The sequence below is a fragment of the Harpia harpyja genome, chromosome 18 (assembly GCF_026419915.1).
Source record: "Harpia harpyja isolate bHarHar1 chromosome 18, bHarHar1 primary haplotype, whole genome shotgun sequence".
Taxonomy (NCBI): Eukaryota; Metazoa; Chordata; class Aves; order Accipitriformes; family Accipitridae; genus Harpia; species Harpia harpyja.
In genome coordinates this window covers 1827158-2343169 of record NC_068957.1, presented here as the reverse complement: position 1 = coordinate 2343169, position 516012 = coordinate 1827158, and the positions used below count along the sequence as shown (strand labels likewise).

Here is a 516012-nt window from a genome sequence, read left to right as displayed (position 1 = left end):
CTGCGTGAGCATCAGGTGGCAACATCTTCCCCCAGTCCTGCCCCCGCTTCCCCCAAAGGCAGAAAGGTGGTCAGGGTGTCAGCATCTCCCTCCCGGCTCCGGGGCTCTCGGGACTCCAGGGCACGGGGAAGGGGAGCGCAGAGGGACACCACCCGAGAAACAAGCTCTCTTGCAGGAGTGCTGTCTTTGCCCCCCTTCCCATGGTTATTTAGCAGTTTGGGGGTCCCTTTATGCTGCTCAGTGTATCCTGCTGGAATGCCACCTCCGTCCTCCCTGCCCTGCTGCCTCCCTTCTTGGGGCAGCCACTGCTGTGTGTCCCGTGCTCTTGGGGCACACAGAAAGTTTCTTGTTTGAATAGGATATTTCAGGCAACCCTAGTGGTGTTATTATTTATACGGCACAGCTGCCTCCCTGATCCCTCATGGGTTTCTCATAGCAGCTGCTTCTGTGTCACCTGAGCATTATCTCCAGGCGCTTGGGTGTAGACAGATCCTCCCACACGTCGAGGCTTCCAGCCTGTCCACGTGCCTCTGCTCTTGCCATGCCAGACAGCATTTCAGCAGGGGCGAGCACTCCTGCGACGGTAGGGGACAGCTTGGTTTTGGCAGGGGATGCACAGATGCTTCCCCTTTCGCCTCTGCCCTGGGAGAGCACAGTCTTTTCCTGGTTCAGGGCTGCTCCTTCAGCCACAGGTGCCTCTTGGGCCAGTGCAGCCTCAGCTGCAAGGGTTAGAAACTGTGCTTAGCTAGTGCCAGGCATCCTGGGAGATGTCCTGGTGCACATAAGGGGCACTTCTGGAAATGCAGCCGGCGCTCAGGTGATGGGGAGGGAGCTATTCTGTGCTATTGCAATACACATACCAGTTATATGGCTTTTAATGTACACAAATGGCTACACTATGCTGATAATGAGAGAGTGGTGGAAGCTCTACAGCTGCCCACACAGATTGTCATTCTCAGTAATGCCATAAATGAGACACTGGGGTTACATGACCTATTACAGACTTACAGTAAAGCACTGTCAGTCCCCATGGCTGAATGGCGGGGTTTGTTTGTATCTCTTTGTTACTCTTGCTCAGTTCGTTTTCAAAAGAAGAGAAAGATAGCAGGTGCATTAAACCTTATACTATATGTATATTAAGGGGTTTAGTGAAACTGAACTGTGATCAGAGTATTATGAAGTTTTTCTGGCCTTTTTTTAGTATACTTCTAAATTCTTAATGCACGTAACAAGTATGTACGCTACATTAAAATGCACTAGAGCAAAGGGAGACATAGGTATGGTTCTGTGAGTTACAAATCCATATGTTATCCTGCAAGGCAAATGGGCACTTCAGAAGATCAGAATTGATACCCAGTCTAGAAATGTCCCAAATTCAAGCAATAAATTGAACACAGAATAGCCTCAGATATTTCCAGTTTTATGAACAAGAAGCATCATTTCTCATGCACAGTGTTAAATCAGGAACGCTTTTCTCAACATCACATGATGTCACCAGTTAATACTAATTTTCTTATAAATGCCCAGATCACTCTTAAGATGACAAATGCATTTTCTATGCCTAAAATTAATTTTTAGAACATACAACTTCTCCCAGATCTGTGTTGCAGTAACAGACTTCTAAAAAGTTATGGACAATAGTAAAGACTAATCTTTTAGGAAGCTTAACTGAAGATTGAAAATTCTAGCTTAATTATAGAACCGTAGTTTATTTTTTATTCACAGGGATGTGTTTAAGAATTCATTGGAGGTTACTGACCAGTTGCTAGCAAATCACATTGTATTTGTGTAATGCCCCAAATAATCTTTTATCTGTTGATAAACTTAATTGATCTTTTAATTGAGATTAAATGCCTACAGTGTGTAGTTTCACAGGGATTTCGGTGTGAGAACCTGGCCAAATGGTCCTGGGAACTATTTTTAATTCTTTATTTTCTCCCTCAAAACATGCAAAATAAAAAAGACCGTTTTAAGAATGGTATGGTTTGTTCCTGAGCATCTTCATATGCCTGTAGCAACCTGTTAGAGCTTTTCCAAAGCATAGCAGACTTCCCTAACACAACAGCATGTTCTGTTTGTACAGATGGGAAAAGCCATTTGCTAACTGGACTAGAACCTCTTCATAATAGTACAACTTGTTTTGCCGTGACAGCTAGTCCATCTGAGGAACTCAAAGCTCCTTACTAATATTAACAAATATCTTAGTCTCACAATACTCGTGGGAGTTGAAGCAGGGCTAGAAAAGGTCATTTCACTTCCTAATGAAATGCTTTTAGCTTTGCAAAGGCACCTGGCAGTTGTATCAGTATGACCATAACTAAATAAAATAATAATAACAAGGAAGTGAAGATTGCTGCGTCTGGTGGAAATACTAGACAACTGGGATGGAAAGCAATAACCTGTAAGAATTTGGCCAGAATATCAGGGCTATGGCCTCGTGCACCATGAAGCGCTAGGACCAAGGAGGGCAGTTTTGCAGGACCAAGGCAGTGTAGTCTATGAGACCTGCACTAACTAGAGACTGACTATGCAACTTGCCTGGCCATCCCTTGGAGTATCTTCCATCCTTTATGGCACTGGCCTGACATAGAGGATTACATGACTTATTAAAAGGGAATAGCTTGGCAGGGGACGATACCAGAGCTGGGAACTCCTTTGCTTTGTCTTGCTTCCCTGTTGGTGTTCATCGTAAGTAAGCATGTATCTAGGAAGCGCAGCAGAGGGAATGGCTGTTGATCAGAGCCGGGCCTGGAATTGCATCCTCCACTGCGTGCTGTGTTTAGCCTTAGTCAAAGGTAGAATGTATCTAACCTAAATGTAGCTGTCCAAATGTTAGGTGTCTAATCTGGGCTAGTTATCTAGGCTGCCCTGCTTAGTGACTGCAGAGATAGGCTCTTCTGACTCATCCCATGATGCAAACCTCTGCTTTACAAACCTTTGGCAGGTGCCTGATTGCATCCCTCAACAATAGCAGAGGGAAGAGACAAGTTTAACCTATACGCCTAAATTTTAGGTGGCTAATTCTACCGTGTGTCTTCAGGTAGAGGCACTTCGACACAAAGACAGCCTTCCCTATCAGCTTGAGGGAGACAGTCCTGACCAGAGGCATGCTCTGCAAAATGGAGTTATTCTCCAAAGCAGCACTTGTCCCTTCAGTTGAAGAGAGCTGATATGCACAGCTGTGTGCTATGCTAGTGAGTGCTGGCTTAGGCTTCCAGAGCTGAGCTTTGCCTGCAGAAAGAGAAGCAAGCAGAACATCACAATGGATTGAAAGTCACTTTTCTGTGTTAGTGATCTTTGGAAGGAGAGGACAAAGGTAGTGACTGCCTTTAAGGACACTGAGTTGGCAGGCCCGGAGATTTTCATTGCAGTGTGCTGTATCAAGGAGCTCTTTATCATTTTCCTGAGAGGACCTAGAGGGCTTTTTGGATGGACAGCTTTCCAAGCCCTGTAAATTCAAGCCCCCAGAAGAGGTGGTGGAAACAGGCAGGACATTGCAAATGTGCCTTGCACTTTACTGTGTTGTTCTGGGATAAAACAGTGCGTGTCGCATGAATTCAGTTATTATTTATTTGATGTATATGGTGCCTTGGAGGCATACGCTGATGTCCAAGACAGGCAAGGTGCTGGCTACATATGGGTCCCTAAGCCAGTAAACAGAAGTAAAGCCATCACTTCCTAGGGTACGTAGTCTAACCTCAGTACCACATCCCCTCACATGGTCAGTAGCATTGCCAGCGGTAGCTGCCTTAATCCTGAGGGGAGCTGCAAAGCCATTGCTGGGTGTGCCTCTCTCCACAATCTGGTCAGGCTGTCTTTTATGTACACACAGCCTCTAGTCCCTTGGGGAGCGAAAGACAAGTTAACATTGGCGGTCTGTGAGAAAACAGGGTGGGGAACTTTTTGATGAAAATATTTTTCATTGGAAAATGGCATGTTATCGAAAAAGAAACTTTCTGTGGGAAGTCTTAGGTTGGAATAACTTCTGCTAGGGATGCACTTTCTAGGGAAGGAAAGCACCATCCCAGCCTTGCCTGCAACTTGGTGATCTCATGTGTGTGCAAGGTCTGGTTTCAAGACGCTAACCTGAATTAGGTCAGAAAACTGTACTCTCACATCTTGCAGGGGTCCTCTGCTCAACAAGTCCATTGGCTGTCCTCTGGCTGTTTCATTCACCTTCTTGCAAACATGTTTGCTTACCTATTCCTCTGTTTTGAAAAAAAATAGAAAAAAAGGCCTCAAGAAAACCCCATCTGGCTCAACCACAGAATGGGAACAAAATGTTTCTCTAGCTGGGAAAAACATTACCTGCACAGCTTTGCTGAAATACACAGTAGTACACGGGTGATTAGAAGCCTAATAGCAAGAGATGTGGGGCCAGCAGAGCCATGGGCGCGTTTCTGATGACTTGCTGCTACTCTGTGGGATGGCAGCTTCAGAGGGAAGGACAGGAAGCACGCATAGTCATTAACAGAGTGTCTGTGCAACTTTCTTCTTTATACAAGAAGGGAAAACAAGACAAAGAAGGGTTTAATGAATCATCTGAAGCCACAAAGCAAAACTGGAAGAGGCCTGTCAGTCACTTTTAACAACAACAAAGCAGAAGTATAAGTAAAGTAATATACTGCAAGCAATTTTATTTTTGTTTAAGAACTGTCAAGAATGAGGAGTTTTCCTCTGGTGTGACCTTTTATCCATCCCTGCCTACCATCCTGGCAGGCTTTTTCCTTGCTGTCCAGTTGAGGCTTGTCACTGCTTGCATCCGCGGCTGTCCAAGCCCCAGTCCTGGTCTGCCCTGCTGCTCTTCTCTCACGCAATCTTTCTTGCCCTTGCACTGGGGCAAAAATGTGGGCACCTGCCTCAAAAATTTCTTAAACACATGTGTTCAGACACCAGAGGAAAGCAGAACATTTCATCCTTTTGCTGGAAACATGGGAGATTAAAGGATAAAGATTACTTACCTCCCATTATATGTCACTTTGAACTGTAGTCAGTTTTTTTAAACTTTAACATGGGGGAAATGTGTGATGTTCCATCTCTTTGTGTTTCCTCTCTGAGGTTGCTTTTGAGTATCTCCTTGTAGCTGTTTGACTCGAATCCTTTATAACTGAGGCTGCCTGGGGAGATCTTGCAGCTTATAAATATAATCTAGGCCTTGGGCCCACACAGCTCTTAGGAAGAATTAACTGGTTTGGAGCAGTAGACAGACTTCCAAGAGCCAAGAGTACAAAACAAGAGAAATGTTAAGGAAAATAAATAGCCATCAACAAAAGGAGACAGGCATGGGATTTGATTGCTATTTTGTTCTGCTAGAGTCTGTGGCAGAAAGACAAAGATATCTACCTAATGAGGAAGAAATTAATGAGCCAGGTTTCATCCATACACAGCATTTGAGATAAGAAAAATATTCCACCCCTTTGAGGTACCTTCATCCAGATCTTCTCCCTGCAGTGACCTTCCTCAGTCAGAGGCCAGATTTCATGTAAAAGGTTTTCCTTCACCAGAATATGAACTTCGAAGTATGAGAAAAATGGGTTTCATCCAGCTGTACGTCTCAGATTGAGCAACCAAGAATGCTCATTTTATTTATTTTTCTTTGGATTCTAATTCCCTCTTTCTCTCTCTTTGGGGATAAAGCAGGATTTTCTTACCACTAAGACTGAGAATGAGAAACATGGTTCACATCCATGGTACTCTGCAGACGTTCCCTTTATGCTGAAGGTTTCTGCTCACATCACCAAAGCACGATCACCAATTAGAACTGTCTGATTCAAATAACTGGAGTGGAGGGAGAGAAGCCTTAGAGGAAGAGGAAGCACAGACAGGCCTTGACAGTGGCAAGACAGAAAAACACTAGTGATTCCAGAGCACTCACATTAATCAAGACACTAGCCACATCGATCACAAAAGTGTTAGGGTTAATTCAACTGATAGCACAAGACTGGAATCCTATCCTGTGAGCTTTTTAACTTGGTACCAGAGGGGTACTGTGCCCCAGTTTATCACTTAAGTCTTAACACATACTGATGCTTAGTCCAAAGATTTTTAAAAGCTATGTTATAAATGCTACACCCCACTCCAGCCTTCCCCTTCTCATGCTGCCTAGTGCAAACTGTGGTGGGAGTTTTGGATCAGCCTGTACTGGCCTATTTTCTCACCCTATTTGCTACCTCTTAGTGATTGCAGTAACCATGGAGCAGCATCTGGAACAATGTAAGGTGTTCTCTTCAGCACTGACCTGGAAGGCCAGTGGGGAGAGGCCAGGACAGCCCCAGATGTCCCACTCGCCAGCAAGGCCATCCAGCAAAGCTACACAATCCAGCCGTCAGCTGGAGAGCGTGTGATAATCTTGCAGTCATGTGAATGTCATTAATCATGACTCTTTTTTTTCTTCCTGTTGCATATGCTACAAGAATATGCTCAGCACTGCTTTCATTGAGCTGCCATCTTTCTGTTAGATTTCACAAGTAAATGCTTCTTGTCTCCATAGGACGAGCACTGAGATTATCACTGGTTACACTAGCTCCAAAGTAAACCAGAGAGAGCTACATGATTCAGTGCAGCCAAGCCTGTGAGGCAAAAATAGCAGGCTGGTGTGCTGAGATGATGGAGAGAATCAAAGAGACACTGTCTACCAAAATTAAAATGTCTGCAAATGAGCTTTCAGCCAATGCAGAGCCAAAAGAAATGTTTCTTCCATGGACTTACTTATTTTTGAAATCTGAAAGGGAGCAGTTGCTAAAGACAAATGGACATTGTGCTGAAGGTTTTAGAAATGAGACATGGTGGCACAAAGACACTGATAGTGAAACTGCCATCACTGATCTTCATTGTCTAAGCCAAGAGGGACTGAATAACAGCTTGAGCTAAAGCCAATAGAAGTGAATAGAAGTGAGTGGGAAGATTCCCACTGCCTTTAATGAGTTTTGGCTCTGAACCGAGATGAAGAAACGTAATGAGCAATGAATAAACTAGATTCTAAAAATCCTTTCACCTTTAACAGAACAGAGTGGTATTAGTAAAATGACAAAGGGAATCTGTTTACGATACAGTTTTTTTCAAAAGGTGGCTATGTCCCACACTGAATAAAAATTCTAAGCTTCACGCGTTGTCCTTGCATAGGTCGGCAGCAGCAGCCATCAGGCTGGAATGTCAAAGCAGAAAAGCCAAACCTGTCCTGGCTCCCCTAGCAGAAGGCCTCTCTTCCACCAGCCACCATGCTAGCAGCTTTGGCATCCTCTCACCAAGGCCAGCCACTGCTACCTGGAAAGGATGAGGTGTCACACTGAAGAGAACACAGGGCAACTATGAACAGCCATGAATATGAACAGAAAGCGCTTCAAGAAAATAAGCACCTGCCTCAAGTCTGCGGTGTGTTCTTCTTATGATAAAAGGACTTGGTGCAGCCCTGGGGTGCTGCAAAAACAAGACTCATTGGCACAGTTAATTGTAAAATTAAGGAAGGAGGTGCAGAGAGACCTTATAGGAGGATGGCAGGACAATTTCATCTGTCTGTCCAGTTCCTGTTCACCCCGGGGGGTGGGTGTTGAAGGAAAGCAGAAGAAATATTTCATATTTGTTCATCGTCTATGCTTCGACTAGAATCCAATCTTAGGATGGCTTTTACAGGCAGGCAGACTTGGATGTAAGAGTCTTTCTCAGGAAGGTCGCCGAGTGAGTCAGCACAAGGCCAGGAATAGCGCTCAGGACCAGCACGTCTGAGCGGCTGTATGGAGCTGGAGACAACAGGCTCTCCTTTGTCTTCTGGGAGTCACCGCCCCAGCCAGGGAGCCCTGCTCAGGCCCTTGTTTCAGCACAGTCCATGCCATGAATTTCAGAGATAAAGTATACACTTCTTGGATGCTGTTTCCTGTAAAAAAAAAAGCTAGCAAGACCTTGCCGTTCTCGGCGACTGCATTCTGCTATTTTGCCTGTAAATGAAGTCAGATATGTTCTTCCTGTTTGGTGCTCTTCCTTCCCCGAGTTTCTTCATTACCGGTCTCTTAAACTCAGTGGGATGTCAGATATTAGATGAGAGGAATGATCTAGTTGTCAGGGCATTAGCCTCTGGTTCAATAGCATGATTTAAACTGCTCCTCTGCCAAAGCCCACCTGTACGTTTCTGGAAAAGTCGCTTGATGTCTCTGTCCTTCCATTCCTCATCTGTAAAGCTGGGCTAAGTATATATCCCAAAGACACAGAGTTCTCATAAAAGTTGTGCTCCAGACTCTGCAGTAACACCAGCTATTGAGTACCATAGTCGCCCTGAACAAGGAATCTCAGCCTGGCAAGATACGAGATTTACTCGCAAGGTAAGAATGTGCTTCAGGGTTAAATGGGAGAAGGACGTCACAACAGCCTCCCATGGTACCAAGGCGTGGGGATGAGACTGACTGGTCCTGGCAAGCTGAATTGAAACTGTGGTACTGTAAAGCCTGTATTCTGTGGCAGGGGAGTTTTGCTTGTTTCTGCCCATAACGTTCAGTAATGGGTGAAGCTCACAAGTGAAAAAAAAAATGCTGCTTCTCCTTTTTGAAAAAAACCCAAAACTTTGTGTTTTCTGGAGGCCAGACACCTGCCACCTCACAGCCTGTTTACTAACATTTAAAGAACAAAGCAGTTATTTGTTAAAGGCCTTAATATCCCTAGCAATTAGCAATGCCACGAGGCTTTTTTGTACAGAGGTTCTTTGTCTTCTGGGCATCAAGAAGAATGAAAAATACTGCAGGGATTTCATACACTAAATGACAGAGGTGGGAGTAGCAAGGGCTTTCAATAGGAAAAACAAGGTTTTAAAAATCAGCAAGGTGGGCTCTGAAGACTGACTGGTGCATTTCTCATCTCTGCTTCTCTCTCTTAGCATTTCTTTGTACAAGTATTTGTCTTAGTCTCTTGGCTGGTGTGTTTAGCAATTAGGATCAAGATCTCTAATCACAGCAACCTTTTTAGTGGTGTGTAACACAGTACTTTATTCAGATGAGGGTTAAACTCAGTCTCTTTTAAAAATGCAAGCAAAACATGAAGCTGCTGCTTAATCTTTTTTCCCTTGGCTGCAAGCTCCTTGAGTCAGTCTTGCTCCATTTCTCCGTGCAGCGCAGAGTCCACACTGACTGCTGGAGAAATTGCCATCTGCAACTAACTGCACATTTGCTCTGAAGCTGTGTGTCTCTTGTTACTGATAGGTTTGTGGCAACAGTTAGTAGGTCGCAGAAAACTTTCTCTTCTTCTCCAGAGTCCAGGGACATCCTCGGATTTATTGCCCCTTGCTACTGGCTTAATCCATGATGGGAGCGCTTGGCGTGAAGGCAGGTTGTGCTGCCACAGCACAGCAATGCTGTGTGGAGGAGCACACCTGGGAGGCTTTGGCCATTTTGCAGGAAGGGACTAAAGAAGAGCACCACTGGGACTGCTTTGGGTTTGTCTCAGTCCAGACTCAGATTTCAAAAAAAAGGACCAAGAAAAGTTGGGAAGGAGGGGAGGAATTGCACTTCTCTCTGTCCACACAGTGTGTCACCCTTACTCCATGCCATTGTGCGCTCATACAACATTCCTACAGGATCATAAATGACTTTTAAAGGGGCAAACTTCACTGACTTACAGTCCATAAACTGACACTGTGCAGGTGAAATGGGGATTTTACTGGTGACATCTTTAGCCTGCAGAAGGATTAAACTAGCAGCTTCTTTTGAAGGAAGAGGCAGCCTTGGGAAATGAGCCATTGAGGTATCCTGCAAGCACCAGTGGGTTGATGGGGGTGTTGCAAGGCCAAGAGTTGCCTCTTCCTTCCCAGCATTATCCCAGAGCACTAAGGAAAGCAGTTGTCCTTTCAGTGTTTCCTTCAGGATTCATAACCAAGCTTCCTACTTCCACCTGCCGAATGCTGCTTGCTGAAGCCAACAGGCATGAACACCAACACTGACAGTGGAGCTTCTTTAGAAAGATTTGACCTTTGCTTTCATATCAGCCAAAGGCAAAAAGACTTTCTAACTCACATTCCTCCCGCAGCTCCCCATGTCCTCATCACATGTTTTCAGATCTTCCCCTCAGCTCTTCAGCATCTCATTCAGCCATACCATTTTGTCTTCCTTCATCTGCTTTTGCATGATGAAGCCCTTCATGTCCTCCCAGCTCTTTTTGAGTCACGCTGGCCTCTCACAGCAACCCTTCTGCTCCCCCTTGTCACCAGCCTGTGCACCCCCCCACCCCACCAGCTCCTCTGCTGTTTGCTGCTTCAGCATGGCCCTGATCTGTCTTCACACCCTGTCCTACCCCGTCAGCCTTTCTCATGGTGTTACCACTAGTGCTGTACTTTCACCCTCCTTGCTTGTTTGGACAGTTATGCTGCACGTCCATGCCTAGCTACTGTGCTGTCCCAAACACTGTGTCCCCCCGCACAGTGCCACTATTGCTCTGTGCTCCTTGGGTTTCATCGCAAGCAAGTAAAAGCCACTGCGTTATTCTGTGTTTGACATGTACTGCAACACCCCGCTCCGGGGAGTAGGTTTTACTTGGGGCAAAGTGGAGGGAACGTACTTCTTTTGGTAATAATATCACTCCCACTTTCCTTGATGAAGTAGTGATGATAGTTCGTGCGGAAAGAGGCAAGGTGCAGGATTTGAAAATTGCAACGTGTCTGCTTTCCAAGGAGACATGTAATTGTATTGGAGGTGTATCTGTGGGGGTACAATTCAGCACATCTTTCTATCCCCCAGCTATGTTGGCTTTATTACTCCATTATTAGAGATACATTGCAGTGGTCTCAGAAAACCCATCACTTTCAGTGGGACTATTTCAGGAGTAAGGGACTATTCAAAATGCATAAAGGTAGCAGAATCTGGCAGACGGAAACTGCTACAGAGATGTAACAGAGAGCGTTTCAGAAGGTACTTTCTGCCAATTTTATGCACTGTATTAAAATTTAATAGGCATGAAACCACCAAGGTTGTGTAGAAATCTAATGTGTTTTATAGAAATTGTTTAAAAATATATAAGCTACATCTTCTGTTAGTGTATATTGGCAAAATCAGTAGAGCAATGCTGCTATACACTGTCTGTCTTTCTGTGCCATATAATTGAGTAACAAATGAGTTGTCTGCCATAGATTGTTGGAGTATGGTCACGAATTGTAGACTAAAATTATTAGCCTGTGTTAAAGCATATAGCATTCTTGTAGCAGAGTTTTTCTTTTAGCCCCATGAACACCAAAATAATGCTACAGCTTGATGGCTGAATAATAGCATCCTTCAAATCCCTTCTCCTAGCCCCGGAAACCCGAGCTGAAGTAATGTCACAACATTCTTACAGCTCTGATATTAACTCAATTCTGTGTGATTTGACTGTTCTTTGTCCTCTTCCTTGAGTCAAGAAACCATTGCCCCTGAATGACAAGGAAAATGTTCCAGGGTCAGCTGCTAATTCTTGCTTTTTGCCGTCCTGTTTGGCAGTAGCTTATTACAAGTCTTGGCCTGGATAGCAACAGAGATTTTGCAATGGTTTGCAATGTTATGGTGATAATTATTTACTGCTTCAATCTCATAGCAATGTTGATGTCACTCCACCACCCCCGCCAAACAAAAAGCAAGATAGGGAAAATGGTCTAGAAAAGGAGAGAAAGCGTGGATCTAATTTAATAGTGAGTGTCCACTGAACACTTCCCTTCCCCTGGGTGAGTATCTTGGCTTCCTTCTTTCCACAGGCCACATCCCTCTGGCAACTATGGCAGTTGCTTACCCTGAAAAGTCATGTTATTCAGTTACAGTCCTAGCTTCTTTTAAGGCAATTTAGCAGCTGGAAATCAGGAGGAGAGCCAACAGCATGGGAGCAGCCAGCTCCCTGTGTGCGCCTCCAGCAGCCGGCCCGCACACCATAGCGTGGGGCTGCTGCCATGGCTGCAAAGACTATGCTGCTCTGAGCAGAAAGGCAGCAAACCTTTTCTTTGGCCTCTGACATTCCTTCTGCTTTTTGCACAGGAGGGAGAAGAGAGGCAGGTTTAAGACCTGTGCGATGCTTGCCTGCAGATGCTTGCAGAGAGGCAGCACATATCTAAGGATGCTAGTAAGAAATAAGACTCGGTTGGGAACAGCACGAAGGAATGTGAGGTGAGGGAGAAGCAGCTTCCTGTTATGTTCTCCATTTAGCACAAAAGCATTTAAGAACATAAGACCATCCATAGTATATCATATCAAAGATTCATCTACTCCATCATCCTGTCTGACAGTGGCTCAAATTGGAGGCATTTAAGAAGGCAGTGAGGAAATAGTCTTTTCCAGGATTAGTTTCCCAGCCTGCAACCATCTGGGCACGTGCTGACTGAGGGGTGGTGTCATTCTGCTTAATAACTCTTGGTGTCTTTGTCTGCTATGACCTTAACCACTCTCTTCTTGAGGGCATGTATGCTTTTAATACGCGCAGCAAGGTTTTCCGTAGCCTGTCTGCAAGGTGCATGCAGAAACATCTTATTTGGCTTCTTTTTAGCATGCCACCTGCTAGTTTCATTTACTGCTCCCCAAGTTTCTCAGTGCAGCTCTTGTTGCATCTTTACCCTCCTCGTGCCCCTCCCATGATTTTATAGACCTACATCATTCCCTCCCTCCCTCAGTTACCTATTTTTCAGACTGGAAACTCCCAGTTTGCTTCACCAGTCCTGGCATTGAAGCTGGTTCATATCACCTTGGGTTTTTTTAACCTTGTCCAATGGGGATCAGTCTCTAACTTGATGCTAATAAAAGAAGCAATAACTTCCTCTGCACCTATGGAATAAAAAGCCCCAAGGAGAGATGGAGCAGGCCAAGTATGCAGAAATGGGAGTCAGTTGAGGTGAGGAAGGTTTTGGCCCCCATAAACCCATAATACATTCTAGGACAACTGTTGAGAGTTTCCCATCAGCCAAGAAAAAAAGAGAAGCAAAGCAGAAAGCACAGGGAGCCTTTCTGAGACAAATTTCGCAAGTGTCTGAGTCTGTTTATTTCTGTGCTTAGTTCAGGTTTTGTTTTCACCCGCACTCACACTTTGTGCTGGGTTCTCACCAGAATGCTTTAAGAAGCCACCCGTGCATGACACCCCTAAATGAAGACCATAAACCCCTCGTTCAGAAACACCATCTCCCCTAGCCACAGCCCTGCAGAATTTCATTCTCTCTTTCCCTTCTTACAACTGACCTGTGCAACTTTCCCCCAAATGGCAGTGATTTTGTGGTCCCTCCATGCTCAGAAGCTCAACCTGAGGTGCCTTAGAGGGGAGTTAATCATAAAGAAGATGTTTATCTCTTTCTCGTTCTTTTATAATCTCAAGATGAGCATGTAAATTCACACAAGTAATTCCCAGCCACAGACTGGGAGAAGACCACAATCTTCATATGGAAATCACGATGGACATCTGATAGTGCACTCGACTATGCATTCACTCTGATTTATCCTGGACAGACCACTGTTACCAAGGGCTATCTTGCCCTCTATTCTTGCCTGATATGGTAGTTAAATGCAATGCTACAGATGATTTGATTGTTTCTCTCTTCAGCTGCCTGTGGTCTATTGCCACGTGTTGTCTCTGGTGTGACAGAGGCCCTGAGAGCCATTATATGGGAAACTCCAGGGAAAATGGGAAAGCTGCTTATTTTTCTTGGCATATGAATGATTGTTCTGGCCAAACGGAGTCCAGCTTTGTGTGTGTTTATGTCACACTTTATTATTTGCATGGCTAGTCCTGGTATGGGTTTCAGGGGCTGGTGGTTTTGTAATTTGTACAAGCCTTCATCTGTCTGCCTTTGCTGTCCTGCGTTGTAGTTGTGGCAGTTGCCTTTTTTATTACCATTTCCTCCTGAGGGAGCAGTAATTTATGGTCGGAGGTTAACCTCATTTGCTGAAGCATCCAACTTCTATGCCAATAGATCTATAAAAATGGAGAATGGGGACGAAGAGATGGGAAATAAATAAAATAGATGTTCTTCAAATGACATACACAGCCATTCCTGTTGAGACAGAGAAACAAAGGAATATCTGTAATGGCTGAGATCAATATAAAATCCAGTGTTCTGCCTTTGTCGGTATATTGTAGCAATACTTTGGAGGAAAAGGACAACTCCATTAAGTAAAAATTGTGGAGCCATCTGCTTGTAACGGGCTTTGCTCTCTGAGCCAATTTGCTTCCTGAGCCAAATGCTAATTGGTGGACACATCACAGCATAACATTGCCTTATCGCTACAGGTTTTTATGTAGTTCTGTGCAACTGTGGGTCCTCCCCTTGTGCATACAGCACTGCTAAGCTCTTGACTTGGATGACATGTTGTGGTAATGAGTCCTGCAGATTAGCTGGGCATAAAGATGTTTCTTTCCTTTGCATAGCGATGGCAAGTGGCTGCAACTCAAACTTTCATATCGCCCTCTCTACCTACAGCTTTAGAAGCAGGTAGAAAAATGCATTGCGTGACAGAAGCTGCTGTGAGGCTTCACACCAGCGTGAGGGAAAGGACAGAGTTGGATGCATTTGTATTATGAGACCTCAAGTATCCTAGATTTGTCTGGGCAACTCACTCTAGTGTGTGAGAGCTGAAGTTCAGGGGTTAGTGACTCTGGCAACTATAGTGCATTTGTCTTAAAGTCCAAATGCTTGGAATTAAGTGGATGTGCCAGTTGGGAGGCTTTGGGGTTTTTTTCAAGGTAGATTCTAGCCTTTGTATGTATGTGTGTGTCTGTATGTCTGTGTGGGACTACAGAGCACAAAACCAGAGGGCAAGTAAGGAGATCTGGGGAATGCGATTCCTTTTCCTTCAAAAACATACTAGAATTTTATCACTGATGTGGAAGAAGGAGAAGGAATAAACACTTAATTCTTCAGGCTGTGATAGCAGCCACAGACTTTCTGGCTTTCCTTAAAATGAGATTTTGTCTGTTGTACACAATACTCTCTCTCCTATTTGCAAGAGAGACTGCTTCAAAGTATGTCCTCTGTGCAGCATCTTTATTACTAAAGGTGGACAGAGAGACCCATTAGTACTGCACCAGCTGTAGGATTGGTCCTGCAAAACTACAGCACATCTCTCGAGACCATAGAGTGGCACTTGATCTATTCAGTATTTAGTATTTTTATATATTTCTATATTATGTTTCTATTATATTTCTATAGTATTTCTCTTTTTTCTGCTTGTGAGTAGACATGGAACATGTCTGTAATGCTCTCTCAGTGCACACGTGACTTCCAAGGCCTATATGGAGGAAAAACTAAGACAGGATTCATTTCCACTTATGTGTTTCATCCTCCCCTTCCTGCCCCACAAGTATTTTTCATGACATTCCAGATTAATCATAAACGTGCGCTGTTGGTGATCAAGCAGTTATCCAAGTAATCATCAAGCTCAGTTGCTGGTTCTAGGGCAAGGTCTGCAGCTTGATTGACAGCTGTCAGGAATGGTCTGTTCTTAGAGATCACTCACATCTCACCCACCAACCTGCTCTGCTATTTGACCACACATTGAGATCCGTTTTCTACTGTCCATCTGGTATCATCCTTTCAGCCAATGTCTTCTGGTCTTTTCCCCAGTAGGCACCAAGAGCAAATGATCACCATCCCTGCTGTTGCTTACTGATTAGTAGATCAGTTCCAGGAATTAACGATGACTCAGATGCACTAAACTATTAGAAGGCTGTTCAGGCAGTGTGAGCAGAGCAGTAATAATCCAGCTCCTTCACAGAACTGAAGGACTTGTATTTCTCGCTGAACCTCCTTCCATTTTCCCATGGGGTGGGGGTTAATAGGACAAGCTCTCTGGTTCGCAGCCATGGGTGGGCGTTCTGTGTGTCTCAGCCAGCCCCAGGCTTCAGCTGTCCTGGGTGTAATGAAGCTACTTCTGTTTCCTTCGCAGAGTTCTGTCCTAATTTTGGCTTCAGCATAGATGATTCTGTTAGCACTTGCTGGACGGAGCAGCTTATCAACCTTGGCTGATAGCTGGCTAGCTCTGCATGAATCAGTCGATATGTTCCTAATTCAGTCCCCCAGAAATGTGTCGAGGCAATAATTTTAGGTTGCAGGAGTCATGTTTGGCTGAGTTGGCAGCTTCCCTGAGACTGAAAGAAAATATCCTAAATACAATAAAGAGCACTATAAAGCCTAGCTTTAAATAAATATTAGACTTTGACACTAACTGGAAGAAGCCGAATTTCCAGCTGCTGATAGGATGCCCAGCACCCAGGAATGTAATCTGAGACTCTTGGCTCACTTTGTGTCAACAATTTAATAATCTTTTGGGCTGAAAAAGCCCCACAGTGTTGTCCATCAAAGTGATTTTGAAAATAAGTTAAAATTGTGCTGGGAACTCCTCTAATTAGCAACAGCCTGACATGGGGTCTATTACTTGCTGCAGAGCCTGCAAATACCCTCATCCAAGCACCTTAGCTGTTCTCCATCCTGCTCCAAACACGGCCCTGCCCTGTCTCAAATAGGCTAACCAGAACTTGTAATGGAGAGGTAATACCAGACCATGAACACCAGTCCTGTGCAAAATTCCCATGAAAAACGTATTTTGAGGTTACTCATCCCTGTGGTTATTTTTTGGCAGGTCCTGTTTGGTAAACTGCCCTGTGTGCTGTTTACTGATGGGAACAGGGTGGGGATCACTGTTGCACTGAGTGATTATAAATATATGCGGCATCCTTTCAGCAACAGAAAAAGCAACTCCCCTGGTTTGAACCAAGTGACTCCGGCTCAACTTTCAGAGCACCCAAACTGCGTGCAGTCCGCAAGATTCCCTGGTGGCAGACAGAACATCCTGGAAAAAAACAATAAAGCCTAAACAAAAAAGCCTCCTCTGAGTTAAATACGGGGATATACAGGAAAAGCTTTTAATCTTGGATAGACAGTCATAATTGTGCTGTCTTCCTCTCCCCTAAAGGAAAAAAGAGAATCCTATAAAACATGTTTTACTACCCAAGACATTGTCTGATAAATGAGAATGAGAGGGGAAGTGGGAGAGGAGGGAGCACTTTGTGAAAGAACGAAATCCTAGGTTCAGACCTAGGACATTAATACAAAACACACTTCATGCTCACAGAATAAATAGGTGCAATTCTTCCAGGAAAATGTAGATGAGCAGCATCAATGTTGCATTTAATTTTCTTTCCTCTGTTCTGGACAGTTGTTTTCCTAGGGATCAATGAACACTTTAACTGCTAGAAATCCCACCTCTGGCAGGAGAACAACGACAGTATTAAAAATGTAAATTCCACTGAACTAAATGCACCTAGAAACACCAGTTCAGCTCTATAGAAGCCAGCAGGTGAAGATCGGGGGCCCGTGTCCACATGGAAGTTGTCCTCAGGCTACAGGTTATCTCTGGGGCATTCAGAAGAGGAGGTTTGGTCCTTTTGCTTCTCCATTCAGACCCCATGCTGAGCAGAGCTTGGCCAACTCTGAGCCCTGGAGACAGGCATCCAGGATCCCTCTGCATTCAACCATATGTCCCAAATTTTCATGTCATCCTCATGCACCCAGGCTTGTCCTGAGTCTCTTTCTCTGGCCACTTTGTTCAAGCCAGCTAATGAAAATAAGTAAAAATCTCTTTATCCTGAATCCTTCCCTGCTTAAGAAACAAGCAGGGGATTTAGTGGGGAGCGTGGAGAGATTGTGCAGAGAGGGGAGCAGTGAGAAGACAGACCCCAAATAAAAGCCCATTACCATATTACTCTGCTCTGTTTCAAAAGACTGTGAGTGTACCAATGACAGGAGCCCCACACCACATACTGGGAGAGAGCCCCAGGAAAAGTCAGGGCTGTTGTAGGAATATGCAGAAGGACACATCCTCAACCTGCAGCCTTGTGTGAGGGAGCCTTCTTGGAGCTGACCTGACCCACCATGCTGTGTCTGGGGAGCTGAAACAACGGGTCAGTGGTTGAGTTTGCCAAGCAGGTTGGTTCGTGCCAGATGCAAGGTGTGGTACCAGGGTGGTCAGGGTTGAATATTACGTGTATTTGAAGAGTCAACAAAAATGTCCTGTAAACTTTCCTCTGGTTGGCATTCCTCTCCATGCTGATGGTATGTGTTGGACTCTGATCTACAAGTCTGACCCATGTGTCAGAACTGTAGCTGCTGTGTGCAGTAACAGCAAAATCCCCACTGATGTCTACAGGAGCAAACTCCATATCTTAAGGCTGGCTTTTTCACCCTGTGAAATGCTTCCAGAACAGCTTCACCAAGTCTCTCTGCATTACATTTCTTTTCAGGGCCTGCAGTAAATATTTGTGTGGCCTCTGATCCTGAATTTCAGGGTCTTTATTTGAACACACAAGATTTCATTTCATTCTCAGGTTAAAATCTGGCTCTTGGGGTTGCTTCTCTCAGCTTCCTCAAGTTACAAATTTGTACCAGCTCTTCCGTGTACACAAGGCAATCAATGATCTGGTGTCACACCCAGACCCTGATCTTAGTAGCACTCACAGATTCCTAAATTATTTTCTAGCCATAACAGTAATGCCTCATTCTAAGACAAATGGAGGCAGATGTGGCTGGACCTGAAGGAGAGCAATAGGTGCCCCTTTTCTCAGCATGGCTGTGGTGCCTGCATGATGGAGCAGCCGATCCACCCTGTAAAGGAAATGCGTGTGAACTCTGCTCTGATGTCTGAAAGCTGAATTACATCCTCTGTGCCTCAAGACTGCTTTTTCATCACCACCCTTCTCTCTTGAAGTATTAATAGCTTTACAGTGAAATAGTTTCATTGTAACAGGAAAAGCAAATAGAAAAAGCAGAACAAGGACTCGAGCCAGATCCTCACCTGACGTAGCCTTCATAAAAGGAACCAAACCTACAAGTGTGTGTGTGTCTGTTTATCACTAAGGCAAAAGCTGTTATCGCGGTGTTAAAACTTCTACAAGCAAAGAGACAGGCAACTGCTTTTTTGTCAGCTCGATTGCTTCTTCATCCTAAATATGTGTAGCATGTTCAGGACAGTTCTCGCATCTGAATCTGAAGGCAGAGCATTAACCTTTATAAGCTTCAGGAGGGATTTAAGCTTTCCCTTGATTTCATATTTTACCTCTTGTTATGTGCTACATGGCAGTGTGGCAGGAACAATGCATTGTCCTTTTGTAATGCCTTTTATTTAATGACATCAAAACGCTTTGAAACCATTTGACATTTGAAATAAGAACTGGATCAGTTCTGCCTTCCTCATTTTAGAGATGAGGACAAACAGGTAGAGAGGTTAAATGATTTGCCCTGCAAAAAGGAAGTGTATGTATAGTGCAATTTGGAAGAGTACCTAAAACTTTTGGCTTTGTTACCTCTGTACTTATCACAGGAATGAATTTCCTCTTTCTATGGAAATTACTTCCTCTGTGGTCATTGACAGCGAGGCTGCAAGCCAGAAAGTTATAACTAAAGAGACCCCAAAGAAGATCAGCAGCCCAAAGCTGAGCTTGCTTTCTCTACAACAAACTGGAAGGATGATTTAGAGGGAGCTTTTAGAAGAGAATGGGACAGACTCATGTGTGTTCAGCTGATGGGTGAAGTAACTGTAAAAAGTGTCAGGGCCTCCCAAACCAGCCTTGCACCTGCTGCCAATAGCCCAGCCCAGCACCCTGTGAATGTGGGGCAGACTGGAGCAAGAAATCAAATTGCAGGGTATTTGCCCAATCACATGCTTCTAGGAAACTGCAGCGCACCAGTGAATAAACCTGGCTAGCCAAAAGACTTAAGGATTTCTTTCCATTTCTGTTTGCTTTCATTGCTAATCAAACCCTGAACGTCGAATTCACTGGGAAGTACATTGCTTTTGATGATCTTGTTTATTGTAGGGCCTCGTGATAATTTGTGTTTTTCTGGTAGTGACAGTTTCTGCAGAGATGAGGTTGCATGAGAGTCTCAGTTTTCATTTAATGGTAAAATGAAGTTTCTAGCCATCATAGTCACAGAGAAAAGCCTAGGTGACAGCTCAGAGGATACACAAGCTTGAAATGTTGCATGCCAGGCCATCTACATCAAATCACCCTGAAACAAAATTAACATGGATTTCAGTGTGTTGTTTTATCACCTTGCAGAGAAATTGCAGGCTTAGGAAGCAGAAGCTGTTCTGAAGCATTTTAAGTATGTCAGATTTATTCCCAATTTATGTGACAATACAGTGACAATAGGCCAAATGAAACTGAATAGCATTTCAATAAAGTCTCACCAAAGTACCTCAGGAAGCTTAAAAAGAGAAAATCAAATGCATGATTGTGCTACACCATCTTAGAATTACAAAAAGAATAATCTGCATTTATACCCGCTTCCTATCCAAGAATGATGCAGTCCCACGCAAACTGTAATGCACTTTGCAACCCCTATTCTCAGTTGCAAAGTACCTGAGGATTTCCTGAGTGGAAAAGTTGCTTACTAAAAACAACTCCATGGCAGTTCCTTCAGTGACCTTCACCTTTGGCTTGAAATCTGCCTGTATTTGACCTTCACCTTTGGCTTGAAATCTGCCTGTATTTACTTCCAGTTGTGTCTGTATCATGTTTGCTTTTCATAATCAGGTTTTGACTTAGGAAGGAAAGTTTCTCAATCTTGTGATTCCTGTGGGACCATCTCAGTACTACTGCAATCAGCATGAAGTGCTTTTGACTGCAATATAAAATGTGCCATATAGGCCTTTGAGGAGAGTCCTCTGACAGCTAAAGCGCTCTTAGATTGAAGATGAGGAAATCCACCCCCCGAATATACTGATTCTGTTTCTGCAGTTTTCCTCCTTGCATACATAAACACTGCCAAAGTACCTACTCTGATGACATGATCTTGTCAAGCAAGTTGTGTAAAGCAAGGGATACAAGAGCAGGAGCAGTTGTTTTAGCCAGCACTGCTGGTCCTGGGGACCCTGAAGTTTTCCTAGATGGTAGCCAAGCTTCATCGTGTTACCACATGTGACCTAAAGCAAGGGGATGTCCCCTGCTCCGATTGCATCTGTGCATCTTGATGCAGCCCTCCTGGGTTATGTGTACCTGGCGCTCCTCAAAGCAGTACCGCTATTCGTCTTGGTAAGAAACATCCATGTCATTATCTTTGTTCTGCAGCATGGCACAAAATCCTCAACAGATCTGACTCAAGGCTGTTGTCTGAATTTTAAAGTATAGCCCCTACATGAACGAAAACCTGATTTCATTATCCTAACAACTTTTCCTTCCTTCTTGGTGGATCCTTGGAGAGGAAGGGAGAAGACGAGGTCTCCAAAGACACGACAGGATTTGCAGCAGGAAGGGCAGCGTGTTCTTATCTAAGACACTTACTGGAAGGGGAAGGATGGGAAGTGTTGATTCATCAGTAACTGTTGTGGAACAAATATTTAAAAAATGGCTACATTTGCGTGTTGTTTATAAATAATTGTATTTTTAAATGCCATGTCAAGAGTAAGATTATGCTGGGAATCACTGATCTGATCCTGGACAATCTGGTGACTTTGTGCGAAAACCAGCACCTTTTTTTAGTTATCTACAGGAATAAAGAGGGTGTGGGGGTCCCTGGAGCCAAATGGATGAGGGACCCAGGAGTTATTTAGAGAAACAGACTGGAACATTCATGCTTGAACAGGGACCATGAGGTGAACAGGGGCTAGAAGAGCCAGCATGACCAGCTGAAAGCAACGACAGTCCCTTCTCATTCACTTGAAATATGGCAGGAGCTGATAACAACTGCAGGAATGATCTTTTTAGACAGAAATTGATTTTCACAAGATTGCCAGTAAAGAGTGCATTGGCATTAGCAGAGCACGTACAAAATCCAATGTTTGCTTCTACCCCTCCAAACAGACAAAACATCAAGAATTTTGACAGTGAAGGACATGACCCTCTGAAAAGTATTTTTCAGTGGACCTGCAGATTCTCTTCCTGCAGGCTGAAGGACAAAAATAAGTATTCTTTGCCACGTGACAGTTTACCGCAGTCTACCTGCCATTTTGGCCTGTGAGCACAGCATGTCTGAGCTGGCTGGGCTTGGACAGCCGATAGATAAGTGCCTGGCCAACAGCTAGGGATGAATGCATTTCTCTCTGTGTTCAATCTCTAAATGTGCCCTGCACTTTTCCGTAGCTTTATTTTGTGCCAGACATAAAAAAGGAGATAATGATTATTTAAGGACAATAACAATGTTTATTTAAAACTATTGCATCTAAAACAGCAACAAAAAATAGATTATACCTTTATATTCCAATGCAGACAATAATATTTTTGAATTAGCTCCATATATGTCAACAGGACATAGCTTGTTGCATCTTACCCTTCTTTTCCTGTTATCAGCCACACTGGTGATGTCAGAGGACACTTTGCCTTTGCTCCCTGAGGCAAGTCCTTATGCAGCGTTGCTTTTAAGCTGTTGATGATTTTCATGTCAAAAGCAACCAGATTTCAGGAGTCAAGCAGGGCTTGTCAAATGGTTTAGGATCCTGGGTATTGAGAGACTGAATGCAAAATAATCATTCACTTTGGGGGAGGTGGAAAGCAATGGGAATAAGACAGAGCCCAAAATGATGTATTTCTCTGTTGACACGTGCATCTGAGAGAGCCCTGAAATGTTAAAATCACAGAAAATTGTCCCAAAAGCTCTTTTGGCAAGTATTACAACCAAGCACCCTGTGATGCTTGAGCACCATGTAAGCAACAAGTGGAGCTAGGCAGGATGCAGCCAGCACTATGGGAGATGGTGTTTGTCCCACAGAGACAGAGGGCCTTTCCAGAGTGGGATTGACAATCATTGAATCACAGTGTCATTTAGGCTGGAAGGGAGCTCAGGCCTGGAGGTCATCTGGTTCAACCACCACTCAGGGCCAGGCCAGCTCCATCTGAAATGTAATAATTTCTCTTATAGGAAATTTGATGAGTCCTCTTCTGGCAACTAGCCGAAATCTGTTCCGCTGCACATAACCTGAGCACTATCTGGTTGGGGTGGGTTTGTTTGTTTGTTTGAAAAATACTTTCTCCCTCCTTTTTGTAAACAAACAAGAAATATTTTCTGGTTCAAAATATGGAGGTAGGTGGGGGGAGAGAAGCATGGGGAAGAGGAGGAAACCAGGAGCACGGAGAGCAGGAAATATTCTCCCCATCTGTGGAGACAAGGCAGAGAAGGTGGGGAGGCCATCAACATGCAAGTTATTAACAGGGCTGAGGATGTGTTATTTTACCTGCAATAACTGATGAAACCAGCTAATAAAGGAAAATCATAATTTTTAAGGCAGATGAAAGGTAGTCAAGGAAACCCAGTATCTTCCCTTCTCTACTCTCTAGCCTCAGGAAAAACACATTCTCTGATACTGATGCCATCATGATAAAATAATTTTTAAAAAATATCTATACCTGTGCTGCTAATAGTGCTAGATTATTAAAATGATGAGAACTGTTCCCATTCGTCTGGCAGTTTCCATCAATGTGCCACCATTAACTAGTGCAGCCCTGTCTGCCACCGGGAAGAAACTTCCAGGGACAGCCTTGTCTGAGTGAACTGCATGCTTAAGGACTATGGGTTTCATTTAACAGATGATGAAATGATTTGAAGCGCCATCAGAGATGGAAATAAATGGCAATGTCTGTGCTGCTTTCGGAGGAGGGACCTGAACGTGTGCTGAGGTTCAGCTCCTGTTGTGAGAGAGGAGAGGTAAGGGGTAAAAGAAGGAGCCTGGCATGGGCCTCCTCTAGATTTGGTGTCCCTCACTGCTCCTCTTCACAGCAGCGATATGGGCTCCTTCCCAGATGGACCTGGCGTTACATGCTGGGGCATATGATGGTGGCTACAGCTGGCTAAGCTACAGCCAAGAGCTGCCAGCAAAAAACTTCTCATCCCCTTGTGCACAGGCTCTAGGTATGAATTTAAGATCTAGCTCATCTTTGTTTCATCAACCAACATTTTCCCTGTTTCTTCATGGCTGGTGAAAGTAACTAGGCAGGGGTGCATTGTTAGTCTCGTGCCTTACACTCAATTGTGGCTTGTTTGTTAGGGAAAGTGTCCCTTTGGGTGGCTGACGGACCCAAAATCGCCTCTGGATTGACTTAGAGAAAGAGCGTGAGGCAGTGCGGTCCCAAGCGGCATGGTGTGGGAACTGACATCAGGTCACATTTTATGAGAAATATTTACACATCCGGGTCTGATAAAGCTTCATTGTGAAGCTGCCAGTTTCCTTCCAAGGGCTGCGAGGACGGCTCCATTGCGGCTCTGAAGGAAACGAGGACGGGGTGGAGACTCACCCAAAAAACGCATGAAATATTTTAGAGATGAACTATGGAGAATCCGGAGGGAAGCAAGGGCAGGGCAGGGTGGGAAGGGGAGTCTGGTGCACGCAGACAGTGGGCTACAGTCTTGGCTGACGCTATGGGGTGTTTGGCATTCCTAGGGAAGGGTAAATGCAGAGATAACTGGGCAGGAATATGGGTGTATAGCACTTAGCTCTAAAAGGCCAAGTTTCCTGTGGCCTTTAACACTCCTGCTATGCAGTTCTTGAGCTCTTAAACAGGAACAGAAAGGTCATCGCTGCCTTCCCCCTGTCTTGGGACTGTTCTTTGATACTTTGCTGCCTGGGGCTGCCCTAACTCACCCCATGCCTGTGGTGAGCTGCAGGGGTCTGGCAGCACCATCTTCTGAAAGAGCACCTCCTCCCACAGCCAGAGCAGTCAAAAGAAGCTAAAGGGCAGGGTGTGTTCCCCTTATCCTGTGGAAATCCTGAGGGTTACAGGAGTTGCAATGTGGTCATGTTTCCACTGATAATGCACTTAGGTAAAACCAGAGGCTTTGATGCAGTTTTGTGCTTTTCCATCACATTTATTAATGATTTTCTTCTGATTGAAGAATAGTGTGAATTTCCACCTAGATGACGACGACAATAATGTGGGAACTTGGAGTAAGATAGCAATAATAAGTAATTATAAGTAATAATCAATTAGTCACACTGAACTCTCTGGACAGAGTGCTTTTCATTCCAAGTGATTCCCATGCACTTGCACGCACTGGCCAAGATTGCCCCCATTAATTTGCTGCAGAAGCTGGTGCTGTAAGCATTGCCAGGCAGTAGCAGAATTGATCCCTTCACTGTACTTGCATGTTGGTCTTACACAGATATTCTGTGCTACAGAGGACACAGATCATTAGGAAACTGCTTTTAGCTCATCTTTTACTCTTCAGCATCTGCCCTGCTTTCTCCTAACTGATGTTGGCAATTGATAGTCCATCATGTAGCCTCAAAAGAGACGGTAGGACATGGCGCATGGAAAGGACAGCCTGAGCAGCTGCATGATTTAAGCCTTGTGTGCCTCAGTTTTCCCACCCGGGCGGGTGGAACACCATGAAGTACCCTGGCACAGGAAATGCTATAGGGAAGCTAAGGTTTACTGAGCACCAGCTAAAAATGTGTTCACCCACCAGTGGGACGCAGCACTCTGGGATGGAGTTGAGCAGCTGGTGAGCAAATCCCAGCACCTTCCTGTGCCGTGTGGTTCCTTGAACCATCTGGTCCCGCCTGCGAACCAAGCCCTGCTCAAGAGGAGCAAATCAGACTAGAAATAATTGCGCTCTCTGAGTGAGTAATGTGGGATTGCTGGCCTGTCCCCTAGCATTTCATGTTAATGATCTCTCCTGAGGAGCAGAGAGGAGAGGGGGAAGAAAAATTGCAGTGCAAAAATGAGTTGCTGGAGGCAGGTCCCTGGCATTCTTTTTTGGTTAATTTTTCCAACTTAAATAAACAGTTGTAAAAAATAAGATAAATAGAGAAAATGTTTTTTCTCCATTCTTTTTATTTTAAATACTTATAGCATCAATCAAATCAGGGTTGATCATAAACCATGTGGCACTGAATTTATAACACAGAAATTATATTCCCAGTAATTCCAGGTGGGCAGTTTACAGTGAGCATTTTAAATTTAATAGGGATTTTACTGGGGAATGCATATATATATATATACACACACACATATATATATAAAAAAAAGACAGATCAACCACAAGACCACTAGTCCCACCAGTGGCACAAGTAGACACTGTGTTTTTCTGGAGATCATGGAAATGCAAGCATGACTTGGGGGCTTTGAAGCCAGGTTGATATCAATTAATGTAGGAGCAACAGTTTCCCATCTTTCAATAAATTAGGGTGTTGTTCATAAGTGTGACACCCCATACAGATACTCAGCGTGCATCTGATTTGGGTACCAGTCCTTTGGCACATAGACCCTGAAGATAAATACATTTTGATGGCATGCATGGACACTGGCAAAAAAGATACACCATTTTTTTCTCTGCACTCAGTGATTTTTGCAGGGGAGAAATGTTTCATATGCTGTTGCTTGATTGAAAAAAAATTAAGTAAACTAGAAGCTGAGAAACTTTAGGACTGATTTCTGACAACAGTTACAAGAGGCTTAGTGGGATGAACTTTCAGTGTTCCAATAAGATAAAGTGGAATAGAAAATTGATGTGATAAAAGAAGAGATTGGTGAAATAGACATTTTTGATGTGCCACCCTAAAATATACTGTATTTCATTAAATTATTCTTTCAGTTGAAGGAATAACATTTAAGTGCAATAAGATTAGGAATTTAAAAGACTTCAAGAGAGCTTCATTTCTCAGAGAGCACATTCAGGGACATTCTGACATTTAATTTCTTAGCAAAATATAAAGTGAAGCTAGAAAATGGGACACAATTAACATTTACTTAAAACTTGGATACAGTTTTGCATCAGTTCAAACAATGCAATCAGAGTTGAGTGAATAATTTGCTCAGTGACTTTGCCTCTTTATTTCTGCTTACAAATGTTTTGTGAACAGCTTGTGGTTTTCTCAAATACACCCATTTTTTTCTGGGAGGTACTAGTTATTCATCAGATAAGTTTTATGAGTAATTCTCAGTCTTCCCTTGCTCGGTTCTATATTTAGGTTTTCTGCTGTGGTGGCTAATATTGAGTCAAGGCTTAGGTCACCCATTACTATTTCTATTGTCTGAGTGCAAATACATACGGTTCTGAGCACCAGACTTAACTTCAAATGTCCTCTAATTTCTGTTAATATACTCATCCCCTCCAACACTGGTCAGCAATGGATTTAAAAGAAAGTGTACAAATATTAATTGACCTCAGCACCATTTTGTGCTGCTGTGGCAGATATTTGATGTACTACTTTCTCAGTTCTAATTTTAAAAACACTGAATACAAAAATCTGAAGCAACATTTAGTAGAGGTGGTTGGAAACTGCCTTTCAACCTAGGACTTTTCTTTGCCATTGCCTTCTCTAGAGAGCAAGCTCAGATGACCAGTCTAGACTGAAAACCTCATTTTTAGATATCCAAATCTACATGAAATGAATCCTGTTTGAAGTAAAAAAACACTCCAAAAATCTCAGACAGCATTTTGTTGAAAAACAGCTTCCTATCAGAAAAAAACATTTTAGCAGACACATTTCAATCGCTGGTATCTGTTTTTGTATACCTGCAAAAGCTGACCCTCTAGATTTGCTACAATTCTTCCTCTTTCAGCATGGGTCAGACTGATAGGCACAAATATGCATTTATATTCTGATAAACCCAAGTTAGAGCCTCAGTGCGTCATTGCCTTTCTGTGGGCTTTTCTGTGCTCTTCTCTGAAGAGCAACACTGCTGTATCTCCATGCTGATACCCCCTGCCATTTAAAGCCATTTTTTGCTATAAACTATTAGGAGATGAACGACGCATCATTTGAAATGGAGACGTGACTGCTCAGGAGGTTTCCTGATATTATTCAGGGCTCCATGTGGAATTCCAGATCCATTCACATCGCCAGCCACTGCACTGGAAATGTCAGGTGCTGTGTGCACTTGCTGTATGTCTCCACAGGGGTTTCTCTGAATGCATGCTTTCTGTTACCCAATTTAGATGCTGAACATTGAAGCCTTAAGTGTTTGATTCAAAATTCTACAAATAACGAGCGCTAAGGGTGCAGTTCTACATTGCATTAAAAAAAGGAAATCTCCTTTGAGCTGTGAAAAACAAAGTATTCTACAATTTTACCTTGAATTCTCCACCTGAAGGAAGTTTTGGGAGAAGGAGCCGGGCTGGCATGGTGCTATGGCACCTGCCTAAGCAATGAGAAGGGCTGAGGTCTGCTCCTGCTTCTGCTCCATTGTAGGCTGCCCCGTGTCACTTCACTGCGGGGGGAGGTTCAGAAACTCAGACATCGCAGACACCACGAAGGAGGTACGTGGGCCAGTGGACATTGGCTTGAGGCTTGGAGGTCCGTGAGAGGAACCATGGCTGTCCTCTGTGACCTGAGGGTTTTCCTTCTGAGCCTTGTTTCCTCACCTCCAAAATGTGGCCGACCCTACCTTGGGAGGGTGCAGTGAGGTGGTGTACACCAAAGCAGTGAGGCATTTTGGTACGTGGTGATGTGTGTGAGCAGTGGAGTGGAGACAAATCTACACTGGGTTTAATCCAACTAGCTCCAGGGTTGGTAGTTGTCTCTGCTGCAACAGGCCAGGCTGGTATAGTAAAGGTGTAATTCCTGCAGGAATGACTTTCAAGACCTATGGCTATTTTTTCTGCAAGATAGTTGTGAGCAGACATCTTTTTTTAACTGTTCTTGGTGGCTGGTTGTTTTACTAAGGTCCAGATTCCTCCTACCTGAGTTTAGATACTTAACTGAGGCACCTGAGAGAGATGTGCACTTGCAAAGGGGATTCAGATATTTGATGGACTAAGGTTCTGTTTCCTGATGTCCCTTTCTTCACTGACAGCATTGGGGTGGAGGACACCCACATTCATAATTTAGGTCACTGTTTTAGTAGCTTGCAGCACGTATTTTCAGCTGGCTTCTGCCAGATTTTTCTACACAACTTAAAAGAGTTGAGACTCATGGCTACCTGTGTGCTAAGGCTCAAAATCCCAGTGGAGGTTGTTTCCAGCTCACTGGAGAGCTATTCGTCTACACTGTGCTCACTGCCATGCTGTTAGTCTTTCCTTTTATTTTTTCCTCTTTCATGTAGTTTCCTCCAGTAGACCAAATCAGAGATTTATGCAAAAACTGTTTAAAAATGGCTGTGCTGTTCAGTGGCTGTGTCAGAAAACCAGTGCAGATGTTCCTGCAAAACAGCTTTTTTAGGTTGATGGACTGCCTGGCTGCTACATTTGTCATTGGGTTTTAAGTTGTTCACTGTTTTCAAGGAAGTTTCTTGACTGCCTACTAGAAAAAGACATGGAAATGGGAAAAAATATCAGAGCATATCACAAAATCTGTTAGTAATCAGTAGGCTGAACTGGTCTGGACCATCTACTTTTATCATGCTTATATGCTGGAAACTTGCAGAACAGACCACGGTTATATGTTTAAGAATTTTTCTAAGTAATCTCGTTTAGTAAAGACAGTGAGGCGAGTTAAAAAAAGACTAACAGCTCTGAGATTCATGGGTGGGTTTAAAGAATGAATAGGAGAATTAGTGGTCATGACTCACTGGCCAGGCCTGCTGTTGCAGAGTATTTCTAAATCCAAGATGTGCAAGCTCAAGAAACCTGATAACCAGATCTGACTCTGAACCACGCTGTTAAATGGAGAAAGGTTAGAATCCCCATAGTGATCTTGTGAACGCTCTTGATCGCAACAGGAGAACTGAACCTCACTGCTGCTTTCAGGTGCTTCTGCTCAATCCAGATTCAAATCCAGAGCTTGGTCCATCTTTGTTTTCCAAGCTTTTTAGAAAAGAACAGTTGATGATGAAAAAAATGCAGTGGCACAGAACGTGATGCTGTTTGTCAGTGGTGGATCAGAGCAAAGGCCAAAGAGAAGAAAGTAGTTTTCTATGCTGTGTCTTTCATTAAACAGCAAAGTAAGAGAAGTGCTGTTGAAATGAGAAAGCTGTGATGTTTTGGAAGAAGGGGAATTGCAGCTAGCAGTCGTAACCTGAAATGACCATTACCATACAACTGTAACCATAGCTACCCTCTTTGAAAAGAAGTGCAGTGAGATGTGTAAAACCATCTTTATTAATGACAAACTGAATGACTGTCATACCCAGTTGGAGCAAAACAAACCATCCTTTAATACAGCTTTCGGTACAGCTTTGTTCCTGGTGTGTTTTGCCGAGAAAATGGAAGAGGGAAGGTGAGGGCATGATAAAAATGAAAACACCTGCCATGATTCTAAATTTATATTTTAAGTTAATCCACATAAGAGGGACATATTCCAAGAAAATGTGGCCAACAGTAAAAAAAAATACAATCTGTTGCTACACTAGATAAACTGCAGAGTGGCCTGTGTATAAACACATGTAGGCAGCATGTGACCAAAAAAAGTCTCTATTAGTAGACGAGATTGCATGACAGGCCACTTAGGTGTTCCTAGAAGAATGCAGTATTACCATTTTAAATCAACCAGTTTCTGCTCATAATTAAGCCACTGTGAGTCAGAAACAACTTCACTGGCCACAGCATGGTGATTGCTCTTCACATGGTCAGCTCAGCACAGAATTTCATGCAGGAGCAGGAGGAGCACGGCTTTTATTCCTGCAAAATGGCCAACAGGAATAAAAATTCTGAGAAGACTTACTTTCAGCCAGCAACAGTTTAAGACTTTTGGGTCAGAATTAAGAAATTCTTCCAACTCCAGCCAAAAGACAGCAGACCGGGTGTTTACCAGTCACCCTTGGAAAAAAAGAAAGAAAAATTCATCTGTTTAGCAGTCTATGAGTGACTTTGAAAAAATCCTCATGTCCTGTTCTGGAAAATAAAGCATGCTGAGAGCTTGATTCCCAAGGCAATAGGCAATATATGCTCATAAAAAGGAAGGTATAGCAATAAGATAAGTAAACCATTGTAAACTGCAAATAGATGTGGATAGAACAAAAAGGATTAAGTAGAAAGAAGGGGTTTTGTCAAGAGCACAATTAAATATTTATCTTTTGTGCTCTGTCCTTAAGGAACTGCAGGGCAAACTGAACTTAACATTTTTCAGAGGACGTGTTTAAAGAGATTTTTTTTCTCCACTGCTTTTGAGTCATATATATATATTTGCTACAGGAGATTCATTGTTTCAGTGACTGATTTGTATAATCTAGTTGTTATGGTAGGCAACCAAGGATGAAGAAAATAGTTAATAGTGCTTGCTATTTTAATAGAGAGTTGCAGATTTGTGGTGTGTATCAGGGTGCTGAGGTTTTTCACAGCCTTTGTTTTTTTAATGTAGTATTGTCCACCCCAAGCTTTCCCAGACCAGCTGTTTCACTGCTTGCTCCTCTCAAAAAATCATGATATTGGCTTAAAAAACCAGAATGAGATCTTCACTAACAGGGCAATGAGCTGAAGGGCTCCCTGCTTTGTAGTCGATACTTGAAGGGAAGCTGTCTGCCTCAAATGTGCGTGAAAGGCTGGAGACCAAAACCTGGCTTTACATCCATCTCCCTACAAAAATGTGTCCCTTGCAGGGACAGGAGGGGATGGCCCCTCAGTCTTGGGGGCCACCGTGCTCTGCTGCAAACAGCAGGTAATGCCCAGGGAGGGCCCGAGCAGACTGTGCTGCATGTTACGGGACCTACCAGGGATTGCCCTTTGCAGGCATTGCCTTCTGTTTTTATACAGCTTCATGCATCATTTCTTCATGCTTTGGCCTTCAAATTCAGTTGTCCCCAGGTCCAGCTTGCTGTGATAAATCCTACTAGCTACTAGGTGACCATTCAGGCAGCTCGTGTACCTCTCAGGTCTTCTTTTTGTTTTTCAGAAGTCAGTACAGCTCTCCTCAGAAACTGTCCAGGGCCAGTCTTCAGGCAAGGTTCAACCTTTCGGTATATGTCAGAACACCACCTTTTTTCTTTCTTTCTTTCTTTTTTTTTTTCCCCCCTTTCCTTTTCCTCCCTGTGGAAGTGATTGAACCTGGGTTATGGCAGGTAGTTGAGACTCAATCTGCGCCACCAAACTGAACTCCTGTTCAGTTTTTCTCCTTTGCCATGTGCGCTTTTCAGTACTTAAACAAGTGATCAAAAACTTGTCATGTGTTGCTCTGGGTTGCTTTCTCGTGTGTGACTTTTCTTGCGATCCATGTGTTGTTCTACACTTTGCCATAAACTGTATGGCACAGTTCTTCTTTCATGGTCCAGAAGCTTTTTTGGATAGCTAGGAAGAATTGGGGCTCCCTACCTTCTCCCCTTCTGTCATCCTTACTGCAATTAGACATTGCAGCTGGGAATAGTCATCCCCGCCTACGGTGGTCTTCAGGAGTCTGTGAAACCTCTTGTGAGTCTTTCTTTTAACAGAAGGGCACAGAGATAGCTGTCGGGTGGGACCGTGCCATCTGGTTTCCCCCAAAGCAAAGGCTGACCAGCAGCTGCTGGTGAGGATGTCCTGTGTAAACCCAGCCCCCACGGAGGGGCTTCATTTGCAGCTTGGCAGATCCTTGCAGTTCCACACACTCAGGAGCGTTGTGGGAGACAATGCATTATTTCTCTTTCAGCTGTGCGGTACCAACCACTTATTGGAAACACTTTGCCATTTCTATTGTTGAAGGCATTGGCGACCACAGAGAAAAATATGTCCTTTCAACCAGATCTGTAATTACTTACCGTGCTGAAAGAAAAGTAAGTAAATTCTTTGTAATGCATTAACCTTTGTCCTAATAATAGGTATCACTTTAGCTGTCACTGATTCTTGGAAAACAGCACTATTACATTACAAAATTAATTTAGTATCTTTTGTTTTCACAATTGAGTGACTTTTGCTTGTATTATGTTCCACTTACTTTCTCTAGTAGATACATTGTCATTTTTTATATTTTCTCAGTACTTAACAGTGAAAAAATTGAAGATCTTTCTTCAGAGAAGTTATGCTAGAAATACTTTCATGATCCATGCTGTTTCCTGTCTTATGCCTGACATGCACTATGAGTAATTTTGGAAATTCTTCTGCACCAATGACAGTAAATATTGGTGTCCGTTTATTTCCTCAGAAAATTATTTCTGTGCTTGTTCCAGAAACTGAAATGACTCTTGTTTCTTTGAAAGAATTATCTTAAATTGTTGATGTATTTCCACCACTGTTGTTGTCAGGATCACATTCAAGGACGGGATGTGATTTATTTTTTTTTTTAACAATTTAAAAATACAGAATCGTTTGGATTCAATCTGCCATAAAAATTGCGTGAACTGTTCTGCAGTGCATTTGATCACAAATAAGATGGCTTGGGGAAGCTAAACAGTCTTCAGCAAATTTAGTTCCTTTGCAGCCACTCATAATCCTTCTCCCAGTCATTCCCAGTTCACTGCTTTACTTTGATTCACAAGTACTGCAGCAGCGAATATTGTATGGGCTCAGGATGAGAAGGCTCCATTGCAGCTCTCCGCTGCAGTGCTCAGGGGATCCTTTCCTGAAGGCCACAGTCTGTTTTTATTTCTATCCCAGACCCACAGCTGAGGCCTGTCTCTAGCACATGGGGACACTGCAGGTGCTGCTGCAGTGTGGGCTGGATGGGGCAGGTTGCTTGGGCTGCTCTGTCAGGAGCCTGGCTGTGGGGGTTGTATCGTTCATTTTCCATGTGTCTTGGGACACTTGGTTAAAGAACATCTCTGAAAGTGATGCAGCACTTCCATCTCCCTCTGATGTCTGCGACACCTCCTCCCACAAATGGGAGAATAAGCAGATAAACTGCTTGGAAACAACACTCCAGACTTCTTGGTATTATCATTCAGGCAGAGGGAGAGGAAACAGAAGAACATGGGGCAAGCACAACATTTTAAAATAGCAAAAGACCAAGTTCCTAAAGCCTCACCAGATAACTGAGTGTTGTCAGGTTGGAAGGGACCTCCGAAGCTTGCCTCATCTACCCTACTGTTCAAAGCAGGACCAACTTTAGCCATAGACTGGGTTGCTCTGGGACGTGAAGCCTCTGTGTGTCTTAGTCTCCACTGCTGACTACTGTTTTGAGTAGATGCAAGCTGGTGGGAAATTTGAACTGTGGGTGGACATGTTGAAGTTGACGTGCATTTTTTGCTTTCATCAATGCTCCTCTGAATTGGATTCTTTGAGGAAACACTTCTTACTGTCAGATGTTTTAAAATTACAAAGTTAAGGCATCTGCTACTGTTGTGGCTGGTGTTAGTCTGCAGTTTCTATGCTGTGCCTTTGCATTTTGCATTTCACTTACTGTGGTCAATAAAAATAGAGGCTTGTTATATTTTCATTCAACTTCTTCCTGTTCATATCCATGTTCTCCATCTGACTCCCTCAATGGCTCCCTGCAAAGTCTGAGACCACAAGCTTTTCCTGCCTGCCTCCATGGCATAGTTCATCTGGTTTTAGTGCTTCCACCAAAAGTACGTACATTGTTAGTGAAATCTTATGTGCTGCAATGCTCTTTTAAAAGAAAGTTTAGCACCAGTCTTTGGCCAAACTTTAAATATTAACAGCCGGTATAAGGAATATTGTCTGCATGGCAGCTCATCTCTGGAAGATCAGATTAAATGAAAGACCTGAAAATTCCTATTAGGGAGGTCTTTGGTTTGCTGAGAGATGGGTATTGGGTGGACAGGGTGAACCCTACAGTGGGGAGTGAGGGTTGTCTATAGCTCTTTATTTAGGTGTGTGTCCTGGGTGTAGCCATACACTACCCACCTCTGCTGAGTACAAAGCATAGAAAGAAAGAAACACATTTCTTCAGACATAGTGTGAGCCTCAGCTTATCCCTAATGGAGCTACAAGGACACATGGGAACTCTGCCTTACAGGAGAATATGGAAAGCCAAGTCTCTAAGAAGAAAACAGTGGGAACAAAACTCAGCTTCTGGTGTGGAGAATAGCACAGGGTGCTGTACCCAGACCTGCATGTGCTGGAAATGCCAGAGGGGGGTTCCCCCCTGACTGAATGGCTTGATCTTGCTAAAGTCTGTATGAACTACTTGGTGCTCCACAGCAGGTCTGGTCCTAAAGAAGATACTGCAGGCTAAAACCATCAGAATCTAGAAAGCAAAGTGAGAGCAGCTTGTTGGAGTTGAGAACCACATCTTCTAAATGTTAAGGGGCATGTTGCAGGAGATGCTTAACAGGCACAAAAGGTCATCACTGCCCAAGCTTTCAGTAAAACAAAGGCCAACTATTTTTAACTTAATTTCAAGTGGGAAGCCTAAAGCCATAAGCTGGCCTGATTGCAGAAGGCCTAGACTTCTGTGATAATCAGAGCTGTATGCATAATGTGAGCTCATGACTGCATACACTGCAAGCTGCGTCCAAAATCTGTTCTGACCTCTGCTAATGCTGTGACGCCTGCAGTTGCAGATGGGGCCTGACCTCATGAAGTCCTGCAAGCACTGCACTAAAAATCCGTTCCTGTCTTAGAGAGTTACTGTAAGAGACAGCGAGTTCATGAACCAAAGGTGGGGGGGGTTAACAGAGAGAGACATAAATAATTTGCATTACTTAGTAGTGCCCCCATCTTCAGCTGTCCACTACAAATGAGTGAAAAAGCAAGAGATTGATTGCCAGGCAAATGGGACAGACACCATAAGATCCATAGCAAAATGATCTTGTGTTCTGCTTGGAGAATCCAGGATTACTCAGATGTGTCCTCTACAGGACACAAAGATTTGACTCCAAGGCTGTTTTCAAAAATAAATATATGTATTTTCTTTTAAAGACGGTCTGCAGAGATCTTGTTAATGTACCTGCTGGCAGGAGTAGAAGCATTGACAGAAGAAAGTCTGCATCTCTGTTTTGTATGGCTTTCTTCACCCTGGTGTTAGAGCCAAGAGAAGCCAAGTTCTGGTCCCAGATCATTTCTCAACATTTCTTGGTGCTGCTGTAGAAGGTGGGACTGCAGATGTAGGTCTCTGTTCTTACTTGTTTCTAGGACTGAATAAAAGCTACTGTGACTTTTTGGTGAACTTTATGAACCCAGCAAGATCTGAACATAATCTTGGATGGGTAAGCAGCGCCAAAGTTGCACTGCACTTCCTGAAAGTTCAGCTTGTCATCTTTCTGGTGTGACAAAGCTGTGTCAAGAAGAAAAAAAATGCAAGTTTGGGCCAGCCTTATTCCTCCTGAAATAGTATTTGCAGCAGGGCTTTTCTCAAATTTATGGAGGGAATATGGAATATTTTTCTGATTTTTTAACAGTCTGGGAGTGCAGGCCTAACGCTCTCAGCAAGGCACGTTTTTTCCATTGCAGTGATAGGCCTGAGCGCTCAGCTGTTTTTCTCTGCAGTTATGAAACTGGATCACTTTCTGATTATGGCACTCTAGGGGGCCTGGGGAATGGGACGACTTTTTTCTTAAGAATAAGCTTGGAAGGCTTTTAAGCAGAGGAGCCGTTTGTTTCATTGACAGTTGCTAGAGCTCAGGACAGAGTGTAGGTCTGATCCTGGAGCGCCCAAGCGCATCGTTTCACTTGGATTGACAGTTTGCAAACAAAGCTGATCTGTCCCCCTGGGTGGCTGCCAAGTACGCCATGAGGTCACTGCCTGCAGCAGTGATGTAGGTGAGATAGGAAAGGTTTTGTATCCAAATTAATAAATTCGATGCAGCCTGGGCCTGTTCTTGGCTGGCTTTCCACCTGCTCTGGTAGGAAGCAGTCATCAGTCTGACAGACCCGTCTGCAGCTTACAGACCGCTGCAGCATGTTGTCCTCAGAGCAAATAGTGCCAGTTACCCAAACAGATGACCCCACAGTTAGAATCACTGTTTGATCCTATGGCTCCCATTCCTCAGCCGTTGATCAGACCGACGTCTGCCTCTGTGCTCGTGCAGGTGATCCTATGGCTCAGCTCCCCAGTCATAAACTTTGTATTATTTCAAAGGGAAATTCTGCTGTTGCTGCAGTGGCTATTTTCAACAAGCAGGTTTTTCCTCCCCTGAGCACAGGCAGGGAACATGCACGGCCGCTGCTATTTCTAGATGTTATGATACTGTCAGCCTGTTCCCTTTTTGCAAGCAGCACAAAATGGTTTTCCATAGTATGGTGAGAGCCTTGGAGCTATGCTCAGTACAAAGCCCAGCTACCTCGCTGGTGTTTGTCATCCCTTTGGGTCTCATGAGTGACCCAGACCTCCTGAACTCCTCCAGCATAGTTCTCACTTTAGCATTCTGCATTACTGCCACATGCTTCTGAGGAAACCAGCATGTCCCCAGGTTGCCAAAGTGTACTGAGAATACAGATACACATTTTCATCTTATTTGTAGGACGACTCCTTCCCCAGCTGTGCCAGGTGCTGTGGAGGTCAATGAGCAGGTATTGTTTACACTTGCCTAGAAATTCCTGTTGAAAAACAGTGATACTTTGGGAATGTTGTTACAGGCCAGCTGTTTGGGGATCCCAAACTGCATCACACTTGAGGTATTGCCCTCATTTTTCTATCAAGGCACAGAGCTCTTATGTGGTTTGTTAGAGGTCATTATAGAGCTCTCAGCATGGGAGGCTTCTGGTCTTACTGGGTTCAGTGAGAAGCTTAGATCTGCAGTGAGGTATTTCTGATAAGGCCCTCTGACAAATTGCTGAGAATGAGATCCAGCCAATAATCAGTTTTAGTAGTTTCCCAGGCTGAATTACATACATACTTGTTTTATGTGCACACACACACAGAAACCCTGATACATTTGATGTACTTGTGGTTGCCTTGTAGTGAAGACTCAACATTTTCCATATTCAACACATATTAAATCTTTTTTCATTTTTCTTCAAAATTTTGCAGTGAGGGTGAAATTCATATTTCTCACCTCAACTTCACTCTCAGGGTCCATATCCCAGTGTGTGCAGATTAGCCTAACCACAGCAATGGCAGTGGAGTTGCAAGAGTGATGGGGTCCTTGCTTTTTCCACCAAGTCCACAAGAAATGACAGATCGAAGACTTCCTCCTCTGGTTTCCAAGGACCAAGACCTATATATGGCTATACCCTTGTGTGGAGCGTTTCCCATATTTCACCCTGTCCATCATAAAGCACCACACTAGGTGTTTGTACCTAGCAACCTCCCTCTGCTCTTTGGGAGAACAGCCTCACAAACCAAAACCAAGTTGCATTTCCATAGTGTCCTGCAATGCACCCTCACTGGGCACTTTCCAGGGTTGGCCATTACAAATAATAATAATTAAAAGCAGTTCAGAGCAGCAAGGGGATAAATGCCTATCATCTTGGTTAGTTTCAAAGCTGTTGCAGATTGTATGCTCCAAATCACAGAAGGGAGCTGATGCCACGGGTGAGGAGCAATGGTTAAAAAAGCCCTGGCTGCTTCCCAGAGAGCTGAGGTACTAATTAGGGCCATGGACAGTCAGCTAATTCAGACTTTAATGAGCCCTAAGGGACTGCGAGATAACAAAAGCTCAGATGGGTACACCACTGCGCAGCCTTGAAGCAGTGCTATTTTATTAATAAGAGCCTTGACAATAGATGCGTCGTACATGCAACTGGGAGGAAACTGTGGAAAAGGAGCCTATGAAATCTGGACAGTGGAGGCAGGTCTAGCCTTCTCTAATGGCACATTTCACCTATTAAAAAGCCAGATGCACATCAGCAAGATTTGAGGTCTCTGTAATGAAAGCCCAGAGAGCTGCAAAATTGGGTTTTTAGTCCTTTGGGTTGCAAATTAAACCTGTCCAAAGGTGAGACCAAAGTCTTCCTCTTGTTTTGAGGACTTTGGAGTGGATCTTAAATTTCTTCTCTAGGTGCTTACTTTTTGGTTTTCTTTTGGAAAAAAAAAGCCACGGTGCCTTTCCTATCCTTCATTTTCTTGGAAAGCATCTTTTGTACGGGCATAGCAAGGATCTTCATGTGTGCACAAGCAGGTCTGTGATCTGCCCTTGTCCCCTTATCACCCATGTGGAACCATGGCTAACATCTAACACAGGATGCTTCCATGCCTCTAGGATATAAACCAGACGTAAGGCAAAAAAGAAAAACAAAAAAAACCTCACAGCTGTCCTTGCAACCTGCTCTCAGAGAGTCCCATGAACCTTTTTATCATGTTCAGTTAGCTTTATCTGATGCACTACAGACCCTTTGTGGTCATGTCTGTGGCCCTTTCCAGCAGAGCCTTCCTCATTTGGGTATTTGCTCTTTTGAAGCATAACTAAATGATTTTGAACACAAACAATGAGATTACCTTTTTGGGGGTATCCTGGCAAACATGGGGCCACCCAGGCACCCCAGCCAGCCCATTTGCTCCCCGCTGGCTGCCAGGGCTGTGGGGCCCCAAACCCTGCCAGAGGTGTTTGCTCCAGAGCAGAGGCAATAAGCGTTGCTGCTGTCCTGCGCCTGCTATACCTGTGTGTGCGCAAAGGCATTCCTACCCCAGTCTTCCTTCTTGGGAGTGAAGGGCAGGATCTGGCCTTTCATCACAGGTTTTCACAAGGGTTTGTGCCTGTCTGGCTGTAGCACCAATTATCTCTGCATTTAGCCTACCAAGAAGTTAGGGGTAATTGACACAATTTTGCTTCAGAGCTCATTTTGAATGAATTAAATTTAAATTTAATTAACTATTTTTTCACATTTTTATACTTTTTGCCTCCTCAGTAAGCTAAATTGCTAATTGTGGAGCAGAGGAGCATAATATTAAGCTAGTTTTCAAAGAGGGTAATGGAGAGGAGGAAGTCTCTGCACACACGATGGGTCCTCCCCATGAAAGGAGCATCTAGGTTCATTTCCCTCCCCATTGGTCCTATTTTTATATACATGCATTACATTATATGTATATGGGAATCCTCCTGGGGTTGCAATTCTTTCTGTTAAAAAAAAAAAGGCCTTTTTTGCAGACTGCTTCAAACCCAATCTTGCTGGGAGCCTGGGAACCCCTTCCCTGACGTGTAACTGTTGCTCCCTGGTTGCTGCGGTGCTGAGTCCATCCCATTCATCACTAATCCTTTCAAAACACTGTATACAATTTTCTTTTTATTTTCTATTACATGTATCAAAGTAGGTCTGTGCTAGACCTCTGAATATCAAGGCCCTCCGAGAGAGAGAGAAGTCAGGTGTTAGCTCACCTGGAAAGGTCAAGATGGCCAATGGTAAGAAAGATTAATTTTATTTCCCTGCTAAAATAAAGGACAGTGCCTTGCTCCTTACTCTTGTTTACACAGCTCAGGAACAGTTCCTTGCTGTCTAAGTCAGGATCACACCCTTCCTCTCATTGCTGAAGTGTGTTTCCTGAGAAAGTACAACCTGTCTCCTCCATCTGCCGCTGCGATCGAAATAGTTGGGGGGGAGCTCTCCTCCCCCTACCCCATGCGGGAAGTGTTACTCAAAAAACCAAGCTGCGTGCAGCACCTGCTAACCGGCCCCCATGCACCGGGCTTGGCATTTCCCAAAGCGGGTCAGGCAGTGCTGCCGGTGGGGGATAATTACCTCCTGCGGCACGTGGCTGTAAAGAGCTGGCAGTTGGTGTGCTACACATGTTATGTTAGATGCTGCGTGGAGGTACCTAGGCAGCTTCAAAAGCTGATGCACACCGGGTGCAGGAGTCCAAAGCACTCAGCACGGTCCTGCTGTGTCCGCAGGTGGTCAGCAGATTCCCCCCGTCTGTCTGACAGGCCTTCCTATCTTTTGCAACTTGACTGTATGAGATGTTTATTTTATTATATCTATATTTTGCTATTTATAGCCATCTTTGTAGCTATGTTCTGTCTTTTGCATCACGTCAGTATTAACAGCTTGCACCCTTTAAATATCCCAGCCAGGCAATTGCATTGTTTTGTTACCCTCTCCTCTGCTTCTGTCCTCTTCCTGTGCTGCAGAGGGCAATGTGTCCCTCCACTCACATCTAACCTCTAGTGTTTGTGTCTTTCTGATGCTCTGGCTTTTCATACTACTGCAAGCAGAAATGGCTGCAGCATGGACAGGAAAAAAGTGCTTATTTTTGGCCTACTGAACTTAGTACCACAAAATAATAGGCTATGTTGCAAATTGTGACCTTTTAATCATTATTTCTGGCATGATATCCTGAAGTTCTTTTTGCTAATATTCTTGATATATGAACCTTTGAAATTTCATTTTGCAAACTAAGATCCAAAGAAGAACATAAAATAGTACAAGGTTGGTAAGAGTTGGGGGACCTGCAAGACAAATGCAGGTGTTTTCCTTGTCATGTAGTGAGTCTATCATCTCATTTGCAAAGCTTTTGCCTTAGGAAGCATTTTTAGACCAGATGTGTGCTTGCTCACTAACCTGTTTGCTACAATAACATAAGGATATTTGGTTTTCTTCTTGTTATTTTGAGTGAAACCTGCTATGTCATGCAGATTTTTCAATCAAAATCCCCCAGCGACAGGTCTTCTGAGTCATCATCTTTTAGGAAGTAGCTATTGGAAGTCTCTTCTCCCCCATTCCTAGTTTCCAAACCATTTAAAAGAGCTGTAATAGAAACTAGAATACTCTTAATCAGAGTTGAAGAAATTAAACACCACTGAACACCACTCTCCCTCCCCCCTTTTGCCCTCCCCACAGTCACCCACACATCTTTCTGTTACACCTCCTACCTCTCCCACATCAGCTCCTGGCTCCCTCTGAGTTTGGCTCTCAGCAAAAATGAGGACCTAAGGGTAATGCCTGGCTGGAGAAGGGAATTCATACACTTTTATGCCTGTGTATATTCTGATCCTTGACTCTGGGATGGACAAAGGTATTGTGTTACTGCTGTAAGAGAGTTATGTGTTTATTCTGGAGGTCTCTGCAGCTGCTTGGCCATTGACTCTTGGAAGTATCATCTTACTCGGTGTCATAGAGAGAATGATACTTGTATCTGTATGATAGATACGATGCATGTGTCCACTGAAATGAAAATATTATTATGATGTGGTGAAATCCCTATGGATTCTCTGCATCTTACTTCCAGCTGAAATACATTTATGGATGCTCCACTGGATGAGTTTAATGAGAGTATCTAGGTGGAAACAACTCTATTCTAAGCATTGAAATAGTTTTAATTTATTTATTTAAAATCCTAAATATGAGAAGACAACCCCCACACACCCCACCACCCCCAAACCCGCATGTCTGTAAGAATCATGAAGCAATAACCTTCTGTTTAAGTCTGGTTTCCTGGCACCACTGCTCACCCCTAGCAGTGAAATACATGGAGGGAGGCTGTAGAGTAAAATGGAAAGTGAAGGGAAATATGATTCACCATATATTTTGCAGCCTTGTCATTAGAAAACTGAGTAGGTGGAAGAGCTGGGTTTGGATTAGGAATTCCTCATCCCTCCCTGTGCTTAGCTCCCTTCTCCCTTTTCTCCTCTGACTTACTCAATGTAGAATTCATTAATATGACAATGATATATTAGGCAAGCGCCGGACAGATATTTTGCCTCTCCTCCCAAATCAATCCTCCTTCCTTCCCTCCTGCTCCTCAGCTGCTTTCTTCGGCAGCATCCATGTTCCTACATTTTGGGCAATAACAGGGCCCAGAAGGGCTTTGGTATATTGGTTCCCATCTGGAACCCCTTTTCCCTGGGTTTTACCAAGTGTCTCATACATGTGGTGAATAAGCCCTACTTCTTTGTATTTTCCCTCCTCACCACTGTTTGATGGCCATTTCCTGGGACAACAACATAAGAAAAAATAATTAGCAAAGCTCACAGCAATAACAAACCATGAAAATCTTTGTCCTCCAATTCAACTGTTTGGCATTATCAAGGAGAAGAAATGTGAAATGGTAACACTTTAATTCATTAATGTGCTAATTGATTTCACAAAATTTGTTTGCAGCCACTTAAAGCACTCTCTCTTCTCTGCTTTTTATGAACTGCAAGTACAAAGCATAAGTATGGAAGACAAGGCTGCCACTTGCACAAATAAATGAAAATACTGATATAGCCTAAGTAAGTTGCCTGAAAGCAAAAAAAAAATCAGATTCTTTCCTGTTCTGCTGAATTTGGTACGCATTAAAAGTACAAACTTTCTGCATTTCTAGGACTCTGTGAAAAAGAAAAGGGCAACTTTTTTCCCCATCAATAACAAACACCTAGGGGGCAATTAGAACAGAATAACAGGGAGCAGCCCAAGTCAATGAATTTATTTTTTTGTCAAAAACCCCCTCATCAATCTATTGTCATAGATGAATGCTAGTGAGAGAATTGGGACTTAGAAATGAAATGGAGTTGTTGTCATACAAAGTGTGTCTCCTTTCAAAAACACTTCCAATGGTATTTATTTTTTGTATTGATTTCAAGAAGCTCTGGCTACAATACAGGCCCTCTTTTGGCATGAATGCTTCCCTTGAGAATATTTTCCAGGTGTTTTTCTGAACACAGCTGTATAGTTGAGAAATCAAATCAGCAATGCAGCACACAAAGGGAATGGCTTCAAAGGTTAACCCATTGTAATGGTTTGGCATTACTTTCTTGGCATCTTTGCCTGGACATCTTAAGCCAAAGATGCTATTGCCCCTGCTTTCTCTCTAAAACTCTAATCCACATCCAGAAGATAAGAATGACGCTCCTAGAGAGAGAGGAAAAAACCAGTGCAGATATTGCTCAATTTGAAAGAAAACAAATTTTTTCTCCCATTTTATTTTAAGTGGAGATGGGCTTTAATAAAAAAGGGTTGCTGGGTGGGAAGGAATGTGTCCTTCCTTACTTCTGATGGAGACAAGGCTCGATGAGCAGGCACAGCACTGGCAGGCAATGGGTGTTTCCCTCACTGAAATGAAATCTAAATTTAACTTTTATGGGTGTTCTCCCCACCCCGCATCCACCAGGTATTTTTTGCTGGACAGCTGTCAACTAGCTGGCCAGTTTGGGTCATCTCCATGTAAAGCTTTGATTTTGAAAAGCAGTTTGATGCTGAAAATGCGGCTCCGTTGAGGGTCTTTCTAACTGAGCACAATGGAAATGGCAACCATGAGCCATGGACCAAGGTTGTTTCTTCCCGTCGCTTTTCAACATGCGTTTCTCTGAGCGGTGTCAGAGAACAAACTGCATTCATGAGGATGGACAGAGTACTGACACTTGTGATTATTGCTACTGTGAAGCTTCCAACTATTTGGGGTTTAGGAAGAGTTGAAGCATCTGAAAATGCATTATCTTAACATTTGGCAAGTTGAAAATCTGGAGGAAAGAGCATTAAAAATTTGCTTTTCATTAACACAAGCTAATTAAATCATTTAGCTAGCACTTTCAGTACTGAGAGCATGCAGCCACATACTATTTTGAGGTTTCACTTGTTTTTCTGCCAAGTTCTAGTCTCCAGACCAGCTTTATATTTGAGTGGGAACTAAGGACTTTTGCACAATGTCAAGCATCATCCACTGGATCTGCTAATTTGTGGCTAGATTGTGCAACTCTTAACCAGCCAATGTGACTAATTTTAGATGTGCCTCGCAGGGCAAGTACGAGACAGCTTTGCTTAAGTACAGACCAGAGGAACAGCCCCAAGCATAAGGATTAATTGTCTAAGAATTTAGTACAATCATGAGTAAGGCTCATGTGATGTAACCCTTTCTTTTAATTCTGTGTTGTTAATGTGAACTTTGCTATAGTCAAGGGTTTCCTGAGAATATTATTTATAATACACTCAGTTCCTTAAACCCCTTTTATTTCTCAGTAGCAGAACCTCACTCTTTCTGTGGTTTCAGCATACAGTCTAGGAAAAGGGGCTTTCTCCTGTTTCGTTGTGGATTCATCTCTTTGCCATTATCCTTCTCACATCTTTGTTGGATGTAGACTTTGTTTTCCTTTAATAAACTTTTTAGCTCAGTGAAGTACACTTGAGATACCAGCCTTCCCAGGCAGCCATGCTGCTGCCTAAGCAACCATATTCTTTCTGGAGCATTTCAGGTAGGGTGAGGTTTTCTTCCCCAGTAAGTAGTAAAGCTGCCCTGAAATACATGCGGTGCTTGGACTGGAGTTTTATTTCCCAAGAAAGGCTGAAATCCTGCAAGTCAACAGTAAAACCCTGACTGACTCTAGAGAAGTGAGGCTGAAGGGGGAGTAGCTGGTATACAGCCTCAATAAAACTGGGAATATGTGGGTACATCACACCCAGAAAGAACAAACACCTGACCCAGCTTCTCACTCGGCAGACTGCAGAAGCCTAACGATTAATCCAGAGGAAAATTCCCCATAGACTTCAGTACACTTTGAAGGAGGCTCTTCCTGTGCTGCTGCTGCCAGATTTGGTTCGGTTCATCTTCAGTGGGGCTTTGCCTGGGGAGAATAAAGCTCTAGCACCTTTCCTGGGAGCAGTGCGAGTGCCCTTACCATTATGGCCAGCAAGGCGTACTGTCGAATACATGGTATTTCTCTCTAGGACCCTAGAGCTGGCAATGCAGTATTGGTAACAAAAACCTTTGCATGGAAGAAATGTGGGGGGAAACCATTGCTGCAGCCCAGGGAATGAGGAGAGATGGGCCAGGGCCATGGATTTGATCTTAAAGGTCTTTTCCAACCTAAATGACTCTATGATTTGTGTCTGGCTGGTTCTCAGCAGCTCATAAGAGGAGGTTTGCTCAGTATCATCCCTTCCATTAAAATGGTTGTCCTTAGGGAGTTCTGCTTGCTATCTAGTTTGAGATATACATTTTTTTCCCCTCACTGCTGTCATTTTGTTGTCATAGCTCCTAACTGATTGCTCAGTGCTGTTCACTCATAGCAGCGGAGCTCAGGTTTTATTCCTACGATCAAGAGATTACAAATGTCTTTTGCAAAGTGCCACGTGCATCAGCAGCTCGGTACCGCTGGGTGCGGCCACGTCCATCACTCCTGGAAATGATGCCTTTTCCCACCACCAGCAATAGCAGTTGTAACCTCTATGCCTGGCTCACTGCTGATATACAGCACTCATAACACATCTATGCCTGCCTGGGACTGCTTAATGGAAACTTAGCCACAGCGAGAGGCAGAGGAAGAGTGAGAGAAAATGCTCAGGAGGAAAAGTGGGAGAGATAACAGCCTCTTACCATAGCAAGAGACAGTTTTTAAGGACGGAGCTTTGCAGATGTTTGTGGAAACCTGCCCCAGGTCTGGAAGGATGTGCACAGACAAATGCTTGAGAACTGGATGCAGGGAGGCACCATGGTCCAGTTGGAAATGGAGAATGACAATGATTAATGCAGGATATGAGACGATAGCTAGCAGGGAGTGGGCTGGAAAGGAGTTTGCAAGTGAAAGCCAAGAGCCCTGCAAACCAAAGGGCCCCTTATCTCACTGCTTTCTCCAGCAAGACAAGGTGAAATGAGGAGGCTGTGGAGCAGAGCTGGTACTGCCTGGCCAGGATGATACAGTTCTCTCTGCACCTGCACTGGCTGCTGGCACGAAAACAAAAAAAAAATGGAAAGCAAAAAAAGAAATCATTAAATGCAAAGAGAAATTATTAAAACCAACAAAAGTTAGGAAAAGGCTGCTGTGCTCCTGCCTTGGCCATTGCTCCCAGAACATTCCAGAGATGTCCCGTCTAGCTGGGATCCAGGCTCCATCAGACTAATTTTGAATTCAAAAGAGCTCTAATTATGCTATTTACTGCTTCTCAATTGCATTTGAAGCAAACCATGGGACCCAAACAACTGAAGTTAGGGATGTCCTTAATGCAGGCTTCAGGTGCAATCTTAACTGCTTCTACTCTAGCACCTGGGCAGTGGGGTAACATGAGAAGAGATTTGGGGGGAAATAAGAGGTGAAATAATGAGTTGCAGTGTGCCCCCCATGCTGAGCAGTGTCAGGACCCCCCTCACATCTTGGTGCGCCGGTGTGCTGATTTTTCTCATTACTAAAATGAATGGGGCAGGGAGTGTGGGTGTGCGCACAGCGCCCAAGCACAGTGCTTTCCCAATCTGTGCTGGGCTTCTAGGCACCATTACACGAATGACAAGAAATAATGTCACTGGAAGAAATGCTGCTGTTTAAATGACTCGCTCATGGCTTTGTTTCAGCCGTTACAACATTGCAGAACTAATGGCCAATCACTAACATTACAGCAACGTCCTTGTCACAAATGAATGCACACACTGAGCTTTATTTCTGTAATGTCATCGGGCTGGCAGATAACAAGAAAGAAGAAATTTTGCCCGTAAATTGCAGCACATGTTAAAAATCACAAGTAGAAAGCAGAGGAGCTTGTGAATCACCTCACCGATCAAGGCTTTACAATGCTCAGCGCTGGTCAGAGCAGGGAAACATAGGGTGATGACAGAAGTCTACATTTTCTGAACAGGCTGTACTAGGAAGATGTGTCTGGAAAGTGAGAAGACAATGAATTAAATACAAAAGGAAAATAAAAAAAAGCAAAGAGGAAAGGAAAGGAAGGAAAACAAGAAAGAGGGAGGGAAAAAAAGAAAATAAGAAGGGAAGAAATACATCAATTTGTAAGTGTAAAGCTGTCCAGAAGGATGGGAGCAGGACCCCTCCGAGCTGCTGCCCAGGCCAGCCCTGGCTGAAGGCTCTGCAGAAACCCTGGTGCTGGGGTTGGCAGTGGCTGCAGCCGGGGCTCGGTTCGGTTCGGATGCACACGTGGCAGGTTGGCCAGTCTGGCGGTCCCTTATGGCCTGCTCTGGGAAAAGGGGCTGCGATGGCAGGCTTGGCTGGGACTATTTAGACACGCTGCACAGGGTGACCGGCAAGAGGGGAGCAGGCAGATGGGCTGTAGAACAAGGAAGTAAAACAGGAAAGCGGGTGGAGGACATGGCTTCTGGCATCTCCCCAGGCTGCGGGGCCAGGAGGCAGTGAGCTGGCTGGCCAAGGGACGGGGCTGGCCACAGGGTCACCCAGGATGGGCTGGGAACACACGGTTAACACATGGGCTGCTCTTTGGGGCCAGCTGTGTGTCAGTCTCTCCAGGACCATCCGGCTAGAAATGCTTACTGCTTCTTCAGAGAGGGGTGGTGGTGTTGCCAATGTCCCCTGTGGCAGTTTGGGGTGGCCCTTAGGAGCATCCAGCCAGGCGGTAAGAGGCAGGTGTTCACGAGGCATAAAGAGGCTTTCGCCTGTGCTGCGCAGGGTCCCCGGCGCCTGCGATTGCTACAGCAGACACTGTGGTCTCTGCACGGGATTCCCTTTGATCAGTACTGGCTTTGTTCATTTTGTAAGCCCTCAACTTTTCTGTTCCTTTCAAATACTGCCAAAATGTCTTACACTGGTATGCTTGAAATGATGTCCCCTAATACAGCACCCTCTTCCCACCACCTTAGTCTTCCAGTCTAATCATTCACTAGCTTTAGCACTGAACTCTATTCTTGGGAGCCAAATCATAACAATGCTTCTTCGAGCAGCTTTAAGTTGATATGAGCCATAAGTCAAGAGGAACAATTTAAAAATTAAAAAAAAAAATCAATATATTTTACTTAGGCAAGCGTTACTATGTCATTAATATTGCCTTCATTTGCTAAGTCTTTTTACAGTCCACTTAGCCTGCAATCTGCCTGCTGTTTGCTCTGAGCGCTCTGCTAGACCGGACAGGGACAGTAACTGCAGTCGGCTTTGCTAGCTGTTTTTTTTTATGCTTAGTTTCACTTGAAGGGGCTCCACTGCAGTGTTTGGATAGAAACACTGTAGAGACATGGTTATTTATTTAAACCATCTGTTTCCATTGGCACAAAGATAGCCCATCACAATATTTCTGTTGGTCTTCAAACTCTTTGCACACCTGGCAGTGGCCGTACAGCAGATCCAAGTGAACAGATCCTGGCAGGTATATATAATGCCTATAATAATATAAATATAATATAAATAATGCCTATCACTGAAGGCAATGCCCTTTTTCTGCTGCCCTCCCTGAATTTCTCATCCTCCAGCCTGGGAATAGCACAGGAATTATAACCGGAGGGGAGTGGAATTCAAACTGGCATTTCTACAGCAGTTTATATCAGCCTTTCTCTTCCAGCAAAAGCTTTTTGTTTGTGTTTGGTGCAGGATAAGTATGGCCTTTAACCCTCTACATGACTGGGTATTACTAACATGCCTTTTCATGAAAAGCCAAAAGAATTACAGAGTCAGGGCAAAAACCAGGGCTGAGCAGTTTCCACATTGCTCTCCCCCAGGGTTGTTATCTCTGGCTTTTTGGGGACCTGTTATTCCTGAACGGTAAAACATCCCCGTTAGGTCCTGATCCTGCTTCTAGTCTCTAACTCAAAATGGGTCTGTCTGGGGAGTGTGAAGGAACACTTTAACAATGAATGTGGGCTTTGGTGGGTGCTGCTTCTTGGGTATGTGCTCTGATTTCTTTTTCACCCCCCCAGGAGACAACATGAACACAGTCTCTGCTACCTCAAATTCTGCAGTCCGGTTTCCCATGTGTTGGTAAATCCGCAGGGTCAGCATGCCCAAGGTGCAAGAAGTGGATGGGAAAACCCAACTGCCTCTTTCCTTTTGCCAGGTAAGTGTTGTTACCACCCGCTCCAGCATAAAACCACATCATATCCACACACAACAAACAACTTCTCCCTCTCGAGGGATGTCATTAATGGAGCCCCTGGGTAGCACTAAATTATGTGCGAGGCTGAAACCACTGATCTGTAATCAGGCAACAAAATCAAACTTTTGTTTAATGGTACATCCAGGCAGTAAAAATAAGGCCCGTGTAACTGCGCTAGCAACACCGATAACAACAGCATGACACATCCTTGAGCAATTTGGCTGCGCGCTCGCCTCCGCAGCCAGCCGGCAGCACGCACAGCCGGCGCTGCCTGCAGCAGGCAGGCCACATGCCGTTAGTCAGCCCCTTCCCTGCGGCATACAAAAATTTCTTGCTTTTCTCCATCCGTTTCCTTTTGCCCCCGGCGATCCTGCCCGCACCTGACAAGCAGGCTGCGAGTACCGCAGCCGGAATCCAGGCTGGGGCAGGTGCTGCAGGCAGGATACGTACCTTGCATGTCAAAGGCCACTTAGCATCACCTTTGCAGTCACCTTTACTGTCACCGGCAAACAGCAGATGCCTTCAGGCGGCGATTCGGCAGGACCAAACGCGGTGGCTTTCTGGGGAGCCTGCACACTCACAGTCCTTAGAGAACGGGCACAAACCGTCCTGGGAGCAGAACCAGAGACCACGTCACCCGTCTCGGCTCTCACCACAGCTATGAGTATTTATTGTATTTGCTCCTATTTTCTTTTCCTGGTCCAAAGACTCTGGATTTCCTTTGTATAGCGTGAAACCACCGCAGCAGCAGGGCTGGCCAGGGACTCCTCTCTTGCTGCCCTGTATCTGTGGGGGAGTGAAACTTTGAGGAAATCAGTGCGTTGGTCACATATGCCCTCAAAAACCAGCCTGTAGGATAAGGGCTTTGTTAAGGCAGGTGGCAGCATGGTTACAGCTCCCCTTGACAGGACGAGAGAACCCTCCCTCTTCCTGACCCACCTTGTGCGTACACACAGCACCCACCCACGTAACGGGCACCAGTGCTTTTGCCTGCTGGAGTAGGGCTTTTGGTGGCTGCCACAGGCTTTTGTGTCATTTGGGTGTCCCCTGGGAGTGTGAGGGCCCTCCGCAGCTGGCCATGGACACCAACACAACAGAGCTTGGCTCCAGCCAAACTGAAAAATAAATTGCGAAATACAAATGGTGTGTTTTAGGTCGGATAAGGCAGCGACAGATTTTTTTTACAATTGCACTATTAGTGCAATTTGCCTGTCTTGTCCTTTGCTGGATTTGGGCCTGTGAGGCTCTAAAAACTGCACACTTTCATGTCAGCTGAGGTTTGGATGGGGACCGAGCGTGCTGGAAGGCTGTGCGTTTATGGCACAGGAAAAGCACTGGTCTGGCTGCTGGGGAGTTAAAATACAGCAAATGGCACTTCTTTGCATTTATCCAGATTCCAGAAAACAAGGAACTAGTGTGATAGCACAAATACATGGAAAGCAATTCCACTTTAAGACGTGCTAAAATACCTTTGACTCAAAAAAACCCTGCGGCCTGGGCTGCACAGGAGTGATTGATGGTGGAAAAGCTATCAAATGTCCAGGTCAGCCAGTGTCAAATTGACATTAGAACAACCTGGGCAATACGGCTCAACAAAGCTCTGCTCAGACCATTCATCTAGGCAGACCAGCTCTTGCTCAGGATGAAGAAATAGCCAGTGACAAAGGACGTTCTGAGATAGATAATGACAGCAGTGACTTCCACCTCTGTAAATGACTTATTTGTTCAAACCTGCTGCTCTCTTCACACTTCTGCAGTGTTTTGCAGTGAATGTGATACAGTATCAACCCAGCCAATATAAAACCTGCCTTAAAAATCACTGTCTTTAGGAGGAAGAGGTACTTCCTCTTAAGTGGCTGAGCTAAACTATTTCCAAGCATTTCCAGTCTGGATCAATCCAGTCACTAAACCCTTGGATCAAGTACTGCTTTCAGTTACACCTGTAATAAGCCTGTGGTGGATCACTGGGGTTTTTCCAATTTATACCAGTTCAGAAAACAGTCTGGAATGTTTTTGGTTTGGTTTTTTTGTTTGGTTGGTTGGTTGGTTGGTTTTTTTTAAGCCTCAGTTACACAGTTCTAGGGAAAAATCCCACTGATTCAAAGGAGACACTGGGTGGCTGTTGTATAGGTAAGAGGAGCCCTGGCCCTGCTGGCATGGATGATGGCTGTTACTTGTTTGGCATCACCGCCCAGGGCAAACCGTGCTGTGGGCAAGGGCCACCTACTTTCTGATTTCCTGTGAACTTGCAAAGGCTTGAATGCACACATACACACCCTCTGAGTAGCTGCTTCATGAATAAAAGCTTCACAGCTTTTGTAAAAGCGAGCTAAAAAGAGAAGCAAACATACCAATATATCCTCTTAATGCTTCTTCAGATGAAAAAAAGAGACTAAAACTTCTCTTCTGAAGTTAACTTCCACTGACTTCCAGGACCAGCCAGGAAGATACCACTGAGTCTCTTGGAGCCTGAATTCTCAGAGGTTATTTACAAGACAATTTAGTACCATGGTTTATCCTGAAAAACCTAGATCCTAGCAAAAATGTGTGTCTGTTCCCCTTCAGCTGTAGAATGGGTACAAAAGCCAGATAGGCTCTAACTGCATACTTTACAGCTTTCTGCTATTATAGCAACAGGGCAAGAAAGCGCATGTGTACGAAGCCCTGTGTGCGCACAGCCCTCATCTCCGCTCAAAATGCAATTACCAACTCTTCTCCCCAGCTGTGAGCTGCAGAGGTAGGCAGCGGTGACACATGCTTGACAAGATGCCCCAGACCAGAGCACTTTTTCAAGCTCTGATGTTTTCTTTATGAAGCAAGTGCTTCTGCAAGGGTTTAACTTTTTTATATGTGCTCCTAAATGAAAAATAAAAGAACCACAGTGTTCCTGTCTTGAAGTTTTTTTTTTTGTTGCTGCTGTAACCAGTACTGAAAGAAGAGGAAAGTGCTCCATGTCCCTCAGAAAACGCACATGCCACCAGACTGGCTTTGGCTGGTGTGTCGACAGGGAGTTGCTGGAGGAAGGTTTGGAAATGGGCACTGGGGAGGGGGTCTTGGAACGGGGAAACATTTTTGAGCCATTGCTGCTGCCCGGCCCGGCCTGTGGAAAGGGCTGAGCACAGAGACCCTGGCAAACCTGCAAGAGGTAACAAATTACTGTGGCTCTGAAATGAGAAGGTGCAAATCTTCACCAGGATGCATTTTTGCCTTGAGAGAGCTGGAAAAAAAAGGAGGTGAACATTAAAAGCATTTAAGAAATACCATGTCTCTCATTTCCATAGCAAAGGTAAGAGATTCAGACAAATAAACACAGTTTTACAATTTGTACCTGCAGTTTTGGGGAGATCGTATTTGCAGTTAAACAGCTAGCGTCCTTCCCTAGCAGCAAAGGATTGCGAAACCCTCGGTGGACAGTGCTTAGAAACGCTCTCAAAAATGCCAGTTATTCCCGCTGCATCCCCAGCAACATGCAATTCCAGTTTGTTCTTTATAAACCCAGCACAGATGGTGCATTACATGCTTTGGAGGATGCTGACCCGCTACTGTACTTAGTGCAAAGCCTGGTGCTGCTTCTTAGCTACAGAATAACAAGAAAATTTACTGTTTGGAGTAGATTGGGATCTGTAATCCCACACCATCAGTCAGATTGAAAGTCTGATTCCTTAAAAAGCAAAAGCTTGGCTGTAATACCATGGATATATACACAGATAAAACAGAGATGGCTTTGACATACGAAGTCATTCATACAACATTCCTGTCTCCTCACAAACATATCAGCCTAAAAGCTTTACTCATTCTATTACAGTTCCCAAGCGGAGCTGGGGCCTGACTGTGCCCATGGAGGCAGCCAGCTCTACATGGCATTCCCACGTATTTTGCACAGGAACGTGCCCTCAGCCACACAGCTCAGTAGCTGCGCAGGCAGGCGAAGTAGCATGACAGAGCATCAAACCAGGCAGAATCCATGTAGATGTTCATTTTAAGTCATTTCCCTACTAATCATCATTCATTCTGAGACTGAATTCTGTACTTTGACATGTAGGTAGTAAAAGCTTTGGTGCAAAATGGTGGACTTTTAGGCATGCACTTCTGTGAATTTCTGCATCAAGGTCTCAGAGATCAGCTGGTCGCATCTGTCCTGGTGTGCCCCTGCTGCTGCCTCCGAGGGTCAGTTTGGTCTGTTACCCAGAAATACAGCCTAACATACCTAGCACCCCGCAAGACAAATGAATTTTTAACTGGGTTTCTTTGGTTTTTGTTTTTGTTTTATGCAACCACAGCTCACAGTAGCTGGCTGAATGCTGGGTGGCTGGAGAAAGCTAAAAACAAACGAATACTGTCACTAAATGACATACATAAGCTAACTATCAACTACAGGCTGCAGCGGCATTCCTGGCCATGGAGTGCTCTCCTCTCTGCCCACCACCAGGAAAGCAAGCCGGGGTGGGAGCGCGTTGCAGGGGCATGGAGGTTATTTATTGCTTCTGAGTAAGCTTTGGTGGTGCTCTTGCTCCCAACACACATGCTGGGTGATCGGGTTTCTTCCCCATTCCCTCTTTGTCAGGGCTTTTTTTTGGTATGTTACACATCTTGGGCAATGCGTACAGCTCGTACTCTCCCTGACCAAACCCCCCCTTCTTCCCCACAGCTCACATTTGCAAACTTGGAGGGGAGTGCATGAAATTCTGGCAAACAACTTTTTTGGCCTGCAAAGATGGCAGCGTGGGTAGGAGAGATGTTCTTTAATGGGAGGTTTTATATGTAACTGCATTTTGCGTCTGCTTTCCCCAGCAGCATGCTTTGGAAACGGCGCTCTGCCAATCCTCCCAAGCGACTTCAGTTACGCGCCACCAGAGAAACAGGATCATTTGGACAGGTGAACCCTGGCATGGCACCAACGTCCTCTTCATTGCAAGCAATAATGTAAGCAAGAGAAAAAAGCTTGGCTTGGGGTGTTGCTCAAGCAGTAGGCAAATGTGAAGCTGTGATGTTCGAGGGCTGGGTGAGCCTGCTCCTGAACCTGCTCAAACTCTGGCCCTGGAGAAGCCTTCATGCTCGCAGCTTTGCCTCTGTCCTGCCTCCCTCTCTTTCTCCCACAGCAGAGCTGCTTTGATTTTTGCATTTTTTTATTCCCTTGTCTGACTGGTTTCCTACTATGTGTGGGCTGAAGATGGGGTCAGTCCGGGTGCCAGCAAACTGGCTGTCACTCACCCAGACAGGCACCCGCAGGACAGACAGGAAAGAGCAGAAAGTCAGTGTCATTACTGAAAACGCAGCTCTTTCTTTGGCTGCAATTATTTATGGCAACTTGGTACGTGTGCCTCTGTGTTTCTCCACATGACGACAGGCATCGCTCCCGACCGCTGCCGGGTCTGGATGCCATGGTGCGGTAACCCCAGTTCTCCTGGTTGTAACTGTATTTTTGGGCTATCTCGAAATACATGACTCAACTGTCTTACCTGCGAAATGCCGCTGGGTTTCTGGAGAGAGCGCTTTGCCTTTCAGGGTTCCTTCTGTCTGTGGGCACTTGCTCCCTCCCGGTCAAGGGAAAACCAGGGCAGGAACCTGCTCCTCTCCTCGGGTTCAGCCCTCTGCAGCGGAGCAGCGTGTGGACAGGTTCCCTCCCCTCGAAAACCCACCCCCTGCCCTACTTCCACATGCTCTGAAATCCTCCTTACGTTGCTCACAACGTATTTGTGATTAGATGTCTGTTTGGAGAATTCGGCTGTCTTCAAGTTTGGGTTGGAGCTGAGCAAAGTTCAGTAACAGAAAGCATTTTAAAACCATGTTTCGCACAAGACTTGATCCGAGCTCCACTTAGAGCAACCCCAGCCAGCACTTGCAAGGTGGTATTTTGTCAGCGTTGAACCTCCAGTTACTCATTAATCATGTCACTCAGTTCAGATGGAGGACACAAAGCAAGGGGGAGGTGGGATATTTCCAGAACAAACCTATTTTTTGGTTACACAGGAATGTCTTAGTGTCTGCTTTGCTGACAAGCTGGAGCCCCACCCCAGCAATTTGTGCTCAGCCTTTGGGAAAAAGAGTGAGACCGCTCTGAGGAAAATGATTTAAAATGCCTTCAGATGCCTTTTCACTTCTTTTTATTTAATTCCATAAATATTTTCATAAGGCTCAGTGTCTTTACAACACTTTTTTAAACACTTTTTTGTTTTATACACACAACTTTGACACTTGTTTGACAGGGTCAAACAGTCCAATATAAACAAAATAATAAAACTGGCAAGTGCGGATCAGCTGGGTTACCAAAATCCTTTTTTTTTTTTTTTTTTTTTTTTTGCTCTTACTGTTAAAACCCCAAAAGCACTAAAATATCAGTATTTGGCTTCAAACTAGAATTTTAAAAACCTTTTTTTTTTTTTTTTAAATTCTCTGCTACAAGTCCCTGTCGTCATAGTGCCTTTAAACTCCTACAGACTCTTCTTTTCTTCTTAAGGAAAAATAAGCTTGGTGATGCCATGCAGAACTTACAATAGCTACTAAATATACATGTTCCCTGAAATGTAGCTGCAATGAAAAGATGACAGAGCATAAAGAGAACAAAACCAGAAACCCAAAGCACCACAGTGTACTATCAATAACATTGCAACGGATGGCCAGTGACCATCCAGAAACTGAAACAAATTTCAAATATATTTCTCTATGTATTATTTTCTATTTACAACTGTTAGATGCACCTAGGTTGGTTCTTGTTTGATCTTTTTGGAGAGGGTGGGGAGGCGAAAGTCTTGAATTTAGATCCTCTGTTCTAGTGTCTAGGTCAAGGGGTAATGCATGTCATTTACCTAGGGAAGAGGGTATTTTTATTTTTTTATATATATATATAGATTCAGACAGAGAAATACCGTAAACATGTAAGTTTGTTACAACTCTCTTGTTTCTGCATATGGAATGGTAAGTGGGTTCCTCCTGTCTGGCATTGAAATGAAAGTCTGTATCAGATGCTCGGTCAAAATCACCCCAGGCTGATTGCATCTACGCTGCTTCCAGCGCGTTCAGACACATGAGGCAGCCCAACCCTGCTCCCTATTGGGAAAGCCACAGTAGGTAGTGAAAGTGGGACCCAGTGCTGGTTCTTCTTTGTGATAATGCTCCATCTCTTGCAGCACCTTGGCAATTTATGGAGGGGAAGAGCTTTCTTGAATGCCATTGCCTGAGAGCCAGCCCCTCTTCCCTCTGGAACAAACGCCTGCATCTGCTTTGCCTGCCGCCTGGCTTCGGCAAGCACGAGCAATGCTAGTTTGTTTTGGCTTTCCATTTAAGAAAGAAGCTGCGAGTCCAACAAGTGGCCTTGTCAGATCAAGCGAGTCTTGATTTATGATGCAAATAATGGTGTGGCGGTGGTGTTTCTTTTTTCCTAGTGCTGAATATTTAGGAAGCATCTTCTCATAAAAATTATGGATGTCTCATTCTCACTCTCTGAGGCACAAAACAGTAAATGAACAGGCTTAACTAATGTGCTTGTTACTTTTTTTCCCTAAGCAATTAAAAAGGCAAAGGAATAAGTGAAATTTTCATCATGTTGACAACAGTCTGTAATCTCTCTCTTTCTCTCTCTCTCTCTCTGCATCTCTCCAGCCATTCAGAAATAGTAAAACATTTCAGTTAACTTCTGAGAACCCATCTCATTCACTTCTTTAAATACCCATTCTGTTAAAGAAACAAAATAATATTTGCTACATATTCAATATTAAAATCTGACCATAAAAATGCAAAGATACAAAAGAGCATAAAAATAATTTCTGATATAAAATTGGGTTGCTTCCTATTTGGAATTCCCAGTGTTTCGCAGCTGCCTATCACAGAGGGGCCACTCTTCCTCTCCAAAACACTCATCCGGCTTTGCTGTTTATCGATCATTTCTAGATTACTAAAAAGTGCTGACATTATTTTTGTACTTCAATAAAAAATATAGCCACTGCCTTGCAATATGCCCTGAAATAAAACAGGCTCCATCAAAATAATGAAATCACACTCTCTGCTCTTCCCACTCACTTGTATTTCCTAGGGGAGAAAAAAACATGTTGGCCTGGGGTGCTTCTGTGGTGTATCAGATTCAAAAGAAAATGATAAATACCGTGATCAATCACTTCATCCCACATTTTCAAAGGAGCTTGCAGAATAGCTCTGCGAAGTTTTTAAGTTCATCTTCTAAATCTGGTTAAACAGTCTCATTTGCCCTAGGAAAAAAAAAATCATCCTAGTGCACAATGATTTGTTTTACAAGCTTAAACATAAGCTTTCGCGCTTGCAAACAAATGTACTTAAGGCTGAAATTGTAGGAAGTGTCTTTGAAAATAGAGCTATGAATCTCCAGAGGGAGAAAAAGAGAGAGAAAGAGACCTGGAGAGCTTAGCTAATCACTCCAGAGCCCACTGACACTGATACACCTCTGCCCAACCATTGATGCTGTTTAGATTGAACTGATCACCGATTTAGATTAGGTCACGCAATCACGGTCATACGGCTAAACTTCTCAGGTCACATCCCTATCTTTCCTGAAAGGCAGTTCTCAACTCCTCTGCAGCTCGGGTGCATTAAATATCAGGTAAATACTTCCAATTACTTAGGCAATGATCCTTCCGCTAAGGGGTCACTACCGGCAGCTCACGTTCTGCTTGGGAGGTCGGTCCCAAGCGAGGCCGGGGATCTGGTATGCAAGAGAGTAGAGCAGGCAGTGAGTGCAGTCATGGTCCTCACTTTTGGGATCATTGCTCCTGTAAATGGCAATTAGTGGTTCATTAATGCAGTACTGTGCAGGCGTGAGCGTGGCCAACAGGATGGGACCTTAGTTCCTGAAGAAGGAAAACTGGCCATTTGTTGGAGCCTAATAGCCAATTTTCCTCTAGCTGGAATGGAGGGCATGAAGCCGTCAGTTTTTAAGCTTTTATCTTTGCATGGAAAACAAAGATAGGAGTGGGCTTTTCAGAGTCGTGTCTCAGCTTAAAAAGAAAATAAATCAAAGATAATCCCACAGAAATAAAACTAAATGCAAAAGAAATCAAAGCCCCTGATATTCTTTTCTCAGTCTTACTCCGAGTGTGAACAAATCACACTGAATTGAGAAAAAGACAGTGCTTAAAAAACTGCAAAAAATTAACTGAGGAAAACCCATCTCTCACTTCCTAAAGAGCTGATACCCCTTCTGCTTGTTTTCACCTGCCCACAACAAAACAGTTAAAGCCAGAGAAATACTGCGCAGCAGAGCATGGTGCACAAGGGAGCACATCCAGACAGGCACGAGTCAGACCAGAGAATGCAGGACGGGGACGGGGAAAGGGTCGATGCTCTTCGTTGAAATGGTAACTCCAGGGACAGCCAAGGAAGGGACGGAGAGGGAGGGAGAGGGAGCAGAGATCTCCCGGCACTCCAAAAAACAAACAACCCCCCCATAAATAAAATCAAATAAAATATACACCAATGTAGTCCATGAGGAACTTCGATGACGAATTCACACAAGCGAGAAAGCATTCTGGGATGCCAATGATGACTTGAATGAAAATGAAGAAGAAAAGGAAAAAAAAAAGATGTCCGACCAATGGAATAAAATAAAATAGGTCACATGGTTAGAAATCATTGGTGCTTCCTAGTATCTAGTAGCAGATTGCTTCCCAAAAACAACAAAAAAAGTTTTTGGTCCTTCTATATATATACATATATGTATATATATTATTATTTTTAAAATGTTTGTGTGTATATATATATATGTATATATATTTAGTTGCAACAGTGCTTCTCCGAAAAAAGGTCCATCTATAAATATAATTTTATTTATTTTTATTTTTAAATTTTAGTTCTTTTAAGTTAAAATTCTCCATCTCTCTAGGTATTATTTTTTGAATGGTGTTAACCTGCTGAAGTTTTGCCAGAATGGTGCCTGGCTGCGTCTGGGTTCGGTGAACTCGAAGACCTGGGACTGGGATATGCCATCTGTCACCATGTATTGTCCCTGATTTAATGGATCCTGGGGTGGTGGGTAGGCTGGAGGAACCGACTTGGAGTAGCTCACACCTGCATCGATGATTGGGGGGAAAAAGAAACAGATCAGTCAAAGTGCAATTGGGTCAATAGTCTTTCTTCGTCATGCTATCGCTTCTTATCACTTAATAACCAGGGTCCCAAACACCAGGGAGACGTGCTAGAGATGGCAAATCTATGGAGGAACGCAGCAGCTGCCTAAACTTTCAGCTCAGAGGCTACCTACACTAGACCACGAGTTGAAGATTTGGAAAAGATCCATTACTTTGGTACTGGCAGAGTTTTGCCTGCCCTCATGGAAAAGTCCTGCGTGACTTAACGAGGCACAAGCACGGCCAGGCCATATGCAGTATCAATCTGGTCAGACGCAGGCAGACAACCGCATCATTCAGCCCGCTCGCGAATTTAACGCTTGCTGTTGCCAAGCTCGTTTTCACCCTCCCTCCCAGCTACGCTCGGAAAGCGGTTTTGCCCCAACATGCCCCGGTGACCAGCCCTGAGCAGCGTGACCCCGAGGACCACTTGTCACCGGTTCCTGCGCCAGAATGGAGCAGAGCTGCTTTGGAGGAAGCGCTACGCTGCAGGGACCCGCGCTGCTTCAGCGCTATTCTACCTATACAAAGGGCAACTCATTATTTTCTTTAGGAAAGTTTGTAGGACTTTTCCATAGGGTTCGTTTTAAATCTACCAGTCTGGTTTCAGCCAAAAACGGCTGCACACAATGCAGGAAAGGCTGATTCTGCTCAATCCAAACTGGTAGCAATGGATGGACTGGCAAGGCTACGCTTTCAGGTTCTAGACGCATAATTGCCACATACGTGAGTCACAGCTCCTGTGCAGGAACGGGGTGAGGGATGCTGCCCTTACAGCTTTCCCAGGGAAAGGGGGGGCTTCAGCAAGCTGGGACCTACGCAACCTGTTGTAAAGGACGGTGTAGAAAGGGCAGCTCTGGGTGAATGGAGGTGGAACAGAAGGGAGGCAAGTCACCAACCACCGAAGCGTAGACTACAGGGAAGAGTAATATAGCTACTTCTGTATTTCCTTCCCCACAACACCACTGATGAGGGATAATCCCTCCTTCAGCCTCAGGGTAGCGTGATCGGCTGGAAACCACAACTCCAGAGAAGGGCAGGAAGGAGAGAGGAGCAGGGCTCTGAAGCAGGTTGCTGTAAGCTCTGGCCATCTCTGGATCCCCTCTGCTGCATGCAGAACTGCTCTTCCTTCTGCGGGGAGGGCAGCCCCGGCTGCATGACGGGTGGCAGGCTTCGCAAGGGCCATCTCGAGGCCATTGCCTCCCCTGGTTTTAACCGCAGGAGCGAGGCGACTCTACCCAAGTAGATCAGTGTCCTCATCTGGAAAGCGGGATGGCATCACCCACCTACCTCACAGGAGGGTTGTGAAGCTAAATTAATTAATGTTTGTAAAACACTTTGAGATCCTCGGCTGGGAAGGTGCTAGAGAAGGCAAAATACGGTGATTAGCACCCAGGTACCACAGCAACGTGTGTAAAAGAAATGCGACTCTTTGCATTCAGTTAGCGGTTCCTATCCACACACAAACACATGCTTTGTGGGACCAGCGCTGGCTGGCCGGGGCACAGGAAGGCTGCACACAGTCGGGTACTTACAGACAAAGGAAAAAGCCTCACAAAGTGCACTCACGGAGCTCATCAGACAACTTTTATACGTTGCCGCATTATAATTCAGGACCTCTTTTAGATACAAAGCTAAGGCTTTAGTATGGCTTTAGAAAAGAAAATTAATTCGCTTCCCCTTGCTATAGAATTTACCAATCAAGGGTTGTTAAAATCCTCAAAAGGTTCAAACCAAATGGAGATATCATCTTGACTATGTCTAACTGATTCCTCCTTCTTTACAGCAAATACCATCAAATCATGCAGCTCTCTGTCCACTGTAGGGAGTAACCAACATCTTTCCTTACGGTGGACAAAAACCGCTCCGTGATTCATACTTCTTAACCTTTAACAAATTCATCACAGTTAATATTTCAAACTTATTTGAAAAGAACAACCTGGACAGTGTAACCAACTGCAGAGTCTGCTCTGGAGGGCAAACTCTAGCCCTGAACCCATACAAGAGTGTAGACATTCTCTTGGAGGCAACCAGCCCCTTTAGTGCCTTGGCCACTTCTCCCAGCAGACACTGGTGAGGAATTTTAGGATCTGTGGGAAGGTTAGGATCTGGTACAGGTACCTTACATGGCTAGCGTTGGGAAATAGATCTTCTTCTGTCTGGTACGTGGTTTGGATCTTTGACTGACCCAAAGGACCAGGAATTATGTCAACGGCAAATAGTCCTTGTGCCACCAAGATTACTAACGTTCTACAACACAAAAGAGCTGTGAATCTAAAGCTGCTACTAAGGGACATACAGCAATTGTTTCTAGCTTTGGAAGACCTTAAAACCACATTGCTTTAATGACATGGCCCAATGTTTTTTGCATCCTGTGGCTGCACAGTAGCAGTCAGCCTTATGATGCATCTGGTCCGCCATGCTGAGCTGGGCTGAGGTCTTTATTGTCTCTAAACCAATTTGTGAAGGGTAAACTAATGTATTTTAATCATGATACAGAAATGCTAAGAAATCTCCTGCATCAGCAAATTGTTATGCACTTGGAAGGCTGAAGAAGTAGAGAAAAGACAGTCTGGCTGAAGTCCACTGACATTGATGGAGTTACACTGCAAAGAATGTAATCCATAGTCTGTCTTCTCCAAAAGAGAAAAAGGCAGACTCCCCTGGCCAGATCACTAGCAAGCCCCATTCAGTTCTCTCCCCAAATAGCCTTTTTTGGTCCAAACTCCTAAAAAATGTCTATCCTTGCTTGAAACATACCCATGCACACACTGCCACTTCCCTCAGTAAAGAAGCTTAGACCCATATTCTCAAAGTTGTATGCATGGCCCTGCTTGAGGATCTAGGCTATGGGCATTAACATCTAAGCTGGATGAACGTCAAAAGCTCCTGGCTGGTTCTACTTGAATAAGCAGCCGAAGGTTTGCATATTTATCATATTTATCAAATGGCCTCCATGGCCTAAATGATCAAAACTGCAGATCTCAATGGCATGCATAATTACTGTGTGTTTGTGGGCATGCAGATAAAAACATTTGTGCTCTGGCAAGTCAGGCTGATAATTCCGTAAGAATACATTTTCTTGTGAAACTGTGATACAGCACTTTGCAATAGCTTGAGGTGCCCCAAGAATGGCTTTTTTTGTTTTTTGAACATACCCATGTTCTTGACAAGGTGGAACACAGGAATTGGGGGCAGGGAGGGAGATTCACCTAATCTGCACATCTTCAAATCCTGAGAAAGAGCAATTTTGGGAAAAAGTATGACAGGTTGGTTTTTTTCTATTCTGCACTGAAGTGGTTTGCTCCCTTACCAGAATGCGGGGCTGTTGTGCAGAATTGTCTCGAGGGAATTTTTTTTTATATGCAAAGCCATAACTCCACTGCAATTCAACAGAAAGAAATGAGCAAAGCTCTTTTCCAATGCAATTTTGGGCTGCTTGGCGAACAGCATTCATAGCGCAAAGGGAAAGAATCGATAGGTACGTAATGATTTCTAGACACAGCTGCTGCGCTGCCTGTCCAAGGCGTAAGAAAGCAGCTATGCACCAATGACCAGACTTGGAGCTCCTTCTGCTGGTTCATGCATAATTCTGCACTGTAGCAGAATATAAAGGCTGCAGCTGCATAGCAAGATCGTTCAGCAGGGTGGGGGTTGTGGAAATCTGTTCAGAATGAGAAAAAGAAAACTCCAGGGTTTATAATTTGGCTAGACAAAACTGGTAAAGAGAGATGCTGCGCTGTCAGTTGAAATCATGTCTTTTTTTAGTACTGGGCAACGTCACTTGGAATCTTTCGGATTTCTCAGCTCAGAAGAAAACACAAAGATTTAAAACTGTTGCTTTTTTCCCTTCTCGTTCTTTTTTTCAAAGCCTCTCTTCTATTTGAGGTTATAACACAACTTCGGTAGCACTTGAAGATTTAGGAGCATGCTATTAACTCACAAGCAATCCACATGGACACGTGCAGACAGACCCAGTTATAATATAGCAGGACAGCTACATTAACACTGCACCTTTCCAGAGTTAATACAAAACATACACAGAATACACTGAGATTTGCCTATATATAACCATGGAAACTTGCCTTACAAGCTGTTTATTCCATCCTCAGCATCTAAGATTTTAGCTTTTACTTTGACCAGGAGCTATTTCATAGGCTTTTCTTCTACCTAGCTGTCTAGATACCATGCTGTTCATTAGCCAGAGTTGAGTGGGAGACAATAAAATATCAACACCTGCTTTCTCTACTGGCCGAGTGGAGGCTGCTGGTAGGAGAAGAAGCAGTGCTCTGCGCTAAGGAGCCTTTCATGTACCTGTGATCTCAATAGTAGCTGAGCCAACTTGCATCCTTCAGGAGCCATGCTCAAAAATCCCATAAATTCAGTTTCCTTCTGAATATTGTAACCCATACACAACGTGGGGTAGCCGGGAACATACCTCAAGAATGCTAATTGTTGTACGGTTAATTACTCCTGCAATAGCAACAAGTTTAAGTTACAGAAATAAGAAGCAGTAATGGCTGAACAGGTACAGAGCTTTGCCTTTCTTCAGCACATTTCAACAGAGGATCTCAAAGCACTTGACCACTATTCCCTTGGTTGCTCTTTTGTTTAGAGTTGGCAAACTATGCTGTGTCTGATATTAGTTCTGCTCTCTGATTGCAGACCTAGTTTTTACAGCAAGAGGTGTGGATGGCAGCTGTGAACAGGAAACGTCTGCCTCCGAAGGCAGTCCTGGGCAGCTGTGGACTTCACTGATTTACACTTCCATGCTAAAGTACCCAACTCCAATTTTGTCATACTCGCCCAACTCAAGAGGAATTTAAGTGGTCCATTAGCCATGGCTCTTTACACAGCCGGGGATTTTACTCGATGGCCTGGCAGAGGCAGGTATTACCAGGGATGGTACCGGTGAGGAGAACATGCCTTAGCTCCCTTTTCTAACCACTAGCCTAACTTCTCTGTTTTGGAGGAAGAGGGTGGGAAAAGAGCTAACTGCAGCTTGAGAAATGCAACGGAAGAAAACAGTCATCTTGTGTCCTGGCTATTCCACAGCCAGCCACACTATCTACAAATACTGAGGGAACTTGACCTTCCTGAGTCTATTTATCAAGTCTGTTACTGCAACCTGATGTCATTAGACTAGACATTAAGATAACGACTCCTCATGTGATAAGCAAAAGCTAGATGGAATAAATGATACTAGGGCTTTATCAATCAAAGCCAGGTGAAAACTAATTTATCCCATCTTGTATTTATATAGCCTCCCTCTCCTCCAGCATTCTGTACATGGATAGCAAAGACCGCTCCATCGGTTTCATGGGTAGGAAGAGATCAGTTCATCCATCGCTGCCCTGAAATGCAGCCTCTTCTGGGTAGCAACACTGCCACTTACCTAAAATACCTCACCAAACTGAAAGTGCAGGAGTATCTCGGCTGACAAACTTATTTCAGCTGGAATCTCAGTATGACCCTGATGTCAACATCTTGGCTCTTCACGTGAGGGCCAGTGGAAAACCCAAGAGGTCCGTTTCACATCTCACCACAAAAATCCCCTGGAGAATTTGCTCAGAAGCATGTGCCTGTTGCCGAGTCACCGGTACCATCCTTAGAGGTCTCCCAGCCAAGAATTTATTCATGATTTGCCTCAGCTTGTATATCTGACTGCATGTCAGATGATACTACTGACTCCAGCTGGGTTACTAATGCCTTGAGTGAGAAGCCATCTATCTACACTATCATCAACGAGACCAGTGCTTGCGCACCCAAAGCACGAAGTGCTTGGGCGAGCCGCAGATGGGCACTGTACGACACCTGCCTTTTGGAGGTTTTGGGTAGGGTCTGTATTTTACAAGCAATGGGATAAGCTCTGTGATTTCTCTGAATCTGTGGGGAAATACCACCGAGAACATGATTAGCTCCATTCTTTCACTGGGGGAAGCTCTGTGAAAAAAGGGAAGTGACCCTGATTATCTGAAAATGCAAATGCCCCTCTGTTTAAAGTGGTTAGTCTATGTGTTGCTTGGTCTCCTTCAATCCCCCCGAGGCTGTGCCTACATGTGTGAGTAGGATAGGGAAACATGTCAGGGCCACGTCAATCTTGTTAGCAACAAAGATGCAATAAAATAGGCTTAAACACTCAGGAGAACGACAGGAGGTACCTACAGACTCTGTTACCTGGTAAGACCTGTCCGCGCCAGCTGGATGAAGCCAGCACAAGTATGCTAACATGCAGTCATCTCGTTTTGCTATGCAGACTTGCTGGGGGAGAACTTGAAGTGCAGAAGTGTGAGAAGTCAGAGAAAAGCTGTTGGGTGTTTGGGTCAGGGTTTTTATGACATAGTTCACCGTGAGCTCAAGTGATCAGAAAGGAAGAAATTAGCAGCAAAATTCAGTGATTCAGAGGGTGCTTTACTGCAGGCCAAAGCAGTTCATGCCAGCTGTTGATTTAACCCCTGCTAGGTTTGCCTAGCTGAGTATTTAGGGGCAGATTTAATGACAGCATCCTTCTAAGCTCAGGGTGTGATGTGATTGAATATAGGTTTCCCTCCTTCCGCAAGTCCCAGATCACCAGGCTAAAGACTTGTCTGGGCGGAGGGCATCTGCTTTGGTGAAGCTGTGGCACAGTGCAGAGGAGAATACACAGGATAGAGAGAAGGGCACAAAGGAGCTGGCTCATAGCATGGGTCTGAAGAGCTCTCCTGGGGTGGGAAACCCTAAGATCACTTCTTCAAATTTGAACAGACATTTCATTTTCCAAAATGGAAACATTAGTGGGAAAGGGTGCGTTAAGAATGGGGTCCCCTTCCCAGGCACTGGAACCTCTAATCCCCCTGACTGACAGCTTCCAGGAACATAAGCAAAAATCCCTTACATGTACACGCTGTCCTGCATGGGGACAGTTGTGGACAAAGCTGGGGATCAGAAAAGTAACTGAATGTTTCTGAAAGCTGCAAACACTAATCTTTAGAGGGGAGATTAAAAGTGGCCAGCAGAACAGAAGCCCTCGATGGACAGAGGCACTAAAGGAGCATTCTGTTTTCAGACACTTGGAAGAAGTACCCTGGATAATCCTGTGTCTATGTTAAGGATGGACTGGAGATCCACAAAGGATCCATTTTTAAGGGAACTTTAGACTTGTTTCCACTGCTTTAGTCAACAATGAGCACAATTTTGGAAGTGCAACTGGATGCTATCTTAATGTTGCGGTGTCAGTGCAGGCAGCGAAAGTCCTCAGTGGTACCTGGACGTACCTGCAGAAAAGTTGCACACTGAATGGCTGTAGCTTAAAAAGGGCTGTGGGGTTTTTTGTTGTTTTTGTAAGTCAAGACAAATAAATTTCTCTGTTACTTTACTATTTCTAGGAGACACCACACTGAATTCTATTCCCAGTTACCACACTGACATCGAAAGAAGCTAAAGGGCAGTAACCAAGAGGAAAAATCTTGAACAATCAATGCAAAAAGAAAAAAAAACAACAACAAACAGCCCTTTTCTCTATCTGTTGGTAAAGTGCAGAGCCAACACTACCCATTTACTTTATGTCTAATGGACTTAAAGGCGGCCAAAAATTGGTTTAATGCTGTCTTAAGGCACCTGGTCTAATATCATTACGTTTTGTCCAATCCAATAAGTAGTGCAAATCCTAGTATATTGCTGAAATCTGACCTTGCGCATCATTAAATTGATTTGGAGGGAAGCCTGGCACTGCATGTGTGCACGCATTTCTGCACAGATGTGAGCATTAGGAAGGGGTTGCTTCCAGAGGGGGCTGACTTCTGCCCCACGGATGACCCTCATTTTGGGATCAAAAACTTCTCAAAACACTGAGAGTTGTGTTCTCTCTTAATAACCTGGATAAAGTTTCCACTAGTTTAAAAAGCTGAGTTTTAAGGTTTCTTCCCCTGCTATCAGCTGATCTCTCCCTCGTCTGCTGCAGCGAGCAGTGGTTTAAATGCTTCCTTTTCAAATGCACACCAGCCAGCTCCAGAGTAATACTTCTGGGAGGTGTGGTACAACACTGCACGAAATAAGCCGTGGTTTATGCTATTTGAAAAATGTTTTTCTGCTTCACCTCTAACAAAGTTGATTGCATTTTCCATTTCACTTCCTTCACGGCTTTTCTCTCTTCCTTAAGTATTCTGTGACAGGGAAATTACCATGGTTTCCCATTTAAGAGGTGGAGGGAACAACTGAGATAATCTAGAAACAAGTCTGTAATAGGCATCCACTGACCGGGGAGCAGGGCTCTCGACATGTCAGGTCGAGCGGTTGAGCTGTCAAGCCCTGCTGTAGCCACTGAGACCTGTCCTGCAAAGTCCATAAATTTGCAGTGGAACTATTCCCACTCCTAAAGGGCTTCACTACTTTCCACGCATAAATGATGCTTCAGAACCAACTTAAAGCCCCTTCCAATTCTACTGTCGTGCTGTGGGAGGCTGTGCGGGGAGGGCAAAGGCAGCGCACGGTGCCTGCAGGAGGCAACCTCCTGGCACTGGCACACCTGTCTGCCCGCTCCCAGCCTCAAGGGCTGCACCTCAGCCTCAGCAACACAGCCCCAGGTGCCTGCCAAGGTCTTTGGCAAAAAATTTGTTGGCAATATATGTAAAATGCGCATGGCAAGATTAAAAAAATCAGTCACTTTTAGCTAGCCAACTCTCAGGAATTTTCTCCTACCTCCCCCTTCTGAGCAATGCCACCAGCTCCCTGCTCCGGCAGCCTCACGCATCTCTTTGGGTCTTGGGCACAAGACAAACCACAGAGTAAGAAAACTAAAGAGTTTTCAGCAAAACATTCAGTGCCGGTACTTAATTTAATTAATCTGAGACTGGGCTATGATTACTGCAATGTAGGACAAAAGAAGCAGAGCTACTAATTTAATGACCCTATTTGTTGTTTTTCAGATTTCGTGTCTTAAGTAAAACAACCAGGCTTCGCTTAACTTGATGCTTGGGGTCTGACTGAATTTCTGTCTGACTCGAGGACTTCATCTCATAAAAAGAACTGCCAGTGTTATAGCATAAGCTCATTCTTCATAAAAGAAATGCTGACTGTTGTTTTAGGAGCTGATTAATTTTATAGTCAGAGATGTCTAAGATAATAGCCCCTCCTTTTTCATCTCAGAGAGAAAGAGAGAGAAAGAGAAAGAAAGAAAACAAGAGAGCAATTGCTGTGTAAGAAATAAGTACAGTTAGGCATATTATATTTGTCGGGATGCAAGTCCAGTGATTTAAGTGGGAATACTGGTAGGCATGCTCAGGCACCTTTGAACTGTCACTTAATAACTGAACAGTACAATTATTAATTAATTAATACCTTAATTAATTAATAATATAATTAACTGAACAGCAAACAATAATTTAAACTGTTTTTGTCATGGCCATCATGCAAGTCAGATTCTCTTTTTCCAGTTGCCATAATCTCCGTGGTTGCTTCCGTGCTGAGGGACAAGCATGCTGGTGGTGAGGGGTGAATCTGCAAAACCGAGCTCGTGATAGCGTCCGCTACTGCCTGAACTACACGTACATTGTGTAAGATACACGTCCGTGGGCCCAATTTTGGGTGTGTGCCTACTTTGAGCTTAGAAAATCTGGCCAGGAGAGTTTTTAGAGAACATCTCAGAAGACAACATAGGAAGTTAGTAGAGAGGAGAAGACTAATGACAATGGAGAGACACAGCAAACCAAGGAGTTTACAGTTGGCCTAGCAAACCACTACTGGACCAGCAAAGCCAGTATACAACAAACAGGTGAGGCAGAAAGCAAAGAGCTCCTTCAATTTTTCCAAAAACCACCCCAATGTCTGTACAGAGCAGGGACAAATCTGCCTGGAACTAACTATAGCCAAGAAGTGATGAGTTCTCTCAAAACCCATTTATAGGCTTAGTTGTGCTGTGGTACTTTGGTAATGAATCGATATGTCTATGACTTTGTGAAGCTTTGGAAAACTTGAAAAATGGCCCCTCTGACTTTCCCTCTGTATTTAGTATTTCAAAACCTGTAGCTGCAAGAGTTATTGCGAGAGATAATTAACGCTGGCTGTTTCGCCAGTTGAGACTCTGTATAATATCTAGCATGGCATTTATTAGTTGGCTGTAGCCTACCTGGGTGGGAAAATGAATCTGACATTAGAGAGATAGAATGTCTTTACTAAGATACTTTATGTCCTACAGCTGATGCTACTGTGCTGTCCTTAAAAAGTTATAGGTAGTGCCAGGAAACATGAGTGTCCCCTTTCCAAAAGCAGGAAAGGGGTAGATCCCTCACCATCTCCAGTATTTTAGCCATCTGTCTTTCTTTGCTAACGGGAGACTTTGGGAATCAGCAGAACCCCTACATACCTCCGCACTCACTCCCATTTCAGCCTGAGATAAACAACTGAGATTTCTGCCCCCAGGGACAGCTTCTGGACATCAGACTGGAGACACGAGATCAAATTCATCTCTGGTGAAATTCCACTGGCTTCAACCACATTAGACCAGAGATTAATTTGGCCCACAGATACATTAAGAAAGGATACAAAGCACAAACGGTATTTTATAAAAAAAGAGAAAGGGGAGGGGGAAATTCAAGGGGGATGCTGGATCCTAACCCAGCAGGATTCAGCCCAGCCCGCTCCACCCTCACATCACCAGGCACAGTGCATGTTGCCGGTTACCTTTTTGCTTACTGACTTTCTTTACTGTCATTGCCGCTTGCCGCTTTTGATTTTCAGAAATTTCAAAGCCTGAAAAAGGGAACACGGCAAACACAATTCAGAAGATTGCTTACAAAGCCTCTTTTTCTTTTGGGGAGGGGGGAATGTTCTGCACTGTTTGCAAACACAGAACGCCCTAGGTGGCAAAGCATCACCCAGTAAGCTGTGTGTACAGGCAGGTATTTTACTGAAAAGCAAATCTTCCTTGAAAGGACAGGCCTCTTTATAATCTCACTTGTGCAGGGGCTGTATGAAAAGTAAGATTAGACCCATTATTATTTATACAGTATCATAAATATGCCCAGTGCTTTACAGCTGAGCAACACAAACTGAGCCTGAATGGACATTGGTTACAGTCAATTTATGGGCTGATGCTGAGGGAAGGGCACGGCTGGTAAGTCATTGACTTTGCTGCCCTCCTACCCTGCATGAGACATGCTTAACCAGAGCAGAAATAATGCGGCCAGGAGACTCTGAAGTCAGATGGCCAAAGACTGCCTTCTCCCACAATACCCACAGAGGTCCAGGCTTGAAGCTATGGGCAGAATTTGTTTATTGAGGGCCAAAAATAACAGTAACTGAATTGGAAAGAGACCTATTTATGACTATGAGAGCAACCAAGGACATTTGAACAAGGTTGAACTGTAATTCTACTACAAAACAAAATGTGGGCTTCTCCAACAGTTGGGGCTAAATTAAGGATTACCAACAATCTCCTTTCAGATTCATTTCATATTCCTCACCTATCTTTTCATCTTCTTTTACCATCTTCCTTTCTTCTCTGAAAGCTCTAAGCCATCGTAACTTCTCCTCTAGTTTCTTGGCAAAGAATAAGTGCATTTCCTCAGTTTCCTTGTTATGAAGTTTGAAGGCATTCTTCATGCTGACATTGAAGTCATCATCTCTCCCGTCTTCTATATCCACCACTTCATATTTATCCATGTCTATGCGACCTTTGTAATATAGAATATCTCTTCGTATCAGATCCTACAGAGAGAAGGGGAGAGATGGGTTGATCGTAACATACTTACAGAGCTTGAACTCAGCAGGGAATTCATGGGAGGGCTGAAGAGAAGTAAGAAGTAATGGTGAAACCTGGTCAGGTTCTTCAAGCCTCATCTGCTGTGAATACGTTTGTTGCTGGCTAAACAAATAGGGTAGATCATAGGCATAAAAGAACGAAATACAAATCCGCATGCTGCAAAATTTTGCTTGTGGGCATGAAGAAATGCCTTTGAGTAGGTAACATACTTCCATCATTTTCCATGATGGGAAGCTCTGTTCCGTAAGATGAGAAGCTGGAAAATACGGGCCACTGGCCTGATGGGATTCCTGTGCTGCAAACGCGGCTGTGTAGAAGCATAAATCTTGAGAAATCAGCTTGGGCATGTTTGGCAGTGCAGACTGGGTAGTGCAGACCTCTGTTTTTCAAACACATTCTCAGAGTCAGGGGAGATGGGTCCCTGCCCCTTCTTGGAACCCATTTCCCGTTCATACACAACTCATTGCTGAGAAAATCACCCTGATTCTCAGTTCAAAGAACTCCTCACCTACCTCTGTCCCATTATGCCCTGGATTTAACCTCTTGATCCAGCTTAAATTTTTTCTTTTTCCCTCCTTGATGTTTACAACCAAACCTGTTCATCCTCATCTCCTTTCTAAGCCGATTATTCCCGCCCCTTGTTTTTCAGCAACAGCTCATTCCTCTACATTGGGAAGGAAAAAGTAAAATAGTCTTCGTTATTAATTTTTCAGAACTCATATGGGAACACCCGCAGCTCTGTGGCTGTTTGACATGCCCAGCGCAACCTCTGCTCCGTGCCGGCAGCAGCCATGCTGCGTATCGGCCACTATGATCACCCCTGCCAAACCACAGAGGTCGCGCATTCACAGCAGCTGGGAGACAGCGGTAGGTGGAGCTGGCACTAAAAAAAAGTGTTTTGAGATCTATTGTGTCAACTGCTCAATCATAGATGTGAAATTGTGGATGCTGATAAACTGTAGTAAAAACCAGGTAATTTCCTGTCTTCCTCCTTACCCTCTTCATACTTATTTTGGCTTTGCCCATCAAATTTTGTACTGCCTTTACTAGAACTATTCCTGATTTATACTGGTGTAAGAGGAGCATTGGCCCCACATCTCTATGTCTTCATAGGAACAGATAACAAAAAATGATCATCAGAAAACAGAATGTTAATTATATAGTCATGACCACATAAGGTGATTCAAGTTACAAGGCATACATATTTAAAAAGCCAAATTTAGCAACACACAATCAAGATTTCCTACCTCTACCCACTCTCAAAAGCCAATATTTAGGTGTATTAAATTAACTTAAATATTTTTTTATTTTTGAGAGTGCCCTAAAGATAAATGCTATGTCAAAGGATTCATTTAAGAGGAAAAATAAAATCAATGTACTGCATTTATTTACTCAAATAAGATTTAGTAGTGAGGTTTTTTAAAGAGAAGCAGTAGGTATTATTTTAAACAAATCATTAACCTCAGAAAATAATCATAATTTTTTAGCAAACTTGCTCATGGATATGTCAAACAGTATTAACAATCGTGAGACAGGGCACTGTCCAGAAGCTCATAGTCTGTAAAACCTGGCTCCTTCCTCTGGAATGCTCCAGAGGGGGAAAAAAATCCACTAACTAATGTATTGTACAAACATCTTCCTCTAGTATGTAGGCTTTGAGTAGTGATGCTGTCCAAAACGTAAGAGAAGGATATTTCAGGCTGAATATGCAATAGAACATCTTTTCTGTTTTGTCCTAACTTGGAAAATTGCTTCTTTCCTCTCCCTCTGCGCCCAGAGAAGTGCTGAGAAAAGGCTGTAAGCATCACACTAAACTTGTTCAATTAAATCAATACTGTGCACTGTGTTTAAATTTGAGTCTTGGACTAGTTCTTAGAAATAGCATTTATCTTCACCACATTCTCAAAAAACTTGATAACAAATCTCACAGGAAAAAAGATGTGCTCCTTAAATTAGCTCTACCAGCAACTATTCTTCTTCCCAGAGAGAACCAACTCACTGCTGATGAAAACTTCCAAACCACAACACTGAACAGACTGTCCTTGTGAGCAAGATGGGTGAAGTGGGATCAAACGTACTTTTCTATGCAATATTCATGATTATGTAGAGATTTGTTCACAAAAGGTATTACAAGAATAAATAATCACAATCCTCCTTCTCACCGGCTCTGAAAATCCAAGGTTCTGTGCATTGGCTTTTTTCTTACACATACTCAATACATTTTTTCCCCTTTTATCGCTCCAATTTTGATTTAGAAAACATTATGAGCTATTTTTAATAGCTAATGCTCAGTGAATGTTTTAACAGCTTTGTGCTGTCATTATACTTCCAGAGGACAATATATTGGGTTTGGACACGTCTGACTGAACTGCTCCATACATTTCCCCTCCAAGGCTGCAGCAAGAACAATTGCTGCCTCCCGCGAGGCTTCTGCAGTGCGTTTTAGAGGCTCCCATGTTTTGCAGGTGTTGCTGAGTATTGGATGTGAAGATAACGGTGTTGCCTAGGAGTTACTGAAGGAGCAACGAGGAGATAATGGAATCATACAAGTGCTTTTGGAAATAAATGGCCCCACAGAATATTACTGTTGGTGAGAATGCAATAGCGGGAAAGAACAAGCTCAGCTATTGAGACTGTTTGCAGAAAACACACGGAGAAGAAATGCCGTGGTTTTGTCCTTGAGCGTTAAGCAAGCTCATGGGCAAATGAGGGAGAGACAATAAGCGCAAAGCTCCTGCCTGCCCCTTTTACTTTCATTTTGAGAAGAAACTTCAATAACGAATCTTGAAGAAATGAATCACCTTTTCTCCCATTGCCCTCCCCAGAGCTCTCAGCCACCAGCTTGGCAGGAACTTTCAGGTGGAGAAACAGCCCCTGGAGCGGGGGGAGGCCCAGAGGAGAGAAAGGTGCCAACACGGCGGAAGACGAAACCATTCAAAGAAGGACAGAAAAGTAAAGAGCTCCGACCAAGTCCGTGCCTGACGTTAGCCGAGTGTGGGTCGCTGCCCTGTGCCAGCAGTGCATTTCCTTCGTACTTCCACAAGAGAAGGACCACTCCCCGCTTGCTGACCACGAACTCCAGCACTGGTATCCTGAGTTTTTAAGAGACCCTTTATTTTTCACAGAATGATAGAGCACATAAACACCTCAGTGAATAGCACGTGTCTGCACATGGAAGACACTTTGTACACACCTGGTTTCAATAAAGTTCAGTCCATATAGCAGATTAATAACTGTAACTGGATAATGTAATTTTTAATGGGCTAGGCATTTCCTACTACCACTTCTCCTTTCTTCCCCTCTTCTTGCCAGCACTCAATAAATGGATATTATTTCCCAACTGACTAAATTTTAACACCCATAGTATGGGAAGCATAATAATTATTTGATCCGTGGATATTTTATCACATATGTTCCTACAGCTCTTAGAGAATAACATATGTTATTTAGCTCCTTGGTGAAGCATGGGCATCTTCAAATGCACTTGGCTTACGCTGTAATTGATTTCAATAAAATTTAGGAATTCATCTGGGCTACATGAGAGACGTACAGCAAACAGGGCCAAACCCCTATTTTTAGGAGCTTTTTATGCATGTGGAAAAGAGAATAAAAATTCAGGGAACATGCAGGCAATGAAAGCAGTGCTGCTTTGTGTGATTTCTGCCAGATGCAGACAGAAAGCCTATAGCAGCGTTGAGAAATGAACCTTGTTGTTCTGTACACCATTTTTGTTGAGCGCGGGACTATCTTTCCTTTCTTTGAGCACGTAAGCTGAATCAAACAAGCACACACAAGATAAAGGAGAGCAGATGTGTGGCTGAGGATGAAAATGGATTGTTTAAACAGACTGGTTTAAGCACTACATGTCAGAAGGACAAATACACAAAATGGAGATTTATCAGCTATCTAAGTAGCCACACTGTCGAAAGGAGCTCAGGCTTAGCAGAGGGCAGAAATGGCAGCTGGGACAGGCTGCTGCTCTTACTCCTGATTATCCCAGGGATAACATACGAGAGAATTAGGAAGAAATTATTAAGCTATAGAATTTACTTTCATTTATATGCTGGCTATTTTAGTACAGTATTATATGTTATCTTGTCCACAGTTAAGCCAGGATGACGACTAGCTGGTTTATACTCTCCAGTTTTGAATGTCATACAAAATTATTTTTTGTAGTTAAATCAGATAAGAGCAAGAAAATATAAAAAGACAAAAAAAGACTCTCAAAACCTGATCAGTGGGGAAAGGTCAAAGAAATGGAGTTGTTTAATCTGGAAAGGACATAAATAAAAAGGAATGTGCTATTGGTATTCCAATATGTGAAAGCTGTTTCTCTTCTAAGGAGGCTGGTGATCGATTATTCTCCATTTTGATTGTGGCTTGGCTTAATTTACCGTAAGGGAGAATAGGATTAGATACTCAGAAAAAAAGTCTTTCTAGCTATAAGAGTAGTTAAACACTAGAACAGACAATATAGGGAAGTCTTGGGACAGCATTCCTTGGAGATTTTCAAAAATAAGGTTAGACAAACATCCATCAGAGATGATCTGAGTATACTTAATCCTGCGAAGGGAATAGCTAATCTCCTGGGGTCCTTCCCAGCTCTGCATTTTGATGATGTCTAAGAGAAAGGTGACAGATGGAGGAGAAAATGGGATGAGAGCAGGTAGGATTAGTACGGACTTCAGGGGTGGTGTGGGAGAAGCCCCAAGGCGCAGACTGGGACAGCAAGCACGAGGAGCAGTGACATAAACCTGCAGTCTCTGCAGACAGCATCCAGATTGCCTTGCATGGCTCTTAAGGAAATTGATGCATCTAGGTCATTTGCACTTATTTGTCTAAATATGATCTTTTTTTACCCTACAGCTTCTATGATTTCCCTTTCTTTCCCTAGCTGAGGTTAATTAAGCTCTTCTGAAAAATGCTCTGCAGTCTGTTCACGTAATATGTACTGAGGATTCACAAGGAAAAGATGAAGCCAAAAAAAGTAATATTTGATGGGAGCACAAAACAAAGTTTTGACACATTACGTAAACCTACCACAATTCTGCTCTCTGCATTTGCTTTGTCGGAGGTTTACAGCTGAAGTGCTTGTGCCTGAGGTAGCGGCTGCGTTCAGGGGGATGTACCTGACTGCGTGACCTGCTTGGGCCATTTTCTCCTGCTCTCACTCTGACTTAAATATCCCTATTTCACTGTCCACTGTCTGAAGGGGGGAGGTGACTTTCTCTAGCTGCGCTTGAAAGAAAAAAATCTCATTTGTGACCATCGTAAGGAAACCAAGGCTGAACTTTTATTGGAAAACCTGAAGATCTGAAGTTGGGGTGTGGCTTCCACAATGAATTATGCACTTACCCCCAAATTATTGCACTGGATATAGATATCTGTAGAACGGATTGCACCTGTAAATCAGATTGTTCAATAACTCTTACTATTAAATTGACTTCTACTTGTCTTTAGTACTGCTTTCTCCTCCTGCTCTCTAGCTTTAATCAATCACTTTTTTTGTGCCACGAGTACCCCAGGCCATAGCTACAGGTGCCAGACACTGCCTTTGCACACTGTGCTTGTGCAAGACCCTGTAAGAGTCAAATCCTCCCATGATGCTGCAGAGGAAATATAATACGAATCACAAGGAGGGCAATCTGCCTGTGCAGGCAATTGCTAGTGCAAAATGGCATTAGGATTAAAAGCTATTCAATGGCTTAACCAGCACGCAGCACATAAGGAGGAAATTTTCCCCTCTATCAGAGGGCACAGGTAAGCACTTGAGAGGACCTGGCCTGCTATGTCCCCCAGGTAATTTGTTCCTGCTAGCTTCGCGTGCAGCCAGCTTCATGCATTTCAGAAACTCCTCCTATTTATTAGAATGGATGGGGAGGTCTTAAGCAAGGGTTATGATTTTTGGATGGCACATTTTTTTCCAAGTGCTATGGTTTACTCCATGCTAGGTCACACTCTACTTCTCATGCGTAAAACAAATCATCTGTAAAACACAAGTGGAGAAAGAGCCATTTTCAGCCATGAGTCATTAGATCCCTCTTATGAGCTGACAATATAAAAGATGCCAACCACAGAATAATCCGTTACAAGTTTCTCATTGCATATGTAGGTTATTCATCCTCCTGGTTATCTAAAACCTGTATATTCCAATGGCAAAGTAGTTTCAAAATGACTTGGGGAGGAATTATGCACTCTGAGTACATGGATGCAGTCAGGTCTTCTGAGCGCACCTCCCCGAGGCTGGCAGGGACTGGCTGCCGGCCTTTGGGTGAAACGCAATTTCTCCTTCAGTCCTTCCCCATCTCTATAATGGCATAATGGTATTTGCTTATTTTACAGGGCAGGAGGGAGCTGTAAATAAGTAATCAGTTAAAGACACATTGAAAGCCTTTGATGGTGGATCTTTAACAGCTCAAAGCCTTGTAAGAATAGCTTAGCGTTACACATGCTTCGGGATTTGGAGCTGGCAGACCAAAGGCAGGCAGAGAGGAGGCTCTGCAGGCGGCAGATGCAGCCCACGGGTGGCAGACGCAGCATGCCACAGATCCCTCCGTCCCTCCTGCGAGGCAAAGGGCGGCCTGAGTAACGTGCAACAAGGTGGCTCTTCCGCTGGGGATCATCACACCATCCCCACCGCAGCTTTACAGAAGATCATCCCCGTAGGGGTCTTCTGAGGTATTTTCCTCTTGCACTGAGCATGGGTGACAGCGCAAAGTCACATGAGGGGTTTCTCCCCTCACTCCTCCCTACCTGAGATCACAGCTTGGAGTGAGGAGTGTTGCTGGTGAAGCAACGGCCCTTGCAAGCGCTCTTGGGGCTGGAAGGCCGAGAGTATTACACTGCGCACACACAGGTAAAGCAAAGCCAGGGCTTGCCTGAAATGACTAATAATTGAAATGTAACACAGACAAGGCAGCAAGTAGCAGCATGCTCAGTATAGAAAGCAGCAATCCCTGCAAGCCAGAAGATGGTATGTTCTTCAGGTATCAAAGGAGAAGGGGGATCCAAGGGTGAGGCTGAAGAGAGACCCACCTACAGGCAAGCTCTGCAACTTGGTGAATAGTTGATGTTGAAACAGTTGATGAATAGTGAATAGTTGATGCTGAAATTGGGAAAAGACTAAACCAGGGTCCATAATAACTGCACCCAAACATGAACCCACAATTTGGAAAAGGCTGAGTTATCTTTTGCACTAAGGTGTGGGTCTCAGACCCTCTCTGACAATTTCTTGTTGACCTGGGCAGTGACTGCGGAGCAGAATGGAAGAAGCAGAGGGAGCGAGCAGAGTTTTTCAATTTACTCCCGAAATTTGTCCTGATTTTCTTGCCTGCCTGCTCTCTATCTTCACTCTGCCCAGCCTGCCGTGAGCAATGAGAGCATGGCACACTGCCACTTTGCCATGTCTTTGGGTATCTTTAGTCATAAGGGTTTTCAACGTTCTTTGGCTTTTTAAAAAAAGATTCAGAGCCTACATTTTTAAAATCTAATCTACCTTAAAGCGACCCTTTGAAGAAAGCAGCCCAGCCTGCTTTTCATGAACACCAAGGACACAGTTTTCTGTAGCATTTGTTCATTTAACTTAACCCTACTGAGGGCTGATTTTTAAGATGGGACATTTATGCACCATTCTCATCGACCTCCCTGGAGCCGAGTGCATTGCAAAACTGGGCCTCTCTTCTGTCCAAATGAGACCCTAAAACTCAATGAACCTTTTTGAATGTTTTTGTCCTAAATATTCTTTATATCAGAAAATAAAACTAAGCCCTGCTAAGTGGTTGGATGCCAGGGACTGTGAGCTTTGCTGTCACCTTGTCGGACACAGCAGTTTGGGCTAAGCCAGCCTTTAGGAGCAGGGAAATGGGGTCTGCACAGCACAACCTGAAAATGCGATAAGGGATGGATCATATTAGAAACAGGGGGATGTAACACCACCTCCCTGACACAACCTCGGCCACTCGCTTCCTACCACAAACTTCCTAGGATGGGCCAAATTGTTACAGGTTTCCCCAGGGGGGAAGAGGGGAGCCGAAATCTCTGTGGTGTGGGTTTACGTAACTCCTCTTTGCACAGGGACAGCTGTGCTGGGCAGGGGGGTCGGCAGATTCCTGCCAAATTATTCAGCAGTGTCTGTCTCCTGAGTTTGGAAAGAGACATTTGATTCATCCTTGCCAGCTCCATGAAGCTGCAGTGTGGGATCTGAGTGGGGGAGGACTGGAGCTGAAAGCATTTATGTGGAAATGCTATTTTTGTTCAACGTATTTAGTGGAACATCAGTGGCATTTTGATGCCTTGTTCCACCTCGAGCCCAGTCACATTAGCTGCAAAGCAGTGAGCCGAGGGCGAGTGCATTTCCAAAGAACTAATAACAGGAAGAGACGGGAAACCCTTCTGCAGACACGTCACTCGGCTTTTCTGGTCTCTCCAGTTCGCTCCTAGGGGCTTAAAATTGTGCTGCTGAAAGGCCACAGCAGGAGGAGGGTTAGATTTTCAGCTCTGGAGGTTTTGCTTTTGGGCCAAATTTACACCCACTTCAATTACAGGAGTGATAAATTAGGCACAGAGTATACTGTATAGCATCTTGCATATCTGTATGGCTATATGAGTAGGCTAAACCTGTTCCCTATCCAGAAAAGAAAACAGACTGTGAAGGACTCTAAATTCAGAAAGCCTTCTCCCGCCCTCCTCCAGCTGGCTCCCCTGGCTGACCCTGATGTTTTTCTCCCTACACGTCCTGCATCCCAGTGACCTCTCGGAGTCCACTCTTCCCTCTCTCCTATTGCACACCGAGCAGCAAAAAGGCAGGACCTGCCTCCCCGAGTCAGCACAACGCCAGCAGGTTGCTGCAGGTTGCTGGCTCCGGTCAGTACAGCCTGCTAGCGCAAGCCCTCCTGCAAAACTGCACTCAGGGCACATAATTGGCACGTGCACATCCCTGCGAGAGGGTCACCGAGCACATGCATTCGGGGCTATTTTGACTATTAAAAGGAATGTTTTCTTTTCTTGAATATGCCGTATCTCAAAGCTAAAGTACTTTTTCATAACTGTTTTTAACATGTATCCTGTCAGTTGCTGGAATTCATCTTTCGTTTTCAGCTATCTGCTAGCCAAGGAGACTGACAGGAGGATCAAACTTCCTTGCCATGCTCTACAGTCTGGACCCACAGAAACCTCTTGTCTGCAGACAGCACCAACTGATCAGCTGGGCATGAACGCGGGGCTACGTCAGTGGGGCTGACTGTTCTCTGAAAACTTCATTTTATACTTTGCTTTGGGGCTGTGACCAAGCCAGTGTGTTTTCTTTGGTTGTCTTCACGCTTATCTCAAGCTACCTCACTAGCTGAAGTAGCAGCATGCCTTGCCTGTCAGCGCAGCACACCACCGAGTCTCTGCCGAGCTGCTGTTTGAAAACAGTGAAACACAGCCTGACCCATTTTCCCACCCTGCTGCAGGCTGGACCCAGGCCTGACCCAAAACATGGCATTTCATGAAGATCTGTGTTACTGGGAGGAAAAGAGAAGGGGTGGGAAGCGCTGCAAAAGTCAAACAGTGTTCCTTGTGGGTCAAAAAAACACTTGAAGTAATAAGAATTGTCCCAGTGTTGCTCTGTGTTTGCAAACAAGATTTTCGGCTAGCCCTGTGAGACCTATTTAGCCTGTAATAAAAGCAGGGCCGTTGTTTTGGTGCAAAGCTTACCTCAATGTTTTTAACAGAACTGATATGGGAACTAGACCTTCTTACACTAAAAGGGCTCAGAAATGTCTCTTTTATCTTCCCATTTGGAAACCTGAACTGCAATGGAGTTTGACAGGATTATTTTATTTACTCCATCTCCTATAGCACAGCTATTTCTGGCTGACTGTCTGGCTATTGCTATTAAACTGGTCTCATTTTGCTTCTCATCCAACCTGCTTTGCTCTGAGAGCTCAAGGGAAGACAGCAATAGCAATAAACCACAAGCTGGAGTTTGCATTGCCTCTTGATTACAAGAGACGCATAAAAAGTGCAAATGAAAACTAAATGTGTTTCATGCAGTCACTGATCTTTCTGCACTGTCAGAGAACACTAAACACAGAGCCCCATCAAGGACTGTTCGACTACTGGTGAACGAAAAGCATAATTTGGTGCAGAAACTCTTAACCCTTCATACTGTCATTTCCAGCCTAATGCCACAGCGCTCTCGAGCCCGTTGGAGAAATCCAAACTATTACCCAGAAGAGAAAAAAGAAGATCCTCATCTATTACATGATAAGCACCTCAAGCATCCCCCAACATAACAAGCTATGATCATAATTAATGCTGTGTGTCACAGTCCTGGATGTTAAGTACTATGATTTGCAAATTTAAAGCATCTCTGTGTCAAACTCTCTCAACTTCAGGGTGATAAGAAAAGTAGACCCTGTGCCTTTAAGGCAACATCTTTTAATGCTACCATCATCAAGGATTGACTTCATTTCTTGGTAATTACGGTTAGCATACTGGAATATGTATTCTTCTTTCCTGATTATAGACATATGATAAGTCAAACTGAGGCCAGTGCTTGCTGCCCACGCAGTTTATTCCCTTCTTACTTTCCAAAAGGCATTTTTGCATTAGGGTAACCAACTGAGAGTCTCTTCTGAAGAAAGCACCGCTTTGTCCTCATGCACACTGCCATGTCCCAACCTCTGGTTCAGGAAACACAGGCAGAAAATTCATTAGGAGAGTTTGATATTAATCCAATAGGTGAAAGTTACCCAGCTTTGCGAAGAAAATCTAAATCACGAGCTCTCCCAGTGGCTCTTTATCAGGAACTGTAGACATCCAAACTAACTCAGTGCTCCCCTTTTGACACAGGTTCTGGAAATGTTCTGCAGTACCCACCTACATCCACTAGCATTTCAGTATTCAGTTTATTGAACACTGAAATGGCTGATGTGGCCATTTCAACTGATTAAACTTCTCACTTTCTAGCACCAGAAAATAATTCAGTCGTGATATTAGGAAGCGTCCAGTGCTGTCTCTGATGGCAAAATCTAAGCCGAAGAGATTTAACTGTAAAGCTTGGAAACCAATTTTATTTGTGAAAATTTTCCCACACAAGTTGCTTTGCAAGATGTTTGCCAGAAATGAAAGCTGGCTGCCATAGTGTCAGCTTCTCCACCTGCTGCTACTGCTCTTACTCATGCAGCCCTCATAAATCTTAGTGCAAGTTTCCTGCTTGGAAGAAAGACCTAAATATACTCATACTGACGGAGATAACATCTGTCAAGCACATTTGAATGCAGCCCTTTATAATTACTCATTTTCACAACTAGGTCCCTGTCTGAAGTCCCATCAGTTCTCCAAGACGTGGTGGTCATGGAAATGCATTTGGGATTTCTCAGTCTGAGGCAGTGGAACTTACACTGGCAACCAGGGAAGGGTCTGAGCTTTGCCGCTGGATCCGACGAGTGCCATCACTCCTTTCCTGACAGCTGAACTATATTAATGACTAGTTCATTATAGTCCTATTAATACAGTCATATAATACAATATAGTCATATTAATGATGATACTAATATCTGGTTCTTTGCATGCAAACAAACCATCAACCAGGTAATCACCCAGCTGCCCACACGCAAAGACAGACCCTGAGAGTTATTCTACCTCATAGAAATGTCTTGGCCAGATGTCCAACAAAAAAAGGCCCCGTAACCTTGAAACATTTTCCGACATCAACAGAAAGGGACGGCAAAGCTTCTGGAAAGCAGGCCATATTCAAAGCAGACAGGGCTTTATTTGGAAATACGTTAACTGCTGCTGAAAGCAGATAGCTGGATACTAGAAATACCTCCATAGCCAATAGACCTTATTGCTCAGGCACAGGCAACACTGGACGGATCAGTAGGAAAAAGAAACATGGTAATTCTTGGTAGCATACGACAGTAGTCCTGCTGAAATCTTCCTAGGCCATCTGCCTGTAAAGCTGATGGACCAAACCTGATCCAACAGATGAATGGTAGAAACAAAGATGGTTTTTGAGAATGTGGACTGTGCCTTGTCTTTAGTGCCACACAAAGGACACAGAGCAGTTGAACTGGAGCAGTCCTCACTGCTTACTAGCTGATAGCAAAACTGCTGTGAAGAAACCCAAACTTACATGGGGGTGGGGGAACATGTTACTTTGCACACAGCTCTCACCTTGAATAAGGGATACAAAATGAGTTGTTACCTTGGCTATAGATAGAATTTTTAATACTCCACCTGGGTTCAGCAGCAATACAGCCAGCCCAAAGGATCAGCTGCTTGCAATACAGACATGAACAAGAGTCGCGGGCATGTCTGTAGCAGTGTGCTCTCTTGGGACTAATATATCCAGCACATTGGTTGGCTGGAAGCAGAATGCTGCAGAAGTTTTTGCAGAAAAAAACTGGCTTTCAGTAAGTCTTTTCTAGATATTGTAGGAATTCATTTACCACCTTCCTGGACCTAACATGCATCTACCGGTATCAGTGAATGCCACTGACACCTCACCTTAGCCTACAGGAGTGAAGCTGATTCCGGCCAGTTTTGCCACACAGAAATTATTTCATCTTCCACCGCACAAGCTAGTGAGCAGGAATCTGACAGTCTTTGCAATGTGAGCCCACTGTGGAACAAGTTTTGCAGACAATGGCGTTCAAAGGGAATGACAGAGAATACCAACACCCAAAACTGTCACAGAGCTTATGATACCGAACCGTATCTGTTCCATCAGAAACTCATGTATCAGTATCTGTCAAACCACAGATTCCATATGCATTACCAGGGGATTCAAGACCACAGAGCTGTTGCAGCTGCAAACATCTACCAGGCAGACAACAGGCAACGAAGGTGAGGATGACGTGCAGATAACAGCAATGAAGATCTGGAGGAGTGGGAGAGCCTCTTTGAAATATATGCTTGTCTTCTAGAGCCTCTCGGGATATCTAGCATGCTTTTATCAAACTGAAGTATCTGTGATATATTTAAATAAGGAATTGGTTCTAGTTCCTTTTTTCTACTAAAAAATCTCTTTTGACCAATAAAGAGGTAAAATTTAACCATTATAATTAAAAAATAAATGTATTCTCAAATTGACTGTGTCATGATTAAGAATGTATCATACCCACTAATTTGTTACATCTGAAGAAAACCCGCCTATGCAGAAGATTTTCTGAAGAGGAAGATTCACTGAGATGTGCCATCTTAAGTGGAACCAAAACTGAAAATTTTGATCAGGGTCATTGACTAAACAAACCTCATGCAAAAACATAGGTCAGGTTGTCCATGAATTTTCTCATTGCCTGTCTCTGGAATAAGAGGGGTGCTGTTCAATCTTCTGCTTTGGAAACCTTTAAAGGACTTAATTCTCCCTGTACACAAGGCAGAGGAGCTGGCAGCCCTGGACCAGTCTGAACTCCAAGACCTTCTGGAAATCTGAAACTTTCCCTTCTGGACTCAGACAACTCCAATTCCCTGAGGGTTTGTTGAAGTGGGACACGAAAGTATATTGCAAGCTCACACCACTCTCAAGCACTTTAATTCCCACGACTGGCACCAGGCTGTGCTGCAGATGACCCCAGGACATGGTGCTCTGCCCACCCCTGGCCAGGCAGAGCTGGAGCACCAGCACCCCTGCAGTCCTGCTGTATTCTTCCTGCTCTTGGGGATGTGTGGGTCCTATTTCATATCCCTCAGAGAATAATTTTAAAGCATGGGCTAAGGAAGGCTGGCCCCAGCCTCCTGCACCATGATATAAATGGTGCTTCACTAAGAAAGCTCCAGGATATAGCGCTCTGGCTCTAAAGCAGAGGTTATCCTGCTAGATGGTTGCCTGTTGGGATCTGTAACAGCAAAGCCTGACACAAGGGTCAAGACAACAGAGGCTATACGTCATTCAGATTTATTTTATATAGGATGTGTGATCCCAAAATGTGAGCTAACACTCCTCTGAATTCCATACTCAGACAATCTTTCTTAATAATGTTCAAGGAAAACATTAGCAAGATGGGAGAGTCCAGCTGTAACCCCATCTCCCCTCCTACCCCAACACTCTGAAAAATAACAACTGCAGTTCGATGCTGGAAAAAGAGATGCAAAAGGAGAACCGGCAGCGAAGTACGAACCCTGTGCCCATGATATTGGGCTCACCAGATCAGTTACCACCCTCTGCCGTGTGATCCTAAAGCTCAGTGGGGACACTGTCCCACAAGGCCTCAGCTAGTGGCAGAAGAGCCTGTCAGATCCTGACATGGAGCCAGTCTCTCTGCCAGGAAGACCCAGACCACTGTGCTGCTCCTGAGACAACTAAATCTGCAGGGCATTTTCCCGTGAAGGCCCCTCTTGTGCAGCATTGCCACACACACACTGCAAAATGCCTTTTGAATACATAAGGGAAGAGGACAGCATCACACTAACGCTTTGCACACTGATACAACCTCCCGAGCCCCCAGCAGCCTGCTGTGAATTGCTGAATGCTCTCTGCTCGTACTGATGACCACGGAAATCTCGGCTCTGATTTTCCCGGGAGTTAAGGGAACGCTCCATACCTCCCTGGATCAGACCCAGTGCAAGCCAAACTGGATGCTGTCTTATGAACCGGAAAATCAGGGTCACGATCAAAGTGTAGGAGGTCAAGATTAAAAATTAAACCCAGCTGCGTACTTCCAGACTAATTTTGACAGTTCTCTAAACATCTGACTTTGTTATTGTTGCTCTGTGGTTATTTTTTTTGACAGAGCCAGGAAAGAAGTAAAAGGCACGGCAACGAGGAGGGGAAAAATAAGCACACACATTCCAGAAGGCAAAATTTCAGTCGACCATGACTCAGGAAAAGAAAGTGCCACCCACTGAACTGCACAGGCCACAGCTCCGCATACCGCGGCAGCGGGCAGTGATGCCGCGGTGAGTCAGGAGCCACCCACGCCCCCACCCACGCCGCTTCCTGCGGCGGCAGGGCACTCCTCGGAGGGCTGCCACACGGCGCGGGTCTCGCTCAACCTTTCCTTAGCAGATGAGATGTGACAGGAACACAACCCTGGCGTGTTTGGCCAGAGACATCTGCAGCTCGCCCTTGCTCCCACTTGAAGCCCATCCAGGGGACTCCCTCTACACAGTTATCTGTATAGCTGCAGTGAAAATGTCAATGAATCCCGGTCTGTCAGAAGACAGAGGCACCCAGGACTTATGAGCTCTGTCACTTCACTTCGAACAGTTGTGACGGTAATGAGCTGGGATCACCTTAGCGGGACTACAGCAATACAGCTATGATGCTGCTGCTTAACACAGGTGCTCCGAAACACAGTTCACCTGCTGCTATTAATACTACAACACATTAGCATCAGTATTCTTCGCTACCTTTCTCTACCTTCGTGATGGGTTTCACGGCAGAGATATGCCCTATAAATTCCAGCACAGCAGCTACATGAGGATGAGGCTTAAAATGCATTTCACCAAGTGACAGCACATACACCCTGCTACAGAGCAGGCTGCTGCCTGATATTTCTTTGAGATGCAGTGAACATCATTTTAATGCAGTAATTGAGTTGTCTGCCCAAGTGCCAGGCTGCATAGTTCATATAGAAATTCTAGGGCTATCTAATCCCAGATCATATGCTGCAGCCAAAATCCAAAAGCAGAAGTGAGGCAACGAGCCAAACAAGGGGCACATGAGAAAAGGCATGAAATGAACAAGTGGAGGCTGGATTTGCTATGAGCATAAAAATCCCTCTATCATGGTGTACTCACCATCCTGTAACTCAGTATTTCTAGCATGTGGATTGCCCTTCCTCAGTGCTATCCATGTCCTCTTCTGCATGTGCAGCAAACAAGCCACCTTGCCCTAAAAACCACTTTGTGGACTGGAAAGCCTGTCCGCAGCATGTCCTTAGCCGTGCTGCTTTCTCCCTGGATGTCCTTACCTTCTTGCAGAGAACCATCTGGTGATCAAAGAGAAAGAAAACACGCTGCTGGTTCCGTCCATAAGGCTGGTAAATCCAGGACATCTCTCCCGTGTAGATCAACTCTGAGCTGCGGTCCAAGATATCGTCTCCCTAGAGGGCACAGAGAACGAGGCCGAGTGAACCGCCACTCCCAGCCAGGGCAGTGGATACATTTCTCTTTGCAGGTTGGGGAGAAGCACTAATTAAATAAGATTTTGGGCCTCCCGCAGCTCTGAAAGCCGCCCCATCTGACTTCAGACCAGGAACTGAAGATAGGGGAAAATTCTGAAGGAAGGGAAATAAATGAAGTAAATGTGGACAGTCGAGGCACGGTCATTATGGTTCACATTGCAACGAGGAAAGAGCTGCTCCAGACACTGTCCCAGTCCCCCCCTCTCCAGGTACCCCCAGACGTTGGATCTCACTGCAGGTGCTGGTGGCATCCTGAGAGCCAAGCCCCTTCCTCCTGACCAAGACAGAGCCACTTTGTATTCAGGGCAACAAATTCCCTGGCACCCTGTCCCTTTAAAATAGCACCCCAAAGCACGTCCGATCCTGAAATCTCAGGCCAGCTACCAAAGTCATCTACGCCGGGATATCAATTCCCCCACCCGTAAGGCTGACAAAACTCACTCCTCCAGATTGTTGCCTCTCTTCCCACTCATTCAGGCAATTACAATCCCTTCTCCCATAGCTCATTAGAGCTCCCCATCTCCAAAAAACTGTCAGGACCACCCCGGCTCCTCTGGCAGCCTCCAGCCCCCCCGGCTGGCAAGGCCTCCCCAGCTGGCTGCCAGAATGCCCTCACCCTTTCTCTGCCTCCGGCTAACACTTGTTTTCCTCTATGATTTTTTTTTAAGGATTCATGAGCAGATGGTCTTGAAAACACAGCGCTCGCTCTCCCACTCTCTGAGAGAACAAATGCAGTCACCCTCCACTAATTGGGATGAGCTGGACTTTTTAAAAAGTTAATTAAAATCTATTTATTAAAAATGGGTGAATTCACCACCACCTGCCCTGTGGGCATCTCAGGGTATCTCTCACTCTGAAACACCACAGAAGGAATCAGGATGACTTCAGCTAAAAGGTAAGGAGCAGGATTCAGGAGCAAGTGAGAGAAAAGGTTGGTTTGGTTTTTTTTTTGGCTCTGAAACTAGTGCAGTTCTGGCTTTGATGCCAAACTAGAACCAATTTCTGGGACGAGACCATCCCAAAATCTCAGCAAACAGCTTGTAAAGGTTCAGCCAGCTATGGGGGGCATCTAGATAGACACGCTTTTCTGGTACTGCTTACACTTGTAGGTGCCAAAGCAACCCAGAGTCATCCTCACTCCTAATTTCTTGGTGAGGATTTCAGACTGCTGTTCAGGTAAATGTGTAATTAACCTCTCAGCATTGATTGGAAGCGACTGCCTGAGTCCCTGGGCCCTGTGACAACAGCAACTTCATTAAGTCACTGCATCATCATGCTGCACCACAGACTTTCAAATCGCCTTAGCGAGGTATTTATCCACCTCTCTATCTCACTTCTGTGGCTGTGGCATCTGAAGGCCTAATTAGGGATAACTTCCCGGGAGCACAGAGGGTCCGTCCCAGAAGGGACGGGCTGTGCATCATGCCATGTCCCAGGAGTGTGGGGTCAGGGTCTCACTTCAGCCATGGTACCTTCTGGCCAGAAACCGGGGACCTGTGCGCTGCTGTGACAGCTCAGGTATACGCAAGCCCTTGAACAAGAAGCCTCTGAAGAAAACACACCGGCTCCAGAAATGGGGGGCTTTCCTGGCTAGACATGAGCTTATATGAAGAAGATTCATACAAGCCTATAGATGGGAGCTTTTATGAGAGGGGGCGAGCCTAGAAGAGGCTGGCTGCTAAAAATAGAAAGCCAGTTTTGTCTTTTACTCCTGTGGTAGCATCTCAAGCCTGAGGACACACAGAGGACTCTGTAAACACTTCTACTTGATTAGCTGAATCCAAACTGTGTAGTCCCTGCAAGCAATAAAAACAAAAAAAATTCAGATCTGAAACGATAGGATTTGTATTGCATTTTTTATGTTGGGAAAACAATTTATATATACAGTCTATAGGCTAGAAATAGATGATTTCCAATGCTGGGTTAGCAAATTTTGAAATATATATTACAAATAGTTTTGGACTAGCACATGGCTGGCCAGCCTTTAGCTCCCAAGAGCAGCATCTCCATGGCCCTGCCTGTTCCTCAAGCCCTTGGCTGCTATAGCAATACACCAGCGTGGTTGCGCCGCTAGAGCCTCCTAGAGCGGATGCAATGAACCTTGAAAGGCATTTTTTTTCCGACACAGTTGTACCACCTCTTTGAACAACATGAACTGCCTTCTGCTAGTGCAGTGTCCCTACCGGGGGGGCTCACGGGGTCAGATGCAGGGTGGCGGGCAAGGAGGGAAGCATTTGCTTTTCTGCTCCACTGCTACCATGACTACCCCAGCATGCCTCGATACTTGGTCCTGACTTGAGGCAGGCTTTCTGCAATGCCTTTCCTAATCCTTCCCTAAAGCCAGTCCTAGCCCTAGATCCCTCCGATCCTATACAAAACTAGGAAAAAAAAATTATTTTTCTTTTCCATTTTTTTCCAAGCAACTCCTAGAGAGGCCAGATCACCTATATCCTTCTGTAGATATATCCATCTATATCCTTTCTACTAAAAAAGGAAGAGGCTGAACTTTTAGTTACTCTGAACTGGCAGATGTCCTACTGACTTCAGCAGAGCACAGCAGCAAAATGGCCAAGAGAAGACTAGATATCCTCCTGAGGTCTCTTCCAACCTGAGTTATCCTATAAGCCTATAAAAAAAAATCTCTGTGCTCCCCAGCCTGCACCAAGGGTTTTCACTGTGCATCCTACTACATACAACAGGCAGCAAAAAGAAAGCTGACTCCTCTATTCTTCATGGAGTCACAGGCAGAGTCCAACTACTTAGCGTGCAGTAATGGGAGCAGAAGGTCACCCAGATCTAGGTTGGATGTGTGCTTCATGCTCCCTCAAGCTTGCCAGCGCTAGAATGACATATAAAGTCCTAGGGCTAATTCCCGACTGTTGCAGCAGAGGGTCAGCTCTTCTGCTGCTGCTACAGAAAGATATCAATCATCAGCTCCCCCATTATGCTATAGGTGACCACCACTTTCTATAACAAGGACCTGGAAGGAACCAAAGGGTTTTTACTAGTGTCATGAAAGAAATGCAGTTGGAAGCACCAACATAACAAGGAAGGGCACGGCACTGCAAGCTGCAGCATGTTACACCTCCCAGTCTGTCCCGCTCCTTCCTCCCATGAGCAATCCCTGAGCAGACACTGTCCCAGGCTTAGAAATGCTCAACAGCCCATCGGTCCCGCTCCCCTGCGCTCGAGCCCACCTCCTGACATGGCTCTTTGCTGTCACTGCTGGGCACAAAATCCCCTTTACTAGTTAACATTCAGGGAGCAGGGCTCTCTTCTGCCTGACACTGCTGTTCTTTAATTAGAGATTGACAGGCTGATTAGCACTCTGGGCTACAGAAAGATCAGAAAAAGGAAAGCGAGAGAAATGTTGTCCTTTTCATCAGGCTCATTTTTTGATACCTTCTGTTGCTGGGGGAAAAAAAAAAAGAAGAAAAAAAAGAAGGATCTGTTTCAGCCCCTGATGCGATTTTTTTCCTGGGAGGATTTCTCATCAGGCTGTCCTCACTTTGAAAACAGTACATTGGTTGCATGCATCTTTTTTTTCATGTGATTCTTGGATTCAATAACATAATATTAGGCTGAGACCAACTATTATATATTACATAATTAAGGGCACCAAGTCTTGATTTAAAGGACCCGTAAATAACAAGAATGGGAAGAAACTTAAAAGTACAGTGTTCATTATATTTCTCAATTATATATATTTTTCCCTTCATGTAAATTTAATACTCTTGAAACCTGCCAAAGTGGCAATCCATGGGAATCTTTGGTAGAAATATCTAGGTATCTACATAAACCAAAGTAATCTGTTTAAATAGCAAGTTAAAACTAATCCAGGCTGACGAGCAAGGCTCTCTCCTGTGCCAAACATCCTGCCACAGGGACCTCCACAGATCCCCGCCCAGGGAATGGGTACCACATCATCTCCCTCCTCTGAGAAAAACCTGAGCTGAAAGGGAGGAAAGCGTTGCTGGCAGCTGCCACGAGGGCTGGAGAGGGAGCCTGAAATGCTGCAGGGATCGCTGCTTCATTTTGTTTTGACATGGTTCAAGAGCTGTATGAAAAGGCATAAAATAGAGCGATTCTGAGGTGTGCCAATGCGCAGATCTGTTTTCCATCTCCACATCATCTGTAACGGGCACTCAGCAAGGGTGCAGTTGCACTCAAGGCTGCGGTGGGCACCGCAGTCATGCCCAAGCAAATGGCAAGCTTGCAAATCCTGCCCAGGAGCAGCGCTGCAGCGAGCTGGGCACTGCAGCACGCTCGCCAGCATTACTCCATGGGCTTGCAGGAGCCATAAGGAGGGCAGGAGAGCTGTGAACATGCTCCTCCGCTGGCTATCCAGCCAAGACTGCACAGGAGCAGATACAGGGAGGAAGGCAGGGACGTACTGCTCCTTCACTCCCACTGCCTCATTTGTGCACCTGTAAATACAGCACTGCCCAAACCCGGGCTTGCAAGGACTTAGAAATGATGATGGGCTTTGTGGAAATGATCTCTTTATAGTACTGTTGTGTGTGTGTATATATCTAGATATTACCCACTAACCTTTAAGATCTGTAACTCTCTCTCAGAGGACAAGAGCACAAGAAGGGACTGAGCATGTAAAGGCTGCCCAGGATGGGCTGTCTGGCCTGTTTGAAGTCTGGTCCAGAAGAGACTTCGCAGGCTGTTCTGAACCTGCTCCAGCTAACTTTGTGTGCTGATTTTGCCTGCCAGCCTGCCTTTAAATGTCACTGTTTTGATCTGAGGGTATTTAACTACAAGTAAGGGGATGACGCTGAGCGAAGGGGAATAGAGGTTGAACATCAGGAAACACTTCATAACAAGGAGAGCTCTCAGACATTGAAAGGTCTCAGCAGGAGGTGGTGGAAGCCCTACATTCTGCGCCATTAAGAACTGAAAGGACAAAAGGCACTAGAGAATTTGGTGTAGGCAGGGGCAGCACCTCTCTAGGTCTGTTTATATACTGGAAATTCAGGTTACAAAATAAAGAAGTGAGTCATACACGGCAACAGTCCAATCCAGGCTTTTTGGTCAAGACCACGTTCCTACAAATTATACAGGAACACATTTCAAAGTGATTGGGATTATTTCTAATTTACAGCAGTCAGTGAGATCAGGATCTTCCCTTAAGATTCCGCTCAGTCATTACTTGTATAAAGCTGCTAAAGCTGCCAATAATTCCTTAAGACTTCACACCCTGGCTGTGACAGCACGCTTATCAGCTGCCACTAGAGTCAGGCCACCCTTGCTTGGTCCCATTCGCAATTTAAACCATCAGACTCTGCTTATGTGACTTCTTGGGGAAAAAAAAAAAAATCTGGCCTTGGTTAACTCAAGGATATTTGCAGTTTTCAAATGCTGACCCTGAAATTCACCTTCACAGGGCCATGCAGAAAATCTTGAGGGATAAAAATGATTCTTGAAACACACAGGCACAACTCCATGGGATTCAGTAAAATCCCTTCTGCTTAAATTAGCTAGGACATACCCCCTACTTTTTCTATTTGTTTTAGGATCAGTAATATGTATACATTCCCAATAACATCCTCTCCTTACAAGAAAACATGTACACACACATTTATACAAGAGCATTTCAAATATTCACCCACAAAATATTTTTTGTTTGGTTTGGATTTCTTCTTCTTCTTTAAAAATCTTTTTCCAACATCTCATCACAAAACACGGGTAAATTTAGAAACAAAAATGCAATTTCCAATCAGAGTCAACATCGTTAGTCTAGAGATGTTGAGGAAAAACAGACATTTCTCCAAATGAAAGATTTCAACGTGCTTAAACATTTAGCCTTGGTTGCTGCTGAAATAATTCACCAAGTGCAACATACAGTGGAAATTAGGAATTATCTCTCTCTTGTGCCCTGGCTGGTTTTCTGGTGAAAAAAAATCTGAAGTGGTAATTTTTTCTCCTGGTTCCTGCTTTCTTGTACTTAGTGTTTTTTTCAGATCGTCTCAAGGGAGACTGTGCTGTCCACCCCGGGTCCGTGCTGCTATTCCTCATTTGCACTGCTGTGCCAGCTGGAGAGATCAGGAAGCCACTGTGACACACAGAGGGACAGAAAGGGAGTGCTTTTAGGTACAGACTCTAATTAGAGCAGGAATAGGGCCACATAGAGATGGGAGAGTAATGCTGTGGGTTCCTCACTCTGTTTCAGTGAGCACTTAATATAAACTGGATTAACATTTGTAGAAGCACAAAGTTGACAGCAGGTTACTCTCTCAGCTGAGAGTCCTCCAGCAAAAACGCCCTGGGAGTTGTGGTCTTCTGCTCTCTGACCCATATGATAAATGCATGTTCCCCACAGACTGGAAGAGGCTAGGGAGACGTACCAGGAAATCCCTCTTCTACTCCGTAACTGCCTATATGTAGAAGATGAGGGCCTGAACCCCTACAGGCTGGGTAAGAAATCAACCCCTGATGGCCTATGTCCTGGGAGACATGTCCTATAGATAGACATCAACTGAGTGGGGTTTTTGGAGGTTAGCAGCTTGGGTTTGCAATGCCTAAAGAGAGCATCTGCACAGATCTAGGACAGATCTAAGCACCTGGCACTGCTTTTGATTTCTCCTGCTCTCTTCCTGCACGATACTATAGTTCTGAGTATTTTGCATTTTTGTGCATCCTTCTAGCCATTACCTGGACATCAGTGAAGTGGGGGCTGGATCTGATGATTCAGAAGTTACTTTAGAGTAAAGAATCAAGCAGTGAAGTCCTCTGCTGGATCTAGCTCTCATCCTCTAATGTTCTCATCACAACTCTATGACTCTTCTGGATCCAAAATACAGAATAAAAATGGCAAAAAGGGTGTCTTCCTTTGAATGGGGGCAGTAGCTGTATTCCCATTGGACCTCTGAACAGTAGCAACAGCAGGTTTTGCTATATTATGAGAAGCTGAAGGATGTTGCTGCAATATCGTGCTGAAAATTTGGAATAGTTGAAAAAAGCCAGGAAGAATGATTTGGCAAGTTCCTGAGGATAGGATGGAGATAAAGAATGGGTACTGCTAAGCAGGAATTAATTATAAAGGATACGGCTAAAGCTAAGCAGCAATGAATTATCAAGGATATGGCTAAATAAAAATGAATTATCAACTGAGCTAATGGAAGAGAAAAAGAAACTGCTATTCCATACATCCTATGTGGAGGTCACCTTGGCTTTCGACTCACACATGAATATTCACTGACTTGGAATTGATCTGTCCTTAATCTAGATTTATTTACAGTGAGGGTCTCAGCATTTCTTACAAATGACACACATTAGCACATCACATGGAATGCTCATCACACTGAAGGCTGAAGATATCTGATGGTCCTGTGCCTCCTTGAGAGCAGTTTTCTAGTTCTGAAAATGAATCTGCGTGTCAGCGAGAGAGTGGTTTCTTCGCAGTAAACAACAATAAAACAATCAAGCAAATAATCTGCATTCTCTGCTCTCACAGCCAGTCATAATTTAAGAACCAGCTATGATTGCTGCATTTCTATGTTTTATCAAGAGATCCAGGGTTGAATCCAACCTTCATTATAGCAATGAAACTAATTCAGTCAAGGAGGATACACAATCAGAAGGTGATGCATCTGTATTTCTCTCCCTCTCCTTCCAGCCTTCCTAGGTCTTTTTCGGAAAAAAAAAAATTAAAGGATTAATGCATCTTTCCCATATACTAATTTACATAGTATGATCCCATTGACTTGAATGTGGAGTTATTCCAGATCTTCATGACTGTGAGGAAGAAGAAAGGCTGTTCTATCACTCTAAGTATCTACTCGCTAAACACATGGATTGATGACAACATAGACAGGGATTTACAAAAACATTTGTCCTGGGTCTGCTTCAAAAACCCTATTTACAGATCACATTCATACAATGATTTAAAAAAAATCAGGGATGAAAAGAAAAGGAGAACATACTTTTAGTATGGGGGGTTTTTTTAAACACATGGCAAAAATTAGGAGACTGCAGGGCTGCTAGTGAGGAATCCCTCTGCTGACTTTGCCTTGCCTGTGTTTCTCGGCTCCTTAATTATGCGATCAGTACACATAAGGTTGGTTCAGAAATATCTTTAAGTGGGTACTCATTTAAAATGTGCAAATAGCATCTCTAACTTCAGCTTAATGTTTTGGCTTCTAATCATAAAGCAACCACCAGAAGAATTTTCTTGATTTTCTTAACCTGTCACAATTTTTAGGACTTTTTGCTACCTCTTTTCCTACTTCTTCCCCAATGACAAAGCACAGAGCCAGAACGCACACAGAGTTTGACCCAAATCTCACTTACTCCTGGGACAACAGCATTGCAATTGCCAAAGTTACTCCAGATTTCTGTTGATGAAATTGGAAGTGGATCCTAGATTTTCTTCAGAGTATCATTAATGTTTTACAGCTTCAGTACCATCTCTGAAGCCTGTAAATATGTATTCTCTGTCCCAAGCTTAATCACAAGACTAGGTTGCGTGAAATGAACTATATGGTCTTGGATAATTCAACAACTGTATGGAATTTACTTTTCCCAGGTTTATAGCACCTAAATTAGGGCCAAGCATTTACTGTACCTCCCAGTCCAGAACGGAGGCCTGCCACTGAGCTATCTTGTCAATGTTCTCCAATCTCCTCTTCCGCTCGTTGATCTGTAGAGTCACATTCCTCATGACAGCGAGAGCAGCAGCCACATACCTGTAGTCACTGTCAAACACAAAAGAGAAGTCCATGAAATGGAGCCTGATGTGCAGTGGAAATGCACAGGAGTCTACCATTAGCAGCAGCATAATCTCACCATTCTTTTAGAAAGAAAAGCAGGTACGATTTGCCACTCATTACTACGATACCATATTTTTTCCATCAGCAATGTCTTTCTGGATCATCACAAAAAAGCAGCTTGCTTGAAACTGAAATTGCATGTGTATGAGACAGAGAAGCCAGCCAGCTCCTCAGCGGGTTTGCATCAGTGCAATGAGTACAGTCTAGCCTCTACCAACCCAAGGTACAACAGTTGTGAATATTGCTCTTTAAAGTCTTAAGGTGCTCAGCTAAAAAGCATCCTAAAAGAAAGTCTGAACATTTTTGTAGCCTGTGTCTTTGGGCCTGGATTTTTCCATTTTTAAAATGGACATTAGAAAATATTTTTCGATTAGACACAAGGCCAGAGCACCTTCCAAGCCATAAGGTGACTCCAAGAGTGCCACAGAGCATTTATGCCATGGCATTCACTCTTACTGCAGACTTCAGCTGAGCAAATCAAAGCAATTCTTTTTTTTTTTACTGGATGGGCCTGTGAGTGTAATAACAAAGAGTGAAAATAGCCTCCCGCCAGGGCTAGCAAAGATGATGATCAGTCTTTTCAAAACGTGATGCTGGAATCGATGCTATTGATTTCCACCCTGTGCCTTCTTTTCCATTCCAAGGAACCTTAACATTCATTTCAATTGGAAAGACAGACAAGGCCAGCTGCCATAATGCCACCATAATATATTATTAACTTAAGGGTTGATATTGATTGCTGACTAATGAGAAAAACTGTGATCTTGGGCAGCTACAGGGGGAATGGCTTTATTGATTATTGCTAAGAATTGCACTGGTGACAGCTAAAATAGGGGTGAATGCTGTGAATTAGATCCATTTCCCCATGTGATCCAAACAGGATAAATACTAAGAAACAATCACAATATGATATACGACAGAATATTATTTGCTATTTTGCCATCCTTTCTTGGATGAAATCTTGAGATGCATTTTCAATTTTTATTCAATTCTTGTGCCAAAATTCTAGCTGAGGTTAAAAAAAAATCCTACAAACATCAGGACTGGTCCTTCAACAAAGTAAAGGAGAACAGCGGATGGGCTGTCTGACATATCCATCATGATACACAATGAAGAATTTCTTGTGCCTTCCTTTGTGGGGCCATCTGTATGAAGTGAGCGCCTGGTTGTGTAAGGGAGAAATGGAGCTATGCCAGAGAGACATTAGTCTGGTCTTCAAAATGTCCATGAGTTCTTGTAGGGAAAAGTCACTATGGCCAGAAAGAATCTGTAGAGGCAGGGAGAGGCATAGGGTTTAGAGACAGTCACTAATAATCTCCTAGCAATTATGCTCATGCAAAGAAGGGAGGCTAATGTCAGGCCACCCGTTAGCAGAGTCTCCTCTTTCTCACGTAACATGTTCATACACTTTTAACTCCAGCTCAGTTCTGCAGCAGGAACACTCAGGACACCAGCAAGCTGCACGTAGTACCTTCATATATTTAATTCATATTAAGCTGGAGTAAATCTTTAAGAGGTAAACAGATGTGGCTTTGTGAAAAATTCAAATGAACCAGTCTCAAAACAATGAGCAATTGAAGGGAGCCAGGCTCTGAAAACACCCCCATGCCTGCCTCCATGTGGAGTGGGCCGGTGCCAATCAAGCTGGGTTTTATCTTGGTAATGCTAATTCACTAATTCTAATGTTCTGTTTGAAGAGAAAACCCCATGCACATTTTTCTTTCACGCAGTAATGAAGAAAGAGTCATGACTGAACTTTTTGGGCTCCTAGCCCATGTCTGTGGCAGAGCTGGCAAAAACTTAGAAGAAAAAATAACAGAAGCAAAGCATTTGGCCAGTGAAATAATAATAGGATAGCATTAGCTATGAAATTAAGGTAAATAAATTGTTTGTCAATTATATTGGTGCTGCAGTGACCACTTTCCAGTGCTCAATCAGAATGTAAGTCTTGCCAAATATCACATGCTAACTTGGGGGAGAGTGGTCAGGTTTCTGGTTTCAGCTCTGTTGTCCTGACCTGGTACAGGGAAGATCCATAGCTCTACAAGTACAATATTAGTAAAGAGGAAGAAAAAAAAGAAAAAGAATATAATGTCCCACTGTTAGATGAAGCTAACATCTTTGCTTTCATTGGGACTCCTGGTCCTTTCTGATTTTGCCTTACTCCAGAAATGGTTCAACTGATTTAAACAGTATTTTCTACACGTTAAATTCTAATCAGAGTGCTTAAGAGACTCCTAATTCAGCCAATGATGAGCCTGATTTCATTGTATTAGTCCACCCTGTAATTTTCTAGCTTCTGTTTCAGACTCATAATCTAATTGCAAGCACTGTCAAACTGCAAGTGCATGAGGACAACTCGTCACCTGATTAATGGGCCCAGGTGAAGCTCCCCAGTTGGCTTCTCAGTTTCTCTGGTTCATAGCTGACCCTGACAGTATCCCAACCTGCAGGTATCTGGCTTTTCCCTGTGTCTGATATGGTCACAACATGACATTCCCCAAAGACTATTTGCTTTTCTGATCTCAGGCTTTGCTCATCTCAGCCTCGATCCCAAAACCAGAACTACAAGAGCAGAAAATATTTGTATTTCAAGCAGGCAACCATGGCAGCCTGGGTTTTCTGCATAGCCCCAGTGCAGAATCATCTGGTGGTGAGTAAGACACACTCTGTGCCTCACTTTCCCTACTCATGCCATTAAGCTTGTCTGGGATGTGAGCTGGGTTGCCTGGAGGAGCGGTCTCTCTCAGGCTCTTTGAACACTTGAATCAGAGGAGCTAGACCACAGGGAAGTGCGGTATAACCCACCCCATCTCTGTGTTATAATGCCATTCCTCCTTGTGTCAATAAACTCTCCAGGGCATGCCCACACTAACGGAAGTACACCACGTTCCAGGGCTGAGATAAGGCACAGGTCTCTTGCCGACATGAGTTTCACATATGCACTGTGTTACAGCTTCAGGGGTCTCACTCTTTATTAACGCACGGCAAGCAAATATAATCCTGCTTTCCCTTTTCAGAAAGTGAAGAAACAAGAGAAATGAAGTGTCTATGGCTGTGTCGTATCACTGATACAATCCAGTAGAAAAGAGCACTCGGTCTGAATCAACTAATTGTTGCTTAACCACAGGAAAGGTCCAAATCTCCTCAGAATATGACTATATCTGATTACTTAACAACATGTTGATTTTAAAACATCCCAAAGGAAAAAGGAATGTACTCCCAAAATAATTCAACCGTTATGTAATCACACTGTCCACATCCTCTTCCCATTGTAAAGCCGCATCTGAATTCACACTGCAAGTACTGTGGGGACATCACATGGCTGGTAAGGAAAAAAAAGCCACAACATTTGGGATCCTAGAGCTGGTTTCTGATACCCTAATGTTCCCATGAGTCCACTCCAAGTTTGATTTGGTCTCGTTATGAAGAGAAAAACAAAAATTGGATTGGGAGCCAAACGCATGTCCAAATTGGTGATTTTGAACTGGGCATTCAGCGAGTATGAATCAAACTTGTGAATCAGGTCAAAGCAAATCAATGCATCTCTTTGCTCATACCACATGTCTCTGCACTTTTAGAGCTGGGTTTGGGGAAAAACAAAAAAATCAAACACTTGCAGAAGTTTCTGAAACATCTGTGGTCTTTTTTGTTCTCTGAAGCACTTCCTTTTAAATGGGTTTTGGAAAAAGAAAGAAAATTGGCAAGACAGGAGAAAATCTACTCTTAGGGGGCCTGACGCTTCTTTCACCTTATTTTTATAACAGTGTATCACAAGTGATATCGTAGGTACTATTCTTGATTTACATTAGGTCAGGGAGTCAGGCTGATTGCCTCAGCAGCAGCAGCAAGAGATCCTGGAAATTTTGGGAAGTAATCAAACTGCTGGGTACTCCTCTGAACCTAAACCCAATGGCAAAATCAGAGATGGAATCAGGCTGAAAAGCAGAGCAGGTTCTGAATTCATCCCAAATCTGAGCATATTCAGGTTTGAGTTGTGGATCCTGGCCCTCTACTTGCTATGTCCTCTTCAGGGTAAAGCAATGAGCCTTTCTGACCACTGAATGCTAATTAGGTAATTTTTCTAGTATAACTGGTAGCATCAGAAAGTACATCCAAGGGTAATTAGTTCACAAGTCTGATTATAACAGAGAGAGTTTGACTCCATTGAGAATCAGTGCTTTGAGAAGCTTTCTAACTGTCTGTTGAACATTTGCCCTGCTTCAATTTATACAAGATGTCACGAAGAGAAGAGCTGGACAGAAAAAAACCCAACCCCTGTGTGTGTGCAGAGGCCATGTAAAGAAGCAGTGAGCAAAACCCTTCAATGTAACAAGACACTGGCGTACCTGTGATCCTGCGCGGTGTACTTCAGTAGCTCTGCGAGCTGCAGGGGGTATTTGCAGATCTTCTGCACTGGCGTCAGGAGGAAACCGTCTATGGCAATATCAATCATCTGCTGCAATAGACGACATGCTTCGAAGAAATGCTGGTACCTGCTATCTTTCATCAGCTTGGAAAGCTCCATGCATGCATCCAAATGATTGTTACAGTACTCTGAATAGATCCAGAAGCCATCTTGCTGTGAGAGGCAGGAGAAAAGGGATGCACACAGAGGCGAGCATGTCAGACAAGTGCTGCAAGCAACCACCCAACTTGCCAACAAGAAGGCATTACAACAAAAGAAGAAAGAATACGCCAAGCAGGAGGAGGAAGGACTGATCCTAGAGTACTTTTCCTGCTTGCAGGAGGTACTGCATGGTTGCTCTGGGGGAAAAGGGAGGCAGAGAGGGACCTGCATACTGACACATTGCTGAAGTCTCTGTAGGTACAGGGTGTGTTAAAGTGAACCCCTGTGCAGCGCTGTGGGTGTTCTCAGTTTCAAGTTGTGCGGTGGAGTTTTCTTTATAAAAGGTAAAGGTAGAACCAAGCAGAGCTCTGGCCTTTGGTAATACAAGACAATAACCTTGTTATTTTTAGAGATCTTTCCCTGAAAGATCATGAAACACCTGGCAAGTGTTTAGGAGCTGGGTATATCTGCAATTCCCTTTGCCAACAAGGAACCCAAGACACCAACCACTGTGTGGATTTCCCCAGGACCAGAGAACCAGAAAACACCAAAGACTGGAAAAACAAACCAACCAACCAACCCACTCATACATGTGCCCACCCACCCTTTGCACTGGTCTAACAAGTCTTTTTGTGCTATTTTGGTTGGAATCTCTTTTTGCTGCCTTCCCTGACCACAGATGGGGCCATGGCAGTTCATCACCCTTAACTCAGGCTTGATTCATCTGGGCCACACGGACAAGGCAGACAAAAGGTCAAATAAAGATTACACTGGAAGGGACAGCCAGACACAAACTGACTGCCCAGTATCACGTGTTAAGACTCTAGCTGAGACAGCCCAAATATAAGCCCAGGTGTTGTAGGTCAACAGCCTGAGATGCTACATCACGTTGTGGCCAATGCCTTACAAACTACAGACAGGACAGATTCTTTTTTTAAAAAATACACTTGACGAGCAATTCTTATTTCTCAGTCCCATAAGGGCCCAAATAACCTGCCTTTGTGGGAGTAGGGAGCCTGGTTTCTTTCCCATTCCCACAGCTGACCAAGAGCCAAGTGCTAACACCTCTCTCTTCCTGAAGCAGATGAGAACAAGATGCTTTGCAGATCCATAACAGGATCTTAATGTCCTCATCCCTCAGTTTCCCCAAATGGCTAAACAGGGATAATTTATCAGGACTTTATTAAGCAGCTTTCAGCCCCTATCTTATGACAGATGAGTGTCAAATATTGCGCTGAATAACAGTAGTAATTCTTACTATTGTCACTATAAATGAATTGACAGCACAGCCTCAAGACATGAAGTTTTAGCTACTGATTCTCACCAAGATTTCTTACATCTTTTTAGCAAAGAGGTGGAATATGATGCTACTTTGGAAGTAAGCAGCAGAAATTGCAGGCTCTGATAAAAATAAGCAAGGTTAATGCCATCATGCAACTTCTCAAAAAGAAACCTGCTTTTCAATTAGAAGACCAACGATGCTTAAGAGATGCTGTGAACCTTTTCAGGGATGCCCTGCTGAAGTTTCATGGATGTCTATTAGAAATTTCTCTAATAAGAACTGAACTGTTGCCAGTTTAGCCCTGACTAAGTAATGAGGTAACACAGTACAGGATCTGCATCCCAGGTTGGAGCACCTCATACATAAGCTCTGATATAGGACTTCATTCTCCCTAAAGGAAAGCCTAGAACTGCAGGACTGTAATTTTCTTGACATTTTCTGACATATTTACAACACTGGCCAATTTATCAGCTCCAGTAGTACATGGCTTATATAACAGTACGATGGGCTGGGCAAAAGCCTCCAGGACTGTATCATCAGCTAAAACGTCCTGTTCAGTGTGCACTTAGCATGAGCAAGAATCTGCTGCCCTGCTGCCACCCGGGCAGCAAGAAGCACAGCCTGGCACCTCCCCACCTGGCCCAACAGCTCCGCAGGGGAAGGTAACTGAAACTGCATGGGTTTTTCATCCTCTGCAAATGCATCTTGGTGCCACAGTGAACAGCCCCAGCATTTGCTCTCCTCTGCTTTTTTTGTGTAATGCACAACTAAGGCTTCTTTTTACTTCTCCGGACTCTCTTACCTCTTCCAACCTTCTGGTCATCCATGACGTGATTGGGATGGCCTGTGAGTGGGTTTAAGTCATATTCTGAAGAGCAAAATAAGGTGCGGAGTACGTGGGGGACATTGTACGACATAACGTGAGTAAGGGTGGATGTGAAAAGGTGCTGGGATTCAAATGTACTGGGGGAGTTATCTAACTACATGCTTCACTTTTAATCTCCCTGCACCTATATCTCATGAAGTAAACAGAAGGCCGTGGAGTATTCTGTGATATGTAACTAGAACAGTACTGATGCACAACAGTTATGCTGAGGGGTTCCTGCCTCCTGACTTTCTCTGCTACTCCCCTCCTGCCCAACCCCCAAAACCAACCCCAAAACTCCCAAACAAAAATGCCAAATGAACTTACGTGTTCAAGGAAACACGGTCCGATTTCACTGAGATGGGGGTCCTCGTTGTTGTACTGTTTCTCCAAGTCCCGGACAAAACCCATCTGAAATCTGTAGATATCTTCGATGTTACCAAAGATGATCTTTAGCTGTTCGTCACTGAACATATCCCTCCTCTTCCGGCACTGCTTTAAGTAACCCTGTAAGGAGTGAGACAGAACAATCCATAAAATAACCCAAACACTTATACTGACGCTGCTCCCAGATTTTTCTCGAGGAAGGAGCAAGTAAAAACAAAATCAGAAAATGGCTCTGAAAACAAAATCCACTTGTTATGACATGACAGTCTCCGTTAACTCCTGTCTATGAGTAAGCATGCAATACGCAAAACATGCCGTGAAACGCTACAAGTCCTTTTTTGATAGACAACATCTCATTTGCAACTGTTGTTCCCGCTGCAACCTACAGCTGACCCACAGCACTACTCTTGCTCAGGACACACCAGACCCAGTATGCACAGGGCTTCACAGCCTGCGTCAGGAGATGCTGGAGACAGCGTGTGTACAGTGCGTTGGGAGGACAGTGCTGGGTTCTGCCTCAATGTCCTTCAGCATTTTACTTGAATCAGTTTTGGAGAGGAAAGGTTCCCCAGAGATCTCAACCAGCATAGCCTGAAATGGCTCTGTCCCTACCTGTGCTGCAGAGAACAGCAACATTTGGCTGATAGCTCCAGAGAGGTGTGTTACAATATTGTATGCCTGTTCCTTCAGAAATCACTGCCTTGCAATACCCAATATCCTGGGTAGCACCTACAAACATTGCTGTTTCCATGTCCTCTTCAGTGGCACATGGCATTACAAAGAAAGCTGCGAGGGGCTGTTTGATCATCTGCCCACTCTGATTTCTCCTTTTAGCCACGGTAATCAGGACAAGGAAGCTGATAATTGTGCTGAGAAATACTCTATTAATGTGTGGTTGCATGCCCTTGGTGTAGGGAAGAGGGTATGGAGAGCGTAACCATCCTAGTTACTTCAGCACCAAGTGAAATGTTGAAGGAAAACACTCTTCAAGCATTCCCTAACTTGGGAGGCAACATGGTTTATCCCCCCCATTATTATCTTCCTGAGTCTGAGATAAAAGCTGGAGGGCTGTTGTCCTGTGAGTGTCATGGCAGGGAAACCCAAAGGTGATGCAGCAGGTTGGGTGGGTCTTTTTGGGTCTTTTGGCTTGCCCGAGCAAGGGAGCCACAGTGGGAGCAGCCCGAGCTGCTGATCAATGCCACCTAGAGGAAAGCAGCATTATTTCAACTTTGTTTTCTATACCCTCCATTCCATTAGCCCAAATATACTATTCTAAACAGTGTAAAACGAGTGAGAATTTTTCTTCTGCTTTCTCAACTATCGTCTTTTATTGCTTTTCTTCCTTTTTTAAGAGGGACCAGAGGAAAAAGCTTTGTACCCTTCTCTGTACAAACATCAGGCTCCCTTACTGAGTCTATAGACATTGAAGTCAAATGGAGAAAGAGAGAGGAAGAACTAGGATGTAGAGAGTTTAAGGAAATTCTCCAAAATCACAGAATGTATCTGCAGTAGATTGGGAAAGAATTCAGATCTCCTGTGTCTCGGTCCAGCACAATAATAAAAAGATCCTCCTTGCTTATTTTTCAGCTGCCCATGATACCCACTGATACTGAGCCTGAGCTTAGCTGGACATCATACAAACACAAATCGGTAGGCAAGCACTGCTCTGAAGATCTCCTGACCTAAAACGGCTGAGTGGATCAATATTCTGGCAAAAAGCATAACACACCAAGTTCTGTCTGCCTCCCTGTTTTGCTGACCCTGCCTTATCCATGAACTCGCCATCCTGGTTTCAGCTGTATCATGAGGACTTCTTCAAACACGTCTGCCTGAAGCAGATGTGGTCCAGGGGATGGGGTGACACACGGAGACTCTGTATGCCTGGGCTGAATTTCTAGCTCTGCCACCAACCTGTGTGACATTGAGCAAGTCACTTCATCCCCCCCTTGTGCTTTGCCTGTCTGGAAGATTTAGGCTAGAAACTTGCAAGGCCAAATATCAGATGCTATGCTGGCCTGGTCTGGACTGCAGCCTCTTGACTGAAAAGAAGTAACATAGAGGTCATCATGAGATGACTTTGCCTGCCTTTATTACATAGGAAAAAGAAAAAAAATGAAGGGAAAAAAATGCCAACAGCTCCAGTTGAATGGCTATATTTGGGAACTCTAGATGCTTAGTCACACAGACGAACTGCCAGCTGGTGACACGCAGCTGCTGGCCCACAATGCGAACTATTGGAACGCTATAATAAACTGTCCTTCAGCCTCACCATGTGGCTCTTGGGAGGGAGAACTTCGAACAGATGAATGATAAATGCAACTTTGGCCGACCTGGCAAAGAACCAACTTCTGTGATGTCCAGCTTAGCTAGAAGGATGCCGTTACCCTGAATTTGCTGGCTTTTTCAGCTGGGAAGCTTGGGTTATGGAATACCTTCTGCATTTACTAAATCTTCTTCCAGGAGCTCCTTGATGATTCATTTCCCTGGGTTTCCCTCTCCCATTTTTCAAGGCCAGGAGGAATGGGAGCAGGCCAGTTCCCATGTTGCAGGACAGTTGCAGGACAAATAAAAATTCAAACTAGCAAGGAATAATGCAGAACATCTTTCCATGCTACTTTTCATGTTTACCTGCTTATCTCAGAACAGCTTTCAAAAAAAAAAAAAAAAAGGAAAAAAGATGTGCACCTGCCCACGAGGCCAGGCTCTTTGACACTGCCTTTGGTGCTAGCAGCACTGAATGACTGCCGCAAGCCGTTTGTGTTAGGACCTTTGCCCCGCTGCATGCTGCAGGCTGCCTGCAAGCCAGCCTCCCCTCTCGCATACTGTTCTGTGAAATCACTCACTGGATGATTTATGTGAACATCTTTCAGCCCTGGGGTTGCTATTGGCTGTGACTACCGTCTTTAATATTCCCCGTCCTCCCTGTGCTGGTTCATCACTTTGCCTGAGTCACGTGTTTCATGAGAAGCTGAAGCAGCACATTTCTGTACAGGCACCTATAAAACCACAGGGAAAATAAAAGAACGCATGGAGTTCCCAAGCCTTATCCTCTATCCAGCTTGTGTGTTTGGATGGTTGGTTTCCAGCATAAGCCAGCAAAGGGGAGACTGAAGATTTATACATAACACGCAGCAAGAGCCAGCTAGAAGGCCGCTGCATAGTTTTTCCAGTAAATTTACTTCTGTTACATAAAACAATGTCATCTTCCTTCTGCTCATCCCGTCAGGTTTGCTCAGAGGAGGGATAGCTGACTGATGAGCAGATGTTGGAGAGTGTTTTGCTCAATGAATACCTAAAAATAGCCGTCAAACTGTGTCTCTTTAAAGTACTTTTCCATGTAGTCCCTGAAGTATAGGCCAAAGTTGGAAAGTATTTGCAGGAGGTTAAGTGCTAAGTTTTCTCCACCTCAGAGCAGGTTTAGAGACAGGAGAGGTGGCCAATCCATCCGTCCTTCTTCTTGTCTTGCTGAGAACAAGATGAAGGAGAGAATGAGGAGATGATAGCCACTGCAGGCTATAATTTCAAAGGCAGTTGCGATGATATTCCAGTTTCTTTTCATCTCTGAGCCAGTTTGGGGGCTGTCTACACCGTCCTGCAGACCATCCCTCAGTTTGGACCAGCACCACTTGGGCTATAAAAATACTGTTCTCTAGAGCAGTGCTCACAGCATCCAGGTGAGTGTTGTGCTGATATGCACATACGGAGAATAAGCACAAAACCAAAGTTGAGACTGACTGAACTGAAAAGGCAAATTAGAGCCATGACTGGTCCCAGGAGGTCAGAACTCTAAAGCACTTACTCAAATATCCTGAATGTCAGGCACTGTGATTGCACTGGGGCCCACTTAAAATATAAAATAAAGTCCTGCAGGAACACAAGCCTGTTCCTCAAAAGGGAGAGAAACAGCCAGCTCCAAAACAGAAAAACAAAGTGTGCACAAGCAGGCTGTGAAAGACAGCTACAAATTGCACACTGGGGAATACATATATATCCCCATTGATCCAGAGAGCTTTCTGCAGAGTTGCCCTGCAGTCTGGTATCCATGGATGAGAACCTGGTCATACAAAGGGGCCAGCAGCTCCTCAGATGTGGTCCTCTGAAGGACGGCCACATTGCTGCCAAGAAGGTTTTATGCTGCTTTGCTCTGAGGCAGCACAAAAAAGTGGTTTTTATCCACCTCTGAGAATAAGTCAGGCTAATGCCATCCAGACCACGTGAAAGCTTGTCCCATCAGCTCTGCACAACGGACTCAGTTTGACATGCTAAGATGCAATGAGGATGTTTTCCACACAGCATTCAGAGCTGTCCTGGCACCAAAGCAAAGCTTAGGTAAAATCCAATCAACATTATTAAAAAATAAATTCAAAGTGAAATTACTTGGAAAAGAGCAAAACGCAGCACTGAAAGTTGGCTGGCCTTCCTAACCTCCCACCCCCAAATTACTCATAATACGGAGGTTTCCTTTGATCTCCCAATTGCCTCACTGCTCCCATCCAAGCTCTGTCACTTCTCCCTCTAACACCTCCTTAAATTTAGCCTTGTCTTCCTAATCCATTTGCTGGTCCAAATCCTGCTCATTGCTCAAAGCATGGCACCCCGCTCTTTGTAGCGCTCCTGCGTCTCGTTCTTCCACCTGCACTCCCCACCGCATGCTGCAGCTCAAACCACCTTCTTGGCCCTCTGCTCTCATCAAGGTAGCTATTCTGACCAAGCATCTTGGCTGCTCTGCTGGTGTCACTGCTGCCATGTCACAGACAGACCCTGTGCCCTCCTGCATCCTCCCAGGATCAAACCCCAGGAGCAGGGGGATATCTTTTCAAGCCTGGAGATGGCCATGTGTATACGTGGTGCTTTACAGGACAGTGAGTGAGCAGCACTGCCTGCCAGTAAGGCTGGCTATTGCTACCCATTATAAAAGCCTAGTTTTCAGTACATTATTATTTTTCTAAGCTCTAATGGTTAAGCCTGAAATTCCTATTGCTGCATATTCCCTTAAGGCTAAATTCTTTTTTCTTTCTTTTCCCCTTGGTGATATTTCAGAATAATGATCCATCCACTCCTGATAATGCAGTCCAGGGAAAACTCCACATTTTACCCCCAATAAAAATCTTCACAAAACTGTTTCACCAAGCAGCACTCGGTCCTTCATACTCTAAGCAAGGGCACAACAGCAGCAGTCGTCAGGGCAGTATGGCTTTGCTGTGATGGGGAATTCCCCTCCAAGCCAACTGCTGCACACAGGTCTTGGCTTGAGCAGGTAATTTTCATTCTGGTGCTGGCTAGCTTGTGAGCTCCTGACTTGGCAGGACTAGTACCATGGGTATTATGAATAATAACATGGTGTATAATAATATAGTAGCAGGTAGTGGAAATACATCCTGAAGCAGAAAAGAGCAATTGGAGGGCTCTTAATCACCTAGCAGGGGCTACGGTCCTCCGATAACAACCACACGTCTTGACGTGCCTCACTGGTATTAGGATTTGTTATTCATTATAGCTCAACAACAAGAGTATAACTACACACTGCTAAACTCAGTACTAAATCAGGCTCAACCTTCACCACCCAGCCAGAACTCCTTTCATCCCCTCCAATACCTCATATCACTGCTGTTTGTCCTGACACCTTAAAATAAAGAGCGAAGGGAAGAGGGGAATTTGCCACAGTCGACAGCACTTCTGCATCTCATCAGCAGTTGTCTGGTGTCTACTCATTCTTCAGCACAAATAACACCTCTGTACAAATTCATCCAGTAGCACTGGGAGGAGCTCAAGCCAGCCCGCATCTCTCCATCTCTAGCCCCCCTCCTCTTGTGCACAAACAGAAACAGTCACGTCATGCTATGCCGAAATGCCTGGCATTACTGAGCTGTCTCTGAGCCTTCTCGAGGCAAATGGATTGCTCTGATTTAACTGAGCACAATGAGGCTCTCTCCAGCAAGGGGCAGCCCATCATTTTGCAGATGAGAATGCCCATTTCAGTCCTCCTCCTTCTTTAAGAGAGGCAGCTGAATCATTTCCTGTGCTCTACCTGAAGGTAAGATTTATCCCCTCAATACCATTTTGCATCATACAGAGCAAAGAAAGAGCCTTAGAGATCTCTTTCCTATCTGGGACATATCATTAGGTGCTGTAAATCAGTGTTACCCCACAGATGTCACTGAAGCTATACCTATCTGTATCTCCTGAGAATCTGATTTGGCAAAAGCATGGTGACAAGGCTGGGAAATGCAAGTTAGGGTTTATTTAGTTTTTCAAAAGAAGAGTGCAAATGCAGGAAAAGAAACAATACGTGGAAAAGTTCCTGCAGTTCTTCCCTTCTTCAATGCAAAGCCCTCTGACTGAAATAGCACAGTGAAATTAAGCTCATTTGTTTCCAAATTGAAATCCCAAGACTCTTCCATATTTGAAAAGCGTCATAGATGCTTTTTGGATGGCTGCTTCGCTTTGTCAATAGAAAAGTAGCAAGTATGAAGGGAGGAAGACATTCTTCTAAGCAGAATTCACAAGGGGCTTCACCACATTGACTCTGCAAAGACTGGGCACAGGCTCGCTAAATCCTAAACATTCAGAGGGATGAGCTGAAAGCCATGGGCTTTGATTTTAGTGCTAACAAACTTCTGCCTCTTAGTGATAAGTATATGCTCTACACACAATGCCCAAGCTGTCCTGCAACACTCTCTGGCGCAGCCATGCATTCCTGTTCCTAAACACCCAGCACCACACGCACTGCACTTTGGGCTTAGCTCATGGCACTAATTCTGCATGCTGCTGGACAGTAAGGGGTTGTAGAGGTTAATTGTAACATAATGAAGAAGAACCAACTTGAAGATGCATGGGGTCAGTCACCAAAGTTCATCTGCTTGCTGGTGCCCTTACACTGGATAAAGGTAACATACTTCATTTCCCATGGTGAAAACATTTTGCTCTCAGTCCCACCATAAGAAAAGGCAAATGGGGCCCATCCTGAGCCAGGGGAAATTGTGAACCCAATATGAAAGACACAGATAAAATGGGTAACCGATTGGTTTAATTACAACCTAATTTCCTCAATGACAAGTTCAAAAGTAGTTGGCATTGGCTTTTAATTAAGAGGATTGCTTGAAGGATCTCAACCTCATCATTTTTTAGTCAAAGCAATATGGAAAAAAGGTCAGAAAATTGTACTTTTAGTTAATACAAGCTAGAGGTAATTATCAGATCCAGCAGAAAATTCTCAGAAGTATCAATACTTATTGACAGATGCTGCTCCTCTGTTAGACACAGTACTCAAACACACTGCATCTTTTTCCCCCATCACCCACGGACAAACCCAGTCCTTAGCTCTCAATAGCCCATCCCATGTCCTGCTGCAGTACCCCAGTGTCACAGCTCCCATGTACCTCGCAAATGTCCTTGAGGTGCTTGATGTAGTGGCGCTCCGTGCTCATGATTTCATTGATGACATTGGCTCTCATCTGGTCCCGGTTCTGAACGGTCCTGCCGAGACAGAGGCAGTCGGCGCTTGGATCCAAATGGCCATTCTGCACATCGCTGGTTCCCTCCTCCACTCCATCTTCTTGGTTTACCCATAGCTGCGAGGAGGAGAGAGGAGAGCAACAGGCTTATTCATAAAAGCATCAGAAAGCCAATGAGTGAAAGAAGCCTGGGTCTTGGGTTGCATGACTCTGGGAGACACTGGATCGACCCCCTCCTTACAGCAATGGTGATGCTCTTGCCAGCGATGCACCGTGGTGTCCACAACAGCTTACAGCCCAGACAGTCCATTTTTATACCGGTGCAACCAGCCCCAAAAGGTTTCCCACACACTGCTGTAAGCAAAGGGGTTTCAAGTGTTGACAGTTTTGATCCCAAATATAAAATAATGATGTGAAAGGGTAACTGGACTGTTGAATGCTGTCAAGTGCTCTGAACCAAGATGTACATATGTAAAACAGACCAACCTAAAGAAAACTGCAGTTACTAGTGTAAAGCACCGCTTGTTCCACCATCAGTTGGGGTCTGTCCAAACAGGAAGAAACCTCTGGGAGGAGGAATAAGCCCTTTACAGGTGACTGATTTACGAAGGTTAAGATACATTCATTCAGATTTCTGAACCGGATGTAAACATCAGCCCAGGCTAACCAGGTTGTGGCACTGAGTTTTCTGTAAACTTCCTTGGCCAGGATTTGTGAATGAGCATTGATTTTCATTTCACAGCAGCTTTCCTCATCATTTCACATGAAGAGCCTTTCTCACTCAGGCAAACACCCTCTCTCAGCACCCTGAGACTGTGATCCCTAAACCACACTGAGACCAGACTGGCTGAATAAAGTCTCCTAAAACCTGGGGGGGCTGAGGGCAGCTTTGGACGGGGTACCAAGCACCCCTGGGCACTGAGTACTCTAAATTGGAACAAACTGCAAAAAGCAATGAAAAAGGATCACTGCATTTTCAGCACACTGAATTTTCTTTCCATTACCAAATAAAAAACATACATTGAGCCTGTAAACTAAAAGATAACGCTGCCTCCTAGTTTCTGTCTTTGAACAAGACTGTGCTCTGCACATGACATACGGATCAAGTGCCTCCTTTTGTTACCTTTCACCCCAAGTAAAACCTGCTTAAAATAACTCTGATCAACTAAAATTGGGCTCAGCATAGTCTGTAAACAAACATTAAATAAAGCTTAAACCAGACAGAAATACTGCTATCTTACAGAGATTACTGAAGTTGTCATGTAAATGAAGCAATTTTTCTCCTCAGCATTTAAAGCCCCAAATACTGGAGACTTTCAAACATAAAAATACATCTATCCGTAAACAGTGAAACTGTCCACACAAACTGCATCATTAACCTGGTCTTTCAGTCTTCTTTTCAGTGTTAATAGTTTCTAATACTTTCCCATTATTCAGCTTAAATTTGGTTTTAACAGATTGTAAAGGGCTGTGTTCCTATAAATTAGTAAAGTAAAAAAACCTAAACCTGCCCATGTTCCTTCCCTGCTTTCCTAACCAATATCATGTTTTGCTAAACCACTTCTTACAGCTCCCACGTTTTGTCATCCTACAGTGAGTTACAAAGGCCAAGATGTTGAGAGACGTTTGAAGAAAACCCATCTCTTCTCTAGCAGAATGTTAATGATGCCTCAAACTTAGGGGATAAAAAAAACCCAAAGCAATAAAAAGCTGGACTTTTCACCCTGCTCACGACTGTGCCCTGTGTCCGGGAGCTATCAGGGACTTTATACGAGAGTGCGTAGGGCAGCAGCGCCTGTTTAAACGACAAGATGCCCTCTTTGCCAGTAGTGGAGCCAGACCCGCTGGAGGCATCAACCCTATGCTGAGCGTAGCAGAGAGCTGTTGACCCCAGGCTGTGCTCATGCCACGTCCTGGCAGTGCCAGGCACTTTCCAGGGCAGGAAACCCAGTGTAGCCCATTTGCCTAATGGAGCGAGTGGCAGAGCCAGGATGGATCCGGGCGTCCTGCCTGCTCTGCCCACACAATCTCCTACCTGTTCCCCACCCTGCATTGCCAACATGGGACCTCCTTTTGCACATCAGGAGACCAGAGAGACGTGCCAAAGCCTGCCAAGGAGGTGAAATAGCCCCTCCTGCCACCTCGGTGCTGCTCCCCTTGCACCAAGGAGCCACCCTCGAAGTACAAAGGCTTGATACCTTTCCCCAAGACAGCGCAGCCAAGAGTCAATTTAGTGTCATGTGTGACAGAGCAGAAGTGAAAGCCGCTGAATACGGCTGTCAGTTCTCGTTTCTTATGTCCCAATGAACCCCAGGGGAAGGGGTGCAACCAGGAACAGAATGGCCCTGTGGTCCTGCAGCACTGGCAGCACCCAGGGTGGCTCGACTGCAGTCAAAGCAGGGCTGGTCCTAAGGGCAAGCAGGCCTGGGTGCTGCAGAAGGGCATTTCAGTGACCCCAGCCAGTCCAGCTATGCCAGTTTAGACACAGGGAAACCCTTGGAGATGCAGCATGCCTGGGAGAAGCTCTGCATGCCTTTCCCCAGGTCCTTCCCAGAGGATGGGGTTCTCCATCGTGGCATCTGCTGCAAAGATGGACTAGGTCATGTTGTCTCCCAATTGTGGGGCTGCACAGGGATCTCTGAAAGGCTTTTTTGTAGGACTCCCATCAGCACTGGAAGGCCTGGCTGAGCCCTGGGTCACTGCAAGGGGAGGCAGTGAGCTAGTGATCTAATCGCACCCAAAGATACCTGGGAATCCAGCATGCAAAACCTCTCCTGGTACACTAAAACAAATTTCAGAAGAATATCACTTGTTCAGAGAAACAACCCATGTTAGAAAACATGCCTCTTCCCAGCAAACCCCACTCTCTGCTCTGGAAGAAGTTTCAGTTACATTGAGATAGAGCAATGCTTCACGTACATGAGCAGTGTTTTATGCTGAAAAATAAATGTCCAAGTGCTGCTTCTGAGTAACTGCCATGCCAGTGTAAGACTGCCAAAGCGACCTCAGGGGCCAATTTACTTACACCAGTGACACTGATTTTAGTGGGGGCTCTGCTGTGAAAACCTGGGGCCATCCTCAGAAGAGAAAATGGACTAGCCCTGGGAAGGACAGAATTGCATGGGGAGTCCTTTGAGGGATATGTCCTCATGACAGCTTTACTGGCATTCCAAACTAAATATACGTTGAAAATCGAGCAGGACCAATGTAGGTATTAAACCCCGTTGGCTGAAGTTGAAAATAACTTCCCATCCTGCCTTCTTGCTACTATGAAAAGGTGTTTTGCAGCTCTCCCAAACCCAACTGGAACAGCTTGTTACCAAGTTTCATGACACTCCTGCCAGTTTGGCAACAGAGGATGTTTTTAAAGTTCTACCTCCTGGAGTCAAGTGATCAGGAGAAAAAATTCAATTTTCATTTAAAAAATAAAGCAGGAAAGATCTAATCATAATAGTGGGGGGTGGAGGAAGCTTGAAAGCATCAATCCTAAAGGCTTTGAAACTCTAAGGCAAATAGCAAGCTTGCAAACTTTAATTTCTGAAAACCTCAGAATTTGGTCTGCCTTTTGTGCACTGCAGGAACACTCCCTGCTTCCACATCTGGGAATCTCAGGAGTCCTACTTTTTTCCTTAATGAAATTTTTGCTCCTTCCTGCTAGGATCCATGTTCCCAAAAGGAAAAAAACCTACAGTTCTAGTCTAGATGACTTCTGCTTTAGGTTAAAAACAAATGCAACATTTTTATCGGTAACAGAGGAAGCCGAATGTGCCTTCCTCCCCACGCTCTCCAGCCTCAGCTGCTGAAAGGATTAATCCCACTGCGCTGTTCAAACACTCCTGCTTTCTGTCTTAATCTCTAAAGTTCTCTGTAATTCAAGCAAAGATCATTCTTCCAGGGAATCATTTGAAATTTGGACCATGACTCACAAAAGATGAGCTACGTTGGCAGCTCTGCTGCTGACCCTGGGCCAATCAAACTGGTGGAGCCTTTCCCCATCTATAAACTGGGGCAATCTACCTTACCAATGACATTTTTCATGAATACTTTTGAGGTTGACAGACTTTACGTTGAAGCAGAGGGCATAGAAAAGCTCGTGCATACTTCGAAATATGGACTTAAATGCATCGCTGTGGGCTCGCCACACACTTGTACTCATCCATGAGCAACAATTTGGCTAGATGGACCTTTGGTCTGATGCAGTATGGCTGGTTTTGAAACTTCAACTCTCAAATCTTCCTGTGCCTGTGCTGAGAAGGAGCTGGGCTGTGTTGGGGCAAGGGAAGGTTGCACTTAAAGTGTTAATTGTGTCCTCTGACCCAACACCACCACCCCAAGCCAGATCCTCTCTGCTTCACTGACCTGCTCACTCAAACTGCAACGATGGTGTGCTGCAGGCGACAGTAAGGTGGAAGAGGCAAACTGGGGGTGACACTGTTTTTTCCCAGTAACATATTAAATGTCATATTTAGTTGATTTAGACAATGCTGCAAAGGTTCCTATTTTAGCCCAGTCCACAGTCACCTGTAAGTAAGGTGTTCACTACGTTTTAGACACACACGACCCTCCCAAAAATGCTCTCCTGCTTGAAATGCTTGACCTTAGCTGCTGCAGATAACAGCTGAGATGCCACTAATGGAAAAGGGGCTCTCTCTTCCCCAGCTTTTCCAACGTACACACTGGACACACAAGCACAGATGTACCTCCCTCCCAGTGCAAATCTCTCTTTTTTTTACAAAAGAAACTTCAAAACTCTAATTTTCTCCCAGTTTTACCTCATCTCCCCAGTCTTCCCTGCTCAGGATGGGTGGCTGCCACCTCTGTGAAGCTCCTGTGGGGCTTTCCACAGAGCAGAGATGGGACTTCAGTTCCCTGGCAGCTTGTCAGCTCTGCTGCTCACTTGGATTTCAGGAAGACTCTCTCAGCTCCTGTCCTGTCCTCCTCAGCAATTAGGGGCTGTGGCTTGGCAAAGACGGGGAGTTGGGGTACCAGACTAAATTACTGCATCCAATGCCATCTTTTTGGGGTTTTTTTTAAGAATAAATAATAACAACTGTTCAGCAATCATCAACAACCCTACTGTAATGTATCAGCCTACAGTGCCTTTTTAAACACCTCTGCAATGCAAAAAATCATGGGCTCTGAAATAATATGGCACTGTGTGGGTCTCCGCCACATCATTAAAAAGGTCCAGCATGCCAAACAATGAAGCTTGCCCTAAGAACCATTTTAAATGCTTTGTATTAAGAATTAATTAAAAGAAACCAACAAAAACTACAGAGAGAAAAAATTCAAGTTGCATAATGCTAGTCCTAAGTGATGTTTCACATTGAAAGGCCACTCTACATGTGGAGAACAGGCTTATCATGAGGCTCACAGTCCTATTTCAAAATTCAACCCTAATTAGGAAGTCATGACCAGCTCCTGCATAACGTAATAATTTGCAGAGGCAGATAAAAGTAAAATAGTCAAATAAAAAAAGCCCCTTTTGCCTAAGGACCCAGTTCTGGGAGCCAGAGAGAGCTGATCATTTCATTGTGCTAGTTAATATTAACATGTGATTTATATAAAATCTGTAGAAATGTGATTTATCAATTTGCAGCTATACCCAAATGGTGCATAAAATCACCAAATGGCACCGATCCAACATTAGCTGACCTGTAATTATTATATATTTAGACTGCTGAATGCATACACTGTATATAGAGGACATTTTACTTGAATAGGCACTGAGGGCTGATAGTCTCATAATAATCAGAAAGCATGATAAAACAAACATTTTACCAGCCATGTGGATTATTAATCTCCTTCCACTGGATATTCACAAGGACAAAACTAGCAGATAATGTGCCATCCTGGATTCTAGCTCACAATTAAATAATGTGGCAGATTAATGATACAGGCAGATCCTTCCAGAGAGCTGTTGCCATTCCACTGAATCTCTGCTCACCAGCGACTTTGTAACAAATACCAGTGTGAGCAGCCCAACCTTCACCAAAACCTGGTACCAAATAGTGGTATTACAGTGTCATTAGCCCTACAACAACTGCAAGGGAGTGTATGGGACTCTATTAACCCTACAGAAATAAGCTGCAGCACAGAGCCTCAGGACTATTTTACCCACCTAGCCAGGCTGCCCTGCTCAGCAGAGCTGCTCCATAACCCGCAGGGTTTGCCTCCTCTCACTTCTTCCATAAGCTGGCCGTTAGCTAGTGCTGTGCCCTTGTTTTCAGCCACGTGCACTGTATCATATGCATGCTCTGTTGGACTCTATACTGGATTAAAAAGATCACTTGCTTATTTGCAATCAAGTAGGGCTCATGGCACAGAGCTTTGCATAAGTAAAACACCATCAGTCTTCACGTATCACTCCAGTGATCTGGGAACAGCCTCTCTTTGCCCTCAGCAGGAGGCACAGACCATCCTGGGCTCTGCAAATGCCCTGGGGCAGATGCTTCTCCCTTCCCTGCCTTCAGAGAGGAGGTGAGGACCTGGCAGGTGGCAAGAGGCACAGGGATGCTGCCTGTCCTCCCAGCAGCTGCTCTGGCCTGTCCCAGCTGTGGGTAGGCTGCAGGCATAGGGATAGTGTGGGACTATGGCTGGGATGATGTTCACTGGGAAATACAGACTGTCTTCTCCCCGTATCCTCTTCCAGGACGAGGAATAGGACATTTGGCAGTAGAAGGAAAGGCAGTTGAAGCAAGTTGATTTTCTCTCCTGTGGTCCTACCACTATTTTCTCCCACAGCCTGAATTTTTCCCTCTGCAATCTGGCTCCAGCCTTGCCATCCTTCACTTCCCTCCAGTTCACAGATGCTTTGATACCTTCTCTTTCCCTCCCGCAACTCCCCAGCTTCAGCAAATCCACTTCCAGCTCTTCCTCTCCCCTCTAAAACTCTCCATTCCAAGCCCTAGAAGTTCCCTTTACCCAAGGTGAAAAATACCCTTCACTCATTTCTGGAAAATGAGAAAAAACGGGACCCCACAGCGACAGCTTCAGACTCTGTATCTGTGAAAGGTGAACAAAAATGGTTCCAAAGAACTTGCCCTGTGCTTACTCCCTCTGTTTCCTGCAGTCTAAATGCACAGACTCCCATGGGCTGGAGCTCCGCCATGTAGCATGTAGCAAAAGTTGCTTAGGCACTGCAATAAACTGGATGTGCTACACTATATCCACCAAAATACTGTAAGTTAGGGCTCAGCCTTCCCCATTTCCTAAAAATCAAAAGCCCCTGCTGTGTGATGCTATATGTAATGCACAACAGGGAAGAGTGAAAGCTCAGCTGCTCCAGCAGCTCATGGCAGAAACCTTGCCAGGCTGAGGAAGCCACTGCTTCATTCAGGGGAAGGATCTTCCTTCACGATCAGTTTGGCAGGGGACAGGGAAGGGGCTGCAAAGATTGATGCCTAGTCTGCCTGATTCAACGAATGGCCTCAAAACACTGGTTTTGGACCTGGAAGATAGCCTGTACAGGGAAGGGCCCAAGTGCCGGCATTTGAACCTTTGGGGATCTGATGGATGTTGAGCTGTCTGAGTGGTGTCAGTTGTCACGATAATGGCAGCTGCAATTACCACAGGCAGCGTTTGGATGCTAAAATGCTGTTTGACTTTAAAAAAAAAAAAAAAAAAACCAAACAAAAAACGAAAAACTCCACAATTTGTCTGCAGTGCATCCTGTCGCTGTGGAGTGCTGCTTGCACTGTGTGTGATACCTCTACCAGAAGCTATTTTTATGCTGGATTTGCCACGGGAGAATAAAATCTCCTTTAGAAGGCACCGACTGCAGCAGACACTGCAGCACATACCATTTTGTTTGTCCAACAGGTGAATGCTACTTCAGCACCATCCTCTTTTTCTCTGGAAAATCTCACCTTGATGCCACTGCCATTGGCGCTAAGTAAATGCTAATGCAATGACTGCAGCGGACGGAAAAGCAGGTGAGTGATGTGCTGTTGTATCAAGATCCCTACACATACAATGAGATTTTAAAGGAAAAAAAAAAGCAGACGGCACCAAGATATGGCTGGCTCTTGGAACTACGCCTACAATACAGAGCATTCACAACTCCTACAAATAAAAGCTAAACTCACCTACCCAATAGTGTACGAGCTGCTAGGCACAAAGACAAGATTCCAGGTTTAGAGACTCCTTCTAAACAGTGCCTTAAAAGCTTACACCAATTTATCTAGCACTTCTCCTTCAGCAGCAGAAAATAAAGTGGGTCAAAGGCAGCTTTTTAGCAGGAAAATCAATCTAAAATTACAACACTTGGGGAAACCTAGGCAATGATGAGAGAGAACAAGAAGCATTGCTGCACTGATCCACCCCTACATTTTCTCCTATGTAAGAGGTACAGACCACAAAGAATTTATACACCATCTTTGCTCAAGCCTTCGGAGGACCATTACCCTTCATTTCTGCACAACAACTCAACAGTCACCAGGCTCTACAAGAAGTTGTAGTAAAACCTCCTCAACCCCAGATTTGCTCTTTAGCATAGCTTCATAAATACAACAAAGGAAGAGTCACTGCTGTTGAGGTGAGAAGAAATGTGTTCTGGAAACTCAGTCTGCCTCTTGATATCCAAAGAGATTAAGGAGAGCTTTATAACAAAATAAATCCCCTTCTCTGCCCAGGATGGGTGCATTCTGCCATGTCTCTACAGAAAGGTTTAACAGAACTAAACATCCATAAGCTTTCATTTTTTTATTTCTTTTTCAGTGAAAATATGTCAGAGCCCAAACATGATGCCATTTGATTTCCTGCGTTTGGAGTGTCTGAATCGCACCCTGGCCATTTTGGATTCTTGTTGCTGGGCTCTGTAATCAAAACTTTGTTTTGAGACTTACTGTATTTTCTAAAGGAGACCATAAGGTATGACAATTGATCCATTTGCAGTACTGGACCATTATTGTGTGCTGTACATTACTCCCTACAAACACTAAGCCTATTTTTTTAGCAGATGTGAAAGCTGGATGTGCTGGTATGCAAAACCTCATTTGTACCGCATCATGTAAAGACAGCCCAAGGCTATGCCATCCACAAAGGAGAGAAGAGCAACAAGTAGCATCACCACTAAAAGAATACGAAATCCTGTTTAAAATTCCTGCTGTTTTTTTCCAATTGTACCTCCCACCCTCTCAGGCTCCTAAAAGTTGACAGGACATTCAAAGACACTGTGCAGCTAATCACAAGATTGATGGTTGCACCCTGTGGTTGTCCAGTATGCTCATTTGATAACATGCACTAAAATACAACATGGATACCTTCATCTGTCCTAAACTCAGCTCATTATTCAGCCTTAAATCTAGTTCTGGAGTTCTCATCCACCTCTCTAATGACTTACAGGTTTTCATAACTTTCTCCCTGAGTGCAGTGGCTTCCTGCAGGAAACCATTCACCATTGCTTACTAGCTCCAAATTTTACTTCTCCTTTGTTGTGCCTTTTCTCTTCCCCAAAAAGCATTGCTTTATCATCCAGTTTCTCCTTGAAAGTTCCTGTGCTCCTAAAACTCTATGGCTTTCCTCTCTCCCCCTTTCTTCTAGCCATGGCTCAAGCTGTTAAGAGGATAACTGCAGGTGTTATGCATGGAGAAAATTCCTGTACGTGCAGGCAATTCAAGTGTGGTTTTTGTTTGCAACCCCCCCAACTATGTGTGTAAAAGGGGCCAAGGGAATCAGCAGGTTACTGTTTTCCTCTGCACTTGCAAATGTGAATTATTCCTGCTATGAGATTTTGCGAGTGCCAAATGCTTTGCCAAAGATTTTCATATGATCTGGCTGGAGAGCAGGAAGTGTCAGACATCTCATTGCAAACTAGATTTCCAGCCCAGTTTTGTTCTCAGAAGTGATCCAAATGTCTTTTAGAGGAATCTAACTTTGCAGTGATCTTCTGCTGCACCCTCTGTTAGTACCTACAAGAGATCTGCAGTCTGAAATATCCTGAAATTGATCCTATTTGGTTTTATATCTGTCTGGTCTGTCCTGTCATCCCTTACTTGAACTGCTTTTGATTCTCTGCTACGCAACATGTTGTTCCCTTTTCCTCCTGTACTTGCATAAGAGAAATATAGATATAAAGGAAAGCAATTAGTTTTCAAGTAAAACTAGAACCACCCAGGCTAAATCAGGCAGTTTTCTGGCATCATCTTAAAAAAGCAGGGCTCAAAGTACAACAGAGAAAAAACTCAGCCTCCTCATTGTGAAAGAGTGATCAGCTTAATAAGAAATACAAGAAAAAAACAGAGAGAAGAGCAAAGTGAAAAGGGTTCAGGTTAAATGGTCCTTGACAGGACCCTGAAGGAGCATAAACCTGCCACAATGGTCCTGCAAGCAAAAGCGGGGTTACAGGCACCTTCCCTAAAGGCCCCAGAGGCTTTGCAGGCATCTGGTTCAAATTACTTACCAAGAAAGACAGAGAGAGTAAGGGAAGGGGGAATATGCAAGAATAGAAATGAAGAGGCAAGCAAGCGACCTCAGCCAACAGAGGAGAGGAGAACATGACAGCCCAAATGGCAGTTGTTTTCTCAGCACAGGACAACCAGTGAGTGGGCTGCCTCGTGGCAGCACACCGAGAAGTGCTGCGCGGAGAAGGCAGCTCTGTTTTGTAAACCCGAGTGGCAAATTTTCCCCTTCAGCCCGCCCTTGCAGAGCTGTGGACAAACTGTGCCTGAACTCCGTCTGCTTGCATATTTTTTGAAATACTTGGTACTCATTTTTAAATATTAATTATCATTCATGCCAGCAAAACCATGCAGTTTCCTCGCCTTTGGGAGCACAGCAGGTGGTCCCAGGGCAGGTGTCTGGTCCCAGCCCGTGCTGAACAAGTGTATCTCAGATGGATTAACAAAGCCGGCCTCTTGCAGAGCTGATGGAAGGATTGATGTGGTTGGACTAAAGTCAAGCATTAGACAGAATGGGCAAGAAACTTGCCTGGTAAGGCCATCATGATCCTAAGCACAAAGTTTTGTTCCAGGATGTTGTTCAGATATCTCTGTACAACAGCCTGAGATTCACTGATTCCTCTCCTTTGTTTTTCCCAGTTTCTAAAATCATCCTCCAGGCCTTTGAAAAGTGTAGGGAGAGATGGAAAGTTCAGCAAGCCAAATGATCCATGGTTTTCGGGCCTTAGAGTAAATAGGCTTGCTTGTTTAGTTGTTTGGTGTGGTTTTTTAGAAAACAGAAGAGTGCAAAACAAGACTGTTATTAAACCTACCGTGAACAGTACATTTACGACATCACACAAAAAAGGATATTAAATCTTTTCCCCAGAATCAAAAAGAAAACAGCACTGATCAATGCACTGAAAAGTTAAACTGGCCCAGAATATTTCAGTTGCTAAATCAAGCAAAAATAATAAGACAGATTTTTCTAATTCAGCCTTCCCAGCCAGGAACACAGATGAGACGTGCTAGTGACAGAGGTGAGAGTATTTTCTGCAATAAGTTTATCATCTTGCTCACAGCTGATACAAATCCATTTACCAAACTTGTTACCTCCACTGGCTGCAGGGTCAGACTCACAGTGTCCTATTCAACAAAATACCAAACACTATTTGTTATTCTGGGCCAGAACAACAGCATAAACTTTTTCACGCAGGCAGCCCAGGCTCCAGTTCCAGTCACTGATCTCTCACTCTTAGCACTGGCCAGACCTAGGAGAGACACAAGAGCTGTATCATGAGTACAACAGGGGAAAACAAAAATTGGGCACTGGGGAGGCAGAAGTGAGCAAAGGTCTGGATTCCCTCGGTGCTGGTCATTGTACATCGCTAGGAAACACCAGCTCATACATTTTAACCCAACTTTCCTAATCCATGTGGCTATTTCCCAGATGAAGTGAAGTAATCAAACAGGGATGCTGATGATGCGCAGTTGCCCAAAAGAGGGACGGTAAGACAGGCAGAGAACCAAAGCAAACTTGGCATCTCCTTGGGATGTGGCATGGTCTTCAGTGTGCGTTTCAGAGAGAACAGTCTTCCCTTTGACGCTATGGAGCTTGTCAAATTGCCTGGAAGGCTCAGAGGAAAGAGTCATCTTTCACACAATTGTACAAGGCAAAAGAAAACTTCATTTTTTGAACCATATCCCCTAAGCTTCTAAAGGAATTAAATCTCTGATCCCACCTATCGAACCCTGCACAGAAGGGAGAGCAGAAGGAAGTGCACAAGGTCAAAGCCGACATCTTGACTCCCCAAGGAAGGCTCAAGAGCACCCAAATAATGTGGCAGGAGCTGATGACAGCAAAAAGGGCATCTTCTTGTCGCTTTGCTTTTCTAACACATACTGAGCAAAAAAAAAAAAAGTGCTCAAATCCTTCTTATTTGTGAAAGGCTGGATCGCCACTGGAGGTGGCTGGGTACAGCAAAATGTGCTTCAGCAGAAAAACAGAGACAAGTGTCCTGGTTTCAGTTAAACCACAATGACAAGCAAAATGGTTCCTTGTCTCCTTAAAAAAATAACCAGAACTGGTCACAGACTAATTAGTGAAGTAATTTTACATCCCAAACTGCTGAAGAGTCAAAATGCAGCACTACTTTTGGAAAGGGGGGGCTGACACCTCCCTGTGCTACAGGCAGACCAGAAAGCTCTTCCAAATGCAGGTCACCTGTAGCTGGTGTGAACTTTCAGGCTCCACCAAATCATTTACTCATAGTCCGCACAATACTTAACTGGTTTTCCAAAGAACTGCTTAAGGAGAGATGCTACAACAGACACACAGAAAAGGCCACTCCATATCCCAAGAGCATAAAAAGCAGAGCCAACACCTATTCCAGCCTCCCTCTACCCCGCTCATTTCTTTTGAAACTTTCTTTGCCCCCCATTTTTCAGACAGAAAACAGACACACTGGAAATAAGCATCAATGATAACAAACACAGCAACCAGTTCAGTTCATTGACCGTTCGGAGCAGCTTCGGCAGTGATTCATTGTAGCGGTAAAAAGAAAAAAGTCACTCACCCTCACAAAGCTGGCGGGAAACCATCCTTCTTCATCATCGATCTGACCCCACCACCAGTCCTTGTTGGAAGCATCCAGGACCTTGATAACGTCTCCTGCTTTAAACGCCAACTCCCGGTTGGCCATGGTGACGTGATCCCATACTGCCTCAGCACTTACAATAGAACCACCACTGATCAGCTTTGAAAACAGAAAACCAGCAGTCAATAAAAGCTCAGTTCCCCAATGCAAGCACATGCACAGCAGCAGCACAGAAAAAAGCGCTCAGCCAAAGTAAAACAATCTTCCCCCATTCCAATCCATAACAATTTCACCCTCATATGATGTAATCCAGTCTGCGAGCATTTCTACAGACCGCCATTCTGTTCCTAACCATGCCACGCAAGCGAGTACCGTGTGCGGATGTTCAGTGCCTCTCAGATCCTGCCCCTACGCAGGGGAAAAGCAACACCTCCCCTCTCGCTGCCACCGCCACGCCGTCTTTATGAACATGCACATCTATCTAGGCACATGGCTTTCAGGTACAATTCGGTTAGCATAATGTATAGCCGGGAGTTGGCTTTCAGGTACAATTCGGTTAGCATAATGTATAGCTGAGAGTTCCCCAAAGTGGCAAAACCAAGCGATGGTGTCCTGCAAAGGAATTTTTATTCCAGAGCAAGTCTGCTCAGTTAAAGGATCAAATGTTAGCTTGACGCTCAGAAGGCTTTCCATGCAAATCCAAACAAAGTTTTCAAACATATTTAGAAGAACAATTTTTTTTAAAACTGGAAGTTCTGTATTTGTTTAGTGCTGGTAAGGTACTGACATCCCTTGCTTTTGAAATCTTCAAGCTACACAGCAGATAAGAGCGCCGTGGCACCCTGCTGACCTGTTTCAGACCCGACCTGGAGCACAGCCCAGCTCCACAGCATGTTCAAACCTCGCTCTGCCCACAAGAAACCTGCTGGCACTGGCTGTCATGACAGTCTTCAAGGTGCAGATACCTGCCCACTAGAAACTGGACTGAGGCCAGACTTGTGTCTGACAGGACCTACTGAACGTCTCTCCACGTGGAGCCTATGGTCACCTTAGAGCTGAGCCAGCACCATGGCAAGGACCTAACGGGTTCTCGCTTTCATTGTGAGCCACCTAGTTTTATATATACAAAACTCCTGCTTAACGCTTGCAGGAAGGACTCATCCGAACACTGATGCTTGTACATCCATGAGACAAATTATCCATCCATGCCTGGGACACCCACTGCTCCTCAGAATGATAGTTAGGTATTTTTTAACAGAATAATAAATTGTGTTTATGTTTCGTCCACTGCAGGGATTCTGCACTGAACAGTAAGACTGCCCTAACAAATATAGACTTTACTAGCTTGTCAGAGCCATCCTGAACCTTGTTCATTAATTCTGCCGTCTGAGACGCACTGAATATGTACTTGGGCTCGCCTCCAAATCAGATTTTCAGTTCACAAAGAGCTCAGCGCTGCAGCCATTACAGACCTTCCACATAGCAAGACTTTTAACAGCCACAGATATCCTTTCAATTTAGGCAAGCAATACAAAGCATAAAGACAATAACCCATTGCAGTGGTTATGCAAGTGTAGAAGAACTAGGAATGGTTAGAGAGCTCTTAACAGCTCTTTTGTAAGTTGGGCTTACCAAAATGCCTGCTAATAACTACCTGCACAGTAAGAACTTGCAGGAAACCTTCTAGCACTGCTGCAGGGTTCTCAGCATAAACATCTAAGAGCATTCAAGTCCCTACAGGCAATTCAGTCAACAGATCAAAGGACCTGATTTACCGTTTTCCTTGAACTGACTTTCCTTTAAGAAATCAAGCTCCTTCAGTTTGTGACAATTACAGTGGCAGTTTCAGCTGTTCAATTATTAGGATCAGTTGTCCATAAACCAGCAAGATCTACGAAAGCCTAACTTGACATTTAGTGCCTTTCATCCTCAAAGCCAAGATACATCTAGTCAGCGGACATCTCTTGTTCCTACAGCAGATAAAGTAAAACAATGTTCTTTCTACTTCCATTTTGACAAATCGTCCTTTCTAATTCAAAATCAGCTGTAAAAGAAACATGGCTTCTTCATATACCATATAGGGGCCTTCTATGCACAAGCCTCACAAGATCACTTGATAGCAGACAGAAGACAAAGGCACAGGTTAATAACAAGCTCTCATTGAAGAGTCATGCAATGGACCTAATCGATGTGCTGAACTTATCGCAGAGGGCATCTACTGTATTAGTGTGGGTTTATCTCATGTTTGGGCTTTTGATACAGAGCTGCAAGGAGCTGGGCACCAGATGATCCATCCAAACTAGTGGCAGCTGAAGTCAGATGGTGTAGGACCCTCAGTTCACCCCAGCTCTGGGCCCTCACTTAGCAAAGCAGGGTAGCTATATCTGGAAAAATAACAGTTATAAAGACCGATTTCTGATTCCACTGCAACAAGTGGATGCTCAACCCAGGTAGTGATATGTTTCAGTGCTTCCTCGCAACACCTCGCGTCACTCTCAGTCAAGGTTTCTAGATGCTTTCATAAATCTGAATCAGTTCAAACCACAAAGAACCCCAAGACAGATCTGGAAGGAATGAAGACTTCACAGCTGAAGAACCCCCCCCTCAATATATTCAAGACCAGTTAACAGTCATCTGTTCTTCTGCCAGGACTGAGCTCTTCTCCTTCACTAGTGTTTCCCCTTTGCTGTATTTATGGACACTGCCCACCCTGTGGTTTCCCAGCTTAAGCAAGCTCTGCTTTTTCAGCCTTGTCTCAGCAGATGGCTCTTCCTTCCCCTGAGCATTTCACCAGCCCTTTTAGGCATCTAGATTATTTTGCCTGCATCTTTCTTGAACATAGATGACCAGAACTGTAAATACTATTCCCAGAGAGACCTTACCAGAGATTTGTGAAACAGCAAGAAATATTTATTACAGTGTCACAGAAATCTTGCAGTAATACCTAGCATCTCCCCCTTTTTCCCATGGCTACCTCCCACCAGTGGCTCACTGTGATCTCGCATTTAGCTTATCTAAATAAATGAGGTAGAGTACATTCTCTTTGTCTAGAAAATCAGTTTTCTTGTCAAAAAATAAATCAGGTTGGCCTGACACTCATTCCTTTTGTTAATGCCATTGGGTATTTTAGTCCATTTTTCACTGATGATGAACCAGGAACAGAGCTATTACGCAAAAGCCATGTTTCTGCTTTTTCTGCTTCAGCTGACATAGACTTTGCTGTCACTTCACACACAGGCAGTTCTGGGCACGAACTGCCACAGAAACGTCACTGAAACCAAACTTCAGAGGGATTGTGTTTTAGAGCCTCCTAGCCTACTTTGCAAAAGTGCATTTCCGAGCCTGAGGCACAAAATCCCAGCTCCGAGGAGCAAGGCTTGGCCAGTGGCAAGGGCTGGCAGGGAATTGCAGAGGGCCAGAAAAGCAGAGGGGTGTGCTCGGCCTTGTTCTGTTGTTAACGCAGAGATCTGGAAGATGCTTTCAGTGGACATCAGGAGCTGAGGTGGCTTTGCAAGGTGCTTCTTGATACTCAAGGAGAAAGGCCGTAAGTTCTTGGTTTTCACTGCCTAGTGCCAGCAGACAGGAGAAAAGCCCCTTTAGCTGGTCCTTTCCAGCCCCGGACCATATCGCCAGCCCAAGAAAGGGATCCACATGCCAGGAAGCCTGAAAGCAAGCCTTGGCCTTCCGAAATACAAATACAGTTCAGCCTGTGAAAAAAGGATGGCAGTGGGATGGCAGAATTCGAGTTCCAGCCATTGCATGTGCTGGGTCCACTGAAAGAACATCAGAGCCTAAAATTAAAAGATCCAGTTTAATTTATTTTGCAAGACATCTTGCTGCATCTGTGGAGCCGTCTGACTCTTTCAGGGCAGGGTTACAGAGACAGAACCTGACATCTGCAGCAGCAAGAGATGATGAACTAGAGAAAGGTCAGGATAAAATATTATTTTCTAAGAGAATTCAACGCAGGAGCTCTTCACTCCAGAAAGTTCATGTCTCTTGGTTTCAAATCTGGGTCTTAGCACTGTGGTCAGACATACTCAGCGAAAGACCTCGAAGGGGAGTTATCTCCCATAATTTTAGACATCTACCACACAGCATCTGAGACAGTCATCTGGACTGCTTTATAATCAGTGAAGAGAAAGAGACACATCTGGAGTGTGATTCATCTCGGCTATTTCAGTTGTCTACCTTCAAGTGAGGTGAATCATGCCCTAGAATACTATTTCTCTGTGTTTAATTGGGTGATGCAGGAGTTTACATTTCCAACACCTTGCATTCATCCCATCTACAATTTGGCCATCACTAAAAAGGGGTAACAAAGACCTGGATTTAACAATAATAATCACAATAAGAATAGTCAAATATTAAATCACACTCTCCCAGACACAGCAGTTTCTCAGTATGCAGAGGTTGTTGTAACTAAAATTATGTTCTCCATGCCCACCAGAAGAATTCCCAAAATCTCAGCCTTGTAAATTTACAATAATGAGGACTTAGATATTTGGGAAAAGTGTCCTACTCATAAGAAGAGGGAGGCAGCTAGAAGAAATGCAATAGGTGACAATGTACATTTGGTTTTGACATACCCTGAATACTGCTTGTCTTCCAGGTGAAAATCCTAGTTCCCATTAAAATCAATTATTCTTGTCAGTTGGTTGTTCAAACTAAAGAGCCCAAAGAGAGAAGTTCCTCAATGCTCCCACCATGTAACATCAGTGCAGGAGAAATGCCCAAGAGCATTTCTTAACAACAGACCTGAGAATAATTTTTATTGTTTTACGGGAGACTTCAGAGCACTGCCAACCACCTTCTGTCTGGGGTGAAGAAAAAACTTTCCTAGCGGGCAGAAGAGCAGATTAACTACTGGGATGTTGTGCAGAGTCTAGGGACCAGTCACTGTTTGTCATGGGTCCGTCTTCACCTCCTAGCAAACACCGGGTCATGGCCAAAGATAAGTACCAGGACAGACAGATGAGGGGCCACTTCTGTGTTCCAGCACACAAATAAATTGACATAATGAGGAAAAGAAAAAGGGAAAAAAGACAATGTTCTCTCTAATTATATGCACAGCTGACACATTTCTGGAACACACACTAAGAACATGGTGTATTATCACTCTATCACCAGGATCACACGCATCAACCTTTCCAGGGATTTTCACTACAGGTTTCCAAAGCGCTCTGTAAAGCTCCAATAATTCAGTCACAAACCCTCACTCTAAAGACGCTTATTTAAGACACTCCTAACACTCGTGTACAACAGGTGAATGCTTTCACAATAGCAAGTAAAGTCAGTGGAAAGGAATTAAATCATTCCTACTTAAGGTCCGTATGGATTTTCCTTTCCCTTCTAGTTTGGTATAATTTCCAGGATGGAACGTGGCCACTGGAAATACTGAATTACATTAGAGGTGCTGCCAAAATAACATGACAACAACAACAAACAGTAAAAAAGGGTTTCAGAGGACTCTGCAAGTCACAACCTCCGGGATGCAGTGCCGTCAGTGTGTGCCAGCCAAGAGCTCCTGACCCTGGCACACCATAGCATGCCATGGCAGGGATGCTGAAGGCTGTACCACAGCAAGCACATCGTGGTACATCGTTGCAAAACCTCTGCTGAGCTCACCTAGCTGTGATTGTCCTCATCAGTTTTGGGAAAGCTCAGAAATGCCCATCTGGTGAATGATCCCGACTGTCGTCTTCTTCCCTTAGACCTCAGACAAAGGGGAGGGATTGTCATTAATGCCATGGGGGGAGCAGCTTCCAAGGAATATAAGAGGACATCAAAAGTGGTAGTTCGGCTCTGGAATTCGCAATTTTTTTTTTTCTGGCCATGGCTTTGTAGCACTGCTATCAAGATAAAATTACTCTCCTCATCAAAGTAAGTGGGAAGATAAAAATAGAAGGAATAATAGGAACACCCTGTTACATGACATGGTGGAATCACTCTGCCTAACCCTTACTGACTAGAGCAAGTCTGGAGCAAACTTATATGACCCAAAGGAGAGGAGGGGAAAGGGGATGCCATGAAAGACCCTCCTGCAGCAACAGGTCTCACACACCTTGTCACCTCCTATCTTGCGGTCTATATCTATAGCACATCCTGATCAAAAAAGCCCAGGATCACCACCTAGGATGTTTTCCTAAAGTACATTTCAGAAAGTGACCTCTAAATCAAGGTTTACAACTTCTTCCAGGCTACTGCAGGGTTTATATCTACCAGCCATGAACCAGCTGTGTCACTGCAAAGGGACTTTGCTCCAGCTCTACAAGATGGGGCCTCTTGGAACAAGAGTTTGGGGAATGGGTGAGCCTCTGCCTCCGATGCATCTGGTGCATTTTCCCTGACTGTGCTCACTTCCAAAGCCACAATGCACAGCTGGAGGCTAACATCTGCTCTTTCTCAGCAACTGCTTGCAGTGAGGCAGCCAAGTATGAAACATGTTTCAGTGAAATCAGCCACTATTACAAAATTTTGCTAAGTATTCCCAACTAATCAATACTTACTGGCTTCTTATGGGCCAACTTGAAAACAGACATCAGGGACTTGCTGGTCCCTGGAGACTGAAATGGGCACAATATAGCAGAAATCTTTTCAGGGCGGTGATTCGTTTTGAGGCTAAGCCACAAAAACCACTATTACCTACCCGTACCTCTTCCAGGGATAAACAATCATTGTTAGCCCACAAGATTCTTCATTGAGTTTCCAGCACAGAGTTTCTCACTAGTCCAAAATTCACTTAATGAAGATCCACTTTCCCCAAAAACCCCAAAGAAATCTACCATAGATCACCATCTCCTTAGAAAATTCTAAGTACCTACAAAGTTTCCACGACCATGGCCTCCAGGTAATATGAATAATCTTAAGGCAGGGAAATATTTCTATCAGATCATTTATTAATGTGTCAATAGAGTTATAACAGTAAAAAAAAAAAAGCTCTGGGTAGTTCCCTTTCAAATCAGCATTACATAAACTACATACTCCTCCACAGGAGCAGGACGGCAGGAAGAGGGAGCAGGCTGTGAAGGGGAGATGGAAAAACATGGTGAGACTATGCCATTTGTTCAAATTGTTCTTGTATAGACATGCCCTTTATTCAGACAACATAAAAGCACTGTAAAATAACAATAGCATTTCCCATTGTATTCAACAGGCCCTTCCATAATGGCAGCAGCCAAAACATCTTCAAACAAGAAAATACAGAGAGCTGGCATTCAGAGTAAAGAAATCGATGCTCAAAGTAACCCCAGCAGAACAGGAGACACAAACGATCTGCAAACCTCCAGCCAAATGAGAATACCACTTTGCTTCCCGTGTTCCCAGAAGAAAGGCACCTCATGCTGCTTTACCCTCTTGTGTTTTAATTGCATTGCTCCCTCACGAGCAGTAACGCTTACAACACAGATTGATAGGGCTGTTAATCATGGGGCCATTTACTGCAACAGCAATGCCGTCATCTTAAAGATTTCCCAAGGAAAGCATTCATAGCTCTGCTGAGATCCACTTGTATGTCTCCTCCATGAAAACCATGCATTCGGTATGAGTATGAGAATGGTTTGATAGGGTGTTCACCTGAGCCGCACAGACAACAGAAGCTGCAACCTGTGTTTCCATCTAACATTTCACTGTTTTTCACAACTAGGGCAGGTTCACTCAGTTGACAGAGCAGACAAAAAGGAAGCATACAAGAAGATGTCACCCACCCCATCATGTTGTACTTTTGCTCTTGTATAATCTCCCAATAGTCCCTTTGATTGTGTATTTATTTTTAAACCTCTCGTCAGAAATTATACAAACTGAATAATGCCAAATCATAGTGGATTCGCCACACAGCTCATTCACAAAACAAATGGGAGGGCATTTCCACTTGATTTGCTTATTCTCTGAAGAGGTGCAATCACACAAAGGTTAAGCACGAGGCAAAGAATTTCCCTTTCTGCTTTCAAGCCCTTTGATGAATTTGACTAATGGCTGGATTTCAGCTGAAAGAGGCTGATTGGAGTGAGAGTGCCTCAGATATCCCCATATTCTGGAAAGACTGTCACACTTGGTTCAAAGCTTTATATATATATCTAAAGGTGGAGAATCAGTACACACTTAAAGGTTCATTAGGACTCAGTTGTTGTATTTTTCATTGACTTAAATTTTCTTGAAAAGGTATTGCCTGGCACACATGAAATCACCTGGCCTCATGTAAAGTACAGCAGTAGACTCCAGGGTGTGATATTAGTCTTATTCTCCACCTTACTATAGTTATTGTCCATGTCATTCCTGCTATATAATAATAGCTGCAACACAGAGCTGTGTACAGTAACTGGAGAGCTGAGAGTGCCTATAAAACCAAGGCAGCAATGAGGAAAAGGACTAGTAAGAACACAGAGTTACCCCAATAAAGCACTGCCCATGCATTTTTTAACTGGCTCTGGGCACCGGCAAGCCCTCAGCTTTGATGGTGCATATGTCACTGTAATTGCTTTCCAATCCCTTTTGTGTACTGGGCACATTAAGCCTCCCCTTGCCTGATGACATATCTTTCATGTAGAGTAATTACAAATAACCACTAACCATAATCTTTTAACTCAGATAAATTATGAGATTGGTTCTGAGACTCAAAGTTTAAACTGCTCCGGGGAAAACAGCACCTTTCGTCAAACAGCCAGAGCAGCTCATGGCGCCTTACTGACTCAGGGCCAACACAGGCTGTCAGCATGAATCCCTCATTACAGCACACGGAAAACAAATATCTAAATACTCTTCAAGATCTAAACCTAAAATACGCGTGCAAATCCCAGTCTTCTGACCCCAGAAGGGACTCCCCACATTCCTAAAAAAAGGCCATAACTGCCTCAAAGACCTAGAGTGGTACTGGAAATCCTTCCTGTGATCAGAGGGCCAAAGCTGGGCTTTGATTTATGCCCAGTTTAATCTTACTGGGCTGAGGCTGCAATATGCTGTATGGGTGGGGGAAGCAGCCAGGATTTCCAAGCAATGTTTCCAGCGTTAATAAAGCATCAGCCCAGCCCCGTTGCTCGCTGCGGTAGCAAACATTGTGCCAGATAACATCGAAGCATTGTGTACAGACCACTGCAGGACTTGGGAAAAGATTGATACAGTTATCTCTCAATTACCAAAGGTGCAGAATAACGCAGATAAGCAAAATGGATATTACAAAATATATACAAATTAGGCTCTGGGAATGTACAGTGAGGGGCAAGAGGCTGCTGTGGAGCACTGGGCCCCGAGCTAAGGGACCCAGTGAGGAGGTACAGCACAGAGCACTCAGCTGCACAGAGATCATCCTAAGCATCCCTATGCCCATGGTGTAGCTAATCCACAACCTCGAAACCCATTCATGGATAACCAAGACTTGACTGGAAATGTCAGAAATGCCAAATCTAGACTCATTTTACCCAAGAAGCTTGTCCTTATTGAAACCGGAAAGCAAAAGACTTCTCATGGAGCAGACTGGCTGACTGCACGCAAACTGAGTTCATCTGAGCAACTGAATAGTTTTTGCAGGGAGGGAAGATAAAATTGTAATTGCTCTGAGGAAGGCAAGAGCACTTGATGGTTTAGAGATTGTTTATTTTAAAATATACATCACCTGTTACTCTGGGGCATGGGAATTTCCAAAGCAAAAAGAAATTAAGGAGCAAATTACACAAATTACTCCCAGTGGATTGCATTATTCAACGCAACACAGCTACTCACAAAGGCAACAGCACACAGATCTGCTCATCCCAGACATGGGGTCTTTGCCCCTAAATCTGCAGGAGAACTGCCACCAGCCACCACAAAGCTGGTGACACACAGCTAAGTCATCTCAGCTCTACTTAGCAGGAGGCAATGGCACACAGACACACAGCTGCACACGCACAGGCACATACACCAGGACTACCGAGTGTAGCAACTTTACTTATCTAGAATCAGGCATTCATAGTGAAATGAATCAAGTGACAGGACCAGAACTAATGAAAGTGTAAGTAGATACTTTGTCCTATAGAAGCTGACACAGTTGGCCAGGGTATAAAAATCATGAAAGGAAATTAATTCAAATGTAGGGCTGTTAATACAAAACAGAAACATTATTCCTGGATGGCGAAGTACAAGGAACAAGCAGCAAGAGCCCCTTCGTGATATCAATCACTGCAATGTGTTTTAAAACACCTTTTAAAAATGAAGCAGATGTGTGAATTATGTCATGTTAGACCACAATGTATTAAAACACATCTTCAGTAACAGACTTAGTAATGCATAATTCCCATATATTGGTATTGTAGTATGAGGCCAAAATGATAACATTAAAAAAAAAAAAGAGATTTTTAGTAAGTGATGAGAATTTGGAACTTAAAAAGTGGTGGCTGTTGTTAGTGCAAATCAGTGCCCAGGCTGGATTAAAGTCCAGATGAATGTATTACACTGATTACACTCACTGCTCAGAATTTGCTGTTCTGATCTCTTGATTTCTTAGGGTAAGTCACTGCAGCTCACGTCTAATACAGGCAAGGAGTGGCTTGTTGGCAGATGAGCACAAAGAGGGGAATGCCATCTACAAATTGTTTTGCAGACCCTGAGCTTACAAAAAAGTTTAATTAAATGCAAGCACAAAGTGACAATGGCTGGAGAAACAACACATGACCCCCAGAACCCACCCCTGGCTTTGGGTGACTTTGCAGGGTGAGTAACAGCCCCGGCTCAGCCGGTTGACTGCCAGCCAAGCCAGTGGAAAGCAGAGCCTGTCTGGCTGCTCTTGGGCAAACCAAGAGCCATCCAGTGAAAATCCCATTGCTTCTGTCTCAGGCAGCAAGAGGAAAAACCAGGATGAGCACCCAGAATAAGAAATGGCCAGACAAAGCTTCTGGCCCCTAAATTATGATCTTCAAGAGAACTATTCCAGCAAAAACACAAGTCTTCCTCACACCTTTCAGTATTACAGCACTTGGACCAAAAAGCAGCGAGAGGCATCCTGAACTCAAAGGAAACACCCGGGCGACCAGCCTCTGCTAGCCACCACCCCACGCGTGCAATCAACACCACAACACAACAAACCCAGCAAGACAGAGCTCAAGTTGTTATAGCAACCACATCTTGCATTTACATCTCACCTTCCATCCGTGTCAACTCCCGAGAGGGCAAACAGGCAGGACTTAAAAGTAAGCGATGTAAAGCAGCTTCTCCCCTTGAGATACTTGTTGAGCCAAACCCCGTGGTGTCCTCTTGCTCTCCAAGCCCTGAGCTTGCAGCTTGTGGGGCCTGGGGTCAGCACAGCGCCCTGGCTTGGCCTCACCTCTGCAGCCCAAGAATATCTTGCTATATGCACTGTATCACTCACAGATCTTGAAAGCATTTAACATAGCGCAAACCCCGCTGTGACCACTGCTTTTGGGGAAGTAGCACGTGGGGCAGTGGAAGGAAGAGGGGTGGCACAGCGGGGTGTATATCCCAGCACGTACCTTTGCTCCCTTGGTTTCAACAGCAAGATACCAGGTATCTGGCATGATATTCTTATTCCTGTCTAATTCACTTTGCATTACCATAGTTTTTTTCCTACTAAAAGCTCAATAGACAATCCTGGATGTAAAAGGCTGTCTCGTCAGTAAGGTAATAAATTGATGCTAGTTAAATGCACGTAACTCTCTTGCAGATTGTCATCAGCCCCCGTAAGCCTATTACACGGATTGGCCAGATCAGTAAGGGGATATGCAGCCTTCCACGTCTAAGCTGCTTTTCTCAATTCAGGTTAGGAATGAATGAAAGTCACTGTCTGATGGCTTCTCAGATTTTATGGAAAATTGCCACAGCCAAAATGTCCTCTTTAACTGGAATAATTCAAAGTAGACACTTGCCACAACCCTCTCCCTCAACTGGACTGCAGCTTGGATCTACACTTCTCAGCCTCTAATTAAAACAGGGTGGAAAGCCCATAATACTAGGTCTTTTTTCAAGTCATCAACACCCATTCTGAAACATGAGTTATCACCACAGCCTCCTGGGCTGCTCAGAGAGACAGCAGCTATCTCTGTGGCACAGCAAGAGAGCAGCCGCGAGCATCAGCACGCTCCTGCACTCCCTCAGCGCCCACCTCCCGTCCCTGCAGCTGCCTTGCAGCCACGCAAGCCCAAAGCGCCCTGCACTGCACCCAAACCCCTGTGCAGCTCAGAGTCATGGCAGGAGCCACGAAAGCCCTGGAGCAGGTAACATGAGCTTCGCCCAAGCACCTGTTAAGAGTGAGTCAAGCCATTGCCGTGGTGTTTCTTATTTTAGTTTGTGCAGAACGCTGTTGCCAAAGCACAGCGGAGAGCAGGGCCTGATGCGCTGTCGGCTCCACCGTGCCAAACCGGTGTTCACCTCGTTTGTTGTATAACTGGCCCCTTGCCCTCTCTCCAGGTCACACTGCACAAGACACGTGCAAGTCCTGTCCCAATCTGTTCCACCTATCCTACTCCTAAGAGGCCACATTTGCTGTCTAAGTGTAACAAAATTATCACCTGGATGGTGCTGAAGAAAACAGTTACGTACCAAGATAATTCTATTCAAAGTCTAGAGGGCAAAGTTGTCACAGATGAAATATCATTGTCTATTATCTGTTGGCAAACACAGTACATAATGGCAGCCACTCAACTTAATGGCTTACATTCCAGCTCCTTCAAATGAGCCCATCACTGCTGTATGTAATCACAGTATATATTTAAAAGTATAATTTCCATCCAAAAAGACCATAGCTGGAGCAATATGACTCATACAGTTCCCTGTGCATCAGAAAGCATGTCATGAAGGCTGGGAATTTGTGAGCCAGTTACCATCTGGTGTACAAATTAGACCGTGGACATGATTCTTCAAATCGGTCAACAGCAAACTCCCTCTGACATAAATGGCAGTTTTGAGGCTGCTGAGACCCGAAAGCCAGGCCCTTTGCCTCTGCACCCAAGAGAACAGAAACATTTTCTGAAGCTGTATGTGAAGTAAAGGGATACCAATATTAAAGAGAAATGCAATGGAATTAAAAGGCATCACTCCCCGTATACCTATTCCAGCACTTCATAGCTGAATAGTTATAGCTGCAAACTCAGTTTCATTTCTGCCATAACAAAATCATCTCCACAGCATAATTAGTGTGTTCACGTTAAAACGGGTCCAAATGCATGGGAAGAGGCATCCAAATATGATTTGTTTTTCAAGACAACGTGATGTTTTCCCTGGTTAATAGATTCGATTCATTAAGGAACAACAAGAGCCAAGCAAACTATTTGCAGCAAACGTTTGCTGATTTTAGCAGCCTTTCCTCCTTGGTGAATTATCCATGAACAGACTGGTTTTCACATAATTATTTTTTACCTGTTATAATTTGACAACCTTTTTTAGTCTACCTTGGTTATGCACTGCTTACAAACTATCTGTTGTGTAACTACTGCTTCAAATAGTGACTATTCCTAATTTCCTTAATGGATCAATTATGTGACCTGGCACTATTCTGTCCCTAGACTGGATGACTATCCCATTCACACACAATTTTCAAGATAGCTGGATTGAACATTCATGTGAGCAGGTATTTGCACTAGGATTTGCAACACTGTCTTAAGGCAAACATCTGAGTTTTCTGAAGGGGTTTTGAATGAATAATTTTCTGCATTATTCACCTACCTCTAGAAATAACGCTCCATCTGTTCATGGAACAGTTCCTTTTTCTTACTTAGGTAAAGTGAAGGTCATGCAAAGTGAAAGAAAAATTTGCACATCCCCAACGCCCTACAACCATACACATCTACACAAATGCATGCGTACCTGGTCAAGGTCATTAACCAGTCAAAGAAAGAAATACAGCTGTCAGGTTAAGGGTAGTGAGTAATCACCCAGTGCATCATTGCTGCGACAAGCACCCCAGGACACAGGCTGGAGTCAGAACATGTCCTTTGCAATTAATCATTAATCAGGACGTGTTACGACAAAGAAGTCAAATGGCAACTCTAAAGGTGAACCAGAATGTTACTTTTAAAACACCTACGCTTAGAAAAAGAAAAAAAGTCAACTCTCAAATCTGAGGGGAAAGGCAAATGGAGTGCATATAAAATCCATACCAGCCTCTGGGTGGAAAACATCCAACTCATACTGGGACAGGATTCACCCCAGAAGAACTGGCAGCAGTACAGCTCATGTGAAGCTAATCCCTGGCTGTGTGGGCTTTGCTGGTATGGAAGATCTTTCCTTTCCCTCGCCTGTCCCATGCCATTGACCTACAGAGGCCTGGAGTGAGCCCTGGCTGCTTTGTATGAAAATAACAGGGCACTGCTTGTGCCAGTCCTCCCTGGTTCCCCGCACAGAGCTCCTGCTTGGGCTGGACTCTCTATCCCCTGCACGCTTGGGATAACTGTTAGAAATACAGTCATTTATAGTAGTCAGATAACCCTAAACCCATATGCTGAGCACTTACGGTCATGGTTAGTACTTGAAGGAGCATGCTAAATGCAAGTCCTGCTCTGGCTTCAGAATTCAGAAATGGTATTCAAGAGCACAGGAGGATCACAGATACCTAGGCTCATACTCTGAAGAAAAGCAAACAACTCTTCAGTGCAGATCTTCAAAGCAACCTAAACTTTTATTCCCCCATAATACTAGTCTGCTTAATTGTGTGTTGAGCACAGCCAGCCTCATTTGTACTGTAAGCCTCTGTCCTTACTCAAGTGAATAGTGACACCAAAGTCAATGGGAACATCTGCAAGCCCACGTTCATCAAATACGTTGGGTTCTTCCTTCGAGGAATATATAACCGTTAGTGTCTGATGTCTTAGCCAATTTCCATGCTGCTTTCCATTTTTAGAGGAAAATTTTTAGAGCAAAACTAGTGTAAAATATGAATGACAGTCCAGGGAGGTTGCTACACACAGGTACAGACAGATTTGAAGGTGCACAATGACAGCCCAACTTGGATTTGGATTGAAACTTGCCCAAATGGAGCTGTCGTGGTTGAGCTTGTCAGAGTTCATTAGCCCAGATGAATTCTCATCCAAGGATCTGCCCAGGCTCAGCTTCAGCTATGCTATCTATTATTTGCCTGGTAAGCAATCTACACTCAATTATATCCAGTATATAATTATTATTCATTTCAGAAACAGGTTTTCCTGACTCAGAATGCTTAAAGGATGCCTTAAAGGATTGTTACTTCTAGAATAGAAATTTTCAGAAAAGAAACCATATAATGAAGGTGGGAGATTCTGACCTAACGGAAAATCTCCAACCCTTCTCACAGTAATTTTTTATTCAGCTTAAGAAACAGAAGTCGAGTGCATGGACTTCCCCCAGACATACTGCGTGGTGGGTGTTGTCTAAGCCTATGCCAAATGCGATGACACTGCTCCTAGAAATGTGGTAAGCAAACAGAGGCAAAATGTAAATGCACAGGCATTGGCTACAAGGGCTCTGGGATCCACCCAGGGAATTCACAGGGTTTTTGCAATGAACAGTGCCGTGTGAGATAACATGAATTGATAGTGAAATATGCTCAAATCTCTGAAATAAAAAACTTCAGCTAGACCTATTCTGACTAATTGCTGAAAATAAGAGCATGTACCCCTCACTGCTCTGCAGCCCATTTAACTTCTCTTTCCATCACTGGAGCAACTTCCCAATATTCCCAAGGCTTTAAAAAATGCTATTGCAAGCCCTGTCCACACTATCTAATCTAGCATCATTAACAATTGATACCGTTTTTTGAAGGCATCCAAGATGTTCTGTTTGGGAAAGTACGTGGTGAGTACCCTCCTGAAGACATCTAGTAAGGAATTTTTACTACTGGCCTAGATATGTACTCCACCTAGAAGAATTAAGCGGCTCTAAGGACCTTTTAGTCTAAGTAAATCCCCACTTAAACAAGCCCTATGAAAATGGATAGGAGCTCCAACAGGAGCCTGATTTGTTTTTGCTTTATAGTCCACTCAGAGAAAAAGAAACAGGAAAAATGTAATGTGATTTCTCTCTCACAGGTTTCCATTGCTACTGCATACCTCACATGTCATTACTTTTCCCTTCTATAGCACTGGCATGGAAATAATAAATTATCCTACTCTCACAAATTTTCACATTATTTTTTATGGCCAGTGTTGCTCAAGATGGTAGCTGCCTTCATTCAAAACTGCACAGCTGTAACAGCCAGGAAGTGTATCCAAAGGGAAGAAGTATGAAAAAGAGCTGACACGGCGGAGAAATTTGACCATGGTGGCAATACATGTGGCCAAGGGGTGCAATGTGAAACAGTGCAACTGGCACAGTGGTCAAGTACGATCAAGTATTTCCTCCATCATAGGTGGAATCAGGGAGAACCTGAACATCTCAAAACCATGGAGAGATTTTTCCTTGGGTTTGTGTCTGGACAAGGAGAGACTTTGAGACAAAGTTCAGCTCCAGCTCAGAGGAGTTTGGCTTTGAGGCTGTGGTTCAGGTGAACACAGAGACAGAGACCATCTCTCAGCAGCTCCCCACTCAAGGGACTTTGCCATTTCCTTGCCTGTGAAGCACCTTGGCTGGTGGGAGCCCAAACAGTAACAGTACCAACGTACAACAACGAATTCAGGTTGAGAGACTTACAAATGAGCAGGAGGTGGCTGGTTCGAACCCAACTCTAGAGAAGGTCAGAAATCTTAAAGGTGTGCTGCATGGTTTCACAGCTCAAGTCCTGTTTTTTTCAGACCTAATACTTGATAGAAGAGGCTGTCCAAAGTCTGCTACCGCCTTATAGGAGAGTATGTCATTTCTACAGTAGCACGATGGAAAAAAAGAATAATTTCCCCTACAGTTCAGTTGCAGTCTTTGATAACCTAGACAGATTGAGTTTGCTGTCACACAGGCTTAGGGATCCTGCGATGTAGTGCAAAGTAAGAAGAAACAAGTGCAAGAAACTAGAAACAGGATCCAACATTTGTTGCAGTCTTTGATACCTTTACATCTTCATTGCAATGTGGAAGAGGTGATATCATTCACTAACATTCTCTGATGATATCAAACAGGAAAACCTTGCGAATGTATCTGAGAACTGAGAAATAAAGCTAATAAACAGGAGACAAACTCATTCCAAACCCATATTCAATGGGAGAGATGCTCACAGGGCTAAGAATCACAGAAGCAACAGTGGCAGGAAATCAGAGAGGAGTTTGAAATACACTGAAATGAGAGCAAGATCTGCAAGACGCTGTAACAGTCCCTCCTCCCATGGCTTGTTCTGCACAAAGCAACTCATTTCAGACAGATATTGACAGCGTGGGAGGGATTCGGAGAAAAGCAACAAATTTTATCAGAGGTTCTGGAAGGATTAATACCCAGAAAGAGATTAAACCTGTTAAAAGCTCAGCTAAACTACCATTTCAGAGACTGTGCTAACACAGTTTAAACAGTTTCAGGAGAGGTGTTATTTATGTATAATGGGGAGAGCTAGGAGTTTGAAATGGAGAAAGGCTCCATTTTAACTATCTAAAATGAAAATACCAACAAAGGATTTAAAACAAAGGATCTACAAGGTGAGAAAGCCTTTGAACAAAAAATAAATGAAACAACTCTACCCAAAAGGAGAAAGCAGCACAAGAGCTGTAGCAGCCCAGGAAAGGCAGGAGGGCAGCACAGAAGGCCAAGCACAAGCACAGCAGTGCAAGTGTGCAGCTGTAGCCAAAGAGCCTGGTAGGATGGAAGAAAGCCTCTCTCTTTCCTGTCGCCTCTACAGCAGGTAGGAGACCTGAATCTCTCCAAATCATGAAGAGCTTTGGGTATGGATGTCTAACTATCTAGGAAACGTTTCTCAAATGCAAGATTCACAGGAGGAGACTGTGGATGTAGCCCAACAGTGCCAGCAGATATGCTCAGGTGAGAGCTATTGTGCAAGGGGCTGAGCAGATTAATGGGCTCTTTTATGACTTTGCAGTCCAAGGATAGACCACTGAAAGTCTCCTTGGTGATGTAAGGCAAGGACCAAAACCATCCCTGATGTTTACAGTGGGTCCCATGATGGCCTAAATAATACACTGATATACTTGGTACTGTCTCTATCGCACAGGCGCTGCCATTAACTGGGCTGTGACAGAAAGAGGATAGTGTTACTGCAGCACAACAGCAGTGCTGTCAGAGCAGTAATATTTTTTCACATATTTCAAATAAGAAAACACTCTCAGAGTGCCTAGTTCTTCAGATCCACTCTCAAACACGTCTCATTTTGGGGAACCCAAATGTTCTTCCCTTCTAAACCGCAGCATGCAGAGCAAGGCAGGGGGTCTCACTCCTCTGATCCCAGCACATGCCACTGACTCCCCAGGGCAACGTCTGCCTCGCTGCAGCGGCAGTGGAGATGCCACCATCCCAGAGACCCGCACCGCTCTCACTGCAGTCCCAGCCTCCTTGCTGTAAGTAACATGGTGCTGCTGAAAGCTCAAGGCGGTTTGCCACAGTAACTCCCTCGAATTCTTCCACCTTGCTGTGCTGAAGGGCCTGCAGCTTTCTGGGTGTGCAGCCTCACCTTTTCCACCCTTCTGAGAACTTACTTGTCCTAAAAGCTATGTAAGTACTCAGACACATTCTCTTTCTCTCCTTAAAAAGTCAAAAATAATCCCATCTCCATTATTATTTATACTCCTTGGAAATGCAGCTTCTCGAGCAACTTTTAACAACTCAAGTCAGCAGCCAATTAAGTCCGCAGGAGATTTGTGAAGGTTTCGAAGCAGGTCATTTCAGTGCTCAAAACAGCCTTAATTAAATACGAGTATATATAAATACTACAGAATATCTCAATAAAGGTGTCTGCACTACCACTAGTGGCAACTTACAGCGTTGTTTACACTGTATAAAGCCCCCCAAGTCCTTCCTCCTTGGGTCACTCAGCATTAGAGGGGGAAGCGTGAATATTTTTGGCATTTAAATTGAGCTGGGGGAATTAAAGCACGGATTGTGTGCTGGTATCAGGTTTTGGCATGTTTGTTTTCAGATAGCAGTAGCTATCCATGGGGAAAGGAAGGTGTTCCTTGATGCAACATGCCTATTTCACAGGGGCAATCACGTAAAGAGAAAACAAATGCGCTTACTTTTCTGCGAGCTTTGGACACTGGGAACACATTTTCAAGAAGCTCACATGTCCATGCAAAGCCACTGGCACAGCTGTGCATGGGCTTGGGGGACTTGTGGGTACCAAACGGAGACCTGAGCATGTTGTCATCTGTGCAAAGGTATGTAAGGACAGTTTTCCCAGGGGAGCACAGATTTGTCACCAAGAAAGGCACAACCTTGCAGTGCCCAGGCACTGACAGAGATCAGGAGAGGCTGAAATCTCATGAGAGAATCTCTTTCAATCTGTCACCCTGTCTGCCCTTCTGCAAAACGAGGGGAAAGGCAAATGCCTCCGGGCTGCTCATGATGGCAGGATCCCATGGCACCCTGGCCGCTGCCCCTGCTCAGTTCCCTGCTCTCCAGCCAGGGGTATGCAACACAGCAGCCAAAGCCGCAATTACCCCCAAAACTGCACCCACCGATAACCCCAGCAGCTGAGTGACACCCCAAGTACTCCTGCCAATAGCTCCGGCTGCGTGGCTCCAGCGAGACAACTGCTTTGTCCTGAAGCCATGTGCTCCATACAACCCTGGCTGCTGCTGGCCACGGGGGAAAAAAAAAAAACCCTCGTTCCCCAGCTGTAAATGGTTTAAAACCCCCAAGTGGCATCAGTCAGAGACCCCAGGACCTCTCGGTGATGAAGGCAGCAGTGTTTGGATGGGGTTGGGCAGAGGGCAAGCCCAGCAGTACCACACAGCAGACAAATTCTCCAGACCGTGCACCCGCCTCCATCCCAGGGCTGCTCCTGAGCGGCCACAGACCAAGAGCAGTAAGACTGCACAACCTTCCACCCCTCAGGTCCCTTCTCCACCAACACAGCCACTACAGCGACTTTTAACTGCTCCCCTAGCCCTGCAGAGCCAGGGAGGCGCAATCCAGCAAAATCAAGACCCTGCCCGTTTGCAGGCTCTGGCCAAGGGTACAGCAGATTCACAGGGCACTTGCTGGCAGTTTTGCAAAGCACCAGTTAGCAGCATGGTGCCCTCACTTCCAAAAGTGAAATCTCATTAAACAGCAGCTAAAATACACTCATTATTTCCCTAACACTACTTTTCCGTGTAAGTAATTGCTGCAGTCACAACAGGATGGAAGGTAGTCACAAGATCGCTAGTAGGATGACAAGTCTCTACCAAACTCCCTGTTAGGTTGTGGTCCACGCAACACAGAAGTTAGTGAGCCACAGCTCTATCTAATTAAAACTGCAGGAGGGGAGGATTCAGGAGGGCTGAGTACAATTATCAAAGTAAGAATTTAGCCAGGACACTGTGACTTAACCCATTGCCTTGTGCACAAAATGCTAAAGGAGTTTAATTGCTACCACTGATGGGAATCTACATTCATGACTCATCTCCAACACACATCAGAAAGTTGCTGTTTTTCTCAGTCCTGATTTACTTTTGCTAATGTGCTTCCAAGGCCACCGCTTCGGTGGTCAGGACCACACCGTGAGCTGCATTTGGTTCTCTTTTGAATTTCAAAACAACAGGCTCAATCTACAGTTTCATTTGGGCCCATCTCTTAACAGCTACTGCCAATTTCCCACGTGCGCTGCTGGGGGAATTAGAGCAAGACAGAGCAGGGTGCGTTGAAATTTGGGAGGATTCATGAGTAATTGGGGTTTTTTCCGAGATAAAATAATGTAGTTTCTAAATGTGAATTTTCTGATTCTTTCATGCTTTTAACTTCTTAAATTCACTTAGCTTTTATTTAATCTTTTAAACACCAAAAAATAAGTTAAAATGTCTTACCAAAAAAAAAGGAACAAAAAAGCATAACCATTTGAGTTATGCTCTTAGACATTTTTCAGGATAGTTTTTTCCTTCTGAAATGCAAACCCTTTCCAAATTGTAAAAAAGATTTGAGTTTGAATGCTGCAAGGTCAGAATAACATAGACATGTTTTTCTTTTTCCCAGTTATTCTTCTTATAAGCAATGAGCGTGCTCACAACCCCGCTATACACCTTCAGAGTGTCTATTCAGAACTCTTCTTACCATAACAAACTTGTCAAATTAATTCATCATTAAGGACAGATTTTTTTTTCCCCTCACTACTGTGCGTTAATTAGCAAAAGGGTTGCCATGGAAACCCAGCAACATGAGTTAACACCACAAAATTTACCATGTTGGTAAAACGTGGACTAGAGCCCTGCAACAGGTGCAACAACAGGCACCAATGCCTGGGGTACATGTTGAAGCCAGATCTGCTCCTTTGATGAAGGCTTTGACCTCTCTTTACTAAATAAAAGTTGGAACTATTTCTAAAGACCTGGACATGAGGACTAGTTATTCTGTGTACAAGTCTGAGGGCAGGCTCCCATTTTCCTGACATTTTAGCAAATACAACTTTAGGACACTGGTAGGAACCAAAGTGAAGCAAAAGAGGTTGAGCTGAGCATGTATGAAAAAAGTTAAGGCATGTGAGCAGACCCAGGCACTCAGTTGCAATAATTATCAATAAACCGTGGCCAGCTTAAAGCCTGCAGCCACTAACTGCTCACAACAGCCGCGTGCCCTGTGGAGGCTGCACTGGAGGGATCCCGAACACACCCTCCTGCTGTCATGACTATACCTGGAGGGATCACAGCTCTTGAGCCTCCATCCTTCTGGGGTTTTACCCCTATAATGCCTTAAGGGAGGCTGCTCCACCACCACACTCCTGCCTGATGATCAGAACCTGCCTTCTAACTAAGAGCCTATATTTTGCGGTGATCATCCAATACCTACTCATTCTTTCACCTTAAGCAGTTCTTCTGCTCAGCCAGTCTTCATCCTCAGAACATTTGTAGAGAGCAGCTATGCTCCTGCTCAGTCACCACTTCGCCAGGCTAGACAAGGCACTCTGCAGCTTACCCTTCGCAGACAGATCCTCCATTCCCCCAATTGTCCTTGTCCCTGTTCCAGTTTGAATACATTTTTGTTGAATATTGGCAATCAAACAGTCTACTCTAGTCCAAGTGAGGTTGCACCACTGTCTGGTACAGCGGCATTAATCTCTACTGGAAATTCATCTTCTAATACATCCTTGGATCATACCTTGCTTTTTTACGGCCATATCACACTGTCAGCTCATCGCCAGTCTTTGATCACCGTGATACAGCTCAGTCTTCTTCCTGCATGCACGATAGAAGGCTGCAGCAGGCACTGCTCTCCCTGTGAGCCACATACTGCTCTCTGCTGTTGTGTGCTGCTAGTAACCTCAAAACTGCTGTCTGGTTCTTTGGTTACCCTGGTAATATTCCATATCCTTCTTTGCTAATACAAGAAGCAGAAAAATTCAAGGCTTAAACCACCTCTTTAAATAGTCAGTTTTCACTATTTGGGTAAAATTAGACCAAAATCTCAGCACCAGACTAATGAAGGTATTTCAGAAGCAGAACAAAATCACAGCTTCCCCCAGCAAACAAAACCTGAAATAAAAGCAGGGATTTGTCTGCACCTTGCTGAGCCAGCTCCTGAAGAATGCAAGACCAGGCGCTTACCAGCAAGTCACTTCAGTGTGTCAAACTAAAGCACATTCCCCCCTCCCACACTTAGTGGAAGAGAAACAATTTTGGCTATTCCAACCTGTGAAACACCAGAGACCACAGGCAGAGCCCAGCCACTCAGAGCCACCCCGATGAATGCACCATGCTGAGCGCAGCCACCCTCCCACTGCACGTACAAAAGCTTCACTAGGAAGGAATTGGCCAGATATGACTTTTTTTAACCCTTTTCACCTTCCTTCACTCCAGAGGGATGCACATGGCTCATGTCAAAGCTGCCTGAACAGGGAACAGGGAACCGGCCCTGAACCTGCTTCTGCAGAAGGTCCTCTTACTTCACACAGAAGCAGTAAGGGGTGTACCGGAGCAGTGGTTTCCCACTAGCGATGCACAACAATCCCACCTCAAAACACCTCCTCCTACTCCAGGACAGGATTTCTTCCCACACCAGTAGACCCTCCTCTACTCACACCTCAGCTTCAACTGTTGCTACAGCTCAGCACACCTGTGTAATGAGTACTAACCTACAAGACCTCTGTATTTTAAGAAAAAGGGTTGTTCAGGTTCACAAGAGCATGATATGTGGGGAAGTTCAGTCTCTCCATGAGTATCCACATTAAGAAAATTGAATGTGACAAAACCATTGAAGAAATCAAGCTGAAAAAGGTACCCGCTGCCAAGTTTCTCCATCCCTTCACATCATTCTAGCAATCCACCCGCAGAATTTTTTTCTCATCTTGAATAAATAGTTATTTTTGCACTTAAGGAAAGATGGAAACATTTTCCACGCTTTCAAACTTTCTCTGGCATCCCCATCAAGCCCAAATCCCTCCTCAGAATACCCTTTAAACTCTGGGGAGAAACGTTTGTGGCTTGTGCTAAAAGCTCCAGAAACTTTCTTTCACAGGCTGATATTTCTTCAGCAACTTGCTTTCCTGTTAAATAATTCAAGGGCCCAAAAAAGGCATAAACAGTGAGGAACAGAAATGCTAAACCAAGGTTGGTCTCCAAAGCCCAAGTGAATGGACAACCTGAAACAAGAGAGACTCAGCTTCTGGAAAGACAATCTTTTGTCAGAAGAGACAGTCAACAGGATCTCCCAAGCCCCAGTGCCAGTGCACATTGGTCTACCTCAGGTCAGAAAAACACGAAGCTTTCATGTCACATAGTCAAAAAAGACAGAGCTTTCCTCAAACCAAGGGCACTAGGCTGATTTTATATTCAAATTGCTGTTTCCTGAATTAATAGTTCTCAGTCCAGTTTCAGGTAGACAGGAATCCAGAAACCACCAGCAGAGTTAGAAAATCAATATCAATATGCTAGATTCCCCAATTTCCAATAGATTTTATTTTTGGTTTATATGAGCGTGAATGAGATCAGGATTGGGTCTTCTTGTCCGAGGGTAGGATTGGGCTACCTACTCCTGCAAGACTTCTCATAAAGGGAAGAATATTAGAGGGAGACCAAGAATTAAGGGAAACTAAGAAGGTAGACAGGTCATTCAAATTTCAGAAAAGGTATGATTATACTTGGATAATTCCCAGACATTTCTGTGAGTATCCAAGCCAAATTTGATTCTCCCCTTACCAATAATAGAAGAATAAAAGCCATGTGCAGTATTTCACACTGAAAAAATAGCAATAAATAATAAACACACATACACACCAAGATTCACATACATGCACTACAAATCCTATACACTCCCATGCAAATGTATAGGTGCACACCTACACACATAGACACACTTATGCAATAGGCTGTATCCAGATGTTTCAGACCATGTAATTTCCTTATACAAAGCAGCACTTATGGACTTTCTAATATGTCCTTTGTACAGAGTACCAACAAACTTTTGCTTAGTGGTCTGTGCAGGTGTGTGGTTCTGCCTCTCAAAGCCAACACTGGATTAACCCAGGGGCTGACAGTATCCACGAGCAAAACTTTGCTCTAGACATACTCCACTGTCATCTTTGGAGCCAGTTCTTTGTCTCATCCACAGAGCAGTTACCCCAGATTTCACTGGTGTGATTGAGGCCAGGACCCAGCCCAAAGGAAGGGACAGGGAAAGACTGGCAAAGGTTAAAGCAGAGAAACAAAATGTGAAGAGGAAAGCAGAAGCTAGAGGGGCCTTCAATTGCAATTCAACAGTCGCTGGGATCAAGTGACCTGACACAACACAGCTGTTTTGGTTTCTCAGGAGGGATTTGAGGATCTGCATCCAAAGAGAAATCCTCTTCCTTGTGTAACCCACTGAAAAGCTGGTTAGTCAATGAACATTTCTGTTTTCAGACCAGCTTGGGCTACTGCAGCTTTGGAACACATTTAAATGGGGGAAAGACCTACAGCCTGTCGCTCTCTTCTAGAAGAGTGATTTTTGCTCATGTGTCTAACTTGAAAACATTAAATACCACCAAAACTAACCAGCCCTAGGAGACAAGGAACATGCTTGGGGAGAAAGCACCAAAACACAGACGAAGGTAACACAGTACAGCAAAAACAGCAATGTGCCCCAGATAACTTCCCTTCAGCCCTCCTCAGCACTGCCTTAATGATTACTTCTGTTTCTGTGTCTTTTTTAGAGTTATTGAGTGTGTCTATCAACCTCCAGGTGCCTCCACTGCAAACCTCCTGGATAAGAGATGAAAAACCCTCCTGATCCTTCCCTCCAAGATTTAATCCCCCTTTATTTTGGCCAGATTGGATGCTCTGCCAGTTTATCCTCCCCTCAAAGCCCCCAGTCTCGAGCTGGCACAGGCAGAGCACAGACGTGATACCACCCAAGCTCGGAGCTGCAGATCAGCTGTGTGCCGACAGCTCTGCAGCTCAGACACTGTCCTTATCTCCCCTCTCCGCTTAGTGCTCTTCCTACGAGCCTTTTCTCTAGCAGCTTTAAATTAAGCATTGCCTTGCACTAGAAGATGCAGTACTTTACTACTTGACAGAGCTTTACTGGGAAATGCAGATTTATACTTATGCATGCAAATGATTCAAGCATGCAGAAACTTGCTTTGGACATAGCTGGGAGTTTGCTTTGTGAGGCTGCTCTGAAAATGTCATTGTAGAGGATCTAAACTGGCTAACTCCACCAGCTCCTCACTCCCTAGCACTACCAAGGTTTGTGCAATGCTACTTTCACCTTGATGAAAAATACTCACAAAATAGTACATCCATCCCAAATATCTTACAGTCTCAAGGTGAATGCCCCAGCACTAAGCCATGAGGCAGCAGCACCGTGGCTGCGTCTGGCCTCCCTGGGGCAGCTCAGAGCAGGGCTGCAAAGCATCACTCTGCATCACTTGTCTATGAATTCCCCCCCAAAAAACCCAAATTTCTCTGTGGTGCCTAAAAGGTGCAGGGGTCCGTACACAGCTCACCAGCTCCCGGACATACGAACAGCTACTGACCTTGCATTTTAAGCTTCTAAGCACTTTACAGCATCTCATCCCAAATTCCTTGCTTCAACCAGGACAGAAACTCCTTTTCTCTAACAGCATGGATTTTTAACAGAAATTAAGCTCAACACAATATAGCCCCCCCAACTTGCTTTTTTCATACTGCAAATCCAGTACAGCAGGGCTTAAGAGAACAGGATAATCCTAAGAATGCTAAAGAAAAATAAAGAAACTGAAGAAAAACTAAAGAAACTAAAGAAACATGAAAATGAAAACTGGATTCCCCCAGCTGGACAACAAGGAAAGCACCTGCTCTCCATGGGGAAAACTGTTATGCACGTGCAATTCCTTCCACTGCAGCGCCCGAGGCAGTAACGGGAGTTTTTAAATTACTGTTGTATCAACCATCCTCTTTTTATTTGTGCCTTGTAGAAGGGAGATTTCTTTCTGTTATTTTTAAACTCTGCTGCTTGATACCTTAAAGATTACAACCTTTGCAAACAAGCTGGCAGACCTATCAGCTCCCCACCAGCTGGATGTTGCTCACTGGGAAGGCACAGGAGCTGTGCCTGACGCTAGCTCCCAGAGCCGGCAGGCTGCTGGTTCTCCTGCAGCAGAGCTCAACAGCTCCTGCTGAAAAGGTGCCTTATTTGCTGCATCTCCACTTCCCATCCTCAGTGCTGGAAATAATACCAGACTGAGAGGGACCCAAGGGATATTTTGCAGAGAAAACCATGGGCAGCTGATACATCAGGGTAATTCTTGAACTGAAACCTGGAGGGACTTTCCTTCTTTGCTTTTTTGAGTGTTTTTTTTAGTGTCCTGCATGAAATTCTCTCTTTTGGTGGTGTTTCTGGACAATCAGCAACAGAGCTTTGCTCTGAGCTTTTAAGCTTCTGTTGATTTCATTAATTTGCAAACAGTGATACAAAGAATTTTTTTGCATGTGTGTGCATACATGGACACCAGTGTGCACGCCTTGCTTCTGAAAGACCTCAAGCAGGATGAAGGTACCACAACAGTAATTACTCAGTCATCATCCATTCACTATTTAAGAGTTTTACATAGAATATAATGAAGGCCCCAAAGAAATGGTGCACACCTCCAAAATCTCTCTGCCATCGAAATCAAACACCTCAGTTGCTTGCTTTCTCTGTGTTAATGACACACAGAAAGGCAATCACCTTTTTCCTGCAGCAACTGCAGATATTAGCCACGAGCCTGGCGAGTGGGGACTAGTGCAGCCTAGCAGGAGGATTAGCATATTAATGAACCCAGAGCAAACCAAGCTCAAACTCAGCTGGGGGAGGATGAAGGACAAGGAGACAGTTGGGTTGGACAGTCGGCTTGGTTGTCTGCCAAAAATGTTAGTATTGCGGTGGCTCTGGCGAGTGACATGCCAGCCTGCAAGTACACATCCTCAGTGAAAGAGGAACAGAAAGCATCTTGACTAGGACTAACTGCAGTTTAAGATTATCTTTCCCATTCTCCATCACCCACAAGACCTCACAGTGTGGTTTCCTACACTCTGATGGGAAGAGCAGCTCTCCTGGCTGCTCAGTCCCCTTTACCCTCCAAACAACCTGGCCAGTAGATTTTGTTTGGTTGCTTGGGTTTTTTAAAAACGTAATTAATCCCTGCTTTCATACAAAGACAATCATGCAGGAAGGAGCACAGCTCCCTGGGACAATCTGGGATTGTGCTGCTGACTCTAGAGCACGCGGATAAATCCCATGGCCAGCGCAGACAAGTTAACCTAATGGTAAGGAAAGACACTGGGCTTTGCAACAGTGCCAGCATCCTCTCCTAGCCTGACAGATCCTTTTCTCCCAGGAAAGCATTTCTGCCCTAAACAAGCTTCAGACCAAGCCACTTCTTTTGATGCTATCTTCCAAACACCTTGACATAAAGGATCATGGATCTCAGGAGACGATGTTAACTTACGGGTAATGTGAGAGGTTCCACTGCATTTCCTACCTATGTCCTTCTGCGGGCAGCCTCACGGTGTTACTGAGAATACCACTACCCATCCAAGCAGTTGCGGCTTCAAGATAACCACATGCCAGACCTGAGGTGGAAATCACTCTCACTTCTTACATATATCAAGACACCTCTTGAATTTCTTTGGTTTAAACATGCACCAGTCCTGAGTAGTCATTACTAGAGGTTGAGGGCTGCCCACTCTCTGGCTTTGCAAGGGACCAGCCTCAGGGATGGAGGGTTTGGAGGAAGTATTACAGCCACTAATTCTCAGTTCAGACACAACTCATGAGTAAGGCAATATTAAAAAGAAGGAAGTGCTATGTGACCCCTAAAGAAACTCACCTTTCTGCATTGAACAGCAAATAATTATTTGCCAATTAGAAATGTTAAAAGACTGAAAACTCCTGTAGCACACTATTCTCCAGCCTCTCTAAAAGCTCACTTGAGCTTCTTCCAGGAGAAAGGCAGCCACATTCTTGTTTCACCTTAGGAAATACTATGTATTAAAGAAATGCAATAATATTTATTCTGGCTGCTCTTCCAAAGTGCCACTGACATACGTATGTACAAGGACTGGTGCTCATCCTGCAAACACACAGAGCTTTAGCAGCAAAATTCACAAAACAGGAAAAAGTGCAGGAAACAGAGTATTCCACTGGCAGATGCCATAGTACCAGCATCCTCTGCCTGGTGCAGCAAACTGGGCAAATTCAATTTAGAAACAAAGAGAAAACAAGATAAAAGACAAACCTGGCATCCTGGAGGAGGCAAAAAATCACAGTGCCACAGAATTCTGATGCACACCATTTCTTGTCTTAAATTGGTTTTCTGATTTTCAGACATATAGCATTCAAAATTCCAGCTACAGAAAAACATCTCTGTTGCTGGATTTCAGGCTTGCAGCTGACATACTTTGGACTTGGGTCTTCATTTTAGGTCTGGTGCAAACACACTGCTACCCCTGAGATGTCAGGTAACATCAGCTGGCAAATGACTGCTATGTCTCATCTTTATCCACAGGGTTTTGTATTCCCTGAAACTCACAGATAACACTGTATTTTGTTATAATGGCCAAAAATAACCTTGAAAATATGCAAAGACTGACAATTTCTGACCTTCCTCAAAATATTGTAGTTAGGACATTTCACTTTGTTATTCCAGCCATGGACAAACGGTTCTGATAAAATGTCTGTCACAAACTAGTCCCTTAAGCCCAGCCTACAACAATCTCTTTTTTAGTGACTAAAAGGTTCAGTTAGACCATTATGAACTTAACTCTAGCCAGAAAAGAAATGGAAGAGCTGGAGCACCAAGGTGGCAGCTATTCTTGTTAAATTGGTCTCAATTTTTCAAGTATCCTGTTGAACATTATAGAGGTCATACCCCTACACTGCTATGAAAACGTAAGAAGTCTCTAAAACCCGTAGAGTTTAATAAGGAATGCTATATTCCCAAATTGCCTCAAATGTTTTACAGGGTATTATGACTTTCAGTTTTATAGGTCCAAAACACTAACCAAATAAAAAGTCTATTTCTTCCAGATTTTCAAGCTTCAATTTTTAAAAGGCCAGAAGCACAAACACAGTTCCTGTGAACCAGGGAAGCCTCAGCCATTAGCTTTTATCAAAGATCCAGCCGTCTTTCCGAGCTGTCAGGTTTTGTGCTTTCTATGTGCGAGAGTTCACCATTTCCTGTATTAACTTGGTGCAATTTACTTTTTTCTGCTCTCCTAATGTTCTAAGCTCTTTGCATTCTTGAGATAAAACTTTTCCTGAAAAGCTAAAATAACCTGTCACAGGACCCTTCACACTTAACAGCATCAGATGACAAACCTTAGCATCATGCTTGATCATGCTGCCCTCTTTCCCTTTTCTTTACATTTTCTGTAAATCTCCTATGGGCATGTAGGTTCGCATTTCCCGTAAAACGTGCTCTGAATTGATCAAAGTGGTTCATCCTTTCCTTTTTCTCCCTCTTCCTGCCTTTACAGACATGCTGTTGTTTTGCTGAGAGATTTAAGTCCTGCAATACACACGCAACATACCATAGCCACAGTAGCCCAAGGTTGTGCCACACCAATTTATTGATAGATACAACAGGCAATCTCTTGGGCTCAAGGCAGTTCAGTCTTTGGCCTTGACAACTATATCTTCAAACAGAGACATGACTTATGGCAATGGTGGTGATGTAGGTATCTGTCCAGTTGGACTGAAGCTGCAACATTACATGGGGTCAAACAGTAATACTTTCCAGACACGACCAGCCAGGGCTGGATTTACACTTCTCATCTAAAGTATGTTAGGGATGTAAAATTTCATCTTTCTTTCCATGCTGCCTTCCCTTCCAGATTAATTTTATTAACAGCTCTTTTTAGGAGCACTATAAAACACCATCCCACATTTGGGTCCCTTTTAAGAGGACAAATTCCTACATAGATCTTCTGTTTTCTGAGGGCAACTCTTCAAGCACACTCCTAATTTCCCTTGGTTTTTCTCACTGTGCACGCATCCTCTCTTTGTACCCTTCAAAGGAGGTCGAACAAATTACACAACTAGGCAAGTATTGAACTATCGTGGCTAGTTTCTCTGAGGTGCACATATTGCACATTATTACTCCCAAAATGTAAGCAAGGATGCTGAGGACTCGTGGCCTTCAGGTCCCTTGAGTTAGCTCAAATCAGCTGCTGGAAAACCTAAGTGAATGCTGCTTTTTTGTCAGGAGAGGATATTTATTCACAAATAAAAACCAATGTCTTATTTTCCACTGAATGACAGCACTGCAGTTCAGCGAATTAATAAAATCACATACCGGCTCTGTACATTGGTTATTCGCTCTCTTTTATTATGAAAGAAAATGTCAAATCCTCAGACCTTTAATTCAAAACTTTCAGAAACATTTGAGCAGTTTAGGAGCAATTTCTTACCTCTGAAACAACTGGCTCACATGGGCTCCTCCATGCACAACCCCAGATCTAATTTCCGATTTCATCATAGCTGCAAACCAAATCCTACCAGACTGACTCCCAGCACAGCCCAATTTCAAGCAGCGAGGCCAAATTCCACTGTCTGGGACTGAAATTGCTGGAGAACATGCTATCAGATACAGAGACTTTAGGCTTGATTTTAATCTTGATACCAAACCGCAAACACCAGCCTTAGCTAAGCCTGAGCACCAAGCCCTCAATTCGCACAGTGCTATCTAGTAGCCATCCAGCTAAAGTGTTTAGGAGGTATCAATCACTGCAGTGCCTAGGTGTCAAATACTGCGGTTAAAATTAAGATGTCAACGCAGGTCAGCCGTAAGCCCCCGCACCACTACCTGTGCTCTCCTCTGCAGCTATTTCTCTACTAATAGCAAAGGCGCTATACATTTTTTGCTCTCCTTGATCTAGTCTGATCCATTATGTTCCTCTCCCTAGTGTTTGCTAGCAGGCTGTATGCAGCCGTGTGTCTCTAACTGAACATATTAATGAACTTTTGATGGAGCGCTTGAATCCTGCCAAGTCAAAGAGGATGCTTTACAGAAAGCAAGCGAGACCATGCTGGTGGCTAGGGGCTGTGCAACACAGTCCTGGTGCACAGCCCTGCCGCTCAGCAGCAGTGCCAAGAAATCAGAGCCAGCAGCACAGTCCTGACAACACCGCTGCCTCGATCCACCCCGTGCCACAGCTCCTCCCAGAGAAGCCCATTCTCTAGTGATAATTTTATATTAATAAAATGCTTCTCTTTGTGCTTTCCAAGCGCTCTGTTTCACTAAGGCATTGTACATTTTCCCCAAACTGTATACATGCACACTGCTAAATGTTTAGCGCCTCACTCCCTCCTCCTCTTCCTCTCTCTCTGAATTTTTCCTGCCTTGTTTTAGCCAATCATACAGGGGAAAATTCTAGCCTGAGCTTCATTAGTATAAGATACAAAAATAGAAGTACATTATCTTTTATAGTTCTCTCAGTTGATTCATCAGCGGCATGAAGGTAAAATAATTAAATGTTTGTTTAGTGAAAAAAAACCCACCACCATAAGAGAGACTGGTTTTCTGCTTTTCTTAAACCTGAGCATGGAGATTTAGGGTCTCTCGTGGTACACAGACTTTGCCCTCCCCACTCCCCATAGCTATAAAAATGCCTGATGATGATACCTCCCCTCCTTCCCTCCTCCTCGGTTCAAAAATAAACACGAGAGAGACTTCAATTCAGAAGAAGCTGGCAAAACGTCTCTGCTGCAAAGCACAAACCTCCAGCAAATCCCCTTCAAAACTTTTACCCAAATCTCCCCAAATCCTGCCTGGCAATTCTCTCAGCAACTCCAAAAGCTCTTCCAGAGACAAGAGAGCCAGAGGAGCAGGCGTGTGTCTGCACGGACCAAGGTCAACACAGGAGATCTTCAAAAAACATTAGTGAGTTGACTTGATCCTTCATCAAAAGACTTTTTGCTTTTCCTTCCTAACACTTCACTGCCCACGACATGGCAGGCTGAGCCGATGTGACAAACTGTCGAAACACATTTTTTTTTAACAGAAAAAATTAAACCTAGACTTTAAAGGTAAAACTGGCCCCTTTGAGTCCCTCTATCATATGTGACATTCCTGCTGGAAAAACCAGAGGCTCTGAGAGCAACTTCCTGGGAAAAGGCTCCAACGAACTGGTTAGTTCTGCAGTTCTGCAGGACTGCAGACTCCAGTCTGCAGCAACAGGACTAGCAGCAGTGATCTCCTGGGTTTCACCTTGTCTTTTAAGCTCACATTAGTTAATAAAAGTAACCACAGAGGTGCAAAAGCACCTGAGCATTTGTCAATCCCCAGACACAAACCTATGATAAGATGCTGTTCATTGATTCCATAAAGTAACAAGCAAATATTACCTAAATCATTCTGCTGGCACTAGAAATAATATCTGCTACCAAAGAAAAAGGACCACAAACACCATCATTTCTAACTCTCCAAATTCATATATTGTGGTTTATTACTGCTATTGTATTAGTAATGACCTATTTACCACAAGGCTATTGAGGGTGTCAAATCCAAAATACCTTTGTGTTCCCTGCTGGAGTCTGAGACTGCTATTGATGAGCTTCGTGATTTGATGTAAAGGAAGTGAGTTGAGTTTAAGGATACTGGCACTCTTTTTGGACAAATGCCAGCGAATTTTTAGAGAGTCTTCAAAGCAACAATAAAATACCATGGATCTAAGTCAGAGTGGGCAGGCATCTCCATCTAAATCAGTGAGCAGCAGAGGTCTGTCTCTGTACATGCAATAACCATACGCATAGGAAAGTATGTAAGAATCCCATGTGTCCAAATTCGTATGCAGTAATGTGTATATATTTGGTTCTCTGAAGCTGCACAGAACTCAAGATTTCTTGCATGCACAGAGGGTCACCTTTACATTGCTCTGTAGATGCATGATTACATGTCCACACACCCACACCACCTGTGCAGGTGTGCGCAGGTAATTTCTGACGTGTGTACCTGCAAATCAGTGTCTTGTTGCACACTATGTGTTTGTGAGCATGCAACAGCCAATAAAGCATTTTATATTCTTCACTTTTAATTACATCAGGTAGTAAAAACCAGCTTTTCTTGAGGTTGGATGGGTAGTGAATATGTGTAGAAAGCACCTTACAAATGCCCTGGGAATAGGTAAATGCCTGGCCATATTCACCAACACATACTCGAAAGAGACTAAACCTTTATGTTTTTCTCCAGAAACTGGTTGCTTATTTACTATTATTTCAAAATTATTCTCCTGAAAGTGGAGTGGATAGGTTTAAATTATTGATATCTTATTTCAGTACACAGTAGTCTAAGATGATAAATTAAAATCTGATAGCTGTAAGAATCTTGTGACTTCCTAACAAATTAGGAAAGTTCAGGAGCCTTAGTTGACCAAGAATCTGGTTCACGGTTTCAAAGGTCTTGGGCTCATTTCCAGGCTCTCAGAATCCCTCCCCAGTGTTCTCCGCCATTAGGTCCACCAGGATTAGCAAGAACCCTAGAGTTTCAGCTCACAGTTTTAAAATGGCTGGTGCTAATGCAGGGGAAGAAGATGGGGGGGAAAAAAAGTCTGTTCTGTATTTATGCATCAGCATAAAGTACAGAGAGTTTATGAATAAGTCGCACAGGATGGGACAGAATTATTTAAGAATTAAGGCTTTTTTTTGTGTTAGAAGAAGAACCCAATGCTCTTGGTAATGAATATAGGAGCCTTTTTAAAATAAGATATTGAAGCTGCTGGACACAGATAAGACTCTGTAGCCTTGTCTCTCTAGCACCCTGGCTGACCAAATACTGCCTGTGCTTTCTAAGGTCATCCATAAATCCAGGGGACTTCTGACTACACTATAGAGATCAGGAAGGTTTGGAACAGGCTATTGAACTGCCAAGATAAATCCTTTTCTTACAGCCAAATCCACCTCTATCAATCTTTCAAAAGCAGTAATCAAAACACTGATTCCAGTGTATGAAACCTCTCACTTATTTTGTTTCTTCTTCTTTAGGACCAGTGCCAAAACCAAGACTTATTTGCAGCATAGGCTCCTAGCACCTACAACCACAGTCTGCACTGGCATCACCACCAAACCAAACCTTGACCTTTTACTTAAACAGTCTTTTCAGATTCACAAAGCACTGTTGGACACAGGACCCTGTAGCCTGAGTGATGGATGGGGCTGACCGGCTTGCAAGTCTCCAACGCCCAGCTTTCCAGCACAGTCAACTGGCAAATCCTACCATCTGTTTAAGGCTTGAATCCACTCCAGGTAATAATAATAAAATATTCCCTTCCTCTCTGCTCCAGTGTTACCAACAGCCCATTTCCAGAGCCCATCTATTCGTGAATCCATCTGTCCTTGGGAGGTCTGTTGCTCCTCTCTGCAGTTATCATTAGAATAAACTCTATTTGTGCAAATCCTGCTGGTGCTGCCCCTTCATTAAGCTGTGCTGCCCAGAGGTGCCTGCCTGAGAGGAAATGCAGTGTTCCTCGCAATTCAGGGGCCTCTGTGCTCGAAAAAACATATTTGTATCATCTGTTCTGCTCAAAGCCAAAGGAAGACTGTCCCCTTGAGTACCTGTTCTGGTATTTTCTCCAATCTCATGAGAACTGTCCCACGTGAAGGTACTTCAGTTATTTTCCAGAAATACAAATCCATGGCCTAGTGGATTACATTTTCTGCATGTTCTAATTTGTCCTGATCTCCAGCCCCAGTTTTCTCTTTATAACACCACTCCTCTATACTTAGCTTTACCTCCTGCATCATATCCTTCTCCCTCTTTCACCTGCACTCTCTCAATTTGGAAAAGCCTGCATCTCCCCTTTCCTCACCTCCTTCCCAGACTACGGACAGTTTCTCTGCAATACAATCTCTTCAGATTCATCCCAACTTGGTAAACCTACTGCAAACTCTCTTTCCATTTCTGTCTGTTGCTCTAACCCAGTAATTTAAACGTGAATGCATTTAATACCCTGTCAGCAGAAACAAGGACTAGAGACCGCATCTATCACTAATGTGAAAAGACTTATCAGCCAAACCACACTGTGCTGTCCCACAAGGGAAATTTCCTCCTTGCTCAAGCAGGGAGATCAGCGTAGTTCCCACTAAGTAACAGCGTGTAGCACCATCATTCTCCAGATGGGATGGAGCAGTGACAGATACGTTTCTGCTGCGCATGTAAGGACAGTCTGAGAGAGACAAGGTGAGGAGGGGGACACGTGGAAGCGAGGAGGGAGGTCAGAGGAGATATTGCATATCTGGAGTCAACTGCTTATGTTTTGGGCCATTCTGCTGGGAAACATTTCTAAGTGTCTGGCTGTCAGGAAAGTCTCCTGTTTCCTTGGATTCCTATCTCAAACCTGTCTGTAAACCTGATTTCCAAACAGATGTCTGATCTTTCAGGAGCCTGGTGTGCCTCCTGGGTTTTTTGCTTCTTGCCTCACTGCTTGAGTCCAGCTCCCAGGACCGCACCCCACACAGTACAAGAGGCAGGAGGAGACCAAGTCTAAAGAGACATTCTAGAAGCAGCCAGCGAGTGGTTAGGTCCTCGAGTCCCCAACGCACAAAGCAGAGGCACTTACTCAGCAATCTGCACAACCCAAACCCAGATTGTGAGCTTGGGTAAGCAACAGCTCATAGAAGCCCATGACAAGCAGAGTGAAGCAGAGCCCAGGAGGAGAAGGATGCTTGTCCCATGTGACAGGGTGTCTTGGCAGCAGAGCTGAGCTCTGCCCAGACACATTGCTGCTTTAGTCTCTGCAAGGTGCTTGCCAAGAACTGGATTCAATGCAAATCACCATCAGCAGCCCTGAATGCTCAAGATGGACAAGAAACAAGGTAACACATTCTTCACAAATGCCATCAAATACAAAAGAAATGTCAGGTGCACCACGCTGGTCTTTCAGGAGACTGCTGGAAATGACACCGATGACATCTGTTAGATTCAGGACTTAATTCTGCCAAGACAAAAGTACCATACCCTGCCAGACACCAGAAGCCTTTAACGTTGATGGACTTCAACCAGTCTCTTAAGCAGACTGAGAATATATATGGTGAAAGATAAATACCAGATGATAAGGCAGCTATAATGCCTATGTTGCACGATCTGATCTAATGTATTTAAAGAGGTGATCAGAGTAAATAGCACAGTATGGCCCCAGCTCTACCACTCATACAGAAGTGTTGTCTAGGGAAAACAAGAGCTCCCTGTGTGTGGGCAATAGTCCATACTGACCACCTCAGTCTAGCCTGGAAGACTTAGCGTGGTCCTCTCCAAAGCATGGTTATCCTATAGAAACCCTGGGGCTTCCACCTTCGAACCCCTCATGCTCACCAGTACAACTATCTCATGGTGTTTCTCAAGAGATGGCAAGAGGAAAAGTTCAGAGCAGAAAGCCCCAGGACACTCCACTTACTGCCCGACCTGCAATGCAACCAGGGGGGAGTCTTTCCATGGCCACTGCAAGGAAGAAGGGATTCAAATAAACTGTGGACGGAAGCTGAAAATAACAATCCAGAAAGCTGCAAACATCTGGAAGACCAATGCTTTGCTCTACAATTCTGAATTGATTTCTTGCCTCAAATAGATTTCTAGATGGATTGCAATTAAAATGAGTTATACAATGCTGTAAAAATGTTACTCATTTCCGTTTCAGATTTTATTTTTGCATCTTTGCTTTCTAGATCCTTTTGCATTTCAACAGACACTCCTTGGATTTTAACTATCTTTTTCTTTCTGCTCTTCTTCTGGCCAAATTGCTCTGCATCCATTTTTATGTTTTAATACTACAAGGATTATGCTGTTGGTGGCTTACACAGCCTTGTAACATTTCCCCATGAATAGCTGGTCAGTGGTGAAAATACCCACTGTGAGCACCGACTACAGCTGCTGAGAAAACTCATGGAAACCTCTGAGCATTTATCAGAGGCAATTGTTCTGCGAGCTGCCCTGAACCTGTAGGATACCCTTGTCACATGCCGCCAGGACATAAATTTCCATCTATTGTCCTGATTCCTGCTCATAAGCCACAGGGAGGGAGGAAAATGGTCAGAAGGATGGACTACAGGAAAACAGCTTTACTTTTCTGAAAAGCTTGTAAAGCAAGTCCAGCTACCACTGAAAAGGGCAGTGCTACCATTAGCCCCACTCCAGCCAGTTGCTGGCCATTGTTGCACAGGGATGGACATGAAAACAAGATGATAAAACATGGGATTTCCAGCCAGGCCAGCAGTAGGAATGTCAGACACCAAGCCCAGTCCTCAAGAGCATCACAGTTGAGTTTTACAGATACATTGGCTCTTATCAGCATAGCAGTCCCTTTGCACTTAGCCTATACAACCTTAGTCTTGAGTTCCCATGGATAATACAGAAGACTGCTAGTAGTCCCAAGTCTTTGATCTTCATTTGACTTCTGAGGGTTTTCAGGCACCCATTTCCATTTTAAAATAGAAGTAGTACTCGAGTATTTATATAGCACAAAGGCTTTTAAGTAACCCAACTTCAGAAAATATTTTTAAGATGCTGGAATGAAGAACATCAAGTATTATTATTATTATTATTATTATTATTATTATTACTTGAATTTCAACCTGAGTTGGAAAAAAACCCGCAAAGGTAAAACTGCCTGCAGTAGAAACAGAAAGGAAAAAAAGGCAATAAAAGAAACCTAAAACCACTGAGATGTTTTCAGCTGTGGGAGAACTGTTCAAAGGAACGACTGGAAGTCTTTCATGACCATCTGAGACTAACCACTACAGACGTTTCCTGCCAGGTTTGACAAAACAGGAGGGAACGTGCCCCAGGGAACAACCTTCCTTTTGGGGAGAGGATGGCCAAACACAGAAGCTCTAAAAGGAAAGATTTGGGAAGTAAGATGTGAGCTCAGGTCACTCAGTCAGAGAGACAGCGTATCTCTAGGAGACAGCACTTCCAGGGGGATCCCACCATCCAGAGCAGTGCTGGGCTGCCTTGGGTGGCTTTTGTGCCATTCCTTTGTGCTCTGTGAGCCTCTCCTGTATCTTATTACTGGCTATAAGGGGAGGATTATTGGTTACCCTGAATGGTTCTGCCCTGGAGCTTACGCCATGAAAGACTGAAAAGTTACTACTCCAAAGCTGCTATTTTTACTTAGGTGTTTCTACTTAATGCAGATTAATTTCTTAACTGCACAGAAATACAACAAAAGGCTTAGAGAAACAAAAAAGCCTAATTTGGATCAATTAATAACAGAGAGCAACTGTATTATTAATGAGTAACGATTGAAGGCTCTAAAGAGGTATAGAGACCTTATCTAGCTGAATGCTGTTTAAAACAAGGGAAAATAATAAGGATGCAATCTGACATTGCATATGCAAAATATTTGAGGCCAAATTAATCTTTGGCGAAACCCTGCTGACATCATTTGGCACCTCGTCTCTGTTGGGATCTCAGGTAGAATTCAAGATATTGCTTTTAACTAAAGGAGGGAGCAGCCTGGGTGGGAGCTCTGGTCTGCCAGAGGCCCCCTGCAAAGCCTATCTCCCCGTCTACCCTTTGCCTGTGAAGGGCAGAGTAGCATTTTTCAGCAAGCCTCAGTCTGCTATAATCCCATCTGCCTTGAATACAGTACTTTTCATCCTCAGCTGTCAAACCATTTAACAGGAAAGGGCAATTTCCTTCTGCACATTTTACAGAAAGAGAAACAAAGATGTAGAAAGATGAAATGGCCTCTGCAGCATCACCCATGGAGCTGCAGAGAGGCTGGAAATGGGGGGCAGCTCCCCCAAACCCCAGGCCCAGGGGCACCCTCGCGTTCCCCAACTGCTCCAAATACTGTGCAGATGCACACAGCTCAAACCGGGCTTCTGAATAAAATATGGAGAGCCCTGATGGATGGTGGACTGAGGAGCACATCCCCTCTGCTGAGCTCATGAGAATTTCCTGGTTATAGCAGAGATTTTTGTGGTTTTAAAAATACAGAAGATTTAGATTCTCTTGTCTCCAAGCATCACAAACTCACCAGCTAATGGGGGTGAAGACAGAGCGCTCTGGATAAACAGGTTATTCCGTCACCATCAATTATTGTGTCTCTCTCAATTTTCTCTACAGCATGCGTCTCAGACACTGTCCCAGACAGGGCACGGAGCTACTTGCACTCCTGGTTTCAGCCAGCATGGCAATTTACTGCCTCCTTGGGAAAGCTTTGATATTTTAAAACCACAACAGAGCTTTCTCTTTGCTTGAAAGGCAACCACTAGCTTAACCACAGCGGAAGTATTTGCAGTGCCCTGGGAGATGAAAGCAGTTCAAAACTTTTTGGTTTTATTGGGCAAATTAAAAATAAAGAAACAAGTCCTTTTCTTTATTTCCTTTAACTCTGTTAGTGCCCATTCCCCTCCTAGGCTTTCGAAGCATGCTTCAGAAAAGCAGGGATTCGACTGAACAGCCTGAAATTAAGCCTGGCATTAGAGATGGAGAAACTGAGATAGAGGAGAGGCACTGTCGAGAGGATAAGAGCTCCCAACCACCGCGCTCCACTCGGTACCTCACTGCTTCCCGTCCCCCCGTGTGTGCTGCGACTCACAACACCTGTTGTAGCCCAGGATGTAGGATTCAAACCCCTGACGTTACTGCTGTGTGACTTGAGCCAGATCCATCTTCCTTGGTTTTTTGTTTGTGCTCCTCTGTCTCTTCATAATTCATGACGCTCCCCACTCCCTGTGATGCTTAGCGAACAAGAAGCAAACTGCGTGTCCTCTCTCATCCCCTTATGTTAAGGCATATGATAGCACGACCGCCGATGGTACCAGACAAGTGCTCTTATGGCTGCAGAAGCCGTTAAAATGGTGTTCAACCCCCTCTGAATTTCACCCTCTGCGTGTACGGCAGGCACAGCTACTGCGCTCTGCAAGGCATTGGAAATGAGCTCGCGGGGAGAGCCGTGCAAGAGCAGGAGATGAGGGCTAAAAGTGGATGTTGACTTCACTCTCCCATTTGGGTGTAGGCGGTGGAGGTGGGTGGCCGCAAGCAGAGGGGAGGCGGAGGGGGCAACATTTATTTCCAGCTGCACTCATGTGCGATTTCTCTCAGCACTGAGATTTTATAGAAAACAGCAGGAGGTGGGGAGTGGGGGGAACCAAAAAGGAAAATCGCAGTCTTTGCAGGAAAACATGTTAAGGAAGAGGAGAAAAGTCGTTATCATCATCACAGCCCTGAGACTCTGCTATTGTTACTGTGGGGTTTAAAAATACAACAAAAGCCAAGGCTACTGGGACTACATTTCTGTATTGGACACAACTGTGTGTGACGGAAATAAGGCCACTTGACCGAGAGGCACACACCAATGTGTGGTAACAAAATGATGTTAAAAAATGCTGCTTGCAGAAAGCCTGCCTCCTAATAAATTGCAAGGTTTTCTTCACTCCCAGAGATTATGTAATATGTTCTTGCTTGCTGCTGACTCATATTTTCCAAAATATATCTGGGAAGGAAAACATATGCACATGTGTTTTAATCTATATGTTTCCCTGTATATGTAAAAAGAAATATATACAAAGATGCACAAATGCTTGCCTGCACACGCATGCACACACATGCATATTGCTGTGTGCGAGGATGAGAGAGAGGGACAGCCTGGCATCTGTTCTAAAAACACACTGGAGATAGATTAAACCATCACCATTTTCTGGGGCAAAACACAGCAACTGTTTAACACAGGGAGTGTAGGAGGAGAACGAGAAACCGGGAAGCTACGGGAGGAGATGGCAAAATAAGAAGCACCGGGAATGTGCTGCCTACAACCTCCAGCCAAACCTGGGCTCTGGGGACTAGACACAGTCTCATGCTGAGCTTAAAATTGAGCTGGAAAAATGGCTTTTGTGACAGTTGGGGCCACTGTGACAATTTGCAAATGGCAGTGGGCTGAGCGTGCCATCCTGTCTCAGGGGGGATGGCACCAGCACCTGGCTTGTCAGCACCCACTCCCGCAGCGGGGTGCTGGGTGCAGCGGGAGAAGCGAGGCCAGTGCTTTCTAAATTCCAGAAGTCTAGGGTCTTGATCCTGTTAACACCTGTTAATACAGTTCCCAGGCTCCAGGTATGCACCGAAGAAGCCAGGCTCCTCCTGGATGAAGATTTATAATTATAAGGCAGCCGGTTAGTCTTAAGCATATTTGTTCCCAGCCTGCAGGTTTGTGAGGTTTAGTTTCTTTGCTCTGCATGTGTGTGTGCTTTTAATTCTTTAGGAAAGACTTTTAGATGCTTCTGCAAAACCCTTGGTGTCCAGGAGATGGGATCGATCTGCTGCTGGGCATCGGACGAGAGATTCATCTACCCTGGACCAGAGGAGACTGAAAATCTATCCAGATATCAACTCCTGATCACGAAATCAAGGCAGACGCTCTCCACCGATGACAGCTGAGTTTCATCGCCACCCCGGCACAGGTGCCACTGCTCACAGTGCCTGGCAGGGGTGGGAGCTGCCTGCAACGACACCACAGCCCCAGCAAGTCCCCTCCTTGCCGAGAGTGAGATGGCTGCACCGAACAGACAACCCTCTTCTTGCACCGTGTCCTCCTCTTGCCTGTGCATTTTGGCAAAAGCAAGAGGCGGTTCCTCAGTACGGCACTCTGTGCCCCCACAGCCCTTCTCGATGGCATAAGGCAGAGATAAGTGAAGCTGCCCCTAACACTCCTTGCCTTATACATGCCTATGGAGAGGGAATAGTCCCCTTCCTTCATCCCTCCATCAGACAGGTACACAGATATACACATTCCTATATATGGGCACCATTAGTATTCTCTCTTATATGCATCCAGCTTTGCCTATGTGCAACACTGGAGTAATACAATTCCAATTTAAGACCTAAAACTACATCAGAGTCAACTGCCATTTAAAGGATGCTCTTTCTTTTTTTACAGAAACTTTAAAACATTTCATCTGAATTCAAAACCTGTTCTATAGTTGTTACTTTTTAACTTAATTCTCATAGAACATCACAAAAGAGCAAACATCCAGCGTGCATAAAAGCCTTTGGAATAAACCTCAAAAACAAACATTAAAGATTGATCACACTTTTCCAAGATTATACTAAAACTGACTGAAGCTCAACTAGATAAGGAAAGAGAGTTGCTTAAAATTAATCAGCACCTTATCAAGCCAGGAAGAAAGAATTTTAGATAACAAGCCTTCCCTAAATTTGGTATCAAAACAGAAACTTCAGTGCACAACCTATTACGAAAATCTTGTCAGATACACTGAATACAATAGAGGAGACTGGAAGCATCAGAAATAGCATGGGGAATATGGTCCACAGAAACCCTTTCAAAAAAACTGTTTTCTGATAATGCCAGCAAGAGCCTGATGGTTTTTTTCAAACAGAACAATTTTACTTGACAAAACTTTTCTACAGGTATGCCCAGCAAATTAGCCTAGTGATTATCAGGGTAAAAGATTGATTCTTAGGGTATTTCTCTAAATTTATATTTGGGTAGCTGAGGCCATATTGCATTTTTTCAATTATAAGGAACACCCCACACACAGTTCGGATCTTTGTTACTTTCAAAATCCTCGTAGTTTGGCCGATTCCTCTCCCGGCATTTTTGTGTGCGAGCTGCAACCACTCTCACAGCCAGGAGCTCTGAGCTCCCTTATAGCAGCTTAAAGACCCAAGAATTGGCACCAGGAGAAGCTTAACCCTTTAGAAACAGACACTCTCGGGGCAAACATCTTGAGTATTGAGAGGGAACGGATGCAAACAAATCCTATCAGCAACATCCAGGGATTTTTACTAGATGTCTGGTGAGGCTGAGTCGGCTCTCTGGTGGCACAAGGGCATGTCCAGGATGTTCAGGGGCATCCCTGCCCATGTTGCAAACCCGATGACAATTACCCTCATCATTCCAGGCAGGACATGCTCCGCAAAGGTCACCACAGGAGGCAGGCGGGGAAGCAGAGCTGGGGACAGGGGCCACAGTCTTGAGGCAATAGGATAGTTGGGCATGCTGCTTTCCCCACCAGAAACAAAGCGGGAAGGACCACTCCATCTACAGTCCCCCACTGGCCCCGCAGCAAAAACGCAGACCTCCCTGGGGCGCACCATGGCATGGCAGTAATGTGGCACATTAGCTTAGCTCGAGAAGGAAAGGATGCTGGAGCACACACCTGCCCGTGCTTGTGGTGGGGCAGGAAGACAATCTATTAACAATAAATGACCTAGAAATTAACTTTGGGTTTTATTAAAAAAAAAAAAAAAAAAAAAAAGAAAACAAAAGAAAAGAAAAAAAGGGACAGGCTGCCAGGTCGGGCTGCCTTACCCCATGCTGTGGCAATGGGGTGTTGCCACCTATTGAGACCATTTTACCTCTGTGGCCATAGAGCTGCCACAGCAGGGCTGCCTGCTCTCACCCGAGCACCCATCGGGGCTACGACTGTCTGCCTTGCAAGTCCTGGTCAGGTCCTAGAGGAAGGTAACGGGGCTAGAGAAACAGTTCATCCCTCAGAGACTTAAACAAGATCACAGAGCAAAGCGGCTTGCAGTGTAGCCCCTGCTTTAGTTAGCCGGAGATGCTGCCTAAAATAGAAACACAATCCTTGCCAGCAGTCTATACGTTATGTTATATATGTCTCAGCTGATGCAAAAGAAGGGGCAGGCACTAAACCACATGGGACCTTCCACATGGACACGGACAGACTTTTCTGTTCCTGAAGTCTGCTACACCGGGAGCTCCGAAATCCCCTAAAAGAGATCCTCCACCAGACTGCAAGCAGCTCACTCCACGGCTCCCCAGCACAAGCCTGTCGCTCTGACACTTCCAAATGGCAAAGTCCAGATAAAAACATACAAGCCAGAAACTAAGTGGCATGCCTGCCCGCCCTGCTTCACTGAGGATTAAGAGGAGGTAGCACAGCCAAGCAGGCAGAGCAACCGATGGACCCCTAAGCTTTGCTTCTACTCTGAGCTCTGCTACCAACCCCCAGCCCACCACACGCTGCTCTCCGACCACCACATGCCTCAGTTTCCCTGCCTCTGTGATGGGAGCAGGGGTAGCTCCCCAAAGTAGCGATTTTCTGTATGAATAAACCAGTCAGTTGAAATCCAGACCTACTTCTTTAAATACCTTCATACGGGTGCTCCTTCACCCTCTAAGGCCCTCTTTAATTTGGATGGTAAAACTTTCAGGCCTGCCAAACACATTCATCAACAGGAGAGCTCTGAGGGCTTCTTGCCCTGAGCTCAGAGGTCCTAGTGAACATGCCGTCAGTGTGGTGTTTCTGACAACGCAGGAGTAATACTCTACAAAAACTGGAAATAAGGAGTTCAGGCTGCATGGTCTTTTGCTGGTGAGGAGGACAGCAGGATTAGAGACGACCTGGCCATCTGCGAGGCTCTTTCAGATTAAGACTCATTTCCACTGAGGAAAGAAATTCAACCATAACCAATAAAATAAAGTAAAAAAATCATGGTTCCTCTAGCAGCTCTTTCTCCAGGAGCATCTATTTTTAGTGAGAAGCATAAATCACTACAGCTTGCCGTCTACAACAGTTCCAACAGGCAAAATCCAGCTACGCATAGTTGGGCCAACATGGGCACGCACATGTTGTCCACCCGTACCGCCATACCCTGCCGCCTGACCAGAACAACAACGCTTTGCAGCTACAGGACAGTGCAGAAAGGGAAGAAATAGGAGTCAATCGGTCTTGGCTATGCCTTGGTAATGGGTGATGTTCCTCTTCTACAACTGGGAAAGAGGACTCGCAAAGCAGAGAAGGAACGTGCCCAAGGCCATACAGTAAATCAGTGGCAAAACCAGGACCCGGCAGAACTAAACCCTGCCACCGCTGTAACCCCCGAACAAACATCCTCTTCACAACAGGACAATTATTACACAATTATTAACATTAGGGAGTTTTACTCAAGCTTCCTAACTTCTGATCATTGGAGATTCCGCATATAAGAGACAAATCCCTGCATTTTATCAAAATAGCTCTCATAACATTTCACTGGGAGATACACATTGAACACGATTATCACACCCAGTTGAGAAAGGTACACATTGCGAATGCAAAGTATAGAAACCCCCCCTCCTCACCGACACAGATGCATTATTAACAACATATAGCACATACAGATACAATACAGGCATAATACATACATACATGCAAGCAAGCAAGCACTGGTCACAAAGAGCACCAGATCTCCCATCACAACCAGCATTCATTAAATACAGAAATCAAAGATCGACAACATAATGAAATGAACAATACAGAAGAGGGGTTCTATTCACAAATTAAAACAAAACAAAACAAAAAAAAACTTACATGGATTTTTGGCAATTTTCCTTCAGACATTATACACAGCAGTTGGGCTGTGTACTGAATACCTGATCCAAAAAGAAATATAACCACATTATGCAAACAGATGGGGGCAGGAGTCAGGTGAACATGCAGCTCTTAAGAACATTCATCTACGGGATGAGAAAGCACCTCTGCATTCCCACAGAAGGGCTCGAGTCTGGGCAGATCTTCATTCACTACAAAGCATAAGCAAGTGCTGTGCTGCTGCCATCCCGGGGGAAAATCCAAATGGCAGGACAGAAAAGAGCCATCACGTCAGAGACCTCTGAGCTGTCCCGTCCCCCTTTTAACTTGTCATGTGAGGTTTAAAACAGAGGTGGGAAATATCCAGGGTGGGGGAGGAAGCCTTTAAAAAACGAAAGGAAGCCCTCTTATTAGCCTTAAAGAAAGAGCACTAAAATCACAGTGAACGCAGGACTAGCAGGGATCATCCTGACACGTATGCTTTTTCTGAAGCATCCAAAGAGGGAGAAATGCACCCTTTCCCCATGACAAGAAGGGTGCCTGAATCTTTAAGACGGCGGATTGCCGCTCAGGAGGAATGGACTTTTTATGGACTGTGTGAAACAGGGTTGCTATGATACAGTCAGAGGCATTTTCATGAATCCTGTGGCAAATAACATTGAATCCTGCTTAAGCAGACAAACAGCAAGGCAGGTCTCCCATCACCCAGCCTTAGCAAATACACAGGAGCAATCACTGAAGGAGATTTTATGCATTATAAATATGCTATTTGCATACAAATGAATATTTTTTCTTTGGGGCTGTAGTTTCCAGAGGGTCAGTGCTTTGATTTATTTAAAGGAATGATCCCTCTTCCCTATCCCTGGGCTTGAGCATCCCCACAAACATGAAGAACTCAACATCCACAAACAGCGGGGGGAGTTACGGGGCTGAACTACCCCCAGGAACCCGACTGCGACCAGCCACACATGACCCGAATCATCCCACGGAGCTTAGGGAGAAGGAAAGCTCCACCACATGTAGATATTTTGCAGCGTGCAAATTACACCCCGAATTTTGCAAGCACAGTCACTTAGGAGTACAGGGGTCTACTGCAAGCAACTAGGAACACTGTCGCCCCAAAAAGCTGCTAATGCAGACTGTCATGGATTGAGCCGCTCCTGAAAAGTATGGCAAGACGGAGTTGTTTAACTAGCTAATTGCTCCTGCAAACCAGGCAGTTCGAGGCTCCACTGCAGGCTTCGAAAATGCAAAATTGCAGGTGCAAAACTACAAAAATGGGGTTGGGGCAGGTGGCTCAAGGCGCGTTTGAAAAGGTGGCCACTGAGGACTGGGGGTGGGAAACAGGGATCAAACTAAACAAGCAGAAACCCCAGCCCTTGCTCACTTTTTAAGCTTATTTCCTCTCTCTACCCAAAAAGTCCAAGGGGAAGCCTGATATAACACGAACAGTGTTGCTACAATAACAAAGTTATCTGCTCCCAACTTTCACATTCATATTGGTCTGCATAAAACTGCGTTCTTTGACTCCACCAGCCTTTGGGAGAATAACAGGCGAGAAAGTTGTAATAAAATTACATTAATTCTCTCAAGCATGTTCCATGATGGAAAAAAATAAGCTCCAAGCGATCACTCCCCCCGTAGCTGAGCGTGCACGACACCCTCGTCCTCCCCATGCACCCCACCAGTTGGAGATGCCCCAGCAACACACAACTCCACTGATGGAACCAGAAGGGGCTCACAGGAATTAGCAATCAGACATGGCAGCTCCCAACACATGCGATAACATACGCCGTCATGTACACGCACACCTCCCAAATACCACCCGAGAAGTACAAGCTCCGGATCAAGGAATGCACTTTGCACGCACTAGAAAACGATGTTAGGTACACCAAGCATTCCTCGTAGAAATCTTATTGAAAGGTAAACCTTCACACCAGAGAGCTAACCTTGAGGAAAATAAACATTCAGACACAGTTGCATTCCATTTTTAACTCGCTGTTTTGTTTTGGGGTTTTTTTCCCATTTTTCCACCCTTAACTCCTCCAAATCACTATGTCACTTAAAACTGTTTCACTGAAAGGATTATTTTGGCTGCTGTTTGATTGATTCCCTTTCCATGGTGATCTTTGCTCATTTGTTGTATTTCCAGGAGATTCTGCAACCTATAAAACTAATGACATATGATAGCTAACAAGAAAATAAAGCAAATTTGAGCTGTTCAACAACCCAAACCATCCTCAGCATCCTTTTTTTTTTTTTTCTTAATAAAAAGAAGATTCACTCAGTCTCTTCAGAAGTGAAGCTGATACCTCTTGCACAGATAGCTACAAGTGAACAGGGGGAAACATAGCCAGTAGGCACCAGAGCATCTTTGCTGGGCTTGTATCACTGGGTCTTGGCTTTTCTACCCATTAAAATGGGATACTGCCACTAAACACTTCCTGTCAGCTTTGGGGGCTGACTGTTACCAGCCCGCGACTCAGGGAAAATTTTTTTTTCCTCTTTTATTTACAGCTAAAGCCACTTTGAAAGTGGCAGATTTGCAGCATTTAACTCAATTTCCAATCATGCCACCAGCCGAAAAGAAATCAGCTCCTAAGCCCAGCTATGCATTTAACTTGCAGCAGACACTCTCTCACATGGAAATAACTATACATCTCCATCTATAAGCTCCAGCTATGTCTTTATGGATCAGTTACATGATTTTTCCTTTTCCCGATTAGTAGAGGACATCAGATAAATAACAGCTGGAATTAGCACAAACTAGTTAAATTATCAAGGCAATATAATTCCAGCGAACATTAGCAAGAGATGTAAACATTTTCAAACTGTGATTTCTTTTTTGTTGTTGTTTTGAGCAATTCTGATTTTTCCGGAGGGGAAAATAACATACAAAAAATCCTTAAGATTTCTAACAGAAACACAGTACAGAGATATATTTTCAAGAGGAAAAGACATTACTCTTTTCAGACATTCCCTTCATATTCTCTCTAAACTTCATGCACTGACACTCAAACCCCCCAGCCAGCTCTGCTTCCAAGCTGTAAACATTGCAATTTTGGTCTAGACATCTTTCAACAGAAGGACGTCTAACTAGTGGACACCTTTTCAGCAAGCCTATAATATACAACTTAGCACTTCATTTTCAAGAAAATCAATGTAAATAAAGTCACGCAAAACAACCCATCTCAAAATCTTGTTATCCTTGAGGTGGGCAAAGATTTTTCTTACATACATTACCAAAAATTATATATATATATACACACACACACATGAAAGAAAAGAAAGCCAAAATAAAATTTCTAGAGAAATCAAAGCAAAACCCAACCCTTCCGTATCTGTTGCTTTAGCAAAGAAAAACAAAGCATGCATTCCCCTTTTTCTCTTTGATCCCTCCTTCCCAATTTGCAGAGATATAAACCACATACAAACAGGAAAAAAAAGCCCAGCAGGTTATGTTTTGGTCCCTCTCACATCTTTAAAGAAAGGAGCTAGGCTACATCAGTGTGGACGTAGAATTTGGAGGCTTTTGGGCTGAATATTGAGAAATCAAGTCAGATCATCAAGGCAACACAGATAAATAAAGTAAGTAGAATTTCTCTCCCTTTTTTTGTGGCTGAATGTTATTTTAGCAAAGATTTAATCCTTTAATAGGATTTCTCATCCCCCCTTAAAAATGTCCAGAGCTCGATTCAATTGCACACACCACCACCTCTCACCTGGCAGCTACATGGTTACTCTCACAGACATTGCACATTAACTGCTTGCTAGAAATTTCACACAAAATGACTTATTATTAACTTGAGTCTCTATTTTAAAGGAAGCAAAATAACACAGCCAGTGCTTACCACAGAAAGATACTTTCACTCTGCTTCTAACTAAATATGTATAGCTCTATCTCGCTAGCACAGAACGATATATGAATGGATTACTATTATTTATCACATTTAAAACCCAGGCAAAAGCAGCTACACTTACAGGCATACTTAAAAGACAAGACATGACAAAAGATTTAGGGAGAGATAATATACCAACGTCATACATATCACAGCGAGGCCATGTTGAAGCTCAACGCGTTTCCCCCCTCAGTAAGAAATCTCTCTCTCTCTCTTTCTCTCTCTCTCTCTCGCCTTTCTCTCTCTCTCTCTCTCTCGCTCGTGCTCTCTTGTTGAATTGCTAGTGGTAGTAGTAGCCCCCAACAGCTCAGGAGAAAAAATCCATTTAACGAGTGCCCAGGAAGAACATGAGTATGACATTCACAAGCAATAGCACCACAATCACTGCAAAAACGACCACCGTTTGAACATCCAAGGTCATGGTGCAATGCAGAACACTGTAGTGTTCAAGATGTGGGGCTGGTAGATTTGGAGAAGTCAACCTCTGCTCTGTAAGACTGTCCATACATCCACCATGCTAGAATAGAGGAGAAAACTGTTCCTGGTTTTGGTTTTGTTCGTAATGCTTTGTGGTCTGCTTTTAGTTTATCCCCCTATCTGCTGTCTCTAGCTCATTCTGGAGCCCGCTAAGTGAAGCATCATCACAACCAGTGAGCACTTAAGATGCAAAATCCTTCCTTTAGGAAAAGAAAGCGAGCGCTGTCTGCAAGCTTCTCTCTCTCTCTCTTCCCCCCTCTCTCTCCCGGTCTCTCTCTTGCTGGCTGGCTTGCTTTTTAATTCGTCAAGCCAGTGCAGATAAGAAGCCTGTGTGAGTGTGACAGCTCTGCAAGCTGCTGCGGCTGCATCTCTCGGTGCGAGGCGGACCCTTTCGCATACTAATCAGCTCCAGTGACCAGGCAGCGAAGGGATCCTGGCTGTCAGTCAAACGCAAAAGGAAGCGCTGGCTCCATAAATACGCGAGTCTTCCGCCCGCCGTGACAGGGAGCGCCATGCAGGCATGTTTTTCCCCTCTACTTTTGCGGCAGTTCAGAAAACAGAGCTGTGCGGCGGGCCGGGAAGCCGGCGTCGTGGTCGGATGCCAATGCTGAGCTCCAGGAAGGCGTCTCCGGGCTTTCTGTGCAACGCAGATCCCGTTCCTCACTGCCTTTGTACGGCGGGGACACGTCTGCCCCGTCTGTACCGCCTGCGCTAAGCTTCGGATGGAAAATATTAAACGCCAGCAAAAAGAGCCAGTGCTGCTAGGAGCCTGCTCAGACCAGGTAGGGGAGCAGGAGAAAGAGCGGGAAAGAAAAGCAGCCAAAATAACAGAAAGGGAACCCTTGGTAACTTGGAAATGCATTGTGAGCCTGTAACATGGGAATTTTGTAGGGGGAATCACTGTTTAGCTCTGTACAATAGTATGCACATCATCCCATCATAAATCTATCGCATAGCCTCTCTCCTCAGCACTGCACTGGGTTTCTCCATGCTAAGAGTTAAACTGAATTCTGATTCTATAAATAGAGATGTATTAAAGGGGGGGGGGAAGACAGGATGGGGGATCTTTATTCCTTCTACAGCAGCCAGAAAAGCTCATTCCTACGTTAAATTCACATACACGCTCAGGGTTTATGGTCCAGGTGCCAATTTTGCTACCCCAAATCTCATTCAGATCCCAGAACCAGCAGTTACCTTAAAGAGGCATCACACACACACACACAAAAAGATGTGCTCGGCTGGAAAAAGCAAATGATTTTACAGACAAAGACAAATATAGAAATTTTGCCAATGCATATTCATTATGCACTAAAATGTGCATACGGGAACTGATCATCAACACCTTTCAGGAAACGTGCTCCTTTGAACGTACCTGGGACATTTGCACACAAACACTAAGGCCAACATGCACCAAACAAGTGCTTATTTTGTTCTCCAGTAGCAAACAACAAGAGTTCAGGAGGACTTTAATTTTTAAACCTGAACAGACAGGGCATGGAGTGGGCTTGCACCAACGAGAGGCCTTTCTTCCCATCGCTGCATCCTTCCCGGGCAGATATTTTTTGTCACCAGCATTTGGGGAAGGGACGGGTAGGATTATGCTCCTACCCCACCTTACCATTCAAACCAATACTAAACCCCGCTGTTTACTGCAAGGCTTATTTTATTTTTCTTCCTTTGCTATTGGGTTTCCAGAGAGCTCCCTCAAAATGAGCAGGCTTTTTCTATATCCACCCCCAAACACCATCAAAGGAGAGAGCACCTTGGGCGGGTGAGGACCGAGTCTTCACAGTGCCCTCCCTCCTCAGCCTCCACTGAGACCCAGTGGTTTGTGCAAGACCAACACTCATCCAGCACAGCATCCTCCTCATTTCTGACCAGCTTTGTAGAACGTGTGGGCCGTGATGTGTTTGCAGACACAGAGGGTGGGTTGTGTTGAGCAGCGTTAGAAATAAGAACGGTCTGGGTTAATCAGGTGGTTTCTTTTCCTCCCATTTTTCTTTTGTGTGATAACTAAAAGCCAGAGGCTGTTTCCAGCAACTGAGACCCCCTGCTCTATTCAAGCAGAGAATTTCTCATTCAGGAGGTCAGTGAAAGGCGATTTTTCACCTGCATATTTACAAGAAGCTGCTTTAAACCTGCCCCAGGCAGGCAGCCCGGCTGCCCCATTAGCACACACGCCAGGCTGTGCCCAGGTGATGGATCTGCCTGATCACCAGCTTCCAGACCTGCATTTCCTGTCAAATATGCATTTTTAGGATAGTCAGTCTGTCTGATGCAATTTTAGACTAATCAGAATAGCAGACATGTAATAGATATGGAGTATTTATTATTGTTACCATTCTTTCCCAAAACAATACAGGCAATTTTCTAAAACCCAAGCCTGAACTCCCACAAACATCCAGGAAATTCCAGTTTTGGTCTCAGTAATAACAGTGCCCTCTCCAAAACATACAATGGGCCCAAATTTAGAGGCATCTTTACGGCCAGTTAATCTTTTCCTCTAAACTGCAGTGAGCACAGAGGGAGCCTGGGTCTAGACCCCAGCCTCAGATTCAGCCTTACTTTTACAGAAATCACAGTGGAGATTTTCTACCTCTGCACAGCAGCCCCAAGGGCCTGCAGACACCTCCACAGGCACAGCCCATCCCTCGCCTTGTCCTGCTCTGTGTCCTCTCAATGCCAAGAACAGGAAGCAACCAGCAGAGTTTCAAGGCAGACTCCTCCATGCCTTTGCATATAGATGGGGGAGCAAAAATTGGGCAGGTAGAAGCAGCAGAGGCCTAAGAAATATCCAGAAAAAAAGGTGCAGCAGCTATCACACATGCTCAATAGCTACTTCCGTAGCTGAAAAAGAGGATTTCATTACGAGCAATGTGCCTGGCAGGTCTCAGGCAGTCATTCTGCAAGAGCTGAGCCAGTCACAGCACAGGGGAGGGCAGAGATTATAAATAGAGGCAATGAAGCCAGCCCCCTGCCTGTAACTGCCTGTCAGCTGCAGGCAGGAGGTCCCCCACTATCCTGCTCACCACGTACAGCTTTGTGCGTCACGAGCAGCTGCAGACCACAGGGCGATAGCTGTGGAGACCTCTCTGCTGTCCTTTCTGGCTGGAGATGCTGGGAGAGAGGCGTGCAGTGCTGCTGCAGCCTGGGAGGCTCCAGCCACAGCATCCATCCTCCCCAGGTCACGGTCTAGAGCAAATGCCCCAAAAGATCAGGCAGGAAAGCACCGGGTGCCTCACCGCATACAGATGCAAGTATTGGGCTCCAGTGAAAGTTGTGTGTAACAACTACCAAGAGTGATCAGCACAAACAGATTTACTGCGCAGAAGCTTCTATTAAAATTATATTCACAGCATTCCCAATAGTACTTGCTGCTTTATATAATTTCCCATGCCTTCTGCGTGTACTAAATGTTAATTTTACTACCAAAATGGATGATACTTTCTCTTAGAAGCCTTACTGAAAAAGAACACCTAACACATTAGGGGTTTATATAAAACCACCACAAAGTTTAACTTCATGTAATGCTTTCTGAAAAGTTTAGTCTAACCTTCTGTATAGAGCTAAACTGAGGAACAGGAAGAAAAGATTTGTAGTAGTTATATAAAATACCACCTCCCCTTACAGCACAGTACATGCCCTGACACTACGGTAGCTTTCACGAGCACAATTTGTAATGCAAGATCAGCGATGGCTTCTTCTGTATGAGAAAGCAGTTTTGAACTTCAGCACCTCTCCACCAGGCATATCAATTAAGGAACAAGCCGGGGCTTCCACTAATACATCACATACATACACCTATATGTATACATAAATCTGTATATACACATAGAGAGAGAGAGTGTATTTTGGACTCCCAAATAACAGACAAATCAGAAGGGTCCCTATAATAACATAAATTACAATATGGTAATTTTGAGGCAAGCCTCTGAAGCAGATGATGCCAAGTCTTCCTTCCCTATGTGCGTAATACATTGGGCTCAGCCATGTGACCACGACTCCCTCCAATGGATGTCTCTAGCAATTAGCACAACCCACTACTTCCAGCTAAACAAATACAGCTCTAACTCAGCAGTGAGGATTTCTAATTTGAATGCTTAAAGGCCCTATATTCCACTCCCACTGACAGGTACACTGTCTCCGCATGAGCTGGCAGCATGGTCCAGGGGCGTGCGGCAGTACAGGGTTTCAGCTCCAATTCCCTGTTCTGATGTAGATCCCCTGTGCAGATTAACAACCTCCACCGCAGCAATCTCTTGGACACGCAGACACATCTATGTTTTCCTAACACATCAGCTCCATCTTCCATTAACTGCAAAAATGAAGCACTCAAACTCATAACCTCAGCGCAGACCCAGTGAATTCTCTTAATGCTGCTGTAGGAAGCAGTGTGGCTGAGCTCTGGGATTTGGCTTGAGGACCCCAACTCTGCCAGGCCAGGAAAACCTGCTCATCGGCTGGCCAAAGGAGATAAATCTTTTGGTGAATTTGGGAAAGTTTCAAACAAATCCTGAGGTGGCTCGTGATTCTGAGTGGGAATAAAACTATGGTTGTGTTGGACTGGACTGGATGAGACCCGTGGCCTAGGGGAAAATGGCTCCTGGCAATTGTCAGTCCTGAACTGCTTCGGTTCTTTTGTATTCCCTCTTTGAGCACAAGCCCCATCTCTGACTGATATGGCACCATGAGAGAAGTTTAAATTGAAATAATAGTGCCCCCAAAAAGGAATAAACAGGAACGCTACCCAGGGATGTGTGGGCAGGAGACAGGCAACTGCTCTTCCATTTGCAGTCTCCTCTGCTGGGCACTTACTGACTGCTGCCTGCAACATCAGGCACCGATGTGGGGTTTGAGTCATGGACTCCATTACAGATTATGAGAAGACCATGAAATTAATTATTTTTTTCTAAATCTAGCCGGGAATTAAACTCAGGGTTTCAGAGATTAAAGGCCAGTGGGATTATGATTCGCTCAGTTTCCAAAAAGGAGGACTTTCTTAAACCGGGAGTTGCTTCTTTTTCCTTTCTTTTCACAGTAAGTCTGACACAGAGCCCTCTTCTCCCATCTTTTGGCCAGATGGGAGGCACCAGCCTACGAGCTGCGGAGCTGCTGCAAAGGATAGTTTTTCCTCAAGAATCTCCATAGTCTTGTATATTTATGGACTGGCTTCATGGGAAGCTTTGAAAATCCCCAAATGCCTAACATTCCTTACCCAAACTGAGGAGCATGCAAAATGGAGGAATATCTGTTAAAGACGCAGACTCGGGGGGCTGATTTTGGCAGTTGAAAATTATCTTTCCAGTCACACACTCTTCCTTGCCTGTCCACTCCATCCTTCAGACGTAAAGCTTCCTCACTGTCCACATGAACTTGGGACTTTCTTCCACTAACTTCCTCTACTTCTTTCTTTTGTCCTTCCCCCTTTTCCTTGCGCTACACATCTCCCTTAGAAGCTTTTATTTCACTCTCTGCCCCAGCCCTCCCTCCCACAGCAGCTCAAGTGTCCTCTAGCAGAGAGACAAACAAGAAAACAAAGCGGTGGGGTGGCTGGAACAAGCACAGCTTCCTCCAGCATCTTCCACATTAACTGCACAACACGTTTTAGCAAATTCACAGCACAGCTAGACAAGCAAATGATTCATTTACAGAACTAATATAAAAAACAATTACAGAAAGACAAAGGGGAAAGGAGAGGTGGGCAAGGATAAGATGATGATTTCAAAAGCTGGTGAGGCATAAATAGACTTCAGAGGAAGAACTGCATAAGAAAAGGCTGAGTTGAGAGCCTGCAAAGCAGTGAAATGGGAGAGAAGGTAGATGGGGAAGAGAGCAGAGCAGGACCCCATGAAGCAAGCTGCTCTTGCAGCAAGGCCAAGAGTGCTGGAGAAGAGAGTAAGTTTGTAAGCCCACTTTTGCAATGTTTAGAGAACAGAGGGCACTGCTGGAGGCTGGGTTGTTGCGCTGTTTAACCCGCATGACCAACTGGCCAAGAGCATTATACAAAGCTCAGAGGCTATGGGAACGCAACTGAGCACCTCTGGGTCACTGCTCTAAGTATTTAATGAAAAAGAAAAATGAGATTTCACCAAAAGATAGGAAGCATCACATTGAACACCACAGCTTGACCCTTGGTAGACGTACTATATACAAAGACACACAGAGCTCAGGCAAGCTGTAGTACATGAACTCTTTCCCATTCTTCACCAGTTCTAATTTTATTTCAGAAAACAAGAAGTGATACATGACAGAATTATGTCCCCAGTGTTGAGATTGATTTATTTATAACCATTTCATTTAATACTAACAGGCAGACAACAATCAAAGGCAGGCCAGGGAGGTTGCGATATACTTGTGCACCAGCCCTAGTTAACCACCCTCTTGAGAACTAACCATGCTCCAGATGAACAGGTCTTAACCCCTTGAGCAAAGGGCAGTAGTGGCATGTCAGATACTAACCAAGGCTGGCCTTGGACCACATCTGGAGTCCTCAATTAATCCTAGTTCCTTCCACAAACAGAGCCAGCATCTCAGCAGATGGTGCTCTTTCCTCTGTCGAAGAATGAAAGCACTTGCATGATGCTGTGAGGGGGGAAATAAAGCCAAAGCTTTGTCACTGTTGTCTTACAAGATGCCCAGATGCTTCTTCCAGAGCACCCTGACCAGGTGTCATCTGCATCCTAGCATGGCTTAGTGCGTCCCTGCTAACATCCTGCCCTCAGCTGCTGTGCTGTGCCATACATACGCAACTCCAAGGCTCTACCCCAGCACTGGCTGCGCTACAACAAGGAGTGATGTACTGATCTAATCAGTTTTCATAGCTTTTGTAACACTATACAAATCATGCTGAAATGGCATGGAGTGCGAGCCTGTCTGGGGGGCTGATTCCATTGTGCTTGTCTGGAATTGCAGTGAGAACAACAAAACTACTATTTTTAAGTTCATTTGAACTTAAAGCATTAAGACAGACTAAAATCTCATGCCCCTGGCAATCATGTTGCAAGTGCTTTCTCTTCTCCTTGCATCTGCTCCACACCCCAGCCTGTGCTCTAGAAGCAGCCTCAGACTTCCAATTTTGAAAAAGAAAAGAAAAAACCCTCAAATCCAGCAGAAATCAGATGTGGTAACACCAATTACCCTGGTCACAGAGAAAGACTTCAGGGACCAAGAAAGTTCACTTTAAAAGGACCCATCAAATTCAGATGTTCATTTCAACCTTACATAAGCTCTCTTTTCTCTAAAAAAAAAACTGGCCTAAAAGAATACATAGACATTTACTTCTTAATTTTACTTCTCCGGCTTGAGAGGGCTTGCAGTTGAGCCCAGAACAAGGTAATAGACATTTACATAGAGGTAATAGACATTTCCATAGACATTTCCATAGACATTTACTACTTAATTTTACTTCTCAGGGCTTACAGTTGAGCCTGGAAACAAGGTAAAAAAAAAAACCAAAGCCCAAACTGCAGAAAAATCCAAGAAAAGTCCCTTCCTTCCACTGCTCCCTCCAGGCACTCTTACAGGAACTCTGGTGCTTCTGCCCTCATTTCTGACATTAAATTGCAGAGATCTTCACATCAACACATTCCTGGACAAAGTGGTAAGTGAGAAAAAAATTATCACCTGCTAGAAACTACCTTAGTAAATCCAGGGTCAATGTCCCCAGTGTGGTCCCTGAGAAATACAGCTGCACAGACATAAAGAAGAGAAAGCTCTTCGCTGTGAAAACCCAAGGGTGTATTTCAGCTTTGCCACAACACAGGAAGGTCCTTTGAAATCCAATGCATCGCATTTCCTATGCAGTTAAAAAGCAAATCTAATAGAGTATTTTCATCTGCCTAAGCCTGTGGAGGTCCAGCAATTAGCAGTGCAGGAGTGAGATGCCAGGCAGAATGGAAACAGCATGATCCATGATGCACATACTAAACGGCAATGTCAGAAACTACACAGATGAAAAAGCAGAAAAGAAGAAAAAGTTTCTTGTTCTGCTTTGTGCTTTATTGACTGACCTTGCAAAAAGCGAGGGTTTAATGAGCAGCTCTCCTGCACGAGGACTCTCCCCTCTCCACTGAACAGATTATAATCAGCTCTGCTTATGGGCATGGTCAAATCAGGCCCTGCCCTGGTGCACCAGGAGAAATACAAAGGCTTATGAATTTGAAAGTGCTGATGCAGTACACTCCTCGGGACTTGTTACTTCTTACTGCTGCTCTATCAGCCTGAGCTTAGTCTGAGGGAAATAGGAAATTATCCACCGTGTCTATATTGGGAAAGCAGAGCCTAGGCAAAGTCCCACGACTTACTGAGAGTCATGACACAACGCTGTGGCAGATGGGAGCAGAAGCCACGGCTCTGCTTCGTGCAAGAGGATGAGGATGGAAAGAAATCACCTGCAGCTTCTTGCAGCCCTCCTGATACCCCTTCTGCGACACTGTTGGCTTTGGCTTCCCTGGATTTCTCCTTGTTAAGATATTGAGTAAAGAAAAAAACATCTTATTAAAAAGCTGACCCATGGGTCTCATGTTCTTCACACAAATTAACCTAGAGAATTAGATGTATTTCATACATATCACTTTCTCTCCCTCTCTCTGCCTCCCAAAAAAAGGAGAGGGAACAGCCTATTGAATCTGGCACTCTTAATGAAGAAAACGATGCAAGACAACCTAATGAAGTAGGAATTCCAGCTGGATATCAGTAGATGTATGAATAGAACATAAACCACTCATTTTTATCAGCAACAATATCAGCATTAAAAAGCAAAAAGAAGTTTATAGCTTTTTTCTTTCTTCTTTTTCTTTCTCCAAATGAGGCAAATGAATGCCAGTAGGCTTTCATTTCCTATTCCACCCCGACTCAGTGGGATCACTTGCAGTGAGAGCTAGCACAGGCTGCAGTCCCCATCTGATGCTATACAACAGCCTTCCAGGAACGACCAGCGCTGCCCTCCTGCCGACTGCTCATGACAATGTGCGACTGCAGTGAGCCAAAGGGACCCTCGCTGTGCGGGATCACACGGATAAACCTGCCTGCTGGAGGACACAGGTTAAACACAACAGGCACAGAAAAGAACCTGGTGTTGCATTGGCTTCCTCAAGAAGCACAAATTGCACTTCTGCATCATTAATCAGCAACACCAACATAGAAATTCAGTGGGATAGAGCTGAGGTTCGCTGTGCTATCCAAAACACAGCATTTCAGGAGTTCTAAGCGCTTCAGCCTGCCACCTGAAAACAACTATGGCAGAGAAGGTGCGGTGTAATTTACTGCATGCCCAACAATATCTTGGGTTAAATCCAAGGAATTCTGTAGCATGGCAGAGCTGGGGAGACAGAAGTTGGGATCCCCTCTGAACAGAGCACTTTGCACATGAATACACTTCTTTGGGTTCAGTGGGAGTTCACCAGAGCTCCGGACCAGCAACTGGATTTTACTTCTCACCCACACCCTCCTACTAGACCAAGTTAGAGATTTCACAGCCTGAAATTGGCTCCCAGATATGACACTCCTGCCATTCTCTAACAATACTCATCTTTCCTTTCCCTGCCCACATTACATAATAGACACCTTTATTTATTTATTTTTTCATAAGACGTCTTTTCATAACAATAGAAACTATGGGAGACCGAGATAACTTGATGAATTTTTCCTATTATCTAAAAGCTTAGTCACTCAGGGAATTAGTCATGTTCAAAATAACAGCCAGGCTCAAAGAGATTCAGAGCAACCGTTCTGGAGAAGAAGCAGCTAATGTCATAAATACATTAAGATGTTAGCTTGAAGCATTTCAGAGATTTTTCAAGAAGTGTTTAAAAAAAGAAAAACCCTTTGACTAGATACAAGGAAATCAGGTTCTTAGCAGTTAAAAAAACACTGCAGTTTACAAAGCCTGCTGTGCTCAAACACCGAAACCCTGAACACAGGAGAGACAGATGGACTTTGTGACCACACGGCGCGTGTGGTTTCCCAGCAAGTGCATCCTGCTTGACGCTCTACGAAGTATTGCTTCATATTTCTATGGCACCCTCCAAGCAATGGTCTCAAAGGGTTTTCCAGACTTCCCTGATGAATCATCAGGACGTATCTCAGGAGACAGAGAAGTTATTGGCATGTCTGTTATCCAGCAGGTAGGAACTGGGGCACAGAGCCATGCCTCCTCCCAGCCACTCTTGGGACTGACACCAGGGCAATCATCAGCATATATCAGCTATTTGTGCAAATATTTTTATTTACCATAACATCAACTCTTTCTTAACCTGGACATTTCAACGTTTCAACGTTTCGTTCAACCCAAGCATCAGCCTCCACTGACAACAGATCCCAGGATGAACAGGAACAAACTTGCAACAAGGCACTCCTGTGGAAAATGGCCCTCCTTGCTGAGGCTGCAGGGCACAGAGATGACAGACCAAACAGCATCCTCTGCAGGACACCCAAACCATTCGGCAGGTCACTGCGGCTTCCCTGGGTGCTTCATTGGTGCTTCATTGCGACGTGCTCGATCAGCAGCGAGTCGAGTGCTCTCTGTTCCCTTTGATCTCTGTGGGAGTTCAGGGTGCTCTGGGCCTCTTAAGTCCCATTTTTCCCTAATGCCTGGATACTGCAAGATTCTTTCTCCATCCCATCCTGGCCTGGCTTCTCTCCACCAAATGCATTTGCTTATCCGAACTTTCAAAAATGAAAATCGGACCAAAACTGCTTTCTTCCACTTCTCTTTTCCTGACTTCACATTGAGCCTTTTAGGATTATGGAGTGCAAAGAGTCTTTGTACTTCAAATATCCCATGATTTGCAGATTGACAAGTGGAGAAGAATCAGTAAGGATCTCCGCCATTTGCAGTATTTGGCCCTTTTATTCACTGAATTCCTTTCCAACACATTTTAAGTTGTGATGATTTACAATAGCTTACTTTTTGTTTATGACAGACACGTAAAATATCAACAACAGATTGATTTTAAATATTTGAACAACATGCACTGTAAAAATATGGCTATATATGCCAGTAAAAAAAAAAAAAGACTGGGACTCTGTACCTATTGAAGCTAATGGCTGCACTCTGACTTTCACAGGCACAACAAGAAGCCCAGAATTAGAGCCTATGTGAGGAATTACCGAGGAAGATGCATGCTTGTCTTTCCTGTAATACAGCTAAAGGCTTGGGGAAAAACTCTGCCCTTGTCAGATAAAAAACTATTCCAGAAAAGGCTGTATTATGGTGTGATTTAAACAAACTCATTTGATTATCATACCGGATCAATATTCTCTGTGAAGAATGCCTAACCAAATAATCATTGTACTTACAATGCCGATCAGATGTGTAGATTATTCTCATCACTACCAATGACAATTAGTTTCATCTTTCTGGGTTAGAAACAGATACTAGCAGAGTTTAGCAACTTAGTGCCAATGAAGCATGTAAAATACCCTCATGGGATGCTAGCATAATTGGCAAAAGATTAATTGTTTAAAAAACGGAAAGCAGCACATGCAAAGGAGAAAAAAAAGAAGCCCCGACAGCTTAATATTATGGAATAATAGCTAGGTTTAAGGGGCTGATTTAGAAATAAAGAGCCACCTGCCATGAGAACAAAAGGTACTATCACTTGTAAAATATCAGTGACATGCTTCTTAGAGATGACTAACTCTGAAAGAGAGCAGGTCTGATTCTTTAACCCAACCCAGCGCTGAGAACAACAGAAAACAGCACTTTCAATAAATCAGTGCTGTGCAGGACTTCTGAGAAATCAGTCTCAAATCCAGGTTTAGACCAATGTGCCTGAGCAGAACAAAATCCAAGGATGCTATCCAAAATAAATTTGTATTGCTGTTCTTTAGTAGATACACAGAAAATAATATCAGAGTAAAAAAAGACAGCTGAAAATCCATAATGGAGGCTCAGTGCTCATGAAAACTAGTCCAGTGTTGCTCTAGATGAAAGTCTAAGGTTCTTCACCGTATGGTAGGCAGCTTAATGTGTGTGAATGGATCAGCCAACCTTCGCTTAGGAGTAAACTGAGCCATTTTATATTTCTGTAGCACATTTTAGCCAATGGAGTGAGATAATAATATTCACACTGACTTGCTGAAATGCAGCTACTTTTGGTGTGGAGTAACTCATTTGTTCAGCAAAGTACACCAACATGATCCAACATTTTAAATACTAAAAATTAAAGTAACTTACCAAGGGAACAGCAGGCAAAATCTGCATTAGATGGAATATAGCTATCTGCATTGGCATTTGGCCAGGACATCTGGACCAATATGCCTTGTCTTGCAAAAAGAGAGTAGAATTTGTACAGATCGAGTGTCGCCAGGACCTTGGCTTTGCAGCGTGGCCGTAAGAGTGCTCCCAGCAGCTCAGCGCCTTCAAGCGCAGGAGCGCTGTTCGCCCGTCAAATCCCTTGGACCACAGCCACCCATCCCCAGGCACCAGGCTCCTCACTTGCAAGCGATTGCAAAGATCACTGCTGGATTTATCTTATTTGGTTCAGTTTTGCTTTGTTGTTTTATAATCCTTTTCTACTTTATTTTCAGATGATCTAGAGATACATGGAGTATCTTCAAATACTGCTGAGGTTGTGAAACTGCTGTATAAAATACAGAAACCACAGCCCTCTCTTTCATTTTTCCTTTATTAGAAGGAGCAATATTGGGAAATTCCTGGGTAGAACCTGCTTCAAAATCAATCACTGGAGTTTCACTTTCCCCCTCAAATATTTTAAATTACAGGCTATTCAGCAACCACTATTTCTCTCCAAGAGAAGGCAAAGATTAGACTAATCAGAACAAAATAACAAAGTCTCCCTTATTGCCAGCAGCAAGAAAGGAAGCTGGAAAGATAAGAGGGCGAGAAAGTGTCAAGTCTTGTGCTATGTCAATTAGAAAAGCAGTTTGCCCTGCACCACAACCCCTCCCCTCCCCACCAGAACTCAGCAGTCACCCGGGGTGAAAGGAAAAAGGATGAAAGAGCCACATCCAGCTTTCCATCACCACTTTTCTTTCAGCATAGTAATCTCTGAAAATGTAAATCGGCGAATGGGTGAAAGGCGATTTGTGTTGCTTAGACACCGGCAGGGAGGGGAAAAGTGCTATGCTGGCGTGCATGCGGGGAGGTGCAGGGACAGGGTGGCAGAGGGGAAGGAAAAGCCTGGATGCTCAGAGGGTGGGAGGAGGCTGCAAAACCCCCAAACTGTTGCTGGGTGGTAGACAAGCCTTAAACAGGACCCTAAACAAATTTGCTATCTGCCGCAGGCTGCCGTCTACACCCGCACATTACACTTCCAGCACTAGCTTCAGAGTCTTTCAGAAGCATAAACCACGAAGCTCCTGTTTGTGTAAGTATCTTAGAGGGGATGGAGGGCAGGACCAAGCTGCGCAGGGCATCACGGAGCTGGCAGCTGGGCATCAGGAGAGAACAGGCAGTAATTTCTGCACTGGCTCCAAAATCATCCCCGCTGCCAATAACATCTGTCGGGTGCCCCCAACGGAGCCGAGACACAGGGACTGAGCCAGGTGATGCCAACCACCCAGAGCAGGTCCATGCCACGGGACCAGCCTGTAGGGATGCCCCGAGGCTCCCCGCAGAATGGAAAAAGCCCAGGGAAGGGCAAAACAAACAAAAAACCCCTGCAAAACCCAGCCCAGCACAGAGAGGGGAAAGCAGAGGGAAATGCCATTGCAAAGCAAAGCTGTACGAGGAGGGAGAGCTGGGGAGGAGGAGTATCTCAATAACAACCGCATCTCTTTGCAGGGAAGTTTCTGAATGAGAAACAGGGATCCTTGCTGAGATGGGGGAACTTCCCCGCTTTCCCTCCTAGCAGATACAGCCTCTCAGAGCTGTACTCCAGGCACAGTGAGGGCATCTGCAAATTGGCAGTATTTTTTTTTTTTTTATTAAGCAGAGCTGTCACTGTTTAAACTGCTTTCCTGAAGCCTCTACACTTCAGAGGAGTGTTTTACAGTCTGATGCAAGCAAAGGCAGGGATGCTCCGGCTCAGCAGCAAATTCAGGCTCCCCCCGCACCGCAACTCATCATCCACAGAAGGGGCAGATCTGACAGGTCCCAGTGGCGGCAACGCTGCCGACAGCCAGCATCCCCGTTTCGGTACTCTTCTCCTTCCAGTCCTCTCCCCCAGCTTTTACACCACACACCCCACATGCGAGCACCTGGAAAATCCTTTGCTTTCCTCCACAAACCCCCCAGTTCACCCTATCGAAACCCACCTCCCCAGCTCCTGCCAAGCGCCGCTCCCCCCCTCCCACGCCCCAATGCATGCACACCCTCCTTCCTTTCTTTTAATTTCTTCTTTTGCTCAGCAGTTTGGGAATGCAGAGTCCATAAAATGGCTACAGAGTGATCAATGGTTTCAAGGACAGGGAGTAAAGGAGGAGTCAGGAGATAGGACGGAGGCTTATTTCCCCATCAAAGTACTGCAATAAGAGGAAAAGAGAAAGACATAGCTACCTGAACTCACCATTCCTGATCCATCCCTTAGCCACTGCATCTTGCTTCTGATGATGTCCTTATTATCAGGGAGGGGAAAAAAAAAAAAAATCCCTACTGCCTGGCGAGAGCTGGCAGGAAAAAAAAAGAAGCCCCCCACCCCCACCCTAGCCTAGAGCTTTCAGTCAGACATCCCTCAGCCCGGCAATCCCGTGCCTGTCAAGAGCACGTTATTAGCAGCCTCCTCACTACCTGGGATTGTAGTTATTTATTTCAGTCACAGACTGAGGGATTTGAGGGGAGGGGGATGTCCTTTTCTTCCCTTGCCATGCTTTGAAACTCTGCAAGAGGGGAGGGGAGGGGAGGGATGGGAGACCTACAAGAACTTCGGGAGGGTCCCCGCAGGCACTCAGCACCCCTGCCCTCCCGGCAGTGGCTGGTCACTCTCACCCCCGGCACTACGGGACTCCCAAATCTGCAGAGCCAGCACATGCCTCCACACTCAGCAAGGGGCTGGGGATTTTGCTGACGTTTGAAGGGCAGTAAGTTCTCACTCTGCTCTCCGCATGCAGGATAAGTCCCCTTCCCAGCAAAACAAAACCTCCTAGCTCGGAAAAGTGCTGCACCTGCCCATAGTTATCCTCCCCCCCCCCCCCCCCGGCACCTGCACTCTGCTCCCTGCTAAAGATTTTAATCCCCCTGCCCATTCCCCTTGCTTTTTCCTGACTTTCTGGTCAGAGCAAGGAAACGACACCCCCCTGCACAGTTAGAAAAGACAAGACACTCGTTAAGCGTTCATCATCAATACGGCCACCCACCACGCCAGGGTAGATGAGATCAGTCTGTCTGGCACTGGTTAGGAGAGGCGGTGATAGCATATGGGATGTGCACAGCCAACTGGAAACAGGATTGAATCTTCCCGATTCCTCCAGCTGGGACACGTATGTCAACATGGTTCTCCCCATTTTATGAAGGAGACATGGGAGATTGAAAGGAGTTGGCCAAGGCCCTTCAAAGAGGCTGCTGCGCTGCCACTGCAGCCCTCTGCCCATGCTTCTGGAGCTGACTGCCCGCAGGAAGGGGCAGCCGGTCACAAGGACTGACACACACCTGAATACAGTCCAAATACCCCACCAATGTTCCCAGCATCTCCTCTTTAGCAGCTGATGAAGTCTGCAGCTAGCTTCAGAGGCAGGAGAGGACAGGTGCAAATCGTGGAGGCAATGTGGGAAATGGCTGACAACCTGCTCTGGGCAGAGAAGCCCACAGCTAGGAAATACACACACTGGGTATGCTGGATATAATGGATCCATTTACAAGGTATACAGCAAAACCTGTAGAAGAGCTACAATCTCCTCTTATTACATTTGCAGAGGATTTAGTGTTGTGCTTGAATAGGTTTTTCTTCCATGCACTCCTGCCTCAAGGGCAGAAGGGCATTTGAATCTCCTGCTCCTGACCTCCAGAGGAGTCAACATTTTTCCTGCAGCTGGAGATTTTGAGTCAGGAAACAATGCGCAGCTCCTCGTGACTGCCACTTTCTGCTAGTCCTGTGCCATTCAGCAGGATGCGCGAGGGATCAGAGCCTAGGCGTCTTCACTTATTTATTTAAATAGGACAGAACAAAAGTACAGGCAAGAGCAAAGGGATGCTGCCCAGCATCTTTGCATCACTTGGGCCCTACGTAGCCTGCTCTAGTTACATCAAGCCATATTCCATCACCTTTTATATAGGCACTGACAGCCATCATTATTCCCTGAGATGGCCAACAAAAGAATCAGGAGGCAAATGCTTATAGATGTCTAGACTCTGGAATCCTGCCTAAGTTTCCAATGCTAAGTGACAGAAATGCCAGATAAGTTACTCACATCCAAAGGAGGACTCTGTTCTGAAAATCCCATCTCTGAAAACCGTTCTGGAACGCATGTATTGTCAATCTGGGTCTGCTCCCCACCTTCCCCACCAGGGAGAGCCCAATCTCCTACTGCATGACACAGTGATGGCCATGGCTTTGTGCAGCCTTGGTTTTCACGGAACTCGTAGGTACATCATCTGTTTGGGATGTCAGTCAGATCCAGTGCAACTTCAACTGATTCAGAAGCTGTAGGATTTCAGAGAGCTGGGATGGAAAAACTGACAGACAGACATCCTGAATGCACGGGCATTGTTCCCTTCAGAAAATTGGACTAAAATTAAAAGAAGTGATCAGGTTATCTGTAATTGAAGGGTAAATGTTTTTCCTGTAAGGAAATATGACAGTTCTGCATTATTATCAAGCACACACACGAATAACAGAAGAAAGACCCTCTTAAGCACAAGATCATCTTTAAAACACGCACTGCATCATTCCAGTAACTCCACTAACTTCAGTCAAAGTTAAACCCATCTTAACCTTGGCAGTGCAAATGGAGGGAGAAGTTGTCTGGCACATCCCACCCCATTGCTCTAATTGGTAAAGTGGATCTGGAGGAGGAGGAGGACAATTTTTGTTGAGGCTTGTTACGCACAAGCAGAAATTATACCTATTTCTCTCCTCCTGCTGTCAGCTGTTGATTAGGCCTGTCAATAAGGCTAATATTTCACTGTTTCACTTCCTATCCCTTGTTTACACTAAGCTGATTTGAGAAGTAAACCAAAGGTTGCCATGATAATTCTTGCTCCCTGCAAAGGCGACAAAAGGCAGCAAGGACCAGAGATTAGCCAAATCCCTGAATCGGCATCAGTCTGCACACAAATCCAATCTTGCCCAGATCAGTGGGGCAGTGATTCTCTTTGGCACATGCAGTCCCAGAAAGAACCCAGCTGCATTTCCCCTGCCAAGAAAATGCACCTCTGTTGCCTCACTCTCTATGCAAAGCGTTTTGCAGCCAGCCAGTGGGCAGGGGACCAAACCCAGAGCCCCTGCCAGAGCACAGGGCACAATAAGAAGAGCCACCTGTGAGCTTCTCCACTGGAGCAACCCCACAATGGAGGAAAGTACCTGTCTTTCAGGAAAGGGCACCATGTCTTGGCTCCTCTACCATTGAATGGGGATGTTGTAACCAAGCGCACAGGAATGCACAGTGGGTAGCACTACCAGCACACACTGGCCACGTAGTATTTCAAACGAGGCACTGGAGCTGCGAGTCATGCGTCACAGTACGGAGTAGTGCTATGGGCACTGCACTGGTAGTAAAATCCATATTGTCTAAAGGGAAACAGAGGCAACTTTAAGTGTGTGGTATTTGGGTGCAGAGTTTGCACTGCAGGGTCCTGCCCTGTGATTTCGCTTACAAAAAATGTGATTTCTACTACCAATGATAGTGAATAATTCAATCTTTCTTGAAATAATTTGAGGAAATCCCTCTATTTCTAGAAAGGCGCTGAAGACGTAGGCAACAGAAAAAGGTCCTTTCAGCTATCCCTTCCCTATCACTCCACTGGCTATGGAAGGTGGGGATGCGTCACAGCCGTGCATCAGCACATTTGGCATACTTCTGCAGAGGTGCACGTCAGCTGGAGGTCTGCCAGAGCTGCCACGGAGTCCCCAGGGGTAACTTGCACACCTGAGACACCACAAAGCAGTGCCAAGTCCCGCTAGGGAGGCAGGGAATAGATTTTGCTTAGGTGAGCAGAGTTGGTCCTTGGTTTGTCTGGGGGATCGCTCCAGAATAAGTCCCCTGTAAGAACTCATATATTTCTCATAAATATCACATCCCATTCATTCTCAGCAGAGCTGTGGTCTGGTCACATTTTACCTGTCACAGATTCTAAAATTCTCTTTCGCTACAGAATAAGGACCAACACCAGCTGGTGTGTTTCAGCTTCAGATAGCTGCTTCTGGATCCCTGTTGCCTGCACAATCCCTTTTACCACACTTTTGGTCTGGATCAACCAACTTTGGGGATAATCCAGCCACTTGGTCTAAATCTGTACAGACTAATAAAACCTCTTGCAGTGTGGAGCATCCTTCCAACCCCCTGAGGACTGGGGAGAAACTGTTCCCAGCTCACCACTGGATCATGCTTTCCCACTCAGCTCTGAAAGTCTCCACAGCCAAGCCCTTGACCTGCATTTGTGCTGCAGCAGCAGGCAGAGCGCAGCCCCAGACTGCACACCCTGCGCCTCCAGCCTGAGAGGACCATCCCATGCATCTTCATATGCAGCAGCTGGCTACAGACAACATAATGCCAAATCACAGGTACATCTTCTCTTTGACAGTCCAGTCCAGTTTGGAGTCTACTGCTGACTGCCAAGTGTCTGATATTCATAACATGTAATAACCTTGCAGGTGAGTAGAGATGGGAAGGAACGGACAAAGTTTACCTGGAAACTGCTCTGTAGTAGCAGTTGTGACTGATATAAGGACTCTAATTATTAGATTAATGCCACTTTTCCATGTGTAATTTTTTTCTCCTAATTACCTGCAGCTGGAGAGTGATTCAAAAGCAAAGCAAATGGATAGGAGCAGAAGGACACTGACTACCTATCACATTGCACTGCTGAAAAAGCAAAAAGTAATCTCCATCCTTGTACCTCATCCAATACATTTGGAGTCATGTAAGTAACACACATGAGACTTTAACAACACTCCCACTGCAATCTGCTGTCCGATCCAATATATGCAGACACCCACTCTGCTCTCCCACCTTTATTTACTATTATGCTGCAGTATCGCAGCGAAGCTTTTGGGTGCAGATCCCTAGTTTGAGATGGATCCAAAACACAACACTGGGATCCCAAACTTGATGGTTAATTTTCTTGCAACCTGTGAGAACAGTAAAGGAAGCGTAGCAGCATTACAGATTTTACCTGCTTCTAATCTCTTTTCTTCACTATATTACCACATCACCACTGAAATCTCCTTTAGATCTTCAAGGCCTCCTTTCTTTAATCCCACAACAAGAATACTGCTATAAACCACTCTCTGAATGTGGAAACTTTTTCCAAGATGCTTCTCTCCCTCCCCTGCTGCTGCCTTCACATGGGGATTTCTCTTCTTTTGCTTTTCACCCACTCTCTGTTTCCTCCCCAGCTACGATGTTGACTGCAGGCATTGGAGAACAACCCCCAGTGAACGCCTCCCCATCGAAATTCCAGCCCTGAATTGCCTCATTCAAGTGGGAGCCTGCCAGTGCTTTTCGGAGAGCCCTGTCACACAATGGTTATTTCATTGCTGCAGAAGGCAGATGTTCTTCATTACATATTAGAGAGCACAAATATGTTCTTGTCTCTATTGAACTGCAAAGAAAAGGCACCAAATCCTACAGGTTAATTAATGAGAAAGGAGGGGAATTTGACTAACCTCTACTAGGAATTATCCAGCCTGGCTTTATAAACCAATCAGCCACGCTACACAGCTACCTTCCTTCAGGAAAAAAACCCAAACCCTATGGAATACTTTCATAATGGCCCAGTGCCTCTCAGATTAACACAGCAATAATGCAGTGCTTTGGGCTCTTGCAAAGTATTATTATTATTTATGGTACATTACAAGATAGTTTGTTTGTACTTTAATAGGAGATGACATATTCAGAAGCCCCAGATACAAATGTCCTCCTGAACTAACTCTGACACAAAGACAGTTTTAGTCATAAATTATAGGACTTGAACAAGTGCATAAAAATCATTTGCTCTGATGTAAGCGATTGGGATCTTGCTGCAACAGAAAGGGAAAAAGATTACTGTCTCCCTCTTGCAGCTTCAAACCAAGGCCATGAGGTCTTCCCCTGACTTGCCCAAGGTTACACATCAAAACAGTGGCAGGGACAGACAGGGGAGCCCAAACTTGTCTCTCTCTGCTCCAAACCACTTCTCCAGTCCAGATCAGCTACGTGTATGTACACTCTATATACTGGCACAAACTAGAGTTATTTCTAATTTAATTATGTATATTTGGCATTATTAATTATCCGGTATATTTATATTTAGCAGTCACAGTGCAAACAGACACCAGTCTAGCTCCAGGCAGAGGTGCATATCACACACAGCTTGCTCCTATGGTAAAGGAGGTAAATGATGGAATTGGCCACAGCCATGCTGTGCACAGACTGTCCTCAAAAGACTTTTTGTTTGATTTTACTAACAAAATGACAGCTTCAATTTTTGAGAGGATGAAAACAAACTATAACTTTTATGAAAGCCCTAGTGGAAAACCACAGTTTGGAAACCTGTTTTTAAAAAGCAATATTTTTATTAAGTAAACTATTCAGTTCACAGCACAAGATCTCCCAGACACACAGACATTCCTCCCACCCCTCCATGCTGTCCTGCGGGATGGCCAGGGCGAGCCATAGCCTGGCCCCTGGGAAGGCAGCAAACCATCCAATCCTGTACCTGCCTCCCTTCCAGAACCTTTGCCAAGTTGCTTGGCTCCTTTGTCAAGTTGCCTCCATGGTTTGCATCTTGTTTACTATTCCTTTTTCCTTGTCACCCCGTCTGACTGACAAGACGACTCATGCCTCAGCCCATTCAATTTGCTAATATCTTTCAACTTTTTCCAACAGTGGCATTTTTAAAACTCCCACACCTGCTTTAATTAAATCACGGCAGTCTGTTGCCAAGGAACATGCTCTGTTGCTAAGACCTCTGCTTTAGAGGCGAAAATTAATAACCTGCAGTCAAATTAAACTCTTAGGGTGATGAGGAAAGCACCCCAGTTCAGATCCCCAAGCCCGTTAAAAGTTTCTCCAGCATCCAAGTCTTCTTTATGTCAACCTGTAACTAGCACTGCCCTAGTTCTGCTTATTCAGGGAAAATCCTATGGAGATTAAAAAAAAGGAGTAAAACTAAATTTGAAAAAGAAAGGGCTTTACAAGTGGCACAATGCTCATATATAAATTAATTTTGTTTGTGTACTTAGAGAGAGGTCTGCAGCCAAAAAAGAAATTTTTTAAGGAAAACTAAAGCTTAATATTACTATTCACAAGAAGACCTACAGGGAAACAAATAGATGCTCCCCCAGGTCATGCATTTAAGATCAGAAGGGACTGACAAAGCCATATACCCTGCAACCACATGCTCCTCCCTCTTGCCTGGAGGGATGTTCCCTTGCAGGATGGAGGGACAGAGCCTCCAGGGTTCACATGGCCTAGGGCCTCTTACAGCCCTCCCCTGTCTCAATGCCAAAAGCTAGATTCACACCTGAGCTCCTGTCTGTCCTCTCTCCCCCACCCAAACCCAGTGGGGATCTCACCAGAGCTAGGTGCCTTCAGACAAGGTATCCCAACCTGGTCCTACACCCACAAACATATATGCTAAACCCTGGAACAGAAATGCTTTTCCTTCCATTGAGATACTGCACCAGCAGAAACCACAGCGGTGAGACGGCATGGTGTGATCCAGCCAAGGCAGAGCTCCCACTGAAGTCCATGGGATTACTGCTTGAATAACAATTTTACAGCTTGGCTCTCAATAAACAAAGCTATTGTACAGAAAGCAAGTAGATTGTCTCCTAAGACCTCGCATCTCCATCAGGCAGGTGAAGGCTTAACGAGCAGGTCATATTTATAAGGTTATGGCCACAGTTCATCAAAATGCAGAGAGTGATGTGGAGAAGTCTTTCATATTCACTCGTCGCTCCTCTAGCTCTATTATTTAATACAAGCTGTGACCTGTGGCCCTGGATGCTGAGCTTAAGCAACTCAGTTCGCAGCCATGTTTTCACGGCTTCAGGTAGTCTGAGTTACAAGTACGTGGTAAGACACCCTTAGCCAAGCAAGGTGCACAGAGAGGAGCACACACTGGAGTAGGGAGGGCTCCCAGAGCAGCCAAACCTCAGCCCTGCAAGTATGGGATGTCCAGTGACGGACACCCAGGACGAGGAGCGTTTTGACCATCTTCTCTAGTATGATGTATATGTAGTCCTTACATGCACATTTTTCTAATGTGCCTGGGTCAGGCCAATCTCAAGGTTTCTAGTGCCTTTCTGCACATCTCCCTCTCTGCTTTCTCATGCCTGCCATCAGCTGTGCCAGCCAGGGCACAGCTGGGCAAGTGAAAGAGGCAGGGAAAGGAACAGCTGGGACCAGCCCCAACCTCACCAAGAGAACTTCTTGTCCTGGGCATCATCTGCAGCTAATATCAGCATAAGCAAACCTCTTTGCTGAGTCCCTCGATTAACTGGAACTATTGACTTTCAGAGTCATGAAAACTACTCCTTCAATACTTCAGGCTGCTAAAGCATCATGAGGTTTCCCTTCTGAGGGAGTACTGCCTTAAGTCAACCACTGGAGTCAAAAGAAAGGCACAGTGACTCTCTCTTCGCCACCCACTATCCACAGAGGGATGTAAATTCACATGATAAATAGTACTGCAGACCAAAGGTTGCAGCTCTTCAAACAGACTGAGCATGCGGCTTTCATCCCAGACTACTTTTCAAGACTCCTCCAAGTCCCACAGTCCCCTCATCAGACTTTCATTGACACAGCCAGTCCACAGGTCTTCCCCACTGAACTCAATCTGCAAAGGAAAGTTTCAATCTTGTTTCATTTCAAAAGTACAGAAAATTCACTTTCTGACACTGCGCTTCTTAAAACTTCCATTCCTGTTCTCCTCCCTAAACCTACAACTCCTTGCTGGTATCCTTTGAAATTGTTAAAACTCATCTGCCTACAATAATTACTAACTCAGTGGTTTAATTCCAAATGAAATGAGATCCCTCTTGGGCTTGTTTTATTATTGCAGAGGAAACAGGCCATAGGCTCAAAGAGTCTCTGGCTTGCTAGGAAGAAAGCAGTAGGAAGGGGTATTGCTCTCCCGCTGCTCCCATGTCTTTCATTTCTGCATTGCCACACTGTATGTTATGCCGTATCAGTGCAGCGGGGTGTGCAGTACATGAGGAGACAGGCAGATCCAGGAGGAGCCAAAGGTTTCCCCATGGGAGCCATTTCACAGCAGGGATGCCCGACAGCAAATACAGGGTGTAAAACATGGACAAAGATCATCTAACACCTTCCAGAGCATTTACAATTTTAGGTCATAAACCAACAGAAGTCTACAGAGGTCAAATCTCAGGAGCAGTTATAAAACTGTGGTCAAATAAATAAAGGGGTTAAAACCAGCTATAGTACTGCCTGGAAAGCCTTTCAGTAGAAAAGCAATTACTTTATTAAACGCACATCCCCACATGCATATCAAGCCATAAATATGTAGCATTCTCTCCCTCTAGTGGCTGGAGGCTTGGAAATTAAGAGGATGGAAAATGACCCTGCAGTTCCTGGAAACAAATGGAGTTGTCCCAGTCTATCTGTCCCCCAAAACCCCCAGGGAGCCAGCAATCACCCCAGCAGGTACTAAGGCCAGAAAAGGTATTACATCCTTTGCAATAGTCACTCCCCATCAGCACTACACAGAATAGGATGCAACGAGCTGGTATCTAAAATTCAGCCTGCTTTCACTAGATGCCTACGGGTTATTGCGCCCGAGTCACTTACCTACATGCTTTGCCTGTGTGCATTTTTCTTCTCCACAATGTTCCACTTAATGAGACTAGTACTTGTTAATGCACCATTGCCAAGAACATACAAGAGCGACTCCATACTTATTCTCACTGTGTCATCCCACACCAGTCAGTCTGTCAGGTCTGCTCACACCTTACAATGTCAGCGTGCTTGTAGTAAAGCATGAGGCATAAAAAAAAGGCATCCTGAGATGGTCTGACTGCACAAAGAGAGCACTAGGGAGACAAACCAAATCTATAACTTGAGATGATATAATACGAGAGCTCCACAATAAACTGTTTCTGTTTATTGTTAGTTATACTAACAGTATCTTAGTGTTAGTGTTGCTCAAGATTTTTAAAGATCACAAAATACCAAGCTCTGTACCACACTTCAGGTTCCCAGATTTGGTTCCATGGCTTCTCTATTTATAGTAGTGCTGGGACTTGTTTTCACATAAGCCTTCTGCCATTTAACCCATCCTCTAAGGATAACTAGCATGGTATATGACCTTCATTTTAAATAAATGTAGCATTGGTTAGAAGGACAGCATTCTTGGAAGGAAGACAACACAGCAATACCAGCTCAAGACAGCTCCTTTGAATAACTGCAATACAACTCTACCATTTCATTTATTTTAGCTAAAAAAAAAAAAAAAAAAAAAGGTCGCACTCAATAACGGGCATCATTACAACAGCACAAATTATATGTGTGTGGGTATGAATGCTGGATGAATATTTTCAACAATAGCAAAAATGTTCTTATAAAAGGCTAGAGAAAAAGGAAGAAAGAGGTGAGGCATGCTATCGAATTGAGTTGGTGGTTTTGATTCAAAGATAACAGTTGCAAATACTCTTTGCAGTTTTTCCAGGCTTGCATGCCAATCAGAAGCATATCTGAGTCTTTTCAACAGCCTTGGGAAAAGAGGGTAAGTTTGAAGTGGGAAGGTCTCAAGCTTTGCACAGATTTGCACAACCAGGAAAAAAACATCCAGAAGGAAAACCTGTTTTGAACTCACCTAGGAAAGGTTAATAGAGCTCCCCAAACCCCCTCTGGTTCTCTGGCCATTATCTCAGCCACTTCTCTCCCATTGCCCTTAAGGAGATGTACTGTGACAAGCCTGGCAGAGGCTTTTGCGAGATCAGTCTCGTTGTATGACCATAATCATTTAAGTGTTGATTTTTGAAGAAGTGGATGCAAACCAGAATACATTCATCCAAGGAGATGCCTGTAAGAACCAATGAGGCAGGCAGATGTTAAAAACCACATTTATGCCAAAATCCCATTAAACCATATTTAATCCAAATCCCATTACACTGCCCTGGCTTTTTCCTGCCTGTCCTTCCCAGCTACTCATGATTCATGAGAGTCAGGTCCACCCTTTGCCTTCCAAAACTGTCCTTTGCCATTTGGTACTTTGATTGGCAGTGAAGCTTATAATCAGGTCCCAAATGTGCCACAACATCACTGCTGAGTACAAGGGATTATACAGAGGTAAAGACTTTAAGAGCCCATGTGATGTGAAGTCAGAACACCACCTATCGCCTTCTGGAATGCTAAATATACCCATATTTTACTACATACTTGTCTGCTTAGCTATCTCAAGAGCAGTCTGTATCAGTCCCTAAAGAAGGCAGTTTGCTATTTATATATAATGTGCTTAGCAATTTTTGTCACTAAAGTTGCATAGATATATTCTACATGGGGCTTTTCATCCTTATAAACTTCAACACGGGAAAAATCTATGCTACAAACTAATCTTCACAGGTTCTTAGAAAGGGATGTTGTCAGGTGGGATGAGTGTCCTAACACCTCTGAGAGTGTAATTCCTGTAAACTGACAATTTTAACAATGTTTAGAATATGGCATGAGAAGTAAGATATACAGGCAGCCATTGAAAATTTTCCTGTATTCCCCCTACAAGAATGGTAGATTTTTGTGTTTTACCCTAGATTTTCACAAAATAAAGATGTACATAGAGTCCCTCAAGAAAGAAATATGCAAGATTACTTGCATAAGCCAGGTGAGACTGCAAAACCATCTTTTCAAATTTTTCCCCAAATCTAAAGCTTCTGGAAACACAGCAAGCAGACACATTGACTCAGATGGCTAGAGACAATCACTGAGACTCCTTAAAATCTCAACTGTGAAAAAACAAGATAGAATCAAAGGCACAGTGCTAAAATAAACGCTGGGTGTGTGGCCCTTGCTTGCTTAAACTCTCTGCCAGATGGGACCTATAATGGCATTTGAAATACATGAAATGCACAACATGGTTCAACCAAGCTGCACCGGAGGCTATAAATGCAGCCAGAAAATTCCTCTTGAGTGTGCTGAACCAAGCAGTCTGCTTGCCATTTACCACCTGGATCTTGCTGGGGTATTTTTTTTTTAAGGGGGTGGGTCTGAAATGTACAGGATTGTTTATAAAACACAATTTTTCTTAATTAAACCATGTTGTGAAAATATAAAAATAGCCTTTTGGGCATAGCAGTCTAACTACGGAGGCATCACAAAAATATTCCTGTGTGAAGTGAAAAGGTGTGAAATATATGTTCTTAAAAAGAAACGTGTGGCTTATGTTTTACTCTGCTTCCACCATGCAGCCATATGTTGGCTGCTGTGTTGTATTAATAAACTCAGTGCTCTGCCATTATCCTACTTTGTGTCTGGATAAGCATGACTGGTGCACAGTTTTGGGTACATAAATACTTAATGCTGATACCTTCAGTGGATAGTAACGCTCAGGTGTCAGCTCTACCATAAAGGGAATTTGATTAAGTCTCCCGCAAACCGCTCTATTAAGAACATACTGATCCCAAGCAATTCACAAATAGGAAGAAGGGAGGGGCTTCCTCTGTGTCTCTAAATGGCTCTAATCTCTCACTGATGTATGGGCCTTTTCATTATAAAGACACATAAAAACCATACAGAATTTCCTCCAGCTTTGAATCACAGCCACATCTTGGGTACAACATCCCAGTCCCAGCTCCCAGTTGGCACAAAGCAACACGAACATGGAAAGCAACAGCATACCTGAGAGATGCATCTCGCTGGCAAACAGCAGCTAATGACTCACATACTAGGCACTGCATAATTACTTAAGCAATTTCTTCTTTCAAAGTAAAATGTCCATGTTACATGGTAGCTCACTGCTAAAGTTTCTGGCACAAAGATGCTTTCACTTACAGCTGCATAACCTTAGTTACTTTGGTCGTACATCAAAAATGTCAGCCAGTGGATCGATACTACACATGAATTCAGTAGGCAAATAGGTTTTGCAACATTTTTGTACCTTCTTTGGGACTAACTGTATTTAAAACAGGTCTTCACAGCACTCTGTGACATACCCAGTCTAGTTACAAACTTGCCAAATGGGAAGCAGAGATGCATCAGGGAGGAGTTCTTCCTTGCCTGCCCACAGAAGTGGAGCAGATTTTCAGGCAATAACTTCTCAAAAACACTGACCACAGTGGTTTAAAGCTAGTTTGAGCGCATGCTGCAGTCCTGGCGCATGTACTCTCCCAAGGATGGCAAAACGTTGTGTCACTGGGGGTAGTGTTACCTATTTACCCAAAGTCTGGGGCTGTGACCTAGTTTTATCTAAATATATATACTCTTTAGATGGAGATAAAATGCATATTGCTTGAAGTCATTACAGGATGACATAAATTGCTAGGTTTTGGTTAAGAATTTTTCCTTGGTGGTAAAACAATCAGCCTCTTCTTCATGTCCAGTCACTACACATGTTGGAGAGAATATGACTTATTACAAAAGGTGGGGAATTTAACAGAGATATTGATATGCCATGAGAGCCCTGTGTGCATGCTTAGTGTCTGGGGGGCACAAGAGATGTTTGATCCTTTCTTGGATGAAGTATATCGAATAACTTCAATTTCCCTCCTGTTCTCTCTGAAAATGACAACACATTTGTCCCAACTGGACCAGCAAGGACAGAATGCTGTCGTAACATCCTTCTAATCACATTTCTCGTGACCAGGTGACATGAATTTGTCCTAGACTAGAAACAAAACTGTTATCTTCTACAAGGAGAGAAATTCTGCTCAGGTTTATTTGGTTGCATTTCCTCCAAAACATTTCCCGAGTTTTTTGAGCCTGCAAAACTTTACTGGAAACCAAAGAAAAACTGGATTTCGGCACAGATTCCCAGAATTGCTGCTCATTAGAGAACATTTTTGTTAAATGATTTGCTTTGATACCTACAGATCCAGCTGGAAACCAGAAAACCATTTTGCTGAGTACTTCAACAACAGGAAGGCCACATTTTCAGGAGGGACCAGCACTGAGTGATTATTCATCAGGAGTCTTATCTTTTCTCTGAATCCCCAGCAGTAATCTAGACTTTGCCCTCTGACTTTGAGGTTTTAAAAGAAAAACAATGGGAAACCTCTTTAAAAAATCAATTAACTCCACTAAAAAACACCAACAAAAAATGGAATAAGCACTTCTTGCCTTGTGTCCATCACATTAAGAATAGCAAGCCTGGATTTGACATATTTAGGCACCACAGTATATCTGCTCAATCTTTCTGGTCTGCCAGTTGTTATTCCATTCATAGCTTGCACTCTTTCATTTCTTACATGATGCTCAGGCTCTATTTTCTGATGATACATAAACCTCCTAGTATCATTTTGGCCCTGGTGGCTATGAAAATTGCATGAAGACAGAAAATGGCTCATTATGATCTCCCCCCGCCCCGCCCCGAGTTTTTTCTTTTTCTTCCTCCCACCCACGCCCCCATTTTTCTTGTATTTCAATGTTATTTTTAACATTTAATAACAACTCTGGTCCCCCATCCCAGATGGGGCCAACTCCTGTGATACCCCAGGCATTCTCTGCTGCTCCTATTGACTTCAAGCCTACATAAAAGAGACCGAGCAATAGGGCTGAGCTCTAGTGACTCTTAAGTATTCACTTTTTTGTAATATTCTTAATGCTGAATCTTGTAAGACCTCAAATTATTTTACACTCATTTACAGGAATTATATACAATATTCACTGTCTCTTTCACTGAAATGGAGCTAGTTGTTGAAGGCAGCCATTATTTGACAGCCCACAGAAATACCGTACAATAGATTAAGCCCCAAAGTAAAGAACACTCAAATGCACGTTGTACCATAGCCATCGTAGAGCTGATCAGAAGATTGTGGCTTCTGCACAAAATGCTCACAGATATTAAAACAGGCTTAGGATGTGGAGGGTTTATACTTGGTTTGGGTTTTTTTTTAAACAAGTTTTCTGAAGAAAATTTTCAGTTTCAGCTAAAACCTAAAAGCTAAGTGTCTCGACAGAGACACTTGATTACGGTTCACAGCCTTAAAACTTTCTGATTTTTCTTATTGAGCCTTCACCCTCAAAAAGAAGGGAAAAACTTCCAGGTAGCAGAATGAACACATAAATGGGTTGTAAATCTAGTTTTCTGACCAAAACCCACAGTCTCAATGGAAAATATTCAAACAGCCCTTAGCGAAACTGTTCAGCATAAGCCTAAGTGCACACTGGTCCATCACTGCTGTGTTAGTCATTATGAATAAACAGGAGAAAATGGGGAAATGTGTTATTGGACATTGCAGTCCTACTGGCTCCAACAGGAGTTTTACATTTGGATTTATTGCAAAACCCCAAAATGTTACATTGCTGTTGTGCTCATTCAGTGGCTCTTGGCTTAATGATACAGGATGGGCAATGGTGCCAGCAGGGACATTCCCCAGGGGAATACACATGAGCAGGACTCAAAAATCCCTGATAATCTCACACAGCTCTGCAGTTAGCTGTGGGAGCTTCATGCTGGCCCCATTTCTCTTGGAGGTCTCAAGTAACTCGACCAAGCCTAGGTGCACCACAGGAGTGCAAGGGAAATTGAAAACCAGTCCCTTCTCGACCATCCTGGATGCAATGAGCGATCCTGGTTCATTCCTGTCTACTGCCCCACCAGGGACAAGGCAGTGCCCTGCAGTGCTGCCCCTGGGGAGCTGCTATTCGCTGCAAACACCCTTAATTTCAAAACCTTTCCCCAAGCATGAGGATGAGAGCACGCCAGGCTGATAAACAACGAAGTGCAGCAAGCTCTGGCAGCCCTGCAGTTCCCTCAGCGGGAAGCAGCTCCTCCTGCAAGCTTTCCCTATAAAGCGTACAGGGTTTAGTAATACCTTCAAATATCTACAGAGCTCATTGACAAGGAGTTATCCTTGGTGATCACAGGAGGACTGTGGGTCTGACCTGCCTGGGGAAGCCAAGGTATGCTGCAATAGCTCCATAAGAAACAGCTAATGCTCTATGACTAGAGCTGTTTGTGAGTATGTGGTAGGAACAACAGGGCAATTTATCCTTGATGGAATTACTTTTTTTTTTTGTCCACTTGCTTTATTTGTTCCCTCAAGGAGATTAGTGCTTTCTTGAGTTTAGGAAGTCTATTGAACCCTGAAAAATCAGTGTATGTGAAGCTTGCTGGAAAACTACCTCTGGTATGTTCATACAGTACACTACATTGATTATGTCGCATACACAGTCTTTCAGCACATTAAATTGCTTCTCCCTGAAAGCTCTTCTCCCACTGAGTCTGCTAATTGTTTCTGCTTTTAAAAGTTATTAGTGACTTTAGAGTTGGGTATAGATGCTGGTTTAACAACCCCCAAGACTTCAAAACAGGTATCGGATAAGTATAGGCAACAAAAGCCTTGCTGCACCAGTCATTAAAAATTACTCAGAGAGACCACCCCGCAAAAAAGAGGAAAGCATTGGTCCATTCCTTATCCTCCCATGACACTGCCATAATAAGGCCAACTTCTGCCCCAAGGTAGGACCTCATCCAGCTCCTCCTGAGAGCAAACCAGCTCCTCGCTGACACAAGGACACCATGTACAGTGCTCCTGGACATGGAGATGGACAAGTCTGTGCCCTCAGAGCACTTCCAGTTGCCATCTGTGCACAGATATTGGTACCTGGGCAATTGGACAGGAGGCACTAACACTGCCCGTGACAGAGGAGTTGCTAAAAAGGCACAATTCCCTGTCGGCCTTCCCTCCTCACCAGCAAGCTGGGCAGGACAGACAGTAATTTAGAATGAACTCGTTTCTCAGTGCAAGCCCCCTGAGCCATCTGTCCCACCCTCAGTTATCATTTCCAAGAATAAATCACCACTTCTTTACCCTTTTAGAAGCACATTTTTCTTTAGCAGCGTGCTGACCAACACACTCCATTCCCTACCTGCCCAAGCTGCAGCAATTGTGTGACACCAAGCTGAAAGCTACTGCTTCCTTTCCTTTACAGTGTATAGTGGGAAGACCTGACTTTCATTCCTCGTTTAGACCCCTTGCTCTCTCTCCAAAGCCATTCAGCAAAAGCTGAACATTTAGTGTCAAGCTTCAATGTTACAGAAGTGCTTTCAGGCTGAAAACATGTCCCACAGTATCACTTCCAGACTCTGAGCCAAGCTTTGGGAATCCCAAACCATCCCTGCTTCTCCCTGCTTCTCCCACTCTTATCTGTCTCCTCAAGCTGCACTTTCAGAGATGAGAGATGCTGTTCCCTTTAACAAGGCACATTCTAACAAATCAACAAATACTTTTCCTTCAACAAGACTCTTGCTCTTATTCCCAGATGGGCATTCATGTACATCTACCACCTGCTTTGGAAATCCCATTTGAAACTGCACACCACAACATTTTTAAGACTCATGAACTGATATACTGGGAGGGAGAGAAGAAAAAAGAAAGGTGCCTGAATGTCTTTGAGATGATGAAACAGCAGGACAAATACCCCCAAATGCAAAAATTTCTCCAGTTCAACAGTAATTGAAAAATATTTAATATTTCCTTCGTGTCTGGTCTAAAATAAGAAGTGCCCTGGGAAGGCATGAAAAATGTTTCCCCCCACAGTTCTCTGAAGCATCCTCTCTAAAAAGCTAACACCAGGCAAATCTGAATGCAGCCTCTATGCCGTGGGTGATGCCAACTGCTACTGGGCACCAGACTGGGCTGTCCCCACGCAGTGACTCAAAGCAGCGGTTCTCAGTTGGGTTAGTTGAGAAACCTCAGGCAGATGAACAAAGAGGTGCTCCAACCACCCAGACCTCCAGAGAGCTGGCAGCAAGGTCAAGAGCCAGAAAAGGGATATGAACTCTCACACTTCTATGCTAACCTTCAGCTCTTCTGTATGAGGATGTAAGCCAACGTGAAAAGCATTTCATCCCACATACACCTCCATGTAAGCACCTGGCACAAGGCACTGTCAGCAAAAGGGCACTGGGGGAAGGTGGCTGTGGTTTGCCTGTTTTGCTCACACAGTAAATGACAGCATTTCTGAAAAGGAAGGCTTTAACTTTTAAAACCAGCCTCCACTTTTTATAGAAGTAATTGAATTTAAATACAGCCACAGTGTCCTTCTATTCCAGAAAGCCAAACATAGGCCAAGCTCAGCCTGAAATGCCATGTCAACACGATGAAAACCCAAACAAGTTTGAACCATCAGCAGCCTGTGGTTTATCAGGTGAACATGAGGAGGACAGGAAAAGCTATCCACCAGTTTTCTGCTGAGTACAAAGCTCAGACATCTCTTGAATGAGAATCCCACATTGCAAAGAAAATACCTTCATTTCAAACCACAGGGGCTCTAAAAGGTGTCACATCTTTCACTTCAAATTATTTTTCCAGACATCAGTGATTTCTAAAGATCTGCATTGCTAAAGAGTGAACTCATTTCATTTTTAACCCTGAAACTGGAGCACTGGCTATCTGCACGCTGTGCTCCCTCCAAGCGGTGCCTCAGGACAAGGCGCAGGCACCCTCTCACAGTGCTGAGCGCCCAAAGCAATAGCAGCAAACAGCAGGTTTCTTGGCAAGACCGGGTGCATGCCAGAGAAAGAAGCCTCCAACTGGCAAACATCAGCAAATCTCCCAATCTGTGCAGTAAGAGGAGAAGAATCATTCTCAGATGTTTGCACACACACCCCAAGATGATTACAAATGTGTAAAATACCTCATTATTCAGGGGGAAAAGGCAAGAGAAGAAGGGTTTACTGAATCAGGCCCTTGGGGGTGTATTGTACTGATGCTTCCTTCATGCATAATATTAGCAGCCATCTTCCTAAAAATCAAAGCACTGATACATTCTTACACTGAAAGGAAAGCAGGTAAACAAAGGACATGTGCGGGCATTTTCCTCTGCTAGTCATGTCTTTCATCTGCCCACCCTGAGGTAAGTTCAATTACTTTTTTTTAATATCAAATAATTAATTCAACTGAACTGACTAAAAGTTAAAATGGCACACAAAACATAAAAGCCATTAAATGCTTTCCAAATACAGTTTAGCCCTCTCATTTTGCTTTTCATTTAGTCTCTTATGTATCGATTAAGCCCATCTCACTGTGTTTGCTATTGAAATCAGGCTGCCAGATCCTTGGAGCAAGAGCAGGGGCTCTTTTAAACAGCCAAAGATTTTCTGGCATTTAGCTAGATGGTTTTGGTATTCATGGCATTATGACCAACCCAATAAAGCAGACTTCAAAGTATTCAACACTTAAAATCAAACACACATTTTAGAACTTTTGGGTTTGGGGCCTGTGTAGTAAATGTAATATTAATAGTACACTTCAGTTACTGATATGCGAAGATATATTGCTAACATCAAGAGAACTGATGCCAGCACAACAAGTGCAAGGAAATAATTAGCATTTAATATTTCATCAAAATGTTTAATTTTTAAACACTGAAGTTGTCAGAGTTTTTTTATTATTATTAGTTTTAATTATTTAGCTGGTTTTACAGCATCTTTGAGAATTTCTCTCAGTGCCTCAGATGGTTCCGATGCCAACTGCTCACCAAATGATGCCACACACGTCGTTTTTCAAGATGGCTGCTATCAGCAAGCTTTTTAATTAAAAACTCTGGTCCTGACTGCCACTCGTGTTTTATTCATGAGGAGAACCATCTTCCCCTGAGCTTACACACTCCTGGGAGAGACCAAGCCCTTCTTCCACGTGTCTCAAGGCAGTGATGAGGCAAACGTGGCTCTTCCACACCTGACCTCGACTTCACTGACACTTTGGGTTAGATGCCTCTCTGCAAATAGGCAGTGGTTACCTAAACATTCAGGCACTGTTGCCAGCAAAGAATCATCCTTATGGACCACACAGCCAGCCCCGGTGGAGAGACATGCCCACCCCATCTGCCTCACGGCCCTAGTGTTCCAGTCCCACCAGTCCCTCTGCAACCAAGGGCAGCCCCAGTCACATCCCATCAGCTCTGGGACAAGTAAGTCCAACATCATGCCTTGCTTTCCTTCCCTTAACCCAAGGACAACCCATCCTTCCTTCCACACAGAGGTTGCCATGTCTTTTTCCACCTCACCAATGGCCAGAGGAAGGCAGAGGCAAAGCACCGCTTGCTCCTCTCTTTCCCCAGCAACATCACAGCTTTGGGAGAACGAAGCAGAGCTGATTTTGACCTGTGTCTCACTGACAAAATCACCAGCTAAAGGCTTTTTTTAACTGGTGATGTTAAAATGTAGAAGGAGCACGCTTGTCTGCCAGGTCCCAGGTGGAGTTGCAGAGTGGCAGCTAGAAGGATCATCCGTTCCCTGTAATCAGAGCAACATTGCTATGGATGTCACTCAGGGAATAAACATGAACCTCTGCAATCCATTTTTATACTCGCTTCCCCGTCTCTAATCTAGCTTTAAGCATCCTGAATACAATGGGATGCAAAGCGTTAGGACAAGACACACTGTCAAATCCTGGATAAATATCCTGCCAAAATTCTGACTTGTAGAATCGAGCCTCTACTGAAACCATCTCAGGATCTGCTTTTTTACATGACTATCTGTATCATGCCCAGGGAAGGCACGGAAAGTAACTCCCAAACAGTCTGTCGCTAAGATTAAATACATAGCTGAATATTTTTAATCCCTCTCATGCTGCCACTTCCATAACCACCTATTTCAATGCCTCCCCACACCAAGGGCTGGTGATGCAAGAGCTCATCAGGGTTTTCAGAGCCAGCTGTACAGACCAGTCATCAGTTCAGCTGGAAACAAGGACATTCAATCGGATTTTTGTTTTCCCAGCTTCTAAGAAATAGATGGGGGCAGCTAATATTAGCTCTTCCAGGAATAGTTAGGTGGCTAAAAAGAGAAGAAAGGTGATAAAATAGACTGTCTGCAGCAGTTGGAGAGGTTTTATTCCTCCAGCCCGTCTGTTGTTATCCCCAACAGCCTCTGCCTTTTGTTGTCACTTGACGGAAGACCTGAATAAAACCCTTGGGTCAGCTCTGTGACACCTACTGTCCAAGGGCAATAGGATTAAATGCGTGTCAGCTAAAACTGATCACGCTGGTAGGTTTGGGCCTTCTGCAAATATATGTCAGTTGATAAGGAAGGAAGAACCTCCGGTCAGCTCAAGCGGCTCTTCCTATCTACTTTATTAAAGACAATACATCACTGCACGCCCAGGTGGTGAACAAGAATGTGAAACACTTTGCATTCCCATGAAAGTCCTCACTGTAAAAACCCAAGGGGCTTTAGAGAACTGAACATGTATTTTGCAGATGCCTGCTGGGGAGATGCTACCCAAAGAGACAAAGGTGGTTTTGACCCAAATCACAGCAGCCCACACATAGCTGGAGTAGGACCCTGAGCTCCAGTGTCATCTCTGTGCAACCAGGGTGTGTTTATCACACATCCAGGCTCCTGCCTGAAGTCCCCTTTTCCTCATTTCTGATCCCAACACACAGTATTGAACATGGGATCCCTGGGATCAAATGAATGCTACCCTTTCTGTGCATCAATATTCCCAATCTCTTTCAAATAAAACTTTTTAAATGCTAAATCACCTGATGGCTCAGCATTCACTTTGTTCACCCTGCCCAGGAGAGAGAAAGACCCTACTCTGCAACTAATGGAAATGAAGTAGGTTAAGTCCTGCCTTGCAAAAGCCCTGCTACAACTAAGTTAGAGGATCAAAAGCCATGAGTTAAAATTCCTCCTGGATGTTTCACTCTCAGCAAGTTGGATAACAGTGGGGAACTGCATAATTTGTTTCCATTTTCATGACTGCATTCTGCCTTTTTTGGGTCACCACCAGGCCTGGCTTTAATGGCTTGCAAATTACACACAGAAACAGTCATAAACTATACTGAAGTACTAAAGGACTTTTTTCCCCCTTCTCAGAAACAAAGACTTGACATGTTGCTGCCTTATTAAGCCTATCGTGAATGTGGCTGCTTGGATGACTATAATTACAGGAATTTAGTAGGGTCTTTTGTTTTGTTTTATAAGCTAAAAAAATAGGGAACTGGAGGAAATGGAAAATAAAAGACCACTAGACACAAAAAAGGTTTCCAGGAACCACATGAGAGAGTATGAAGAATTGCTGTTTGTGGAATCACATGTTCTGGATAGGGTTAACAGTGCTGGACAGTCATTAAGCAAAGAACATCCAACAAGCAACAGGGCTACAAGGAAGATGTGTGGGAACCACATTATAACCTGTAGTTTCCTGAATGGTGTAACTTGCTTTGAGCTGAAGGGAAGGTAAGGTACTGACAGTCCCAGAAACAGACCCAGACCACCCGTGTCCTGGGCTCCAACCACCTAGAGCATGATTTTCCCAGCAATGCACCCCAGACTCATCTTTGACTCCCATCAAGTAACATCCTTCCAGTGCTCTGTGAGCCAAGAACAAACCTCCCGAATCCATGCTGGGTGAAGGTGGCAGCCGAATTGAATTTTGCCTTTAGAAGCACTCCACTGACCGCTGTGCAAATCTCAGCTTAGAGGTGTGCTCTGGGGGCTGTGCATCTTGGGCCAGGGCACAATCCATCCACTTGTTTGTAGAGACAGCCCAGCAGTGGACATGCTCTATCCTATATACATGCTCACACAGGATACCATGAGAGGAAGGTCTACAATGCTCTGAACAAGGTGGACTTACTCCATAGCATAGACTGAACTTCTGAAGGTCCTCAACAGGAGACCTCAATGCTGTGTCCCTCATTCCCCCAAAAGCAACCAAGGAAGGCAACACCCCAGAGCAGAACATGGACACCACCTTCCAAAAAACATACCAACAACCACAGAAGCAGCTTCCAGTGCCTCACCATTAATTTATTTAGTGTAACCAGAACATCAGCTATGTGATGCAGTCCTGATGTCAGCCATAAGAACAGCAGAGAGGCTATGGCAGACAATCCTGACATTTGGGGAAAGGCAGATTTGTTGCATGATCAGAAGCTTGGTTTCACTCATTTTTGTATTCCTGCAAACTGCACAATTCTGCAATGGAAGGACACAGATTTTGCCAGTTGAGCCCCAAAATCCAAAGCCAGCTTCTGCCCCAATTTCTGCGTAATCATCATATGTAGACAGGGAATGTCTGCCCGCACAGGTATAAAAGCTAAAAGCTATTATAGAGTAAAACAGCTTCTTGAGTTGTACTTTTTCCTTGCCAATTTGGACAGCTGAGAACAAATAATGGCTCGTCACTGCTGTATTTTTCCTGCAATGGGAGAAGGTATGGGAATCCCACAAGGAATGTGCGGATCTGATCCTGTGATGAGTGTCTGTTTTGGATCAGCAACCAGCAAGGTACCTTGGTGCCCTGTGTGCACACCGCTCCCCCAGACAACCCTCTGCATCTATTAGCAGCATCTGCTGCTAATAAACAAGGAGAAGCCAAGCTACCAGCTCGCTGCTATTTTTGGATTAGAAACCTGTTTTGAAAGCAAAGGAAATTTCCAGCTTTCACAAAGGCCTTTAACCTTCTTTATGTGGGAAACTACCTGCTGTATATTCCCACCAGGCATACACTCACATACAGATTCTTTAAATTACCTGAAATGCTATTAGCTTAATTTCCAAATCAGAAGCTAAAGCACGCTGCCAGAAGAGAGAAAAGAGGTTATAAATTAACATTAGCCACAAGTGTAACATAAACCCAACCCTATGCTGCTGAGCTGGTGAGAGACAGATGAGCCATCAGTTGTTCATACAGAAGGGCACTGAGCAGTGAAGGAAAATCCATTTTCCTGTGCCACTGGAGGCTCTCAGAGCTAAGCCACACGCTCTCGAGATCTGGGCAAGGAGCATTCACACAGTCCATGCCATGGCAGTCCTGTGGAAGCAATAAGCTCAGGAAAGCAGCAGTGCTAAGGGTCAAAAAACCCAACATCTTGCGTCTTTACAGACAGATTTGCAAGAAAACAATGAGCTCCCTTTCCACTGCAAGATATCACATAGCGTAACACCAAAATAAGCACTTCTGTCGCAATCCTCAGGGTCAAAAAAAAAAAAGTCACCGCAGATTGAAGTTGAAGGAAGACAGTGGGATTATTCCTGTGACGAATACAGCACCTTGTCTTGTATTGCAACTAGCCCTGACACTTTTCTCTGACTAATCCGTATAATAGATATAAAGGGGCCTCAAGCAAAACCACAGATCCTTAGTAACTCTTTGCTTCAAAATCGAGATCTCAGTTTGGTTATTCAAGCCTTTTATTAGCACTGGGTGCTCCCAGCAGAATTCTGCCAGCACTCAAATCTCTGCATGTGGATCTCAAGGTATGAAGGGTTTTGAAGCCTGGCTCAAGTCACCGATCACCTACAAGTCACAGATTCATCAAATGTTAGTTTTTAATTCCTTTGTATCAAGTGCCAGCAGTCTGCATGTGTCCAACATGAGCAAAACTGGAGGCAGAGGAGCACGGGACTGAGATACACGAGCCAAACGCAACACAAAAGCTCTGGCTCAAAGGCCAGTTTAAACAAAGAACGCAAAACTAACATGTTCCTTTTATTTCTGTTTGAAACAAAGATGCAATTTTTCCCATCAGCCTTATAATTTGGGGGTAGGTGGTGAGGACTGACTCAGGACTTGTGAATGCTTTGGGCTGGCAGTGCCGCAGGGATGGGGGAAACCACCATTAAATGTCCTTTCTTCTCAACCCTGGAGAAAATTATTGCAACCAGAGAATCAAAGGGCTGCAATAGCAGCAAGGGACCAACCTAGAGGGGTTCTCCAGTGACATTTTGCTGCTTCCCCTCAGACACATAAACCCGAACTCTCCTGCCTGATCCAATGCCACCCTTGCCCTCCCTCCTCCCTGTGTCTTTGCCGCATTGTGTACAATCTGGATATTCACCTTATTCCAAAACTATCCAGGCTCTGATTAGGGAATGAAACATGCGTCACTGTATCTGCACATCAAAGACCTCACAGCCACAGCATCTGCAGGGATGGGAAAGGGAAGAAGCAGAACAGAGGTGACGGTAGGGACTGATTTTGCGTAGGGGGAGCTCCCCATTGAGATTTTTGTCAGAGTGTATTTAAAGATCCGGGAGGCTGCAGTTCCTCTGAGCTTCCATAATCCCTGCTCAGCACAAACCCAGCTCCACCAACCCTCCTCCCTCCCCTTGCAACCTTTCTCAGTATCCAAACAAAGTGTCAGCTAGCGACTGATATCAGACTGAAATCTGCTGGAAGGTTGTTGTTTTTGCATTTTTGTTTTTCCACTTAAGTCTGCATTATCCACAGCAACTTGAATATTCAGATAGCTCAGATAACAGAAACCAATGTCTCCAGTATGTCCTAAAAGGAGACCGTCAGAAAAGAGAAGCCAGTCTCTTTCAAATGCCCTGAGATGCTCAAATCTTTTCTGCTTTTCCTGAACAGCCAAGTGCCTTTTCTTCTCCCTCTTCCCTCTTCTTTGATATAATTACCAAAAAAAAATATATTGGTCTTCAGATACTAATTTCACCGCCAGACCCTCTCAGTCTGACACATCCTTGCAGTCACTTAAGCACTTTATGCACTACCCCCAGAAAAGGTGCTGGAGTTGTCTCTTTCCTGATCCTGATGAAAATCCCCCCAAAGCTCAACATTACCAAAGGAGTGCAGCTGTTCGTTTAATTTTGTCCAGATCTTTACAGCTAACGGACTGCTCCATAATGGCCATGCCTGAGCAGTCAGCTCAATTATAAGTGCTTAACCTTGTGGTATCCAGCCGAATCGGCTTGTAGAGCACCAACAAATTTCCAGGGAGAGAAGCACAGGGCAATAGATCACTCCAAGATTCATTTAAGCTGCCCATTATTTACACCCACTTTTCTTGGTTATTGTTTAGAGATCCCTTCAAAGCAGCACATGGAGCACAGCTCAGAAACCACTGCTTGAACTAAGACACCAGTTGTTGGAGCTCGGCAAGTTTCCACAGCTTGTGGGCTGCCCAGCAATTCTCAAATTCACTAGCAAAACAGAGATGCATGGATGACAGAGAAGGATAAAGTTTTACGCTCTGACCTCTCTTTGAGATGATACTCTAATTCTCAAATCAGTTATCTAGTAGTGCTCTGAACTTGTAAGTGAAGAAGCCACTTACTTCAGATGTACGTGAAGAAGATTGTCCTCCTTCTGTGCAAACCAGCACAGAATTTGCAAATACTGAGATGCTACAACTCCATGATGACCAATTAATCCCACCTTCTTTATACTTCTGCAGAAAACTTTCAACCACTCATCTCAGCGGATCTGACGGCACACAGATTTCTGCAGAAGCAGTACAGAAGGTAGGGTGCAGAGAGGTGATGGGACTACCTCTGCCCTGCCTAAGCAGCCAGCAGCACATCTCCAGCCTCCTAATTCCATGCCAAAGCCTTCAGACCATGTCACAAGAGTGTGCTCTCTAATTAGTTGGCTTACGTGACTAACCAACACAGTATGAATTGTACATGTCAGCTAGTGCAGTCTAAACCATGGTTCAGATTTCCATTTGGGAGAATCCTCCTGCTTTAGAAATTGAAATTTATTTTTTAATGAACACACGACTATGGGTATTCAGGTGGATACAGGAACAGATCAGAGAATGAGTGTGCACACACCTTAATCATCACTTCAATCTGGTTTCTAATATTTTGTAGATTTTTCCTATCCTTTTCACAGCTCCAACAAAGAATAACCCATTAGCTGAACTTAAAAATAAACCCCAACAGCTTCAAGCTATAAATAACCAAGTTAGATATGCAGGATTCTGTAAACTCCTATTTTCACCACGCAAGGGCAAACAAAGAGGAAAGACAAGGAAAAGGGTGGAGTTAGAGCCCTTTTTTTTTTTTTAATAGCATATTGCTGTAACAAGAGATAATGCTTATATACAAATGCTGTGCAGATTGTCAGAGCCGAAGACACATGCGTGAGCTGTAGAATCATAAACCAACACACTGGCTGAGTCTGTAAAGATGTCTCTGACCAGCCCACAGCCATGGGACAGAGAAAGGTATGAACTCAAGGCTTACAGCAGGAAAGCCACTGCACATGTAGAGCTGTGTGACAGGAAGCTTGACCCTGCCAGCTCCTTTCTTGCATTAGAAAGGCCTAATTTCCCCCAACCATCTTTTTCAGGACTTGAAGAAGGTTGTGAAAGTGCAAAGTGCTGTGAATGGAGCAATGGCAGGAAGAGAAGGAAAGAGAGGCAATTTAAAAAGAAAATCCATGCACTGCAACACTGATGTGATCACCTGTATCCGAAAACCCAAGAATGATGTGCCCCGCTAAGTTTTCCAAGTCTGCAAAGATAGAGGATTACTTCCTGTCTACCTAAACTCTTCCTGTAATTTCTAACAGGCTGGCAAACACCATAAGCCAGTGACTGCAGCCACCGCACAGCCGCACCACTCCATCCCCTCGGAAAGAGGTCATGGAAGCCCCTTGAGGATGTTTAAGTGTCCCCCTCACAGGAAAACCGCTCCATGACCAATCTGGATGGACCCATTTGGATGGGCGGAATTTGGTCAACCCCAGCACCATTGAGGCATCTAGATGAAGCGAGTTGCTAGATGCTGAGGATGCCGCAGAGGTCAGTGATGCTCAGCACCTCTCTTCAGCCAAGAGGGCTACAGGCTTTCCGTCCTAGCATCTGTCGTGGTTTAACCCCAGCCAGCAACTAAACACCACGCAGCCGCTCACTCACTCCCCCCCACCCAGTGGGATGGGGGAGAAAATCGGGAAAAGAAGCAAAACCCGTGGGTTGAGATAAGAACGGTTTAATAGAACAGAAAAAGAAGAAACTAATAATGATAATGATAACACTAATAAAATGACAACAGCAATAATGAAAGGATTGGAATGCACAAATGATGCACAGTGCAATTGCTCACCACCCGCCGACTGACACCCCGCCAGTCCCCGAGCGGCCAATCCCTGCCCCCACTTCCCCGTTCCTATACTAGATGGGACGTCCCATGGTATGGAATACCCCGTTGGCCAGTTTGGGTCAGGTGCCCTGGCTGTGTCCTGTGCCAACTTCTTGTGCCCCTCCAGCTTTCTCGCTGGCTGGGCATGAGAAGCTGAAAAATCCTTGACATTAGTCTAAACACTACTGAGCAACAACTGAAAACATCAGTGTTATCAACATTCTTCACATACTGAACTCAAAACATAGCACTGTACCAGCTACTAGGAAGACAGTTAACTCTATCCCAGCTGAAACCAGGACAGCATCTTAGCAGTAGTTCTCCATGCTCAGATACCCTGTAGGATACCTTAAAAAACTCAGTACCTTTCTCCCAATTCACTTCTATCCCTGTTTCTTAATAAGAGCTTGCAAACCTCATTTTTCAAATGATGGTTCTCATCGTATTCAGGCATAATTATTTTTGTTTAGGAATGGAGCAAAGAAATGGTATAAATTATGCTTAAGAAAACCCTTTGGCATTTTAACAGGCATTGGAAAGAACCAATTTCAGAATAGTATCTTATAATGGATGTCTCCATGGATACCTCTTTGTCAGCACCTCATTAGATAAGAGCTGAGACATGTAAGAGTATCTTCTCCTGCATTTCAGAACGTACCTCAAAAACACTAATTATGCAAATCTCCATCCTCTAACTGATGGATACTTGTAAGTTCAGGTGACAAAATGGATAAGCTGAGCCGTGCTAGGAAAGGAAGGCAAGAGATTTCATTTAGACTCTCTTTACAATTGCTGACACTTCGACAATTACGAGAGACTGGGGAACCCCTTTAGGCCACAAAACTGCTTCCCCCCATGCCCCTTTTCTTTCTAACAGCAAGAAGACAGAAAGGAAGAAACAAATGGAGAGGCAGAATTCAGAGAGCAGCATCTGGGACACCTGTGGGTTTGAAAGAAAGCAGAAGAGTCTGTGGTGGCAGAACCATCACCAGAACTAGCCAGGACCTGGTAGCTGGAGAGACACAGCCCAGAGGATTTAAGATGAGCACTCTTTCTAGATACTTCACAGCTTAGTGACTAGTTAGTCTCCATAAGGACAAATACTTCAATTAAAACAAAAATCCAACTCTGGTAGAAACACAGGAACCACAAAGCCAGCTTGACTTTTAGGACAGTATCAATGGCACTAGAAAGACAAAGACAGCATTGAGAGACCCATGTTACCTGTAAGCTAGACACAGTTAACAAAAACCTCAGAAACAAGGTGAATGGTGGGAGATGGGTCCCATTGGGACCTCCAATTTGTTCTTCCATTGCTAAGCACAGCAGAGGTTATAAATGCTGCAGTCTCCTACTCCTGAAGCAGCTGGGAGTCCACTCAGATCCCAGCATGGCTTAGAGGCACTGCAGGGGAGGTTTTTTCTCTATCCCTGAGCAGTCACTGTAAGTCAGTCTAATTCACAGGAGAAATCCTTTGGACTGCTCTCAATTATGCTGATGTGCAACAGCCCCATGGGACTATCTAGCCACTGGGGATTGCTGCATGCTGCTGCTTGGCTGCACTGTCTTCCTTGCTTCTCAGGTGGGAGCAGAGAAACAGGGAGCTCCTTAACAGGGGAAAAATCTCCCACCACCAGCCAGCTGGGTGTTTGAGCCCCTTCCTGTGGCACCATGACAAGGCTCAGGACTGAACCTGCAGGGATGACCTCCAAGTAGAACAAAATCTTACTGAATCCTTAGAGGGATAATCCAAGACGAGAGTTGCCTATTGGAAATAATTTTTACTGGAGACCTTCCTGTGTGGTGTTTCTATTTCAGGCATGCTACTTTGAAAGCTCAGGAACAAAGTGGAGCCCTGCCAGGTTTCTCACATCCAGAACAGAGATAGCTCACCTGAGAACCTGCCACTAAAATGCTTTAAACAGAAATCGGGGTTCAGTCTTAGGACTGGGAAGTTTGAATAAGGCAGAAAGTTGGATCTGCACAGCAGGTTTGTACAGGTAAAAAGTCAGAGCCTGGGAGCACTGCTGTGTCCCCAGCACAGTTCTGACTGGCACCAGCTCAGACCCAGCATAAAACTGGGTTCAGATTAAGATAGGTGGATAGGAACATCAAGAGCTCCCAGAAAGTACAAAAAGCCATCTGCAATTAAAGCTGAGGGATACGCAGAGATATGGTTTATTGAGAAGGGATGCTGAGGTAGAAATAGTTACCCTCCGAGCATCATCTTGCTGGCAATTCACACTCAGATAAATGGCTTGCTCACAGCCTTCTCCAAAGTTCATACAAAGTCCAGCTTACATGTCTCAACATAAAAATTAAAGGTCAATTCTGAGTGTCCCCATTATCCATGTCTACGATGAGGATACCGGCACTTCACCATTCCCACAGGAAAGGTGCGGCAGCCTGTATCAGGCAGACACAACACCAGGAGACACCGCATACATGTTACATCACCAACTTATTTCACTTTGTTCCTTGGTGGCTGTTTCATCAAAATTCCTCTGCTGCTCATTTGCAAAAACCTTCTTCAATCCCTGGGAAATTCAGAGTGTTGATGGGAGAGATGCACCAAAGCAGGTCAGCCTCCCTGTTTTCTCTAATCAGTCAACACCAGTGCTCTCCACCACTGAGATCACTGCAGCCACCTGATCCACGGCCCTCCTGCCTTCCACACCTGGCTGAAGCCAACCTCAGCTCCCACTGCAGCATCCTTTCACCCTAAGACACGCCAACACTGGGCACAGTAATTGCAAACACTTCTTTCTCTTCCTGCCACATGATTTTTGACTGAGCAGTGATTGTACCCCCACTGAGCAAACCAAATATTTCTGTTTCATCTGTCACACAAACACCAGTGGATTTAATTATGCAAGAATTGGCTCCCTTGTGGCCCATCTTCATTATTAGTCCTTTACCTGAGGCTGTATGAGCAGAAATATTCTGAGTATTTCTAATGACAATTACTTGTATTTATATAGTGCCTGTCATCCCAAAGAATCCCCCAGCACTGTAAAAGCAGGGAAGCACTTTACTTATCCCTGAACTGTAACTACCTCAGCAGTGCAACACGGCAGCTCTAAAGCACACAGTGATCTGGGCGTGAAAGGACGAAAGTTGCCCCAACCTGTGACAAGAAGGCAAAAGAAAAAAAACTTTACACAGCAAGTATCTCAGTACCAAGACCTTTAGCACAGTCCTACCAACTCAGTCAGTCCCTTCGGGACACTACCATGCAGACACAGGGGCAATTCCTCAGATGCACAAAGAGTACAGAAGCTTTTGTGCTCTGATTGTGTTGAAAATAGATTTTTTTTTTTGTTAGACCTTCAGGCTGGAGACAGTGCTGTGAGACACAGATAATGCCATTAAGTCAGGTACCCTAAAGTAAACATCAACGTCCTGCAGCTTGTGGAGAGCTCAGAGGAGGTTCAGGCACGTCTCAAACACAGGAAGGAAACAGTGCAATTTAGAGAGATAACGAGAGCACTTCAGAGTCTCAAATGCCACTAATTTTTTAAAGGGCAGACTTATGCAAACCTGAATTTTGAGCATTTTTTCTCCCAAATGTTTTCTCTAGGAATGCCTCTCATAGAACAAAGCCTTGCTGTGCATAAGAAAGATGATATATCCATTCCTGACAAAAACCTTCCTTATATAAGGAAAATTCAGTAAAAGATTACTGGCTTTCACCTCTGCTCCACTCTCCCAAGAGTGGCAAGCCAGGGCTTCCAGCTACCAACCAGCACCATTAAACTGTGATTTCCTGAAGATTTGATTTTATGCCCATGATAGGTGTGGTAGCAATTTTCATCTAAACATCTCCTTTACAGCAGATGTGAAGAAAGTGAATGCTGAGGTTAACCAAAGCTACATTCTCGATATTGAATACAACATTAGGAAGTTCGGGAGCTGAATAAAAAGGATCGTAACCTATACAAAGTTCAGGGAGTCAAGAGCAGTTTATTCATTTCTACCATAGCCATCCGCCATGACCCAGAGGAAATCATATGGTTTTTCTGAGTTTCATTTTCCTATTCAGCCACACATGCTCAGAGTCATCAGGGTGATTGGAGGAAAGCACTCTGACAGCAGACGTGCCAGCTACCCTCCATGTGTACTTCTGTGATATGACATCCTTTTTGACTTCTTTTTAGTCTTCATTAGTTTCCTCAATAACTACAGCTTTCAGAACACATTTTAAGACAAAGACATGCTTGAATATTAATGCTATGGAAAAATAATGGGAGTTGAAAGTATGTCCTTGATCATGTCTAGACAGAACCAGATATAATGGATTTCTAGTACCTAGGTAGTAGATATAAATAGATTAATATTACTCAAAGACCTGGAACATCTCTATGCATTATCCAGAGAGCAGTGATCCTATAGCACAAGCCCTTACTGAATATCTATTATCTAATGAAGAGTGCACCATTCAGCTCCTGAATTGCTACCTGCAAAGTACCTGGAGGAAAATGGTCAAGGGGTGCTGAGGAGTTGCTCTGAGTCCACTTGCCAATTTCTTCTCTTCTGGCAAAGGGAGTGACAAATACCATCAGGACCAACAACAAAACTGAAGCTCAGGAAACCACATCCAAAGACTGCAGGCAAAGTGCCCTACCAACCTCTGAGTTCAGATAGGAATGTCAGTGTTCAAGTCAAACAACTGGCCAAGAAAACACAAACACAGACGTGAGCTCAAACCCAGGTCTGAACTCCATGACTGTGTTTCAGAATCCTCAAAGACAGCAGATGAATTCCCAACTCTGAGCTCCTAAGAAATTCATACTCCTTTCCTGTTACAGCCAGCAGCCCAGAAAAGGTATGAACTGAATTCCTGCAACACCTTGCACAGTCATAGCGGAGGCTGTTGTGATCAGATGCCCAGGCCCCTCTGACTGTTCAGCATAGGTGTATTGGCAGCACAGTGCCAAAGAGGGATTTGGCCTCAGGTGCATCAAAGCTAGTAAAGGCTGAGACAGCATCAAAACTTTGTCTGTTCACTGTCTTTTACGCTCTTCCACAGATAGGTGTATTTTTGATTGCAAGACTCGTACGGCACAGTGTGACCGTAATGCTATCCCTGCAGACTACCCCTACTTCTTCCTTTTGGAAGGAATAATGTGACTCCCATGAACGTGTCCCAAATTTCTCCTGCATCCACTCTTCACCAGCAGTTAGCTGTGATCCTTGGCAGCCTTGCATCAAGCTCACTATGCTAAGCTTCCAATTTCTTCTTTCACTGAGAAAAAGCCACCATCAGGAACTGGCAGACTTTTTGGGGAGGCTTAGCTGGCTTTGAGCCATGGGCCAAAGGAGCAGTTGCTCCCCACCAAGGCTTGAGTCTTGGTACTGTTGAGTACCCCAAATGTTAGCAGTTGCAGTAGCTAACAGGGAATCTCACGGGGAGCAGAAACATGCAGGAGTCCAGGATCCCTGCCTGTGTTTCAGACAAGCCCTATTCCCATTGCTTATGTCCACAAATTTGTTTCCCCAAGGGTAGCACAGAAATGCTTATTTGGACCCAGAGCTGGTTTGGTAAAAGCAGCAGAGTGTTGGCATAAGAAGCATTCACACTTAGCCAGGAGTTCAGCAACATGAAGACCTTTGTCAAGAAAGGGGAAAAAATGAGAAAGGGGAGAAAAAAAAGAAAAAAAAAAAAAGAGAGAGCAGGAGTGGGTTCATCTGTGAGTTAAGGCTGTTTTAGGTGTAAGCCTGGGGGAATTAACTTTAACACTCCATTTCAGCTTCTTTTTCCCTTTCTCTTTTGCACAAACTTGCATCTATCTCCTGTCAGACTTTGATGGCTTTATGTAACTGTTTAAAAATTGAACAAGCTTCTTAACTTAGGTTTAGCAGAACACACTTTTTTGCCTCTCTCTCTCGAATGCACATTAAGAATAAAGATTTCCGGAGAAAACAAGACCTTTTCCATCCTCTGACATCAGCCACTGTAGTACACAAAGCCACGTCCTTGAGGACTGTATTTTTTGTACATTCTGTTCCCATACAAGCCGACGCATCTGCAGCCCCAGTGGGCTTTCCAACTGGTAGTTGGAAAGAAAGACTCGTCCCAGAGAAAATACACAGGTTAACCACCGCAACAGCACCCACAGTGCAACGCTTCAACAGGGGGCAGAGTCCTAGAAAGCAGTAATGAGGAAAGAAACCCAAAAACCTTGGCAGTAAGGTATGGCAGCGAAAGCCCAGAGTAGCAAGGAGGGGTTTGCCCCATATGGCAGCCTGAGAAACAGTCTGTGACCTGCTGCTATCATGAGAATAATTTTTCTTTTTTATTTTTTTTTAAATACAAGCTGAAAAAGTTTCTGCTCTGCGTGAGATAAAAAAGCTTGAGAAGAGACTCCCTCAAGGCTCAAAAAACAGAGGCAAATAACTCCCGCCATTTTCTGTGTGTTTGTATTTCTTAATTACATCAGTTTCTAAGCCAGAACCGTATTTGTTGATGCTTCAGGTTGGCATTGCTGGTGGAAGAGGCTTTCGGGAAACCCAGTGAAAATATTCAACAGCAAGATTTGTAATTAAAGCCCTTCTCTTCCTTTGCTTTGTCTATTAGAAAGTGTCTGTCTGTGTTTGCATTCTGGGCTCTTTAGGGCAAACACTGCTTCTTACTGTTTGCACAAGCTCAGAACAACAGACTCAGTCCCGACCGGGGGCCAAGAGCTATACTCAACAACAAACACACAGCACAGGCATCTCTCGCTCCAGCAGTTTTGCTCCCAGCTTGGAGCTAAACCACAGGGCTTGCAGCAGCGGGCTAGGCCTGTGAAAGGCACCAGCCACGGACTTTGCCCAGCTCCAGTTTTGGGAGGCAATGAGCAAAGTGCACCCAGTTCTGTTCCTGGTCGTCACTGCACCACCCCAGGCAGCCCGCTGCCATCTGGCACGCAGTGTTCATCCTCTTCTCCCAGGCGCTGAGCAACTCCACGGGCCATCCTGCAGCAGCCTCTTTCTGCTCATTAACCCTGAGCATCCCTGGACACAGCAATCCCAGCCAGCAAATCCAGAGTTCATGCTGCACACCAACACTACCGGCCTTCCCCCAACACGACAGTGCTGTACTTCCCCCAAGTCGCAAAAAAATCCTAAGGGACACAACTGCACTGAGCACTGCAATCCCAGCAGCATAAAACCAAATTAAACATTTTGATACCCAACATCTCTCGCACCCAAAAAAGGGGGATGTGATAGTCTCGCAATACTGCCAGCACTATGCTCCTCCCCCTTCTAGGGATGGGGATGCCAAAGCACAGCAAAGCTATGAGTTTTCCAGTATCCCACACTGAGTCAGGAACATGATATTAAAGACTAGGACAATTTACTGTCGTTATCTCTGTTTATCTCATGGCTGTATAGAAGAGCTAACCCCCCCTGCCCACACCACCCTGGCAGCACGTGGGGTGGGCTGTTAAAGACCACAAAGGAGCTATTAAAAAGCCTGGCAGTCATGAGCACTGTGGTTTTTTTCTCCTCTACTGCGTTTGCCTGCCACATCCTCACACCACGTTTCACAGCATACCGAAGGAGGTACCCTCAACACCCAGGTAACCCCATATGCTGCTGGTTACGAGATGTCGTATCCATGCATCCCAAGTCAGTTCTTGATGCATGTTGACAGTCATGCTGGTGTGTCAGTCTCCTGCAGTGGGCAGGAACATGCTTTGGGGGTGCAGCCCAGCCCACGGGCCATACGTGGTACAGGTTTGCTTTAGGGACTGTCTAGGCACAGAACAGAAAGTCCAAAGTATAGACCCAAGGCTTGCAGTGCAGTGGGACCTTACAGTCTAAAACCTGGATGGAGGAGCCACCAGACTAAGGGTCCAGAAGACAGAGCAGCATCCCAAAGAAAATCAGCACATTTTTAGAGCCCTGACCAAAAGACTGCAGCTTCAGGAGGTTTTTGAATGTGGCCTGCTTAGGCATCTGCACTGTGCATCCAGAGTTTAGCATGTGGATCTAACCAGACAGCAGAAGCATCATCAGCGAAAGAACGCCTAATGCAGATTTGCAGAACAGTGCCATGTGTTGCAGACACATCAAGCAAAAAAGCAAATAATGAAATAATAATTGGAAGAATATCCTGACCCTGCCTCAGAAGCTGCAGAGGCGTTGCTGCCAGCACAAGAGCTGTGGCTCTACGGAGCAAGTGGAGGGGCTGACAGGGTGCAAAGGAAGTACACATTGCCTGCAAGGCCCAGAGCTCATCCTTGCAAGGACACTGCTTCCCAGCATGTCGCAGGCGGCTGCAAAACGGAGCGCGATGCCTGCCTTCCTGACTAGAGCTTAAAATTGCATGAAGCCTGCCCCCAAACCAGGCTGAACTGCTCTCAACCACCCCCGTTTCCTTACCCATTCTGTACAAAGCCACGAGGGATCACCGCCCGCCCTTACAACTCCCACAGAGGCGGCTGTACCATGCTCCGCGCCATGGAGACGACCTGGACCTGCACTGGCCTATATGCGGCACATTATATAAGCTATATGGGAGGCAACTCCTTTCGCACCACCACCAATTACCTGGTTAACCCCAAAATCACAGCAGACCCACAGCTGCCTACAACAGCGCCGCTCAGCTCAACTGCTCAGTGTCAAGCAGGAGTTATCCACCGCCAAACTTCTGACCTACTTCTGTGTTGTGTTTCTCCCCCTCCCTGCTCCTGCCCTCAGTCCCCAATTAAATCTGTGTGAGATTTCCTCAATTATCCTCTTCCTGCTAATAGATGTGGAAAGAGGATGCCATAACAATGTATTCCCCTGGCAATGGTTCAAAATAAATCTCAGAATTAATGTTGAAGAGTGCAGGATGTAGGAATATTTTAATTAAACATAAATGTATAGAAATGAGCAGTTACATTTGAAAAAGCTGATCTTTTGCTGTCACCACAATACTTAACCTCTCAGCCAAGCAGTGAGAATCCTAGTGCTCTTATTTAATTGACACACCAACAAATCAGCACTAATCTCCCCTTTCTGTGTAGCTGTGCATGCTGATGTTCAGCTGAGGTCAGCTGTTTCAGAATACAGCAATACTCAACAGGCACAACCTAAACAGCAACATGTATGGGAATCCTGTTTGGAAAACACTCAAGTTTGGAAGAGGCAAAGCATCCTAATGCCTGAAACCGACACATACCTATAACAAAACTTGGAGGGGGGACCTAAACAATAAAAATCTGTGTTTGGAAGTTTTTGCAGGAGAAGAAGTTTATATATATCTTTGGAAAGAGGAGGAGCAGGAATAGGGAACTCCTATTTGAACACAGTAAGAAAGATATTCTGATAGGCACTCGCAATTCTGGATGAATATAGAGGTAATTTGAACAAGATTTCTAATTGAGACAAAAAACGTCTGTGAGGAATAGGTAATGAACAGTGCCTGGGAATCGCTTTGCCCATTACAGAAGATGGCAAGCTTTTGTTCAACTTTATAGGCCCCTTTCGACTCATCCCAGAAAAGTATTGTGAGATAAGAAATTGCAAGTCTTCATAAAAAGGAGGCTTTAATCCAATGGAAACTACATCTGCACAACTACAAGCTGCATTTTCCATACCTGAGTTCCTACTTTATCTCCTCTATTTATCCAAAACTGTATCTTGGGCCAGAAACGTCATATGATCTCTAACAGCCAGATAACAAACTGCAATTAAACACATCACTACAAAGGGAGCTCAGTGTAGCAGTATTACAGAAGAAAGAAAAAAGTTTATTTTAAGCCTGGTGGAGAGTAACATGCAGCATACTAAAGGAAGCCGGACCACATCCCTGCTGCAAATACCCAGTAAATTTAACAGGCAGCATGTCCATAAGTACACAGCAAATAGCTGGTAGGGTGATCTCAAAATTATTTAGGGCACTGCAGTGCTTAATGAGGCTGAAATGAAAACAGATGAAGACTTAAGCCAAGGTAGCAAAGGAAACATCTCCACAATGAGATGTGAAACCATCTCCCACAGCAAGGAACAGACAGGCTATCTAAGAATCACACAAAACTGCAGAAATGAACAGGCTTTCACTGTGCTAGAGATAGACTGAGGAAGAAAAGGGAAGAAAACATTTTTAAACTATTCTCCAGTATTTCTTCATGCTCTGTGTGGGACCTGGATGGTAAAAATTATTAACACCCCTGGGAACCGAGTGCCATCTCTCAAAACCCTTGTCCCCTTTTTATATAAGAAAGGCAGTAACTCCTATCCCACTGAAATTATAAGCAGCAATACTCTGCTCATCTCTGGAAAACACACTATCTCCTGAGAGGCTCTAAACAAAAATCTGCAGCTTCCCCTCTCGCCTCCCTCCCATCGCTGTTTGCTGTATGTACACCAAAGGCCTTCATTTCCACCTTAATGCACAAGTACTGAAGCTATTTTTGGCCAAGAATGACGTGGCTTTGTTTGCATAACTGGGTTCCCACCTCATGATCTGCCGCTCTAATAGTTTGCAAAATAATAGCTGGAAAATGTCCGATTCGCAAAGAAGTGCCTGTAAAGTTTGGCTTGCCTTTATCTTAAGGCAAAAAAAAAAAAAAAGAAAAAAGGAGGAAAAAAGTCTTTCTGCAGAGGCACTTATAAGATGCATGTCAGAAAAGACAGAACAAAACTCACACAGGAAGATAACCATTTTACACAGTGGAGTTTTAAACACTGCAGCCAGATCCACCGCAGACCTGATTTGTAACAACTCACGTCAACCCAAAATATCATTCATAGGAAATGCAAACTTATCACTGATGGTTAAAAACAAAAGCAGAGCTCAAAATAGCAGCATTTCAGATGAAGCGAATATGTCAGTTGGACTATTCTCAACTGTCAAAACTGAGCTGTAATCACAGATCTCTCTTGAGGAATATTTGATATTTGTCCAGTGTTAAAAATAAAAGTGAGGTATCTTAGAAGAGAAAGAGATGGCTCTAATAAAGAATGTAGAGAAATAAATCATGTGTACAAAAAGATCCAACCACTGGTTCTTCTTGTCCAGTCCCCAACTACTGGCTAAAGATGGACAAAATCCATTTCTACAACAACTTTGTCACTGCAAAATGCTGTAGAGGTGGGACTGAACATCTTCCTGATCTGCACAGTTGACTGAGCCAGCAGAATTGACAATTTTTGTTTCAGCACATCCTTGTTTTGAAAGTACCAGTGCTTAAGGTTCTTACTTCACTCCCAACGAAAGCTTTGCCTCCCAGGATGATGTTGCCTGAGCAAGAACTTCATATTTGGGCAGAATTATTGCTCGGTTTATACTTGAGACATCTCCCTTCACTATCTTTCTCCCTCATCCATCACCCTTACCCACCCCTGCACCCAACATTAAAAGGGCTTGAGGCATATCACTTTACATACTCATTGGCTCCAGTGAAGTCACACGGATAAATAACACAAGACCACGAGCAGCTCAATCCCTTACAAACCCTGGCCACAGTAAAGAGAAGGGACAAAGACTGTGGTGGGGAATAGCTCTCCCTCCTCATCTCTAGGAAGAAATTTCTCACCTGCACAAATCACTGAGCTGCCAGAGATGGGAGGAGAGTCTAGAAACATCTTTCTTACCCTGCACTGAAACAACACATCCTGGGAGCTTTGCTCATGGCGTTGGCTGGCCGATTGTGCTGTGTTGTATTTCAGCGGGGGACTTACACAGCAAGCACCACACAGTGCAATTACAGGGAAAACACCTAACAGTACACTGTTCAGCAGGCTTGATGGAGGCAAAATAACATACCTGTTTGCAAAAGACTGCATTAGCTTCTTAACCATTTCATGGAATCGCTGTGGAACTGAAAGCCTTACAGTGCAGAGCCCAGGTCCGTCGTACTGCAAAGACAGTGGAAATTTCCCAGAGGTGCTCAAGTCAGCAGCGGCCCACACAGCTGAACATCTGGGAGTCAACACTCACAAGACAAAGGCAATCCCACAAGACAGCTTCTGTCAGCATTGCCCTGTGCAATTCCAGGAACACAGACATCATTGCCAAGACACCCGAGTGCATCACTGCTATGGTGAAGTCTTGCAAAGCTTTAATTTACCTTCCTCTCTTTGTTTTCCCGCTTTCTAGAGGATATCACCTGACTGCAGCCCATTTAAGTGCCCAAGAGACAACTGCAACAAGGCAGCCCTGTCACTGCTTGGCAACATGCTGCTCACTATTCTGCTCAGTCCCTTCCACAGCATTATGCGGATGCTGATTTGACATACCACTTCCACATCTAAATATCTCAGAGACACCAAGTACCCCTTCAGCATAGCAAGTCCCCTTTAAAAGGCAGTCACAAATCATTGCCTGGCTGCAGTGGAACCTGTTTGTTTTCCCAGGCAAGGCTAAATTCACCTAAAAATTTGGAAGCATGTCAAGAGGCAGAGAGCTAAGGAGCACCCGTCATACAAAGGACAGTGGTGGAGTTATTTCTGCTTTTAGATATGCAAGTTCTTGTATGAGGAGGAGTGTAAAGGGGAATCATTCAGTACTGACTCATCTCTCTTGGAGGATTCTGCTTCTTGGGCATCCCACTACAGCTGCGGTTTACAGCAGGCCTTTTCTGGCTTGCAGCAATTATTTTGCTTTCCTTTCTCTCACTTACCAAATCATATATAGCATCACTGGGAAGAAACCCTACATTTGACACGACCACACAAAGAAAGAGCAGACAAGCAGAACTGCAAAAGACAACATTTTGTTAGCATGTAGATTTGCAGGAAAACACACCTTCATCTGTGAAGCGACCAATGCCCAAGCAGCTCTCCATTCAGCGTAACTTAAATCCACTGCTGAGGGTGAGAGTGGTTCAAGGCCAGTGGCCAAAGACCCCTCTGAAGGTGGTCCCCAACAGCCACAGTCTCTGTGCTGTGTCCCTGACAAGGGGGTGGTTTCTCTGATGCCAGCTCATGGTGGTTCAGGCTCTGCAGCCTCCCCCACTCTTCAAAGGATACTGCAATGCATCCTGCTGATGCAGTCTTTCTTGGTATTATGATAGCAAACCGTATTTAACATTGGTAACAGCAGTACTGCAACCAGCTGTTATTCCATCTTTCTTCCAGTTGCACAGGAATGCAACCGCTGACCCTATCACACCAGACAGAGCTAACATGAAATGTCTATTCTTGTTCAGATAAGACTGATCTCTCAAGGTTTTTGGACAACAGGATAATATATTTCCCTAGATATTAGAGACTGAAAGAGATTTATTAGGGGAATTATTCTCTATATTCTGTGCAGTCCATTAAGAGATGAAGTTTTCCCTGATTCGTTGAGGACCTCATTGCAGGCCATGTGATTTCACTAATATAATACCCAAGTTGCCTTTGCAGCTTCTCATCCTGTTAATTTTATACTCCTCATTCTCCAAGTTCAAGCACAGTGCTGGGTTAATGTCCCCAGTTTAATTCAGGTATGAAAACCACTATAATTCCGTAGGAAAAAACCAGGGACAAAATCAGACCTCTATTCCTACCTGTGGTATTAGGTAGCGGCAGCTTGTCACCCAAACCCTACTTCAGCTTCCTAATTTCAAAACACAGAGCAAAATCCAGCCAAAGCAACAGCACCTTCCTTGCAACCCCAGATTTTTACATGCCAGTCAAAGCATCACAGCAAGTCAAAGCATCACAGCAGTGTGGCTAGGTGCACTGTATTTGTTTTTTATTAATGTATCCCCTCCACATTACATGAGTATCATCAGATTAGAACAGGTAGGGGAAAGGAGCAGAGGGGATGGTCCCAGATCTTCTTTCCAGGGCGTCAATGGAAACAGATCAAGAGCTTTGGACACAGCATGGAATTGCACACAGCTCACAACACCACAGGAGGAGAAGGACAGCCCTCCCACCTCCACACTGCAGCTCTCAATCACAGGAGCCGAAAGGGAATTGCCCTTGGCTATGTCAGTCTGATGAGGCAGTGAAGCGCTTCGGACCTCATCTCTGAGATTACAGGGAGCCACACACATGGTAAATGCTTCCCCTTCATCCCTTGATGAGTTTCTGGATGTATTCACCTAGCCAGTCACTTCAGCAGCACTTTTGTATGGAAGATGCATCTCAGAATCACATCTCAGCAGCTACAGAAGAGATTTTGAAGCTATGACCTGTGCTTTCGCCTTTCCTTCCCAAATTTAGCTCCTTTTCAGCTAAATACTGGTGACACTGCAGTGGCCTTGAATCACAAATGCAGCCAGAGCTTAGGAAGCACTACAAAAGCATTTGTTCCAATATTTACTCAGAGATTTTTCATGCCACACCTACCATGGACTTTAGTTTATTGAGAACATAGTGCACTAGGGAAGGGCAAACCACACAGAGTATATACTGCTGCCAAGCAAAATGTCATTAAGGTTTTAGCAACGCAACACAAATTGAGTTTACATTAAAGCTTCTTTTGTATAAACCATATCCCAGAGTGAAACACAGTGACAGAGCTGAGTAATGAGTTGAAGCAGAGCAATCAAGGTAGAACTACTGAGCAAAAGGGAAAAGGATCCATTCTAAACTGATATTTAAGATGAGGATAGAGAGCTTAATTTGAACTATAGAAGAGGTGATTATGTACAGTCACCATTATACATGCATTTAATACTATGTAGGATGCAGTACCTACCACCTGCAGTTGCACAGAAAACACCCCAAGGTCCAATTGCACTATAAAGACCATCATGAACTGGAAGCTGAGATTCTTCTTAATATAGGCTTACATGTAACCTCTAAACAGCTCAGAACCTCTTCTAAGTCTGGAACTTCAAATCTCTCTCTTGTGCTTCCCAGAACAGAAACCCACAACTCAAAGTTCACCATTTTGTCATTTCAAGCTTCTCCTTCCTGTAAGGATTCACACTCACTGAAGCCCTGTCCGTCCCCAGGTGTGGTGGAGCAACACTCATGCTATGGTACTGTTAGTGTAACACCAAAGTAATCAAGGCTTACGTCCCCCCAGCACGACTCTGTACAAAAACACAGCACTCTTAAATGTTATTTCCAAGCAAGACAAAATAACCAGAGCATGGTAAGTTTGTAAGTACTGCTCACTTCTGGTACTAGGAATCCTGAAGTGTATTTTGCACTAATATTCATCACAGTCACTGGGGAGCAAGTTTAAAGCACGGTCCGTTCATGCGAAATGGATGCAAATGGTTTTAGGGATGACCTAGAGTTCACCGGAGACTATACACATTCATTCAATGTTCCCCGTGCTCTGACCAGTTGATAAACTAAACCAGATTAGACACATCAGACCTCAGGTGCTTAAAAGGCTGCCCACTGCTGCACACCCCACTAACTCAGAGGTCTTTGCTGAGCACTCTTCACACAGACAGATGGGGACCATATAACAGCGTTAGAGTTACGAGGCTCTGAGACAGGGGCATCAGGATCTGTCAGCCTGGACTGAATTGCTGTTTCCTTCTTGAATGAGCACGCCAATTTTTATTCATTTTTTTTTAACAATACTGCACAGAGAGAGTTTTTCAGAACTTGCAAAAAACATTTATAAATGGCTAAGAGTGGCTTCATGGAAGAAAACAACGGAAAAAACTATATAAAGATTTCAGAGCACTGCTAAGTAGAGCAGCATAATAGGTTTACCAACATATAAAACAAACCCCCCAAAAATATACAGATCAGACATACCCTGCCAGCAGAAGTACTGAATGTTTAAAATGAGGGAAGAGAGATTCAAAGAGGATGTATTTTCCTGGCAGCCCTCCATACGTGCATATAAACCTCTTGTAACCAGCACACTGATATTTAAACTAATTAGCACCAGGAAAGCCACAGGAGTATCCTTTTCTGTGAGCCTATTCACATGGACAGAAGGACTAAAAAATGACTACGATTACATACAGCTCACGTATCAGAATGCAGCAGTCCATAATCTGTGCCACACCCCCTTCCTCCCCTAAGTAGCAAGGCAAGAGAAACATGGTGCAGGACACATTTCAAATAGGAAAAAAAATAACCCCACTAAACAAAATGCTCACTCAGCATTATGCTAGAAGATAAAAATAGAAAGCAGGAGAGCTGGTACTGAATATCAAGCAGCATTCCCTATTCATTGCAGCACAGTGTGAGCGAGAGAGGACCCAAATCAACTTTCCCTTCACTCTGTTCTCTCGGAGGCTGCATGTTGTTTGAATTTCCTATTCCTCATAAACACGCCAGTGGGGAATTAGCTTTGGGGAGCTGTGGACTTGCACATCCACCGTCATTGCAATGACAACCCCCCACCAGCCTCTGAAAATAGCTCATGACTTAAGACAAGAGAAAAGACAGGCTGGGTTGGTGGGGTTTTTGTGAATATTCAACACCTTTGCACAGCAGTACTGCCTATTATTAGTATAAGGGGATGTCAAAGAAGCTGGCTCTCATGCAAAGTGTCCATTCTAACTAATTAGACAGTGGCTCCCTCCAGCATATAAATCTGGGCTTTAGTTCCTTGTACAAGAGCACACAAGACAGGAAGGGGGAAAAGGAGCAGAGAACAGGAATGTTTGCAGTCATCTTTGCTAAGTTAAAGGCTAAAAATTAAATCTCTAGTCACAGGTAGGCTAGAGAGAACCAACACACACATGCCTCCACACATTGAGAGGATGGTTTCGATTTTAACATGGGCTGAATCTCCTTCTGGAGTATATCACCACAGCATTTGTCTCTGGAAAGAGCTGAGACGACTTAGACTGGACAGCTAACTAGATGCAACAAGTCCCTTCATAAATAGCAGCAGAGGCCAGTGATTGGGGTCAGAATGAAGCCAGTCCAGGATGGGACTATCAACCTCTGCTTCTGCCATCCAGACCATAAAACATCTCCCAGAATTGCTCTGGGGCTGGAGAAAGTAACACATTTCTCCCCTTGTCCATTGTCCCCAGGGATCAGCCACGTCCCAGCTGGCAGGACCTGCCTGAAGGTAAATCACAGAGGCATGATAGATGCTGAGGGCCCCATCAGAGCTAGGGCAGCCTTTCAGGTTACTCTTTGGCATTTCAGCTGCCTGCTGCAGCAAAGCCTGCAGTTGTTTTGGGCACCTTGAGGTCCCATGCAAGTTGGTCTTGATTGTGCCAAACTGTTCCCATAAAAGCAAAGGCTCTAAGTGACCTAAGTGCTAAAACAAAATGCTTTGCACATAAACTGTTTCAATTCAGAGTTTTTTCCAGGCTAAGTGAACTTCTGGAAAAAAACAAACAAACAAACCCCAAAACACTGAAAGCTTTTAAAAGTTGACTCAGTTTAACCCTATTTACTTTTTTCCCTGCTTCTTGAAATTAGGACAGAAATAACAAAAATTATTGCATGGTTCTACATGTACCACCCTCTAGTGCTTCAGTTTTCTTATTCCCACCTACAAAGTGGGAACAATAAACCTTACCTACTCCATAGAAGATTTCTAAAGCTTGTGCCCAGACTTGCAGACGCTCACTTGTTAGGACAGCTTGGGCATGACTGATAGGAGAAGAGAGCCACAAGCAGTAAGAAAAAACACAGGTTTGTGCATGCACATGTGCACTTCTAGGATGAAGATGAGATAGACGACAGGATTGGATGCTTGCCCTTCTCTCCTTTCCTGCTACCACCACTTACTTCTGCAACTGCATTTTGCCATCCCTGCTGTCTAGACAGATGGATTAAGATGCAACCAGCTGCAAAATGATGGACACTGTTACCAGATGTGACAAACAACAGTGACAAACAGTGGTCTTAACAAGGGGGACTCCTCCTTGGGCTTAGGATCAGCCTCCCAGCCCAGAGAAGCCCTCAGACTTCTGGGTTAGCAGGTAGTTAAGAGATGCCATTTCTAAATCACACATACAACTCTACCAAGGAATAAAGGAAAAAAAAGAAAGAGAGAAAGAGAAGAAGAGAAAAAGAGAAAAAGAGAGGAAGGGAAGGGGAAGGGAATGTTTTTTGCTAAAATCTGCACATTGCACAGAGCAACAAATGAGCAGCCTCCAAGGGTTCACAAGGCAGTTGCCCATCAACAGCTCCACATTTTTGAATGACATGTAGTGATACCAATGCTCTTTCTGCACAGCCACCCACATGTCTCCAAGGGCCAAGATGGCACCAATGCCACTAAGACAAGCCCAATGCTTTGTCAGTCTCCTCTTGCCCTCTCCACCTCACACATTCCCATTCAAGATGGAAATCAGGCATTGTTTCTGCAGAAGCCCGGCCTCTGGTTTGGAAGTATCACTCCTTTTTCTGCTAGCTCTGCTCTCTGACTGGTCATCAGTTGTCAATGAATGCACCTGACAAGAGATAGCCAAGCCCACAAATCTTACCTCAAATTTATAAATCTTGCCAAAGAAGAAATTCCTTTCTGGCAAAGAGGTGATTTACAGATCTGTAGATCTTCACTCAGCTTGGGGCAGAGGCGACAGATGAATTTTCCAGCACTGCTATTGTAAGCCACATTTATACATCCTACTCTTGCAGCACTTAACACAGTACCTCTGATTTATAAACCCCAGCACAGGTTTCACACCTGTCTGTTCGCCATAATTCAGGCTGAGCAACAAGCTGCCTAATGGCAGGGCTGAACAAGTCTCTGAGGGCATCTTGATCAGCACCCAAACCCCATTCTCTGTCCCAGTAATGCACGGGTCTTTGGCACACCTGTGTCTAAGCCAAACGTCACACACAGGTCTTTGTGCTCATGAGAAGCTTATTTCACTTTCCAGTTCCACATCCTTCCTAGATATCACCACTGGAGAAGCAAAGTTTCTTAACTAACCCTTCCCAAACTTCAGCAGTATTTTTGGTTTGCTGAAGTTTCAGTTTTCCGCTGCCTTTGTAAGGGTGCTCTAATGTCAGGCTCTGTTTGCAACCAGAAACAGGTCCGGTTTTATTGAGATGACTCAGGACACAGACCATCTTGTTTCTCATGCATTCAGTACTGTGTCAAAACAGAATAACACCCTGGTTTCCAAGCAGGGCCTGAAGGACAGCTACGAAGGCTGCAAAACATATGGCTCCTCTTAAGAGATTAAGAAAGTGTTTAATTAAGGTAGACCAAACATATCAATGCACTGGTCAGCACCAGATCCTGAACATGGAAACAGTTTATATGAATAACACACCTGATGATATTCCAAGGTAGGGCTTGCATACTGTGCAACAGGATACTTCATTGCTGTAACAGCAACTCTTCAGTTGCCTGCCTTTATTCTGGCCCTGAGGACAAACAGCTCTATTGAATTTGGATGATTTTATCCTCCAGGAGCTTAGATGTTCAGCATGCCTAGAACCAAAACAGCCTTCCTGAGTTGAAAGAAGCAGTTTATGTCTGGGAAACAAGGTAGGACCCAAAGGGAAGGGAGAGAAAAGGAAGGGCTGAACTCCTTGTCTATCTATCCTCTGGCTTGTATCTCAGCCCACAAAAAAAATCAGGAAAGAAAACAGAAGTGATGCAAGATGGCATTCCAGAAAGTCACAAGTGACTGAAATACCAGTGGTCCATCCCTACACGTGTTCCCTGGAAGCCAACACCCAACACAAGCAGGCTGGAGAAGTCAGTCTCACTGCCAACTTACTGCTTCCATGATGGAAAAACAGACACAGAGGCCAGGTCCTCCCTGGAAATCACATCTCAGGAAGGCAGTTCATCAAATATCAAAGGGAAAACGAATACAATAATGGACTGGTAAGGAAGGACATTGACGGGGAGGGAAAGAGCCACAGAGACACAACTGCAGAAGGTCAGTTCCCCCTCTCGATTCCAGCAGGGAAATTCCTGGCTCCCAGATCATCCTTTGTTTGTCTGCCCTAGAGGAACAACAAGGGCTAAACCTCTTCTGCCCTATTCACTAGAAAACTCTCCTTGTATCACGTAGGTTGCCAGCTAGCAAATCTGTTGGTTTTTTGACAACTCAGAGTCTTATATGTTGGGTACCTGTGAAACAAGACTCACAAGTAATACAAATCCAAAACAAGACCATGGAATAACCAAAGTCTCCTGACTTCAAATGCACAGCATAGCATAGATGAAAAACAACCCCCCCCCAAGCAAGGAAACATATCAGACGAATGCTACAATTTTTGCCATCTTTTCTGAATTTTTCCCAGAGAAAGACATGGACATCCCCAGGCCCACAACAGCTTTAACTTCCCCCGCTAGAAGCATCACTCACAAAAAAAGAACAAAGTGGATTGTGCCTATATTTGCAAAACACTTTGGGAAAGAATCAGTGACATGAATTTGTCACAGGGACGGTGCTGGTAGCAGTACCAAACCCAAAGGACACATGGTTAAAAAGGGAAAGAAAAAAAATAAAATCATCAAAACAACAGAGCAAATCTATAGGCGATCTGAAACATCACACAGTTTCCTCCACCTGCAAGGAACACTCAGCCAAAGAAATGGGAGGCCCAATGCCTCCGTTACACCATAAAGCCTTCAATATACATTGAAGGGAAACTAATCCAGGGGGGAAGGATAACACACCCATTTTTTTATTGCTACAAAATAACTCTAATAACAAAAAAATCCCCATCTGTAGCTGAAGGAACCACAGATTCAGGAAGCTGTTAGTAAAGCATATTGTTAGTCTCTGAGGCTAAACATGCGGGAGGTAAATACTACCCCTGAAGCAGGCAGAGGCATATTTCAAACAACACCTTACCCTACTGATTTGCAGCTTCTCAGCTCCAGGCTTGAAGAGGTTCCATCGACGTCCACCGTTCCTGCAGTTCCCGCGCACCTTCAGAGTCTTTGAAGACTGTTCGTTCTCAGCTGCCAGGATAAAATCCACAGGAAAAAAAAGGAATGACAAAAGATAAATGCTGTGCTTTAGCTCAGGCTGGGGGCGGAGGCTGTTCTTTTAAATGAAAGAAACAAAATTGTTTGCAAGAGACTCATTCAACCTCTTCTTTAGAAAAAGAGAGCAGAGAGTATATTTAGGTGCTTTTATTCAGTGCTCTTGGGATACAAGAAAAATAGTGCAGCTTGGATACTACAAAAACGCAGGCACAAACTAAGAGCCGAGAGCCAAATTCAGAGGTGGTGTAAGCAGGTGGGGTCAGACAAGCTGGGTGTGAAGCCAGAATGCTCTCCCAGGAGCACTAGGTAGCACAAAAGCCTCATCTGCATGCACCAGAATTAAAAGTGCAATAGCTCCTTGGGTCATAACTGCCAACAGCACCTCTGCAGTTTGGACCTGCAGAAATCCCAGCTTTACAGTTGCTGTGGTCCATATGATGCAATGCCTTGAAAAAGAAACAGCTCCTCGAATTTATGCAGAAAACAAAAATGGAAAAGTCCATAAAAGCTGTTTTTCAAAGAAACTGGGCTACTTCTCACCCCAAGCATTTCAGGCCAATCCCTCACAGATGCAATTCTGATCTAGCTTTAAGTGAGCTATACCATTTACACCAAATCTCAGCCTGGCCTTACAGATGGTACATACCCAAGCACAAAACAGCTTGTAAAGAAGCAGCAAATGGTGGAGGAGGGCTGGCAACTCACCTTTCAAAATTAAGGTCTGCTTTTCTAATCAACCCACATTTTCAGCTCCCCATCCTATCCCTCTGTTTTGGGGATGAAGCTGCCATTCTGTGTGAGACCAGGGTTTTTCCCTCCCACATTTGGCAAGGTTAGATTTTAATCCCTTCTTCTGTCAGACTCTTCATGTCCCCCTAGCCTGGAGTGACAGCCACTGGGAGGAAGGAAACAGAGCTGAGCACCACTCGTGCCCCCACGGCAACTGCCAGCACAGGCTCCTATCAGCAGGTGCACATGGTCCGGACAGCGCACATATATGTGCCTGTGTATGTATACACACACACCTATGTGTGTTCCCATCCCCTGGAGGCTTGTCATCCCATTCATGGAGAAAGGCATCTACAGAAAACAGCCAAATTTTGGAATTCTTCCCTGAAAGATGCACAACGCTAATTTTCTTTTTCCTGATGCACCTCTAACCCAGGCAGAGGTTTCAGACTGTGTCAGTCCTGAGGGGTTTGAAACCAGATAACGAAGGTTAAGTGGTCCCAGGCTTTGGGAGAGCGGAGATCCACACCCCCGCTCCTGGGGTTCAGGTCACCTTTACCTTACAGGGGCAAAACACACACACACTAAATGTTCCTTGCCCCCAAATCAAATAGGTGGGGACTCTGCTCTGCCCAGGACAGCAGCACAGAGTGCAGCAGAGCTGGGACCCTGCTGCAGCCCTGGCATGGCTGGGTGGGCAGCAATCCTGGTTTTCTTCCAGTGTTGCTGGGAGAGAGATTGCACTGAGACCTATTTCCTAAACGCGATGCTGACGCAGGCAGCCTGCTGTTATTTTTAGCAACACGCGTTTCACTTTCTAGACTCGCAGAAAATCAAGCTGCAGTGCGAGTGCCGATTATAGCAAGAGGCTGCTATCAGGCTCCAGAGGCAACGTGCCGATATAGTAGCACTCAGGAGCAATGTGCAAACACAGTAATGCTCACATTGAGAGATGCGTGTGTTACTCCCCATGCGTTTGAAATGTGTGCACCCCGACAGAAGAGTCATCAATTAAAGGGGCAGCCACTTTGGCTTTTCCTTCCTAGTTCTTCTTAACCCTGATGTGCTGCCACCATCCATTAACCATCCCCTGTGTGCTCCTGAGCAATGCCAGCAGTCTGGCAGCACTCCCGTACTTGCCCATTGCTAAATCACAAGATTCTTGGTGTTAGCAGCATCCCTTCAGGAAATAATTTCCTTACTCTAATTATCAATCTTCTTAATTAGAGGTTCAAAAAATGATGTCATCTATTCAACCATCAGCCTATTTACCTGCCAACACAAGACCCTTCCAACAAATGCATCCTGTAGTGCTTTCTCTAGCATCGTTTTGAGCAGGACATCATAGTCTTTGGCTCATGAGATTCTCTTCTTGATCAGGAAGAGTACCCAAGCATAGGAGAAAAACAACCTCACTTCTTGCTGTGTTTCCAAACAAACATCAGACTTGAGTTGTGATCTCAGTATCCATCACCACTTGCCACCTCCAAATGGCAAGCACTCACAACAGAGGCTGGTAAGAGGACAGAAAGCCAAGAGGAAACTACCAAATGAAAACTCGCACAGAAGTTGCTGAACAGCTTTTACACCTTATGTGCCTATCTTTTCATCTTCTCATAACCAAATTATAGGGACTTTATAGGGACTGTGTTCAGAGACATTAAAGAGAGAAAATAACATTATTTCATAAATACACTGGATACAAAAAGATCTTATTAGCTAGCAAGAAACTCCTTAGCATGTGGCTAACAGAGCTCCCTCACCTGGCTCCAGGGTTGTAACAAGCATGGATGCAAGCCACATTTCTGACTTTTCAACCCATACTGCCCCTCGCTTGCTCTGCAGGATGAGACCAAAAAACACCTCAAAGCTACTCACCGCGTCTTCTGAGCAAGTGCTGCATGCGTCCTCCCACCTGGTCCAGCCCCATCGGGGTGCTCTGGGAGAGGGGTTCGGAGCGACATCTCTCCACAAGGACCTTGAAGGGTGGTGTTTGTGGGGATGGTTGAGAAGGATGAGACATCGGCTGGCAAGAAAAGGGTCAGAGAAGAATTTTACTATCATGTGTCAAACCTCAGACAAAGCAATCACAGAACATATAATAATACATATAGTTTTCTGGACAGTGCAACACACCTTAGACTTTCTCACTGCAATCTGCACCTGCTTCATTTTTTTTGACTGAAATATTAAGACTTGACAGCTCTGGTGTTGGAGTACCCTAACTGCCATTGCATGGGGCTCATACTTAAACACAGCTCACAGTGTTTAAGTCCAACAACTTGCAGTGGCACTTAGCCTCTGAGGCACTTCTGAGAGTAACATGTGATGAAGATGTCTGCTTTCTGTGCAGCATTTTGTCTGCTCCCACATTACCAAGTCCCAGCAGGAGCACACACAGGGAGTGAATTAGCTGGTGCTGAGGCGCCAATACTAGCTAAAACATTTTGAGTTGGCTTCACAACGTGCAGCAAGGGATGGCTGCTTTCTGAGACAGCAAACCAGCAGCCAAAGAGATAACCTGGTTGGCAGGATGGGGCCTCATCCGCCAGCCCCATGCCACAGTGCCCAAGCAAGGGACCAGGCCAGGTCTGGATATGGCATCCAAGGTCAGCTAGACTTCAGATCATTAGGGACATTCAGGTGATGAAGCAGGTCCACAGTAAAGCAGGTGAGTCAGTTTACAGATCAAGGTCAGGCAAAGCCCCGTGATCCTTGGGCAGGTCCATGGTGGTGAGGCAGCTCCAAGGTCAAGCCAGGAAATCGGGCCCGAGGTTGATGTTTAGCCCAGCAGGGCCCATGGCCAAGCAAAGGCACAGCTGTGGCTGAGCTGGAGACCAGCACTCCTCCCATGTTCCTCAAGGAAGGACTGAGCACCCAGGGCAGAGCTTAAATGGGCTGCCAGGCCCATGGGTATTGTGTGGAAGCCCCAGGTGAGACTGTTTAGGGTCATCAAGAGCAATTAATGCATTCAAAGCACACTGAGGCTGGAGAGCTGGGAGGTCTGCTTCAATAGGCACTCCCAAAATGAACTAGGAGATGCATCCTTTGGTGGCCTACAGGAAACAGGAGACTGTTAATGTCTGGATTTTTTTGCCAGGTTACAGCTATCAGTCACCACTGGTCTCCATGTATGGTCATGCTCAAGAGACATGTAAGAAGTGGAAAATGGAACAAAAGGATTTTTCAGAAAGCTCTCCAGCACTTGAAAGACATAGTCATGGAGTTGAGCAATGAGTTTGCAATGGTGAGGTTTAGGAGAACAGTCTGTTTATGTGTGTGCTCATCCAGCAGTCTTGTAATAGGATCTGCCCATACTATTATAAAAATAAAAGTTACAAGTTCTTAGAATAAAGCTGGAATACCCATCAAGAACAATTCCTGCAAAACTCAACAGTATTCCTGATAATAAGATCCATGTAAAAGTTAATTAAATTAGTAACAGGATGTCATTTTCCTCATTCCCAAAAATCTTAACAAAACACTCCCTTCCAGGTATTTCCAGAGGTCATATAAGGTCTTTTCCAACTCCATAAACAGAAGCCTACAGATGGTCTACGAAGAGGACAGGAGGTGAATAAACATATCAGCGTTGCTATTATTGCCGTGCTGCTGGAGTCATCGGGAGGGTACAGAGAGCCTTCTGGGAAGAGACAGGACTCTTCACATGTAGATGGACTTGAATCACTTTGGTGGAATACACAACTGCAAAAGAACATACCAGACCCATGGACTGTCCTCCTTCAAAAGCCGAGTCTTACATCACATAGCTGCTAACAAAGGTCTAATACAAATGCACCAACCCTCCTGCAACCCATTATCTGTAAAATCAAGTCTCTTTATAAGCACAGCTGTTTTTCTTCCAAGATACTTCCTACCCACTCTACATCTTCTCCTGGTAGCTTCTGGTGTGACTGGGGAGATGTACTTAGCTGCTTACAGATGGCCTGGCCTTGCTCCGTACCAAATCCACCAAGCACCATCAGCTTTGGACTGTGCTTCAGCCCTTTGTGTTACCCTTATGAATTTTTCTAGGTCTTTTCCCAAAATATTGGGGTTTAGCTTATTGTAGGACATGAAACACAGGTAATAATCCCTGCTGATCAAAACAGGTCCAAAGTCCTGCTACTGTTGCTAAAAGGTTAGCTCATAATCGCATCGCCCAGCATTTCTAACACTTGCTCTCTACAGCATCATTCTTTGGACCAGAACAGGGTCCCGAAGCACCCAGTGCACACACACCCCCAGCTGGGCACAATGCACCAAACAGGGTTGGTCTGCACCTTCCTCTGAACATCTGTTACAGGGGGCCACCGACAACACAGCCCTCTACACCGTTTTCTCCCTAATGTATGTAGCACCTACCACCATAATTGGGTTTTTTTAGTTATTATAGTGTGCCTCATCTCCAGGGAGAACACAAGTTACAGCCCTTGCCAGGTTTTAGATGGTCCAAATGCAAGGACGGGGCAAAACACAGCACTTAAAAGAAAACTGGGACCTCATTCTCTGACAATGACCAGGTACATTTTTAGCAAAACTAGAACAATTATTTTTCCTGAAAGATTCACAGAGGAAAGCAGAAATTATCACAGTAGTTTCTCTGGAAGCTGACTGATAACAGCCGCTAACGTCCTCTATATCAATAGCCTACAAAATATGACTTGAAACAGTAAGATAGTTGCAGTTGATTGAAGCACCCATAAAGTGGTCAAATACCCCAGTTATACCTTAATATTTAGTAACATTAATCCAGAGAATGAATTAGCATTTACAGCTAACTGGAGAAAAAATGTTGGAGTTTCCCTCACTTTGGGGTGACTCCAACTTTTATTCTGTTTCAGGAGGAAAAGATCCTGAAAGAGACAACTTGTACAGGAATGTTTTGCAGAATAGAATTTTATTTTTTAAAAAAATCACAATTCAAACTCCTACTTTTCATTTTATTGTCTGTGACATGTGACACCGAGGAAGTCTTATACATAATCTTAAGAGTGAAGAAATCAGCAGAAAAATCAGTTTACAAAGGTCAGGAGAAGAAAACAGGAGGTGCTCCTCACTAGGAGGCTTCTAGACTCAATTAGGGACAGATTTGTCAGACTTCCACGGCCCTGCTAATAACTGAGTGCCTCATATGGTTTAGTGTATTTGTCCTCAAGACTCCAGCAGCCCCAGTTTTTACTGACATGCTACTATCTTTATTTACAGATTAAGAACGAAGTGGACAGGCTGTAATTACCCCAAAGGCACAGTGGGAGTCTGTGGATGAATTAAGGCTTGATCTCCCATTCCCTACTCCCACTACTGGGACTGTGTCCAGTGTCCTAGTACACTTCTCTTGACTGGATAACACCTGGGAGAAGGTAAAAGCCAAAGAAAACCTTCCACCCAGAGAAGTTTTGGACATATAGTCCTTTTAGCATATAGGCCAGCAATGCCCAGAGGTCCCCACTCATATCACTATTCTGACAGCACCAAGGATGGCAGGAGGTGGCCTGGTGTAAATTTTGAGGCTGGGAACTAGATGAAGGCAAGACCCAACAAGTATTTTAAGAAAACATGTGGAAATCCGAATTATCCATGTGTTCAGCGGATGGTTATATATACATGTAAAGCCTATCAGCTTTGTAAACTCAACTGCCTTTCCCTGACAATGCTAAAAATATGTTTCCAAAAAAACCCTACCCCACTATAGATAGCACTAAATATAGGCTTTAATTCAAGATTTTGCTAGCACCTCATGGTTATTAAAAATACAAAAATCTGAACAGCTTGGAGATAGAGGTTTTGTCTCCTCTAAAAATAAGATGATTGTCAGACATAACCATATTAAAAGCCATAAATACACAGAATCTTCATTCTGCAACTAAATCATACCTCGCTACAGACAGGAGTATAGTGCTCTTTTGGCAACAGCAGGATTTAGAAAGTAAAGTACTATTTCTTAATTTGCAAGGACTATGAAGTCTTTTGTAAGCACAACTACCAGCAGTAGGCTGAGACACAATCCAGTTTACTGCCAATAACCAGGTGATGAAGGGAGCTGTGAAGATCTCTCAGAAATACCCATTTCCTGGTTAATGTCATTCAACAGAACGGAAAGAGAAAAGACAAATCGAGTCAGCAGTCCCATTTCTGCAGCTGCTCCCAAAATGTTCTGTAGCAGAGAGACAATAAAACAATCTCAAGCTAAAGGTCACTAAGAGAACTTGTTGCACATCACTTTCAATTTCTCATCAAACACAGAAAAAGAAAGTTGCTGTATCTTCCTCTCGTGAAAAGGCACTTGCAGCTGCTGCACTAAAGTAAAACTCCAAACCTGTGGGAGGATCTGAGATATGCCCCAGCTATCAGATAACAAATCTGCAGACAAATCCTCTGGCATGCACACACTCAGGCAAATCAGTAATCCTGTGCTTCCAGTCAGACCCACCGCACAGGGAGAGTCTCTGATTTTCCCACACACAGCAACACAGTGTGCAGCTATTGCACAGGAATCACAAAACCTAATAACGCCGTGAAAGCACCGATCCTGTGCCATCAGTATGGGCCACTCACAGCGTTATCACGCTCTGCAACAAAGAGCACCTTTATGGCACCTGGACAGGCTGGCTCCTAAGTACGGGACTCAGAGGAACAAACTCTGAGGCTGCTCAAGAGAAACATCTGCAACCATCCGCTGTGATGCCAAGAAGGGAGTTTGATCAGAGCGCCCTTTACAAAGCTCTGAAACCAAACTGGCTGGGAAACCTGGGGCACCCCACATCAGCCTGGCACCTCATCCTATGGGACGCATACCTGTTGCCCAGGTTGACAAGCCTGTGGAAATTTCATTTTCACACTTCTGGCAATCATAATTCCCCCAGAAAATGGCATCACAAAGCCAAGTGGTGCCTATGTGCAGCCACAACGGCCAGCAGCAAGCTCCAGTCTGTAAACCTTTTGGAGATAAAATTCAAAATCCTAAAGGAAAAGATAAGGTTTTCTGTTCCATAAAAATAAACTCTTATTTCACAAATAAGCCAGCAGAGGGCACAGAAAGACTGCAGTGAAAACCCTCTGCTCCTTCACTGCAAGAGTGACACAAGCCGAAATGCTCTGCAGTGCCCAGTCCCTGTGCGTGACACCGAGATGAACAGGGAGGATCTCTCTGCCAGCAATAAGCCTGAATCAAGTTTCTGGGTCCTAAAAACTCCAAACTGATGCCTGAAATATGAAGTCAAATGCACATTTTGCAACCTTTCCTGATGTCATTCCCAAAAGGTGGTATCAAATCCCCCCCAAACCCTGTCCAAGGACACATCAGGTGGTTTGAAACCCCAATGGAAATGCTGGAACCACAAAGTAGTCTATGTGGTATCAAAGCTTCCTTCCACCTAAGCATCATCTCAAGCTACCGGAAGTGGTCAAATACAAATTCTGAGGTTATGCCTAACTCCCTGCAGCAGCATTCTCCCTGTTGGGATGCTGTGGTGTTTTCAGAGGTGGGATGAGGATAACTCACTTCAGTGGGGACATGGAAAATGGAGACTTTTATAGTTTGCAAGTGAGAGCCTTAAACTAGCCAAAATCTGGTAAAACTTCTATGTCATCTTTCAGTTAATTTCTCATATCTACCTCTCAAAACAAGGAAGGCACTTTCACTCCAGAGTTGCAGCAGTGTGAAAGGTGCAATAGTAATTCATTTCCAATTGACAATCTGTTTTGACCTTTACTGTTCAATTCTCCAAAATGTTTTTATCTCCACTGTTTCACAAGTTCCTGGAACAAATGAGAAGTTGGGATGGGGTCTGAAAGCAACTAGGCAGGAGGACAGTTTGAGAAGTAAGTGGTTTTCTAACTTTCTACAGCTGCTCTTCTTATTAAATGCTGCTGTAATGCTACTTCCTTTACAACATTAAGATCAAATCCTATTGAGCTGTTACTTGTCTATAACATCACTCAGCTCCTGCCCAAAGACATGAAAATTTTAAAAGGCAAGACTAGGAAAGCAAGAAACAGGGGCATTAATTGCAGGAGAATACAGCCAAACAGGTTTGCTATACTGCTAGGACCAATGCACAGGTCCCCTAAATCCCAGTCCAGCACCCTTTGTGCTACACCAGCCTCTATCTCTTATACCATCTCCTAACACGTTCAGGCAGGGAGCCTCAGTGAGAACCAGTGCTTTTTTGCTTTTTGTGGGACAGCTTGTATGTTGTTTTGAAAATATGTGCTTGAGCTACTTCTGCTCTACGCTGCTAGCACACTTTAAAACTGCCAGAGCACTGGCTTACAGCAGCTGACCATGCCAAGCCACCCCATCCTGGCAGCACCTTCTCCCTACTTGTGGTTGAGCATTTCACTTGAAATACAAATCCTTCAGTTAATGCAGAGCAGCCTGGAGTGGAGGCAGGAGGGCCAACAACTGTACTGGTGAACAGGTGCCAGCAAAGAGCTGGATTTAGCCCTAAAACAATAAGAGGCTGGAGTTTACTGCTACTGTCACGCTCAGGCTGAAGTTATTCCTCTTGCATGTTTATTTTTGGTAAAACGTTTCCGAGTGCCACTCCCTGATGGGAGATAGGCAAGCAAATCCCTCGGGTATCTCAGGACATTTGTTACTGGAGCTGCTGGCAGACTCTCTAGGTCCGTTCCTATCCAAGGGTGTCCTTTCTTTAGCCTCAATCTTAACTGCTCTGGGTTTGATGCTGCCAGCAGATCACTGTGCATTTCTAAATCTCTAGCCCGAGTTTCTGGGATGCAGAAGGTGTTTACCACCAACCAGGGTGAGCTGTATGCTTTCCCTTCCATCCTGCTGCTTCTGCCTAGTAAGCCAGCAGGCCTTCTGTGAAGCCGGAAGCCACGGCAGTCCGGAGGTTGTACTGCTATCGCCACACTCGACGGGAACTTGGGGGAGGTTTCCTGTCCAGTTATCTCAAGCACCATATTTAAGTTTCTTGGTAATGTTTGTAAGCTGCAACAGCTGAGCTGGGGCTTACTGCATCTCCTGTTCACACAGCTGACCTGGGAAATTGCTCAGATTTTGCCTTAAGAGCTCTGCGATTAGGCATGCAGCCATTGCCCTCAGCTAGCAGAGATGTGGCTGATGTAGGAAAAGAGTGCCAATATTTTCCTCTGCTCCACTCAATCCCTTTGTGCCTCTGTTATCTTGCTCCTGCCCAGAATACTTTCAGCTTGGTCCCTGTGAAGGGATATCAAACCGCAGCCCTCTCATTCAAGCTCCTCCTAAAAACATTTCTTCAGAGACCATGAGAAGTGACTAACCACTATTCACCCCACTTCATAAGTGCCTGGAATTACACAGCGAGCTGTCTTTATTTTTTTGTATTACACAAAATGGAGCAGAAAAACAAATCCAGGAATAACTAACAATGGTACTGCCCATTTTAGCTGGGAGTCAGAAGTTCAGATTTTTTTCCCCCAGCATTTCTAATCTGCTGCCAATTTTCAAACACTTCCCCTCTTGGCTAGAAGTTACAGTGACCCCTATTCCAACAGGGAACAATGTCATCACCTCTGTAACATCTCTGGTCACTCCAAGCCCAAAAGGAAAGGAGAAAGTTTCTTCACAAATTGACCCAATTTCCCTACCTGGCATCTTGAAAAAAAAAGTCATCATTTCAGTCTCAGCTAATCAGCAGGGATCCAAAAGAAAACAGCTGGGCTTCACACTGGGTCCTACCATGGTTTCTCCACAAACCTGTACTGATTCCACAACTGGCAGAGAGCAACACGAGCCTGCCACAGCTGTTATGACTGCTACCGCTCACAGATTTCTGCTCCACACACAGAGATACATGCGCAGGTGCTACAGCGATAGGCTGAGAGTTAACGGGGGAGTCTATTGGTTTCGGGAGGCCTTTTCTCAACCTGCATGTATGATTCCCTTGTCCATGGGACTTCTGAAGTTTCCTAGTGTTAAGCTGGACAAGACAGATTTGTAATACCCAGAACCTAGTGCAAAATGCAATGTCCACTCAAATGTTTTGACAATCTTAAGGGCTTGAAAGACTTGCTTGTAACAAACAGGAATGCACTGCCATCATTAGAGCCACCACCATTGCCCACTTTTCACCTAGGGATGGATATTTAACATCCCGAAAGGCTATGTCATTTTGTGTAGAAACAGATGCAAGGCAGCTCTGACCAGACCCCCACTCAGCGTGTAGTCACATTAAGAAGGCATTTTGCTCACATTATGCACCCAGCCCCTTGGCAAGGCTTTCTGCTACAGGCTCAGCACCAAACTATCGAGGCCACACAACTTCTGACAGGTTTGGAGCAAGGAGAGAGCTCATTTAGATCTGCCAGAGAAATGATCTGATGAGCTATACAGGACATGGGCCTTCTTTTTTTTCCTCTGTTCTTACACTGTGTGCCAGGACTCTGGTATTCTAGATGCTGTGTTGTAACCAGCACCACCTAACAAAAATCAACAACCACCACCCCTACTACTTTTTTAGGTAAGAAAACCCAAGGGCCACAGTGCAATTGCTGAATGCTGTTTATCCACAGCACACTTCAAAACTCTAAATTTGTCGAAAGCACTCTTCTTACAAGTTTCTACTTCAAATTAACTAAATGCAGAGAGGAAAAAAATTAACGGTAGTGCCTACAAATATATAAACTTCTGCTACAGCCTTCTTCTAGAGCCACTGATAGAAACAAATGGCCAAAGGGTCATAGGAAGAGCAGCTCTGGAGGTTTACACTAATAGCTTAGGGATATGCCAGTTAACTGGCTCCTCTCAAACTGATATAAAAGCTGTATCTACTGCCATCATTCTTATGACAGTCTGCTTAACTGAAAACCCCAATGAGGGATACATAAAAATGCTTTCAAGTGCAAAGCATCTTCATAAGATGTATAACAGCACGGTCTTATTGAAAATATTATAGTAAAAGTTACTCATACCTTTCCATTTTTGAGCCGTCCAGAGGAGACAATTCTAGAGATGTGCACTTGGAACGGATGGCACTCGTCGTTACAGTTAAACTGTTCCCCGTTGTCCGTTATCTCCACAGAGTTTTGTTCTACAAATGAAGTGGTACCACGCTTTTTAATGCGGCAATCAGTCTGCTCTAAAACCTGTCCTTTAACTGTGGCACATTTTAAAAAAGTCACTATAGAAAAGTCAACATCAGCAACTGGAGAGCAGCCCAGGTCTGCAGCATCCAGATTATTCACAGGAAGGTCTTGAGAACGTGGCAGGTCCCTGCCCATGACCTGTGTCTTCTCCAGAGTACTACCAGTGTCTTGAATCTCTTTAGCCAGGGTCATCTGTGTAAGGTGGATCAGAGCCTCAGTCACTGCAGAAGAGTCACCATCTGCAGCTGGAGAACAGCCCAAGTCCACAGTATCCAGATTATTCACAGGAAGACCTTGAGAACATGGCAGGTCCCTGCCCATAGCCTGTGTCTTCTCCAGAGTACTGCCAGAGTCTCGAATCCCCAGCTCACCTCTAGACAAGTCCTGCCAAGGCAGCTCAGGATTTCTCAAGTCCTGCATATCCAGTTCTGTCTTTGAAAGCTCCTGAGCCACTGCTGGAGATGGATCCATGTCTTTAGCAACCACTGGAGCACACGCCATGTCCTCAGTATCAAGTTTAGTCAGCGATGTCTGTGGAAGTTGGATCAAAGCCTCGGTCACTGCAGAAGAGTCACCATCTGCAGCTGGAGAACAGCCCAAGTCCACAGTATCCAGATTATTCACAGGAAGACCTTGGGAACATGGCAGGTCCCTGCCCACAACCTGTGTCTTCTCCAGAGTACTGCCAGAGTCTCGAATCCCCAGCTCACCTCTAGACAAGTCTTGCAAAGGCAGCTCAGGATTTCTCAAGTCCTGCATATCCAGTTCTGTCTTTGAAAGCTCCTGAGCCACTGCTGAAGATGGATCCATGTCTTTAGCAACCACTGGAGCACACACCATGTCCTCGGTGTCAAGTTTAGCCAGCAATGTCTGTGGAAGGTGGATCAGAGCCCCAGTTACTGCAGAAAAGTCACCATCTGCAGCTGAAGAATGGCCCAGGTCTGCAGTATCCAGATTATTCACAGGAAGACCTTGAGAACATGGCAGGTCCCCACCCACAACCTGTGTCTTCTCTGGAATACGGCCCGAATCCTGAATCTGTTTAGTCGGAGTTGTCTGTGGAATGCCAATCAGATCCTCGGAGGGGTCTTTAGTATTTAGCTCAGTGAAACAGTCATCTGCAAGCTCTGGCAGGTGGGAGATGGATGGTTCTGGCCCAAAGGGAGAAAGTGATGTTTCATTAAATCTATCATTCTCACTGCCCAGGGCAGAGGAACCAATGTCTTGTGACACTCCTGTGGTTTTGCAGTGCTGCATGGGCTCCTTCCCTACCAAACTCTCAAAGCTCAGATTGTCCCATGTGCCTGAATCTGGGGACTGCAGACATGCTCCCACCGTGCAGAAGGCCCTTGCACTCTCGTTCTCGATAACCAAGTCCTCCTTGTGGGAAGTAACATCCTGCCTCCAGCTTCGGAAACTCCGCTGAGGCCTTTTCTCATCAGGTGAAAATGCCCTTGAGGAGCCTCGCAGCCTCCGAGCTGCCTCGGCCACACTGGTGAAGAACCTCACAACACCCCCAAAGTGAGTGGCTTTGGTTGCACTGTTTGATTTTTTCCGCTGGCTGAGATTCTCCTCACATCTCATATCAAAGTCAAAATAAGGAGTAGAATGATCAGTTATATTTTGTAAGTTTTGGAAATTGGTTTCAGCCCTTTGATCTGGAAGCTTTGAATTATCTTTGCTAGTTAATGAAATTCCTTTCAGATAGCTCCAGACATCAGAGCTTCTTCCTCTTCTGCTCTCCTGTGGGAGCACAGTACACCTCTTTTGATTGTCCCCTTCTGTAATTGCAGGACTCTTAAAGTTTTCAAAATTCAAAGACTCGCTTTTTCTAGCTGGTGTTCTATGGCAGTTACTATCATTATCTTCACTGTGTAATCTGACACTAATATCCCTGAGACATTTACTTTCACTGGCATCAGTTTCAGGAATGCTGATATTCAGTTCTATGTCTTCAAAAGAAGAATCCAAATCGTCAATGTACCCCGCATATGAGTGGCGGGAGGGCCTCCGACTGTCACCCAGTTTCTTAACCCTGTAGACAGCTCTTTGCCCGCTGGCTTGATGGTCCTCCTCAGGGTCACAAGCAACCTGAACTCTGGATGCTCTCAAATCCACATTCTTAGGCATCCTGGAGGTTCTTCCCTTTTTTAATGGCCTTACCCTGTCCAAGAAGGATGTTTTTTTTAATTCTGAGACCTCAGAGGTAACTCCCAGTAGGATCATGGACTGGGGTCTTCCTTTATTCGTAGAGAGTCCTTTCCTTCGTCTAACAAAATTCCAGATCCGGTTGCCCTTGGTCGCCTTCTTATACCTGGGCGCTTCCTCCCGTTCATTTGAGATTGCATCACTGGAGGTGCAGCGCTCAGCACCACAGACCTCCAGTGTGTCAGTACTCCCTTCCTCCATGTTTGCTTGGAAAATCCTGCTTGCATATCCATTTGGAGCTATCACAGGACCAGTATGCTGGCGGCCCTCTATAACTTCCATCGCCCCAACTCACAAGCTGGTATCAGGGGTCACAGATGCATTGTCTTCAGATTGTTGTCTTCACAAGACTTAAGGAAAAAAGAACAAAGGAATGCAATTAAGAGCAGAAAGTTTTTTTAGAAGACATATTTGTTAAAGCATCACAGGTCAAATCTTATCCCAGTGGCAGTGGTGGTTTTGCCATTGATTTCAGTGAGGCTGAAATTTTGCTCCCAAACCATATAAATTTTAAAGCAACTTAAATCTGATTTAAATGACTGAAGATTTAGTGACCGCAAATAAACTTCCTGCATTAACAAAGTTACCACAAAGTATACACAGAATACCATAAATCACATCTTCGTTTTGCAAATCGCTAGGACTCTAAATACGTCAGAGTACATGACAGAGAGGAAAAGAGGAAATTACAGTAAAGCGTCCCTGTGCATGTCACTGTCATCTTCACCAGCCCCATCTGCCAAGAACTGGCAAGGCGCTCCCAATGAATTCAGTCTCTTCAGGCAGGCATTCAGAGAAAAGTCAGGATGAGCCTTTTCCTGGAACCAACGCAATTCTGAAATACTACAATATCAGAAAACTCACAGAATATCCAAGCCAGGTTTTTCCTTCTATAGCTATGGCACCAGCAAGGAAATCCCTTACTGGAACTGGACTGCTAAATGAAAGCTGCTTGGCCACCACTCAATGCTACACAAAACACATGTGTTCCCCTCAAGTGAGTTCCACCCTAAGTGAACACAATTAAAACTACAAATACCCTATATGCAACAGCAATGGAAATCACTCCAAACCCTTTGTGGGAATACATTTGAACTCCTGCTCGTACAGATCCTAAAGCTTCCCTTCCACTGGTGTACCTCTGCCCTGTCTCCCTGCTACAGCTTCATACGGTGGTCCTGGGTTTGCTATCTACCTTTGTGACATGCAGAACCACATGCCAGGCATTAAACAGGGTTAAATTCCCTCAATTCCCAATCCTACTCTCAGGTGGAAGAAGGATGCAAGAGTAGGAACAAGAAGGGGTACAGCCCATGAGACACGGGTTTGACAATAGAAAAACTCCATTTTCCCCCGAGCAGAGGGAGAACAGGCAGTCACACTGCAGCACTCTGACACAACGGCATGAAGCTCACTCTCTGCTCTCATCCATTTTACTCTTACTGCTCTTGAACAGTCCCTGTATCTATAAAAAAACCCATTACACTCACTATTTCTATTAAAACGAAGGTTATTAATGCAGCTGCTACTGCCCTGGACACCTCATGGACAAGGAAAGGCTCACCCTTGCATTCAGTCAAATAAGCCTCTCTTTCTACCTTGCCACCACATGTCTATCTTCAATAAGCAATAACCCGTGAGACCTCCATGGACGGCAGAGGCACCAAGGAACCAAAGCACAGCCAAGTGAGGTCAAAAACCTTAACAGAAACAACTACTATCATGCTTTTTTATGATCAACAGTCATCTGGCTTTCGCTACAGGCGTGACACAGGGGTTGTGCCAAGCGGTTTTGGCACCAACTGTACTTAGGGTAGCAAAAATGAATGTTTGCTACTGTGGTGGGTTGACTGTGGCCAGCTCCCATATGTCCACTCCACTGAGCTATTACTCCCCCTTCCCAAACAGGACAGGGGGAAAAAGTAAGATGAAAAAGCTCATGGGTTGATATAAAGATATGGAGATCCCTTACCAATTACTGTCACAGGCAAAACACACTTGACTTGGGGAAAATTAATTTGATTTATTGCCAATTAAAATTGATTTGGATAATGAGAAACAAAACTAACACACCACCTTACCCCCACCCACCCCCTTTTTCCCATGGCTCAGCTTCCCTCCTTCACTCCTGATGGCTCTACCTCCCACCCCAAGGGGCACAGGGGAATAGGGAATTGGGAGAGGTACGGTCAGGACATAACAGTTCCTCTCTGCCGCTCCCTCCTCCTCATGCTTTTCCCATGCTGCTGCATGGGGCCTCCACAGGCCACAATTCCTGTCAGGAGAACCTTCTCCTGCATGGGGCCTCCACAGGCCACAATTCCTGTCAGGAGAACCTTCTCCTGCATGGGGGCCTCCGCAGGCCACAATTCCTGTCAGGAGAACCTTCTCCTGCATGGGGCCTCCACAGGCCACAATTCCTGTCAGGAGAACCTTCTCCTGCATGGGGCCTCCGCAGACCGTGATTCCTGTCAGGAGAACCTTCTCCTGCATGGGGCCTCCACAGGCCACAATTCCTGTCAGGAGAACCTTCTCCTGCATGGGGCCTCCGCAGGCCACAATTCCTGTCAGGAGAACCTTCTCCTGCATGGGGCCTCCGCAGGCCACAGTTCCTGTCAGGAGAACCTTCTCCTGCATGGGGCCTCCGCAGACCGTGATTCCTGTCAGGAGAACCTTCTCCTGCATGGGGCCTCCGCAGGCCACAATTCCTGTCAGGAGAACCTTCTCCTGCATGGGGCCTCCGCAGACCGTGATTCCTGTCAGGAGAACCTTCTCCTGCATGGGGCCTCCGCAGGCCACAATTCCTGTCAGGAGAACCTTCTCCTGCATGGGGCCTCCGCAGGCCACAATTCCTGTCAGGAGAACCTTCTCCTGCATGGGGCCTCCGCAGACCGTGATTCCTGTCAGGAGAACCTTCTCCTGCATGGGGCCTCCGCAGGCCACAATTCCTGTCAGGAGAACCTTCTCCTGCATGGGGCCTCCGCAGACCGTGATTCCTGTCAGGAGAACCTTCTCCTGCATGGGGCCTCCGCAGGCCACAATTCCTGTCAGGAGAACCTTCTCCTGCATGGGGCCTCCGCAGGCCACAATTCCTGTCAGGAGAACCTTCTCCTGCATGGGGGCCTCCACAGACCGTGATTCCTGTCAAGGAACATCCCCCTGCTCCAGCACCTCCTCCCTCCCATCTTCACTGACCTCAGGGTTCAGTGCTCTTTCTCACCGCTCTTTCATCCCCCCTCGCTCCTCTCTGGTGTTTTTGCCCTTTCTTAAACATGTTTCCAGAGAAGCACTGCCAGCGCCGCTGACGGGCTCCGCTCTGGGCTGTGGTGCGGCCGCTGTGGAGCCGGCCATGCCCAGCACTGGGCAGCCCCCGCCTTTCCTCACAGCGGCCCCCGCAGCCCCCGCTACCAACACCTCGCCAAACACACCCCACACAGTTACACGGCCTCACTGGAGAGCAATTATCTTCCACACACGCCGCCTCGCTCTGCTTTGGCCATCTATTTACTCAGCCCGCTGCCTTTTGTACTCGCCATGATGGAGATTTTAAAAGAGAACCTCCTTCCCCAGGCAAAGGCCTGATTTGGGGCCTCGGCGCCGCCCGCCACCACTTAAACCCTGTAGCATAAATTCACACAGGAGCTGTGTTGCCCTGGGTCCGTATGGAGATCACGGGAAGCTTTTGTTCCCTAAAAAACAAGGGTTTAGCGGGACTGGTGCCCAAGGAGGAGACCAGCTCCTCATTCCCTGGGCTCTCACCCTGGGTCTGCAAGTTATTCACAGACATCCCTGCTGCAATTTAAAAAGTAACACATTTGAATGGATTTGAAGGAGCGGAAGAAAAAAGACCATTTGAGTAGTTTCAAGTTGTGCAGCCAACTGGCAGCAAAAGACAAAAATCACAAAAGGTCCCTATTTTTTTTGTTTTCTCCTTCCAGTTTTATGTTTTATTGTTTTTGGCTGGGTGGATCCTGCATGAGAAAAGAAGATTCAAAGGAAACAGGCTTGTCTGCAAAGGCTTTGGAGGGATGCTAGCAGAGAGGAAAGAGAGGCTGTTTCTCATGTGTCAAGCAAAAGAGAGCCTGTAACAGGAGACAGATCCTGCACAGCCTTCCCCAAAGAAGCAACACAACCCAGAAACGCAGGGCGCAAGAGTGGCTTTAAAATTAAAAAATATATATATTTAATTTTTTTAAAAGCAGCTTTAAACCAGACGCCAACTAGAGCTGCCACCACGAAGCCAGACCTGAGTGCTCTAAGTAACAGGGGACCAATGCTTGGTGGCTCCTCTCCGCCTTCCCTTCCACCACAGCCTCACCTGTACATCTCCTAATCTTTGAAACCATCATCGTTGCTTTGACAAAGCTCTCCCTGAGGGATAAGAGGAATTGCAAGACACGGGTATGGTGCTCAAAAGGCCTTTTGACCAGCTGCTAGCAAATACTCAGAGTGAGAAAAGCACCTTGTTGCTGTCTAATTCACACCAATTAAGCCTGCAGGACTGCACGCGCTGAAATCACTAGCTAACCTTGGCAGGAACAAACTCACAGCAGCGCAACTTTGCTAGCACCCACGATCCCAGCACTGCCACCTGAACCAGATCCAGCCCGAGGACTGGCATTGCCTCACCCAGAGCAAAGCCTCCCAGCACCGAGGCAAACTCTCTTCATTTGAACAAATTTCAGCCAGCTTTGCTCAGTCTTCCCCAACTGGGTGCCAAAATCTGCTATGCTCCGTCAACTGATACAGCCACCAAAATTAGCGTCTGCCACCGTACAAACACACAACAGCAGCATGCTTGTGGGAAACCTATGCTTTAAATAAGCCAAAGAGAAAAAAAGGTGGCCTTATCAACCAAACCACACAGGCTCAGGGGCATTAAGGCCCATAATGACAAAATAAAATTTAAGTATGGAGGAGAACAGGCACGAAAGTATCTCATGAGCCATTACTCATCTTTCTGGGGCACACAAGAAGGAGGTTTTGAAGAAATGCTTTGAACATATTTTTGAGAACACCTATTAGCCAGAAAACTACAACAGTTAGTTAATTACAGGAGCTATGCGGGTCCCTACCCTGCCCACTGCACAAGACCCTGTTGTTGTTCTTGTCACACAAGCAGTAGCCCTTCATTCTGAAAATTCACCTTCCTTTTCCAGGTCACTGAGGTGGACAAGTAAGTTAGGATTGCATAAAATCCCAAGCTAATGGCACCAGGTGTGTTACACAAACATCTGTATCTATGGCCATGATTCCCCCTCCAAATTCTTTCCATTTTTTTTGCATTATCCAAATCTTTTAAGAAACAACTAGGTACTTTGTATCTCACTCAGGATTGCATAACATTTCCTTGGCAACAAGGCTTTTCTTGCATGATACAGGTGGGAGTAATAGCAATTTTGCTCCTTTTAAGTGTGATTTAGCAGACGGATACAAGAGCAGAAATAACACCACGGGCCCAGGTAAGAACGAGCAAAGTTAACAGTTCTCAGAGACTTAAAGGACACCGAATCAGGCCCAAGCAATCAGTGCTGTCACAAGCCACCATTCAGGGACTGACGCTTTTCTTGGGCAATCTTGTTCTTCTGCGCTGGCCCTTAGTAAATTTACAGGAGTTATCCACAACCATAGCAAAATAAGGGTGTCCACATGCCTACCAAAGGCAACAGGGTAGGGAGACAGCCAGGAAGCATCAATTAGGAAAGGTCTGATCCAGGCTGAGATGAGTTTTCTCAAGAGATCCCAACAAAGGAAAGAAACTGCCCATTTAACACCACACAGTTCAGGCTGTTTGCAAGGCTGGCAGCGCACAATTCCTGAAATCTACTTCAGATCACTGCAGTTTTTGGGCAACTAGCAGAAGTATGTGGGGTTTTTTTAATATTTAGTGCAGTAAAGATGCCCCCTACCTAGAAAAAACACCAAAAATGCTGGACAGTTGGGACTTCTGTCAGGAAAAGGGACCTACAATGGAGTTTCAGGCTTTAGTATTTTATAAGGACTCTCTCAGCCATGAGACCATTAAAACTCAACTGAACCACAACCCCTCAGAGGAAAATATAAGGGAACACAGCAGATGTTTTGGGAAACATCTTTGCAAAGGATTAATTTCACCCGCACTCAGACCTGGCACACGACTGTAAATCCAAGCTTGTGTTGCACTGCCTCGGCATCAGGCCTCTGAGCGGGAGGCACTTTCATTTAGCAGAGCAGACTGACAAGGGAGTGCTCCAGCCTCCACGCAGGCAGGCAGCGAGGTCGGGGAGATGCTGTGTCCCAACCTAGCACAGCTCCCTACTCCCACCAGCCGCTCCTCTCACTGTAGCCGGAGGTTTGCTCGCCTGCCCTTGCACCAAGGGGAGCATTTATGGGTGCAAGTAGAGCTAGACGGGCAAACAACCAAACAGAAGATACATTGGCTTTGGTTTTCACCCAAAGAGCCACAGGAACACACAAGCCACATGGCAGGTGGAAAGGGCTTGGGTGGTGTCCTGGGTTCAGCTGGGATAGAGTTAATTTTCACAAGAACCTGGGAGGGGGCACAGCTGGGACAGCTGACCTGAACTAGCCAAGGAGCTATTCCATACCATGTGACATCATACCCAGTATATAAATGGGGAGCGGGCTGGGGGGAGCTCTCGGCTTTTGGTGGAGAGTGGCGGAGCGTTGGGTTCCAGGTGGTGAGCAGTCGCACTGTGCATCGCTCGTTTTGTATATTCTTTTATTAGTACCGTTGTTGTTGTAACTTCTCTTTTTTTTGTGTTGTCCCAGTAAATTGTCCTTATCTCAACCCACGAGGTTCCTGGGTTTTTTTTTCCTTTCTCCTTTCTGATTCTCCTCCCCATCCCACCGGAGGGGTGCGGGGAGGAGTGAGCGAGCGGCTCTGTGGTGCTTTGTTACCGGCTGGGCTGAAACCACAAGTCATTTTTGGCACCCAACATGGGGCACGAAGGGTTGAGATAACGACAGATCTGGCCAGACCGTGTTAAAACAGATTTTTTTATACGCATTTCTTATATTAGTTAAATAGTAGCTAGTCACAATGTTGTTTCATTTGTTCACATGGTGGCATTGTGCAAGTTCTTATATGCTCTATGTATTCCCTGCAGTTATGTTTATCACCTCTGGGAGAGGGATCAGGATTCTCATTTTGCTATACTGGGTAATGTCGACTTATGAAATGATTACATCACTGATCATGAGGTTAAGCTTGTATCTGTATGCGGCAGTGATATCATTTCCGTACTTCGGGCGCCTTCTATCGGAATTTATTGGTAATCGCACCCAATCTACGGGGAAGTCGGGGGGGACACTTCCCACGTTTGTTCACCTCCCTTTTCTCCTTCTGGCTAATTACAACAGCTTTTGAGAATTTTGAATATCCTTGGGATGTGCAAGCCAGCATGCTGTTAGTGCTATGTCTCCTGAATGTGTTTCAGGGCTTGTTTAGGGCTACCAAAAAGTTTCTTACCAATACCAGCCAGATATCTGCCCCAAGGCTGGATACTTGCCGCACTGGTGGTGGTGGGCCCTGGCCAGTATCTACCAAACACTGCCTGATGTTAGGCAGCACCCTCAGGGATAACAGAAGGAAAACCGCAGCGACAGGCACCGTGGCTACTCAAACCCCGGTGACAGGCACTGCAGCTGAACCAGAGAACCAACCTGTGCCAGTTATCAGTCACCCTTACACAGAAGAAATACACAAAGAAATTAGTTCACTTAGTGAGGGATGAAAGTGAACCAGGGTCATCACGAGAACAGGAGGAAGAGGCAGAACCCAAAATAATCACCCGATCTCCATCCCCAAGTGCGTTGCACGACATGCGAAAAGATTTTGGCCGCCACCCAGGTGAGCACATTGTTACCTGGCTGCTCCAATGCTGGGATAATGGGGCCAGTAGTTTGGAATTAGAGGGTAGGGAAGCCAAGCAGTTGGGATCCCTGTCTAGGGAAGGGGGCATTGACAAGGTGATTGGGAGAAAAACACAAGTCTTCAGCCTCTGGAGGCGACCTCTGTCAGGTGTGAAAGAAAGATACCCCTTCAAGGATGATGTTACATGTCACCAAGGCAAGTGGACCACCATGGAGAGAGGTATCCAGTACCCGAGGAAATTAGCCATGCTGGAGGTGATTTATAGTGATCTGGAAAATGAGCAGTCACGTACAGATCCAGATGAGGTCCAATGCACACAACCCATGCGGCAGAAGTTTCTACGAAGTGCACCACCAACCTACGCCAACTCATTGGCAGTAATGTCCTGGAAAGAAGGCTATGGACAAACGATGGACAAACTGGCTGTCCAACTCCAGCAGTACAAAGGAAGTCTCTCTTCCTCCCTACGAGCCTGTGTCTCGGCTGTAGAGGAATTGTCCCAGGAGTTCCAGCAATTCAAAGTGGATATATCCTTCTCCCCACCTGTACAGGCCCACATCGCAGCTATCAGGAGTAAGCGTTCCTCTGCTCAAGAAAGAGGAGATAGAAGGTACACATGACGGGCTAACCAGTGGTTTTACCTGCGTGACCATGGAGAAATGGACATAAGAAAGTGGGATGGAGAACATAACTCAATCCTAAATGCATGGGTACATGAGTTGCAAGAAAAAGCAATCAGAAAAGAGGATTCTTCTTGGAAAAATGCCGCTCCAGTTTCCCATGAGCAGTCCCCCAGACAGAGTAGAAGGGCTGATCTCATTTCTGATCTTCTTGAAGGGATTTCTGATTCATGTTTGCAAAAAGTGAGTAACGGATACTCTGACCAGGATTAGAGGGGCCCTGCCTCCAGCCAGGTGGAGTAAAGGGACAATGGGGTCTACTGGACGGTGTGGATTCAGTGGCCTGGCACATCAGACCTACAGGAATATAAGGCTCTAGTGGACACTGGTGCAAAATGTACCCTAATGCCATCAAGCTATAAAAGGGCAGAACCCCCCTGCATTTCTGGTGTGACAGGGGGATCCCAAGAGCTAACTGCATTGGAAGCTGAAGTGAGTCTAACTGGGAATGAGTGGCATACACACCCCATTGTGACTAGCCCAGAGGCCCCGTGCGTCCTTGGCATAGACTGTCTCAGGAGGGGGTATTTCAAGGACCCAAAGGGGTACCAGTGGGCCTTTGATGTAGCTGCATTGGAGACGGAGGAGATTGAACAGCTGTCCGCCTTGCCCAGCCTCTCTGAGGACCCTTCGGTTGTGGGTTGCTGAGGGCTGAAGAACAACAGGTGCCAACTGCTACCACAACGGTGCACCAGCGGCAATATCGCACAAACCAAGACTCCCCAATTCCCATCCATAAGCTGATTTGTCAATTGGAGAGCCAAGGAGTGATCAGCAAGACTCGCTCACTCTTTAATAGTCCCATATGGCCCGTGCAGAAATCTAATGGGGAGTGGAGACTAACAGTAGACTATGGTGGCATGAATGAAGTCACACCACCACTGAGTGCTGCTGTGCCGGATATGTTAGAACTTCAATATGAACTGGAATCAAAGGCAGCCAAGTGGTATGCCACACTTGACATTGCTAACGCATTCTTCTCAATCCCTTTGGCAGCGGAGTGCAGGCCACAGTTTGCTTTCACTTGGAGGGGCATCCAGTACACTTGGAATCGACTGCACCGGGATGGAAACACAGCCCCACCATTTGCCATGGACTGATCCAGGCTGCATTGGAACAGGGTGAAGCTCCCGAACACCTGCAATACATTGATGACATCATCGTATGGGGCAACACAGCAGAAGAAGTTTTTGAGAAAGGGAAGAAAATAATCCAAATCCTTTTGAAGGCTGGTTTTGCCATAAAACAAAGTAAGGTCAAGGGACCTGCACAAGAGATCCAATTTTTAGGAATAAAATGGCAAGACAGGCATCGTCAGATCCCCATGGATGTGATCAACAAAATAGCAGCTATGTCCCCACCGACTAATAAAAAGGAAACACAGGCTTTCTTAGGTGTTGTAAGCTTTTGGAGAATGCATATTCCAAATTACAGTCTAATTATAAGCCCTCTCTATCAAGTTACCCAGAAGAAAAACTATTTTAAATGGGGCCCTGAACAACGACAAGCCTTTGAACAAATAAAGCGGGAGATTGTTCATGTGGTAGCCCTTGGGCCAGTCCGGGCAGGACAAGATGTTAAAAATGTGCTCTATACCGCAGCTGGGGAGAATGGCCCTACCCGGAGCCTCTGGCAGAAAGCACCTGGGGAGACCCGAGGCCGACCCCTGGGGTTTTGGAGTCGAGGATACAGAGGATCCAAGGCCCGCTACACTCCAACTGAAAAAGAGATATTGGCAGTATATGAAGGAGTTCGAGCCGCCTCAGAAGTGGTTGGTACTGAAACACAGCTCCTCTTAGCACCCCGACTGCCAGTGCTGGGCTGGATGTTCAAAGGGAGGGTCTCCTCTACACATCACGCAACTGATGCCACGTGGAGTAAGTGAGTTGCACTGATCACACAATGGGCTCGCATCAGAAACCCCAATCGCCCAGGAATTTTGGAACTGATCACAGACTGACCAGAAGGCAAAGATTTTGGAATGTCACCAGAGGAGGAGGTGACGCGTGCTGAAGAGGCCCCACTGTATAATAAACTGTCAGAAAATGAGAGGCAATATGCCCTGTTCACTGACGGGTCCTGTCGCACTACGGGAAAACACCGGACGTGGAAGGCTGCTGTATGGAGTCCTATACGACAAGTAGCAGAAACTGCTGAAGAAGGTGAATCAAGTCAATTTGCAGGAGTGAAAGCCATCCAGCTAGCTGTAGACATTGCTGAAAAAGTGGCCAGTGCTCTATCTCTATACTGACTCATGATGGTGGCAAATGCCCTGTGGGGGTGGTTACAGCAATGGAAGCAGAGCAACTGGCAGCGCAGAGGTAAACCCATCTGGGCTGCCGCACTGTGGCAAGATATTGCGTCCCGGCTAGAGAATCTGGTTGTAAAAGTACGTCATGTAGATGCTCATGTACCCAAGAGTCGGGCCACTGAAGAACATCAAAATAACCAACAGGTGGATCAGGCCGCCAAGATTGAAGTGGCTCAGGTGGACCTGGACTGGCAACATAAGGGTGAGCTATTTATGGCTCAGTGGGCCCATGATACCTCAGGCCTTCAGGGAAGAGATGCAACATATAGATGGGCTCGTGATCAAGGGGTGGAACTGACCATGGACACCGTCGTGCAGGTTATCCACGAATGTGAAACATGTGCGGCAATTAAGCAAGCCAAGCGGCTAAAACCCCTGTGGTATGGAGGGCGATGGCTGAAATATAAATATGGGGAGGCCTGGCAGATTGACTATATCGCACTCCCACAAACCCGCCAAGGCAAGTGCCATGTGCTTACAAAGGTGGAAACAACCACTGGATGGCTGGAAACATATCCTGTGCCCTATGCCACCACCCGGAACACTATCCTGGGCCTTGAAGAACAAGTTTTATGGCGACACAGCACCCCAGAAAGAATCGAGTCAGACAACGGGACTCACTTCCAAAACCACTTCATAGACACCTGGGCCAAAGAGCATGGCATTGAGTGGGTGTATCACATCCCTTATTATTGCACCGGCCTCCGCAAAAATCGAACAATACAATGGACTGCTGAAAACTACACTGGGAGCAATGGGGGGGGGGGGGGACGGGACACTTTTAAACATTGGGATACACATTTAGCAAAATCCACCCAGTTAGTTAATACTAGAGGATCTGCCAATCCGGCTGGCCCCCCCCAACCAAGACTGGAGGTTGGTTACCAGCTGGGCTGAAACCACGACAGGTGGGTAGGACATGGTTTAGTGGGCATGGTGGTGTTGGGTTGACAGTTAGACTCGATGATCCTAAAGGTCTTTTCCAACCTAAACAATTCTATGATTCTACCTCCTTCCCAGTGTACTGGGTCTGGCTGGGATGGAGTTAATTTTCTTCATAGCAGCTCGTATGGTGCTGTGTTTTCAATTTGTGACCAAACCAGTGCTGAAAACACGCTAATGTTTAGCTATTGCTGAACGGTGCTTGCACAGTCTCAAAGTCTTCTCTGTTTCTCACTCTGCCCCCTCAGTGAATAGACTGGGGGGTGTGCAACAGGTTGGGAGGGGACACAACCAGGCATATGCCCTGAACTAACCAAAGAGATATTCCATGCCATGTAATGTCACGCTCAGCAATAAAAAGGGAAAAGAGGGGGTTTAGAGAGGGTAGCCATCTTTTGCTCGGGAGCTAGCCAGGCACCGGTCTACCCATGGGAGGTGGTGAAGGATTGCCTTTGCATTGCTTGTTTTGTTTTCTTTCCCTCTTCTTCCACTTCTCCTTTGTTTATTAAACAATTTTTATCCCAACCCCAAGTTGTCTTGCTTTTATTCTTCCTCTCCTCTTCCCCCATCCCACTGGGGGCCGGGGCGGGGGGGCAGTGAGCAAGCAGCCATGTGGTACTTAGCAGCCTGCCAGGGTTAACCCACAACCTTTCTGGCACCCACCGAGGGGCTCAAGGGTTTCAAGATAATAACAGATGCGATTGGTGTGTGCTAGATTAAAACTTCTAGCTGTTATACCTGTTCAGTTATCTGATTGGCTGCTGTGGATCGCGAGGCTGGTGTATTTACTTTGGGAGCCGACATATGCATTTCCTCACACGTTCCAGTGCTTGATCCACTTTTTGCTCTACAATAAACTCCAAAAATTGAAAACAGTCATTAACAATTCTTGCTGTTTGCTGTGTTGTCTATCACTTAGTTCTCCCAGGCAAAGCAAAACAATGATAAAAGCACTGGCCTTAAGCCTCATCTAGTATTTGGCTCCTACCTTGCTGCCGTCCCAGTACTCTGAGAACCATCTCATGGAGAAAATCAGCAATTATGCCCTTTTCTCCTGAGACATACTTTGTGGAGAGAGGAAAGAACAGCACCTACCCCTTCCTCTCCTACAGGACAGGTCTTTATAGCTTTGCTGTAACCTTGCTGGGCCTTTCAGTTCCTTCCATATCCTTGTGTAATCACACTGTTCGTACCACTGCATGTTGTGAGTCTGATTTTGATTATTGTCTGTAAGTTTAAACAATGAATTGGGAACGCCACATGGGAGCATGCTCCAAGGCGATCGGATCTCTGGGTGGCAGGGTGTACATCCCAATAGGTGTGCTCAATAAGGTAACACCCACGTCCCCATCAGTCAACAAAAGGAAACCCAGGCATCCCTAGGCATTGTGGGATTCTGGAGAATGCATATTCCAGGTTACAGTCAACTTAGAAATCCCCTCCACCAAGTAACCCGAAAGAACTATTTTGACTGGGGCCCGGAGGAGCAAGAAGGCTTTGAAGAGATCAAAGAGGAAATTGGTGGTGTGGTAGCCCTTGGGCCAGTCCAGATAGATCACATGTGAGAAATGTGCTCTCCTCCTCAGAGGCTCTGGCAGAAAGCACCTGGAGAGACCCGAGGTCGACCTCTAGGGTTTTGGAGCCGACGTACAGAGGGTCTGAGGCTCACTACACCCCGACCGCAAAGGAGATACTAGCAGCATACGAGAAGGTTCAAGCCACGTCAGAAATAGTTGGTACAAAAGCCCAGCTCCTCCTGGCACCACAACTACCTGTGCTGCGTTGGATGTTCAAAGGACAGGATCTGCTCTTGCTGTGGAGCAATGATTCAGGACACCCCACCGAGGCTCTCCATCCCCTTCTCCCACCTTCCAGCAGCACTGAATTTGCTTCGAAACCCACTGGCCGCCCCCAGCATCGCACAGCGCTGCCCATTTGCACTGAAGGCCTGGAGACGGCACAGCAAAGGCGCCGGCAGCCTTGCAAGGCAGCAGCCGGAGCTGGAATGCACCAAGGGCCCCCGGGGACACGATCTTCCACTCGGCTCTTCCTCTGCGGGATCCAAAATAACAAACAAGAAGGAGCCTTTGGCCATTGTTTTTCGGGGAAGGGGGGTGACGGGGAGAGGGCACGCGGCGCAGCCTGCCAGAAGGCATGGCTGAGCTAAGGAAGTCCTGCCTGGGCTTCGGTGTATCCGCTCCTCTCCAGGAGGGGCGGGGGGAGGCAGGAAGGAGAGAAAATAGAGAACAAATGATCATATAACCCTTGAGAGAAACCTGTCTGCTCTCAGAGAGCGTATTTAGCCCAAGCATGCAGCGCCTCTTGCTATACAAAAGAAAAAGAGGAAAGAAAACCCCGCCAGTTCTTCCGTTACCATGTTCTACCAACGAAAAAAAATGGGAGGAAACAGATGTTAAGCTCTCCAGCGTCAGGAAATTATCTCTTTCATGAGGGTACAGTTACTTCAGTGTATTTAGGTCAAATAAATAGGGAGAGAATTGTGACTTCACCCCCTTTCTGTTATGTCTCTGCAGACGTTTCGGCCTCTCTCGGTGCCACTCCAAAGGACCAACTGCAAAGCCGCATTCACGCTTTTGCAGCACGCTCCCAGATGATGCAGGCAGGAGCCAGCCACGCTCGAGCCCCTGCCCGCCTGGCAGATCCCCACCGGCAGATCCCCAGCTCGCAGCCACCTGCACCACAAATTGCTGCAGCCCCTACCAAAATTCAGCACCTCTTGTTTATGGGACAAGAAGGACGGTTTGCTGCTGAGCTTCGCCCAGGCATGGCAGTACTGCAGCTTGCACATTCATTTTTTTAAGTAGAGGTAGAAGGAGCACGGAGAAGAGACTTGGGTGAAACATCTGCAAAAGGGATCTCCAGGCCATTAGCAAGCGCAGTTACGGCTTTCCGGTGCTGGGCTCCCTGAGGAGCGCTGAGCAAGTGCCCATAGGAAGCGACCATAGAATTTAACCAGCATTTTACATGCTCTGCAAAATAGGTTACACAGGAAGTTAAACCCCCTCATTAGGAGCAGGAGGCAGACAGGAGAGCAGTTTGAATCCTTTTCCAGTCGGGTGTCCACAGACCTTATTGAAACACTGAGTTTTCAGTGGCAGAAGGGAATGTGCAGCAACGCTTTCACTCCATCACTGAGGGCAACCTACCAGACAAGTTAACACTAGGCAAACACGCCACTTTCCCTGTGGCAGCACGCATCTGCTGGACACGGTTTTCACTGGTTTAAGCCAAAGCTTTTACAGTACTGGATCTGCGTTTGTGCTTCTGTTAATTCAATAGTCACCAGGCAGACGGATGGATGCACAGACAGATAGCTCCATCCCTGTATTCATAAGGACGGAACTCAAAACTTCGGTTTGAGTAAATCAGTTCACTCATGTATAATTTAAACATTACTTCCTTCCCATTTCGGGAAGCTTTAGAGTTTGTGTGATGGCTAAACACAATGAAATTAGAGCAGGAGACTCATTTTGCCTGCAGCCAAGGGAGAGACAGAGTTGCTCAACTGCATCTGTCAGATAAACTGGACTTGTGCTGGTGCTGCCAGAGGAGAGACCAGCTCACCGCAAACACGAGCGGCTCCACGCGCGGAGCTTGGTGGGCCTGATGAAATGGTGTGACGGTGCAGAGAAGTGCCAGGCAGCTCACCAGGGTACCAGCACTTGGCTCTGCATCACACTGAGTCCTAAAATCATCCGCCGAGCCAGCAACAGCTTTATATATGCAGTGCCTGCACAGAAAAGGGGAGAGAGCCATCATCTAGCTCCTCACGCAAAGCTGAGCAGGAAAAACTCGAGAAGAAAACACAGAGGTATAAAAGCACATGTTAATTGGAATCAAAAGATGAAGACGTAACTTCTAACTACTGAAGCTGAATTTCAGAGCAAGGCTCTGCACAGAGCCCTGAAGGCTTTGGCATTGTACCTGTTGCTAAATGTTTCTCCAGACTCACACAGCTGACCCATGAATTGCAGATGAGAATACACCCTTTGCCCATTTAACCAGCATTGTGTTTGTGGTAGCATTAGCCCTTGCACACTCCTTCACATTTTCATAAGCCCTTTTTTGCAACTCTAAATTATTTTGCTATACAGAAAATAAAACTAAAGTGAGTATCGAACAGATCCAAAAGAATACTTTTGCTACTGATACCCAGGATGCACAGGGACCCCCAATAAAATGAGGGAGCCTGAAAAAGTAGGTTATGTTTTGATGCACAATAGCCGTCTCCCCAATCTTCTTAGGTATTTGGTACCAACTGACGCCATTATAATATAGAAATATCTGCCGTTACATGTAGATTATTTAAGCTGTTCAGTAGTCAGTTGAAAGTAGTTAATTATATATAAGAACATTTAATTACTATCCAGTAGCAGATGTAGGTACTCTAATACCACAGTGATGAGCTAAAGTGCAACAGTACAGGCAGATTCAGGGGTCTACACCCATACACGCCCCATTAATGTCAGCTGAACAACATCGAGCCGCTGGCTGCCATCCTTCGTAAGGATGCTGGGAGGCAACAACTTCATGATGCTTGTGACACTACTGTGCATTCCCAATTAGTCAATTTAGTAGAGATGCCTCAGGAACTTTACAGCTATGACATTTCTCTGCAATGAACCCCTTAAAAATCCCTTCCTTCTCCAAAAATCCTTAAGTAAAAAAGCATGGCTGCCCATAGTCCGAACATAAGAACAGAAATCAGTAGCCAGCATTTAATTGTTTATATCTTGAGACAAAGATAGTGTCTAAATAATTGTCTATTGTATCGCAAAGACAGTACAGGAAAGCTCTTCCCCTAACAGGGAGCCTACAGGTCACACATGCTTCTGCCATAACATTTGCTATAAATAATCTTTGGTTGAGCAAAGGTTTGTGCTAGTTACAAAGCAGAGAAAGGCAGGCACTGTGCTCCTATCGGTTTCAGCCATTAGCTCTCCCCTGAGAGTGCATATCCTACCCTATTGTTCCTGCTCAAATGTTTGAAAGAATTATTTTTTCCTTGCTTCTTTTGTTTGGGGAGTTTATTTATATTTCCTCTTTGACATGGAATTACTACTAGAAAAAATAAGTGCCATCTTACAAGGCAGCTCACCAATGCCAATATTGAAATTAGGTGCAGAGGGTCACATTTGTAGATACATTGCCGTAGTTACAGACCTTGCAATCTGTGTTTCTGTGTTAATGTATGTTCAGCGCATTCAGCTCAGGATCAGAAACAAAGAGCTGAGTGCCAACGACGGCCCCAAATTCACATGCAAAGACTGGAAGCACATGCAGCAACAGGTTCTGCTCAAACATTTCCAAGAATTATTTCAGCATATTACTCAGCAACTCCCTTACATTGCCCTGGTGATGTCAAAGGGTATCTCACACTTACTTAACTGCCTCCCTCAAAGCCCTAGTCTATCTCCAGACAGGTATCAAGTGACCTATTCTTTTTAGGAAGCGATATGGGTGGCATTTCCCCCGTACTTCTTTCCCCCGTGCCCTTTTTCCTTATAGCAGTGTGAACAGGAACCATCATTTCTTTCAGGTTTCTCCATCAAACAGGCCAAACACATCACCGTGTCAAAAGAGGGAAATGGGAAGGCAACGACGCAGGCTGGAGGGCTGCTCCCAGCTCTCATAAACAGGCTGCTAGGAACAAACTTGCCACATAGCCTTGCTTTATAGCACAGCAAACCGCAATGACCAACACCTCCTTTAAGCACAGACACAACAGCATAGGACTCAACAGTTGGTTGCTGGTTTGCTCTCAACTCCCCAAGCACCACATTACAGAAAACCTAATTCATCAAGCAAAGCCTTTTGACTAAAAGGTGAGGTATAGCCTTACTGTGCTCTGAAATTGGTGGCAAGTCTCAGATTGCTGCCCAGGGTGTACAAGTGCCTTTGCCTTCAACAGCGAACAATTGCTTCAGGAGTCTTCTGCACTGCTTTTGAGTACCATCAACCCCAGTTCTGGATATTTGGAGGTTTGATGTTCCAAACAGGCCAATGACACCTGCTGTGCATTTGGCCACTGCTGTGTTCCAGGGTATCCAACTTGGGAAGGCAGGTGGCCTTGCTTTCAGGCATGTGAAAAACCTAATCTTGTGTTTCTAGAAAAGCACCGTTACTGCTGGGTGCCTGGCCTGCTCTCTGGCTGGGGCTTTTCATCCCAGAGAGGCACAGAGCTTTTAGGAGTCTGACACCCACCTGCACCTTACTTTTCCCTCACAAGGTAGGCATATCATCAAATCCAGGCATTCCCACCCCACGCCCAGAACCCTCAAAAGTCACAAGGTGCCTCCTCGACATGCAGACACCTTTCTCCTGCCTTCCCCCCTCAACAGCAACAGTGAAAAATAATCCTTATTTGCATCCAGAGCCATTACACAGGGGCTGTGACCACACAGTTAGCCCAGGCTGACTCACAGAGTGGTTGCTTTGCAGGAGCTATCAGTGGGTGCGTGATGTTTGGAGCCCAGTTCTGGTGACAACGCTGCCGTTGCTGTAGGTGTTATCCTGCATTCGTGCAGTCCAGCTTGGCCAGAGCTGGTCCTCACATGCACATCTTATAACCCAAGACTTCAAAACCTCGGTTTGTCGATGCAAGCCTGCCCTGCTGACCCGATACAGATACTAAACCAAACAAGCAGCTTTTAGGCAGGCACCATGAGTGCATCCCCTGTCTGGACCGCTGCACGGTCTCACCCGCATGGCTTTTCCCCGCAAAAGGGGCTGTCAGCTCACATTCCTCACGCACCAGGGCCCCGCTCGAGCCAGCCACACTCCGCTGGGCGACAGCGGCAGCAGCCGGCTCTGAACATAGGGAAGCAACATCGGATTCAATTAGCATCATTACCAATGAGCTTTTTCATCTTCTGGCTGTGCCCCCGCCGTGCACCCCAGCTGCCGGGATGGGGCTGTGCACACACAAGTGGCCACACGGTCATGTCTCCTCTGCCTTCCCACCCTGCCCTCCTCAAGGATACACTTATCCGTTTTTTAGGGTTAAAAACCCAGCTGAGCAGGAGCAGCTAAAGGCTCCCCTTATCACCATTTACGGAACAAAGCCTGAATCTTTTTACAAGGAGCTGGGGATTTTGTGCCAAGCATTAGGCATCTTTTTATTTCACCCTCTTCTATATTCTGTTAAGTCTCTGTAGTAACTCCTTTTCAACAGCAAGTGAATTTATTGCTATGGTGGTAAGGGACTAAGCAAAATCCACAAGAAGGAAAGGACAGGACCAGTCACCCTGAAAGTGCCCGTCACATCCCCTCTGAAGATGCATCTCCCCATCTCCAAGGGTGAGCCCAGCACTCTTACATCTTCACCCGTGCTTTAAAAGCACAAATGGTTTGGGAACAGATGCCGACCACATCCAGTTTGTGCAGGAAATTGCACGGCATGGATATATGAACATTGCTATCATGCAAAAAACCAACACGCTGATTTGCCAGCTCATGTCACACAAACCTAAATTCTTTATACGCTACAGCGTTTAGCGAACACCGAGCAGCAGTGATACCCTTGCCACAGCTCTGGAAAGCCCTGGACCTTCACAGCAGCAGGCCACAGCAAGCCGGGCATCAGACTGCAAATACAGTAGCACACCTTGGAAAAGACAAGCATATATGTTTCTGCAAGGACATGCACCCTGTTGGAGGCACAGGACCAGCCCACAGCGAGTCGAGGTGCACGAGCTCCTGTTTTCTCAATGATTAGGTTCAAACCCTGCTCAGCTGGCGCAAGAGCTACAGCAACTCCCACGCTGGCACTCGACCTGCCCGCACAGGCAGGGCAGGGCCAGCCCTGGCTCCAGCTCACCGGCACTGCCAGGGTTTGCAAAATCTGCTGAGTTTTCTGGATGTTATTCCAGCGTTGTGTCTTTTACTTGGCTGGAGCTAGCACTCGGTACCGAGGCAAAATCACCTTGGCTTACAGGCCATATGCTGGATCTTTGTTACGTGCTGACACATTTCCTTCCTGTAGTAAAATGAGCAGGCTTTCCCATACATAGGCTATATCACTCCCTTGAAATAAAAATTCTTTAAGGAGTCAATCCTTCCTGTCCATCCCACTCAAGAAGCATCAAAAAAGCACTCTGAACTGTGGTCATACCCAACCATTTGGCACACGGGCTGCAGAACACCTGAGGACGTCAGGATGAAGATGGCAAATATTTTGACAGGTTACTGGTCCCAGTAACAGCACCTTCCCACAACAGCTGTGATTCACCGTTCACGTCAGCAGTGTGGAAAAAGTGACCCCTTCTTCCTTCAGAGGAGACAAAACAAGCGCTTAAGAAAAAGTGTTTAAGAATGTGGGCTTGTCCAGCAGAAAACCAGAGCAAAACTCAATTCCCACAGAAGCCAGAGGGATCTTCCACTGACTTCAATTCCTCTTGGGCTTTTTCTTGTCTGTCTTTAAATACATGCTCCCTCCTCCCCACGGCAGCGTGCAAACGAGACCGAGGGCCCCAGGGGATGGCAGGGAAGCCATCGCTGGCATTAGCAGAACAGCTGCTATTTCACAACTACTCGCAGCAAGAAAATCGAGAAACCCGACGTAGTCAGCGTGGCAAAAATAATCTCCCTCAAAGACGTGGCAATTGGGAAGGGCTGCAAAGAGCTTCCCCCTGCACACGGGCAGGCAGATGCTTCGATCCTGACAGCATCAGCTGAGGGCGTAGGTACAGAAATGCACGCTGGGCAGCGACTGCTCTGCCCCGCGGCCCCCAGCGGGTGAGGAAAACAGGTCCAGGGAAGCCAGGAATGAGGCAGCAAGAGAAGCGCCCGTGTACCCAATTAAAACCAAACTTTTTGATCCTCACGTCAAAGGCATACGCCCATGTTCAGTTTGTTTTCAACCCCAAAAAGAAAACTGCACTAACTTTCCTCCCAAGCCGCACCTCTTCTGACTCCCTGCTTCAATGGCAGCTTCAATGGCTGTTGGATGCAATAGCAGAAAAGGGGCAAAGGAAGAGATAAATGAATTAAGCATCTCATTTGGGAGCTGGGCTATATGCTGAATATGAAGTTCTGACCCATCACTACAGCAATGCAGCTCCACAGCCTCCAGGCCAAATCTGGCTGTCGTTTACCCAGCTCAAAACATGGTCTCCTCATACCCTCATAGCTAGAAATCACAATTTAAGCTGCATGAGGCTGAACCCCAGCTTGTTACCACCAGCAGAAGGAAACAGCAGATTAGCACAGGGCTCCAAAGAGTACTTCACTGGACTCTTTGCAGAAGATCTTGTCCCAGATTGCTACCTCTCTAGAAACCCTCCTGCACGCTCAGGAAATGCTCACAGCCCGTCCATCTCGCAGACCTAACCACAGCTCCTACCCAGCCGTGTCCCAGCCGCCAGGGAGGAAAGCTGCACCTCTAGCATAACAATCAGATTTCCCACTTACATGCTCAAACATGTATTTAGGTGCCTAAACTAAACCTGAATTAGGGATCTCAATATTCATTCTTGCAATAGATTTATCCTCGTGCAGCAGAGGGTATATAAAGAACCAGGGAAATGCAGCACAGAGGGGTTTCTCCAACCCCACCATTCAGGCAGACCTGGTCTCCAAAGACAACTTTGTACCTAAATCCATGGCTCCTTCCTGCTCCCAGCAAAAGTTGCACCTCCTTTTGTGAGTGTGCTTGAAGGAAGACAGGCAATGCTTTCGCTTTTCTGAACAGTGCCCCAAGGAGGATCTAGCAATTGGGTCTGTGTCCACTGGCCATAGCACTGCGCAGATCCATGGAGTTGTCCTGCAGCACCCTCCAGTAAAGCTCTTCCCCCAAAAAATCTTCCTTGTGTTTTCAACTCTGTCTTATCAAACATGTTTATGCTGTAGCTGTAAATAAAGGTGAAACTCTCCAGGAATGAAAGCAAGGTGCCTGGAAAGATTATAGAGTAATTATCACTCAGAAAGTTCAAGCCTGAAACCATATGAATAGACTCCCTATATTTATTATAGACAGTTTACATGGCATTGCCCTAATTCTTTATGGGTGCAAAACCCACTGATTACAATCAGAGGAGTATTAAGGAGTAGAAACACACCAGCCTGGATCACGCGGGGCTTCTATACAACCCACTGCTTCCTCCTATGCTCTGGACAAGGGCAAATGCTTCAGAGGAAGGAGGCAAGAACTTCATTAACGAGCAATTATGGAATAATCCGTGCCTTGGAGAAAATTGCTTCTAGCTGTGTCAAACATGAGTTGCCTTATGCCCTGAAATGCATTTATTTACTTCCCTTTTATACAAATATTTCTACCTAATGCAACTCATTATCTTCATAAAAGTTTATTAAAACACTTGGCTTTAACTTACTATGGCAAGAAGTCATGGGGACCAATTATAGACCAGAGAGAGGCCAGAAAGGCACTGCCTGCCCTTGGGGGTTATTACAGGCACTGCTGTAGTATCCCAGAGCAAGAAAACACCAACCACTGAAGAGTAAGAAGCAAAGATTTGGCTATTGCTCCAGCAGATCCCTTCTGCAGGACCCTTGTTTGCAAGCACCAACTTACTTTACGCACTTCACAGCATTAGACCTGGGCAGAAGGTCCCGCTGGGTAGCCCAGCTGAGGAATTCAGCTCCCTTGCTGCTTGCAAAACCACCCACACGCTCAGGTGTTTGCCCATTTACATCAGCCTTTTGTGGCACCCTTTTCTCTTGCCTCCCCAACGTGCTGCCTTTGCTGCCGGCGGTGGGAAGCACTCTGCGTGATCCATGTACCACCAGGCGTGAGGCATCGCTCACAGCAGAAGTTGCGGCTGGGCTAACAAGGCAACGGGAAGAGCAGGAGACTGGTAACGTCATCGTCGTGGACCGTAATCAGACAACAAAGCTGCTCTGCAGCCAAACGCTTCTTACACAAGCCCCAAACGCGGGGCGGTTTGCAGCATCGCCTTTTTTTGCTCCCCTTGCAGCCACATCGCAGGGTAACCGCACCAGAGACGCCGTTCCAGGCACACATCCACCCCAAACCTTGCTCTCAATAGGTGAAGTGGGGACCTGCAGCACCACAGGACTGCCCTGCCACTCTTATGCAGAAGGGCAGCACCTCAGCCTAGCGACTAACTGAATTTTTTCCTGTTTTTCCTTCCTCTCAGCAGCCTGCTCTTAGGAACGGGAGTGGAGCCTATTCAGTTCAGTCAAATTGTTAAGCGGTGGCAAGAGCCCTCCCGGCTCTGGCACTGTGTTTGCAATCAGGAAACCTGAAACGATTCCTTTCTCATAAGCAATTGCGGCTGATCCGGCACCGCCTGCCATGGGCCCACGTTGGAACCCAGCAAACCTTCTTGTGGTTCTGCTTTAGGTTCAGTTCGTTCACCCAAAAGAACTAAAAACTAAGCAGAAGGGGGTTTAAGATCCATCTTCACTCCCGTCAGAATATTTAAGGCTTGGCCTTAAACATCTTCCTTTGCAGGAGTGGAAACCCACATACAGCAGCATTTCTGTAGCAAGGGTGTTTCCTTGCTATGAAGCTGACAAAGCTTTCCATGCAAATCGCTCCCCCAGCCTGTAGAGCTTTCCAGCTGTTGAAACTCCATGCCATCTTCCTAATTCTGCCAGAATTAGGTGGGAAAAGTAAGGTGCTTTACTTTCCAGGGAGCCTGAGGTATCCATGCAGCCCTCCGGCTGGAAATAAAACCTGCTACCGTCACTGCAGCGTGCAGCAGCCCTGAGAGCAGAGCACCCATTCAGCTGGACCCCAATTCAGCGTCAGGAAACAAAATGGTGTGGCAACACAAAACGTCAGCTGAAGCTACCAGGTCTGAGCCGGGGAAGTGACGAGACTTGTGGTGCTCTCCGAGCTCCAGCCCAGGTCGAAGCAAAGCCCCATGTCGTCTCAGCTTCCACTTCAATATATGTTAATACAAGCCTTGTCTTCAAGGCCAAGGTCTTTGCCATCGTAACTACCTCCTTGGGCAACCGAAGAGATAATTCATGGGAAATATCACCTAAAATAAACCCAATCCATTTGGTTGTGGAGAGACCCTTCACAGACTATACTCACATATTCCTTTTATCATTTAACTAAATGTAACTTTGAAATTTAGCTAAAGGACCGAAGAAAAGTCGCCCTGGGAACTGCTGCTCAAAGCTCCTGGCTCGGAGCAGGAGAGCCCCCGGGAGAAACCAGCTGCCTGCAAAAGGCTCTTATCGCTCCACTAAGACTGAAGGAGCAATAACAGGAAGAAATTGTTTTGGCAGGACTTACACCATATAAAGTAAACTCACCGGCCACTGTTGTATAAAATCTCACTGGAAAACACAGGCAGCCATCATCCCCTGTGGCTGCGGACAGCATCCCCCGGGCTGCGGTGGGCTCCCATGCATCCACCCCGGCCGCGGTCAGCCCGCCGGCATTGCCCGCGCCGTGGAGCCACGCACGGCGTGGTGTGAAAATGCTTAGAGGCCACCACCTTGAGTCCTGCTTCTTCTCCTGGCTTTCCCCATATTGATAAGCGGATGGTCTGAGCGTGATCGCAGTGGGTCACCGAGGGACGCAGCGTGTTGCTCGCCTGCTCTCGCTGCTGCCGGTGTCTTTTTCACCTCCAGTCTACAGTGTGGAAATCAGAGAGCGGAGCAGAAGCCTAGGACGTGGTCTACACCCAGGAACGCTGTTGAACTCCCTACAGCAGAAGGGAGGGATGGAAAGATGGTAATGGGCTCTGGGGCTGGTGTCTTTGCTCGCTGGGCAAACCTTCCAGTGCAAACCCAACTCCTTGTGCTGCTCAGAAACCCGGTGGATGCTCTCCTCCTCCTCCTCGCTCTCCGCTGCGCTGCCCGAGCTCAGGCAGGACCCCGGTGCCGCCCTCCAGCCGACAGCATCCTCTACACCAGCATGGGCGAAGGAGGGCAGGCACCGCCGTGGTCCGGCGGTGAAGCCCAACACCAACTGCTTGGCCGAAACTGAGAGTCCGGAGGCTCCGCGACCACACCGCTCCAGCTAGACGCGCGACTTCATACCACTTCAGCTAAACAATTCCAGCACTGAGGGCAGACGCTTACATCGGTGGCATTGTTTTTACACACAATAGGCATTTTCTATACCCGCAAGTGAAACGGGGCAGTTTTAAACCAATTAATGGTTCTCTCAAACAAGTCTCTGAGTGTACGGGAGGCCTCTGGCAGACAATGTCAACCCAGTTTCAGTGGGACGGCATCAGCTGCTACCCCGCGCCAGCCCAGCATAAGAGGAACAGCAAGAGCAAACGAGCTACAACCGCTCCCAGTGTGGCTTGTTCAGATAAGAGACACAGGACCGCTACTGCCAGGCTCCTCATCCCTCTGCCAGGCACGTGCTTTGCTGCGCTCGTCACCGTAGCATCAGAGAAGCCTCTTGGGTCGCTTTCTCATGCCAGCGCACAGCAGCAGCAGCCACCCTATTTCCACGAATCCAGCAGAGCCCTCAAACTGAAGCCGGTGTCTTTTGAAGCAAAGATACCAACAGCTTGCTGTAGCAGCGAAGGGGCCAGCGTGCATCTCCTGCCGCCTCGCCAGCCGGGTGATAACACCCTCACCGGCCGGCGTTAGATCCAAGGGGGTTCAACCCCTCACCTACGCACACCGAAGCGCGGCACCTGGACCGAGACAAGCCTCCAGCAGCAAATTCACTCCCAGCGCAGGGCAGGTTGCTGGCAGCTCTGTGCAGCCCACGCACGGAGGGGCTGGCTGCCTGCGCAGACTCTCCGGGGCTTTACTGGGGCAGCAAAAGCTCAGCTCTTGGGGGACACAGTTTGCAAGAGCCCTGGGAACTTCCACGCTTAATTCTGCCCCGACGTGCAGTGGCAGAGGAATGTCATGCATGCGGCTTCGCTCTTTACACCTGCCCCGGTTTGGTGTTTTCCCTCTTTCGGGATGGCAGCCAAAAGCGAATGAAAAACCCAGCGAGGGGGAGCTGAGAGCCCAGGCAGACAACCCGAGGGGTGAGCAACCGTCCCCGCAGCAAGGGAGAGCACAATTTGGACAGAAAAGCTTTCAAATCCTCTTGCTTCTGCCGGCGGGCGAGTCATAGCCAAAACATTACACGTAACCCTGCGCGAGAGGACCTGTGGTTCGCACGGGTGAGGAACGGTGTTTTGCAACTTGGATAGCACAGCCTGGGAAATACAGCTATCGCTGCCAACCATCTAAGCCACAAAGATTAGCTAAGGGGAAAAAAACAAAGTGAAAGCAAACACAGGCAGCGCAGCGTTCGCTCCACCACTCAGATAAGAAACTGAGGCACGGACAGGTGAACAGGCATCCTCAGTCACGCCACGAGACTGCGGCAGATGAAAACAGGGCCTGCCACGTGCTGTACCTGCCTATTTACACCTGTGCGATCCAGGCCACATTTTTTGGCATCTCAAACGCAGAGTTTTGATGGGTTTCCCCACACACCTGCATACGCTGATTTTGCATCACTCAACACGTCTGCTATGCAGCACCCGCAAGCAGGAGCGGGCTAAGCAGCAAGAAGCTGCAAACTGCGATGAGGCACCATGCCCTGACTCCTGTTTCACTCCAAGTTTTCCTTAACCCTGAGGATTCCCGTGAAAAACTTGAGCAGTAAGTTTGAGCAGAAACACAGGGATCCGGGCTAAGCGCGAACTCTGCACAAAACCAGCTTTGAGCTCTGCTGTTCTGCCAGCAGCCCTGGATACTCTGCAACATCCTTTTAAACGCAGCGAGACATTTTAGGATGTGAGCAAGACCAAATCCTGCTCTTGCCCCAAACAATAGGCTCTGCAATAATGGTGCAACCAGAATTTCCTGTGCGGCGGCGCGCGCCAGCTCCCGGGAGAAAATACCATGGGAAAGCGCTGCCACAAGACAAGCCGCTTTGCAGTGCACCAGGGCAACTCCTCGAGGCTCCCAGGCCGCTGTTTTTGCAACAAGCAAAGCACCGCAACCAAGTCCAGGCCGGGAAGCAGGCAAAACCGCACCAGCGGCTCGAAACAGAAGCCGTCCAGCCTGGGAATGGCTGTGGATAATTCATTATCGCACCAAGACTTTTGCAACATCTGGACGCGGCTTTCTCTCACGGATATTTCACTACCATGCAGTCCTTGTGAAAATATCACGTCAGAGCAGGTTATGATTTGGAAGGCTTCAATCTTAGCCTGGCTGGGCTGAACCTGAACATCACCGCTCTCGCAGTGCGGGAAGCTCGGGAGCGGGGCTGGCCCCGTGCATCTCTCGCAGTAAGGCAACTGGTCCACAGACGGCACAGGTCCTGGCAAGAAAAGAGCAGCCATTGGCACTGCATCGGACACCAGGAGGTAGCAATTGTGTTCAAAATGCTCCAGTGTTGACCTGTTGGATCTTCTACTGAGAATGAGGGATCAAAACGGATTGCAATCCCAAACACAAAGAAAAGCAAATGAAAAAATCCTACAGCAAAACAGCAACTGGGTATTCCACAGCTCTGCTCGGCTCAAGGATTTGAGGACAGATGGGGAGAATTACTAGCGAAACAGGAAAGGACTAAACCAGCATGCTTGACACAGATGCCACTGGCGCCCTGCTCTAAGCTCAAGAGCTTTTTGTCTTTCCACCTGACAGCACGACACAAGAGCTACGGGCTTGAAGCTGCAAACGTCATGCACCTGGGCTCTGCTGCCATCCCCTCCCTGGTCCAGGGACCTCTGACCCTTCTCAGCTGCAGGAGATGCAATGTTCAGCATGCAACAACAGGGTTGAGGATCACCCTTACATACTCAACATCTTTCTAACATCTCATCATTACCATCTCTCTAGCTCCACTTGTGACACTTGTCATCAAATGTTGGTGTCTTTCATTTTTCTATAACCTTTTTCAAAGGGGGGCAGGAGCCATTTCTACGAGGTTTTTTGGCCCTGAAGTTACATACCTGCCTAGAAGTATTGTATTGGGTCTGCGTGGCAAGGTTTTGGTAGCAGGGGGGCTACAGGGGTGGCTTCTGTGAGAAGCTGCCAGAAGCTTCCCCAATGTTCGACAGAGCCAATGCCAGCCAGTTCCTAGACGGACCCGGCGCCAGCCAAGGCTGAGCCCACCAGCGACAGTAGTAGCGCCTCTGGGAGAACAGATTTAAGAAGGGGGGAAAGTTGCTGCATGACAGCAGCTGGGAGAGGAGTGAGAATACGGGAGAGCAACAACCCTGCAGACCCCCAGGGCAGTGCAGAAGGAGGGGGAGGAGGTTCTCCAGGTGCCAGAGCAGAGATTCCCCTGCAGCCTGTGGGGAAGACCACGGTGAGGCAGGCTGTCCCCCTGCAGCCCAGGGAGGTCCACGGTGGAGCAGATCTCCACCTGCAGCCCAGGGAGGACCCCACGCCGGAGCAGGGGGATGCTCAAAGGAGGCTGGGACCCCATGGGAAGCCCACACTGGAGCAGGCTGTGCCTGAAGGACCGCAGCCCGTGCAAAGGACCCCATGCCAGAGCAGGGGTAGAGTGAGGAATCCTCCCCCCAAGGATGAAGGAGCAGCAGAGACAATGCGTGATGAACTGACCGCAACCCTCATTCCCCATCCCCCTGCACTGCCCAGAGGAGGAGGTAGAGAAATCAGGAGTAAAGTTGAGCCCAGAAAGAAGGGAGGGCTGGGGGGAAGGTGTTTTTAAGATTTGGTTTTATTTCTCATTACCCTACTCTGATTTGACTGGCAATAAATTTATTTCTCCAAGTTGAGTCTGTTTTGCCCATGACAGTAATTGCTGAGTGATCTCTCCCTGTCCTTTTCTCGACCCAAGGGCCTTTTGTTCTATTTTCTCTCCCCTGTCCAGCTGAGGTGGAGGAGTGATGGAGCAGCTTGGTGGGCACCTGGCATCCAGCCGGGGTCAACCCACCACAAGTATCCATAGTAAAATATGGAAAATACAAGTATCTTCTTCTACATCCAGCAGCGCTTGCCCTTACGCTGCACAGCAGTCCCTTCCCCATCAGCCCAGGAAGCCCCTTGCCATGGATGTGCAGAAAGCTGAGCATTTATTTCAAGAGGAAAAAGGTCAGAAAACAGGTGATGGCACCCAAACCTGGCTGAGCAGTGATCCCAAACAATTCAGGATGCTTCAGGACCTCTACTGAGATCTCCTGGAACTAACACAACTGGCCAAATTTAGTCCCTTACTGCTGGATTTAGCACATATAAAGCATAAATTGTTGCAAAGCACATTGGTACAAGCTGTTTAGAGACCCAACGCTTGGGGCCTTTGCTCCAGAGGTATGCCGATACACAATAAAAAGGCCAGTTTTCGAGGAAAAACTGTACACCCAGCAGTTGGCATGTTGAACGGGCGACTGGTAAATAAATGTTTCATTAAACATTACAGCAGATAACTGTTTAAAAAAAGCAAACCCTTGATCCCAAGATTAAGGAGGACCTCTGGGTTTAGGATGTGGACAGAAGAGATGAGGACAGAGATGGTGTGGCCAGAGAGCACGTGCTGGCTGGGACCCGAAATCCAACAAACACCCCACGCAAGAAAACCAACTCCCAGAGCCCCAGCAAAGCTCCTTGGTGTTTCCACAGTGAAGGACTGGCTTTACTCCCGTGTGTCTCTGGCTTGGGTCAGGACAAGCAACGGGCAGCTCAGCAACGTGTTCAAAGGAAGGGAGACGCAGAGCTGTGGGCTGCAGCTGGGATGATGCCCTTTTTCCAGAGAGGAAAAGTGGAGAAACCACACGCAAGAACATCAGAGCAGTGTGAAGCTCTCGGAGCTCAACCTACAGCAAAAAAGTCATTTACAGGGAGATAGCTGGAAAATGCATTTTTAAGTGGCTTCATTGAAAAAAAAAAAAAAAAAAAATCCAACACTACTCTGTGATTTCTTATTTTAACGACCACTCAGTGCCCTGCAGGCTGCAGGGAGACAGGTAACTGGTCTCCCTGCACTCAGCCCTCTGCACGCAACGCCCCAAAATTCCTTCGCTAGCGTGTAGGTGCACAATAATTTTGTTATACCATTTAGGCACCGGGGAACCCTTCCCCAAGAGGCTGCGGTTTCCAGACGTGCATCGTTGCCTGCTTTAATTATCAAGCCAAGCTCACCCTGCCCATCTCCCGTGCTACCGAAATCCTTTCTGATGTTTGCAAAAAATGCCCCCTTCTGGCAAATTATAACTCAGGTTTTCAGGTCATATTGTGTAGATGAAGAAAACTCCAATAAATCTGTCATTTAACGGAAAATTAATGCTGTGTCCCAATGTCAGCACCAAACACAGAAATAACCACTTTTCCACAGACAGCTATTGCGTGTTTGATGCAAGTAGGCCAGATACAACAAACCTTAAATAAAAAAAGCCCCACGAAAATCAAAGTTGCTGATGCTTATGACCTGAAACACGGCTCGCAAGAGGCCACTGGGGCAAGACACGTGTTCAGATCCCTGGTTCGTGGTGCTGGCAGGAACCTGGCCCATGGAGGAGGCCAGGGTGGGAGCAGCACCCACCTGTCCCGGGGCAGAAGCAGCCCTCCTTGTGCATTTTGTTTGCTCCTTCTATTTCTCCTCTGTTTTACCCATGTTATTTACGGGCTTTTTTTTTTTTTTAAGTGAGGCAGAGCGATTTTATTAAGTCAGCTAATATTACTGCAAAAATTGGGGAAGTCTTTGAGATCACGAGACACAAACAAACAGCCAAGTAAACACAGGCAGAAATAACTGCTCCAAGCATAAGCAGGTTGCAGTAATTAGCTGGGTGGTTTTCAGCTCCCGGCCTCAGATCCTCTGGATTCCTGAGACTATTTCTGAGAGGTCTTAGTAAGGTAAGTCCAAAAGCAAACCCATTCTCACGCTTCACCTGGAAGTTTCACAGGAGCCTGCAAGCTGAAAAGAATAAAAAAGCCCTGAACAGGGTGGTTGAGAGCAATTAGTGCTCGGGAAAACGAGTGGTAACAGTAGCGGGAGAGGGCAGGAGACTCTGGCGCTTGGGGAACCAGGATGGAAAGAAGTAACGTTTGCAACAGGTATGGGACGAACCAAAAACGGAGCAAAGAGCCAGAAAATGAACCTGTTGCACCCATGACTTTTAGTACCCAGGATCAGGAACTGTAGTTTCCAGACTCATCCTTTCAAGGCAAACCTTTCCCCAGCGTCTGACTCATCAGGAGGCTCCCCCGAAGGAGACGACGCATTTTCCCTTCCCTTGCTCGCACACGTACGTGCGATGCACCTGCTTCTTCCTCCTCCCACGAACAGCTTCTCCCCGCAGACCACCGGCTCCTCGGGCCAAAGGGCTCACGTCCCACCCGCGCGAGCGATGACCACCACCCAGAGCTCCGGTTTGAGAACCCCACCAGCAACCGGCTGCGCTCTGGGCTCTGGGATGGGTCACCTTTTGCAGGAGGAAAGCATGGCAGCGTGGTCGCCGCAACCTCTCTGAACGACAGAGCCCATCCTGAGGCCGCGCAGCCGCCCGTCCTGCCCTGCATCCCCACCGCAGCCGGCACCTCGGTGATACAGGACACGAGGTTTTGCTCCGAGCGGCTCTCATCGCATAACCTCCCCGGGTAACGCGGATGCCGGGCAGCACAGCACACCCCTCTCCCGCCCCGACACGACCACCCAGTTGGTTCTCCTTACAGGAACGCGTAGAAATCAAATTAATTAATTCCAGCTGTGCACGAGGGCGTGAACAGCATTCACACTGCAGCAGGGAAACGAGATGGCACAGCAGAAATCGGGCACTCCCAGTCCCTCTCTGGTCACTTGTTCAATCGGGGACGGAATGCCGCTCGTGTGAGCCATCCTGCCGGCACCGGGCACCCTCGGCACGCGAGCAGGGCAGCGCAAACGCCTCTGTGCAGGGTCTCCAGCAAAGCACCCTCACAGACCGGGATAAGTTCACTCACTTTAATAGTCATAAATTTGGCACTTTTATTTTCCCCAAAGCCAATCAGTGAAGATACCGTGGAGGGAGTGAGCAGCATTCCACAAATACTTGATTTGAACAGTTACAGTACGTTTAGATCCAGCTCGCTGCATCACAGACTGAGGTTTCAGCAACCTGTAACCAACACAGCCGCTAAGTCCCGTGCAACACGACTTTTGCACCGCAGCCTGGCCCGATTTAAAAATGGAGCTGGTGCTGGCTTTGCCGTGAGCTGTCGTCACTTGGGGGAAAGTGTCGTGCCTCGTTTTATAATAAAATGCGAGGGAGGAGCAGGGAGGTTATATCAGCTATTAATCCCTGTATTTTGAAATATCTAATAAATGTTAAGGTGTAAAGCAAAACCAGAGGTGGAGATCTGAACACGGCATCTAACAGGAACCCTCCAGCCAGGCTCCGTAAACACATGACTAAGACTTTCTCACTGAGGTTGCCCCATCGGCTTCCCTGGGACTACTAAAACCAGTAAGGACTGAACCCTCCCAACCAAAAACCATTCGCCACAGCCAACAGAAACACTCTCCTGGACTCAAACATACTTTAAATCAGCCTGGGTGAGTAATGACCCAGTTCTTAGGCAGTTCACGCGAGCATAAACCAGGCATAAACTACCGAAATCTGACACATACAGTGGAAAATACAACCAGGCTGCGATCAGAATTGGGCCCGCAGTAGTAACTGCCCAGCTCAACTTCCAAGTTGGTACTTCCTCAGTAGCTCGAACAAAAACAAGACCAAGAAAAAGATTTCCATTTGACGTTAGACAGCGGGTTTTTTTCCAAAACTAATCTGAACTTCGCAGCTCTGAGCTCACACTGGGGGGGGGGGGGGGGTGTCTGTCCCGCAGGTACCTGCGCGGGGAGGGGGGCTGACACGTATTTATCGGGTCAGAATACAAAAAGAACTGATGCCACCCCCTCCCCCGAGGGTCCCGGCTCCCAGGGCGAAGCCGCCGCCGCCCCTGCCCGCCCCCAGCCCCGCACCGGGGTCCCCCTCCCGGGGTGGGGGCCGGCCCCGCTCTTACCTCTCACCGCATGGCCTCGCCGCCGCACGCTAACGCGGTCCCGGGAAATAACTGCAAGTCTTGAAGTTGAAATGTTGGGGTTTTTTTTAAAAATAAAAAAAAAAAAAAGGAAAAAAACCCCAAACTTCCCCCCCCCCAAAAAAGCGACTAATGGTGCGAGCTCCTCCGAGAAAAATAAAAATTAAAAAAAAAAAAAAAAAGCTGGAAAAGGGGGTGCCCGTGCCATGCACGGCCCCCTCCGCCGGGCCGCCCCCGGGACCTGCCTCCCGCCGCCGCCGCCGGGACCGGCCCGGGACCCCCCCCCCCGGCCCCGGCAGAGCGCTCAGAGAGCGGCGGCGAGGGCCGCCCCGGGCCGGGCGAGGGCCCCCCCGGGGGCCGGCGGCCTCCCGCGGGCAGCGGGGCGCGGGGGGCGCCCGCCGAGGCCCGGCGCGGGCCGCGCTGCTGCTGCTGCTCCTCCGCCGCCGCGCATCCCCCGCAGCCCCGGCCCGTCGGGGGCCCGCCCGGTGCTCGCCGCTGCCCGACCAGAAGAAGAAGAAATAATAAAAAGTTTTAAAAAAAAAAAAAAAAAAATTTTTTTTTTTTATTTTTTTTTTTTTTTTCAGAAGGTCCCAGGCCTGGATGCGAGCGGGAGCCCGGAGGGAAACTCTCTGCAGCCGGTGCGGCGAGGAGCCGGTGTCCCGTCCCCGTTTCTTCCTCCCCCCCCCGCCGCCGGCAGCACCGCCCGCCGCCCCGGCCGCGCTGCGCTCCGCGGGAAGAGCGCGGAGGAGGCTCCGCGCCCGCCCGCAGCGCCCCGGGGTGAGGGAGGCTGCGCCCGGGCGGCGATGCCCACAGGGGAAGTCTGGGGGCTGGGAAGATGCTGACCCCGCTCACCGCAGCCCACGGGGTTGTGTGTCGTCCCGTGCGTCCCCCCCCCCTCCCCGCCATAAGAACAATCAGAGGAAGCGTGGCCACATCTGCTCCCACCACCGGCGTGGCGGGGTCACTGGGGATACAGCCCCCCCCCGGCACCCAGCAGCCCTGGTGCATGGGGAAACTGAGGCACGGGGACTTGGCCTTGAGGAGCTGCGGGGTGCAGCGGGCCTGGGCACAAGCCTGGCCGCGGCACTGCTGTGCAAAAAGGGGTCTGGGCTCTCCTGCGGGGGCTCGAGGGGCCAACACCCCAGCTTTGCAGGTGCCGACGGCAAAAAAAGACACTTCACCTCGGACACGCGTCAGACCACCCAATGCCAGGTTTCACCGCACCTTCTCCACCACTACTGAACAGCCCATATGGAGAGATTTTAAAAACTACCTCGGTTTTATCCAGGCTCCTTATTCCTGAATGGGGTTGCCATCGTGGGCTGGGCACACTGTTAACTTCTTCCCAGCTTCTTTTGTCTTCCTCTCTGGGAGGAAGGCTACTTTTTTCTCCACCTTTGTCTTCTTCCTCCTCCTCCCGTACAAGGCCACCTGGGCAAACCCTGATCATTTGGCTTTGGCCAGGTGCTTCAAACTACTCATTTGACAACCCACAGACACCTGGTGAAACAGCACTAAGCTTTATCAGCCCATTCCCCAACCAGGACACAACACAAGTAGGAGCCCAGCTTCCTATTTCCACCCCAAAAAACCACCCCTGGAGAAAATGAACTTTCTGTACAGCACTGCCTGAAAGCTTATAACAACAAGGCAGGGCTCTCCCCCCCCCAGCCCCTCTCTGTAGAGCCCCTGCAAACCCAACGGTGCTTTCCATCGGCGCCCAGTCTGGAGGTGTTCCTGCACAGATAAATAGGAGGTCACACAACTGAAAGAATTGCTTTTGTTTTAAGAAACAGCCTCTGTGATGTTAAAAATATTGGAGGGAAGTGAAATCATTTTTTAGGCAAGGCTTAGTGGATTTAATTGCTGCTTTTCCATTGGATGTAACTGGTGTTTTAAGGTATATTAGTAGTGTTTCCCGTGGAGAGGCAGGTGTGTGCTACAGAAAGAGGGTGTCATTAATAGGATAACCACAATTAAGTGTAATTGGGATCATCATATCAATCATTCCATGGAGCAGCCCAAGCTCAGAGTTTTCCACTTAGTTTTCCGATTGTTTCAGTGATGCATCAAACTGCAAATGCTTTCTTTGGCTCTGGGCATAGGCAGCAAAGCACCCCTTAACTTTTTACACCATCAGCCCATTCATGGAGAGTTAACCTGAGGGCCAAAAATCCATTCCAGTTGCTCCAGTGCTTCTCCAAACATTCATGTCCATCCCTACCCGGCTTGAGGTGGAGCTGTGATACCTCTGTGCCACAGACCTCATGCAGTCTGGTGTTTTATCTTCTTTTTTACTGAAGAGGTTTATCAATATACCTGAGAGCAGGGTGGATCTGCCAGGAAAAAAAAAGATCAGTGGGCAAAAGTGTGGCTGCCCTAGTCTTGGAGAGGTGGAGAATAACACCTTTTCCATAGGAAGAGTGAGATTTCGAGAGTGTTCATTAAGCTACAGAGGAGGACAAGAGATGGGGGGCTCTTGATAGTCCAGAAGGATGCTGTGGTGGGTATGATAGGCAATACCTTGCACTTGTCATCCTGGTACCCTTCAGTCCTGATCTGCAAAGTCGCACGAATACTGCAACAGGGAGCAATGCCCTAGTGCAAAGCCGTCCATCGCTGCATTGCCATCATCTCCCTTTCCTCAGTATCACCAGCACTGTCCCTGCTGCACCCCAAAACAGGCCAGGCCTGGGTAGGTCATGGTCCTTCCATGCTGCAGTTCCCATCAGAGGGATTTAAGCTCACACTTAAGCGTGCAGCGTAACGCAGAGCCATCGCAGCCGGAGGTATTCGGCTGCGTCACCGGCAGCTTGCGCCGCTGGCAGCGCCTGCTTCCAGAGTGCCACCGCACCGGGCAAGGACCACGTTGTCTTTCTGCTCCGAGGAGGAGGAGATGGGTCATCCCCGATGTTTGAACGGACCAAACAGCATTGCAGCACGGCGGCATTTGAGGCTGTTTTCATCTTGCTGGCAGGCTGATGCTTCTCCCAAGGAAAAGCTCAGCCATGCTGGTGCCTCACACAGAGGTCGCATCCAGCCCCCTCCCCATCCCATAAACAGCCAGCACAAAGGGAAAAACCCATGGGCAGCCCCAGCGCACGCAGCACTGCCTGCCTTGGGTGGTCAAACACATGGGGCTGGGGGGGTTGGCTGTGAAAATGAGGGCTCTTCTCTGGATTGCATTTTCTATTTGCACTCAGAGCATTGATCTGTGATGTCTCCTGTTCTCCTCTTTGCAGGAAGCAGCTAAAAGCTCACTTTTCCAGAAAAGAAAGGTGAAAGTCTGAGGAAATCATGCAGCTTCATAAGGTGGGCTTGAAGAAAACCTTCAGATGCATAAAAAAACCCCAAACCACACAATGACCACAAAATCCAGGGGCAGCAATGCTGACATGCTTGTTTGTGTATCTCCCAGGAATGAGGGTAACACCACACAACCCTCAGCCCTTCTTCCCCCCAAACCCAGCTTTTATGATGCAACAGCTCTTAAATCTTAACAAACAGCAGGGCTTTTTCTTCCCTCGGCTAAACCAGCACCTGCCAACAGCCACCTTAGCTAGCCTAAGGTGCAGCGCATCAATTCCTTTCCCCTCCCTCCCACCAATATTATTTCCACTTTCTTCACCTAAAGCTGACTGTGGCCCGAAAATCACTGGAGTGGGCCCTTAATTTGTGACTGATCAGAAACACCTTGTGCACTTATCTGCTGTATAGCAAGTGCTCCAGACCTCCTTGGCTGCTTCTGTAGAGATAACCATGCTATAAGAAAACCAGTAAACCATGAACTATTGAATGACCCGTAGAGAACTTTCCTTAAAGATACTGAGGGTTTGGTTTGTTTTTTTTTTTTCCTATGGACTAGAATGAAATCTAGACCAGGGCCACACATCACCAGCTGACCAACAGCAGTTACTAAGACAGCATGGTTCTGTCCTGCCTTCAGGATGGTGTCTAGCTCTAGCCCTTTCTGACCTACTGACTTTTGAAACTAGATTTTGGTGTTTGATTGTCAGGGGTGTCATCGCAGAGCCCTGAGCAGCGATGCTCCCAGGAGGTTGGCTGTATGCCCATGAGAGAAGAAACCTATAGCTATATGGACACAGCAGCTGTTTCAGCATCCATCCTTCCAGAGATATCCTCAGCTTCAGCATCCCAGCATCTCCCTACCTTGCCTGGGGGTGAGGAGGCCAAGCCACACCATCTCTCCAGCCCCCCAGCACCATCACCCTAGCAGCTCTAGGCTGCCCTTTACAAAGACCCTCAAAAAAAAAAAAAACCCTCTTACCCAACACAGGAGCACTACAGCTGCTCATCCCCAAGTCAGAGCCATCATCCTGTACCTCCTTCTGGGCCTCATTAATATCTCTTCCCCTAATTAGGCACAGGAGCAGCCCAGCAGCAATCTCTTCCAGCTCAGGTGCAGGAGCAGACCTTCACCGCCCCTGTTAACTAAGGGGGATGGCACTGGTTCACACACCTGAGCAAGGTTTGCAGGATCAGACCTGATGAGCACAGGCTGACTCAAGGAGCACCCGGTGCAGTGCTCCAGTGCTACTTCTTTTTTTCCATGAACCACAGTCACTGAGCTCAAAAAAAAAAAAAGCCGTGCTCCCCGCTGGCTCCTGCTCCCAGGCTTTGCTCAGAGGCAGAAGGAGCAGAACCATAACTGGGTTCATTTGAGTAGAAACCTAAAACCCGCAGAAAACACTGAGGATACTAAAATCAGCAGAAAGACCTTAAATCCTGCTTATACCGGGGAAATTCCCAGGTACTTACTTAGAGTGCTCTGCAGAGAACTAAATGATTGAAACAGCAGGCGGGCTCGTGGTGAAGATGGGCAATTCTTGTCTCAAACAGGAGGTGATGGAGCCCAGGCGAGAAATAAATAACAGGAGCAAATGGACTTTCCTTTGAATATTACCTTAGGCCCATCAAGAGATTAAGAAACTTAAGGGACCGCAAGGGCTGATGAAGGTGAAGGCAAGCCCAGGAAATACTGAGCTGGCTTATTGATTTATTTTTCTGGGTCTAGCAAAAATTGGCAGCTTAAGGCAGCTCAGCTGGGGCTATAGGCAATGTGGCAGCCCCCCCCAGTCGCCATCCTTTCCCTCCCTCCTCACCTCTGCCCCAGCAGATGCCTCGTTTCAAATACCATCAAGGATGTAACTGCCCTGGGACCGCCTAAACATGACTCCTTCAACATACCTGAAGTCAGAAAAAAAAAAAAACCAAACAAAAGCGATAAGGAATTAACAGCTTCTTGGAAACCCAAACAAAGTTTCTGTAGTGACGCAGGCATGAGAAGTTGTGCTTCTATAATTAAGAGAGCACAACTGCTTCCTGCTGGGGTGCCTGTAGGGAGTTCAGCCCTATAGCAATGCAAAAGCAGCTTGGGAACCGCTGCAGCTGCCTTGTAAAGGAGACCTCAAGCCTCTGCAGGGGATTTACAGCTGTGTCTTACGGACTGGTATGGATCAGGGGTGAGTTGCAAAAGCCCCTGTTTGAAAAGAAATAGGTCGTATCAGCAGTCTCTTCTAGTAGATGCTCAGTGGAGGGATGCCCAGTCACTGCGGTGTTACCCCATCCCATAAACTAAAGTCCTTTTCGCTCTCCGTAGCCAACCCGCTATTGGTCTCGTACCTCTTCATACATGATGTGTGCCCTGAAATCAATGAAAACACGAGATCATAGAATCGTAGATCCTCATTTTTTAATTCAGACACCTTGACCAGGTGTTACAGGCTCCTTCCCCCTCCCAGAAGTGTTAAGTGCTTCCATACTCCTAATTTATTCCTTATATTTTACCTTTATAAAGATCCAGCGGCATCTGGTTCATTGTCTCCTTTCATTTTCTATTACATTTAGTTCACATAGTCTCAGCTGAGATAGGAGGTCTGGCCCCATCATCCTTCCACCAAAGCTGGGCATCAAATTAGACTGCCCTCAGGCAGGGGATGGGTTGCAGTTTTGCCTGGATAGCACCTTGTGCCCTGCACTGACCCAGGATGGGAAATCCCAGGCACTGCCCAACTACCCAAAACACCCCCCCGAGCCCCTCTGCCATGGCGTGTGGGGCTGCTCAGCTGTGCCAGCTTCTCCTCCGCTCTCTTTTCCCTAATCCCCTGTACTGCAGCTGGATATACGCACACGTTTGTTTGGGGGGAGAAACACCAACCATTCCACGATTGGGAGTCAAATCCAAATATAGAGTCTCCTAAAACCAGGCAATTTTCCCACAACCCTGTTGTTTCTCTTGTGCTCCCTCTGGCTTAGACCTGGTTAGATCTGGCATGGGGTTGGGAAAACACCTGTAACAAGGCAGGGAGAGGATTAAACTCACGTGATCTTGGTTTGCAGTCTCAGAGGAGACAGGCACTGGGTGGCTTAGTCCAAAACCCAATTTTATAGCCTACAATTAATTCAAGTGACCCATAGGCCAGGCAAGATGGCCTGAAGAGCTCAGGGGCACAGATAGGGACAGCTTCCACTTAGCCGCCGCCAGCATGATGCTGAGTTAAAGACGGTGGGCTGGAAGATGCAGCCTGGTGCCCCTCAGCAGCATTTATTCTACCTTTTAAATAAAGCACAGCCCTGCAGCTTCGGCCACACCAGAGTGGGGTGCAGCAGCAGGAGGTGACCCCTCTTCCCCGCCAGGCAGGGCAATGAATGTCCTCACCCTGGAGTTAGCACCCCATCGCCAGAGGGTTCGGTTTTCCTTCAGGTTCCAGCTGCACATCCAAGATAAGGCAGTCCACCCAGAGCAGGAGATCAGAGACTTCCCCCCCCCGCCCCGCTCCAGCTTAAAGTTTTAATGGCTGGAGGATGGGGCAGAGAAACGTTCTGCTCTTGAGCACATCACCAAACCACAATCATTAACTCCTGATTCGCGCTATAATGTTCATTTGTGGTCCTAGTTCCCCTTGCACCAACCCTGGGTTTATTCACGGGTGATTCCTATTCTTGCCCTGGGCCTTGCTTATTCCTCATCTACAAGTGTTATTTTTTAGGGAGGGGAAAAAGAGCCTAGGAGTATGTTCCTGGAGTAGCACAGGAGCCCTCACAGCATCGCCTGCACCCCGAGAGCCGGGGGTGGCAAACCACAGCGGGAAACAAATTAAGGATGGGAAACCTGGAGGAAAGGATGAAATCCCCAAGGCGAGGGCTGAGCACGGCGCACATCACTGGAGTGGCTCTGCTTCTGCGGGAGCTCAGATGGTTGTCACAAATTCTTGCCTGCTGCAATCGCCGGCTGATTCTCTGTAACTCAGCAGAAAGTTTGCAACACGTATTTCTTGCCATCTCCACTCCGCTGGCAGGCGCTTTGTGGGGAAGGTCTCACTGTCTTGCAACACCGCTGATTTGCTGCTCCGTTTGTACAGGTTTGTATATATGGTGCTTGCTCGAGCATCCGCTGTGCGGGTCTCCTTGCACCCCCATTTCTGCTCCCCCCAGAGCACGGCGTAGACTTCAGCTCCCTACGTTATGGCTCTGCCCTGCAGCAGGCTCAGCTCCACCCAGGAACATGTTAAGAAGGATCTTGTCTTAACAAGAAACGAACTGGCAGAAGAGCAGACAAACAACAAACAACAACAAGAGTTAGCACATACCCCAGCCGCCGCTGCTCGGCGCCCCAAAGCCGCCCCACGGAGACGCCGTCGCTTCTCTCGCCCTCACGTGAAGGCAGGCGGGCACTTTTGACAGCGGCCGGCGACGTGCCCCTTGGCAGGGTTTGGGATTTGCGGGCGAAGCTGCTCTTTGCTGAGCTCAAGCACTGCGCTCGGGGGCAGAGCCAAGGCTCCTGCCCCAAGCCCCCAGGAAAGCATCCCCACCAGCAGCCTCCCTGGCTACCGGCGGCCACAGGGCCACCTGGAGAATGGCAGGGTTGCTCAGAAATAACGCAGGTGAGGTGGGAAAGGGAGGCCGAGGATGGCTTTGCGGTTGCACCTGAGGACCATGAGTGCCCAAAGCGGGCAGAGCCCGCACGCTGCCTGCCCTCGGCGGCTGCAGGAAGGGACTTGCCAGCGGAGCCGCGGCGTGGGAAGCGTGGCCGGGCTGAGTCACGCTGTGTCGTCCCGGCCCCGCAGAGCCTGTCCTTTGTGCACAAGCTGGTTTTCCAGTCTCTAGCTACTGCAGAGCTCTCGCACGGGACTGGCAAGGAGCAACGCTGTCCCAAAATCCACAAGCAAAGGTGCCCTTTCTCCCCTTCACCCTGAAGGAAGAGTCCCCTAAACCCTTCTCCCTCCTCCTAAGCAGCTCAGACACGCCTTAACAGTGCTTTGGTCTCTGCTTGCCATCCCCAGAACCCCTATTCTTCCACACTTTTCCCCAAACTGGGTTCTCCCAGAGCTACCGTCCAGCCCCTGAGCCCAACCGCAGCCTGGGCTGGGCGAGACGGGCAGGGACCAACAGGCAGGCCCCTGAGCACCAAGTGGGAAAACAAGGAAACATTTCCACGTATTAACTTCATTTCCTTTGTTTCCTCCAGCCCGGCAGCCTCGCTGGTGGGTTATTAATAGCACGCTGCAGACGAGCGCCGGGGCTGGCCCAGGCTCCAGCCTCCCAGCGCCTGCCCCGATGGCCACCACTCCCAGCACCCCTCCGTGCCCGGGAGGGGACGATGCCAGTGGGATCCACTCGCTAAACATGCAGAAAACCCATGTCCCTTGCTGCTGCACTGCAAATACCTGGCAGGTAAATAGCGTTGAAGAAAGATCTGGGAAATAGCCAAGTTTTTGCTGCTTCCCCAACTTGGGATGCTGAAAATCACGTTTTTAACATCAAATCTCCTGTAGTCTCATTATTTTCTATTTGTGGAAGAGGAAACCACTGTCTCCTGCAATTGCAAAGCAAATGCCACCAGGATCCAGTGCAGCAGAAGGAGCAGAGGGGAGACAGCCAAAGGCAAGGCTGCTGCCCAAGCCAGGAGCATGCCTCAGCAGCACCCACAAAAGCAAAAAAACCCCAATAGCTCCAGCACTCACAGCACAGACACGAGCATTTGCACATTTCTTAAAGCACATTACTTTCTTTTAACTTGAGAGGCGGCCTTTTGAGCAAGCAGTGGATGAGGTAGAGCAAAGCTGGATGCTTGCAAGTCAGGCAGGGAGGCTTTGGGTCCTGTCTCACGGGTGCTTCGCCCTGGCAGCACCTTTGGGATCAATCTGCCTTGACGTGCTGCCCAGGATGTGCTGACAAGGGGAGGGGGGACCCCTCTGGGACCCCTCAGCAACATGACTGGGACTGAAAGCCCTGTTTCCCCACCAGCTCCCGGCCAAACTGCCTTGTCGTCCATCCTTTGCTGTTCCCATTGCCATGGCCCACAAAGAGACATTTCTTCAGCAGCATCCTCCCCGTGCTCCCGACGCTCAGCCCACAGCCAGGCACCTCCAGCGAGGGGGAAGGTGTTTGTGAGACCACCACCTTCATCCACGCTGGGGATTAGAGACGAAACCAGGAGGGAGAGCCTGAGCGGGCAGGGGGGAGGTGGGCAGGAACCTCTGGGTCTCTCCCCGGGGAGAGGAGCGATGCTTTTGCCCCAGCCCGGCTCCCCCCATCAGGGGGATGCCAAGCCACTAACCCAGTTAAGCAGCTCTGCTTGAACCAGTCCAAACGTGCATGCTGGAGATGGGCATGATCTCCAAACGCAGAAGCCAGGAGCAGCCCCGGGGAGATTTCTGCAGCGTGACTCACGCTCGCCCGGCCCCGGAGCAGCTCGGGGACCCGGGCAAAGCCACCTGCAGCTCAGAGGGGCTGGAGCCCAGCAGAGCTGCCAGCCTGCCCCGGGTCCTGCTCGGCAGCGGTCCCGCCGGTGGGCTTGGGGCAAGGGCATGGCCAAGCTTCAGCGAAGCTGCAGAAGAGGTAGAAAATGGGGGAGTGCTGGCAGAGATGCCTTTTCATCTCTGGATTCTCCAGAAATAACCCCCAAGGACCCGTCTGCTTGGTAGGCTCTGCAGTATTGCTGCTTCAGCAGAGAAATGTGAACAAGCACAAGTGGAGGAGAATGGAGGGCCCCATTCAGCGCAAGGGCAAAATACTGCAATTGATTTTAAGCCTGGAAGAAACAGTTTTAACCACCCAGCCTGCCCCAAGTCCCCTGGGCCATGGAGTTTCACCTACTGACAGCTGCTGACCTGGAGATGTTGCTGGAGGAAAAACCCACATTGCAGAAAATATCTCATTTGAAACTAAAGCCTTCAGAGCAATGGAGAGTTCCCCACCTGCCTTGCAAAGTTCCCCCAGATGCCAGATACCCTCTGAAAATCCCAGACCTCCTGTTTTGTGGGAGGTTACCGACCCGCAGCTTCCAGCCCCGTCTCTCCCCGGAGCATGCTTTTGAACATGGGAGGATCCCAATCCCAACCGTTCGGACCCCAGCACCGACTCCACCACCTCGTCTACATCGTATATGGTGCTGGCCTCCCCTGACATCGCATCGCCGCTCGTTTCTGCAAACCAGCATTTAATGGTTGAATACCACCACAGTGGCAGCGTGACCCCACAGCTCAGATGGGTCTCAGAAGGGTTTTCTGGAGACCTGCCAGCTCCTCCTGGGATGTGAAGATGGAGCCAGCATTCCCCGGGGAAGGCTTGTTAAGGAAGCAAACTGCTGAGCTGCCGCCTGGGACCATCCAGGGCCCCTGGACGAGCTGGACGGGAGCTCCTTCACCCAGCACTGCCGGCCAAACGCTGATGCAGCGTCACAGCGAGATGGTTTCTGCCGTCCCATCCCTCCAGCTCCTCTCTCAAACCCCAGCCAGAGGGGATATCCAGAACCTCCAGTGTGGAGCTTCGGTGACTAATGCGCTCCGGCTGCTGTGACACAAATAACACCCTTGGAAACGTCGGCTTCGTGATTTGCCGCTTTGGTGTAATTTCTAATAGTAGATAGGGAGGAGGAATGTGTGGGGCAGGTCAATACAGGAGTAAAATGACAGGCAGCGTATAAGCATGGGGGTCTGCTGCCAGCATAGCTAAGTGGGTGAAAAAAAATAATATGTATTATTTTGGCTTATGTTTTGTTATTTATGTATATTTGTCCAGTTACACACTTCTGTAAATAAACCCCAGTGTGTCGTCCCCCCACCTGCATACCCTGGGGTTTATTTTGAGCCGATTGAAAGCCCTTGTTCCCGGCTGTTCATAACAGAGCTTTCAATATCAAAGCTGATCAGTCTTTTCAAACACCTTGCTCCGGTGCTCACCCAGCCATGCCTTACCCTGACAGCCTTTCAAAGCCACCGCTGCCATCCCTTGCTGTTCAGACCGACATTTGGGTTTGCCCTGGCTTCAGGTACCTAAGCAAAACCACCAACAATAATGTAAAAGCATGTGTGCCTGAACGCATTTTGCACCAGAAAAAGGAAAAAAAAAAAAAAATTACTTTTTATCCTTGGCATAGGAGGTGCAGGCAGGTTTGACCCCCGCGGGCTGTTTGTAGCCCTTGCAAGCAGCTCCCATGGGTGCCGTGCTCCTGGCTGGGATGGCACAGGCAGGGAGATGATATTATGCATCATTAGTGGCACCATTGCCCTCCGGATCACCCTGTTGGGAAAGGAGTTCAGAAGAGAGGGGCTGGAGAAAGCCAAGGTGTGGAGAGCCAGCCTTGCAACGAGAGAAAGACATGCAGAGCTGTGGAGTCGTCCCAGCAAAGGCTAAAACGTACCTTGGTTGCAGGCAAGTGCTTATGCAGGGAGAGTAGCCAGCGAAGGATCCTGCAGGAAAAGTGCACCAGGGCTGTTAGTCCTTGTCCTGGAAAACCAGGACTTGAATTCACGGTCGCAGGAGGGTCAGTAAAATGGCATTACGGCTCCCGGGGCTGGCTCGGGGCGAGAGCACTGCCCTCCTCCCCAGTCGGCCGGAGACCATCGTAGCCCAAAACCAGCCGGCTGTTGACTCTGAAAAGCTGCATGTGTAACCAGGCAAGTCATATGCAATGATATCAGACTCACTTCAAACAAGCATTAATTCTGGGGCCAAAAGTTGGCGATTTATTTGTCGGGCTGTATTAATTTACCTGTCTCACCACAGAAGCACTCAGCCAGCTCTGTTTCCTACGGGCTCCTACTCAGCTGCCAAATCCATTGCCTCTGATAAAATCACTATTATTTGCTTTTTTAAAAAATTTAAACAATTCTTCCGTACACCTGATTGCACCAGCAATCAGATCGTGCTCCTTTCTGGGGGATGTCAGGCGATGGCTGGAGCGGCTGCCGCAGACCAGCATCCCTGCGCATCCGCACGGCACTGACAAAGTCAGCTCAGCCCTGTGTGAGAAACAGCTCCACCAGCGGCTGCGGCAAAACCAGAAGCAGCTTCGGTGGTTTCAACTGGAAAAAAATTCTCTGCCGATTCCTCTGTGGGGAAAAAGCAATGGTTTCGCACAGGCCCCTCTGGGGTGGGCTGTCAAGTGTGCGACGCTGTGGCCATGGTACACATGCTGAGGTCACTTTATCCCAGGTTTAAAGCCAGTCCCCAAAAATGGCTGTTCATGGCCAGTTTTGCCTCTTACGTGGTGCCTTGGTCACCGCAGGTCTCCTACTTCAAGGAGCTAGGCATCTCTCCTAGATCCAGATGCCAGCATCTTTCCTAGATACTGGAAGATTGTAGGACTGGCTTTGTTCTGTTTAATGGAAAAAGAGGAGAACCTCCCCGGGTGAGCCTGAGCTAACGAATCTACCGGATTCTGAGGGGTCTCACTGCATCCCCCTTTCCTTCTTGGCACAGGTCTCTCATTAGCCTCAAAACCCCCAACACAAGGAGCTGAGGATGCTGTGTGGCAACCAAAAATATTCCCGGGGGGGTCAGTGTTAGAGGATTCAAGAAGAGGAAAAAAAGCCCCTAAGTAAGGGCTGACAGTTGATGGGTCACCATAAAACACCAAGTGCACAGTGCCCGAACCCACCCTGCTCCCTAATGAATCGTTACTCACCGCTCGTCACCAAAGGGAAATCGCCTGCAGACCAGCAGCTTGCTCCAACGTCAAGAAGCACCTGAGCTTACGCTGCTTTGGGTCAATATTGGGGGATTTTCTAAAACAGAGCACAGCAAAATGGAACAACCACATCCCCGAAGGAGACTCCGAGCTGTGACGGGTGGAAGCCTGGAGGAACCATCCTGTGCCACCCTCCCCAAAGCGACCGAGCAAGCAGTCACCGAGCAAAAATAACATGCTGCGAGGCCAGGAGAGACATTTTGCGTGTAGAATATGAGCAGCAAGACCTGGCTTTGCTCCGGGCACTCAAACCTTGGCGTTTCCCCACAGCCGGTAATGTCATGCTAATGAACGATCTATAGGCACACGCCAGGGAGTTTTCTTTTTTAGACTGGTTCGTGGGGTTTTTTTTGGAAGAAACAACAGCAGAAAACAGCACTCCTCCCTCTCTTGATCTGGCTCAGTTCCAGATTTCACTTTTTTTCCCCTAGTTTCACACCAAGAGACACTTTATTATTGCAAACAAATTATTTATCCAAAAAGGAATAGCAGCCTGTAGAAGATAACAGCACATCCTTGGCGTGATGTTAATACGCACATGGAATTTGACTTCCCCACGTTGCAAAAAAACACAGGGAAAAATGTAGCAGAGCGCAACAAGGAGGCAGGAGATCAGATCAAACAGATCAGATCAAACAGAGCAAACCTCCCGATCAAAGCCAACACAACTTTGCGTGTCGCCGTTCAACGGCAACGACCCGGGGCGGAGGAGGAAGGTCCTCAGACATGCTGGAAACGCATGCGGGCACCGACATGTGAGTTCCTGCCTTCTCTCGCCTGGCCTTGTGCAAGAAAGCGCCATTTCTTCCCACCGCCGAGCCCTCTGCACGGACACGCAGGCAGGATTCGCCCCGGGAGGAAGGCAGGGCGCAGCGCCCGGCGGGGCTGGAAAAGCATCTACCAAGGCTCGCAGGAGGAGGTGTTATTACAAAGCCCCATTGTGCTGGGTGGGATATTCTCGAGGAAAAAAAAAAATCAGGGTGGAGCCAAGCACATGAAAATTGAATGAAGGAGGAATCACCCAGGGAACAGAGGCGAGCAGGCAAAGGGAGGCAGCAAATCCCCACTTCTTGCATCGCTGGAAGGGAATTAACCAAAGGCGCGAGCAGAAGATAGAGCACAAACCGCAGTGCCCTGAGCTGGAGCCTGCCCGGGCTGCATTACATGGGGGGTAGCACGCAGCCCCGATGGCCAAGGTGGAGCCGAGCTCACCACCACCCCCCAGCAACAGGAGAAACCTTCTTTGTAGGTCCGGTTGAAGCAGCACAGCCTCACTCCCCCGTCTGCACCCACCCACCCTTTGGAGATGCTAAGTAATGCCCTGGAAACCTTCCCGTGCATTTCCGAAGCAGGAGGAAGAGAAGGGAGTCTTCCTCAGGCAGCTCTTGGCGCGAGAACAAACACAGCCAGCCTCGTGTGGCTTTATAAAGGATCGGTTTATTTATACGTTGGCGGGTCTCTGGCATCCTGCCCTTTTGACATCCCTCCTCCAAACACGGCAGCTCTTGTTGGCCCCAGAGCACCTTTTAGGGACATTTGAGGTCAGCAGCGATGACACCAACGGCGCTGGCCAAGGGCCAGGAGCCATAACCCAGCTGGCAGGGCAGGGGCTGGCCCCATGGTACCTGAGCAAGGCGAGCAGGACAAGGATGGTGGCCAAGGCCAAACAAGGCACATTCACGGTGATGAGGCAGCTCCACGGTCAGGCTGGGAAGTCAACGCATGCATCAGGGTCTGGATCAGTGGGGTCCATGGCCAGGGGTAGGCTGGGCTGGGACTGGAACCCTGCACGACAGCCCAGGGAGGGCTGGGGAGTCAAAGCTGAGCTTAAATGGGCTCCTGGGCCCATGAGTGTGGATCCCAGGTGAGGGTGCTCAGGGCCATTAAGGGCTGGTAGTGCCCTCAGGGCCCCGACAGCCTGGCTCCAAAGCTGTCCTGCGGGAAAGCAGGAAGAAAGAGATGCCATGGCCAAAAAGGATGGGTTGATGCAACGGGAGTTGGGGCTCAGGGAGAGCCCAGCCAGCGTTGGGGAACTCATGGTTCTCAGCAGCCCCTATGGGGACGATACAAGGGGAGCACAAGCCATCACCACCTTTGCTCTGCCCTGTTGGGCTGAACCCATGCACAGCATCCATGGAGCAGCAAGCAAAGTCCAGGCACAGCAAGAAATGAAAGATCTGACCCAAAAGGTCCAAATGTGTCCCATCCAGCATGAGTGCAAATCACGGAGAAATCCTCCCAGCTGGTCCCTGGGCTGGCAGAAGCCAAGCTGCTGGGACCAGAGTGTTTCAGTCCCCAGCTATATAGTTTTTAGCACAGTCTGGTCACTGCAACAAATAGAAAAAACACATACAAAACCCCCACAAAATTAATAAACAACATCTGTGAGGTCTGAGCTGTGTCAGACAGACTCGGGCTCTGTGGCTTTCCTTTAGCTCAAGCCATGTCACCATGCTGAGCATGCAGTGAAATCCCTCTATTTATCTCATAGGATTTCTTTCCTCAAGTCCTGTTTTTCAGAGTCAGCCTTAATCACTTTTTAGTTGTATTTGAGTCTTCTTTGCCTTCAGCATTCCTTAATTTTGGAGATGCTTCCCATAAAAGAGTTGTGCCTGTCATCCTCCTGGGGCTCCCACACGGAGCCTACAAGTCTCATTTGAACAAACATGCTCTTCACGTTAGCAGCTTCTCCAGCCCTGGAAAGCAAGGGGAGAAGTTCATCACTGCCTCCAGCTCTGGTACCATTACTCAAAAGCCAGAGCAGCCGGCTGAGGAGTCTTGACTGGCACGAAACGCAGCTTGGCTTCTCTCGCCCAAGTGACTTCTCTCCCACAGTGGCTGTAGTTGCAGTTTCTTGAGGAACTCAGAGCCACATTTATTGGGGTGGGTTTTCTGGTTAAATTTGTCTCTCATTAACCATGGGCAGTGCATGGGCATCTAATCATTATTCTTCAGTTATTCTTCCATCTGTGAGAGCTGCCTTTGACTAATAAAACCATAACTACTATTTCTCATGTGCCATCAAGTAGCCATGTCACACCAGTGTCATGGCTCCTTGGCTTTTGCTGTCCCATGCTTGTAGCGAGCCAAGCAACTTTGTGCTGTTGTCCTACCATGAATCCCCGACGGGCATATGGTGACATTCAGCTATCGCAATCACATTTGTGGCCATTTATCTACCTGGGACCTGAGGAGAGGAGCAGCCCCAAGCCTGGTTGGCAGTGAAGGCTGGGGACAGCCAGGGCTGGTCCCAGCAGAGCCCAGCGCTGCCCTTTGCAATCGCTGGCAATGGCTGTGTGGGAAAAGTGATGCTATCTAGATGCAAATTTCCTCGTTGGTTTTATAGAAGGTCCAGCTCAGATCTAGAGAGGCAACCAATACCCCAGCTTGGAGAGAAAACCCTCAAAAAGCTCAAAAGAATCTTAAAGTCAGTGGGAGCTGGCAGCTAAGGTCATCTTTTGCCCTCTGAAAGTCTTCCCCTGTGGTTTTGGGATGCAGATGGCAAAAATGAACTCACGTTCACTTCATCTTCACATATGCTCATGGCAAGGTCCGATGACTGATGTTTGAGGTGCAGGAGCTCCTCGTGGCATGAGCTAAGGGTGCCTACACATTCACACTGGGCATCCCTAGCTTGTTGGCATCTGTAGATAACCTTACGCTTCAGTGTCCTTTGCTGAAGTGTTTCTACCGCCTGGAAAAGATCTCAGCTGGAAGGGATCCCACAGCCATGCCGGCCAGCCTGTCCCACCATGGGGCTGCTCAACACAGCACTAAGTGCATTATCCTGCCCGTGACGTATGGCCACCCTTCAGCCCTGTTCCCTTCTTGGCCGGTGTTTATGGGGACGGTCCATTTATGCCGAAGAATGGGAAGCAAGTGAGTGCCATGAAGACCACGAGTGACTGCTTGCTCCTGACGCTTTCCAGACAGCTGATGAGCGGAGCGATAACACAGTGGCGGCAGACGTGGCTGCTCACAAACCCCCAGGAGGGAGCAGTGAGCTTGGTGAGGATGGGTAAGGGGGAGCAGGGCAAGGAGGTGTCCCCCCAGGGAGCATGTGCCTCATCTAACTGACCCCCAAAACCCACTGGGGAGAAGCATTGCTGCCCTCAGCGAGGGCTTTCCTCCCCGTGACTTGGCAGTTTCCACCATGGTTTTGATGCTAGTGATGGGTAGATCCATGGCTTCCCAACGACAGCTCTGCTTCCCAGCCAGACCTGGGTCAGACGGCGCTGCCTTGGGTTCATCGGGACCTTCATGGTGGCTTCTTCTGGTTCCCTCTCCTTTGAGCTCGGCTGGAGAGCAGAGCCATGCTTGGGGCTCTTCTCGCCTTATAAGGGGACAACGAGGGGGCAGTTGGGACTCCTCCATCTCCCAGAGATCCCACCCAGGAGGGGACAGGATGGAGACATCCCTGCCCCCAAGCACCCCCCCCCGCATCCAGGCTGAGCCCGTCCTGCTGCAGGCGCTTTGCGTCCCAGCCCTCCCTGCTTCGGAAGATACACCTTTTTTTTTTTTTTGGCAACACAGAAACAGGAGGAAATAGATGAAAAGCTGGTGCCTGGGAGACGGCAACCTCTGTCCTCCTTCCACTCCCCTTGCCAGCGGCATCTCCCTCCAGCTCCTGCGGGAAAGGCATCCCAGCAGCCAGCCGCCCCGGTGTCTCCCGCTCCCCAGGCTATCCAGGCTCAGCCGGGGAAACCAAATGCTCCCAGGTAAAAGTTGTTTTACTTCCACATACACACACACCCCCTCCCAGTTACAAGCTGGTGGGACTGGCAGGAGGGAAAGGGGGTTCAGTGAGGCTGAAGCTGGTCCCCCAGGGCTGTGGCAGGGCTTGGGCTTGTCGGTCCCTCGGCCGAAAAAAACCTCCTAGGAAGGAGAAGGATGCAGGGAGGGAGGAAATCCGGCTGCTTGGCACTGGCAGCTCCCGGCGAGTGAAACGAGGTGATAATTGGATTTATAATATAACACGATCCTTCAGGCTTCACCTTATGGTCTCGAGGAAGCCCTTATTCATACCCACCCTCCAAAAGCGCGGCCGGGGAGGCAGTTTGCAGAGCAGTGTCCTGCACACACCTGGACGGGGGGGTCAGAGAAGAGAGGGACGGCATCCCGCGTCCTTGAACCCCACGCTCGCTGGCAGGCAATGCGACCAGCTCCACTGAGTGCAGCGCATAGGAGGTCCTTCCCTTCTAACCTTGAGTGTAAAACTCAAAAAAAGAAAAAAAGAAAAAAACCAAACCAACTGTTATACAGGACAGATAGCTAAAATAATAATATTGTGTACAACTTGCCGACGTGAAGCTGGCTTTTAAAAACAGGACAGGTTTTCAGGCTCTCTGAACAAAGGGGATGACCGAAAGCTGCCACCTACCCAGTCCCAGGGGCAGAACCCCACTGGTCTCACTGGTGGCACTGGGCTGAGCGGGTCCCTGATGCCCTCTGGTGCCTGAGCACACCGCGATGGTGGCTTTGCCCACCTGGGTCCTGCTCAGCTGCGAAGCCACCAAGATTTGGCACCCAGGGCCCCCGCACAGTGGGTGGTGTGACCATGCAAACCCTCTGCTGCACCCAGTGCCTGTAAGCCACCTCTCACACAGTCATCCCGCAAATTTGGATGGCACCAAAGCCACCAAACCCCTCTGCGGTGCCTGGTCTCCTCCCCAGCCCTCCTGTAAAACAAGGCATAAACAGCCAAGAAGCTCCCAGGGCCCTTGTTGGGTTTTTTTTTTTTTTTTCTCCTCTTTTTTTGTGGTTTTGATGAGGGACAGTGAAAATGCTGACACATGTGGCTTTGGGATGAAAACAGCTTTTCACCAGCAGCGCGTGCCGCTGGTGCATTCATCCCACGTGCGTGACGCCCGGCCACCGCCGCGTCCCCACGAGAGCAGCGCTCGTGATCTAAACCAGGTATCTCGGTGCCCAAAACCTCCCTGCTCTCTCATCTGCTCACTGGGTGGAAAAACAGGGTTGCAAAAAATAGGGAAAAATGGAGAAACCCACAAGGAAGCCCAGGTGGGATGGAACAGACCCACGCAGAGGTGGGCATCCAGCCGACAGCGCTGCAAAGCCGACACGTTTGTGTTCTTCCAGCACGACGGAGCCCGGCTCGGAGCTGCTGATGCTGAAGGCTCAGGGGGCCGAGGGAGGCCAGACCCACAGAAGCGGAAAGCTCTGGCTCATCTCCGCGTTTTCCCCCCGCTGTGTCCCCAGAAAGTGCTCCAAGCCCCTGAGCTACCTTTGCGGCTTTCGGGAGGATTTTGGGGGAGGCCTGGCTCAGCATCGCTCCAGGCCAATAAATGCAATAACTGAGCTCTCCCTTAGAGGTCAGCCCAGCATCAAAACTGGTCCAAAAATCCCCACAGAGGATGCAATTCCCCAAAAGAGCGGGAATTTGGTTAAAAAGGCCATTCGGGGAGGGCAGGGGATGGTCCCCAACACCTGCAGCCCCTCGCCTTGCTGTTGCCGAAGAGTATTCCCAAAAGTCAAGCTCTCCCACCTGCGCTCTGGCTCCTTCCCACGCGCTGGCTCCTCTGAACCCCGTGTCTACCCTGGTCAGGGGAAACTCGTTGCTAGGGGAAAGTCTGCCCGGCTCCAAGGGATGGTTTTTGGGGAACAGGAGGACCGGAGGCTGGTCTTGCTGCTGCTGCTGTGATGTTTTCTGTGCCCAAAGTGGCCAGGACACCCACCCAGCAGCCTTTCCTTTTGGCTTAATTCCCCCCTTCCCATCTTCTCCTTTCTAACAGACAAATACGACTCAACAAAAATACCCTCCCCACCCCAAAAAAAGCCTTCACTGACAGCTCATGTGTCAGAAAGTAAATAACTCTTTTTTTTTTTTCTTTTTCTTTCCCCCAATCCCTCCAGCATAAAACAGATTTCAGCTTTGTACTAAAAATAGAGAGATTATAAATAAACCTCCGGCATGGAGCCCCCGCTAGCAAGCAGCACCCGGGGCCGGCAGCCGTCCTGGAAACGGCAGCAGGACCTCGGAGCTGAGTCACGGGGGGACCCAGAGCCCCGTGGCGATGCCAGAAACCCCAAACCTGGTTGCTGTGGCAATGCTGGAGCATCGCTCTGTACCCAGGACAGGTACCCCGGGACTGTCCCCGGCTGTGCTGACCCAGCAGGAACCACCGGCTGGGGACCGCTGGCTCCGCAACATCAGGCAGGACAGGATGGGATGTGATAAGCTCCACTTGAGCTGGATGGGGGAAGAGGCCATGGGCATAGGGAAGGAATTAAATCAGGTGTCCCAGGGATGATAGCAAACCACTTGCAGGACCTTAGGTGGAGCAGAAGATGGAGACGGGTGCCGCCACCAAGCTGTGGGTGACACGAAGGCCACCCCACCGCTCCTTTTCGGACCAGAGGGATGAGGAGCATCGCTGTGTCACTCGTGGGATGCTGCAAGGAACTGCTTCAGGCTTTCTGGGGGCATTCGCAGCCCCACACTGGCAGCCCCGCGCCGTGGCCCTCCTGCCCATGGCAAACAGTGCCACGTCCCCCCTTTTTCTTACTTATGGGAGCTCAAGTAAAGCCTGAAAATGCAAAATGAGGGTAATCTAAAAGAGGTGCCAATAGAAAGTAATTAAAAACACCCCACTTTTACCCTCATTTAAAAAAAACAACAAAAAACCCCCAACAAAACGCACAGAGCACTGGTGGTTTGGAGGGTTTGGCAGCTCATTTTCAGATCCCTCACTTGGCAGCGCCCGTCACTGGGGAAGGGAATTTAAAAAGAAAGCGAACATGATGCTGCTGCCCGCTGCTCAGCCCCGGCGGGAGTTAAGGACCAGATTATCCTGTCGGGATGTCAGAGGAGTGGATGCTCATCCAGGCTGGCAGAGAGCGAAAGCTCAGCCTTAGGATCTCCTGAGGGAGAGAAGAGCCGGTCGGAGACTCGGGACCTGTCCCCAGCCCTCGGATCCAGGCTTGGGTCAGCAGCTCTGCCCGATACCTTTCCAAACTGGGGCAGCTCCAGGGAGAAAAGCCTGGTTGAAGGGAGTGATGCGCAGAGCAGCTCTATACCATGCCAGGCGGTGCTTGGGGATGCGATCCAGCCCTCCACGATAAGGTGGCAATTAAACAGCAACCACTCATTCCCTGTAATGAGCCTGAAATTTCCCGAAGCGCCCAGCACCGCTTCTCTTCAGTGTTGCCTGTTTCTAAGGCAAAATATTATTTTCAATTATTTTTTTCTATCTCTGTGAACTTCAGGGGCGCACAAAGGGTTTTTCCTGCCTGAAATATTTTCTCCTGTGGTACTAATCACATTAAGCAGGTCCTGGCTGAGCCGCAGATCCCTCCTCTGCATGACCCCACCAGCTTTGTATGCCTTTGAAAAGGGATTTACCTCGACCAGTGCTCGTCCGTGCTTTCACATCCCCAAGAGGAGAGAGTTCTGCTTAAAGTGAGGATTTAGAGGAATAAAGATGAAATTAAATATACAGCGAAGCTTGCTAGACCAGGTTGCGCAGCAGAAGCAGAGTCAGAAGAGCTTCATGGCCACAAATCCCCAACAACTGCCTTGATTAATGGGCTGGCTGCTAATTATCACACCTGGCTTAAGAAACAAGGCCAGGCTGTGCTTTGCCTGGTCCTAGCTGGGATCTCAGCAGGATCCAGGGATTCCAGACCCTGGGGAGCGCCTCAGCACTGCTACGTCCCCACGGCTCCCCCCAGCACCCACGTTACTGCTGAGCTGCGTCCCTGAGCTCAAAGCCCTGGAGCCCCACAGCTGCCATACATATCCCACCCCTTCCTCCTCTAAGGTAAAGCTCACAATCTCTTTTTTGTTTTTTTTTAATTAGTATCCTCAGCTGAGACTACATCAGTCAGGTTCAGCCCCAGAAAGAGCCGTTTTGCTCCAGCCTCTGGGAAACGAGAGTCATGAGGAAGCCTGCAAGTATCACAGACGCCTGTGTCTTCCTTCGTGGAGCGATGTTGTTGTGTCAGGGCTTTTAAAATTACTTTGGAGAAAAAAGGAAAAAAAAAAGAAACACTTCAAAGTGTGAAATACGTTTGCATGATGACAACTGACTTCCAGTGTGTTTTTTCAGCAGGGCCTTTTTTGCAGTGAACAAGTCGATTTGTATTTACTAGCAGGCAATTAAAGCTGAAGGTTTGAAGCATCCCTGGTGGGATGGGCCACCCCAAGCACCAGTCGCACCGTCCTCATCAGCAATGCTCCCCTGCCACGGTGAAACGCTTCTCCTGCCACGTGTGCAGAAGGAAAGCGGTGGGAGAAGGAGAAAGCAACACAGGGACAAGGTGAAAACCATCTCCTGCAGCATCCATCTGCCAACCTGTGCCCTGGTGGCTTCTAGCATCCCCTCCGGTACCCAGTCACCTGTATCCATCGCTCTGCCAGTAAGCTGTTACTCGCTGTGGGTGAAGCCAAGGGGAATACGCCCCAGGCACCACTGGCAATGTGATATTAAACACTTGCAGGCATGAGTGTTGCCAGCAGCCCCCCAGATAACCCCAGCCCCTGCCAGGGACACCCAGCCAGCGCAACAAGCTTTGCCATTGCCCTCGGGAGGAAATGCAGCTTTAGCAGTCTTAGACCTCAGAAATGGGGTCTGGAAAGGCAACCTGAGTGCTTTGGAGAATGAATTTTAAGCCAAGAGGCGTGTAGGGTGCAGGAAGGATGCTTGGAATAACAGCCTGGCGGGCTGCAAAGAGGTTAGACAGGATCCCAACTCCAGAGGGAAAATTTGAAGACTAAGATGAGATTTGAGCTCATGACTCAGGAACCATCAAGTACCACCAGGCACACAACCCTCACCCCTGCCCATCCTTTCAACAGCTTTTTTTTTTTTTCCTTTCTGGATGAGGTTTCCATCCTCAGCAGGGGAGAGCCCTTGGCAGCACTGACACAGCTCCACATTTCATTTTTCCCAGCTGATTACCTTCCAGACCTCTGCCCATGTTTAAAATGAAGGAAAATAATTGGAGCTCATCAATCAGTGGCAGTCAGCGCCTGCCCTCTGCCCTTTCTCCTGCCTGTGTATTTTTTTTTCCCTCCCTAAATTCAGTTAGGGATTGTCCTGGTTTCGGCTGGGATAGAGTTAATTTTCTTTCTAGTAGCTGGTATAGTGTTATGGTTTGGATTTACTATGAGAAGAATGTTGATAACACACTGATGTTTTCAGTTGTTGCTAAGTAGTGTTTAGACTAAAAGTCAAGGATTTTTCAGCTTCTGATGCCCAGCCAGCAAGAAGGCTGGAGGGGCACAAGAAGTTGGGAGGGAACACAGTCAGGACAGCTGACCCAAACCGGCCAAAGGGGTATTCCATACCATGTGACGTCATGTCCAGTATGTAAACTGGGAGGAGTTGGCCTGGGGGGGCAAATCGCTGCTTGGGAACTAACTGGGCACTGGTCAGTGAGTGGTGAGAAATTGCATTGTGCATCATTTGTTTTGTGTATTCCAATTCTTTTATTATTATTATCGTCCTTTTAAAATTATTATTTTCATTATTATTTTCTTCCTTTCTGTCCTAATAAACTGTTCTTAACTCAACCCACGAGTTTTACTTTTTCTTCCCGATTCTCTCCCCCATCCCACTTGGTTGGGGGGAAGTGAGCGAGCGGCTGCGCGGTGCTTAGTTGCCGGCTGGGGTTAAACCACGACAGGGATGATCAGGAGCTTCTCCCCCGAGAAGTGCTGGGCTGGTGGCCTCTCCCTCGTGACGGTCCTGGTCTGCTCGTTGTCAGAGGTGGCCTCAGCTGATTCGTCTGTCCCTCACTGTCCCCACGATGGGGAGGTCACACGAGTGCGCGGTCCCGTGGGATGGCTCTCGGGGACAGAGCAGGGATGGAGCCGCCCGTACCCCCGGCTCAACCCCCCCCTTCACCTTCTCCCCCAGCTCCTATTTTGGGCAAAGCCCACTGAAGCTGCAACCGACCTCAACCTTTCCTGGTGACGTGGTCCAACCTCCTCCCTGGAGCAAAGCAACCAAAAGGCCCTTGTTTAAACCCAAAGGGAAAGGCGCTGCCTCACCCCGCTGCACCGTGGCTTCAGGCGCTGCCGGAGGCTGCTCTCCGGCTCCATCCAAGCTGGGGAAAGCCTTTCCCTGCAGGCTGGGGGGTATTCCCAGCTGAAATGCAGCAGCTAGCCAGAAAACAAAGCTACGAGTGCAGCCCATGGTCCTCCCCTGCCCCGCTGATCTCTGTGACAGCCCCCAGCATCTCCTCCAAGTCCGACAGCAAACAGCCCTTGAGCACATATTTCCCTCTCTCTGGCAGGCTTGGGCAAAAAAAAAAGCTTCAAGTAGGAAAACATATTAATTCCATTAAAATCTGCCCTTTGCTGTGGACTGTGTGCGGCATAGATGTGTTCACAGCACGAGGGGGGAACACAGCTGTGGGGCAGCCCCGAGCCGTCTCTGCTGTGCCCAAAGCAAGAAGATATTTGCTCTTGTCTGTTAAGAAAGCTCTTTAGATACCTGAGCTCTAGCTACCTCCTCAAGAGCCTCTCCACCGCCTTTTCTACACCTTTATTACAATAAATGGTGGGTTTTAACACCTACCCATCGCACTGCTAGTTCCCAGCTGCCTCCCATTAGAGGCAGCAAGCGTAAATATGGGTGACCCGTGCAAAGCTGTGCATGGTCTGGTGGTGAGGTGCCCTGAAGCTTTTCATCAGCTACAGGTGACTACGGCGAGGTGAGATGGCGGATGGTGGCTGTGCCGAGCCTGGCATGGAGCAGTTTCCCCGATAGCTGATGCTCAGCCACATCTGGTGGCCCACAAGCAAAATTGGTGGCCACGATACAGCCTGTTTGCATCTAAAAGTAAAACACTGAAGGATTCAGGCTTGGTACGGGAAAGTCCTCCATGGTGCAACATCGGGGAAAGCACAAGCAGCAGAAAGGGAGCTTTGAGCGGAGTGTTAGAAGAAAAGTCACAATTTTCAGAGAGGATGCTCCTGTCTAAGGAGGTTTGGGGCAGCGCAAGGAGGAGGAGATGTGAAGAGGTGATATGCACTCCTGGTTGCTCGCAAACCCCAAAGCAGAGGTTTGCCCTTCCCTCCAGCGTGATGGATGGCCAGGAATCTCTGACGGATGGAGTCAGAAAGGACATCCACCTTGCATCCGAGGCTCCCTCCGCGGCCGCTCCAGATTCATTAACGTAGCAGCTCACCAGGCACTACAGATAATTACAGCTTTTTACAAATTCAGTTTTTGCCCGAGAAAGGGGGGGATGGGGAAGCAGGACTCTTCTTCTGGGCCTTTCAATGCAGTTTGAAACCTTGGGAGGTACCCGAGGAATGCGTAAAGCAGCATCCAAGCTACTGCTGGGATCGAAGGTGAGCTCTCCGGTGGTGCTCAGAGCAGGCTGGGTGGGAAGGATGCTCCTGGTACCTGCAGCAGCCTCGTGGAGATACCCACCACCACCACCCCAGCAATGCTGCAGCAGGACCCCATGGCAAACACACGGCAAACGGAAAAGGTGCCATCGTAAATAAAAGTGTTTGGCCAGGGCAAAAGCCTCGTCTCCCCCCAGTCACCTCGTGTAAGCTGCTTTAAAGGCCGCTGAGCCCCAAGCCAGCCTCTTGCATTGCTGCCTGCCCCTCACCCTGCCTCTGGTCTGCACCTCATTGCACCTTGGGCTTTGCAGATTTTCAGAAAAAAGCCCGTTTGTGGTGCGTTGTGTCTGCTGTGAGCCTCTTCACTGCCCCATTAACAGCAGGAAAGGTCCCGTACCCCCACACAAACATGAGGTGACACATCCCCATCGCTCCCGGGTCATCGTTTCTATTCACTCAGAGCTATCGCTTGGCTCAGGGAGTTTTAGCAAATCTTATTTCAGCTTTCCTTCTGAAATCCAGCAATGGAAACACCTGGTCCCAGCACTGAAGAGCAAGAAAAGGAAGGTGAAGCAGGAGCAATGCAGAAAGATGGGCTTCTTTCAAACAGCCACGGGAGCACAGGGAAGAGCAGATGCCTCGGCTCACATCACACCCAGCCCCATCCCTCACTTGGCCACGCGCTTTTGAGTGCCTCATCACCCAAAGCGATGCTGGAGAGGCCATTAATTAAAACCGATCGGAGGGATAAGCTATTTATCAGCTGTTAGCTGGGGGGGAGATGCAGCTCTCAGCGGTGCCCATGAGCACGTGCCTTTGCCCAAAGCCCTGGGAAGCAGCATACAGGGCTGCAGCAGAGACACAGCCCAGAGAAACTAATAGACCAGGAAGCTAATACTACTAAATAATGATGCTGATAAATTCCCTTAGAAATGCTTATTGCACAATAAAACCCCAAATTAAAACCATGCCTTCAACCCCTTCTCTTCTATACTAAGGAACCTACCGGCGAGGCCAGCCGGGTAGCGCGGGGCAGGGGGGGAGGCGAAACAGTCGCTGGCTTTCCTGCTCCCGTGGATGCCACTGAAATTCCTCCATTATAATAAATTTTGCTGAAAAGGAAGGAGCCCGGCGAGCCCCAGCCTGGCTCACTGCTGTGTGCTGGCTCACCTGTGGTCCCCGGCGCTTTGCGAGGACAGACCCCACCAGCGATGCTTCGTTAACTCGGAGCAATGCTGTCTCTGCTCCCCGTCACCCACGTCAGCCCTGGCCACTGCTCAAGTCCAGCGACAGCAGAGGACAAGAAATGAAGAGGGGGAAATTTGACTCCGAGGGCTGGTGCCTTAAATGATGGATATTTTGCAGGGTTCATTTAATGGCACGGAGTTTGGCCAAGGAGTGCCTGTTACAGACCAGCAGCGTGCTGTGCTCTCAAAAGCATCTCTTCTGTTGCCTTCTCTCATTGAAAAAGCCACTTCACTGGCAAATAATCAAGAGATAGGAGGTGAGGGAAAAGAAAAAGATCAAATCAAGAGTAAAATAAGCAGAAAAAAAAAAAACAAAGCACAAGTAAAATCCAATGTTCTCTAAAAATCTGAAGTTTATTCATCAGAATTCAGTGAAAGGAACATTCATTTTAAAACACAATCAATACATTAAAAAGTTTAAAGGACTAGTAAGCGATGAGACCAGAAAGAAAAAGAAAAAAGCCCAGAAATTCAGACAAGTCGGTCACCTGTGAGGAGCTGCCTCCGCTCCCAGGGCGCCTGCAGCCCAGCTCTGCAGCCTGCCCGCAGCGGGACGGCAGAGGGGAAGCATGGGGCGACCTGGGACAAGGGCTACTTTTTTTTTTTTCTTTAGAACCGAGAGGCTTTTCTAGATTTTAATTTATCACTTCACCCAAGCGTAGCTTCTAGGATGACTCAATACCAGTGAGAAGAGCAGGTAGCCACAGCTGGAGAGGAGTGAGCCGCAAAATTAAGGGGCAGAGGGAATGTGAAATGCGGCGCGGGTCCAAGCACCCCAGGAATGTTTGCCGAGCGATCTGCCCATCCAGGCCCTGTGGCAGGAACAGGGGCAAACCCATTTAAGAAAAACAAAAAAAAGCACCGTTAGGTGAAGAGCTATTTAATTAAAAGACACAAAAATCTATGCAGAGCCAAGTGTCTCAGCGGCAATTGCCATCTCTGCTGGCATTGGCAGGGGAGAAAGAAGGGGAAAAAATTTGCTTTTGGCTGGAATCTTTTAGCTTTTCGGCATTTAATTTTCTTTTTGCATGTCACTGCTTGACATTGTTCTTGTCTGCTCAATTAATCACCGTGGCCTTCTGCATAGAAGTTATTTCAGCCCTTACACCCCGCACAGGGTTGCAAACTCTGTGGGGGCACAACTCCTACAGAGCCAAGCAAACAAAGCAGCATATTCATTCAACTAAATGAAAAACAAAAGCAAGAAGAGCCACATTAACTAGTGTTGGGTCTTAGCTTACCAGAAGGTCTCCTTGCATTTCTGATCCCAAAATTCAAGGCAATATTATTACAGGAAGATGCTTTACTGATGTTGGCAACACAGGTGGCACAGGGCTGGAGCTCCCCAGGCTCCAGCCTAGCGCGGCAGGAGAGGAGGAGAAGGCGGAAAGCCCTGCTAATCCCATAGGGACCCCAGGATTATCTAAAGAGCAATTTTCAGACACGGAGCAGGCGACGCTGCCTGCGCAAGGGCGAAAGCCGAGCTCCCAGCCTGGCCAGGGAGCACCAAGGGGAGAGGAAATTTGTCACCGGTTTCAAGAGCACCGCCACGCACCAACCAACAGCATCTCCTTCCCGGGTAAAATAATTTAAGCATACAGAAGGGAAAGCCCCAACTGAAATCTGTGGTTTTCTAGTTTAAAAGACGGTCAACAATACTTTCAGGGAGAAATCACCGAAGTCCACAAATTCAGATTAAAAATGAAGCCTAAAAACCAGAAATAACAGTTGACGAGTGTGACAAAGCAGTATTAAAACAAAGACGTCTCAGCGGTGTGTGCAAAGAGAGAACGTGTGTATTGGTAACGGACCGGCTGCTGGGTTTCAGAGCTGGCCCTGTATATAAAGTGGAACAGCACGTTACGGGAGGATACGAGGAGCGAGGTGGTTTCTTTGCATTGCACAGGCAGTGGCAGCAGCAGCAATAATTGCCTTTTCTCCATCAGAGCGGTAAACCACACCACTTTAAAGGACAAAGCACACAAGTAAAAGAACAGTCCATAAAATTTCCCCATGAATATAAAATGCAAAACTATACAAAAATAGATAAAATTAACCATTTTCTTATGTGTATAAAAAAAAAAAAACCCAAAGTCCCCAAAATGCAATACAGAATTACTTGGTAGACTGACCCGAACGTCAGTGGTTTCATCGCAAGTTAACAGCCAGAATTCATCACTTGGAGGCAAGACCTTCCCTAGAAGGGACATATTCCGGCGAGTTCCTCAAGGGGAGTTTTTCTTTAATATCTTGGCAAGACAATCTGCTATTCCTGACTTTTATGACTTATTTCTGTTTCGGAAGCCCTTTTTCACAAAAAGCCTCAATTACCACTCTCAAATTTGAGTTCCTCGGGTAAGGCAGTATTTGACTAACAGCTTGATCCAGATCAAGACCAGAAGATCTGTTCCTATTTATCCTGGGGCAGACAGGTATTTTACGAAGAGCAGTACATTAGGCAGTGAAATCCAATCTCTCTACAGCAGTGATAATTTACAGGTGGGGTTAGTGCGCTGAAAATTCTTATTTCTTTGGGTTAATGGGGCAGAATACACCAAAAATCCAGCAAATTAGCTCCAGAAATGCTTTTAGAAAACTCATTTTAAAATCAAGAGATATTTGCTTCATTTAGTTCACATCAAATTAAGAGGAGAAACCTTTGGTATAAAGTCAGATTATCAAGTCTTGGCTGTATTGCTTTCACACATTCGAGTCTAGAAGCTGTTTTCACTAAGCCCTTCCATTACGTACCTACAACCAAAAGAATTATTCCTAGAAACATGCATTTGCAACTGAACATTCATTTTAGCACCGAGACGCTTTCACACCTCACCAAGACTTTGGCAAAGGCTGCACCATGTCTAAATGAAGCGCTACGCAAAACCCCCTTAACCCGCAAGATGCCTTTGGTGACACGCTAAAATAAAATAGTAAATAAAAAAACCCGGTAAGGGGCTGCTGCTCAGGCCAAGCAATTACTGTGAACGCCTGTCTGCGTGACAACATCTCCGGTGTCAACATAAGTATTTGCTTGTGGTTTTTACTTTGTGAGTGGCGGTGAGATGTGCAGTGCCGAGACCTGACCCTGTCCTTACTCTAAGCAAGACCGAAGCCTGTTCCAATTAGGCAATATTCGTTAGCAGACGCTTGCGTGCTGTGCTAACGAGGGAAGACTGCACTCAAACTCGGAGGCGGATGGGACCTTTCGCTGGCCGACCGCGTTCTCCTCTTCGGGGGGGGATGCGGAGCAGGAGCAGCATCATGAGCTGGGTTTGTCCCATGAAATCCCCTCCGGTTGCACGGAGGAATGGGAGAAAAAACAAACGTGGCACGGCAGGTTCCTCCGGTAACTCCCTGCAGCAGTACTGGTAGGAAAATACTGAAAAATTAAGGTTTAAGCCCATGGATACACAGATGGGTCTACTCTAGCCTCAGCAGTCTGTTCGGGAAAGAAAAAAAACACATACGTAAGTCGAACCGTGGGCAAGCGAAGCCTGGCTTTGCCTCTCCCTGCTCCTTCACAGATATACAAGGACAGGGCAGTAAGGAGTCTCTTCTCAAAAAGAAGTATCGGGACCTCATTTTGCTTGGGGGGAAAAAAAAACCAAACCCAAACCAGCTGCTTGTGCCTGTAAAATACAGCGATGCAGGGAGCTGCTGACGTTTCCAACCGGAGCCACATCCGTACAGGGCTGCAGGTCGAGAGAGCAGCAGGGGGGTTACCTGCCACGAGCAGGAATGGGCAGGAAAACCGGGTTAGGGCTGGGCAGAGCTGCCCCTCGCCCCGCACTTTGCTCTGGACATGGGAGAAAACTCTATTTCCAGTTCACGATTATTTCTTTTTTTTTTTTTTTTTAATGCTACAAACTCTGCTGCAAAGAAAAGCAGAAAAGGGGCAACTCGGGGTGGGGGGGACACAAAAATCATCATCGGTAACTGAATTAAAATCATAATATAGAGCTTGGACAGAAGGAGGAAGAAGCTTTGTAAGTCACGGACAGGGAGGTTTGGTTCAGAGACAAGCGTGTTTGAGATCACGGAGGACGTGGGAGACACCTCAAGGACCAACGGCCTGAAATAGATGTTTCCAGGAGCTCGTAGGACCTCCTCAGACAAAGTGTCTCCTTAGCTCGTGTCCCTCCTCCACGCTCCTTCAAAGAGGAAAAAGAAATCCAAAACCTGCAGCAACCTCCAGCTTTTTTGTTCCCTCCAGTTAGGAGGAAGAAGTCATGAAGCCTAATTTAGGCTGCCTTACATCCTGTATTCTAATTAGCAGAATACTTTCCTCATAGGAGTTTATGCAAAAAAACCAACTGTAAAATAATAATAATAAAAAAACCCACAAAACTTCCTTTTGAAGAAAGTAACAGCATCTGCAACTTCACAGCTACAGGCACGATGCAAATTTAGCTTATTTCAAAGACCTCGTCCACGTGCCCATGGCCCGGGAGAGGCGAGGGACGTGGGACAAAGCACAAGAAACATTTCAACAGGGAATTACACACTGTGAAGACAGACCACGACAAAGAAGGGACCGACACTTTGTTCTTTAAAGGGACACCATCGACAGCACATCTCTCCGAGCGCGTTACCTTTAAGCAAATTAAAACTAGACCTAGAAAACGTTATCGGCACGCGCACAAAAGCTCCTGCTTTCCTTTGAGGCAAGGGAAAAAAAAATAATAAATAAAAATGTTACTGCAAAGTTCCCCTTTCAGCTGACTCGCCTCCCGTCCTTGCCCTGGAAATAACCAGTGTCCTTCCTCCCAGCCTCCCCAAATCGAGACCAAGATGGAAGACATTCAAAGTGAGTCTGAACCAAAACATTTCACCGAGAAGAGGAAGAAAAAACCTGGTTTCTCTCAAGTTTCCCCAAGGCTTGCTCCCCCAGCTCCAGTCCTGCAGAAAAAAAACCCCAAACCTGCCACACTAGCAACGGGTCCGTTCCCAGCTTTTATTCTAGCAGCAACGTGAGTGCGTGCCGGGGGCTGCTACTGCACTTGGCATTCGAGAGCGTGGCGGCTGGTGCTGGAAAACAAGAAAGTGCCTCAGCGTTAACATACGAATCCCAGAGGCAGCTCTGAGCCCCGGCCGGAGCATCCGCAGCGGCAAGACCACGTACCACGGCTGCGGGAGAGGAGCTCATCCTTATCAGCCCAGGTCTAAATTCAAGTCACTCACAAATTGCTCGTTAACGTTCTTTTTCTCCCTCCCTGCCCTTCGCAACCCTTTCCACTCCCTCCCCGGAGCAGCTATTCGGCTTCGGTGACGTTCACCGCAGCGCTCCGGCAGCCGGCAGGCAGCGCGTGGCCGGGGGTGGCTCTGCCTTTCAGGGGCTCTCCGCAGTGCTCCGGGCTTTTTACGGTGTCGGTGCTGCCGTCGGGATGCTGAGGCATGCCCTGGGCGATGCCGACGGGTTTGCACTTGGCACGTTTCTCCGGGGAGCAAGCGAAACTAAAGCTGCTCAGGGGCAGCTCGGGCTCGGTTTCTCCCAAGGGCAACAACCGGGCCAGCTTTTTGGCGGTGGCTTCTCCGTGGGACCTGTAGGAACCGGCCGCCTCCCGGGACCGCCTCGCGTCGGTCTGCAGAGGTAAATTGGAGGGCCTGAGCGGGTGCCTGTTCAGCTCCGGCTCTTGGGGCCGCCTGTCCGGAGCCTCTCCAGCGACGCTCCGGGAAAGAGACAGGAAAGGGGACACGGTGCCCGGCTGCTCCGACGGCTCCCAGGCACTCTCCGTTGCGGTGGCCGGAGCGAAACCCCAGTGCTTCATCCCCCCGGCAGCCGTGTCGGTGTCGTGCTGGAGGTGCTGCAAGCCCGGCCAGCTCAACCCGCCGTCAGGAGCCGACAGCTCGCCCTCCTCCTTGCTCCTGCTCCTCCTCGCTCCGCCCGAGTCCTTTTTGCCACCCTCCCGCTTCGACCAGAGCCGGCAGGGCTGAGGGCCACTCTTGGCAACCTGCGAGTCGGCAAGCTCAAACTCCAGGCTCTCCGTGTCAAGCGACCGGCTCCTCCGGTCGACGGAGAGCGGCGCCGGCATGGAGGGGCTCAGCCCGTGGAGGCGCAGGTGGCGGGGCAGGCTGGCAACACCCCAGTTGCAGCTCTGGAAGGAGCCCGGGGGGTACCCCGGGGACATTCTCTCGTCACATTCTGCCAATGACTCTTTCCGTCCGTAGCCGTCGTCAAAGGCCTCGGCAATGTCCTCGCCGGCGTTCATCTCGGGATGCCGCTCGCACTCCCCTTCTCCTTCCTGCTCCACGTCGACGACGTCGAAGGTGACCATGGTGGGGAGGGCAGGGAGGTTCTGGGTGAAGGAAGAGCCGGAGGCAGAGCTCCCCAGACTTTCGGAGAGGCTGGAGAAGAGGGTCCCGCTGCTGGCGAACTCCACCAGCGCTTGCGAGAAGCTCACGGCATGCTCGGGCTCGCGTTCGCTGCCCACCTGAGCCTTGCCGGTGGTGGTCTCCGCTCCGCCGCTACGCTCGTGCTCTGGGAGTCTGTAGCCGGGGAACATCCCTGCTTTGGCTGGGGCTACGCCGCCGTGGATAGAGCCCCCAAACAACCCACGATCCGGGTCTGAATCGAACCCCGGGTTGTTCTTCGTGAGCTGAATAAGGCAACTTCCTTGGGCTTTTTGGCTGTTGTAACAGTTTTCTGGACACAGAGTTCCTGGAAAATCTTTCCACTCTGGATTTTCAGCTCTAGCCACTGAAACCCCACTATTCACACCCCTGTTCGGGGCGTGCGAGGCCACCTGCTCACTACCAAGGCCACTCGGATTCTTGCCGACTGAGTTGGCTGCTCTGGTTTTACATTCAACACACTGCTTTTCCCGGGGACACTTCTCCTTGCTGGGAACATCAAGTCGTTTCAAGACCGGTTCCCTCTGCAGCTCCCAGTACAGCAGCTCTTTCTGAATGGCTGCTAGCCGCTCTTCCTCCGTTTCCATCAGCCCTCTTTTCTGATCCATCATCTGGATCAGGCTCTTCTCAGCAGGGAGGCAGAAGTCCAAAAAGTAGCTGAAGATCCCCGGGCGTGAGACTTTGCTCTCAAACAGGGATTCCTCCCCGTGAGAGGGACTCATCAGCGCGTCAAACTCATAAAGTGCATCACCGCTGTAACTGTCTCTGGGAAGCCGGTCCTTCTTGATCTCACTGAGCCCATCTCCGGCTTCGTCCTCTGGCCCCGGCGTGGTGGAGTCATAATAACCCTCGTCGCTATTAGGGGCGGACTCTTGCTGGTCACTCTGCGGCGTCAGGAGGTCAACGCCGTCCATCGCGTCCCCCATGTAGGGGTGGGCTTCCACCTCGTGCGAGGCATGTGTCTCTAAACTGCTGCTCGACACCTGGGCTCCATAGCTCCTGTCCCCTGCCGTGTTGCCATTCCAAATCTGGTGGAGGTACTCCTCTGCCTCCTCGGGTATGGCCATCTCCTCCCCACCGCCCTGGTAGGTGACCAGGCAGGAGCTCCGCTTAGCAGCATCTCTGCTGCGCTCCACAGAGATAGTGCTCTCAGCGATGTCGGGCTCAGCAATGTCATCGCCGCACCCCGTCAAGGAATCGAAGCTCTTCAGGGAGGTGACGTCTCCTAAGATGAGGCTTAACAGGTCCCCAGAGTGTAGGCAGGGAGGGTCGTTGTCCATGAAGTCCGGATGAAAGGCCAGCAGCAGATTGCCATGGTCGAACTCCGTGCAGACAACAGCGTCAGCCTCTGATTTCGTATCCAGAACGTCCCTCTTCCCTGGCATCGCCACTGCGTCACCCTCAGAGTTGCCTTCATCAGCCACGAGACAGCCGGGCTCGGCAGCCTCACCACAGTTGGCAGCTGTGCCTACCGAGTGGTCATCCTCCGAGCTCCCCGGGCAGGCTGCGGCAAGAGGGACAGGTCCCAGTCCCCTTCCCTCCGCGGCCCCTCGGCTCTCCGCTGCCACACCAGGAGTTTTGCTGGCCTCCTCCGAATCCCCGGTCCACTCGGGGAGCTCTGCTTTCTCACACTCAGCAACCTTGCTCTTGCGGTGACGCCGGATGCTGTTAAAAAACCCTTTCAGGCCTTTTTTGGGTCTGGGAAAGGAGGACTTCTCTCCGTTGGGCTTTTTCTCACAGCCCTCAATGCTCCCGGGTGGAGAGTTGTCCTGCTGGCCGAAATCAAACTTGGCGCTGGCGTCTATGGCCAAGTGAGCGCTTTGGGAGCTCGGCAAAGGGCAAGGATGCGAGTCCCTGCTCCCCTCTGAAGGGCTTTCCAGCTGCACCCCGTCGCCCTTGTCGTATGCAGCACCGCTGAGCCCGTCGTGGGTCTTACATTTACTGAGGCCCTTTTTAGAGGCTACTTTCCCCTGGCCTTTGCTTCTGCCCCCGAAGAAACTGGGCAGCGTACAGATGCTCCTCTTCCCTCCGAACAGTTTGAAAGCCGTTTTCTTCAGCTTGCCGGGGGGCGGCTGAGGCTGCTGCGGCTCCGCAGCCGCGACGGAGGCATTGCCCCGCTCGGGCAGCCGGTCCCCATTCTCCTCCCGCTGCTGGTCGCTTCCCTCCTGCTGCCCGCAGATCACCGACGGCGACCTGGTCCGGGCAGGCTCCTCCGTGCAGCCCGTTTCCATGGCAGCTGGTCGGTTCGGGTGCATCTAGCTGGAAACGATGACTTTGGTAGCGGAGTCCTCTTCTGGGTGCAGAGATCGAAGCATGACAGCTGATCTAAAGCAAAAAGAAAGAGGAGAGAGGTGAGGAGACGGCAGCGGATGCTGCAAAGCCAGAGGCATAGGTGTCACGAGGCGAAGAGCTTCGTCGCCAGCTGGAACCGGAGCTGCAAAAGCCTCCGAGAGCCGCTCGACTCCCTCCACTCCTTAAAGCCAGGCACGAAAACGTCGCGATGCTTACATTTACCAGTTTACAAGCGCAGGAAAACCACGTCTCCACTCAGCAGCATCCCCGCTGCACAGGGACAGGCAGGTCTGACCCCTGAGCCACCTTGCACCAACCCCTTCGGCTTCCCGGCCTTTTTGCCACCGGGGCGATCAGGTTCGGTTACCAGCTGCCTTTGAGTGGGGAAACACAGGCTGCCCCGGCGGGGAGAGGGACTGACACTTGCCAAACCCCACTTCCAGCTCGCCCAGACCTAGTGCCAAGCTACAGGGAGCATTTTGACAGAGAGCCAAACCAGGACACAGCCCTTGTACTAAGCACATATTCAGGAAAAAAGCTGCTTACTGTACCTTTTTTTTTTTTTTTTTTTAAGGAGATTTCAGTTGTTTTTAAAATCGTCTGTCCAGCGAGAAAGAATTGCATTAAAAACATCCGCTATAAACCACCCTGATCAGATTATCTCAGAAGCAGGGAGGTAGGTTTTATATTTGATCCTGGATCAATGTCAGGAACAGGAGAACTAAAACAATAATGTTTCGTTTGCAAAGGTGAGATTGGAGAAAGTAAACGCGATAAAAATTGTAACGTGTTGCTAGGCTGTAATGCCCCACGCTTAGCTCTTACTGGTGTGAGGCCGGTGAAGCTTTCCATAGTGTTCAGCCACAGATCCTGAAATAAAAACACACCCAAATGATGGCCTGTAGCTCCTGCAACCTGACAGCAAACCTGCAATTTAAGATTTTTTTTTTTTTCCCTCCCTCAAGTCTGGGGAACATCGCAGTCTTGTTTTGATAACCCCTGGCGTTCACCTGCCCTGCTCGGATCAGCAGCTGGGGCATAGCTGGCAGGCAAACCCTCCTTCCCACCAACAAACGGGGCTTTTCCAGGTCTGCCCAAGAGCCCTTCCAGAGTCCTGGATGTCTCCAAAGCCTCTCTGGAGCACCGCTGGGCTTTCTCTGGAGCCTCTCTGCAGAGATCTGGTTAGATAGGCCTGGAAGAAAATCAGACGCATGCATCCGTCCCCAACAGACAGCTCAAAAAGTAGAGGGGGGTGTGTGTGTGCGAGATGAAACGCAAACGAGATTTCAAAAATTCAATTTGAAAATCATTTCGCTCTGGCTCCACGTCAGCACCGGCCCCGACGGACACCGCTGCGGCTGGAAAAATAAAGCCACCGAGGGCAAACACCGCTGTCGGTAAAATAGGAAAAGCGGGGATTTAGCCCCCGGAGACCGGACGGGCCGGGTTCCCTCCGTGCCCAGCTCCGCGGGGGGGCTGAGGTCTCCTCCGGGAAGGGGACGGATCCTCCCGCCGGCCCTCGAACCGGGCACCGGCGGGGCACGGCCGGCCGGCCCGGAGGAGACCGAGGGGAGCTGCCGGCCCTCTCAGGAGACCCCCCCGGCTCGGCTCGGCTCCCTCCGAGCCGCCGTCGTCCCCGCGGGGTGGGTGGAGGCAGCGGAGGGGAGGGCAGGGCTCCCCGCAGCCCGGCTCCCCCCACGCCGGAGCGCTCCCACGAAGAACGCCCGCCCGGCCGCCTCAGCCTCACCGCAGGGGACGGAGGAGGAGGAGGAGGAGGAGGAGGAGGAGGAGGAAGGCCCCAGCCCTCAGCCGAAAGCCTGGGGAACGCCGCGCCGAAGGCGCCTCGCCCGCCAGCAAAGGCGGCGGCTCCGCCGGGGCCGGGGCCCGCTCGCCGGCCGCAGGGAAGGCGCGCACCGGCCCCCTCCGCCTCGCCGGTACTTACCGGCTGCGCGGGGCGGCGGCAGCCCCCGTGTCCGTGTCCGTGTCCGTGTCCGTGTCGGTGTGCGCGGTGCGGCCCGGCCCGGGCCAGCCCAGGCCGCCGCCGGCGAGTGGCCGCCGGGTCAGCGGGTCCGCCCGGCGCGGCGAGGAGGGGCGGGGTCTGCGTGACGGAACGGGGAGGGGTGTGTGGGGGGCGTGGCCGCGGCGTGGCCTGGGTGACGGGAGGGGGCGTGGCCTCCGCGGGGCGGGGCGGGTGCGTGACGCAGGGCAGCCGCGGGTGGCGCGTGCCGCGGGTGGCTGTGACGGAGGGGGGTGACGCTGCCGTGACGTGTGCGCGCCCCCCCCACCCCACCCCCCCCCGTGACAGCGCGAGCGCACCGCGATAGTGCGGCGCCGTGACACTGCCACTGCCACGCGGGTGTCACCGGGACCGTGGGTCACACCCCCACCCCCCCCCCCCGGCTGAGCATCCACGGGTCCCCACGGCCGCACAGGGGCCCCGGGCTCCTGGAAATCCACACCAGTGACGTCAAAATGTCACTGCACGGGGAGCCTCCCCCCCCCCCCGCTTTGGCTGACCAGCACCGGGTGGGGAGACGAACCCCGGTACTGGTACCAGCACCAGCACCAGCACCAGCACCAGCGCCGTCCCACCGCGCGGCCAGACCGCAGGCCGGTTGGGGTGGGAAGGGACGGCTGGAGATGACCCGCGCCGAGCCCTGCCCGACCAGCCCCACCTCGAGCCGGTCGCCCGGCACCGCGTCCGGGCAACTTCGGAGTATCTCCGAGGTCGGGGACCCCACCACCGCCCCGGAGCACCTGCGCTCGGTCACCCTCACGGTCCAACAGAGTTCTCCACGTTCAGAGGGAAACACCGGGGGTTGAGCCCGCGCCCATTGCTTCCAGTCCTGGGGCTGGGCACCACTGGGAAGAGCTTGGCTCCATCTTCTCCAGTCCTGGGGCTGGGTGCCACTGGGAAGAGCTTGGCTCCATCTTCTCCAGTCCTGGGGCTGGGCGCCACTGGGAAGAGCTTGGCTCCATCTTCTCCAGTCCTGGGGCTGGGTGCCACTGGGAAGAGCTTGGCTCCATCTTCTCCAGTCCTGGGGCTGGGCGCCACTGGGAAGAGCTTGGCTCCATCTTCTCCAGTCCTGGGGCTGGGCGCCACTGGGAAGAGCTTGGCTCCATCTTCTCCAGTCCTGGGGCTAGGCACCACTGGGAAGAGCTTGGCTCCATCTTCTCCAGTCCTGGGGCTGGGTGCCACTGGGAAGAGCTTGGCTCCATCTTCTCCAGTCCTGGGGCTAGGCACCACTGGGAAGAGCTTGGCTCCATCTTCTCCAGTCCTGGGGCTGGGCGCCACTGGGAAGAGCTTGGCTCCATCTTCTCCCCCCACCACATACTTATAGACACTGATGAGATCTCCCTGAGCCTTCCCCACTGCACCACCCCAGCTCCCTCAGCCCTTCCTCCCGGAGAGATGCTCCAGACCCTTCCTCATCTTCACGGACCCTCTCCAGTATGTCCGTGTCTCCCTTCTGCGGGTCGAAGCCCAGAACTGGACCCAGCACTTCTGCTTGGTGAACTTCAAGAGGGACATCCAGCCTCCGCTTCGGGGCCAGGCGTTAACGCGGGGCCCCCACACGTCCCGCCCTTGCCACGCTCTTTGGTAGCACCTGAGGACAAACAGAAGCCAATATGTCACAGCGCGTTGCGTTTTTAATGATCTGCCACGTGGGATTAGAAACGTGCGTGCCAGGGTGAGAGCTGGGCTGGCCGGCGGCTCCCTGGTCACATCTCGGGTCCATGCCCCAACGGGCGAGCCGAGGCGGTGATGTTCGGGGTCTTAACAAAACGTGCAGCCGAGGAGCCGAGCATCGCTCCTGGCCGCTCACACCAGGCGCAGCCTCCAGTGACCGTGTGTAGGTAAAGCATCCCCCTGATGCAAGCCAGAAATTCAAGGAAATGCCTTAAAACAGGGGAAACAATGGAGGACTCGTTTAGGGTTGTTCCTCTCAAAGTGAGATTTTTTTTTTTCATCTCTTCCCAGGCAGGGTGCTCCCAGCCTCATTGCCACCCCGAGCCAGGGGGGCTCCAGGTTGGAGGGATTATTTTGGGGAGATGCCGGCACAAACCAGAGCACGACCCAACCTCAGGTGCTTTAGAGGAAGACCTTGTGCTGCTTGGGCAGACTAGATACAGTCTGCGTTTGTCATCGCTTTATAAAGCCCCCAGAAAATTAAGCTTCCCAGCATGATGGAGCATTTCAGATAGAAATCATCAGATTTCTAGCACTGGTGTAGTGCCCCAACACAGCTCTACCAGCACTCCCCAGCAGAAGACAGCTACAGAATTGCTGCTGTGGTGGTTGAGGGCATCCACCCTCCTGCTGCCCTGATTCCTCGTGCCTTTAATCCAGCTCCCCCCAGAGAAGGGGCTGCTTTGGGTGGGCTGAAGAGCAAGACCTGTTAGATCCACCGGCCCCGTTTCCCAGCCACCGTGCCATCGTTCCCCACAGAGTAATTCCCAACGCTTTGTCCAGGCTAATTTAAAGTCCTAATGCTCCCCTCAAGAGATGCCCCTCAGCTTAATTAATAGATGCTGATTAATAGATTCCACAACATTTGAAACAAGCCAATAAATAATGCACCTGTGTTCTGCAAAGAGCAATCCTCAAAGCTCCTCGGCAGCACTTGCCTTTGAGATGCAAGAAGGGTAGGGTGGACTAAACCGTAGGGGACGTATTCTGCTGCATCCCAAAAGCGGTCCAGAGCGTCACCGGCAGGCGTGCGCCGAGCTGCCGAGGAGCAGTGTGGTTTATCCATCAGCTCCTGGCTGTGGGAAGAGCCAGCAAGGCTCCTCCGGCTGCCACCAGCAAGGGCGATGCCCAAAGTCCAAGGCTGGTGCGTGTTGTCCCCATCGCTGGTCACGAGAGCCAGAGAGATGGAGAGACGTGCCGAAGGCAGGAGCGACCGGCAGGCAGCACCGCTGCCGGGATGCCCCGCTCCAGGCTCAGCCTGAAATTCCCCGGCTGCAGTGTTTCCCTGCACCCCCTCCAAACGATGCTGGCTGGGCTGCCAGGCTCTTCTGATTAAAGGATATTTCACCAAAAGGGTCACGATAGTTTAATAAGAATAGTAGCATCATTTTAATTTAAAAAAAAATCCAAAAAAACCCCAGACCTGCCCAATCACAACAGACCCCTCAGCCATAACATGAACCACTTTTGAGGCAAGTAAAATGACATTTAAGGATAGAGCTGGGGCAGAGAGATAAGAGTCGGGGAGTCTGGGAACTCTGGCTTCTGGATACTTATCCCAGCCACCTGGGAGTGCTGGGCTTCACACCGACGTGTCCTCGGGGCTGGGCACGCACGGCCAGGTCCAGCCTCCCTTCTGCCCTCACTGGGCTGCCGAACGGAGGAGGCACTTGGAAACCTCTCTGGGAAAGGGGGTTTAGAGGCAGCTGAGGCCACGCTGCGGGGGAAACGCACAGGCACGAAGCCCCGTCGTGCCTCCCTCCTTCCCGCTCTTCCCCAGGAGGGGAGGAGGTAAAAGCAGCTTTTGCTCCTTTCCCTCTGCCCTCCATGCCTTTTCCCCAGCTCTTTCTCCAACCAGTATCAATGAAAGGTGTAAAATCCTTCAGTGAAGAGGCTTGAAAGCCAAACCCAGCTAAATCAGATCCTGCTCTACCATCACCCATCACCTCCTCTGTTTTCTCCCATCCCCCCCTTCCCTTACCATCTTTTCACACGGGCGCTGCTTTTTGGAGGCACCTCGTAAGCAAAAATTACTTTGCGACCACAAATTCAGGGCGGTTTCACACTGCGCAGATGTCAGAGCGGCTTTTAATTGGGGTGCTGGACACACGTAGGGGGTAGGTGTCTCTCGTGGTGGGCTGTGCGTCACGGCTGGTGTCGGAGGTAGTTCGCCAGGACCGTCGGGATATCCAGCTCGCCGAGGGCGTGCGGGCGGCCAGCCTGCTTCAGGAGGCGTCTCATCGCCAGCCTGGACTGGGACATCAAGGACTTGGGATGAGCTGTGTAAGGAGAAGGAGGAAAAATGAGATGGTCACCTTCAAGACACGCAACCCCGCTCCCCTCCAACCCGGGCATTATCCTGAGCAAAAGGACATCGACAGACCAAAACGAAATGTCTTTGCTAGGGCTCGTTACACCGCGCATTCAGCCACAAGCTTTGCAGCATGTGTCTCACGGGAGCTGGGCATCCAGAAATGAAATCTTCCACCATCATATGGAAATAAGTGCAGTTTTTCTGGACATAAGCAGTACAGGAGAGCCAAAGTTGAGCAGCAGAAAGGAGAGGAGTGGCAAAAAGCAGCCTTTAACCCAACGGATTTATATTAAGTGGAAAAAACAGGCTGTGGAAGTCCCCGTGTGCTCTGGAGCAGCACAGACCACAGCAAGGGCCCTCACTGAAAGCAGTTTCTTTAGCAAGCATCTAAAAAGATTCATGAAAAGCAGATGCTGCGGTGAGTCTAAGGGGGAAGATAACCACATAAACGTACGTGGTGGCTGCACCAAGTCACACCCCAGACCCAAAACAAGGTAGCCTGCCCCCAGCCACAGCCAGCAGTGGAAATCAGGGATGTTTGGTGGATATTTATTAGAAAGAAGCCCTCCCGTGACAGTCCCCCAAATCCCAGCAATTTGTTTTAGGAGTTTCCTGCGGTAGCGTGTATATCCAAGCCATCAGATTTAATCACCAGTGGTGGACCTATTCTCCATAACCTTGTGATGTCCTTCTCTTGCTGTGTTTGGTATTGGAGACTTGGGTTTTTTGGCCTGAACACAGCAATCATTGGGGGAGAGGGAGGAGTAAGAGTTCAGAGTAAAATAGTGATGATACTCAAGACTAGAGACAACCATGCATTCAAGCGATGCTGCAAAGGGAGTCAAAGCTCATAGGAAAGCCTGGGTGAGGCTCTTGGGAAGCAGAGGTAAAGGGAAGGGGAATCTGAAGCAACCTGCACCCAAACGAGCAAAATTAGTGCTCATTTCCAGCCCCGGGGCCACGCATGCAGATTACCTCTTGCCCGTAGCAGCAGCTCCAGGCCCTCGCTGCGGGGTGCCGTCTCATCTACCGTGACGTTGGGCAAGTACACGTTGGCTCCAAAGTCAATAAGCAGCTCGATGAACTCGGTCCTGCAGCCGTGCCTCAGGCAGGTTTCCAGCAGAGTCTTGGGCTCCTTGATCTGGGCGATCACCCTCTCCTCGGTGCAGTTATAGTCGGGATCGGCACCGTAAAGCAACAGCATTTTGAAACACTCCAGGTGCCCGTACGCGGCGGCGAGGTAGAGGGGACCAGAACAAGCCACCGAGTTGGCGGCCCACTCGGGCAACCTCGCTTGAACGTTGGTTTCCGCGCCGTGGTCCAGGAGCTGCTGCAGGATGTCCACGTTCCCATCCCTCGCGGCGATGAGAAGCGGCGAGCAGTTGTTGTAGATGCTGCCGACGGGGTTGGCCCCTGCGTCCAGGAGGACCTTCACGCATTCCCGGTGGCCATTGCTGACCGCCATGAAGAGCGGGGTTTGAGCCTTCACGTCCAGGCTGTCCACCTCCGCTCCGTGGGCCAAGAGGACCTTCATTGTCCTGACACGGCCCCACGTGGCGGCCAGACGCAGCGGGGTGCTGGGTACGCCCCAGCCGCTCCGGCGGTTGATGAACCTCTTGTACCTGTCTTGGGACAAGAGGCTATCAAGGGTTTGGTAATTGTCCTCAGATACTGCTCGGTTCAGCTCCTCGCTTTCTCCGTTGTCGTCTTCGTCTTCTCTGGGCTGGAGCATGGAGAACATTTTAGTGATATCCATTAGGCTCATTTTTTTTTGGTCTGTCTCCCATGTACCGCTTTCATCATAAAAGGTAAAGCCAAAGATCTACGGGACAACAAAACCAGCAGCACCGCTGGGTTAGAACCAGCCTCCTGCCACCAACACTTTCTTTTTATTATTATTATTTTTATACACAACTTAAGGAAGATTCTCAAAAAAAAAAAAAGACAAATATACATTGGACTATGATGCTGCTGACATGCTTATCGCCCTGCCACCAGGGGTGAGGAAATCCACTAGTGAAGGGCTAAGGCAAAGACGGAGGTCGTTGCTGTAGCACGTACGTGGGCCACCTCCCCTTAAAACGTTGTGATCAAGAACACACTGGGATAATCGAATTGGGTGTTGGAGTTCAAATGCTGCATGGGGAGCTCACAGGCTTTTACTTTTTTTTTTTTATTATTATTTAATGCTGCACTGCTAGCCCCTGAGGCAGTAAAAGCTACAAGACTACTCATGGGATACTCAGACCTTGAGCTCAGGATGGCTCCTGGGTGGCCACAGGCTCTTGCAAGGACTCTGCACCCCACCAGTGGATGAAACCACCCATTCTCCCAAAATCCTCAGAAATTGCCCCATCCAGCTGCTCTCTGTGGGAGATGCTGAGTGAAGAGCACGTTGGAAAACAGCGAAAATCAACTCCAATTTGTATCGGCCAATGCTTCTGTTGGAAGCCTCACCAGCACCTGCACTTCCAAGTACGTTGGAATGCACGGAAAACGCTGAGGAATTTTGATTTAGAAGCTGGCAGCATGGCAAGGTTTTTACACCCTGCCACTTTTTAAAGGGATTAGATTTCAAAATAGGAGATGAAGTGAACGTGAAGGTGGCTGGTTTGATTAAGGACTTCCAGCACCGCCCTTCCCGAGACGACGTCAACGTTTGAATTCAGCAAACCCTCTCCTCGCTCCTGCCTACTCCAGCCCGAGGAGTACGGCTGCAAGAAGCGTCTGGGATTTTTATAGTGGGGGGTACGGAGTGGTGGGAGGAAGGTGAGGGGATGCCGAGCTGATGACACCAGAGCTGGGACTGAACCCCAACACGTTTGCCAGGCACTTGGTGCAGGACCCGGCCTCGCCGTAGCCGAACGGCAGCAGGGGAGAGGAATGCGATGTCCCGGCCGGCACCTGAGCAGCTGGGAAATGCCGCCCGCCGGGAAGGGCAGAGGAATGTCTCGCCACGTCGCAGCCCCGCAGCATCTCGTATTTCCTCGGGGAGAGGTGGCAGTGGCAGAGCTCGGTCTCCCCAAGCGGCTCCTCTGATCCTCCCTTGGAGGAGGCAAGGAGCTGCACCAAGCAATTAGCCTCTTTCTGCAAACGAGCCTGGCAGTAACGAGGCAGTCACAGGAGGCGCGTCCCACATCCGCCTGCGGTGGCAAGTCGTGCGAGCTCAGAGGAATCCCCCGTGCAAGGGCACCTGCGCAGCTTCGCACCTTGGTTAAGCAGAGCGAGTTTGATGGCAGCGAGCGACAGCAAAGCTTTGCTGTGCTCCCACCTGTTACACTAACCCAGGCAATTTATATAGAAATATGTGGAATTATAACATTACTGTTATTCATTAGACACGCTGATAACGAGCTCTGGAGCTTTGGAAACCCACCAATGTGGCTCATAGAGCGGGGGGTTTATTGCAGATTTGATTCAAAAAGATGGCCCAGTTATATTCCCAAGGGAAATAGTCTGGAAAAGTAAAAAAAAAAAAACTAGCTGTAACATTCCCTGAACACACAAATAAGCATCTCCAAAGGGACATTACTTTGACAGTATAAGCACTCGCACGGGGAGCTCGCTGATGTTCCTCAACCAGAAAAGCCCAAACCAGAGTTGTCACCTCTTGAGCTGAAGGAAGCTGTCCGTGCATCTGCAGACCCCCCCCAAAAAAGAGGTTATGACTGGAGCTCAAGGTGACAGAGAATACACTCATGCTTTTACAACTGGTTCCCAAGTTACCTTCAATTGCCAGATGCTGCCCAGGCATCATTATGCTGCTGCCTTACCTTTGGGAGGCAGGTGATGCTCATGGCCAGGGCATGTAAGGCAGCGGCAGTCCCATGGCGAGTTCTCCCTTGGTTTAAACAAACAAACAAAAACAAACAGGAGAGAAAGAGAGAGGATCTTGCTGCGCCAGGGATGGATGTCCGCTCTGTGCGACCGGAATGACGCAGGCTGTCAAGCTCACAGCTGAAATGCCACCGCGGGGAGAAGGGCCAGGGCGCTGGGGCTAATTTTAGCCCCTCGGGGGTTTTATCTTACCACTTCCATTCTTGGAAAGTTCCCCCTGGGTAAATATAGAGAGGGGCAGCGAGGTGGGGGGAGGCTGGGACAGGTGCTGGAGGCGGCTTGACCCATCCAAGCAGACACAAAGCGTTTGTTTCACCGTTTCCTTGCAGAAATCGCAGGGTACCAGGCGGTTTGAGTCCCCTGCCAGGGCAGCGCGTTCCCTGCTGCAGCACTGGCCTCTACGTTACTTTGGTTGCTGCCAATCACCCAAACGGATTCCCTCTTAACCCCTTTCCCGACCGCCTTTTCCACTTTCAGAGCAATACAAATGACCATTTGCAACATCCAGAGCTGTTTAATAAACACAAGAAGGACAAAAGGCACCGAAGACGGTCCAGATTTCTCGCTGGAGCTGCTCCTTAGGCTTCCCTCCCAGCTACACCTGCCAGAACAAACCACTTCTTCGGTTTCATAAAATTAAGCAGCACATAGCAAGGCAGAAAACTTTACAGGGGCAAACAAAACAAGTGGGAAGCAGTGTTTGGGCTGTCTTATCAAAAGCTGTCAGCTGGTAAGTGTAATCGTATTTTATCCAGCTCCCTTTAAACCTTTTCCAAACTTTTCAGCGGTGGAGCAAGAATGGTCTGACAGTTTGAGGCAGCGTTATCAGCTGTACTAGATAACGAGAGGGGAACCGAATTATCCAGCAGAAAAATCTCCACGGCTGCAAGAAGTAAAATCAGGGGGCTCTGCAAAACATTTATGATGTCCCTGCCGTCACCACAGCACTCACAGTTTGTAGTCACACTGTGAAAAGCATGGAGAGCAGGCAAGCATTCAGTATTGATAGGTTTTAGACTTCTGGCTTCCTCATAGTTTCACTCTCTCCAAATTCACTCAAAAATAGATTGTTACTTCAAACAGGTCGGTCTCCCAAAGTCAGCACTATGAATAGAATTATCAAGTAGGAGAAACATGGATAAACATTGGAGCAAAAGCGGGGAGTTAGGGTTTATTAAGCACCACGAAGCTGCAACCACAACAGGGATACTGCAGTCAGAAAAGCCAAGCCTGGCTGGAAACCCCTTCAACAAAATGCAGAAATAAAAGCAGCAATTAAAAAGACAGTGTATTATAAAGGGAAAAAAGGGGATACAGACAACGAAATGAATACACATTAGAAAATACAAAATGTAGGAAACTGTAAGGGAACTTAGAGATGAAAGGAAAATCCTTGAATGGAAAATTTAATGATAAACTGCATATTCTTTTGTTGTTGCTGCTGCTGTTTAGTTGTTAACCAAAAAATCTGAGAAACAAGACCAGCTCTTTGGTAAGATTAAACCGAATACTAATGAAGCAAAAAGTACAAAGTACTTGCTGATAAATCTACCCTCAACTAGAAGAATGCAAACTGAAATACTCATTGTGCTCCCTTAACAGCCAAAGAGACATGTTAAATAGCATCCTGCACGAATATTTAAATCAGCAGATTCAGATAAACCCCAAACAGGAGCCCAAGGAGAGGCGACTGATAAGTCTGACCCATTTTGGATAAGCTTCCCAATGCTTCAAACACGGGGGAAGGCTGAGGAGTCGGGAGAAGCCTTCACCTTCTGCCTGAGCTCCAAGTGCGACCGGGCTGCCCCGAACCACTGGCTGATCTGACACATGCTGCAGGCAAAGCAACTCCTTTATCAGCTCTCCATTAATTGGGGAATAATTAAAGGGCAGAAGTATATTTAATGTCAGTCAAGAAGTTTTTTTGGGAAGGCAAGTCCTGTCCAATGAAGTTGCTTCCATTAAAAAGATTATAGTTATTAACACAGCTGAAAAGAGGTAATGAGCTTTCTGATTTAACACTGCTAAGCATTCTGATTTAAAAGTTTAGCACTAAACAGCACCACCTAAATCATTTAGCAGGGATTAAGGATTTACTAACAGTCCTCAAGGTCAGAAATGCAGTTATTGCATGGGGCTACTTCTGACTCCTGCCTTTGAACTCTAAGTCACTGCCAAACCACAGCAAAGCCTTTGAACTTGGGAATTTCCCTCCGTGCCGATCAAAACATCTGCCCGCAGCCTTCCAGTGCTTAGACCTGCCTATTCTGCTGGCCACCTTCTCACCACCCAGCTTGGAGGTGGCTCCAGCAGCAATGTGATTCAAGTATTAACCACGAGAAGGCACAAACACCTGTGGACCATCCCTTGCCTAAACTGTATGCACCCACACAGCAGCAGCTCCCAGGGCCCCTTCTTAGGCACTTCACAATTTAATGGGTGCATTAACACACAAAATATGTAGTTAGAACTGAAGGAGGAATCCAGCAACTCTTTCTTTTCCTCCAGGAGCTCTAATTCCTCAAGGGATTTCAGCAGCATCGGAGCCTCAGAAGTTCGGCGGTGTTGCGAGACGGCTCCCTGCTTCCACCGCCTTCCAGGAGCTGCTTTCCTTTTAGATCCGAGGATGTGCTGCAGCCAGCAGCTGTGAACCGATGCGAGAAGATGATCATTAAGGACCTGAAATACAGAACCCAAACTGAGCACGTGCCCGCTCTTCGTTACGTGAGTTACCGGTGTGACACTGATCGTTCACATACATCTGCCTGTTTGCCCCAGTACGCTCTTCTAAGCACGCTCCAGGACTGGCAACACTTAGAAGTTGTTCCTGGGAGAACCTAGGGGGTCTTCTCTGCTTTTATTTGACAATGCTAAAATGTGCTCGTTTTCATTCCTAAGCTCTGATTCATGCCACCCCCAAAAGCATCTTTGCCCTGAGATCACAAGCCATATATTCAATAAGGTTTTTTTGATTATTCAAAATATCAGGCAGTAAGAGCAGGCATGGGAGAACTATCTGCTCTTAAAGGATTCTCCAACAGCAGGTAAGACTGCAACAACCACCCTTCAGAAACAGAATTTCTGATCCATATGAATTGCCAGATTTACCCCAAACACTGTCTCAAGCCACACACACACTGGATCACTGCACAACAAAAATCATTGCTTTCAAAATGTTACTGATCATCCAAAAAAACCCAAACTCCCAAAACCCAACGAAAAAACAGGAAAAGGAAAGTATCAAGATCTAAAATGCTGTATGAAGGGATATATGAATAGGATAAAACACAAGAATTGGACCAGATTTCCTTAAAATAGCAAACGGAGTCCCTGTATCTTTATCCTTTCTCTGGTTTCCCTTGTCAGGCAAGAGCTGCAAGAGTCTCTGTGTTAAGCTTAAGTCCCTTTGAGTGCCTCACCAGGGAGGGGACTGCCCTTAGATACTGCAGAAAAACTGGAACACTTACAGAATACTCAAATTTTGGAGAGTCCAGTCAGCCTCAGCCTTTGGTCCATACATCTGCCTGGCTCCCGGTGCGCTAGCCTGCAAAGCTATCGGCCAAGAGCAGCGCCTGCTAATTCTGCAGATCCATACGTGGTTTTTTTTTTTTTGCAAGGGGGCTTATGTATATATTTTTATTGATTCCCACTCACACTGGATTCCTTGCTTCTCTCCCACAGCTGAGCACGCTCTGAGATCTGTTCTTTGTTGAGGCGGGGGGTGTGGGAATCAAGATTCAGTAAGCAGTGTTCATTTTTCCCCAAACCACGGAAACAGAGCCATGGGAAACAGGGCTCTGGTCTGACTTACAGAAGGGTTATTACTCTTAAAGCTACTGGGTTTTGTATCCCCCCCAGTCCCCTCCACTGCCCTCAAGTGAAAGAAAATACAAGTTACAGGAGAACACTTGGATTTAGAAGCTGATCACATGCAGGAGAAATTACGATTAAGACACCTCAGCAGCAAATGGCTACGGTGAAGGTTCAATCCTGTTCCTGCACCATACTGAGAGCAGTGAGAGTATCTCATGTCCTTGCCTATGTAAACAGATTAAAAGATGCTCTTTCTGCTGCTGGTCTGGGTTGGCTGGTTTTTTGTGGGTTTTTTTTTGTTTTGGGGGGGGGGGGTTGTGTGGTTTTTTTGTTGTTTTTAAGTCGTCAACCCAAAAATTTCAGTACCAGCAGAGTTTTTCCATTTTACATATATACATGAAGCCTTAACACCAATATATCTCTACCAAATCATCACTGCCATCTTTAAGTGATGGTAACTGAACCGAATAAAACTTGAGTACAAAGTTACATCGTTACCAAAAAAATCAAGTATTATTGCTCTACTGCAACAAAGAACACACTGATGCAGAACGAAAACGAATCAATATTTCAAGGTATCCTTGGCACATACGAACCTGAACCTCAACAAGAAAGCAGGCTAACTCAACTGCTTTTTCTATCTGAACTTAGAACAGCAGACTTGACCTTAAAACAGTGATCTTTCAGTACATACCTCCAATCAAGTTTAATGATCAGTATTTTTATTCAGCATAAGGTATTTCCTGAGAGCTGTTAAAAACATAAGTCTTTAGCAATACTCCTACGATGACTCTAAATGGAACCTGCCCCCTCAAAGCTAAAGTTAGCTTCAACAGGGAAGTTTTAAATCATCCTCAGCAAAGATGCTGTCAGACAGACAGTAAGTTTTCCCCAAATGTGTAAATTACAGCTTTATCAATTTAAGTCAGTGTGAATGCTAATAATCCAATTAAATGCAAGGCAAGTCTAATTGAGGTAAATGAAGGATTTCACTAGCAACATTAAGAACACTTAAAATTAGCAAGAAGGAAAAAAGACTTTGAAACATCTGGGGACTGACTATACCCAAGTGTCAGGCTTATTTTTTGCCTTAATAATAGAAAAGAAATACCCATTTTTAGGACACACATTGCAGTGGAAAATACTCATCAGGGCTGGGTAACAGGTGTTGGTCCTGGCTCTATTCCTTTTGCTCACAGGCTGATCCCCCTACACTGACAGATGATTCAGGGCTCTTTGTATTTAGGAGCAAAGGCTGAACAGTCTGGTGCTAAAGTGCCCTGGGAAAAATGGTTCCTCCATCTCTCCTGCTGACCTTCTGCATGTTCTTCTGCAAGTCACATCCCTGTCACTCAGCTCCTCCAGCTCCCACACAGAGTATTAAAAAAACCCCTCCAAATGCTTATTTTAAAATTAATTACTAAAATAGCCTACCTTGCTTTGCCAGATTTAAACCATTTACATTAATTTACCAATCCAAATGGCATCCTGAAGCATTCTGTAAAGCCTTATAAACATAAAATTAACGTGTATCACTTAATTTCTCTCTGCTTTGCAAATCTGTATTTAATTGTTGGATTTGACTGTTGCTGCACAGCTGTAAGTTATTAAAGCACCAATTCCAATCTTGGTTATAAACAGGAGGCAAGTTTTGCACCTGGAATCTCCCTCTTTCCTGAGCATTCTCCCACCTCACTTCAGTTTGTCTGCACTCAAAAAAAACCCCCCACCTTGACTCACTACTGAAGTTACAATTAAAAAGAATTGGATAAAGAGCATTTTTAAATGATACCATCAGCAGCTGGACTGTGGATTCTTCATTCAAAGCTATCAGAAAAAACATCTATTCACCTGGTACCACACAACACCCACAAAGGTCAGACTCTATTCCTTACAGCTGGCCAGAAGAAAGGTCTAGCTCCTTCTTGGAAAGCTTTTTAAGTCAGCCTGGAGCCACCTGTAAACAGACTTATCCACAAGTGAGGGTTAGACAGCTTTCCAGGAAGAAGAAAACACTGAAAAGGTATTCTGTTTTAATACATAAAGAAAAATCTAATTAAAAAAAAATAAATCAGAGTAACAAAGTGTGCAGAAGATACTAATATTTAATACAGCTTCACTAGTATTATTGTGTTTGGTTTGGTTTTTTTTAAAGACCCTGAGCAGTGCTGCACTCTGCAGTCCCTTTGAAACCAATGAGGTCACCTAGTTTCTATTCTATAAAAGAAGGGAAAGTGGAATCACACTCACTTTAAGATAAGCTCACTACTTAAGAGTCTTTAATTGATTTCACATTTCAAAGTGTGAAGTTCTGCTTTGAGTTTAATTAACCAATAAACAGTCTAGTCATTTACTTTAAAAAGGCAAGGTATTTATTTTTGTAGGGAATAAAAATAAACTGTAATACAAGTGAAACTTCATGGAACAAATATATTTAGAGAAAAAAAGACACAGTGCTCCTCTAAACATGGTACAATTTTTAAGCAGTGCATTAACTAAAATGACTTACATGTATACAGCCATCGCAGCACATTCAAGAATATGGGATTTCATCATCCACAATTTTATACAACTGTCCCTCAACAGTTACACCGACAAAAATAGCGACTGACTTACAGAAAGAGCAAAAACATTTACAATTTTCAGCTGAGTACTACACACAATTTTAGGTACGTTCCTACAAAGATCAGTTTGTGGACGATAGGAAAAGTACATGTGTGCTCAGTTACATATGACTAGATCCAGTGCTACAAGTTATTCCAGTAGTATGCTGCTACATAAATACAGACGCATATACATAGATAAATGATATGAGAAGAGATATAGGTCAGCCGTTCTAACCTACCCTCTTTCTGCATTGCTTTTGTAGTTCAGAGATGCCAAAAGGACGCAGCGCTGTACGTTAAAATACTTGCCCTAACAAATTACACCGACTGCAATTGGCACCGACCTGGCTGCTCCTAGTGCTAAAGATGCTTACGAAAACATGGACTTTAACATCACCTGGTTCGAGACATTCCTCATCTAATTAAGTGCTGTGTATTAATTAAAACAAAACTACTACATTCAGAACAGATTCTTCCCCCCACTCCGCTCTGAGGCACACGAAGTGCCTATATGTGCCAGAAGGACAGTATGTAAACAAGGAATAGCTGTGTTAGGTCCGTACAAAAATGACCGCAGCACTCAACGCAGAGTGGTGGGGAAGGGGAGAAGAGCAAAACAGCAGACATTTTGAATTCTCCTGGTCACTCGCGAATATTCATTACTAAGCAGTGCCAAGAACTGGTCCCTTTGGGGGAGCAACCGTCAGGCACTGAAGCTACCCAAAGACCAGTTTTGCCAGAAAGTGAACCGAAGCAGCATCTGGCACAAGAGGTCTTTTAAATGCTTTCCTTGCAGGTGCTACAGCTTTGTTAGATGCAAGGGTGCTTTCTGAGACCTATTATGGCTCACCATCTCCAAACGTGATGGAAGCAGCAGACATGGGGCACTTTACCCACATGGAGATTTCCACCTGTAACCCAACAAGGTCTAACTCGAGGCAGAGATCCTGTGAAGCTCTGCGCACATTCAGCTCCCAGCAAATCTCTCTCACCAGGACTTCAGAAGCTTACTGAAGCAAACTGAAGCTTACCAGCTACCTACAAGCAAGCCTCCTTCCCCATCCTATCCAGGGTAGCTTTATGTACCAGTGAACACAGCAGGTGCATTTTACTCCTTAACACTTAATTGAAAGGCATTTACTAAGAGCAGGAACAGAACATGCAGCTAGAGGTATGTTATGCCTATAGGCTTTAACAAACTGCTTTTTCTCTCCCATGAAAGAGGGCCAATTGAGAACTACAACATCTGTGGGCAAACCAATTATTCCCTTTTTTTCTGTAAAGCAAACAGCACCAATTGGATTTTCTCTACCACAGGCGACAACTGCAAAACGAAATACAATTTAAGAATCCAGCATTGTGAAGTTCACATTAAGACTTTGCAACCAAGAAATAAAGCTACGCGAGTCCCTCTTCTACTTCAAAGTAGTAGCTTTAACGCAGAATATTACAGGCACTTGCGCATCGCAATGCTATACCTATTTGTAGCAAGAGAGACACTATGTACAGGCATGAAACCACAATACCATGGAGTATCTTGGTAAAGCAAGAGGTACTCCAGAAAAGAAAGTTTTACACAAACAGAGCCCATCTGCAGCAAATAGGATCCCTCCTCCAACCCAGTTCTCCCAGTCAGAGGAGTCCAAACGGAAAGCAGCAAGTTGCATTGCTCACTTAACAGCTCCAAACAAAAAAACCCAGCATTCGTGACTTCACGATGCATGGATGCTTCACTAGGAATAAATAAGTTATAGTAACTTTTCACCTACACAGTGCTTACATAAGAAGATTCCAACGTAACAGCTTTTAGATTTCCTTCAACACTTTTAGGGAACATATAATCAAGTCGCTCACCACTGTCAGCAGGACACTCCGCAACGAGTGAACACAGGCTTTCTGCAAGGCTCTGGGAAGCCAATCCTAGCTGATCAGAGACCTGAGGACACACTGCAGTGCTTTGAACAGCTTTTCATTTTTGGTCTTGAAACACCCAAGAGTTACCATCAAAACTACAAAGCTTCTAGCTAATCAGTTTTCAAACAAATAATCTCATGGAAAGCCCGGAAACCCTGGAATCTTTTCCAGCTCTGTACATTTACAGCACCAGCATGAATGATTTTTAGTACGTTGTAGACTTTGACCAGGTTTGTATATATCAAATCCAAGAGGTTTAAAAAGACAGACCATTACTTTTTTTTTTGGCTAGGTTTTGCATTTCAAAGTATAAAGTCATCCATTGTTTTGTTACCGAAGTCAAAAGCAGCAAGATTACTAAAAGCTTACTAAAACTTTCAGTGTGTGAAGTAATCTTTTCATGGTTATATGCACCTGTAGTAATATTGTAGTCAAGAAGGATTTGTAGAGATGTCAGCGTCACGTTTTAGGGATAAGCAAAGATTATTATACTTTTTTCAAGGTAATCTATGGTAATTCAGAAGACAAGGCAATGTGTAAACATTTATAGAAACCTTCTGCAAAATGTTTTTATTCAATGATTAACCAATGGCATGCCTAAATCCCTCAAGTAGTCAGTCAAAATTGTCTACAGTTCTGTATCTCTAATTTTCACTAGAGAACACATTAAAAGAAACAATGACATCTACAATAACTGGTCCTAAAAAGTGCCGGTCTTGGTCTCATTTACCATTTTGGAGTTATCTATTTAAGAAGCCATGCATACTATCCACTACACTCTTCTACCACCTCCAAAGAAAAGACAAGGTTGACCTATCAGTCCATATGAAACGGGCTCCAAACTGCAAAGTGCACGTGTGAAATTGAGCTTTTACACTACAAAGAGGCAAAGGGAAATAATCTCCCAAACACCCTCCAGTGGAAACCTACAGCAGATTCCAGACCCTGGGTATCTAGAGCAGCCAGATTAAGACTCAGGGTGCAATCTCTTTGCTTGAGGAGTACGTGGATACAGCAAAGCTAAAAGGCTGGTAGACTAACTTAATGTTAGGAGTTTAGCAGATCTCTTGTTAGGAGCAAAGAGACTCAACAGCAGATACTTGAGATTAAAAAAAGATGCATTCAGAAATGTGCATCCTTCAAAATAAAATATGTAGCTGTTGGATGATGCAGTATTTTTTATATGTACCCACACAACAAATTTTGACCATCTTCTGCTTAAGCCTATCTGCTTCAGTATTTTATATGCTTAAGTTTTTAAATCAGTCACACATTGTAGTTTTCTCACTCCTACCTTGAAAACAACTATATTACTTGCTTTAAGACTGAAATACCTGCAACACTTAAAAAAGTTTCTCTTGCCATTCTAGGCACTGAAGAAACTCTGTGTTCTCAGGTATTGCTCTTTCTCCTTGGGTCTTTTGATATGCTTAATAAAATATATATTTTCTTACCCAAAGTGAGACACTCAGGGGAGTTTGGTTTTTTTTTTTTTTCATTTTCTACTTTATCTTGAACACTGAAACTAACCTAGTCATTCCACCATACGTTATAAGCATATGAACAATGGCTACTGCATTTTATGATGCTATAATGGAATGTTCCTACTTTTTATTGTAAATTGGGAGGACTAACTTAGAAAATATGTTCAGTTTGTTTCAAGTTTTTATAAAAGAGAAAAACTGATTTAAAGACCTAATGGCTGCATTAATTTAAACAACGGGATCCAAAAGAAAGCAGAAAAGCATCTTAAATTAAGCTGCACAAAGAGACTCTCTGTGCAATTAAGCACATCTATAGAAGCTTGTCTGGAACAAGTACTGTAGAACAGCTTTCCTGGGCCATCCATTTCCCTGGGGAGACAAGCCCTTGTTTCTTCACAAGACTTCTGTATAAATGGAATATACATCTCTGTTGTAAACCTGCAACTTTGAACTAGTATCTCCAGCTGAAATTACTGCAGTTTAAAGAAACCAAGTAGTGTTAACAAGCACTGGAGTGAGTCCAAGCTGGAGCCACAGCCACGAGCAAAGATGTCCACTTCTTGTTCCAATAAGGGGTCACATCCCAATTTACGTTTTGTCACCAGCTTCACAAAATTAGAAAGTTCATTGCCATGAGAGATATTGTTTATCTCACCCCATCTTGACAGTACAGACAAAACATCTCTACGCTTCATGTAATTTTAACATCCAAGATAACATTCACTATAATCACTCAGCGTGTGATGTGAAGTAATCATTTTAGGCCCCATTTCAATAACAGAACACACCTAATCTGTAATTATTGCCTCATCGATGGATGTGAGGAAAGCACATCAATTCCAGCTTAGAACAAAGAGTTACTCTCTTGCTTCAATTTAACCAAGATCATAAAACAAAACAAAAGAGAAAAATACCATATAATTTTTTTCCTATCTTTTCTCATTTCTAATCTTCCCTCTGTCAAAAACTCACGTGTTACAGGCTGTCTTTGTGGCTTGCTGCACTCTGACAATCAGGAAATGAGGTCCATAAAAGCTTATTCTTTGAAAGGTCGGCTTAGAAAGAAGCTACTAAACTCAGGGGATCAGCAAAGATCCTGGAGAAGCCGGCAGCAGATAAAAAACCTTGTTTAAAAATACTGACTACAAAGACGACCAAATACTACACTCTACACTACAATAATAAAAATAGTACGTTGTGTGGCTAGACATTAAAACGGTCTCCATAAAAAGGCACAGGGGGGTTTGGTTTTGTTTAACAAATATGCATAGGAAACAAAAAATGAATCAGTTCTGCCACAAGGTGAGGGTCCATGCAGAGCTTCATTCACAGCTAAGAAAAGTTTGGGGTTGGGTTTTTTTTTTTATCATTTTAAGATGAACTGAATTTTTTAATCATTTTAAGATGACCTTGCACCACCACTGAGAACAAATGGATTGCGTCTTTCCTACTCCAGTTATAAACACTGCACAACTCCTAAGCCCCATGTTAATTGGCCAAGATTTCTTTCAGCTTGAAATACCAGTCCTAGCAGGCAGTCATAAACCTTAAACACACATTGTGTTTTCACTGAAAAATAAGGTTTACACTAACTCAAGGTAGCCTTCTGGGCAGCTCTGTACACATCTTCATCATTTGAACTGCAAAACGATGCGAACCAAACCAAACAGGGACCATCTTCTCTACAGCGAGCACAGCTCCCTGCAAACATACGTACTCACACTTAGCTGTAAATGGTTAGGTGGTCTACACCCTCACGGAGGCACAGCTCCCTTATGCCTCACCACCACAAGCGCCTGCTTCACTGAACACAGTTCTCAGAGCTGATCAATGGTGCTGAGGCTTTCCATCCTTAGCTTCGGCGTTTAACATGTTAACGGTGTCATTAAGATCATGGAGGTCCTGGTGAGGAGACAGGTTCTCTTTGTGCTTTTGGTCCACATCTGACACAACATCTATATCCCCTGCTGAGGCACCATTGCTCAACACAGGAGGTGGTTCCCCTTCATAATCCTGAGGAGTGTTGAGCATTGGTGTTTTTGAAGCAGCACGTCCTACTTTAGAGAAGGAGCAAGCTTCACTGGGCAAAGGACCGTCAAGGAAAGGAAGTTTCTACACAAATAAAAAGACATTAAAAAAAAATAATGAAAGCTATTATTCCCAGATGTCAGAGATACACAAAAAACAACTGTCAACATAATAGGCCTGTGCTAGTGCCTCTTTTTCAGCTCTATAATCCAGCATTAAAGTACATAGGCATAGACCCTTACATGTTTGATACAAACATCATTGTTTAATTAATAAAACTAAAGTTTTCAGCATTCACATTAACCTAACAAAGGACACTGATAGGTCTTCTTCCTGGTGTATTTTTAGAGGACTCTCCCGCTACTGTATTTTTAGGGGTTTTTTTGGTTTGTTTGTGGCTTGGGTTTTGGGGTTTTGTTTGTTTGTTTGTTTTTAAATATGCATAGAAAGGATATTGCAAGTAGAGCCTTGAGCATAAAGAAAAGCCACACTTCTCCTTTCAGGCAGCTGTACAGGACAGTGGTGGATTGACCCTGGATGCCAGGTGCCCACCAAGCCGCTCTATCGCTCCCCTCCTCAGCAAGATGGGGCAGCGGGCAGAAAATAAGATGGAAAAAACCCCTCATGGGTCAAGGTAAAGGCAGTTTAATACAGCACAAGCAAAGGCCATGCATGGAAGCAAAGGAAAACAAAAGATTTATTCTCTACTTCCCATCAGCAGGTGATATCCAGCCACTTCCTGGGATGTAGGGCTTCAGTACATGTAGTGGTTGCTCCGGAAGACAAACAACATAATAACAAATGCCTCCCCCACCTTCCTCTTAGCTTTTATTGCTGAGCCGATGTCATATGGTATGGAATATCCCTTTGGACAGTTTGTCAGCTCTCCTGGCTGCGTCCCCTTTCAAAGACCCTGCCCACCCCAGCCTACTGGCGTTTGGGGGTGAGGGGAGGGAATGTTGGAGAGACAGCCTTGATGCTGTGAGTACTGCTCAGTAGTAGCCAAAACACTGCTGTGTGATCAACACCTTTCTAGCTACCATTACACAGCACAGCCCTATAAGGGCTATGGGGAAAATAAACTCCATCTCAGCCAGCCCCAATACATATGGAAACACAAACCTACAGCATTTCAAAAGCTAACAAGACTACTTTTTTTTTTTCCTTGTCTTGCACTGCTGAGATAGATATCTACATCTTCACATAGATAAATATAGCACTCTGGGGAATCTGATCAGAACTGACCAAACTATGAAGTATGTTGCTGTTTACTTTATTATTCTGGGTTGAAGGAGAGAAACTGGTTATTCTGGACAGAAGATCTCTGCCCTCCAATACCACAGAACACTAATAGTAAATGTGCCAGATTCCCAGTCTTGTTTTAGCAAAGCACTTCAAATCCGAGGTAGCCACTTTTAGAGGATAATTCAGCCTACACGATCCAGCTACATTTTGGCCATTACATGAAAACCCACTTAAGTAACTCAACTGTTTTAATACCTGGTTGATCGTCAGTTTTTCCAATGGGGCTTGCAAATGAGAAGGCGGGAAAGCAAAATGTGGGGACGAGCCAAAACCAAGAATATTTTTATATATTCATGTTATTTATGGGGGGGGGGAAAGCAGGCCCATTCTTTTCTTCTCTCCCTCTCCCTTGAAGTTTGCTGGAAGTGGAGTTGAAACCCAGATGTTCTTTTAACACCTGCTTCGTTTAGAGAATTAGAACATCATGAGCTGGCAACAGAACTTGACCAAACACAGCTTTTACCTAGTGGATGAGAATTTTGGGTAATCAAACCTATTTATTACAGCAACATCATTTAACCCGTCATTTTGCCCAGCTCCGCCCAGCATGCTGAAACAATTATTCAGTGCCAATGTTCAATCCCAGTTATATTTGCCAAAACCATCATGTGATTTTAAATATTATTAAGATTCAGGACTCACATTTTCCAGTTCAGATGCATTGTCCTCCAGTTTCATCTTTTGGCTCATGCAGCTTAGCAGATGATCCAATACACGCTGTTTTGGATGCATTCCTTTGTCAAAGCGATTATACATCCCACACCAAAACCTCAAGAACAGGGCAAGAAAAGAGAATTAGGTGGCCAACTGCACACTACTGGCCAACAAACTAGATGCCGTTTAAGAAAAAAATTTTCACCAAATTGAGACTAGTAATTGATTTTAATGGACAAATTTTCATAAGGTTAAAAAAAAATTTCTGAGAATTTAAGTACTTCTGCCTTATGATTCACAGGCACTGGCAGTAGGTATTAGCATAAGAGGAAAACACACTTTTTTCTATAGCAGGCTCACCAGAGGCTTGGGCAGTTCATCTTCAAGTCCTCAGTTTGTCCCACCTCCCTACTTTTATTAAAACCCTTTGCCTGCCAGTAACCACACAGAGCACTTAAAAACACATTTGCATCCCTCTCTCTCTCAGCAGAGAACAGGAGTGAGCCAGAAACAAAGCAAAACTAACCACTTCAGCTGTAACACCCTGGGCAAGCGAACAGACATGGCAACAAGAAATCCCTCTTGTGAAAACCACCTTGACTGTATAAGCCTAGGTGTGACTGGGCACTGAAATTCCTGTTTGAAAGACTTCCTTAATATATATTAAAAAGGAGAAAAGGAGGAACTTTCTTTAACAATTGCCCACCCTATCATGTAAATTTGACAAAGCAAGCAGAGTGTGTGTGGGGGTCTATCTACACATGTGAAGTTCTTTTCCTTGCCTTTCCCCACCCTCTTTCTCAACACCAAAGAAAAAAATATTATTTTAAATTACAGTACCTGCACTTATTTAGCAATTACCTGTGCACTACTACTCTCAGTTTATGGATGAGGAATGGAGGGGAAAGGTAAAACAAACCATGCTAATCAGTGAAAATTTGTTTTATTAAACCTTAATTACCAACCTACATTACAATGAAAGAAATGCCCCCCTTCTTAAATAAGCAACTTACTGGAAACTGAAAGGTAGTGTGTTTGGTTGAAGCTCTTTGTATGCTGTAAATCCTCTGTACAAAGGATTTCTCAATTCTTGCTTCTTCTGTAAGAGGAAAGGCCACAGAGAATGGGTCTTCTCAAAGATTCTGTCAATTACAAAGAACATCTAATCACTAAAAAAAGAATCAAGTAGATTAATAACACTAGCTGTTCTGAGTAGAATTAGATTAAGGGAGCTATGAATTACTTTTTACACAGTATCTGATTAATTTCATAAACACAACATACATCACTGAGGAATATATAATAATTTAAAATGGACACTATCTAATCCAAATGGGGTATCTGCAAGTTATTACTGTGGTCCAAATGGAAACATCTGTCTTCGGGAATATCAGTAATCTTTAATTTTTTTTCACACTGTAGAACAGAAGCATCTGTCAAGACAGTGTTAACCTTAACCAATCTACAATTACATTAAAAACACACAAACACTACCTGCCCTTTTTCTGACATTTAAAAGGACTTCTAGACTGTTGGCTCTATAAACTGCCAACTCACTTCAGATCCTCACGCTCCTTATGACAGATCCCAAGGAAGTTGCCAAACTGGCAGGAGTAGACATGGTCATGGATTTCAAGAAGAAAACGCTCACTGAACTCAAATGTGCACGGGAACTGCTGCATGAGCTGCCAGACACATTCAACGAACTGAGTGAAGACAGGGGATACTTCTTTGGGGTCACCATCCAAATGGCCACACCTAGAAAGATGCAAGCAAAACAAGGTTAAATCCTGTGTCACCCTACAAAAAAAGAATCCCCTCACCATTAAACAACTGGGAAGTTTTCTTCACTACTAGAATAAGAAATTATTCTGCAGAGTCAGAGAAAAACCCCACATGGTTTACCTTACAGCAACTGTATGTTAAGGTGTGCCACCCTCAGCATTACTTGTTCTCCAAGGGTGCCTGGTAGGAGTGACAAGAATTGTGCAATGTCCCTTTCTCTAAAGTAAAATTAACAATGGAAGAGACTACATAACAGTTGCAAGCATCACAAGAAATATTTGTGAAATAGGAGTTCCTGAGCCTATGCTATAACGTTAGCACAAGGGAAAAAAACCCAATATTCTCCAAAAAAACATCTATTGCTCAAATATAAGAAGCTAATTCTAGCTCTTAATTGGGGGAGAAAAGTTGACATTGGTGGGATTCTGTCTGTCTGCCAGGAACAATAAGAAACAGCGTGGGGGGGAAAAGCATCCTCTACAATCTTCTATGGATATGAGAATATTTCATGGTGCAGGAATAGCCACAACAGGCAGCAACAGAACAACCTGACTTTGCTCCACATGGACATCAAGAGTGAAATTCTGGTAGGCAGTTACTCAGACAGAAAAAAAACACCCACCAAACTCAAACAAAGAAAATCCCCAAACAACAATTAAAAAATATTTTTACAGCTTTAGATGAAGTTCAGAATAACCCTACTAGTTCTATAAAAATCTAGCCAGGGATCTATTGGTGTTCATTACAACCCATCACAAAAGAAAAAACAACCAGAAAAGGAATTATAGCATTTTTGGAAAGCAGCCAACACTCTATTGTACTGTAATGACTGTTCTTTCCTAAGAGAAAAAGCTTGGGGAAGAATTCTCCTTTTCTAGGAAGGGATATAACCTGGAAATCCACAGAAAGGAACAAAGCATCCCCAAACTTAAGTGGAGAAATGAAGTAAGATTTCTTATGACAGAAATCTAGCTGATCAAATCCCAGTTCCTGGTTCTGTGATTCCAACTGCAATACCCTAAGCAGCAGCATGAAGGACTGATTTCCCTCAGAACTGTAAGGCACCAGCCACCACTATGAGAGGAATGATTTTGTCTACTGGAATAAAAGTTCATATTCTCAGTCGATGCTGAAATTCATGTCTCAAGTACTTTTTGTATCCATTGCCAAGTTCTCATATTTGGAACAATCCTTTGTAACAGAAGGAGGTTTTGGTTTCTGGGGTTTTTTTGGTCTTAAAGCAAGAAAGGTAAAAAGAGTCCTTAAAGAAGCAGAAGCAATGACCACAGAACATTTACTTGGCCAATAATGACCAGTTTATCTTTGACTGCTGCTTCTTATATACCAGTATAAGGATGTGCATATTGCTTATTTTCCCCCAGATATACTTTAAGGAAACAGATTTGTTTTATTATTAAATACAGAAATCAGTTTCACATCAAGAACAAAGCTTCAATTTTTAGCAAGTTAATACCACTGAACAGACTGGTCCCTTCCCTCCTCATATTCTTTTGGACCATCTCAGTTTAATTTCTGTATGGTAAATATAACAAGACATAATTCAAGGTAATATCCCTACTAGATGCAGGCTAGCAATTACAGGAATGATAGCATTTTTAATGTGCCTAGAGAATGCAGGTCAAATTGGTTTTTAGCACTATATTGGGCTCAAGTTCATGCTTTCAACTTGGTAAAAGTCCTGAAAAACATTAGCTGATATTTTCTTCCAGGAGATGATTGCAGAAGAATTAACGTGTCTTGCCAGAACATCAGCACTCCTCATAAAATACAAATGTGATTTTACATGTAGGAAAACACTCATAATACAATTTGTTCAAGACCGCATGATTTCGTAAAGTAATAAAAAAAGCACTGGTGAAATAACAACTCTAGCAGATACTGGCTTTATGTCACCCACTCCAGTGTTTTCCAAATCTTCTCTCCTCTGTCCTGTATTTTCATTTAAATTTTTCATGGGAGTACACGAACCTGAAAACACTATATTAGTTTCATAGCCAAGTCTTCACCCAGTCACTGCACCCAAGATAACATGCTCTTCTTACCTGTGTGAGAATTTGTGGCCCATTGCAATCCACTCCTTTTCTATTAGAACCTTCAGTTTCAAAACAGAGATTAAAAAAAGACCATTACTTTGTTTAGAAAAAGCAAAATGAAGCCTTTGATGTTAAACTCTAAAAAGCTTACAATCAATGCTACCTGCTGACCCTAGTGTTATGAGTGTATCCATAGAAGCCAATGAAAATAGTAACAGTGATTTAGAGTACAATGTCACTGTTAGAATCAGAAGTTATTTAAGCAAGCCCAGTACTACCTTGAGAGAGTTTCTATGTTGTTAAAATCATAATATATAAACATGCTGATCTAAAAGAATTAACAGCTTAATATTACACTATGTACTATTTAATTCAGAAAAGAGTATCGTGATATTCAGCAAAATAAATCAGCAAGTGGAATTCAACAAATGTTTAACACACAAATAGGAATATAAGAAGTACAGTTGTGTACTGAGGAGCTCAGGATGAAATCAGGAAAACTATATGGCTATTTCTCTTTTAAAGAGAATGCCTGTGCAGTATGTAAGAAAATAAGGAAGCAGTATTTTCCTTAAACACATGGCTCATAAGGAACCAAATGACTGATGCTGAATCCATTATTATTTGCCTTGCTGGATCATAGTTAAAGATCAATTCCTGATATCATCATCCAGAGACTTAAACAACAAAAGGAGGGCAGAAATTCACAACAGAGTTCTTTGAAAACTTAAGTTATATTGCTTTTCAAATTTTTCCATTCTCTACACTTTTGTTGCATTCATTCAGGAATAACCACTGTCATAGGATTTGTGCATATAAACCATTTGCTCGGAGGACAGATAAGCATTTGTCTGTTGGAGTTACTGCTCCTGTTCCTAATCAAAATCACGTTTCTTAGTTCATACAGAATTGTCCAGAGCACAGCCAAAGCCTAGGCAGATGTTTCACACTCTGATGTAATTTTAACTGTTAAAAGATTGCAGTATAATCCAGAAGCAAAATAAATAATAAAAAAATTAGCACAGAATGCAAGGAAACAGTCCTAGCAGTGCAAAACACTGGAGGAGGCAAAATTTGCATTATTCTGATTTCAGGGTTTCTTTTAAGGAACTCTTCTGACAAAGAGCAGCAGTCTGTCTTTCAGGTACTTAATAAAAAGAGATGAACGGAAAAAAACCATCACAGATTGCACTATATTTATGCAGTGATGGCTTCAAATAAGAAAAAGCCTGAGTAGAAGCAAATGGCCAAATTCATGTGTAACGGCTTTAAAAATGTTCTTTAATGATGCACAGATTTTACGTGATATAGAGGTTATATGCTGCCCTATGCACAAGAATGAGTTCACCCAATTTTAAATCCTAGCAGAGAAGAGACCATTCACTGTAACAGTCTTAAATGACAAGCTTCTTCACCGCTTTTTTTGTGGATTGCTGCCAGAGTTGCATCCTTTGCTCACTCATCTCTTGCTGAAATGTCTCATTAGTGGCTCTCATGTGGACATTCAAGGAAACAAAGATTTGGGAATTGTAAATCAACCACTGCCGTTTTGTGCCCATGCTGTTCACAGCAATTAAAGCTTGTTTATAGAATCAAAGCTGCTTTTATATAGGTCACCTACTGTTTGTTCCAGGAAATGGCCCAAAACATTTAATTAGGGCCTGTTTACATTTCAAATACAGGAAGCACTTTTTATTTTTGAAATTCCAACATTCGTCTTCTTACCATGAAGCCTTTAAAAGTCCTATAAAATGGATCTAAGAGGAGGCTAGCCAGGGAGCAGACCTGCGCTGTGCGATCCCACCCATCAGAGCAGTGGACTAACACACTAGCTTTTTCATCTTTCACAGCCTGTGAAGGAAAGACCAGACAGAACAGTTTAGCAGCTTTCTAGGTTGGTTACTGTAATTAAATGCTATCCCTTTTTCTGCATTTACCTGACTGGCCTAAAACCCAAGAAGAAAATTTGTCATTTCTCATCTGGACCATGGAAATGCACCATTTCTAGTCACAGAGCCATCAACCCATAGGAAACCCCAACTAGAATAAACTGTTGTAGCATGCCTTGTCAGCAACACCGACTATCAAGAAACAAAGACCCTCTGATCTCAAAATGCTCAGTCTTCTGAAAGGCCAAGAATTCTCAGTCCCCTCCTCTCAGGAAAAATTTGGTGGATGAGTAAAGAATAATTGGACACATGGGGACTAGGAACTTCCCAAGAAAAATTAGAAGAGCTCATCCCAGCTTCCTCCCATATGGACCGCCTTCTTCCCCTTGTACCGGTGGCAGAAGAGAAACACAAACTAGCTTCTTGCCTGCTACATGGGAAAATTTTAAGAGAGAAAAGACAACATTTACAGAAGGTCACTACTCTTGCCACGTGTTGCCTGCACACCCTTTACTATTACTGAAGAGCCATGTGCCTTAGTGACTTTTCTCCTTCTGCCTGACCTGCAAAGCCACAAGCTCTGGAGAAATGAAGACTGCATTGAATAATCAAAATTAGCAGTCCCCGCATCACACAGAAACAGGAGAAAATAAACCGGTCTAAACACTCCCTCATTTAAAGCAGAGCAGTTCAATAACTAACTAGCATAAGGTTAAAAGTTGTTTGCACTACTAAATATGCGTTAGAGACGTTTATAAAGGTCATTTATTCACATTTTGTGATTTTATTTGTTTCACATGAGTTCTAATAAAGCCCAGATAACTGCTTGTTACAATACAGTGAACAGGACAATGTCCCAACGCCTACAGCCTTTCATTTAGTCACGGGAAGTGTCTAGGAGACAGCCCGCTGGGTAACCCCCTTGATGTTCTCCAACTGCAGGCTTGTTTTTGAGAGCTGACGCCAATCTGAATAGCAGTGTTTTCCCACCTTCTGTCCAGAGACAACTTCACAGCCTTGGAGCAGTCCCTAACAGACAAGTATGTATTTTTTAATTCACCTGCAGGCTGGAGTACAGTTTTACCTTGGCAAGAAAGACACCTGCATCCATCACAGCCTTAATGTGCCGTAACCAACCTGAGTTCTCCAGCCCAGTGAGGAAATCGCTCATTGAGGGGGACTTCATTTCACACACTAAGAACACAAACAAAGGAATTAGCTGACACTCTGTTAACAACATCTCTTCCTTTTTCCCACCTCCTCATTATCTCTTCACAGCAACAGAGCTTGGTAGATCCTAAAAGCTAATGTTTCCACACTTTTTAAGTGTCAGCAGCGACATCCTGTCTAAAGGACACAGAAACTACTGGTTGCATACTTAAATACACAAGCCAGTGATTTTTAGCTATAAGAGAACTTGAGGATCTGAAAATATCTTCCTCCTCTTTTTTTAAACGGTAAATCATTATTTTTTCAGCTGAGTTTTTTCCAACATAGAAAGTGTTTACTGATCTGTTACTTCACTATAAATCACCATTGCACACACATCTAACAACTAACGTGCAGTCACCATCACAAAGAAAGGAGAGCTCCAATTTAGCAGGAGAAATAACATGTCTAACCTTGAAGGCAACTCAGATTACTATATTGAAACCCAGCATAGAAAATACTTATAGTAATACAGTTCAATAGTCCGTAAGCACCAGCTAGAGAGATTTTATCACTGTTGAAGAAGAATATGGGCGTAAACAAGTATTTATTCTGCCTCTTCTTCCACCACAAAATAAATCTGCCAGGAACAGGCAATTGAGGACTTATACTTGTGATCAGGCCAATCTCTTGGTTGTGTGAATAGCCTCATTTTTCTCCAAGGTCACCACGGATCCTGCAGTGCTACCTGGCCAGGCACTTGGTAGCATCAATTATGGAACTATTTTGAAGCAACATGACCATTACGCTGGTTACTAAAATATTAAACTTGTATTTTGAATGACAGCACTTGTATTACATTTTAGAAAACTAAACACAGGGACCAAGCAGAATGATTTGCAGCATCTACTCTGCCCAGTTCCGCAGTCTTTGTCAGCACAAAGATGGTAATAGCACTGGAAACCAGCTAGCACAGTATGCTGGTTTGATCCAAGCCACACCTTTACCTTTAATGGAACTTCTCCAAAATTACATTAGTGAAAATATGGGCCTGATTCACCTCTTGTTCTCCAGTGGCTCAGGTATTTCTTCTGCCCTGCTTCGCATTTTTACCCAAAGATCACAATCTCACAGAGTAACTTAATTACCTGAGCTATTCTGCATTTTAATATATTTTAATGTGTTAAAACATTAATTTAATACATTTTAATGTATTAAAACCAAGTTCTGTTAAAGAAATCGGAAATAAATGAAAAATAAGAACTATGTATGTATGAGATTACAGATCTTTGGAAGATCATGGCAACATTTTATTTCAAACCAGAAATACTGTTTAACACTGAAATACTCCAAAATAAACATAGTAAACCCCAGAAAAGTATTTCCTCAACAACCTACGTCAGTTTTCTTTCAATAGCTCACAAAGTAACCATAAGACTATCTTAACAGTAAAATGTAATATTTCTCTAGCCTTTTTCTTTTAATTTGGCACATTTAAGAAATTCACATTCTAAGTAACTAGCACAATTAAGGAATGTTGTTAGTATTAGTTGCTATTTTTGAACCACTATAAAACTAAGCACAATAATAAAGAAAATGTCTAGCAGGAAAGCATTTTAACAACATTAACACTTTCAGCCACTTCAATACAGCAAAGAAAGGAAGATATTGACTTTGATTATCTGCTTCCATCACAATATACAAGTCCACATGCACTTGTGCACATAGTATTTACATATTCTCAAAACATTCTGTCCAAAAGTAGCCAAGGGTAATGAAGACCAGCCACTTGCATGGACAGTACCTACCTTCCAGGAGTTTCTGCAAGCTGTTCCGCATCACGTGGATGTTTTCTATACCAATAAATTTAAAGCGAATGTTATCATAGTTATCTTCATTCTCATAACCCTTCCCAGCAGCTCGGTTGGCCATGGCATTTAACTGTCAAATTCAAGAGAACACGAATAGGATAGAAAAAGAGAGAAAATTACAACAATATGCAGAAATAAATGAGTCTGTTTTGCAAGTCCTTCTTTTTTATAAAATCTCCCAGAAAACACACTGAACAAAGTTGTTACTCCGACGTACTTCCCCACCTCCCAGACATTACTTCCAGCTGCTTCACTAAAATTATGCCAGTGTCTCCAGTCCATTAGTCATATGCAGAGACTCATTAAGACCCTGGATAGAATTTCTTAGGGTAGGCAGTATCAAAACCATGCCCAATTTCAGAATACTGCTGTCATCAAAACAGGTAAAGAGACATTGAGTCTGCCTTAACTGTGAAGCTACATAAAAAGATTCAGACAGAAGCACACGAAAGTAAAACTAGGAAAGCCATTTTTACGAGTAACATACATACATGGTGGTATAGAAATAGTAAGAGAATTCCAAAGCTTTTCACAGACATACATGCACAGATGAAATAAAGCCACCTGAGGGAAACATAGAAATATTAAAGTTGAGCAGAAAGAACACAGCAACCAACTGGAACTGCAGAAAAGAAGTAGAAAAGAAGCCAGCTGCTCTAACAGTTACCCAAAACAGTTCAAGAGCTACCAGGAAATCTTTAGCGGTGACCAAAAAAGAGCACCTCAACCCCCCGCATATTAATTTGGAAAGAGGAGTGATTTGCCTCCATAGAGAGGAGAGAAGGAGGAGTCAGATACTGTATATACACACCTTTAGAACAACTAAATAAGCCTAGTGCTTCAGTTCTACCATTCAGAGAAAGACATGTTGTTTTAGAAGCAGAAATGTGACCAATTATAAATTCTCCCTTTTTCACCAAATACTTTAGAACAAAACTGCCAACAATGATAGATTTAGTGGAACATGTATAATACTGGAAGCTGTCTGTACCAAAAGAACATGCAGCGATTGCTACAAGCATACATATAATTACAGAATACGTTATCTCTAGTATTTTGTCTTTTTGTAGTATGACATTTCCATCTTGGAACAACAGGTGAAACATTCCTTGTTTTCCCAAAAAGACTTTTTTCCTTCTTGCTCTTGCCATAGTTTAACTAAATCTGTAGTGTCTATAAAATAACTGCAATATCTGAACAGTGAAGCAGGTTCTCAGAAAGCTCAATTTTAAAATAATCAGAGCACTTTTAAATCTTTGTATTTAAATAATTGCATACTATGAAAATCCTTGTATTCTAATTTACGTATACCAACACTCCCAATCAACATGCTTCCAAGACAATCATTTGAATTGGTTTCTAAATTCAATTCCTCAGGATGACAGTCATTAGAGATTTCAATTTCCGAATGTTTCTCCATTATCCTCTTACATAAACACCTCAGCAATGAAGTTCTAGCCCCAGATAGCAGCTACGGACCAGAAGAGCTGAATTGTACTAGACTCCAAGCTGCACATCATGAGAACATTAGTGTTATTTTTACGAAAGCAAAAAAATGGGAGTAATTGCTTTTCTCAATTGTTATCAGACTCCATACAGCCACACTTCTTCCTAGGTCTGCTGATAAAAGCACTTCAGGCTCATGGAACTGAATCCTAAGGCTTCTCTCCAACTCAACATATTAAGGACCTAGCTCTCTGCAGGAAAATGCTTCACTGTCTCAGCCAGCTTCAAGACTGCCAGTTGCTTCAGGTCATCCTTAACACAAACCTCAACCCAGAATACTCCAGGAGTGCAAGGATTCTTAACAGCTCTTAACATTGCAGTTCTATTATGCAAAAGTATTCATCACATTAAGACACTGAACCAGGAGCCTGATACTGAATTCCTGATTCAGGAATGACACAATTTAACCTAATGCAGCATAAGAAAGCATTAGCAGAGTTGTGAAAGAGTGAACTCGAAACAGCATTACTAATTCAGACGCAAGCTTTAAAAGTAGCCACAAACCCCAGGAAGATACCTTTGGCCTTGTGTCTACAACATACATGAAGGGGCTCCCAGGGTTGGCTTCTCTGATCGCCTGCAGCATTTGTTCATCCTCCAGACAGCGTGCACTGAACCCGGAGAGAGGCTGGCTACAACGACATATGGCAGCCTGCAACACACAACAGCTCATATTTTTCTGTGTTCAGATCATCTCTACTGCACTGCCCCCAAACCCACTAATTTGTTGGTTTTAAGTGTCCTATTGTTTCCCTGAAAAACTGCTACTGAAATGGACATACAGAAATACTATGGGAGTATCTCTCAAAGCTAGAAGTCTGGGAATCTTAAGAAAGTAGAAAGGCTAAGGAGCCCTGCTGCAAGCTTCATTGCTATGTTCTCAAACCCACTATGCTCTGCCTGATGATCGGTATCCCAGATATTAGCATTTCTCATGTTTTCTACTTCGTTTCTATTGTCCAAACCATTCTTTTCCACAACTTTGCTTATCAGTTGTTACTGTTCCATGCTCACAACTGCACTGAGTATGCTTTAGGGAAATTTCAATAGCTGCCAGCACAACTCCATACAGTTGCTCAGGTCAAGGCATGCTTCCTCAGGAAAACAACAATTTGACTGTGACAGCATTTTCCTAACATCTGCATCTAAAACACTGCTGAGACAGCAAAGTTAAAAATTTACATTCTGGTCTTCAGTGGAAAAAAAAAACTGAAACCTTCACTTATTCTGAGCTAGTGGGGATTTATTTCAGGGTGGTTCCTCCTCTTCAATACTAAGAAAATCTAGCTGAGTTAACATGCATCATGTTAAAACATGATTCAATATAGCTAAACAGTAGATTAAAAACCCCACATAACAAGGCATTGCTGAAAGCAAAATTTCCAGACAGGAAGCTTGGAAAATTTGTGCTTTTGGCACAGCTCTGGATGCATCCGAAGTGTTTGTCTTTAACTAGCTTATTCTGTGACTCAGAACAAACTAATATTAAAGCCATTAAGAGAAACACAGTTCTCAAACATGAAGTTAATATACTCTAATAGTTACATCTCATTCTTTCCCTTCACTAAAAGGGGACTGGACAAGAAGTAGAACCCTTACTCCCCACAAAGACAGCAGACAACAAACAACTAACATTGTTTTCCTTATACAAGTACGAAAGCACCGGAATCCGCCCTCTGCTTCTGAACCTTGAGCTTCCAATCACCACTGCCTTATTAGCAGCTCTAGGCACCACTATTTCTGGAGGATATGTGTTGCAAATCTAAGTGAGAAAAGAGAAAAAAAATCCAGACATTACTACTTACCAATTAAAAATTCATGAAAAAAATCATCTTTAGCTTATGATCTAGCATTTATAAACAACAGGAATAGATTGTTTGCCAGAGCGTATCGAGCCGTTAAGATGTATTTACAAAAGTAACACAGGAATAGGTCCAAAAATAAAACAATCAATTTTGCAACTGAACCTAAAAAACCAGACTGCACAGTACACAATACATATTAAAAGGAAGTTCTTTAAATCCATAAATTTTATGAAAGTTCCTGCTTTGCCACAAAAAGAGGAATTAAGAACAACTATATTTAAAAAGTCCCCTCAATCTTATTCAACTTGAAATGAGATTCCAGCAATCAGGTAGCATCCTCAGAGACCAGCTTTATTTTTTTCCCTCAAAAATGTACAGTCTTTTCAGCACATACTTCACAGATAAGCTATTCTCCAAGTCTGGCTTTACTTTAGGCTTGACAATGTTAAAACAGAAGCTGGAAACCCTGAGGAAATTATAAAGCACTGGCACTTGAGGAGTTACATACTAGCAAGTAAAGGTGCAAAGTGATTAATGATTTTAGATGCCCACATTCAAATGCCCTAATCAGCTAATGGAAAAAGCACCTCTCACATTGCATCTCAACTCAGGCATACAAAGATAACAGTCATTTAAAATTACCAGTCACTTCTGACAGCACAGACTTATATTTCTCCCATGCAAAGTGTAACAGTAAAGAAAACTAGTGGGGGAAGGGAGCGGAGAGCAGGGGGGAAGGGACTCAAGACAATATATTGGTATCTTCCTTGGAGTTGCTATTCACAGGCACAACAGCACTGGGGATCTGTGCTTGCCCAGAGACGCAACATCTCATGGCGCTCGTTCTTGGCAGAGCCTCTTTCCGAAATGCAAACGTCTGGCTCTTTCTCCCACAAGGAAGGTGCCAGCCCTGAAAGTTGTTGTTGCTTTGTCTTTTAGACAGAAAGGTCTGACTGTACACAGCATCAGAAGAAATAAAAAGGGAAATAATATGAAGCAGGAGTTTGAGTAAGCTTGCTGAAAAATGCTTTCATTTAATGTTGTTTAGATCCAACCTGGCCTTACAGGGGAGAAAGAAGAAAACAGCAGCAGCAGCCAGTTAGGACTGAAATGATTGAGAACGATTATTTAGCAGAAGATGCAACCGAGCAAGAAAAAAGAAGTCTGTTTTCCATTACTGTTTTTTCCTTCCTTACCTAGTCCTTTGTCTACTCTGCCTCATTCCCCACCAAGCCAAATCACTGCCGTTTATTTCTCTTCCACACATCTGTCACCAGCCTGGTGGGACAGGGTTTGGAAATACCAAAAGCAGCTAAGGGTACTTCAGGTTTTTCATAACAGATGGTTTGACATTTCTCTAGAAAAACAAGTATCTGGTACTTTGCCAAGGGGATCAAAGCAAACCAAGGTGACTCCACAGCTCTGTTCTGTTCTTCCTTAGCATCATTACCTGCAACGTCACATCAAGACGATGCTGCTTCGATTAAAACCAACTGAGCTCATTCCTCCCCAGAGGCATCACTTATGCAGCAGTAGAAGGACTGCTGTATGACATTAATAACAAAGAAGAGATACTGCATTAAATGGCTACTTTGGGCAAGAATTACCTCATAGTCTTTATTAACATCCGTTATTTCCCAATAGTCATTTGGAATTCCCATACGCTGGTAATCCACTTTTAAATCAATCAGTTTCCATCCAGTCTCCCGGTTCTCTTTAGACATTTTAGGATTATAAGAGAAAGCGTAAAGTTCTTCAGGTTTCGCTGGGAAGAAGGAAGAAAAAATTAACTAGTTAGAGATACAAAGACATACAGAGAGGTCAACATTTCTTCCTAAAGGCCATCTTTTGGACAAGCACACTGTGCAAGCCAGCTAGTTGCAGGTGTACCACAACCAATTCAAGAACTGAAAAAAATTATTCAGTCAAGAAAGATCAGGAGAGTTAGAAATCATTTACTAAAGAAGCCAAAGGGCTATGCCACTGTACTGCACAGTTGGTTATATTTTAATAACAGCTATCTTCCCTATGCTTCTGCCTCCTCAAAGGTCAGAAGCATGAAGTTTTCTTTTATCACTTTGTGTACTTTACTACTCTAAGCAAATTTATAGACTGACTCTCACTCCTTAAAAAAAAAAAAAATAATAATTGAGTACTACATAGAAGAGTATAGATACTTAAAATTTCTCAACCTCACATTTACAGTTTTCATTCAGCGTAGCACCAAGTGCCAACAATTCGTATCAAAACCCTCAGCAATTTCCAGTACTCAGTTCCCACATGCAGGGAGGCACACTAAAACGTTTTGTTAGAATTAATTAAAACTTCAAAGTAGTAATTTTTTCCCAAACAAATTATTTCCTACTGAATTCACTGCAATAGGCATGTTAGACAAGATTTACATCATAAGAATTAATCCATAAATGAAAACATGTATTAAAAGATATATTTTCTGTGAAGAGTTCATAAAACAGCTCTTGCACACCTGGAAGTTCATCGTTCAACAGTGAGTTCTGAGCCACACGGAAAACTTGATAGATGTCTTGAATATTACTGTCAGCCCAACAAAAGCTTCAGGCTGTGTCTGACAAATGGTAATTTCTTCCTCCCTCCATCTCTACCATCCCAATTTCCTTCCCTCTCTTCATAAAATGCAAATCCAACCAATAACTCATTCAGCTGATTCCCAAGGCAGCAAGCGCTCCAGAGACAGAGTGAAACCTGTCAGAGTCTGATAAAGTAGCCAGGTTACCAGACAGGTAACCCACAGCTGTCAATCATACATGTGCAAATCATAAGTAATTATATGCTCTGCCAAAAAAAACATGAAGGAAGCATACATACAGAAATTTTAAAACAACAAAAGAGAACTGTTAAAATCCATAAATAGAACAAAAGAAAGAGCTGCAGCATATTACACAAATAACCACAAGACAAAAGAAACTGATGTAATCCCCTGCAGTGACAGCTCCCACGCTTCAAGACCCTACATAAGTCTCTAATTTTCAAAACTGAAAGAACAGTGACAGCTTTTAAACATACCACCAGAAACTTGCCAGATGCAGCATTAGAATTAGAACTTCAAAACTAAGAAAACTCCAAAGCTCAGAGCACAAAGGAGATGCTGGGAATAGCCACAAGCCTTACTATCAATCAAAAAAAAAACCCCACACTCAGCAAAAACCATTTCTACTACAGTATTTCTGTTCAAGTCCTATGTGATGGCCAGCACGAAGCAGACTGGTGCTATCAATTCCCTTCCCTCAGACTAGTGACGTAATTAGAAAATGCAATTACAAATGGCATCCTTGTAATAACACTGAACTCCAAATACTGGTTCACTGATGGAGCACCCCAAAAAACAGAAGCTGCCATAGACAGAAGCCAGGTAAGGAAACTCGGTGGAATGCTGTTCTGCAAGAAGAACAAGTAGCCTGAGAATTCATCCATGATGGACTAAAAAGCTGAAGCCAGAAGAGACCACAGGCTTTTGAGGATGTTTTGCTTACACTCTTAAGAGTGACTCCAAGTCAGGGCAGCCAGGGTGAAGCACAGGGTTTGACAACTGAAAGAAGACAAACACTGAAGAGTAGCCTAAACATGCTACTGGGAAACAAATGAAAGATCCCAAAAGCTTTATTTGTGGGATTCCAGAATTCTGTGAACATCTGGATCAACTGGAAAGGGTAGAACTACACACGGACAACAGCTAAGTCACAGAAATGACTAACTGACAATGGCCAGGTATGGGATATGACATTCAGCATGAGTGCTACAAGAAAAAAGCCTGAGATGCTGCATACAGCCTCAGTCAGGCAAATGAACTTTGCATGGGTCTTCAGAAGTTCCTCGTGGGAGACCACCTCATTCCCACTGCCACAGAAGACCTGTGTTTAGTTTTGAAGCAAATGCCCTGGTCCACAGGGTAGCACTCTACTTACTGAGCCAACCCACACAGATCGTCTCTGGTGGCAGAAACTGATTCTGATTTCACATCCTCCCCCTCCTGCACTGACACTGCAAAAGCAACAGTCTGGCAGGCAAAGCTTTCTCTATTGCTAAGACGAGCCTTCCAGCCTAAAGCATTTCAATGATTTGCAAAACAGACTCCCGTCCTAAATACCTGGTTGTGAAAGTTTAAGCAATGAGGTATACACTTCATGACAGTCACGTTCCTGCCCAATAACAAAGTGAGCCACATGGAAGTTCTTGCAGTGAATAAGGAGTGGATATCCAGCCGTGGTCAGAGGCATTTTTTCTACAGTTGCAATATGGTGATGCAGAATCTGAAAAACAGGAAATAAACCTGGTTCACTTTGCTTTCGCTCCACCCCCATATGCGATATATTTTGTCATTCCCATTTTACTTTAGAATTAATAAAAAAGGCTAATTTCAGTGCTAATTTTGTAGTTCTAAAAGCTGTAAAATCAGTTGTGGTGGCTTGGTATATTGAGTTTGAGATGGGAAACTAGACAAGTTTTTTATGTTCCTGGAACTAACACTAATTCAGTGAGCGACCTCGATCAAGTCACATTACCATTATGTTCATTTCCTTCCAAAACAGATGTTTCTGTTAAGCATTTGGTAAGAAAATACTATAAAAGACCACTACAACTTTGGAACTCACAAACCTGTTCATTTTAGATACGAGATATAAAGTAATTTTTATACTTGTATTTAAACAGACTCCAGGTATCACAACATACCCATGTTTCTTTTCTGACTTCAGCAGAAGCATCTACATAGATAAGGTGGGTAGCTGTCAGGTATAACGTCCCATTTGCTGCCTTCCTATTTGTATAACGATCTAGTAATTTCACATTTTCAACCTGCAATATAAAAAGAGTATGAAAAAATGAATTTAACTTTGATTGAGGAAATAACTACGCACTTGTCGAACTGCAATCATTGAACTTCTAATATACAGCTCAGGAAGTAAGACAGAAAAATGTAAGAATTAGTCTTCCCTGCCACACTAACTCAGCTTCACACTATAAATTCAAATTATTTCTCCGGCAATTAAAGCCAAAAAGGTTAAGCAAACAGCCAAGGTTTAGCACCACTGTGAATAACAGGATTACTAGATTTGTAGCCAAGATGATCACAGTTTATTACTGTGCAAGGTTGCAGAAATAATAGGACAAAACACTGAGAAAGAAAAGACTGTCCATGTTCAGTATAATCAAAATGTTGCTGTGAAAGAAACAGCCCTCTCCAGTCTGACTTCCAGCTGCTCAGTCAGTATAAAAAAGTATTAGTAGCTACTTCTTGTAACACACTTCCTATGCATGTAAGCGCATTTCATAAATCACACTAAGCTAATTAATAAAAACAGTTTTAAAAACCATCAGCACAGACATATTAAAATATTAATTTTAAAGTATTTTATGTTATTTGATTGATTTTCTCCTGGCATACTTGCTTCTTAATGAACATAGACAAAATTTTTCTTTCGACATTAAACAAAAATAATGAGGGGGGGAAATTGGAAGGACAGTGAAAACAAACAGTTTAACAGTGTAAGATAAATTAGTTCTGGGTATTGAATATGTAAGCTTCTGTACAGGGTCATTGGTCTGAGAAACATCATGGAAAATGTCAGCGAAGAAACTTGAAGAGCAGAGGTCTCGGCTCTGTGTCTTCCTACTGTCATGTTTTTCAGCACATATAATTATTATAACTAATATTGCCCTTTTTCAGGCCACTAGAGACAAGCAGGTCCAGCAAAGCACCTTAGGCAATATGGGTAAGGAGCATCCCCAAACTAATATTCTAGAGAATAAAACAAAACAAAACACAGCAACCTTCATGGTATATTTAAAAAACAACCAACGAAACAAACAAAAAAACCCCAACTGCTGGACTGACAGCTGCCTGAAGTAAATACTTTTTTTTTTTTTAGCTGTCACGAGCACAGCATTCCCAGAGCTCCTGTTTCACTTTATTCAACTGAAAAAGCACATTTTGAGTCACTTATTCGGCCGGAGGGGGCCTCCACACTTTTGATATACATGTTTACACGAATCGCACCCAAAACACTTTTTGATCAGTACCCTTTCTAAAAATTTCCTTTCCAACAAGGCGATACAGTAAGAAATACCTAAACACCACATCAAGTAGCTTTAAGCCTTCCAGGCTTATCCGCGACCCGTTTGAGAAGCGCGAGGGACGTTCAAGGCTACGTATGCCTTGAAAGAAAGCAAAAATAGCTCGCTTACCCAAATTAATCACGACTTAAAAGAAAAATCGCTGAAAACGCACGGCCCTGACAACAGCCCCAGCCGAGGCCCGCCATCCCCGCAGGGGCTTCACCTCAGGTGTCCCGCGGGGAGGGCCCGGCGCAGGGCGGCGAGCGGAGCCCCGGGCCCCGGCCCGGCCTAGCCGCCCCCCGGCGCCGCGGGAAGACCCCGACGGGACGGCGGCTGGCTCCCGGGGCGGCACGGCCTCTTACCTTCGGGGTGGTGATGTGCTCCATGGCAGCACCGCCCGCCTCCCCCGGCCTCACCTCAGCCCGCCCGCGCGGCCCGGCCTCCTCGCCGCCATTTGCACGGGGCAGCGCCCGGCCCCGCCGCAAACCTCGCGAGAGTTCTGCGGGAGAGGCGCCGCAGCCGCCATTTTGGGTGAGGGCACGGCGTCCCCGGGCGAGCGGAGATCGGGGTCTGCCGGGCCGCCGCGCTCCTGACGTGGCTGCTCGCGGTGGCCCGGAGCCCCTTGGGCCGGTCGTGGAGAAGGGTGGGGAGCCTCGCCGTCCTCCGCAGTCCTCGGCCCGAGGGGCCCAGAGAGGCCCCTCTGTCCTGCTGTGGCCCCGCCGCCTCCCGGGTATCTCCAGGTCCCCTGCCCTGCCCTCCCGGCACGGGCGGGTACGAAGCTCTCGGGGGATATTTCAGGAAAAAACCCTACTTTTATTCCTCAAGGTGTAAGGCCATCAGTCCTGGCATCAGCATTGCCCTCAATGGGTAGCAGGCTAATAGCATTACTCACTCGTGAAAGGCGGTTGGAGACACGTTTGACCACGGTAATACTTACTACAGGCACTTAACAGAACTAATAATACCCGGTTTATTTTTTTTTTCCATGTATTTTAATTTCAAAGCATAACGTGGTCTCTCGAGGATTCCCAGGCTTGATCCTGAAGAACTGATGTAATTACTATTCGCCTGCTGCTGGCTCTGCAATGAATATTCATGATGTCTCGCAAACCCAAGGGCAGCAGAGTTTCCCCAGGTGTTCACTGCAATCTAAACCCTTAATTTGCTGAGAAATTTACTTCAGGAGGATGACCTTGTATCAAGCCTGAGAATTTACAGTTTTTAATTGTTACATAATGGGTGATATTAGTGTAATGCATCGGTCAAGCAGTCCTTACGGATCCCAGCAAGAAAGCCACTCAGACCCCATAAGGTGTTGCTTAAAATACTGTTTATTAGAGATAACAGGAGAAGGAAAAAGGGGATAGCAGAGATACTCTAACTTTCCTTCAGCTGGTGGGAAACTCAAGCTGTATGGGGTCGGACAGACCCTTAGCCATGGCACGCTGCATAGATCCTGACCACCAGCATTGCAGTCCTTACACCTGTTATAGAATGCTCTTACAAGTAAGCAACTCTATTAATTTCTACTGCTTATATAAAACCACACCACTTCTAGATGAGACACGCAGGTGGTGTAATTGCTGGGTGCCAAGCAGCACCTGCATGCAGCCTTCTCCACCACAATTAGTGGAGGTGGCACTCGTTAGTTAGGGCTTTGCATTTGTGCTGCAGATCAATCCAAAGTCATTTTTTTCCCCGGTTGCTTCTCCTGGGGTTTGCAGAAGGATGATGGTAGTTTACAATGTTAATAATAAACCGGCTGGGGATCATTGAAGGGAACTCAACAGTGCTACACAATGAACACATACAATAACAACACTTATTTCTCCTCTTCCCGAAGGAAAGTTCACACACAGAAGGCATGAAATAAAAAATGAGGGAAGAAACAAGCATGTTGGAATGAGGAGTAGAAGACATGGAGTAATAGGTACATTTCTCAGCCAGACACTATCACCCTCACAGCTTACTGCCAAAATAATTACTATGCCACAGAGATACCAGTTTTGAGCAGGAATCACAAGGAATAAAGGGTGCCAACTTCTTCCAGGAAGTTTTTCTCAAGTAATAGATGGAGCCATGGGCAAAATACAGAGCAGAACTGAGCTGCAGAGGCTGGCAAATGCTCACAGTGGAAAAACATATTGATTCAGCTTAATTTGTGAGAGATTTGAAAGTAAGGGCAATTCTAACCCACCTTTATCATAGGTACACTGTAAAGGGGGGACATGCTGTCCAACACAGAACTTGCTCCCTCTCACCTGACGCAGGAGCAGGCTCACTGTTCCTTTTTGGATCCTTCAGGTCTGTGTCCACACCTTCTACCAGAAATCTGCATTTACTGAACCTGAGGAGGTAAAGCAAAGCAAGGTATCAAAAGAAAGCAACTTACAGAGAACTAGGCCACAGAGTTGAGCTTAGCAAATAAATTTTGAGTGTGTATTTGGGGAGCAGTGTGAAATCATATAAAAGGGACCTTATAACCAACCAGATCCATGATAAATAGGATTTTAAAAGAGGCTATTTCACCTATCCTCCAGCTTCTTTTGTTCTGTGTTGCTCTGCTTTCTTGTTTTCAAAGATGATATTTAGAAAAGTCAATTTGATCAGACTCTTTGGTAAGACAAGGTTGAGCTGTGTTTCATGCAATTAATCAGAGCTGTAACCGGCTGGAATGCTTTAAAGAAATCAAACTCCACTGCATTAGCTCCATCAGAGCATTCACTCCATAGCAAGAAATAACATGGCTGCCGTGGTAAACTGGAGGCAGAACAGTGCAAGAAACAGCTGGATTTTCCAGGTACCAGGAAAGTACTTTTAACATATGAGGTGGAGTCATCAATAACTCCTGCTTCTGACAGAGTTGTTGTGTTGACATGGAACAAGAAGGATGTGTCACTGCAATGCAGCATGTTCCCTTGAAAGGCTGCAGCATCTTAGCCGAGCAAAATGCATTCCTGAAGGCCTCTCCTTTACAGTGTTGGTTGTAAATACATCCATACGGCTCAGAGCAGCACCATTTGCTGCCAAGGTACTTCAGATGTGTACGGAGCCTGGCAGAGCCCCACCAAACATTAGTATGCTGCTTCTGGCGCTGGTGCGCTCTGTAGGCACATCCAAAGAGATCAGCCCTGCACCCATTAGAAGAGTGGCTTCACTGCATATTTTTCTTGGACAGAGGCTTTTGATTGTCCTCCACTGGATCACGAGGGGCACTCAAGTGTGCTAAAACCCCATTTGATGGATGAAGAAAACTGACACGGAGCAGTGAGTGTCTTGTACAAGGCCACCGAGACAGTGTCACAGCCTTGACTGAACTTCTAAGTACAGCTCACGGCAACTTCAGAGTACAGATTTTTTTCTGTCATTTTAAGTCACATTTAGTAAAGAAATCCCGCTGTACAACAGGAACCTGTAATTCTTTTGATCTTGCTCTGAGTTCCTTACATTGACATCGATTCTGCCATTCATATGGAGGCCACCATCAGACTTGCTTTTGGTGGTGCTACCCCTAGACATTGAATTGGTCAGGTTACTGATAGGCTTTCTACTGATAGAAGACTGGCTTTCTAAAATTATTTTGCAATCTGGAGCCCAGTTTGAAGATCTTCAGTTTGCAGGGAAAAGTAAGCTAAACTGTACACATGGCATGTCCCACGCTAAGCAATTCCTGTAATCTCATTTTTATTAGTCACTCACCACTTAGGAAGTGTTTAACAGGCAGCTAAAGTCTACCACAATAAATCCCCATCAACAAAACAGTGAAATCTTGTGTAATGCAGATGAAAATTACATTTTGTCTGGGAAACATTTCAGAAAAAAACAATTTATCATGCCATTGTTACTGAGTGAAGGATGAGAGGGGGCATTACTAGACACCCACACTGCTAAGATCCTGGAATATGAGTGCCGAAGGGGCTGTTGAAAAGGGAACCTCGTTTACAAGTGTTATAAAGAGAATGGTGCCAAAAATACCTTGAGATGGTAGATTTAGATACAATTCAATAACCTGTTCCAGTCACTATGCACGCAGTCCTGCCCAGATGCTGGATTCTGTCATTTTGTAAGCAGACAGCATAATGTATGTGCATGGCCAAGTCCATTGCTGGTGCACCTTAGGTCAGCTGTATGACACCAGGCATGAATTTGGCCTTCAGAGTTTGTTTTTCTCACTTTAATGATGCTCAAGAAATAGCTGTCTCAAGAAATAGCCTTAGGGAGCACAGATTTTGCCCATATTTTAGAATTTTGACTGTCACAAATAGATTCAGGAGAATCTTCCCACAGAAGAAAAATTTAGAAGTAGCTTAATTCAGGGAATATGAGGCTGCTGAGAAGCATGAAAGCAGAACAGGGTACAGGCTCCTGCAAACTTTACTTAGAACTGTCCTTATTCTAAAGTGCCCTTCAGTGGAAATGTTTTTAAGTGAATTTAGATACCATGAGGTGGTGTCAGGGTCCTTCTATGATGAGTCGCAGCATCCTTGTAATTATGGCCTCTGCTAAGAGAACCAATATTATGCAACTAATGAGTTTCCCCTAAAGGTTTGGAAAATACCTCATGGAAAGAATCCATACCATTTTGTTACACCTTTTTCTGCTGACATCCCCTGGATAGCGATGACCTTCTTAGTGCCATACATCTGGGTCAAGTGCAGTGGTTCCTAACACCTGATTGCTGATGATGTACTGCAGTTATGTCTTCCATGTCATAGGACATCAAGAGATATGCTTGACGAAACACAATTAATTCATCCCGTGTACTACCAAAGGAGTTGCAGGACTAGCACAAGATGTGCTGCCTCTGAGGTGATACTGCTAAAGTAATGAAAAAATCCAGTCTAGCCCCCAATCACCCCTTCCAAAGCTTTTACACTGCAGAAGAGGTTGTGACTACAGACACCAAGCAATCTGCATGCAGGGACCATCCCTCTCCTCTGCTAAATTCAGTACAATCAAATGGAGCAACTCAGGTGTCCCTGGTATTTTTAGACTCCCCAGTTGTATTGCTTTGCTTTAGATTAATAATCTACTAGCGATGCTGTGACGGGGCTGTGGGACAGCACCTCCAACCTGCTTAGAGTCAGAAGGTTTTTAGTTAATTAATGTGCCACTTGCAGAGATGGAAAATCACTAAGGAAATGTGAGGTAAAGAAATGTTCAGTAGAGTGGTTTTTTTTTTTTTCCTTTGCAGTTGCTGTGGTTAGATATTTTTAATGGAAAGAAAACAACAGATGACAGAGTTGTCATCATAACAACTCTGATGAAATCGCCTGTCCACTTCCAGCAGAGTTTAGGAAGCTAACTGATGAACACGTAGTTTCATCTGGCTTGTTCTCTTGGAACTGAACTGAATACTTTCATAACAAACAGTTCATACAGTGAAGTTTCTTCTCTTTTGTAGTGAATAGCTAGGAGCAGGTTGTGATGTTTCTCAGATGCATTGTTTTTTTCAAAATTACTCTACAAGATTCTGCTTGCTTATTGCCTTGCAATTTGAGCTGCACTTCTTGGTTTTTAATGTTCTTATCATCAAGTGGCATTGTTTCTACCCCCTGAATAGAAAGTCTCCCTGAACATCACAAGGCATGCTCATGTAAAATTTACTTGCTGCCTGAATTTGAGAAAACAGATATAAATCTGACCTTTGCAAGGAGCTGGGTTACTAAGAACTCACTTGCATGAACATTCATGGAATGGGACCGTGAGAGAAGTCTGAGCAAGGCCAAAGCAGATGCCTTTACAGTTTCAAACAAATCTCTGTAGATAATGTTCTGCAGTATATGTCTATCTCTGTGAAGAATAAAGCCCCTCAGTCTTCAAACATCACAGATCCTGGGCTTCCCTAAGGACACAGAGCTATTCTCCCTCGCCCTGCTGGCAAGTGGGAAAGATGTTTCCTGGAACTTTTTTTAACACCTTCCATTGCACACCAGGCTCCCGGTTGGATTAAAGCTCTGCATGAATGAATCAATGACTGAGAGCTGGGAATGATTTTCTTCCTCTTGGCATTGTGCTAGGTTAGCTGAGGGCTGAATTTGGCTGTCTTGCTACATCTGCAAACAAGTAGGGGCACTGAGACCTCTTATACAATAGGAAAAAAGAGATCATACTGAATTAGATCCAAAGCAGAGGAGGTACTTCGTAAGGATCTGATGGGTACTCTTCCTCTAGTGTAAGACATGATCTAACAAAATACAAGTGATCTAGTGCATTAAAATATGTATGGCAGAGAGACTGAATAGAATATTCTTTGTAATGCTAACATGTTTCAGGGTCTTAAACTCTTTGTTCCAGCACACAAAGCTCTGACCCAGTCAAGCTTGTTAGCTGCGTCAAATTTATTCCTAACTACTTTTCTTTGATGAAATGGAGTTGTTCTTTTTTTGAGACAGGACTCAATCTATAGTGACAAAGGGTGGATTATATGCCTCTCAGCAAGCTATTGAAACCTATCAGAGTGAATTCGGATGTGGGTTTAGGAAAGCTATTGAAAACATGCCAAGAACTGTATAATACAGGAAAGGAGAGCAGGGATGGTACTTAAATGCAGTATGATATTAGGATGTTAGCAGCATCTGGAGAATGGAGATGGTGTTTGGCAAATGACAGAAAGGGATATAATTCAGGACTGGAGCCAAACTCAAGCTTTACTTGGCTGTAGACAGAATCTCCTCTGGGGTTTTCCCCTGCCATACTTAGAAATTTTTTTTTCCCATTTGTAATGAAGCTCAAATTTCAGTATCTATGCATGCACTATGTATGCAGTATCTTTTTAGTGAGAAAATTAGCTAGACCTTTTCCTGAGGCCCAGCTTTTATTCAAGGGTAAACAGAGGGGCTTTTGGAGATAGCTTCTTGTTAGAGATCAAATTAAGGAGGGATGTCCCTAGGGCTTGCGGTGGAAAAAATACTTTAGGATTCTTCTATGCCATCTCTCCGAGAGCCTCCTTCTGTATGTTGTGCATATCTGTGGATTTGACTCTCTTGTTTAATTACAGTTCTAATCATCTTACTCATGCTTCATTTCCCACTGTAAATAAAAGGAATTTTAGGCTGCACTTTGCTTTCTTCTTCCAAGCGGCTGCATAAATTTGCCCTTTTAAAAAAAGTGACTGATGATTTTATTGTGAAATCATGTGCTCATCTAGTCAACATTACTGAGTTGAGTCATGCCATTGTCAGGGAAAGCACCCTAGGGAACAAAGATGAACAATTGCAGGTTATTTGTCACCAGCGGTGTGTGGAGTGCTTAAAATCACTGAATGATAGCAAATGACAGCAAGATGACTTTGTACTTATACATTCAAAATATAATATAGTCTGGTGAAATCTTTGGTGGTTTTATGTACAGGGACAATGGCAAACTTCAAGGGAAGGCAAACAATGTATATGTTTTTCCTTCTGTCTCTAAGGACAGCCAACTCAAACCTTCTTCCAGTGGGGCTCCCTGATCTTTCCCAAGTCTGTTGCCCATGAACCATGTTTGCCTGTTCCAGTGTGCACTGGTTCTAAGTTGCAGTGTGCTATGTTAGGTTACATTTCCAAGGAATATCATCCCAGAACTTCCATGCCATCTCTGTTCACTGCTGACAGGGTCAAAACAGCTTCCAGAAATAAGCTGGAAAAAATACTGGAGAAGGGTGAAGGGGTAGGGAGGGAAATAACAATCTTAGCCATTAACCCAGGGCTAGGCATGACAATGGCTCCAATCCTCTCTCTACTCTCTGCTGTCTTTTCCCTAGATCTGCCTGAGAATTTGCAAACACAAGTACCAGCCCACGTAGGGTAGTCCAGCACTGGAGGAATCCTCACATCCATTCATGCCAGTTACCACCACACTGGTTTCATGTGGCCTGGCCAGTCTTGTTCCAATAGTCTGAGCTCCATGTGAATGGATTGGCTGGTTTGACTCTTGTGCACCCTACACCCATAGGGACCCTTAAGGCCAAGCACACTGCTCTGTAATGTGCTGTGGTCAGGGCTGTCTTCTTGTTGTTGTTGTTGTTAAAGAAAGCAATCTTAATTTTGGGTTTGCTGCAGGGAACAGAGTCTCTTCAAAGTCATCTCTTTAACTTAGGTGTCACAAGATTGCTTTAACTGAAGAGCAATGGAAGAAGCGGTGAAGAATGGGATATCCCATTCATCTCTTGATCAGCCTGTTGGACAATACTGTCCAATGATGGAGTCCTGCCTAGTGCCCACTGAACATCTGTTAAAGCTGGTATATGGGTAGATGAAGCATGGATGTTTCTCTACAGTGAACTGGAAAAATAGTATGTGGTTGTCTAATAAAACACTTCAAGGACACTCAAAAAGCAAACTTGACAGAGGGCAGTTTGTCCAGCAACTCTTTGCGCTCTTAGCTACCAAGTAGTGACAAAGTCCATAGTGTGAAGAAGCACAGGCCTCTTTCATGCCCTTGGACAAAAAAAACATGCAAGGTGAAGAAAACAGCAGCCAGCTGGCTCACACTTGTAGTGTCACTGGGAATTGTAGAACAAAAAGCGTTTATCAGATATAGGTCTGTACTGTGATTTGCAAACCTATCAATCACGTTTACTCACCCACTGCTGGTCTGACACTATCATCCTCAACTCAAGATGACAAATCGGTTTGAAAAGCCCATTACATCACCCAGCCACAAGCAGAACCTTGTTGCCCTTGGATAATGTCATTCCAGTTCATAAGAACTGGTTTATACTTATATTGTCAGAAAATAAACACTTACTAAAAACTCCCATTTCTCACTTTTCCCACAATTTCTCTTTCCTGTGAAATCTCAGAAGGGAAACACAATAGATACCCAGATAGTTCCACTTAGGGAGTTTTGGCACATATGTCCCACTATTTACCACGTCCTTACTGAGCTAGTCTTTTTTTGAACAGGCAGGAGTGCTGGTAACCTCTTATGGTAAAAGCTTCAAAAGAGTTAGGTGGGTGCTGACATCAGTGATTACTATGTTAGCAGTGGGATGAATGTGTAAGATACCTGCCTAGGCAAACAGAAGAGAATATGGAGAAAGAGTCACAAAAGAAAGTCCTCAGGGTTTTTTTGTATCTATCTTAGTAAGATACATAACAGAAAATTTAGCCTTGACACTTAAAGGTAGAATTCTTCTTCTTTACACTTAATATAATCTGTGCAACTACTACTTTGTCATGCTAATGAGACCATATACCTTTTAGAAGAAGATGGAGGCTATAATGTAGTCTATATCAACAAAATAAGGCTGGCCCAGGACTTAATTAGCCTTGACAGACCAGCAGCACGTACCTGACCCAACACTGCAAAGCAAATTCTTTCCAGTTTGTTTTCAGTAGAAATCTTTCCTCTTTCTTTTTTCTCTTTTCTGCTGAACTCAAGCTAGATACTCTAAAGGCCACAGCAATTCAATTGCTTATCAGCAGAGCGAGCCTAAGTCTAGAGCTTGTATTTAATTTTCCTGGACCATCTTAGCTTCGTCAATTCTCTACAAGGTTTAAATGAAAAACAAAAAGATGCAGCAAAGCAGAAAAAAATGACCTTTCAGCCCATGGATGGAGATTTTAACTAAAGAACAAAACAAAGTTGAGGAAAAATCCAATAAAGTTTCTTTCCATACAGATGAAAAACAGGTTTTTATTTTGTTCAGATTTCAGGATCTGTATAAGAAAACTAGTCTATAACATTTGTTTCACTTAACATTTTGAAAGCAAAGAGCTTCCCTTAAGACAGTCCATTGGTAAGTTATTTCTAGCACGCTACAGGGTACACCGTGCACCATGAACTATGCCATGCACATCTTTAGTGAATGTAGCTCAGAAGCCTCAGAGGAAAGGAACATGATCATTTTGGAAACAAAGCTGTACTGAGTGAAGAAAAAAAAATCATAAACCTTAAATCCTCTAAGATGTTCAAAATCATATGTGACACTGATGTTCCTTCTTTCTTTCTTTCTTTCTTCATTAACCCCCTTTGACAAGATTGTGCACGTACAAAACAGAACTAATGTTTGTACCTTAGCTGTGGATTTCTCATCTTTCTACTCTTTATTCACAAAACACGTAATTACCTCCCTCATAAATATTTCAATGCTCAGTACATCTCGGATGCTAGACAGAATCTACCCCTTTATGGCTTTGGGAGCTATTTTGAAATTACCTGTTCCTAAGAAATCCCCTTGCGGGGAAAACTGAATGTTTCTCATTCCAGCAAGAAATTCAGTCCAGTGAGAAATGCTTTGGTAATATTTATAACTTGCTACCAATCACTCTGTATTGTGTAACATTAAACAAAATACTTTACTGAACAAAAGTTTTAGTCTACTCAGGCTATTGGTGTACAAGATTGCAAAAGAGATTCCAAGTGATCTTCCCTGCTACAATTTCTCCAGCAGTGCTTGTGCAATCTGATGGAAATATCCCAGCATGGGAATAAATAAATCTGTGTAAGAATTTATACTGAGCTCTCATTAAGCTGCAGATACTTGCCCAGCCAAGATCTTATTTGATCTTATTATTTGTTTTCCAAATGGAAGCCTGAAGTTCTTTTGCCTGCTGTCCCTGGTTTTGGCTGGGATAGAGTTAATTTTCTTTCTAGTAGCTGGTATAGTGTTATGTTTTGGATTTACTATGAGAAGAATGTTGACAACACACTGATGTTTTCAGTTGTTGCTAAGTAGTGTTTAGACTAAGTCAAGGATTTTTCAGCTTCCTATGCTCAGCCAGCAAGAAGGCTGGAGGGGCACAAGAAGTTGGGAGGGAACACAGTCAGGACAGCTGACCCAAACCGGCCAAAGGAATATTCCATACCATGTGACATCATGCCCAGTATATAAACTGGGGGGAGTTGGCTGGGGGGCATGGATAGCTGCTCGGGAACTAACTGGGCATCAGTCGGCGAGTGGTGAGCAATTGCATTGTGCATCACTTGTCTTTTCTTGGGTTTTATTTCTCTCTCTTTTTGCTATATACCTTTTCAGTACAATTATTATATTTTATTATTATTGTTGTTGTTATTATAGTTGAGTTTAGTTTAGTTATTAAACTGTTCTTATCTCAACCCACAAGTTTTACTTTTTTTTCCGATTCTCCTCCCCATCCCACTGGGGGCGGGGGTAGTTGCTGGCTGGGGTTAAACCACAACACCTACACAAATCCTGACCTAGTATAATCTTAAGAAAATAAATAAATTATCTATATATTTCAGATGTCATTCCTTTCATTGAGAGTCCATGAATGAAACTGTGTCAATGTAATTTAGACTTTTATTACCATTTCTCCGGTTGAGACTATTGATCTGGGAAATTTTGAAGTCCCTTCTCCCTTCTTAAGTTTTTTTTAATTCACAGAAAGGTTTCTGTAGTGGGCTGTATTGCTTTTCTTCTAGGCAGCTTTCTGAGTTATTTATAACCTCTTAAGGAAATAAAAGAGTTTAGTAACCAAAGTAACCAGAGTTACGTTAGTTTATCCTATTTGATCTGTTAGTCATGTTTCTATCTCCAGTTCTGCCACAGTTAAGATATTGCTTAACAGTATGCAGGCAGACTTCTTTCGCCAGATGACAGCCACACACATCCACTCACAGCCATACACTGGAGGCACTGCTCTGCCTTGAAGGCACACATGCATCGTCCTTGTGTTCCTTCTCACATGTGTTTTAGGACACATGGATCCCCTGATCGGAAACTTGGGACCGAGCTGGATCCCGCAGTGTGTCTGCAGCCACTTGCCACAGATGCAGCTTTCAGAAGTAGAGGTGCCACTGGGAGCACAGAAATGAGCACACTGGGCCTGGATGAATCTTAATTAATCCCGTGCACAAAGCTGATGGCACAGGCTCTGACTGATGGCAATTAACCTGTCTGTGGCATCTCCCAGAGGTGAAAACTCTGACCTTCTCAACTTCCAGGCTCTCTGCAGGCTCAGGCAGACCATTCTATGTTATTTCCATCTTGATCACATTTTCAAGATCTTCAGCTTTACTTTTATGGTAGCAAACAAAAATGAAATTTGAGATGTTAATGTTAATCACATGCCTCCAGGATCTGGAGCACTAGGTGTGTAGTCTCTGTAAGTTCAGGTGACCCTGGTGGCACTTTGTGCATGGACTGGCTGCTGCCCCACAGCCATAATGAAAAGGTGATCATGTTATCCCAGTGGCCACAGCCACCTCCACCCAATTCTCCTTCTCTCCCCAGTTTGGGCAGATGTGACACAGCCCCCCTTGGCTGCCACTCCTGGCTATGTTCCTCCCATGCAGAGGGACATAGTGTCAGCATCCAATCTTCTGAATTCTGTTCTGTGTTTCCTGTTAATTTACTATGTGTGTAAGGCATTCAGCCTCTGTATCAGTTATTCTGTTTGTAAAATAGAATAATAGGGGGGAAAAAAATGGTTGGAAGGCACCTCTGGAGGTCATCTAGCCCAACTTCCTGCTCAAGGGAAGACTAGCTTCAGTTAAGGTAAGTATAATAATCACCTACATTAGAAAGTCTGGAGAGATGCAAGAGGAAGGAAAGTTTGCATAAGATTAGTCTTGCTGTTGAACCTCAGAATCCTAAAGCTGATATTCCCATTAGTAATTCTATTATCTCCATTAGTGTGAATAATTTCTTACTTTCCTTGTAGTCTCCTATTATATCTTTATTTTCTAATATGCACATTTGTGGATTTTATCTGTTGATTGCTTTTGGCTATAAAACCTCAAACCAGAGCGATTTAAAGACAGAGAGGAAGAACATCGGTTCTCAAAAAAAAGGTACAGCAATACATCAATGTGTTACAATGACAGTTTAACATGCATGATCAGTATGAAGCTGAGCTGCCATCCTTTCTATAAGGCCGTTAGCTATGCTTCCACAGAAAGTATCAAGTTGGACAACACTGGGTTTACCAATAACTAAGATTATATTGCAATTTGGAAGTCAATAAATATAGCTGTTGCCTTGGCTGCTGATGTTCTGACAACCAGCAATTTTTCTCAGTCACTGTGTATATCAAACTTCATCTATCATACTTAGGATTACTAGCAGAGAGCAGTAGGCAACATGCCGTAGGAAACAATCGCGTGCTAGAAGGATGTTCTACCAGATCTCTTTTGTTTGAAGTTAGTTGGATTTTATTACAATTTTCTTTTCTTGAACCATCTCTCCTCTGCTATGGCCAAGGACGGCTGTGCACAGAGGATCAGCTTCCTGATCCTGGGCTAGCCATATCTCCAGAGGTTGCTGGAGTTATTTCAGGCTACCAAAGGCTGCTGGAGTTATTTCAGGTACCTGCAAGGGGTGCCAGCCCCCAGAGAAGTGCCAGCCACACACCAACAGCTGGAGGTAGAATAGGAGCCACTCTGTCAGCTCTAAAATGGATGGAGTGTCTTTCTGCTTCTTGCTCCTCTGACTTCAGGGTCATATGGAGAGAATAAAGCGAATTATTGAGGTCCACCCTGAGTTTCCGTTGTGAGACAAATTATCAATTGTATGTTTCAATTAATCAGTAAAAGTAAAAGCCTCAAGTTTTCAGTTTTTTGATCATGGGTCAGTTTACATGACACCAGGCCTACTGGCAACAGACGGGGTACACCTGTCTCAAAGGGGGAAAAGGATCTTTGCACAGGAGTTAGCAGGGCTCACTGAAAGAGATTTAAACTAGATTTGTAGGGGGAGAGGGATAAAACCAGGCTTGGTAGAGATAAGCCTGAAGGCAGCATGCCAATGTTTGAGGGACAGTGTGCTAGTGGAGTCCTTCAGTCTGCCGTCTCAGTGGGGGTAGGGGATGGAGATCCACGTGGCAGCAAAGATGCAAGGGTTATCGATGTGTTAGAAACCACGGAAGCACCTGAGAATGATCACATAGGAATTAGGGCTTCTCCCCCCAAAAAGGTGGCGGGATCAATAGCCTAACTGAAGTGCATCTACACCAACGCATGCAGCATGGGCAACAAACAGGAGGAGCTGGAAGCCACCATGCAGCAGGAAAACTATGATATAGTTGCCATCATGGAAACATGGTGGGATGACTCGCCCAGCTGGAGTGCTGCAATGGATGGCTTTAAACTCTTCAGAAGGGATAGGCAAGGAAGGAGAGGCGGTGGGGTAGCCCTGTATGTTAGGGAGCGTTTTGATTGTCTAGAGCTCAAAGATGGTGACAATAGGGTTGAGTGTTTATGGGTAAGAATCAGGGCGAAAGCCAACAAGGCAGATACCATGGTGGGAGTCTGTTATAGACCACCCAACCAGGATGAAGAGGCAGATGAAATATTCTATAAGCAGCTGGGAGAAATCTCACAATTGCTAGCCCTTGTTCTCATGGGGGACTTCCAACTTACCAGATACCTGCTGGAAATACAATACAGCAGAGAGGAAACAGTCTAGGAGATTACTGGAGTGTGTGGAAGATAAGATAACTTCCTGACACAGCTGGTGAGTGAGCCGACTAGGGAAGGCACCTACTGGACCTGTTGTTTGTGAACAGAGAAGGACTTGTGGGTGATGTGATGATTGGAGGCCATCTTGGGCATAGCAATCACAAAATGATAAGAGTTTTTGATTCTCGAAGAAGTAAGGAGTGTGGTCAGCAGAACTGTCGCCTTGGACTACTGGCGGGCAGACTTTGGCCTGTTCAGGAGCCTGGTTGACAGAGTCCCTTGGGAGGCAGTCCTGAAGGGCAAAGGAGTCCAGGAAGGCTGGACATTCTTCAAGAAGGAAATCTTAAAGGTGCAAGGAGCAGGCTGTCCTCATGTGCCAGAAGACAAGCTGGTGGGGAAGAAGACTGGCCTGGCTGAACAGAGAGCTTTGGTCGGAACTCAGGAAAAAAAGGAGAGTTTATGACCTTGGGAAGAAGGGGCAGGCAACTCAGGAAGAGTACAAGTATGTCGTGAGGTTATGCAGGGAGAAAACTAGAATGGCCAAGGCCCCTAGAATTTAACCTGGCTACTGCCATTAAAGACAATAAAAAATGTTTCTATAAATACATTAGCAACAAAAGGAGAGCTGAGGATAATCTCCATCCTTATCAGCAGTCCTGGCTAACCAGGGAGGTCCCAGTTGATTGGGAGTTGGCAAATGTGATGCCCATCTACAAGAAGGGCCAGAAGGAGGATCTGGGGTGCTACAGGCCTGTCAGCCTGACCTCAGTGCCAGGGGAGGTTATGGAGCAGATCATCTTGAGTGCTATCACACGGCACATAAAGGACAACCAGGCGATCAGGCCCAGTCAGCATGGGTTTATGAAAAGCAGGTCCTGCTTGACTAACCTGATCTCCTTCTATGACAAGATAACCCATTAGTGAATGAGGAAAAGGCTGTGGATGTTGTCTGTCTAGACTTCAGTAAAGCCCTTGACACCTTTTCCCACAGCATTCTCCTGGAGAATCTGGCTGCTCATGGCTTGGATGGGTGTACTCTTCGCTGGGTAAAAAACTGGCTGTATGGCTGGGCCCAAAGAGTTGTGGTCAATGGAGTTAAATCCAGTTGGCAGCCAGTCACAAGTGGTGTTCCCCAGGGCTCAGTACTGGGGACAGTTCTGTTTAATATCTTTATCAATGATCTGGAGGAGGGGATCAAGTGCACCCTCAGTAAGTTTGCAGAGGACACCAAGTTGGGCAGGAGTGTTGATCTGCTGGAGGGTTGGAAGGCTCTGCAGAGGGATCTGGACAGGCTGGATCGATGGGCTGAGGCCAGCTGTATGAGGTTCAACAAGGCCAAGTCCCGGGTCCTGCACTTGGGTCACAACAACCCCATGCAACGCTACAGGCTTGGGGAAGAGTGGCTGGAAAACTGCCTGGTAGAAAAGGACCTGGGGGTGCTGGTCGACAGCCGGCTGAAGATGAGCCAGCAGTGTGCCCAGGTGGCCAAGAAGGCCAACGGCATCCTGGCCTGTATCAGAAATCGTGTGGCCAGCAGGAGCAGGGAAGTGATCGTCCCCCTGTACTGGGCACTGGTGAGGCCGCACCTCGAGTCCTGTGTTCAGTTTTGGGCCCCTCACTACAGGACAGACATTGAGGTGCTGGCGCGTTTCCAGAGAAGGGCAACCAAGCTGGTGAAGGGTATAGAGCACAAGTCCTATGAGGAGCAGCTGAGGGAACTGGAGTTGTTTAGTCTGGAGAAAAGGAGGCTGAGGGGAGACCTTATTGCTCTATACAACTACCTGAAAGGAGGTTGTACCGAGGTGGGGGTCGGTCTCTTCCCCCAAGCAACAAGCGATAGGACAAGAGGAAACGACCTCAAGTTGCGCCAGGGGAGGTTTAGATTGGATATTACGAAAAATTTCTTCACCAAAAGGGTTATCAAGCACTGGAACAGGCTGCCCAGGGAAGTGGTGGAGTCACTATCCTGGAGGTATTTAAAAGATGTGTAGATGTGGTGCTTCGGGACATGGTTTAGTGGTGGACTTGGCAGTGTTAGGTTAACAGGGTAATGGTTGGACTTGATGATCTTAAAGGTCTTTTCCACCCTAAACAATTCTATGATTCTATAAGTTCAGTTTAACTGCCTGAATCAAAAGAGAAACTGGCAGATTGGAGGTTTTATACACGTGCTGTTTGTGTCAGAAATGCTATCAGTGTTTTTTAGTAACGTGTTCAAAACATGCTCTGTGTCAGAGGCAGAGCACAAGCTGCCCCCACACAGTTCTGCAAACTCAGCCCTGACTTGCAACAGCCCTTATTTCAGTCTCAAGGCTCAATAATGCACTGCAGTCCTGACCTAACATGTCATCAGCCCTTTCTGGCAATACCCTCTTCTGGGGAGTGTGCCAATCACAACGAATCATTCCATTCGGTGACACTTCTGCATTTGGGAAAATGTCACCCAGCTGAGAATAAAAAATTAATTCATATATAACATATGCCTCACTTGAGCAGATGAAGACTGGTTCTTTAGTCTTACAATTCTACTTGTCTCTGCCATGTTTCCCTGTTCCTGTCCCACCAGATTGTCTATGCAGCAGGTTATTTCTGCCTAACATTATAGCAAATCTCATGAATTTGTTACAATACCAAAGTGGAACTCTACTGTGAAAAGTGACTCTGTAAAATAAACAGACAAATAAAATCTCATCCTAGAGTTCTATCTTCATTAAGTGTCAGTGAGTCCGTATCAAACTTGCCTAGGTAACAAGTCAAGGGATGGACTCACCCCACAGCTATTTCTGCACACTCAGCCCAGACATTAATAATTAATGAAGACATGCAGACCAAATACTACCCTTTATTTCAAATGTGCAACCTTGTTACTTTCAGTGGGACTCTGGGAATATGATGGATGGCTTGATCTGAAAACAAGGGAATTGCACTGCTGGTTTTGCAATTGAAATTCATGTAATACATATGTTGATATCATGCAAGACAAAACAGGGTCCAGCTTGGTGTTGCCTAGCTTTGTTCTTTCTAGACAGCTAACAGGAGAAAAAGGTAGTAAAATTTGCCATTGCTGCTAATGGGACAGGTGAATACATATGGCAAATGAAAAAAAAAAGGCTATTTTAATCTTCTCTGTCAAAGAAATAAAAGATTTTAGGCCAAACCTTCAGCCGATGATTAATCAAGTTGAAAAGTTTTATTTCAGGTGAGGAACTGGCCCTTTAAATTTTCTCGTGGTTGGAGTAGGGGATCTTGAAAAAGGCCTTAGAAGACTCTTAATGTTGGTTAAGAATACAAAGAGGTGCTTTAGCATGACCAAGAGCTACAAGCAAGCTGTGCATTCTGAAAATACCCCGGGTGTGGACCACTTCCCTTCTCCCCATCTCACAGCATGGATGCAGCCGATGGCTGGAACAGAAAATGGGGCTGGACCCGGCTGTTTCTCTCCTATACCTCTGTGCCTGCGCTGGGGCTTTGTGGCTAGCTCTGTTGAATTCTGCCAACATGCAATATGTCGTCTTCCAAGGAGAGAACTAAAAGTAAAAGCAACTTTTATCATTTATGTGTATTCCACTCTTTCATTAGGATACCTGGGGTACAGGGGTCTCTGCAACCTTGCAAGGGGCTGCCGAGGCCGGTGGTTTCTCAGTCACTGGCACCCTCTGGTGGAAGAGAACACAGGGAGGATTTTATTGCTGAGACACAAGATCAGAGCTGTATTCTTTGCGAGAAGAGGCATATCTTTTCGGACTTCTGCCATGTTGTCACTGGTTCGTCCACTGAAGTGCCAAGCCACTGCTTGCACCTGTCCTATTTACCTTCATGTTGTGCTGGGTTGTGTCTTGGGAGAGATAAGGATGCTTACTAGTTCTATAAACCAAACAAGGTCTAATACCTCCTCAGAGTATGCAAAAGCCTTATCGGTTATGATGGCAATCAATGCACACTCATTCAGGGTGAGAACAGATACCTGCTTAAAAGAGGTCTTCTGCAAGGCTTGATGTACAAGAAAGCTACACCAACCTCCAGCTTTGGCTGCTGGCTTCTGGAGAAGGAGATTTCCATCATGAAGGACTGCTTGCCACATTCCTTCCCCCCTGGCAGCACTTCATTTGTCATCATCCCTAACACCAAGACGAGAGCTCTGCCAAGATCTTGGTGCGGGTCTCCATGTTTCCCTTCTTTCTCTGTTGTGTGGAGAAACCCCACCAATGGTATTGTCATTTGAGGAACACATTGAGGGCAATCAGGAGTTGGGAGCAGGGACAGGGCATGGGACTTGCCCTGGCCAAGTGCTAAAATTACTGTACGTGCATCCTGTGAGGCTTGATGACAAGTCGTTTTCAGAGTTGGGGGGCAACTGGAAGTTAACAGTAGAAGGCACTGAAGAGATATTCAGCCAAGCACGTCACCAGCTCAAGCCAAAGTGACAGTTAAGGTAAGCTCTGGCTCAGTGAGCCCCACACTTGAGAGCACACACTTGATGTGTGTGGCACTTGACTAACAACTGGCAATGTTATAAACCTTTGCTGACATGGCTGCTATACCCGAGGCTGTGACTGAGGTGTGCTGTGGAACTGGAATAGTTATGCCAGCAAAACTACGATGTGAATGAACATATCCTGGTATTTAGTAGTTCATTTGGGGCAAAAGGATCAGCAATGAGATATCTTAGTGAAAGTGCAGTTTTGTAACCCACAACCAATTCCTAGTGCATCCTAAGAGTATTCCCTGATGTAATATATGAGCCGTTGTAGATCTGGCCTAACAGCCTGAGTTAACCCTTCAGGACAGACATCTCTCAGATGGCTGGAAAATGAAGGGCAACAGCCCAGAATATGGGCTAAACTTCAAAGCCACACTTTAAATTGCTACCCTTTTTTTGCTCACTGATTATTTTGCATTATATCTGAGATCAGTCAGGAAGAAGAGAAAGACTTTGAGCGGGAGACTAAAGTAACATGACAGAACTGTTCGATGTTTTAATGTCTGGGGGATTTAGTCCCTTATCTCTGATGCCAGCTGGGGAGAATGAAAGACTTTTCTTGGCATTAGATGAAAATTAAAACATCACTTATAAGAAGTAAAGGTCAAGCTAAAAGAGGTTCAGAGGTTCACCTTGAGGTTTGGCTTTGATTAAGCATGCAGAAATACCAATGCCTCTTTAAATGATGTAAACCTCTTGGTAATGAATGGGGCAGGGAGGACACCCTGTTTCTCCAGCATTTTCTGTTGTTCCCTAGGCATAGAAGGATAGGAAAATGTGGCCACTTTGCCTCCTTCTCTACTCAGAAATCATTCAGAGAGGCTCTTCCTTTAATGGCCATGGAGCAGAAATTTAAAATAGTAAAAATACTTAGTGAACTGAACTTTTCTAAATTTCTAGAAAGGCTTGGGTGCTGTGAGGGCAACAGTTTGGTTTACTGTTTATCTTCTTCAAATATTTATCCTTGCCTAAATTCCAAGTGATCAGTTTTACTGTACATGCCAGTGTTCGCAGTTCAGTGCACTTCCCAGCTGCCTTCTCTCCTATCCGCGCCATGTAGAACTCATTGGTTTGTGTTCACACGGGTGTTGTCAGGACATTTTAGACCTCTAGGGCCAAATTCATCCCGTATGTAACTCTGAGGGAAATGGAGAGAATGGCATCAGAAAAAGATTTGATCCCTGCTGTATCACACAGTTTTGTATCCTGTTGAGTTCCGCTTTTATTACAGTCTGCGTGGCGGAGCTGTAATTTGAAACTGAAGCAACAAACAACATTCAGCTTCACAGGGTTTGCTCACACATTGTTCTGGGAGAAATCCAGACAAATAGTCTGGAGGTAGGGGGGTCTGCACTCTGCGCTCACAGGCATTATCTCCAGGGCCTTCCCTTGTTCCTCAAGGCAGTTTCATAGGTTACAGTCTGAGACATCCACACCAGTTATTGCAGAATACCCCTGTGCTATGGCATGATGAATCTTGCCAGTGCAATCACAAAAAAAAAGTATTAAAATGAGAGATTGTGACAGGTGGTCTCCAAACCACAAGCCAGCAAAGATAAAGCCGATTCCACAGTGCATGTGTGAGTGGCACATGGTCTGCCAGCAAATTCAAAGCAGCGATAAGTGACTGATGGCACATAAGATTTCTCTCAAGTGTCAGAGCAATTGCAGAACTGCCAAGCAGATCGCAACTTGTGTCTGCAGAATGTAAGAAAGTGTCAAGAGAGACAATCACAAGAGACATCAAAGTAATTTCAAGAAAGAAACAAGCAGTAACCAGAAAGCACTATGAAGACTTGTACCAAGAAATAGAAGAATGAGTCTTGCAACGGACATCTAAATCCCTGCTTAATTTAATCCCCAATACAGTGCCTGCAGTCTAAGTACACCACCAGGACTGACCTGTTCTAGGTCAGTCATCACGTGCCCTAACTGTCTTCTGAAAACCCTTAGGTGACATGATGCTTTTGAAAGGATTGCCTCTTTGCTGGTTTGCATATTTTCTGTGTGTCTGTCTTCCTTTCTCTGGGACTGACTGAAATCTGGAATTTACAGCTATTGGGTCCCAAACCTCCATTTACTACATCGCCTTGCTCCTATAGCAATTTAAAAAAGAAAGCGACTTAGAAAGGCGTCTACCTTGTCCCATCTTCTTTTCTTAATGTAACTGTGAAGGATGTGTTCCTGCATGAAATTATCTAGTAATTTTCTTGTCTTTATTTTCAGTGTTTCAAGTGTTCTTAGGAGAAGCACTGCCAGACTTTCAACATATTGTTATGGTTATCACCTTGATAAATATAACCCTATTCTGTCTGCTTACCCCTCTCTTTAAGTCTTCCCTGCTGACTCCTTATTCTCTTTCCTGTCAAGCATAAGTTTCTTTTCTTTATTTTCAGCATCTTCACAGCCTTTTCCTCAACCAGTTTCCAAAATCTTCATGTGTAGTCTTCACCTTTTCTACCATCTCTCAATTGCTATGAAAATGTTCATTCCAATTCCCTGCTAGCCCATAGAAAGCCTCCACCTTGTTAAAACTTCAGTGAAATGCCTATGGTTATTTTGCACTTTCCATTGTCCTGTTTGAGAGAAGGTCCTTGTAACTAAATACTCACAAAGCTAGCTCCTCCTCAAAGGCATGCTCTGCTGGGCTGACTCGCAATACATTGACAGTTGTAGCTCACAAGTAAGCTGACCTCACTGCTGATCCGTAGTCCCACTGTTTCATTGTACGTCTCCTCAGTCAGAATGCCTCACATGAAGACTATTAGCAACTTGGGGCAGAAACTGTTTCCGTATTATTGTATACAGCACCTTGCACAGTTTCCTTGACTGACAGGTAATACACACACAGCAATACAAATGAAATTCCTATTCCACAGCCTCACAGACACCCTGTCAGGACTTATTCCTGACCATGCTCTGATGAACCCAAATGCCTGCAAAGACCTTCAGTTAAACTTATGAAGCATGATTCAAGCTGTCATGATACTTCTCAGTGACTTGACTTCAGATAAAAACGCCAAGCCTCTGACAGCAGTCTTTATACTTACTTAGAAAATGCCTACTGCAGAAAAATTCAACAGAAAATAGTAAGAGCCCAAGGGGTTAGATACTTATCCAATTCAGGGCTGGAGATTTTAAGAGCAGGTTCTCCTGTGAGATTTCCAGCATTTCAGGCTTCTAATGCTTTAAACTCTGAAGCAGCTGTGTCTCAAAAAAGAAAGAAAAACTTACAACTAACTAAAAAAAAAATCCAGACTTGTTTGAACTCCAAATACATTGTGATTTGAGTTGGCAATTAAAGTTTGGCTCAACTCTTAACTGTGTTTGATTCTTAGGTTCCACCTGCAATGGCAGCATTGTTCAGCACCGCCTGGGCCTGATCTGTACACAGAGCTTGGGCAGCTCCTGCTGACTCCCAGGGAAGCTATGAGAGCTCGTCCCCTCCTGAAAATCAGGCCTATTGTATATGAACAATCAAGAGCATTCAGGCTGAACAACCGTTCAAAAAGCACACCTCAGTAAATCACCATCTCAGTAAGTTCTGTCATTCTCTTTTCTAGTAACCACTTGTAATAGGTGGTGTGTCTTTTTCGGTTAGCAGGGCCATTGACTGCCCAGCCTTTTGCTGACCTCAAGACTGGGCTCATTCCAGAGGGAAGGGCCCAGTGGGGAACACACGAACACCTAATTTCCACCCTCAAAAGACTTGCGGTAGGAAAGTGCAGAAATGAGGCTGGCTCTTCAGGAAGGAGAAAACAGACATGCAGTTGGGAGAAGAAGGAAAATCACTAGGAGTGAAGGGGCTGTCAAAGGAAGGGAAATTGAAGACCTGGATTTTTACTGAAGTCTGCTGGAAATGCTGGTTCAGTCAAAAAATAATGCCCCAAAGAAGGACTAATGGTGTTAAATCCACTGATGTGAGCCACCTCTGTCCCATTCTCTTTGCTGAGGAGGACGAACAGTACCGACTGGTTTTAATATTTCTTGGTTTTGTTTTTAAAAAGGTGGCAATCTAGAAAATGAGAATGTAAAATGTAGGCTCCATTTAGATTTTTGTGACAAGGCAAGTCATTACACATGGATCGTGTGGGACTGTGACTATTGAGTATACACAACAGCTATTGTAACTACATATAGATCAAAGATAGAGGTGTCTTCTTTTTCATGCACCTCTCAAAGCAGAATGCTAACATGTTTGTTGTCTTTTTTTTTTTCCTTCCTTTTTTTTGCTTGTGAAATCTTTGTGAACATTTCTGAAATTGAAACTCAGTTAAATTTGCAGCTCACTTTAAAAAGGAAAAAGCTAACCTGCCTAAAAAGGCGAAGAAAAAAAAGTAAATTGGAGAGCTCTCCAGTCCTGAGGAGAGCTGGCTGCTCCAGCCAGCACTCTCCATTCCTAATGCTCCACAGTGCCTGCTCTGGCATCATTCTTCTCTGCACTCATGTTGATAAAGTAAAGCCACGCATCAGCAGGACACTGCTCACATGAGCAGAGAGCACTAAAGCCAGCCAACAGGCTTCTAATAGGCAGTAATTGTTTCTATATAAAACATGCAGAGATTGTGTCCCTTTTTAAACTAATAAGCTTACAGGTCTGCTAGTTTTCTTCTGCAGAGGCAGGTACATTTTTACAGATACTAATGTTGTTGATTCTCTAGACTGTTTTCACCTAAAACCTGGCCAAAGTATTTGAAGAACAGATGAAGTCATGCAAGCCTACATTACAGAGAGCTATTTTCTCAATAACATAAGGACACCTTGGTACCACATCACAAAAGAAAACCTGACACCAGGTTTAAATCTGTATCTTCAGAAAACAGTTAATAGTGCAGCTTTCACTTCTTCATTATATTAAACACTCCAGTAATTATTAGCTTCTCCTGTAGTTTCCTCATGACAACGGCAGAGCATGGATTTTGCGAAGTATCCACAGCATGCCCTCTGGCTCAGGGATGACACCCCTTCACTAATCAACCTCCAGTAATGATGTGCAGAGAAAGATGTGTGTTTGGCCATCACCCTGGCACATGGGCCTCCTGGGTCTACCCTGAATTACTGTCTTTTATTTTCCTGCATTCTTCACTTCCTTAATTATAACATAATAAAGTAATACTACCATAATTACTAATAAAGGGACTCTTGTTAAAGAACAAATCTTCAGTTAGCAAGCAGTTGCTGTAGGGAGCTACCTGTCTGCATTATACAGAGCCAGAATTAGGAGACTGCTCTATGGGACTCTCACTTGCTAGCACGAGCCTGTGTGCCAGGAGTAGCTACCTGCAGCTGCATTATACTGATGTGAGTAGAGAATCAGGCCTCAACAGCTTAGTGAGAACAGAACTGCTCAGTGGTATGAGAGCGCTTTGTTTTTCAGTCCCATGAGGCTCATGGTTTGGGCTCAGAAATCCCCCAGCGAAGAAACTTGCCTAGCAAGTCTCTGTCTCCAGCCAGTGGGCCCCTCCACTTCATCCCAGCTGTCTTGGTCAGCCGCTCCCTGCCTCTTCCCTCTAAATCACAATCATCAATCTTTCCTGAGTCTTGACTCCTGCCGTGATTCTTCTGCCCTGTCAGTCCCAGTCTCCCTCTTCCCCCAAACTCCTCATCCATTGGGGGACTACATCTGCATGGATGGCACAGGGTGAGGCACGCAGAAGTACAGAAGTCCCTAAATAGCTTTAAAGCAGCCATGTCAGGTAGCAGTTGCTTTCTAGCTTACGCTCAACTTCATGATGCCCCAGCTAGTTTTCTCTTTCCAACACTGCAAGCAGTCCCCCAGGTCTCCAGAGCAGTACCCTTCTTCCTATGTGCCTTGACTCAGTCTTCCTTACCAGGCTCCCCATTCACACCACAATTCAGTCTTCCAAGTCTGGTTCCCTGCCTACTCTCTCCCCCCCGGCTCGTTCCTTGTTTCCTTGCTCAGACAGGTCTGATTTTTTCTTTCTTCACCTTTGAGCCTCTTTCAGTTCAACATTCACACTCAACTAGCTCCTTCCCTCTTCAATGTGTGTAAAGGCAGTGGGGAGATCAGGGAGACGTAGGTTGCTGTATGTTCAGTATTTAAGCGGAAACCTTCATTCTCCGAGGCTCTCCGGCCAGCACCATACCCTTGCATGTTGAAACATTCAGAGGAATAATGAGTTGCAGAGGGCCCCCCCAGCCTTGCAGCTAACAGCTGGAGGCAGGTGGCATTGATGATGCACATCAAGCATGGTAAAAATAAAGTATATGAAGTGCCTGGCTATCTATCATAGAATATTTGCATAATTTCTCATAGGCAGCATTTACTCAAGAGCCACGCTCATGAAATGCAAAGAACTGAGTTACTGCAGGGCATTCTCATTGTGCCTTCTGTATTTCCCTGTATTTCATTTAGGGCCAGTCCTGGCCGGTGCCAGCACCCAGCACAGTGCTGACTGACCTGATGTCAGAGGGAAGTAGCACACACGGCATCAGGAGAGAATTGATCAGCACCTTACAGGATCTGACCATTGGACTGCAGGCTCCTGTTAGCAGAGAGGGATTAGTTCTTCCCTTGTTTCTTGTTCTGTATTGAACGTTCACTTGGCATTAAGAAATGACAAGAAAATACCTAAAATCTGGTGGCAGAGTTCAACCTTCAACATTATAGAAGATTGTAAAATACCAATACAGAACACTGGTATTGCAGGGAAGGCAAAGCAGCTGCAAATCAGGAAGTTTCCAGTTTGTGCTTTCTGCTTAGAATAACAGGAATTTTTAATCATCTTGCTGCCTACACAACATTCACTACGGTGAATGTACATTTCCCTAAATAAGAGAAACAACCCTCACATGGAGAAAAAGACTTCTCTCTAAGGGCTATTTCCATGGTAACTTGTAAATTCAAAGCTCAAGCTGTTTTGGCTGCAGGGATGCTCAGAAAAGGTAACAAGATTGTTTGTTGTTGTTAATAATGGCAAACCATCATCACTGTCCTCTCATGCAAAACAGGCTGGATTGCTTTTGTTTAACACCTCCCCAAAGCTGGCAAAGAACAAGTATGAAAAATTTCACCCTGGCAGGTGAAAGACTAAGCAAGCTGAGCGTGACTGTATCTAAGGAATTAGAATAGAAACTTATTCATGATTTACCCTTGTAGTTCACAACCAGCATCCCAGTATATCTATGTAGCCCTTTTTATCTTGTCAAAATTCGAAGTGGGTCACAAGTTATGTAAGCATATACAATTTTTATTCACAGTTACATTCATCTGCTTCTGCGGCGGTTAAGTGGACATCACAGCACAGAACAGTCTATGACAAAATGAAGATGAAAGATTTTGAATCAGGAAACAAATGCCCCCTGGAACACACACAAACACACATGCAGATCCTGAACAGGAACTCTGCATTTAGTTTCTGAGAGTTTATCCCTGCTAAGTGAGGTAGTGTAATTCTATGCAGGAAAAAATAATACATGACCATGTTGTTAAAGATAGTGTATATGCAGAGAAAGGAAATCATGCAAGGGCAGCCATCATTCAAAGTGTTAATGCAATGAACAACTTCAGGAATTTCATAGCATTTGAATACCTGACTTAGCAGGTGTTCTTATACTCTTCTAACGTGGAAGATGGGAGGAAATAATTGCACCCTGTTATCTTTACTGAGCCACATTTTATTAGGATGAACTCTGCCAAGTGCTAAGCACATGCTTAAAGCCTGTCTGAGGCTGCTTTTTCCCATAACAACAAATAATAAAAGTTAGTATTTAGTCTGGCCTAATAGTGCTGAGGTTGAATGTGTGAACAAACTAGAATTTGCCTTAAGGCAAATATAGCTTTGAGCTTAAAGTATCACTTCAGTGCTTTGAGAGTCCAATCCAAGATAGCACATCACTCACCTCTGGCTGCCTTTTAAAGGGTGTTGGGGCTGCTCAATATTTTCTGGATTTATAGGATTAGGTCCTACGCAGTCAGCCAACCTTACACTTGCAGAGCTGAAATGCAGCAGGGCAAAACGCGTATCTCAATGCGCTGAGCAGCGTTTGGAAAAGTCTCTAGTTCTAAACAGAGATTTCATTTAACATTTCTGAATCCAAGGATCTCTTTAACCATGTTTGCCAAAAAGCCAATTAAAAAATAATGCAAAACAGGTGACTGACTAGCAAAGGTGACGAGCACTGATGTCTTTGGCAGATTGAAACATGACTCAACTGAACCTATGAAATAGTTAATAAAGCATAAATGTGCAAGCCATTATCTAATATTAAAACAAAAAATCATCAGAAGGGAGATAATTTTGTGCAAATGTTTCTAAAAGTTTGCATCATTGGACAGCCTCCCTCTACAATCAGTGGCAACACTCCTAAAAAATTGTGTGGGAACCAGCTTTTGTGTACATTCAAGAACACATTTTGGACTCGTCAAGCAAGCTGCAAATAGTGCTACACATAACCGGAATATTGGTCCAAAAGACGTTGCCCTAACTCCCTGCTTTTCAAAGTGCTCAATTAGCAACAATTTTCTTCCTCACTGCACTTAAGCACAGGCTAACCATGCTTCAGACATGGATCCTGTTAATATAGCAAGCAGTTAGACTTGTAAGGGGACTAAGAAAGACCACAAATAGTCTGGTTTTATTTTTAGTTCAAAGATGAAGAGGTCACTACCACTTCTGTGCTGCTATGGGGTCTTTGTAACACTTCAGGATTTTCCTGTGTAGATGAAACTTCTAGAGATCTTAAAATAGGCATTTTGTCCCTGAAACACACTTTTTAATTCATGGATTGCACTGAGTGTAGGGAAAGCAGAAGTGGAAAAGACTCTTTAGAATCTTCAGCCTCTAGCTTTTCAACCACGGAGACAGAAATTAGACCAACTTAGAGCTTTCAAAATTAGTTTTCCCTACATTTTCAGATTAAAATCTTCTTCTTTGTATTTATGTGATTATCCATGTTAAACAAGGCAAAAATTACCTTGATACCAGTTAGCACCAATTACACTTTAGAGCCCACTAGAAGCTGGTTATCCCTGTATTTTCCTTCTGCTCTGGAAATTTTATTTCTCACTTGTCATCATGCCTTGTGCCCAGCTCAGTCCCCAGCCTCCCACCTCTGACACTTCAGCTCCTGACAAGCCCCTGAAGGAATGAAGCTTTGGCACCAGGGTAGCCCTGAGCTCTCTGTATCCAGCACTCCTTAGCCTTGCCTTGCTAACTGTGCCCTGCTAGTCGAAACGCCTAACCACGAGTGCGAGATGTGCCATCTCCAGCAGGAACCAGGGGCTGCTCCCTGCAGGAACGAAGGAGAGAAATGAGGAAGGTGGAGCTGGAGTAGCTGCAAATGGTTTTCAATTAGTGGGTCCTTCTTTGTTGCTGTAAAGAGAGGGGATTAGAGGCAGGTCACAGGCCAAGAGATAAAACCTCCTGAAACAGGAGCTTAGGCAGTGCCTCGGTGGGCAGCTGGTGGTCTGGCAGCACTGCGCTCTGCGGCTGCCTGCGGTGCTGTGTGCCTCGCCTTTAAAAAAAGACGGGGGGGAGAAAAAAAGGGGTGGTGTGGGCCAAGCGGCTAGAGGTGAGACACCCTGCGTGACCCACCATGGCAAGGGGTGTTCTCCGTGCCCTAGTGCTGCTGCTGGCCCTGCGAGGCAGCCCTGGGCAGGCCGGGGAGTACTGCCACGGCTGGGCCGGCAGCCTGCAGCGCTGGCACCGCGGCTTCCAGTGCCCCGAGCGTTACGATGGCCCGGACGCCACTCTGTGCTGCGGGACCTGCAGCTTGCGCTACTGCTGCTCGTCCAGAGAGGCCCGCCTGGACCAGGGCCGCTGCCCTGGTGACCACCAGCAGCCCAGCCCCAGGCCTCCGGTGCCAGGTAAGCTTCCCGTGCCTCTAGCAGATGGAGGGGCGGCATATCGGATGTGCTTTCTTCTTTTTGCGTCCCCTGGACCAACCTTCCCTTGGTGGCATCAGCCAGATCCTTCCTCTGTTTCTCTGCCCTTCAGAGCTCCAAGCTGTAACCGTTGCAGCAGAAAGGCGTGGAGCCTTGGCACAGTGCTTATTTGGGTGGCTGCATGGGCTAAAGCCAGTCAGTAGCCTTCACTGGGAAGAGAGAATAACTTGGGGCTTCACTTAGAAGACTTTTCTGTCAGTCCTACTCTTAGAAAAGCCTCTAAGCTGCTAACAAAGTAACCTGGCAACACCTCTGATGTTTATGTCCCTGGTGGAACACGTGTGTTGCTAACTTGTTCTGTTAATGCATGTGGATGCCTTGAAGTAATGCATTTAACTTAAGTTCTGGCTTGTAAAAATGCTTGTAGCCCTCAAACCCAGATTCCATAGGCAACCCACCAGCAGTTTATATACTAACTGTAAAACTCAGTTACAAGTCTGAATTTCTACTTCATCATGCACAAGTGAACAGTACCTGTGACATCTGAGTACTGGAACAGCCCCTACACGGATATTAATGGCAGATGCTACAGGACTGACTGGTCTGACCCTCTGTACTTCAGGCTTTTTTAAATGAGCCTGCCATAGCAATTGCCAGTTTCTAATCTTCTTGCTGCAGCAAGAGAAGAGTTGAGAGTAAAACTACTCCAGCCTGCTCCCTCGTGCATGCATGTCTTAAGGAATGAAGAACAGAATATAACCTAGAATACCCCATGAACGAATGGTTGGCTAATGTCACTCTTACATTTTCAGTGCCCGTGTACCTGCCGTTCCTTCTTGTTGGGTCTGTATTTGTGGCATTTGTTGTTGGCGGTGCCTGTGTTGGAATTTGCTGCTGCAAATGCTTAAAATCCCAGGATGAGGGGCAACAAAGAGGACTCGCACCTGGCCAGACTTGGCTGCTAGAACCTGATCTTCCTTCTCGCCTCTCCAGTTCCAGTTCTGCCACCAGAAGCTCACTGAATGGTGGTCTTCAGACCAGCAACATCTGCATGACTCTAGCTCCATCCCTTCCTATTATTGGGTTGGCTGAAGATGCTCGGTTCTTAAGTCTGCCACCTGCCAGCGGGCAACTCTTGCACCCTTCACATGCTAACCACAGAATACCAACTGATCGTACCACAATAACGGCTCCAGCATCTTTCCTTAAAAGAACAATTTATGGACACAGTGCTAATGCATCCCCTCTTGGGGTAACACAGGGTGACCAAATGATGTACTCAGGAGTTCATGTCTGAGAAGATGACACATCAGCATACAGCCTGAACTGGATGCTACTTCACTATTATAGAAAGTTCTTTGGGACTGAAACGCAGACTTTCAAATGTCTGACGCTATTAGGAAGTACATCAGTTTTGGCTTTTTACAGCTCTGTGGAAGAAGACATTTTAGAACTTCTTTTAGGTTCTTGGTTTTTTTAACTGGTATTATTTTAATGCTATTGAAAAGGCAAGATTCTGAGGCCTGTATACCTGTTCAAGGAATGACTGAAACTGTAGAAATCAGTTTCACCCTTTCCTGGTCCTTTCAAGCTGCTGTACCATGCTCTAGGGGACACGTCAGAGGACTCTGTTTCAGTTTCTGCAGCTGTGCCACTTCTCAGCAAGCACAGGAAGGCTGTATTTAATCTACACACTTTTACCAGTAAATTGATGCATGATGGTAAAACATTGCCTGTGACTCACCTGCCCCTGATGAACTATCAGTTAAGTGCTGCTAAAGGAGCAACTTCTAGCCCTAATTTCAGTAAAATGTACATTTCCTGCAGATCTTCGGGGAAGGTAATAAAACATATGTGTTGCTTCCTGTTTTCTGGTGGCTTAGTGGTCTTTTCTTTCTTTACATAACTGGACACTTCAAATGGGTGAAGAATTATAGGGTAAGGTAAGAACAACATAAGACTCCAATCAGTTTTCTGAGAATATGCTGGAAGAGCTTGCCTACTTTGACTCCTTGTTAAGATGCATGCAGCCTGACTGCAGCCATCCCCTTCACAGCAGGACACTGATAGGAAGAAGTTGTCAAAATATACTACTCGCTGCTGGAGTGTTTTAACACCTCCTCACAGCACAGAAACCTGAGTGATTATACTGTGAAGGCATGTTAAAAGGACTCCACAGGTGTTACCAGTAGGAGCAGGGGCCAAGGCTTAAAAATCTTATGTGTATAAGAAGTAAATGCTAAAGCCCTTCCTGTGTTAGTACTGCCTATCAAACAGAAAACTGGTACGATAAAGGTGCGTGGAGACTTCTCCTTGAAGTCAATAGGGCTAATATACTTTGTAAACAAATGTATGACCTTACACTACTTTTTATGTATATTTTACGTCAGAATGTTGCATCTTAATTCTGGTGAGCAGTACCTCCCACAGTAATGCTTATACTAAGCACACATATATGTGAGTGCCCTAGTTTGTAGGGGCAAGGTGATATATTTTGAGAACTTCCTGACTCTTTCATGGGTGTGAATCAGAAATTTCACGGAACTTAGCTGACCCAGGGCTCTGACTTACGTTTGCTTGCCCAGTTCCTCTTAAAATTGGAGTAAGAATATAAGCATGAAAACAGAATACCCTAAAAATAAAAGCTTCCCCAAAATACCGAGACTCATGTTGTACACTTGTTTTAGTACTGAAAAATAGTAAGTTAAGGCTTCCAGAAATAGACTAGCTTGAACTTAAAAAGCATTGTCCTTGTTACATTCAGTGAAAGGTCAGTGGGATTTATTGGTAACTATGCCAATACACAGTGCTACAGCTGGAATTACAGTTTTTAAAGTTAGGTTTTAAACTTGCATTGCTGAAAGCACTTAGAAAATGGCTTCCTTTTTATAAAGTAACCGTTGTTTGCAGTTGCCTTACGAAAATCTGTAGCTGAGTGGAGTACTTTATCTGGTTAAATGTCCAATTTTATAGTACATCATGACAAAAGCTCATGTCAGTTCAGAGACAAATGAACAAAGTCCTTCCTGATGCTCTTTGTTCTGGGAAATACAGAGCAACTTGGGTCACATTTATGCTGTTAGGAAGATATATTTTATGCTTAAGTAGACTCGGGCATTAGAAATGGAGAATAGGTGGTTTTATCAGCTAGTCTCTCCTTTACTAAAACATGATTATTCTCTACTGTAGATTTTCTGAACTAGAAAGGTAAAGGAATATGTGACCTGACAGTCAGTACGCTTAAGCCTCAATCTGTAGTGTATATAGACCTCCTGTCAACTTCAACAGAAATTGAAAGCTCTCCAGGAGGCAGCTTCAGGATAAGGTTTTAAATTAAATAAGAAACCAGAGAAATAGCCTTCCTGATACCATAAAACAGAAAAGGGTCAAGAGGTTCATGTGTAACCCTAAAGAATTAAAAGGAAAAAAATTGATCAGAAGTGAAAACCAGAAAAGCTAAATGGTTTTGTGAATGCTGCCTTAATTGCTCTCTGGCAAGGATTAGCAGACTGTTCGGAGTGAACATACCTTCCTCTCCCCCACCTTCCTCTGTGTATTCCACAACTGAAAAACTGAGACCAAAAAGAAAAAAAAAAAAAGGCAAAGGGGCTTAACTGAGCAGACGCTCACTGCCAAAACTAGTATGGGAACAACAGGATTTTCTGGATCCCTATCACAGTATTTTCTATATAGTTAAAACTAATGTTTGCGGCAACAAAGCCAGGTCAAATATTTCAAGGGTTCAATATTTCTTTTCAAAACTGCAAGAGAAAACAAGAACTAACCAATTTGTTACACTCCATGGGCTGGAGAGACATTTTTCAAAGAACCATTTGTTTAACATCTTCCATCAAGCACCATTGTAAACTCGGATTACCTTGGTCTGTCTCAATTAGCATCTGCATTAAAAACAGATCAACTCATGTGGGGACTAAGGAAAGAGCACAGAGTATTTTTTATGTAAATTCGATCCCTTTACTAATTTGAGGGGCCTTGCTACTGAGTTTAGCACATCTTTAGATAGATGGGATAAGTTCATGCTAAATCCCTTTTTTCTCCCCTAAACTGCTTTTCCTGGTTCAAGCTAAAGAAGAAGTACTTGGCACAGACTAATAGTCTACTTACCACCTATTGTATTAGGTGCTTTGCTTTGTTTGCCTAATGATGCCCCCATCCCATTCCCCTCAACTTCTAATTAAGAAATGGTTTACACTCTTTGCTCCTTAATCCTCAGTAATGACACAGGTGATGTGAATTATTCTTGGTGTATTCTTTCTGGATTTAGGAAGAAAGAACATAAGAGCTAAGAATTGAAAAGGTGAAGATGACAGTTTTAGTTCTCAAAAGCTCGTTACAAGGCTTGCAGAATGGTGTCCATGTGGTTTCTTACAGGCTTGTCTGTACATGGCATTGCTTTGATTTGAACAGTGGTTTTAATTTTCTTTAGCTTCTATCTGTCCGTAATTGATCTGAGATAAACCAAAACGTATTTTTGTCCAGATTTTTTGGACAGATTTAACCAAACTAGTTTAAAGCATGGCAGGTTTCTATGTTGCATATAACCGTGTCTCCACAATATTCCTGTTTTACTCCTTTTTTTTTGCACTGAATCAATATATAGCGCTGATCAATCCACTCTGTGCTATTAGAAATTAAAACCAAAGCAACTTAAAGAGCTTTTACTTCTCATGCTATGAAGCCATGATTTTTAAAGTACTGAATAAAAAGCAACCCCCCTTTCTGAACAGGTAAGTATCTCCAGTTTTCCGTTGAGGAAAACTAAAGTACAGAGACGTTGTTTAAGGTCTTTCACTCTTTACCTCTTCCAAGGCTACACAGTGTATTGGCAGAACTGTGAAGAGATTCCAGCAACCCTGGCTCCATAACTTAGATGAGTCCACTACTGGTATTAACAGTATAATGAATTTCTTTGGCTAAGAATAATGATCGATACTTATCTTGCACTAAGTGACAGATTTGCTTTTATTCAGCATAGGTGCAGTTTTATAAATGTAAACACAGAGTTGACTGTTATGGAAGCTCTATGTTTTTTTCATGTTTACGCCAAGGATTTCACAAAGATCTGCAACAATTCATTCCAATCAAGTCAATTCAACTCTGAGCTGAAACAAGAACCCCTTCTATCCTTCAAGCAGAGCTACACTGATTTGCTATTCTTCAGTACCAGGTATTCTGGCAAATGGATCAAAAATTATCAGAATGCAAAAGCCCATCAAACCTACAGATTTCTGTGGGATCTCAAAGCAAGGAGAAGCATTCCTCGTATGGAAGTTATACAATTTCCTTAGGTCCTTCCTACAAGAAAGTGAAGGTAATTACAATGTAAGTTCAAAATTGTCGTAGAAAATGGTATATATTTCTATTGCTTTGAAACTGTTTTCATTGTCTTTACACCACCACTTTATGTTGTATTAGATCTTAATACAGTAGAAAGTACACCAAACCTCACAAATGTGGAGGAGGGGAGAAGGCTGCAGTCTCTTGATTCCAGTAAATCTATGCCTGCCTAGGAAAAAAACAGATCCTTATGTGCTCCCCCTTTCCTCTAGGGCCTCTGAGAGATGCAATACGTATCTGTAAATGAGCACTCTTGCCAGTATACTTTGTTTGTTTTTTAAATTAAATAAGCTCTCTTGAGCAGGAGCACTGTGGGAGGTTTCAACTTGTACAAAGCGCTGCCAGCTTGCTTCCTTCCCTTTGATGCGTGATGGCTAGGATAGTAGCCCCATTGCTGACTTCCAAAACTCATCCTTATTGCTGAGAAATCAGGCAGTCACTGCTTAGGCAGAAATAGAGGAGGATAGCAGCCTGGCAGTCCTGGGTGTAGATGCAGAATGAAACTAGAAATGTTGCTCCTTTCCTAGGAAATATGGCATGGAGCTGCATATAGTGGCCTGCTTGCCTATATACTTGATGCCTGCATGCATGCTTTCATGTTGCTCTGCACATGGATTTTGCTAGAATAACTTTTTTTTCTCTTAAGCTCTTAACAGTCACTATTTTACTGTGTAGTTCTCATATAATGGGACTGCTATCTCCTGTTTATCAGAAACAGGAATAGATTGATGGGGGCCCAGGAGAGGTCTGTCATGCTAGAGACTAATACTTGTTCCCTGATACTGGTTTATGCAAGGACCAAATGCCAGCTCACTGATGTTTGTGGTTATCTCCTGTTTCAACTGCTGATTATTTCAGTCCCTTCTTGTTCAAAGCATCAAGGCTATTGCTTTTACAAATGAATGAATGACATGCCTCAGTATGAGGCTTGTGCATGCATAAATTAAAATATGGTATGTTTGCTAGTCTTTTTTTTAATTTGCCAGGCAAAATTTGGGAAGAATAAGGTGACAATGAGTTAGGTGGGCACTTTGGATGCTGACATTCAGAATCCCGTCCATCTTTACACTTTATTCATGTTTACTCTGTCAGAGCCTGAGAAAGTTGGTTCTGCATCCAAGACTAGGTCCTGGCCTATAAGTGCTTAGGCAATGTCAGTTCCAGCAACATTTTACAAATACAGGCATACTGCTACTTTGAACTGACAAAGTGCTTCTAGTATAGATGCAGTTGTACTGACAAACATACACTTTGTACCAGTAAAATTACTTCTAAGAACAAATCAAGCCCTAGAACAGCTGCACAGGATATTTTCTTACTAAATCTCCATAAGGGAATAGAATTGCTTGCTAGGACACTCAGATAGCGTCATGATTTTGAATAATGTAGAAATGCCAGAAAAAGTCTGGCATAAAGCAGACAGGAAAAGAGATGTATGTCCCTTTATTACTTTCATGGATTGCAGCTGAATTTCTTAATTTCTCTGGGCTCTTTAGTCAAAAGCATAACTGATTCAAATGTTGTTGCATTAAATGGTAAAGAAGTTTGGCAGAAAATATACCCCCTTGTGTTCCAGCTTGTCCTCAGATATCAGAGGGGCTGGGGGCAGCTAGGCTTAGATTCTGAGTGATGCCCAATTTGACGCTCTAAGTCTGTTTGTGTTCAATATATTGAACTACCTCAATTATGGATGCACAAACAGTGCAACGTACTTTCAGTCTAGTCGTCTTCAATGAACTAAAATGGCCAGACTTAAGAAGTTTGGTCGCGTTCAGCGAGAACTCTCACGGCTAGGTTAATAAACAATACAGTTTATTAAAGCAACAGAAGTGCAGATTCTTTTGGATTGCTGGTGATAAATACACTGTCTGCAAAGCACGTGCAAGTACCAAGAATATGAATAATAAAGCCCACTACAGACGCATTAAATTATGGAATAACTCTTACAGAGATTTCTAAGTTTCCCGGGGAAGCACTTGGTATAACCAAGTGTTCGAATCTCACCCAATAGGCATCCCTATGGAGGGGAAGAGAGGTTCAGCCCGTCAACTGATCCCAGAAGTCAGCGATGTCCTCCCAGCTTGTCTACAATGGTATCAAGTTCCTAACATTCCTCCTCTCTTAAGTCATTTTATACTATTTTCTTATTTTTAGGTGGAGCTTGAGTGACTCTAGTCATACATACTTTTATTATGATTGGTATAAAATCTCCTTGCTTTACTTTTAAAAGTATAAGCTACAGAAATTCAGAGCACATGCTCAGAGAAGGGTGGTTGCACCTTGAAGGTGGGTAGCCTTTGGGATGGAGGTGTGTTTTGGTATTATAATGAGCAAAGTTCACCCAGAGGACATGATTTTGACAGAAAATGGAAAAGTGCTGGTTCAGGGCTGGCTCAGGGTAACAACTCTGCAGTTTATCAGTTCCATAGTACCATCCAGTTCCCATCCCTGCAGTGATATCACAGAGCCTGGCCGCGGTGTTTCCACTCCGCTCCACCCTCCGTGTTGTTTCTCTTAGAGTCAGCATACCAAGCTCCCCTGGTGTTGCTAACATCTAAGGTTGCAGGTTGTGTTGCTTAGGGAATTATTATGGAACAGATTCCTTGCACATCCACCGCATTCCACCCTGGAGGTTTACCTTCTCTTAAGAGGTGGACATATCAATAAGTCACCTCCAGCAATTATTCCACAAATGTATTTTGAGGTTTGGAGAAATTGGGATTCAATTCTGCACTTAGCAGAATAAATGACGCAGACAACTTGCAGTGTAACCTGCACACTTGGGATTTTTCTGCACCACATATTTAATTTCAGAGGACCCCCCTTGCAAAAGCCTGTCTGGGTTCTGCTCATTAAAAATGGTCACAAGGGCCACATACGTTATCCCCCTTCTAATGGGGATCTTATTTTACTTCTTTTTTTGTTTTGCTTCTTCATGCAAGCCATTAGGGATGCAAGTCTATGGTCATGTGTATGTGTGAAAAATGTATGGTTCTTCTCTCAGTATAACAAAACCACTGATCAGCTTGGCTTCCTCTGGAGTTGCCTCATGTTTATACGCTCTGATGCCTAAATAAGGTGAAAAATGAGCGAGGCTTTCCTAAGGCTTGGCTATTCATTACAGCTCACTGACCCATGGTGGGTCATACTGGCTGAGTCCTATAAAGCACCTCTCTATGGGAGTATTAACAGGATTTGTCTCTTCCACCCGGCTACCTGTTTTCATGAAAATTGTAGAAACTTCACATCCCTGAGGTTTCAGCTCCTGTATCACATATGCATGATTTGATCAATGGATTCAAAAGGTACTGGCGAAGATTAGGAATGGGGACGTGACTAGGAAACGATACATAAGTCTTGTTTCCTTGGGACGCCAGATTATAGACACTGCTGTGCTGGGTAGTGGAGCCTTTCTTTAACCGATCAGGTGTTTCCAGCAATCAGGCTCACCATTTGAAGGTTGTTTTTTTTCTTTCTGTTCCCTCATCTCCTGAATTTGAATATCACATTTCAATAAGGGTCTTGAGCTGTCTATTAAGTAAAAACTACATACATATTTCCACTGGAAGAATGTGAGGCTCTTTGCATAAGCTCTTGGCCTAATCATTAAGAAAACTATTCCAAAATCTTTCCATCTCCTGCTGCTGTGATTCTGTCATATCAGAGGCTTGGAGACAAATGAAGATAAAAAGAAAGACCAATTTAGAAACCAACTCATATTACTTCCAATGAAATCTCCTTGCCTTACAGATATAAACATGAACGTGCTACATTTATTTCTGTGTCTTTTAAAAATAATCTGTAGATAAAAGCAAAAACATTTCTGCTTTGGGGATGGTTTTAGGAACGATTTTCAATTAACTGTGTTAGACAATGTTTTCTTAATTTCTCTGTGTATTTCATTCACATTCTCTCACTATCAAATTCATCTTTTACCTGAAGATACATCTTTCATGTCTGCCATGCAATTGCAATGATGAAAAGGAAGGAAGGTGAGAGAGCAAGAAGTGGTGTATGGAAGAATATGCATCAGAGTCCTCCAATAAATACAGCAGGCTGCAAAGATTTTCTGTATAGCAAGGTGAGCAGAATTCTTTGTGAGTACCAATAAAGGCAGCTGCCAATATTTATGATACGAAAGTGCTGTAAAAGGAATCCAATGTTCTTAGGGCTTACATGACCCGATTTTCTCTTATGCCAGAGCATGAATCACTGCTGCACCTGCTCATCAGCTCACTTTAATGAGTCCAGTCAAGACCTTAATGGCTCCTCTCCAATGTAAAGATCTCCGTCCTCTTCCTTGCTCAGTGTCCTTCTTCTATACTTGGTGTAGAGAAACAGATCACAACACTGTGTAATTATGCCTGTCAGAGAAGTTTCATGAAAACAGGTAGCCAGGTGGAAGAGACAAATCCAGTATTATATGCAGGGGAAATGGCAGTAACTGCAGTTACAACTGTTAACTTGTCCACAGTATTTATATTACTAGTTTAACAGACAGGGAGATCAAAGCAGAGAGATTAAGGCCTAATTCTTCTAGAGTAGTCCACTAATATTTGAGGCTTTTGATTTTGGGGTGTACAACTTGAAAAACAGCAAACTAAATTTCAGATGCACTGAAGACTCACAGTTACAGCAGGAGCAAATGGGAGCAGGTGTTCTGCACTTCTGCAACTCAGCCTGCAGACGTCTCAAAATGCATGTTCCAGAGCCTCCCAAATCAGGTATTGCTTATGAAACTTGCCCTTGAATGGCCCTTAATCATGGCTCCCGGCAACATCTTTATTCAGACAATATTACCTAGTCATGGAGGCTGTGGTTTGACTTTTATGTCAGATATACAAAGTACTAGGTAATCTGGCAGTATAAATTTGATTGAATTAGGCAGGACAATATGATCACATTTTTTATCAAACTAGCCAGAGTGTACACTATGGTGTTTATGCAGCCTTTGTGGTTTATGCTAGCTTTCTGCCATCTCTGTAAAGATAAACAATACCTGATATGTCATAAAATCTGCTGACACAAAGTTATTACGCAACATTTTTTTTTAACAGACTTAAACCAAACAGAGAGTTTGCACTAGTTCAGTGCTTTGTTCCACATGTCACCGGAGCTTTTGATCTGCTACAAAGTGCCACAAACTAGACTGACCACTTTGTAGAACTACAGGCTTAAGCTATCAAATAAACGTGTGCCCTACAAGTGAAACCTTGAATGATTCTTTACAAACTACATTGTTGATTTTAATAAGAATAAACCTGATCACCATGAGAATTTTTGCATGTACTGTAATCAAAACCAATTTAATTTCCAATTTGGTATGCAGTGGCAACAGTCACAGCTGTAATTCATGAAACCTCAGAGCTTCCACCCAAGCTTTTACAATGGCAAAGAGTTTCTGCAGGGTAGTAACTGAATAAATTGTATAAGAGATTCATACAGCAGGTAGGAGAATCTGAACTTGTGGGAGTTTATTTTCCTTCTGTGCTCGTTAAGGAGCGATAATCAGATTTCTGAAAGCAAAAATGCTGTGGCTCAAACAGCATGGGTAACTTACAAACTAATATTGCCCTGGGCAGAAAAAAAAAAATGCAAGACTGCACACATGACCCTGCTTTGTAAGTGGGCTTTTAACCCATGACACCTTCAGTAGAACACCTTAGGGAATTCTCTTGCCCAACTTAATACATTTATGCTTCACTTTCACTAAGAGCTATTTCTGCCAAGACCCTAATTTCTGACAGTTTCTTCAGACATTTTCACTCTAGATCATGTGGCACTTAGATAAGGGATCCATACCACCCAGCACATCACAACCCACTGCTTATCTGTGGTGAAATTTGATGGAGCTCCACTAATATTTTCTATTAGTGAGGTCAGACAGAGAGCGATAATCCTACCAAAGAACTTGGCTCTAACCAGAGCAGGATTTTTACATTAATAATAAAGTCTTTTGAGGACTGATGACTGAATTCTTAACAGATATGCAGTTCAAAGGACAGATATGGTAGTTCTGGAGGGCTGTATGGAAACAAGTGTAACAGGATGTCTAACGTGAGCATGAGTGTTCAGGAACTTTCAACTGTCTGTTTTTAAAGACATCATCTCACCTACCACGGTATCTCTTGATAGTATGCTGGGAGGCATCGATTCAGCTTTAGCAGTCAAGGAAGTCAGAGCATTGGTAACATATGGTAGAGCAAAACAGGCCTGTTGAACTCAAACAGCACAGGAGAAGAGCATCTTTATGGGTTCATACATAAGAAGTGGTCACCTTACAAACTTGCTGTGTTAGTTTGGAGATGGGATAGCTAATGAAATGCTAGTTGAATCTTTGCCAGCTGACAAAGATGGTGAATGATTTATCTAGGACTTTTCAGAAGTTACACTTTGTAACAAGCTGTAACTCAGTGATCCAGGTGCTTTGCTTTTTTAATGAACTTTCTGTTGATACAATTCACAAATTTAATGAACTTGCACCAACTTGTACACTATAATTTACATAGGAGAAGTGGAAATAGGATATTATTACTTGAAAAACTCTACCCATATATATTCAGGAACAGACAAGGCACTCTGGAGGCAGCTGTCAAGGGGAAAGGGAGGAGCAGGCTGTGCAGCATCTCTCCTGTCACACAACAGGCAGTATTTGCTATGCCAACCAGTATTTTTTTACAGATTACAGCATTCTCTTCTTAAATCTCCTCTTTCTCTACTGTTCAAATTAAGACATGGTTTTCAAGGTATCCAAATTAGTTCTGAAATGACAGTATGTATATATACTGCTTAGTATAGCTCCTGGAATTCCAGGAGTCTTCAGATCTCATTCTCTGAACCACTTGGCTTACAGAAACAGGCCCTGACATTCAATATAAAAGAGAATCCATATACACAGACTAGAAACTATTACAATAAACAGATGGAAGCTTTTGATTCCCTCCAGAAGAAAGCAGATGTGGTTGCAAGCACAAACATATGCATTCACCCAAATTAATCATAATATTCATTTGAGGTTTATCTCACAGTTTATCTCAAATACATGAATTAAATATTCTATTAAAGTTTTATATGCTGTAGGTCAGTGTGCTTCGTCTTTCAGACTGAATTCTGCAATAATGAAGTTAACATAAAATTGCATCCTGGCTGTGAGATAGCACCTTCAAGTAGATACAATTCATTTGTCATGTTTTTTTACAAAGCCAAGTCAAACCAAAATAACCTAACAAAATTAAGACCTGGCAACAAAAAGTTGCAATACAAACTATCACCAGCTATGTAACTTAGAGCAGTGCTTCAGAAACGTCGTGGATGGACAACATCCTTGGGACTTCTTTAACAATTAAACCAACCAGGATAGTACTTAATGCGCAGGCAATTTTTTCCCCGTATAAATATGAAACTATGGCAAACAATCCCTTGTTAAAGAAATATTATACATAAAAACAGATGAATTGGTGAAAATATTAATTCAGGGAAAAGTTATACTTTTCTATGCCTGTATGGAGACAGCCTAATTCAGCTAGGGATTACAAAATTCATTACCAATTAGTTTCCTGTATGCAACTCATATTATGCATTTTTTGTTGCTCCTGATAACTATATGTTTTTCATTGAAGATAACAGAATAATTTCTCAATTCACAGACTAGCTTTTCAGCTACCCATGAATGACATACATGCCTCTTGCTAAGATAGTTCTACAATCACAGGATAACATGATCTGCTGTATGCAGATATTGTTGCCAGAAGTTCTTGCAATTCCAAATCTTTGCCATACTAGATAATAGCAGAAACATTAAATAACTGTATTACTGCACTGTGATACTGGTCTTACGTCCTTTGGATTTCTTTATCCATCCCAGGGGATTACTGGTCTCTGCTGGGTGACATCTCCAGGCTTTCGCCTCCATTCCTCTTGCTTCTCCAACCTGGTTCCTCTGCTACTCAACCTGCATGGTCTCCCTGAAACAGCAGTGAAGAGGGGCAGCCCTGCTCCCTCACTGTATTTTCTAGTTACTGGACTGGACACATCTCCCTTTACCTGTCTGGATATCCCACCAATTTCAAAAGAGTCAGTGATGCTGCAATTCCAACTTTGTGCTCAAGTGAAAAGCCCTGTATCACTTAAAAATGTATGCACGCGCTTGTTTTGTAGAAATATACTTTAAAAGTATTCAAAAATTATCTTCTATTATTGAACCACAAAGCACCACACCCGGGTTCCAGCCTGTAGCTCCTGGAGGCCAACAAGAGATATTCAGTGGCTTAATGACCCAACACAAAATGAAATGCAAAACCAGATCCTATAAAACTCCCTTTAAAGAAGTCACAAAACTTTTCAGACGAATTTGAATCTCAGTGTCATAGGCAAATGTCAGCTAGAGACAGTCTGCCTCTATACCCACTTGTTCACTGTTCTGCATCTGTCTCCTTCCTGCCCAAACACTACGTGGCATGTTTTTGTTTAAAACTCTTTTTTAATGTCACCCTAGTACAACCCTGGAAGGGGCTTAACTACCACAGAGAATGAAATGATTCATTTCTGCTCAGATACAATGTTGAAGGATGTCATGGTAAAACTGAAGATAGATTATATAGAACTATCCTCTCATTTGCAAAATGATGGGGATGTAGATAGCAGTAAGATCACATCAGTCCTAATAATATGGACTGCTGGTTTTATGTGGTTATATTTACAGTAGATATCACAGAATACTGTAGAGGGCTTTCTGTAGACCTCATCTGGGGCTGATCACAGCTCGTGCGTGGAAATTCCCTACATGCTCAGTGATCATTTCTAGAGGTGCTGCTGGAAATTATTTCATTTAACCATATATTACACTTTTCCTCCAAGCTTGTTCAATGCACTGCTAAGCTAACCAGTCACAAGAGCTTGTTGTCATGAGGAGTGCTGAAAAGATTTTAAAGGAAAGGGAAAATTCCAGCAGTACTTGTCGTAAGTATCCCACAGCTGGTGAAAGGCAGTCTCACTGCTACAGGATGCACTGATCAATTAGATACTTGGCATCTATTATTCAGAGATATATCATACATGATTACTTAGTTTCAATCACAGAAGAATTCAGGAGCAAAGATACCCATCCAGCAACCCTGATACACGCAGAAGTTTCCCTAGGTGATAACAACAGAGTTGGCTATTATAAAGGAAAACACATTTATTTCAGTATCACAACCACAAAAAATATAAGCAGAGGTCCCGGATGTATGAAAAGTGTTTTGCCAAACAGGGTGCGATATGTCTCCTGGGTTATAAGTAATTTTTTGTCATCAGTTCCCCTGCTGCTTCTGCTGAATTTACAATCCCAACTGATTTCCCTGCTCCAGATGATCTGCCCAAGCAAATAATATTTTCATTTATTTTCCCCTTGCCTACGAGGAAATCTTTCTTTTCTATTAAAAGATGGTTGCATGGGAATATTGGTCAATGGTCTATGAAATGAGAGAAAGAGTGAGAGAGAAACCCTTTGTTGATAATTTAGATAAAGATTTATCTAGAGCCATTCTTCTGGGTTTATCTTCTCAGTAAACTGTCATTTCACAAAACACAGAGGGAACAATGTCATTCTCACTTGACTGTGTATGTGCATTGCTTCTTTCTACTGAAAAGAATCAAAATTGTTCATCTACGTGTCATGAATCCTATAATGACATAATCTAATGGAAATGTATCCCCTGTTTATTGGTAAAGTATCCCCATTTTAGGAAGAAGGAGACTATTTTTGCATTACAAGGATCTGACTAGCCTCAGCGGACACACTGCTGACATCTGTGAAGTGTTCAGAAAGCTACAAATTTGTTTCAATATAAGCTGTCACTTTGAAGAGGAAAACAGAACTGTGTGATGCCAGGCATATTTGGGTAACATCCTAAAAAGATACTGAGACATATTCCAGTATGGTCCGAAAAAGAGCTGGGCTGGCACAACTAAGAGGTAGAGCAGAGCTGGGAAGAAGCAGCTAGGCATGAGAGAAGGGGAGCCTTTTAAGCAGGCAGAACCAACAAAGACTGTGCATTGATGAAGTACGGCTTCAGTTAGATATTCAGTCTGCTTTGGTTCTCTCTAGAGTCAGTGCAAAGACAGAGAAACCTCTAGAGGGTGATCTAAGACATCCAAGTTATGTTTTTACTGTGAATAGCCCTCAGAGATTTGCATAACCTTTGCCCACATCAGAAGAGTAGCCTGATATTTCACTACGTTAGGCACTTAGGATAAGCCTAAAGATAAACCTAAAGATGAAACTCTTCCCCCAGATTTTGTTGCACATATAACACTTCTACAGTGCTAAGACTGAAGGGGTCTGGGTTCCCTTTCCCTCCGGTGCTAGGGAATAATCCCGGTATATATTAGACAGAACTCAAAATGTAAAAGTAAGAACAATCTATTCTGAGCTCAGATCAGTCCCAGATGATTAGCAATATACTTCTTGTTTCACAGGAAACAGATATTCAAAAGCATTTAGCTATTTAAGGCATCATCTACAGGTATTCAAAAGCATTTAGCTATTTAAGGCATCATCTCTTCACATAATGAAGGAAACTGGGTGTTGGAAAGAACAAAACTACCACCTCCTGAAAAACAAGGTCTCTTTAAAATGTCTCTAGTTAGCAACCTAGAAATACATCCAAAGTCACTGCTGCCATAGATAGCGCTGCTCATGCAGAGATTCTCTCCCTGATGGCAATGCTTATGGGATTTTTACCTTACTTGTATACTGGTGATGAATTTATAAGCAGATGCAGTCAACTTGATACTCCTCTTTTCATCTACCTATTCTTATTCATATAATTGTCTAATCCTTATTTGAAACTCCCTAAGCTATTTGCCTCAATAATTTAAGTTTTATTCATACTCTGGGGTTTGAAGAAACAGAGCATAGTGTCTCCTGCAAGAAAAATCCAAATGATGTTTCTCTGTGGCTGGAATTTAATCTATTCTAAGTGGTGTCTCTGTTCCCTAGTGCTTTGCTTACCGGAGGTTAGCTCTCTGGTGCTGAAAATAGAAGATATTTTAGCATTTATGTGCAAGTGTGTGCATGCAGGAATGCAAATCTGTAAAAGCTCCAGAGCTCATCTAAAATGCTAATAGAATTATAGAGCTCCCAACCTAAAGAGCTTCCAACCTGAAGAACACATGGTGCCTATCGCTCCTTCCCAGACATAGGAAATGTAGCTATAGATCTATCCCTTTTTCCACTGGTCAGCAGGGAGTGGTTATAACTTTCACTGCTGTTATGCAAAGAAAATGGCCTTGAATTTTATTGAGGGTGAGGGTGTTGCTTACATTCTTGATCTCTTTGGCGTTAATTCCAGATTTGGGGGCAGTCATTCTCTTGAGTGCTTTTTAAACATTTATAATTCTGCTCAGGTGTAATCTAATTTAAGTTAGAGCAGCCTTCCATATACCAAAAGGAAAGAGACAAAACCAATCAGTGCTCTCAGCCATATTACAGTGAACGCAAATGAAAACAGGAAAAATCTACCACAGCTTCCATGAAAAAAGAAGATGGCCCAGCAGTAGCAAGCTCTGCTATGAGCAGAATGACATGCTGAGCAGGGACAGCTCTGGAGAGGAAGGGAAGTAGGGAATACCACAGCTGTGGGCTCCCACACATTACCTAGTAGCCTGAGTATCACATCCTTGTGTGTGTACACACAGCATTTGTACACTAACTCTTTACCACCAAATAATGAACTGCTTCTGTTCAAAGAGTGCTCTAAATTAAATCACTTTTCAGGCAATCTAATTTGACAGATCTCCCTCCTCATCATACATAAATCACATGTTCTTTATTCACATAGTGCAGCAGGAGCAAATGCCAAAATGAAGTTTGACAATCTAGTTTCTATTTCTGTCTACTACTATCTAAGTGACTCTGGGCAAGCTATTTTCTTCTGCATCTACTCCCCACTCAGGCAAATGGGCACGTCACCATCCAGTAATACTGTCAGGCAGTTTAATTTATTAACATTTCAAAGTAAAAGAATTTTAAATCCCTCAGTAACAGCTCCTTAGAATTTTTCATAGTGAAGACTTTGAGCAGCTCTTCATTTCTTGGCTGTCTCCACAATGGAATATGAACTTGTTCAGACATCACAAGAGCAACTGCTAGTATGTCACTTGCAGCATAATGACAAGGCCATGATACGCAGAACCCGATCTTGCCACCTCTGTACATTAGAAGTCCTGTTCCAACCATTATGTGGGTGAGGAAAGGAGGAAAAAGTGAGGAAGCTTGTCTGGAAAAATTTCATCCCATAGATTGGATTATTCCTGAAACCTACACTGGTGAGCTGGGCCTGGAAAGGTTGCACAGATCCCCCCTCACATCTGTATAAATCATCAGCTCTCTTGGGACCAGCAAAGCACTGTTAAAGCACCCGAGTTCCTTTAGAGAAGGATCCTGCAAGGCAAGTTAAGAACTGGAAAGCATGTTTACCGAATAATAGTCTGAGGTGAATTTTAGATCTCTCAGGAGGCTCCAGCCACATAATTGCAAATACTTGTTATTTTATCTGAACCTTGTAACTCTAACTTGCAGTGATTAAACTAAAATTCCCATCCCAGACCTGCAGGAACACAAGTCCTAATAACAATTGCTAAATCTCAATATCACATTCAGCCACCTTAGTATTCTGTTTAAAAAAGCAAACATCTGCAATCACATTATCGGCCAGCCAAGGGGCTGAAATCTCCCAAGGGGATATGTTGGGCCAGAAAGAAATTTTGCTTGAAACGGAAGCTTATATCATTAGGATGAAAAATCCCAAACAAAGAAAGAAACTACGTGCTCTAAAACCTAACTGCCATAACGAATAGCAACCTTTTTTTGTCTCTCTTCAATGCCTGAATAATTAAAAAGCTTACAATGGATTCTCTCTCTCCTAAATGCAGGGCCTGTCCGTTATTTAAAAAGATTGCTTCAGGTTTATCACAATGAGCGTAGAATTCTTTGTTTGTGGCAAGCACAACTAATACAATAAATACTCTCACATTTTTATGTGGTACTGGTAAATAAATAAAAATAATCCCTAACACTAACACAATCCCCCATATGTCATCATGATAATAATGCTCTGGAGCATCTTATGCCTGCACACTGTCATCATCCAAACAGCATCAGCCATCTGAGTGAGCCAGGGTAGGTTTTCTTCTTTAATGAATCAGAGGGAGAAAACAAATGTTGAAGCTGATCTTGCTGAACATTTTCACATGGCTGAACAGAACCCTCACAGCATTATGATACATCCATAAAAAAACAGAGGCAGACTCAGTTTCACATGGCTAACAGCATTGCTTGTGCTTCAATTTATTCTGTCAAGACAAAGTTTCTTTGGAAGAACTCCAGCAAATATCATTCATTGCAATCAGCTTGTATAGGCCACTGTTGCCAGTGGCAACTTCGGCCAGAAGAGGGTAACTTGGTGGTTTAGGGAGAAGTTTGATTCAGAGTACATGACAAACACAAAGACCTATGACATATGGAAAGGTGGGTGGGAAGGGAAAGGGGCTGTTAGGGCAGAAGACACAGGGGTACTGCTTTCCCCACTTCATGTCACCGAACAGTGTCATTGCTCAGTGTTGCTGCTCCAGGCAGGATACAATTAAGCATCTAACATGTGATGCTCCATATGATGCTCGTCTGCTGCACAGTTTGCCTGCGTAATCAGTGGCAGGGTCTCAACACTCAGAGTATTTTAAGCGAGGTCTCAACATCTGTGATGAGAGGCTTGGTCCAAATCACAGCAGGCTCAGCAACACCACCAAGTTACTGTAGTTTAGCAAGTTGCCACCTTTCAGCTGGGCTATAGGCATTGTCTGTGTGAGCCTACCCAAATGTGAGGTAATGTGGCTTGGACTAAACCTAAATGGTTTAATGTAAATTGGATTACTTCACCCAGGGCACCTGGGGCATGGTTAATGGTTGGACTCGATGATCTTGAAGGTCTTTTCCAACCAAAATGATTCTATGATTCTATGATATTTAACCTTTATCCCAACCACTTTTCTTTTGCTGTTGGATGTTGACATTGCAGTACACACAGGTCAATGGCCAGCTCCATGCCTAATGCTTTGTTATCTTTTTGATAAATTACACTCATTTCTTCTGCAATTTGAAAGGATTATGAAGACTTGGACAGTAAGATAGTTAACTAGGACTGCAAAGCACATTTTCAAGGACTGACTTTTACATCTTCAGTTCTCTCTTGTTTTTCAGTGACTGTGAAGTACAGAATGAGGGGGCTTTAGCTAAAAGAAGCAATTGAAATCTTAAATGCATACTTGATTGAGTACAATTACCCACCAACTCTTTTGAACATCCATCTACAGACAGGCAGAGATGAAGCATGGAGAGAAGGCACAACGATAGCTTTTTATGTAACAAACTTTAATGCTCTTGGTTGAGAAGCACTATGCTTAAGGCTTCAGAAGCACGCTCTGATGCCCTTGGTTTCCTTCATACTGGGAATGCATCAACAGTAGAAGGGATACTTACAATTAAACAATTGTTAATATGTTACAGTGAATAAATACTCATAGATTCAAGTCTCAGCATTAAAATTTGGATATGACAAAATATGGGGTTGTTTAGATCTGCAGTTTTACTTTAGCATGCTGAAAAAGACAGATCAGAACTGATTCTGGCTTTCAAACACCCTCAAACATGGAGTTTCTCATGTACACAGAGAGATATTATAAATGATGGAGAGATGTCCTGTCAGCAGAGGACAGGATGAGGAGCATAGTGGGCAGCATTGTAAATCATATTCTGTTAGCGACTTTTCTTGAACTGGGAAAATTCACTTCATCTCCTTAGCACAATCCATAGCTCTGTATATCAGGTTACTTTGGATGTACTACTATTCAAGACCTCGGACTACTACATTAATCTGCTTATGCTCCCTCTGGCCCTAAGACCTAGGTCAGTTGCCTTTTTTAGCCCTAAGACTGGCCCATGTAGTCTGGTATAGCCTGACACGACTTCTTTCCTTCTGCACCTACTTTGCAATCAGTATCCCAAGCAGTTTAAAGCTCTACTGGGTGTTTTTACACAAGATCACACCTCTGACTGGAGCACAGGCATACCCAAAGTTCCTGACCCTCTGTCTCATTACAAATCAGAATAATGAGCACTTTACTGACATAATGCTCTGCACAGTGTTCATGACCAATGGCCAGCCCAGGACAATTCTTCGTACCAGGTAACATCAGCTCTGTTCTTGGCTGCAGTTAGGGAAAAGCAAAACAGAATTCTAAATGAGAATACCACTAGATTTCCTAGTCCCTCCACCAGGCCTTCTACATCAAGCCATGACTGTTACACAAAACTTATCATATTAAAAATCAGAAATGGTTGCAAAAAACAGTTGTTAAAGGGCTGGCCACGGAATATTATGATGACTTCTGTTAAAAACATCATATGCTACAGGTCAGCTATAGCACTGGTTTGCCATTAGAACAGAAAAGCCAAGAGAGACAGTAGGTATTTTTTAAATTACTTTTTTACCAATAGGACACTATTATATCCCAGATGATGAATACAGATGGCCCTTAAGACACCTGTATCCATCTATGGATAATAATCGACGTATGTTCTTTCTCTTCATAATACATTGGCAACTTAGGCTTAACTGTATAAGAAGCAAGCAGGCTGGGCATTTGTTAATGTGCAAAGAGCAGGCAAACAAAGATCCTGAATGGCAGCAAAGAAGAGAAAGATGAAGGCACTCTGAGGTTGGTTGTTCTTCTTCACCTCTAGAGACTTAATAGTCAACATGAACGCAAATTTTGGTGCACCACAACCACATTAGCAACTTGGGAAGGAGAAAATAGCTCCTTTGTAAAGGAATAGGCAGTTTGATCATCCTTAGTAAAAATATACAGGCTGAATAATCATTGAATTTGTACTGTCAGCAATATACAGGCTGAATAATCATTGAATTTGTACTGTCAGCAAGAAGCGGCTGCATCAGTGCCTTCTTTGCCTTGTCAATAAAAGGCAAAACCAAGCACCCCTGACACGTTCATGGTGACTAGCAATGGCCTCTGACTCAGCAGAACTTGGCATCCCTCTGGTCTGCAGAGGAGGGGATAAAAGAGGCAAAGCATACCCATATACAATATTTGCATTTTCTTTGGGGGAGCTACTGGGCAAACTCACTGATGGGATGCTATAATGACAGTTCTCACGGGGCTATTTCATGTCAGCAGCTGGATTCCATCTGTTGATATTACTTAGGTCACTAGGTTTTGGATACTCTACTTTTAATTTTTTTTTGTCCTAGATCAAAATTTTGCCTACAGATATCTAGGTGCAAACTACCACAGATGTGGGAGTCTGCAGAAGTCAGGTATAAACAAGAGCCCTCAGACCATATGCTCTGTGTGTTTGTGTGTGTGATACTTTTTTAAGCAAGCCATTTTCAGATCCCTTACAAAAAATATTTAGGAAAGATGTATTCCCTTTTATTCCATTGAATGAGATGATTCTATTCATTAAAGATATGCTTTATTCCTTGCACACTGCAAGCTCCTGCTCAGCAGGCATTGCTGGCATGCAGGATCAGTATATTCACCCTCCACGACCCCAGAGTGTTTCAAAGTCTCCTTGTCCTCTAGCACCGCAGGCCAAGTTTGGTTACAGAATAGGTCCTCAAACTTTTTTTGTGATTCTGTGATTAAGTAATGTCTTCCACTTTTCACTTCACAGAAGCACAGCATCACTGAGGTTGGAAAGGATCTCTGGGGATCATGCAGTCCAACGACCTGCTCACAGCAGAGTCAACCAGAGCAGGTTGTTCAGGACTGGGCCCAATCGGGCTTTGAATATTCCAAGGACAGAGACGCCATGACCTCTCTAGGCAATCTGTTTGAGTGCATTTAAATTTGAAATTTGCTATCCAAAATTACCTCAACAGCTTTTATCTTTATAATTAAAAGTGACTATTAGCAATGTCAGCATGTAAAGCTCACACACAGATGCACTATCCTTGTCTGCCCTGGTGTGAGAATGGTGCCTTTCACCCCTAAGTCAAACCTCTCCCATAAGATAGAGGATTGTTGTTGCCAGTGTTTAAAGGAGTATCATCATGATTAATTTGTTTTAAAACAATATCCAGATTTCCAGAACACAATAGGACTGAGTCAACAGAAGTTATAATATTTACTTTACCTTTTATCACTGATGTTCGGCATTTTCATTTCAGTGCAAACATTAAAACTATAGTATCTCCTGACAGTTTTATTTTCCATTTTTTATCATACTTTTATTTTGTTACAGGCCTGTCTCTGATACTCACCGTTTTAAAGTGTAAGTGCTATCTGATGTTCAATGCAGATTAGTATTAAAAGGAAATGGCAAATTGCTTTAGGATATTAATAATCCAATCCAAACTACCTACCTCTACACATTTTGGTACTATAACTTTCCCACTTCTTTTTCTTCTTCTCCAGAGCCTAAAGTTAGCCTAAGATACATGCAATGTTGTAATAGCAAGAAACACTGCTGTGGCTTTTATTCACTGTGAAAAGAGATGACTGCTAAGGGCTGAGAAACATTACTAAAAGGGTAAAAAAAAACTAATCTGAAATTGGCCAGCATAAAAATGGAAATTTATTCCAAGTTGACAGATACTTTGACAAAGTAGAAGCAAATGAAAAAGAGCTTGAGGAACTCTATCTGCAACTAAGCAAGGTTCTGAATTATGTCCCTTCATCAAAGTTACCTGCTGCTGCCTGCTATACAGGTAAAATCCGAAGGAGCTGAAAACTTCAGCCAAGTTATTGAGAAGTTCTAAGAGAACTTCATGGTCAGCACAGTACAGAAAGATGCTCTCAAATCCCCAAATACTTGGGATAGTAATCCTTAAGTTTTGTTCATAAACACTAATATTCTAACCTAACAGGAGCTCATGTTTTACAGTCTATGGAGGAAACAGGGACTTTCTAAACTATAGAGGTAATCCCTTCCCCTGCTTTTGCAAAATTTGCCAAAAACGCTCATGTAGAAGACGTTGCTTGAATGTTAAGCTTGAAGTTTAGCAACCTTCTCTATTCAAAAGTAATACTTCTAAGGATCTAGTCTGTGCTCAGTCTGCATTGAGAGACTATAGCCAACATCGTAATGTTAGTTTTGGCACCACCCATCTAATGCACACCAATCCCCACCTTGCTATCTTATGTTCTAAGTCATTTGGCTAGGGTGCAATACAGACTCCTGTAGGCAATTAATAGAGGCCCATATGCTACAGGCCTCTTAATATCTACACAAGCACCTGAAAACACAGATGTCCAAGAAAAAAAAATGGTAAGGTACCCATCTATGGAAGCTCTATAATAAAAATGAGCAAATAATAGTCAAATAGTCCTCACAAATAATACAACTACAGATTTACAGTCAATAAAATTATTCACTATTCTTCCACGACAATCACTTAATAAGTTATTTTCTTCCTTTTTCATCTAGAACCTTAAAGTCACAGGTGAGATCAGTGGCAAATGAAGACGAAATTACCATTCCAAGGACAGATATTATTATCTTCTGCTTCTAACTACAAATATATTATTGGTCAAAGACAAAGACGCCCTGTCCACCAAACAACAGAATAATAAATATGCAAACTGAATAATTAAGAGGCACCTGAAGCCATTGGAATCTCCGTCCAGAAGCAACACTTAGTTTGTTATGTGCCCTGACTCTATCTGTGTCTTTTCCTTTATAAATGAAAGATACTAAAATGTGTTTCTTTGTAGTAGTAACACTGACTACATTACTGCAACAGTGGTTAAGAGGCCTGGGGGGGATACTGGATCACACAGGTCACAAATGAATTAGAGGGAAAGTGTTTTAGACATGGCTGCAAAGATCATAATTGCCAGCAACAGTAGCTGTGCCTTCAGAAACATCTAACCAAGCCTGCCAATCAAGAGGGGAAACCAGAAAAACATAGCGTATCTTACATGGACACTGTGCTCCGAAGTAGCAGCTGTAACTGCAACAAGAAGAAAGATTCCCTAGTCCAACTTTCCAAGTCATTTTTGGGAAAAGATCGCAGTACTGAAAATAAATTAAGATCTTAAGTTCTTAAATTTTTCCATCTGTACACCAAGTAGAAAGCATTCACAGTAACTTGGCGAAAATACTTATTTTAACACAAAAAGGTAAGGTTGAGTTAGTGCTGGAAATTGTTGGCATCGCTGAAGAGAGCCAGCAAATTCTGCATTTGTCATCAAACCCAGTACTGAGTGGGCAGCAGCTATGCAAGCCCTCACTACCTGCAACCTTCTGCCAGGGGTCTTTAAATCCCACTGTTATCCATTGCCTTTAGGGAGCAAAACTGTCATACTGTGGTTCCTCTGCAAAAATTTCCTGCAAGGAAGCCAGTTAGTGGGTGTCTCTGTAGAGTAAACCCTGTAGGATGCTTTGCTGTAATGTGAATTTGCTCTTCAAAGAAAATTCTGAGATGGCCTGTCTCTTGCTGTAGCTATCAGGTCAACAGTGACAGTCTTTCCATACAATCACTACAACGGTTTCCCAATTCACGGCTTGAATTAATCATGTGCATCTATCTAGTAGGTACTACACTCACACTTCTAACTTCTTTAACTGCTTTAACCAAACCATTATTGCATTACAATGATTTTAAAGTAATACTATTATGAACACGAGTTGAACCAGCAACCAAACCAGAAAGGATCTACAACCTGAATTTGTGTTTCACTAGCCCGTAGAACTGCAGTAAGAGTTGCTAGGGAAAGCCAGAAAATGGACAGTACCAAGGTTGGTACCATTCAGTCCTTACAATTCTAATTTGGAAATAAGGATTTCTTTAAAACAGTCTAGCAGCAGAAGCAATTTGTAGGAGATTACTGAAGGATCTGTCTAGAAAATTAGGACACATGCATGACCACTGCAGGTGGAAAACAGCTTTGGCCTGTCCTTCAGTGGGCAATGCCGACTAAATCAGTACCTCAGGCAACAGATCCGTAGGCAAGCGTGGGCTCTGCCAGGAAGGCAGCAGGTGATATACAACTTCAGCTGGCACATCACACCAGCCAGCTAAGGAGATTTTGTCAGTATTTCATTTATTTGGGGAGAGAAGAGAATAAAGTTTAAATAGCAGCCTAGCTTTTAAGTTTTTAATAAAGCCCCTATAACTCCTGGGATTATATCAGCCTAGATCAAGGTCACCTCATCTAGACATTTTGTGTTTTTAGACACAAGCCTGCTCCTGTGTTTAATGTTCCCTGATACTGCAAAGGACCAAAATGATAATAAGACCCTGCTGTAAGGACAAACAATTTTATTCAGGCAGAGTACATTTAAACACACATAACAGCTTCTGTTACATGCTAATGGTGCCACAGTTTCACTGTCTCATCTTACTCTGTCAACTTTGTGGTTGAATTATGGTTTTAATATCTTAGTCTCTGCTCTGACTATGATTTGTTCTTTGTTGTTTTTCTGATCTGCACTTTAGACTAATACATTGTTAGAGACACTTTAGCTGGTTATAACAGAGCATTGAAAAAAGAAAATCTCTTCACTCTTACAAATTATGTATATCCATGGCCATACATGATCTAAACATGTTCAGAATTTGTGAATCTTTCAGAACATTTGAGTACAAATTCCTGATAGAATAGAAATACATCTGTACACTTCATTTTTTGATTAAAACCAGCAGCACATTCTAGCGTAACACTTTTCCCAGTTTACATATTTTCTTCACAACCTCCATTCAAAATGCATCTTCCATCCATTCTTTACAATTATTTTGCTTTAAATATTTAATGATAAACACACAAAATACAATATTGGATCAACGCAGCCCTTATTTCATAAACAATTGCCAAGGCACTACATACATGCATACAGCTTAACACATACATAAGTATGCAGTGGATCAGAGTCTATATTATTATTCATAACTAAGAAAGGACTATAAATCATAGAATCATAGAATCGTTTAGGTTGGAAAATACCTTCAAGAGCATCAAGTCCAACTGTTAACCTAACACTGCCAAATCCACCGCTAAACCATGTCCCTAAGCACCACATCTACAAGTCTTTTAAACACCTCCAGGGCTGGTGACTCAACAACTTCCCTGGGAAGCCTGTTCCAATGCTTGATAACCCTTTTGGTGAAGAAATTTTTCCTAATATCTAATCTAAATGTACATTGCTTTTCAAAATTCAGGAACAATCTAGCAGTCTTTTAAGTTGAGCTATCACAGGAGTCAGCAGGTGCTCTATGAATGAAGAATTTGAAAGCTCAGAGCCTCATAGCTGTAAGCGTTCCTTAGTTGGAAGAATTTATAAAGGTAAATAGATGCAAGAAATAATAATGGAAAATTCCATTTAATACAGGACAAAGGAAGGGCGGATGTAGATATATTCTTAATGAAGGGAATAAAGCTTGACAAGGAGCTGACAGACTAGCCAAAACTTTGAGTTCTTCTGGGTAGATAACTTTCCCCAGCTGAATCCATCTATGGATTGTGCAAATCACAGGGGGACAAAAAACTGCCTTCCACCAAATCAAGTTAAACACTTCTTCCACCACACCTATTCAGACTTGATACGCCCTGACTTCCTTTCCATATATCTAACCTGTTCCACAGTCCTGCCAGGTAGGCCCACTCTCTTCCTTCATGAGCATTTTGATAATGAACAGACGGTTACAGGGATTCAGGAGATTCATTTGCTAGCAGGATGGGATTTTCAAGCAAAGATTGCCAGGCTCTCAAGTCCACAATTCAAAATGCACTGCAATGTGAAGATACCTAATCCAATTCTAACCCAGCTGTGGAGAGCCAAATTCTTAGAAATATAAAAGGAAAATAACTAAGGGTACAAGTTTTTATAGCTCTCCAGCTTAAGTTTTAAAAGGATATGGAGTTGCGGTAACCAAAATAGAATGATACTTTAATGACACTTTTCCCATTAGGTTATTAAGGAGATCAGTCCATTTGTTCCAGTTGCTTTTAATTATCTGCTGTGGAATCATTCTGGTTTTATACCGGTATAAACACATCACATCCCATGCTGTTTAATTTCCTTAAAGATTTTGTTTGTCTGTTTCTAATTTTATGAGGACTTTAACTTCCAGGTGTTTAAATCATCAATGAAAGAAAAAGAAGATCATCTTAGAACAAAATGGAATAAATTCAAACTGTATTTTAAGAGTGTTCATTTTCTTATACTGGCAATTCCCAGTCACCAAGCTCAGGCAAGATAGCCTGACACTTTTAACCATCTAAATACCATAGTTTTGAAATAACTATAGGCTTCTGCTTGTTATTGCTTAAGATTCAACAGAGGATGCATCATAAATGGGCCTTTAAGGAAAACAATTCTATTATTCCTGCTAGCTGGGGCAATGACTACCATCATGCAAGTAAAATTACTGCCATTAAATCAAGAAACTAATTAGAATCAGATCATCAAGTTCATTTTCTGCTGGAGACTTGGTCTACTGGCATGGGGTAGAATGATTTACTCAAGAGTACCTATAAGGGCTGAGCCAAGTCCATCGGTTTAGTATATTTCTGATATTGAAGCGGCCTGAAAGGTCAGCAGTTCAAGAAGGTTCACGGGCACTTGTGGTAGCTAGGTCTCAGCTAGGAACTCTCACTGAGAAGAAGGCTGGGAACACGCAGATCTGGAAATCTGGCTCAGGCCTATGTATGGAGTCAAAAGGGATCAGACTCTGATCTTCCACAATCCCAAGTGGACATGGAGCCTTCAGACGACTGCATCAAAACCAAAGACACTATTTTTGCTTTTCCCTTCTTTTTTCATTATCGAGAGCCCTCCATCCCCAAACTCTGACAGCAAAGATCAATATGATACCAAATGGAAAGGATTATGGTCTGCCTATGATCAAGCTTCTAAAACAGAGAGAGAGTAAATCTCTCTAGTTCACGTAATGAGACATTAACTGCATTTGACAGTATTTGTGAGATACTCTCTACGCTGAAAATACTCTTTCATACACAGACACTGGAAATCCCCTGTGCATGTCATCATTTAACCTGCCTGCCAAACTCAATGTCAGCTTCCTACTGTCTAGATTCTCCCTCTGTAGGTGGTTCAGCAACTCAAAAGGTGCATAATTATTTCATAAGTATCCATCAGTGAGCTTATTAAACTTGGGAAAAAAGCATAGGACTTCTAAAGTTCTGATCTTGTACATACTTCAGAATGCTGTGATATGGTGATTCACTCCAAATGATAACATAACCAATTAGATGACTTTTCATTATTAAAGGATAATAATGGAAAAAATAATGAATAAGAGGATGCATCTTGTCACAGCAAGAAGTGCTGTGATTAGAATCCAGGAATCTCGGCTGTCATTCTGTCTGACCTTAAAGGAGTCATTTAGTCTTCATGCCTTTGATTTCCCACCTATAGTGTGGCAGTACTAATACTTATTTTACATGTCTTTTGAGAGTAATTAATATTTTGAATATTCTGCAAAATTATATGGTGAGTCAGTGCAAAATGTGTTCCCATATGTATACTTAATTGGTTTTTAAGGACATTTTAGGCATATGCATGCTTACATGCCTAATATGAACTCTTACCAGCCTGTAATAATTGGAGACCAAAAAAAAAAGCCTTCCAAAATTTACATATATGAGGTCCATTCTATTAATGGGACTTCAGAGTTAACAATTTTACGATTGTGTTTTCTTTATAACCAAAACGCACTGGAGGGAATGATAAATTTACTTAATAGCTGCATTATTCAACACACAATCTAGTGGAACGTTCCACAAAGCACCGAGTGGTTTGTCTGATTGCCTCCAGCTACCTATCCCACAGGAGCTGGAAACATCAGCTATGTTTCAAGTAAGCTACTGTTAAGAATATGATAGCTTAACCAATACAATGAAAACCACTATTTAAGATTATAGAGGCTGTATTTATTGAGAAGGTCTGTCTTAGACTAGGATACTAAAGTTCTCAAACATCTCCATGCACATACACACATAGGTAAGTGGCACAAACTGATTGCCAAACTTCAGATTAGTGTCCATTTTCTAAGTTCTCAAACAGTTCCAGAAAATTAAGAGAGAAGTTCTTTCTCCAAAAATACAATCACCCAAAACAACTCACCTCCTTACCAGTAAGGAAATGCTCAGAGTAACAGTGGTGTTCCTTCTTCCAGGACCATGAGATTTCTCAGAAATAAGCCCACCTTCAGAAAAGATTATAAAGATCTGAAAACAATGTCCTCTGGACAAACTGCAAAATCACTCCACCTCCTCCAGTAGAAATAATATTCCACCAATAAAGAATTAGAAGAAGAAAAACAGAAAAAGCCTTGCTAATATGACTTACAGCACGTGTAGGACACTTTAATATCACAATGACTAGTACCACAAAAGCCAGCTGAAGAATGAATAAATACTGTGTTTTTACAACAGATAGATATATGATGGGTTAAACAGACTGTCAATACGAAAAGCTGCAATTCCTAAATAAAGGCATTTCCTGAAATGTCAAAACTCATCAGTTTGAAGTAAATTCTGAAAGATTACCAAAAGAGTCAACCTATTACCGAAGAAAACTGATTAGTAAGTCTAGTATCGATCTGTTGAAAGTGTATGATGGCTTTGCCTTTCCCTTTGAAAGCTCTCCCCACAGCAACACACTGGGAATTCATCAGGATGGTCCACAGGGAAATCATTAAGCAAAAATAATACAAGGAGAGAAGAAAATGAAATCTCAAACATTTACTCTATGGGTTTCTGAGTTCTCCTCTTTCACATGAATTACTGTCATGTTCAGGAAATAAACCCAACCTGTCCATCTAGGGGAACACAATATTCCTCAGAAGCACAATGATAAAACACTGGTTTCGAATACCCAACTATTTAAAGCATCTCCTTGAAGGCACCTACAATAACTCTGCATGGGGAAGAATTAAAATGAACTGATGCAAACATGTATACAGGGATGCAGACAAAGTTAAAAACCAACACCTCTGTGTGTCTCTGAAAGCAAGAGTTCATGCATTGCAACTTTCTTACGCTCAAGTTGCTGTTGTAAGCAGCATTGAATCTATTCAGACACAACAGATCATGATGCCTTTGAAAGACGTGATTTAGAGATTCAGTCCCATCCCATACGATCTCAGGTTTGGGATCAGCAAACAGACAATTCCAGGTGAAGTACTTTGAGAAATCAAGAGTAGATCTAATAACTCGTCTCCACTCCAAGTTTTACTTCCTCTCTAAGAAACTACTGTCAAATGCCTGGTCAGTCTCCTCTCTGCTCTTCAGATAGAGCACTTCCCACAGCTGTGTCTGTTCTCCAACAGGCCTTTATGTCTCTGGTGAGGAGTTTGGATGCTTCCATATAAATGGAAATACATACGTATGTTCATATATGAATAGATATTTTATAATGCTGGCTAATGGAACTTGCATTTTCAGATGTTTTCCCATAAGGTTATTGCAATTTCTTGCTATTGTAGGCAGAAAGGACTCACAAGGAAATCTGCAATCTATGTGTACAGTTTGCATTGAAATGCACCCAAACATGGGAAGGTAGATGTTTGCTATTTACCACCACGTTAGGACACACAGTGAGTATGAATATTTATCCAGCTGAAAGTGCAAAGCAAAATTAGGAAGGTAGAGCATAGCTATGCTAACTAGAATCTAGCCTATGCATTGAGGCTAATACCAAACCTTGGAAACGCAGCCGTGGCTCCTTCACAATTACAAGTAGTAATTTCTGTTTTGCTTCTCATCCTAAGGACAACTTTTCCTCAGGTTATGCTGGGGAAAGCGTACAATGCTCTCCAGCAACTCACAGAAGCAACACATTGTACAAAAGCTTGGCATAAAAAGACACTTGTCATGCTCTTCACAACCAGGATCTTCACTGGATATTTCTCCCCAGGGTGGTTACCGAGTCTGACCTAGATGAAAGGACACCTGCCTGCAGAGATGCTACTGTGACCATGGACAAGATTGTAAGAGACAGTTTATCTTTTTTTCGCAAAAGATTTAGTCCTCTTTTCTCCACCATGAAGCCTAGTGAAAATGCATTTATTGTGGTTTCCTACTACCAAGTGAAGCATAATTAATAACAGCTACCTACAAATATAGGTCTGCATTTTCTTCTGTCTGAAACTCAGTGGACGTTTTAACATGTAATCTGTATGTGCGCTTCTGATCTGCCATGGACACCAACCAGTCTCTAGCAACTTTAATCAAAGACCAATCCATTTCCTAATTAGAGATGTGAATTAATGGAAACTGAAATGACCATTTTAAATACAGCAGGCCCTAAACAACACAATGACTTCCTGAGATGCTGCATGTCCTACAGCATTTCCTCTGCAACACTTTCAAACTATACACTCTCATCAATGATTTATGGTGTCTAGGTGCTACTTGGTAATACTTTCAATGTCCGTGCTGATAAAGAAGAAAACCTTTATTGTATCTTGACCTTTATTGTATCTTGAACTGTCAACAAATGCTTTGAAATTTCATACAAGTTCTTGCAGTTGTCCTTCATATTGCCAGGGTTTAAAAAAACCAACCTCAAACTATCTGCCTTTTCATATAGAATAATGCTTATGAGTGTTTCATTAATGAGTCACATTAACTTTCCCCACCATCAGAATATGCTTAATTCCACTGGCCTCACACCATAATTCTCCAGCTGGGTACTGAACTTCGTTGTGACAGCCCAATTAGTTCTGCTGGCAACATTAATGAGATTATGATTATTTGAGAAACATACCTAGCAAGTATGAATTCTTATGCAGCCCTCTGGTTAAAAGGGATATTACAACTTTAATAGAAGGAGACATCAAAAAGCATTTACCCACACAAAGGAATTCAACAATTGTGTTTAATATAACACATGATAAAGAGACGAGCTGAAGTAAAAGCCTGTCACTGCTTCTCGCACAGTATTATTTATTGCTCTACATAGGACCAACTCCATAACATTAGCAGACGGAAATCTTAATACCTTCTGACACAACTGGGTTGAGCCATCTATTATCACCTGCAAATCCTTTAAAAACAAATACTGGTTCAAATAATTATGCCATTCAACATATTGACTAGACACCGACAAGGGGAACCACAGTGATAAAATGACCTGTTTTAGGGAAGACCAGTGAAAAGAATTATCTGTATCCTGGGCTTCAAAAGCCTTTAATATTAGGCTCGCACTCTTCACTGAATAAATGTCAGAGAAATAAACTTGATAGAACAATGTATTTTGCATGCTCTAAAATTATGAATTTTAAAAAGGACTGAGAACATGAAGCTACAAAGTCTTTAACCTCTAGGGAATAAATTCAAATACCAACCAGGTCAGTAATAATCTAATGTCAACTGTTACCACAAAAAATACGGACGATGATAAATAATGAAGTATCAAGCTGCCAGCTTTAGTGGGAACTGTGAGGATCTGTGTTATTCTTAGTTATTCTGTGTTATTCTCTGTGTATCTTGATTAGAATTTTAAAGAAAAGGTAATGTTTCTCCCAACCCTATTTCAGCATCATTTATAACCCAAAGCATGAAAACTGTCAACCTACCTCTCAGATTCTTCCAGATACTGATCTTATTCAGCCTGGGTGCTTGCTAGCTTGTTTGCAACATTACTTTCCTGAGAAGGAAAATACAACAGAGAGCAATCAATGAAAGGTGAATCTCTGGGTTGGAGAGGTTTAGTACACAATGCAGATTGGGCTGATCTAAACGGCATATACTTCCTTAATTGCATTTTGCTCCCTCCATAGTGTTGACAGCCTAATTCTCATTGGTATTCAGCCGACTCCCAATTCCTGCAGTATGGGTAATTGCCCCTTCCATTTGCAGCTGCACACCTCTATGATCACTACTATAATTTGTATGGATGGAAAATGTAAAAGAAATGTTTATCACGTGTAAATTACTTTAATTTCTTGTAGCAAGCTAGATGAAAATGAAAAGGGCCAGCACCAAGCAGTCCACTCTCTGCAGAAAGCAGTGAATGACTGAATCTTAAAACTTTCGAACAATATGTAGGCAGACCTGTTTATTCCACTGTGGTTTACACTCCACTGCATCAATGCACTTATTTACTCTTCTGCAACACTGTGGATCTATCTCATTATGGTGGCCAAACCTTCTTTTTATTAAGGGTATAGTTGCAGCACAGAGTTCTCTCTTTCAAGAGAAACAAGATCACTTGAGCTGCTAACATCATGTGCTGCACTTAATCAAACATGAGAGAAGACAAGATCTCTGTCCTAAAGATCTCAGCCAAGCTGAGACCTTGTCAAGTCAGTCCAAATACAGCACGAGGTGCTTAGGAGGATAAAATACCTTAGTGACTTACATGAGAGAGACAACACGCTATGCATCCCAGAACTGAAGAATAAGCTTTTCTTGATAAAAAGAATTACTTCCCTGAAAGAAAAAAAGAGGTATTAGCTAACCTGAAATAGCAATATTAAACCAAGATCCCAGTATACAGAAGAGCTGCTTTTATTAGAATGTACCTGTTGAAATTGGACCTCAAGCTATGGGAATATTTCACCCCTTGAAACACAAACTTCTTCCACCTTATTCCCATGACACTGTCGCACCCAAGGCTGTAGCTACACTACAACCAGCAGAAACAGGTCGGCACCAGGCTGTCCACAAAGTCCCTGGAACCCCAAGCCAACGGCCTGGCCTTGCCATTACCCACACCAGCGTTGTCCAAAAAGCAGATTTATTTCCCGGTGTGCAACGAGCCAATAATCACTCTCAGGAGAGACATTATTTATTTCATATTTGCACAAAGATGGGTGCTAGGTGGTAACTCCACAAAGCTAGCACACCACAGCAAAGAAAAACAATGTATTTATTCTGTTATACGATTAGTAAAAACCCACCTAAATTTACATTCATTGGTTTGTAATCACCATCTCATCTACTATTGGCCAGTTATATTTAGATTAGCCTCGCTTGCTGTGCAGATTAGCACGCACGCTCCTTGCAGGTTCGTGCTTCTTTGGCAATCATCCGGCCTTCGGCGCCTTCTGGAGCAGGACGTTTCTGTTTATCAGTCACATCCTACATTTCTGAGGTACAATTATCCTTAATGTTTCTTTTCTCTCTGACGGACCTTGAGTATTCTTGCCAAGTTGGCAATGCACACAAAGCTTCCTCAAAACATCAAGGCCTAATTGTTCCAGCGTGTCCTTACTGTATGAATGCCAACTGTGTGCCTTTCCGATTCCAGCCTTACTTATTTGATCTATACAAAATATGTCTTGTACAAAATACTCAGACCATTCTAAAATCTCTTCAGTTATTCTTCAACACCACCAGCGCTTGGCCTGTCCCAGCTCGCTCCGCTCTGTCCTGCCACGCCGCGCTGCCTGCCTCAGCCAGCACCTCCGAGGCCGCGCTTTCAGTATAAAAACAACAACCCTGTAACAGCAAGAACCATTTTAACGAAAAGTTCTCTCTATCCCTGGCTGCCTAAGGGGCAGGGAGGACATGAGGGAGATGGCGGTAGGCGCAGCCCCGGGGAGCGCGGCCAGGCCCTCGCCGCCTCACAGGACCCTTCGTTCCCTCACGGGACCCTTCCCAGGGCACAAGCCCTTCTCCCGCTCCGGCCCCCGCCGCGGCGAGACGGGGCGGAGCCGTGCGCGAAGGGAACCGGCCTTCCCGCCCCGCCCCGGCCTCAGACGCGGCGGGACGGTCGCCGGGGCCCGGAGCCCGGTCTCGGTCTCTCCGCTCCCCTCGGCCGGAGCCCCCGCACCCCGCGGGGAGCGTGAGGCGCCGCGCCCGCCCTGTGAGGGTGGTCTGCGCGGCCCGGGCCTGCCAGCGGGGCCGGTCCCCTCAGCTGGGGCTCGGGGCTCAAGGGCCCCCTCCGTGCCGCCGCGGCTCGTAGCGCAACGCCCCGGGGCACCGCTCAGTGCTGAAGCGGGGTCGGTGCGGCAGGTGGCCGGTTCTCGATGCGCTGGTGGGCCTGGGTAAGGAGCCCCGTCTGTGGCGGCGGTGTGAGGAGAGGTGGGCGCCGCCTTTGCCCGGCGGGAAAGCGCGCCCGGAGGGGAGGGTGCCGGCTGTCAGCGGGGCTTCGGGGGGGGCAAGGAGCCGGAGGAGGCCAGGTAGGGATCTGGGCCCCTTCTGTGAGACGAGTGACTCGCCTTGGGAGCAAAACTCTCTGTCACGGCTGAGCAGGTTAATGTGCCTGGGGGGTGGCTCGTCCCTGGGACCAAGCCTGTGAGGTGGCAGGAAGGCCTGAGGGTGCTCGCAGTGCGCTGAGAGCATCTGGTTCGTGTTAGGGTTTTCTGAAAGGGAATTTGTCAAAGCGTGCGTTAAACAGCTTTGAAAAACCCGTGTTTTCAGCCTGGAAATGCAAGATTATGAAATGAAAAACAACAAACCGCCACCCCACCTCTGTTGCTCTTGGGTTTTAACTAGAATTGCATGGAGAAGAGTTTCTTAATTGGCTGGTACTTGGTGGAAATACGTTTCCACCACGTTTTTCATGTTTTTTTCACGGGTGTGGTGTGTTGCAATCACATTTTTGCCTCCTGTGAGGACAGAGCTTGGTTCCCTCAGGTTTTCTTCTAATGCGCTTACCATTTTCAGTGACAGTGTATCACAGCAACCTCTTCTTAGTGGTGAGTGAAGGTTTTGTCGCCATGTCTGTAAGACAAAGTGACTCTTAGAAAAGCAATTCACACAGTTCTGTGGCTTCTGTTTTTCAGAACCCTTACTGAAGCGCTAAGCTTGCTTTCTGCCAGTCTGTTAAGGCAGATATTACCTCAGCCTTGTGAGGAATAAAAGCTGTATGTTAGCAGCTGCAACTTTAAAGTTGGCTGTAAACATGTTTTATTTGCTATTTGTAAGTATACTTATGGCTTCGAAGTTATTTATCTGCTGATGATGTAACAAATACCTATTTTTCACTGTGAAAATTAGCTAATCTCAGTTGTATCTGATATGATGAAGCATTCCTAGTTCAGCCAGTCACGTTACTCGCTGAAATTCATCTTCTCACTCCTTAATGATCCATGTGCTGCTTGTGCAGCTGCAATTTCTTAGGTCAGCTGTGGGCTGGAGAGCTAACTGACTCTCTGTTTGCATTTCCTATTGTTTTTCTCCAGTAGACCTGATCTTAATAACCAATCTCCAGCCTGAATTAGTGGTGGTGTAATGAACAAAAGAATTACTTAGTGTTTATTAATGGTTGAAGTTTAGATTAGAACAGTTCTTTAATTTTTGGGACCATGTTAAAAGGAAAACCTTTGGACCTAGAAATTTGGCACTACAGGTTAGTTTTGGAAGTTTAGCCTTGGGAAAGAAGTCCTGAATTTGTTTTAGGGGCACAGGGTCTTCACACAGTGTGCAGAAAGACTTTGGCAGTAATGTGGCATATAAAACAGACAGCATAGCATATTCAGCAGTGAAATGGCCAAAGTCAGCACCTTTAAAACAAAGTTGCCTAAACCCCAGTAACAAACACCAAGTACAGTGGCATACGTGAATTTCTGGCATGACAGAAAGTGCCTTTGTCTACCTACTGTTACCACGTTGGGGTTCCCATCTTTCTGATGAAGGAGCCATGACTTACTCCTGCAAGCATCTTTCCAGAGGGATGTTGCCCATACATTTACTCTCCTTACTTTATGAGAGTAGGGAAGAAATTGGAGCAAAATTACTCAGGACAAAGTTACTTAGGTCCTTAAATACAAAGGAAGAGGGGGTATTGCATCATTCTAATAAAAAAGGGTAAAATAAAGCTTTAAAATAAATGTGTTATGTGATGGGTAACTATCTGAGGTCTCTTCTGTTTCTGGAGCTTGAATCTGGAGAACTTTATTTCTCTTTTTCACGTTGGGAGCATGACTCCTTATTTGAAAGCATCAGCTGGCTGATGCTTGTTATGTTTTCTTCTTAATTTTCTAGACAAAATCTAAGCAGAACAAGGAGGTTTTGGGTTTCTGAGTGGTGAGAGGCTGATAATAATCTGAAGGCAAAAAAAATACCATTTTAAAATTTTTTTGTTTGTTTTCATGAATGATTTTATCTAAGTGTTACTGTAATTGGCTACAAATTTGGGAAGAATGCTGCTCAGAATTCATTGCTAATGTTCAGTGATAACTGTGATTGTGTGCTTACCCAGTGGATCTTAATGCGTACTACTTTGATCAGCTGTAGTGCTTTGAAGGGTGTTGCCTTGATCCACTGCACTGATTAAGTAGTTGTTTTGTCCACCTGTTGTGGTAGCTAAATTGGGTGTGATCTGAGCTGTAATAGTCCTCCATGTGTCCCTGTTGCTATAAGCAATCCAGTCATTCTTCCTGTATAATTGAACCTGTTACATGCTTTTGTTTTTATTTGCAGTACTGCACCATGATGACAGCCTCAGCAGATAGCTCTGATAATTATGAAAAGTGGCAGATGGAATTGAGCCAGAGTTACAGTAGCTCTGGCTTGGACTATTCAGAAGATACTTTTGAGCCCTTCAGCGAGGAGGAAGAAGCCTGCTGGCAGCAAGAGAGCGAACCATCTGAATCGTATTGTTCCACAGAGAATTTAGAGGGGTCTGCTGTGTCAGATACATTGGAAAGCATGCCACAGTTGGCAGGCCAAAATCATGCAGGTATGCAGAGCTTACCATGCTTGAGACCTGTCTTTCATAGCTTTAAATTGGTGCAGTGGACCCTTGAATCAGCAAAAATAAAAATGTAAAAATTGCGTACAGTGTTTTTGCTGTGCAGAGCAACAGAACCTCGGTATGCTGACTAGGTCTGTGTTTTATGCTCTCAGGATTTGATGACAGCTATGGGCAGAAGGGTGTGATTTGGCCATGGAAACCTTTCCCTAGTAATCTTGTGATGCTGAAATTCTGTTGGCATGTTAAAAAAAATTCTGCAAGATACCTTAACTGAAGTACCATGTATGAAAAATAGCTGGGCTGTAAAATAATTTTTCCAAGGGCATAGGGAATGTTCCAGGACTTGAAATACTTAAGAGGGCTAGATAATGCCTTAAAGTTGCAGCAGATGAGTGATAAAAAAGCAGGCAGCAGGACATAAGCTAACTGCCTTAATGTCTTGTTAGGTTTTCTTCTGTCTCTGTAGGGTTCTCTGTCATTCTTCTACATTCTCCTTTTCTCCAAGTTTGGTCTGGTAAGTATTGTGAGTAGTTGAAGAGATGCATATTTTTTTAAATCTCTTAGTTTGGGAGCTTGTCAGCATATATAAACATTATAGCTTTAAAGATCAGCTACAACACATATATATATTTTTAAAAGTAGTGTAGACTTAAGATGTCTTTTAATGTCTATTAGCTGTTACTCTTGTAATCTGATTCTACTCAGTTCAACTTGATCAGCTGGCATATAGCAATATATAATTAACCTTGTCTGTACTTGAAAATTGGCAAGCTGTTTCTTTTTCTACTCTAGACAAGTCCAGTAGAGATGTTCCTCCTGTCCCTCATCCATCCAATGTTTTACTGTGGGTTGGTTTTTTCACTCTGCAGTAATAACCAGCACCATTATAATTTAGAATCCTTCTAAAATACTGTTTAGGCATGAAATCCTAACAATGCAGGACAAAATTTGCTGTCAGATGTGTATATGTGAATGTAAACCCTGTTTATCGTAGCACAGAATATAGCATTAGATATCAGTGCTTCAAAAATCTGAGTAAAGGTGTGATCATTGCCTTGGTGTCAGTTCATGCTACATTGATATAATTGAACAGTGTCTAGTAGATTTAACAGTTTTGCTTAAATTTTTTGGCTTTTACAAATGATAGGTTTTAATAAACCTTTTTTTTCTGGAGATACAACAAGTTTTTTTTTAAATTATTCCATGTCTAGCCATTAAAATCCTTATTTCTGGCATCAAGGAGTACATGCTAGGAGGAATCCTTGCTGTGTGTGTAGAGTTTTGTTTTTTTTTTTAATAAGTGTTACCATTTTTTATCTTTACAAGGTTAATGTTTCATAAATTTATGGAGTCTTCTGAATGCTACCAGTTAAATGAGAAACTAGGGAAATTTTGGGAAATTGATTGCTTTCTGTGGTCTATATGTTACTGAGAACAGCATACTTAAATAATAAAAACTATAGAAAACCCGTCATGCTGGTGTCCCCATAGGGACACATTATTTAATTGTATAAGCCCCCTGAATTTGCTATTAGCTCCCTGAAAAGAGTAGAGAGGTCAGGTGCTTCCTGACTGCTCAGTATTTTGAACTGCGACCACGCCATATGCATCTTGCTGTCGATGGCACTGACTTTTCAGACCTCTTAAGTCTTTTGTCTTTTCCCATCTATTTGCTTTCACATCTTTGCTGCTTCCTCATTTTCAGCAGACTGGAGTTGTACTGGAACAAGCTGGAGAACAGGGAGCTGATGCAGATTTTTTTTTTTTTTTTTTTTTTATTTCCCCTGTCCCACTTTATTTTTCACTTGGATCAATGCCTTGAGACAGTTGGCCTGAGGTCCCAAGAGTACTGGTGCTGCCACAAATGAAGAACCTATGGAGGGCTGAAAATAAGTGATGGGGCTGAATGAGGGAGGAGGTAGACTGAAGTCAAGTTAGCATTACAGATAAAATTGAGTGTGTCAACAAGCTCTAAGCAAGAGCCTCTTAATTTTTCTCAGTGTGTCCCATGTTGTCGTTCAATGGGGTGATTAGAAATGAGCAATATGAGATACTTTGTGGACAGAAGCTTGCTCAGCATTTCACCCTGAAATCACTGGTACCATCTGCATAGTCCTGTGGCTAGGGGTTTCTTTTCCCTTAACAGGGAAAACTGTCACATTCAAGTGGAGGATAATTTGCTTCCCACTTTGTTTTTCTGCAGTCCTGCTTTCTTTACAATGTGTGTTCAAAGCTACCTTTTTTTCATTGTAGATGAGCAGTCTGAAGTAGTGGATTCTGCAGCTATAGAAAGAGATGTCATGGGAAAAGGGGTTGATCTAAAAAATAAAGAAGCTGGCATTAAGCAAGACAAATCTGTCATCAAAACTCATGCTGGTGAGTTCAGTAACTTTAGTAGAGGTTATCATTCTTATTTCTTTTGAAAGGGGATGTAAACTTTTAACTAGACTTAAATTTTATATGCAAGCTATTAAAGTTAAGACAGGTAATTAGCCTGGCTTAATTAGCCAGGTAATTAAGTATGAAGTTTCTCTTTTACGCTTTCTCGGAAAGCAGTTTGTCTCCCATAACACACATGGCTTTGATGCTCCTGACATAGTGATGTTATCCTAGTGATGCATTATCACAAGATCTGGATAAATACATTAAAAAAAATGTATCCACATTTTAAATTTTACTGTAATCCTCAAAATTTAACTGGGCTGTTTAGTTTTTCTCTTTTTCTCTCCAGCTGTACAGGTACTAGGAGTGAGGGTTTTTTCCCTTCAAAATAAACATGACTTCGGATTTATTGTGTGAAGTGTTTTTCCCCCTGTTAATCAGTTGTGTTAATTAATTAATTACTTGTTTGCCATATTTTAGTTCCTTTCCCAAGCTGAGGGAGGCGGCAGGGCACCAATTTTGGCAAGAACAATAGAGCAGCTTTAACCAACACAATGGTCTAGTGTAGGGAGGAGTAGCAGGGAAGGGAGGAAGGAAGGATGCTGTTTGCATGTACTGGTTACGCAAGCAACTGTGAGAGCAGATGGTGGGATGCAAGTCCTGCTTAAGTCTTTCTAAAAAGTGGGTCAGAGATACTATTTTTAATTTAAAAAAAAGAGCAAGAAAGCTGTAGTTGAGTGAAAAATAATTGAAGCAGAAGGGGAATCTTCTTCAGTCTGTATGTACATGAAAAGTGAACAAACTCAGAAGTTTTGTAGGTCACCGGTAAGAGTGATTAACCAGGGAGATTCTTCTGCCTAGGTACTTCATGGCACTGCAGTTGCATACAAGTATCCTCAAACCATCCATATATCGTAGGAAAACATGACCTAAGATCATTTTTAGGCTATTCTTAATTGTATAGCTCATTCACAACGGTGGTGAGTCAATGTTATGAGTTCCTGACTCATCTTCAGCATTTATCTTTCTATTACTGGTTTTCCAAGACTGCCATGTAGTCAAGTGAGAAGACAGTTAATGTAGATCATCTCTATCATAGTAGAGAGGCTTCTCCTGGTGAGCTCCTCTGAGATAGTCTTCCTAAAATACATTACAATCTTGTGACCGTGTGATTCATAGAGAAGTTGAGAAGGACCTGATGAGTTCAGATTCATTGAATGAATGATAAACAGCAGTATAACATTGAGGAAGTTTTCCACCTCTGCAGAGCTTTCAAGGGAAAGTTACACATAGGATCCTCTTAAGCAGTTTCAGGTTTTTATAGTTCTGCACAAGGGAATATTCTGCCTTTGGTTTATGGACTTTGATGGGCAAGGAGATTCAGAGTGATCACTCAGTCTTGAGTAGCAAGTTCTGTTTCATTAGCTTGTGCTGATGTATGAAGTGATGCATTGTCTTCTGTCTGCCTGTCATACTGCTTGTCATCTTAGCAGCTAAGTGCTTTTCAGGTACATTGTTACCGTGCTTCCAACCACTATCAATATGAAGAGCACAAAATAAGGTTCATGCAAACACAGTGCACTGTCATGTGATTGACAAGTTATCCCCAAATTGATCAGCATCAATCATACTTAGCTGTGTACTGCATTTTTTATTGTGGAATATTAACATATAAACAAAATAAGCACAGCAACTTTTGTGTACTTGACATCTAAAAATGCCTGCTTCTCTTTGGCACAGTAATTCAGTGCTTGGTAGCCCCCAAACCTCTTGTTATTTTATCAACTTGGAGATATGTTTTTTTAAAATACAACAGAAGATGAGCTCAGCTGGAAATAGATTGCTGCAAAGTTAGTCCCCTCAGTAAATTTGGCAGAATGAGTGATATATGCACTGAGCATGCATGGTACTTTTGAATTTGTCTTCAGGTAATAAAACAAAAATTCTTTTTATTATCTTACTACTGATAGGGTTAAATGTGGTGGTGGTGGGGGGAATCCTGGTTTGCATATGGGAATGCCCTGGCATGTGATTCTTATTTTTCATAGTTTTCTTTGTGGGCTAAAAGAATTAAAACCTAGATGCTGGCCTCAGGAGAAGTGAGAAATTTTTGTCATAGTTGTCTTTCTGTCTTCCTCTTCTTTGGCCCTCTACCCCACAGTGTTGTAGCAACTAGCTGTTATTGGACAAATGCATCACAAAATGACTATAAGTCCCCAATTCCGTATAGATTATTCCAAAGACCAGTAGTCATCTTTAAAATTTACTACAGGAAACTGGAGTTCTTCAACTTAGATGTATCTGAAAGTTCAAATGGGGCTTTTTAATGCTCTGACTTGTACTGTATTCAGAAGTTTGCTCTCACCTTTGTTTGTAACATGTCTACATTAAATGTTTTGCTCGTTTATTTTTCCACACTGTTACCATGGCACTATTGCTGGCAAAACCAAGACAGTTTTGGTTGTTATTGTATGTTACTTAGAGGCATAGAAATGTTTGAGCAGCATCAGACAGTTACAGTTCAGTCAGTTTTACCAATTTAACCATTATTGTTATTATGATAGTGGTATCAATGATGGGAAGTCCAAAAGTGTAAAAGGCAAATAAATACCTGTGGTTTGTGGTGGTAAGGTGAAAGGTGCTGGCATGTGCCTGTTGACATGTGTGCACTCAGGGAAGTGTAAGTGTTTATTTTTCTGCATCAGATTTTTTTCCAGCTTGTCCAGAGTATTTCTGAGTAGATCTAGTTTATATTCACTTTGTGAACAAATTTTCATATGTCCCAGCATTTAATTATTGACTTACCAAATAGTAGTAGTAGCGTATTAGAAATATTTATTAAAAGTAGTAGTAGTCTATGAGACTTGAGAAAACATCCTACTGCTCTGTTTGGAGAAGGGAGCAGGTATCCGATAGTCTATACTGGCTCTCTTTCCTGTTCCTGAGCTGTTTTCAGCACCAAAACATACTGCTTGATAACATGCACAGGTTGTGGGATTCCTGCAGACCTAGTTAGGCCCTGAGATTCCAGACTTCTCTGCTGATTCTGTAGTAAAATAGTATTAATGTAGGCTAGATGGGGAAATTCCAACCAGCAACATATAAATGGAAACCCCTGCTTGTAAAGAAAGTTTGAGTTCATTAATGCCTTTGTGGAACTGGGAAAGAATGAGTTTCTTCCAAAAGACATGGATTCTGCAAGGTTCTTACTGTTGTCTCTTCTCACTAATGTTGGTGGAAACTGAGAGTATCCTTCACCATGCTGCAGGAACTTTTACTTGCTTTAAATTCGTATTTGTAATAAATAGCCTGATATTTCAGACTGTTTATATTAGTTCTGTGTTCTCTGCACAAATCTTTCAAACACTGTATTTGCTGATCGGGCTGTTGGCATGTTAATCTGAACTACTGCACTCAATTGTACAAATGTGATTTAGATAATTCTGAAAATGTTATCATGAGATGCAAAGTTAAAATCTTTCTGAAGAGTAGTTATCGGTTACTGCCTTTCACAATTTGTCTGTTTTACTTTTTTTTTTTCCTCTTAAAATAGAGCATTAGTAAGGCATAACAACAACAAAATGCCTGCCTATTTTTCCTATTAAATCGAAGTTAGACATCAAGGGAAAGGAAACTCAATAAAGATTTTCTTTGTTTTTCTCCCTCCACTCATACAGATTTAAAATGTCATACTTAAAGATGTAGTTGCATACAGAAAGAAAAATCTATTTAGGTCACTTAGTTATAAACCACACAGCGGGGTTTAGAATGTAGACATGGAGATTAGCTTATCTCCACTGGTACACGCTGAGTGCTTCTGTAATCAGAGCAGCTTCTTGGTCCAGTTTGTTGTGCTTTACCTTCTAAATATTCTGCGTGTTGTGACCTTGGTGCTATATGATACGTGGCTTTGACTTGATGTCTGTTCTGGTGTCTGGTTTTGTTGCTCTTGTCACCTGTTCCTGCCTTATTCCTCTCCAACAAAGAGGATGTGGGAATGCAGGATTCAGGGCAACCAAGCATCAGCAAAATGTACTTCTGGAACAGTAATGGGCACTGGCAGGGATTCTCTGTAGGCAGACGTGCAGTGACATTTAAGTCTGCCACCACAAATGGAGATTGAGCGTTCGAGCATGTCTAGTTCAAAGATGGAAAGGAGGGAATACAAGAAAGACAAAAGAAATAAAACCAACCACCAAAGCAAGTGCATAGATCCTCTTGTATGCATCTCTTTTCTTTCAGCTGAAGGACAGGTGAACCTTGTATACCTAGAAGAAAATCTGAAAGTGTAAATAGTCATTGTGCAGTTAAAAGATTAACTTTTCAGAATTTAACTGTGTGCTGACTTTTGTCATCATTTTTTGTTCTTCTTTCAGTAAAATGATAGTCCTTGATACTTGATAATTTTTATTCTTCCTGAGCTTATTTACTGTTAAACATGAATTAATATTAAACAAGTAACTTTTTGAAATTGGTTGTGCATTCAGGTGTAAAAATTGCTGTTCTCTTTGCTAGTGTTTCTTCTAATGTCTGTAGGTGCAAATGAGCAAATGGGTGGGTGTATGGCGGCACACAATTCATGCACTATTAGAAACCAGTTCTTAATTAAAATGTGCTTCTATATGTCAGGAGAAACTTAAGTGAATCAATTAGGCTGGTATTAAATTGTTACAAAATGTTCAGCATACCCCATGTGTTTTACTTATGCATTTGAGTACTCAACTTAGTATGTGTAAATGCTTTGTTCTAGGGTTTCTCCCCCCCCCCCCCAGTAACTTTTAAATCTTTTTATTCATTCTATGTGCAGCATATATGAATATGCCACTATTTTATTACTGTGATTAAACCCAGTAGTCGCACATGATTTACAGGGATTCTACATTGGAATTCTAAGGAAAATGACCTGATGACTGAAATAGTGGTTTCCACTCAAATGTTTATGATCCTACCCAAGAAAAATTTTTCAGTAAATTGCATTCTAAAGTATTGTTAATTCTTATTCATCTGTCTATAAACTATCACTATGTCTTTGTCTTTAGTCAATTTGATACATCATCTTCTAAGGAGGAATAAATTGCTTTATTATGCTTGATCTGAACTGTGGTAGTTGCACTTAAATCACATCTTTTCTTTGTTGACCATAAAGCAAAGCTCACTAATTCTTGCTTTGCCTGGTCTTAACTGTAGATCCACTTATCCTTTATACAGATTGGCTGCATTTCTGAAGAGATACTCAGTTTTCTTGCAAAATTCCACAGCTCTGTATTGTGTACTTGAGACTAAATTAGTCACAGCATATTTAAGCAAAGCTTTACGTTCATATTGTGCAGTGTTTTAAGGATTTGTGTTGTGGTTATGCCAAGGTACCCCACAGGACTGGAATGCCAATGCACTAGTTGTCAGACAAGCACCCTGAAATACGCAGTGAAATTTGCAGTGCCTGTCTAGAAGAAGTAAAACTGAACTTAATCACTGAAAATGAGTGAAACGGACAATATGGAGGGATTGTTTAAATGATATAATCATACTTCCCAGCTAAATAGGCAGTGTAATTTGTTTCTGAATACTTTGAGTTAAAACAAACTGACCATACCTTACCTCTGTAGTCATTATCAGTTGTCTGACTTTTTTTGGCTGTCAGAGTGGAGTCCTGAGAAGGGAACACTGTGTTAGCATTAGCTATATGCAAAGGTATTCACAAGACTTCTGGTAATGCTTACTGTAATGTTTTGTCTTCTCCTCGTTTCTCCTTTAATTACACACATTAAAGTGTTTTGTTGGGCTTCAGTAGTTACATAAAAGCAAAATCTGTGTAATAAAGGTAGAGAGTTACTCTCCCCTGTTTAAATAGTTGAAAACAGTGGTATCTCTTAAGGCCATGTAGTACTACACAGCATCGTTATATGCTGATGCTCATGAAATACTGTATTGATTGTGTTTAAGCCTGTGGAAAATGCATTGAGTGAAGTTGTAAATCCATCCTTACCTGCCCATCTGAAGTATAATCTCTCAGTTTTTATTTATTATTACATGCCACTTGGAAGGATAAGAGAAGAAGAAAGAGTGAAAGATATTGTTTAAACAAGGTCATATAAAGAATTTAGGAAATGATCATTGAAGCTTTAGGTGAAAGTATTTTCTAACATAATTGCATATCCTAGGAGGAAAAAAACTATAGGTTATAGAATATATTTGAGGTGTTTTCCGGAGTTAGAAGTAGACACTGCCTGTAATTTTTCAGTGTCTTGTGAATTGCTCTTGAGTTACTAGATGAGTAGCTCTCTTTAAATGTTAATCCATTTTGTTTTAGCAAGTTGTGGTTTCAGGTGGGAAGAAGCTAAACCTGTATTAGGCAGTCATTGAAACTCAGTTTATTTAATGTCATAATATATTTGTGCTGTATCATTAAGTAGTCTAATTCTTTAGGGTTCTTATCCCCTCCCCTCTTTGGAGACTATTCATAGGGACATTTATTGTTGAAGTTCCTACAGCTATCCAGATTTTTATTTAAATTCTTCACTGCTCTTATTACAGTCATTGCCTCTAGGCTTGACATTGGGTTTGTTTTTTATTAAATAGATAATATGAGGTCGCACAGATACAAGACCAGTAATTCTTCTCTTTCCCTGTTACAGTAATTGACACTTCTGTTTTGTTGATTTATGCCTGACAGAAATTACTGAATTATTAGATGGAGAACTGGATGCTCTCCAGTCTTTTTGCACCGTTAAGATAAGCAAGATGCGTCAGCAGCTGATCTCTAAGCAGGCAAATGGTGGCAAGTCAGGAAAGCTGCGGCATGGATTCACAGCAAAGAAACTGGAGACAAGTGACTTGAACTGCATTATTCCTGATCAGCTAATGAACAGAATCCGCCTGAAAAATATCAGAGAGACTGTTAAACAGGTACTGCAAGGAAGAAAAGAATTTAGATTTTGTCTATGCTTTTGGGAGAACCACTGGAAAAAAAAGCCGTAAGATAAGGATCAAATCAGGCAGACCTTACTGATGTCACGCTCAGGCCTCTGAAAGATTTTTTCCTTGATATCTCAAGGTTTACCTTTCTCATTTTTTTTTTGTTAGACACTACTGCAGAACTGTTGCTAGTAAATAATCAAATCATTATAAAATACTGTCTGGTGATAAAATAATGATTTGTGTGATTGAGCGAGGCTGGGATGGTCAGTTATTGCAGTCCACAATAAGCCCTGGATCAACTGAAGAAAAAAGCCTTGTTTTCTGGTTACGTTTGCAGCTGTTACTTATAGAAGTATTCTGCATACTATTTGATTGTGGAATCTTTGTGACTCCAGTATTAAAAGTATTCCAAAGGCAAAACCTCCCCCCTGCTCCCAGCTTTTAGACATTAGGTAATATTAAGAATTAAAACATGTCCGATAGAATCTTGGTTGCATCAGTTCCTTTATTAAGAAGCATCTGTATCATCTTTACACAATTCAAAGTGCTTTTCTTTTTCACCAGCCCGGTGGTTTTTTCCCACGATAGGATAGGCATTCTGACACAGCTCTTCCCTTCAGCTCTGCATCTAAGAGTCTCAAGACTGATATTTTTTTTGGCCAATGATACTTGTGTTCTTGCTTTCTGCTTGCAGATGGATTTGAATTATGTGGTTACATGGATTTGAGTAGTGACCATTACCTACAGATGCCTTTACCCGTAAATCTGGGCCTTGGCAAATGTCTATACTTTGTCTGAAATTGGTACAGAATGTCTGCGTCTGGGAAAGTATTTCTGATAAAGCAAAAAATGAGCTTTGAATAGTAATTAGTAATTTGTTTTGTTTTATCTCTATCACATTTGCTGGCTTTAGTTTATTGCCATATAGCATAGTAAAAGTGATAACATATTCTTCTGCAAAGCTTGTGGCAGGTGAGCAGGGACTAATATTTTTAAAGTCAGTTCTGGCATGATGGTTATTTCAGGCTTCCTGTTTGTTTAAATTGTTTTGAAATTTCAGCAATCTGCGTTCTTTCATTGTATTAATGTTAACCAACCCACCATCCAAATTTTGTAGAATTTTTACTGCCTCTTTATTTGACTTACAGTGTGGTAATACATTTTCTAAGAAAAGTGACTTTGACTCCTATGTCTATTTGCTTCTGTCTTTACCTCCACGTAATAACATTTTTATGTAGGGGAGAAGAAATCAAGGAAGAAGAAGACAGAGGGGCTTGAGATATGACTTTCTAGGATTGATTCCACTGCTTTTGTAGCAACTTACTGCATTTATGTAACCAGATGGAATCTGTGTAAATTAAATCAGATAATATTATTGATATTTCATAAATGCACAAATACTGGGATTTGCGTAGTGCTATTAAATAGGCTTAAGATTTCATGGTGGATAAACTAACATAGGAATTAATAAGTAGTACTGTTTATCTTAAAAGAAAATTCTACAATTTTGTTTGTATTCTGACTCAGAGCGGCATATAGGTATTTGAACTCATTGCTTCAGAGTTTATTTACCTCTTAGAATTCATGAGGATAATCATAACCTCTTAAAATTCTTAAGATAATTATAACCTCTGTGGTTGCTATTTAAGGCCTTATGTATACTGTCAGCATAGGAATGCTGCTGTTCCTATAGCTACATTGCAGACAAGCAGTTATATATGGTGGAATTACTGCTGAATTAACAATTGCTGTTATTGAATTGTGATGATCAAGTATTGGAAACATGGGGTAAAACATGTTAATTTAACTCAATCAAGCCTTCAGGAATTAGTGCATTTGCTATTGTGGAAGACTGGTTAGCATGCACAGGCTGACTTCTGGAACATCAGGTACTCATTGAGCAAGAGTAACTAACAGCTGGTGGTGCTCTAATACTAACACTAGCAAAATATGTATAGATTTACATTGGCAAAATTGTAATGTGTACTGAGCATCCACCCAGGGTCAAATGAGTTATACTAATTAAAACAAATTTTTTGCCAGTATAACTGTATCCTCACAGTTGGTATTGGCTGGTCACCAATGTGTTGCTTGGCAATCACATGACTTCTTTTTTTTTTTTTTTTTTTTTTTTTTACTGTTATAGTTTCTGTGGAAGATGTCAGTAATGTCCATGCAACCTCAAGCATCAGGGAGACTTTGCCTATTACAGGAAGAAATAGTATATTACAGATCAGTGCTATGGTTCTGAGATACAAGTAGATAATTTCAATGAAACTAAGTTATCAGTGCTGGAAGGGGTAATACCTGGGGAAAAGCAAATGTATTTAGTCTGAAAACATTCAGGCAGGCTTATTAAGATGATACTGTGACAAAGATTGTGAAATAATTCACAACTGCCTACAAAAGCAGATTTTTGTCTTTAGACAGTATCTATATCTGTATTTTTATTGATTGTTCTTAATGGAGTGGCCATCTTGCTAGGACGGACATTGCTCATTGCATCAAAGTCTCATGTTTCAGGTGACAGAAGCTCAAATCCACCAATCTTCAGTGTGCCCTGGCTGTTGGAAGAAGGAAGCAGAGCTAGCCAAGATTACCTTTCTCAGACGAAAGAAGATTCTAATGGAAAGTGCTTTAATCCAAGAGAAATTGGAAGAACAGATTTACTCCAGAGTAAGCAAATGTTGTTTAAAAAAAGTTGTCGTACATTTTATACATATTGTAACTAAAGAATCTGTAAGCCAGATTTCCCTCTGATTTATGGCAATGAGATCAGATTGACCTGAATGCAGTGCAAGTCAAAATAGAATTTGTCTCCATAGCATTAATAAAATGCTTGGGACTAACATACTGATCAAGTCATTTGAGCTGCCTGATTTATATAAGCTGAAGGTCTTTCCCAGGATGCCCTAGAATTGTTTTGGGTAATCTTGATTATTTCTCCACAGTTTTTCTGATGGGCTGCCCAAGACAAAATCGTAAACAACAAAATGATGTGACAGTAGGTAACTATGCCCATACTAGTCTTCCTTAGTCATCCTTCGGTGTAGGAGTCTCAGAATAGGACACTGCAATGTGTTATGGAGGCTAAGGCCTCTCAGATACACTGGGATTTCTTCTGTCTCTGTGTGCTGTCACAAAGATTCAACCTTCATTGTTAGGAGATACTTCTGGAACAGGTGGTAGGCCGTGTAAGCTGAAACTTAGAGAATTCCTTGGGTCTTCTGTGGCTATTCCTCAGGATGATCTTCTTCCTGAAGGAAGACCTCTTCTCTCACTTTTTGAAAGGGAGTCAGACTGAAAGCAGGTTGTTTCTGAGGAGTGGATAAGTAGTGCTTGCTGAAGCCCTGAGGTCTATCTTTCTGTGTTTGTGAGCAGGGTGGGAATTTGTACCACACGTTCTTTTTTTACCTAATAATGCCAGTCTCCTGATTTTTGACTCTCATTCACTCCATACCTAAGATTTGAGAACTTCAGTCTCAGGTGAGGTTTCACTTCTTTTTCCTCTTGTTTTTCTCCCAGCTTCCCTGAAAAGGCCAGCTGCTTTTTCCTTCCCCTCCTTAGGGAAGAAACCTGCTTTATGAGGCAGATCACTGGCCACACTGTTCAACAAAGTTTTTAAGCAGGATGCTTCAAAAATCCAGCAAAACTTTGCGATGAGTGCTGCCTACCTAGTTGTTTTTGGGGGACTGGTTGTAGCTGCCAATGGTAGACCTGTGATACAGGACATGAGAAATGACCGGAATACAAAACCAAGTAATTTCCATGTTTCCTTTTTATTTCAGGATGTGCTTACACTTATAGGAGAAGCACTCAGAAGCTTTCCCAAACCTTCAGAGGATCCCAAGAACTTATGGCAAAAGCTGAAAGGTCAGAAAACGTAAGGCCTGAAAGTAGTAAACATAACTCAAGGACATAAAGAACTGGGAGAGTCTTCTGCGGGCAGTCACATACTGAGTGCCAGCGATTGTGGATATAACCTGTTTTGTCAGTGATGAATTGGGTGGTGGTTTAATATTCCTGCAGGTGGAACCAGATATGCCCAGCATACTGGCATCTGGGTTACGATTCAACTCTTCATTCTTCCTAAATGCAAATGTTTCAATACGTTGTAATAGAACTATATAAGTTTTTCAAATTACGGAAGTCAACACTTTCTATTATTAATCTGACAAGTAATAAGTATTGGGTTTTGGGGGATTGCTTGTGGGATTTCAGAACAGCTCACAGCTGCTTCCATCCATAAGAAAAATAAATTATTCCGTTTTTCGGGGCAGGAAGGTGTAATTACTGGATTTCAGCTCAATCTTCGCCCACTGTCTCGTGTTAAATTGAAAGTGAGAGCCCCGGGTGGAGGAGAAAAAGAAGGTTGCAAAGTAACTATAGAAAGGAGTAAAATGAAATGGGGTATTTATAGAACTGAAATAATGAGACTATAACAGAAATTAATCAGCAAGACTGAGGATGCCAACAGGACAAGAAATTATAATAAATTAATTATAGAACCTATATAGGATAGGTGTCTAGGAAGAGAAAAAACAACATAGATTAAAATTGGAATAAGATGCCAAATAATGTTTTTGACTGTTTTTTGACTATACTTTGGAATTTGTAATTTTCTGTGATTTTTCGGGATAGCAAAGTCACTATCTTTCAAAGAATGTATCTGGGTGAAAAGTTGGTATTCAGTACACATGCAAATAAAATGCCTTTATGCTGGGGATCTCAGTGGGTTAGACAATGAAATCATCTTCATTGTAGCCTCAAAAGATACATGCTGATCTGTGGGCACAAATGCAGCCCACCTTTCTGATTATTGCTGACAGCAAGAGCTCATTGCATTGGTCTTGCAGTGACCTTGTGGCCGTTGGACTTGTGTGAGTCATGAAGTTACTGACTCTCATCAGTCTCTAGTTTCCTGACTTCTGTGCATTTAGATCTCTGAAGGTTGTGGAAATCTTGAAGGAATATCCTTATCTATGAACTTTTACTGAATTTTTGTTACAAAGCGAATAGGATTAAGTTTTACTGTTGCATTATATTTTCCCATTTTGGGACAAGAATATATCCATGTAGTTATTTTCTTTTGTATGCTTGCTATATATTGTTTATAAGAGTGCTTGAGGGCTGTTTAGCCTCTTATTTTCACTTCCCGCAAATCAATGGAAAACCTGAAAAGAAATGCTAGGATATAGAGGTAGATAGGTCCACCTATGTTAGCGAGTATCTGCCTTTTGGTGCTTAAAAACCTACCTTGAATGATTGCACTGGGAGGTGGTCCTGAGTAGGCCAAGCCCCAAGTGAGAACATAATGCAGCCCTAAGTTGTTCAAAGCTAGCTGTCCTCACTGCTTCATCGGCAGTTTCTTCTAGTTTCTTGTAAACAGCAGGTTTGATAATCCATTGAAAATATTCCCCTAAGCTTGGCTTGAATCTTTGAATTGTCACTGCAGGTTACATAGCTGCCTATATAATGAATAAACTGCTGCTTGTTTCTTACCATTACTCTATAATCCTTAGAAATGTTTACATCCTGTAAATCTCCTAGCTTCCAGTCTTACAACCCTTTTCTTTTTAGATACTCCATCTCTGTTCCTTATTTGCTTTGGACTACACTCCCTGTTTCTCTTGAGTCTTTTGAAGGCTCTAGCAATCTGCCTAACACTAGGCAAAGGCTGCCCATTATTCCATGTGAAGTCTCATAAGGGCTGTCAAATATAGAAGTGGTGATCAGGAGCTGAATCCTTTGAAAATGTCATTTTGTTGTTATTGCCAATGAACACAGCTTTCAGCCCTTACAAAAAACACAGAAAGTGACTTCCAGGACTCTAAATATAGATTGATTGTTTTCATAAGTAAAAGACGACATTTTGATATTTTTGCTTTCAGTACATAAATGCTTTCTAGAAATACTGAAATACTTCTTTGCAACTCTTGCCAAGCCTTTATGTAAATACGTTGAACTATGAGCTATTTGGGTTAGGCATCTGACAATATTTGTCTGTAAAATAGTATTCATACTTGCACAGCACAGTGGCTGTATGGTTCTTGTTTGTTTGCATAAATGTTACAAAGACAATTCAGATAGCTCCTCTGAAAAATCAAAGCCTATTTTGCTTATGTCTGCTGCACGCGTTTTCCTACTGCTCAGTACAGTTCTTTCACTTTTTTTATCAAGAATGTCTGAGATCTGAGTGTTTCTCTTCTGCTTTCTTGTAGCAGCTATTAGGGATGTACAATGGAATGAATGATCTGAGTCTCTAATTTATTTTATAATCCTGCAGTGTTTGAGACTAGAGATCCAAAAATTCTGACGTGAAGGACGTAGGGAAAAAAAAAAGTAGATAATGTCTTTTCTCTTTTCCCCTCACAGGAGCTCCCCCCGCCCCTGCCTTCCTCAGTAGTAGATTTTTCTTTTGATCCAAAGAAACACTCTCAAACTATGATCAAGAAATATTTATTCATCTGCTCCCTTGTTTGTGCTTGCTGGGGCATAAAAGGAGCGAGGTGGATCAAAGGTGATTCATATGATAAGCAACTGTAGTACTGAAACAAATCAATCTGCCTATTAAAAGTACTTTGGCGCTTTTGCTTTCTAGCTTTCATGCTACACATAGTTGCATTATTTAATCTTCTGAATGATTTGTCATGTAGAGTTTATTGCTCTGAACTTTGTACAAATACAGAAGGGGTTTCGTGTATGCATTGTTTTATAATATGTGTATGCTGATAACTGGTTTCATGATGTTATACTTTATAACTGACCCTTTGGATAAAATTACATTCCTCAAGTTTTCATTAAAATCAGTTTCCTGTGGACTGCAGCAATGTAATTTCTAATTTCATTTGCCCTAGCTTTCTCTATAAAAAAAATTAACCTGGCTTCAAGGCTCAGTCATTCCTTAGTCTTGTTTCTAACCATCTGTTGGGCCATGGGACTTTGTATTCGTTTCTCCTCTAGGATAAACTGCTCATTCACAATAGGCTACTAGCACATGTTTAAATGGGAATGAAGTTTTAGTGCAATTATCTTGCCTGGATGTGAACTAGGAACAAAGATAAACGCGTTTGAATACTGATTTCCAGCTACTTGCAAAGTATGTAATCACAGAATGGCGGAGGTTGGAAGGGGCTTCTGGAGGTCATCTAGTGCAACCCCCTGCTTGAACAGGGTCACTTAAAGCCAGGTGGGATCTGGTCCCACTGGTCCAGTAGTCCTTACATTAATCTTGAATCTTTTCTCTGAAGCTATACTAAAAACTGAAATGCTTCAGGCCCCATTGGGGCCGCTGCCTTTCTGTAAATCCATCTCCCCAGTCATGGCTTTGTTGTGTGGCAAGAGTCAGGGTTTTTGGGGGGGGGGGGGGGGTTTGGTGGTTTTGGGTTTTTTTTTTTTTGTTTGTTTGTTTTTTTAACAGAGCCGGTTTGATCAGCTTCCAAGAAGAGGAACTGGACCCCTTTATTCATATTGGGAGCTTGACAAAAATTTTAGACTGGTGGCACTGAGGACAAGGTTTTGCTGCTGGAAGGGATCATGTTCCTCTGCGAAATTGTTAGCTGACACAGCGCCCAGACTCTTCTTCAGTAAAAACCTGAATTGTAGCTTTCAGTGCAGTTATTCCAAATCATACATGCATACTCCAGCAAGAGCTGGAGTGCTTCCAGCTATGTATTTTTAAAGCATTTTGAAATATACTTGCATTCTTCAAATTGTAATTTTATTACCATTCAGTATGATTTTCAGAGAATGACTTTTTATTGTCTCTACTCAATAAGAGCTAACGTAGACACTACGTGCAAATTGTTAACTGCCTGCAAGAGTTGGTATTCTAAATGCCACTGTGTTTAAAATATGTTTTTAAATTTTGTGAATACATATATTAATCTTATGAATGCTACATTTGCATTGTTTTTATGCAACTAGCTAACTGTTCCTTTTTCCTCCACAACTGATTCTGAAGATCTTAGCCTGCACTGACAGCAGCATGATCTGTATGGGGGGAAGCTGGGAAATGAGGGGGAGTGTATACCTTCTGTCAGTAAGGTATTAGGTCCTCTATCTTTCAAACTACCTATAGAATTGATCAGGGTACCTTAAAAAAGAAACATTTTCCAGCTTCTGGGCATGGATATTCACTGCTTATTTATTTATTTTGTAATAAAATAGTACTGTTTGTTCTCACATAGACTAGTGTGTATGATCCATAAATGCGTTTGTAAAATATATTTGTAGCATGTAACAGAATCCTTTAGAATATTCTGTGAAAATTCATATTTTTAGTTGATAGCACTTTAAGAACATTTACATCCTTCATCTTGACATTTTTAAATAGAACATTTTTTGCCTACAGAAGTAAGTTTACAGCATCATCACAGTATTATAGCTTGTTTAAAAATACATACAGCATTAATGGTAATTGCAAGCAAGCTATATACTTGAGCAGGGTTTTTTGTTTGTAATTTTACATGTGTTCTACTTTTTAAAACAATTACGTATATTAATATTACATCCATCACTTTGTTAGAAAATATTACTTATATATGTTACTCACAATAGATCTGTCATTTTTCTGTGACATAATATTACAGGCTATGAAAATAGAAACACACCATTGTATGGTTGGTTTAAAAATAATTACAAGCCTAGTTAAAAAAGTGTGTTAGGCTTGCTCTTTCCTTGGTAAGTTAGGTTCCACTAACGCTGGATGTCCTTAATCCGCTTACGGTTGGAATGCCACTAGCACCTCTCGGCACTGAACCTTATGTGAAAGAAATACTGACTTACCACCTGCCAACAAATTTAGGGCTTGGTCCTGCATGCTTTCTGCATGGAACTGTTGCTGAAGACATGAAGAGTTCTTCAGCTACAGGCTTGCAGGACCAGGCTGCTACTGCTGAGTATCTGTGAATCTGATTTACTTAAGACTCCAATTGGATTTCAAAATCTGCAGCCAGATGATTAGATCAGTGCAAGACAACACAACTTCACCGATTTTTATCAGCTGTGTTGTTTTGCATTAGCCAAAATCTGACCTTTTTGCCTTCCATGGGCCAGTGGATTTTTGAAAGAGTGCGAGCAACAGATTTAAATTTACTGTTTTAGTAATACAATAGAGATTAAAAATACATGTTTGCGTTGGTTTTACTTTGCACAAATGAGGCTAAATATATAAATATATATATGTATAATAAAGCGGTAGGAAATCTCCAAACTGCTAACAACTCTTATAAATGAGATAAAACAAGGATATATTTGCTTGGAAATTTCATAGTTGCCATTCTTTTATTATTTTCATTTTCAGGTAATGCAAGAGTATTTCATGGTGGATCTTTTTTTTTTTTTTTTTTTTTATGAAACAAGTCCAGGCGTGCTTTGAAAAATGCTCTTTTCGTGGTCTTTCTGATACTCCTCTTGTGCTTTCTGCAGTTTTTTACCTCTCAGTTTCCACTTGTGAAAACAGTAGGTTACTAGGGATGTCATTATCAAAGAGAAAATAATAATCAGCACTATTATCAGTGCAATAGTGGATGAGAGGGACCCCTCTAGCTGCTTAGTTTCAGTGTCTGTTGTGTTTAGTTTAGCAAAGTTTTCATAGTCTGTTGAGGCCAGAAGTGTAGGTACAGGAACTTCTTTGAACTTGAGCCTCATTGGGATTCAGTAGTTGTTCTCACTCAGTCAAAATTTCTGAAGAAGCAAGAACTATGATTCCCTTGTCACCTGTGTCATTCGTAAGACAGTTTTCTCCTCGGGTTCTCCAGGCATAGATGAGGCTCAGAAGCTTTGTTTGTTTGTGAAGCCAGGGAGCGTAGGAATAACAGTGTGTGTCACAAAGTTTACAGCACAGGTCATCTATATCCGAAGTTGTGTAAGTCAGAAACGTGTGTGCACTGTTGTTGTCTTTATCAAGGGGTGGGGGAGAGTTGCTTAGCTGACTGCCAGTTAGTGATTCTTTGTTTTCTTGAAGAGATAATTGAAGAAAATCGAATCAATTTTCCAGTAACATTGTGGTGGCAGGGCTTATCCTCAGGCTTAAAAGAAAAACAAGAACTGCAACAAGTGTAGTTTATATCTTATGAATTTGTTCAGTGAGAGTTTTTTTTTTTCTTCACCCAAATATTCCCAAAAGAGAGTGAAATCAAAGGCATATTTTTTTACTGAGGGGCAGGCTTGGTTTTGCTAACATCACAGGCATTAACAAAATCAGCTACAAAACAGAAGCTCTCATGTTAACGAAGGGTTTTTATTTTCCCCTCTTCTTTGATATTTGCTCTCAGACGTGGCTTGTCTGGAGAGGATTTTGATTTGGGGTTTTTGTCCTCGTTATACTGGAGTTTAGAAGATGTCCTCACTGATTGCAAATCTGGAATCTGGAAAAATGACCTGGGTGAAAAATGACACAGGATTATTTAAGAGGTGAACTCCCCTTAATGCAGTGAGCTGTAATCTAGAATTTAAAAGCCTTACTCTTTCATAATTCTGATAGAATTTCAAATACATTTAAGTCATTTGGCTTTGGTACATGCTGTGTGTGACAAATCCTAAAAAATTTACTCAGCAGTTCTGAAGTTAAGAGCTGATCTGGAGAAGGTGAAGAGCTGGTCTGCCCTCCCCCTTCCCTCTTCTGTTCCAAAACCCATTTTAGAGTTAAATCTGATGAGGAACAAGGCTGGTCTGCTCTTACTGATTCCTACTTCTACTCAGGACAGTAGGATTTGGCCCCAGGATATTTTACTTTGAGGAGCTGTAAGCACTTTCAGAGCTATTTATTTCAAATAACAGATTGCTCTAAACCCCCTCCACCCTACTCCCAAATGGTTTGTGGCCAAAATTAGGTTTCAGAAATCTTGCAGCATAACTGTTTGTTTGGAGATGCTCTGTTTGATAGGATGCAATTGTAATCCATCCTCTTTATAGAAATCTGTGGTTCATCCCACTCAGGCTAGCAGAGAACTGAGGGTTTCTCTTACTAATTAACAGCACGTTCTTCTTTGTAATAGAGACTGTTTACTATAGATTAGCATTCTGTTGATGTTAAAAGATGTAAATGAGCAGTTCTTGCCAGTTTGGAACAATATGTTCACATAGTCAAACATAAATGTTGATTTTAAAGAAAGTTGAAAAGCCAGATTTTACTGTAGTTTAGGACAAAAAACCCACTTGTTTGTAAAGCTGATTGAAAGTTCATTTCACATAAGGGAACAAGTGCAACATACCACATCTTTGATGAATGTCTACCAGTTGCACTAGTGGCAAGTTGTATATCAGGAGGTTATGACAATAGACTGTTTTAGTGCTACTTGGCTATGTATTCAACATCTTTCTCAAGTAGCCTAAAGAAAGAAACTGTAATAAAAGAACTTAAGAAACTGAGCAATGCCCTTCTGATTTATGGAGTAGCTAAGTGTCCACCACCCACATGAAAGTCCAGGAGGGTGGAATGTCTCAGCACTAATGAAAATAAGATCTTGTCATACTTGCCTGAACCTGTATCTCATCTCATCTGTATCCACAGCTATCAGATTCCTATGGGGAATATAAAATATATAAGATATAAAATCATTAGGCATCTGGTACTGTTCCAAGAAGGTGAGTGGATGTTATTTGTAACTCCATATCACCATCAGTTCGGGTATGTGTATTTTCAAAAACAAAACAGGAATCCTTTTAAAATCTTAAGTCTGCAAAGTACTGCTTGTGCTTCAGCTGCATTTTGGGAGAAGGAGACTGCTTTTATGGACAAATCCCTGCCCTTCAAAACAATGTCTGAAGAGTCTGTTTGTGGCTCTGCTGCAGACTCTTGAGTGACTATGACCAAACCACTCAGTGTCTGTGGGTAATACGCAATGCTAGCACCACTTTCTAGTTTGCCTTGCTTTTAAGCTTCTTGAGGGTAAAGAATGCTTCTTCCTGTTGCTTGTGGATGAATTGGTGAACCAGGTTGGCAAGCAAAGGGTGCAGGGCTCTTCAAGAAGGGCAAGGAGGAGCATCTGGGGAAGTACAGGCTGGTCAGCCTCACTTCAGTCCCTTGGGAAGGTAACATAGCAAATCTTCTTGGAAACCATTTCCAAACATATTAAGGATAAGAAGGTAATTGGGTGTAGTCAGCATGGATATATGAGGGGGAAAATAACCTTGACCAACCTGGTAGCCTTCTATGATGAAATGATTAGCCCAGGGGATGAAGGAGAGCGGTGAATGTTGTTTATCTTGACTTTGGAGAGGCTTTTTACACTCTCAGCCAGACCATTTCATAGACAAACTGATGAAATATGGACTGGGTAAATGGGCAGTGAGGTTGATTTAAAACTGGCTGAGCTGCTGGTCTGAAAGGGTTGGGATCAGCAGCACAAAGTCCACTTGGAGGCAAGCCAGTAGTGGAGTACCTTAAGGATTGATATTGGGGTCAGTGCTGTTCAGTATTGTCACTGATGACTTAGAGCACATACTCAGCAGGTTTGTGAATGATACAGATCTAGGAGGAGTGGCTGATAAACCAGATAGCTGTGCTGCCATTCAGAGGGGCCTCAACAGGCTGGAGAAGTGGACAGAGGGGAACCTCAGGAAGTTCAACATGGGGAAATGCAAAGATCTGTCCCTGGAAAGGAGCAGCCTCATGCACGAGAACATGCTGGGGGCCAAGTGGCTGGCAAGCAGCTTTGCAGAAAAGGACCTGGGAGTCCTGGTGGACACCAAGCTGAACATGAGCCAGCATTGTGCTCTTGTTGTAAAGTCCAATGGCATTCTCACCTGCATTAGAGTGTTGTCAGCAAGTTGAGGGAAGTGATTATTCACCTCTCTTCAGCACTGGTGAGACCACAGGACCAGTAGAGGTAAATGGCTTAGCATCAGCTCATATTGCAACATCCTACTGAGATTTCAGTTTTTGAGAAAGAGTTGGACCTCTAGTACTCAAATTTTGAGAAGACTCTTCATGTTATCTGTAATCGTTGTATTAAGTACACACTCATATACACACACAGCACACACATTTCGAGTTGGGTCAGGTTCCATCTACTGAAGTGTCAGTGTCAACACATTCTCATGAGGAAACTTTCCATTAAGAAATCCCCAAACATTCTGCATTGTTCATGCTCTAGTTTAATTCAAACAGTAGACAATAAATTATTCTTAGATTGTTTTGTTGTTTTTGTATGAGTCATAAGTCTTCAGTGTATTTTGAGCATTAGGAACATGCCAGCTAGTATCTCAGGACTGTGCACATTTAATTCTCATTGATATTTAATAAAATATATTAGAAAGGTTCAGGTATTTACAAAAATAATTTGAGTGATTTTTTTTTTTTTGGTCTGGAAATACTGACTTGTTGGAAGAAACTTTTCATGAAAGCATATTAGAATATCTATAAGCTGAATACGTTTCTAAACCTTTTAATGAAATAGTAATGTTTTACTTTGATACTTACATAAGCGTAGGCTTTTGATGTAGTACATGTCCTTGCCTAGAGATGGACTTTGCTACTGTGGCTCATGTTTTCGTATCTTTCTGTTTAGTAAGCTAATGTTTAAAGTAAAGTACAACTCAGTATAAGATTTTTGAGGTTTTTGTGTAGTTTTTGAGGGTGGAAAGTAAGAGCAGGTTGGATGCAATTTATATGAGAAGAACAAAAGAAATTTCAGTAACAAAAATCAGTGTCTCAAATATTAATTCAGATTATTAGCATCTGTCAAATACTGAATTACTGAAAAGAGATAAGAACGTTGATCAACAGGTTTTTGATTTGACCGAGACTCATCCCTTTTTAGAAGGGCAAAACTTGCCTCTGTTTGCTAGTGACTTGGTAATAATGACGTTATCAGTGTTATATTAAAAAGAGTAATGATGATGTGCATGGAATCCTTAAAAAAAAAAAAAAAAAAGTCAAAATGCCAGGTGGGAGACCAGACTTGCATGAAGTTTTAATTGGATATGGTTTGCTTTTTTTATTGTTAGGATAACTCTGTTTTCTGATTCTGTGTTTCAGTTAAAGGGAGGACTGAGTTTGGTGAATGTCTAAAATCTTCAGCTTCATTGGAAGGATGAAGGCCAGAAATTATACGTGAGCTACTGCAGTTTTGTTGTTTTAATAGGAAACTGATTGTACATACCTGACCCTTAGGCTAACTCAAACTTCCTTTGAATTCCTGATGACATTGATTAAGAATGGTTAATAAGGATATGTAAACCAGCAGCAAGTGAGAAAAATGTATAATACTGTTCTCAAATTAACACAAAAATGTCTTTCCAAAGTGAAGATGTCTGACCTGAAACTATAAACCTACTCCTTGTGAATTAATGTGAAAAATCTCTTTGATTTCAGTAGTAGGAGAATCTTTGGTTTCTATCTTTGTGTGTCTTTCTCATGTACTCATCCACCCGTACATACACTGTGCATTTTCAAATGTTGAATTACTTCCAGCGTTTATATTGTCTTAAATATATATTGGCTTTTTAATATAGTTTTGGGCTTGCTTGCTTGCTTGCTTTCTGCCTTCAGCTTATTTGTAAATTTCCCTGCTGCCTTTCAAATTGTCTCTTCCATTTTTATTGCATTGTGGAAGAATGTGCCTCCTTTCTCTAAATTTGCATCTTTTTGATGTAAAAACATTGGTATGAAATATATCCATCATGTTGTAAACCTGATATGTAAATGATTCTTTTCTCCTCCTCCAGAGCTAGCATAGCAAGACATCTACTAATACACTTCTGCACAAAATTGCAGATGAAAGCCAGAGTGGGAGTGAGAGCAAATGAAAGCGGGGATAAGGAGGAGGGAGGGAAGGAAGGAAGGAATGGGAGAAGGAGAGAAGGCAGGAAACACTTAAAAGAGCACGTAGTGACATGTTTTAGCCACACTGCTTATTTTTTGCTGCATCTTCTATAAACTCATGTGTAAGAACGAAAGGCCAGATTTTAGGAGTATTTTAAATTATGTACATAAGACCGCCCTTGCCATTTTCAGAACCCTTGGACATACTAGTACACATCTATCTGTCTTTATCTCTGGATGCTTAAAATACTTTTGGAAATTTTAAGGTTTTGATCTACAAAGTGCCAGTCAGCTTTCAGCTGAGAGCGAGCTAGGCTTCCTGTTTCCCAGTAGGTTCTGTGTACTTCGGGAGTATGGGCTTAAATAATAAACATTGGGTTGTTACAGAACGATGCTTCAGGTATGTTTGTAGTGTCACTGGGTTTGTAGGTGTTAAACACCATAGATTTATCTGAGAAGTCCTAAAATCAAACTGCCTCTCTATGCCTTTGTCTGCTGTACTGTTAATCTCAAAACAAAATAGAAGAAATTATCTGTGTTAGATATTTACACATAGTCATCCTTAGAAACTTAATTTGCATAAACCCCTTGTGATTACATCCAGTGAGGTAACTGGCAACTTAAAGATTTAAGCAAGTCAATCTTTTAATTAAGTGTGTAAAATTCTAGTCCTAGTCTCAGAATACTTTACACTATTTTTACCCTATTGAGCAAGAAAACTCTGCTTTTAGCACTTGTTCAGCCTGTTCTGTCTTCATTATACCTGAGTTTTTCTCCTCCTTTATGCAAGAAGAGAAAAAGATTGCAAGTTTTGGGAGCACTTGTAATAACTCATTCCAGGATTGGTCAGATCTGTAAGCCAACAGAAAGTTCAATCATGTTCCTATAAAATGAACAATATCTAGTGGGACCTTGATTCTCCTTAAAGCTGCAATGGGCTTGGATAACTTTGAGGGACAGTCTGTATGTGACAAAAGCAAATAATTTTAGAGCAGAATCTGATACCATCTTACCTCTGTATTGGGAGATGCTGAGCACAACAGCTTCCGTTGATTCAGATGGAAGTTGCAGGCTGTGCGACTGCTCAGGACATCTGCTTTTACATTCCAGAAGAACTCGGGTGGGCAGGTGTCTGTGATTTGCGTGGACCATAAATGTAACATACTGTTTTCCTGGGCATTTAGTTTATAGAGAACCCATGTGGAGCTAATTCCAGTTTTTAAGGCTTGAATTTTAATTAAGTAATCCCTGAAGTGTAGAGCGATTGAAGCAGCAGACCTGTTGTGTTGTAGATTTAGACTCTCTCTGAAATTGATATTCATCCCACTGATTTTATTGGTGACTTCTCATGATGGTATAGACATGTTAATCTAGTATAACTGCAATTTGATAAACACCAGCAGCTTTTTAGGTGTGATTACAGCCTTCTTGTAACTGCATGTTTTGGCAAGTACTATCTTTTGTCTGCACAAAGTCCAAATCCTTATGGAAGTTGCTGGTGCCTGTTACCAGGAACAAACTACGCTAAGTCATGTTATTAGACTGAACACTTGACTAATTCCCTCCTTAAACCAGTTTACTAAAATGTACCTGTGATACGTATTTTAGCCTTCTTGTCTATATAGTAGTGTAAGGAAAGTTTATCATCCTGATCAGTGAAATCCTTGTATGACGTTTTTAGGGTAGCTTTGAAACTGTATATTAAATGCTCCCCATAGGTGTGCTGACTGAGGCTTAGGCGTGCTGTAATAAAATACGTTAGGAAGAGACATTGAGTCTTATTCCTTTCACGTGCTCATATGTGGGGAAGGATTTGGATTTTTTTCCCTTTTAAACTTGGAAAACAGTGCTGTATCAAAGTGCTGTTCTCTAAACAGTTGAACAGATCTGTTCCTTCATGATTTTCACTTTGAAATAGGCTTCACTGAATTTTTAAAAACTATGTTGAGATTATTTTTGCCAAAACAGCACATGCTACTCCTCTTTTCAGAGGGTGGATTTTCTTCATAAGCCATTCTTTGTTTTTCTGACTAAAGGAACAGTCTTATCATCAGCTAAAAAATGCACCCCATAAAACATGGATTCTTTTTGCCCTTTGAAATTGTCTTTCATGGTTAACTTCTTGCTAATTTAGTTCATATTCATTTCTTTTGCACAACATTCTATGCTGTTCTTCCTACACACCTTTCAAAATCAGGGGCAATTACATCCTGTGATTACAGAGGCAGCCTGTGAATTTTTCCATTAGTCTATATTTTAAATGTTATTCTGTGAAAACACAAATCCCGGAGTGCAAACAATTCCCTAGCCTAAACCGATGCTTAAAGTTGCTCAGTGATTTTTTCCATTTGCCTATTTCCAGGATCAGTTTGTCCTAATGGTCTGTTACGTGTTTTTTGGAGTCAGAACAAGTACTCACCAGTCCAGGTACAAGTAGATGTTTTAATTGTTCTCTTGAGTTACAGGATAAATGAAAACTGAAAGCTGTTTAGAGCTGAATTCAAATGAACAATACCTAAGAACCTTCATAAAATAAGATCTTAAGACAATCAGTGGCCTTTTCATTAAATTCTCATGTTCTTTGCAGGTGAAGGAGGGTTCTGATTCTGGGCTAATTGATTGTGAAAGGGAGACGAACAAATTGGATCTGCTTTTGTGTCCCCCTCCCTTTTTTAATCGCTCCTCTCCTTTTTTCTCCTTCCCTACTGCTAGCGAGGAAAGTAATTACGGATGGGACGCTTTGCAGTCTTTCTCTTGGATCTAAAATCTGCCAAGATTGAAACTCCCGCAGGGATAACTTTTTTTTTTTTAATGTGCCAAAGAGCAAAAGATTGTTTGAACATTCAAGTATTCATCCAACTCATTTAAAAAGAAAACTCTTCTTCTTCCAGCCAATGTGCCTGTTCTTAATGAATAGTTACAGTCTAGGACTACAATATATTCAGTACTCGGGGAATTTCACCTTTAAAATTGTGCAAGAAAAATAATAAGTTAAAGGGTGGGAGGGAGCAGGGGGCTGAGAGGAGGAGTGATGAATGTCATTTTAGATGCAGCTAGCTACTTTGTGTCTGTACATTTCTGGAATAAGACCACATTTCTTTTCCCACAGCAGGGACTGGGGACAGTCTCTGTGTAATTGGAGAGTTCTAGGTAAGCAGAAAGCATCCTTCCTTCCTCCTCACTGCCCTCCTCTCCTGGTCTTAAAGCCCAGGGAGCTTGTCTCTGGCGTGGATAGAACTGGTGTGCAGTAAGCTGGTCTCAGCACTCAGGCTAAAGGAGTAGGCAAGGGGGTAGAAGGGAATAAAGACTTTCTTTAAGCTTTCAGTGCTTACTGGTCAGTGTTGACTTTCCTTTTAGCTCCAATCACATACCAAACGGGAAAAGTTATGTGAAATGCATTTGAGATCAGTTAATGTGTTAGAGATCAGTGGGTTACATGGCAGGTGTCTGTGCACTGCTTTAGCCGTGGGTGGAAGGGGGTGAGGGGCACGTCACCTTCCCCCCTTTGTGGGGTGAGGGGTTCAGCCTTCACGCGTAGGTAGCAAGACATACTGACCAGTTGTATGTATGGAGGGGGAGGAAGGGGCGCGCTACTTCTGTGGGCAAACAAAGGGGACAAGTAACACGGGTAACTGAGGGGGAGGCTTATATGCATGTGGAGAAGCGGGTGCATGATGAATGGGAAAGGGTGAAGGGTCCCTGGGGCCCCGGTGGGAATGGAGAGGAAAATGCACATTGCCTGAGCGGAGGAGGGTATGTTTATAGGGGTGTTCGGTGAACCTTTGTGCTATGAGGGAGGATGTTGCATATGTCTTTGTGAAGGAGGGGTGCGTGGTGGGTGTATGCATCGAAAGCTGCTGGTACCCAGGGGAGGACGGTCATGCCTCTGACTAGAGCTGGATAGCCCCAGCGGGGGCCACGAGTGGCCCTGTGCCGCGCCGGGGGCAGCGGGGTGAGCAGCGCAGCCCTGGGGTGCTGCTCTGCTCCCTGCTGCGCCGTGCCAGTCCCGCACGTTGGTACCGCGCTGCCCGGTGCGGTGCTGTGCCGTGCCAGCCTGCGTGCTGGTACCGCGCCGTGCAGTGCTATGCTGTGCCAGCCTTGCACGCCGGGTGCCAGCTCCGCACGCTGGGTATCACGGTGCCGTGCCATGCCAACCCTGCACACCGAGTGCCAGCCATGCCGTGCCGGTCCCGCACAGCAGATGCGGTGACAGCCGGAGCCGTGCCAGCCCCGCGCACTGGGTACAGCACCGTGCCGTGCCCCCAGTTGGGAGGTTGCGGAGGGCTGGAGCAGGATGCAGCGGGAGCAGCCCCCTGAGCTGTGCCCGGCGAGGCACCCCCCTGCCCGGCCGGACAAACGGCACGTCTGCAGCCGGCGGTTTCCGATGGTTGGGCTTTTTGCTGCTGTGCTCTGCGCCCCGCGCCAGGAAAATGAGCTTTGTCGGGAAATCAGCTCATTAGGTAGGTTCCCTCTGAAAGGGGCACATGTGCCCTTGGCATATCAGGGAAGGAAAGAAGGCTTTTGACTGTGTCCATTTAAAAAATAGCGACCGCTGCCCCCCTCCCTCCTCCACTTTCTAATGAGCCTCCGGTTCCGCACAAAGGATTCATCATAGCCATGCAGCACTCACCTTCTCCGGCCACATCTTCCTCGGCTCGCTGGGCTACTTTCAAAAGGGGAGAGTGATCAGGGAGTGGCAAGGCTTGGAGCCCGTGCTGAAGCCTGACCATGGAGGTAGCCTGAGACCTTGCTAACTGGCCAGTCTCGTCCCCCCTTGGTCTTTAAAACCGAGAGGCAGATAGTGCTGAACAGGCGTGTTATTTGTGCTGCAGATGCGGGGAGGGTGGAATAGCTCCACACACCCGCTACCTCAGCAGCGCTCACTGATCCCAGCCAAATTTTTCAACTTTATTTAGGGGGAAGAATAGATCACATGGGGAGCTTCACCAAACTGGGAGGAGCATGTTAGTGCAGAATCAGGTCACTAACATAAAAACCCAGGAGTTAGTCACAGACACAAAGATTAATAGTGTTAGCATAATCCAGGCATAAAAAGCAGGCTGAGACAAAAGACAAGAGATGCTTATGGGAATTAAATGCTTCTGTTTTCTTCTCTTATCTGCGTCATTAAGCGGGGTAGTTTCTTGCTCCTTTTATCAGGTGAGTTTTTCTAATTGAGTAATAAATAGAGCAGAATGTAAAAGAAATGTTTCCAGTTTCTTAGTGCTTTTGAGCACATTCTTCTTGTCTGTCAATCTAGCGTTTCTACAGGCTTTTTTTTTTTTTTTTACATTTCTGAAATGCTGCCTATCTGTGCCCTGCCCTGTTGTATCGATTCAGTCCAAGAGAAATAGATGCTACAGACCCGTTCCAAAACATACACATGCCCACATAAAATAGTCTAGGTTGAATAATTGCTTCTGACTCCAATCTTTAATTTGCATCTCTTGCTCAGACAAAGGCAAGAAGGCTGCTGGCTGATCTCTTATTGTCCCACTGGCTGCGAAATTATTGTGGAATTAAGTTTTTACAGCGCCTTTTTCTGATTTCTGTCTTTCGTTCATTAATAGATGACAAAGCTCCCAACAGGAGCATAGGTAATACAAAAGCTGCCCCTGAGTGCTGAAGAGCTGATTGCTGCCATGACCACAGCATGATTCTTACGACTTTTAGTATCTTTGTTTATTTAATCAAGTGCACATTCCAAAAAAACCTGTGATGGATTTAGGTTATTTAGAGGCCAAAACTCAAATGCGGGTGCCTAAATATGGGTACCTAAATACATACATAGCTTGTGAAGAAGTGGGCCTGACTTTTATAGGTGCTAAGCAACTGTTCTTCTGCATTTCCATCTGCTTTTAAGTCACATCCCACCCCCTGCCACCTTCCTCATGTCCACACTTTGAAAAAGAAATTAGCTTTGAAAAGTAGGCTATCTTGTTCCTTTGCTTACAGAAGCATCTTGCCCAAAAGAAGCTCCATCCTAAAACATGATACCAGATGAAGGGGAAATGAGTAACCAGGTTGATTGCCACAACAAAGCCAAGAGGCCTGATGTGTCCAGTTAGTATAAAACGACAGGAGAGCTTGTCTGCTGCACACCCAAAAATGACTCAAACAGTCATCAAACCAGTTGCACCTGCCTACAGAGTGACTATCCTTCCTTCAGTTTGCAGAAAAATTAACCAGCTTTGGCAGTTAAAGGCTGAAACAGTCAAAATGTTGATTCTTGGCAACTTCTTAATGAAGTGCCTCTGGATTAGAGATGATATCAATCAGGATAACACATCAAGAAAAGCAACCTTCACATTAGTGTAGATCAAAATACGTGACTGATTCCTTTAGTGTGCAATGCAGTTCTTTGCTGTGTTATCTGTGGAGTATAACTTTATGCTCCTTGCTTTCATTTCCCCAGCCTGGGGTGCAAAGGGGTAGCCTGTGCCTATTCCAGGCTCCCTGCTTCCTGCAGGTCTCTCAAAGGAATCAGGGGAGTGCAGCTGCTTACACTGGAGGGGAGAAGAATTGCAATTGCAATTGGTTCTTTTTATAGGGCAAATCAATGGAGTGGAGAAAAAACACTTTACATCTTTCAGCATGCCTGTATTGCAGTAAAACACAGCTAGAACCTGTCCTTGTGCTTTAAACTTGAAAACAGTATATTTCTGAGCTAGTCTGGAAGGGAACCTGGGTTTTATTACCTGGAGACTGACCTTTATGTGTAACTTCCATTTCAAGTGTACAGAGGCCTGATTTTTGACAGAGATGTCATCCATTCCTCTGTAGGTATAGTTTGAGATACTTTCTTTGGTTTTATTTTTTAATAATTTCTCTGTATTGCCAGCTAGCGATGGAAGATAAGGTAATAAGTGTAACAAAGGTTTTTACAGGTCTGGTTAGCCCTTATTTATATTTTCATCCCCAAGTTCTTTTTTTCTTACTGACTGAAGTTTTCTGTCTTATGCATTTCATAAAACTTCCTTTTATATTTCTTTTTATACACAGCTTCTTACTGAAGTATCTTACGTCAACTGAAAAAGCTATATATAATGTGTGTGTATACATACATATTTATATATATATATGCATACATATACATATGCAAAGACCTGGGAATACAAATTTCTACCAGTCTGTGTTAGTGCTAGAGTAGTTTTTCCTCCATTTTTATTTATATTTAACTCTCCCCAACATTTTCCTTATGAACTCATAAGTAAGCCAATAAGGAATGTCAGAAAATGTTCTAATATATTTTTATGCTACATTGAATCTTTTTTCAAATACTTGTTCTTAGTCCAGTATGACTAATACACTGAAATTTCTCACGCTATCAAATTTGCCACTTCCTGAATCTTCTCTATTTCAAGGCTTGTAACTGGTCAGAAGCTATATCAGTCAGTTTGAAGGTTATGGCTGTGTCAGGGGACTGTTAACCAACTACAGGAACAGTATGTATATGATATAGCCCTGTCTCCTCCAGGAAGACTTATGCTTCCTAGAAAATCAGTGGTTCAGTAAGTACTTGATATCATGGTTAAGCCTACAGATCCAAAGCAGCAGTGGCATACAAACGCCCAACTCGCATTGATTTCAATAGGACTTAAACCAAAGTATCTTTGTGCTTATGATCTCTTGACAATGAATGCTATTCAAAGTTCATGGGAGCCATTAGAAAGACCACAGTATGTTCTGACAGTAATTGAAGGGCTAGAAGAAAAATGAACATTTGTTACTCCTTGAGAAGTTCTTCAGGCTTTGAAAAATGGCCCAAAACTTCTCTCCCAGTCTGCAGTAAAATGTTCCTTATTCATCATTGCAAAAATCTCTGATGTCCCAGTCAGATTGTTGACATTTCCATTGCTGCTTCTATTTTAAATGTTATAATTAGTAATTTTTCACACTTCCAGATTGTTCTTTCTCTTAGAAATTTAAACTACAAACAATGACAAATTAAAGCACATCAAATACCACTGTAATGTAGGTGTGTGATACGAGGAGATTACTCCCAAGGTAATGTTTTCTCCTCTTCTACCTTCAATGCCTATGTTGTTGTCAAGGTGCTATTCTTGTTTCAATCTCTACATAGTAAGTCCATTATGTGTAATGGGTCACCATTTCACCTTGGCGCAGTGAGAAAGCAATATGGCTTTCCTGATTTAGAACTGAGCAGGCATGGATTAAAAAAAGAATTATTAAAAGCAAAGTTTCTCATCAAAGCCAGGCCATCAAATTCCTCTTCATTTGATAAAGTTATAAGTATTGACTGCAGGGGAAGAGCAAAATTTATAGCCAAACATAATGAAATGAAATCACATTATGCAAAAAGTTTCAGTGCTTGTGTGTTGTTGTTCTTCTCTTCAATCCTAACCAGAAGGTTTGATTTTATTAGGAGAGATAAAATTTACTTAATAAAAAAATCAGTTAAGTCTATTCCTGGGTGAGCACATAATGTAAAAATGGCTTACCCTAGTACTGCTGCTACATCTATCAGTATCACTAATTTTAATTGAATGCAGCCTGATCATAAAATGTGGAATGAGTTTTGAGATTTCAGAGGCATTATTGGTGGGAATTATTAGACTGTTCCACTAGCATTGTACACGGGTATCTATGAAATGGCTCCCGAGGAAGACTCACAGTCCCGGAATTCTTTATTCCAGAAAGAAGGTGGGCAAGAGGGTATGGTAGGAGTATATAAAATAAATGAAACTGAGGAAGTCAGTCAAATTCCTAATGAATCTCTGCGATTTTTTGAGAGTAAGGACAAATTCAGTGAAATTGTGAGGCATTACAGATAATATTAATGGAAGGAAAAGCTTCTGTACATAGCACAGTATTCTCCTGTAGAATTCATTTCTGCAAGTGTGCACTGAGGTTGAAAGCCTTGAAGGATTTCAGTAAAGGTGCCAATGTTCATGTGGGAATGAGAGCATCCATAATTATAAGCAGTATGTTTTTATTGTGGCCTGTGGTTGTAAGACACACACTACTTAGAACATGTAAAGAGGAAATTCCCTTTTGGGCAGATTTCCTGTATTAATTTTTCTCTGTATGTGTAAAAGCATTTTTAAAAGCATCTGAGACTGACCAGTGCCAGAATCCTGGGCTACATAGACAACATATTTGATCTTGTATAGTGACTTTTGTTTTCTTTCCATGAAACAGTTCTGGTTTCATGTCTACTAGGTGAGGAATAAATTCTGGTTCAGCAACAGCAATATAAATCTGGATTTTTCCACTGAGGTCAACTCCTTCTGTGTATATCTATGTAAATTTCTAGTCCTAGCACTAGTGGCTAGAGAGCCAATGTGTTTCTTTACCAGATCAAAAATCTCAAAACAGCTTGAATCAAATAATGAACATTCTGGAAACGTGAAATATAGTAAAAGCATTCTAATGCATGTAGGATAGGTACATCTTGTTTTACACTGCTGTATTGCAAAGGTCAGAACTGTTAAAGAAGCTGACATGTTCTTTGAAATGACCCCGAGTAATCCCAGAATAGATCTCTGCCAGCACCAACCTTGTCATTTCTTGGATTTTCTTTTGTTGCCTCTCTTGCCTCAGGTAGAGCGCTAGTTAAATTTACCCTGGACAGTATCTCCCATTCATGAAATAGATGTGTACTCTTGTAAGTGGACTTCCATGTGCTATACATACCCTCCTGTGTTTTGCATCTGAGGTTCTTTCTTCCCACCTGTGATTTTCTTTTAAAATGGAAATACAGCAGCTTTCAGAGCATAAGAAGGCCCCGTTCAACAGTTGGCAGACCTAAGGTTAACAGTCTCTCTCATTTTCTTCCAATAGGGAAACTGCAGCAGCTGCCTCCCTTCCTGCAGAGATTGCCTGGAAGGCCAGCCAGGAGGCATTGGAGCTGGGCTCTTCTGCAGAGAGCTGCTTTCTGGGATGGGAATACCGGAAAAGGGAGTAAACTGGTCACTACGAACTGCTGCCATCACATCAATATATTAGGACACAGAATGGGTTTAACATTTTGGCTTATTTTAGGCAGGAGAAGCTTGTTAAGTCATGGCCAGTTTCCAGTGTAAGGTGCTTTGTGCTGATGGGCACACAGTGCTTTAGTGGTTGTGCTGATTGCACTAGCCTGAGAGGAGTCAAGATTTAAGAAGGTGCAAAGAGAGCTGAAAACACCCTAATTCTCTTAGGTTTCTGGAGAGCAGCTGTGTGTTTGTTTTCTAGTCACTTGCATAATTTCTTTTGAAGCCTGAACTAGCTGTTCCTGCTAAATGCTTCTGCCCACAGTAATCTGTGTGCCACCTTCCCAGCCCATTCTCTCTTCTTATACTTCAGGGACAGTCTGCAACCAGAAACCTGGTGTTTTCCGCTTTCCTGTGCATCTGTCTCTGCTCTCTCTTCCCACACCAAAAGATCTGTGTACCTCCTCTTCTCCCTTAACTCTCATTCCCACTAAGTCAGTGTCCCTTATTCTTCTGTGCCGCACCATGGACTTCTGTGTACCCTGCCCTGTACCCTGCTGCTTTCCTGATTTCTGCCAGAGGCGATACGGTTCTGTACATTGATGCCTGGAGGCAGACGTACAAACAGAAAAGCTTCATCCATTTGAGTGCAAGATGTCATGTCACTTGACTAATTATCATCAGGTAGCTCTTCTGTTCCTGAGGTTTCCTCAAGCTTTTTGCTTAAGCTCCGTTTTTCAGTCGCAATTGTTTGGTGACAATTCACCAAACGTGTAATGCTGTTGTCAGCTGTGTATGTCTCAGGGTTTTTTAGTCTTTTACTCTAAGGTATTGGTGCTTCTAGTCCTGAAGTGTGGAACTAAGAGCTGATGGAGTGATGAAATTTGTCACCATTAGTTTTTTCCCCCCTCTTTATTTATTTATTAAAAATATTATTATTTATTAAAAATTCCCTGAGTTTGGCCAGTTATAAGTGCAGTACAGACTATGAGTTGCTCAGAAAAGTTGTTAGCCTGTGAGGATAAACATGCTAGTCTCCTACAGATCATGGCAGACAGAGTCTCCTTGAGGGCAGTTGAAGGGAGAACCCAAATTTAGGAATCTTACCTCTGCGCAGTATCAGGAAGCTCAGGAAATTAGATTTTCTAGAGCGATGTGGATAGCCTACCCTTAAGCCTAAGCACCTGCAGATTTCATCCCCACAGACCATGCAGTGGATAGGACTTGTAACTCTGGAATTGGGCAGGCTGAGTTGTACTTGAAGGTGAGGTGAGGATAAGCCAGGACTGATCAGCAAGGATACTGGGAGTGGGAGGGAAGAAACACTGCGTTCAGTTAAGGGCTTTGTAAAGGGTAATTAGGGTGGGGAGCCAGTACATACAGGGAAGGTGGAAAAGCTGTGCTTTACCAGAGGAGCACCTCATTTAGGGAATGTGCTTCTCCAAGATGGGGGACAAACTGGTTAGGGAGGACCTAGGAGGGAAGCAGCTGGGTCCAGGAGCTGGTATGGGAGTGACTACAGAGACTAGAACAGGAATGTGGGCACTGGTAGTGTCTGGTGAGGAAAATGGGAAAACAGGATGAAGAATCAGGTGTGAAGACAGGACTGGAGCAGACGCAGTTTGGCAGTGATGGAAAAGAAGGGGACCTGAAGGAAATAGGCAATGGGCTCTGAACGCATACCCCTCCACAACCCGGTGTGGAACCAGAGACCCCTTGCCATTCCTTTCCTCCCAACTAAAACAAGTGAAGCCCACTGACAAAGAGTCTCATCCCTTCTTGCACTGGTCCACATAAAGCTTACCAGTTTAGTGATAAACCGGAAGCCTGGCAGGCTATGTTGTAAAAAAGTCTTCGACTCTCCTACACAGCTTCAATGGTTGCAGAAGTTTGGAAATACATACCAAACAATGATTTAAAGTGCAGTAAAAAAGGAGGTGGTCTCAACAGGGTAGGTGACATACAAGAGTCTGACAGACAATGTTTGTCTGACAAATTTGTCAGACATACAAATGTCTGACATTGGTTTTGATGGAAGGAGAGTAGCGAGTCCCCTTATACTGGTAACTAACTGTGGGTGCTTCTCCCTCTCTTCCCCTATCTTTCTGGTCTGGCACTTGACTCTTTTGGGTCTGTGGATCTGGGTGCATTTGCACTGCTTATTCTGTTGATAACCACGTCAGTAGGTCTCATTGTTAATGCAGCTAAATGCAGCCTTGGAAAACTTGATTTAATTTCTGCCTTTACTACTGTGATTCTAATGCCAAGTTTCTGCAAATGAAACATTTTTTGAAGTGTTCATTAACTGAATGTTCCTCATTTTCTGGATACTCAGTTTGAGGCGGTATCTGATCTGCAACAGCACCATATACTTAGAGCTGCAGCTCGACCTGAGTGTTCAGCATTTAAAGCACCATGTAATGCTAAGCACTCTACAAAAAGCATGCTCTCATTTTCTAAATTGGATATCCCAAATTAATGAATACTTTTACAACACAGAAACTTTCTAATAATTTTTTCACCAGTCAGTCTAGATAAAATGGAAGCGTTGGGACAATAAGTTCATAAAAAATGTATTAGTAACGTAAACCTTAGAAAAGCCATGAATAAATTAATGATATGCGCTCAGAGTAGAGTCTGAGTTTGGTGAAGTGGGTTAAACTAAGCAGAGATGAAATGATCTTCTTCTGTAATAACGCATTCAATCAGGGAGTTGTTCAACTGTTTCTGAGTAACCCCCTGTGGAGGCAAGCCATCAGAAATGGGCTGCACACTAAACAACAAGAAGAAAACAAATACTGAATAGCTGCTCATTAATTGAGAATCATCCACCTTCTACACTGAACAAGGCAAGGGTCCTGCAGAAAAAATAATACGTGACCATGTGATTGAAGGCGGTAGCATACTGCATAACACAAGAGATTCAAATTAAGATTGCATAGGCGATCTTAATTCTGGAATTTCTTAACTTTTGACTATTTGACTTAGCGTTTTCGATAATGTTCTTTTAACTTGGGATATTGTGTGTAATATATATAAATGTTGTTTTTAAATAAAACTGGTATGTCTCCAAGTCATGTCATTTTCACACTGCCTGCTGTCACCGTTTCTGAAGGAGAAGCAGCTGGTGTGCTAAAAGAAGTTATGGACTTTGAAATCCTGCAAGGTTAGGAACTGAGTGGTTGGAGGCAGATATTTACACAAATGTCATCTTTTTTGGCCTGCTATATTCCTCCCACTGTTTTCCCCACTGCATTTTATGGAGGAAAGTGTAAACATTTGCTTTGAGGTGTTTTGTGGCTCTAGCCCGTGAGTGATCCTAACAGTAACTTGATGGGGTTCCATGGTTGTGGTTTCTCAGTGGCTTCTCTATCCGGTATTCTCACTTCATAAATAGAAAGTTGGGGTTCTTCGTAATTGCCAGCTGCAAGCTCAGCGTGGGATCTGAGAGTCAAACTGAGCTCTGCTGGCTCAAACGTTACCAGCAGGAGAGATGCTGTGATCGGAATTTGGTTAACTGCTCTGTTTGTCGTGTTTGGGCCAGAACAGAATCCAGCTCCCACTCTGATAGCTGTGTAGGCTCTGCCATGCTAAGTAAAGACAAAATGCCAAAAATGGGTGATAATCATTAAAGTGAGCAGGTGCGTGTTTGACTACAAGGAACAGGTCTAGTAAATAGGAACTTGTGGGTTTTACTTATTTACTTTGAAACAAACGAAATTTTAAGACACCTCTTTAGTTAAGCAAATTTTAATCTTACAGTACTTCTGTTTTGTTTATTCATACTTACATAGAGTGTAAATGAAAACTGATCAGTTTCTCTTTATCTCATAATCTTGACACAAAAGGCAGGGCAATATGTTTAACTGCTTGAGAAAGATCATTAGATATAATACTGTAGTAAGGCATAAAAATCAATGACTAGCGGTTTAGGTATTTTATGAATCTCCCATTTAATAATGGGTGGTCAGTGGTCAAATTGCTTATCCCGGGTTGCTCCTGGCAGTGGAATACAAGTTGATCAGGAGTGGGAGGAGCCAAGAGGAATGTTTTGCCCAGTATACAGCACTGTGTATCTAGCTCAGTTTGTTGGGTTGAAGATTTATCTTCCTCTAGTATGGGTTTCATCATCTATGATAACATATCCTACAAACATAAGCAGCTTTAGACCAGTCAAGGTTATGGTGATGTCATTGAGACAATCTCTACTAGAATGAGATGAGAACTGAGGATCATTACACAACTTGGTCCATGATGTGTAACAAATACTACATACATAGGCTTTTTAAAGTGTTCTTTGAGCAGTGTGGGACGTTTCCTGTGCTTTTGCTGAAGTGAACCTCTTGCCTTTGGAACTGGGATTCTGGAAGTTGATACTTGATTGCTGCAGAAGACTCAGTGCTTGGTTTATACCCTGAGACAGGAATTGTCGCTGGAGGGAAGAGAAAATATGGCCAGAGAGATGAGTTTTGGAAACTCACAAATTGCATGTGCTACCTTGTTATGATAGGTGTGCATATATATCAAAAAGAAAGTGACTTTCTTAGGAAGTGTCTCATTTCAGTAGGTATTTAAAAGAAACTATCATGCATATTTGTAAGTTACCGAGAAAGGCTCTGAAAGAGAGTGACATGCTTCAGGTTCTGGCAGTAGCATTCCATCACAGTAGTTCTTAACAATACTTTCCCTGATTTTCCTTATTTCTAGGCACAAGTGGAATTAATGTTGAATTTGACCACTGTAGAAGAGGTATTGGCTTAGGGCTCCAAACGGGACTTTAGAAACAGATTTAAAGTACATGATGAGGTCATACTGCTGTTTTACCAGGTTCTGTTTGAAGTGCTTTATTTGTATTCAAGGTCATTTAAGCCACAATATAATCTTACACCACATTTTTGTGGATAGTTTTTTAAGACAAGGGGTGCATTTTCATGCCCCACTCGTGTGAGTCATCAGGTGTGTTGCAAATGAGCTGACACTGATTTTGTTCTCTCAGTCAAAAAACTCTTTCCTGTAAGAGGTTGCTGTAAGGAGCCTGTTACTGTTTCTTTGCTCTGTCCAGCCTCTTTTTTTTCATGAAACATGATTTTCTCGGAGCCTTTCTGAAATTGGATTTGAACTGGCCAATGCCTTCAGAAGTTATGACCAGTGGGACGGTTCTAGAGGGACATATGCAGACGACCACCTAATGAAACAGGACTACAAATACAAAATGTTTGGACTAAGCCTGGGTATTTGTAAGAGAGCGATGGGAGGACATCTGAATCCTTCATTCCAGTTTGATCTCCACTCTGAATCTACATGCTCTTTCTGCTGTGTAATAAATGAACACATTTAAAGTAGAATTTCTGGCCAGTTGCCTTCAGGTCTGCTACATGGTGTGTAGTGTGTTGCAGCAGGAAATTTCCAGTTTTCCTTCCACAGCAGTACCTATCACCCTGGGAAATGTAACAAGTGTGACAAGTTTTTGATCCATTTCTGGTTTGTTTGTTGTTTCCCCCCCTCCCCCCCAACAGTTGGTCTAAAACTTCTGTATTGCTGTTTAGATATGGAGCTTTAGTGGATTTTTATCCCCAAGTGCTAGATGTATGTACCTTGCTTATATCTGTGTAAGCCTCTGAGTTTATGTGTTTGCATGTGTCTCAGTCTGTGTATTCACAATTCCATTTCCTCATCTTTGGAATCCTCATCCCTCATCCTTGTGGGAAAAAAAACGTAACTTCACACCTGTGCTAGTGTTGTTAGCTTGTGAAAAGTTTTGTTGGCTCATTTGTGCATCTACCACTTGTTACATTTCGCAGACCCTAGCATTTCTCCCCCTTTCAGTTTTATTCTGAAAAGCTTTGTTCCTACTGATCCACACACCAGATGCTACTGTATTTTCTGGATGCCTGAACTCTCCACTCAAAACCTGTCAATGTCTTTTGTATAGCTGTTACGTGTAGCTAACTTGAAAGTGGTATTTGTGTACCATGTCACTCGGTGGTATGATTTTTTTATTCTTTTAATTTTGCCAGTAGAAAATCCTACACAGTTGCATTCATGCTGGAAAAATAGTGGTTTTACTAGTGTAGCTAAAGTCAGGTCTGCACAGTAGATTCCTGATAACTGTGTCATTCAAGAACAGGAAAAGGTGTGCGATGCCAAAGCCCATGTGCCAGTAAATCTCGTCTTTTTGTTGTGTGTGTTTTCCTCAAGCAGATAGTTTTATTATATTTGTACAAAGTACAGCTTTACTGGTGCAGTTTCATTCGCCTTGGAGCTCTTTGCCAGCAACGGAAGGCTGTAATCCTATCTCAGCAAAGTGGTGGTAGTACAGGGCTGACCTTATGAGGATTCCCTAGTGTATGCATTTTTAAACCTGAAAAATGAATCTCTACTTGAGAGTTTTGCTGACTTTAATATTGCCAAGCTGCACAGTTCTACTAAAGGTAGAATTAGTAGCAGCAAAAGGAGCCTTTGGACTGTTGGGAAATTGGGTTAAGTTTGCCACAAAAGGACACAATTTGTTGGTATAAGTGTCACCTCCCTGAAAGGGTGTGGAGTATAACTAATAGGTGGCTGTTAATATGTGGTATACTACCTTATTATTTATTATTAATTCTACTGATAATAATAATAAAAAATATTAATATAATAAGGTATAGCTAAGACAGGGGTAAAGCCTTTCCAAAGGCTTTGTTAAATGCCAGGAGAATGCACCTAGAGTAGACAAGTCTGGATACCTACTTTTTCAGAATATTTTTGCAATAATAAGTGGCACTGAGAAATTTTATATAAAACTGCAGTGCATTGGGATGCAGATCCAGTACTTTTCAAGGAAAGCTCCAGCAAACAAAAGTTAATGGTTTAAAAGAATCCTGTCAAAATGCCACTTCTCAGAAGGCTGTTTTTCCAACCTTCTGTTGTAGTGGTTTTAAGTTTTATTAGGAGCTAAGGCAGGCTTCATCATGACAGAGCCGCTTAAGCTGGTATTTCACATGCACAGTTCATGTCTCAGCATCTGCTGAGCACCCAAAATAAATGATCCAGAAGTACACCTCTTTGAACCTAAATTGGCAGGCTTTCTGAGCAGATCAGTTTCTCTTCATATTTCTCAGTGGCAAGAGGTACAAGCCTTTAAGCGGTTTAAACTACTGCTTCCTACTGCCCCCCTCAGAATTAAATCACTTGACACAGTAATTGGCATGTCCTCATTGCCTGGAGCCTTAATACTTTTAATGATGTCCAAACAAATTAACTATTAAACAAGTTATGAAGCAGCTCAGTGGGAACTGACTTGTGGAAGCAGAGGATCAAAGCACAAAGCTGTAAAATGACTCCTGAAGTGCTAATAACTTCTAATAACTTTTAAAGGGAGAGAATTAAACTGGAAAGAGCAGCTCTGTCATATTCTGATGATTTAAAGAGAAGCATGGTTGGGATGTATAGCTGTTTTTATTTTGACTGGAGGAAACTAGCGAGAAACTAGCTAGTTTGAACTAGCTTGGGTGGTTTAAGGAAGTTCCAGCCCCAAAATGAAAAAGAACCAGGTAGGATGGATCTGTTTTCTGGGCATGAGTCGTGACTGCATAGCTCACTAAGAGACAGCAAAATGTGTGACTGCTTTCTTCCATTCCTGCTTCCCCTCAAGACGCAGCACCAGGGAAGTGAACTGGAATCCAGCCTTTCCAGAAGAGCAGCTGAACCTGGGCAAAGCCATCCCCAATAACATGCTTACCTGGCTGTGAATGAGGACTGTTTGACCTGAAGAACCTGAATCCTTAATAATATGTGCAAAATGAGAATCCAGCTGGTCCCTTTCTGTCGTACACATTTAGAAAGGACTATCTTTTTGTTCTATGCTCAGTAAATTTGATGCAGTGCTCAAGGCACAAGAAACACAAAACTTTCCTTTCCCTCCCCCTCCTCTTCAAAGCTATCTCAGAAACTGGTGTGGCTTTTCCTTTCCTGCCTTCATTCCTCTTCATCTGCTTTCTTGTCTTTGCTCCCTCTAGTGTTCCCATGTAGGTGCTGTCTTGCTCTCCTGCTCTAGGCAGGGAGATTGAGTATTAAACTATTAGATTTATTTTCTCAGCATTTCACATAACGTGGGAATGACATCAGCCTACCTGTCACACCCTTCAAAGGGTCTCTGCTGAGTCTCTGCAACCTTACTTCATCTCCTTGTATCACCATAGCAGCGTGCTAGCACCAGCCTTTCACAAACCTTGAGGCCAACTTAAAATTCATTAGATTTTCAAAAATACACCTGTGTCTTTTTTATGATTTCTGAGCCTTTAATTCATTCTCAGTTCATGGTTTGGGGATTTCTTTTACAACCATTAAAATTTCTTTCTAATTCAAGGATCCGGGAATTTAGGACTAAGGTAGCATAAGACACTTGGGATTAGAGCCACAAGTTTTGGTAACACTGCAACAACATCCATTGCACCTAGATATGGTGCTAGTTCACTCCTGACTCTTAGATTTACTCTAGCTACAAAAGCTTTCTTAGCCATGAGGTGTGCTGTCCTGCTTATTAGTTGGAAATCAGAAAGTATGAAAGGGGACTGGAGATCTGTGTGTATCTCTGAATCACTGGATCACTGCTGCAGAGAGAATGTATAATTAAAAATGGGGACTTCTCTTTGCACCACATAAAAAGATTCTTTGCAGAGTTTTTACTGAAACTTAACTGTTTAATGTGCTCTAAAACTGTGTGTTTCTTTTATATATTCCATTTGCATGAGAGTATCTGCGTACTTGTATGTGCACATAGGTATTTCAAAGATGAGGAAATACTTTGAGGCCTCCCTTTTTTATCTAGGAATCCAGATCTAGACTGTAGAGACTAGTCTTTCAAGTTTTGGGATTACTTGTTGGTATTTAACAAGTAAGTTTGGAAGATTTCAAACAGCCCTCTTAAAAACCACACACAGTCTTCCATCATCACTGAAGGTGAACTGATGTTTCTTATGTTAGGAAAGGAGACTACAGCTAAATAAGAGCAAAAACTGGGCTTCCTGCTTTAGTTTGAGGAATCATCTATTCGTTATCTAAACTATATAAGATTAGCAAGGCAAAGAAGGGAGTGTGAATTACTGTAACTTGCATGTGTTCTATGCATGACTGGTGCAAAAGAAATAGGTGAGTTAGATCAAATATACAGTTCTCTCACTAGTAGTATATTTAGTGAAAAAACTAAAGGATCTAGTCAAACTATAACAAATTGAAAATCAGTCTAGCAGAAAATTGTCACACGGCATGATACTAACTCTCTGTGGACCACTCAGCACCCTGATGTTGAAATCTGACATGATCTTTGGTTGGGATTCAGATTTATAACTATGAGGAGAAATCTCCTCCTGACACTGGGCAGATCTGGAATTGGTTGGCTAGGGACAAGGAGTCCTCTGCTTTTGCAGGAACAGTGAAGCGGAAGAGTTTCCTTCACAGATGCCCATTTGCACATTACGTGGAGGGATGCTATCCCCAAGAGACAGGAATGTCTTCCACAAGTTCCCAGGAGTGCGTGAGTGGGTGAGTGACAGCTGAACAGAGTCCATGGTGAGCCGCAGATCTGCTAATTACCACCATCCTCCACTCACCATTCCAACAAGCGGCTTCCTGAAATCTGTTTCAGGGACTTTTGTAATTTTGTCACTCTGCATTAGGCTACAGCTCAGCGCAGCTTGTCACTTTGTCTTGCATGTGATCATGCTGTCTGGAATCGGACCCGACGTAATGGAAAATGACGTGGTTATAGTGGGATTTAACTCATCAGGTTTCTTCCAGCATTATCTTTCACCTTGTGTCATCAGTCTGTGGCAGAGCTGGGTGTTCGGTGCCTGTTGCATCACAGCGGAATAGAATAAGTGATATAATACCCCATCTAGAGCAAAATGTTTATTCTGCAGGAGTACTTGGACCTGTTGCTTCCAGCTCAATGGAGTAATGTTACTTGGTGGTAGACGCTTCCTCACACACGTTAAAAAAGTAGAAAACCAACGCTTTTTTGAAAAGCCCAAAATATTACCGTATAGCATATGGCACCCAAGATATGAGTAAACTTGTAACATCCGCTTATGTCTGTCTTCCTGTGGTATGTTGAAGGTGTTGCTTTGGGATTTTTAGTGTAGAAATGGAGTTGCTGCAGGGCAAGGAAAGTGTTTTATGCCCTGTCAGCTGTGAAGAAGAAGAAAGCAGATACTGTGTTAACTCCTTAGAGACGGTGTTGCATGAGTACCCTGTGAGTAAGAAGACTGGATATGGTGATCCATAGGGAGACTTGATTCCTAATTACCTGTGTCAGATAATGCAGCCTACTCCTGATGACCCTGGTTTTTGGGGGTATTTCTAGGGTAAGCTGAAGACTGAACACATTGCTGCAGGCCAGAAGGTGCTAGAAACCTTCTCCAGTCACAGCATAGTAGAACACCACCACCGGTCCACAGCCCTTTCTGCATCCAGGCTTGGGGAGCTCAGGAGAGGGGGCAGCTGGGCACAAGCTCCTATGAATTTCTTTGACGTCAGCAAAGGCGTAAAGAAAAATTCCAGGGCTTCATTCTCCTTTCACAAGGTTTTTACAACAGTGCATATCCAACAGAGTTCCTCCTAATTTACACAGCTAAAATGAGGGAAGAACCAAACTTTCTGTATCTATTTGGTGAAATTACCTGACCACTTAATGTAGTTGTGTAGCTACCCCGGTATATTTGAGATCACTAATTGCACTGAGATTCTGTAGCATGTGGAAATTGCATGACATTGCTGAAGACACCATTTGCCTTTTTGATGAAACTCTTTTACTGATAGAGTGGATGTATGATATTTTGGGCATTTGGGAGCCTGTTCTGGAAATGCAGACAGTCCATATTGCACTGAGGACAATGTCTATTACAGGCCTGATTGTGCAGCGTGTGTAGGTTTGCGCTTGAAGTGAAACAACTAGCATTTTGCCGATAATAGTCAGTGACCTCTCTGCCTCCCAACAGCTGGCTTACAAAAAGCAGCACATGGTGAAATGGCACCTGCTGAAGCCTGACGCATGGAATGACAGTCATAATCTAGGAACGTCACATTATCTGATCAGCAGTAATACATATTTTCCTCTCATTGCTGCACCCTTGAAGAACACGGCTAAATACAAGGTGCTTTAAGAGTTCATGGGGGGCCATTTTCAACAACATTAATGCTGCCAGCAAACTGACATTATTGAGATATGATTGCAGAATCCTGGCAACAGGAATGAAAGGCAACAGAAGTGCTGCTCCTTTTTTTCCACCCAGATGATACCAATCACTGGCCACGTTAATGATACCTTCATTAAAACGTGCCAATAGAAAATCACTGTCTTTTTTTGGCATATGCATTCCTAGATCACTTTTTTCAATGTGACCATAGGGGGTTGACACAAATTACTGTGCTGCCAGCACAGCTGTCCTACATAATTTGTTGTTGCATAAAGTTAGAATTAATGATTTTAACAAGTATCGAGGTTGGGATATTAGGAATGCGCACTAACAGAGCTTCTGGCTGTCTAATAAGACCCATCTGTTATAAACCATATACAGTGTAGCATAAGTGCTAAACAACAGGCGGCTTGACCACTTGCATAAAGAAGATCTTAACGGAATCAAACCTGGTTCAGCAACTGGCTGAGGGCTTTGCGGCTTGGGCACAGCCCTAGCTATGTCAGGACCTGCTCATCCATCTCTGAAGAGGATGGTGGTGGGCAAGGAGTTGAAGTTAGCATTGTGATACATCCGTGGTTGGTCAGAATGGTACTTGCTGTCTTTGCCACCCGTGAGGAAAGGTATATCCTGGCTCCCTTATTGCACCCGAAGGATGCTAGGAGCATGTGGAAGGAAAAAGCCTGAACCAGTATAATTGGAACTCTTAACTGGAAGCTGTGAGTGAACCAGTATGACGGCAGCCAGTGGACCCATAAAACAGTCTCGTCTAGAAAAGAGAACGCTTACTATGCCCCTTTATTCACTGATTCCTTGAAAAGTATTTTCATTCCTCTCTCAGATTCATATTCTAGAGCTCTGGGAAAGTTTACGATCACATCCAGAATAAGCAGGTCAGGTCTACTGATGCACAGCTTGCACTCTGGAAAACCTATAGGAGGTTGCAGGAAAGTGTAGAAACAGTAGCTAAACCAATATTTACATTTTCCACTCACTTCTGATTAATGGAAGTAACACAGAAGAAAGAGGATGGGAAGCTATATGAGGTTAAATTTTTTGTTCACTTGGTGCTTCCTCGTATCATAGGTCCTGCCAAATACCAGCTCTTCACAGAGAAAGGGAAATCAGACATGTTTAAAATAGGTTTTTTTCTTCTTTAAACAGAAGAAAGTAACAGTGCTAGGAATTTGTCTTTATTTTGCTACCTCTGAACTTTACTAGACCACAGAGAAATAGTAGAAGAGGCTTTACTGATTTAGAGTTTAGGCCAAAGCTCAATGAGTCGTGACTCAGAAGACCTAAGGGAAGGGGAAAAGCCAGTGAATGGAGAGGAATAGGTTACTTATATTCAAGGTCCAGTTATGGAATTTGCAGAACTTGTGTCTTCCATCCCCAAGACAGCTGAGCACAATATTCTCATTTTTGTAGAGTTTTGTTGTTGCTGTTGCTGATTAATCTTGGAGTCTGGTCCCAAGAGGAGCTGAGCACTGCTTGATGTAGTTGGTAGAAATTCTGAATGCTGATAGTTCACAAGATCAATATTTTTGCTCTCCAGGGCCTTTAAGTCTGATCCCATATGGAAAGTATTTTTCTTTAGTCATGCATTAGCAAGTTATTGCTCAGTGGGAAGAGTAGAAGAGGTAGAAGTTTAAGCTTGTGAAAGGTGTTCCAAGTTACTAAGAAAAGTAAATAATTCCAGCGAGTCTCATTGCAAACTGGCCATTAGCAGGATTACGTCTTTATATCCACAGAGCAAATAAGTGGAACTGAAAGCAACAGTTTCAGAGGAAGGAGAATCACTCCCTGAACTGCTTTAGATATTAGCAACAGCAAGACACAAACAATGCAGACACATTGAGAGGTAAGTTAAAAGCCTTTTGGTTCAGCTTCAAGCACTTTGTTGTAGGGGAAACCAGTGTGGTATCAAAATGGTCCTTTTGTACAGAGCTTGTTTACTCAAGCAGCACAAAGCAGAAACCCAGCTTGGTAGCATGAGATGCGCAGAACATTGTCATTTTTGATCTGTTCACTTTTATCTGAGACAGTAACGTAGTATTCTCTGGTTCTTCCAATCTCTGCAAAGCAATTTGGCAGTCACTGTATTAAAGAGGGCTTTCTGCTGGTGCAGCAAAGCCTGCAACTTAGTCGCACTGCTGCACCGATGGGTGCAGATCTCTAGGTGTCCTGTAGTACTAGACCTTGTCTCCTAACATCAACAGAGAAGGGCAGAAAGCACACCCGAGTAAGGCAGATATAATAAGCAATCTGAAAAGATCTCCCACTTCTCTCCTTTTTATATAGTCTGATGCACATTTGTTCTTTTTAACGTAGGCGCCACTTCAATCTGCAGATAGGTGGTTTGAATTCAGCTTACTGGCAGTAAAACTTCTAGCAGAGACTGAGCCATTTCCAAGAGATATGGTCCTCAGTGGACCAGATATGAAAGGGTGCTCTGGTGTGTTTAGGGCAGAAGAGAGGGAAAATAATGGAAGTGTCCAAGGCAACAGGGGGCTTCCGATGCAGCTGTAAGAACAGGAGAGGAAGAGCCCTTGGCTTGATGAGAAATCCTACTGGAAATTTTGCCAGTGGTGGTACACCCCAACTTCCCAGTGGGAGATCTTCTGCTGATTATATTTCTTCGGTGGCACGAGGACCATTCACCACATCCTCTCGGCCTTACAAACAGCAGCTATTCACCCTTTACAGAAAGAATGTTAAATGGTAGCAGATGCCAAAAGGTCAAATTTGATTGTTGGTCACTGTTACTGACACCTTCCACGCTTAGAGACACACTATAGCATCAGACTATTAACTGATGCTCCTTAAGATTATCTGGTTTCCTCTTCCTCTTAACTTTGCTATTTCCTGGTTCGTGGGAAAGGCTGCTAACACCAGCACCAATATCCTGCTTGTTCACAGATTGTTGCCAAGAGGAGACACCTGGCACTCTCTGGGTCTCTTTGCGTTGCTCAGATAATATTAATTACAGCTCCAAGGAAAACAGCCGCCTGCCAACCTTTGACTCAATGCTGTTTGTATTATGAATGGCACAGAACACAGTTCTGTCTCTGCAGACATGCAGTTTACCCTGCTGAGAGTAATTCATTGCCACTTTCCAGGTTTCCGGATACTCCATTAGTGTTCCTGAGGCTGGGGAAAGGGGCACTCTTGCTGATTACAGCACAGGGTGAGTGTCAGGGCTTGTGACTGCTGTCTGCTGCTTTGTTCCTAGCTTGACTTGCCTACCTTTACAGAGGTGTCATGAGGTGGAACATACTGATGTGTATATAAAAAGTGATTTGAGATTCATCACTGGATGAAAGATAGCCAAACATATGTTTTATTCAGAGCTGGGTTTTTTCTGTGCTTTAGAAGGTCTTCATTAGCTGTATCCAGAGCCAGGGAGCTAAACATTTTCCCCAGTCCTTCTCCTGTCCTCTTGTTAACAACCCTTTCCCATTGCAGCTAGAATTTCCACAGTGATGACCACAGGGCAGGGGGATAGGAGAGAAAGTGTGGAGATTTAAGAGGTTTAGCATGCTGAGCAGAGAGAGTGAGCACGGTTCTATAAAAAGACTGGGTTCGTTACGATTGCCCAAACACTCCATCCCTTTCTCCACACCCTTGCTTCAGCTTTCTCCATACCATATATTTTCTGAAATGATTTCTTGCATTTGCTGTAAAACTGCAATTCTCTCCCATTAGTACCTCACAGCCATTTTGTATTTATTCTCCAGGGGGAGGTTCTTTTAATCTCATTTAGGAAGGGTTTAATTTATCTGTAGCAGGGTACATTTACTGATCTACCCAGTGTGTTTGCGTGACTGTATTTGTCTTCACTGCCTGGAACTGGGCACCTTTCCCCTTCCCCACTAGTGACATTGGAGCACCCAAGGGCTTATTCCTGTGAGTGCAAATCAAGTAAGTGCTTAAGCCAGGTTATTTTCTACTGAGCATCTAGGTGCAAGATCAAAAGTTGTTTTGCCTTTCTCATTCCTGCATAGTCAGATTGCTTCTTAGGCAGAAGGAAAATACAGAGTGACTCATTGATGTGCAAGACACAGCCAGAGACTTCCAAATCACAATTATGGGTTTGAGGGAAGCTGTGTGCTTCAGAACTGTATTAATAGACTTGAAATGATCTGGAAATTTGTTGCCTGCTCAGTTTTCCCGCATGCTTCTAGGAATCAGAAGTTGTTAATGTCTCCAGGCCAGTGGTATCCTCTAGGAAGTCAGTCGCTGATCTCTATTCAGCTCCCAGAGGATGTGTGGATTCATCATGACTGTTCTCTTTACATCCAAGAAAGGGCCATAGTCTTAAAGAAATGTGTCTCCCTGCTCATTTTTCAATTCCCTTTCAGGACTGACTGCATAAGCTTTTAGATGTCACTTCATATGATCAGTTTAGAGGAAATGACACGTGCCCATCACTTTGGACTCTGAAGGACAAGCTAGCCATTTGAAAAAATGTATGGGGGGAAATGTACCGTATATACTGGCTGAGGAGGGTAGGAGCATTCAGTGAAACCCCCTAGCTAGTTTTAAAAATCAGAAACAGAGTTTAATGAAAGATTGGATCCAAGTATCCTGTGTGCAACCCTTGGATTTCGGCATTCTGGGACTCCCTGAATTTTGGGTCAGAGTCTTCTTAGCAGGGGTTGAGCTGATGGGCCCACTTGTCCCCAAAGGCAGCACTGCATTGCAGTGTCTGTTTGGCATTTCTGCTTGGGCCCTTCTCTGACGGCAAAACTAATGAATTTCTGCTCCTCTGATATTTTAAAGGGGCTAATGAAATGGCAACCTCCCGTGCTTTGCATCTGGCCTCCCTTCGGTGCTACGGCAGTGCCCTATTCAAAGTGGCCAGCCCTCGCAGCTCTTGCACACAGAGTGGTTTTTGAGGGCTTAGTACTCTCATGGAACTGCTTTTGCAATCTCATATCCCATGCACGAGGTCCTCGCTTTCTCATCTGCTAAGGAAGTTGCTTTGGTTGTGACTTTTCTTCAAATACTGGAAAAAAGCAGAGCTCTCCTGGCTCCCTTGGCCTCTCGCAAGGGGTACTTGCTCTGGTGTCATCTTTTTTCCTTCATTTTTTACTCTAATGAAAACCACTATCCTATGTCCAGTATTTTCTCTTTGATTCTACCCCCTTATTCTTCCATGGTCTTAGTGTTGGATTTGGTTGAAAGATTTCTGCTAAAGCTGTTTTCCATTAGAAGTTATTTAGCCACACCAAACCACTTCACAGGAACGTCTACTTACACAAAACTTTCAACAAACATTCAGACATTCGAGACCTCCTTGTGCTGTGGGGGTGAGTGTTTCACACTGGCAATGTTAGGCTGTTTTTTCACTTCTTTGTGTCAGAGTGTAATTTTTTTATCAGAATGTTAAAGCTGGAAAGAAATGCTTCCACCTCGGAAGGTAAGGCAGTTTAATGAGGCTGTTTCCAGATCACCTTTCTTGCATGTGTTTATTTCATGAGGAATTTCAAAACTTCATTTTTCTGTTCCAGTTTGGGACAAAGAAGAAAGTTTGTGGAGCAAAAAATCTGAAGTTCAATCAGTTCTTAGTCCTAGATTTAAAATATATCACATTTAAATGAAAAGAACCAAAAAAAAATCTAGAAAAGTATATCTAAAGCTCTTTATGATCTTTCACTGTTGTATCCCTGTCCTCCCATACACTCTTATCCATCATCTTCTCTTGCTATACTCTAATTATAGGTTCCTTGAGGCAGAGACCTGCTAATGTTTCCGTCAGTAAAATGCCAAGTACATCTATGATGCTTTACAAATAATCACAGAGAATGCATATTTTGTGAAATGTTTAAGCTTTTCCTGTTTAAAAAAAACCAAACCTCTATCTGCCATATCAGGCACAATTAAATTTCAGTGTGCCATCCTTCCTTCAGCAAGATGCTAAATTAACATGCTTTTCCTCTGTCATTCTTGCTTCTTGCAAATGAGAGGCAAGGACCCCTCTCCCCTCATCTTCCCACGTTTAAGAGTTTTGTTTCAGACCCTAGCAGCTTAGATACCAGCCCCAGTCCCGACAAAATAATTTGAATGTCTAAGGTGTGTAAGAATAAGGGACAATCATCTCAAATCTTCCTTAGCTGCCCATGGAGTCTTTGTGTTTACTGAACTTTAACTCTTTATTACCTAAATTGACACAAAATACCTAGAGTATAAGAGGCACCATGTTTAAGGCTACATAATTCTCCCTGTCTTCCCTAGAACTCCCCACGACCTGAGCACATCAAGCATCTTGCAAAGGGATAACTGCGTCTGACAAATCTTCTGTGCTTGTAGAAGCCTGGTTGCCAAAAACAAGGCATTTCACAGGTTACCAAGTGCTGCAGAGAGCTCCTACAAAATGAGGCTTCTCAACTTTCTCTTTCTTCCTTGAACAAATTATTCATCATTAAAAGCAAACAGGCACGTAGCACTCGGGAGACACGGGGCCTCTCATCACCAGACGTGTCATTGTAAATTTGCCTGCAGGGCTCTCTGGAGCTGGGTGGCCTGCAGCACAGACCCCTCCTCGGCAATCAGCTGGAACATAACACTGCAATTGCCAGATAAGCCACTTAGTAATTTACTGAATTTAGAGTGGGGGATGGAAAAACATTTCTTTGTGCCTTAACATAGAAGCAAAGGAGACAAACACTGAGATCCAGTGTCTGAAGGAGCTGGCAAAGCCTTTCTTAAGTGTCTGTGTGAAATTATGACTTGTTAGTGTTTACAGAGGTCCCCAGTGCTTTTGCCTGCTTCTGCTTTCCAGAATGCTGGGCCTGCCTTTATTCTGTCCGCCAAAGCGCCTGCAGAAATGTGCACTCCCATCTGCACAGTCCCGCTTGTAGTGATGTTGACTCTGTTTGCAGCAGCGTCTGGGGTGGTCTGTGCCTGTTGTGTTGCTAAATATGCGTCATGCAGGCTCAACAGTTGAGATTTAAATTGCTTCGTGTCACTGTTCACTTAAATCTGAATGCAGATGTTGCTGTTTACCATAATGAGGTTCACCTTTTTCCCTACTCACTCCCTTCCATCTTACGCCTCGTATTGCTTTCCTTTGCAAAGATGACGCACTTTCACAGTGAAATGATAATTCTTAGGGAAACAAACAGAAGGAGAGACTGAATGATCTCAAATGAAGTGAGAAGCCCACCAGTGATAAAAGCTTCCTACGATGTCAGAACTTATGCATTTGTGTGTGCATGTGCGTGGGTGTGGGTGTGTAAGAAAGGAAGAATGTTCCTTTTGAGGTCACAGATCCTTTGCAACGAGATAATGATTTCAGGCTGAAAGCAGCATTCGACTGATCTTTTAATAGAATTCTTGGTCAGAAAAGTTCTATTCAGAGAGGTGGAGATCAGAGACAACCAATAACAACATTGACCCTGTATTACATTAGACCTAAGGTAGGTCTTCATGGACACAGTTCTTTTTCAAAAAACAGAATGTTGTTTTCTGGTTATGAATCTAAATATAGTTGCTCCAAATTTTCTTCATCATTATTGGCTTTTTCAGATTTTTCTGAAGTCTGCCTTGCATGAATTTGCCTTTCTTCATCTGTCAGAAGTCTTTCTTGAAATGAGATCGTTTATTCCTCTCTCCACAGTAAGGATTTGGGTATAAGTAGTTTTTCTTTAAGATCTTTAGGGATTCAATAATTTTGTATTAATATTACTGTGTTACAAACTAAATTATACCCAAACATGCTGAAGGAACTTTAAACAGATAGTGATTCCCTTCATGTCATCACAAATGGTTCTGTGGATATTTCCAAATCTGTAAAATTTGACTCTTCAGCTCAGAGTGATTCAGGATAGTAACACGAGGAATAAGTAAGAAAAAATTCCATATGGAAATCAATTTTATTGCTTGCCGTTATAAAAATAATTTATTAGTTCTGTGATGTATTACCAATGAGTCCTTGCCTCACTAACTGTTAGGTTATATAGCTATTAGCTGCCCATAAATCCAGCCTATTAACCATTTCTGCTGCTGATCTGCAGTCATGGTATAACTCTCGATATCCAAAGAGGTTAGCCTGAATTCAGGGACATGTAGTGATCATTTTGCTCCTCTCTGTGATACACAGTATCCATAAATCAAAAAAATTCAATGGCCTGAGCATTATTCCATGGAGGGATAAAGAGACATAACTGTTAAATCAGGCAGCAAGATCAGAATGTGGTGAAGGACGACGATGATCACAGAAGGAGACATCCAGCATCCCAGCAGAACAGCCTCCTCTTGAGGATAACACATGGTGATTGTTGCTGGTTAGGGCTTAGATGTTATTTGTCTTAATAGGCAGATTATTAAAAATTTTTTTGACTTCTGAAGCATTTGTCACTGCTCCATTGCTGCAGACAGGATGCTTGAGGCAAGCATCTGGACAAGATGCTGGAGATGAGCTGTCAGCTCATCTAGTGTATCATTTCCTATAACTCTTTCTTCTGTTAGACACTCACTTTCTCTGAGATGAAGATGATGTTTTCCAGGTAGAAACCTTTCATAACCAAAGGGTTTTGACCCATGGGATCCAAGTCTATGAAAGATTAATGTGATGGTGTGAGCTCCTAGAAGTGACCAAAGGGGGTAGAAAAGGGTTGGACAAAGCATCTCTAAAAGCCTGCTTTCTCATCTGTCTTAATAATGTTTTAACTTCCCGTCTCCCTGAAAAACCTAGGTCCTGCTGGGCTACCACATTGGCAAAATTGTCATATGAGATCAGTGGAGTTGTTGAATAATGTTATCAGAGTTGTGCTTTTTATGATTTATATCATGACAGTCCTCCAAATGTTGTGGTCTGCCAAAAGGCCATTTAAGCCAAAAGAAATCCACTAGTGGGAAGAGTGCCACTGAATCGTAAACTTGGAGAAGTTTCACCCCAACTGTCCTGAACAGGAAGGACCATTCTGCCCCAACAGATGGAAGGACGAGCGAGATTAACAATATAAATGGGTGGTAATGCCATTTTGAACAAGAGAAGAGAGGAGAAATTGAGAGGTTGCTACTGTGTATAGGTGTGGTGGATGGAGGTATCCAGAGGCACCGGCTTTAAGGTCTTACTCTAACAGATAGTACTCAAGGTGTGTTTTCAGTTTGTGAGTTGTGCCTTGAGTTTGTATGGCTAATGCGTACCTCAAGGATTTGAGATGACAGCTGGGAAAGAAATTTGATGCTAAAATTACATTTTGGTTTATTTTCCTCTTTTTGTAATCTTCTTTCTCACTTAATAATTAAGAGCCTAACCTTTTTCTGTGCTAGAATTAAATTATATGCTTTCACTTTTAATCTGCTTGATGTCGAGTGAATTCAGCTGAAGCTAGCAAACACAAACCAGATTACTTCTCCAGAGGAAACATATCCATTTAGAAAGTAAATGTAGGAAACCTCTTGATGTGTATCTGCCATTTGAGGTGAACCCTACAATGGAATATGTCTCCCACTCTTCAAGAATGAGCTTGAAGACTAGTATTACCAGCTGTGGGGTGCTAGGAACAAGTCTCTGTATCAGTAGAGATCAACAACTTATACATAGGTATTGCCCAGTCATCACAGTGAGCTGTACAATTTCCAAGATAATTGATCAGAATATGAGATGATTGCTTAAAATTAGTCTTGTATTTCAACAAAATAAGTTGATTCTATATGAAGCCATTCTATATGGAGCCAGCAAGGTCTCGATTTCTCACGTGATTTCCATACCTTGTACAGCATCTCATGATTGTATTTCTTCACTGAAAGCTTAATAATTAGATCCCACCTCATTAGGACTATATGCTCTGCTTGTCTGCAAACAAGCTGGCAATAAACAAGACCTTCCTGCCAATCACAGTGTGGCTCTATGCTAATATGCTAATAAAACCATCCAGGCAGAATAAAGGCTGGTGAGAGGGTTTGACAGAGTTGTAGGATCTGTGTGGGGTTGGTCTGCAGGCTTATTACAGTAGCGGTGACTGAAAGGAGAAATTCTCCCCCTTCTCATGCCATGTCTGCCTAAATTTGAAAAATCCTCAGGCAAAGGTGTGTCCCCGAGAAAAGAAATGTCTGAGTGTTGTAATTTCAATAGGATGCAAAATGAATTCTGTGCATGCGTGTGCGTGTTAGGAAAGAAGAACAAATCTTCACTGTTGAACGTAATGCAGTTTCAAAGGAAGTTGAAGCTGGAAGATGCAAGTTAAGACCTTGAGCTACAAAAATAGTTGTAGAAGTGAATGCTTAATGTGACATTACACAAAAGGATTAGTGGGAGTAAGAGTAGTGTTAAACTTTGCTCTTTAATAAGCAGCGTGGGACACAGTCATCCTCAAAAGAACCAGACTCAAATACAATCACTGCATCTTTGTCTAAATGATGGACCCCATGCTTGTAGTTGAACAGAATAGCTCACCTTTGAGTAGAGGAAAATTATACTCATCAGGTTGGAAGTTAGAGCACAGAATAGGGATGAGTAGCTTTGAAAAATGCCCTTGAAGCTTGAAGACACCCGGAAAAGCTGCTGTGACCTACTGATAATATTAGCTTAGAGTAACTGCCAGCACTTTCTTTCCTTATGTAAAGAGGAGAACATAGGTATGTGAACAATGATCTCCAGAGGTAAGAGAGGAAGAACTTCCAGGCTGTAGAGAGGCAAACCAAGGAAGAAATCAGCTGTGAGCCCTGAAGGCAGGGCACGGTGGTGTGATACTCAACTGCCTCTTCAGACAGAATTGTATCTCACCACCTATTTGGAATTTTTTCACTCAGCTGCAGACCTTCTGGCTACCTTTGATTAAACAAGGATTGTCCCATAGACAGAGCAGTGCCCTCCTGATAACAGTTTCAGGGAAATTACACTCAGCAGTTCCATGGACAGATGGGACTTCATGATGTAAATGCATGGCAGTAATGGGTCTCTCTCACCTGAGCTGATGGAGGACCTGTATTGAAGACTGGAAGCGTAGAAGCTGCAACTCAGTAGGTAAATTCAGACGCCATCCAGAAGGGTCAAGGTAAGTCAGACATACTGGCTGTTTTATTGCAACAGCTTACAAAGGACAAGGAAGCAGGAACATAATCGTATTCCTCCTAACCTCTTAGCTATCCTTTTGACCAGAAAGTAGGGATATGCCCCCTCTGCATGATCCCTCTTGCTCCTTTCTTGTCCAGTAAGAATCTCCAGCTGTGGCTGGTTTGGGGAGCAGAAGCTACAAACAAAATGTTCAGACCTGTGTCTCCCAAAGCAGCTATATCTGTGTGAACACAGCAAGTTTCAGCAAGTTAAATCTGTTTCTAATTCTGTATTTGAAAATGAGTTTAAATGCCGGTGGTGATGTAATGTTCATTTACATTTAGATTCTGTTTCTATTTATTTTTACTCCTATTAACTGAATCTTGATTCTAACAGTTTGATTTTTTTTATCCATCCAGGCTCTCTTTGATATGAACAGCTCATTTTTTACTTAAAGCCTGCCAAATTTCATGCCTTATTGATTCAATAAACGAAGAAGAATGACAGGTAGAAGGGGAAATGGATGTTTCCTCCCCAAGGGAAGGCTTATAAATTTGATATGAACTGTTTCTCTAGGAAATGTTTCCTCTGATTGCCACTAAAATGGCTCTGGAAGGAACTTAGAGGGTATCATTCACCTCAGGTTTGTCCTGGATATGCATAGCTGGAGAGATGCTTTGGTTTTAAGATCTCTGCTGTGCCATATTCCATAAACATGAACTGCCTATATGTGAGAGATGGCTTAAAAATAACTGCACATCTCTGATCTGCAGCCTGTCTCTCTGTGGTTCTTTGCTCTCGGTGCTGCTGTGTACTCTGACAGTCCTGAGGACTGTCCTGGGGGTAGGAGCTACTGAAGCACACTGTGATGAGTTGTGTCCTCATTTGCAAACAGGCACACTTCAAATGCAGGAGTTCAAGTAGTTTCTCAGCCCCTTCATATCCCCAGAGCATGAGGCAAAGACAGAAGAGCCAGAGTATAGATCAGCAGATGGCATCTGGAAATCCAGACTCAGAAGAGCAGGCCTGGGGATTAAGGCAGGGACCTAAGCGCTTCTGAGCATTGGGTTTGTTTATTCTCCCGGAAAGATGAAGGAGATTTATCTTTAGAAGAAACAGAAGTAATAACAGCTAGGGTCATCAGCAAGATTTCTCCAAGTACTTACTCCCATAAATATCCACGGGGTGACAGAGTTCCCTAATGGGATGGTGTTGAAAGAGTTGCTGGAATAATTAGTTTTCTATTAGGATACACATGACATTTGATATCTCTCAAAACTATTGTTTCAGGCTCTTCACAGACGCAAACACACTGGTTACACTGGATTTGCCTACTCACACTTTTCCTCAGAACAGAGGTTTACAAAAGTCCTATTTTTTAATTTAAGATCCTGAGATAATTACATGACTTCAGGAGGCAAGAGACTCATTGTGCTGTGACTCAATCCAGGCAGGCATGCAAGTGAGAGAATAGACAAGCCACAGCTAATAAGAAAGCTCTTTATTGTACACAAAAAGTTACATTAAACTAATATTATAAAGGCTGCAAATTGAAGAACTCCGCAGTCAGAAAATCGCAGAACGGAGGTTGATTTTATGAATTTAATTATCCCCTTTGCCCATTTACATTATGATATACTCCTTAATTACATGATCACATCTTTTTCAGGAGGACTGCTGTCTTGAGGTTAGATATTGTTGCCAGCTTTATGTATCATTAATTTACTTTTTTAATAGAGCACACAAACTGAATGTGGCAATTGCTTTCCACTCATTTTTTCTGTTATGGTGAACTGCTCTTACTGAAGGCGGCTGCAGGGAATATGAGAGTACATAACGTATAGAATGCAACCTATCCTACAGATTTCCACAAGTCTGGCAGAAGAGGTATGACTTTCTTTTATTTACTAGCAAGGTTGCATCATGTAGGTGAGCTCAGAGATACCGGACTCCTCAGTTAACCAGCTTTGCTCATAATAAGGGAATTTGCTGTGCAATTACTTCTGTGTTGGGCATTTCCTATTTTTCGGACGCAATGAGCCGTATTTACAAATGGTGTAAGCTGATGTAGCTCCAACAAACTTTGGAAATCCATATACCAGGATGAAATTTGATCCTTTAAATAGATTCAATCAGATTCACAGGCAGGAATTCATCAAACCCTGAAAGACACAATTTTTTTTTGTTATAGCTTTTATTTCCTCACAGTTATCTGCTTGCAATTTTAGTATTTCTCAGGTTAGCTGTGTCTTCATTTTCCACTTTCCTCTCTTGCTCCCCTCCCCATCAGGACTGACAAGAACAACAGGCTTTTAAAAATACCCTCTGTAAAAATCGTCCTTGTCAGAAATCGCTCTGTATCCACTGCACAAGCTACTCTGATGAGCATGTGAACAGGACAGTCCTGAACATTGACCCACGCAGTATGAGATGGGATTGGGAACTTTGTTCACTACAAGCTGGTCTGAGACTGGTCACATAGTTCCTTTTGCCACTAAGTAGGTCCAGTAAGTCCTTCAAAATAGCTGCAATTCTGTGGTTCTTCTCGTGTCACGTATACTAGTCTCGAGTTGAAGTGGAAAACAGCAACTGGTCAGGACTGTAGCCTTCATGGCAATGGAAGCCTGATCTCATCCTTCTTCGTTGTTGGCCAGTACCACTTCCAGCTGAAAGGTAGGAATAGAAGTCAAAGAAACTTTGCTTCCAAGGTTTGTCTTTTTTTTCTCTACTTCAGCACCAGCTTGAGGAAACTGTCTCCCTTTGATCCTTACAGATACTCCATCAGAAGCAACTTTGCCTTTCATTTGATGATCATCTCTGCAGACAAAAAAGAGAAATAGACTGTGTCCTTGCTGTGCAAAGAGCCAAACGCAAATAGAGCAATATGTGTACGTGCGAGGAAAGGCCATGTGTGTGGAGTAACAAAGCAAGTGGCAAGCAAGGGCATCTGATTTATGGAAGAGTTGTTGGGACTCATTCTCTTCTCTTCCCAGCTCTGCACTTTGTAGAAACGGGCCCTTCATTTTAGCCTAATAACGAGTCCAGAATATAGTATAATGAGTGCTACCACTGTCAGACAACAGACCTTAAAGTTTCCTCAGCCTTTTAACAGACACGGACAAACTTCCAGCCTTTTTGTCTGAAGCTTTGATTAAACTCTTGCTGAAGTTTCCCTTTGTTGATACATTCCCTTTCAGGCAAAGGTGAAGAGTAGGGGAGAAAAACCAGCCGATGTCTGAGAGCATGTAGGCTCCTATCTCTATCCCTAATAACGCCATACAGATCTAAGCCACTTGTTGCCTTTCCCTGCTCAGTGTCTTGACTGGCTGGGTCATGTGGCTTATGAAATGCGTTGCTTAGTGAGGGCACTGACTGAGATGATTGACAGGTTTTCTATGTCAGAAGACCAAACTGGCTCAATCCACGGCAGGGAGCTTTAAAGCCTTAAAAAGAGCAGAATCACCACTGCTCACAGGAGCCCATTAGTGATTTTCTGCTTTTGAATCTAAGTTTAGGATGTACCATTAGGATCCCAGATAACCTTATCAGAGATGTCAAAAGGAGTTAGCAAGAAACTCTCATTGTTTGATTCCTGTCTGACCACAGAAGCGAAAAAAAGGAAGAAAAGAAGATGCAGATAGAGGGAGAAATACTACCATGGGGAGGGTTCTCCTAGCTTCTAAAGGAACATTAACAAGCATTAATAGATACTAGATGGCAATATGTTAATAACAGAATATCAGTGTTTATCAGGCACTAGATGATAGGTGAAATGCCTGATTGCAGTGTTGATAACGAGTCCATCCAAGGGAAGCATTTCAAATTGCCTGCAGATTATTAGCTTTTCCCCACCTTTTTTTTTCCTCTTTCCTCCTCCCATTCTGATATACCACTCTCACTACTTACACAATTTTTCCCATCATGATTCAACAGTAAAACGAAGCCATTTATGATCTTTCACCATGACGAGTAGTTCCTGAATCTCGTTAATATTGTCAGATCTTATCAGAAAAGCGACACAGACATCTGCATCAGCCCTCTGCCTGACCGCATCTGCCACCACACAGAAACATGGGAACAGAAGGATGTGGCATCTCTGTCTATTATCTTTAGCTAGCACAAGTCATGACACAAAAGATGTGTTAAACTTTTCCCATACATACTTCTTGCAGAACTTAAATGTGCTCTAAAATAGTAGAAAGAGGAGAGGCGACTTTTGATTTTATTTGCAATTAAAGGTTTCTTCTTTCAGGCAGCCATCAATGCAAAATGCACGTGCTGCTCCATTGCAGTCTGCCATAGCCCGACATGGACTGAGTGCTGCTTGGCCGCAGTCACAATGCACATGAGAATGCCGTTAGCATTTAATCTTAATTACAGGGTAAGTGTTACTACCTAATCTTATCCTCATTTCATCATATAGCCATACCTGTAACCCAGATTTCAACCTAACTAGTGTCTGATTATTCTCTTCTTGCTGCACTGTAAGGGGTACTTCCATTAAGCTCAGCAGAAGCATCAGGCTGTCCAGTTGAGCCAAGTAGTGGGCTCTCAGCCTAAGCCTCTGCTTGTGTGCTTTTTCTTTTTTTTAAATCTGCTTCTCTTCAAACTAATCCAAGACCACTGATCTTAATTTTGACATGTATAAGAGCTTTTAGCATTGTCAAGGCTGGGCGTAAGAGTCTGGTTACCCATCACTTTGCCTACAAGATGAGGTATCTCTTGCTTCTTACTTCCCATCCATGTGTTTGGAAGTTGTCATGATCCAGTCGAGATACAAGAATGTAGCAGGATGATGAAGGAAGATAAAGATATAAGAAGAAAGGTTAGGAATCTGTAGGCAAGGACCTCCAAGATTGCTTATTCCCCTTAGTTAACGTTAGCGGAACGTTATGGGAGACTTGCATGCTGCTGGGCTGCCCCAGGCTCCTCTTTAAAAATCTTAAAAGAATGTTTCCCTCTGACCGTGTTAGGGCAATCTCTAGGACCTGAGATACATTCCCAGATATTTGCGGGGGAATCTGGTAATTAATGATAGTCATGAATATCTTAAAGATAAAGTTTAATCAGAAGGCAGATAAAAATAGTAAATTCAGAATTCGTGCAGGGTGGCACTTCTAAAACATGTAATGAATTGCTGGTACTTTCTCAGGAAGCAAGCAGCCCAGTTCACACTGTCCTTACTGTAGTCCATAGAAAAACAATTGATTTTCATGCAGTTCCCTGCTATGACTATGAATATTTGTAGGGGGAAAAAACAGAAAATCAGTGTTTTTTCACTTTGTGCTGAAATGCATAATGGAAGCATCAAAGGTGAACAGTCATACAGGTTCTAAAAAAACCTGGTTCTTCTACCTTTGAGAACAGAAATAACATAACCATACCTCAACATATTATCCTGATCTAAGGCAGCAGACACAGCTATTGAAATGTCTGCACACATTGCAAGTGTTTCTCCACTGTCATCCTGCCAGAGCTACAGCTGAGACCTCAGGAGAGAAATGAGTTCAAAGCGTTGCCTCACATTTGTCTCCTTCTCCTTGTTGAGAATCACGACTGCAGCCTTTCAGCCCCTTGAGAGATGTGTTTCTCAATAGCCGATGAACCCTGACAAAGCGTTAGGACAGGTCCTTACAATGAGGTGCTTCATCCTCAGACAGTCACAGGGCTGGTATTCACTCACCTGCCCAGCCAAAACTGTCCGGTGACATGGTATAGTAAAGTAATTTGATTTCATGAGAGAAGATTGTGGCATGATTAGCAGAATGCTTGTGTCCCAGTACAGAAAGGGTAACATTGCACAAAGCTGTAACGGGTCTGAACCCAACCTGTTAAGGAGCCCAAATCCAGTTGTGCTCCGATGGAAGGCTCCTGGGCAAACCCTGCTTCTCAGGATTTTGCCCCCCTCCTTCAAAAGCCAATCCGATGCCGAGACAACAACAGGTATCGTTATTTCTGAAGATGATACAGTCTAGAAAAACAGCAAAGAGCGAAGACAGCCTGAGAGATTTTACAGGTCTGAGGAATGTAAGCATATATTGATGCCCTGGGTGACCAGCCTTGGGATGGTGTGCTTGGGAAAGGGGAAGTACTGGTTTTAGCTGTGAAGTGTATTATAAGGGACAAGGTAACTCAGGAAAGGAAGAGGTATAAAATGGTAGGGATGCCATCTCTTAACAAAGCATATGAAGCAACTGATTTCCACTTGAGCAAGACCCTGCACAGGGGTTGTCTTCCTCCATTTTCCCCTTGATGTCTCTCTTCTTGTTATTTTGTCACTTCATCACTGGAAAGAAAGTGCTGAGGTGCAAGAGTATGCTCTGTTTACCCATGGTGCAAGCAGCTGTTAGCTAAGAAATGAGATGCTCAGAGAGGCATTTTAAAATACGGTGTGATTTTGATGAACATTAAATTTCTTTTAGAGGACAGCCTGCTTCCGTACAAAGACACCAGATCTCTTCCCTGTGAATAGACAGTAAAGTATCAATCCTTCCTTTAAAAAAAAACGTTTTAATTGTGAGGCAAATGAACATGAATGCCTCCCCCTCTTTCATTTTACAAAAAGAGACTGACTAGGAAACTAATTAAGTGGTTGGTTAACTTTATGCTTATAAGTAGCTTCATTTAATTTTAAGTCAAGTTACTGCAGCTTCCTATTGAAAGCATCAGCAGAAAGGCGGGCAACTAAATCTCCATAAAAATGCTGTTAATCTTGAGAAGACCTTGAATGGCTCCTGCATTCCCTAATGGAGCTTTTCATGCTCTTTTCTTTTCACAGCCTCATTCCTATGAGGTGCACTTTTGCTTGTGCGCCAGTAAAAATACAATAATTCAGGAAGAACCATGAACCTTCCTTGAAATAATAATCTGTAACTCCCATTGAATAGAAATAGAAATAGAAGTAGGATGCATATTATGAACCTGACGTTGGCTCAGCAGTGCAGCAGGTATACAGGACAGTGCCAGCTGGTAACTCAAATGAGACGCCTGCCAGGTTTCTTCAATGCGTGCTACGTAAATTTTAGAAAAACTGATTCATTATGCGATATTTCTGTAGGTCTACAGTAAAGTTATATGGTGTTTTTCATGATTACATGTCCACGATGTGACTTTTTGCACAGGAAGACACAAATTTATGCATATTCATCATAAAGGAAAAAGAAGATTTTCATGTATTTAGGCTTGGGTTCACATCAGAGACAACAGGTAAATCTATACGATATTTTGGGTGTGAGCTTGCATCAGTGCTTGAGTCCAAAGTGCCCTTGTATCACACTGTTTGGACTCAAAGCTACACTCAAGCACAGCTTTCGGTAGACTTTGGGGCATGCTGAGGGAGAGCCTTTGGGTGCATGCTGTTGATTGACATGTTTAAAGCAGGGCCCTCCTCTCAGTTGGATGGGCCAGGCTGAGCATGACGGATTGCACCTGCCCTCGTGGCATTTTCACATAGCCCAGGCTGGGCCCAGGGCTTTGGGTCTTTCGGGAAGGGCACAACAGTGGATCAAGGAGAAAAGGAGATCTTAGGCTCAGCCTGCCTTGTAGCTGTGCAGGCAGCCATAGCCTGCTGGACCTGCGAGCTAAGCAGCTTGTGGGTAAGCAAGTGTGGGGGCCGTGACAGGTTTTAGCATTTTCAAACAAAATGCAAAACACTTTAGATGTACTAAATGTATGCTCTGTTGGACTTTACACTTTAGATGTACTTTAGATGTATGCTCTGTTTCATATTCTATCTTGCACAAATCAAACCCTCCGGGGACAGATATCCCGAAAGTTTTGCCTCCCTCTTGCACTTTGCCCATCTTGTAGGACTTGTCACACCAAGACACACGTTCCTCACTTGCAGCGGTGTGGGTGGCTGCTAGGTAGAGCCAGGGGCAGGTGGAGAGACTGTGGAGCGACCAGTGCAGACACAAAGGCTCTGTAATCACCAGAGTAGAAACATTAGCAGAAGTCTGAGCCAGAAGCAGCAACAATGCAGAAATATGTTCAGAAAGAGCAAAAGAAAAGGGTAAGGGAGGAAGAAGGTGGGGCATCAGCTGAAACAGTGAAGGCAGCAGCAGTTATCTGTCCTCCCAGTGTGCTCTGTCAGACCAGCCACTGGACACAGTTTTACCTGTCTATACCAGTCACCACGAATGTGTGACACCTTGCTGTTGCCATTAATTTATTGAGCTTTCACGAGTATTTAGAATGGAAAACAGCACACATCTCTCATTCAGACATACCCCTCCAATATCGGCTGTCACTGGCGATGGGTATGCTGTTAGTCATTTGTTTGGTTCAGCTGTTTTGCCTGCTGCTTGGGTTTAATAGAGGCTTTCTGGCTTTAAAAAAACTCCAGCTATTGGTTTGGTGACAGTGCAGAGTGGGGTTCCAGTACAGTGCATGAAATGCCATCTACCCTTTTTTTTTTTAATCCTGTGGTGTGCCATAACGTGGGGTGGCTAAGGTTGGAGAAGAGGGTCATACATTAGCTTTATGTATGGCTATATCATTACCTGCATTCACTTCACTATTTCTGAACACTGTATATACCTGTGTGTGTTTAATTTATCATATTTCTTTGAGTATACTTCCTATTTTTGGTGTGACTGCATCTGTATCTGTTTGTGGACTAGACTGAAGAAATCAGCCAGCTTTATCCTCCCTATTCTGTCTTTGTTGTGGATTTGTTACAGTCAACTGACATGAGGTGCAGCAGCTGAGCAGTTGGAGAGTTGTTTATCCCCCGAGAAAGCCCTTTACTGTCAGGCTTGTTTTTGTTCTAGCAGGAGACTTATGCTGACATACTTTACTCTAGAAGTTGCAAGATCCAAGGCCATCAAGTGTCAAACGGCATTTTGTCCAGGAGCCAAATTTAAGATATAAAAGTTCAGCCATGAGTTTGGCTGGACTTTTTAGATAATCCAACAGGTGAGAACAGAACGTATAGGAAGATGGCCAGGGAGAGAGAGGATCGCTGCCACACTGTTACAGGTAGTACATTATTTATGATAAGTTTAGAAAAACGGACTGGGTTGTACCAGTTCATACCAGACCATTGAGTGTGGTCTTTAAGTAGCATTGGTGATAGACTTCGTAGCAACCTTTATTCCATGCAACAGATGTCTGTACTGGGAGGAACTGGTGTCACTCAGATAATGCTGGCAATCAAGACAGTGATCACTGGCATTGGCCGTATTCCAGGGTGAGTTACTACATTGCACCATCCTAACACACAGATTCATTTGGAGTATATGATTCTCCTTTTGTTTTCTCTTTCAAGCTGTTACATGCACTGTTAAACAACTGGCACGTTCCACCCCAGAGGTGAGACCTTCATAAACTGTGAGGCTTGTGTAGCCTTCATTCCTCGGGTCAGCAGCAAGATGAGAAAGTTCAGCCTCTCTGAAGGCAGTTTGGGCTGGAACAGTTAGGTGGTGGGGGTGCCACCACCTCCCCTTGAAGGACCTTCTCCCCCTGAAGCAGCCCCATGCTGAGAAGGGCTGAGGAATTGGCTGGTACGGTGTGGGCAGGAGGCAGAGGGCACAGGCTGGGGTCTGGCTGGCTACGTGCTGCTGTGCTGGTAAGAATCAGCAAAGCGTGATCCTGGGGCCTGGGGACGGGCACGAGGAGCTGACAGGAGTCAAAACCAGAGCCAAGCGAGGAAGAGCAGCCTGAGCCTACAACAGGAGCTGCGAGCAGGTCAGTGAGGTGCCTGTTAGGGCTGGGAGTCTGGGAGTACTGTGTCTTCGGTTTGGGGATCCAGGATCTGGAGGGGAATGAAAACGTTTCTGAATGACCCACTGCGTTAGCAGAGAGATGACCCCAGGGAGGTGAAGCTGCCATTGCATGGCTGAGCCCTGGGGCTCTGGGGTGGTGGAGGGGGGAGTCAAGTGAACGAGGGGTGTCAGACCCTGGTCTGCTTTGCAGGGTGGAAGAAGACGTGAGCTGAGCCCCTCGTTAGTCTCTGAGTTAATTTCTGCCTCTTCCAAGGTTGTGGAAAGGCGGATTTGGGCCTAGGAATGCAGAAGTGTTTATCTTAGATACATTTTTGACCTTTAAAATCCCTTTAAAGAACTCGAAATGTGGTGGTGAGGTTATTTATGGGGTAGATGTGCAAATGAATGAAACCCATGAAGATACAATGCACCACGGCTGTATTACTGCCTTTAAATTATGTTCATATGAGTGCGTGCGCATGGTGGGGAGAAAAAAGGGAGATGCTGAACTTTAAAGAAACAGTTATATAAAACTACAATTTTCTGCTATTTTAAGCATACTTTATCCCCACTATTTGCTGGCACAGATATCTCAGTAAACGTAACTGTTCGTTCAGCAGATCCTAATTGTTTTCAGGATATGTGGCTGTATGGCACTGATATTAATTGCATGTCATTGTTCGTGAATTAAAATGTTCCTATTTACTAACCTCCTTCCTCATTATAGTCCTGAGCCACTGGAGAGTTTGAAGCTCATCTATTTGTCAAGTATGTTTTGTGAGTTAATTCTTCTGTCACCATTACTGGGTCTTTGTATCAACTGGTAACAACCCAGGAATTGCCATTTTACTCAGAAATGGATCATCTAATCTGACTGTGCTGTCAAAGATTATGCAAATAAATAGACAAATAACTTGAGACATTATGTGTCTGTGCTAGGAATACCAAGTCTGATGTCTGTTATGTTAATAAATTAACCGATACTAATGATTTATAATTGTTATAGATAGATGCTCATTATGAAATGGGTTGCTTTGTTTTCTTGTGTTTGTTTTTAGTTAACAGCTGCTCAAATACAGAACAGCCTGACTGTTTTCAAGCTGACAACTACTTAGGACCCAGAACAATTTATTTTCTTAAATAACGGTAGGCAAGAAGTTATTTTTCCTGGAAATTACGTAAGATGTTTTAATGTGTCTCCCATGCTGAAATGGGATGAAAGGTCAAAATTCATTAAAACTTTAGCAAAGCAGAAATATACATGTAAAGATTCATTTGGTGTCTAATTTTTATAGGCCTTGATTTATTAAAGTGCCTAAGTGTATGTTTAATTTTCTGTATCTTTAATTTCAGCCACTTAGGGTTTTGTTGAGTCAAAAATTGATGAGATTTCTGGAAGTCTGCTCTTGGAGTGCCTGGGGAATAAACTTCAAAAACAGAGAAAAACAGCATGCATTCTAAGATCCCAGTGAAGCCATGAACCTCTGCTTCTACCTCCTTCTCTACACTAAGCAGTAAATGATGGTAAGAACCCGTTCTGTGCAAAGCGATGGTCCTATAGAAATTAAACTGTGCTTTAAATGGCACATACAAAATTCATTCCAGACTGCTTCTCTGGAGTGCTTGCACGAGTGGGTGGTTGCAACATCTGGAAATGGATCTGTTGTTCAGACCTGTCTAAATCTGGTGCTGTCCATGGTTACTTACTTTCTGGATAAAGAGAGGAATCAAACTTCTACTATCGTGTTTAATGTTTTCCTTTCTGGAACCTCTGCAGGCCCTTTTCTATAGTCTTGGGGTTCCCTTTCTTTGCCCTGCTAAATAACAGCCGGGTAATGGAGCAACCAACTTGGCTGAAGATTTTTAGATGCTTTCAAATTGCCTCTGTCAACGTCAACTGGGATTTTATTCCCATAATCCCATGGCTGTGCTTGGCAGCTTGTAAATCACAGATGTACGTCAGTGGGAAGGAGTGGATTCCTTCTGTCTTAATCTGCAGCCTCTTACTTTTATGACTCCTTTGTATCATCAGTCTTAATTTACATCCCAAGGAAAAAATGTCTTCCCCCAGCGGCTGCATCCAGATGAATGTGTTTTATTCTCGGCAAGATCCGAGGAAGGCTATTTACAAGGGTTCTGGGCGCTCAGGACACAGGAGCACTGGTACTTTTGAAACATGCCTTGTATATGATGGATGGGGCATATTATCTAAATGCTAATAAATACCGAGCCACAAATTGGCTCCATTTTTCTTCATTCCTCTGCTGCCTGTGGTTGTTGAATGGTCCTAAATCTAGCCTCGGACACATTACAGTACTAATTAGTTCTGATTTCTTTCTTTGTTTTTTCTTTTCGGTAGGGCAATATGGATGTACTGCCTCTGGACATATTTATGTTACAGCCTCATTGGCTTGCCTCCACCAAGAGCGCGTAGTACAGTTTGGTGTGAGAAAGAGGAGGTACAAAGCTGGTGTACATCTCACCTGGCACAGGACTCTGGAGCATAATTTAAAATGGTCAGTAGGTTTGTATTTCTTACTAAACTCCATAGGACTTTCCCATAGCGATGACGTTCTTTGAATGTACATTTGATCACGTACACGTGATATAATGTATTCTATCAGATAAATACTTGCTACAGCAGCTTCTGTGTAAACTGAAGAACAAATCAGTTCTTTTGTGCATTCTAGATTTAGATTCTTAAAGATAAGCTGATGGATATTGACTTTTTCAATTTACATTTTGGGCCAAAATTTCAAAAGCAAGTGCATGACTTCTGCTTAAACAACTCTAAATGTACTTCTGCTGCTGGCACTGCCTGAGTAAAACTGCTGCTGGCAGTATGATACCTGGACCTGCGGAAGCCCGTATGTCAAGAGTTATAGCAGTTTGCACGTGGATATGTTGGAAGCGCCGGTGATGCTCACAAGCATGCCTAGACATAATTTGCAAATATATCAGAGCTGCTTTTTAAAAATCTGTCCCCAAACTCTTCATGAGGTAGAGTTCATTTGCAATTCTTTGTATTCAGGACTTTCTCAGTAATAGCAGCTGTTGCTTTTTGGCCAGAAAACAAATAAACAAGCCACTTTGCACTGATGCTACACATGCATCCTGCAAGTCTTACATGTTATTCCAAATTAAATTAAAAAAATAAAATAAAATTCATGGCTCATAGGCAGCCTCTAGGAAGGCTCTCTGGCACCTTCTGTGAGCTTTTGGGACCAATGCTGACTTCATAGCAGCTGAAAACTTTGAATAACTTGGCACTTCAATACTCGGAAATAATATGTCCTTTCTTAAAGACCTGGTTATTAAAGATTCAGAGTCTTTTTAGTCTACTGTGAGATCACTAACAATTCTCTGTCTCAGAGAATTCAGATGTTTGCTAGGTACTTGTGGAAAAATCTTTGCAATTTAGTGCAGTGGCAATGGCCTGTCTGAAGCAAAGGCTAAAATGAACAAATACGTATTTAAGATACCCATCACTATCATATGTTTATTCTGTGAAATACAGTATTGATTGGTTTTTGGTCTTCTACCAAAAGATTCCAGAAACTGAATGTACTGAATTTAGCAAGCAGAGGTTATGAGTGACTTCATTACAGTCTTGCACAGGGGACAAAACTTGTTCTGCTCTTCAGCGTGGCAGACAAATGAGTAACATAATCCGAGTTGAAGCAAGACTGGAGGTAGGGTTCTCATTTTTAATTATGCCAGTGATGAATTGCAGGAAACCCTGTCCAGGCATTGCAATTATTTCTTATAACCAGAGTTTTTGGTTGGGCTCACCTTCTAGACTCTATTCTGTAGCTCAGACAAGAGGTTGTATCAAGGATGTGGTTTATGCTCTTTGTTACAGATCAGATGAAATTACTCAAATGGTTCTTTCTGGCCATGAAAACAGAGTCTGTGGTTCTTACAAATAGTAACAGGCTGCTGTGTGCCATCCTTGCTAGAGAGTTCTCCCAGGCTTCCTTAGAAAGTTGGGTTACGGTCTGAGGTGTATACAAGCTGTGTCAAGAAATTTAGTTGTGAGATTGCTGTGTTTGTGGTTACCATGTGGTACAAGTGAGGCATACCAGGTGGGTGTAAAGACAGAAGATCTATTGGGATATTCCCATTGGCTCCTTCTGTAGAAGAGGCTAACTGTTGTATGCATTTATCCTGGAGAGTGGATGATGGACATTCTGTAAGTGAAACAAAATACTGGAGGTGGGACAGATCAGTGTCTGCCACCGACTCCTATGGTCCCTGTCTGAAAGGTGTTTTTTAACTTCATATTTCCCTAGCTTACTAAATGGATAAGGGAAGACATTTCACATTCTTCACAGTTTAGACATTTAAATAGCTTAGGAGAGTTTGACGGTACTGAACTAATCATATGATCTGCCTCTGGTCCCTAGCAAAACTATCCCTGACTCCAGATGCAGGCTCGCATGGCATGCATTTACTACCTCTATTTCTGTGTTATTACTGTCATCTGTGTTTATTTGTTTAGAGCCAAGTCTGGAATCACCTGATGTCGCTGATTTCTGTAGGATCAAGCTCAGCTCTGAGCGACTGGCTTTGGGTTTTTTTCCCCTTGTTCATCTTTTCTAGAGAAGGCTGATAAAAAGCAATTCAAAGGTGCCCAGTGGGCGCAGAGATACAATATGCCAGCGCTGTCTGTAAGCGCTGATGAGATGACCTCAGCAGTCCTGAGGTTTGATCATACTCATCCAAATACATAGACGAGACAATCTTGTTAAATAATTGAAGTGGTATTAAGTTCAGGCCTCTCACATTTAGTGCTTTTCAACTCTCCTGCCACTTATTTCATTGCTCTTTGCAGAGAAATTACACTTTTCTAGTTTTAGCATTTGTTCTGCTCTGTGCCACTGGGTCCCAGCAGCTTCTGCAGACCTCCCGACCTCTCTGTTGCAGCCGGTAATATCATGGCTTGTTTCCATGGAGACCAGAGTACAGTGATAAATAAATGTGGCTGGGAATAGCAAGCTTTCACCTTCTGTCACCAGGATAAAAACAGAGGGGGAATTGTGGCCTGATTGTGTAGTTACACATAGAGAACGGGAGAGCTCCCGGTGCCCTCCTCTTCTCCATGTCACTGCTGGCTTTCTGCGGCCTCAGCATCCCCGAGTGGATGGATGAGCAAGCCCCAACCCACGGGTTGTTCTTCACCACAGCTACCTATCGAGAAACCAGTGTGTTGGGTGCGTCTTCCATCCTTGCTGTAGTGTCTTGGTGCAGAAGGGACAGCGTTTATTTTGGGGTATGCTTAGTTTCACTGACTGACGCTGAAGAGAGTGAGCTGGGCAATGTACATTTAGGTTACACGAGTGAAAATACCTGCGCCGCTTTCCTTTGATCTGGCTGATGGAATTGTAGCCTGGGAGCCAGAAAAACTCAGATTTGAACCCCAGTCATGTTGCTGAGCTGCTGTGTGGTCTTGAAGGATAATTTCTCATTCCTCTCTTACGCTTTACTTATGAGGTTATAACACTTTTGGAGCAGGGAGTTTCTTTCTGAGGATAGTTTATATGCTGTCTGTCCCAGGGATGGCTTTGTCATAGTTAAAGTTTCTAGGTGAATTGTAATAATAAAAAATAAAGTTCAGGAATGCTTCTCGGGGCCAGTACTATGTTTCATTCTCCCACATACCTCTGGTTACAGGTCCTGCAGGGATTAGCAGGGACTGCTAGTGAACACTGGTCTTCCAAAACTGCCCTGACAATGAAAATGGAAAACTGGTCTCAGACTACTCCTTTTTTTTTTTGCTGCTTAGAGAGAAGTTGTTCTCAGAATAAATGACTTTTCTTATCGGAGGGTTCAATCTAACCTCAACCTGCAATTAGTATTTTCTCACGCAGTAAAGTAGGTGAATTTTGTCAGACAGAATGCCATTGTTTAAGGTTGTAGTAGGTTCAGTCCAAAATTCTAACCCCAGATCCTCTTCGCTTCTGGTGAAATGAAAAGCTGAACCCAGATCTGAGTGCTGGGGTGGTTCAGCTTTAAAATAAATTTAAAAATAAAATTCAGAACTTCCAAACTGGGAGTGGAAACTTTAAACTGTGTCAGATCTGAACTGTAAGCTGTTCATGCTTACTTGACTATCAGCTCCTTTCTGTCTTGTCACATTTATTAATTACTGCAAATATCACGTTTGCCTGTAAGCAGGCAGTCTTTTCCAGGCCTTGTTATTACTCATTACTTGAATCGCTCTCTCTTTATCTTGTTTGATTCTGCTGGGACACCCAGGCAATTTTCCAAGGCTGTAAGCACAGGATTGTGTAGAAATCATTGCCTGGCATTGATGCTTCAGCTGAAGATGCTCTCTCTTGTGATTTACCAATAAACCAGCAAGACACTTTGCTGCTAGCAGCCTTATACTGCTGAAAATTGGTTTTGAGGTGAGATGGTAAATTATGGTCTTTCACTTTCTGTAGACATAGCTGTTTGATAGATCTAGTTTTGGTGTCTTACGTAGTAAAACTGAAAGTCCCTTGTGCTTTCCCTCCCTCATGTTAAAAAAAACAGTTGTTTTGTGTTCTGTGTTATGCAGAAGTGGCTGCATTTCATTAGAATTTGTATATGCAGTGTAGATGGGGGAAAAAAGATTGGCATAGCAGGAAATATCTTCTTCTCTTCTTGTTCCAAAGGCAACCAGAACATGCGTGCCACTGATGTGCTGAGCATGGTGCTACACTCAGGTCTAGACATTGCGAGGCATTGCAACGATTTATGTACATGCCTGTTTTTATATACTCCAGTCTAGTTCTTCTGAGATTTATGTTGCTAGTGGGACACAAGTCTTATGGCTGAAGGGACACTGAAGGGAACCATTCCTTCCATAAGCCTTTGGCCCTCTGAAGTTTGTCCTGTGGGGCTGCCTTATGCATTATGGGTCCCCCATTTTCAGTTGTCTGAACAGTTCTGTGTTAGCAGTTTACTGTGAGTGAGTACTTCTTTCTCTCTCCTCCCCCCTCTGGTTCCTTCCTTTAATGTTTGCTAGCTTTATCTTTAGAATTCCTCTTAATTCTAAGTTCTGAAATGGGCTTCTGAGTAACCATCACCTATGAATGCCATTAAAAAAATGCCAGAATCATCCTTGAACTTGCGCCTGTCCTTTTTCTGCTCTGATGGGACTGAACACCTAATTATAAAGAAGTAAGGAAAATTAAAGGAACTGTTATGTCCTTTCTAGAATCCTGTTTGACAGTCCGATTATCCTCAAGAAGAAAGGACTGTCCTGGTGCAGTCCCAGAGGAGAAGGATTAACAGCCCTGGAAGCAGTGAAATAAGATTCGCGCTGATGTGAAGAAGACAGATGCGTGCATAGTTCAAGTTCGTCTTGGCAGAGTCATGCTGAAAATGCCAATCTGACAATTTTAATGCTGACAGGAGAAGAAATGTATGAGGGGGCTGGGTAAGTGATGGCTCATTCCAGCTCCCAAATAGCCCCCCACGCACCCAGGGTGGCTGTCTTCTTGCGAGTACGTATCAAGGTGACAAAGGACGCCAATCCAGAGATGATCGTTTGCCTTGGGCTGTTGCTGCTTGGTGGTGAGAGAGATGTGGGCTGAAATGTTTTTGCCTCAACCAACAAGGTATATCTACAGGGAGGGCAAAGGTGTAGCTATACCTGAATTTGCTTTAAACTCACTAGCGTGGGTCCTGATGGTGGGGCAGCTGCAGCAGCACAGAGCTGAGCACGCGCCGCGCAGTTCACTTAAGAAGGGAAGTAGATACAGCAGGAGAAAGCTAGTGCTGGAAAACACTTTAGTCTCAGTTCATTGAAATTGGTCTCCTTTGAACATCCACCTCTCAGAAACTCAGTCATAGTTTTGATCTTTGTGGTCACAAAAGCGGTGTAAATGTTTGTCCTTCTTCGCTCTTCTTCAGTCGCATGCATCAGAGTGGTGTCTTGGACTTACCACCATGCAGGGCTCTTGTATGTAATTGCCCTGGTACCGTTATGTCACATTGCTATAGTATTAACAGGCTTTTTTTAGTATTGTAACGTTTGGATGTAGCCTCTGTGGAAATTCCTCCGAGTCTTAATGTCTGTCAGTCCAAAATCTTTAGCAGGATTTCAGGAGGGATTATGTCCTATGGGAAAGTGTCAGTATTTCATCTTACAAACAGCTGAGGGAAGGAAAGCATCACACTTCTTTCTGTCTGGTTCAAAACAAGACAATGCAGAATTTCTTCTGCTTTCTACATTGGGAATGTGGACTCCAGTAGTCTTTGCTGTAAAGTAAAGGAGGATATGGCCATGTTAGAAATTCTTCATGGTTTTGGTATGCTGCCAGCAGTTTCTGCGAGGCGCCCAGGTGAAACAAGGAGACGGTGCTTTTTTAACACCATGTCTTGGACTACCCTGAATGAAGTAAATAAAAGGCACGTCTGGAATGGATTCTTCCTACTGAAAATTAAGGGAAAGCGTGCTGCAAAGAGTGAAAGAGGGAGAGCCTTGCAAAGAAAAAAAAAGCTGTAGGAATGCTTTCTTGGAGCAAATGTGTCAGTGAAATACCCCCCCCATCTTCTGCCACCACCCCAGGCACTCCCTCTTGCCTCCTGTATTACCACGATTACCAACTACTAGTTTCTGCATAGTTTTGTCGTCCTGTACGCTGAACCTGCTATTGCAGAACCCCGAATCAAAGCCAATATCTCCCATATTAAATGTAAGGCAGTCATGGAGATCGGCATGGTTTCCTGCAGCTCTGTTGATGGTATTAAAAATTAATTCATCTCAACATATCAGCAAAGCTTGCCACAGAAACTGAGGAATGCATTCTGCTCTGTTCTATACGAGCTTTATTTTAGACTTAAACTCAAGAATGGAGCTGACCCACAGCAGACAATTCAAATTCCCTTGCTATATGGACAGATGGTTTTGGGCTATCATCTACAAGCCAGTCCAGCTGCACATCCCAGAAATGATCTGTTTACAGCTGCGTCATTATGATACCTGGGAAGAAATCAGCAAGAAGTTTACAAAATATCTCAGCTAGAAGCTGCCCTTGCCTGTCAGTCTCATGATAAGGGGAGACCTAGGAAGTTCAAATGCAAAAAAATTGGCTTCAGAGACTCACCAGCTTGCTGTGTCCTGCAGTATAACCAGGGGCAACAAACTATGTCAAGCACACAAGATGAGTTCAAAGTGTGCAAGAGCTGAAGTGATCTGCAGAAGAAAATCAATAGAGACAAACCTGTGTTAAGTAGCCACATGACAGATTAGCAAAGATCAGTACCATAATAAAGAGAATCTTTTGAGAAACAGGATTTATTAGGCTTCATACTGTCTTTTGAAGCAGAGCTTGCCTAGCAGAGGTGCTGTATTTCCATAGATTTTCCCACAATGTCCATGATCTGTGAAACATCAAGTAGATGCATTGATAAATTCTTTGACAAAGCTAGATTGGAAAGTTTGTTTTGCAGAAGTAAAATGCATGTAACTTGTGTAAAGCAGAAGAAAAAATGTAATAGTCAGTGACAGGGCAAGAAAAGCAGCCCGGCGTAAGAGGCAAAACCTATAAAAGCAGCTTGTGTTAACAACCACCAAACTGAAGAGATTATGATAACATCTGCAAGGAATTTTTGCTGCCTGGGCAACCCTTCAAGCTCTTGGTATGTTTGTGCAGAGCAGAGAGAGGGTGACTTTATGGGTATTTATATGTTCACGGCAAAACAAAAGGGGAAGAGAAGAAGCAAACAATTTCCAGCTTCACAAAGTTACATTGGAAAGAGACTACTGTTCATAAAAATGACAACGAAAAAAGCTGTTTTTACTCAGCTGCTAAAATCCTGTCTTAAATTTCAAAATCAAGGCATGATGTTATTTGTGGAGACAGAATCCCATTATCCTGCCTGTCCACTTGCCAGAACCCACCACCTCTGGAGGAAAGCGTGGCAGCTGTTTCACAAATGAACAGCAATTGCCACCGATGACTGCAACAGATAGTAGAGCCTGGCCTGCTGCCTCTTACAAGGCTCCTTCTTTGCGACATTCTTCTTTCTTTCTCCCAGATGCAAACTGCATTTCCGTTAGACTCGGGAGACTGTGATTTCAAACACACTAAGAGTGACAAAGCTTCCCCCAAACACATAAACACATATACACATAATATGTTTTCATTGTTTTCCAACCAGCAGACGTTTGCCTAATTTTATTCAGTCAAAATGTTTTTGCTACTAAGTGCCTTGATGGACTCTTTCTGCATAAAAAACAACTCAGATTGAAGTCGCCAATGCAAAACTACTGAAAGCCTCATCCGAGCTTTCCTCTCTTTTACCACCAGTACAGAAACTTTCTTTAAAAGAGCACCTGGGTTTCCAGCTCTGCTGCATCCAGCAGGTACCCAACACCCCTGTGGCAAATCGTCTAGTTTGAATTAAAACCAAAACAGAACAAAACTATCCCACCTTTTGCTTAGATTTTAATCCCTTTCCACTCTGTAAGATGGTTAGGGTGTGCCAGTTATAAAAAAAAAAATCCTAATAACCAGCAGTGTTTCTTCTCCAGAAGGGAATTCATTGTACACTCCCGGCTTACCCTTTACCATTAGCCTTGTGATAGCATCCACCGAGCAGCTGGGCAAGGTCTAAGCTACATGGTAAAAACCAGACAACGCTGTTCACCACCCAGGGCCTGAGCATGATGAGGTTCATTTTCTCTTCCCCGCTCCTTTGCTCCTCTGCACCCTCAGGTGTGTCCTGGCTTCACAGCTACTCCTTCGGCTGACAGATGAGGTGGCCGTGCTGCAGGGCCGGTACCCCAGCCCCTCTGGAGCTGCGTCAGGACAGAGGGAACACACTGCCTGCCCCGGAGGGAGCATGTGGGTGGAGGAGTCATCACTGGGGGAAGGCAGCCTGTTTGTGCCCTGGGGGCTGTCTGCACCAGAGGCTGGAGGAGTGACAGGATGCCTCCAAGTCTCCATCACTCTAAATTGCAGAAACCTTGGAGTCACAGCATTTACATTCAATTCTGTTGCCTCCATGGCAAAGTGGTAAGTCTGAGAGGTAACAAAAATGGTTAAGGAATTTGAAGGATTGACTTGGAGAGTTGGTTAAAATTGCTCAACATGCATCATTTGCCTTAAGGGCAAGCTGGGAGGTTATGGCAAGGAAGTAAATATTTGGGAGGATATGAAGACAAAGGAGAGACAGGCTGTTCGTGGGAGCCGTGGAGGAGCCATTAGGGTCAGTGAATAAAGAAAACAGCAGGAAAGTAGACAAAGTATGTTCTGTTCCCAGCACTGAAGCTGATTTCTGGAATGATCTTGAACAAGTTACTTAGTTTATTTGGCTGTCACTTTTCTTGCACATTGCTGGAAACTTGATTTCTTGTTACTGCTAAACAATTTTTAGGTGGAGTCCTGAAGACACGTTGTTCTCAGAGAACGTATGTGGATGTTCCATGGATGGTTGCTGCTGTGTTGTCTCCTTCAATTCTAACACAAGAATTTAATTAAGAGTCTTCCCTGTACATTAAATATAACCCTCTCTGCTGAAAAAATATTTATGGTGATAATACATGTGTGAGATGCTTTGAGTTCTGTGGATGAAAAAGTATTTATATATGCTAGTATCATGTTTTAAAATTTCTAGAAACTTCAAAATTATGGTCTGAGTTTGTGTCATACACGGCAAACACAAAGTATTGTAGTAAACTGTGTGTCTAGATATACTGCTGCTAAATATAAGACTACAGCTCTTGTTGCAATTACATAGCTGGGGGTTATAGCAAGGAGTAGTAGGTCAATAAAAGATTGAAAGTTAAATACAAGGTGAAAATGCAGACTCACGAGATCCATTAGATGGGGATCATCTCCCTGACAAGGTGCTGGTGCTGGAAAGCAATGGTTAGTGCACCTGAGATTACAATGGTAGAGAAAAATCTTGTGATATGCAACGGCAATCCTTTCCTGTTCGCTTGCTAAGACTCTTGGTAAGGCTGGAAGAAGAACAGCAAATGCAGAACATTTGTTTCCCCTTCCTCTCAGACTTGTGTTTCAGTGCACAATGTCCACAGTTGTTGAACTCTGTCTAGCTGGCATCCCCCTGCTTTTGAGAAATAAGTGTTTAGAAAACAAGACAGGGAAGGAATGCACGCGTATGTGCATTGTACAGACCGTGATAGTTACCAATGAGCATTCAAAAAAAAAGCCTCAAGAATATCCCAGAGCACTGCTAAGGTTAACTGACTACTTGAAGCTGTTGCTACAGGCTTTCCAGGAGAGAATGATTTTTATGGACTAAAATTGGCAGTTGCATGTCACCTGTCTGTGTGACTGTCAAATGAGCACTGTTCTCTCTTGAAGCTGAATTTTCTAAGGTGGCCAACTGGTACAGAACTGATGAAGGTCCATGTTTATAGCTAGCCTCTGTGGGATTGACATGTTGTTTAACATGTCTTAAATGGGGACAGCAAGGTGCTAGGACAGTTTCTGCACAAGGCCAAGCAGCAGTAAGTGGGATTTTTGGCAGCAGGCAGATTCAAAATCTTTCCAGTCACTGTAGACAAGAGTAATCATAGGTATTCACAGGTATGTCACAATATTCAATATCTAATTATTTCATATTTAGATAGGGTTCAAAATTGTACTTCACAAAGCCAATTCAAAATAATATTATCCTCTAACTTGAATGCCAGCACTACAGAGCCAGCTGACGCATCAGTGTGTTTTGCATGATGTGTACCACCGTATCAGACATCTAGGGACACATTTGTGATGATAACTCATCACATCTGAGTCTCATAGCAGGAGGATGAGGTCATGCTTGGGTGTAAGTGGAAGTGATCAAGGAATCTGAAAATACCAGACCAAATCTTTCAGCAATTCAGTAGTTTCTGAGATGGTTTGCACACTCCAAGAATGATCTCCAAGGTCCATGCTCTAAAAGTCAGTGTCTTGGGATTAACATTCTGTATGAACAGCTGGACTCATATCTGAACAGTATGTTCACCTGAGGGTTTTGTTAAAAAGTTAGCATTTGCAGCCTCATCATGTCAAGCAGTTAAGCATTCTCCAACAGGCTGATAGATGCCTGCATGTGTGTGTGTGTCTATGTATAAACAGAGACCATGTAGGTGAGGCTATCCACGTTTCCATCTGAAAACCTAAGACTCTGTCTGATCTGCAGGATTTTCTTTGTTCCCAGTTCTTCAAATGACCACATGAATCCTATTCACAGCAATCTCAATGAAAACTGGTTTTTGGGAGAGAAGCAGACTTGCCAACTTCAAGACAAAAGTACTTAAAAGTATATTCACACCATTGAAAAGTAGGTGAGTACATAAAGTTTTCAGTAGGGCTTACTTTTTCTACAGCTGTAAGATTGTTCTGTATACTCCAGACACCTTCCTGCTGTCTATGCAAATGGTGAGTCAAGTATTGAGATACTTAAGAGGTATTTGTATTCAGAAGCTCTGGAATCTTTCCTGTATTTGAAACGTACCCTATAGTCTCTGCTGGACCATCAGCAGGGCTGAGCCCAGAGGCTTTCAGCACCATGGTATGGTGCTAACATAAAACCCAGGGCTGGTGGTGTTACTGTGCTGGGGACAAATGTGTTCTCAAGAATATCTAAATCCGACAGTGCAATGCCTCAATGCCTTTTTGTTAGCAACAACCCGCAGTAGAAGAAAGCTTGTCAAAATTGTTCGCACGCCTCTTAATGTCTTGTTCCACTAAAAATGTTACAAAATATAACCAAGTGAAGCTAGACTTCTCATCACTAGTTGTCTACTTTTAAAGATGTTTAAGACATAAATTATGCAACAGATGTAGTTTGCTACAAAGGGAATAAATGCACACACTGAGGTTGATGTGCTGCTCAGCAGTAGCTAGAGCTAAGGAAATGGGATGGGGCTCCCTCAAGGAAGCAGAAAGGAAGGGAGAGCAAAGGGAGAGGAGAGGAAAATGGATGCAGTGCCAACCTTTCCTTAGGACTGGAATGGGGAGGAGTGAGTTTAAGGATGTCCGTTACCATTTAATCTAGACATGATTTCTTTTTTGTTTATTGCTGCCAGGATCAGGATGAATAGTTTAAGTAATTAGTTTACAGAGCCTGGATCAATAACTGATTAAACAATTTTATTCTTGTTTCAAAGCATAGATTTAGTTTTGACTACTTCTGGAAGGTCTTTAGCAATTTGGCTGGGCTTAGCGGTGCTGATAGTGTGCGTTTATATGTCTTTGGTGGTTTGGGTTTTTTTACCCCTGTTCATTTGGCATGTTTTTCTCTTGTTTATTATATAAGAGGAGGAAAATAGCAACCACAGAAGAAATTCTACTCTTGAGCATGCTGCTTAAGGATATGGATCAGGGAGACAATGGACTGCAGGGGATTCAGAGTGGATATTAAGATTTCTGTAGTACTTTATACTCAACCAATCCATCAGTACTTGGTAACTATTTGATCCACATGAAATGGCAAGTTATAATGCACATCAAAAAACCTCTACTGCTGCTCATTGCTCCTTCCTTCTCCTTAACTGTCAGACTCTGCAAAGTGCTGAAGTAGCTTGCCTGAGGCTATGGATACAATCGATTACAGGGTTGTAATTAGGAGTCTTAGCCTGCTGGTCATTCTTTTGGTCTCTCTTATCTTGATTTTTCAGACTAAGAGCCCATCTGAGGTGCTCTTCAGAAAATCCAGGTCAAATTTTTCAACTCTTAGAAATCTAGGAAACTTACTGTCTAGTCTCAGAAAATCCAGGTCAAGTTTTTCAACTCTTAGAAATCTAGGAAACTTAATATCTAGTCTCAGATTTGGTATTTAAATCCATCTCTTATCAAACCGACACCAAACCAACAGGAAGATGCTCCACACTGTGACCATTCAAGACCTGAAACACAGCAGAGGATCTGATAATCTTAGAGAGATGTGCTTTTAAATTCTACATTGCATATTTTACATTTGTATTCACTATGTAATGAAGCCCAAAGCATACTCTGCTAGTGAGATATGTAACTGCTCCTTTAGTTTAGCATTCTCAGGCCTTTCACTTCTTAGATACTCATGGAAGGTAGGTTTTTCTACTGCATTTCAAGAAAAGAGCATGTTTCTTACCAAGGGTGGAATGTTAACATGTCATTTACAGGAATCTTCCATAAGCATCTAGCAAGGCAAGAAAACACTGTATCTATCTTCAATTTTTGAGGTTTTTTTCTTTTTATTTTTCCTTTCTTTTTGGAAGATTGGAAACTTGTTACTTTACTTTCCAACTTCAAGCAGTATTCCCCATGTATGCAGTTTATGAATCATTATAATCTGTGGACTGTTTTAAGGGGACACAGTGTGCTTCCAGACTTGACTTCCCTAAACTCTGTCTTCTTTCCTTTTTAAGGTACCTGAGGCTGAAGACATTTCTGCTCGGTGCATGCTGATACATACAACATGGCATGTCTGACTGTTTATGCAGAGGAGGTGAGCAGAGAGTGGGGCAGGAAGAACAGGTAACAGATGTACCATATTTCTTACACACTTCACTACTATTAATACGGGCTACAAGAAAAGATACCGCAAAAAGGAAGATCCAGGTGTAAGGGGTGGAAAGGAGAGGGAAAACACATTTAAAAACAACTCCAGCTGATTTGACCTACTGCATATTTACTTACTATTCAACACCGGGAGAGTGAAAATAGAAGCTTGAATTTCCACAAAGGATTTTCCCTCTATAGGAAGGCTATTTTCTGATTTGTTCAGCATGCCAAGACACGGGACTGTCAGACCAAGCAGAGATGCTTACGAGGCCAGGCAGACCAGCGCTGGCATAGATTTTCAGACCCAGACATGCATGCCACTAGTTTGCATCTAGTAGGCACAGAAATCTTGCTCTCCGCACAGGCTTTATGACAGAGCTTTGTGTTGTGTAAGGCTGGAGAGAGACATCTGAAAACAAAGTGCACCCCAGGGGAGTTCGTGCTGCTGGACCATTGGAGATGAGTTGGCAGAGCGCCAGCCCCCAGAATAACGAGATTGAAAATGAGCTCTGACAGGTTAGATGTAATACTGCAGGGCGAGCTGTGCTAGATACCAGCCTCGGTATTGGTGTGCAGAGGCATTTCAGCTGCAATACCTTGCGCAGAGAGAAATACTCATTCCACTGTAGGGTGGAAACAGCAACTCCTTGAGTGCTGGAACTTCTTTGAAGGCTGGATTCGGGAGGACACGTTCTCTGAAGGAGGGATTGATAGTCAGTGCCTCTACTGAGTGTGATAGTATGAACAGATGCAGGGCAGCTCATGGGCAGCGTGCTAGAGCCATAGCTTTTTCGTGTTGGGACTGCAAGCTCAAGGTCTGGCTTGTTTGGGAAGTCCCATTCTAGCTTCAATCTACAGCAATTCCTGAATCCTGCCAAATGGATACACCTGGCTTTCTGTGTGCAAGACCTTTGGTCCTGGAATAAATTGCTAGTGCAAATAGGGACTAAAATGAAACTGCTGAACTCTAGGATGGCTCAAGAGGCAAACGCGCAAACAGAGGAGTGGGTGTGGAAGGAAGTGCACTGCCTAGTGAGTGTTTGGACAGAAGATTACAGCATAGCTAATGTAAATTTGGATAAAGTGTGTTGGCAGAGCTGTGTTTTGGCAGGAGCTCTCCATATCCAAGATCATAAAGGAGAGTTGGAAGGAAATGGTTCTGAAATGGTAAACTACTGCCAGACCTGTGTAATGAGAAGTATTTGTCAGCTTTTCCATGCACACTACATTTATTCACTTAAAAAATAACTTTGCTAGTAAATTTATAACAAGCCTACCCCAGTGGAAAACTGAGCCCTAATTACTGTGCTAGTGTATTCCTCACGCAGGACTTAAGAAAAGATTTCTAACCCCCCCAAGTCTCTTCCAAAATTGAGAAGAATCTAAATACGTCACCCAAATAGAGCTTGGTTCCAAGCAAAGTAGCGGTTTAGCTTGCCAAGTGTGGTGGCTGTATTTGGTACTCTCCAAAACCGGGTCCCAGCTGGAAGAAGAAATGCTGGTGTATGGGTCCAGTATGACTGTGTTCTCAGGGACTGGCTTTTAGCAGAGAAGAGGCAGAGGGAAAGCAGGGCTTAAATGCTTTCATTCCCTTTGCTGAAAAGTTCTGCCTACATGCAGGCTAGACAAATAAATTAAAGTTTGGAATTGGTGCCATGAAGGAGTGCTTGTTGACTGCAGTATGTGTGGACATGCTCTGAGGGAGAATAAGGGACAATGGGTGATTTTACTGTGCTCTCTTGGTGGCAAAATAAAGGATGTGAGAAGGGTACCACTAGACTTCCACAGCACCAATGCAGCTTGTAGTCCAAGTCTGGATATATCAAGACCTAGGTAAAGGATTAGGAGCCTTATTTTTAATGGCTTCTACCCCACTCAGACTTCTGACAAATCATCTTGAACTTGAGCTTTATGAAGTTGTTGTGACACTTCCCAAGAGAAATTGAATTTACAGCGAGCTCTTAGTGTTTTGTGATGGTGGCTGTAAGTACGGCTTGTACTTCTCTCTTTTTTAAAGTGCTGTGAAGACAGATTTGGTTCATCTTCACCATTCCTGGAACTGCCTGATTATTCACACCAGCTTCTAGCCTCAAAATAATGTATAAGTTCTTATGTATCTTTCTCTCAACAGTCTCTATATTGATTAATCAACTTTTCTAAGTTGATTAATAGTTTGACAGACACCAGGTAAAATAACTGCGTGGAAACCAGCTCTTATTACCACATCAAAATTCCTAACTGAGGAGAGTGACCGTGAGTTCCTCCCCTTTCTATAAAACATACGAAATCTGTACTGCTGTCCCCATGAAAATAATAGGTTCCAAGGAACTCTTGCTTTCCTTGCCACCGGATTCAAACTGCTCAGGAGAAATGGATACGCTGAAATATTTCTCCTCTCTAAATTTTGAAAAAGTTTTTAGAAAAAACAGCCCTGCAGATAATCTTGAAATTAGACTTTCAGCCTTTCTTTGTGTTATTCATGATGCAAGTAAAGTAAAGGGCCCTGTAATGAGTCAGATTAGCTAGCAGGACATCTGAAGTCCCAACTGTCTTTCAAGACCAAATAATGGCAGCAACAAAACATTAATAAAAACTTTGTCTTTAAAAGCAAAGTCTTTGAAAAGTAATACTAGAATCTGAAACTCTTGTCTGTCCAGGACTTTCTTGACAGATCTAAGCACACGTTGCAGCCTATTCTGAAAGCTAGTTAGGTTTTCAGCTAAAGGAAACTTTGTTTTTCATGTGGGCATGAAGAGAGATTTTTCTGGCTTTTTAAAGCTGTTTTCCTCAAAGAAAATATATTCAAATGTCTATCCATCTTCCCTCAGAAGGTGTCATTACATTTTACATTAAAAAAAAAAAGCCTTGCAGTGCCCTGTGAAAAAGAGCTGATGCTTATCTCACAGATTGAGAATGGGAAGTAGAGGTAAGAAAAGTGAAAGTGATTTACCAGAACTAATGAAGAAAATCTGTGATGGAGTTGAGATTAGAATCTTAATCTGCTTCTTTCTCTACACTTTACTCTAGATTTAGGTCAGCTTTTGCTGGGCTGAAACTAGGATCGCTGAAAGCAGTGGCAAGCCTTCCAGGGACTTCAAATGGAACAAACATTTTCCCCAAATACGTCTGAAATAGTAATACAGAAGTTTATAATGGTCCTTTTGCTATATGTCTAGTGCAGGGCACCACTAGTTCACAGGCTGGTTTCGGATTTCCTCATGCCATTTGTCTTAATATAATTCTCATCACGTGGCTTGCATTATATTGAATTAAGACGACACATTACACAAACTAAAAACATGTCTCAGAAGCAGGAGAGGAAAAAAGCAGATCTTTTCTACTGGCTGTAAGCAAAAGCCCTTCATCTTTGTGATGATATAAATGTTGGGTGTTCAAACAAAGATTGCTGTAGTAGAGGTAAAAGGGAAGAACACCCTTTATTCCCTGATTTGATCACTGAGTTTGGTGCTGATGTACCGTTGGTGGGGGTTCAAAATACAGCTGCAGCAAAGTATCTAGCCAGATCAGAGAAACAGAATTTGTGGTTGCAGGATGGAAGAGTCTGCTTTGGGCAGCAGTGGTTCAGAGATGGATTTAAAATCCATCACAGAAAGCACCTGCTCTTGGTGCACAGTCACAAGAAAAGTTTCTAAGATGATATATATGATAAGGGCATAAAAAGGAGTATGAGCACAGAGATAAAGGGGAAGCTGCGTCTCGATTCCAGGAGGTTAGCCTGAGTTAATTTCTTGCTAATACTAGCAGTAATCAAGCCAAATATTTTCCAGAGTATATTGATGTAAACTGTTTGTCTTCCCTGCAGTGGCTGTTCAGAGAGGAGGAGTGTGTGGAACAGTTTTCTGGACCTGCAGAGTTAACAGCACGTGTTCTGCCCCTTTGGAGAAAGCCGAATTTTATGTTGCTGGGCCCCCCTCCCTGGCCAAGCAGCACCATGTACAAGTAAGAAAGCAAAATGGGAAAAATCAGAGAGAAACTCCCTTAACTGTGACACCGCATAGAAAAGCCTGCAGTCTGTGTATTTCACAACAGCTTTTCTTTAAAAATTACCTTCATATTTCATCCATCTTATCCGTATAGTTCCTGCAGGTAACAGTCAGGAGTTACGGATTCAGATGTCATGAAAATCACTTAATTTGTGGCATTTTTTTTTTTTAATAGGTGTTATGATACCAGGGACTATTTGTGGGTCTGAGGTTTGGCATTGCCAACAGAGAAACTAAGGCACCATCCCGTATAGGTGTACAAGACAGAAATAGAGTGTGCAAGACTTCTCTAGACAGATATGGGCAAAGCATGAGGCTGCATGAAGGGAGAACAGAAGGAAGGTGGCAGAGCATGGAGGGGGAGAAACTGCAGAACAGCGGGAAGAGAGTCTGAGAGGGAAGAGTAGATTTGTAGAGGCAATAGAAGAGGGGCGGAGGAAAAGCAGAAGCCAAGTGTCTATGGAAGCAAATGAAATATTGGGTATGATAAAAGCAAGAAAAGCCTGGCAGAGCTAGATCGGTAACAGGAGGAGGAAGGAGTTAATAGCACTGACTGCAGCACTTACTCTGCTATTGGCCTCTCCTATGCAGCTCCTACCACTGCTTTGTCCATGTCAGTCTTCAAAATACGCAGGGAAAATTCCAGCCTCCAGTGATTTAGTCTGTTTCTCTGTGTCTTTGCTTCTGGCTCTGAATTCTCCAGGGGGACCAGAGGGCAGCAAAGGGCTTAAACAACAACTTTTTTTTTTTTTAAAACTTTCTCTTCATCAAAATACATGCTCTTTTCCAGCGTTAGTCTGAAGCCTCATTTAGTAGAGGAAACTTTGCATTTAATCCACAGGCCTATTAGGGAAACAGCACAGCAGGAAACTAGTTAGACTGTTGAGTAGAAAATAGACTTGCTAATAAACCTCTTGTTCTCATTACAGTCCCAAGGTGCTGAACATTTTTTGTTTTAATAAACAGAAGTTGGTGATTTTGGATTACACTTCTTTTTTTTTCCCCCTTAGATTAATACCTTGCAGTCTGGTTCAAGGGCAAGAAAATGGGGTATTTCAGACAGAATTGTACATTTCTTGTATACAACTCATCCCTTTGCTTGACACATAATCACAGAGAAAACAAAAACTTGGCTTTTTTGTATCAGTGTAACTTTGTTGTCTGGTATGTCTTGGTATGGCATAAATAAAAGGAGGACAAGGCCCTGGAGATTCTGTTTCACTCATCATTTTGTCCTTTCATCTCACCAGTCCTTGTTTTAGTGTATGTCTGTCTAGAGCCAAATTTCAGTTTGTTCTTTATGCCTGTTGTTTTTTGGAGACCTATTTCTATGAGCGTCTCTGTGACTATTTGTGCTTTCCTTAGGAGCTGAGAAATACCAGCTTGGCGATACCTCTTTCAGTGCTGCCGCAAAAGGGCTGAAGTGCAGAGAGTAATACACCTAAGAAAATTGCATGGAGCTTTTTCTTAGATGCAATAGCAAGGCAAAGGGGTAAAAAAAAATTAAATTAAAAAAGGTTATTTCATTTGGGCACTGTTGTGAACTGGTATCTGTGGGAGTGAGAGGAGCTTGGGGGTAGGAGCTGTTAGCATTTTTAGTAAAGCCCTGACAAGCAGCTATTTGTGAAGGTTTGAAATTCCTCCAGGTGTTTTTTTCCTCCCAAAGGATGTGGTAAAGTCTGTGTCCGGTTTGCGTTTGGAACTTCAATATCCTGATCCCCAGATCTCGGCTTACACCATTTCTTTTCATTCTTCTTCCCTAGTACTTTTTGGATTTAGCTACAATAAGCAGGAAGATTTTTCACACGTGTCCAGAGGTAAAGGCTTAGATGCAGCTCTGAATTTATAAATAATCCCTCAGACCTCTGTCAGGGGCCCTTAAGGGTGCTGAGCAGTCTCGCCAGGGACCATCATGGTGCAGGAGCCCCAGTCCAGCTCAGCCCAGGGCACTGAGTCCCTCCTTGAGCCGTCTTGCAGGTGTGCCTGTCCCAGCCCTGTTCCTGTCTGTATTTCCTGGATTGACCTTGGACCTGGCTCATTTTTCCACCTATTTAACAAATTGCTAAGTATATGTCAGTTATTGAACTAAGTTAAACAGTGGTTTTGCAAAAGAAGGGCGTTTCTCTAATTAGTATATACTGTGCAGGTTCTACCATTTAGAATAGTGCTTGGCTGCAAGGACCGTCTGGATCAGCTGAGCTGCAGTTAGGAAAATCAATAGCTTTGGAGCCTTCATGACCAAATATGTCAGTATTGGTAACTTGTCAAGAGTGTTTCTTATTGTTCCATGTTTTTTGTTTTAACATGCAAACCTGTTTCTGTGTTGCAGCTAGGTTTTGGACATCACAGCAAAGAACATGTGAGGGTTATGTTTCATTTTGACTAGGAAGAAGGAGCTTGTCAGCTCACATCAGTGTAAAAAAAGAAATGGATCTATTTTGGAAGTGGCAGATAGTTACAGACACACAGAATAATAATATAAATGTTACCAATCCACAGGCATATGGGACAAGAGTACCTACCACCAGACCGGCATATGTGTAGAAGGCATATGTAGAAATTGCCTGTATTCCCTTAAACAGTATCTTATGAAAATTCATTAGTTTCTTTTGATTTTAATCACTATTTGTTTATTAGTCATAGTAATAATAGTACTGATTTTAATAGTAATCACTGTCTGTCATGGTTCTCACGTGAACCATTACAGATTTTTATGAATTTTGTGTCATAAGCTGAATACTTCATAAACATACTATCAAAGGATATCCTGCTTTCTTAATAAGAGAAAGAGTAAGTTACCTTACATTAGGTAACTGAAAATCAAATCCAGCATAAGGACAAAGACCTCGCGTGCTTTTTAAGCACTTCTAAGGGTAATTCTTGGTTTTGCTGGAATTGATGGGAGTAATTTTCTTTTGATTTCACAGTTCTAAAAAGGAATTTCATATTTTCCTATTCCTTTCACAGAATCAAAAGAGGGATAGCACTGGCAAAAACGTAGCCTTTCTGCTGGCTAGAAGATGAATTTGCTGACCAGTTTTGCACATTCATGTAAACAGTGGGACTGGCAGGCAGCACCAGAAGCTACATACAGAGTGTGAAATCCTACAGTTCTGTTTTCTTCAGATAGTTTTGGCTGTAGGAAGATGGGAATTGCTGCAGGGGGTTGTAGCAAGAGCCTCATCTTATCCTTTCTCCAGTCTTGAAGAGTAGCCACCTGCCTTTTAAGGACTCTTGTAGAGAACAATTAGGGAGGTACCTGTCTAAAGAGAAAGCTTCCAGTTGTGGGTGAGTGTCTGACACAGACCACATTTACGCATATCTTTTATCCTGTTCATATAACTGTAGATGTTCTCTCTAAGGCAAATTGTCAGTCAGTTGTCATCGCTCCAGTGGCTTCAGTGGAGCTATGACAATTAATCCCTCTGAGAGCCTGCTCTGCTCTCTCTGCAACAGTCTGTTTCTGAAACCCACTCACCTTTCTAGCTCTTGTTCTGTTTTCAGTCCATGAAAGTACAGGGCTCTCATCTCCTGACCTCATATGCCAAGATTCAGACAACTTGATTGAGGCACTTGATTTAGGCATCAGAAACATGTTAAGGAATTTCCTTTCCAGCCTGTGGACAGAATTGGATACCACCAACGAGGGATCCAGAGGATTGAAGGGAGGCACCATCCTCTCCCCACTGGCTGCAGAGGGGCTCTAAGTGGTGTCACAGGGTAATTTTGGAGTTCTTGCT

General features: G+C 44.4%; 6 protein-coding genes and 4 long non-coding RNA genes across 34 annotated transcripts; 4 read left to right on the top strand and 6 right to left on the bottom strand.

The window, feature by feature from the left end:
* Nucleotides 1-32457: 32457 nt before the first annotated feature.
* LOC128153874 (uncharacterized) lies at nucleotides 32458-76363 on the top strand. Of its 2 annotated transcripts, none has more exons than XR_008239126.1 (5): nucleotides 32458-32520; nucleotides 32723-32858; nucleotides 49080-49216; nucleotides 54050-54178; nucleotides 73549-76363. It is a non-coding gene; the product is annotated as an uncharacterized LOC128153874 (long non-coding RNA). The 2 variants fall into 2 exon arrangements; XR_008239127.1 differs by lacking the exon at nucleotides 73549-76363 and adding an exon at nucleotides 71797-71881.
* Nucleotides 55326-283254, bottom strand: ARHGEF9 (Cdc42 guanine nucleotide exchange factor 9). 11 transcript variants are annotated; one of them, XM_052813732.1, is made up of 14 exons: nucleotides 283163-283253; nucleotides 248068-250799; nucleotides 239029-239176; nucleotides 236285-236394; nucleotides 123489-123668; nucleotides 110459-110650; nucleotides 103020-103199; nucleotides 100325-100557; nucleotides 95771-95900; nucleotides 86986-87117; nucleotides 70785-71028; nucleotides 70003-70071; nucleotides 59128-59287; nucleotides 55326-56695 (listed from the first exon to the last, which is right to left on the bottom strand). In XM_052813732.1, exons 2-14 carry the CDS (start codon nucleotides 250729-250731, stop codon nucleotides 56689-56691), a joined length of 4449 nt encoding a protein of 1482 aa, XP_052669692.1. In that variant the 5' UTR covers nucleotides 250732-250799; nucleotides 283163-283253; the 3' UTR covers nucleotides 55326-56688. The 11 variants fall into 11 exon arrangements, with proteins under 11 accessions (XP_052669692.1, XP_052669693.1, XP_052669695.1 ...); XM_052813733.1 differs by lacking the exon at nucleotides 59128-59287 and having other exon boundaries at nucleotides 283163-283254; XM_052813735.1 differs by lacking the exon at nucleotides 55326-56695 and having other exon boundaries at nucleotides 59039-60708; nucleotides 283163-283254.
* A 2389-nt stretch (nucleotides 283255-285643) lies between these two features.
* LOC128153982 (uncharacterized) lies at nucleotides 285644-286343 on the top strand. Its single transcript, XR_008239188.1, has 2 exons — nucleotides 285644-285969; nucleotides 286024-286343. It is a non-coding gene; the product is annotated as an uncharacterized LOC128153982 (long non-coding RNA).
* LOC128153981 (uncharacterized) lies at nucleotides 286043-296544 on the bottom strand. 6 transcript variants are annotated; one of them, XR_008239185.1, is made up of 5 exons: nucleotides 295197-296544; nucleotides 294564-295085; nucleotides 290313-290740; nucleotides 288632-288845; nucleotides 286043-286942 (listed from the first exon to the last, which is right to left on the bottom strand). It is a non-coding gene; the product is annotated as an uncharacterized LOC128153981 (long non-coding RNA). The 6 variants fall into 6 exon arrangements; XR_008239183.1 differs by having other exon boundaries at nucleotides 286449-286942; nucleotides 294564-294724; nucleotides 294846-296544; XR_008239184.1 differs by having other exon boundaries at nucleotides 286449-286942; nucleotides 294564-295536; nucleotides 296112-296544.
* A 14782-nt stretch (nucleotides 296545-311326) lies between these two features.
* AMER1 (APC membrane recruitment protein 1) lies at nucleotides 311327-320454 on the bottom strand. Of its 3 annotated transcripts, none has more exons than XR_008239113.1 (2): nucleotides 314866-318817; nucleotides 311327-314771 (listed from the first exon to the last, which is right to left on the bottom strand). XR_008239113.1 is itself a non-coding variant. In XM_052813627.1 (2 exons), exon 2 carries the CDS (start codon nucleotides 318347-318349, stop codon nucleotides 314996-314998), a length of 3354 nt encoding a protein of 1117 aa, XP_052669587.1. In that variant the 5' UTR covers nucleotides 318350-318419; nucleotides 320329-320454; the 3' UTR covers nucleotides 311327-314995. The 3 variants fall into 3 exon arrangements, 2 of the variants coding, with proteins under 2 accessions (XP_052669587.1, XP_052669588.1); XM_052813627.1 differs by adding an exon at nucleotides 320329-320454 and having other exon boundaries at nucleotides 311327-318419; XM_052813628.1 differs by adding an exon at nucleotides 319397-319794 and having other exon boundaries at nucleotides 311327-318419.
* Nucleotides 320455-324147: 3693 nt separating this feature from the next.
* On the bottom strand, nucleotides 324148-329918 carry ASB12 (ankyrin repeat and SOCS box containing 12). Of its 3 annotated transcripts, XM_052813174.1 has the most exons (4): nucleotides 328165-329918; nucleotides 326640-328028; nucleotides 325367-326213; nucleotides 324148-324356 (listed from the first exon to the last, which is right to left on the bottom strand). In XM_052813174.1, exons 2-4 carry the CDS (start codon nucleotides 326745-326747, stop codon nucleotides 324223-324225), a joined length of 1089 nt encoding a protein of 362 aa, XP_052669134.1. In that variant the 5' UTR covers nucleotides 326748-328028; nucleotides 328165-329918; the 3' UTR covers nucleotides 324148-324222. The 3 variants fall into 3 exon arrangements, with proteins under 3 accessions (XP_052669134.1, XP_052669136.1, XP_052669135.1); XM_052813176.1 differs by lacking the exon at nucleotides 326640-328028 and having other exon boundaries at nucleotides 328118-329918; XM_052813175.1 differs by lacking the exon at nucleotides 326640-328028.
* A 4472-nt stretch (nucleotides 329919-334390) lies between these two features.
* On the bottom strand, nucleotides 334391-360656 carry MTMR8 (myotubularin related protein 8). 4 transcript variants are annotated; one of them, XM_052813169.1, is made up of 15 exons: nucleotides 360544-360656; nucleotides 358799-358921; nucleotides 358215-358377; nucleotides 355699-355856; nucleotides 353920-354048; nucleotides 352829-352938; nucleotides 351272-351344; nucleotides 350718-350850; nucleotides 348845-348954; nucleotides 347597-347722; nucleotides 345881-345930; nucleotides 343590-343790; nucleotides 343046-343174; nucleotides 342021-342147; nucleotides 334391-340157 (listed from the first exon to the last, which is right to left on the bottom strand). In XM_052813169.1, exons 1-15 carry the CDS (start codon nucleotides 360565-360567, stop codon nucleotides 339873-339875), a joined length of 1941 nt encoding a protein of 646 aa, XP_052669129.1. In that variant the 5' UTR covers nucleotides 360568-360656; the 3' UTR covers nucleotides 334391-339872. The 4 variants fall into 4 exon arrangements, with proteins under 4 accessions (XP_052669129.1, XP_052669132.1, XP_052669131.1 ...); XM_052813172.1 differs by lacking the exon at nucleotides 360544-360656 and adding an exon at nucleotides 360311-360429; XM_052813171.1 differs by lacking the exon at nucleotides 351272-351344 and having other exon boundaries at nucleotides 352804-352938.
* A 27909-nt stretch (nucleotides 360657-388565) lies between these two features.
* On the top strand, nucleotides 388566-390151 carry LOC128154039 (protein shisa-1-like). The gene is made up of 2 exons (XM_052814086.1): nucleotides 388566-388836; nucleotides 389667-390151. Exons 1-2 carry the CDS (start codon nucleotides 388566-388568, stop codon nucleotides 390149-390151), a joined length of 756 nt encoding a protein of 251 aa, XP_052670046.1.
* Nucleotides 390152-421819: 31668 nt separating this feature from the next.
* Nucleotides 421820-422848, bottom strand: LOC128153768 (uncharacterized). Its single transcript, XR_008239098.1, has 3 exons — nucleotides 422766-422848; nucleotides 422603-422673; nucleotides 421820-421888 (listed from the first exon to the last, which is right to left on the bottom strand). It is a non-coding gene; the product is annotated as an uncharacterized LOC128153768 (long non-coding RNA).
* A 1095-nt stretch (nucleotides 422849-423943) lies between these two features.
* C18H8orf48 (chromosome 18 C8orf48 homolog) lies at nucleotides 423944-451574 on the top strand. 2 transcript variants are annotated; one of them, XM_052813493.1, is made up of 7 exons: nucleotides 423944-424232; nucleotides 426613-426871; nucleotides 429140-429262; nucleotides 435942-436174; nucleotides 438710-438862; nucleotides 439975-440059; nucleotides 450171-451574. In XM_052813493.1, exons 1-7 carry the CDS (start codon nucleotides 424215-424217, stop codon nucleotides 450227-450229), a joined length of 930 nt encoding a protein of 309 aa, XP_052669453.1. In that variant the 5' UTR covers nucleotides 423944-424214; the 3' UTR covers nucleotides 450230-451574. The 2 variants fall into 2 exon arrangements, with proteins under 2 accessions (XP_052669453.1, XP_052669454.1); XM_052813494.1 differs by having other exon boundaries at nucleotides 439975-440069.
* The last annotated feature ends 64438 nt before the right edge of the window (nucleotides 451575-516012 follow it).

Excerpts from the sequence above, each read along its gene's own strand:
- ARHGEF9 (XM_052813731.1), bottom strand. The coding sequence starts at position 250,731 with ATGGAAGTTATAGAGGGCCGCCAGCATACTGGTCCTGTGATAGCTCCA. Across the intron at positions 103,200-110,458 it reads ACCTCAAGGACATTTGCGAG|GGTTACTTAAAGCAGTGCCG; the intron begins GTACATGGGAGC and ends CACTCCTTACAG. Across the intron at positions 70,072-70,784 it reads AAAAGAAGATGAAAAGATAG|GCTTTGAAATTTCTGAAAAT; the intron begins GTGAGGAATATG and ends TCCCTTTTTCAG.
- AMER1 (XM_052813627.1), bottom strand. The coding sequence starts at position 318,349 with ATGCACCCGAACCGACCAGCTGCCATGGAAACGGGCTGCACGGAGGAG.
- ASB12 (XM_052813174.1), bottom strand. The coding sequence starts at position 326,747 with ATGGGGCAATTTCTGAGGATTTTGGGAGAATGGGTGGTTTCATCCACT. Across the intron at positions 326,214-326,639 it reads GGAGCCATCCTGAGCTCAAG|ATCTTTGGCTTTACCTTTTA; the intron begins GTCTGAGTATCC and ends GTTGTCCCGTAG. Across the intron at positions 324,357-325,366 it reads GCTGCTGCTACGGGCAAGAG|CTCATCCCAAGTCCTTGATG; the intron begins GTAATCTGCATG and ends CTCCTTACACAG.
- MTMR8 (XM_052813169.1), bottom strand. The coding sequence starts at position 360,567 with ATGGAGCACATCACCACCCCGAAG. Across the intron at positions 358,922-360,543 it reads AGCACATCACCACCCCGAAG|GTTGAAAATGTGAAATTACT; the intron begins GTAAGAGGCCGT and ends TTTATATTGCAG. Across the intron at positions 342,148-343,045 it reads ACACTACCTTTCAGTTTCCA|GTTTTGGTGTGGGATGTATA; the intron begins GTAAGTTGCTTA and ends CCTGTTCTTGAG.
- LOC128154039 (XM_052814086.1), top strand. The coding sequence starts at position 388,566 with ATGGCAAGGGGTGTTCTCCGTGCCCTAGTGCTGCTGCTGGCCCTGCGA. Across the intron at positions 388,837-389,666 it reads CCCCAGGCCTCCGGTGCCAG|TGCCCGTGTACCTGCCGTTC; the intron begins GTAAGCTTCCCG and ends TTACATTTTCAG.
- C18H8orf48 (XM_052813493.1), top strand. Across the intron at positions 438,863-439,974 it reads AAGAACAGATTTACTCCAGA|GATGTGCTTACACTTATAGG; the intron begins GTAAGCAAATGT and ends TTTTTATTTCAG. Across the intron at positions 440,060-450,170 it reads CTTATGGCAAAAGCTGAAAG|TTAAAGGGAGGACTGAGTTT; the intron begins GTCAGAAAACGT and ends TCTGTGTTTCAG.